Here is a 576,716-nt window from a genome sequence, read left to right as displayed (position 1 = left end):
TGTAAGCAATTAAAGATCCTCATCTTTAACTCACCAGCCCCTAAGCCATCTAAACATCTTGATTCATATCAAACGTAGCAATTTATAGATAACCTTAATAATCACCCCAGGTGAGTCTGAGGGTGAGACAGGGAATCAAATCTGATTGCACTAATGACACTTAGAACACATTCAGCATTGGGCTGCGAGTGATTACATTATTCCAAGCCTCTAAAATGTGAGCTTCCATTATTTGAATGTGTTCCTAACTAAAGCTCTTGTTAATGAGATTGTCCGTAAGTGACCCTGCTGTATTCTGAGCACAGCGTTATGCTAATCTGTCGCAGCACCTTGTCATCGGAGCCGTGCGTCGGAGGTGACTGGGTGAGTCCAGATGCCAGCTCATTGTCTCTGCTTAGCATGCGGCCATCCTAAACGAGGCATTTGTGCTCTCGCTGTCCTGTGGTTAACAAGACCGCCGGTGTCCCAAACATCACACGGCCTCTGTGTCCTGCAGGGCTATTGAATGGCTGCCATAATGCTCGCATGATGTGTTCACATGGTGCGGGCCGGCCACCAGCTCTGCCTCTGTTTCGCTGTGTAATGAAATATGTCTCCCTTGATGTATGGCTGCAGGAGAGGCCCAAATGGAAAATTGAATCACACTAACTTAATTTGTGGTTGGGGCAATCAAATTACTTGTTTTGGCTGCAGTGCTGACGATGAATTCATCTTTGTGACAAAGCTGTCAGAGCGGCGTGAAGGGGCGGAGGACATGTACAGAGATGTGTGGACCAGAAAGAGGAGCACACTGGGCCATGAATTGCTCTTTGTAAAAAGCATAAATCTCTCTCTCAACATCTTTATAAACCCACAATGAGATTTCTTGCCGTGAGTAATGTACACACACAAATGTAAGCAGCTTACAGACGCTTTCTCACACAACACATCGGGGTCCCGGAGGTAAAGTAATGCTTTTGACAGTAGCAGAGACATTTTCAAACAACTTGAACTATCCAACAATGACACTGGCTCTAATGTTATAAAGCAGAAGTTAGTAAGACTCTTTGTTGTTCTATAAAGTTTCCCCTACATTTCTTAGCAAAGCACAATTGTGACGGGGAATCTGACGTGACACACATTAAGCTGTGAATTGGTGCATGTTTGGAGACAGCAGATTTGTAGCTCTTGCAGTGAAAAGGGGAAGAAAGCTTGAAGGAAAGTCCACTACTTTTCAAACCAAACCACCAAAAAAGCATATCTATTCACACTGTAGCTTATGTTTAAACAGGGACTCGCATCTGGCCATAAAACGCTGTTAGTGTGAAAACAGCAGCATAAATAATAACTGAGTACTGTTCTCGTTATCGAACAGGAATAAAAGATTTGCAGCTTGTAAGGCAGTTGTGGGCAGTTCCCCCCACAGTGTTTTGGGGGGGGTTATAGAGGCCTGTGTCTTTGGTGTCAGCCCAGTCTCTGAACAGCTTGATTCCACAGCCTCTGGATTTAGAACTGTGTCCACTGTCTCCTTAAAATACCCAAGCTCTGTTCAGAGTCTGAACTAAAATACTCAGTACTGCAGCACTTTCCAGAATGGACTTGTCATGTTGCATCAAGCTTGGGAGGTTAGAACAAAGGCTTTTTCAAAATCAGAGCAAAAAGCTGATAAGGTCACAACCAATTAGACTAATTCATTCAGATTGTGGTTCAGTTCACTAAACGGGGAGTAAAACATTGGACTTATAAGAGGCTGGTCAGTCAAAACAACATACAATTGCAAAGAGGGAACGTGTATATCTGTGCTGCTTTAAATGTTGATCAGAACATTCTACTATTGGCTACGAATCTCATGTGATCAAGGCAAAATGAAATACTCATTTACTGGAGATGACAGGGACTGAATCGACCAAAAAACGAACTGACTTTTACAAAATGGTCAATGTGTTGTCGATATTGCTCCCTACTTAGCACTTTGCAAAATATTGCTCCCTATAAAGCAATAATTCACACTGAGTAAATAAGGTTTAGATCTAGCATAAGCAGGACTTCCAGCATTTAACTATTTTCCCCAACATAAATATTGAAGTAGTCCTGTTTGACTCTAAAAATACCGAAAGCCACTCTTAAAATATCCCCCATCTTGCATTTTTAATTGTCACATTGCTCAAACTCCCAGATCATGTGGGCTAACATCTCTTACACAGGGTTAGAGCAGGAGCGTATTGTGCTCGTATGATGACAGCAAATGAATGTTTAATGACTGTAGTTATAATTGTGTGTGGCTTCAGACTGTTATTCCGGACAAAACCAACCAGCAGCATGAACTCTTTTTAGAGCAGATGTGGTTGTATTAATTCATGTCACAAAAGTTGTTCTTAGGGAAAATCATTGTTGGATTTAAAGCGTTTGTTGTTCAAATTTAGCACTGAAGTAGTACTATTACTTGTATTAAAATCTCATGCAGTTCAAAATACACGCTCTCCAAACTATAGCTTTTGTTCAAATAAATACAACGAATTCAAATTACAAATGCGGCGTCTCTGATCTGTGGTCACAATTCTGACAGTTCTTGTCGGAGTTTTCTGGGTCAGCATTACCATATTATGTGCTTTTGGGAACCACATCTCACTTTCAAATGTGGTCTCAGAGAATGGCTAAAGGTATTTTTTCATGTTCAAATGACTCACTATAAAACCAGGCTCTATACTCTTGGTATTTCTACAACGCACTAGAGTTTACCACTAAGTTTTGATGACCTGTGTGAGTGAATGAGCCAGGGTAGCCAGATAGAAAAGCTAAGGTGAAGTGAGTTATATCCTATTTATTTTATTTATTTTATTTATTTTATTTATTTTATTTATTTTATTTATTTTATTTATTTTATTTATTTTATTTATTGTGTAAATAAAAATGGCCTTCAGAGCCATTTTCTGATTTTTGCTTGGGTATTAAATGTTTAGCATGGGGAGTATTAGTATGTACATTGTATTTCCATTCAAACTGTGCCTCCTTTTTTCATTGCTGATTATAAAGGTTGTAATGCATCCTATTTTGTTCCGGAAGTGAATAAATTGTAGAATGTTAGTGGATCATGTGAGGTTTATTCTATTCTAGCTTGGCAAATAGGGGCCTCCACACTGTATTTTGAGAATTGCCCCCTGGCCCCCACAAAGCTAGATACCCCGCCCTGTTGGCCCAATACACAAACTGTTTAAGGCAGTGAAAAAATGTATAAGAAATGTTACGTGTTCGAGAATGAGGTTAACCACTATTATGTCGGCACAATGTTACGCCCTGTATAAAATCATAAAGGTGGAGCCTCCTGTCTCTCTCCCCCAAAACAGACAGAGCAGCTTAGCATTGTGGCTACCGACTAAGAAAGACAAACATTTGGTGAGAGCTCCTGTGCAACTACCAAGACGTACATTCTCTGGTCAAAAATGCCACTTGGAGTTGTAACTAAGTAAGCATGACCGGTGTAATTCAGACCAGTGTGCTGAGGTCACTTCTGAGGCGCTGGGGTTGTGAAGTCAGCTGACCTCTGAGTATGGCACTGCGTCACTCCAACTTCATCCATTTCACTAGAGTCCAGTAAAAAACAGCCCTGTGGCGCTGAGTAAACCCCATAAAGGCAGAAATAGCTGTTTTACTCACCGAGGTGGACTGAGCCAGCAGAATTAATGAGAGGCGCATCACTGCAATTGGGAGTCTGTGTGTGATGGGCCTTCTGTAATAAAGGCTGTCCATGCATACTCCACCTTCACACAGATCCACAGGACACACCAATACACACACACACTTTGTTTATGACTTTTATGAGCACAAGAGAGAAATAATAAAGTCTGGGTCACAAAGACATTGATTATAAGACTACTGAAAGTGCTGGAGCCCGTCCAAAACTGCTCACTGGACACAAAGAATCCAACAAATGAATGCAGTGTTTACTGCATTCATTCATATTCTACCAAACAGTTTTCCTTATTAGCTGTTGTTTATGGTTTATTTTATTTTGTATTTTTGCAAATCATGTAATCAAATGCAAGTCTTTCTTGAAGAAAACATACAGTGGCTTTGTGCATATATATGATCCATGTTTGCTTTAAGTTTGTTTGGATTATCTTAAGAAATATGTTAAACATAGTATGTAATATTTGCTAACATGCAAATAGTGGTAAGCACTTTATTGTAGATCATGGGCAGATTTGTTACACAAAATTAACTGGACATGTTCAAGAAGGAAAAAAACCAACAACAAAAATACTTTTTTGAACAAAGTCTGATGGTAAAGGGTATCATATAATATCTTAAACATTACTTATTGAGAAATCACTGACACACCTCTGCCCCGACCTCTGAAGAACAAACGGCCCAGACAGGATCTTAAAATAGCTGTGTTTGCCTCTGGTGCTGTGTCCTGCTGTGACCATTTACTCCTCCAACGGTGGTCTAAGAACAGACGAGGGCAAAATGTGCAGAGTGAGAGCAAACACGTCAAAAACCAGTGGTGGAAAGAGAACTGCAAATTCTTAAACAACAATTTACATACTCTTTGAACTCTGGTCAATCAGAGCTTGTGATGCAGTGTCGTTTTGAGTGTTAGTAACTGTAACATTAAAGGTTAAAGTATACATTACTAATCCCTTGTGAGGGAAATTCATCCTCTGCGTTTCCTCCTTTAACCAATGCTGCTGGGGCCCAGTGCAGCACCTGGGAGCCCATCCACAGATCTTGAATTTGGTTAGGCCCACCTAGTAGCAGGATTCTACCTGCTGTGCATGTTTTGGGTTGATGGGGGAAATAGCATTGCCATAGGTCAGCACAAGGAGTCCAGGAGTCAAGGGTCAAGCAAGGTCACAAGAAGTCACTTGTGCCCTTTTTGCTGTGAGGTGTGAGTGCTAGCCACTCAGACACTGTGCCTTATGTAACTTTTGAAATTACAAGAAAATTTACACATCTTGAGCAAGGTAAACCTCCTAAGCATAAGCAGAAGTCTGTGGACTAACATGTGCTGGGTGAGGAGTGCAGATTTCAAAAGAAGAATACAGATAGAGCGAGAGAGAGAAAGCACTGCTTTTAAGAACGAGAGAGAGGGAGGGAGAGGACAGCTCCAGGGAGAAAACCTAGATGGAATTCAGAAAACAGCAGGAGTAAAGAGCAGGAATAAAAGTGTGTCAGCGCTCTCCCTTTCCTGTGTCCTGGTGGGGCACCACTCTCCTGTCAGCCCCTCCTCTCCCCGGACCCCAAGTGCTTGTCACGCTAATGGCCTGGAAGGAAGGAGCGTGTCACCGTATCACCTCACCACGACGCCAACACCGCCGCACAGCTTTTGTCTCCCACTACGCTCAACGACTCCACACAAGGAGAAGTGACTAATTGATCCTGGGAGATGGGCCTTTTTTGTGTCCTGCGGGCTGAGAAACAATGTGAGAAAAAGTCGCTGATGAAGAAAGAAAAATGTTTAAAAGAATAGAGTCCCGTGTAGAGTGGGTGCTATCTGGTTTGCATACACTAAAGTAACAATGCTACTTTGTTAAACGAACGGCAGTCATGCAAGAATACTCCTCACGCCTTGCCAGGATCCACCGTGGAATTAGGAAACAGTATAGGGTACATTATTTCTGCACACACAAGATCAAGATGAGTGGAGGAGAGCGCTGAATGGGCTGTGAATGGACGCTCAGGAGTAGGCCTCCGAGCGGTCTTCAGTATATTCACTATACATACATGGAGAATGATTGGTGAGCTCAAAGCCTGGAACATGCCCCATATATAATTCATTCTACATGCACGGATGTGTCGTAAAGCCTACATGTCCTCCTGGGTGAAATCAGAAGTGAGAGTTTAAGAATATATCGCAAGAGTAATAAGAAACTCACGGGTCGAAGTGAACTAATGTATTCAACAAAGAAGATATTGGTAACATTTAGAGATTTATGTCAAGGTGTAGAAGACAGAGAAAAAGTTGCCACACGTTAAAAAAAAAAAAATATATATATATATATATATATATATATATATATATGTTTGTTCCTTAGTTTCTTTCAGTTTCATGATGGCTGTGCAAATAAAATTTAATAAATTGGGAACAACTAACTCAAGAAATGCAAATGAAGTCCCTAATCCCAAGAATCACCCAGTTCTTTTAGTTACACCACTTCATCAGTTTCTTAATTATAATTTTGAAAAAAGTCAAGAGGCCAAACTATGTATTCTTTATTTTTGTGCTATTACGCATTGTTGTTATTATTTTTTACGAATGGGGGCGCTGGTGGGGAAGGTGGGTGGCCATTGGCTTGAATCCCTATTAAACTTATCATAAACTCTATTGTTCAGTTTGACCTGTTGTAAATGTTTTTTTTTTTTTTTGTATTTTTGGCCCGTAGGCATTATTAGACAGTGCAATGAGAATGAGGGAAAAGAAAACATGCAGCAAATTGTCAAAACTCATGACGCTGCGGTCAGCTACACACACTGGCATATGCTTCCACCTTAACCACTTGACCACTGGGCAGCACAAAGTTTGACTAACATACTAACATACATTCTTACTCGTTTCTCCACAGATCTAACATTTAATGATATACTGTCATGAAAAGTTACATGGTGCATCTTTAAATGAGGGTAACTTATTATTAACTACTTGTCAATTGCAGTCTTTTAAATAGCTTTTCCTGTTGAAGACAATATTCTAGATATGACTACTATATCTACTTTACTACTTTTATATTGTAAGAAGCAAGGCAGACAGCAAAAATAATACAACACGAATCCTTTCATGGCTTTATTTTCCACCCAATGATTTATTTTTTGCAGTGTTTCAGTCTTTAGGAAGTCCCAGTAACCAGAGAAAAGTAATGCCAGAACTCACACCCTCAAAGTGACAGTTCTGGCAACACTTCTTGAAGCATCTCAAGAACTAGTGTTTATTCATCTGCCTGTTGATAGTAAACGCTCCAGGAAGAGGATAAAAAAAAGAGGAAAAGCAAACAAAATAAGCTCCGAGGCGCAGAAGGCAAAAGGAGGCCTCAGCACTGGTGGAAATTGGCCAAAAGCACAGAATGGCGGAGAGCTATCTGGAGGAGGGCTAGCATCCATGCTCCTTCAATAGCCACGGCCTTGTCAGATACAGTTATGCTTATGGGAGACGCGGGAGAGGGGGTCAGCGCACGATAAGAATAGTGTGCTGAATCATAGCTTACAGTGGCATTCGGAGTGCGGATGATGCATGGTGAATGAATGTGAGATAAGCGCACCAACTTGGCAAAGCTGGCTCCACATACACCGCCTGTATAGTATATGTTATGTGTGCAGATCCAATGGGCCTGGGAGTCACGCCTTTCAAGTCTGAAGGCTCCTCCTGAAAGCTGAGTACAGGAGGTTTAGCATTATATTTTATCAAGTATATTTTGGTCGGAAAACACCTGGTATTTTCTATCAGCGCACTAACTGGGGATTTCTTGGCACATCTGTTATCAAATAGAATCCAACAAGGTTCAAATTCCATTTAGATCAGGGGTGGGCAGTTATTTTCCTCCGAGGGCCATATTCGAATCCAGGCAAGTAGCGGAGGGCCGGCCCGCAATCATTGGTGTGAAAAAAATACAATAATTATTTATAAAATAAAATAAAATATCACTTTTCTGTCAAATATAGACTATTGAATCTATTATTTAATTCATTTCAGGTCATTGTTTTTTTTATTAAGGATACAAGTGCAGGCAGATGTTACAGTAAAAAAAATAGAAACTAAAATCTTTCTAGGGGCCGGATTAAAACATACCGAGGGCCACATCTCGTCTGATTTAGATCAACTTCCAGTAGGCACATATTGAATAACAGAATAGTAGGCTATATAAACCAAATGTGCAGCAATGTTGAAGACTATATGGTTCAGTTCGCAGCGTGCAGCAGTGGAGTTCACAAGTGCAGCTGAATACATTTCAACAAGTTTGTAGTTTTGATGAATGAGAATGGCACATATTCCACGATTACTCTCCGTCAGTCTTTCTGCTCTTACAAGTTTAGCGCGGTTTGTATACAAAGCTTCACAAAGTGACCTTGCATCCTGTCACAGTTCAGCTAAAGGATTCTACAACCCTTATCTTGAGCATTCTGACACCTTCATGCTCTTTTTCTGTCTGCATCCCAGCCTTAAAATCAATACTTCTGAAGATGCTACGTAATTTCTTTAAAGGAGCTCGCACTTATCTCTTGTGAGGCTTCAGACTTTCTCTTTGTGTACTTTGTTTTCTGTAGAATATGCTCACAATAGGACACTAAGAAAGCAAGTTATCATACGTGTTGAAAGAGAGGGAAGATACGATAGTCCAATGAGGAAGTTTACTAGTAAGAGACTACTACTACTACAGTATAAGAGCTACTTAGGAACAAATTTTTTAGTCACACACAAATGATGTATTAAACCGTTCCTGATCGACACATCATGTCCTCTTCGCAGAATGTGTCCCTCTTGAGTAAAGCTCTGAGATGGGCCGGATTCTACACTTTAAGCTTCTTACAAAACATTTGCTTTCTCCCTGTGTTCCGCTTTTCACCCCATCCCCTGCTCCTCCCGCTCCTCCTCTGCCCTGCGCCCCTGGTCCTCTTTCACACCCTAATCGTCGAGACTTACACAAAAATCAATTTCCTCTCTCCCTGGCCAGTGGAGAAGCCTGATGTTTCGGCGTGTATCTGATTGATGACGCAGTGGCGACCATCCCACACCCCACTGCTTTTTATAGCACCTCCGTGTCCAGCACCGTTCACAGCATTTTTATGGCAAATAATAACAGGAGATGAAATAGATATTCCCTCTGGTGGGTAAATCTGTGTGGGGAGGCAAGAGGGTGGCCGCCCAGACAGCTGGAGGACATCGCTCTTCGACAAGTTACTTAGGCTGAATGACTGGATACCTGGGATACTGGATGGATACAAACACCTTTATAAAGCCAAGACAAACAAACATTATGGAAAGTCAAATATATATGTAAATTATATAAATTAAACATAACTGAAATGCAATTTTATCAATTAATTAGGAACTTGCTTTGGCATTAAGGTGCAACATAGAACAATGAATAATGATACTAGCAAAAATGAATATTAAAAAAGGGAAAGCAAGGGCCTGGGGTTCAAAAAACATATAAATTATCCAACTCTTGTCAAATACAATATTTCTTCATTCAGAAACATTCGAGACAGCCTGACTATGGAAGCGTCTCTGATGTATTTTAATGCTATGATCCTTCCTCACATCACCTATAGTATTATGTTAATGTTTTAGCTTATGTGTGCACCTGCCCATGGACTGTGGGAGCAGCTTCTCTCTTATAAGAATAACGTCTTTGTTCATGATCCTTGACAAATAAATACAATAATAAAGTACTTAATTAATTTCAATTTATTTTTGTAATGTCCGGTATCAAAACAGCAGTTGCCTCAAAGAGCGACAGTGAAAAACAGATTACCGTATTTTATGATACCGGACATTTTCTGGATCATAAGTAGTTTTTTTTTTTTTTTTTTACCGTACATAGGTTTGGCCGGGGTGAAGAATCTGCACTTCCTCTTCCTCCGGAGTTTACAGAGTTGTTTAGAAGTGACACAGAGGAAGAAGAATTCAGTGGATTTAGTGATTTGGGGTAATACTGATGCTTTGGTAAACTTTTTAGCATGTTCTTTATGCTATAGTTTTATGAATAACTGTCAATATGTTACGTTAACAAAAAAAATGCGACTTGCTTACTCCAGTGCGACTTATATATGTTTTTTTTTCAACATTATGACATATTTTTCACAGCCACAGGATTTGCATTCAATATGGTTGTTTCAGAAATGAGAATCCGCTCACTACATCACGTGGGTTTAAATAATGAGTTGCAGCTGAAAGACCATCACACATGCAGCATTTATCCAGTAGGTTGTAGCTCGGACATAATGTATTTGCTTGTGGTGCCTTCTTTTGGACAGGCAGTGTCATCAAGAATAAAAACACTTTCCAATGCATTCTGGTGTATGGAAATACGACACGCAAACTGAAATAGGCTAGCATCCCCAAAGGTGAATGAGGTCGATACTGATTGTTTGATGAAAATACATAAAAAGTTTATTGTAGAAAATAACGCTGTATGAAAGAGCGGCCAGTTTTAATCAATAGCTGCCAATGGCTACTATTGTACAAAGAGAAGATGCAAATTGAGAGTGACATAGCCCAAAGGTTTAATATTGTAGAGTGGCCATTTCATTGGATGCTACTGGCTAGCACATATAACCTTTAACATGGAGATTGATTGTAACACATAAATTTCTTCTTGACCGTGCATTGACATAAATGTTATGGTTCTCCTACACTCAAAGATTTCTTACACACTAACATACCAGGAAACAGAATCTGTTAAGATATACAGTACTTGGACTGGAATGCAATGCTACAAAGCTTTTTACACCAAATCCGACAGAAGACCTTGGAGAGGAACTACTTGGCCTGTGGAACAGAATGGCCTGTCTCATCACCAAACAAACAGAGAGAAGTAAGAGTGAGGTTTGGACAAGAGTTTTCCAGAGTCTCCAGAGTTCACCTGGCTCCCCCTGTTTCCATTTACCCTTGATACCTCTTAATGCCACTGGGACAACCATATTTTGATTGTGGGAAACCAAATTACCCCTAGGAAACCCACCTATTAGGAGAACATGCATCCTGGGATTGTCGTGCTGAGAGGAGTGTGTGTGTGTGTGTGTGTGTGTGTGTGTGTGTGTTTTGTTGTAATACCAACAGAACAGGTTTTTGACTGACTGACTGAAAATTGCTGTAATGGACACACTGTCAGGGGCTTTGGTATATTATAGGATGGTCTGTTTGTCGAAAGTGTCAGAAAATGTGTGGGTTGTTGTTGTTGTTTTTTTTAAATCAGATTTTGAAATATATATACTGTGGTTGGTACCAAAACATGCCCACATTACATCCCAAGAAACTTGAACATCCCAAATGAGCTTTCACTTCGAATTTTGAAGAAGGGATCAACAAGATTTGTTGCAATTGTATTAATAAATGTATTTGAACAAAAATAGCCATCAAAAAGACAATATAGTGAAAGGTTATTGGTAAAAGGCGATTTACTTCTGGTACATCTCTCTGGCATTCCTTAATTAACAACAGCAGAGTGGGGTTTGATGCTGAACTTCACAGCTGCTACTCAGACACATCCATCTTTGTCCTCACTGTGGTTAGAGCAATGTTGCCAGCATCAAGTCAGGCCACATTTATCACGCCTGCTTTGGGATGTCTGCAGGGGTAACTGGGGAAGAGGGTTTAAATAAGTTTATATGTGCTTAATCTCTAACCACCTAAATGTATGTGCTATTAATTGCATCAAACACTAAACTTGACACTCTTGAAACCATTCAATAATGTTATGATAGGATCCTTTTTAAAACTGCTTTTGATGCACAAGGTCACTCATGGCATGACCGTCTGCAACCAGCATAGAGTGACCATCTGCTCTACTCGTGCCTCCAACACTCACATTGCTAAGTTTAGCCATTTCACACTTGGAAATTTAAAATGTTTATTTTGAGAGAAAAAGAGAAGGCTAATGCGGCTGAGCTCAGTGGGCTGAGGAAGCTGCCAATCATCTGTGAAAGTGTAGTGACCTCTGAATGTTGCCATGGGGACAGGAATGCGGGAGTAAGGTTGTACCAGGGTACTGGAACTTTATGACGTCTTTGCCGGTGCAGAGACTTGACGCTCTTAATGTTGGGAAAAACATTTTCCATCAAATGAACTCACAGAGCAAAAAAAAAAAGACTATGCGGTTTTAGTAAACAATCATCTGATTGCAGACTTTGTGCTAAAGATGAATCTCCTTTACACATTGTTATTGTGTTCTACATGTTAATTTAACTGTATTTTGACTCGTCTTGTGATTAATTTTACCTTTGTAACTATGTGGCCTAATGTAAATGCCAAACAATAGCAGCATTAACCCGGATCTTTTTCTCTGATCAGCTGACTCAGCATGCGTGCTGATTGGTTGAACAATAACGCCAAAACCCCAGGGGTCAGTCAGAGAGAGAGGAGAGAAGACCAACCAAATTCCATCAGTAGGTCCACCAAGAAGGATCTCGGGGGCCAGAGAGCTCATCTCTGGCCTAGCGATGGTAAACTAACCCACCGAACAAAGACACGCCCGCAGAAGCTAACTTTTCTCTCCCATTAATAAGAATTCTGTGCCTGTTTTTTTAGATGTGATTAAAACTGCATCATGCAAACTCAGGCAAAGGAGCCTTTTGCAACTTTTCAAGAATACAACCAAAACTCTGATCCAACACATCAAACTTCAAATCAGCCTCATCTGTGAATCAGTGCAACGGCCCTTTTTATCTGAGGAACGCCTCAGAGCCAAGGAGAAGGCAGATCACTGAATCTGATCCAGTGCTTCTTCAGCCTGACACTGTCCTGTCCGTGCCCTGCCCAGTGTGTGGACCGAGCTGCAGCGTGACCCCTGAGTGAACCCTGGAGACGACACACACAGGCCCGTCTTCTCAGGATCACAGTCTTCTGGTCGTATGAAAAACGCATACATTTCACAATCTGGCTGATGAGATGATATAGAATCAACCCTAACTTTAACACACTGCTAGATAGATCTAGAACAATAATGTCTAGCGTCTCCATCTATTATTCACTAATATATATATTTATCCGTTTAATTATTTGGTCAATAAATCTTCATAAACCACATCACAGAAAAAAGGGTCAATGTCATGGTTACTTAGGGTACTTTTTTTACTAAATTACTTAATTTAGATATTTGATTATCAAACTGTTAAATGCCTAATCAATGGCTGGTGCCCCAAATGTATGATAACAAACATACCCACACTGCTGCAGTGTGTCATGTTCGAAATCTTGATCTACTTCTTTAATCGATATCACCTTTGAATGTCGCCCCCTTTCATAAGTGGGAGGACATGAATTACACTACAGTAAGAATCCCCTACAAAAGCATATGTGACTCGCCACGGCAATTGTCGGACCATGTCGGCCTCGGTGAAACTGAGAAAAACAGCATTTTACTTTTTTTCCCCCAAATTTGTGATTTTCGTTTTTTTGCATTATGTGAAAGTTGAAGATATGGACCAGCCATTCGATGTATCAGATAACAGTATTTGCAGCATTAAAAGCATAAATAAAGCCGTTTAAAATGTGGTGTTTTCGGGCGCTCTCTGGACGTGCAGAGCGGGTGTGACCACATTTCCGTATGAACAGCTGCGCTATTGTAGTCAGCCAATGGGCTGAGCCGCCAGCCGCATGGCTACTTGATAAGCAGCAACACAGGGACACGCAACACACACTGTGTAAAATCAGTTGAAAAATGGATCCTTCTGCTATCGCTTCGGAGCTTAACAGAGGTTGTTACAGCTCCACGCTTTTGGATTATTTCTGCGAAAAGTCCGCTTATCCAGATGACTATCTAAGTTCTGAATCTGAAGATGAGGTCACAGATGAAGAGTGCGATTTCATCCAGCTGGAAAATATCCCTAGTCTACGGCTGACCTTAGATGAGGAGGAAGATGGGTTTTGGACAGAGGAAGGAGCGCCCGGTCACGCCGAAGAGCTGGAGCGTGAAATAACAGACGCTATAGCCACGGTTACTTTTGCAGGAGAGAACGAAGAGTTGGAAAAGATCCGCAACTTTGACTGCAAATGTTACTCAAGAAGAAAAGAAAATTCTCTACTCTCAAGCAAATCGTGTAGCGGGAAACTCACTCCAGAACTCATGTACAAGCTACGGAGCGACTCATTAGCAGCAGAAAGAGAGTGGCAGGATATGAGGATTATCGGACATATGGAAGCAAACAGACGTTCTGTCGTCACTTCTGAGCTGACGACGTCCACGAAAAAGCCCCAGAAGAAGCGCAAGTTTGCCCGGACAAGCTTTTTCATAGGAGGCACGGAAGTCTGCAGAAGTACTTTCCTGTTCCTCATGGCGTAAGTAATGATTAATATTAAATACGCCTGTTTTAGTGTGCTGTTGTGGTCGTGTTTGTGTTGTGAGTGCCTGTTTTGTTGAGCCATCACAAGCTAGCTAGCCACGTAGCGCCGCTAGCCCCGGCCGTGTCCCGCTCCTCCGCGTTTTAAGTCTTAAATACGACGTAAACGTCAGAATGTGAATAATGCAGAATAAATGGCATCACAAACACGCTTGAAAGTTATGTTTTGGTGTGCTGTTGTGGTCGTGTTTGTGTTGTGAGTGCCTGTTTTGGTCTAAACCTGGTGAGCCATGATATCACAAGCTAGCTAGCCACGTGAAGCGTGTTATTCCCATATTACTGTCAACCCTAATCCTTTTTTTCCCCCTTTTCAGAATTGGCAAAGACACCCTGACTGACATAATTAAACACTATGATGAAAATGGAGCAACACCACGGTTGAGGAAGAAGCGCGCACAGCCACAGCCACGTTCACGCAGGTTCATCAGCCATGAAGTCATCCACACCGTTGTAGAGTTTATCAAAAACTATGCAGAAGTCCATTCCATAATGCTACCTGGTCGACATCCTGGCCATAAGGACTGGCATGTGAAGTTGCTCCCAAGCCATGTGACTAAGGCCTCAGTTTGGCGTCTCTACGTGAAGTCTGCTAAGGAGCTTGGTAAGTGTAAAACATTATTTTGGTGATTTTCATGTTTTAATGATTAGAGTATAATTAACCATAAGCAACATCTGTTTTTTAGGTGAGCCTGCAGTTTGTAAATCAAGCTTCAGATCACTGTGGAAACAGCTTCTCCCACACATCAGAAGCTGCAGGCCACGCACAGATCTCTGTTGGCAGTGTCAGAGCAACAACGAGCAGCTGATACGAAGTGCAAATGTCCCAGATGAAAGAAAATCTGAAGTTGTCCAGAAGCAAGTGCATCATCTTGCCCTTGTGCAAAGTGAGAGGACTTTTTACAACACTTTGATTGCTGCCTGCAGACTGACAACAGAATCTAATGTGCTGTTTTTCGGACCCTCACCGCCAGCAAGCAAAGACATCAGGATGCATTGCATGCAGGCATGTCGTCAAGTAAGGGAAGCAATGAAGTCATAAGCTACATGCATCATTTCTTCAACAACTTCGGGGTTGGAGAAAAATACGTGGATCTTCATTGTGACAACTGCAGTGGCCAAAACAAAAACAATTTCATGTTGTGGTATGCTGCCTGGCGTGTTGGACACAAGCTTCACCACACAATGGACATCCACTTCCTCATTGCTGGCCACACGAAATTCTCCCCTGATTGTGGCTTTGGACTTATCAAGCAAGCATACATGAAGACCAGGGTTGACACTTTGGAAGACATCGCTGAGGTTAGTTTATGTTATTTGACTACTGTAATGTGTAAACATTACCCTGGCAAAACTTCAGTGCAGATATTTTTCTTCTGTTCTAATTTTTTTTTACATTGTCGCCCTTGTCATCAGGTAGTGGAAAACAGCTCTCCTGAGAGTCACCTCAATATCCCACAGCTTGTTGGAACGGCGGATGGCAAAGTGTTCGTCAAGAACTTCGACTGGCAGAAGCATCTGAGTCCCTTCTTCAGACGGCTTCCAAAGATCAAGAGCTATCAGCACTTCAGGTATTTATATTCAAACAAAAAAAATAGTTAATAAGTGTTTCATGTGAAATAGTTAGCCATTTCTTAAATGTCCTGTTATTTGCTTACAGCTTTGATGCCAAGAGACCAGGTCAAGAGACCAGGTGTGGTGCTTGCGAAAAGTCACTGTGGAGCAGAACCAGTGGAATTTCAGCTACTACGCACTACAGCTGTTCTGCCTCCGGTTGACAATCTCCATGTCCTGGTCCCACCTGGATTGAACATTGACAGGCAGACCTACCTGCATGAAAAAATCAGGCCTTTCTGTGCTGACGAGGCAAAAGACATCACATGCCCAGCGCCGAGAGTCACAGCACAGAAGACGAATGTGCAAAAGAGGCTGCGGACGTAATTGGACTCTGATGGTGTACCTATGATGTCTATTATCTCATATGTTGCAGTTCGTATACCTGGCCCTGGCATCTGTTTATAAGAGTTCTTCTATTGAGGGTGTTTTTTAAACTTCCTATAAATTATCTGTCCTTTCCCCCTGTATCTACTGCGTTGTAACATTAAAGGCTATCTTATCTTATCTTATCTTTTGTTGTTTGTGTTGAATCATTCAGTGCACCATTGTTGGTGCACTGAATCATCTGTGAATTATGTTTACCGACAAATGCAATGAACCCTATTCTCATTCTGATTCTTTGATTCTATTCAGGGCCTTTTGTAGTCCAAGTATTTCCATTTTAATATAGTAACTTCTAATTCTGATTCAAGTCCAGTTACCATCAATAACAACACTCCTCTTGAGTCTTCAGTGACAGCTGTAGGGGGAGGTGGTGTCAGTGTGACAGGGGGAGGGCTTATCTCAATGAGATGCAAATGAGCCCCCCTGTGACTCTGGGCTCACTCAGGTGAGAAACTTTGGAAGCCGTTTTCTCAGTGAATGGGTTTGAGAGTTGTATACATTCAAATGACCACAACTTACATGAGTGAGACATCATTGGAAAGCTTTGAATTCACACTTTCAGAATATGTGAATAACTCAAAATGTCTCCGGGTAGACATGTAACTGGATTGGCCATGGTCAGTCACATATGCAGAAAGCGGAGGAAGACACGTGCACAGAGCAGCCCTGAACTCTGGTCCTGAACTCTCCGGGTCTTACACTAAGAATCAAAACAGATGGACAGTATTCTCTGTCTGGACCAATGCAGAGGGGACAACTACAATGAGATGTAATGAAATGGCCAGGGGGGCAAATGTGATTAAATGTAATCAAATACTGTGGGGGGACGAGTGCAGTGAAATGCTCAGAGAGGGAAAAAAGGCAATGGAATGCAATGAAAAATGCGATGTTAACCAAATATGAGCACTATGGGTAGCATAACCAATAAAGCAAACCGTTAATCAAAAACTATTTATCATAATACACATATTAAATAATATAACAGGGGCCTATTAGTAAAATAAAAAGTGTAAATAAGTTAAGATAGCTAAAACAGGCAGAACAGTAAAACCATGTAGTACATTTATCTTCTGCTTGCAATATTCATATTGTAAAATGTATAATGAACAATCACTGTTAAAGGTGTAGGAATGATTTCCTCGCCTCATTTATGCTGGCAGAAAATAGTGTGTTAGTCAGAGTAGAGCTGTGTATTCTGGATCCAGAGGAAAGAGGGTCAGACAGGGGTCAGCCTCAGCCCCAGCCTGGACACTCATCTCTGGAGACAACAATAACCACACACTAAAATAGCACTGCCAGGGTTCTTTTTATTTATGGATAAACAAAGATGGTCGTATTACTTTGAAGTTTGGTTTGTTACAATCAATTTCTCTTCATTTGGATGTTTTTAAATTAAAGAACATATAAAAACAAGAAAAGAGAAAGGGAAACACGACCAGAGAGAACAGATACAAAATAAAAGCAGCAGACATCCAACAAATAAATGGAAAAAAATAAACTAATGGCCTAAAGAACCCGAAAAGAAACAGGTCCCATTTTGTCCAAAGTTTTGTCAAATTTGTCAATTGTCAATTTGAGTCCAAATGTAGTTTGTTTCATTTTACGTATGTCAATTATAATGTTAGTCCAGTCCTTGATCGTTGGTGGATTTTGTGAGGGCCTTTTTTGCCGATGCTAGGAGGATGTTCCAGCAATAACTGCTGGTTGTGTCCATGGCAGAAGTCCTGAGCCAGAAATACAGCGTTCTGAAATCCATTGGAATTGTGATGTGATAAATTGTCTGTAAGGCATTGTTAATCTCAGTCCAATACTTGTGAACAACAGGACAATCCCGAAAATCATGATGATTTGCCTCCTGGCTGCAACATCCTCTCCAATAGTCTGCATTTTCCTGTGAGTAATGGACACTTGGGGGTTATAAAGAAACGAGACACTCTTTTCCAACAGAATTCCCTCCAAACATGTGATTTTTCACTGAGAGGTACATATACTTTCTCACTCACTTTGTTCTGGATGATAAACCCTACAGGTGGATCACTGATTTCCTGAGGTATCGGATGCAATGCGTGCGGCTGGGGAAGAATGTCTCAGGGTCTCCACAGGGCTGTGTACTTTCTCCTTTGCTCTGCCCGGATGGACCGCAGGAGGCTACGGTCCATCCGGGCCAGAACCTTCCACCACCAAAACAGTTTCTTTTCCTGTGCCGTTGGACTTACTCATGAGAGTCTGGAAGTCTGGATGACAAAATATATATGTTTTTTGGGAGTGTCTGCAGAGCCGTGGCGCGCGGCCGAAACTGCCATGTTATTTTTGTGCGCCGCGGCTCATGAAACGGCGCCGCTATTTGACCGCGTTTTAGCGCCGTTTTAGACCGCGCCGGGTTAAGGTTAGGGTTAAGGTTAGGGTTAAGGTTAGGGTTAGCCATGAGGCTATAACGGGCTCTAAGGGAAATGCCGCGGTCCCTGAAACTGCGCGGCCATTTGACCGCGCCGCGGCTCTCCAGCCACGGCCTTTAAAGTTTATTTAAGGTGGTGCAAGGGTAAACAAAGGCTATCTTGTAGAGAGGCTGTTAAAAGTTATACCTTTATATAGTTTAGATATTATTCCCTTTGAGAGTTCTGGTTTATATGCTTTTATAAAATTCAATAAAAATATCATAATGGTCAATTATGCACTGTTTCTTGGTTGCAGGAACTCCTTGTTTGTTAGTACCCATAAAAGCCCTGTTTCTCTAAAAGGTTTTCTTTAATTAAGGTATAAAATCTTTAGGGTTTCTTTTCTGTGTTTTTTGTTGCAATGCAGCCAAATTAGTTGGAAAACTAATAGTAATTTAGCCTTTTCTTTACCAAGCAGACGATGCCATACAGAGGAGTTGTCTTAACTTGTGTTCTTGATGCCCTGCCCAGGGGAATATTAGCAGAGCGGTAAACAAGGTTGGAGCTGTGGAAGAGAATGTTCTGGAGGGTCCTGCGGGAACAGCCCATCTCACAAAGGGCTAAATGCTGTCAACTCCATCGATACAGGCTTCATAGCACACTGCACAGACACTTATCCTGACTACAGGCGCGAGCTTCAAACTGCTCCACAGCTATCGAACTCCACAAGCTAACATCAAGTGTTTTCTTCTACATAGCTGTGAGCCATGCCAGAGGTCAAGAGTAAGTTTGTTCTCAGAAGAGCAGGAGTAGAGTGACTGGAGACAGACCACATCATAGTTCAGACCACTGGGAAAAACTATAAAAACATCTCTATAGAGAAAGGTATAGGTGGCAGACCCCCAGCTGCAATGCTGCATAAAGCACACTTTACTACGTCAAAAGGAAAGGTGGGATTCTTTATGCCACTAATCTTATTTCCCATAGATATTTTTGGGCGTAATGCCTTATAGATGTAACCAGTGGACGAATGTGGGGGTATTTTCTTGGATTTTGGTGCGTTTGGGATGCATTTTTTTATTATATGCGGCTTCTACTGGTTTTGCATAATATGGGCACAAACAATGATTTACAATACCATAAGAACAATACAGCTTACTGTAAATATTACTGTATTTTGAGGAAGATATGTAGTATTCTAGTCTGTCCAGCTTCCACCCTCCACACAAAAGATGCATAGTGCACCTTTAATCATAATGATTGCAGGCTACTTCTCTCCAAGAATTAAATGGAGTCTTGTTGTTTTTAACCTGTGTTGTTCACATGTTGCTGATCACTCTGTGCTCTATTCTTTGTGCTTTATTCACAGAGTTACGAACACAAACTAAAGACTGGCTGAATGCTTATGGAATGTGTTTCCAGAGTCATTGTTTTCACACTATTGGTGATTTTCAAATTCTAGAAGCAGATGGGGACAAGAGCCAGAATTTCATATTAATTACATTGTACTTTGCTGTGATATATCTAAAATAAATTCAGATTTTTTAGTCTGATAATTTATTAATGACGTCTTGTATGATAAGAAAAATATGCATTTTAACAGTATTCATTTTAGCTGCCGGCCTTTATTGGAGGGCTTTATTTAGGGTATCTTTTAGCATTTTAAGGTTACAAATGTTGGGTGTGAATCTTCTGTTTCAGTAAGGTTTGAACGAGGAGCAGGATGTTACGCTGTTGACTGCTGTTTAACTCTACACATCCACTGGTTGAGCTCTAATAGTTTAACCATCTAATAATCCAGAGGCATTATGTGTCTTTCCTGTGTAGCCCAGGGGCCTACATAACCTCATTTAGATTTTATGTGGACCTCGTGTGGACCTACATATTGGAAGCCCACATACGCCCCACACTAGGTTATGTTGGCTGGGCCATTTGTATTAAATATTATTGGCCTATAGAATGTTGTGATGTCATCTGAAATATGCTGTTGACAGGTGCGTTGGTGTTTAGCTGCACCTTGCCTGATGATTGAGGAGAGTTGAAGGCTGCAACGGAGGCCGAGCTAAAAGTCTGCTGTAAGGTGAATGACATCTTCAAAGTGATTGAAGTCGTGTTTTCTACGCACTCATTTATGACCTCAAACTCGACGAAATGGTCAACTGGCAAAGAAGATAATAGAGCCTCAAAGGTCAGGTATTTGAGCCACAGAAAAAGGTAGGAGAAAAAAAAGCATAGTTTCAAACTGTTCAATGCTTGTTCAGGGCTTGTCAAACCTTTTCTGAAGTGCCACTCTTGGGAGATAAGAAATGTAGAAATGATGAATAAAACAATGTAAATTAAAACTACTGAAATAACAGTAATAATAAGTGTTTAATTAAATAGGCTAAATAACATTTATTTTCAGTCTCATTCAGAGTGTCCTTCTTTGAACATAATAGGCACAACACAGAGCCTCGTGATGATGATAAGTTTAGTGCAGGGATGTCCAAACTATGGCCCAGGGGCCAAATGTGGCCCTCAGACCAATTTTTGTTGGTCCTCAGGCTTCCAGCTAAATGGCCCCAAGACAAAAGAATTTTACTGTAACATTTGACCTAAATAACACACATTTTGATGAGATACAGTCTTAATATTAATGTTCCAAGCCTTATTAAAGGTGTGGACGCTCATCTACATCAAATGCAACATTTCCAATGATTCACTTATCTGTCATATAATCTGTGGCCCGCTGTATATGTTTCAAAATGCAGCCCTCAGTGAAAAAAGTTTGGACACCTTTGGTTTAGCGGGAAAACTGGATTTGTATCACTGATTTGACTTTGAATCGCCACGGCTGCTCCGGTCTTCAGCGGGGGCGAGAAGGAGGTGGAAAAGCATTCAGGTTCAGAGACAAATCCATCGTGGTAGTCATTGCTAGTTTTTAACTATTGTTTACACATACAACAGAAGCAGATAGCAATATTCTTTCTTAGGTGGTACTTAATGTAAAGAGTAATATAGATGTAATAAGCTGTGATATGTGATATCAATTCTGTGTGAATAGTCTGGATGCTGTCACCTAAAACTTCTTCTGTGGGTGGAGCAATCAAGCCGTTGACTTTCTGATGCTTTTAGGAGGAACAAAAGCTTCACACTCTGATTGGCTAAATCGTCCTGTCACTCACTCGGAGCATTACAGACACAGACCAATGGAAGGACACACTGAATCACATATGACGGTATCACTGAAATGTCAAAATGTCACAGGGACAATTAGATATTTATTGACACATTGCCCTTCCCCATTTTACGCAAATCATCAAGCATGATCATGTGGACATTTTAATTAGAGATGGAATATATGAATAAATCGAGTCTCGCCTACAAAGCAAATTGAAGGCCGCCCGTTTTGGCCTGTTGCTTTTCTACTCCGAACATGTAAAAGAACAAGAACTGATGTTTTCCAAGCCTCACCAAACCAACCTTCATCTTCATTTGTGTCCATTGTCCCCTGATGAGGATAATTCATCACAATCTAGCGGCAGCGTCCACACACCTTTTCCTCCATTCCCGCGTCGCACTTTCATTTCCACACTTGGTAAACAGCTAAATCCCGCCAACCGATCAATGGCGCCTATTTAGCTCCAGCTATTGACTCAAACTGCGAGACGAGGTGCAAGAAGACAAAAAATAAACAAATTAGAGAAACAAGGGGAGAAAATGGCCACGATGAGAAAAGTCACATTTTCTATAATGAGCTTTTGGGCAGCGGCGGCGGGGAAGTGACAGAGTGGAGGCAGCAAGAGTGTGCACAAGAACAGAAGGAGTGGATCGATGAGAACAGATAATCACCGCGCCCATGTCCCTGTGTGTAAGGAGTGTGACATTGCAAAGGTGGGCACGCCGGGGAAGCAATCAATGGGCTTCTTTTTGTTGATCCGTAATCCCCAACTATCTATAAGTAATTAACCTTCAGAGGAGAAAGCAGAGTGGGAATAAATAGTAGAATAAGTGGTGGAATAACAATGAGTTGGGAGTGAAACGTAGCTACCTTGCACCCACTAGATAAAACTGAATTAATAGTAGTCTGGGCTGCTTCTGCTGCTGCAATTTGCTCAGTTTGATTTCTCTGTGGGTTGAGAGAAGCATCGCCGTGCACTACCTCCCCGCGGTCTACAGCCTGGATAAATATAGTGGAGAACAAGCACTCTCATCTTGATTCAAAAAGCAAAGGTAGAAATGTGAAATGTGAAGAGAGTGCGAGGTACGTCTGACAGGAGGAACACTGCCCTCTGTAGGTGGAAGAGCTAATGGCACAAGTGCGGCACATTTCAGTTTAGAATTCTAAGCAGCTCAAAGGAGGACACAGGCCAGGGTTGAATATATACTTTTTTTTTCCTAGTTTATAGTAGTAACTATGAGTTAAACATTTATTTGGCGAAGAAGGAATGTAAAAATGTTTCGAAACAACAACAGCAAAAAGCGTCTATCCAAACACTAAAAGCACATCCTTCAAATTAAAACCATCAACCATGCATTGTACAAGCCATAAATAATTAACTAATTAACATTCATTTTTATTTTTTTATTTAACCAGCCAAAACATTAAGAACAAATTCCTTTTTTTCACTAAGAAATATTGCTGTATTGGGGTGAAGCTATTGTGCATGTAGTTTCCAAAGACTTGAGGAATACTTTGTCATAGATTCAAGGCCTTAATAAAAAATACTCTGTTATACCGTTGTTATCTGTACAGATTTATTGGCAACTTCATGCTCATATAATACATTATGAGGTCCACATCCTTCAACAAGTCAAAGGCAGAGCATGTAAAGTATTACATTAATTCACAATGTTAAAGCAGACCGGAGGAACCTGGGCTGTTAGAAAAGGCATCGCTTATTACAATTTGGCCACAAAACGAAAACGAGAAAATGCCACTAAATGGAGTGACAACATTTATAATTTAAAGAAATGAGATAAAACAGATCCTTGGGTGATTTCTTAAACTTAACCTGGACGCTCAACAACACTGGGATTCCGGTTTAAGAAGGTTCAGCAGGAGGCCAGTTTTAGTGAGTGCTGTTGTAGTTTGTGGTCACAGCAAGACGAAAATGACATTCTCCAGAACATTACCAGAACGGACACCTGAAAGACACAGATAAGACAATATAACAAGATTGGCTACATCACTAAGTCTGAATAGGGTTGTAAAATGTTGGGGATTTTTTTCTGAAAATTACGGTAAATGGTGGGAATAAAAATGTAATTCAGGCAAGTACAGTTTAACACCTAATGTTGGTTTTCATGTAAAATAACGAGTGTATACTGTGCATATGATAAACAGGTGTATGTAATGTAACCCAAATTTATTTCCACAAAAAGTACCACTAGAGGACGCAAAGCAGTTTAGATAAGGTTAAGAACAATGCTAGCTTTTGGCAAGTAAAAGTTAGGGCTGCAAGATGAATTGCAATGTTATATCGCAATTTGAATGGACACAATTAGCAAGTCGCAAAGGCTGCAATTTTTTAAGAACCATCATTTCCTCCACACACAAAACAAATTGCTAATCTAATTGCAATACTTGACAGAAACATCGCAATGACATATTTTTCAAAGATAGTGCAACCCGAGTAAAAGCTTCTTGCACAAGCACAACAATAATCCTTCGCTTCTCTTGAGTTACTAACTGATAATAATTTTAATAAAATCTTATGAATAACCATGTGCCAACTTGAGAGAACAAATTACCAACCAGAATGACCGATGTTATGAATTATATTTCTAAATCTCCAGTGCTGTGGTGTGAATAATGGGATAAGTGGAATATTAATGTGAATAAATATAGTGGAAGACAGTAGTCCTCTAATGAAGCCATAAAACAGGCATTAGTACAGGTGTTCTTGCCAGCCTCTATTGATCCACCATTGACCTTGGTTCTGTCCTTACATCCTGATCCCAGAGTTGGCTGCGGTTACTCCTCAGTGCGCGATGATGTATTCTTGCCCTGCGCCGTGTCTCCCCATACATCACAGATATATAAAAGTAATACTAACCACCCGATGTAGCACTGGCACAGGTTCTCGTGTGAGGTGGCCTGCTTTATCAGCAGTTCCACTTGTGTGGGCACATCCAGCGTTTCGTCGTGGGAGAAGTCCCGTCCTGCGGGGCAAATAAAAACAGGGTTACCAAGGGTTTCTATAGTAATTTAGGTTTGTTTTTCTATTTGGGGAAACTACTACTCAAGTAAGACTAATTTCAGTAATTTCAAGAGTAACTGTCTGATGTAACCTCTGATTATAATTTGAAATTGTTCTATTTGGAAGGACAAAACATTATGCCCTATTTATTGTTTGAGAGTATTTAATTACTGTTTTAGGGTTTTTATATTATTTTTATGAGCACTGGTAGTACATTTTTTGTTTAAAAATAAAATGTATTCTGTATGCTGCACATCATTGTTTGGGGAAACAATTCAATTTATAAAATGTGCTCCATAAATAAAGTGGATTGGATTATATAATGCACCTCTGAAGGAGCGCTGTCAGAAACATAAATATTCAAACCTCCCCAACTCTTCAAATATGCATATTGTCAATTAAAACAATAGATAAGAAAACACTATTCTCTATCACACTGTATTTATATCAATATTATTCCTTTCTCAATTAACAATCATCAATAACTAAAAATCCTTTAATAATTGTTTTAAATTAATTTACAAATTATATCATATTAAGCCTAACTGACAAAATAATGACTTACTATAAATGAGTTAGTCAGATTTGGCCTCACCTGTCAGCTTGTCCCTCACTCGGTTGATGATCTGAATAGCTTTCTTGTTGAGAGCTTCAGGCTGAACCAAGCCGTCTCCAACTGCGGCAAAAGACGTCAAACACCCGTCAGCCTCCAAAACACAACATATAAAACCGCTGTCTGGCAAAGTGCTGCCTAACAACAACACAGCACTTACAGCGCTCAGTCATGACAGCAGGCAGCGCCAAACTGAGCAGAAACCAGCAAAACAACAAGCATTTTACATCTGAGAATTCATTTATAAGAGATGCACTGACTGAAGGAGTGGATGGATTCAGGTACGGTGGTGCCTGGTTTCTTGTGGGTGGTTTCGCCGAGGTCTATTCCCTCCAACGCTTCTGCGCGGGGGAAACACATGACAGGCGTATGAATTCTATACTTATTAACAGTAGTATTAATAGTATTTGAGCTCATGGTACACAAACCGACAGACTGTCCAGCGGTGTACGAGTCCGTTCGAGTGCGGGAGCGCTTTGTGCCTTTGGTGTTTGCTGTGGGTTAGAGGTCAAGTTAGTAACACATGCCCAGAGATAAAAAGTACTTAGAAAGCTAATAACAATAGTTAATCATATGTTATGGTCAAATACAAGAAATCAGTATTACCGTAAAATCAATGTTAGGAAGATGTACTTGAAAATGGTCATCACAAAATGTCTGCTGTGTACGGTGAGATTTACTGTTCATTGTTATGGTGCACACATTCCTGATTCTGTCAGTTTTTAACAAAGTGAGCAGCACAGCAAGCACCAAGACTGACAATTTGTTTTCTTTTCATTTTGTCAGTGTCATTGCGCTTGTCGCAATAATCTAGAATAATAGCAAACCCAAACTGATTTAATGCAAGATAGACGGACACATTTGCCCCACTTTCCTTGGGTTTGACGTGAGTGATTTAAAGTGGTAGATGACGAACTCTGACTTGGTCCAAACTTTCAAAACGATAATCACTTTCTGAAACTCCAGCTGAAGGTCAAGTCGTTTGGGCTTGACTCCTAAAGTGGAAAGTTCCTGCCCTAAAAAAAACTTGTGAAGATGTGTATGTGTGGGTTTGTGTTTGTGTGTGTGTGTGAGTGAAAGTCTTACTGTCCATGAGCCTCCAGTTGAGCAAAGGGTCGTAGACAAAGGCCTCTAGCACAGCCATGACACTGTCCCGGTGCTCCCTCAGCACCTCCATCACCGTGTGACACGTGATGCGGTAGTTACCATCCAGACCTGTCACCTGCTCACAACAGAGATGGAGCTGTTAGGACTTAGGCCAAGAGAGCAGTCCGAGTGTGTCAGCCCAAGTGTCAGCGCACCACGCTAGCGCTAGTGTAACAAACGGTTGTTACAGTGCACTATGATTTTTCTGGAGGTGGGGGTGTCTCCATGTCTTTGCCAAGTATGACAAATATATCTATCTTGCATTTATTAGATTACAGGCATTTGATTGCTTAAGATATTCCTTGAAAAAAATGCCATGTTTGTCTCCATAGCAAAACAAAAATAGCTCGAGGGAGATCCTCCACCGAAAAAGCTACATTGAACACCTTTAAACTAAAGGTGCATTCTTGCTGAACAACAGTATCTATAATTAGACACATTTTATACTACGTTGGGTCAAAGCTATATATTTTCATTCTGCATACATTTGGTCCCTACTTGTGTTTTTCCACCTTCGAGGCACTCAAAGCACTTTACCAGGCATTATGGGTGAAGTGTATTGCTTAAGGACACAATGACATTTCCTCTAGTGCCCCACTGTGGCCCCTGGTGTTCCAGCATTCTCCCATCCAAGTACTAACCAGGTCCTGACCCGCTTAGCTTCCGAGAGCTGATGAGATCGGGCATGAGAGTAGAAAGGGCATTCAACACATTGTCAGAGCTGAGAAAGCTCTTACATTGCTGAGACCAGCCGCAGACTGACATTTGTTCTGCTGTTTGGATCCCTCGACTACCGGGCAACACTGGTCCTTACTTGTAATCAATAGAATGAAATATATTACCTCCATAGCGTTGGTCAACATCCGGGTCAGTCTGAATGGAATCTTCTCGGGGAACTTCTCTCTGGTCATAGCCACCTGTCCAACGAACACCATCTCAGCTTCACATGTTCATGACAACCTTCTTTTATCATTACCTTCTCACTCACCTCAAAGCAGTCTCCGAAGTCGATATGAAGTATCTTCCCACTTAATCTGTCCAACATCAAATTGGACGGATGCCTAAAGGGTCAAAATAACATTTCTTGGTTAATAGCTTTTTACCTAATTTTACCGTCTTAAAATAGACTTGGCTCTAGAGGATTCACACACCTGTCTCCCAGCCCGAGGATGTAGCCGACCATCGACATGACGGCCAGGGAGCGGGTGTAATTGGTCCTCCTGTCAAACCACACCTGGATGGGGGGGGGGGGGGGGGAGAAAAGATGATTAAATGTCAGTAAACATATAGCGGCAAGTCCAGGATACACAATCTATGACAGGCTGCTTGATGCATGCTCACAGCTCAACATGAGTTATACAGGCGGCTAATACTCTAAAAAGGGACGAGTTTGAACGCTGCTTACAACATCCTGCCAAGTTAGTGGTTTAAAAGTAGGCCACGGAGACTGGTAACCCAATTCTTTTGAGATCAACAAGATGCTCGGAAATGAATATTATATCTTTCTCAAAAATGAAAGTTATATATGTATTATTTGGAACACAACTGCTTGCTTCTTACTTTGCGATAGGATAGGAAAACTTCTAGGGGGAAGACAACATTGAGATCTTAGAGGAAAAGATTCAAGCAAAAAAACAAAACAAAAAAAAAAACACACTTTCAGTCGGATTTGTTGAAAGCGTTTGGTGGTCTCACCTCTGAACTGGGACTCTTGAGCCAGAGGAGTTTGGCCAGATCGTCTCCAGCCGTGTTGTTTACAGCGTGTTCAAAGACCTCCACCTTCTCCATCAGGGTCAGGTGGTCGTAGTCCGGGGCCATCTGAAACACAACCAGGATCCAGGTGATGTCAAGTCATAAACTCACACACATTACACACAGGACCCAAAACGGACTCACATTTTATCACGTGTTATTTCTTTTAGGTGAAAAACTCAAAGCAGCACAACAGCATTAGTCCAACTTGTTTACTTCGAGTCTGACCCTCTTCTCATCTCTTTATACCCAGGGAATGCTTCCAGGGTCGATGTTACAATGGCACAATGTGGTGAGGCGCTCTAGAGACAGCCCCGTCTGTGGCCTTGCTCCTCTTTGTTTGCTCGTGGCGTCAAAGAGAGAATACGCGTCTCTATCAGATATTTTGTAAAGCCTGCTGTTCAGCTATTTCAAACAACCAAGAATTCACCTGCGTCTGTCCACACATCATAGACTCGTTCAAGGTTGATTTCAGCCTTTGATAAACAGCCGGACCAGACCGTGACCGTGAGGGATTTGGAAAAATAAACTGTCTTAAAACTAGTGGTTTTAAACACATCCACTGTCACACGCTCCAATATTTTTATGAACCGCTGATGAACCGGCTTTTCGCATGGTTTACGGCACACATTCACTGTGGCTTTGTTTCAACAATCTTCTGCAAAGTCAAAAGATTTATTTCCATCAAATATTGCATTATTTTTCACCAGTTGATCTTGTATTGATGACTTGAGAGAGTGACCACTGCACAAAGCCTTCTCCAGCTCAAACACTCTCACTGTAGAGCTGTAGTACATTAGTTTCTGCTTCTCCTTAGAGCTTGTTCCCGTTATGGCGTCGCAGGTGACTATGGGCCTTAGGTGGGGTACACCTTGGACAGGGACCAGCTTGTCGGTAACATGGGAAGGACATGATGAATTCACCCAGAGAGAGAATTTGGCCCGGGAATGGAACCTAGATAGAGGTTTGAGAGGGTAGAGCGCTAACTGCTCTGCCACCGTGCACCCCATGCTAGTGTGTCTTTCAATATAGCTATTTACTTCTAGTCTGAGAAGAAATGCTTATTCAGGTGGTATAACTGAACTTTCTTTTTGACAGATTTTTTTGGGGATTTAATAAGACAGTGTAGCATGAAATGGGGGAAAGCAGGGAGGGCATTTGGCAAATTATCATAGTCAAAATTTGATCTCACAGCGCTGATACCGGCCGCACAGAGCTTGGCATATGTGCTGCTGCTTTAGCCCCTCAACCAGCGGGAAGCACATAAGTGAACTCGCTGATGCTGCAGCGGATGATGGAGCCGTGTTCCTCACCCGGAGCATGATGCGGTGTTCGATGTTGAGCAGGATCTTCTTCTTCTCCCTGTAGTCTCTGATCAGAGCGTGGAGCGTGTCACAGTGCGGCACCCAGCCAATCAGACCCGAGTTTGTGGACAGAGGGATCACCGCATACCGCTGGATGCTGCACAAACACAAGTGACACACAAGTTAAAGGTCTGTCAGCGAGGAACAACAATTCAGTGGTGTGTAAATAATGATCATCTAGATAGAGAATGGTTATGTTCCTTTTATTGCAAGAATAACTCATACAATTGTTGTTCATTTTTATTCGAGAAATCCGACAATTTTTAGTACTCAAAGGGATGAATGCCACAAAGGTTAGAGGAATTAATTGCTTCTTTCTTTTTCTTGATCAGAACATCTAATACAGCATTTGATCAAAGTGAAACAGACAACACAGTCACCAGTGCAGGAGTTATTCTGATTGATATTGATTTGATGGGTGGAATGCAGATGCTGTCCATTTGTACAGACTGAGTTAGGAGTACGTGTGACCGGGATGCAAAATAGTGTTCAATAAGCAAAATGTATACTTTAAAATCTCGACAGTGTCATCTTTAAATGCTTTGCTGTGCATTAAAGAGGTTCACGTACTTCTTGTCACTTTTGTCTTCTGAATATGTGTTATGAATATGGTAGAGTGCGTTTACCTGAGGTTCTTGCGCAAAGAGGCGGGGTCGTTGGCCAGTAGAGTGTTGACCAGCCCAAAGAGCTGCATCACCCTCTCGTCCTGCCTCAGGTCCTCGTGGCCCTTCAACAGGAACATGAACTCATGGCCGTTACTGCCTGTAGAGGGCACCACACAACAGCAGCATTAGTTGAAGTCTTTGAACATTACTAAACCATCTGAGTGTAAAGTTTCAGTTGAGTGCTCCGCTGTCCGTCCTCCTGCTGCTGTTCTACAGATGGCTCTGTAACCTCTTTCCAGGCAGTGTCTCAGGATGTAAATGTGATATCTACCATTTTATTTCTACAGATGCTGTTGCCATAATGTAGACTCTCCAAAAGAGTTATGAAAAAGTGGTAGAAGAACTAAAAAATTTACAAATTTGACAGTCACTGGACTAAATGGGACTTTTATTTTGGACTTTCTTTTCTTTGGATGCCTATTTTTATTTTCACCTAATTTGTTTTCTCTGGTCTTGTCAATATCAAGTTATTAATAATTAGTCGTGAAGAGGATTGTAACGATGTAGATTCCCTCTCTTCATGACCATAAATGCACACATTTACAATGAGACATCAAAACACATTCTCGCTATATCTATCATAGATATTGACCATTTTTCTTTTTCCCCATTTTTGGGTCATGAACTTTTTGTGGAAAACCTGAGTTGATTTCTTTCAAGAGGAATAATATCCAAATTATTTAAATGTATTAAGAATGTGGGCTTTCATTCTACTGATTACATAAAGGAAAGAGAGAGCCACTTTGTTCTGGATGATGAAGAGTCGAAATGTTTGGAGAGAATTCTGTTGGAAAAATGTGTCTTGTTTCTTTATAACACCATGTCAAAGTGCCCATTACTCACAGGAAAATGCTGACTGTTGGAGAAAGTCTGGCAAACCATTGTCACGTTTTTTGGGACTGTCCTGTTGCTCAGAAGTTTTGGATTGAGATCAATAAAGCTTTACAGACAATATATTACCATAGTTCCATTCCGCCGGATTTTTAGGCCCTCACAAAAAAATTGGATGACACAAAATGCACCGACTATCAAAAATTGGACACTGATTATATAATACATTAGAAAAATCGAGAAAAAAAAAATCCCATTTGGTCTAAATTTAAAAATGGGCAAATTTGACATTTCGTGGGCAAAATGGGACAATTTCTTGTGTTTTAGTTTCTATGGTTTTATTGGATGTTTTTTAATATTTTTTTCTGTTGTACTTTCTCTGGTCTTGTTTGTTTACTGTTTGTTACATATACAAAGAGATAAAGTAGATGTATATCCGGCCCCGTTTGTCCAGGACTCTGAGCGTCAAGTGTTGCTGGAGGGACACTCTTGTGACTCTAAATCTCACTAATGCCTTGTCCATGGGAACTCTTAATCTCTGCCATTTCTCCGGAGGTCATTTGATTTATTGGCTATTATCTTTTACAGAGTACATTGTGTAGCACCGATAAGGTACAGAAGAACAAGGCAGCGAGTTGTCAAGTGGAGAGGTGCGGAGAGAAGTGAGGCATTTGTGATTGATAATGGACGATTTTGGCTCCCGGGCAGGGTGACTTCAAAGTGCTCTGCCTAGACTGATTTCAACATTGAAACGACACATTTGTTTCTTTATAGTTCATACACATGTTCCCTCTAGTATAGCATAGTTTTTAAATAATAGTGCCATACATTGCAAAAATAGTATCCAAGCAATTTACTGTGAACGTTTGCATTGTATTCTCTCAAAAATATTGACGTCCACATTTTTTTAATAGCTGAAAAGAAATGCTTGGTGATTTCTTAACAGGCAAGACACAACAACCAAAACTGCAGTGATTTAGTGTTAATGAACTAACTCTCACTTCTCAAATCACTACAATTACTACAAAAGTTTGTATTCAGAAAAAGTTTGTAACAGAAAGTTAAGAAAGTTGATCATGCAAAATATAGCAGCTGGTGAAATGAACTAATGGGATAAACAACGCCTGCCATATTCTCTATACACTTCAGTAGCACTTTTCCTTCTTTTCAGGAAACCTAAGATAACAGACATCATTCTAAGCTGTATGGCTTTATGTATAAACCATCTGTATTTGCTTTCCATGCAGTAAAAAACAAGCATTTCTTCTGCATCTCATTCTGCTCATTTACATTCTAATATGTTATTCTATTGGTTTAATGTTGAGGTTTGTTCATTGCAAAAGTGATCTTTAATATATTTTTTTTCTATTCTATTGGTTTGGGAGCCACAAGACCAACATAGATTTCCGCTTATCGTCTTACCCATGATGGTGAGCTTGCGTGGGCGCTGTTTGGAGGTGATGACCTGCAGCGAGGGGGCAATGGACTGGATGCGGATGATTGGCTGGTTGGGGTCATATGTCCCTGGTACAGCCAGCTCCAGGTCACGGCACATCAGCAGCTTTGGACTGACATACTGCAGCTCCAGGGAGGTGAGCTGTGCAGAGACGAGATGAGGGAGGACGTAATGGAGGAAAAGATACAGTAAATAGCTTTCAGGCTTTTAATGTGAATGCACAGACCACATACAAAAATATAATGCAGCAATGGCCTGATATAGCATGGTCAAAATAGTATGTGAAGCTATATTAAATGCTTTGATTCGTTTTCAGAAAAGGTTTAGGTGGGCTAAAAAAAACCTAATAAAGATATTGGAAGCAAGCTACTGTTAAGTGATGTAATGGTGACTCTACCATCAATGGAGAAAACAGATGTGTCTAAACAGTAATAAAAGCAAAGGTGCAGAGGGAATAAATGGTTGAACCTTAAAGTTGAGTACTGTTTCACTCCTACTGACCGCCAGAGGTGGTGCATAAAGCACTGGATGATCATCCTTGCGCTTACACAGGTCGAGAATTAATAACAACAAAGTCAGCTTTGACCTCCCGGTGGCTCGCATGAGTCTACCGCTGCCTCTCAGAATGAGGTGCAATTCCACAAGGGGGGTCTCAACTTCATCGGCTGCTATGAATAGGGTGTCTTTGGATGTGATCTGTGCGGCGGCCTCTTGGACATCCCCGAATACGTTTGCAAGATTCTACAGAGTAAATTTGGTTTCCCCACAACCGCTGCAAGGGGTGACATTTTTCTACATCCCATTGAGGTATGGTTTTGTCTATTCCTTGGGACCCTGCTGGTATTCATCATCCAGTTCTTTATGCACCACCTCTGGCGGTCATTAGGGTTGAAATAGAACGAAGGTTACAACTGTAACTACGGTTCTATGAATCCTGGATGACCACCAGAGCATCCGATCCCTCGGGATTCTATTGCTTTGCGAGAAGGTTTCTAGGGACTGAGCTGCCGGTGTCACGTCATAATATAGGCTCATGTGAGCCACTGGGAGGTCAAAGGTGACTTTGTTGCTATTCATTCTCGACAGTATGCGCAAGGATGATCATCCAGTGCTTTATGCACGGCCTATGGCGGTCATCCGGGATTCATAGAACCGTAGTTTCAGTCGCAAATTACTCATGAGCACAGGGGCGCCAATGCACACCTTTTTAATGCAGTTTTCAGTTATAGATAAAAAAAAAATTGTAAATCATGAACAGTTTTCCTTACTCTTCACAATTATGTGCCGCTTTGTTCGATCACAAAAAATGCCAATACAATTTATTTAAGTTTGTGATCGTCAGAACCTGTTAGCTGATAATACGTATAGTACACAAATTACTTTTTTAGAGCAACGAGGAACGTAGCGTGTTCATTTTGTGCACCCACGTAATCTACTTTTTCAAATCAGTAACACATTTTCTTTTTGGTTAGGTCCCATCTCCTCACCGCAATCCCAGACCCAGGTTTGTTTCCCAGCCGCAGAGTAGAAAGAGAGCCCCAAAAAGCAAGAAATGGCCCTAAATAAAACTTATGGTATGGTATTACAGAAACTACATTTATCTCTATGCGCATCTCGGTGGCCCCTTAAATAGCTTGAGCTTCACCTTTCTGCTGTCTGCTCTCACCTGTGGAAGCTGTTTGGAGATTCGTCTGAACACGTGGTAGTACAGATCCCAGGCCTGCGTCAGGTCTTTGACATTTCCAGAGCGCATGTACTTCCTGCACCAGTCCTGCGCCTCCATCAAGTCTCTGCCATACGCCTACAACACAAAGACATACTTAGCTCTGCTGCACTCGCTCACAGCTAAATGAGCACAGCCAGCTCAAACCAGACAATAAAACTAAATGTCAAGGCCTCCCAATTGGGATTAATAAGAATCCCAAATGAAATGGTGCACATCTGTTAATTCAGTTTGCCTGGAGACATGGCTATCAAAGTAATCCTGTCTTTATGCCTATACTTTAGTTAAATTAATAATAATGACTTTTAAACGCTTGTCCTGAGTTGAACTTATTTTATTGTTCAGTTTATTTACAGCTTGAGGGGATATCCCGGTGTTATATGGAAGAGGCAATTGAGGTTGCATAACCTTTGCTTCATAAAATCACATACAATTGGCACCGTTAGATATTCTACCACATTTATTAGAACAGTAAGTGATTGTTTGATTTATTGGTCCATCCATTTTATGTAAAAACTGTAATAAGTTGTATGTGAAATAACGCTTACCTGATTAAATGAGGTTTCTTTGAGGGTCTGGGGTCCCCTCTCCATCATGGCATGAAGAGGCTCGAGCACTGCAAACATGCCCTTTACGTTGCGTTCTCCAAAATAAAGCCGTGACGCCTCTTCAAGGCCTTCATGCCACATCTCATGCCACAAGATGGCCACTCGGATAAGCTCTTCACTCACCTGAAGGAAAAAGTTAATTTATTATTATTATTACCAACTGTATTTAAACCTTGTAATCTACCAACTAATTTGAAAAAACTGAATTCTACATTATTCTTCATAAATAAATAGACCATGACAATAGTTTAATTAATAATTGTAAGAAAAGAGAAATACGTCTATAAAAGGGATGGCTCAAGAAAGAACTTTTTTTGTTTGTTTCAAAATTGAAATTCACACAAACAATTTAATCAAATCTGTAATTTCTCCATTGGCCAACATAATCTCTATGGATAAAACTCAAAGGTTGGTTCAAATCCCGCTTTCACAAGGGCACATTGTCAGGAAAGCTTCTCATCCTGCCTCCCCTGCAGTGTCTACACAATATAGTGAAAGAGGAAACATAACAGGAGTAGTACCATCATAGCCTGCTGCACCAGAGTGTTGCAGTGTTCACACATATTCTTCAGGATCTTGTTAGCAGCGTTGTGGCGAGCTGTGGTTGTAGACTTGGAAGCCACTGTGAGTGGATAAATCAATGCCTTTTGATATAAAGAGAAGAACAAACATTTAATAGACAAATAATAATGTTTCTATTTCACCTCTAATGACGGCCAGAGGGCAGTCATCTGGGATTCATAGAACCATTGATAATGTACAACTTTCGATTTATTTTTCCTGACGCCTTACCTGAGGATGATTCCTTCCAATGTCGGTGAGCAGCTGGTGAATGAGACGACCCACAAGTGGCCGAGGGGTATCTATGCGAGCAATAAGCTGTGGGATAACCTACAGACACAAAAAAGGATCAATAATAATCGATTGGTAATTTTGTAATATTAATAATCAATGTACATGTCATACCTGAAGCCATGTATCAATTTGAATAGTCTTTATACCCTCCACCAAAGCTTCGTTCACATCAGCCCAGTGACCATAGTCAAACCATAACGTCAAAACCCTGAAAGACATCACGTTTGTAATAATAAAATGAGTACATGTAAACCACTAGAGGTCCCCTTTTCCTCACTATACCATATCACATGTATGACATGTAGAACATGTTGAACATGTTGAACATGCATTGATATTGGCGTGACAGACCTGAGCGTGTCTTGCAGATTGTTTCCTCTGGACAGAGAAATGGAGCGGAAGAAGCCCTGAACTGCCGGGACGGTGTACAGGAGCAGTGTTTTTGAGAGATCCTGGAAAAAGACATTAGGAAGAATATAACTTAATATACAAAGTTTAAAATAAAAACTGACCCTAGACTTTAAGATAATCACATATAAATGTAATCCTTGTGTCTTACACGGGCAAACAACATAGCGCTTGCATTTGTCCTTAGAAACCATGCAGAGGGGAAACATTTAACTACAATTAAATATGTTTTTAAAATGACACATCAGTCTCACCTCATTGACTTTTTTCTGACCCGAAGAGGGCACAGGGCTGTGGTCAGTGCTGTCCACTTCACTGTCGCTGTTGCTGGCTTCACTGTTGGCACTGGCTCCGCTGGCATGTCGGAGCTTCTTCTTCTCATCTCGACCCTGGTTTTGATGTTTGTAATGGAGCACGGCTTCAAAGTTCATCACTGCCCAGGCGTGCCAGGCCTAAAAGGAACAAGGGTGACAGAGTTGACAACAAAGTAAGCAAAATATCAATAGTGATTAATATTTAATAGTCATTATTTCAGTTTAGTATTATAATCATGTAATACTTTGTGATTGGCATTGGGTCCATTTTGTTAAGTTTCCTACAATACTGATTGGACCTTTCACCTTCCAATGTAGTAATACCGGTATACTAAATGTGCAGACAGTGGTAGTTTATATAAACAAAAGACTTAGACATGCACTTGAGGAAATGCAGTTACAGTATACGTTGTTGTGTTCTACTCAGCAAATGTTGAAAGTAAATGATTAAACTGGCAAAGGGTTCTGAACAGAACTTTTATATTTCATACGCCAAGTCTGACTTATTGTTTTTCTAAAGAGGTTTACAAAAGATGTCTCCCTGGGGATAGTCCTGTATTACAAACACGTGCATTCGTGGTTTGTCGAGTTATGCAACAGTGGAAGCCTTGTATGAGCTGGTGAAGATGGATACAAAGATCATAGCCACATCTTTTTTTGCCTGGAGTGCGAAAAAAAAACATCTTCAACTCTTTCATCACCTCATATGTTCAAACGATTACAGCAGCAGAGTCCAATTAGAGGGAAAAATGACCAGTGCACACAGGGCAAAATACAAATATGTTGGATTGACGAGCAATAGAACGGTAACTCAAGTGTTCGTGGACCTTCTGGACACAGCTGGAACTTAAAGTGCACTGGTAGAGGGATCAGAGGTGAAAGGTGAGAGACGAGGGGGCGGGGCTGACCTTGTACCAGTTGCGGTCATGTTCGGTGGAATGGCTGTAGTACTGTAGAACTTTGGGTATGGTGCTCTCGTTAATGCCCTGGAGACTGAGCTGCCACTCACCCAGCTTCAGGAAGCACCTGTCAAAAAAAGATTACTCAAGATTAACATGGATTTTTCAACTATTTAATACATAGACTCATCATATGTTTAGTGTTTGGCAGAGCCCTTATGTTTTCAGAGAGCTACCATTTTAACACCAATATTACTGCAGATGGATGTGTTCTTTACAAATATCAAGCAGCAACAAGTGATGCCACATGTAGCAGATGTCATTACATTACAACTGGTAAATTTAACTCTAATGATAAAAAAAACATGTAATTTATGCAATTTGTATAGACAAAGTGTTTGAGGGCTTCAAATAATACTATATGTAGCAAGACAAAGAGAACCAAGAACTTTTAAAGGTGGTATGGACGATTTTTTTCAGCAAATTTTTTATCACATTTCCTCGTGGCGTGGATAAATCATTTGTCCTGCCACGTATCAATCATAAAACGCACCTACCGCTCACCTGCTGCCGCGTGCGGTTCGTGCTCACGCTTCCGCGTGCCTAAGCGCATGGATCTATCATAATATAGTTCCCTCAGTGTACGGGGCAAAATGAAGACTGAGAAAGACAGTTCGAGCTGACGCAGAAGTGGACAGAAATCTACGGGAGACGAGCGATGCGATGCGCTCCGTTGCGCTAGTAAACAAACGCACGTGTGTGTTGTATCAGTCCGCACATGCGTTCTCAAATCGCCGAAAAATCGTCCATACCACCTTTAATGAAAAAAATATTCAGACCATAATAATTATTCCTGTTTGAGGTTGTAATCAAATTTGATTAGTCAATAACCCTAAGGCTAAGGCATATTATTAACAGGGCACAAAATGAATTTGAAATGATCATTTTAAAATGTAATGTGGTGTTGTGCTGAAATGTTCTGGTATCAAATCAGGGTTCAATTATCCAAACCACTTTTCCTCCAATCATATTTGACAGTGAGCTCTGTGGCACAACAAATGGGAATCAATTTATCCATAATCCCATAACCCGCAGATGCCCACAGAGAAACAGCCGGAGCCTTCTGGTCTGCCTCAACCAAGATACAATCACTTCAACACAACCTACTAAGGCTCATTGGCTTACAGTGTTTTGTCTAGACCCAAAGACTGAATGGTTTCATTAGAGGTTGGGATCTGTACGTTGTTATGAATTGTTCTCCATCAAAGGCTACGTTCACACTGCAGGTCAATTTCGACTTTTTTGCCCATACGTGACCTGTAGCCGTTTTTTTAAGGCAGTGTGAACAGCACACGTCTGTGTTTTTTTTTTTTTTTCAAATCTGACCCAGGCAACTTTCATATGTGAAAATAAATCCAATATATATCCATCCTTGACAAGAACATCATCAATAGGCAACATTTCCGGGATAAACATCACAATTCTGAGTCAAAGCGTCAGAAAACAACACAGAAAGTGGAGAGAAATGGCAGATGAAGGAGCCGGAAACTGTCAGTGCAAGAAGGCAAAAATAGAGGGTTCGTACCGTAATCGGGCGGTATTTGAGGAGATTGTGAGGGAGTTGGCCGAAGCGCTCCAGGCTGCAATGCCAGCGGAAATAAAAAGCTTTTGTGCGAAATTTAAAGAAACTTAAGGCATGAATAAAAGGAGCAGCTGGGTAACGTGCCTTTTTTGCTTTTTGTGCACATCTAGCTGCATTCTGTTCACACCAGACCCAAACGGCATTGGCATTTTTTCGTAATATGAACGACCACATTAAAAAAAAATCTGAATTTAAGGCCAGTGTTCAATCCCTGCTTGGCTCAACTTGGCCCAAGGGGGAAGAGGGTAGTAAAAAAGTACCTGGTCTTAGGAAGGAGCACCGAATGGAAATGCACTAAAACAGGGCGGAGTCGAGTCGAGTCAAATTTGAAGCACTGTTAAATAATAAATGTAAATAAATATATAAATATAATAAATTGAACAAGTGTATACATAGTTACCGTGTACATTTTATAAATAAAAATCTAGCTATGTATATCCCGTATTTTTAATTAAAAGGCATAAATAGTTAAATACTAAGAAAGATCATACATTTGAGTGAGCTGAAGAAATTGCAGTTTAATTCTATTTTATATTGTTACAAAGATCATTAAAGCCAAGGAATCCATGTAAATATATTTTTGGAATATTTTTGAAATCTTTAAAGCAGTGGCAGCTAAATATTTCTGAATTGTGTGGTATTGAGTGTCCAGGTGCGCTCCATACCACAAACCAGACCTGCATTCAGAAAGTGTGTCAGCCTGTCTGGACTGACTATACTTCATACAGGTGTTTCCCAACATGTATTCTTCAGACACTCAAAAACAAAGTGTGCTGGGCCATGCCACAATTGTGTGTTGTCACGTATGATTTATGAATCGGAGGCAAACGTGACTGCTGCTCGTTTGAGCGCTGGCCAGAGGAGATTACCTAACACTTTATTGTACTTGTGATTATAGCCATCTGCTGGAGCAGACTTCAGCCATAGGTCAACTACAGGCTGCGCATTATATTGTAAATGTAATGTTTGTTGACGCTCTATTAATATTACCACTACAGCTTTAGTTATAATTAGTATGTTTCAGCAATTTTCAGGTTACGTAAATAAAAAAACAGGAGCTTGAATTGAACAAGTTGCAAACTGTTATTGTGCAAGACATATTAGACACTGCCTCAAGCGTGTGTAGATTGACCTTTGGAAGGGTGAATTAGTATAATGGAGTTTTGTACAGTGCTTTTGAGTGTCTTAATAATAACAAAAAATGTTCTGGTTTGAATGCTACTCTGGACCTTTATTGGCTGTAGTGGGAAATTAAGAGGGAGAGGGTAGAGACATTTGGCAAACGGTCAAGGCCGTGAAGCAAACGCACAACGCTGAGGTAGTAACAACAATATACACCTTTAACCACTACAATACCAGTGAGCACCAGTTAATCCATTGTTGTTCTTTGTTGAGTAGTATTCATTTTCTATTTAAGAATTTACAAGCACAAATGTAGAAAAATATATAAAATGTCCAACAAACTTCCACCCACGCAAGTTTCCAAACAACAATAATTTATTTTAGGTCAATACCCTTCCAAACTCTAATAAATCAAGATTTGCTAAGCAGATGGACTTAGGGTTTGTTGGGGTGCATTGCCCAACGGCACTTTGGCTGTATAAAAAAGTCGCAAAATCTGACAAAGCCAAGTACAATGTAGCTGTTCCTAAACTCCAACGCAATTTTGATGTAGCGGTAATGCTTAACTTTCCATCATCATCATTTCCATCACTTCTCCTCTCGTCTTTTATCAGAGCTAGCAGCAAGTAGAAGCATTTGTATCTGTAATGTTTAATTATGTATCTTAATTGTAAAACCTGTGATGCTAAAAACACATTTCCCACCTCATAACATTCCTGCTTGAAGTGTTAAAGTGTTTTGCCATATTTTGAAAGAAAATGGCCAAGGCAAAATGTGAAATCAAAAAAGGTGTGAGATGAGACATTATAAGAAATATGGACGCTTAAGTCACTGAGATGGAAAGGAACAGAATGCACTGTACCTGACCCTCACTATTTACAACAGAAGGGCACCAAACACACTACATTTCCACTCTTAAGCAGGTTGTGGTGTGTTTTCTTCATTGAGCGGGAATGTGTTGGGCTTTACACCACTGAACCACAGCTAAAAAGCATAATGACGCACTGGCAATACTTCTGGTAAATCCAACAGACTGCGAATTACCTCTGGAGCTCTGGAGTTCAAGAAATGCCAAGAAAACCAAGGCCGCGGAATCAAATATATCAGAGTGTCCGAGTGGGAAGATAAGAGGAAGTTTGAAACCAGACAGTAAGGTCAGAGCCAAAATACTTGCGTCCAAACAATCACACGTGTGAGACTGATCATTGAGACTGCGGGATCAAGAGTACTGAAGTGTGGTGGATTCCAAACCTGGCCATGAGTTTGTGGAGTTCCTGCTTGTGCTGCTGGTCTTCGGCGGCGATGGCGTGCTGGGCCTGCTGTTGCATACCTTGAACGAAGTGTTGCATGTGTTGGAAAGCATCAATCTGAAAATAAAGAAGTATCACATTATATGACTATTATTAAACTGGATAAAAGACAGATGTTATGTAGGGTTTTGTAGTTTTTGTATGCTATTCTTGGATTCTGATGTCATACTGATCCTAAAGTAACAGTCAATATAAATGGCTTTTTTTCTTGCTATTCCCCATTCAAAAAAAGTTCCACAGAAGTTCATCAAAAACAGGGCAACGGTCCACACTCATTCCTCATTCACGCCACGTATTTTAAATCATATCGGAGGAAATATCCAAAAAGTAATGCATATGGTAATGGTGTAATTTTACTTCACTGTTAACCATCTATTTACCCATAAGAAAAGTAGTTTGACGGCTGCATATTACAGTGTTTCAGGTCTAATTTTGTGACAGCCAAAACCACTACAAATTGTTCCTATCCTAAAAACAAGACGATTGAGGTTTAACATTAGGGCGGGTCTCCAGTGTACAAACATGCCGTGTAGAAGTAACAATATACCCTTGATGTGGGTTGAGCAGGAAAGAGATGGATGTTCACTATTTCCATCAACTGTGAGTGCCTTTAAGTGTGTCTGTGTGACAAGTGACCGTCAAAACCAATACAAACAGAGGAAAATCTGTGTCCCCTGATTGTGATTGTTTTTACAATTGTATACTCTTTAAACACTTCGCTGGTGAAAGGTGTAGCTGGACGAGGCATCAGCTGTTTCTACATTCACACTTACCTCAGAAAACCGCACCAAATACTTTCAAGAAAAAATCAACACGTGTTAATAAATTGCGAGCACAACATAAGTGTGATTTGTTCAAAATATAATGGTCCATGCAAGGGTGTATACACTGTGTTGACAGGAACAGGGAAAATGACTTCATAATCACTTATCTAATACAAATGGAACACTGCTTTGACAGATAGAGAGCATATTTGACAGGGAACAGGCCAGTTCAGACGAAGAAGTGGATTGCAGTTTGAAATACAAAGACAAAGAACAGCGACAACAGATGAAAGATTTGATGATAACATATTAAGCCCAATAATATATGGTATATCAAGCTGTTCAATTACAATTAAGACAAAATGGTTATATTTTGAACACCAAATCTATTCAACTTTGCAAATTGCAAACAAAACCAGTGAAAAAGAAACTGAAAATGTGTCAGTAATAGTGAAGTGCGAGTATATTCTATTACCTGACGTGTACTCTTCCACATGTACTTCATATAGGCGTATGTGACGTGGGGGTGCGCGGTTGGCAGCGGGTGATCCAGCTGCTTAGAAGGGTCAACTCCGAGAAGTAGCACCAGAGTCTTATGAGCCAGAGCCTAGAGAAGAGACAGTTCAACAGGGAAATTTAAAAGATTAACATTATACCATTTCTACAACAATAAATAACTGAATCAAAACCACTGCGACCCAGAGAGACAACTAATGAAAGGCAATGACAAAGTTGTTTTTCCAGGTTTCAGCAAATTCACATTTCTTCGGTCGTCAGGGTATGCTTTTAGTTCACATGAGGCCTGGGCAGGGAAAATAATTGTCACAGATTTTTTTGCAATCAATTACAACAGTCCAGCAGAGTCAGTGAAATTGCACTTTGATTGAAAAGTTATGGGGGTGCTCGTGTTTCTAAACAGTGTGATTAGCCTCCTGGGCTACCCCCATTTTAAACAAGCTCAACTACTGTTGACTTTTATGGCTGGAGCTCACAGTAGAACTGAACCTAATCAGAATGAGGGTTTAAATGATCAGAAACCCAGAGAGGTCAAATTAATAGTGCAAGACTAGGGTTATTAGGTATGTTGTGGTTATGTGGAAATATCACACTTTGAGGTTGATTACATTTGATTGAGTTTGAATTAACTCAAAAAGTGTTGTTGACTATTATGTTAGTTTATCTATTTAATCATACTAATTTAACTAGAAGGGTGTTTCAGAGGTTTCCCAGTTAGAATCAAGTGGATTTAAATTGATTTTTAATACCAAGGTTATAGTCAAATAAATCAGTTGTCTAGGTGAAGATCAACTATAATCTATACAAAATATTCTTTAGTATGCCATTTATTACTGTGTAGTTTAGATGGATGACTAACCAAACGTCCGCTTTTGCCGCAGAGACTGGCATACTTGAGCCATGTCCTCATGTCTTCATGTGGACTGATGACCAGAGACCTCACCATCAGGATCCTCTGCCAGTCTTCCACTATCCTCTGACAGCCCTAAAGAAAACACACACACAAACATGAAGAGCTAGGTCAAACACATTACTCTGTGGTTCAAACAGAGGCATTTAAGCTGAGAGAATGAACAGGCGTGACAAAGAGGAGCTGTAAAACTTCACAGGTATCTTTACTGCCAGCAGCAGTCACTGTCTGTAAAACAATGTCACATGAGAATGAGCTCACATGCGAGCACAGACGCCTCAACACAAGCACCTCGTGAAAGCCTTGGTGGGTAGTTGGCCAACTGCTAATATAAAACAATATCTTATGGAGTATCTTGATGTATTTTGACTGCCCTGTCGCTCAAAAATATTGGACTGAAATTAACAATGTATTGCAGACTCAATTTTAGAACTATGTACTTGGGCCTCAGAACTCCTGTGATGGACACAATCAACGGATACCTTTGGAATGTACTCTTGGCAACAGGAAAAAGGCCACAACAAAGAAATGGATGACACAAACCTCACCATTGATCAAGGACTGGACTGACATAATATCACATATCAGACAAATGGAAAAAATGACAATCAGACTTAATTTGGAAATGGACAAATTCGACAGAGTTTGGACCAAATGGGACTCATTTTTAATTTAAATGTGCTGTGATTTTGTTTGTATTTGTGTTATTATTTTGATTAACACTCTCTGGTTGTTATGTGTTGTGTTCTGTGTTTATTTCTTTATATTTTCTTAATAGTAATAGTTTATATAGACGCTGACACGGACAGCTAAGCATAACTAAAGAGGGGTTGTGTATATCATATGGTATCAAGTATATTTACTGTATCAACAGCAAATTGTGTGCGATTGAATGGTATAGTCAAACATTTCTTGGGTTTCCAGGAATAAGGATTATTATTATCAACATTATTATTCAATATCCTTCTAATAGTGTAAAGTTTAGTTCCATCCTTGCAGCCTTATGCAGCGTTCAATATTTGTAAGTAGAAAGATATTGCCCATCCGGAATAGACAACGATTATCTGAAGCGTTGAAGGTAAAACAGTTTACAATAGCATAGACTTTCACTTAGGCACAGAACACTCCTCAGCAATGTGTTGATAGCTCTAAAGACTTGATCATTAAAGCTCATCTCAACACTTGTACAAGATAAGGCTGCTGATACACTCAACTTCTAGGCTAGCGTAGGTCGACTATAGGCTTGATTTGACATGTTTTGGAAAATGCAGTGGAAAATGACATGGTCCTCAAACCTCACAGTCCATCAACAAGAAATTAGACTTGGTGCTTTGTGTTGAAGGTTTGTTTTGTTTCTCTGAAAACACTCGGATGCCGATGGAAGGAACTCATCTGTGGCTGATTTTTCCATTAAATCAAGATTCTTCCCTGTAGCAGAATGGATAATTAAATGTTACATCAGTGTCCCTTTGTTTAGTTTTAACCGTTCCCCTCTAGGATGGAAATAATGCACAATTCTGATTCAGTTTTTTCTTTCTAAGCAAGTTCATATTGCTTAACACTGACTGGTAGTTAAGTGTATTTTCATGCGCACCATACCACATTTCACAAAACTGCAGTGCCAATCATATGGTTAATATCATGTATAATCTCCAGAAGCATCAGTCCAACTCAACTGGAGTGAATTTGTAACAATAACAAGTGGCACAAAACAAGACAGAAATACAGTAAAAGTATAATAAACATCCCAGTAATCACATAATTTCAGCTACACAAAAAATGGGGCAGAATCATCATATAACGTTCCATAATAATCCCTTCACCTACACAATACACAAGCTAAAAACGCCGGAGGGCAAAAGTTTCCCAAATCCATTCAAAAACAGGCAGGGGCTGATCCTTTTACACGCCTGAGGTGAAGCTCAAGCTGTCCTAATGCTTTGATGAGTGAGTGGCTTCTTAACAGATGTGTGAGGTTAGCGTTCAATAAATCAAGTTGGAGGCGCAACCTGCTGCAGTGCAGACCTCTGCGAGCTCTGGGGAGAACCCTTTAAACTCACATACCCTCTGTGACCTGCCTACACTTTTATGAATGGAAAAAGATAAAGGGGATCTGTGTTTAATAGCAAACTAATCTGAATGCCTGTAATGGTATCCACTGTTACTGTAATGATACAAGCAAGATCCCTTAGTCAATGTTTATTGGAGGATTATAAGTTTAAAATTCTGAATCTTAACATACTGCATACTGTTAAGAATGTTCAACAGATTGAAATTTTAAGAAATAAAAACAAACTTTATAGAATGCTGTAGACAACTATTCTCAATCTTTTGCCTCAAACAAATTATGGTTTTGGTATAGTGTGGTTCTCTTGTGGACAATGTTAGCTTGCGGCAGCTACAGCCAGGACATCCCATTTAAATACATGTTTGCATATGTTAACGGCCACTCTAGATTGTTTTGAGTAGTTGCTTGTCATTCTGTTAGCCATGTGTTCTCTCATCATTGCCTCCAACCTATAATGCAAGTTTATTTTTCATTTATTTACAAAAGCCACAATAACCAATGCAAGATTTTCTGTTTTGTTTACATCATTCTTTTCTTTTTTTTACACTTTCTAGGATTAAAGCCCCAAAAGACTCAAACCAGCAATCCCTAGATGTATACGGTTACTGAGGTTTAGTACATCTGCCCTGACAAGAAAATGTTAAATGAGGTTATCTTAAATGGGAAGGCTCATCTTCTGTATCAAAGCCCTGGCAGCTTGTGGAGTTTTCCCTGACCACACATTAGATTTATTGTCCCGCCGTACATTCTCTTGTCTCGTTTAACAACTACTACAAGACAGAAATTCCCACTATTAATGATAATAATGAGAGCAATCATAATCAGTCTTGGGAAGAATGAGGGTGAGGATTCAGTGTGGGTTACCAAATGTAAGTGATGCCATTTGTCCTGATAATCTGACAGCCAACATAGGTCGACAGAGTTTATTTTGAAATTAGCTTATTTTTTTACTTCAGTGCATTGTCTTCAGACTGTTTTAATCCATATTGTGGTGAAAAATACTGAGGGTGCAGAACGAGCATGTGTCTCATTCTATGCCCAATGTGTCTGTGCAAAGTGATGTATGAGTACGTGTGTGAATTTTGCACCGAATCACCAAGACAAGTTCCTAAGTTTGTGATTTTGTTCATTGACAATGGCAATAAACCTATTCTGATTTTGATTCTGAATGAGAGAATCTTTCCTTGATGCAAAGCGCTCAAAGTTAGAAAAGTTCTGTATAAATGTGTGATGTATAAACATGAAAATCAGAACAAGTTCCTCATAAACTCTTTACAGCAGTCCACATGTATCGCTCACTTAGCTAATGCCTTCTGAGCATCCTAATTATTCACTGCAATGAGTTTATAGCCACTTTTCACAACTCGGTAAAGCAAAAACAAACTTTAGCATGCTAACAGCGCACTTCATGGAAGATAAAACGCTATTAGATGCAGACAGCGCAGAATGGATTTATTTTCCAAGAGCTGCTTTTACAATATATCTGTGCTGGGGCAAAATATATTTCACTTTAAATCACTCCACTTTCATTTTAACTTATCAATATTATGTTTAAATTACAGGCCCGGTCTGTGGCGAGGCAACCTAGCTCAGGATTCATTTTTTAGCAATAAAAACTTCTGTAATTGAATGAATGCGAGACAGAACCTCTCCATGGGGATAAGTATGATACAATCGAGACACTTGATGCGTCTCACAGTCAAGCGTCTCCCACCTGCTCCGTCACCCACGTGCCCACCACACACCCTCTGATCATGAGGTGTAAGTACGGTACCTGCAGCCGCTCCCACCACGTCTCCCTGATGATGTCTCTCCTCTCGGGCACCAGCTTGTACTGAATTACCTCCTCCAGCTCCGACAGCATCTGGCAAGACACCATGGCCTGGAAAAAAACATTACACACGCCATTACATTCACAGTTGCGAGTAAATGAGACAATATGAGCAATACAAAAGAGGAAATGCATGCGACCCTCCCTGGCGAAGCAACTGTGAAAACATACGTAATGGTTTTCTGTCGCTCTGCGTTGATACACTGTCTGCTACTTTGCCTTTGGAGATAATGCGCAGACAATGCAAGACAGCGTGTGATAATTTATTAACTAAAACTAATTTGAAAGTTAATTCTAATAAAATGCAAGTGGGAAAACATCTTAAATTTAAATCAGTGAGTGTTATTGTGTAAATCAAAGCATAAATACATGCTGTGGGATGATCTGCATGAAAAACGAGATGCTTCCAAGACCCATATCTTTTACGATTATGACTGTCTCAGAAGAATACTTACACCATAGGCCCGACTGTAGCTCTCTCCAGCCATGGCTGTCAGCTCGGCATCCAATAAGTCTCTGGCTTTGTCAATGCACTAAAACACGAGTGAAGAGTACAGTTAAAAAAAGTAACAGTTAACTTCTGTGCGATCGCAATCAATCAAAAGCAATTCTCAATTCAGAAATTAAAGGAAAATCTAAACTTGTGTGTTATTCAAAAATATGTGTGAATATATATTTGAGATACTCGGATGCTTGCATTGAACTCATTGGAATAAAGTATGCAATAACATTTAAACACTGACACTTTAGAGAAACCCGCACCATCGGAACAACTCATGTCGCTAAGAGCTTTACTCCCCCCACTGAGACGCCAGCGATTTACAAGCAGTGCATAATGGAGTGATGATAGCTTTTTATGGATGTTACATAACTAATTCAGATGCATTTGAACGGCGTGAAATTTTGCATCTGTGAGTCACCTACAGTATTTATGATTTTGAATCTTTTTGCCTGTGTAACATGTGTGACATTGGCTTTATAAAAATCTGAAAGAATGAATCCTTTTGTGATTTTGAGACGCTTAAGGGTGAAATGGCACAGGACAAACAAGGACAGTGATGTTTCATGTAGAAGTCTGTACATTTCTTGTGCGTCTATAGTTGATATTTTAGACACTATCATTAGGAAACGATGGAAGTCTGTTAGGGGAAGTCCTCGGCGACAGCTGTTTTAGACCCTCTCACGACAATTATTTTTAGCCTAGGGAAGGACAATAACGTGCCAAAATACCCTTTTCAGACATGCAAAATGTATGCAATATGTGAGCGTAGCAAGGGGACTGAGTGGCAAAGAGGCTGTTACTTTATGGTCTACACTCAGTTCTGGGGCCGTTTATCTCTGCTTTGAAACAATGGGGCCCACACCAACTATGTGCAGCCGAGACGACTCCTGGTAAGTGCAGTGTGTCTATAGCAGCAACAGTGCATATGCACTTACAGGAGTTGGCGCCTCAAACTACATGGGTATCTTTTTGACATTCTCTCCATATTTCTATTGTTGAGAATTCTCGGATTATCAGAAGATTGGAACATTAAATATATCAACCCTTAGTTCTCCTCACCTTTAAAAATCACATATCCTTGAGTTTCAGAATGATGAAAAATTAAAACAAGTAACTTTCTGAAAGAAAGAACTTCCTGCCCAAAATCCTTGGACTAAACTCTGAACTTAATTCAAATGTACATGGCAGTAACTTTGAATTAAGTTCAGAGTTTAGTCCAAGGATTTTGGGCAGGAAGTTCTTTTGGAGTTAAGATCAAAAAGACCAAGTTAACCAAAGACTAAATCTGGTCTTAACGGTGAAGGCCATTACGGTTATTGAATCGACTTAAGCTCCTATACTCTAATTTAAGGATTAAAACACATAACTCCAAAGTAACCACAGTAAATTGCTAAATTAAGCCAGTGTGACATAGTGCATAACATAATAAAATAAGATAACTTTTATTTGTCCCACAATGAGGCAATTCCAGTGTTGCAACACAGATTAGGCACAGAAGTATAATAATAAAAACAGATAACTTAGAAATAACTCTTTATAATCTTAATAATAATAATAACACCCTTGTTTACAGATGCTATATGGACAGAAAATATTGCAAGAGGGATAATAATCAGAACAGCATTTTCTTCATTAGAAAATAGAGGTTACTCCTGAATTTACCCAACCCAGATTAGAGAAAATGTAATAATTGAAGCAATGTCAGTATCTTTTTAGCACCTACGGGTGGAGCTAACATTTTTGTATAAAATAATAATAATTACAATAATAATACGAAAGATTAGTAATCAATCATGCCATATCCTCTATTAATTTAACAATTTATGGGTAATAATAGTGGGTCATTGTCACAGAAATGTGGTTGCTGTTACTCTGTAGGCAGAAGGCAGAGAACTAGAAAAGTTCTTTCATGAGTATCAGACTCAAGTTTCCTCATGTTTTATAGACACGCCAATGATGTAATCTTTTACGTGGGGTAAATAAATTATGTATTTCTTTATCCCATCTGACTTTATATTTCTCTTTTGTATTCAATCAAGGCATGGAGCCCTATTGGATTATTTTATTTTTATTTTTTAAATAAAGGGGTAATCATTATTGTAAAGACCAAGCCAAAATAGAGTCAAATCATGTAAAAATGTAGACATGTGCCTCAGCCAATGGAATATACATTATAAATCTTTGCCTGAGTGGGTGGATGTGTTCCTCCACGACATTTCTGGAACAGACCAAACATCACAACCGCAAAAAGCAACCCGAGACCTACTGTAAGCCCATGTGTGGCTGTTGGGGCTACAGACGGGGGGGAAGATATGGGCCTATGAAATCAAACAGACTCAAGTGCGAGGATCACCAACCACATCCGGAAGACTAGAGTGAGCTCATGTTGACATTTTAGCATTCACCCTGATTCCATCTGTTTCTCATTCCATGCCGTTCAGGCCGTTGAGTGGCTTCATTGTCGGCGCGTCTGCCATCCTCATACAGCTGATGCACAACCTAAGGACCACACCTGGATCTAATCTTTACATGGAGGGTCAGGGGGGAAAAACAGACCACAGCCACACCATTTTGTGGAGTCCAGAGGGGTCAAAGGAGCAGGTGTTAACTAGCATCAATAAAGGGGATTTTTTTTTTTTTTTCAAAAACACTGCAAGCTTGAATAAATCACAGTCTCCAGGGTCTATGAGCTCATGAAAAGCCCAGGCAACCCGCAATCATCAGGGGCGAACAACAAGTTTAAAGACAATTCAAGCTGCTACATCACAGAGAACACTAAGTAGGCATCACAGACTTTGTTTAGTACATTAAGAAAGTTAAAATCTAATTTCAACTAACAAATTACAAAAAGTGACATATTTGGAGAAAATAACAATAAATAATGGAAATATATGCTAAGCTTAACTGTACAGGAAATATGTAAGAGTAAAATGGTGGTAAATAGTGGGGAGAGACATTCAGCAAATCATTCCCAACACTGAGGCTGGAACAGAGCCGAGACTAAACTATTGTGTAGTGCAATTCACACAGTAAAAAGTGACTATACAATTTGGTATTTCTAATTTACTTCCATGCGTATCCGTTTCAATAGATGCATTCATTTTGTTTTTAGATTGTAAAAGTGAACCGTTTTCTTCTGTGCCATTTCTCAGTGCGCTTTGAGACCTGACCTTGTCTTCTCATTTTTCTTTTCACACATTTTCTTTGCTCATTACACAGTCTAATGTCTTTTGCACAAGAGCTGTCTGTATGTGATGTTGACTGAATATAGAATTTTAATGTGCATTTAATGTGAGAAAAGTGTCCCACTGAGCGCTGGGGGGAAGTGATGTTACCCACCTGCTGTGCTAAGGAGAAAAGGTCCTGATGTAGAGCTAGCACTGCTCTGTAGAATGCTCCATCGTGAGTGTCGCGGGGAATCATGCATGTGTACTCCTCCATGCTGTCCCAGTGCCCTGCGGACCAAACACAATTAATAACAAAAATGACTTCATCAACGAGTACAGGAGATCAAAATTAAACCATAACAGTGATTCTTGTTCAAATTATACTGATTATAACCCCGTGATAACAGTAAAATGGATCTCATACACAGCGGATGCAGTGACCAGGGTATAATCATGTCAGAGTTTACGAGTGCATGTGGAAAGAACAAGCCACAGGCCGCAGGCTCCTGACAACAGTTCTGCTTTTCTTCATTCACATCTTAGTTTAAGTTGGGGCTGAGAGTCATTGGTGGAATATTATATAAGATGATTTCGAAAAAGCTATTTCATTGTTTGTTTTGACTTTAAATACTGTTGTGTGTGCCATTCACACATAGGTTTTTTTGTTAAAGTTTTGCAGTGAACAGCATCTCAGATCAGTTTCGCAAAGACTGAATTATTATCATTTTATTCAACAGCAGTTTGCTTCACATACCCGATAGAACGTTAAATATATTAAAGGTAAATCTGCTTTTTTAATTTTATTTTTAAATTCATTGTCTTTAAAACTTCCTATAAGTTATCTGTCCTTTTCTTCTGTATCTACCTGCGTTGCAACAATGAAATTTCCCCATGTGTGGACAATAAAGGAATATATTATCTTATCTTATATGGGATTATGAAGTCACAATTTTGTTAAATCAATGGATATTTTAAGATGCTAAATACTAAATATAGCATTTATTCAAAAGTATTTAAACATTATATAGTGATAAATGTATTAAGCCGTAGTAACCCAGCCGCAAATCTTTTGTTTACTTTTTAATATTATTATTGCTCTCTGGAAATTTTGCATGTCTGGCCACAAACTTAAATGATTCCAAGCTCTATAATAATTCAATCATCTACTCATAGCAGTATACAATAGCTGTAAGAGAGATCATTTATTAGCAGAACGTGTAAATTCTCAGTTCAGTCCAATTGAATAGTTACACTCAGTTTAGTTTACCTAAACCCCAAGCCGCCGCCGCAGCCATCCGAGCCATCTTGGCCTGTGTCTCCTCACTGACCAGAGTCCACTCCTCGCAGCACTGCTGGTGGAGCTGGCCCCTGGAAAACATTAAGACTTGGGTTAGCACAAATACATTCAGATTGTCTTCAGTAGTGGAACATGATAACTACTTAATCTGCAATCTCGGAAGTGAGCTGTTCATCGAAGTCACGCGCAACACACATTCAGACTATGAACGCTGTTACCAAGATGTTTAACAATCACCTGCCAGAAATGGACTGGACTTCTGCAATCCGTTGTGTAAATCCATCCAAATATGAATTAATATAAACATATATATATATCCATACTGTTGGAAATTGCATAAATAGATTGTTAATTTCTGATGGGGACATTTTATCTGTATATTATTATCAAATTACACAAATATAATTAGTGATAACTGACTAAAAAAACTGGATGACAGGAAAATGCTGTTAAGGCACAGAATCTATACTAAGTACATACCTGATCTCCAACCACAGCTGCCATGAAGGGCTCTGGGTCGCACTGTTAAATCTAAACTTGCCATTAGAGGTCATGTCCTCAGTAAATCATAAAATGGATATTGTTTGAGAGCAGGCAACAAATAACATTGACACACTCCAGTAAATCAGCAAAAAGAAAGACGATGTTTATATCTGGCCTATATCATTTTGCATCAAGGGTTCTGTTCTACTAAAGTCTGTCACAATCCAGACAAATTCCTCATTAACAACAATCAGTGCTGTATTGTCCCAAATCAGACCAAAGCCAGCGTGTGCAGTCGAGGGATGTTTACTTCTAAGAGACCACAACAATACATTCTCTCAACAAATGCATTACCAGTATTTTAATACCGTATTTTCCGGACTATAAGTTGCACCAGCCAAAAAATGCATCATAGAAAAGAAAAAAGTATAAGTAGCACCTCGGCCAAAACTATGAAAAAAGGTGTGACTTTAGTCCGGAAAATACGGTATATAATTTAGCCCTCTAACTTGAACCCCATTGTGACTAGTTAAACTACACTAATAAATTACATACTAAATAAATGAATAAATAAATAGATACATAACTAAATAAATGACAAATATTCAAGGATTATTTAAATGTTTAAAAATGTATTCCATATTCACATAGTTTTGAGTGAGTTTTCAAAATATTGGAGCAGCCTGGACTAAGAACAGTGTGTTCCACTGTCATCTTTTCTGACTCAGGGACTGGTCAGAAGTCACATAATATCCAGACCTGCTCCACTCTCACCAATAAACACAAATGTCACAGAGAAGAATCACTTAAAAACACATGAATCACTGTGAAAGCAATATAACTAAGCCATCGTGGACTGGCACTGTTCTGAACTGTTGGATGGCTGGTCGAACTTTTAGTGGTTAGTGGTATATTACTATGGTTAACTCAGAGAAACCATTTTCTTTCCTTTTTCAGCCTGTCATCACAGTTCTAATGTCAAGGCTCATTAGGGAAAGGCCGCCCACGCTTTATGAGCACATTCAGAGAGCCTGGAGCAATGAACTAACTCACTGTTCTCTATCAAGTACATTTACAAAGAAACACTGCTCTACCATTTATCATTTTCAGGAAATCACAATTTCATTTTAATGATTAAGTGTAGAGCATCATTAAAGTTTTTAGTAAGAATGGGAAGCAGCAACAACAGCAATAGAGCCGTTTAGTTCATGTGCTTTACATGGCGAGTTTGACGCTTCTGATTTACTGATTTTTGGACAGAGTAAATGTAAATGCACCTGGACCAAGCCTATACACTTGAGCAGAAAAACACAAAATAATGTATCACACCTACTGATGGGATAGAGTTTTGTTGCCTTAAAGCTGGAGATCTGACTGAATTATTGTAACCATACCCACATAGACTATATTGGAAAAGCCGCACTTTGTGACAGAAAAGTTGCATGTTGTCTGCATCTAATTGCAAAACATTTTAATCAAGCAAGATGAAACAGTCAGCTACGTTAGTAAAATATGTTTGGGATGTTTCGCCATCTGAACAATCTGTTCAAAAGCTGTGCAATGTACCAAAAAGTTTTCTAGTGGTATGAAAGAGTTTAAAGATTTAAATCAGGCACCCCAACTTTAATCAAAATAAGTTATAAATATAGACAGTATATTTGGTCATCCTTTTTTCCCCTTTTATTTTTAATCGTCGCTGAGCATAATTTTCAACCAATTATAAAAGTGCCAAAACTGTATTGTGTTTGGTGCTTGCTTCAGATCAGGGGAGAACATATAGTCTTTGAGCGTCACATTTAATGGATTTCCCTGTAGATGACATACCATTCTCCCAGAGCCTCTAAGCAGCGCATTCTTCCCAGAATCAGCTCGGGATCCTCTTTGTTCATCTCGATCTTCTTGCCATATGCCGACAGGGCATCCTCCCACTCATGCAGCTTCTCATACCAGGTGGCCTGGATTTCCTATGTTGGACAAAGATCAATATTTTTTTATTTAGCCATCCTTTGCCTAAAGAAATAATCTCAACATGGGTGACCAGTTAACAAAACAAGAAAAGCAAGCTTCTTCCCACAGTAAAGCTTCCCAAAGGTCAGCTCGTAAACAGCGTACAATGAAAGTTTCTACTTTAAATGAGCTTCAGGAAGAACCCTAAAGGTGGATGACAAAAGCAGGTGGACATGCCATTTCCTACTAATGATATATGGTATTCTAACAATGGAGTAGAAATTCTGAGGAAATACGTACTAAAGAAATGCATCATATATGACGTCATAGGTTCATGTTAGTTTGATATGAGAGTTTAATATTTAAATTAAAGCAGAAGCTTAATAGGATTACTATATATTCTGAAAAAAAATGTTTTAATCTGGTGTGTTTTTCCCAAGCCTCGATAAACTGAAATAAGCAAAATATGCTAAATGTTTAAGGTTGTATGTTTAAGTGTAGATACGAATTTGCATATTTTTGTGTAGTTTCACATGGTGAATGGGACCTCATGCGTGCGAGGGGCCACAGATTGTATTAATTGTATTTGTTCAAAGTATGAAAAGGCTCTATAAGTGTTGCCCAGTGGTTGAGTGGTTAAGGCACAGCGCACGTATGCCAGGCTCCAAGTGCAGCTGTCGCAGTGTCGTGAGTTTGAATCCCGAATTCGATATTTACTGCATGTCTTTCCTTTAAAAAGAAAAAGTAAGGGCTCTATTATGTCAATGACTGATATTCAGTAAAAAAATATGCAAAAATGTTATATGTCATTTTTTAATTCCCCAAAATGACAATTTTCGTAACAATAACAAGTGGCAAAAGTGAAAGTGAGAGTTGATTTTAAGAAAAAATACTTTCCTACTAGACAAAATTAGTGCAAAGCAGAGATACTTAGAAGTGTTCAAATATGAAAATCCAATAATGTGTGGGCTGGAGGAGAAGTCAGGGAAAGAGATCATTCCACATGCAGTTTAAGCTGCTCAGGGTCCATTTGAGTGTTATAGAACCCAATACATACTTTAAGTAGACAAAAAAAAAAGGACAAGGAAAACTGACTGGAATAAACTATACAGTTCCAAACTATAATCTAGTATATTGACATATACTTTAAATGTGATATGTCGGTGTAATCCCTCATTCGTCCAGGCGTGTTCCATAGTAGAAAAAGCTTCAGTTGTAGTCATCTGGACTCAGTTTGAAAAAATAGACGTTTCGACTCTCATCCAAGAGTCATTGTCAATAAAAGAATTTAGATCGAGAACTCCGATATTAATACTGTTCTGTGGTAAGACCCACCCATTGGGCGGAGCCTTCCTGAAGTAGAAAGAGTTGTTTGTTTCAACAGAAACTCCCCCCTTGTATCTACCGAGCTAGCCTATTCAGAATCTTAATGGCCTATTAGAATCCTCTTTGTCTTTGTGAGACCCTGGCTCAACCACCCTGAGTACCTGATTAGCATCCGGATGTCCTTGTCCTGGTCCTCTACCTTTCCAGGGGTTCAGTAACCCATTATAAAACTGCAGAGAATTTTTAGACAACACGAAGTCCCTGTTTATTTTAAACCAGGAAACACTTTAAGACAAAAACTGGTTCACCCTAAGGACAAGTTGCCGACTCAAAAACAGAGCAATGTAGTTTATTCGATCCAATGCAGTGAAGAAAGCTGTAAAGAACGGTACATAGGTGAGACAAAACAGCTTCTACACAAGAGGCTTTATCAGCACAGAAGAAATACAAGTTCAGGACCACAGAGTGCCGTGCATCTCCATCTTGAAGCCTCTAATCACTCGTTTGAAGACGGTGATGTGAAGGTTTTAAGCAGGGAGAAAAGATGGTTTGAAAGAGGAGTCAAGGAAGCTATTTTTGTTAAAAAAGAAAGACCTTCTTTAAACAGAAATGGAGGGCTAAGGTTTAATCTTCCTGTTATTTATAATGGGTTACTGAACCCCTGGAAAGGTAGAGGACCAGGACAAGGACATCCGGATGCTAATCAGGTACTCAGGGTGGTTGAGCCAGGGTCTCACAAAGACAAAGAGGATTCTAATAGGCCATTAAGATTCTGAATAGGCTAGCTCGGTAGATACAAGGGGGGAGTTTATGTTGAAACAAACAACTCTTTCTACTTCAGGAAGGCTCCGCCCAATGGGTGGGTCTTACCACAGAACAGTATTAATATCGGAGTTCTCGATCTAAATTCTTTTATTGACAATGACTCTTGGATGAGAGTCGAAACGTCTATTTTTTCAAACTGAGTCCAGATGACTACAACTGAAGCTTTTAAATGTGATATTTGGCAACTTACCAACTCCCCAAAATGTTTCATGGCATACTCCAACACTCCAGAGGCTGCTTCAGGCTGCTGCAGTTTATTGTTGATACTGTGAGAAAAACAAATAGGAAAATGATAGATTAAAATGAGAATAAAGATGACTCTGTTCGACTGCATTAAAACGTGCCAATTTTAACTTTACATGTTGTCCTTTTCATACTTTAACTCCTGTGTACACTGACACTATGTCCAATAAAAGTACTCTACAGGTCTTGGGGGACAGACTAGAGGCCGAACACTCAACCACTAAGTCCTCCTTTGGGCATTGTTAGAACAGATATGGTAAAATAATGTATATTGTAAATATCTGAAGCAACCAAGAAAACACTGCATGTGCTGTATCAACGTGGACATATGCTGGTAAAATAATCTCAGGGTTGAAACCAAATGACCCTTGCAGAGTGAAAATTCTCAAACCGTCCTGTTGACATAAAGATGAACATTCAGAGAAACTCGTGTGTATTCTGACTCACAAATGAACCATTCACTGCTTAGTCATGCTTTTTTGACATGCCTCATATGTCAGGACACTGCAATTCCTGAGTCCACTCTTTCCTCTAACTGCTGCGACATCTGGAAACGGTCAGGTGTATTTTCCTAAAGGCACAGCTATGGCCAATACATCTGCGAAACACAGCCTTTGAAGAGCACTGGTATGCACAGAGTTCCCGGGGACAACAGACAAAGAGGATGAGGGAGACTGGAGTGTATCTGTCAGACGGCTTGTCTAAGGTGAAAAATGTGATGAAATGTCTCAGCCAGTGGTCAATCCAGGGCTTCTGAGGTCGCTAGTTTAGCTCTGCAGCGTTACAGCTCCAATAACACAGAACCACCACAGGAGTCTTCATCTATGGAGTGATGTTGGGATGTCTTTGCTGGAGGCCATCTGATAACTGCCGCACGTCGCAACAGTATTTACTTTGTTCACTTAACGTCAAACTGTGAATTTACAAGCACCAGTAGCCATGGCTAAACAAAATATACAAGCGCTTTAAAAAAAGCGTTGCATTTTCCATTTCGGGCTATAGAGCGCTCCTGAATATAAGCCAGTTTATTGTAGGTCAATTCCCTTCTTATAGATGAAGCTTAACAAAATAACTCCTAAACATGTCCAAAAGCATTTTAATATGTACTCGCTATATGACTTATATAAGACTGTAGAAAGAAAATTCAGCCTCCACATTTACTCTTTGTGAACAGACAACAAAATGTCAGTCAAACAAACGTGGCTTTGATTAGAAATGATTAAACACTGGAGAATTACATCTAATGAATTGATTTGTCATGCATTTTTCAATAATCAGATCTATTATTTCTTTCATTTATTGTCTTTTCACAGAGCCAAGCAATGGACTGTAATGTTACAAAAGTCCACGGTTTAAGTTGAAGACAATGTAATGGCGGGTACCCTTGTGCTCTTTGAAAATACCTCCTGGTAATGTTGGCATTTTGAGCAAGCAAATTATACTTGTTGTCAAATAATGAACTTCTAAACGCCAAGCAGAGGGCAAACTGTGAAACGGCCAATCACATGAGGTGTTGGAGGAATGCTAAAGGTAGCCAGATGTGGATAGACACATAGCGAGTGGGGAACCTTGTCTGTCCGGCCCTTGAGATTCCATTGTCCCTCTACCCGAGCCATCTGGATGCCAGTTCTGAGCATGCTTGGCCTAAACTTATCCAGATGTCACGGCTCACATAACGCCCGCCCGGAACAAGTCAAAATTCTGTCATACACAAACAGGACGCTGTCATTTTAGTGATTTGTTTGGAGACACAATATTCCTTTTCTTAATGCATTTTTAGGGTTAAATGGGGAAATAGTACAGAATGAAGTATCCAATATAATGTATTATTTGACAAATAGTGACATTATATTTGGATTTCAGGCCAGCATCTAGGTGAATAAGATTTTTCCTAGTTTAAATAAGAGACACTTCCCAGCATGAAAAAGAACTAAAAGTTTCAAAAGGCACTCCAAAATGTCCAAAATCGCATCTTGCATTACTAATGGATGGAGCGTGTGTAATTCTCAAATTTTACCACAGAGTTTCATGTATCACAAACAAACATTTTGACATGTAGACAATGCAAATGAGCACCAAACAATTGCGGCATTCGTTTAGTCGAGATCCAGTCAGTGAGCCACCTGTTTATAGAGTGAATTATATGTGTAGAACATTCAGTTTTTCCCAAACGCTGTGGCTTTTGACCACAATCCTCTGAATGACATAGTGTCAAACCAGAACACACAGGTGAACAAGGTAACCATCTGCACTGCACTCCAATAATGCAATGTGGTTCCTCCGAGAATATGAAGTGCTTCATCGAAGACAATAACTCTTCGTTCCAGTATGTTGTAACACATGCATTAAATATGCTGGGGATAATGTAAGAGCAAAAACAACAAGGGCTTTAGTGCCTGAAGACCCGTTCACTTGCAGGCCAGCCAAAATGCAATCAACTTCCCATGTAGAGTGGGCTAAAGCACTGCTGCACAGGCTAGCACGTCTGGGGAGCGTTTCCATTGCACGGCCTGGTAGTAGCAGCCTACGTATAGGAAAGCAGTGACGTCTCCTAATGAACGCTGGGCACTTGGAAGTAAAAAGGCACAAACAAGAAGCAGCTGTGCGAGGTGGCAGTATTGGCATGGTCATGTTCACAGTGGCTCACAGTGCTTCCCTAGAATATAAGAATAACATAAAGGTTATGAAAGAAGCATCAAAGTGTATAAAAAAGTATAAAAATGTTTAGCTTGTGCTCAGTTGCGCTCATTAGCAACAGCAATGGATGTTTGGTTGTTAAAAGCTTGATGAAATGTCAAAATGTGTGTTTTTCATCTGTTTGGAGAAAATGTAGAAGTTGTAGAAATTACAAAGACTGACACTAATACCACCTGAAATGTTCTGATTTTCCAATACAGTTCCAATTTTGTTTTGAAAAGGAATACAGGAATACTGACGGCAAGTTTGTTTGGATAGACCATTTCAATTACAGTACTCTACGCAGGTTATAAAATGAATGAAGGCAGGAAACGGGAGGGAAACGTAATTTTGTAACTGGAAATGTGATTAAGTGGAATAAAAATACACAAAGTCAAAGAGTACAAGTGAATGGTTGAAATAAGTATGAATGTGAACCACAGAGAAAATGCAGAACTGTAGATTTGAAACGATGGAAAACATTATGAACTATACTGTAGATGAAACTGGGAATAATAAATGCTAAAGAAATTGAATTAGGTTGACTACAACATAATGTGAACAAACGTAAAGGCATTTGTCGTAATGGCAACTCAAGCACACTCGCAATTTGTGGCCGGACTGTTTTTCTAAAGCTATTTCTGTTGCACCTGGTTAAACTTGTCATATTTTACAGGGACAAGGTACAGTGAGGTACATGAGCCATATTTGCTTCTATTATTTTCATATAGTAAAGTTGGAGAGAAAATAATATAGAATGTACTGATGAGAAGTATAAAAGAGTGTAAAAGAAGTTACCTATTAAGCCAAGATATTCGAAATACTGACTGCTTTGAAATTGGTAATCAAAGCACAATCTAACGGACAGTTCAGATCTTACTTTCAAAGCATGTGGAAATAAAGACCCATTAGATAAGATCATTTTTTCCTGAATAGGCTCCTATTTGTTAAATACTATACTTTAAATCTGATCTAAACCTCTCCATCCATATTCTGACCCCAAATCCCCAACACATGTGATCTGAAGACCTATGACATAAATCTTCCAGTGAGCCCAGGCCAGTATGAGAACATTTTCTGTGGATTAAATGAGGAATATGTTGTAATTATTGGATACAGACGCTGGCTTTGATGCGTCTTCATTTAAAGATCTGGATTGTATGAGCAGAGGGATGTCGGAAGGCAGTTACCTCAGACAATAGTTCACAAATTAGGGCTGTATATGACCAAAGGGAGTTCAAAACACATTCTTGACCAGATCACTGTTTGTGATTGGTTTTGATTTGACATCCAAGAACACCATTACTATTAATTTAGGTGTGAAGATTTTCTGGTTGTAGAGTCAAGACCATAAAATCACAAATCAATGTGCCAGCACTGCACTATGGAATAGCACTGAAAAACAAAGCTTTTCTTGTTTGAGTTCATGACTTATTCACTGCTCATGCCCAGAACATCTCATTAGAAAATATATATTGCTCCTTGAAAAATGCTAAATCATACTTTTGCAACCAACTTGACACTGGACCAACTGGGACAAATACGCTGGACAACAAACCTAGGACTATGGATGTAGTGTGTCATTTGTGTTTGCATGTGCCCTGTGTCATATTTTTTAGTTATATTTAATTACTAGGTAGAAAAATATTCAGTTGTAGTCATCTGGACACTGTTTTTAGAAAGTTAGAATTTAATTACAAGGAGGGAAAAAAGTATTATGATGTATGATACACATTCAAAAAATACACATGTGCATTTGAGGGTGAACAATGCTTTCAAAACGGTTGTAGGTCAATCCTTGGCCTATTTTCATAAGAGTCTGTGCATCTGTGTGATTGATTGTCAGGCCATCTAATGAATCCCCTGCCTAAAAGCTACTTAAATAGTTATATCTACTACTGCCCTTAAAGCATAGTGATGATATTGTTACCAACAGACAGCAGAGTTTGATTAGGTGAATGGTTTATTTTCATCACGGTACAAAATCATGATGCATTTTTACAATACTGTACTTAACAGACAGGGCATGTCTGAAATGTCATGACAGATTATTAAGTTTAGCATAAATATGAATGCGCAGTATGTAGCCATCATTCTTGGACAACCCATGAAGAGTCTCAGAAGACACTACAATCAAAACAATACTCTACCGCATATATTAAAATGCATAAATCTTGGGAATTGGACATTTCAGTTGACATGTGACTACTTTGATCATTCAAAAGTCACAGTCGAGCTAAGAGATCCTTCCACACTTGTTTACACCAGAGGCCCTCCATTTGGACAGCCGTGTAAAATGCACCTCCTGCTCCTCACCTTTAGGTCGCGAGGTTAGCGGAACAAAGTGTGTCTCCTGGCTCACAATGCAGCCTGACAGTTACCTCATCGTGATGCTGCAGTTGCTATGTAAACAAACTCAAACAAAGAAACAAAATGTACTGTATCAAAGTCATTGAATAGTTCCATTGCCACAAGCAAGAACTTTATTAAAAAAGAAGAAAAACATCAACAAATTGAATTAAGTAAATAAGTAATAGCTTTCCCTTCAAAACCATGGAAGCTGTAGTTGTACTTACATGTACAAGAAGAATATTCAGTGGAGCATTGGTAAATAAAAATTTACGACAGATGTTTTGTGCTCCAGCTATTGCTTATTTGGTCTAATAATAGTTTTAATTTTCTTACAGATTGGAAAGATACAGAAAGAAATTAAGAAAACAAAAGCTTTGACAATTCCCTTTAGCATTAAGAAAATTAGGGCAATGCAATTAACCAAATTTTAGTGGCATCGAGAGGGCTACATACAATCCTCCAACAGTAAAAGCATGTATTTTGGTAAAGATTACAGACTTTCAGACCATATTCATTTCTTTGTGGCTAAAAAAAAGTGAATTGACAATCCTGATAGATCAATGTGGAAATAAATCGTGATTATTTTAGTATATATATATATTATTTTTTTTTGGGCAAATCACCAAATCCAGCAACATACATTATGGACGATCCCAGCATTGCAACGTTAAACAAAAGCAATAACTGGAAATATTATACATTCCTAGATGAATAATTTGAATGGTTAAAGGTGCAATAATTACAGTAAATGCTCTAATGTAATTGCCATTTGTTGTGAAAATGTAGAAATTTTCCAAGATCATAAGTTCTACCACACTGTATTGATGAAGCAGCTCAAATCTGAGACAATGCAATCCTGAGACATTGTTTGTTTTCCCTGCAACCAGAGAATTGTTTTCATGTCTCTTGGTCATAAACTTGCAGTCTGAAGTAGTGCCACGTAAATCTAACTCTATGTAAACAAAGTGGCGAGACCTTCTCAAAGGGGACATTGGCTAAACCCTGGACTTCCTTTGCAGCACAGCCTGTCCCCACTACTGGTGCTTGGCCGGTGAGCAGACGGTCAGTGGCCACCTGGTAGTGATCACAGCCTAAAGCCACCAGACCGCTTGATGCTCTGCCAGTTCATAGTCTGCCCCGCTGCATACAGTCGCTCTCATTAGGAAAAATATGGAAAAGTTTATTCAAGCGCTTCTACGTGACCAGTTTGTTGTCTTTCCTGTGTCCTGTGAGGTGAGAATATCATTCAAATTGTATGTCTGTCTGAAATTCACTTTAAGGTTTGTACTTTGTGTACATTTGTGCCTATACAATATATAATCTTTCATCGATATTAATTAAAATACATGTAATCCATCCATTGATTTTGGGGGTTTTCCATTGAGCGCCTTTTTTTTTTTTTTTAACTCTTCCTGTGGGCAAATTATAGACCATTCCTCATCAATCCGTTGCCATAGAAACTGAAGATGGCGCGCATCACATCAAGCACTCTCACTCTCACACACACTCTCACACACACTCACACACACACACTCACACACACACACTCACACACACACACACACTCACACACACACACTCACACACACACTCACACACACACTCTCACACACACAGACACACACACACACACACACTCACACACTCACACACTCACACACTCACACACTCACACACTCACACACTCACACACTCACACACTCACACACTCACACACTCACACTCACATTCACGTACACATTCACATTCACACACACAGTATATGGTAGTGTCTCTTCCAAGCACACAAGAGCAGTGTTCACCTGAGGCAGCATCTGTAGGTCAGTAGATCTGACTGCGTTTGTCGAGACTGGGATTTCAACTTCGTCTATCTGCTGTAGTATTTTTGAAGGAAGTGTTTTTGTTTTAATTTAATAGTTTTCCACGAATGGTGCTGACAAGTGGAAGAGGTTACTCCTCCGATTACATTATATAATTCTTAGTTTGGTGATACATGCTCCTCGTTTCCACATGCATCACACACGTTTCTTGTAAATGACCCCATGGTTACCTATTGAGAGTGTACAAAGCATATTCTGGAGAAATAATTACTGTAATTTTTAGAGGATTTCCACAGAGGCAATAGAAAGGGGAGAGCTGTTTGTGGAGCGACATTCTTTGCTGTCTAGCAATACATGGTTAGAGGCTAGATAATGTTTAAAGGAGCTGTTTTAAGGGGAAAACAGCATGATGCTTAACATATAAAAAGGTATCCAGCTGGATGTTCCTCCTCAGCTTCTGAACGCTAGGGCCAGGAGGAAAGCGATCTGTACGGGAAGTATTGCTGCAGAGTAAGAAGTGAGTCACCAAGCACCTTGGGCAATAAGGAAGTCCAGGAATATCCACCTTTTTCCAAAATGGACTGACGCACAGCAATGACTAAGGCTTCTACCTAAAGTATATGCATATAGTCATCATATTCTATGTGTTGGATTATGACATTATAAATGCAAGGGCAGAGATTGCTTCTACATCATCAGTGTAGTCAAAGCGAATAGCCTGTCACTGTCACTTCGATCAATAGGATTACTTTTCTGTATAGGACTATAGGAGAAGATATAATATTAACTAAATAACAAAATTACATTGCAAACTACCAGTAATAGTGACAGTTGCCAGTGATGAGTTGCCAGTGATGAGTAGCCAGAACATTTCTTAATCCAGAGCTGAATATGAAACGGCCTTATCCATCCAAAACATGACCCATTGTTGTGACACATCAAAGCAATAACTGTCTATTGTGTAATATTGGGAGAATGTGAGAGGATTCATTACATTTACACTTAAAACCACAGTCCCCAAGCTCCTGGGATGATGCTAAGCAGAACAATGTGAAGTGTTTCCTTTCGGCCTCAGCAGACCAGTGGAGGAAAAGTTGAAGAGCCTGTTAATCCAAACACTTTGAAGGAGAAACATAACAGGCCCGAGGTGCATCAAACCAAGTCTATGTTTGTCATTTAGAATGATGTAAGATGAAGGTAGGCTCCAGTTAAAGTCTCAATTTGTTTGTCATAATAGAACATTACAGATGATCTAATCTACAGTAGATGTTCAGTGTTTGGCACTTGTCATTAAGTGGATTCATTCACAATGATAAGACGAAAGCAGATACTAAGACTAGGCACCAAGAAATTTTTAAATGTATTTTAGCCAGTGATACCTAAATTCAATCTGAAATTCAGTTCCTTCTAAAACATCTGTGGACTGGTGCATCACATAAGCGATGTCGGAGGATTGTGCGAAGATTGAACAGTCTCTGATGCCTGACAGAAATAATCTACTGGGGGACTTCAACGCCCACGTGGGCAATGACAGTGACACCTGGAGAGGGGTGATCGGGAAGAACGGCTTCCCCGATCTGAACCCGAGCGGTGTTCAGTTATTGGACTTCTGTGCTAGCCACGGATTGTCCATAATGAACACCATGTTCAAGCACAAGGGTGTTCATCAGTGCACATGGCACCAGGACACCCTAGGCCGGAGGTCAATGATCGACTTTGTTGTCGTGTCATCAGACCTCCGGCCACGTGTCTTGGACACTCGGGTGAAGAGAGGGGCAGAGTTGTCAACCGATCACCACCTGGTGGTGAGTTGGATCCGCTGGCGGAGGAGGAAGCCGGACAGATTTGGCAGACCCAAGCGCATTGTGAGGGTCTGTTGGGAACGTCTAGTGGAGCCCTCTGTCAGTAGGGTATTCAACTCGCACCTCCGGGAGAGCTTCTCCCATGTCCCGGGGGAGGCTGGGGACATTGAGTCCGAGTGGACCATGTTCTCCGCCTCCATTGTTGATGCGGCTGCTCGGAGCTGTGGTCGCAAGGTCTCCGGTGCCTGTCGTGGCGGCAACCCCCGAACCCGGTGGTGGACACCGGAAGTAAGGGATGCCGTCAGACTGAAGAAGGAGGCCTATCAGGCCACTCTGGCTTGTAGGTCTCCGGAGGTCATCGACGGGTATCGGCAGGCCAAGCGAGCCGCGGCTCGTGCTGTCGCAGAGGCAAAAACCCGGGCCTGGGAGGAGTTCGGGAGGCCATGGAGGAGGACTATCGGTCGGCACCAAAGAAATTCTGGCAAACCGTCCGGCGCCTCAGGAGGGGGAAGCAGTGTCTCACCAACACCGTTTACGGTGCGGGTGGAGGCCTGCTGACCTCGACTGGGGATGTCGTCGGACGGTGGAAGGAATACTTTGAGGATCTCCTTAATCCCTCAGTCACGTCTTCCGAAGAGGAAGTAGAGACCGGGGACTCGGAGGCTGGCTAATCCAACACCCAAGCTGAAGTCACTGAGGTTGTTCGCAAACTCCTCGGTGGCAGGGCTCCGGGGGTGGATGAGATCCGCCCTGAGTACCTAAAGTATCTGGATGTTGTAGGACTGTCTTAGTTGACACGTCTCTGCAACATCGCGTGGCGTTCGGGGACCGTGCCTCTGGACTGGCAGACCGGGGTGGTGGTCCCTCTGTTCAAGAAGGGGGACCGGAGGGTGTGTTCCAACTACAGAGGGATCACACTCCTCAGCCTCCCAGGTAAGGTCTATTCCAAGGTACTGGAGAGGAGAATCCGACCGATAGTCGAACCTCGGATTCAGGAGGAGCAGAGTGGTTTTCGTCCCGGTCGTGGAACACTGGACCAGCTCTATACCCTCCATCGGGTGCTCGAGGGTTCATGGGAGTTTGCCCAACCAGTCCACATGTGCTTTGTGGATCTGGAGAAGGCTTTCGACCGTGTCCCTCGGGGTGTCCTTTGGGGGGTGCTCCGGGAGTACGGGGTCCGGGGCCCTTTGCTCAGGGCTGTCCGGTCCCTGTATGACCGGAGCAGGAGCTGTGTTCGCATTGCCGGCAGTAAGTCAGACCTGTTCCCAGTGCATGTTGGACTCCGCCAGGGCTGCCCTTTGTCACCGGTTCTGTTCATAATTTTTATGGATAGAATTTCTAGGCGCAGTCAGGGGTCGGAGGGTGTCCGGTTTGGGGACCACAGGATCTCATCTCTGCTGTTTGCAGACGATGTTGTCCTGATGGCTCCATCAAACCCGGACCTGCAACATGCACTGGGACGGTTTGCAGCCGAGTGTGAAGCGGCTGGGATGAGAATCAGCACCTCCAAATCCGAGGCCATGGTTCTCGACCGGAAAAAGGTGGCTTGCCCTCTCCAGGTGGGTGGGGTGTCCTTGCCCCAAGTGGAGGAGTTCAAGTATCTCGGGGTCTTGTTCACGAGTGAGGGAAGGATGGAGCGTGAGATCGACAGGCGGATCGGTGCAGCGGCTGCAGTGATGCAGTCGCTGCATCGGACCGTTGTGGTGAAGAGGGAGCTGAGCCGAAAGGCAAAGCTCTCTATTTACCGGTCGGCCTACGTTCCTACCCTCACCTATGGTCATGAGCTTTGGGTAGTGACCGAAAGAACAAGATCGCGGATACAAGCGGTCGAAATGAGTTTCCTCCGCCGTGTGGCTGGGCGCTCCCTTAGAGATAAGGTGAGGAGCTCGGCCACACGGGGGAGCTCCGAGTAGAGCCGCTGCTCCTCCACATCGAGAGGAGCCAGCTGAGGTGGCTCGGGCATCTGTTCCGGATGCCTCCTGGGCGCCTCCCTCGGGAGGTGTTTCAGGCATGTCCCACCGGGAAGAGGCCCCGGGGAAGACCCAGGACACGCTGGAGAGACTATGTCTCTCGGCTGGCCTGGGAACGCCTCGGGATCCCCCCGGAGGAGTTAGAGGAAGTGTCTGGGGAGAAGGAAGTCTGGGAGTCCCTGCTCAGACTGCTGCCCCCGCGACCCGGCCCCGGATAAAGCGGCAGAAGATGGATGGATGGATGGCTGGATGGTATTATTATTATAATATATAAGTATATACAATAAATGCCCACCAATCGCTTATCATTAAATTAAGATATCTTATCTTATCTTATTAGCTTTTTAATGATAAGCGATTGGTGGGCATTTATTTTCCTTGCCTGTGTCAATGTGTTGTATTTGAGTGTATGAATCAAACTTATATATTAAGTGTGTTTATATATACATATACATTGCTATAATCCTTTACACACTAGTTCTGTAAACAAGCCGAAGAGGCACAGAGTTCCTTTTTTCTTAACAAATTCCTTCCTGCCAATGCAAACCATTTTGTCCAATTTAACTTTGGCAGTGCTTGTACGAACATCCTTTTAAAATCGTACTAAAAAAAACAACAAAACATGTCTGTTTCAAATTTTCAGTAGCTTCAATAGTATCCTTAAGCTCTAATTAAAAGTACTTAGTGAGTTTCTTGACGTGTGAGGGCCCCATTTACTGACAGCCCTGAGGCCAGGGACAAAACTATCATTAAACTCATAATTAAAGACTTAAAAAGGAGGAGGAGGAAATTACATACAACCACTCTAATGATTAAAACAAGCAAAGAAAATGTCTGGTGCTCTGGTTCTACCAACAATTCAGGCATTCTCTTAAGTGACTGAACATGCACAGTGCAGGGAGTCTGGTTTGCCTTCTGCTAATCTCTATAATGTTACCCTTCCAGCCATTAAAATATGTTTGGAGCCCAGAAAGCTTCAACACCTGAAAGAAGTGGGAACTCAACGACCAAAATTCAGATTATTGAGTGAAAGTTAAGATGAGGGGATAGGGAAGGGGGCAGGGGAAGGTCCTCCACCCAGAAGGTTGGAGAGGGTCAGTACAGTGTGCTCTCAAAAGGGAAGGGGGAGGACCCACATGCTAAATATTTAAGATGCTCAGCTCGAGGAGGGCTTCACTTAGGGAACAGTCAGCCTAGCTGAGCAATCCAAGAAGACCTTCCACTTCAAGAATTATTTGCAACTTTTTAAGGACAGAAAATTCACAAAACTCTTTTATAGAGACAATGAAATTCCACTTAATCCTGGAGGTTACATTGCTTCTTACAACCGTAACATGGGCACAGAATCCTAAAAAGAGACTGCTACCTCCAAAACCACCAAAAGCTCAATGCTGTGATGAGGTGCGGTCACTTAAGGTCCAAGTGGCCAACTTGACCAGTCTGGTGGAGGAGCTGAGCCGTAAGCAGGAGACAGACCTGATGAATGTGGTGAGGCAGATCATGGACCTGGATCAGCAGAACCGGCAGCAGGAGGCACGCGTGACCGAGGCAGAGAGCAAGTACTCCGAGATCAACAACAGAGTGGAAATCATGCAGTTACAGACGCTACAGTCGGCCACGCAGACTTCATCAGGTGAGACACTGCGCTCAAATTGTAATTGATAGAAACATTAGGAGGATATAAACTTTATTTTTAAATCACCAACTGATAAATAGGCCATGGATTTTTGTGTATTTACTTCAATTGAGCTTTCTTTTGGGTTGCAGAAAATAAGGTATTTTTTGATTCCAACAAATAAAATGTAATTTAATTATTTTAATGAAATTATTCTGAAAACTACATTCAAATTAATTTAGCAATTAATTTTAAAAACAATAGATGAAAATACACGAGATATGAATTAGTTTACAATTACTTTTTATAGTAGTAGTAGTCATTTAAAAAAAATAACATTTTACAATCTTTATCAAAAAAAAAAATCTGTTGTATTGAAATAGGCACTGATGTGACCAAAGCAGCCTCAAAGCACATTTAAATCAATTAACTATTTCAGCGTTAAGATCTCATGGCTAAAGCTGTCATAAATCAATCAGAACCATATTATCTTCTCATTCATGTGCTTTTGAAAGTGTGCTTATCTGCAGTGGCAGCTGCACAGCGCTGTACCGGGCATGACGCAATTGATTATTCCTATGGCTTAACAGTTGGACTTAACAAGGAGCACTGTGTCAGTGGCAATGAGAACACAGAGACCATTTTGCAAAGTGGAGTAAATTAGAGAAGGAGAAGCAGAGCAGGAAGAGATTAGAAGGCGATGAGGGGCCGCGCAGACCCTTTCTCAGACTTGTAAATGTTTTGTCTCACTATATAAACTTTGTAACGACATGGCCATTTTGAGTGATTGAAAGAGGAGGACAATTTCCCACTAATCTGATGTCTTTCAGCAGGTCGGGCACCCATATTTTTTTTCATCTGGTTAATCGCTCCATCTCTATAAAGTTGAAAGGGCATTTTTTCTGAAGCTCTCATAAAATACATACGGTTTAAGCATAACTGAATAGATCTTTCTCTTTCCAGATGCCATATACGACTGCGCTTCACTCTATACTAAGAGCTATAGGATCTCAGGGGAGTACAAACTGCCTAAAGATGAGTTTCTCGGCATACCTGATATGAATGTAAGTAATATATACTACAATAAAGTATCAGTACATTTGGACTGAAGTCTGACTCTGAACTCTGCATTTAGGTTTACTGCGATATGGAGACACAGGGGGGAGGCTGGACAGTGATTCAAAGGCGCAAGATCGGCCTGACTTCTTTTAACAGAGACTGGAAACAGTACAAAAACGGGTTTGGATCCATCCGTGGAGACTTCTGGCTGGGCAATGAGCACATCTTCCGTCTTACCAGGCAGCCCAGTGTGCTGAGGATTGAGCTGGAGGTAAATTCTGCAAATTAATTAAATAAAGGGCTAGTTTATCTTTAAAAATGTATATGGCTAAGAATGAAAGACCATAAACAAAAAGTGCTCATAATACAAACGGTGCTCATTGTAAAAAAAAAAAAAAAAACGTTGCTAATAAATCAAAAGAGCAACATAATGATGCCGTAAATCATATGAAATGTGTTTTCCGATGCAGGACTGGGCAGGGCAGAGCCGCTTTGCAGAGTATGGTTTTTTCACTCTGGCTAATGAGCTCAACAGCTACAAGCTCTTCATTGCCAACTACAGTGGCAACGCCGGAGACTCCTTACGCTACCACAACAACACCAACTTCAGCACCATGAACAAAGACAATGACAAATGTGTGGACGACTGTGCCGCACTTCGCAAAGGTGAGGCTGCTATTCAGGAAGTGATTTAAAGCCATAATTTTGTGACAAATTAGTGCCCAAAATAATATAAGTGATACAGTTTTTACCTAGAAGTAAAGAGGTAATTTTGTTCTCCTCCAGGTGGCTACTGGTACAACTGCTGCACCGACTCCAACCTGAACGGAGTTTTTTATCGCCACGGAGAGCACAAGAGGAGCTCAGATGGGATCACATGGTACGGCTGGCATGGATCCAACTACTCCTTGAAGAAAGTCGAGATGAAGATCCGTCCTGTGGGATTTCACCCCTAAGTGTTTCAAATGCCTCCAGGATCTAGAATGATGAATGAACAATTTGACTAATACTTGTATGGACTAACTGAGGCCTCAGAGTGGAACTAGAAAGAAATGAAAGATGCCTGTATTTGTACATTGTAGTTCTTTTGTGTATTTATCACTAAAATATTTTATTTTTTAAAAGCCTTGATAAATACTCTTTTACCACTGTCTTGAAAGAATAACTGGAATTTGGCTTGTTGTCTATTTGTTTTGAAAGCACAAAGTTACAGGGATAAACAACAACAGCGGTTTAAAATGGATGTGTGAGAGAAGTTATCCACGACTTATTGTGTATGATACTGACCTGTTACATTTTAATGTACAATGTTAATCATTGATGAGAATAATGTGTAATTTGTAAAATGTGTACAGCTTTGTAATTATGTCGATTTATGTGATAGAAAATAAACATATTTTTAAACAAAATTAGACTGTAAAATGAAAGCACATTAATAGAATGAAGCACATGATTTTATCATAAAGATTTGGCACTTGATCTTTCAAGAACATTTAAGGCAGGTGAAAGTTGTAAGAAACATTTCTCTACCAGTGTGCTGTAGCAGTGTCTAATCATTTGCAAGCAGGAGCCATGTTTAATCATTTGGGTGGTGAGCAGTGTCTGAGTGATTAGCGCTCTTGCCTTTCAGCAAAAAGGTATTCCCCTGGGTCGCTTTCCCGGGACAGTTCTGAGTTTACATGTCTGCTCCGGTTTCCTCCGGCTGCTCCGGTTTCCCCTTCTCCCAAACCACGCTGGTCAGGTTGGACCAAAGTGAAAAAGCGCAAAGTCGCAGCAGCTCAGGACTAACTATTCATCTGGTCTGAGCAATCTTACCTTAACTTAGTTACCTAACTTACCTTAACTTAGTGACAAATTCTCTTACTTATCTACACAAGGTTTAAAATGCGCATTTTTAAAAAGTCTGACATGAGATCATTCTTCTAAAAACAATTCAAGTCCTGTCTTTGTTTTGAGCCAACAATCACTCCACATTTGACCAATCACCTCTGACCTCTGTCCTTTTCCTGAAACGGTGGTCAAATCACGAGACAAAAAAAGACCACACACTCTCTCTGTACTGCCATATACTTTTACTACAATGAAAACAATACCAGTAATTGTCTTTGTATTGAAAAATGTTTCCTTGTTGCTCTACCCGACGCCTCCACACAAGAGTTCACTGTTTCCACCAGCTCCAGCAACAGGCCGAGTCGTATTCTTTGACTTTTACAAGGTGACATTCAGACAGGGTAAACATCTAATTAAAGCTACCCATCTCCTTTTATGAAACGGACTACAGCAGAATAGGGCTGGCTTTAAGAGGACCAGTGGACAGTGACAAATGGCCTGGGCTAAAAGTATTCAATGGAGACACTGTTAAGAGATCAGCTGCTATTGAGTCGACACAGAGATGCTGCCTGATCTTAAAGCTAGCTCTAACCTTTTTTATGGAAACCAAGTGCAGTAAAAAGAATTTACAGCCATTTACCACAGGACCCAGCACTAGCAATACTGCACTTATTACGCGGTCAATACGCAGGTTGAATGTAAATAGGATTTGACCTTGGGCTTTTTGCAGCTCCGTTAAATGCTTTCTCACACAAAACGATCAGATTCAACAAGGCAGAGAAAGGGGTGTGCTGTTTTATGAGGTGTCAAAACACTTTAATGGGCTACATTAACAAGCTGGTCAATTAGGTAATCAATGTAATTTGGGATGTTATGTTAAACCTGTAATGGCTTGATGGGAAAATTCAATTAAGCATACCAGGCTATTATATAACCTTAAATGAAATTTAAAGGTTGCTGCATTAAAATCTCATAACTGCGGTTTCCTGTGTTCACTTATGCATTTATTTTTGCAATGCTCCAAAATCTACAATACCTATGTAAAGGTTTAGTAGAATTTAACGCATGTCAAAAAATAAAAAGTGCATTCATGTATATTGGTGGCCCTCAGAGGCAACTGTTGTTGTGATTTTGGGCCTTACAAAAATAAATTGATTTGATGATTTGATATATTCTGTTCCGATTTAAGTTTTTTTACCATCCTAAATAAAAATCTAAAAATAATAACTTTATCATCATGACTGAATCCTTTAAATCTTATATATATTTTACCGGAATTATTTATTTATTTATTTTTTAAATTCTGCTTGAATATCGAAATATTCAAATTAATTTATTTAAAAAAAATATATATATATTACAATGTTTTTAGGGATATGTAACATTAAAATATCAAGTATATGGTGTCTTAATAATACATTTTAAAAAATCTGTACGTATATTAAGTAAGTACGTATATTTCTGATAGATCCCATTTCAGAAAAATCCTTGTAATTTAAGCCCACCACTATTTATTAAAGAGAATTTTTTCAACGTGGTGGGAGAAATACATTTACGTTTTATGACAGAAACAAGGTTATCAGATTCTGCCCATCCACCCAATTTCAACAAACCCATTCCAAACTCAAACCAATCCAAACAAAACTTGAGCCAGCAATCAATCTTTAACCTGGTATGCATAGTCCGAACACAAACTACCATCTGATGGCACCAAATTATGTCTCAAATCCACGATGCCTCCACATTTTCAGATCATGTACAATACTCAGGGCTTCGGGGTTTCACATTGTGCTCATCAGCCACTATTTTATGGGAAATCCTGGAGAGGTGAGGAGCAGATGGTGATATTGAAAACACTAGAGGGCCAGCTCCCATCATTCATCATCATCAAGGCTCCTGAGAAATTGAAAGCAGGCCCCAGAGAAACACAATTCCAGACACGCGCAGATGAAACAGAGGCAGGCGTCCAATTAGATGCCTGGGAAACATATTTCTCAGTGCCATGCCAGAGATGGAGAAATAAAGGAGGAGGAGATGAGAAAGGGATGGAAAAGATGACAGCGGATATCAAATGGTTTTGGTACAAAGGACATGTAGACTATCATTCGTGGGGGTTTTATGAGATCAGGATTTGCAGACGTGTTTTTGAAACGGAAGCCTAAACTAATGCCGGTAAATCAGAGACAACCGCAGAGCTACGTGTGTGATTAAAATGTGCACTGAACGAAAAAAATTATACGTCGGCGTGTGCTCATGAATATCAGTTAGAAAATAAAACAAATTGTGCTACTTGAATGCAGTAGTAAATTATTAAACAGAGTCTGCACCTCACAAGAAGAATGACGGAATAAAATATCACATAGTCCGGGCAACTCGCTTTGTAGTGACTTAAATGTTATTTGATACTGAAACACATTAAGTTCACAGACATCAAGATTGTGGCGCTTGGTGTGACGGAGGTGGAATAAAGAAACTATTGCAGATTTGGACACAATGACCCACCAATTCGTCTTCTTTCGTGAGTTAGCTTCCACATCCTAACAGCATGTTAAATGACGTGTGGTGGAGAGTATAGATCCAGGGTTAGGGTTGCCTACCTAATGAGGGACTCCAGGATCAGAGGAGAAGCTCCTTTCTGAAACTCGAGTTCTTTGTAGTGCAGAGCCTTGGCGTAGGCACGGCACTTGGCAGCTCGCTCTCCCAGCAGCACGATACCATTATCATCTCTCAGTGGCAAGGGACCCTAAAAATAAGAAGAAAGATTATGTTTTAGTCTCCAATTCTTTTTATTTAACGCTCTTACTAGTTTTGAGGGTAATTTTACTTGAGCTGGTAAAGATGTGTGACAATTTATAAGGAATATTCTGGTCCCCATTTCAACTGACACTTGAACAGTGGCACACTCTGATCTCACACAGGCCAAGCCTCTTAAAACACCACATTATGGTCATTCTTCTAACCCTGGATTACATGGGTTTCACCTAATGGACACAGCATGCATGGTAAACTGCCCAATTGGAACATGAGCTCTTTAGCACCATCTGTAAAAGATATTGGTGTAGGAAGCTTGTGTACATTCTCTTTATTTTCACACACACCTCCTGTGCTTTTACTATACAATCAATATAAGAAAGAGAAAGCTAAAAACTTGTTTTGGAATACTAAATTAATTCGCAAATCGATGGCAAACAATTCCAGTACAATGATTTTATTTCACTAATGCAACAAGTTTGTCAAGTAACTGTGACTGAATGTAGACGCCACAGCTTCTCCATTTCACTGGGACCATTTGAGTGACAGCTGCAATAGAAGTACGCAGCATGGTTGGGTTTGCTGATGACTGATGATGTATGAATTGTGAATAGGGCTTATTTTGGTTCACTACCCCTCTGATAAAGTTTGATGTGCAAGCTGTGAGCGTACAAACCTTGTCACTATGCTCCATAAACTCAGCCAGGTTTAGCAGCGTCTGGGTGACTTCAGCGATGTCCTGTGATGTTAGCGCCAGCTCAATGCTACGGATCAGCTCATCCTGTTGGTCCTCATTCAGCTCTGACCAACACGACAGGAAGGCCGCATTGAACAGATCCCTGCACAACGGTAGAGGAGAAGACGTGGTATTATATCTCATACAAATGTGGAACTGAAGGACAAAAAGTAGTACAGGTAATAAAAAACATGTATGCAAGAGATTCACATTCACAGTTAGAAATAAAATTGTCAGAACTTTATGTAATCAAAGGCATTTATTGCCAGTATTAAGGTTAAAGTTGACAAAGCAATACAAAACAAAGTAGACATGTTTTAGTGATAATGCCAGTGTAATATCTTATATGTGCAACATATTTCAGATATAGACTACATATTAAGGCTGGGTATTGCCAAGACCCTTGCGATACAATACGTATCCCGATACATGGGTCATGATACGATACGTTTCCCGATACTTGTATATTCCGATACAATTCCCTCATTACGATTTGTATCCCGATACATTTTTGAAAAAAGGGTCTTAAAAATTTACCAAATGGATAATGTTTTTACTCTGAATAAGTTGTTTATCCACAAAGCACTTATTTATAAATCCATTCTGCTCTAATAACTTCATACATCCAACCACCTGATCCAAATAGAAATATAAGGAACACATTCTAGTAAAGTATTGTATGTTTCTTGCCAAACAATTAGCATGATCTGAACATGCTTCAGGAGCATCTTCTGCACAGATCAGCTTCTGATCAGGTCCACAGCTCCTTCTCACCTCGGCCGAGAGGAGTGCAGCACAAACAGCAGATCAAAATTACTATTCCACCTCATTTAAAGCCTACGGGCCACAAAAATCCCCCCAAAAAATATCGATACTGTGACTCAGTATCGATATGCATATCGATACGGAGTCCGTGACGATATATCGCCATATCAATATTTTGAACACAGCCCTACTACATATACATCTGGAAACCACTAATATACTGTTTGATATCTGACAGCAGCAGCTAAAGTTTCATTGCACAGGTGCTTTGATAAAATGTGCGCTGCATGAAAACACGCTTTTCTTCCTATTTGTACTATTTGTACTAATTTGTCCATATATATATTACTTTATAACAAAAACTGTTAGTACTGAACACTCGCAATACTGACCTAACCTAATACTGATGTGCAATTCTGTCATATGTGCAATTGCTGTTGGAATTCATGTGCAATTCATGTGCAATTACTGTGAAATTCATGTGCAATCTATGTGCTGTCGTGACACATATTCATGTGCAATTACTGTCGTGATCACATGCAATGGTATTTATTTATGTATTTATTTATTTATTTATTTATTTGTCTATGGAAGTTTTTATTTATTTATAGGAGATCTTCTACTGAAAGTGTTTTTCAGACTTCCTATAAGTGATCTGTTCTTCTGTATCTATCTCTGTATCTACCTGCGTTGCACCAATGAAATTTCCCCATGTGGGACAATAAAGGAATATCTTATCTTATCTTATTGTTTCCAATCGATGTTACAATGAACACATGTACATACAATGCTTTTTTTTAATACCGCAACAACAGTCACTTTTGATACTAATAAATGGTCCCATTTATAACATTCAGTTTCTATTCTATCATGAAGACTATTCTATCAAGGCGAGCTAACCCAATTTAAGACATTGAAATTGATGTCTAGATTCAGAGAAGGCTGAATATTCTTCCTTTCTCCATGATTACATATGTTTCTTCATATAGACTTGAGGGGAAAAAAAGCATCTTGATGATTGGTACTACAAAATAAAGAGACCAGGCTTGTAAACTAGAAGGGAGCTCAAGAGCATTAGTCCTTTTTAGCAATCGTTCCCATAATTTAGAACACAATTCTACACCATCTGGAAACAACTATCTCTGACAAAAACAACTAAAATTGCAATGCTTGACATGTGGTTTGTTGAAGTGCAGAAAAACTTCCATTTGATTTTACTATATGTCTCAGCCTCTCCATTATGTCATTGTGTGGCTACGGAGCATTAAGCACCAGACAAGCATAGATAAGTCGAAAGCCTCTGTACCTAGCAAGGGGTATGTAGGTCTGTGCCAGTGACCAGCAGGAGCGCAGAGCCGGAGAGGACGATTCTTTGAGCAGGACCACGCTCAAACGACGCAGCCACTCCAGCCAGTCGTCCTTGGACACCTTTCTGGCAGCGCCCCAAGCCTGTGGAGGAACAGAAAGCACCCGGTCAGAGGGAGCACATGAGAGCTTTCTCCAGATGAGGAGGTCAAAGGGGTTAATGCGAACTGGAAGACTGTAAGGTATTAGTACTGCTTAAATATGATGAAAGGCAATATTAAACATTTTTACTTTCCCAGTGAAACAGAAATAAAGCCAAGTCAAATCATTACAGTCAATGTCAAAATTTATGTATAACTCATTCGGACTGGGAATTCAGAATTTGGTCAGTACATGTCATTTTTGTATACTGGACATTCATACAAAATACGAGATTTCAACAAATAACAAACTTTTAATTAATAAGGGGATTAATTCAGAGAACAAAAACTTCAGAATAAGGCATTCTATGGTCTTCTTGTGTTTATTTCTGATTAAATTCTCTCATTTTTACAGAGTCTGTCCCAGATAAACTGTGGATGCTGTTACACAAGGGGTGTTTACTGTACAGGTCTGTGGGTTTGCCAGTGAGACAAACATCTGACATGCAGTGTGGCCGGCACTGTGCACTATTTAATTAATCACACAATCCCACTATAAAAGGCCCATGTCTAGACTCCCTCTGACCTTCTGAAGAGCTGTGGTGCTGACGTGAAGCTTCTTCATCGGTCCCGCCTCTACAGGGCCGCTGACCAGAGTGTCGCCTTTGTTACCGCGGAGCTGGCGATGCTGGAAGATTAGAGGGTCCTCTTCCTCTTCTGCCAGAGTGTAGCCCTATTGTAAGCACAGAAAAAACATCCTTGAAGCCCACACACTAACAGACCACACACGGAGAAAGTTCAGACACTCATCACAACAAGTGCATTTCCACACATCATCTGGTAATAAACACGCGAGTAATGACTCACTGATGAGGAAAAGTAAATCTGGAAAGGTTATGAGAGTTTATTTGAGGATTGTTGTTGTTTGCCACTACACAAGGTTGTACACAACCTTGTGTAGTGGCAAATAAATAATAAATAATTATCTGATGCCCTAACACGCAAGCACGTATTACTACATTTGAAAAAGACTCGCCTGTGGAATAAAAGGGAGTTATACTGGCATTGAAGTAAACAAAAACTAGCTTGACATTTTGTAAACATTTTTATCATAATCATTTTTGGAAATGTTACTTTTTTTTAAAAGTGTTCAGTACTGCTACAGGGATAATTAAGCATTGTATTTCTTACTGTGGCAGGGAATGTCAAGATAATTACCGGTACAAAATAATCGTGACAATAACAGAAGCAGAAATGAGTCATTTAAATTGTACTCAATGTATCGGTACTTTAATACTAGTACACCTACATGTAAAGTGCATTTTTATCTGGCTGTTTTATTTTCATTTGTTAAAAATTGTATATGGAACAAGTCAAATATTAGCTGAATAGCACTCTAGTTCCTAATGATTTCAGTTGTTTGGTCAATATTGTGAATAATCCTAAAAACTTTGGTCTTCCAAGAAAAGTAACACTAAAGTTTGATATGGGGACATCTCTACGATATGAACGTCTTATACTCATCAAGCTTACCTTTACAATACGACAAATCAGTATGTCGTAGCGCTGATGGTTGATTCTGTGCTTGAGCATGACTTTGTTGACCATGGGGATAAAGATCTGGTACTGCAAAATAAGAGGAAAGGGAAGCGGAGTAAACAAAAGTGCTACCGCCTTCCGACACTATAAACTGAATGACTGAGTATCCTGGACTTGTATCGAACTGTTATGAGCTCCACATCAAAAGCCCAGTCTTCATGTGCTGCCAGATGTGCTTCCACATGGACTGCTGAGGTTGTGGGGTTAGAGCCACGGGAGGGGGTGTTCTGAGGGGGTAAGTGAGGGGGGGGGAGTGACTTCACCCCCTCTCATAAACGCTAACCTCCCCCCACTGTCAAATTATGAAATGACATCAGCAGTCTGGCAGGAAGTAGTTAAGATTTGGGACTTTGAGTGGCTGTTGAAATAACAAACCCAACAAGGGAGGACAAGAGAAAGCTACTGGATAAAAGGAAAATATTTAGTTGTTGAAACTAAGTACAGTACCTGCTGAATTTCAAGGATTTTGCTCACTACTTCTATGAATTACATCCATGCATTATCAGCAAAATGAGGCACAGAGAATAAAACATCTCTAAGAGCTGTGTCACAAGAAAGTGAAGAGATATAAAGCAGTGTGCTGATCAAAAATAATGCTGTTGCTACCTTCTTGCCCAGCTGAAAAACCAAACTGGACAGAGTGTCCATGGAAGTGGATCTGAGCTCAGGTGTGGTGTCCAATGCCCTCACGATTGGATGGATAATACGTGAAGCATAGTCAGTGAAGTCCAGGGACTCCGTTAGACGGTCCAGTGTCTCCAAGGCAACCCTGACGGACACAAAACATAGGCATGATTTTAAACAGTGGGACATGGAGACAAGGAGGACTTTAGAACTGTTAAGAGCTGCAGTAAAAAGATTGAAGAGTCTGCCAAAGCATTAAGTGTCAAACGGTACAACTGTAAAAGCTACCAGCAGAGCTTTCAGTTATGATCACAGCGGGTCTGGTATAGTTCACATTGAAGAATAAAACAGAAAGTGATTTAGCCAAGAGCATCAGGGGCAGTGGCCTTAAATATATTATATTGACGTTCATAAATAGATGGTTAAAAAACACAGGTTCAGCTGTGTGCATTTGAAAACGTACTTTCGGGCCTGCAGGGGCACATCAGGGGCATCAAACAGCTTGACAATAGGAGGAAGGAGCAGGTGGAGGTAGTCATCCAGATTGGCTCCAAACAGTTGAATAGCATTAAGCAGCTGAGAAGAGAGGAGAACATACTGTAAGAACATGAAAACATATCTGCATTTATTGATAAAGCTTATTCCTGTTAGAAATATTGTGTAACAGGAGCCAATTCAAGGTACAGCCTTTGCAATGGCCAAGAAATTACAGAATAAACACCTTTAAACCATTTTAAATGAGCACAACCATATGTTTTTATGACTTCGTCATAAGTATTTTGGTTATCATAATTTAGGAATATAGATTATATTAACCAGGTCAAATAGTTTACACTCAAGTGTGGGTTTGTGAAAAAGTGGGTCGTTCCAGAGCGAAACCAGCCCGGAACCCCTGACCTGAAGGTTTTCACTAAAATCCCCCGTCATAACTCCATATGAGAGCTTGTAAAGAACAGACTTTTAAACCCCAGGCCCAGTTGCCCTGCTAGGACATATCCAGCATGACTTCATAAGTGCTCCTCAGAGGGCTTCCAGATAGATGCTTGATGACGTGTGTAAAAGCCCCCTCCTCTAATCTCGCCCCCATGTCTGAAGTGCATGTGGCGAGACAGCAGGAAGCCGGTGGAGGTGTAGCAATGGGGCCGAGGTCAGGAACTGGGGGGCCCTGGACACAACAGCTCTCCCAAAATGATGGAAGCATGTTTTTCTTCTCTTTTCAAACTTGAAGGTAACTCGACTCCTTTTTCTGACCTCCAAAGATTAGGCTCCAGACCAGGACCAAAGTTATGGCTGTCCCGACTGTGGGCTGCCGGGTTATCTAATACAACAGCGAGATTGACTTAAGAAAGAAAAGATGTCTGTATGTCTCATAATTCTCTTTTTGTGGTTTACTGTGATATAGAGTTTGAGGTAGAAAGCTGAAAACTACTGGCAGCAACTGGTGAAACTAAATAATGTGTGTAATACATGTCTATGGTGCTTTAAAACAACTTAGGCGTCTAAAGTTTTGGTGAATATAGATGGAAACCGCGCAAAGAAAACAGTGGTACTATAACTCAAAATGTGGACAGAGCTTCTGGTCTCTATAAAAATCCAGTGTCTGTCAACATTTAAGTTAAAGCACCCACTTGTTTCAGAGAGCATATGATCAGCTCAAATGGCCCTACTCGCTGAGCGTTTTGTAAAGTATCTCAAGATTTATGCTTTATTTGAAATACGATAAATTAGTCTCAGATTTTATACAAATCAATGTGGCCTCCCTTCAACACCTCCTCTTACATAACACTGTATTTATGGTAGTTCTTGACATGTATTTAAAGCCATGATTAATTTACTGTACCAGCCATGGCTTGTGTATATAGCACATATAAATAGCAAAAATAACCTCATTATGGGTAAGTATTTTAACACTTCCATTAGGGGTGAACTCTCTAAATCTAGGAACATGCAGACAGCTAATGTAGGTCAAGTATTGTCATTTACAATGCTGATGGTGAATCTACAAACCTAAATAGTAAAGCGTTAAGTGTTTTGTGTTCCTTCGTTTTGGACAAATATAAAGGACCCAATTACATTCCAAAAATAATCCTGCCAACTGCTATCCTCAAAGGCAGGCCTAAATAATAAAATGTAAATTTTGTTTTAGTGTGAAGGCTCTTTGTTGCCTAACACACAAACTAAGACTAAATATGAATAAAATATCTACAACCATGATTAATCAGAGCTATGTAACGTTGACTTTTGTAATCAGGAGTTTATCATCAACCACACCATACATCAAAATGTTACATGTCAACACATACCCAATATTATGGTTTTGTAAAGACAATTACAATAAAATGTACCCACTGCTTTTAATTAGTTGCCAGAGGGCCAGACCCATTTAGACATTTCCATGGGTGTCTGGCAACTATGATCTCTAATATAATATGATTGTGAATACTGACCTTGATGGTAACACTGCGACCAGTGCTGTTGTCATGCATGAAGACCCTGAGCATGTGTGGGATGAGCTGAGGCAGGTAGAGCTTGAACTCTCCCCCCAGGGCCACCACAATCTGCTCTATCAGGAGGATGATGGTGTTCTGCATGGGGTTGTTGGGGGTCCAGTATTCCTTTAAAATAAACACAAAATGAATGTTCCATTAAAATTAAGAAAATGTCTCCTGTTGGTGCTGGCTATGTTTCCGCAGCGGTGTGATCAAGCTTAAAGTTTGAATTAAATTGTATAAAAACAATAACAGAGTGATCATAAGACTTAATTTGTAAATACAAAAGGAAACCAACATCTCCAACATTTTGGACACAGGTGCACCTTGTAACAGTCTGCCTGTGTCTTAGGAGATATGATTGCTTTGCTTAAAATGTTTCAAAACATTGATTAAACGTATCTTTCTTGCATTGATTGATTCAATCAGAGGATATTTAATTGCATAGAAAAGCATTCTTAATGTGGGCCAGGTCACCTCTCCACAGATCTGACCTGTAACTTGGCCAGTTCTGGTGGGGTCCCCTGCTTATACCCATGGAGAAATAAAAGTTTAATTTCATTACGTGGAAAATTACATGCAAAGCAATGTCCTCCCATAAGAGTCACCTCTTTTTCTTGTTGAACCGAGTGAACTTACAAGTGACTAAATCAAATTGAATTTGCAGAAGTGACCAATAATATATTGCATTAAAAGTGACCTAAATACATGTCCAACCATCACTTGACTTGAAGAAACTACTGTCAAGTTGATCTCAAAAACTTGACCTCAGTCCTGGTTTTGAAATGTTGATTGGGTCGAGCACGTTTCCATCAATAATCCAAGTGTGGATAGATTTACACTAAAATAACTTTCCAACATTTCCACGTGCAAGGATTAGTGTGCTAAAAGTAGATGGCAAAGAATGGGGGCAATTTCCTGTCGCGGAGCAGTGACATCACGTCTCTGTGACATCATTTAGGAAAGTGGGTACATTTCACTTAATAGCAGTTTGTCGGGGGGGCTTCGAAGTCACGCAATCCGTCAATCAGCCGGTGGGCCTCAGCTGTGAGATCTGGTGAGGTGTTTTTGTCCTGTGGTCCCCGGCAGCCCCCCGACTTCCTGTTCTGCTGCTAACTAAGAGAACGAGAGAGTGAGCGGACTAAATGGGTATTCCAGCCGCTTCATCTGGATGCAGCGCCCGAGCTGGAGTCGAGAATGAATGGATTCTTTGTTTTCGCTTGCCGTTTATTAACTCAGCGGGTCTTGACGAGCCATGGTCCGGTTCTATCGATAGCTCCTCTCCAGTTTCTGCCACATGTACAAGTGTCAGGACCAGCCTCACCTTGGTTCAGATACAGGGCTGGTAATGTGATATTTCAGGCCTTCACATGTGATTATGTGCAGGGTAAAAGATGGTGAGAAAGCTATGATAACCGATTTTGCATTTTCGTAAGGGAGCGCATTAAATTCAGCCTTTATGAATGCGATGTAATATGACCAATGTTTATGTATTTAATGTATGTATGTTGCTAAGGGAAAAAATGGACTGATGTTGTTTCACTAATTAGTAGAGGAGTTAACATATTTCACCCGCCTTAATGGAGTTCTGCATATGCTGAGAACGGCCGCAAATTTGTGATTATTTGTGAATTTTTTTGTGTTTCATTCACATGTAGTTTAGTTTACGTTACCTTGTTTAACCAAACACTTAACTGAAATCAGTGTTCAGGAACAGAGCTGGTGTAGAAAGTAGTTACTCACTCTGATTAGTGTGAAAATGTCATCCATGTAAGGCCGGATGTGGATTTTCACAAAGCACACCACCATGCCCATCTGCTGGAATAGGAACTGCGGGACAAAAACAAATAATGTTGATTAGACAAACAAACTTGAAAGCTCATTGGAAAATGTTGAAACACGACTGCTTTGCTACAAACACCCACGTAATCGGAATGGCACTATTGAGGATTAAGTTCAGTTTATTAAAATGTTTAAGATTATAACATTGAACAGGCACTACTACAGAACACTACAAGTGCTATAGTGAAAATTATACTTTTTATTCCCTCAATTTCAATGATTTAAATGTGGTTAAGAGCATTTTTATAGCCAAACCCCAAATGGGCTTAGCAGAAAGTCTTGGACCAACCTCTCTGATGCTGGCGTCACACACTCGGATGACGTTGAGGAAAGTGGGCATGACCTGGGGCAGGAACTGCACACACTTTAGCCCCAGAGACTTGAAGATGAAGGTGACGGCCTGGACCACCATGGTGTGATGGTTGGACAGGGAGGGGTCCCGCAGGATACGCATCAGAGTGACAATGGCCACAGCCGGGTAGAACTCATCCAGAGGGAGGTTACCCATGTTCACCAGCATCTCACTGGTGCTGTAGTCCGCTGAGGGGAGGAACATAGTGAGAAATTAGAAACTTTAAAACAAGTATTCATATTAGTAAATCACGTTTAGTCTGTGCACCAGTAATGTCCACAAAGTTTAAGGTACAAGCTGCACGAAGAAACTGATAATTATTTAACATTATTATATTTATTTATTTTATTGACCTTTACGTAACCAGGAAAGCTCCACTGAGATTTAGAATCTCTTTTTCAGAATCCTGGCGCCAGGAGGAGCCAAATGTACATGTTTTTAGTGATGAGGGAAAGCAGAGCACTCGATGGAAACCTACTCAGACATGGGGAGAACATGCAAACTCCACACAGAAAGGCCCCACTCCACCCTGGACTTGAATCCAGGACCTTCTTACTGTGAGGTGAAAGAGCTAATGCCACTGTGTCGCCTTTTACAACTCCACTCCAAACAATCAAACAAAATTATTATTTTAAACCTTTGATTTCCTGTTGTAGTTCTCAGAATTGGAGATGAACTGAAAGTTCAGAAACTTCTTTAATCTTTTCTTAATGCAGACTGGGTTAATGACCATCAACGTTAAAAACATCAATTTAAAAGTCCTACTGTTACTGACATGGCCTTTTACAGTCAATGTACATTAAAGTATGTCACTGTCACATTTTGGTGATTTGTTCCTTAACATTGCCATTGCTATATTATTTTAGCATTTAAGTTTATGTGTTCCACCCGTCAATGCTTATTATAATACTAAAAATACACTCCAACTAAAAAGTAATATAATCAGCCTTGTGTTTTTGTGAATCATGGCTAGTCATATTTCTCCTGCATGCGAGTTTGAATACATTTAAGTTATTTCATCTCAACTTTAAAGTCTCTGATGTTAGCACACATGTTTGGCGCTGTAAAAATAATCACAGACTTGTTGCTGCTGGCTACCCTTTTCACTCAGCTCCTTAACAGTAAATGTCTTTTTAAAATAAAATGAAGCTTGATTGCAGTAATTGCTAGCTGTGTCTTATGCCTTTGTTAAAATGCCAGTACCAACAGAGGAAAAGAATAGTATTTGCCAGAAAGAACTAAATACTGTTACAGTATGTGCTCATTCATCTGGGCAGGACTAAACATTTGTTACAATGTCTGCCTGTTGTGCAGAAGTCAGAACAAGAACAATTCCAAGACAAAAAAGAAAATACATCATTAGATGAGATAATAATGAAACGCAATTCCATTTTCCAAAACATAGTACCAGTTCTTGTGCCATGCAACATAAATAATCCTAATTACAGAGTGGGGACCAGACATTAGAATTTAGAAGTAAGGAGGAGGTAAGTGATGTATCAGCGTATTTCTTTCAGGGTTGGTGAATTAATAATACATTAATTATCTGTGAAAAAAAACCTACCTAATGATACAATGGACTTTGTGTTGAAGTCATATTGGATTTTAAGTCTACTGTAAACTGTACACTTAAACAGTAGTTTCCTGAAAACACTGAGCTGTGGGATGAAATATTTGTGATTCAAACCCTCAACACTGCGGCGTGGAGCTTGGCATATGTGCTGCTACTTTAACCACTTCACGCTTTCAAAAACAAAGCTTTCATGAATAGCTTTATAATGGTCTTCATCTATATCAGTACCAGTATTATTTTGTTTTGAAAATTACAATGTTTTATTTTTTCTTAACATTGTTATTATCGAAATTAGTATGAGTAGTAAGCTTTGTCCTTAAAATTAAAATCAAGAAATGTTAGTATTGTGACATTACTTCAATAATGTGCAAAAAGTACCGCGGAAGGTCAATTAAGGTAAAGAACTTCCAATCCAACGTAAACAATTGAGCGCTTGTTTTGATCATCTTTTTAAAATCTATATTTTGGACACATAAGCACCCACTTGACACTCTGTATCCTTTTTATTTGTGAAACTATGATTTCTACAAATTTATCAGACATTGGGACAGATGGGAAAATTAATGTCTTGACTGGCATTTTATTTTCTGTTATATTATTTTGTTTGAACTTTTTCTTTTCCTTTTCTTTTCAGATATCGTCTTTTACTTTCTAGTCGTGTTCGGTTTGTTTGCATTTCTACATACATTTCTATATATATTCTTATGGTGGATTATGCTACACCTAATGCTACACCTCAAGACTGTAGGCAGTAAATTAACTCAATATTCCTTAAAAGATCTCCAAGCTGGACTACAAACTCCCAAAGAATACCCCTTAAAATCACATACCATGTCTTCTGAAAACATTAATTACATTCAATTACGGGGCAAGCGGGGTGAGTCGATTTTTTGCGGAGTAACCGAGTTTTACAAGTGTTCTTAAAAGACAGACGTCTGGTATTCAACTTTTCACAGGCCTGCTGAGAGGGTACAGTTTCAGCCGCTCCAGTTGTCCTCTCCCTGTTGCCACAACAGACTGGCAATGGGCCCGCAAACATAAATGTACTTTATTTCGATTGCCCTCAAGCGCATTTGATAAACGGTGTGTTCGAAAATGGCAAAGTAGTATTGTGACAGCCAAATATGAGGCAGCAGTACAGCTAAGCACTGTAGTAATACAGTCTTTGTTTTGGAAAAAGTGAATGGTGGTGGTTCATGTCAGGTGAGGAGACAGGGTTAGTCAATGGCCCCAAACATAATAAAACTATTCAAGCTGTAGACAATATCCCTGGGAAAACTGTGAATGTATTATGAGATATACAACCTCCACATCTGGTCACAAGCCACTGAGAACAAACTGCTAATACTTTTAACAAAAAGTCCAAGTTTCATTCAGCAGTTTTTATTCCCCATTTTGTCTCAGAAACTCCTAATTACTCCTAATGATACAATTTAAACAATGCAACATTATCTTTTCCACCAGGTAAGGTAAGTTGTACTTTATTGTTAATGATGGACCCAGAACCTTCTTGCTGTGAGACGAGAAAGCAAGCCATTCTGCCACAGGGCTAGTTATTTTGTTCTTCTACCATAATTGGTTTGTTGGTTACAGTGTAGCATTAGGAAAGGTTTTGAAATTTGTGTCAAGTTATGTATATTTAAATAAATACTTTAAATACATTTAGGGCAATAGGAGGAAGCTGAAGTGACCCCACAGCTAAACAAAACCAAAAAATGCAAATGCAAATTATAAGCAGTGAGAGCAACGTTTCCCTAATACATTTTAAATGACTCTGAAAAACTCTAAATAACTGCTAATGATTACAAAATTAAACCACTGAAGTTGTATTTTGCCGGTGGTTTTATTCATTCATATCTAATCCAAAGGTGATAGTGAGAAATCTCTCTGCTCAGGCAGGATTGGGAAGAAGCCAAAATAAGCCGTTTTTAAAATTGAAAAGAAGGTTGTAACTCAGGGGTGGTCATTTTGGAACAAAAGACAAATTGGACAAAAATCACTGAGTCATCCAACACCGTTCTGTAGCAACAGGGAATTTGATTTCTTATGAAGATGACATTTTATATGAATCACCATACTGACTGTGCTGCCCGGTGGTGGAGTGGTTCAGGCACAGCACACGTATGCCAGGCTCCAGTGCAGCCGGCCGCAGTGTCGTGAGTCCAACAATTTACTGCATGTCCTCCCTTCTCTCTCATCCCCCATAACACACTGTCCTTTCCTGTCTAATAAAGTCTTCGGGCCAAAAAAATCTTTAAAAATAAAAAATAAAAGAAACACCATACTGACAGCGTTCCAAGTTTTGTTCAGGCTTCAGTTGAATGTAATGTGGACCCACATTAATAAATTATATTATCATATGATAGTTGTTTAATTACCGTAAGTGCATTTAATTTTACAATGCGTCTCTATAAACTGAAGTAGGCCAGAAGTTATTTATTCAGTTTATTTTGAAAAAGCCCATTTTCTGAAGAGAACGAAAAATCCTTCAGCTTGAACTTACATGACATCAACATGTAATTTACATTTTATATCACAATTTCATGTAAGGCCGCGTTTAGGCTTTTGATAAGCTGTACCTTAAGGTCATATCATTTTGTATCTAATTGAGCAGAATGATTCAGCAGAAATAACCACTGGAACTGGAGAACTTGTTCCTTTGCCGACTCTGAGCTAGTATACCATTAAAACAACCAACCATAACTTTGTTGGGAACTTTATTTGAGTGTTTGACAGTAAACTGTTGCCTTCCAGGTGCTGAGGAAAAACTTACCAGAATCCTGACTGGACTTGGACTCGGAAAGACTAACGGCAGAAGCATCTCGGGACTGGTCAATCATGCCAATGTTGACCTTATGCTTGTAGGGGTCCAGGGCACCGAGAAGGCCCAACACACGGATGGCCTGAAACAATGGAATATTAACAATGCAGCACAAACATCTTGTTCAATAACAGATGTGCCCATTTTTACATCATGTTTTTATGTTTGTATTCAGTGTGAGCAGCGTAAAATCAAGACCATATTTAAATGGTTTGTTCAAACAATGACATGTTAAATGAATGTCCTTTATATCTCATTTATTTATTTATTCATAAACTTTATCAACTATGTTTAAAAAAAAAGATTGAGGACGACCTAGGACACACATTTGTGCATTGTGTCCGTTGTACTTGTGTTGGCAACTTGGCAAATAGTGCATGTAAACAATTCAATTGCAACTCATGATACCGTTATATATATTTTCCCTGGTGTGAATCTGCATTAACAAACATTACGCTTCTTGGCTTCTTGTCAATGAATATGACAAGATTAGCTTTGCAGCATTTTATACAAGTATACATTCCAGTTGTGATCATAATGAATGGACAGTTAAAAACACTAATACCTTTTTAGCAGAAAATATTTGTAGACTGAAAGGAAGTGACATTGCGTAAAAAGTAACCCAGACTTAATGCAGAGCTGTAACTGTGTAATAAGCCTTCTGGGGTTTAAACTGCACAGATTTTATAGTATATGCTTGTCTGCAAGTTGCCAGAGCCAAAAACTTCCCAACATGTAACAGCATTGCTCCCTTTAACTTTAAGTATTGTAGCAGGCTGGGAAAGACCATTATCACTTATGTAATGACTTTGGAAAGAGTTCCACAACAATATGGAAAAAGCGAGTTGTGTAGTCATAGGCAATAGTATTCTCATGTCAAATCAGGGTATTTTAAACTTTGCAGTATTATTGTATGTAATGACGGGGGGAATGGCTGTTACCGTACCTCTCTGCGGATGCCCTGGTTCTGTTCAGTTTTGAGGAAGTTGAGCAGAACCTCCAGAAGTGAAGGGTACTTGCGGTAGGGCTCCACTACATAGCCTGTGCTAGCAACCTGCTGGCCCAGGGTCCACAGTGCCACCTGGAGGAGAGACGAGAGTTACTTTTTCTATCATTCGTTTTCTAAATTCCCTTCCAACTTTCTCCTTAAAAACAAGTGGAGAAAATAAATGTGATCTCATGATACCTGTCTCTTGGCCAGTGAGGAGGAATCCTGGAGCATATCCATGATGATGGGAAACAGCTCATCCATCCACTTCCGCATTTCCAGACCACTCACCTGACGAGAGAACCAAATTTTTACAATGGATCCACAATCACATCCATTACACTCTAGTGTAGGAAAATATTTTGTTCTATTTGAACTTTGAAGGCTAAATAACAACTACTATCAACCTCTGCTTGCGTTCTAATTCACTTTTCTGACTTTATTTTCTTAGTGATTAGCACAGGATAAAACATTCTACTGACATATAAACAAAACAAAACAATTGGCATGTTTCGAAATGGAAAAACTTTTCTTTTATTTACCTGGGCCAGTTCGCCAATAGTGGCAAGAACACTTATGACCACAGCAGGATTTGGATCTGGGTCTTTCAGTTTCAAAATGAGAGCCTGTGGGATTCAAAAGGGGAAAGTAAGTCAGACCATGGTTTACAACAGTATAGATGGCTGATACAGTATGTATTTCTTTTAAACCTTTAAGATGGGCTCCATGTATGGTCGTATGAGGCGTGGAGCGTTTGACACCAAGTGGCCAAGCATCCTCGCACTCTGCTCTTTGTTTCTACCAACGCCACTGTGCTCCAGCTCGGTCAAAATCTGAAGCAAAAACACATGATTTATATTAAATGTATGTCAAATAAATGTGCACCATAACTGCATGAGATACTGGCAGAGGTCTTTGCTGCCCTCTGCAGGACTTAAAGGTGGTATGGACGATTTTTTTCATCAATTTTTTTTATCATATTTCCTCGTTGCGTGGATAAATCATTTGTCCTGCCACGTATCAATCATAAAACGCACCTACCGCTCACCTGCAGCCGCGTCAGGCTCGTCCCCACGTTTCCGCGTGCCTAAGCGCATGGATCTATCATAATATAGTTCCCTCAGTGTACGGGGCAAAATGAAGACAGAGAAAGACAGTTCGAGCTGACTCAGAAGTGGACAGAAATCTACGGGAGACGAGCGATGCGATGCGCTCCGTTGCGCTAATAAACAAACGCACGTGTGTGTTGTATCAGACCGCATGGGGGAGTGCGCATGCGCACTTCCGCATGCGTTCTCAAATCGCCGAAAAATCGTCCATACCGCCTTTAATATAAACAATAGTAGTGCAACTAAATAAACAAGAAATGTGACAGGATAACAATGTTTTTAAAATGTCATAATCAAATAATTTGGCAAACCAGGCACAACCAACTGCCATTTATATGCAAGTCAAATCTTTAAATATACTGTGATACGGGATAAAATGACATTAATAGTGTGCATAACAGCCATAAAGCATTTTATACCTGTATGAGCATCTTGCGTAGAAAGGGCATGACAAATGCTGGGTTCATGCTGCTGAGGCGTCCAATTGTGCAAATAGCCAGTTCTCTGATCTCAAACACCTCATCATTCAGCGCCACGAACAGAGCCTGCAAGTTTTCAGCCTGGGCAAGGTGTGCATCGAAACGCTCATCGAGGGAAGCCAGGACGCAATAACGAATATCTGGATCTAGATAAATGATTCAAGCATGAAACCCGTGGATAAGGGTGGGACATGTTGTGTGTATAATTTGTAGTGTTACCTGGGTCCGTAATGCCGACAACCAGCAGTTTACTGAGCACATCCGCCACCACCTGGACCGTGGTCTGACTGACAACATGGCCACTGATGAGGTGGATGGATGGCGTGAGGAGGCGGGAGCAGGTCCGTGCAGCTTCCATCCTGATCTCCTTGTGTTCACTATTCAGGAAGTGGTCAGCACAGTGTCGGACAAACTGTGTCAGGGAGTGTCCTTTGGGGGAAAAAAGTCAGATTTGAACAACACTTTTGCAGAAAACATGCTAAGTTTGACAGATATTAAAGGACACATAATATTGCATGCATTGTTTGTACTGTCATCATTGTTTTGGGGACTTTTGCTGTGGTGTTTTATGGTTAAGAATTTAAAATAATGCCAATGTAGAGAACACACATCTTGTTCCGTCAGATGCGCTCTGCATATTGACATTTGGTGTCAGCACGCCATCTACTGGAGGCAGTGGAGATGAACCAAAACAAAAAAGAAACGCTCTGAATCGTTCTGTCTGATGATGACTATCTAACCTTTTATTTATTTTTTAATAATAGTTTTATGTTTCAGTCTTTAAAAATAAAACATTGAACAAATAAACACAAAAAAGAGAAAGAACAGAACACGACCCAAGAGTAGGAAACAAAACTATAAAACAAAAAAGGCAGTAAGGGGCATCAAAAGATAATTAAGGCATATTAAGTTCAAAATAAATGTCAGAATGCCAAATTAAGTCAGAATGTGATCCTTTCCATTTTTCGAATTTCCATCACAATATCTTTTCCCCCGCCACCAAGAATATGTTCCAAAGAGCTGCATCCACAGTGTACATGCCATTGAACAGGCATCACTAGAATGTCCAACCGGACCAGACTCAACAGCGCCAACCAGAACCGGGCCCCTATGGGCAATGGGACGTTTACATTTTGGCCTTGGCACATTGGGAACAATGATAGAGCTCCATGAGACAAGGCAAGCATTACATTGGATAATTTTTATCATACACAGGGCATCATCAAATGGATCAAAATGCCGCAGAAACGTTGACTTTTTTTTTTTTTTTAAATAACTAGGTTTTTCATCCGAATGAAGTCAGATTACACGTGCAACATCCAGAGACACTGTATACTAAACAAATCTGTATAGAAACAAAAATCAATCAAATCAATGGGGAAAAACTCAATTACACCATTGTTTTGTTGGTTTTGTATATGGTTCATTATGTGTAAAGATCGTGATGTTGTCTTGGGTTTGTCATTAGTTAATAAAATCCTGTCTGATCATTGTGGCTTAAATTTGGAAGCATTTCTTCCATTCGTTTGGAAATAATCATCAGGTATATATACTAAAGTCCACATTCAGAATCGCGATGGTTCACAATCAAATTGGTTCTTTCCTTATTATAAGTATTATATGAGATCATATGAGATATGATGGCTTCTTTCCATCTTTCTGAGTGTCCAGTTAAAAGTGTTTCTTTTGGAGTTTTGTATCACTTTGAGGTGAACCCATTACTCCCCGGAGACTTGAATTGTTCTGAAAAATGTTATGTTATTGTTATAAAAACTGTGTGCTGCCCTGTGGTCGAGTTGTAAAGATGGCAGCACACCTGCAAGGCTCCACGACCGGTATTCACTGCATGTCCTCTCTCATCCGCATTTCATGCTCAGCTGTCCTATCTTATGCCTACGGTCCCAAAAAATATTTTGAATTTCTACCTTTTAGTGATTTGTGAGACTCAGACCGAGACGGTCTTGTGAATAAGATAAATTAAATAATAATTATGCAAAATACAACTCTTTGATGAAGGAACATGGTTATAAAATGGTTAAAAGCACAAAAAAGTAAATTTATCATGTAAGTCCTTTTATTCATCGTTTAATTTATAGCATAACTTACCCTCAAATTCAAAGCTGCCAAGAGTACGCAGGGCTAGAGTAATACTACCCACATCACTAGCCTCAGGTATATTTGTGAGACTCGGGGAGGCCAGTTGGTGGGCCAGGCCTTTGGGCATGCCAGGGTGGCGCAGCGGTTTGTGCATCAGAACCAGCGACAGCATCTTCAGCAGACCATCCTGGATGTCTTTCTTTAGCTGAGGGATCTGACGGCTGAGGTCGTACAACACTGCAGTCAAGGCAGGGCTGGAAAAACAAGTAATTAAGTGCTATTTTGTTTCCCTAAACTTAAGACAAAATATTACTTAACATTTGCATTTAATATGAAAAGTACAAAGTTGTATATTCCCATTTACCTCAGTCCTACAGCGAGCATGGGCTCTAGCAGCTCCTTAATTTCTGGTTGTATACTTGGTCCCATGGCTCTGGACAGCATGCTTATGCAAGTAAAAACTGTTGCATCTACCTGCATAGTTTTCTGCCTTCTGCACACAAAAATCAATCAATCAAGAAAGGATCGTCTTCGATATTGTCAACAGAATAATTTCTGTACTGACTTGTGAGCAAAGTCTTTAGGAGGCAGTGCCGCCTTGATGATCTCCAGGATCTTAGACAGGTAAGGCTGGATGTCTGCCCTCACAGCCACTACCAGAAGCCCCAGGGCCTGAAACGCAGCCGTCCTCTCCTTCTCCTTCTTAAGACAGGCCAGCAGGTAGCCCATAGTGTCTGACAGGTACTGGTCTGCACATTCACAATATTTAAATATCATAATATTTAAAAAAATATATATATATATTTGTTGCTGCCACTGACAGCAAACACTTTAAAACAACACTGAACCCTACCTGTGAATGTGTTTGACTGAAAAGCAGCTAGGCGTGGGAGCAGGTTGAGAATTGTCATCTGGATGAGAGGGTTTTTGCTGGTCCTGTACTTTAGCACCCATCGACACACCTGGTTGAAACATAAGGTAAATTCACCGTTATGTTTATTGTATGGCAGAAATTGTAAATGTAAAATTGTGAAATGTAAAATTGCCTAATTTTATTTTGTTTTTTCAAAAGAAGAAAATACGTGTTACGGTGCTTTCAAACCTGTTTTGGGACAAAAGGTTGTAACATTGTTTCAGTTGGTACAGTTGGCGTTCTCACCTAAACTGGCTCACGGCAGATTGATCGGAGTCTCACTCTGAATTGAGTTCTTCACATGAATCAATAGGCTTGTTTAAGCAGCCAAAATCTCCGCCCTTTGTAAGCTTTGCCTATTGTGAAAATTACTTTGAGCAAATCAACATCATATATTACTCATGCTGTCTGTATCGTACAACAGCTCTAAAGATCTCGTCGTGATCTCACAATATTACAGGGGTTGGGGCACTGGTATTATAGGGCCTTCAGCCGCCTTCAGCCGCCTTCAGCTGCCTTCAGCCCCTTGCTCTGCTTAAACAAGCCTCGTCTGAAAAAGCTCTCGCCGAAAGTTGTCGGGACGTTACAAAAACAAAAACTTGATTGGTCGAAACGTCACAACAGTAGATGAAGCCAAACAATTCAAATTGTGTTAAATCCAGTGTTCAGCACAGTTCTCTTTCTCTTCCACAAATGTACAAAGTGCCATTGTGTGCACGTTTTTGAAAAACTACATAGTCCTGAAGTCCACTTGGAACTGTACCGAGACCACCTCCAAACCTGGATCTCAGTACGGTTCTTTAGTCCGGACCAAACTGGTCCTCTTTCACACCAGCCCAAACAAACTGATCTTGCAGGTGCTCCAAACTCAAGTTTGATTGAACCGAACCAAACTCATATGTTTTGTATTGCACATTAAGTATAAAAAAGGAACAACTGACAGCAAAACCTCAAATCAACATGTTTTTCTTTCAACAAAGATAGACCTCAGCATCTAATCATTAATAACACAAAAATCCCTGTCAAAGATTGTTGTCAATACTTTGTATAAATTGCTGATTTAAATAAAGTGATTAACAAACAAGCACGCCCAAAGTTGTCATTTGTTAGTGATTGTTTGCAGTCCACAATACCTGGTCAAATCTCTCCTCCATGAGCTCTCTGCAGTATCTGCTCTCCACCAGGGAGCTCTTGGCAGGGGCTGGTGTGGCTCCAAAGCTCAGAAAGCCCTGAGGAGTGTTGTACCCCAGTAGACCCAGAAGCGCATTGGATTGCTGCGGCTGAACAGACTGGAAACTGGTGAACGGTGTGATGTGGCGTGGCTTGGCCCCAAAACCCATCATCTCTTTGCAGTACTTATCATGGACAAGCTGCTGTTGGGTGATTTCTTCCATCTCCTCCCTCATGCGCTGTTTAACGTTACAGAAGTGAATTACTAAAGTTATAAAAACAGTAATATCATCAAATTTATTGGGCAACATTTTATACTGAAGATGTATTGCTTGATAATGGAAAAAATATATAATCACAATTATTTTGGAACATAACTCATAACAATAACCATGAATTTTAGAAGTAATCACCTTTGAAACATTTCTTTTTTAAAGTTAAAGCTATTATCAGTAGGCAGGTGGCTTTTATCCCAAGTTTTGAGGAGCAAAACAAGCATCCATATTGCTCTTTTGATTACATCTCTTATTGCAATTGATTAAAGAAAATATTTGTAATCATCATTATAAAAAATTATAATTGAATAGCCCAACGTAATGCATGTAATTGAGTCTTACCTCTCCCTCCATGCTGCTGATCCGGACAAGCTCATTCAGAATCAGAAGAGCACCATGGACCCTGTCATCACGATTCATCCCTTTCTCTTTGGCCAATGTTTCATCAAAACCCTTCTCTGCCTCCTCAAACGTTTGCTGTGGAGAGGGAAAACACTTTTGTATCACATGTACGAAGATAAAAGAACAAGGTTAGATATACATTGGTGACATACTTTATACCACTGTGGTTTCTGCATCTCCTTGGTCTCCCTTTGCGTGGTGAGGATGAGACAGGCTCTGAGTGCAGACACGGCCCCTTCTCGGATGGCCTGCTTCTGGTCCCACACTGCGTAGAAGATGTTGTCGAAGAACGGCTGCACTTGTTGAAAGAAGAAGGTGGGAGCGCTCACAGCCAGCTCTCTCAACACCAACACCTGAAAGACAAATGTACATTCTAATATCAGTACATATCATCACAGCCGACCCTTCTCACCCTGGATATGGACTATTTGAACCGTTTCCCTCAGGCAGGAGGCTACGGTTCGTCCGGACCAGAACCCCTGCCACAAGAACAGTTTATTTCCTTCTGCCATTGGACTTATGAACACTTAACATCTGCCACGTTAACAATTATTCAACCAATACTATTCATGCACTTTTCAAATTTATTTTAATGTTATTAATACATTCTTAATATATGCATACCTTATCTGATTTTATAGACAATTTGAACCATCACACTGATCATTACACTTATCTGCCTACTCTAAATTTCTACAGAGTTCTCATGTTAAGATACACAACAAACACAGACAAGAAGTCATGTTGATATTACAACAAATAATTGGGTTACGTACAGAAGCATGGCGCCTGCCCTCATTCCTGTCTGCTCCCAGCCACTCGAGAGCCCTCTTCACTTCAAACTCCACATACTCAGCAGTGAAGGTGTCCCCTGCCATTGACAGGTGCCCCATAGCTTTAGAGGCCATCTCCATCACCACAGGGTCACTAGAGGGCAGCAGGTTCCGCAGGTAGTTGGCAAAGCGGCTGATCCTAGTGGCATTGCCTCCCTCAACTCCAATTAGGCTTACTGTAAAAACAAGAAATATTATATTTACACAATCAGAATTGTTAAAAAATACTTGTTAAATGCTTCATGGTAATGTTTTAACTCAGTTGAACTAAGCTAGTTATTATTTCAACTGGGAAAAGCCAGATTTAAACATAGTATAGCAGTGCTCCAATCAAATCTGGGATGGTTCTTGTTGAAATTGTCCAAAAATAGGCAAACCGTATAAAAGACGTTTAAGATGAATGGGCGAAGCGCCACATAGTACAAACAAACTGTGGTAGACAGACACTATGTCCACTTGGTGCAGTCTCTTTGTAATATAATAGTACACCTTTTTCACTGCTAAAGAGTCCTAAGCGCTGCTATGTCATTACTACGGCCTGCAAACTAGCCAAACTCAAACGAATTAGTGCCATAAACTTTTAAATTGCAACATATTGACAAGACTAGTGCCAAGAGCTTACCAATGGCAAGAATTCCTCCTTTCTTCTCGTTGACATCAGAACTAGAGACCAGCTCAAAAATGTGATGATTCAACTCATCGTAGAAGGTAGTGGCTTCATCTTGGCTCAACTACAATAGAAACAGAAACAGTTTAACATAACGTAAAAAATAAATTACATTTCTGCAGGCATGTGCGCTAACAAACGTAGGTCGACGGCATCCCTTTACATCCTTTCTTTATATTTTACACAGGACAGCCTATATTAAAACCTTTGTTGTATATACTCACAACAAGCCCAGTGTTGGTGCTCTGTTCTCATACATGTTGGTGAGTGTTGGTGCATAGTACCTCTGTTCATATATGTTGTTGAGTGTTGGTGCATAGTACCTCTGTTCATATATGTTGTTGAGTGTTGGTGCATAGTACCTCAGTTCTCATACATGTTGGTGAGTGTTGGTGCATAGTACCTCTGTTCTCATACATAATGGTGAGTGTTGGTGCATAGTACCTCTGTTCTCATACATAATGGTGAGTGTTGGTGCATGGCTGACATACCTCTCTGAGCTCCGTGGTCACATAATGTTGCAGGTCTTTGGCAGATTTGGCCCTGGTGTCTTCATTTCGACTCTTTAGTCCACCAACAAACTGCTGCAGCACAGTGGCTGTTCCCGACATGATCACCATCTGGACAACTAATAATGAATCAATTATTAATAAATAAATTATAATTTACTGACAAATATCCTCACGATGTAAATCATCACTAGAGAGGGAGTTGTGAGCCTAATCCTACAGAAGGTAATCGTTTTATGACAAGTAACAGACAAGTTAACCGTAGCAATGTGCAAAATATTGTTCATTAATACACATGTTTTATAATATTATACAGCGGGCTATTATATATGTTCTTGGCCATTTGACAATCAATACAAATAGTGTAGATTAAGTTTAAAGGACATGGGTATAACATTCTTGTTATGTTGAGCTAGCTAAAGCTAACTCACAAGGTGAATATAATGGCCAAAGCTGACACCTACCTGTTTCTTGTTTATGCACCTAGTTGTAATGAAGCCGATGGTGAACAGGCCTATCTGTCATTGTACAAAGACTTTACTAAAGTGTACTTAAATAACAGGACAAATGCACAGCCGAGCTAAAATAAGCTAGCTGTTTGGGGCTGGGATGGACTTTTTCTTCTTCTGAGCTGTTTGCCTGAGCAGTAATACAATACTGACATCTAGTGGCCGCGCCGCATTCCTGCAGTTTACCAAGCTGTTGGTGTTTGTGGCTGACTTGTAATCAGAAACAGAATCTCACCATATACAGAGATCATGAAGATGTTCTTCTTATTAGCCCACTTTAGGTAGTACTCAATACTTTATAATAGGAACGTTTTGTTAAACAGAACGTTTCTGATTTCTGACTATGATTACGCCCCAAAGTCTGATACTCTGATTATGTTCTAAGATTACTAATTAGGTCTACTTATTCAACTTTTCTGTATTTAATCTAATTTTAAACAAATGGTACAGTCCATCTTTTTTTTTTCTTTTTTTTTTTACTGTTTAACAAATATTTTGGATGAGAAAAGACCAGGTAGGTTAACAGTAATTTACAAAATTTTAAATCGTAATGCATTAGATTAGTGCACTAAAAAGTTTTCCCTTACTTTGTAACTAGTTTCTGTATTTAGTCAATTTTTAATTGACAACAGCCTAGTGAGATTGGATCAAAAGGCATAGTAAACTATTAAACCAGATTTGAAAAAGTTTGCAACTTGAAATTTAAAAAAAAACTGAAAAGAAAAAAACTGAAAAAGCCTGAAAAGTTTGAGTGGTACTACATAGAAACAAAGCCTTTATAATAAAAGCAACTTTGAGGGTAGTTTTTGACAAAGAAAGTTGACATTTAGCCTACTTAAGACTATTCTTTATAATTATGTCATACACTCACAACGTGTATGCGTTGTGAGTGTTTCCCAATGGGAAACCTGTCAGGGATCCAGATCTTGAGCGATTGGTCACGGACACAACAGCAGCTCAGTTGGTAGAGTGCTCATCCTCTGATTCCTCGCTCCCATCTAGGGGTGTCAAGATTATTCGATAAATTGATAATCCTCATTAGTCACAATATAATGGTTAGAACCAAATAATAATAATCGGGGAGGTTTTCAAGGCAAAATTATGTATTTTTTGTTCACAATATTTTTTTTCACGCAATCCTAACTCTAAAATTTGATATTGTGACAACTTTACTCTCAACATAGACATCATTGGTAGAGCAGTCAGATCCACTGACCCACAGGTTGGCTGTTCACATCACTCACAGCTTCCTCATATTATTGATAAGATTAATAGTGTTCTTGGGCAAGACATTTAACCCCCCTTGCCCTTTGTGTCTGCATACACTGGTGAATGAATGTGAATAGATATAAAGAAAGAATAGTTCCTTGATGCACATAGCGCTTTGAGTTCAGGTCAGAGCAGGTTTTCTAAATTCGCTGCCCTACCATGGGCAAGGTAAAAAATTGCTGGCTTTGAGCATTCACTTCTCTTGCCTTTGTGTACGCTACATGTTTCTTTCAGAAGTGAAAGAAAAGCTACAGAAGTTTATGTGGAAAAGGTGCTGAGGTGACATCAGTCATCTATAAAATAATATCAGGTGTAGGAAAGCCACGTCAGGCAGCAGACTCCAGGGCCCCATGTCTTCCCCCGTACTGGACTGGCTCCACATTTTTCAGTGCTGACACACTGCTGCTCACCTTTCATTTTCCTGACTTGATATTGCACATTTAGATGTACTACATACACATGCACACTGACTTGTCCCAACAGGCCGTACTGCCTTTTAGGGTGGAGTGACAGGTGGATGCAAACCATTCTTTGATTCCACTGCCTTTGGATATGTGTGTTCACTAGTTTGATCCACTCTGACCTTTAGAGAGATTTAATCATGGTTTAAATATGTCAAACATTAATTCACAAAGGTGATCCTTCACACAGACTACTCAGTCAAATATTTTCAAGTCAGTGCCAGTCTAGGAACCCTTGAGAAAACAACAGAGCAATTATAATCACAGTCTTTTTACCTCTTCAGTCCTGTATTAGGTTCTTCTGGATTTTGAAGCATTGTCTCACAGCATCATCTGTCTGTCCGTGGCACACACACACACACAAACACACATACACACACCCACCCACACACACACAACGTCACAACGACACAACGTCAACATGGCTATGTCAATTCTGTCATTGGTATTTTCTATACACTTTCATGTGAATATACACATGTTTATAGAGACATATAAAAAATCTAGTACACATTCTAATTTATAACTTAATCATCGTCCTTATCCATTTTGAATATTAAATCCTCTAAAGAGGACCATAAGGCAGTGATTAATCAGCAGTTGGTGCCATAAGAAAATACAGATAATACTGAGTGCTATCAGCTAATGTGATGAGGAAAAGTTGTGTGATGACAGTGCAGTTTCACCGGTCCTGACTCATGAACCTAACCTCCGCTTGAACCTATTGATCCAGTGACTCAGTCTGGCTCAGATCTGACTCTGCTTTTATCCTGGATTCTGGAACAGAGTAGATGTATATATGACAAACCAACCAGACATTGTGACGGTGGATAAACAGCAAAGGAAAGCTGTTGTGGTTGACATGGCAATACCAAGTGATGGCAACATCAGGAAAAGGAACACGAGAAACTGGAGAAATAACAATGGCTCAGAGAAGAGCTGGAGAAGGCGTGGAAGGAGAAGGTAAAAGTGGTGCGGAGTGGTCATCGGAGCACTCGGGACAGTGACCCCCAAAGTGGAGGAGTGGCTACAAAAGATCCCTAGAAGACAGACATCTCAGTCCAGAAAAGTGCAGTGCAGGAACAGCAAAGATACAGCGCAGAACCCTCAGGTTCCCAGGCCTCTGGTAGAAGACCAAAGCTTTTATTTTATTTTATGTTTTCAAGACATCCAGCATTATCAAGGCAATAGCTAATTGGGATCCAAAAAAACAAACTAATGTAATAAACTTAAATCAACATATTATGTACTATGTGTTTGTTAATGTCCAGCCCAGAGCCGATCCTCGGCTCTTCCACTGTGTGGTACCCCAGGTCACTGCCAGGGACAGACACAGACTGCAGCATTGCATTGTGCGCTCTGCTCAGAAGGTGACCATCTCTCCAGGACCTGTACGTCTCCAGGACTCAGGTACGAGCAGGTTGGATCACCCTTTTCACCCTGGATATGGAGCATTTGAGCTACTCCCCTCGAGCAGCAGGCTACGGTCCATTTGGACACTTAATAAGACCTGTCATAACTCATGTCAATATCTACTTGCACTGTTATTTAGCACTGTTGTTATGTCCTTACTGTATACATTTTGTATTTAAGTCTATTTTATACACCTTATTTTATGTCTTTTTTCCAATTGTTTGCTCTCAAGTTTTGATAAATATCCTCAAATCATACTGAAGCATATATTATCAATAGCTTGTGTAAGTCACAACACACAATTTAGTCATTGTATACAATGTGCATTTTCCCTGCCTTTCAATTTTATGAGTCCTTTCCAATAAACAATGCACTCTAAAATTTGGATTTTGGGGGGAAAGACATGCAGGTCTCAGCAGAGCCTTTAATATCCCCTAGAGGTCAGAATCCTGTCTCATACTTGCCGTACTCTCCTGCAACATATGTCTGAGTGAAATCTTCCCATTGACACTGATAAATGACTGTACATTGATTGATAGCATGTCCAAATCTAATCCAACATGATCTCTAAAGTCTCCGTCCACAAAATTAAAACACATACTAATAACCCTACATCAGCTGAAGCGTGGCATCTGAGTCACTCTGGATTGCCCATGCTCTGAGCTCTCAATATGTCAGCGGCTTTGGCGTGGATTCATTTTCTAATGGACTCCAGCACCGCCCTGCCAAAGTGTATGCTGGGAATGAATGGGCTGCATCCATTACACAGTATGAACCACAGTGAGTTGTGGCCACTCGGCATAAACGAGCAGGGGCAGGAGGGAGGTGCGTGTGCGAAAAGATGGATGGCCTTTTCTCTAACAAAGTAAAAGTAATGGAAAGTCACTGCATTCATTCACTCAGCCCTGCCCGTTTGTGTAAGCCCCCCATGACTGACTTTAATTTGAATTACTCAAGAGAAAGTAAGAGACACTTTATTAATATTACATTAGGTGCCTAGAGAGTGGTGGTTGACCTTGAGTAAGCTTTGAAATGGCTCTTTTCATTATTTGATATGAGTAGATGACAAGTGACATTGAGTTACATTTCAAAAGTATTCAACGCTTAATAGACATGGGGATGGATGTATATTGAGAATCAAACAATTGATGAATGTGACTTGAATAAAGGTTTCTTTCTTCTTCTTAATCAAATGTTCAGAACAAAAGGCTCTGTCCAAACCTGTCAGTTGCCAAATGTGAAGGAGCAGCAGCTCTACTCTGATACTTTCACTTTCCCGGCCTCTGGATTTGAATGTGGCTTTGAACGCTCTGTGCAGTCCAACAACTATAAACTATAGAAAGTGTGTATTGGTAGGTTGAGTACCACTGTGCCAAAACATGAATTTACTTTGTTAATATTTATCCATTCCAATTTATGGTGTTGCCTATTATAGAAGGAATATATAATGTTTTATAATTTCTTATATTTATTATGGTTTGTTGCCTGGTAAAGGTTTTATTTTGTTCCTTTTAATTCAAAATGTCCACATAAAACTAGGCTATACAGTATACAGTTATTTATTATATTTTTTATGTTATCTTCCACCTACGACCCAGCCTTAGCATTGAAATTTGGCCCGCAGCCCAAATTGAGTTTGACCCCCCTCCTAGTGGCAGCTGGTGATGCAAAATATGGGAGGTATTTGACGTTACCGTGGTTTTTTTGTTTTTTAATGTCCAAAACTGAATATTTCACATTGAACACACACATTAAATACACACTTTAAACACATAATAAACACACTCTATTTAAATAAACAAACTCTATTTCCACTTTTGATAATGGTAATACTATGACTTAGAGGCAGATATCATTTGTGAGAAAATACATTTGACATAAAATTACATTTTACGCTTTATAAAATATCAGATTGTAAAGAGTAAACCAAAAATCTCAACTGTACCTTATAATGCATAGTAGCAATTACTACACAAAGAGAAACAGAATCAACTGTTGGGGCCTGTTTCATAAAACTGTACAGACAGTTGTTCATATGAATTTTTGTGTTTTTGTATTTTCTCAAGTGTTTCATGTCCCGGACACCATTTTCACTCCAAGCCCGGTGTGTAGATGCAGTTTTAAGAAATAAACGCGGAAAACAAAAAAAGAAAATTAGCTTCACTGCAACAAGCTATCCCCAGCTTCTTGCTGTACCAAGCTGAAGAAAGCGGCTCTGGAATAAGAAGATCCACTTTTGTCTTTTTGAACCTCCTGCCTGACCTTAATTGGAGGCTGGTCCAGTCCACCTTCCTTGAATTGTTTCTTTCAAAAGGCTTTTGAAGCAGAGAGATGGCACAGTCAATGCCGCCATGATCACGTCTGAGGTGCACCTGCTGCATTGTGTCTTCAGCATTAACAGTGTAGCTCCGTGGCATAACACATGGATGCTTTTCCTATAGTGACGTTGTAGTGAAGATTTCCATTACTTTTCTACCAGGCTTTTCAGCCTGGTAGAAAAGTAGCAGCACACAACGTACTTTGAATAGAGACGCAGGCTGCATCACGCAGCAGACCACAAAGTATCCTTTATATAGTTGTTTTTGTAATTCTTTTACATGTTTAAACTTATAAAATAACATAATTCTAAATAAATTATATCGTTTTGGACAAAAAAAATTGTTGAATACCATTTGACATTATTTGCTGATTGACAGGAGGGGCGTCGCCCCATCGCCCTTAATGGACCAGCCGCCACTGCCCCATGCACTAGATCCATTCATACTCTCATTCGAGGCAGGACGAACCCCTCACTCTCTGACCCTACAGAGTGTAGGGTGTTAAGATATTCCTTTATTGTCCCACATGGAAGAGAGCGTTTACACCGGGCAGCCAGCTGTACCAGCGCCTTATGACGTAGTTGGGACGTGTTGAGCTGCTGTGGTGGGTGGCGGTGGTGGTGGTGTGGCGCTTGGATGCCGGCCGCTGTGGAGTCTAAAGGATAAAGTCCAAAGAATAAAGTCTGGCGGTAACGGATACAAGCAGCCATAAAACACTGTAGAAGTAGAAGTAGAAGTAGAAGTAGAAGTAGAAGTAGAAGTAGTAGAAGTAGTAGTAGTAGTAGTAGTAGTAGTAGTAGTAGTAGTAGTAGTAGAAGAACAAGAACAAGAAGAACAAGAACAAGAAGAACAAGAACAAGAAGAAGAACAAGAAGAAAAACAAGAAGAAGAACAACAAGAAGAACAAGAACAAGAACAAGAACAAGAAGAACAAGAACAAGAAGAACAAGAACAAGAAGAACAAGAACAAGAAGAACAAGAACAAGAAGAACAAGAAGAACAAGAAGAACAAGAACAAGAAGAACAAGAACAAGAAGAACAAGAAGAACAAGAACAAGAAGAACAAGAAGAACAAGAACAAGAAGAAGAAATTCTTCAGACTTTATTGGAACCTCCACACTTGGAACCTTCACACTTCTTGGGAGCCACGCTGGCTTCCCTCTTTTCGCTCTAGCTGTGAGCAGCGCTGGTTCCTCTCTCTGCATTTACTTTAACCTCGTTACTTGAAACTTCCTTAACTGCCTCCCCATAGGATATACCTTGAGAGACCTTAATTTTCTGCACCTCAGCAGCTCTTTTGCTAAACTTGCATCCCCCGTAGGCAGAGCTATGTTCTTCCCCACAGTTACAGCACTTCAGTTTTGCTCCTTTGTCACACTTCCCATACTCGTGATCTCCTGCACATTTACCACATCTTTGCTTCCCTCTGCAGACCGCTGCAATATGCCCAAAGCACTGGCACTTAAAGCAACGCAGGGATGGTGGAACATATGGCCTGACGCCATAGCACATGTACCCAATGAACACCTTACTAGGCAGGCACCTTCAACTTTTATCATTATCGACAAGCTGTCACATCTTACCCCAAACCGGGTCACCTTCAACTGCCTAGCGTCAACCACCTTAGCTCCAGTCAAATTCCCCTTTATTTCATCCACAGACATCGTCGTGGGGACGCCTACGATAACTCCTCTGACCGTGTTTCTTTCAGCATCAGACACAAGAATGGAACTAAACGTCTGGGTGGAAAGGACAATCGCCTTCCTTTGCGGAGCTGCGTCCTTGCACACGACCAGCAGCGAGCCATCCCTAAGGACACTCGCACTCTTGATCACTCCCACAGCTACAGTTAGGCTCATTGTCAATGCCACTGCATTCCACTCCTTAAAGGACGCATTATCCTGTGCAAGCTTTATGAACACCTTACACTCTGAGCCTTCATCCACGGTATCAGCAGCTTCATCCTGCTGCTCACTTCCTGTTCCTCCTCGCCGTCCAGAATGCCACCGACCATCGATCCACTATCCTCCGCCATTTCCTGTCTCTCCAGACCGCTCACAGCGCAGACCCGACTCTTCTTTTTCTACGTCTTCGCCAGACTGGCCAGGGACCCTGGAGTGTATGCCTCAAACATCCCAACGGGCATTAATGGACCTGCATTTATATAATTCTTCTTCGCCTTTGGCATCATTTGGTATCCCGATGTTGTTGTCTGTTGTCCTTCTTGCTGCCAGCACTCAATCCTGAGCACATGTAGGCAATACAGCCTTGGTTGTTGTTGTTGTTGTTGTTGTTGTTGTTGTTGTTGTTGTTGTTGTTGTTGTTGTTGTTGTTGTTGTTGTTGTTGTTGTTGTTGTTGTTGTTGTTGTTGTTGTTGTTGTTGTTGTTGTTGTTGTTGTTGTTGTTGTTGTTGTTGTTTTATGGCGGTTGGCATCCAATTGTTGCATTACCGCCAGACTTTATTACTCAACTCGTAGTCCTCAGACTCTGTCGTAGTCCGTAAAAGTACTCCTTCCATTGCTTTGGTGTTACAAAGCCCATGAGGTCATGATATGTCTTTGTGACTAGAATAGTTGTTGTTGTTTCAGAGACCAACCGGCTTTAAAACACCGGGTTTTTTAGAGCTAGTCTCCGGTCTGGAGAGACGGGAGATGGCGGAGGAGAGTAGATCGGTGGTCGAAGACGTTCTAGACGGCGTGGAGGAGCAGCCTTTTCTGGCTGCACGTGCCCGGAAACGCAAAAAGTCCCTTAGCTCGTCCGAGGGTTCTGGGAATGAGCAGCAGGATGAGGCTGAAGCTATTGATATCCGGGGTGAGAGCAGAGACTGTAAGGTGATCATAAAGCTTGCACAGGATAGTGCATCCTTTAAGGAGTGGAATTCAGTGGCATTGTCAAAGAGCCTAACTGTAGCTGTGGGAGTGATCAAGAGTGTGAGTGTCCTTAGGGATGGCTCGCTGCTGGTCGTGTGCAAGGACACGGCTCAGCAACGGAAGGCGATTGGAACTAAACGTCTGGGTGGAAAGGACATTCTTGTGTCTGATGCTGAAAGAAACACGGTCAGAGGAGTTATCGTAGGTGTCCCTATGGCGACGTCTGTGGATGAAGTTAAGGAGAATTTGACTGGAGCTACGGTGGTGGACGCTAGGCGGTTGAAGGTGACCCGGTCTGGGGTAAGATGTGACAGCTTGTCGGTAATGGTAACACTTGAAGGGAGGTGCCTGCCTAGTAAGGTGTTCATTGGGTTCATGTGCCATGACGTTAGGCCATATGTTCCACCGCCCCTGCGTTGCTTTAAGTGCCAGCGCTTTGGGCATATTGCAGCAGTCTGTAGAGGGAGGCAAAGATGTGGTAAATGTGCAGGAGATCACGAGTATGGGAAGTGTGACGTGGGTGCAAAACTGAAGTGCTGTAACTGTGGGGAAGAACATAGCTCTGCCTACGGGGGATGCAGGTTTAGCAAAAGAGCTGCTGAGGTGCAGAAAATAAAGGTCTCTCAAGGTATATCCTATGCAGATGCAGTCAAGAAAGTTTCAAGTAACGAGTTTAGAGTAAATACAGAGAGAGGAGCCAGCGCTGCTCCCAGCCAGGGCGAAATGAGAAAGGCCAGCGTGGCTCCCAAGAAGTGTGAAGGTTTCAAGAGTGGAAGTCCCAAGTGTGCAGGTTCCAGAATTAATGAGAATACCCTGGTTGTGGATAGAGAGGATTTTGTACTCTTTATGGTGGATGTTGTAAACTGTGCTGCTCAGACTCAAAGCAGAACTGAAAGGATCAGGATCATTGCTAAAGCTGCAGGGAGATTCCTTGGAACAAAGGAGCTTGATTGGGCAGACATAGAAAACAGGCTAAAGGCGCTAAATGGGAGTCGGAGTGATGGGGGTCTGCTTTTGGGGAGTCAGAGTGATCAGAGTGACGAGATGGGGGTGGGGGTGGTCTCCTGTCCTCGTCCAGTCTCGTAGACGCACGGCTACCAAGCAGCGACATCAGTGGAAATATTGTTGTTGTTGTTGTTGTTGTTGTTGTTGTTGTTGTTTTATGGCGGTTGGCATCCAAGTGTTGCATTACCGCCAGACTTTATTCCTCAGACTTTGTCGTAGTCCTCAGACTCTGTCGTAGTCCGTAAAAGTACTCCTTCCATTGCTTTGGTGTTACAAAGCCCATGAGGTCATGATATGTCTTTGTGACTAGAATAGTTGTTGTTGTATCAGAGACCAACCGGCTTTAGCGTCAGGCCATATGTTCCGCCGCCCCTGCGTTGCTTTAAGTGCCAGCGCTTTGGGCATATTGCAGCGGTCTGTAGAGGGAGGCAAAGATGTGGTAAATGTGCAGGAGATCATGAGTATGGGAAGTGTGACGTGGGTGCAAAACTGAAGTGCTGTAACTGTGGGGAAGAACATAGCTCTGCCTACGGGGGATGCAGGTTTAGCAAAAGAGCTGCTGAGGTGCAGAAAATAAAGGTCTCTCAAGGTATATCCTATGCAGATGCAGTCAAGAAAGTTTCAAGTAACGAGTTTAGAGTAAATACAGAGAGACAGGGCGAAATGAGAAAGGCCAGCGTGGCTCCCAAGAAGTGTGAAGATTTCAAGAGTGGAGGTCCCAAGTGTGCAGGTTCCAGAATTAATGAGAATACCCTGGTTGTGGATAGAGAGGATTTTGTACTCTTTATGGTGGATGTTGTAAACTGTGCTGCTCAGACTCAAAGCAGAACTGAAAGGATCAGGATCATTGCTAAAGCTGCAGGGAGATTCCTTGGAACAAAGGAGCTTGATTGGGCAGATATAGAAAACAGGCTAAAGGCGCTAAATGGGAGTCAGAGTGATGGGGGTCTGCTTGTGGGGAGTCAGAGTGATCAGAGTGACGAGATGGGGGTGGGGGTGGTCTCCTGTCCTCGTCCAGTCTCGTAGACGCACGGCTACCAAGCAGCGACATCAGTTAAAGCCTATAGAATGAAGCCTGAAGAATAAAGCTGTACGGTGGAAGCACCGAACGTCAAAGAAGGAGAGGAAGATGAAGAAGAGTCTCCCTGGAATAAAGCCGGTTGGTCTCTGAAACAACAACAACTATTCTAGTCACAAAGACATATCATGACCTCATGGGCTTTGTAACACCAAAGCAATGGAAGGAGTACTTTTACGGACTACGACAGAGTCTGAGGACTACGACAAAGTCTGAGGAATAAAGTCTGGCGGTAATGCAACACTTGGATGCCAACCACCATAAAACAACAACAACAACAACAACAACTACGAAAAGTCTGAGGAATAAAGTCTGGCGGTAATGCAACAATTGGATGCCAACCGCCATAAAACAACAACAACAACAACAACAACAACCGGCTTTATTCCAGGGAGACTCTTCTTCATCTTCCTCTCCTTCTTTGACGTTCGGTGCTTCCACCGTACAGCTTTATTCTTCAGGCTTCATTCTATAGGCTTTAATATGTCCACTGATGTCGCTGCTTGGTAGCCGTGCGTCTACGAGACTGGGCGAGGACAGGAGACCACCCCCACCCCCATCTCGTCACTCTGATCACTCTGACTCCCCACAAGCAGACCCCCATCACTCCGACTCCCATTTAGCGCCTTTAGCCTGTTTTCTATATCTGCCCAATCAAGCTCCTTTGTTCCAAGGAATCTCCCTGCAGCTTTAGCAATGATCCTGATCCTTTCAGTTCTGCTTTGAGTCTGAGCAGCACAGTTTACAACATCCACCATAAAGAGTACAAAATCCTCTCTATCCACAACCAGGGTATTCTCATTAATTCTGGAACCTGCACACTTGGGACCTCCACTCTTGAAACTTTCACACTTCTCGGGAGCCAGGCTGGCCTTTCTCATTTCGCCCTGGCTGGGAGCAGCGCTGGCTCCTCTCTCTGTATTTACTCTAAACTCGTTACTTGAAACTTTCTTGACTGCATCTGCATAGGATATACCATGAGAGACCTTTATTTTCTGCACCTCAGCAGCTCTTTTGCTAAACATGCATCCCCCGTAGGCAGAGCTATGTTCTTCCCCACAGTTACAGCACTTCAGTTTTGCACCCACGTCACACTTCCCATACTCATGATCTCCTGCACATTTACCACATCTTTGCCTCCCTCTACAGACCGCTGCAATATGCCCAAAGCGCTGGCACTTAAAGCAACGCAGGGGCGGCGGAACATATGGCCTGCCTATATAGCACATGTACCCAATGAACACCTTACTAGGCAGGCACCTCCCTTCAAGTGTTACCATTACCGACAAGCTGTCACATCTTACCCCAAACCGGGTCACCTTCAAACGCCTAGCGTCCACCACCGTAACTCCAGTCAAATTCTCCTTAACTTCATCCACAGACGTCGCCGTAGGGACACCTAGGATAACTCCTCTGACCGTGTTTCTTTCAGCATTAGACACAAGAATGTCCTTTCCACCCAGACGTTTAGTTCCAATCGCCTTCCGTTGCTGAGCCGCGTCCTTGCACACGACCAGCAGCGAGCCATCTCCAAGGACACTCGCACTCTTGATCACTCCCACAGCTACAGTTTATGATCACCTTACAGTCTCTGCTCTCACCCCGGATATCAATAGCTTCAGCCTCATCCTGCTGCTCATTCCCAGAACCCTCGGACGAGCTAAGGGACTTTTTACGTTTCCGGGCACGAGCAGGCAGAAAAGGCTGCTCCTCCACGCCGTCCAGAACGTCTTCCATCCCCGCTCCACTCTCCTCCGCCATCTCCCGTCTCTCCAGACCGGGTGTTGAGCAAGGTCTCCTCACAGTTGTTTCTTGTTGTTGTTGTTGTTGTTGTTTTATGGCGGTGTGTTGTTGTTGTTGTTGTTGTTGTTGTTGTTTTATGGCGGTTGGCATCCAAGTGTTGCATTACCGCCAGACTTGGCGGTAATGCAACACTCGGATGCCAACCGCCATAAAACAACAACAACAACAACAACAACAACCGCCAGACTTTATTCCTCAGACTTTGTCGTAAAGCCTATAGAATGAAGCCTAAAGAATAAAGCTGTACGGTGAAAGCACCGAACGTCAAAGAAGGAGAGGAAGATGAAGAAGAGTCTCCCTGGAATAAAGCCGGTTGTTGTTGTTGTTGTTGTTGTTGTTGTTTTATGGCGGTTGGCATCCAATTGTTGCATTACCGCCAGACTTTATTCCTCAGACTTTTCGTAGTCCTCAGACTCTGTCGTAGTCCATAAAAGTACTCCTTCCATTGCTTTGGTGTTACAAAGCCCATGAGGTCATGATATGTCTTTGTGACTAGAATAGTTGTTGTTGTTTCAGAGACCAACCGGAGTACTTTTACGGACTACGACAGAGTCTGAGGACTACGACAAAGTCTGAGGAATAAAGTCTGGCGGTAATGCAACACTTGGATGCCAACCGCCATAAAACAACAACAACAACAACAACAACCGGCTTTATTCCAGGGAGACTCTTCTTCATCTTCCTCTCCTTCTTTGACGTTCGGTGCTTCCACCGTACAGCTTTATTCTTTAGGCTTCATTCTATAGGCTTTAATATTTCCACTGATGTCGCTGCTTGGTAGCCGTGCGTCTACGAGACTGGGCGAGGACAGGAGACCACCCCCATCTCGTCACCCTGATCACTCCGACTCCCCAAAAGCAGACCCCCACCACTCCGACTCCCATTCAGCGCCCCCAGCCTGCTTTCTATAAGAGATAAGATAAGATATTCCTTTATTGTCCCACATGGGGAAATTTCATTGGTGCAACGCAGGTAGATACAGAGGTAGATACAGAAGAACAGATCACTTATAGGAAGTTTCTGTTCTTATATCTGCCCAATCAAGCTCCCCTGCTCCAAGGAATCTCCCTGCAGCTCCAGCAATGATCCTGATCCTTTCAGCCCTGCCCTGAGTCTGAGCAGCACAGTTTACAACATCCACCATAAAGAGCACAAAATCCTCTCTATCCACAACCAGGGCACTCCCACCAATTCTGGAACCCGCACACCCGGGACCTCCACTCCTGAAACCCCCACACCCCCCGGGAGCCACGCTGGCCCTTCCCACCTCGCCCCGGCCGGGAGCAGCGCCGGCTCCCCCCTCTGCACCCACTCCAAACTCGTCACTTGAAACCCTCTTGACTGCATCTGCATAGGATACACCCCGAGAGACCCCCATTCCATACACCTCAGCAGCTCCTCCGCCAAACCTGCATCCCCCGCAGGCAGAGCCATGCTCCTCCCCACAGCCACAGCACCCCAGTCCCGCTCCCACGCCACACCTCCCACACTCGTGATCCCCTGCACATCCACCACATCCCTGCCTCCCTCCACAGACCGCCGCAACATGCCCAAAGCGCTGGCACCCAAAGCAACGCAGGGGCGGTGGAACACATGGCCCAACGTCATGGCACATGAACCCAACGAACACCCCACTAGGCAGGCACCCCCCTTCAAGTGCCACCATCACCGACAAGCTGCCACATCCCACCCCAGACCGGGTCACCCCCAACCGCCCAGCGTCCACCACCGCAGCTCCAGCCAAACTCTCCCCAACCTCATCCACAGACGTCGCCGCAGGGACACCCACGACAACTCCTCTGACCGTGCCTCCCCCAGCACCAGACACAAGAATGTCCCCTCCACCCAGACGTCCAGCTCCAATCGCCCTCCGCTGCCGAGCCACGTCCCCGCACACGACCAGCAGCGAGCCACCCCCAAGGACACCCGCACTCCTGATCACTCCCACAGCCACAGCCAGGCTCCTTGACAATGCCACTGAACCCCACCCCCCAAAGGATGCACCATCCCGTGCAAGCTTCATGATCACCCCACAGTCTCTGCTCTCACTCCGGACACCAACAGCCCCAGCCCCATCCTGCCGCCCATTCCCAGAACCCCCGGACGAGCCAAGGGACCCCCTACGTCTCCGGGCACGTGCAGCCAGAAAAGGCCGCTCCTCCACGCCGTCCAGAACGCCCTCGACCACCGATCCACTCCCCTCCGCCATCCCCCGTCTCTCCAGACCGGAGACCAGCTCCTCTTCTTCTTCTTCTTCCTCAGACTTGTTTTATGGCGGTTGGCATTACCACCCGGTTGGTCTCTGAAACAACAACAACTATTCTAGTCACAAAGACATATCATGACCTCATGGGCTTTGTAACACCAAAGCAATGGAAGGAGTACTTTTACGGACTACGACAGTCTGAGGACTACGAAAAGTCTGAGGAATAAAGTCTGGCGGTAATGCAACAATTGGATGCCAACCGCCATAAAACAACAACAACAACAACAACAACAACCGGCTTTATTCCAGGGAGACTCTTCTTCATCTTCCTCTCCTTCTTTGACGTTCGGTGCTTCCATCGGGCAGCTGGAATCCAAGTGTTACATTAGCGCCAGACTTTATTCTTTAGATTTTATTCTTTTGACTTCATTCTTCAGTTCCAAGACTTGATGTCACACACATAGCGACAGTGACATTAGGCACGTTACTAGTACGTCATAAAGAGTCTGACTATAAAGTCAGGCCGTGAGTCCTTCAAGAATACAGTCTGGCGTGGGAAAAGGCCAGCTGGAATAAAGTCTAAGGAATAAAGTCTAAGGAATAAAGTCTAAGGAATAAAGTCTAAGGAATAAAGTCTAAGGAATAAAGTCTAAGGAATAAAGTCTGGCGGTAATGTAACACTTGGATACCAACCGCCATAAAACAACAACAACAACAACAACATTTGCAGTCTGTCCTTCCACTTGCGATATACTTGCGATAACACTCCCGCTGTACTACAAACTACTTGCCAACAGCTCTGTCAGTACAAGCTTAGTTAATCTAGTAAGTACTCGTTCTTTGACCCTGTCTTCACAGTGAAATTACCCTAAATGGCAGTGGGTTGATAAGTAAAATTGCCACCTTTTTGATATTATTGTAAAATTGTTTCACGTCTTATTTAAATTTAAGATAGACTTTAAATTTACAGTTAGGATGATGATTTCTGATAATACTTGGGCTTAATTTTGATACATTTCATAGCATCACAGAAAAGTGAATTCACCATGAACTAATTGTTAATCTTTTTGTGTCATTACAGTTCTCCATAAAGGACAATCATGGAGTCAGAAACCAAGGATTCTCCTTCTCCCCCTCTGGCCTCAACGCCTGAAGTCAGCGCTGAGACATTTAGCACCATCGATGTTGAGGCCTATTTGAACACTATGGACTATGAGGAGATTAAGTCCACTCTCATTGCAACGATTGAGGGCATGTTGGATGATCAAGGTTTGGTCGTTGATGCTGAAGTTCCAGCACTTGCTTCTGTGGGAGGGCCTTCTGCAACACCGATGCCAGCGTCCATACCTGCACAAGAGACGCAATCAATTGCTCACCAGCTGAGAGGCAACCAACCTGTGACCCACACAGTGGTTTCTCAGTCAAAACACACACCTCCCCTGGGACCGTACGCTCCAACTACGTGCATTAAGAAGCCATTAAACGACTTCATGTTGTATAGAGCTGAATAGACATAAGATAAGATAAGATAAGATAAGATAAGCCTTTATTTGTCCCACAATGGGGAAATGTGTGAAGTTGCAACACAAAGTAGGTACAGAAGTGAATATTAAAACAACAGATAACTTATAAAAAGTATTAAAAACACTCTTATAGAAAAGCTCTTAAAAAACCTTATACTATATAATGATAACAATAGTGACACTCTTATTTACAGCTGTTATATGGACAGAATATTGCACCAAACAGTATTGCACAAGAATATGACAGTATTGCACATGATGATAAAAGCTGAATGACGCATGTTCAGGGCTAACAGTGTTTGTTGTAAAGTCTGACAGCAGCAGGAAGGAAAGACCTGTGAAACGTCTCCTTCGCACAGCAAAAGTGGATCAGTCTGTCACTGAAGCTGCTCTCCAGAGCGGACAGAGTGTCCTGCAGTAGGTGAGACTCATGGTCCAGCATAGATGTGAGTTTAGCCAGAACCCTTCTGTCCCCCACCTCCTGCACCGAGTCCAGAGCACAGCCCAGGACGGAGCTGGACTTCTTGATGACTTTGTCCAGCTTCTTCCTCTCCCTCTCTGTGATGCTGCTGCTCCAGCAGGCCACACCGTACAGGAGGGCTGATGCCACCACAGAGTTATAGAAGGTCTTCAGGAGTGGCCCTGTCACTCCAAAAGACCTGAGTCTCCTCAGGAGGTAGAGCCGACTCTGGCTCTTCCTGTACAGTGCGTCTGTGTTATGAGTCCAGTTCAGTTTGTGGTTTAGATGAACACCCAGGTCCTTTTATGAGTCCACTCTCTCAATGTCCCTTCCCTGGATGTTCATTGGCGAGGGGGCAGCAGAGTGTCCTCTGCGTAAGTCCACCACCATCTCCTTCCCCACGTTGATGAGGAGGTGGTTCTGCTGACTAGTCCACAAAGTCCTGCGCCAGTCCCCTGTACTCAGCATCATCATCGTCCGTGATGAGTCCGATGATGGAAGAGTTGTCAGAGAACTTTTGCAGGACACAGCTGTCCGTGTCATGTCTGAAGTCTGCAGGGTAAAGGGTGAAGAGAAAGGGTGCAAGGACGGTGCCCTGGGGCGCCCCCACACTGCAGATCCGGGTGTCAGACACACAGTCCCGGGCTCTCACAACCTGGGGTCGGTCTGTGAGGTAGTCCAGGATTCACTCTGCCAGGTCATACTCCAAACCTGAAGGCTGAAAATCCAGCAGGAGCTAAAAATTACAAACTCAGCTACAGTCAATAAAGAGGTGGGAAAGTGCTGGGCATCTCTGTCTGCAGAGGAACAGGCCCCGTACTTTGAACAGGCACGCAAACTACCCCTGGAGCACGAGGCTATGTACCCCGACTGGTGGGTCAAGGACAATTATCAACAAAAATATAAGAAGAGGAAGATGAAAAACGTCTCAGCTGAGCCTGCATACAGCCCCGTCATGAAGATGAGTCCATATGCACCTGATCCCTTCAATCTGGTAGTGTCGTACCAGCCTCAGACTGAACATGTACCAAGCTGCTGTGGACCTGATCCCTGGTGGATTTTACCCTCACATTCAGTTGTAGTATAGTTGTAAATATAAAGATTTTTGTAAACATTGGAAATATAAAGATTTGTTGTAAACATTGTATAAAGATGTGTTGTACACATTGTAAATATAAACATTTATTCATGTATTTAACAACTTTATATTTTTTCATTACATCCAAAGCGTTTTGTATTCATCCATACGCCCCTAAATTGAAGCACCTCACTTACTCACAGTGATACAAGGCTTAATGCAGCATACTAACATATATAAAAAAAAAAAAGAAATTGGATGGGGAGAAAGTAAGGACATAGATAGACTTTAATAAAAAGCAGTGAGATGTGTAGTGAACTGAACTTTAAGTCACAACCCTCTGAGGCATGCAATGTCCTGGTAGCTTATTGGTCTTATTACACATGAGGCGCCAAAGACATTAAAATAAAAGGGATTCAAATATATGGTGAAGAAATGTTATGCAATTTTCCCCTGCTGTTGTCGAGAATACTTTAGAGCAGGGGTGTCCAAACTTTTTTTCACCGAAGGCCGTATTTTAAAACTTATACAGAGCAGAGGGCCACAAACAACATGACAATGTCGAATGACATGACTAAGTGAATCATTCAAAATGTTGCATTTGACACTGTTTTGATGAGCCTCCAAACCTTTAATAAGACTTGGAACATTCATATTAGGTTGGTCATATCAAAATACTTGATTTTTTTTTTCTTTCAATTTTACAGTAAAAAGTACTTTTTGTTGTTTGGACCAACTCAGCAGGAAGCCGGATGGCCAACACAAAATTGGTCTGAGGGCCGCATTTGGCCTACAGGCTGTAGTTTGGACATGTCTGCTTTAGAGCTTCTCCTCCCATTGAAAAACATCCACATTGAACTCCAAAAAAATCAAACCCATTCATCATCTTGAATGCAGATATGGAGGGAAAGACAAAGACAAATAGCCCTCACTCTGACCCCTACATTTCTAATCTCATCAGAAATAAGAGATAAAAGTCCTATATTTCCTTTTTTTCCTGCAGTTTGTTAATGTTGACGCCCGTTTTGGCATCACTCACGTCGGCCATGGTGATTTCATAAATACGGTATTTAGTATTATTCCGCACTTTAACTTCGCGATTTGGATTCTGGGACGGATCACACCCAGCATTCATAGCGCAATCCCAACAAACATGGCGGCACTTATGTCAGCTCCTCACGCTCGCCTTCGCTACCAAAATTAAGGATAACAGCATAGAAGGTATACTTTTGATTTTTCGATTTAAATATCTTCAAAATCGGGAGATTCTCCCGATCGGGTTGATCGGAAGACAAGACCCAAATCGGTAGACTCCCGACGAAATTGGGAGAGTTGGGAAGTTTGTTGTTGTAGTTGCTTTTCTTCTATGCTGTTCCTCTTCTTCGTCACTCACATAGCGACAGTGACATTAGCCACGTGACTAGTATGTCATAAAGAGTCTGACATAAATATACTTTTAAAACCAATAGATAGTGTTGCAGGTGGTCAAAGGAGAGGCAGAGACAGTGCTTAAACTTAACAATTTAATGGAATTATAAAAACAAAAAAATTTAATAAATCTGCAAGGCTAAAACAACATTTAAAACACTAAAACTCTGCTTAAAGCGACAGTGGCCGGCGCGCGGTGAGGGGAAACAATGGGAGAGGAGTCGGAGATCTCACCTGGCTCCGTGCAATTCACACAGACACAAACTAAATAAACGTCAAGGATAACTAAAACATGCAAAAAGTGAGGACGTGCACAAAATACCACGGCATACGGGAGTGATGGGGCCGAAGTGAGACAATCGAACACCAGTCCCCACACCGGACGCGACCACGCTCAGGCCAGACACCGCACTGCAGCAGAGGAAACACAATCAATGAAATAAAAGACAAACAGTAAAACCCGATATGATTAGAATACGTTTAAACCCAAACAAAACACCAAAAATAAAACAGCAGCCTGCCAACGGGCGCGCACGCAGCCGAGCTATGGACCCAAACACTGGGGAGGAGCGGTTCGGCAATGTCGCACCCAGCTGTGGCAAGGGAGAGAGAGCGGAACAGGTCACACAGCGCGTTAAAAACAGACAAAAGTCTGGCCTGCACTTACCCAATTCCTCAGGAGCAGCAGCTTACCTGCACGCGCCATACCCCGCCTTAAATAATGCGTGAGCTACGGCATGCGGAAGCGGCGCGTGCCGGCAGCTGATACGGTGGCTCCCGTGGGTCAAACTACAGCCCATTACACTTAGTACATCTAGTAAGTACTCGTTCTTTGGCCCTGTCTTTGTAAATCACAGTGAAATGACCCCAAATTGCAGTGGGTTGATCAGTCAAATTGCCACCTTTTTGATATTACTGTAAAATTGCTTCACGTCTTACTTTTATTTACAGTTAGTATGATGATTTACTGGGCTTAATTTTGATACATTTCCTCACAGAAAAATGAATTGACCATGAGCTAACTGTTCATCTTTTTGTGTCATTACAGTTCTACATAAAGGACACGTTGAGGCCTATTTGAGCACTATGGACTATGAGGAGATTAAGTCCACTCTCATGGCAACGATTGAGGGCATGTTGGATGATCAAGGTTTGGTCGTTGATGCTGAAGTTCCAGCACTTGCTTCTGTGGGAGGGCCTTCTGTAACACCGATGCCAGCGTCCATACCTGCACAAGAGACGCAATCAATTGCTCACCACCTGAGAAGCAACCAACCTGTGACCCACACACTGAGAAACAGCAAATACACGCGCCTCCCCGGGACCGTACGCTCCAGCTACATGCAATAAGAGGGCATTAAAAGACTTCCATGTTGTACAGAGCTGAGTAGAGGCTGAAAATCCAGCAGGAGCTCAAAATCACCAACTCAGCTACAGTCAACAAAGAGGTGGGAAAGTGCTGGACGTCTCTGTCTGAAGAGGAGCAGGCCTCATACTTTGAACAGGCACGCAAACTATGCCTGGAGCACGAGGCTATGTACCCCGACTGGTCGTTCAAGGACAATTATCTCCAAAATGAACGTGAACTGAACGCACTGTATTACTGCCGACGAACAATAATGTGAACGGCACGTTCATTCTTTTTTAATTTCGTTCAATAAGGTGATTTCTAGAGACTTCCAGGCGAGCCTATGTTGACCGACCAGAGCCTATGCGTGGAAAGTGTAAGAGCTCCGAAGTTGTAGAGGCAGATAGCGCAGATAGAGATTTCGCGTGTCGCACCGCACTGCGCATGCGCATCAAAACAAAAAGCTGCATGGACGCGACAGCCACAGAGCAGCAAGGAGTCGCCCTACGACCAGTTACGTGAGTTTTATGATAAGGTCGGTGAGAATGGGAACAATCTGCATTTCTGTGCAAACTTTGCCTCTGGGGAAGTCTGTCCCTTCAATGTGAATGTAAATACTGGTTGGGTAAGGACTCAAAATTGGATATGAAGATGAAATCTGACATATAGTTTCAACATTAAACTAATACAATAATTGCTGCCTGTGGTTGTATATGGGCTGTGGAAATAATTTAGAAACATTATAGCATAATTATGAAAAAAAAGAACTGAACTAGTTCATTTTTTGAGCTGTGAACTTAGTTCAACATTTTGAATTATGAACTATGAACTGAACTAGTTCATGTACAACAGTGTCCATATGCACCTGATGCCTTATATCTGGCACCAGCGTACCAGCCTCAGATTGTACATGTACCAAGAGGCTGTGGACCTGATCCCCGGCAGATATAAAGATTCATTGTAAACATTGTAAATATAGTAAATATAAAGATTTGTTTTAAATGTAACCCTCTTGGACTGTCTATGTGTGGTCCCCGTGGTTTCAGCACACCCAGTGTCCGGACTCTGCGTTGTGTTTAGATGATGTAGGCGTGGCAAGGTGTGGTGCAGAGTGAAGGAGCACAGCAGACAAGGTGGTTCTTTTTGATTGTAGACCGAGCAGTGAGAGGCACATAAAAGAGCACATAAAAAAACAATTAATAAACTAATACACTCCAGGTTGGCAAATAAAAACAAACATATTTAGAGATTTTATTAAGAGCAATTGGCAATGAATACCTTACCGAGCAAAGGAAGAAGAGGAAGAAACACTGTACTGCGCAGCCTCTTTGCGCAGCCTCTGTCTGCTGCCGCTACGGTGGCATGAAGGGGCCAAAGATGCATAATAGCAATCTCATAATGAAAACAAAGTACGAGTGCACCATCTAGTGGTCACTCCCTTACGTAAACATTGTAAATAAGATTTGTTGTAAACATTCAAATAAAAAGTATAAAAATATCATATGGTGTAGAAATGTTATGCAATTTTCTCCTGCTTGAAACTTATACAGAGCAGAGGGCAACAAACAACATGACGATGTAAAATAACATGACTTAAAGGTTGAATGGACGATATTTTTGGCATAAATCTGAGTCTTATTTCCTCGTGGCGTGGACTGCCGATTAGTCCTGCCACGTGTCAATCATAAAACGCACCTACCGCTCACCTGCAGCCGTGTGAGGCTCGTCTAGCGTACCGCTACGACGGACCGGATCCGGACTTGTAAAAACGTTTCGGTTCAGGTCCAAAAAAACCGAAACCCCGGTGATTCGGTTCTGGACTCATTAAAAATCTACCACTCACATTCTATATCCTTTACGTTATAGAATCTAAACCATCTGAAACCTTCCATAGATCGCGAAATTCGCACTAGAATAGACGTAAACTCTGACATCGCTGTCAATGGTGCGCCCGGAGCCATCAACGACGCACGCGTCTTCCCCGCGGCACAAGTTGAAGCCGGCGCAATGAGTTTAAAGACGCGAGAGACCGAACATTGAGGCAGCTGTAAGATCACTGACTTTATTTGAACCGTTTTAAGCCGCCGCGTGCGTCGCCGCTTGTGCCGCTCCGTGAGTTAGTTTAAGACGCTTATTAAAGGAGCGGGTGGTTGGTTTGGGTGTAAATATTGTAACTTCTCGCTCAGGTCAGTAATGCTGGTTTAGTGCTCACAAGTTGTCACTTTATTTCTTGAACAGAGTTGGTTACTGTTGGCCGTAACCATGGTGATGGAACAGGAACATCAGAAACTACCTCGTCTCCTGAGCCCGCTCTTAGCTCCGCCCCAGAGACCGCGCACGCGCACTAGAGACTAGGGTCGCTACAATATGAATAAAATAACTGTATTATGTTGTAGTGTGATGTAGCATTTATTTAGGTGGGTTAATGTGCAATATACATATTTATACATCTAAGCAAATACTAAGTCAAAGTAATATTGTTTAATTGCTGGATTCATTAATTGGAGCTTATATTTTGTAATAGTATTTGTATTCTACAGTTATTAAATATGGTCTTGTGTTTAATGCTGTTAATATGATGTATTGTGTGTAGTGTAAAATATTTTCATATTCTGTTTTTGATACTGCTAAGTTGATTGATTTATAGTGGTTCTAGTTGACTGTTATGCTAGTTTTTGAAGGTTTTTACATGACTTTGATGCCAATGGATCTGCAAAATTAAAGAGTGGAAATGTATCTAAAGGCATTAAACTTCAGGTGTGGGGAACAGCCCAGTCAAACCAGTAACACACTTACAAACATAGTATCAGCTGAAACAGCTGCCCCAATACCAATACTCAACATGCTCTTGTTCAGAAGTTGTTCCTCTAGTAAAACACATGAATGTGTGTTAGCTAGCTAGCAGCTTGTGATTTGTAAGTTGTAACTTCTGTTAATAAACAGTGAATAAACCAGATAAATTGAGTTTATTTCAGTCTGCAGTTAAGCCTTGTGTTTGATAGAAGTCGTTGTTCATGTGTCTTCAACTTAATTTAGCCAAGTAGCTTGTGTTATGCTGTTATAACATTATGCAAAAATGGCATGAGTTCAGCCGGACTCATTAGGTCCGGACCTGAACCTAAACCTCTGGATTCGAATCCGGACTTGAACCTGAACGTGGGTTTAGGTATGCATCCCTAGGCTCGTCCCACATTTCCGCGTGTCTAAGCGCATTGATCTATCATAATATAGTTCCCTCAGTGTACAGGGCAAAATGAAGACGGAGAAAGACAGTTCGAGCTGATTCTGAAGTAGGAAAATCTATGTGAGACGAGAGATGCGATGCGATCCGTCGCGCTAATAAACAAACGCACATGTGTGTTGTATCAGTCCGCACGGGGAGTGCGCATGCGCACTTCCGCCTGCGTTCTCAAATCGCCGAAAAATCGTCCATTGCGCCTTTAAGTGAATCATTCGAAATGTAAATAAGACTTGAAACATTAAAATTAGGTTGGTATAACATCAAAATGCTTGATTTTTTCAATTTATTTCAATTTTACAGTCAAATGTACTACTTTTTGTTGTTTGGACCAATTTAGCAGGAAGCCGGAGGGCCAACACAAAATTGGTCTGAAGGCCGCATTTGGCCCCCAGGCCGTAATTTGGACATGCCCGCTTTAGAGCTTCTCCTCCCATTGAAAAACATGCATTTACATTGAATTCCAAAAAATCAAACCCATTCATCATCTTGAATGCAGATATGGAGGGAAAGATAAAGACAAATGCCCCTCACTCTATGACCCCTACACCCCTCTGACATGACACAGGACAGACCCCTCACTCTCTGACCCTACACCCCTCTGACATGACACAGGACAGACCCCTCACTCTCTGACCTTACACCCCTCTGACAGTCTAAAATTTAAATATAAAGAAATGTATTTAAATAATTTCATATCTAGATTTTAGGCTGTAATGAATGATGAAATGATGAATGCTTTCCTAACATTCACAAAATATATAAATATATAATTAGCCTTTTTAAAACCTCCATTAGAGAGCGCTGAATCCTGACAAACAAACAAAACTACAGTAATGCTCAGCGCACTTTTGTGCAATTAAAATGAAAACGTAGGAAATAAACTTTAATTCACAGTAATTGCATTTATGATCAAGCTTAAATTCGCTGTGTTATGACTTGCTGAATACAAAAAAGTGTTGAAATTGTTAGCGTAGATGTTTTCATTTGAACGCTTGTTGTCAGGGTTGATGTTGTTGTTGTTGTTGTTGTTGTTTTATGGCGGTTGGCATCCGAGTGTTGCATTACCGCCAGACTTTATTCCTGATGTCTTCTTCTTCGGTGTAATGGCTGTTGGCATTCACATTACCGCCACTCACTGTAGACTTGAGACTTTATTCTTCAGGCTTTATTCTTTTGGCTTTATTCTTTAGACTTGATGTCACGCACATAGTGACAGTGACATTAGCCACGTGACTAGTACGTCATAAAGACCCTGACTATAAATTCAGGCCGTGATTCCTTCATTTCCACTTGTCCTCTGAGGAATAAAGTCTGGCGGTAATGCAGCACTTGGGTCGCCAACCGCCATAAAACAACAACAACAACAACAACAACAACAACTTGTCGTCTGTTGTGAGCATACGATCGACACATCGATAACACTCCTGCTGTACTACAAACTACTAGCTGACAGCTCTGTCAGTACTAGCTTAGTACATCTAGTAAGTACTCATTCTTTGACCCTGTCTTTGTGAATCACAGTGAAATGACCCCAAATTGCAGTGGGTTGATCAGTCAAACTGCCACCTTTTTGGTATTACTGTAAATTGGTTCACGTCTTTAAAATTAACAGTTAGGATGATGATTTCTGATAATACTTTTGCTTGATTTTGATACATTTCATAGCATCACAGAAAAGTGAATTCACCATGAACTAATTGTTAATATTTTTGTGTCATTACAGTTCTCCATAAAGGACAATCATGGAGTCAGAAACCAACGATTCTCCTTCTCCCCCTCTGGCCTCAACGGCTGAAGTCAGCGCTGAGACATTTAGCACCATCGATGTTGAGGCCTATTTGAGCACTATGGACTATGAGGAGATTAAGTCCACTCTCATTGCAACGATTGAGGGTTTGTTGAAAGATCAAGGTTTGGTCGTTGATGCTGAAGTTCCAGCACTTGCTTCTGTGGGAGGGCCTTCTGTAACACCGATGCCAGCGTCCATACCTGCACAAGAGCTGAGAGGCAACCAACCTGAGGCCCACACTGTGGTTTCTCAGCAAATACATACGCCTCCCCCAGGACCGTACGCTCCAACTACGTGCATTAAGAGGCCATTAAACGCCTTCATGTTATACAAAGCCGAGCAGAGGTTTAAAGTCCAGCTGGAGCTCAAAATCACCAACTCAGCTACAGTCAACAAAGAGGTGGGAAAGTGCTGGGCGTCTCTGTCTGAAGAGGAGAAGGCCCCGTACTTTGTACAGGCACGCAAACTACGCCTGGAGCACGAGGCTATGTACCCCGACTGGTCGTTCAAGGACAATTATCGCCAAAAACACAAGAAGAGGAAGATGAAAAACGTCTTAGCTGAGCCTGCACCTGATCCCTTCTATCTGGCACCATTGTACCAGCCTCAGACTGTACATGTACCAAGCTGCCGTGGACCTGATCCCTGGCTGATTTTACACTCACATTCTGTTGTTGTATAGTTGTACATGTCGGTGTAATCCCTCATTCGTCCAGGAATGTTCCAGTGTAGAAAAAGGTTTGGTTGTTGTCATAGTCCAGATGACTACAACTGAACCTTTTTCAGAATCAGAATCAGAATAGGGTTTATTGCCATTTGTCGATAAACAAAATTCACAGACATAAGAACTTGTTCTGGTGATTCTGTGCAACATAAACAACAAAACATTGAACACTGAACAATACTACTATAGTTGTAAATATAAAGATTTTTGTAAACATTCTAAGTATAAATATTTGTTGTAAACATTGTATACACAAATATTTTTTTAAGCATGAATTATGAACATTTATTCATGCATTGAATAACTTAGATAGACTTTGAAGGTTGAATGAACGATATTTTTGGCCCAAATCTGAGTCTTATTTCCTCGTGGCATGGACGGCCAATTAGTCCTGCCACGTATCAATCATAAAACATACCTACCGCTCACCTGCAGCCTCGTCGGCTCGTCCCCACAAGAGCAGCACGTTTCCGCGTGTCTAAGCACAGTGATCTATCATAATATAGTTCCCTCAGTGTACGGGACAAAATGAAGACGAAGAAAGACTGTTCGAGCTGACTCAGAAGAGACGGAAATCTACGGAAGACGAGAGATGCGCTCCGTTGGGCTAATAAACGCACGTGTGTGTTGTATCAGTCCGCACGGGGGAGTGCGCATGGGCACTTCCGCCTGCGTTCTCAAATTGTCCATTACGCCTTTAATAAAAAGTGAGATGTGTAGTGAACTGAACTTTAAGTCACAATCCTCTGAGGTATGCAATGTCCTGGTAGCTTCTTAATTGTTTTTATTACACGAGGCTCCAAAGACATTAAAATAAAAAGTATTAAAATATCATAACATGTCATGCAATTGTCCCCTGCTGTTGTCGAGAATTTTAGAGCTTCTCCTTCCCCTTGAAACATGCATTTACATTGAATTCCAAGAAATCAAACCCATTCATCGTCTTGAATGCAGATATGGAGGGAAAGACAAAGACAAAGGCACGGGTTGAATAGTCTGATAAAGTATCCGACATTCCAGTGAATACAGGGAATAAAAGCAGGTGTGAAGAGGCGGCTCCTGTTTGGACTTGAACCTTTGGCGCAATAAGACATCTGGCACCCCGACAGACCACTAACCACACACTACTCCCTCACTGTTTGTTCTGGAGAAACAGCTGAAGGCAAAATGTGCACAACTCTGTGTCTCCACACTGTATACTCTTTGGTCACTGTAAACCGTTTATGATGGAACCTAAAATCTGGATTTGACTTTTGAGAGTATAATATAGTATAGAGAGTAATATATAAAATGTGAGATTATATTATATGTACCTTAAATTGGGGGGATTAGACCCACATGATTTTTTGACATATGGACCTTTACAGAATGTGATTCCTGACATAACATTTACCTGGTTTTCTTGCAGCACAAAACACACACTCACATTTGTCTGACTTGTAGACAAAGACAATACATTACATCTAAGTGGTTTGGACGATAAGAATTCTCCTTTCAACCAAAGTCAAAGATAAAATCTTGCATGTGGGACATACTGCTGTTGTGTCCCGAACAAGTACAACATGTTAACTTGCAGCGTTTTGCTGGAAATGTCACTGAATTAACATATGTTGGATTCGCCAACAAATCAGTGATCAGAAGGTATGTGATAGGGTAGGTAGGAGAACATGGCAAAGAATTGCTGATGCCTGATGTAGAATCACGTAGTAATTTAGCTGATTGATTTTTGCTGATTTTTTTTACAAACACAAGACTTTCCATAAATGTCAAACAGTCAATGTTACATAGTGCATCTAGTATTGATCAAAAGTACCAAGTTGATATGCTTCTAATTGTTTAAGGTTGGCTGAAAATGTTGCGAAACCGTTATTCCTAACACCTGCTTTTTATCTGCTGCTGTAATTGCCCCTGGCTGTGCTCATTTCCACAATGGAGCCACATAAATATGGCCTGTCACTCATAAAAGTCAGTGTACTTGTATTTTTGTGTGTTCAGATATGACAGGAGGAAGTGAGCTGTCTGGAAACTATTCTAATGTCCTCTTGTCTCATTTTTTTCACTTCCAGTTCAGAGTGTAACTAAAATTCTGCCACCAATGTAATAAACACAAGAAACTGGACAAATAAGTAAATGACGACTAAAATGACCATTAACTTTGTAAGGAGTCTGCCATTGGCTTGTATCATCTATTTTCTACAGCAGTGGTTCCCAAACTACGGCCCGTGGGCCACATCCGGCCCGTTGGGCCTTTCAATCCGGCCCGCCAAGCTTGTCCATGATATTTTAAAAATTAAAAACATTTTTGTTTTTGGCCGTAGGCTTTATTAGACAGTAAATGGATTGAGAAAGAAAGGAAGGGGAATGATGAGAGAGAAAGGAGGACATGCAGCAAATGTCGGAGTCGGGATTCAAACTCACGATAGTGTGGCTGGCCGTTCATTTTACATTTCGCCTGTAATGCCCACATTTCCCCAATAGATGGCCACTGTTCCATTCTAAGCTGAGCGCCTGCGCACTGCTCGCACATAGTGCACTGCTCGCACATAGTGCACTGCTCGCACTTAGTGCACTGGTGGGGGGGGTCTTTTTGTTGCTTTGAAGCTTCAATACATTGTTGTGGCAGTAATTGTTTTGAAATGCTAAAAAACTCTCTCAGCAACGAGCATTAGGCCAACATTAGGCGTCGAGTGCGAGCGCGGAGCACGGGGAGTGCTCACGGCGACCGCTGCCGCGAGCGCTGCGCTTATGGTGAGCACCGTGGCCAGCGCGGGGAGCGGAGCGGGCGTCACCGTTGCCAACGCAGCTGGTGCAGAAAAGTTGGAAAAGCTTTTTTGCGGCAAGACGCGGCGCTGCAATTGATCAAGAGATTTCGCTCAAGTAACGTGCTACGCACTGACCGGAAGAAGGAAACAAAATAAACCGCATGAGGTTTCGGCCAATCACAGAAGACGTGAGATTCTCACTGAGACGTCATTCTGACAGCACGTCTAAGGTCTAAACTCAGGCAATTGACAATTACAGGTTTCGACAAGAAACATTAGTTTCTCACTCTCTCATCCTCTTGAGACTATCTCAATGTGGTCATCTCACAGTTTGGGTTGAATGGGATTTGTCGTAGGGCCCCTAGGGCCTGTGACCATGTGGATCAAGTAAACAAACATGTGCGACAGGTGACATTATTTGGAGAGTTCATAACTTCTAAATATAAACTTACCAAAGGATGTTCAGGGATGTTCACTAGAGGTAAGCAAGGTCCATCAAGCTACTATCGTTTTATCAACGTGTAATGTGAAGCCAGTCTTAAGTCTTTTGGGGGGGAGGGGGTCCAGAGAGAGACGAAAAAAATTAAGTATTTTCAGCTTCAACCCATTTTGAGATGATCCCTTAGTGCGCGCACAAGAAAATCTATGGCGTGCAGAAAATAAGATTCACCACAAACGGCCACCGGGGCCAATCTAGCAGGAAGCGCAAGTGTTTGACACACTGAAGAAGACTTTTGTGGACAGTAGAAGACAGTAGATAATTAATCATTTTTTAATGCATTTGGAACAGTTTGTACATTGTGCCTTGCATTTGTTGCTTTGTTACAAGTTACAGGTCAAATCTTGCGTATAATTTATAGTAATTCATTAGTTCACACAAACACCATATTTTCCTGGCCCGGCCCCTCGGCCAAATTTTAGAACCCAATGTGGCCCTCGAGTCAAAAAGTTTGGGGACCACTGTTCTACAGTATGGCATTGGACTTTTCGTTCTTGCATACACTCAATTACAGGTGTTTTACTGTAAAAAACAAAACTAATTAAAGCCGCAAGCGGCATCCAACGGCCCTCGCGGGCCGCCGGCCTTCCGACTCTGCGCTTTCGACTTGATAAAGATGGCGCCCTTATTGTGTGTTGAATTAAAAAAGAACTTGACAGACGGCGACACATTGGACATGGCCAATCCAGTGCAAATCAACACAAGTGTCAGTCAAATTTGCTGCTCCGCCGCACAGAGACCGTAGCACTTGGAATATAAATATGGATAACTTTTGATGCTCCGCTTGTGTAGATGATATTTCCCAAAGTAAAGCTTGATCGAGCTATTGCCCATGGAGGAGTTTGTTAAAGTGTGAAGCGTAAATGTGAACATTTCAAAGATTTGGCGTTTTCCCATTTGTGACAGTATATTTGCAGCTCCACGGCACAGAGACCGTACCACTTAATATCAAAATATGACTACGTGTTTATGCCCCGTTTGTGTAGATGATTTCCCCCAAATATGAGCTTGATCGGGCTTTCGCACTAGGAGGAGTTTGTTAAAGTGTGAAGCATAAAAATGTGGTCATTTTAGAGATTCCGCTGTTTTCCCATTTGTAACATATATTTGCGGGTCAGCCACACAGAGACCGTAGCACTTAGAATCAAAATATGGATAACTTTTGATGCCTCGCTTGTGTAGATGATTTTCCCCAAATATGAGTTTGATCAGACAATCACCCTAGGAGGAGTTCGTTAAAGTGTGAAGCGCGATTTTCCCATAAGGATATCATGGGATGTTTCTGTCATCGTTACGGTTACGCCGTACAAAATATGACTTTGGCTCTCATACTTTGATGATCAGGATGGCAAATTTGAATTTTGTGCAAAATATAATGTCATTTGGAAAAACTCTATTGTTTATAGGCCACTCTGAAGGCCAAATATTCAGAATTCAGGGAAAAGTTTGCGGCTCCGTCGCACAGAGACCGTAAAAGTTATCCTTAAAATTTGGATAACTTTAGATGCCCCACTTGTCTAGGGGACGTACACCGATTTTGAGGTCGGTGGGCAAAACGCACTAGGAGGAGTTTGTTAAAGTGTGAAACAGAAAAATGTGGATATTCGAGAGATTTAGCAATTTTCCCATAGGGATAACATGGGAGGTTTCCGTCATGGCTACGGCTACGCCGTAAAAATTAAGGCATAAGTTTGATTGGCCTTTTGCTCGGGACCACAAAATAGAATTTTGGGCAAAGTTTAGAACATTTGTGTAAAACCAGTTTTTGTCCATCAATGTTCACTCAAAGGCAACTCTGTAGGGGGCGCTATCGCGCCCATTTCAATTTTGTCATGCTAAACTGGTCCAAACTTGAAAGTTTAACAACTGATTCAAATTTGGTCCTAATCGGACTCGTTTTGATCAAATGGGAGCAATTTTTAGATCTGCAATATTCCAAAATAAGTTGTCCAACTTTGCGGCTGCGCCGCACACAGACCGTAAAAGGTATCTCAAAAAATTGGATAACTTTAGATGCCCCACTTGTCCAGAGGACGTACGCCGATTTTGAAGTCGGTGGGCAAAACGCCCTAGGAGGAGTTCGTCAAAGTTTGACGTGAACAAAATGGCTTACACAGCGTGTTTTCATTTTCAAAGGAAGATGGCGGCCATAGGGTAAGTCTGGGGGCGTGGCCACAATATTTATTTTTTTTTGTCCTCACGAGAGGAATGCGTGTCCCGAATTTTGTAGCTTTACGCCAAAGTTGACCTCGGGGCGTCTCCCATAGGCGCAATGTATTTTGACTTTTGTCGGTGGCGCTGTCGCGCCATTTTTTAACGAAAAAAAAAATGGCCCAGAAAAAACAACATTTTTCGCCGATTCTGAATTTTGGGCAAAGTTTGGTGAGTTTTTGAGCATGTTCAGGGGGTCAAATTAGAGCTCAAAAAGCAGAAGAACAAGAAAAATAATAAAAAATATAGCCGCAAGCGGCAATGATCGGCCCTCGCTACGCCGCCGCCACGCCGCAAGAGGAGGGGGCGCTAACGCGCCCTAATTGTCCTTTTATTACGCCTACTGCTGAATCTGTGACGCTGTCACATCTTCTCCCCTTTGTTTTACCATAAAAAAGCAATTTTATTTTGAATTCTTGGCAAAATGTGCGGCTTTGCTGCACAGACACCGTGACTCTTTGAATAAAAATGTGGATAACTTTTGATGGTCCACCCCTGAAGATGAGTCTCACCAAATTTCAGGTTAATAGGGCTAACGCCCTAAGAGGAGTTTGTGAAAGTCTAAAGTGTAAACATGTTCTGGCGATTTCCCCATTGGAATAACATGGAAGGTTTCGGTCAACAATTATGACATGGGTCTCATTGACTTTTTTGATGGGGATGCTAAAATTGAGTTGTGTGTCAAATTTCATATAATTTCGCAAAACTAAACATTTAACCTCCATATAAAATCTGTAGGGGGCGCTGTGGCGCCAAATGAATTTATTTCACTTCAAGTAGGTTTAGGGCGAAGAGTTTAACAACTGATTCTAATTTGACGCAATTCGGACTTTATCTGCGCAAACGGCAGAAATTTTAAATATGGGAGATTTCTGAAATTCTAGCTACAGTTTGCGGCTTCGCCGCACAGAGACCGTGAGAGGTATCAATGTAATTTGGATAACTTTTGATGTCCCACTCCTCAGTAGCATTTTCACCAAATTTCAGCTTTTTAGGGCCAACGCCCTGGGAGGAGTTCGTAAAAGTACGACGTTTGGAAAAACTCCGAAGTCATGTTTAGCCATTTTTGAAGCAATATGGCCGACATTTGGTTGGGCGGACGGCGTTGCCGTAATAATATTTTTTACTTCTCTTGTCACCATCTACCTCGGCGCCAAATTTCATGATTCTACGATCAGATTTTTTTTGGGTCATTTCCCATCTCTCAATGCATTTTTGGTACATTTGGGGGCGCTGACGCGCCAATTTTTTTTATTTTAGAAAAGGGAAATAGCCAGAATGTAGAGAGGCACGATTTTTAGAGGTGTGAACATTTTTGTGACTTTTCGTCAATGTTCACTGGGTGAAAAATAGGGGGGTTGGTCCCGAGAAGAAAGAATAATATTCCGATGCGAAAACAATGTTTCCCATTTTTCAAATATCATAAACTATACATTTTCGGAAAGCGCTCGCGCTTTCCTACCTCATGGTGTGGGTCCCTGGTCACTGACGGGTACTTTCGTTAATTTTGAGTGGGCTCCGCCCACTTTGTGTTTTTGGCCCTCTATACAGTAATAATGTTCAATTTTTGCATTACATGCTTATATGCACGGAACATGCAAGAGATGGGGAACGTATTCGTGAGCTACTTAGCGCAAATGAGTGCTTTATATGGGGATCATCTCAATGTAAAGTGCTCGTTTAGTGCGCACTTTTGCACGGGCTTCGCCCGTTTACAACGGTAATGTTCCATTTTCCTACTACTAATTAGTATGCACGGGGCGTGCATGAGTGAAGGAGTGCGTTAGTGAGTGTTTGGAAGTGGGCGAGCGCTTCGCGCTCGATTTCGTAATGACTGTTCTTTTCAAGGCCTTTGACTCAAGCAATATATTAACTACTTCAGTGAGTGGTGCTAACTCACTGCTCAGCACAGACCTTAAAAATCTGGTGGGTAAAACATCGAGGCAGCATATAGATGAACTAAGAGTTATGATGATCTCCTGGACAGTGTTGTCAGCCACAGGTTAAAAATGAGACAACACTAGGTGTCTGGCTGGTTTTCAATTGTTATTTGCATTGTGGAGTTGATGGTATTTTTTAATTTCCTGTGCCTTATCATAAAATACTGCAAACTCATTACACTTGGAAGTGGAAACTATGGAAATGGCAGTTGAGGGGATTTGTAAATCGCAAACAGGACACATAATTTATTGTGGCGCCTTCCATAAATTTCAGAAAGATACCTCTCCCTTGTTCTACACAGTATCTGGTTGTACAGTAGCAATTTTCCTATAGATATCATAATAGATCTGAGACTCCGACTTGCACCATTTTCGCTCGGCTCGGCGGCACTCCCTTTTTGGTCTCCATCTGATAATTTTTCACCATTTTAACCTTCATGCGGGCAACGGTGTCCAGAACACCCACAACAATGGATGTAACAAACTTTAACAGATCATCAACATTAGAAAAGAGACTATTTTCCAATGTGACCATTTCCACGAACACTCTCATTGTACTGTCATTTATATGTCTCTTCCTAACAACTACAGGACCAGCTGGTGGTTTGGGAGTGACAATTGAAATATTAACCCCCCTTTGTGATCAACGGGTCCAAAGTGTGCATACGACTGGAAGCATCTCAGTAAGATCTTAGATAAAACTTTGGCAGTGTTGGGGCGGCTTGTATAAAACTACAAAGAGTATAGTGGGAGAGTGTTTTTGCTCTATCTTAAATGACACATTCAAATGATGAAAACACCCCAAATGACGTGTAATTATGTTGTCTCTAAACAGTGGACAATCACCTCCACCCCTTCTGCTTTCTTGTGCCTCAGACAGGTGTAGTGAGGGAATTTGATGTTGCTATTAAACACATCAATGACACTAGGGAAAACTATAGGTAAAATGTTTAGCAAAATCTGAAATATCTACGTTTCAGTGAAATGTGTTTCTAAACCAGGGGGAATTATTTCTGATTTCAAAAGAGGATGACATTACTTCCTTATTGAATATAACATCTTACATCCTCGGGGGTGTTTCTGGAGGGATGATTTTGCACACTAATATCTTTAAACCAGAAAATAATAATAGTACTTCTGCTTATTCATTTATACACTGCTAAACACGTTCATTATTGCGTATGTGCAATACTCATATGCAATAATGTCATATTCATGTGCATAGAACTGCTGTAAATAAGAGTGTTTACTTTACCACTATGATTAGTATTATTTTGTCTTATGTTAGCTTATTTTTCTCTTTTCATTTTATTTCTCTTTTTATTTTTCATTATATATTTTTTCTCTATTCCCCATTAAGAATATGAGAGGTTCTGTACATATGAGTTTTGTTTATAAGAGTATTTTCTATTAAGAGTGTCATCTGTTCTTTTCTCCTGTACCTACTTGCGTTGCAACACAGAAACATCCCCATTGTGTGGACAAATAAAGGCATATCTTAATATCTTATCTTATCTTACACTTCTTCTTATATTTATAGCATGAAGTATCCAAGATGGCACCATGAGCACGCGTGGAGAGCTCAGACTTTAGACTAATCAGTTATAGAAGTGTTGGGTACCAGAACCACTGGTCTATCCTGGCTTTGCACATTTTTTGCTCATTTGAATCACAATGGGATGAACTCCATGGGGGCCAGTGTCAGCGTAGGGATCCCGTGCGTCCGACAGGGGGCGACACAGCACAGCCACGTTTGGCGCGTCGGTTCATCCGCGCCACTCCACAGCGCCTCCGGCACCTTCCTCACTCCACTTGTGGGATCAAATTCAGATCGCATGTAAATCCGCGAGAGGGGGGGGGGAACGAGAGAGAGAGAGAAAGAGAGAGACGGTGGAAAAGAGAGGCAGAGCGCGGCACATTCCTGAAGACTCAGCTCCCCGGGCTTTCCTCTTCCTTCCGGGTGTCTCCTCTCTTCCTTCTCCACTTCCAGCCGGCGGCGGCGCACACGCTCGGACCGTAGCCGGGTACAGATGCTGGATCTAGGCTGCGGCGTGAACAAGCACTCAGCTCGCCCCTAGCTAAGTTCACACAGATAGTTTATGCTTGACCAACACTCCGCAGAGCGTTAACAGATTATTTTTTGCGCGGAGTGAAACTTTTGCTCCTGCTTCTTCCTCCGACCATGGGACCCCAGCGGACAGCGGCACTGCTCGTGGCCGGACTGCTCGTCGCTCTGAGCGGACACTGCGGAGCCAGTTGCCCCGAGAGGAACCTGGAGGACCGGGAGGATGAGGCGAACGTAGTTTTGACGGGGACCGTGGACGAGATTATCAACATGGACCCGGTGCACAACACGTACTCGTGCAAGGTAAGAGTGCGCGCCGTGCAAAAGTCACAACAGCAGCACATAAGGAGGAGACACCTGCTTCTAGTAAACTCACAATGTCCTCATACAACTTATGCAGTGGCCACAACTATTACACCATACAACTAGCTATTAGTCTATATTACTATTGTCTATGCAATCTGCAGGCGACAAATGTTTCTATTTTAGACATATTTACAAGCCTAACTTTTCAAATACAACGAAATTTCCCCATGTGTGGACAATAAAGGAATATCTTAAATGCATCATATAACTTCACGCCAAACTAAACTAAATGTAAGCATAAATGTTGTCTATGTATGTGCTCCATTGGCTTTTATTCCACTTAGTACTAGTTACACATCTATTACAGGGGCCAAAACAAGCATGCAGTCTGTCATCCCCAACATGTTACTGCAGGAAAGTGGCCCCTGAGTGGCCCTTGGCTGCAGCTCTTTTGTATGATTAAAATCTCAGCTCCTGTCTATTACTCCCCAGTGGCTGTGTCACTAATGGCTCTCATGCTGGATTACTGATAGTTATTATACCTATGTTAGTATGTATGGACGCGCTTTGTATGAACGATTCATTTGTAATGTTGTAATATAAAGAATCACCTTTAAACCACTCAATTTAGTGCTCTCAATAAAGACATGATTATCTCTTTGATCATGTCTGTATTATTAGTATAAATGTTTGATACAATACTCTGCAGACCATCAATGGGATCTCATGTCAGCTTTGGTTTGCCTTTTACATCGCGGCGTGCATCCTTTGTCACCTAACGTCTGCCTTGGAGCCACATTCTTCCATCGAGTTGAACTACAGAATGGTAGTAGCTGTAGTGAAACACAATCTCATTCTATGCCTGGAGGAAGCCGCCTGCCACTGTCCCTGTTCATGGCCGACCCAGTTATTGTAAAAGTCCTTTAGCGCTACGCCGTTCTCTTGTGGTGCACTACTCTATCATCTGTCAAAATAAACAAGTAGTGTTTGGTCAGCGAGCCTTTCCTTAGAGTTAGCACACAGTGGTTTCCCGTCTGCAGCTGAATGAATGGAGCAGATTAGAGGTGCACTGCTCCAGAGCTGAGGCAGACATGAGTGGGAAGTGCAGAAGAAGGCCAGACTTATCATGACTCGACAGAACACACACACTGCTCCATGTGCTGGCATGAAGTCTATGTCACAGAGATTTTTGGGAATATAACACAGGCTTTGTTGCTGGAAGATCAGATTAATATTGAAAATTAATTATTTACTTGCCTCTAATTTTAACAAGTGAAAAAAATATATATATAGTAATCGAAAACACAAACCAATTCAACCTACTATATCATTTACCTTTAACCATATATTTTTTATATTTATGATATAGTTAATTGTAGAGATAACAGAACAGCGACTACAGTGAAAAGATCTGACCATATAAATAAAAACCCTGTAATAATAAAAATCAATTAAATGAATATACGACATCTGGATGAATAGTCTTCTGTAGGTGCGTGCGGTGCAAATGAGAATCTGTTGGAAAATGGTTGGTAAGAAATGTAAATGTTGAGATTTAAGGAGGTGCAAGAGCGGACAGATGGGGGAGGAGATAGACAACCTAAAAAACATAAAAACTATTTAAATTTTGCAAAACATATTAGTGCCACAAAGGCAGCGTCTCACATCAAGTGAAGGACAAGTGAATGTATGATTTACAAATATTTTAGGCTTGACGATGTGATGAAAATATGTTAACATTAAAAAAATCCTACAAGGTTACTCTCTGTTGTATTTTTTCCCGTAGGTCCGAGTGTGGCGTTATCTGAAAGGCAAAATCAGTGTGAGCCGTGAAATCCTGTTGGACGGAGGCAACAAGGTGATGATCGGCGGATTCGGTAACCCCGGCATCTGTGACAACCAGGTATCCACAGGAGACACGCGCATCTTCTTCCTCAACCCGGCCCCGGAGTACATGGGCCCTGAGCACAAGAACGAACTCATGCTCAACTCCAGTCTGATGAGGATTACCCTGCGCAACCTGGAGGATGTGGAGCACTGTGTGGAAGGTAGGAAACTGCTCCAGGAGGTCCATCATTGGGGGGCAGGTGGATCTGAGCAAGACTTTTCACGCGGCTAGAGTTGTGTGATGTTATGGATTGAGATGGTAAAGGACGACGATCCAGGGGAGCAGAGGATACAGTTTGGGGCAATTGATCAATGGCCTGATATACTTTACATTTGTATTATTGGCCATAGTATTGAGTTGAAACTAAATATTGTCATCCATCTTTGAAAACATTGATTTACTGCTCCGATCTAAGTAATTGGGTAAAGCATTGTTCTGTTATAAGTGGTCATTTATTCTAATACACTGAAACATATATATATATATTGATTTTTATTCACCATTTGACAACCAAGCTATCTAAATCTTCTATGTAATGTATTCAATATTATATAGATTTATATTAGCATTCCTCCATGGTGGATTTTTCACCATTTTAACCTTCATGGGGGCAATGGTGTCCAGAACATCCACACTGGAACACTGAATGTGACAAACTTCAACCGATCGTCAACATTAGAACAGAGAGTATTTTCAAATTTGACCATTTCCATGAACACTGCACCTGTGCTGTCATTTATATAACTACAGGACCAGCCGGTGGTTTTGGAGCAAAAGAATCATGTTAATTGAACTCTATTGCAGTGTCTCTCAAACTGTGATATTTGGGCTGCCTCTGGTGCTACATGAAGCCCTCTGCAGTTTCAATATTAGTTTTTTTTTTTAAGTAAAGTTTAGTCAATCTTATCCATGGTTTAGTCTACTTTTTGACATGCTTTAGCCCTAATTTTGGCCTGATGAAGTCTGATAATAAATGTTGTGCTACTTAGAAAGTCAAATATCCTAAGTGGTACATTGTTGGACATGTTTGAGAGCCACTAAGCATCGAAAAATGTGTCTCTGAGGCTTTTTTGTTTTTCATTTTCAATCTTTTCATTTGACTACCAGTCAATGGTATGCAGTGCACTGCCCTGAAGTAAAGCTGTATTTAACTCGAGCTGTACAGTCATGCTTGCTAACTCCATGACTCAGACCTTTCTGAAAAAGCGTAGCTCGGAGCATTGAAGTCAGCTCTTCCCAGCCTGTCCCTGCAGGTGGGTGTGTCCGCAAAACACCTCCGGGACACGGCTTTAATGCTGCTCTCTGACCCTTGCACCTTGAAGACGGCCGGTTTAATAACTCAACATTTAGAGAGGCAGGTTCCCACATTAAGAATAATGGGTTCATAATTGTGTAACTTTATTGGAATATTGTAAAGGGCGGTATGGTAAATGTTTTTCATTTTGGTTGCCATATCGTGAAAAGAAAAGTTTTGTACATTTTGTAAGAAACAAATATGATTTTTCCATTTCTGTTTGACGAGCTTTCTATTAGGTAAGTTTTGTTTAGGTCAATGGCAGCTGACACATTCAACTTATAAACTAATTGTTAATGGATTTGTAGCTTCTCCGTTGTTTGTCAGATTTAGAGTCAAGGCAATATAATAATGTAAGCGACTTAATGGAAAAGTATGTGCAACTATTTCTATGACCCCTTTATGCATCTCATTTTCTTTTTTTCGCTCTGGAGCACCGGAGGACTCCATTGAATACCTCTTTACCTGCACTTGGTTGAAAAGTAATTTGTCAAGCTCTTATGAGATGACCCATAAAGCCATGACTAATAAATCCTACCACCATGACTGCAAGACTAGCCCCTCCAGGGTTGAACTCCTTCTGCAACTTGACTATGTTGGCAGCAAGTCAAACTCCAAAGCATTACTGGCAAATGATTCCCAGCACGAAATCACCTTGCCAAGGGCTTTTTTTTTTCTGAATTCTGGACTCTGCATTCCGGGTGTTTTCCTCTCAATGATTCCGGGTGGCGGGATGTTCCAAGGGACTGGGCTTGTTTGCAGTGTTAAGTTGCATTTGGCACACACATAAAACTTCTTCTGTTTGTCTGTCAAGGCACGAAACAGTGCACTGCTAACCTTTTCATTGAGCCCGTCCTTTCTTGTCCCAGACTCCTGTTGTGGAGAGGGGAGTTTCTTGGCGAAGATAAATGCTGGTGAATGCAGGGCTTTCTGTGGCGAGGCTTTGTGTTTGAAGAGTTTTTTTTTGTCCACACAAACCTGATTTCTTCATATTCTCTTACAGTGGCGCTGAAAATGGAAGTAGTGGAATTTTAGGAATCAGCAAGAATAATTGTGTCCATAGCAGACTTGTGTAAAGGACTGTTTTAATGCGCATAACAAATGAACACAATATTTGCACATTAACTATACAGATATACTATACACTTTACACTCAAATAAACTATGACGGCTACAATGATTCATATTCATAGAAATATAACGTTAAATGTTTGACATGATCTACAAAAGAACATTAAACATTTTGATAAAGATTTTTGATAAAGATTTGCAAATACAAATGGATTGTTTCAGTTGACTAATGCATAGCAAGACACGCATGATTTCTCACTTTTCCTGTTTCCTGTGGGATTAGTGTACGCTTATGCACCACCAAAACCTCTGCATTGTTTAACGAAAGAGGGCCTGATTATGATATCCAGCCGCCTTTTACAGCTATATCCAGGGAAGAGAATGGCTTTAAGTCTTCTAGTTACAGAGCCACACCATTTTAATTAAGCCTGTCAAGTCCGATCTCATCCTCTGCTCCCAGACTGCACTGGGACAAGACTGTACCTGCCGCTCGCTCCGTACCCTCCTCTGCTTGCCCCTCATTCTTGACATTTTCGATAGCTAGGATAGACTCTGGAATGCCTGGCAGAGAAGTGAAGAGGTGGGGAGGCGCATTGTCTAAGATGGAATAAAAAAGGCTTTGTGTGATGTTTTTGTAACTACAACAAATTTACGAGAAATGCAACACTGACGAATCAGATGGTGCGTGTATTTGTAGAGATTATAGCATGAAGATGTAGCCCAAGGCATAACATTATTGCATATTTACTTAGCATTGGTGCAGCAGTAGTGACCAGTAACAAAAACCTTCTCCTTACATTGATGTATTACTACTCTACATTTCAAATTTATAGACCAAACTAATAATACTGCTTATAATTTAATACAATACAATAATACAATTGTTTGCCAGTTACCATTATTTTCCCTAACCCACTGCTCTGATGGTGTAGCCCTGATAGAGAATTCCAGAGGGCGGGCAGGCCAGCGGAGGTGTTTGGAACTTGGACAGGAAGCCCATTTGATGGAGATGTGTTGAGTGTGGGGAAGATCTTATCCCGCTGCGCTCTTTATCAGACGGCTTTGTTTCTGCTCCTGAAAGTCCCACAAGGCTCCCACATGGAACACCAACAAAGAAAATACGGTTTCTTTTTATAATCCTTGATCTCACCCCATTTGCATGTCTGATGATGAGCCAGAGCACAATCATCCTTGTCCTAAAAAAACAGTTTTGACATCGGCTTAAAGGTGGTATGGACGATTTTTTTCAGCAAATTTTCTATCATATTTCCTCGTGGCATGGATAAATCATTTGTCCTGCCACGTATCAATCATAAAACGCACCTACCGCTCACCTGCAGCCGCGTGCGGTTCGTCCCCCCGTTTCCGCGTACCTAAGCGCATGGATCTATCATAATATAGTTCCCTCAGTGTACGGGGCAAAATGAAGACGGAGAAAGACAGTTCGAGCTGATGCGATGCGCTCCGTTGCGCTAATAAACAAACGCACGTGTGTGTTGTATCAGTCCGCACGGGGGAGTGCGCATGCGCACTTCCGCCTGCGTTCTCAAATCGCCGAAAAATCGTCCATACCGCCTTTAATTATAATGACATGATTATAATAAGAGAGTAAGAGAGGCTCAATTGATAAGAAGTTATGATTTTTTTTCGTGTGGACATCGTGAATACAGAAAACAGTTTTTCAGATTTGAAAAAGATGCATATGATTGCTCGCAAATTGCTCTGAAAAGAACTTGGGAACTCGGGTCAAAACCTGCGGCCCGACTTCCACATAGCTTTGTGTGTTTGCATTGGGACTTGGGGTGTGTTCACATTTGTTATGATTTGTCATGGATTGGTTTGAGCTATGTTTAGTCCTGATGGAGATTTAGTTTGGTCCTTTTCTGGTCAGGGTTCAGTTCTGGTCTTGTGTATTTTTTATTTTTTTTGGTCCCGATTTTGTAGAGGTTTCTATGCAAGTGTGAACGCACTCTTTGTGATTGTGTACTATCAACAATGTACAATTTAAACACGTCATTATCTTGTAAAAGACACTACCATGTACACAATTGCTAAAATAGGGCTTTTGCTCAAAAAACAAAACCATAAAACAGCATTGGCCTTCCCTGGTGAACCCTTGATCTAATGTTAATAACCTGTGTTTCACTCCTCTCCCTCCACCACTCTTTATGACAGCCATGTTTCTCTACATAGCAGCCCGCTCTGCTGTGCTAAGCCAGGCTTGTTAGGACCGTGATGGGGGTCCTGATCTCCCAGCAGGTGGTCCCATTAATGACGCCTCTGAAGAGCAGTGCGCGGCGCTGGAATGTGGGTGGGATATGTGAGTGGCTGTCTTAGAGCAGTCTGTTGCCTGATATAATTTTTTCCTCTTAAATATTTGTGTATGGAGGAAGATTCAAACCTCTACCTGGCTGGCCGACCCCTCCGCCTCCCTCGTGAAACAATGAAGGGAATAATGTGGATGTTTAAGAATCTGGTTGCATTGATTTCACCTTAAGACATTTTCAAGAGTGTAAAAAGCAGGAGTGCATTGACTATTTTCAGTTTATGAGTGACTTGTACGTTTCAAAAATGTTTTACCATAGGAAGGGAAGGCTACCTGGGCTGTTTTAATTGTGTTATTAATATGTGTTAATATTTACTTAAAAAAAAATATTGTGTTCAGTGGAAAGAGAATACATAAGTGTAATAATTAACAGAAGTGCTCTTATCAAGTCTGAATTGACTACATTTTCTGACTCGAGTCCAACAAGCCACAGTAGCATGGTGATTTGGCATTTTGGCCAGTGCATTGCTTGTGAATAAATTTAACATTTCTCATGAAAATAAATGAAAGAAAAAACATTATTTGCCCTGGATTGGAGTTGGACCGGACCATTTCTGGAGGGTCTAAGGACAGCGGCTCTTGGGACATTTGTCTAAGGACACGAGATGCTGGGACATTGCCAAGTCCCTAAGATCATTGTTTAATCTGTTCTCACTGTCGCCCTTCAACTGTTGTGATTTACGGCATTACAAAAATAAATATAATTGAATTGAATTTCACCAGTTTTTACCTGGGACAAAATGACTATAGGGGCTTATGCTTTTTTTGAACTGGCAACGCTCTAGATCCTTGATGGATACTTAACATGTATTTATCTATCATACTTTTTTTTGTGTGCAGCTGCATAAATGTGGTTTGCTGTATGTAGTACTCAACTTATATAGTAGCATGTAGTCTAACAGGTCACTCGGCACCTGGCATTACCTATTCATTGTAAAATTGTAGACCTTTATTCAGCTTGATTCGTTTCCTGTATGAGAACTTGCCGCTAGCTGCATTCACTAACATCTTCCCATCAAATTACAAAGCATGAATCGCACTGTGTCACCGTATAATTCCAATGTATAGAGCATAAACATATGGGATTTTCCAAAGTTGCAATGAAGGCTACTTTATTGGAGCCCTGAAAAGTGTCTTATGAGAACACTTCCACCCTGCGCCGCCACACCCAGGGCTGAATTAAAGTACCGGGGTCGTGATCCGGTTCATGTCTACACAAGCTGCCTTTTGTCTGGTGGGAATCATGCGAAGTTTGACAAGTGACTCCATGGATTGGGGTTTTCTCATGGACTTTTGAGTGGATTAGGGTTGGAGGGTTAGCCGGTGCACCCTTTTGGTTAAATCTGTGTCGCCTTTGTAAGCTCATGTCCCAAAGCATTTATGCACTGAAGTGAACAGAATCAGACAAAAAGAACAAGTCGACGATGGTTGGTCTTTGATGGAATAAACCAACAAAGGAACGCAGGGGCAATTGGTCTGTACGTTTGCCAGTAAATCCATAGTTACAGCACATTTTAGATTTTAATTAAACATTGAGAAGGAGGGGGCTTGGCATAACGTTAAAGGACCAGTGAAATGAAAAAGCCATGAAAGATGGAGGGGAGCAGAGGAACAGACCACTTAACCACAGAGTGTGCGCCTTGGCGAGGGGCCCAGCGCAAACCTGGACTAAGGAGAAGATAAGAATCGGGATGGTATTGATAGAGCGCACGGATAGACACATGCCGGGACGTGCTTGTCGTGTTAGCAAGCGGCAGACCACAGACCTAGTGCTCCATAGACTGTCGCAGTGAATATACGCGACTTTGTAAAACATACAGCCAGTTGTTTCTGGTAGTTTCATTTACAGTTTTAGTAGTACCAAAATAGCATTTTCCTTTTTGTCTTTGCCTTAGTCTTTTTTTTTATTGGCTAAACACACCATTTGAGAGTTCTAGTTCTAGTTTATCTTCAAGTCAACACATTAACATTGTTGAGGAGAGATTGCTTAGGATTTGTTCTTGGCAAATGTATCTTGTAATTCAATATATGGCTTGCTACCTTAATCTGAAAGGTGTTTTAAATGTTTTTTTAACAACAGTTTGATTTCAAAAATAAATATCAATAAAATATGTCACTTATCCAATATCAATGATTTAAGAATAGTTCGTATCCGTTGTTAACTACAAAGTACTACTAAGCATTGGGTTCTTGAATGCAATGCTTACCAGAAATGCTATTAGATTAATTCCACCCAAATTGTTATCATTAATTTAGGGCAGTTTTGAAAGATTTGGAAGACGGTTTAATCCCTCATTCGTCCAGGAGTGATCCAGTGTAGATATATCTAGAATAAATTTAAAACATTTTCTACATTTGGAAGAAGTCAAAATCAGAATCATTAGGATCTTACTTCGGCACGCCAAGGTGCAACATAAAACATACAATAACAATAATAATAATAATAATAATAATAATAATAATAATAATAATAATAAAAAAGTATAAAATGTGCTAAATATTCCAAAATAAAATAGAAAAAGGGCAAAATAAAAGAAGAAGAATACAAGAGTAGAATACAAGTGATTCCAATATAATTTAAGTCAGAGAAAACCCAACTGCCACATCCATACTTTCAAACAAGCACTTGATATTGACACTTGTGAATCCCAAATGCTAACAACTGACCTATCTGACAAACAAAGCCTCATACCCTTGAGAAAAAGCTTAACCGTCACACTGAGCACTATACATTTGCTAACTACCTTGCGGCCAAAACATTTGAAAGATTGAATCTATATTTTGTGTAAACTGAGATGGAGAAGTCCCGAGGTCGCAGAGAAACCTGAAGTGTTGCTTACATTTTCTTTACAGCTGCTCCATCTGTGTAATGACTTTAGCATGTTCCATCTGCACTACGATCCATGATGTCTTTTTCAGAGCAGCGTGTTTGTCTACTGACCAGAGCCACTAAAAGATTCATCTTTAAATGGCTTACTTTGGCCAAGAGCGTCACATGGGATAAGTGTATGAGTCATTACATCATGAAGGTCTGGACACCTGAAAGGAAGGTGTAAAGTAAAAGAGCTCGATCCAAGTTTTTCTTTCGCATATGCCGATTTATTCAACGTTTGGGCAGATTTTCAAGGCCAATTTCCAAGGCAAATTTTCTTATATTTTAACAAATTGAAAAAATAGCAGTGATCTAAATGACATTGTCTTTGCTTAATAAATTCTACAAGCATATGGAATGTAAAATGTTAATGTGCAATTCAACACAGAACTACTTTTCAAATAGTAAAGTCAAGCAAATGTGCAAACAAAAGAAACAAACTGGTGTCAACCAGTTCACTTTGGAGTCGCACATGCTTTAGTTTTACTTTTGATCTGCAAATTTACACTTTGTATCAAAGTCATCGCTGCAGAACACATGGGTTAAGACCTTCACTACGCGTTTACCTGGGCCGAGGAGGATTGTGGAGGAGAAGCGATCATATTTTGGTCTTGGCTGCATCTTTACGCAGAGGCGCTGGACTTCAACCACACCACATTTACTTGGAGATCCAAATCAGAATCAGAAAAGGTTTATTGCCATTTCCATAGAACAGAATTCACAAACATTGGAACTTGCTTTGACCAAGCAGCAGGATGATTATGCGAAGATTGAATATTATTATCCACTTGGCTTCAACTTAACGTGCTGTAAATTGTGACTGGGTGTGGATTTAAAGCAAACTTTAGACACTGGGGCCTACTGTGGTTAAAAGCTGGAAGTCTGGACAGACCGTTTCACTTAAAATTATACACTGCACTTTGTTTGGGCTCATGTAGAAGTACGTTTGTATTTTATTCTTATTTATTGCCTAAAAATGTAGCTGCCTCTTGACGTTTTGCATGTGGCCAAGTTGAACCATGTGAAACGTTCCTGTTGCCTTGTTAACAGATCAGTGCAAAACCAGGGTTGTTCATGTTGATAAAGCACTTCAGCACTTGTAGTAGTTTGTGCTGCGGAGCCAAAGATATTACTGTATGTTGTTGGTTTTTATTTGGTGAAATTTAAATAGCATTATGTTTATTTGTGGACAGATAACTGGAGCACCACTCAAGAGGGACACACGGTTGTACTGTACAGTGACCCGGAAACTTTCAGTCCCAGACATAAAGAGCTCAAAGCAGCCAGTCCGTATGAATCGAGGGCTCCCATTGGGGAAATTGGATCAGTGACAAGATTCCGGCTCCCAGACTTCACATTTCTAGAACAGGGAATCTGTGTGGCCTCACTTCTGTCTTACTGACAACAAGTTCAGAGAGCTGGAGTTTGAAAGGACATGAGGGCAGCTCCTTATGTGGTCTGACTGCGGCTGTCGGTCAGTGGATCTGTCCTTTTGCAGCATTAGGCCAGCCAATCACACGGGAAGAACCAAAGTGGCAGCTCAAATAAGTATCGTGAGATCAAACATTAAGTATTTCAGAGGTGAAAGAGAAAATAGTTCGAGGCATCCTGGTATGCTTAAAAACTTCAAGAATGACAATGAATTTATCTGTGTATAGTGACGCAGCCCAGCTGCATTTACTGTACTGGGTTACACATTGTTGCATAAACACACCAGAGGAGGTAGAAGTAGTATTATTGATTATATTTAATACTGCAACGGGCAATCTGCAAATGGAAATAATCAGGATGGGATCTTTACAGAGACTGAACAAAATCATTCACCTTTTATTTTTGTTAGAATGTATTAATTAATCTAATGTTCATTTTTATTTCTTATTAAGGATGCACCAATATCAGTATCGATATCCATGCAAACGCTGGAAAATGTAATGGATCGGGTACTGATTCCCGATCTTCCAATACTGAACCAACTTCCACCATGTAAATATTGTGATACCTAATTTTAAAGCTCAGAACATATAGAATTCAGGGACAGGGATTTTATTTTAAATGTTTTGCTGTTGTAAATTTACACCAATGGGTGTACAAATAATGTTATTAGCCTATTATTATGGTAATAGCAACTCTTCTTCTTTTGGAAAGCCCAAACCCAAGTATTGATATTGGTATTGAAACTGAAAAAGCTGTATCCATATTTTGTATACATATAAAACCTTTATATCTAACCAAGTAAACATGCAAGTATTGATTTATGATTTATGAAGTTTAGATGTATTACGCCAGGATTTTAAGTGAGGTTTGTGTCCTTTGCCCATAATGTTGTTCATACTTCTTATAGTTTGAACTTTACCTCATGCATAACCACTTAGCACTCAAACGTTGGATCAGCTACTACAATGACAAAAAAATCACAGTAAATACAGACTGTATTGAGAGTCTCTGGACCCTGTCTGAATTGCTTCCTCCTCTCTCTTTCTGTCCACGGGTTGTCATGGTGCAGTAAGCATGAAGAACCATCCTCTCGCTCGCTGTCCCACCTGACTTTTTCTACATGTTTCTCAGTCTGTCAAGATCTGTCCACCTTCATATGTCATGCACTCTTATTTTCTCAGGAGGATACGAGAGGTCCCAACTGGCCAATGAGTTATATCCATATTTTCTTACACTCATTCTTTAACCCCAGGACGGATGTGTAGTCCAATCAAAGAATAGCCATTTTCATGTTGCAAGGCTCATATATAACAAACTGACCATGGTTTGAATTGGCTACCTCAAGGTTTTTGCAAGAATCCATTCTACCGTATTTTCCGGACTATAAGTCGCACCTTTTTTCATAGTTTTGGCCGAGGTGCAACTTATACACTTATACTTATACTTATTCTCTGGTGCGACTTATATGTGTTTTTTTCTTCTCTATTATGCATTTTTTGGCTGGTGCGACTTATAGTCCGAAAAATACATATACAATGCATATACTTCGGCACATTGGGTCTGTAAAGTATTTAAGACACAGTTATACTTACCTAATTGAGCTAATTGAAGTTATTATTGCAACAACAAACAATACATTTTGAACCATAATATTGCACCAACAAAAAAGTTATACCGGTTATCTATACTACTCTATATTTGAATTCGATTGATTGATTAGTATCTCTGCTTTGATGTTTTGAAAACCCTAGTTCCTTGGATTTAGTGTGGCAACATGCTAGCTCGTTTGCCTCTTTAATGATTACAGTTTATTTATACGCCGTCTTGATTCCACACAAACAGTACTGTTAAACCAAAAATGCATATCCTTCTCAGCAACCCGCCCCTCCTGCTCCGCTCCAGCCGTTCTCACAGTCATCCCTCCCAGAGCTCTCATCTCAGCCCTCTCCACCTGTAATTACACTGGAATTCCATGTCCTGTAAAGCTGTCATACTTCTAACAACCAGGTGCAATGCTGTAGACCTGACACCGGCCAATGACCCAATTCCCCATCCAACATACACTCTGTCTTTCAATACGTTCATTTGCAGATCTTTTTGAAAGTTTAATACGGTCTCAAATATCTTCCAACTCGGGCTCATATAAGTGGGGAAACAGGGGCCGTAACTTCAGAAACCACTTTGGTGTTTGGTGTTAGAACTGTAAGAATGATTATGAATGCTTGATATGTTTTGAGGTTGTTAGTGTACTTGGGGAGCCTAAATATTTAACAAACTGCGATTCAATGGTAAAAAGTTCACCAAGTTCTCTCACTTAAAAGACCAGTGGCATATTTCCGTGCCAAATGTCCCTGTCACCAGCCAGTAGAGCAGATGTGAGATTATATTCACAACATTGAGCCAAAAACACCAGACCTTTCCAAAGCCTGGATAAATGAACAGGGCTTAGAAACACCTTTCTTAAATCATGCAATGCAATGTGAGGGCTATTGAATGGTATAATACAATATTTCCCTGATATAGTCTGATATTGATTACATTGCATTTTGTCTTTGGTATTATTTTCTCTGTTTTGATGCGTCATAAAAGAAGTCACAGCTACAATGGATACATGCTGTTGATACTGAATTATTCTCAGTAAAAGTATTGATACTTTGGTAACACAGGGCACAGTCTGTTTCCAAAAGTAATAAATCACTTTTAATTTCTTTTAATATCCGGGCACCGCCATCCAACATAATCCTCCTTCCAGTTGTATTAGGACTTCCGACCTTGAGAGAAAATAAGACAGACTAGAAAGCAGTTTTCAGGCCTCCAAGGCAATCTGTGCATTGTTGACTTTTGGTCACATGAACATTGGACATTTTACACAAATCTATATACTTTATAGAATATTTGAACTGCAAGACTTTTCCCTTGTTCTTCACTTAAGGGAACGGAGAAGTGGAATAAGGTCAATACTTGGACAGAATTGGTGCTTAGCGGCTTAGGGCTGCTCTCTACTGTCTTGGTCAGTATTGACATGGAAATCAACTGGAATTCAGACAACAATGTAACCTCATTAATATGCATGACATCATAAAAATATTGCAATACCGATACTTGAATATCAATACAAGTATTGGGACTCTGAGTATCACAATATTTAGGTGACTCAATTATTTCTAACAACCTTATCAATTAGTCAATGATAATTTTTTCGATTAGTTGACTAGCCAAATGAGTCAAACTACAGTTTTATTGTACATTGAGACTCTTTAAATACATTATCAATTAAATACAGGTTACAATATGGTGACTGAAGGCTTTGATAGAGAATATTTACAAAAAGTATTCCACCGCTTGTTCCCGTTAGGCCTATCTCAGTGACTTTTAGGGTACACTGGACAGGGGCCAGCTCATCACAGAGTTAACTCATACATGCATGTCTTTGGCTGGTGGGAAGAAGCCAGAGTACCCAGAGAGAACCTACCTACAAGACATGAGACTCCTCCTAGAGAGATCATGTGATGTTGGCCCGAATTGAACCCATGACCGCTAGAGCTCTAACCGCTCTGCCGCTGTGCACCCTAAAAAGTGTATTATTGATAAAAATCTGAAATATTTTCATATTTTTATATGTAGATTTAATTATACCACTTTCTGTGTTATAAAAGGTATTTTCTTTTGTGTTTTAGAGTCTGTATAGTCCAAATAATGTTTACGGTTATCATTGTGCTAGTCCTACTTTTCAGACAGGTTCTTAACATGTCTGAATGGGTAAACAAAGCCAGCATGTGTAGGACCAGACTTTAACTACCCTTTTCTTCTATAGAGTTTGAAGATTCAACATTTATTGTCTTTGAATGAACATTTCTTCCCCCCCTTTGCCAAAAAACACCACTGTTTTCAATCAAAGTACATTTTCAGTGTTTTTTGAACTGATCCCTGCACAGCAAACCTGAGCTTTCAGTTTTGTAAACATCTTGAGCTGTTTGGGGAGCAGGGATGTTCAAACACACTGCCACCTTCAAGTAAAAACCTCTGTATTCCAGTACAGAGTGAAAGATCTGATTGCACTTCCTCTGTCCTGTCATGCTGCCTGAGGCTAACAGATGTCTGGGGCAGTGGGAGGAGCTGCTTTGGCCCCTGTTGTTTCAGCTAACAAAGGTGAGGAGGACGCGATTGCTTTCAGAGACAAACACACTTGATATCTGATGGAGGATGGCTCTCTGCACTCACACAGCAAGGATTCCAAGACGTTGATATGAATGACTTATTATTCAAATACTGTAAGACTAAGATAGCCACATAGAGAGGAGACAGGACTATCTAAAGATTAGATAAGGACAGACACATGAGACGAGTTTGACTCTGCCTGCTTTTTGTAAGTTCAACTTGACAAATGTGAGAGATTTGTCTTCAACTTGAATGAATAATGAACACATGATATAGTAATTACCAAATATTGTCCAATTATCGAGAGTAGACTGGAGTAATTTGTAAAGATGAAGTGTTGGAAATATGTTGTTTGCATTTTTTCTCTATTTTGGCTGAGTCTACTTTGATTCACAATTGGAATGTTTTTGGAGAGTGGAATTTAGAAAGAAGAATAACAGAACTCTTGGGATCAAATCCCACACTTTAATAAGAGCTAACCACTGTGTCATTATGCATCTGTTTTTTGAATGTAGGGCCATTAATCCAACATCAGGGAGATAAGCAAGTCCTAATATAACATAAACTCACAGAGTCTCGACAATAAACAGACCTATGACATAATCTGCTCAATTTCCAGTGAGGTTGGATCTGTCATGTTGCCAGTGCTGCAAGGATGCTCCTGGCATTTTCCAGTCTCCTCAAAAAGACTGGCCTACGGGAACAAATTTTAGCGCGTTCTAAAAAAATCTGCTGCCACCACTCAGCCCCGATTCTGCTCTTTTCAGTGAACGTCAATGTTGTGAATTGTCTTCAAAGTTTGCTATTTTAGAAGAAACTTTCATACAAGCAATTGCACAAGTTTGAATTGGCCACAGCCAAACATTTATCTCTTTGACCATTTTGTGCAGAAGTGATAGCAGTTTGAGGATTTTCTGAGGGCACTTAAGGCCGACATGTTGGAGAGCGCTCTTAACTGAGATAGATGGGAAATGCTTTTGCCTCAGAGCCAATGACTGCTTGGACAGATTGTCACAAAAAGTGCACTTTACATAAATCAGACACTTCTGCCTAATAGGAAACTTGTACTCTGTTTTGACATAAGATAAAACTGCATTCAGGAAAAGTTCTTTGGTTGAATAGACACCAACTAGTGAACTTTATTTATTATTACTAATTTTGCCTGGACTGTTCCATTGTATGTCTTTAAACTGATTTTAAAGACTTACAGTTTACCCACCAGTTTCAATGTATTTCTTATTTTTACTCACTGCAATGACAGAACAAGACTCCTAATTAAATGTACCTATTAGGCAAATCAAATTCAAACTCACAACAGATTTTGTACAAATAGAATGGGTTCTAGTTGTACATGCACCACACATATGGCGCCATCTGGCTCTGCTCGCAATTTGCACTGTCGTTTAATTTATTCTGAACCAGATTATAGAAGTTTTCCTTTTCATTTAGCTTTCACCTAAGTTAAACAAGCCGCCTCTTCCCCTGCTGATCCTAATGATGTTTACAGAGATTGGAGTGGAATTCCCCTGCGTGTGTGAGTTTCCACCTGCTGACTTACGATCAGGCCCAGACAGGGTTCAGAGCCCCCGGACGTCACTTTTGAACTGGGGCAGAGAGATTGGCAGCCAGTTAGCCTTTGCTTTGGCCGAGGGGCGTGTGGTGGGTGAAAGGTTGTTGGGTTAAACTCGGGTCAGACGAATTCACACCATCCACAAAAAGAAAAATACTTTATTCCCTTAGGATAGGCTTTAAAAGGAATTGGGAAGTTTGTGCAAGCAGCAGCTGAGGATGTAGGTATTATTTTGAACATTTTTTGCATAATGGTTGTCAATACTGCTGAAATCTGTCTGAAATTGAGATGAATGTGTGAAAATCTCAATCTCATGTAGACTCTATCAATATAGTCTGGATTGTTCATTTGTTAAAAGTCTTTATGTAGTATTACTATCTTTCAAAGCACCAGCAGTATAAAATTATTATTCATGAAATCTGAGCAACAATAATCATACCTAAATAGCTGTGAAATAATGTACTATTTAATGTACTTTAATTCACATCTTCAAATAGAAAGATGACAATTTTGACCAGCTTTATGAAGTCAAACTTTCAGAATGACAAAGTTAATGTGACATAAACAGCCAGCTACATTTGTATTTGATGTTTAGGTTTAATTTTTGGATAAAATGAATTGAAATGGCTTATTTTTGCTTCTACATATGTCACTATCATCATATTTTAATACTTATGATTGATTATATTGTGACCTGTATAATCAACGTCAGAGAGAATTTTCAACACATGATGTACCCGGTCTAGAGAAAATGAATCTGTTTTGCTCTTCCTTTCTCCTCCTTCTTCTCTTTGACTTTCTTATTGTAAAAATGGCATAAAGAAATAGCGTAACACTCAAAAAATAGGATGGTGTGACAATACATGCGTTATCCCGCCAACATTCACTTCAAGAACTCCAATTAAGTCCAGCCGTACGCAGGATCTACAAAAATGTGTTTTTTGTCGACGCTTCAATTGAAGTGATTTGTTTTCTCTGGACCATCATCAGTATCATCAGTGTAGGGTTTAATTAAAGTGACCCTTGTCTGTCAGACTCGAATGGGGCGGTCTATGTCTCATTAGTGGCAGTGCTCCAAAAGTAACCACAGCCTCCACTCTTCTGTTTATTGTTCTGTAAGTGCCGCTTTTGTCACTCCCCGAACCAATCCTCATGTCTTTGCCCGTCCCTTCATCTGAGTCACCCTCTACACTGCTCCCTTTAGTCCACTCAAAGCACATCGGCTGTTTAGGATGCCCGCAGAATCTTGATCAGTTGGGATTTGCATGAAGACAATGACGGAAGTTGAGAGGCGATTTCTCAGTTCTTTTCTCTCCCAGAACTACCTCTTTCCTGTCCTCTTCAGGGCCTGTGTGGGTGCCAAGCGCTCGCACCCCTCACCCAGTATTGTGTGTTAAGAGATGGGGATGAAAAGAAGAGAATGGGCCTCATCGACAGTGGACCAAACTCAATACTGCGCGACTTCATTTGAGGCAGAAGTCGCCCGATAATGAACTCCACTGACATGTCTATAGACACTATTATAGTATTGACAAGTGTGCAAACATGGCTTAGTGTGACAATTAGGATTCTTCTCCGCTTGAATAATCACAAATAAATCAGCTTAAGCTTTATCGAGCATTATATTCTACACTTTGGATCTATTTTTTTTTTACTTTCCCAGCTATTACATGGCCACTGGCCATAGTACACACTCTCAATGTGAAATCTAAATGTAGTAAGTCTAGATTTTGTGTTCAAAGTTAATGAGAGCAAAGTAAAAATGACATTGAGCCAGTTTGAAGTATTTAATAGTTCACAATATAGTTCTTACATCAAATCAGATATCAACACTGCTCTGAAGTTCTGCCTTGACCTAGTGGTATTTCATTTATTTTCTTTTTTGATTCTTATAGGCTTCATAGGACAGGACAGGGAAATGTGGTTCAAGAGCAGGGACACACATTCAGCAAAATGTTGGAACCAGGAATACATTTTACATGGCTGAGTGCAAGTGCAAAGTGTTTCTCATATAGCCAAACTTCATGGTCGTTCGGCAGCACAAAAACAATTGTGAGTTTGATAACCAAATCAATGTCATCCTTGGCAGACTCTTGCTACTGATAAAGTTTATCTTTAGACTGAGCACTGTTCAAATATATGGTAACTCGTGTGTGCAATAGTGCATGGGAACTCCATTAATTGTGACGTGTTTTCTTTATTATTACTCAACACTCAAAATACCTGTGGTCCCCTCACTGAGCTTATGGGAGCCTTTAACCAATGGCAAATTGAGAACTACAATCTTTCCCATAGCTCAAGAGGATCTCCACAAAGAAAACAGTTCCAATAACAGAAAAGATCTTAAAGGCAAATAGCTTAAAAAATCTTCTATTTCTTGCTGTCTTTGGCTGTTTTATTTAATATGTCAAGTGTCAACAGCACAGGCTGAGATACAGCAGAACTTTTAACAATGCAGCTGCTTCGGAACAGGTCTGTGGGATTTTCAGGCTGTCAAATTGTGTTTTTAGAGACTTTGGGTTGCTTATCAATGAAATTTCCCCATGTGTGGACAATAAAGGATTATCTTATCTTATCTTATCTTTATTGTGGTTCATAAAAATGTAATGGAATAGCTGAACCAGTGTGGCCAGCAGGTTTCCCATGATAAGGTGCATGTTCTGTTCAATACGGGTTTGGGGTAAGTAGCTAAATGTACGAGATGGATTGATTGGGGTATAGTAATTATGTGACTTTTTATTATTTCCTCTTTGGCCCGTCGCCACTATCTAGGCTGGAATAAAAACATAGCCTGATACTGAAATGAAATAGGTGAGAATTCAAAATGATTGTCGTACGCATATATCAGTATTCTATAAAATGTGTTTTGATTTATAAAGCTGTACATTAAAGGTGCACGAGCTGTAGCTTTTCTAGGGGGCCTTCTTGCCTTTATGGAGACGCTATTGCTTTGACCGAAATGTTCCATATGGCATGGCATTAAACTTATTTATGACCATGAAGACAAGACAGGCCTCATAACAGGTCAGATCTGTGGAGAGGTTACCACGCTCACAGTAAAGCTCGAATTATACTTCCCACATGTAAATTCGGAGATGAGACGCACGGTGGGCAGCAGAGAACACGTTGGCAGTATTTGTAGTCGGTGCACGGTTCATATGGTGTCGACAGTTGAAATTTGAGCTAGCTGCTGGTAAATCCCACTAATTTCCGCTCTGAACTCATCACATGGTTGAAAAAAATGTCCTGACGCCGATGCAGGATATAAGATCTGCATGGATGGCGCGCGAGGGGGCATGTTGACAAAATTGCGCCGTTTTGCCCCTTGTGGACCTCGCAGTCATGCATATACCTATCTTAAAAATGCACGTTTTTGAATAAATGCAAAGACCTCTACATGGAGACAGGCATTTGATGGACTCTCAAACAGAAAAGTTACCGAGCGCGTCTAAAAACAATTTGGTGCAGTTATTTCACAAACAGCTGCTGTTTACCTTGCCATAATTTGAAAACCTCTCTCACAGATGTGTGCTTTATAGCTGTGCGAGATGACAGTCAGTGGATTATCTGCGCTCAGTTACGGCTGCACTGTTATTGATTTGCCCACTTTAGCACTTCCATCACTCAACCAAAGCAAAGCACTAACATCACTTGATGTTCCCTCTGGCTCAAGGAATTCAGTTTGCCACAGAACCCGTCAAAAAACAGTTTCTATCAGGATCAGAGGAGTGTGAAGTTGATTAAAAACCATCTCTCCTTTGAGTACCTGTTCCATCCATGTTTAATAATGAAGATATGCAGTTGGATCAGAATTGTGTGTGCATGCCTCTGGGTCGGCGTGGTTTGATGTCTGTGTATGCACATAACTAATGCGGTGAGCTTCCTGTCTGTCCTGCGCAGTGGGAGGGGACTATTTCTCCGGAGTGTGGCGTTTTTTAAAGATTTCACTCCTCTCCTCGGCCCATCGGTTGAATTAATACAAATTTAACTGTTTTCAAAAGACAGATGTTTGTTATGCAGCAGGAACATTTAAAGTTAGTGAGACTCTGAAATGTAAAAGATTTGGTTTGAAATGATGGATACGTAAGTGTATAGTAGAATGCTTCATATTTTCTAAGATAGAGCACGTTTTGCAGAGCATGTTTTTGAATGAAACCCATTGCGTTCAACAATGAATGTTGCTGCTTACCTGAAGAAATAAATATACATTATTCTTTGAGTCTCTGCTAACAATATTGGCAGATTCACCAAAGTGTTGTGTCAGGACTCAACAAATACTGTTATAATATTGTGCAACTTTATCAGAAAGCTATTCATGTTTGCAAGTTAGGATCATTTTGTAAACCAACAAAGATTAAATTGTGTTATAAAATATTCTTATAGGTTTATTTTCCTCTTGAATGACTTTTAACCAGATATACTGTATACAAATATATAAACCTATTATTTTCTTAGTTTATTTATTAGTAAAGGAACAACACATATTATGAATATTAGGTTGGCTATCATCTTTAAATTTGTAAACCTGTCTAGTTTCTTCAGTCCCTTCTAACTGATTTTTTACATGGTTCCAGCTTGTAAGAATTCACATTGTGCATACTGTAGTAGCAGCCTCCTCAGCTCAGTCTATCCTCATGTTTACAAGACTCATACACTGGTGTTAGAGGATATCACGGCACGGGGGTGGGGTGGAACGCTATTGTTGTTGACTCCCTGCCTTTTGAAGGGGTCCCTTCTTGCCACCTGCCACTAAAGCCCAGTCATTTTCAAAGCTCCGAGTGGGTCTGCAACATTTCCTTTCATATTAATACCTTCATTGTTTGAAGTCAATCATATTTTCAAATGGCGCCTCCTCCTTGTTCAGTACAGAGCCACAACTCCAAGTTCATAAAGGATCCTGGTCTTTCTGAAGAATCAGGGCTTTGTTGGAGGAGCCCATCAAAGTGTAAAGGAGTTTTTGAAGCGTGAAGAGGGCGGGGGTTTGAGGAGGTATGATACGGACATGCCCTGACACTTTTATAAGAGGCTTGCACGTTGTCCACAGAGAACGTATGGCCAATCTTTCGTTCTGCATTCTCTGGGACCATCACTGAATCACCAGTTATATGCTGGTATATTTTTTACGTACTGTTAGTGACCGCTTGATTTTGTACAAAAATGTTATTTGCATTTTACACTTTGCATTATCTCTACGCAGGGATTTTATTTTCCCTGATGTTTTGGTTCTTGTGGAGTTGACCTTAAGATGTAGATGCTAATTTCCGCAAGACCTTGAACGAACCTTATATAACAAACGAAACACATAACTTTTAAATGTAATTGGAGTACAGCTTTATGGGTCGCTTGGTGGCAAACTCCATTCCTAATTTCTCGCCTTAACACCTTGCCATTAATTTCACCTCTTGACCCTTGCCTGTCGTGTATGTGCCTACAAATTGCACATGTCCAAGTTAATGTTTGTCTATGTCACTTCCTGGTGAGCGCAAGTTCACACTCCTGCCCTACATTCTTCACCTTGTCCTCTGAAGCTTTTCTTTTCACCCCACTGTTGGTTTGTCTGGGATGTTAGCTCTTCTCCTTTAGTGCTTGTGTGTCAGAACACTTGGCGCAGTCAATAACCTCCTCTGTAAACCATCGCATGCGGTCAGTGTCACTTTGATGTCCACTCTTCCAAATATTTGTGCATGATTAAGTAGGGGCGGGTTTGCTGTTCCAAGTAAGTTATCGTACATGCACAAGGCCCCCCAAATCTACTTTGGAACTTTCTTTTGGAGTCCCTTTGTGCCCCCTCCCCAAATCATCTGCAAACATCATTAACCTTGCATTGACTGTCAGATACCCCCCACCCCCCAACCCCCTGGCGAGACGTTTTGCTCAAAGCTATTAGCAATTTCAACACTCACTTCACTTCTTCAGATTACTGTGGCCAAACGCAAACATCCCAAGTCAATTTTCCATTACAGATTTATTCACTCGTTGGGGAGAGCGTAGTCTTCTGTTACGCTCGATGGATTCTTGTGGAAGACTGATTTGAGAGGAGCCTGCTTTGGGTGTCCTGGGAGGAGATGGGGGTTGGGGGAAAGTCTGTGGGGAAAAGAAACGCAGCAGTTGGGGGTCTTCTTATGTTTGGCAGGGCCTTTTGTCCCGCTAATGATATGGCAGCGTAAAGTTAGCCACGCTATTCAAAAGGCATTAAGGGTCATTTTACCTGAGTAGGGTTGGTTCCACACTAGACCACCAGTTGATGGGGGAGGGGTTAGGGATATGCATTTTATTGCTTGAATTCGGAATATGTCAAATTAGCCTAATATGACTCTAGAAGATAAATTGGAACTTCTCCTTTTTCTTAGTCTTCATGGAAAAAGTTGGAGTTTTTGCAGAGTCATGACATTTAAATTTAGTCAGGAGTAATCAGATTGCTCAAGCACATGTATTTCTGACCTTTCACAAAATAACATCTGGTGTACATCTTTTGTCTACTTTATTTTTGAGTGAAATGTTGTGCAAACTTCCCTTTTGTGAACTTGTGTGACTTGTTTGTTGAACTTGTTTGAATGTTAAAATTGGCCAAATGTAGGCTAACTTTGGTTATTGTTTTGGCTATTTTAGCTATCGACTACACAATTTATTTGTATTTGCCTGTTTTAACTCGCAAAGACACCAGTTGATTATTTTCCTTCCCGTTAGACTGGATACAATTTAACTGTTAAATCATTCTGTTATGTCAAAACTTGTAAACTTGAAGCGTTGCTGTTTCCGGGAGAGCTTCCACTCAAAATTTTAATGCACACCAAAAAATATGCACATTTAGCCATCTGCAAACATCTAAATGTTGCATTTGTGTTAAATAGCTGGTCAGATGGGATTTATTTAACCTTGCTTGCAAACTCGTCAGCGGGATTTGTCAATTGCAGTTTTGTTGATGCACCATAAAACTTAGAAGATGATATGTCTCAGCCTCTTTATCAACGTGTAACGGCTGGAAATGCTATCATTCCAAGTTGTTGCCATGTTTACAATGTACAAAAACAACCTGGATTCTTGCTTCAGGATGCTAATGTCAAAAACGTATGTTAACTGTCCAGAACCCATACCCAGAGCTTCATATCTCTAAAATGGAGCGTGAAATCTGTCAGATCTGTGTCATAAACTTCTCAACCAAAAAGTCAAGCTGCAAAACATTCTGTAAATTATGATTTGCTGCTGGATATATGGTTTCCTCTTTTGCAATGTACTTTTTGGCGAAATGAACGTCCCTGGGCAGATGCTAGCATTGATCCAGTGCTATTGGCCACACAGATGCACTTAAAGTATGCTCCCAGAAAAGTATGCTTATATAAATCATTTTTAATCAAGTTAGTGAGACATTTATGGGACATGGGGACAAAGGCAGAGGAAGACCTGGCAGCATCCCAGGTGGTATTTAAACAAGCGGAAAAGTATATTGAATCAGCCATCATAAAATTACACTTTTTGAAGTTTATCTCAAAACTCAAAGTCACAAGTCATGTTGAATTTGCTCACAGTCTGAGTAATACGAATGCACAAGTCCTGACAAGTTTTACCCAGGCTGTACTGCTTGGATGATGGGTCAAATGTAAAAGTCATATTTCTCTCCTTTGCCAGTACCAGAGCTAATATGGCATGGTTACTTGTCTTGGTTTAGTCCTGATGTAGACTTGGCTTAGTTATGTCCCAACTTTGATTTGGTGTAAAAAAGAAAAAAAACCCCATTAAATTCTGTCAACTGGACAAAAGTTTTAAAAGTGAAGACGTTTTGCCATTCATCCTTTATAACAAAAACTGTTAGTACTGAACACTCGCAATACTGACCTAACCTAATACTGATGTGCAACTCTGTCATATGTGCAATTGCTGTTGGAATTCATGTGCAATTCATGTGAAATTCATGTGCAATCTATGTGCTGTCGTGACACATATTCATGTGCAATTACTGTCGTGATCACATGCAATGGTATTTATGTATTTATTTATTTATTTGTCTATGGGAGTTTTTATTTATTTATAGGAGATCTTCTACTGAAAGTGTTTTTCAGACTTCCTATAAGTGATCTGTTCTTCTGTATCTATCTCTGTATCTACCTGCGTTGCACCAATGAAATTTCCCCATGTGGGACAATAAAGGAATATCTTATCTTATCTTATCCAAACAGTGACTCATCATCTCATCTGTCAGAGGAACTGAAGAAGCTACTCACACACGTGTCTGTCCACAAAAATAGAGCTATATGAGCATTAAGATGCGTTAAGAGTTGTTGTACCTGCTTAGTCGCTAAGGATTTGGCACTTGCATAATGAAATGCCCACTGCTGATGGGCCTTTTGATTGTGTGGAGAGAGAGGCCATGGCAGAGGGGGACAGGAGGCACGCACACAGTGGAGAGCTCAGAGCTACAGGGCAAACCAGGGATCTGTTGGCTCTCATCCATCACCCGGACAAAAACTACACTTCAGGAAATGAAATATGTCCAATATTCTTCTCTATTAAAGTTTAGCCTAAGGATTATTTCATAATATGAGACAAATGTGTGCCCTCTTTTTGTCCATGCTTTATTTTCTTTGCTGTTTCATGTTATGTACTCAACTTAAGACCCAAGAAAGAGATACGTACATGTTAACACTGACAATGCCACTGATTAACCATGCAGTACCTGGAACCTTTCGATTAGCATATCGTTTGGATATTTGAGTATAAAACCACAATTTTTGCTTAATTAGGTTCATCATTTTTGTGAACTAACTGAAAATCTTCCCAATTTGGAATCAAATAGCTGATGTTTCCACCTCTCTAATGAAGGATTTCTTTATCATCCCATCAACACAATGCTTACTTGAGCTTCTCTTTTGATCTTGCTTGACAGACTTTTATTTATGTTTGCTTGTCATCTCTCTTTTACCTTTTCCCTATCACCCATGAAGTTCTTTTTTCGCTCCTTCTTGAAGAACGACACTCAGATTCACCTGAATGCAATGCGCACTCATTATCAGTTAAACTTCCGCACTTCCCTAGCTCTATTACCATTGGGCCTCCTACTATTGATGACCTGTGATCCTGGTTTTTGACCCTTGAATTTGCCAACATTGTCTTGGTTAGACTTTGATGGTGCATTCCTGCTTGGAAAAAGTCACTAGACATAACAAGACATGCTCTGTAACATCATTTTGTATGCACCGCTTCATTGGCTGTAGAGTTTAAGGCGGGAATTGCGGTATTTGTCCCCCCCCCCTGCCAGTGAATGAGTAACTGCTCAGGTTAACAATGAAAGCTGAGGAGGCTGTGCAGTCCACTAGTTGCGCCTCTGTTGACTTTGGGACATTTCTGGAATTCCTGGGCTCATTCATGTTTTGTGAGGATGGGTCATGTGTCAGTGCACCAAAGAGCTATTTGTAGTGTAACTTAAATGTGACACTGTAGCCTCATCTCCCCCAGAAACACCGTGATGGCACTTGAGAAACTGGGTTACAATGAAAAGTACTAAAAGGTATAGATTAATTTAAAACTCTGAAGTTAATGTAAGTTTCTGGCTACAGGAACCTCTATTTTGGTCTGTTTTTGTATATTTCAAAATTACTTAGCTCTGTGTTATTCAATATTTTTTGAACCACAGCACACTTTTTTGGTCAAAAAGATTCTGCGTCACACCACCCACTAAAACATGGTCGAATTGCACCATTTAGAAAAATAAATGCAAATTTTTCCTTGCCCAGAATCAGAAATGGTTTATTGCCATTGTCAGTGAACAAAATTCACAGGTTAGGAACTTGCTTTGGGGATTTGGTGCAACATACAACAATGAACAACAATAAAAGCAAAATATAGAAAATATAATAAGACAGAGAAAAACATTTAAAATTGACAAGAAGATACAAATAGACTTATTATGTACACAGCCGGTCCACTTCCCACCTGTAGATATCATCCCCATTTGAGATGAGCCCAATGGGGGTGGTGTCGTCCGCAAACTTGATCAGTTTTACGGATTTGTGGCTGTAAGTGCAGCAGTTTGTCTTCATGGAGAAGAGCAGGGGAGAAAGTACGCAGCCCTTTGGAGAGCCTGTGCTGATAGTCGGAGTTTCTGAGACTTCCCCAGCCGCATGCACTGCCTCTGTTCCGTCAGGAAGTTAATGGCACGATGAGCTGGGAGAGCTTGTCCTGGAGAAGAGCAGGGCGCATGGTGTTGAATGCAGAGCTGAAGTCCACAAACAGGCTTAGGTTCTCAGGGAGTCCAGATGCTGCAAGATGAAGTGGAGTGTCAGGTGGATGGCGGGGTCCATCAGGGAGGAGGTGAAGGATTGAGAAGGCGCAAGACCAGGTGCTCAGAGTTCATGACTACAAGATTATTCCATGTTTATAATATGAGGTATAAATGTCTTTTACACTTGAACATTATCACTTGCATCAGGACCTTTTACTCTTCTTACGCCCCAAATCTGCCTAAAGAACGTCTCAGTTAAACTTGTGCCTCTAAATCTCCATTGTTTATGACCAAGATTTTCCCCACTTCAGATCATCGCTCCACCTGTGAACACAGCACTCACTGGAGGAAAGGCCAGCCCAGATATTTGAGTGTCTTTTGTTTGAGCAGTGGGATACACACGGCAGTTTTACAATGCGCTCTGCGTGGCGTGGGTCATCTTCTCTTGTAGTAATAGTATGAACAAGTCACTCTTTAAATTTGAGTTAGCTGTTAAATCTTATGGCTCCTGAATTCTTTACAACACATAAACCCTCTTGGAGATGATTAACAACAGATTAGAGTGGAAGTGTATTTAAAGCATCGCTCCATGTTAAAAGAACAGAAATGAGCTAATTACTTAGAGCCGCTTAAGATAGATTTGGTAAAACGATGCATAAAACAATAAAGACAACAACAAAAACACCAACAACGCAACTTATTCTAACATCTAAACATTGTCCTGATGACTACAATTTAAATATTTTCTACCAAAGACCACTTCTGGATGAATCAACTTGAGCCAAGATTATTTGGCTAATCGATAATCGTGATTGTTCAGGTCACAATATGAAACCAAATTAATTAAATATTAATAATTGTGATTTGTGACATTTACAGAAGCAAATTAATGCAGCAAAATGTAAAGCACTCTTTCCCATTCAGAAAGTTCAGTTTCATCAAGTTATTCACAAACTTGTAATGTGTTAAATGAAGAGTCTAACAGTATGATTTTATATTGTACTATACTAAATTAATAGTTAGTTTTATTTTTAGGATGAACCCAAGTCCGTCCTATTACAGTAAGAGCTCACATGCATCCTATCTCCACATTCCCCGTCACTTGAAGATAAGCGCTCAAATATGGGTTACAGTGACACACTGCGTTGATTGAAGGTCGGAAAGGAAGGTGCAATAACTGTGTGTGACTCACATTTGGACGTGTCACTGGCCCAGATAAGACACAACAGGATAATGGGAGAGTTCATTAGAGCAGAGCGCAAATCATTGACAAAGAGCTGGACAAATACACACACTTTATCTGCTTTTATTTTGTAACAAAGACGAGCAAGGGTGTCCTAATCACAGCACGCATCAGAACTATTCAAGGACAGTTAATGTTGCGGTTCACTGGTGCATCACAGTTACCAAGTTTTGTTCTATTTTAATTAGAAGTTTGAAAATGCATTGTAAATACTGTGGATGTGCTATTATTGGATTCATGAATCATTAATTCAACGTTCTGCCTCTGAATTTGTGGAATGCGTTGTTTGAACTTAACTTGCACAAACTATTCTCCCTAAATAACAAACAGTGCCCAGTAGAGGTGGAATTGTGATTTTTTTTCTTTTATCTGCTTTTATTTTGTATTTTGTATCCAGTTTGGAATGTGTAAATAAGATAAGGCAGCTCATTTTGATTGATAGGACTGCACAGAAGGAATGAGGGAAGAGAGCAGGATGATGGGAGTAGTGATTATCAAAATGTCTATTATGTGCATTTACAGTAGAAGATATGCAACATTTCAAAATAGAGTATATTGTTTATAATAAAGATTCATGCTACAAGTGAGAGAGTGGGATAATTTGTTTAATATGCAACATAATATTGTCTTATACTACAAAAAATATATATCAATATATTTATTTTTATCAATATTTCCTTCACTCCCTCAGAAAAATGAATGTATTGAATTGCCCTGCATATCCAGCTCTAATCAACAAGGCACATGGCATGGCGATGTTTCATAAAAGTGTTATTAATTTAATAAAATATCAAGCTTTTGGTGACGTATTGTGGCTTGAGGGATACAAGTTCATTTTCAGTTTTTTCCCCACAATACTTTGATGACTTGATTTTGTTTGCGGTTCTTTCATGACTCTTACGACATCACTCTGAGTTGTTTCCTGCCATTACTCTAATGCCTTGATTGTGCGCTATCTTGCAGTGCACTAAGTTTAGCCAAACCCAGACATATAAAAGTTGGAGGATATCATTGAGACATCCTGTTATTATTATATATTAACTAAAATAGAGCAGAAAGCATCCTTTGCACATGTTGAGGCAGGAACAGCTCAGTCTAACCCAGCCCATCACTCATGTAGTGTTTGTCTAATGTATACACACTGTTAGGCCCAGGAAGGCAGCAAGTTCACGCTCGTCTGCTGGAGTGCTCAATGCATTGTCGGGAGTAGTTGAAAAGTACATAGTCCACAGCAGTTAAAGCAAAAAAAAGTCTGGCATAGTAATGTTGACATGGATCAGCTTATCTTCTCTGATATGAAATTTCCCCATGTGGGACAATAAAGGAATATCTTATAATCTTCTCTGAGGAATAGGCGTATATTTAAAATCCCCTACAGCTGCTGCAACAAATGATAAAACTATAGAATGTTTAATTATTTTGCTGTCATGTGACTAGACGAAATAAAGCAATCTAAATATGCCTTTTTATACAGAGCCTGGACTGTATCAGCAACCCTCAAGGTAGTAGGATACTCCATGTAAAGAATCTACGGCTGAAAATGTCCTTTGTGATTTAGTGGTCTCCTCTGTATCTAATAGCAGTCCCTAAATATTTTTAAGTTTTAACATTTGAAAGCAGAAATACTACAGGTCCTTTTTAGATTATGGCTTCCTGCTTTCTACAATCTATTTTCCAATTCTCAAAAATTACTTCTTACAGAACATGTCAGACTGAATGGGATTTAGACCATTGCTGTGGCTCTTTCATAGTTCAAATAGAGACAGTATTTATATCATACAAATAAGAATATATATTGCGAATTATGTTTTTAACTCATTTGAATCCCCTGAGTAAAAGTGGGTGTGTTTCCCAAATATGCCACTTTGTGAGTTCCATTATTATTATACCCCAGTGACCAGAATCCCTCCCCAGTGACCAGAATCCCTCCCCAGTGACCAGTTTTGCAGCTCATTTTAAAACACACCTCCAGTCCATAACACATTTCTTCTGGGACTACTTCTGTATGCCATGTTCACGCTACTGTTCACCAGCTTTCACTCTATATTCCAGCTGTGGCAGACTTAAATCACCCTGGCACTGCACCCTGACTTCAACATATGGAAGTGAAAAGAACTCAAGCATTCATTAACCTAAGCCTTAAATCAAGTACATATGGCCCCATTAGAAAACTGCAGCGAAACTAAATCCATCTCCAAACATCTGTCTGACTCTGCCAAGGTCCCAGGTAATGCAATGAAAGCAGTTCTAATGAAAAACCAACAAAGCGGCAGGTGCTTCGGACCACTTTCGTAACCGGGAAATGTAACATTTCCTCTCTGAGCTCAGGGGGGCTTTATCAACCAAGGCCATATGTTTTAAGAAACTACTCCTCTGGTTAGTTGTAAGAGCTGCCAGTATACGCTTAGGTCCACCGAGCGCTTGATATACCCACTGTTTGGAAGCATGGATTTGTACCTATTAACATTGACACAATTAATTAATTAGTAGAATCTAATTAATTAGTTAATAGAATCTATAATTGTAATAATTCTGGCTACAATATGCCCCAAAAAGGAGAATTTTAGAAGCAAAAATAATTTATATCTATTCAATCCGTTCTCTCTCTTCAAAAAGTAAACCTAAATGTAAAGTGCTCTTTATCTTCTTTATCTATGTGACATTAACCAAACGTTATTATTCACAAGGTTTGATTTCATAAACTTGGGAAGCTAACTGTGGCCATACCCCCTAGGTCAGGGGTGGGCAATTATTTTCCTCCGAGGACCATATTCGAATCCAGGTAAGTAGCGGAGGGCCGGCCCTCGATCATTGGTGTGAAAAAAAAAATAATCTAAAAAATTAAATATCAAATAAAATATCACTTTTCTGTCAAATATAGGCTATTGAATCTATTATTGAATTAATTTCACGTCATATTTATTAAGGATACAAGTGCAGACAGATGCCTGAGGGCAAAAAAGGAAGACATATTTTTTAAAAATCCGGCGGGCTGGATGTAGCCCGCGGGCCGTAGTTTGCCCACCCCTGCCCTAGGTGTTGGTAGTACTTGGATGGCAAATGGAAGGGTATACTAGGTGGTAGTATGAAATGAATGAATAATGTCACTAAAATGTCTTTGAGAGTCAGTATTAATCAAGTTTGTCCACAGCTATTTTTCTTTTTAGTTTTAACATTGTTTTTGTAAACGCATCTCAGTGGTTTTGCACTGTGGCAGGTTTTGCCTACTTTTGACCTTTGATCCCAAACTACGTATTGGCAGAACCAGAGAGTCCACTAAATTTTTGCTCTATATTCAAAACGCATATGGATATGGATGGAAGCGTTCGTCCTCTCCATTGCTCTGTGGTCTGTAGTCCCAGAGTTCATGGAACTATACATGTGCTAGTCGCTGGGGACAGTAGTGAACACAGCTCAGTGGAGGCTCAGCTTTTTTAAGAAGTCACTAGATCAACCTGCGAAACCATTAAAACGCTTTACTTACCTCATTTAAGTGGCTCTTGTCCAACGGATGTGATCTAAGAATCTTTCTTATCGCTCTCCTTTTATTCCATCTTGGTACAGTTCTCTAACTGATTTTGAGTGCCCTCTAGTGGTTACAGATTAATTACAGATTTGCATTACAAATTACTTAAGTGAAAATCAAGTGAAGGTAATTATGCTTGGAAAACATAGATCTGTTAATGTACAAAAAAGCATAAATGAGCCTTAAGTCAGCTTTCAAATTGTTCAACTCAATATCAGTTTGGTCAGCGGTTTCATCTACTGGTGTTCAGATGGCCATGATTGACAGGTTGATTATCCAGTAAGGGACACACATGGGCCATCCTTATCAATACAAACATGGCTGCTTACAAGGAAAAAATAAAGAGACTGAAATACATGACAGATACCCCCGCCTGCAGACCCAAAAGGTCTGTGGACGACTCCATCAACCTGGCACTCTACTTCATCTTGCAGCCCGATTCCACCTACAGGTGGATCACTGAGATCCGGACAGATTGGAGGCAGTGCGTGCGGCTGAGGAAGAATGTCTCAGATACTCGGACTATCAGCACAGGATCTCCACAGGGCTGTGTACTTTCTCCTCTGCTTCACCTCCAGGCACGACTCCATAAAACTGATCAAGTTTGCGGACGTCATCACCCTCATCGCACCCAGCTCGGATGAGGATGAGTCTGCCTACAGGAGGAAGGTGGACCGGCTGGTGTCCTGGTGCAGCGGTTTCAACCTGGAGTTCAATGCCCAGAAGACAGTGGAGATGATCGTGGACTTCAGGAAAGTCACAGCCCCCACTATCACAGACTCCCCCATCTCCACTGTGGACTCCTTCTGCTTCCTCTGCACCACCATCACCCAGGACCTAAAGTGGGAGACCAACATCAGCTCCCTCATCAAGAAGGCCCAGCAGAGGAAAGCCAAGCTGCTAGTGCAGATGATGGTGTAGTTTTACACGACCATCATTGACTCCATCCTCACCTCCCCCATCACTGTGTGGTACACTGGAGCCACAGCCAGGGACAAATAGAGACTACAGCGCAATGTGCGCTCCGCTGAGAAGGTGATCGGCTGCAGACCTCCATCTCTGCAGGACCTGTACGTCGATCACAGCCGACCCTTCTCACAATGGACATGTACTATTTGAGTTACTCCCCTCAGGCAGGAGGCCACTCCCCTCAGGCAGGAGGCTGCGGTTCATCCTGCCCCCACAAGAACAGTTTCTTTCCCTCTGTGGTTGGACTCATGAATACTTAACACACTAAACACCGGTCACTTTAACTATAATTTAATCAATCACTCACTGCACTGTTCACTGTGTAAATATTGAGCCTATTTTTAACAGATTTAAATAGTTATTCTTTTTCTTTTACTTATATAGGTTGTTCTATCATTGTTCAATGTTTTATGTTTACCGTATCACCAAAGCAAGTTCCTGAGCAGAGCATGTTTGTGAATGCTGTTTATTGGCAATAAACCTTTTCTTCTTCTGATTCTGATATCTGCAGGATCAATGAACGAAGCATAACGCTATTAAGCTATTGATCCGAGGTGTTATAATCTAAATGATACAATGAGTTCATTTGTTTCACATTTGTTAAGTAAATAAGCTTAACTGATTGCATGGTGTTCTTTGAGTTGAAGATCCAAGGAAAGCTTTCAAGGCCAATAACTGGGTGGGTTAAAATGATTTGGCAATGCGAACTGCTTGCACGATTACTATAATATTACTATTTTATGAAAATGAGTTGCCTGGTTTTAATATCACAACCATATGCAACAGCCTTATAATGCTCTTTATATGATTATTTATAGGATTTGGCAAAGACAGATTTACTCTTAATGTTAATTATAATTAATTGGCCACAACACAGGTACAAAACACCTAAAGACTTAATCTCAAATGGAGGAGGAATATGATGGCTATTGCAGCTGCCAGGTCCAATAAAACGGTTAGTTAATATGATTTGGCATGGCAGTTAAAATGATGAGTGCTTGCCATTAATGTTGTTATTGTTACAACATTTCTGACTCCCACTGGCCCTTGCACTGTATAAGAAACCCAGTCCGTCTACTGTAGAGACATATCTGAGGTTCATATTGCTTACAGAGCTGTTTCCATTCTAAAGGCTTTATATAGGGAAGTTTTTTGGCTGCCAATAGTCATTATCAAGAGGATTTTCTTGTGTTGCAAATATGTGGTACTTTCATGACCATACATTGGACTGCACCCACGTTGGACGTTTTGTGATGTCTACTAATAAATAAAAAAAAAACTATACCGTTCTTCAACCATTTATCTTGAACAAGGAATACCTATTTCTGAAGTGTGTTTCCCAGTTGATGTGTGAAGTGTACATTTGTCAAGACCTCTGAATGACAGGGGATAATTCAGTTTGTCTCTATATTAAATGCTAAGGCTCCTGTGGACTACTTTGCCAAGTTTTACATTAGTTGGTCTGGATAGAAGCAGGGGGTCTCAGGTGGCACAGACTTTACAGGCAATAACAGTGCGAGACTTTAAAAGGGCTCAGCAGTCGCTACAGGTCAGCATTAGTGTGGCTGCTTATTAATGTTCACCAGGTTTTATGAAAGGATACAGGGGCCAGAGCTGCTGCCAGAAAAAGAAGTAGGATTTTATAGGCGGTGTTACGACCAGTGTTGGGAAGTAACTGAATACATGAATACTCATTTTGAGTAACTGTATTCTGGTACAAATTATTGAGAGCTTGTGACGCCTGTCCACGAGTGGCACACAGTTACCTTTCTAAAAAGGAATACATTGTGTTGTTTCAAATTAATGAGAAAATAGAAAACGTAGCTCTTATTGTGAGTGTGTGTGTGAGAGATTTTTTCTTCTCTAACTTTTGATAAAGGTTCTCTTTTCCTGTATAAATATAACAAATTGTGTAACAAAAACAAAAAAGCTGTTTTAATCTCATGTTGTGTTTAATGCAGGATTGAGTATTGAGTGTTCTTCTACCATCCGACGAAATCCACTCGCACCATAAACAGTGTTGGTGAAGCACTGCTTTAAAATAATGCAGTGTAATTGTTTATTTATTTTAAGTCAATAAATACAACTTGCTGCATAATAAATATACACTGCAAGTTTTAAATAATCTTTTTGCTTCACTAATTCCGCTCCTTTGGCAGCCTTTTGGAAAGTTGTTTTCCAAACTAAAATCATACACTTAAATAGTTTGATTTGTTGTCGCATCACATCAAGAAGGTTCTAGGTTCGACTCCCGTGCAGTGCTGGGCGTTTCTGTGTGGCGATACGGCCCCCTCTAGTCCATGAACCAGGTATGCTCTCTGCAGATGAGAAGTATGCAAGATTAGATTCCAGTAGAATGGCAGTAAACATCTAACGGTTCAGAATCAAAATAAGGTTCATTGCCATTTGTCAATGAACAAAATTCACAAACATAGGAACTTGCCCTGGTGATTCGATGCAACACAAACAACAAAACATTGAACGAGTGCAAGGTGCTTAGGCAGTGTTCATGAGTCCAACGGCAGAGGGAAAGAAACTGTTCTTGTGACGGCAGGTTCTGGTCCGGATGGATCATAGCCTCCTGCCTGAGGAGAGTGGCTCAAATAGTCCGTGTCCAGGGTGAGAAGGGTCGGCTGTGATCCGACCTGCACGTCCCAGAGCCCTGGAGACATACAGGTCCTGCAGAGATGGAAGTCCGCGGCCGATCACCTTCTGAGCAGAGGCACAATGGGCTGTAGTCTCTCTTTGCAACAAATTATGCAAAGGTAAATACTTGAGCCACGGAATGACTTATGAAACTGTGTATTATAGACATAGTATGTAGCTTAATCATTCCTTATACTCTTTAGCACGAAGAATTCATTAAAATGAGCTACTTACTTTGTTCATCACACTCCTTCTAGTTTGGAAGTGTTGTCAGTTCTCTGGCGGCACTTTCTCAATTTCCTCTTCATACAAAGTTATGCCTGAAAGTTGAAGTTGAGATAAGAAGACAATGGAACATTTTCAGCTTATTACAAAATGATAAGAAATTCTGGGGCGGACAGTCTGACAAGTGACACGGACAACGACAAAACGATTCTGCAAACCCAAGAGAAATGTGGTCTTTTGTGGAGGGTTTACTGCGCTAGGACTTTCAATACACAGCAAAATTAAGTTTTAATGCTTTTCCGAATCCTTATTTATCTTGTATATGTTTTTAGACTCTTTTATCCTACTGCTGATGTTGCAACACTTAAATGTCTCAGTTGCTTGACATTCCACAATTAACTGTATATATGGCAGGCTCCTTACTTACTGACATATGAGTTGAGTCAAGCAAAGCGTTTGGTTCCATCACTGGTTCTCTTACTGGATATTGTGGCTTGAGGCTGTAGTTCTTGGTGGTTAAACCTAAGCCCTGCAGCTGCTCATTACTGTGCAGTGGAAGAGCTGGGAGTGCTCTGTAAGCCCTGGGAACAATCAGAAGGGATTCGCTACCTACCTCCAGCAGTCTCACACCAGCTGAGGGACACGCTGCCAACCCACTCTAAGCCCCAATATCCAGTTTATAAAACGTGTCGAAATATTGACCAGATGCGAGGTCTTATGTTTCTGCCCCGGGGGCCAGCTGGCTGACAGGTACAGGCTGATAGAAGAACGTGCAAGCACAGAGCTGTTCAGCGGTGGGGTGTATTAACTTGTTGATTTGTGGACGCTCAAAAAATGATGTGTCAAATTGCACAGAGAGTTCTGAGAGTTCACTGGATCAACAGGGGAGCAATATGTAAAACTCCAAACTACTATTCTTGCTTCGTGTTATTCATACCATGGATTCCTGTCTGTCCTCAAGCGCACTGGTTTTCAATCTTAGTCGTTTTTCATGCATTTTTGAGAGATTTGTAAGACGTTTTTTTTATATTTCTCGTGTGAAAATGTCTGAAGATTGGAAAAACACCATGTTGAAAATACAGTAGTCAGTGTAGGGACGTCAAGATTATTGCGTTAATCGATAATTGTGATTGTTAAGATCACAATATAATGGTATGAACCAAAAAAATAATAGTCGTGAGAATTTTAGAAGCAAAATTACTTATTTTTAGTTCAATCTATTATCCAAAAAATAGACCTAAATGTATATAACTTTTTAAAATCTGCCGTTTTTTGTCAAATGTAACTTTATTTTGCCTTTTATTTAGTTCAGTTTTATAAATCCGGTCACAAACTTGAGGAACAGTAACATCGGGGATGAAGGTAAGAAAATTAAAGATTTCACAGTTGTTTTGTCACAGTCTCAATAATCGTGAATAATCATTTGTGATGTTTTTTCTCACAATAATCGTAATACTGAAATTTGATATTGTGACATTTCTAGTGCAGTCTAACATTTTATGATAAAAAATATCAGATGCATTGAGAATTAGTCAAAATGTTCTGTGGGGTAGCAGCAGGATGTCACGATGTCAAATTTTAGTGTTACGATTATTATGAGAAGAAACGTCACAAAACAAAAGTGTAATCAATAATTTTCTTTCACTCTAATTAATACATTACTGTTCCAATAATACATCACCCGTTTTTAAAATCAAACTTTCTGAATGCAAAGGTTGTGCAAACAGCCTCATAAAAAAACACTAAACACAGTAAAGCTTGAATTGACATTTAATTTGCTTCTAAAATAATCACACACTTATTCTTTAGTTATTACCATTAAATTGTGACCTGAATAATCACAATTATCGATTAACCAAATAATCTTGACATCCCTAAGCATTACTCATCATACGTCTATGTTACAGACAGGTCCTCTTTGTGTCATGCTTAAACAGATGTCATAGTGAGTGCCTCCTTCTCCTCAGTGATCTGTCCCAGGCCCTTGTCCTACACACGGTCTTATCTGGACGCTATCATGGCCTCTTTTGTTTGCTATGACTGGATCAGCAAAACTTGTTCGTGTAGGGTCAGTGGGACATAAATGGAGACCGTAACAGTCGCTGAAGGTATGTTGCTGAAATTACAGTATATCAAACCTATTATGTTCCCATTAGACTGCAGATTGAAGAAAATATACACTAAATAATAAATATATATATACTACTCAGTCTTGATGCGCTCATTGGACTTACAAACATTGCATCCTAAAATTAAAGTTTGCAGTTGCTTGCATAGATAGAATTTGATGTTTTTTAATTTCATAATGTTATTTTGGAACCAATGATTATGTGGTATTGTCGTTCCCTAAGGCTGTGTAGTTTAGTACAGCTTTTACGAAATTAAATTTCAATTGAATGAAAAAATAACGTACTTTCTGCTGAAACCACTGACCGACCACTGACCATTGTAACAACTTGGTCAGGGATTTTCATTTTACAAAAACATATTTTTGGAATATGACCAAAACTCTCTCCACTCTTGCAGTGTGAAAAAGGGCTGTCACAATTATAATATTTTTTTTTAACAAAAGTAATAGTAGTATGCTGTTTATCGTTTCCCACAGTAAAGTTTGACCCAAAGTCCTTTTCTCACTTTGAATGGCGTTGAGCTAACAGTTTTTGTGTGTCGTTGGCACGGTTGATTACTGGATCTCACACTTGCTGCTGTTCTGCCAATTTGCATTATTGATTTCCCTTGTTGCACATTATATGCTAATCTAATCAGCCTCATCTTGTTAATTGGAATACAGCAAAGAACAAGCTGTCCCACTTTGTGTCAGGGAGAGGTTATGATTTACGGTATGTTACTGTAATAATTTGAACGCTATTCCCTGGACTCTTTATTTAACAGTTTGCCAGGTTAAATGCTCATTAAGATGATACTTGTAGACGTGACAATAATCATGTTTGAGATTAGCTGTAATTCCTGCAGGTTGTATGAGAGAAGAATGATCACATCTTCATCTGCTCATTTTGTGGCTCTTGGCATGTTTTTTGTAACTGTTACTGCAGGCAAAGACAGGTAGACTAAATATAAATAGTTCTTTCAATCAGCATTAACTTGTATTCATGTGCTCAGTGTTTTATTTTGATATATTTTTCAGTTCAACTTCCTGTTTGTTGATTGCCCTAACGTGCCTCACCTGTTATGGGGGTTAACCCTTCACCTTGACCTTTGTTGGTCCATTGTCCTTGTCTTGTCCTGACCTAGTATGTGTCAGTGCCTTTGTTTTTGCATTTTATCCCTGGATTATATTGGCATTTTGTTTTATTAAATAATATTTTTCAGCAGTTTTGCATTTTGGATCGTTCTTTTGATTTCCCCCACGTGACACAAGTACAGAAAATGTGGTACAAATGGCTGCAGTGAATGTTTTAATTGTCCTAGGGCAAAACCTTCTTGTAGAGAGTGGTATATAAAACCTGATAATTAGGGATCGCGGGTGACTGGCACCTATCACAGTGATTATAGGCCTTAGGTGGGGTACACCCTGGACAGGGACTAGCTCATCGCAGAGTTATTTATTATTATAACAAGCTTTATGTTATTGAATGTGATTTAATTTAAAAAAATTAAAAATGAATCCAACAGAGCAAATCTATTCAACCCAAACTTAAAATGGACACTTGTCCTTTATTCCACTGACCTAACACACGTCTCACTTCTTCAAACTTCTTCAAACTGCTTTGAGTTCCCTTCAATACAACCCAGTGCATAATATGTCCCAAACAGACAGCCTGAAGTACGTCCAGTAATCACTTGAAACACGTCTGGAGCGCCTCCATTTAAATTCATATAGGACAGACCAGTGACACATTTGTGACCAGACCTCTTCACACGTCACACTTCTCCAAGTTCTCCAACAGACCGATGGTTGGACTGCAAGGCCAGTCATGTGTTGTGTCTGATGGGTGGATTAGAGGCATTTTTCATGCTTGGCTTGAGTTGTGCGCCATATGAATATAATCCCATCATTTGAATAACTAATGAGCAGGAGCTGTCTATATTCTCACGCTTAGCCCGGCTGTTATGAGTGCTAATAATTATAGCCGTCAGACATAATTGTACCTGAGCTTTCATTAGCTGCATGAATCAGGAAGTTGACGTAGCGATGACTTTTACGCTGGATGACTGGGTCAGGGCTACGGCTCAACCACAAAGCACTGCATAATGCTATAGGATGAAACTCATTGAATTAAAAAAAAATCTTCATAGTTTATTAATCAAATAAATCAATTTTAAGCATATCATATTTTTATGACAATGGATGTAGTATATGAAACTGCTGAGTATGCAATATAGTGGTATTATTACCAAGATGTCAACCATTATAAAATATTTTACCCTGATTTGTCCCATGTCAAGATCCAAGTAAAAACTAGCCTATGTACTTTTGTCGGTGTAATCCCTCATTCGTCCAGGCGTGTTCCATAGTAGAAAAAGCTTCAGTTGTAGTCATCTGGACTCAGTTTGAAAAAATAGACGTTTCGACTCTGACTCTTGGATGAGAGTCGAAACGTCTATTTTTTCAACTGAAGCTTTTTCTACTATGTACTTTTACTTATTCTTTTTTTCAGAGAGAAAGCATACACATCGTTTACATAGTTCTAAACATGTAGTCCAACATAGTCATCCCATTTGGTCCAAAGTCTATTAAATTATTAAATTATAAAAAAAGTAAAGTCATAATGGCTTTCTTTCCTGCTGACAAAAATATACTCCAAAGGTACTTTTTCCAAATCCCAAACTATTTTATTTAGATTCGTATGTAAAATGTTGTGGTTGTTATGCATTGTCCCTGATTCTGATTCTAACCAGCAAGAAAAAAACCTTAGTATGCTTAGATAAGCTGTGTATGAAGTCCTCATTTTGACATACCGGTAGTTTCTGCCAATTCAACTCAGTTGTTCCCTCATTGTCTCCAAACAATCGTTCACATGCTGCTTCTTGTTGACCACAAGAAAGATGGACAGATGAGTCAAATACAAGTGTGTCCCTCTTCTGTCCGCCTTCCCTGTGTCTTTCTGACTGCAGGAACATGTGGACAATAGGACTCTGGTCATGACCACTGTGTGCGTGTGTGGTCCTGTCCCGCTCCTAACAGGGTGAGACAAAGCACCATCCCGGCTGGAGCAGGCCAGGATGTTTTGTTTAATGTAGAGAAGGGTGAGCAGGGTTGGGGGAAGCTGAATTGCAATCTGGATGTGAATGGAGTACGATACAATGTCTTGTCACTGTCAGGGAAGTCATGTTTGACCTTTGGGGCTTGACTGGGCAGAAGGTCCTTTAGATTCCTCAGCCTTTGAAGTCAATATGCAATCTGGTGAAAGTTCAATCAGTGTGTGAGATTGTATATTTTAACCTCTTTATTGTCTTATGTTGGCTGCAAGGTTAGAAATATGTATTGTTTTGGGTGCCGCAGTTGTAGTAGTTTTCCAGTTACCAATTCATAATGAATTAGTACAGGTTTTGCTACAACTGCCTACAAGAGGACACAGTTTCCAGAACACGAGTCAAGACGAGATTGGGTCTAATAGAAAGAGACAAGATGAGATTTCGATATAATTTATGACAAATAAATGGTGCTTATCAATTCATAATTTAGTGAGCGAGTTAGTGAGTGATGATGGTCAGTTTGTTTCGTGAAATTCTAGTTAGAGTACCCATTTTTCAAATTGCAAAAGGGAATTTGATATTTAAACTGTTACCAGCAGCTCTTAGTAGTTTCTCCTTTGGCACATTCTCACATTCTTCAGATGCGTGCACTAAGGACAACTAAGGACATTTACTTAGTTGAATATCCTATCTTTAAGTGTATCATACCTTATCCCTAACCCACTGTATGTTTTGTGCTCAAATGTCTCCCAATTGAATAAACATTTTAAAAAAGTGATGTAATATTAAGCAAAAGAACAGTAGTGTATTGAGACATGAGAAGATTGAGGACATGTTTAGTAAACCTAGCTGTGCATGCAAATTATCTCTGCTCTTTGACCTTTTCAAACCATCCTGTCAATATGCAATCTTGTGAAAACTCAATAATTTTACTTTCAGACTAAATCTGTCGATGGTGGAGCCGTTCCACTTGCCTCTATCTTTCAGGGTGACTTTCAGCTTTGGAGGAATAATCCAAACTTCAATTTACTATAGAGCAACGTGAACACATCGTTTACTCCCTGTCGATGAAGCAGCCGTGATGTCTGTGTGTTGCATGTTCCATACTTATTAAGGAGAAGAATCGTTCCAACACATGAAGCCCCACTGCTAATTAGATCACAGCTTCCATACCAGCCCATGGAAAGCGTAAGGATGGATCGGTTGCAAATGTATATATAGGCCCAGTGGTGCCTGAAGTGGGGAGTGAATGGTGATTGGTTTTTGAGCGGTTTCGGTGCCATGTGATGGTTTTGTGTTGCCGTCGTCAAAATGGCAGTTAAAATGTTAATGCTGGTAATTGCATTATTGCTGTGGGACAGGAAGTTGGCTTTGTGCTGCGCTAGAATTGTCTGTCAAAAGAGTAATAAAGTGTGTGGGCAGCTATTTTAGTTACAAAGAGTTGGAGGTTGTTGTGACAGAAGGGATCAAATCCACATAGCCAACTCAAAGATAGGATGTTACTCTTCAACTTTCAAAAAAGTATTCCAAAGACCAAGAGATAGTTCCATTGTTCATTATACATAAGATGGCTACTTTATTTAAGAGTGCCGTAATTATTTTTAAATTTTAGCATGACCTGCCAAATCCTTCCCAATACACAATGCAATCAATTATACCTGACCAGTTACAATTACATACTCTGTCTTGTAATTAACAAACAATTATTAACAATTTACATCAACTTTGTAAACATATATATAGTGATTGGTGATTGATTGCTACAGAATAACATCCAGCATTTAAGTAGATGTGTTTTATTGATCAAAAATACCTTGAAACACCATTCTTACAGTATGCAGGGTTGTCTCTGGAACGATCTGGGGTCTCATTTATCTAGTGTGCATACAAAAAACGTTAAGTTTGTGATTTATAAGACAATTTAACTTGAAAATATGCAAACCGGTCTCAAAACTCTAAACTTTGCATGTGTGGGCTTTCAGATATGAGAGAGTTTGTGTTTTGTTTGTATGTACCCTGTTTGTACAAAGTTTTATTAACGAAACCCCTGAACTGTAACTTGGTCTGGTGATATTACCTGCCTCGTTCCTTTAAAAAGATAATAAACAGAGAACACAGAACAATAGAGAACACAACAGTAGATGTTTAGTAAACTAAACATCAAAAGAAACCAAATCACGGCGCATTCAAATTAAAATAAAAGTCCCATTTTGTCCAAAGTCTGTAGCATTTGTCCATTTACAAATTAAGTCAGATTTTGTTTTTTTCTCCCATTTGTCTATAGTCTGTTACTATGTCAGTCCAGTCCTTGATCACTGGAGTGGTTTGTATCATCCATTTCTTTGTGATGGCCTTTTTTCCTGCCATAAGTACGCTCCAAAGGTATCCATTTATCGTTTCCATGACAGGAGTTTTGAGGCCCTCGAAATTGAGTGGGATGGCAGTACCAAAAACAGTCTGCAGTGCCTTACCACTCTCTTTCCATGGAGCTAGATGCCATAGTGTGGAACAATTTTGGCAGAGACCTAACATCTCCATGGAAACAATCAGGTAGTGTACCCTCCACCAGTAAAGTAACATATAGTGCATATTCAATTCTGACATAACTACTTCTTTTGTCTGTTTTTTTCCCACAATAGCAGTAAACCAGTTCTAAAGTCAGTGAGCGGTGCCTAAACCCCCATGTGTCTCTTTTCCCTTGTCATTTTGGTGCCAGTCCACACAATGCTGCCCTTCATGTGCAGAATACCTGTGTGAGTGCCCACTCCTCTCCAACAATAGTTGCCTTTCTCCCTCATTCACTGCACGGCGCTGTGAGCCCTGCAGGCAGCACCGGACTCTCAACACATTCACTCAGAAATCACTGCTATGCTCTGATTCACCGCTGTGGGGCCAGGGCACTGTCATTTGTACTTGAGCAAATGCAGAACCAATGAATTTATTTTGGCTCACTGTTCAGAAGACAGGAATAAAGAGATCTTGAATACCTTCATCGAGGATTTAGTGGAAAGGCAGTGGTCGTTCATAGGAAAGGCATCTGATGTAAAATTATAATTTAAAATTATGCATTACATCAATGAATTTATTTCCCTAAAGCCTTTTGAGGCTGTTTCCTAATTATAATGATTTCCAATTTAAAATGCTGATTTCCTTAAAGACACAGCTTTTTGCCCGAAGGCTTTATTACATACATGGGGACGAGAGAAGGGAGGACATGCAGCAAATTTGTCGAGGCTTGGACTCAAACTCATGCACATAGACCCTGGCATATGTGCTGCCACCTTAACCATTCTACCACCGGGCAGCACTAAATGTTGACACTTTCTAATCGAACAATTTTGATTTTGGTGGGTTTTGCAAGTTTATTAGGATAATTTTGTGAATGTTGTAATATTATGATGTGTAAAAAAGCTACAAAAAGAGACAGGTTATGTTTTAAACTTTCAAATAAGGGTATAAGGCCATATTTTTATTTTGTATACAGACATTTTGTCTTTTGTCTGATAATTAAACCTTAAACTATAATTTTATTTTTTGGATTGCCATAATATCGCTATAATATTGTTCAGGATATATATAGATACTTGTCTATATCTCCCTCTCCTAGTTGCAAGATATATTATTCTTAAATTATAAACTAACCTATAAATGTGCCACCAATCATCAAGTTAATGAAGCCATAGTTAATACATCTGTTTTGAGCTTTGAGTTGAAGGGAGAAGGAAGGTTGACATTATTTTTGCTACAATGTTTTGAATCCATGGAAGGACCAATCTTTTGAACACATATAGTATTACCCTTAGTATATCAGGATAAATCTTGTTCAGACATGATGCTAGATTTTTGCAATAGAACCCTTTCCTGTTGTGTTGTCTTACCTCTGCTGATTCTTCGCCCTCGCTACAGTTCTCTCAAAAAATATTTTCCCAGTCAGTAGGGAGACATATCAAATAAAACACATTTCTCTACAGATCGACACTGCTGGGTTCACTCCTCCTCTTTTATTCACTTGTTCTTTTCCTCAATGAACTCACAGTCTGGAGCTGCGAGCCGCCGGCTATTTTCTACATGCGCTTTCAGTCACGGAGCGATGCCAGCTCGGTCTTGTTCTTTTACACTGTACTGTAATGACAAACATGTTCTCTCACAGCGCCAATGATGTTACAGAGGAGCTCACTCATCTTTGATATGTCTAAATTACGGCTGTAACGCCCCTTTGGTACGCTGTGAAGATGATATATTCCTGGCTTGGTGCTGGGGAAAATAGGAATACAAGTAATATTATCTAGGTAAGATTATTTTGAGTATGTTTTATGTTTTCCTTTTTATTAAACCTTTCCTTTTACCCTTTAGACTTTCCTAAACCAATGTAATGTATGTTTAACTACTTAAGGTTATTTATTTATATTTTATTTAATGGCAAAATACGTGTAATAGATGTGGAGTCTACTTTCTGACTACTTGACCAACTTTTAGACATCTAACCTCCATAGTGCCACTGTGGAGGCTCATAATAGGCCCCTTAAATATTTGAGCAAGTTAAATAATACAGGACCCAGCTGAAGGAGTCCCACTGCACCAGCGCCCCATAAGAACGATATGCCCCATGTACTAAAGAGAAGGAAGCGAAAAAGTGAAAGATACAAGCTCACAGAGGCGTGCATGTTCTGACTGCCGGAGGTCGGGGGTCAAAGCCTTGAAGTGGGGCTGAGGGGCGGGCTGGTGGGGTCAGGTAATAGGCCCTGACAGGATGACAGTGCGTGGGAACCGCGTGACATAATGTAGAGTTTGGTTGTAGCAGCAGTAATAGTAGAAGTACTTGAAGTTTTGTTTGTGGTTTGATGATTAAACTATAACCTTGATTTTTTAATCTTTAAAAAAAAAAGGAATTAAATCATTGTGTTTATGATATATGTTACTTTTTAAGTTTACAGACATACAACCACCATCAGACTTCTATTTTGAGCATTTTACGTTGCATAATATCTGGGTTAGTGTTGGGGTAGAGTTATAAGTCTGAGCTGGTCCTTGCGCTCATGTCTGTGTCTCGTTCCCAGCAGCAGCAGCCTCTTCTCGTCCTCTCTGCTCCTAATAAAAAAACACACAGCTCCCTCTCCTCTATTTTACTACTAAACCAATTATACCAAGTAAAGGTGTCCAAACAGATTGCTTTCTACAGAAAACTCGAAAGATAATGTCTTAAAAAAGATAGCATTTTTGCCGTGGGAAATAAAAAGTGCCAAAAAGATGAAACCCTCTGTTTAAATAAAGCAGCAGTAAGTCTGCTGCTTACTTCCTCTGTCTGCGAAAAGATGGCAGGTTTAACCTTTTACTACCGCACCAAAAACACAACACAGAGCACATATAGGGACACATGAGCTCGAACAACCTCCAGCTCTTGAGACAGTATTGAATCGTTCAATATCGTCCAAGAATTGTCCCATCCCATATTTCCTTGTAGTCATTGGTTTATTGTATTCCAAAAACACTTATTGGAGACAGCACGCTTTGGACAGACACACAATTATTATAAAACTGTCTTTTGCTGAGGTGAATGCTTTGATTGTCTAACCTTTCTCTGTGTGACCACCTTTAGACCTTAATGTCAATAGATTGATCTCATGTGGTCAACCTTAATACAATGTGGCGGTTATAAAATGGGATTATAGGACACATTTGATCCATGTCACCTTTGCCTGGAGTATTTTGTTCGGGAATCAATATCCTAATTCAGGCTGAGAACAATTTAGGTAAACTGAAGAGAATGCACTATTGATTAGAAATGTAAACAGTTGATTTATACATTAAATGGTAACTGAAATAGAATAGCTTTGTAACTGGGCATTGCATAACTTAAAGTCCACGTCGACCATTATGTCCACACCACGTCCACACAAAGAATAGTGCAAAGTTCTCCCAGTTCTACCACCCCAGTCGTCTCACCTGCCGCGTGTCAGTGCAAATAAAAACACTGGCTGTCACTTGCCTAATGCGGTTGCGGTGTCATAATAAATGGACCACACAGCAGAGCGCATTGCGATGACTGCAGTGCGTGTTGCCCCGGATGTATTGATGAAGCGAGGCCCCATATTTTCCCAGTCATGCTTGAGTGGCCTCAGTCAGAGCATGTCAGAGAGAGAGGGCCACCTTACACCACTTTTACCTCAAGAAATCCTCCACGGGCTCGGGCTGACTCACCGCTAACACACACTGCAGCAAAGCAAAAAGAAGCTTACTTTAAATGCCAGAGTTTGCAAGTGACATTTCCACAAGTTTTGATCCTCTTCGCTCAGCTCCTGTAGCAGCTCTGTCACAATTGTACATTTTGAAATACAAAAGATTGCTTCAGAAAATAACACGTAATATAATACCGTAATATTGAAACTACTTTATGTCACTGATACAATTAGACTTATAAAATAAATACAGGATAATCCCAATGAACTGTGCTGCAAGTAATAAACAGCAGAACAGTTGAGTAGTAATGATTAAAACCTCTACGCAAATGTATATGTACAGCAAAAAAACAATAGTATAAATATGTAAAAATATATAAAAATAATAATATTGTTCATCTGTCATTTATAAGGTTGATATAGTATGGTGGGAAGTCCAGATTATTTGGTTTTGAATTAATTTCATTAATTAATTCATATAATTGTACGAACTAAATATAATTATGGCTATTTTAGAAACAAAGTAAAATAATTTCAGTTAGATATACTTTTTAATTCAGAATGTTATTTCATAAAGCTGGTGACATATTTAAGTAGTGGAAAGAAAATTTAGGATTTCACTGTTGTTTGGTGACAGTGTCAATGATTGTGAATAATAATTAGTCGAAATGCTTCTTCTCACAATAATGGTAACACTAAAATGGGATATTGTGATATCGTGTCTTCCTGACAGGCCTCTCTGGTACTTTGTGGCTTACACACAGGCTGCAAATTGGGGACTCTTTATTATTATTTTATTTATTGTATTATCCCCCCAATGGCTCTACATCCACGCACACACATACACACATACACTCACGCATGCACACACAGAATGGGGACTCATAATGCACCACTTAAAAGTAATCACAGACATACTGAGTGCACTGGAGAAGTCACCCTTCTGTTTGTTTTATAGCCCATCATTTAGACACAGGGAAAAGTCATCTGTCACTGCATGTCGCCATGGGAAACCCTGGTTTTACAGAGCTGGGGCTAAATGCACACATTCACACCAATATAGAATGCTCTTAGTTTAACTTTTGCAGTTGTATTAAGGGTTACTAAAGCTATTTTCTATTACTAAAACATTTAACAACACAATACGAGCAATTGTAGAGTGGAATTGATGTCTTTTTGATGCATTTTCCAATAGACTGGATTAAGATTGTTGTATTCAGTTATACAAATGTACTATAATGGTGAAGCTATATTGACAAATGGATCACAATAGTTATTTTGGATTTATATGTGAAATTATAATGTCTAAAATATGTATTAAAAATGCTTCAAAAAGAGAAAATCACAAATTAAAATGAAGCTAACATGCCATAATCTTTATAATTGAGTTGGTAATATTTTGTTGCATTGTCTGAATATTATTATTGTGGACATGCCTTCTCTATCCCCTGTCTCTTTGTGCCACCGCATTCATAAATGTTGATAACGTTTTGGCTCCTCGCTCGACTGCAGCACTTACAGTAAGCTTGGTAAAATAAATCAGCTCTATTGACTATTAGCCGGCTGGTTTTAAACTGCAGACTGCTCATTTCAATGCATTGACTCTGATGTCAGCTTACAGTAATGTACTAAATATAACAATAAAGCTGCTTACTAAATTTACATCTATATAAATCCTAATCAATTACTGTGACTGTGCTGCACTAGTTCCTGGCCACTTAGATGTAATGAGATGCACTGGCTTGTTTTGTTCAGAGCCATTACTCTAAGTTTGCTAATACGTGCACAGTTCAATAAGAAAAAGCGTTTCTCTTTTTATTTTGAAACACATTATGTCTAATCCCTCTAATCTGTAATGCTGGATTTCTTGGTTCACCTAATTTCAATATATCAATATATCAGTATTTGTTTTCTTAGTTCTTAGGTATCTAAGTGTATTGGGTTGTATATTGGTTATTGTAAAATCTTTTACTTTATTCAGTGCATCTTTCTGTACTAAAATCCTCCCCTGTGCCTTAGAAATACATTGCTGGAATCATAAGATGTTATGAAGCCGACCTAAAGCTTCAAAAGGCTTGGCTTGAGAGTTGTGATAAGACACTGTCATGAACTGGAGCTGATTGTTCAAGCATTACTCCAAATACAAATAGCAGTATACTGTTTGTGGGTATGTCCTATACTTTTTAAATACGATTCCATCTCAGTCAGCTTGTGTTTCAGCCTTCATCTTAACCCATTGTTTCTGCAGAATAAACAGCCTCCTTTTCCTCTTAAAGAGGACATTCTGCATCAACATTTATGAGCTTTTAACTTTGTAGGTGTTCCCTAATCATTATCTTTTTCAAAGCTCTATTTGACATGACACACGTGGGGTTCAAAAATGTTCAGTAGATATTTTTTAAAATAACAAACTGCTGCTTGCTACAGTGAAATGCCACTATAAAGGGGCGGGTCCAATAATTCAGCAGTTTTTAACAGGAAGTCAATGGACACATTTCTCTTACTAAGCTGTTTTAGCTCAATGTTGCATTTACAATGAACAAAATGTAAAGTGGTGATCTACTTATGTTTTAGTTTAATACTAGATACAGGAAAAAAACCCCATCATATCTCTCCCTGAACTACCACCATGTATCATACTGCGTTCCCCTTCATCACATTGCTAACATCCACCCTCCCTTCTTTGCCCCACATACATATTAGTTTGCACCATACCTTTTGAGTAGTAAAGTAAACATAACTGTAAAAGTATTGAGCTTTTTTCTTGATGCCAAAATGATTATTTAGCCTTCCCTCTAAACCTGTAATTTACCTAAAGTACTGTTTTGTTTTAGTTGTAAATATACATGCTGTCTTTCTGATTTTGCAACAAATATACTTTTTGGAGGACATTTGCATTTTTATTATATTATCTGTTATATTGGCTCAGTAGGGGATAAAGTCTTTAAAGCTCTTGTACAAACTAAGTGTGCATAAGCATTGTGGCTCCGTGTCCAAATGAATAGAGTCCATCCATCTGCGTAAAACCTACCCACTGCTCCCTCGTTCACTCCACTCTGAGAATCTCTTCAGAGAGAGTCAAGTGCAGGTCAATATACGGCTGGCAGCCCAATCAGAGCTGATGAATAAGAGAGGAGAGCGGAGGAATGCAAAGAAAATGATGGGAAAAGGCCAGAATGAAGATAATGCAGCACACTTTTCCATTAGTGCTGATGGGATCCGAGCATCTGCAGTCAGTATTGCAGTAATGTGTGCATTAATAAGGACACTGCTATGGTCCTAATGATTTGTGCTGAATAAAGCTTGAGAATTGCTGACCACCAAGGACCTATCAACTCTGAGATGGAACAGGATTTTGACATTGAAGTGTCAGTAGTTTGTGTGTATGTTGAGTTAGTGAAGTTAACAGTTGTTTTGTGTTTAAAATTAGACAATTATTTACTGTCCAAGAGAGAGACTTCACAATTCATTCGCGTTGCGTGTGTTTTTGAAGCCACTTGATTTGACCGGGATGAGATAGAGTGAGATTGGTAAAGTGAAATACAGTTTGTAAACCATTTGTAGTTTTTGTATGAACTTAAAAAGACTAAACATATTTATTTATCATCATTTAATAATCCTCATTAAGTCCATTACGCTTATACAACTACTTAATCTCAGCAGCTAGCTTCTCAGTAACTCTCCCTATAACTTGTCCCGTAAGACCTGATGTATTGTACTTTATGGACATGTCAGCTCTTTATTCTTCACTCTCTGCGCTCAGGTGTCAGGGGTGAACCGGAGTAGCCTGTGTAGAGCGGTGTTGAGTATTTATGGCCTGACCTGATGAGTGTGGGGTCAGGGAGGGGGCTCAGGGTGTAAGGGCGGGTCACCCTAATGGTTCACTCTGGGGGTAAAGACTCTTCACTGTCAGACGCCTAAAGCAGCTCAGAGCAGGACGTGCTCAACTTTGGATTCCACTGGACACCACTGCAGATCCTACAGGTTTCTACACTCGTGAACATTTTACAAACTATATCTGCATATTCTGTGCCTCGTATGAAAGAAATGGTAAATATGAAATTGGGATCAATCTCTATTCTGTACAAAATTAACTCATACGGTGATGACAATGGAATGTACCCTGTAACCCATTTCTTGTGTTCTCAGAAAGCCACGTTAAGCCGCAGCCACATCTAGTTTCGAGTTCTAACAAACAATTCTGTATCCAACTTCTTCATAAAGTTCAGTGTTGCGTTTTTTAGGAAAAAGATAACACTTTTCATTGACAATAAGTGGTAATCATTAAACATACCAACAAATCCCTGCATAATGCATGCATGCAGCACACAAATGGCTGTTTTCACAATCTACTCTATTGGGCAAAGGTATATTTACCACAAAAAATATGTGACGTAAATGGCCTGAAATATGAGAAATTAGTTTGTGTTTTGAAATCATTCCCCTTATACAGGGGTCTTAATTGTCCAACGGTTCGACAACACATGATAAGTGGGTCTATTTTAGGGATGTCGTGATGTCAAACTTAAGTGTTACAATTGAGAGAAAAAACATCATGATATAACAATTATTCACGGTTATTACTGAGATGGTGGGAAATCTCATCTTACACATTTCTATATCTGAATATAACTGGCCTTTTGACTAGCCTTTTGAACTTGAACTGTCTGAAAAACAAAGTAAAGTAAATTTTAAAAAAGCTTATATTTTGATGTAGTTTTACTATAGATTGAATTAAAACAGCATAACTTAAATTTGCTTCTAAAATAGTTACGATTACATTTTTCAGTCTTTACGATTATATTGTGACCTAAAACATCACTATCATCATCATTATCGATAAACAGAATCCTCTTGACATCCCTAGACTTGTGCATTGCTGTTAGTGACGTGCAAATCACCAGCTCCTCGACTCCTTGTCTGTAACTCAGCGGCAGCAAAAGCTATCGTTTCCCAAGGGTTCATGCGGTTCAAGTTTGCATTAGTCAGCTGTGTCCCATTGTCCTTACTCTGGTTACGCAAAGCTGCCAGCCTCCTCCCCAGCAGCCTTCTCACTGTACTGAAAAGTCTAATGAAATTGTTACATTGGACCCTGCTGCATGCTTATTGAATTAAGTGCAATCAATAAATCCTTTCTGAACACCAGCAGCCAGCCCGGGCCTGAATCTCAATAACGCTGAGTGCTCTGTGTGTAATGAAGATTGCCCAGGAACTTGATTACGGCCTCAGAATGTAAGGGGCCCGACTTGACTATTCCACTCACGGCGTGCAGACCATTACTTAGGATTGTGTAATATATGGCCCCGCTGTTAAATCCGGGAGCCTTATCATTTTTATCCGGCCTTGTGCTGACTCAACGTTTTGACATCTACTTTGCACATAGAGTTGACTACTAGAGTCACAGTCGTAGGTGAAATGTGACCTATAATGGAATTACCTTGACTTGATGATTTTCCCGTGTACCTTTCAGAAGAGACATAAACCAAAATATATCTGTGACTCTATGGGCATTGACATCTCTATTTGTTGACAATTATTTCCACACAATTCTCTTTTGACTTATTCATTGTTTTATGTTCATATTACCAAGACAAGTTCCTATGTTTGTGAATTATGACTCGGATTCTGACAATGACATTTCCCCATTTTGTCTTTAAGATTCACAAGGGACAAATTGAAGGTGCCAGTTCAGTTACAAACATGTCTACAAAAACTGAAATCTCATCTTGCCCATCGGACGTCCCTCCACAGCTTTTCAAAGTGGGCATCTATTGGTGTGTCAACTGGTGAATAATAGACTTGTCTCTGGAGTTGTGCCATCCATTTGTAAACAGGCTTTCATTGAACCAAGGCTTGAATCTTCTTTTGTTTTTAATTATCTGCCTCTTTAAACTTCTATATTTAGGGTTCTGGAGGACACCTAATTTTATAAATGCATGTGGTATTTTAGACAGCTTCCAGGCAGACACCATGCCCTGTACAGCACTGAGTCAGCAAGTTTTAAGATTTTTAATGAGCTCTTTTTAGCAACTGATAACATTTAAGTGCTTTTCAACCTGCTTTGACAGAGTCGACCATGCGACTCTTTTAAATCGCCCTGAACTCTGTGTGGGTGTCAGTTACTTTTACCTCCCACTAGTTGAAAACATTTAGAAAACATAACATCTCTTACCATTTCTACGCCGATGACAAATGTTTTATTCTAGATTATTGTATTATCAAGATTTGGGTTGCACAGATCCCCTTCTGGGCTCATGTCCGTCCCTCTTCCACCAATCTTCTAATCCAGACAGTGATTTTAAAGGAAACAGACCGTTCAGTACAATGTTAAACTAGGCTTTTATCATCTCCATCCTTTACCCAAAATGAACTGCACACGTGGTGCCGGGAAGAGTGAGCAGAGTTTTAAACATGTTGGCTGAGCACTGATAAACTGGTGTGGATGGCATGGAAGCTGCTTGAGCAAGTGTTGATGAGCAGCGAGCGAGGATCAGGCTGAGCAGGCAGTGGAGGCTCGTGCAGGTGAGAGAAAGAGTTTTCCAGTCTGAACTTATGAAAAACTCCTTTTAGAGTGGGGAGAACTAGTATGTTGTGAAATTGTTGTTTTGGAGATATACCGGTACACAATTAAAATATAGAGTATATTGTTGAAAAAAGACAAATAGTCAAAAGTGTCTGGTGTAATCTCCCAAACAAACACATACATCAGAATATCATTATCGAGCTAATCATAAAATTATGGAAATAATCATTTAGATCAACATCGCTCACTCCTACCTCCATTATCCTTAATGCGACATGGATTTTTGCCTTTCCGGTGCAAAATGGTAAATACAGATACTGAAAGCATTGAAAGCGTTCCAAAACTTTCCTTTCTTAAACCCTCATAAATGAAAACGTCCGTTCAGCTACATCTAAAAGCCCCGATATAGACATTTCCACCATGACCATTCTGATGAGATTTTTACGAATTTCCTTTACTTCGCCTCGCTCGTTCATCTCCAAAATCCCTCAGAGACCCTAGTATGCCTAATGGTCTTGGACTTTTATTATGGTGCCAGGTTGAATGTAGATTTCCTGGTCTGTGTCTGAGAAAATCTTGGAACCTGATGGATTCACCTGCTGCTGCGCTCATAAGTCACACTATACGCAGAGAAATAAGCCCCGAGCAGAGGAGCGCACTTGTTTTGACGACAGTTGTATTCCTGCTTCAGCAGATCTTTGTATCTGGCACCAGGCTCCGTTATAAACTAAGAGCTACTTGCTACAATGTGCTTCGGTTGCACTTTTATACTTATGTTTGAATTCAGAAGTCATATTCAGAGGCAGCACAATTTGTGGTTTTATGTGGGAAATACGATGATGAAAACATTAAATATAATAATCCATTGAGAAACAAGACTATGTGAAATGTTGAAAAAATGTTACAAAAAAAATAAAGACAAGAATGACATTTTGTGTGTTTTTTAAGCTGTTTTTGGAGACTTGTTTTATTCTGTGCTTCAGCTCAAACCTCCTGCTTTGTAGTCTCATCTGCTGTCTGGGGTATGATTTTGAAAGAATATTTCTCATTCGTATTCCATGATCAGCAGGCTCCTCTCCGCAGAGCCCAATGTATTTGTGAAAAATGGATGAGAGAGGAAGGTGACCAAAAAGGGCCTGCTGGATAATGATGAGCCAAAAAGCAGGTGAAAAGTTTCTGTCCATGTTGGAAACAAAAAGACCAGATGTGGGGGAAAAAAATGGGAAAAAGATACACAGTTGAGTACAGTTGTGTTGTCATTGATCCCTTGAGTAAAGGTTTATCACCTTATAATAGTAGACAAAGCTTCAGTTGTAGTCATCTGGACTCAGTTTGAAAAAATAGACGTTTCGACTCTCATCCAAGAGTCATTGTCAATAAAAGAATTTAGATCGAGAACTCCGATATTAATACTGTTCTGTGGTAAGACCCGCCCATTGGGAGGAGCCTTCCTGAAGTAGAAAGAGTTGTTTGTTTCAACAGAAACTCCCCCCTTGTATCTACCGAGCTAGCCTATTCAGAATCTTAATGGGCTATTAGAATCCTCTTTGTCTTTGTGAGACCCTGGCTCAACCACCCTGAGTACCTGATTAGCATCTAAATGCCCTTGTCCTGGTCCTCTACCTTTCCATGGAAGGTAGAGGACCAGGTAGGCTAGCTCGGTAGATACAAGGGGGGAGTTTCTGTTGAAACAAACAACTCTTTCTACTTCAGGAAGGCTCCTCCCAATGGGCGGGTCTTACCACAGAACAGTATTAATATCGGAGTTCTCGATCTAAATTCTTTTATTGACAATGACTCTTGGATGAGAGTCGAAACGTCTATTTTTTCAAACTGAGTCCAGATGACTACAACTGAAGCTTTTTCTACTATGGAACACGCCTGGACGAATGAGGGATTACACCGACATCACCTTATAATGTTTGTCTTAAATGATCTTTGGTAGGAAACAACAGTATGTTAAAGTGGATATATTTTGCAAAGTTTAAGCGCTATTACCCATGCGGTTTTCCCTTCTCGTTTACACATTTGAAGAGAAACGGGGTGATTTACTATGGTTGAAGGGCAAAATACCGCCCCCAGACCAATATGTTTGGCCTTGAGGCTTCCTGCTAAATTGACCAAAGAACCAATAGTAGTACTTTTACTGTAAATTTTGAACATTTTGAACATTTTCATGTTATACAGACCTGTCCCAAGCCTTGTTAAAGGTGCGGTGGCTCATCAAAACTATGTCAAATGCAAAATTCTAAATAATTCCCTTTATTGTATGTCGTTGTTGGCCCTCCACTCCGTATATGCTCCAAAAAATCCTGGGTTTTTTCCACCCTCCAGACACGCTGCTCTTTATTTGCTTTATGCTCTAATGTTTTCTTCTTAACTGGTGGGAACTTTATGACGGCGATCTAAACAACGTGCAGGAGAATATTCCTCATATGGGACACAATAAACTATTTCTGTTTACTTCCTCATTATTCGTAAACTTGGTACAAATAATCTTAAAGCCGACATCATGGCTGTACATCAGACCCAAATAACAGCTAGTATAAACCACGGTTGAACTGTAAGCTGAGGACTCAGAATCAAGACAATACAACAAGCCGTAGTGTTTTACCTGTTTCCCTGTATGCACCAAATAAAGACCTTGAGAACGATCCTCACCGCCTCTTCACAGTCTGTCATAGACTGAAAACTTCATCAATGCATGTGGGATTCAGCAGTATTGTGTAACCATTTTTGCACAATTGAAAAACATCTGCTGGTATCTATTGTGAACTGTAGCTGTGCAACGTAATTCTTGATCAATATTGCCATAATATGTTCTCTTAATGTGAAAGTCATCAGAGATAGTTGGTTTAGAGTCCAGTTTAGGTTCCCTGCCGTTGTGTCCTTGGGTAAGATACTTCACTTACTTTACTTCCATCGTCTGCTGAAAGTGTATGAAGAAGCGAGTGCTTGTCGTGAGTGAAAAGGTAAAGCTCCTTTGCTGTAAAGAAAGAGTTTTGAGTTTGCATAATGTATGAAAATTCTAAATATGTGTCCCTTTATTTTTTGGTAACGGCTCAAATCTGTAAAGAGGCACTTTGTTCTTTTTGTCCTTGAAGGTCCATGGGATATAAATTATATCATGGCGCCTGTGGTTACAAAGGTGGACATCAAAGCGCAGTATAGACTTTCCTTCTTCTTAACTTCAAAGTAGATTGTCCCTAACTTCATAAAAAAATAAAACTTTTTCTTGTATTTAATTTCTGTCCGTCGCTATATTTCCAATGCATCCATAAATATCTTAAGCCTTTGGAGACACTGACCATGTCCAGAAACATAAAGCCGGGCCATCCCGAGCAGAAATCAATGCTTATCGAGTCGCAGGCCTGAACTCAGAGACATTGATGTAATTTTGTTGTGCTCCGAACTGAAAACGCTCACTGGAAGAGTCTGATTGCATGTATAGATCCCTTTACCTTGACATATGAAGATGGATTGATAAACGTATCGCTCTATGCCATTTTGTTTCAATGCAAACTGCTGCTACAATTGTTGCCAGAGAAGTGGGTGCATTATGGCAGCAGCTTTAAGCCCCCATAAAGCTGAAGGGTACCTCGTCTAGACAGCACTTATTGTACGCCGCACAAATGTGATGTTTACAATACTTCGGGCCTGGCAACCTGTCTCTAATGTTGTCTTTTTTCTCTCTCTTTCATGTGCTGCTGCCTCTCCTGCTTTTGTCCGGCCAACGCCCAAATAGGTAAGACCACTCCCGGTACTTTTATGTCTTTGTCACACTGACCGCGGGTTTTTCTGTTACCCACACCACATCTGCCGCACCCCCATCCAGCCCACTCATACCTCAAAGGTTCACGCCATCATCATATGTGAAAAAAGCATGGATATGGTGGATTTGGAGCGCGATTTCTTGTAGTGCTGAATTATCACAAATTGTCTGAGCCATTTCATGTTTTGGAGGATTGTCTAATAGCACATAAAGTTTTCAATTTAACTTTAAAGACACAGTGCGTAACGTTTTAGCCGAATGGTAGACTAAACAAAAGCATTTTTTTTTTTTTTAATGGTTTGGATGGTCAAAATTGGCTTTGGTATGGTGTTTGTTTCTATGGAGATATCAAGATGTATCTATCCGCTTGGATAATGTTCTGAATTATGGTTTTAACTTTTTTTGTTGAATTATGCACAAAATTATAGAGTAAACAATCTACAATTAGTGTTTTGCGTTGTGGGTTAGATTTCCGGCCTCAACCATTTGCCGATTGTCTGCAGCCTCGCTTTCCCCATTCATCAACTGTCCTGCAATCGGGCTATTTTCGAAAAAAGAAAATGTGTAAGAAAAAGGTTTTAAAATGTATTTATTGCCATGGAGAGGGGATACCACTAGGCCAAGTTAGAGGTCAGGAGTCTCATTTATGAAACCTTATGGTCTCAACACAAACTTATCTCATAAACCCCCTCAAACTTGTTCCCGCCTCGCGTGTCTGACTCTAAGGGCTTCAGAGATGAGACAGAGGGCAAATAGGGCTCAAAGTTCAGAGGTTTTGGACAGGGGCCCCTCTTTTCCACGTCAAGTTGTCATTTTATACTTGACAAAATGAACGTGGAAAGTCACAGAATACATCTGTGAAGGTATTGTCTTTGCCATTTAACACCTACAATTTAATAAATGCAAGTATAATGCCGTACGGTGGAATATTTCAGGACCCAAGCAGGTGTCCGACCCTCCGTCAGAAGTTATATAGCACCTTTTAAATGTAAAAATAAAAATTATCTGGCTAAATTTAAGTTGAAATTTAGTCCATCGCATACGTTTCTGCTTTTGTCAATGTCAAGACTGATGGTAATAATGTCTTTCAGTCCAATGTATTTTGCTTAGCTCTTACAGACTTGACTATGAGTATAAAGCCTAGTGCCCTATTTCAGAACGCTATCTATTCAAGTGAACCTCGATACATGCACTCTCCAAAAGCAGATGATTTTCGACTGCTGTGATGGAAGCTTCACCAGCTGTGACGACGACACGATGGAGGTGTTTTAAATCATGCAGAATTTGTCAGGACGGACCCGCTGTCTTTGCGAGGGCCGGTCCCAGAAGGTGCTCTTTTGTCATGCATATTAAAAGAGCTCTTCAGTCAAAACAAGGCGGCACACTCTGTCATTAAAGCTCCCAGATGACGGAGCCTCTCTTTCATGAGCTTCAGCTTTCACAGTACCTCCCTTCCTGCTACAACCAACCCCCCCTCCCTCTGGTCCAGACAGCTTCTGCCCAAACCACTGCACACCACAGAGAAGCTAAAAATGTACCAGGCTTTTGAATTTAATGTGCCGCTAAAGTAGAAAGCCACTGAGGAAGTTTACAACAAGATGGACTTGAGCAAAGTTCTGCAAATGTTTGTTAAGGACATGTGGTCAATTTTATAAACGTTCAGATTCAAGATTGTTGTACTACCAGATGAAGTTTGCTCTAATTATTTCAATGTATTTTCACATTGTGGTATCAACATTGGTATCGATCCTTTTTCTTTAACAACAAAATTAAGTTTGGAAATCTGCTATATCTCAGCAGATTTCAATAAGTCCTGGCCCTTCAACTTTGCATATTAACTATTACCATACAGTCATTTTACCTGCCCCAGGTCCATTAAACATTTTAGACTAATAGAATGTAGTTAAGCCATCTGAATCCCAGCAATACTTTATGTAAGATGCTGCATGGTGGCGCAGTGGTTAGTGCTCTCGCTTCCCAGCCAGAAGGTCCTGGGATTGATTCCCAGGTGGTGGGGTTCACATGTTCTCCTTGTCTGTGTAGGTTTCCTCCGGGTACTCCAGTCTCCCCACCATTACAAACATGTACAACAGGCTCCTCCCCTCAGTGGGACTTAATAACATCAGCCTGTTCAGGGACAGGTAGAAATGAGCACTTAAACTACAACCTGGTACAAAGCATGTCTCCTGATAGGGACAGTGCACAATATACATCAAATAAATAATTTGAGTAAACTTAAAGAAGTAAATTAGTGGCTATTATGCTCATAATCCTAAACAGAAAACAAAGTTGAAGCAATTTTAGGACTTTATACTGTTTGAATGCACTGTCCTGTTTGCGTTTGAGATGGGGTCATACTGCATGAGACTTTCTTCCCAATATTCCTCCTTCTCAAACTTGACTTCAAAGATTCTGAAGTCTTTGATCAAAAAGGCTGGGTTGGCACTGGTTAGCATTCGCATGTAAGCACCTTACAGTGCACTGTAGTATATCAGAGAGACAGAGCGGGCATTGTGCATGGTAATAGGATTTTAATGCCTTCCCTTTGTGGCTCAGAGTAGATTTCCACTGATTAAATTCCAGACGGGACCTTTGAATTGAACCGTCTTTCAAGAGTAAACACAACTGAGAAGCAGAGGAAGGACAGATATACTGATACAGTGTTGATAAATGTAAAATGCTAAATATTCAGCATTCTTGTGTTTTCTGCATCAACATATCTATTTGGGTAAATATAGTGTTAGTCATAGTGAGATTGTTGACAATTCACTTTTCAGTTGCTTCTCTGTACACATCAGCATTCAGGCAAAAGTGCATGTTTGAGATTTTACTAAAACCTTAGCTTTTTTTCCAATTTTGTTGCTGGTTGGACACAAGCAGCAGATGTGACCTTACTGTCTGATGCTTACCTAGCAACCACACTGTAAACCAGGGCCAACATCCATATAAATCACACTAAAGCAAACTATTTTTTTTTGTTAAATGATTATTCAAGCGGTCAGTAAAATGGGTGAATGGTGTGTAAATTATCTTGATTTTAGATTTTCTTATTTTTGCATGTTGTTTATGGGTGACATTGGTATTGGTGCTCAGCAATACTACCTCTACATTTCAAATGTATGTTTTATTTTTACATTTTCTTCACAAACTACAGATGGACTAATTTAAAACTCTGATACATATTTACCACCGGTTCTATCCCATCAAACTAAATTTGAATTTAAATAAATATCCATGCAGTTATAAAATTATCTCTATGTACTGAATGAGGCCACTGGACCTTCCATGCACACATATAATTTGTAAGCCTGTTAATGTTGATTGTTAGAGTCCCTGTCTTAGCATGAAGCAGCTCTATGTGACACAAAAGAGCAGTAAAGAGGAGGTTATGGGTCTGCTGCTGTGGGAGGTCTTCTCCTTCTTAAGTGCAGTGCCCTCATGCTCTCTTCCATACCACACTGGTGAGAACTCACATACGGGCCTTTCCAGCAGCACTACACACAGGCACCATGTCTACTTCCTTTACAAGTGCCTTCTGGGTAATCTGAAGAAGAAGGAAAAAGAGATACATATATTAAGGCATCCCAGGCCTTGGATGTCACACATTCTGGTTTGGGTTGACATAAAAGGCACTGTAGGCTCTGTGTTCGCGCATATGTGTGTGGTGTGTGTGTGCGCGTGTGTCTGTGTGTGTGCGCCTGCATGTGCGGTATGTGTGTGTGTGTGCGCGCGCCTGCATGTGCGGTGTGTGTGTTTGCACGGTGGAATGCAGATTTCATATCCTTCCAGATAATGAGATTAAGGACGTGCCATCTGAAGGAGGAATTCCAGCCATCCCTGTTCCTGACACGGACACAGAGTGACTGTGTGGGACAGGTACACCTCAGGTCACCTTAAGATACCCTTTGATCAACTCTGTTACATGAGCATGATCATTGCAACTAGGTTCTTTTATTATATTTGTATTTATTTATTTGCTGAATAAAACACAGTGGATTCATTTGTTACAATTGAAACAGCAGAGTATCAGCATATTTTATCACTGTATTAATTTACATTTTGTGTTCAAATTATCAAATTATAGTGATTTGTCGATGTGAGTGTACAGTAGCCTGCTCTTTAGCTCAGTGCGGTGTGTGACTCCTCCTTTGTGGAATGCTAAGAATAGTTGTGGAAGCCAATGATTCACATGGACCGAATTACATGACTTATTATGGTTTAGTAAATCACAGCCCTCTACTTCCCTTTGATTTACAAACATGATATCAGCGGCACTGCAGTGTACTGCCAGGTGAACAGGGAGTGTGTTGTGCACATGTGTTTCAAAGGAAGAGCTCAGTGCAGTGCAATCATATTCACCTGTATTTACAGGTGCAGAACATGTCCAGTGTTTCGCCTGAATCCCATTCAGTGTCTCATATAGATGGAACTTTGCAGGCTGTGTGAGTTACAGTATGTAGCGTTTTTGTTATTGAATACTCAATCTTGCTCAAGGACACAACACCAGTCAGATCTGGGAAGTGGTTGATGATGTCTTTGTCAACTAGCTATTCATATAGTTTATTAAGTTTAGAAGGTTTAATGAGACAACAACATAAAGGAGAAGATATGGAAAGAGTTAGCTTTGTGAAAGTACCCAGACCTTTTATTTTTTTGCATGAACTGCAGTTTACAAGTACAGTTTGGGTCAGATACATAGAGATGCTTAATATTTTCAAGAGTTTTGCCACACCCCCTTTCTAGTCGAAAACCCGATAAAATCTTACCCCTTTTGCATAATGAGACCAACCTCTAAGCCACTATAATGGGCTTATGAACTATTATAAGGCTCTCTGTAACTTTGTTTTTGATGTTTTAGATTAAATAATGGAGATGGGCAAAGGTGACGCAGACAAAACTGACAAAAGATGAAAGAACTGCTAACTTACTTTTTACAGATTTGATGATTGATCTTTTTACGGTATGGCATTCTGGCATCAAATCAAATCAAATCAATTTATTTTTGTAAGGCCCAAAATCACAACAACAGTTGCCTCTGAGGGCCACAGGGAGAAATGAATCAACAATGTCTGTGGTGGCGAGGGAGTCAGACAATGTCTGTGGTGGCGAGGGACGATGTCCCAGGGTCCTCTGTCCTTAGACTCTCCTTCTCGGCCAGGAAAAACTACAAAAAAAACCTCTTTGGGAAAAAAGCGTAGAAACCTGGAGGAGTTCCAGTGAAGGAGAGATCCGACTCTCACAGACGGACAGACGGACACGAGGGAGACTGGAGCTGGACCCACTCTTCAGGCAGATGAGGGACCGACTGAGGCGAACTGGACCCACTCTTCAGGCAGATGAGGGACCGACTGAGGCAAACTGGACCCACTCTTCAGGCAGATGAGGGACCGACTGAGGCGAACTGGACCCACTCTTCAGGCAGATGAGGGACCAACTGAGTCGAGCTGGACCCACTCTTCAGGCAGATGAGGGACCGACTGAGGCGAACTGGACCCACTCTTCAGGCAGATGAGGGACCGACTGAGGCGAACTGGACCCACTCTTCAGGCAGATGAGGGACCGACTGAGGCAAACTGGACCCACTCTTCAGGCAGATGAGGGACCGACTGAGGCGAACTGGACCCACTCTTCAGGCAGATGAGGGACCGTCGGAGGCGAGCTGGACCCACTCCTCAGGCAGATGAGGGACCGTCCACACAGGGCAGGGACCACTTCACCAGGGGAAGGGCATCTGGGTCCACAGGTCCTCAGGAGTGAGAGAAAGAAAAAGAAGGCGGTGAACAGTTTGCAAGTGGAATCAAAAAAATAAATATTGTTTGATAGCATAAGTAGTCAGAAGAAGAAGAGGATAGTGCTCAAGCTGTCATACTTCCCCCAGCATAGTTACTCCTAGGGCAGCGTAGCTAAAGCTGTGGGTTTATGTTTCTGTTCCTAACTAGTCTGACCATAAGCGATTTCGAAGAGGAACGTTTTAAGCCTGGACTTAAATGAAGAGACTGTGTCAGCATATTTAACATGGGTCGGGAGCTGATTCCATAACACAGGAGCTTGGTAGCTAAACGCTCTACCTCCTACAGTACTTTTAGAGACTCTTGGCACCACCAGAAGGCCGGCATTCTGAGAGCGAAGAGCTCTGTTTGGATGATATGGTTCTATAGCATCTTTGAGGTAGGATGGGGCCATGTCATTTATGGCTTTGTAGGTCAAGAGTAGAATTTTGAATTTGATTCTAAACTCGACAGGGAGCCAGTGAAGAGACTTCAGCACTGGCGTAATGTGCTCTCTGTGCTCTCTTCTTTTTGTTCCTGTTAGTAATCTTGCTGCTGCATTTTGAACCAGTTGAAAGCTTTTTATGGAGCTTTTAGGACACACTGCAAGCAGGGAGTTACAGTAGTCTAATCTAGTCGTTACAAATGCATGGATAAGTTTTTCGGCATCACTTTTAGGCAGGATTCTTCTGATTTTGGCTATGTTGCGCAAATGGAAATAGGCTGTTTTACAAGCTTGATTTATATGAGCTTTAAATGAGAGCTCCTGGTCAAATAAGACTCCAAGGTTTCTTACAGTAGAACTGGAGGCTACACTAACATTGTCCAGTGTGACTATCTGCTCAGATAGAGCATCTCGTAGATGCTTAGGGCCAAGCACAATGACCTCGGTTTTTTCAGGGTTAAGAGGCAGGTAGTTTAGTGTCATCCAGGTTTTTATCTCCTTCACACAAGTACTAAGTCTGTCTACTTGATCGCTCTGATCAGGTTTCATTGATAAATACAGCTGAGTGTCGTCTGCATAGCAGTGGAAGTTAATGCCATGCTTTCTGATAATGTTGCCTAATGGCAGCATATAAAGAGTAAACAGAATTGGACCGAGTACCGAACCCTGTGGCACACCGTAAATTACTTTAGAGCATGGTGAGGAGCTCTGGTTTACATTAACAAATTGGAACCTATCAGATAGATAGGATTTAAACCAGCTGAGGGCTGTTCCTCCAACACCTACATCACATTCTGCGCTCAGGTCCAACAGAACCAGGATTGAGACCAGTCCATCGTCAGCGGCTAATAACAAATCATTTGTGACTTTAACCAGTGCAGTTTCAGTGCTGTGGTGGGCTCTGAACCCTGACTGGAAAACTTCAAATAAGTTATTGTCCTGCAGGTGGCGACAAAGCTGTTTTACTACAGCTTTTTCAAGGATTTTAGAGACGAAGGGAAGATTTGAAATAGGTCTGTAGTAGGCAATGAAGGCGAATGCCTTCATTCCATCTATGTCACATACCTTTCTCAGACAGTGACAGTCAGGACCCCAGCACTTTTTGCACAAGGTTGTCTTTTGTTACCCACTTGAGCCAGTCCATGTGACCACCTCTGTCCTGCCTGTTCACCCGTGAGGTCTAGCCCTCCTTTGATGCACACACTTCCGACCTCTTTGGCATTTTCCCAGACTCCTTTTCCTGGATCACAGCAAAACGACAGCTAGATTTGAAACAAGTGGATATGTCAGCGTGGAATGGCCAGGCTCGGAGAAGCAGATTGTAGCAAGTCGGAACACGACTAGTGCTGGTCCTGTGTCGGCCTGTTTGCATTCTTTGCTGCCATGTGTCTTTCTATGGCGGCATATTCCACTAATAATAGTAATAAAACGGATCTAAATAAACAAAGCTTGTATAAACAAATGATTCAGAAAAAGCTTGCACAATCTGCGGTTGATTCGTATTCCATTGTTGGTTATTGTGGAGATAATTCACTGTGTCACGGCATCTGGGCAGCAGGAAATAAACTATGTACCATCATCTTTCTGCCGGTTTACTGGAGGTGATGTTAAGACAGTCAGTGCTGCTCAGTAAAAACATTCTTCGATAATTGTTGCTCTTTGAAAGTGTTGCATGTTTTGTGCTAATGATGAAAGTGTAACTCTTGGGTTTGTTAAAGGTCACCATGACTTGTAAAAACATGTGTAATCCATTAGAAGAGTTAGGCTCTTGTCCTGGTTTGATCCCGGTTTAGTCTTGATGTAGACTTGATTTGGTCCTGTTCTAGTCTAGTCCAGTCTAGTCCCAACGAAGAATATTATCTTGTGCTTGTGACCTATTACACAAAGGTATTCACATCTTGTCCCTGTGACCACAGCTTTTATTGTAACATAGTCACAAAGTTGTTGTTTGAAATACTCAAAAGGAGTTGGCTGAAATCCGTGGTTTTCTTCAGTGATGTGCTTCAGTGATGTCTGATGTACACTCATAATGCCATTTTAATGACTGTGTGATAACCTAATAATGAGCAGCCAATAATCATCATTTGCTTAATGGGCATAGCTTAACAGCTAATGAGCAGCTTCTATGGATTTTGTCGTTTCACTCACTGCATTTCAGACTATATTATTCTTACTGCATGTCCTCATAATCAAAGACTGGTTGATTTGACAAAACCATTTAGTGGTCAACGATGATTAGTTGATGATTGATTCCATTTTAAACATTCAGAGACATACTTATAGACATATTTTTAGATCAAGCACATCGTTGCTATCTGTGAGGAAGATGTTACCACAGGCTGGTTTGTAAATCACTATCAAAGGCCTCAGGCTGAACTGGAAACAGCCAGAATGCTCAGAGAATGCTCAGAGAATGCTCAGAGAATGCTCAGAGACGCTTCTCCAATTAATTTCATAAGAGTGTGTGAAACAGGTAAGACACACTGTCCAACTGAAGCTGAACCAGCACATCCTGTAACTGCCAGTGGAATTTGATTATATCATACTGAATTATATATTTAATTTGACTGATTTTTCTTTTTACTGCCTTACAGCTTTTTACCTTTTTCCATTACATTAAACCTTATTATTTATTACACGGTGGCATAATGTTCAGCATCTCCCACATTAACATACTTTACAATTTTTGGGTCACATCTTGCGTACATTTTCATTATGGGATATATGCAACTAAGGCAATCTCAGGCCACTGGAATGAGACGTGACTATCAGCTGATAATTTGGGTATTTTAGTTCACACAATTCCTAAAACGTTGCACAATTCTACCACTGAGAATCAGAAACAGTCTTGGCGAGAACGCACCCAATACGACTTAATGAGAAATCCAAAAGGTAATCCTGAATAGTATTTTTTTTTTTTTTTTTTATAATTTGCTTTCGGTATAAAACATCTGGAGCTATTCATTACAAACACAAGTACCTAAGAGAGACTGGAATGGGCGACCTGTAGTGTATTGAACCTGGCCAAAGAGCTCAACAGCCCATCATCACCAGCATCCGACCGTCTCTCCTCAGACCACTGCAGTACATCATTATGGAGGGATCACAGCTGACATGGTCTTTGCATGTCAAGACTTTATGCTAAAGTGCTTAGATGTACAAAGATGACATTTTGGCTCGGGCTCAGCGGATGGCTCTGTTTTAAATCTTTCTGTCATCGAGCTTTCACCATTCTCCACCATCCTTGAATAACATGTCCAACTCCCTGCAGGTTTAGATCAAGCTGCGACCCCTGACCTCCTGGGAGAGCAGCGATGAACAGCCTTTTACACAAATCATGCCACCCTCTGTCCCACCAATGTTGCCGTTGCAGTTTGCACATCACCGTGGCCTGTCACTTGTTGGTTTTTTTGTGCCAGGCTGGATTGTCCCCCCCAGCGGACGCCCAGAATGTAACTTAACCCTCAGCTTTCAGAATGGTTTCAGCAGATGGCCGCGGTAAAGCAGGCCTGCCCTGGATTTCACTTTTTCTGAACTCTTCTCCAAGTCTGACGCCTCTTCGCTGTCTTGGCTTTGAGGTCCTCTGCAGCGAAAATGTGTGTGTGCGTGTGTGTGTCCTGCCGACTGGGAATGTGCACGTAACACCTGTCAGGTCACAATGGCACTTCAAGATTTCAAGAGGAGGAAGTTAGAGACATTTTTTCCTATAGCGTTGACTAGAGTTATGCCTGTAGATTTTTAAAGTTGTGCAATGAACAAATCATTTATGCCTACTGGTGCTGTACCAACAGTTTGAATGTGGCCAGGGGCGAGCAATTCTTCAGCACATATACTTTAGCACCTATATGTCCGGATATTCACCACTCTATTTAAGATTGTTATGGTGCCCATGAGGAAAATCCAATACTCTCATATCAACGCAGCAGTATTTAACTATATGTTATAGAGTTTCCCTCCAGCTCAGACACAGTCACTTTGTCTTCACAGATTGTTCCCTTTGGACAAATACAGTAAGTATAAGGTTAGACCCTTTTACTAGTAATGTCTCTATGGCAACTAGACAGGCTAATTCCAGGTTTATTCAGACTGTACGGATAGAAAGTTGCAAATAGACAATGAAAATTCTGTTCTACCCAAACACGATTAAAGTCTACACAAAATGAGTTTAAAAATCTTACTATCGTGAAGTGTACATTATTGTATAAGTGACACCCCTCCACATTCTGTTTTTTAGTTTTATATAAGAAGACACTGAAACAAAATGCACAATTAAATCAATTCTTAAGGTGAGCTCTATTTGCTTATTTTATTTAGGGGGATTTACTGTATATGAGACAACAGCAAAGAGAAGAAGATCTGGAGTTAATCATGTATTTAACTCAACTCTAACATATAAATACACTGTTTACTAGAACTTTTCTGTATTCTGTTTTTTTCCAGTTTAGGTCAGATACATTGAAATACTCACATAGTTTTGATAGCTTTTGCCACTTCTAGTCGACTAATCGGTTGATAAGGAATGTCATTAGTTGACTAAGAAATTAATTAGTCGACCACAGCCCTACGATCTATTGAAAGCCTTTTTGCAAATGAGTATGGTCCTCCACCTTTGTGCTTGTGTAAGAGGTGTGCCATTTTGCCACCTCAGCCATGTCCTTTCATGTGGTTAGACTGTAAAAAGTGTCTCACCTCGTCAAAGATGAAGGTGCCTGTCGCCTCCGCTTCGTACAGTTACATCACCAGCAGACTGGAGCCCTTTGCACCCTCACACATGCACATCACTGCCCATGTAGAGAAGAGAACCAGACCTGCTCGCGTCACGTGTGTGGTGGGTGTCCAGGGTGCTTCCTGTGGGAACATAGGTGCCATTGTTGGGCGCTGAGGGTGACCAGCGCACACACAGGCCTGAGAGGGTGACGTAAAACTGGACTGCGGCCCAACTTTTACTGGGAGAGCAGCGTGTTAGCAGAACGGCGGGGCATTAGCTGTTCTACTTTACACTCTCTATAGATTTAGGGACATTTTTAATCCAGTTATCTAGGCCTGAGTTTATTGTCAAGTGCCTATTCCCATGACACGGTGAAGTCAGCATCAGTACTCATAGGAAGAAATTAAATATGTAACTTTTAGCACCATAGCAATAGTAGGGATTACACAGACATCTTGAAGCTTTTTGTAAAATTGCTGCAGAATTCCAAGGCAAAATGCAGATTGCAGAAAAAGTGTTAGTGACTGGTACAACGTTAGAACAAATAACATCCACTTTTACTACGAAGAAAATGTTACTATGATCATAACAAATTAGGGCTGGAAGTGAATTGATTAATTGCAACTAATCGATAATTAAAATAGTCGTCATCTATTTCACACAGGCTCCAAAACATGATGTGAGAGAGAAGAGGTTTCATGACTCAGACAAAGCAAGAATGAAATTTTAAAATGACAAACAAACTCATACATTAGATCGTTTTTAATGCATCTGTCAATATACCGGTATGCCATCAGGATGTTCTAAAGCAGCATCCCTTAAGCTTCTTCTGGGTAAAATAAAAAATGATAAATTCACATTCATGGGCATTTTGTACTTTAATCAAAGCCAAAGAATAATTGCTAGATTAAAAACATTTGGTGATTGGGGAGTCTTCTCTAACAGTTCTCAGTTTGTTGACCAAAAGCAAGAATATATTATTATTATTTATTATGGGCACCATACATTAAAGTGTGCCAATATACAATCTAATCCACTTTATTTATATACCACATTGAATGAAACTGAACTGTTTCCAAAGTGCTGCACAAAAAAACATGAAAAATATCCAACAATAAGAGCAATCATGTGTCTATTTCCTGCTATCCCTGCTTTTACCATAACTCTTATCCTTTACTATCGTCATCATAACTCTGAAAGAAACATTGTACATTTGGAGGGATCGGATCAGTGTCTTTTCCAAACCTACTTTCCCCATATTAACATCCACACTCACGTCAGCCGCAAACCTGTTGTTAATAATGTCCCATAAACAGCCTGTAGCGTTTACGTGTTGGACAGCGCGTCGCTCCAGACCCATCCCGTCCCGCGTACAGCCCGGTGTAGTGTGTCCAGCACCACTTCACAGCCCCCACTTTACGGGCCCACATGTTGATGACTGGTTTTAATGAGTGTGGTGTGACATAACCATTGTGGCGGTTATAAAGTCCACGCTGAGCCAATTACAATGATTGCACCCCACTTCTGCTGCAGCGTCGCACAGAGGCCTGGTCATGTTTGCTAATAGTGTGCTTGGGATTCCACAGCCTCACTTTGAATTTGATAAGATAAGATAAGATATTCCTTTATTGTCCCACATGGGGAAATTTCATTGGTGCAACGCAGGTAGATACAGAGGTAGATACAGAAGAACAGATCACTTATAGGAAGTCTGAAAAACACTTTCAGTAGAAGATCTCCTATAAATAAATAAAAACTCCCATAGACAAATAAATAAATAAATACCATTGCATGTGATCCCGACAGTAATTGCACATGAATATGTGTCACGACAGCACATAGATTGCACATGAATTTCACAGTAATTGCACATGAATTGCACATGAATTCCAACAGCAATTGCACATATGACAGAATTGCACATCAGTATTAGGTTAGGTCAGTACTGCGAGTGTTCAGTACTAACAGTTTTTGTTATAAAGTCTGACAGCAGCAGGAAGGAAAGACCTACGGAACCTTTCCTTCACACATCGAGGGTGGATCAGTCTCTCACTGAAGCTGCTCTCCAGAGCGGAGAGAGTGTCCTGCAGGGGGTGACACTCATGGTCCAGCATAGATGTGAATCTAGCCAGGACCCTCCTGTCCCCCACCTCCTGCACCGAGTCCAGAGCACAGCCCAGGACGGAGCTGGACTTCTTGATGACTCTGTCCAGCCTCTTCCTCTCCCTCTCTGTGATGCTGCTGCTCCAGCAGGCCACACCATACAGGAGGGCCGATGCCACCACAGAGTCGTAGAAGGTCTTCAGGAGTGGCCCTGTCACTCCAAAAGACCTGAGTCTCCTCAGGAGGTAGAGCCGACTCTGGCTCTTCCTGTACAGTGCATCTGTGTTATGAGTCCAGTCCAGTTTGTGGTTCAGATGAACACCCAGGTACTTGTATGAGTCCACTCTCTCAATGTCCCGTCCCTGGATGTTCACTGGTGAGGGGGCAGTGGGGTGGCGTCTGCGGAAATCCACCACCATCTCCTTGGTCTTCCCCGCGTTGATGAGGAGGTGGTTCCGCTGACACCAGTCCACAAAGTCCTGCGCCAGTCCTCTGTACTCCGCGTCATCGTCGTCCGTGATGAGTCAGATGATGGCAGAGTCGTCAGAGAACTTCTGCAGGACACAGCTGTCCGTGTCATGTCTGAAGTCTGCAGTGTAAAGGGTGAAGAGAAAGGGCGCGAGGAAAGTGCCCTGGGGCGCCTCCACACTGCAGGTCCGAGTGTCAGACACACAGTTCCGGGCTCTCACAAACTGGGGTCGGTCTGTGAGGTAGTCCAGGATCCACTCTGCCAGGTCATACTCCACACCAGCCGTCTCCAGCTTGTCCCTCAGGAGCAGCGGCTGGATGGTGTTGAAGGCGCTGGAAAGATCGAAGAACAGAATCCTCACAGAGCTGCCAGGCTTTTCCAGGTGAGAGAGAGAGCGGTGCAGCAGGGAGATGACGGCGTCCTCCACTCCGATGCCAGACCGATATACAAACTGCAGCGGGTCCATGGCTGAGCTCACGGTGGAGCGGAGGTGGTCCAGGACTAGCCGCTCCAGTGTCTTCATCAGGTGGGACGTGAGAGCCACTGGCCTGAAGCTGTTGAGGTCTTTGGGGCGCGGTGTCTTAGGCACAGGTACTAGACAGGAGGTCTTCCAGACCTGTGGTACCACCCTCAGCTTCAGGCTCATGTTGAAGACATGCTCCATAACTCCACACAGTTCATCTGCGCAGGACTTAAGGAGCCTGGGGCTGATGCCATCAGGTCCTGCTGCCTTCCTCACTTTAATCCTCTTCAGCTCACTCCTCACCTGTGCTGCTGTGACAGTCAGTGGTTGGCAGGGGGACCGTGTGCTGGGGGGATGGGTGAGTCCAGGCGAAGTGGGGAGCTGATGGTCTGGGGCAGATAAGCGAAGAGGAACAGATGCAGGGCAATGTTCAGCTGTGGAAGAGGGAGCATGCAGCTGTGCAGGGGGAGGGCCGGGTGACCGATCAAACCTCAAGAAGTGAGCATTTAAATCATTCACCCACTGTAGATCCCCCTCTGTTTGGGCAGGGGGGATTTTGAAGCCCGAGATGGTTTTCAGGCTCCTCCACACTCCCTGAATGTTCTTTTGCTGCAGCTGCTCCTCCATCCTCCTCTTGTAGCCGGCCTCAGCCTGCCTGATCTTCCTCCTCAGCTCCTTCTGCACAGTCCTCAGCTCCTCCTTGTTCCCTGACCTGAAGGCTCTCTTCTTCTCCTTCAGCAGAGCCTTCAGTTCACGGTTAATCCATGGCTTGTTGTTTGGAAAACACTGCACCGTCCGGGAGGGAACAATGTTCTCAAAACAGAAGTTGATGTAGTCCGTGATGCACTCTGTGATGGTGTTGATGTCCTCCCCATGTGGGTCATAAAGCTCAGTCCAGACAGTGGTGCTGAAGCAGTCCCTCAGAGCCTCCTCGCTCTCAGCAGACCACATCCTCACCTCACGGGACACCACAGGCTGCCTGCGCACGATGGGTTCATACACAGGCCTCAGATGTACAAGGTTGTGGTCCGAGCTGCCCAGGGGGGGGAGGGGGGAAGAAGAATAAGCCTCCTTGGTGTTGGCAAAAAACAAGTCCAATGTTCTATTCTCTCTGGTGGGGCAGGTAACATACTGGGTGTATGTTGGTAGAACAGAAGAGGGAGAAGCGTGGTTAAAGTCACCAGAGATGAGGAAGAGAGCCTGTGGATGCTGTGTTTGCAGCCTACAAGTGCAGAAGAGCAGTGCTTCACAAGCATCTTCAGCATTGGCAGACGGGGCCACATAGACTGCGATCAAAATCACATGTGAGAACTCCCGGGGCAGATAATATGGCCTCATGCCAATAGCCAATAGTTCAATATCCTTGGGCTTGTTCTCCTGAAAGCAGTTATGATTTGAATGGGTTGGAGAGTTTAAAATGTGATCGAGACATGCTCCAGACAGTTTTATGTGCTGTACAAAGAAAATACAAGAAAATACACCATTAAAACTTTATTACTGCGGTGGTTATCCTAGACTAGAAAAATGTCATAAAAATTAAAAACAGGCGTTAGCTGTGCATATATGTTATATTGAGGTTGTACAGTAGCTAGAATATAAAAAAGTGGGATTATGGTAAAGTATATTTATAAGTCTTGTGCACGTGATTGGATTGAAAATGAACAAATAATGTAATGTAAAGCGCCTTGAGTACCACGAAAGGTACTTTCTCAATCCAAGCCTTTGTATAAGTTCTGTTGGTTGTGTTTTGACAGAAGCATATAGTAATTTGTGCATTGCGACTTGTTATTTCATAGCATCATCATATTTTGAAGCCAATTTCATTCTGATATGCCAAGTTTTTCCCAAAATGCATCCTGGTCTCAAGTGATCTGTTGATGTGATATTTAGATATTTTGTATTTGGACATGTTATGTGTCCAATAATGTGTCTAAAAGAGATGTGTGCAGAAAAGCTTGCCAAAAGATTCTGGGAAAAGAGTGTTGAGTCAGCATCTTGCTAGCTTTGTTTTATAGCTTCTTCGTAATACCCCTCAAAGGGCAATGGAATTTGGACCTTGATATACTGATTTGATTAATTGGGCTGTATTTCAACAAAGCAATAGGCGCTGGGTTTTGTCTTCAGAATTAGCACTAGACATAAATAGTGACGGTGTCATTCCTACTTCCATAAAAGGTTGAGATGTGAGCCATTTTGACACTCACAGACTTTCAGTGATCCGTCATGCGAAGCTTGCTAGAGTGATTCTCTTTTGTAATGAATGACAAGGCCTTTTAGCGAGTATCTGTCCTGGAGATGGTTGGAATAAGACTTCTTGCCGCATGTTTTCCGCACAGGCCGTGCACTAACTTGTTGAAGGTAAATACACATTTGAACACTTGAGGTATTTTGCGCAGCTGGTTACATAGATGATGTCATGTGTAATCTGACGTTTTATTCAGAGGTGCTAGCGCTATAGAAACACTTCACATGGGATACAGAAAAAATAGGACAAATATGTAGGAAACAGGATTTAACATTGAAATTATATGTTACAAATAGTGCATGTATTACTGTATGTTAGGCATGGCACTGCATTATTGTTATTAGGGATGTCCAGATTATTAGGTTAATCGATAATTGTGATTATTAAGGTCACAATATACACTAATCAAAATAAAAGCAAAATTAAGTCTTTGCTATTGTCCTAAACACTTCAAATAACTTTTTGGCTGTTTTTGTCCTTTTTTCATAGTTTTGGCCGAGGTGCGACCTATACTTATATTTATACACTTGTACTTATACTCCGGAGCGACTTATATGTGATATTATTTGTTATTTTCACACTTGCAACCACATTTCAAACTCAAGTGCAACTTATATATGTTTTTTTCTTCTCTATTATGCATTTTTTGGCTGGTGCGACTTATACTCCGGTGCAACTTATAGTCCGGAAAATACAGTACTTTATTTCGTAAAGCTGGTCACAAATGGTCACAAAAATGGTCATGGGCTCAGTAATCGTGGATAATATTTTAATCGTTGGTTTTCCCAATCAAGACTCCCATACTGTATGGATGTCATGCAGAAGATAAATTTGCCTGCTGTGTTAAATTGGGACTATACGTATTCTGAACTCCTTTCTACTTTTAGACTTTTTCCCTGTTTCCATACAAAACACCTGTCTTTTCCTTTCCACAGAGTTGGCTTAAACCTTTGCATGCAGGAATCTTCAAGGTGACTTGCAAATAACGTCTGAAAATCCTTTAAATCCTTTATTTTTGCAAGATAAGATGAGACAACTTTTATTTTTGGCACAATGGCACAGTTATCTCTTATTTAAAACATTTATATTTTATTCTCCAGTTCTCTCACTTTTAAAAATATCACACACAATTTACTGTGATCAAACAACTAGACGCTATTCATTGTATATGTTGTATAATGAATATCTCACATGAGCAGTTCCTCATTTAATTCTATAGAATAACCCATTTGGCACTCCTTCTTTCGACCTTCACTTTTGACGAGATGGATCCAACCTTATCATCTGCCGGAGGATTAAAGTTAAAGTGTGCAGGCTCAGCACCGGCTTGTTTTACTGCCCATGTTAAGTGATGCTATTTAAAGCTGCGGGTTTGTACCATTCAGACATTACATTTATGATTAGATGGACTATATTTCAGAAAGCATTACCTGTATGGAAAAGTTCCCCCGGTTCTGATGATTTTAGCGAGGTTATTGAGTGGCATGCCGGGGTTGATTTGTATGCGGAGAGGACGTAGATGGAGCTTACTTTTTTCGCAGGAAGCTCTCTCATCAGCTCTCATTGTCAGCCAGAACACTTAAGACAATTGGCTGGAGCCTGACCCGCGGCGCGTGGGAGTTGGATGAAAGGATGGAGCGAGGGGGAGGATGGGAACAGAGTGAAGGTGGCAGAGAAGGAGCAGGGGAGCAGAGTGACAGGCAGGGTTTGATACTGCCACCTGATGTCTTCTCTTATCTGGAGCACAAGCTTTGCCTCTGATGTGGCTGCAGTCGAGTGTAATGGGCATATGGACTTTGCTATTGATTTGTGGTGATAATCACGCATAACAGGGCCTGGCAACATGCCAATAATTTTATTTATGTTTTCGTCATATTGAACGATCTCAAATTTTGTCATATTAAAATGAAATGAAATGGCTTTCAATCGTAAGTTCCAGAAGATACAAAATCCATACTATATATCAGAAAGATCAGCCAAATGTCTTCCTCTAAAGTCTGATTTCTGCTTTAAACCACTTGCTTACGTACTGACAGAGGATTGACTGTTGACATTTCAAACAAAATGGCCCAAGCATATCCTTGAGTAGAAATGACTCTCGAAATGAATCTTGATTAAAAATGACATTACACAACATTAATTGCTCATGCCTTATGCATAAGCAGCTTGTAGTCATCAATCCCTGTCCTAAACGAGCTCACATTTTGCTGCTAATTTGGTTGCAAGCATTTTATTTAGATATTGCCTTTTGAATTGGATTATAATTCAGATCAGAATCAGGAAAGCTTTATTGCCATACTTTCTGTGATTAAAATTCACAAACTATGACATTGATGATTTGGCGCAACATAAATCAAGGAATAATAATTGTAAATAATAAAAGAAAAAGCATGCATAACATTACATAGTAAAAAACAGTTGTGCAGCTCTTTTTGAAGCCACATTGTACAATCATGAAGAGCAATTTTGGCAAAGACATCCGCACAAACTTCCCTCACACCTATCCTTTTCTTTCCCACACCTCATGTTTGAATTAAATGTGACATTAATACTCATAAATGCCTTTCTGTCTGCTCATTACACATTGTGACTTCAGTCCCTCTGGAAAAACTGACGGGGACATGGACAAAGCTGGGGTTTTTGTCTCGTGTGAGCCCAGATAAAGTGTCCGGAGAAAAGGTTGCAATCCATCTTCATTGAGCTGGCATGTCCCTTGGTTACTTCCGCCCTCGCTGTAGACTCAGTTATTCTACCGGACCAATACGTGTGTGTGTGTGTGTGTGTGTGTGAGGTAGTGACTGTGAGGTTAATGAAGTGAATACACCTCCTCTCCCTCCCTAAACGACAGACTTCATTTACTTGGAAGAGGAAGGCCACTCTCATCCATTCGATATTGCGTGTACTATCGAAATACAATAAAGCCCAAGTCAATGGTCGCAGACTGATATCGTCAAATCAACTGGAGTTCAATGTCAAATTGTGGCGCTCTATGTTTGGACTGTTGAAGTAGAGGTGTATTTGAGTGGGTGTGTTAATTGGAGTGTTAAGGTTAATGAAGTGTGCCTGCAGTTCTTCTTATCTTAAAGGTGCACTATGTAACTTTTCTGGTGGGCGTTTCCTGCTTGCTTCAGTAAAGATTGTATTGCTTTGCCTTGAATGTTCCACAGTACGGCATTAAACTAATCTACCTTGCATTTATTTAATTACAATTATTTAATTTCGTAGCTCAAACATGGCTTGAAAATCAAGGTATTCTTACTGCCCGTCTCTCCACGGATCTGACCTGTAACTTGGCCTGGGAGATCACCCGCTCGTCACAAAAATAATAACATATAAAATGTAAAAGCACTTTTACGGAAAGGGGATTTGTTCCACGATCATTTGAAACATTCAAAGGCAGAAGGTTGGACTTTTGTATTTAAATATGTAGATCAATGTCAAGTTTGTTTAACTGCCACGTCAGTTAAAGTTATAACCAGTTGCTCAATCAGTTTTCTATTTTGTTTTTGGAAGTTTGATCGTTTTTCAAATGACCTTAAAAGTCACTGTCAGTTAGATTGGATGTGCATGTGCGTCCGATTTAGACAAATACTGGCCCAAGCTCCAAACGGCCATCGCCCTCCAACTTTCCCCTTTCCTTCATTTATTGAACTAATCACTCTTTGCCATGCATTTAAAGATATGTTTAAGTGCCTCTTAAAACTAACTGGACCAAGATTAAATTGCAAACGTGTTTAGGAAGCAGCACTATATACTCTAATGGCCGGTTTTCGCTGATGTCATTGATTGCAGCCGGGAAGCATGACTTGACTTTTTAAGGATCTTTGCTGTACTTTAATTTGCTTGTGCCTTTTTGACTTTGTACTACTGACATTAATTACTTGGCTGGATTACCAAGCAGAGGAGACTATGCCAAGCTAGCATTTACTATTAGATCTGTCCCTACCTTAATGTTCTGTCTTAAGTAGAATTCTTTATGCTGCAGTGGAGACCTTTTGACATGTGTAATATCAGATGACATCTTTTTGGAACACGCAAAGCTTTAAGAGAAAATGGGAAGATGATTTAAGAAGACAAGTTGTAAGGGAACTTTTAAGTTGGATGACTTGGACGTCGACTGATTGAAAATTCTTTCTTGACACAATGTTGGGCATAAAGTGAAAGCAGCTTTTCTGTGGAGCAAAAGTCAGTCAAAGTCTCTGAAAGGAAAGTTCTTGACGGACAGAAACCTTTTTCCAGATGCGTCCTTTATGTTCTACCAAAATCCAAGCAGATTATGTTGAATTGATTCTTCATTCTGATGTTATAAATACAGTCAGAAATGTTACATATCGACAAGTAATGACTACTATAACATCTGATTCCCAAACGTAAGCCACAATGATTTAGAACACCACTGATATCCTCTGATAACCTTTTTCTATTGAGCTTTTTCTTTGTACAAATATCCCATAGTTTTATCTTGACATATTGCTGTTTGTCCAGCACTTGCGATGTTTGCAGTCGTCTGTGGGACTTTCTCGGCTGTGGAATGCAATAAACCGTAATATAAATTCTGCATGGATACTCAAAACTGAATAGATTTTGGACTGGCATGCTAATACTTCTCATGCCATAAACTGCAAATGCTTGGCTGATTCATATAACATGTTCTTTCCTCGACACATCATACAGCTGCACATGGAAAAGTGATAAGTTACAGACGGACATGCATCACAGCTGTGGGAGGGTGGGGAGGATAGCAGCCTGTTGTTAAAGATAATAGTCCCTGCTATGCTGAAGTCATTCTGGCCGCGCCGAGAGCCATAGAGTAAAGAGCTGTCATCATGAATATAGATGGCCTTGATCAGATGTTACTGTTTTGTCTTATGTTGAATTTAGATGACTCATAATTGCGTCAGGAAAGTAAGGGTTCCTTATAACCAAAAGCATACAAGAATTATGTCACAGTGCTTTTTCTTTCACTGTATGTAGGTTGATCAGTGTGGGTTTTTTTCTTGGCTGATGCCAGATCCAGAGGAACCGATGGCCCATAATCTCTGCCGATATTTTTGGACTGACATGTAGGGCAAATTTTGATAATGTCCCCTAAAATATCAGTACTACAAACAGGTCTGTTTTACTACAAGCTGGATCAGAGAGCAGTGAAGTCCAATTTTATGCTTCAAATGAAGCTTTATGTGTGTTCTTTAGGCAGTAGGTCGAGCCAAACTAAATATTAGTCTCTGCTAGACATTTAAGGCCAATTACAAATACACACATTATTATAACATTATTGGCCAACCAATATATTAGTCTATGTCTTTTTAATTCGGAAGTGCAATATTCTACAATTTATGAATACCTAATGCTAGTGGCGATGCGCTCAATACAATTTGAAAAGTTGGGATGTGATGTATATTGCATGCTTATTTGAAGTCAGGTCTTCCCAATTGCTGCACCACTGTTATTATGATCATGTTTATATTAGACTTATTATTTTTGATAACTTTACTTCAATTAAAAATAGATTTGTGGGCCTTGATATGGGTTTTAGAAATAATCCAATTGGCAAATTTTGGTCATCGGCTCAAAAATAAATCAATTTCACTCCATTCCCACTACAGAAATCATTGGTGTTTGAACTCAGCCTTATGTTGAGTTCTAGACCATACGCTAAGTCCAGTAAGTGAGGCCTCATCAGCTCATTTCCCATTATAATACATCAGCCCTACTCTAAAGCAGGAAACTTTTCTCTTGACCAACACTTGTTTGACTCAGTCCTGATTCCTGAGGGGCCATGTAAACTGGGACAACATGAGGGATGTGCTGCTCGAGGTAAACAAGTCCCTAAAGGAGGCCTGCCCCTCTCTCTCTCGCTGTCTCTCTCTCCATTCCTTTATTTATTCAAGCGCTGGAGAAAGGGAGGGACAGTCAAAAGGGCTGTATACTCCACACAGCTGGACACTGATAGCACTTCTTACAGGCCTGCGAGTCGGGCCTGTGAGAAAAAGCACAAGGCGGTCCGAGGTCTTTACAAACGCGCCTCTATTCCCACTGCTCTGGACAGAAAGCCTCTCCAGTACACACTAGCACTTGATCCCCAAAGCTCCCATTTGAATAACCTCACTTCAGCCCTACAAAGGCAACGCAGGCTTTGTACATGCCTGAGGGTTGTTTTGGAATGGAATCAAATTAAATTAAATGACAGATATCGATATATATTATAAAAGTTATGCCAAATTCGATATCGGCACCAGTACCTTGAGAATGTTTGATTTTGTCAGGTCTTGGAAGCTAAGCAGGGTAGGACCTGGTTAGTTCTTGGATGGGAGACCACTGGGAATACCGGGAGACTGTAGTTCCGACTGTCGTTGTGTTCTTGGGCAAAACATTTCAATCTCTCATACTCCTAATAAGGTTAATGGACCTTGTGCACTGTCCCTGTCTCAACTTACCTTAACTTCACTCCTTGCCTCCAGTCTCCTTGTGTATTGGTGTGTGAATGAGACTGGGTTTGTGAGAGCGATTGCAAGTCAGATGGGAATAAGCCCTCAGCAGTGAATTTAAACACAATGTAAATAAAACATGTTCATCAGCATGCACTATCGCAACCAAAAACCTCCAAATAATATAACAGTAAGCATATTTGAAGAACTAACCTTCAGTTTGAATGTTAAGATTATTCTATTATTGGATTATCGGGATAAATCTAAAGAATCACAATGTAAAAAGCGTTGATTTCAGGCTGTTTATGTGATATTAAATGTAATTTGTCATGGCAGAAAGTTTTATTTGATTATATAGTGATCTATTAGACTATTTGAATGAGAGAACATTAAGGATTTTACTATTGCTTGGTCATGGTCTCAATAATCCAAAATAATTGTCAAATCGTGATGTTCCTTCTCACAATAATCGTAACACTAAAATTTGACGTCATGGCATCTCGCTTTAGTGGTTAATGTAGTGTATAGATCAGTCTTTTCCATTCCAAATGAATGTTTCCTTTTCTTTTCTTCTTTCTGGTGAAGGACCCACCTAACATCTTTATGGAGACAAGAATGTAGCAGACCCTTTGACCCTTCACTCGTAAATTTGGTATAAAATTGCCCTATACCCACAGAGTTATTCTTTGTAAGGTTCCCATCATCAACATTTTTAAGATAATATTTATTAAATGTACTTTACTGCACTTTTAAGTATCGCTGTGCTCTGACTTGCTGTTGAATGACATTGTTAGTGCTGAATTGATCCAAACTAAAACACAGGGAGCCAAGTCCACATGTACAATAGAAGAATAGAGGCACAGACAGGCCTTTTCCTTGTGTAAATCCTTGTCTTTTGTGGTGGCGGTGGCGTCGAGGGGGAGTATTGTAAAGGAGGGAGGGGGCGGCCTGCACACAAAGACCTCATCTGATGATCTTTTTAGTTCCAACGCTGTCCATATGAATGCACATGATGGCGAGACCTGCGAAGCTATTCTTTCAGTCGTGAGCGCAGACACATTCCAGCATCTTGTACGGTCATTGTCATCCGTTTTTAAAAGCCAGTGTTCCTCATTGTTTCTTGATGGCTGGCATTGTAAATTGAGTATTCATAAGGCATAATATTTGATTTTGCAGTTTTATTCATGCACATTCACAGTCATCACAATTTGATTACTCCACTTAATTGAGAACTGCAAGAGATGTGGTCATGCATAACAGGTTAGAACCTCCAGCTAGGTAGTCCTGACCAAGTCTAGCTCAAGATCTGAGGATGGCTCCTCATGGGTCACTGTGGCGCTCATTGAAAGATGAATCAAATGTAGCGGACAAATTTCCCTACATGACCTTATGTCTGTCTGTTGCCGGCATATCTACACCCTGCCCAGGGACAACGGTTTGAAATTTGCTTTGCTACTAAAACTTGCACATTTACAGGAATGTTCATGAATGTGCACTGCCCCAGTTAAAATAAATAAATCAATAAAGTGTACTTTAAACGTTTTAATTATAAGCCTGATTTTGGCCATGCTGCGGTTCAGCGGCATGTTTACTGACACTTCTGCATTCACACGGCTGGTGTATCCCAAAACCCAGCAGTGAGAGGCTGAGAGGGCGATCTCTGTCCGAGCCTGTGCTCCCTGGCTCAGCGGGGCTGATGACCGCCCTCCCTGTGAAAAGTGGTGCCTCCCTCTCCGTTTGGACTGAGCTGGCTGGTGGCTGCTGTTACGCTGCTGCCTCGTAACAGAAAGCGGGTATTTGAGCAACATTCACACGTCGTCTATGGAATTTGTGTGGATTTTTCATGATGACATTCTGACTACAAATTTTTAGTTTAAGTCACTCACAGAAGTGCTCTACTACGACTTCCACCACTCGTTCCACATTTTTGATTTGAAATGCTAAACAATTCCTTCTCAAAATCATCACATTTAATCTAATACTTGAACAGTTCTCAAAATCGGTGTGAAATACATTTACTTTTTACTCTTAAAGTACATTTTCAAACGGATACTTCAAAAACTTTTACTGAAGTAGATGTTTGTATGCTACTTTTACTTTTGTTTGAGGACATTTTTGCTCGTGTATCTGCACTTTCCTTCAATAGCAAATTTGAATACTTCATCCACCCCTAAAACCATTTCAAATTTTGATTTCTGCCCATTTTAGAGACCCTCCAACATCATTTAGCTGATCTGTATGTGCCACTGCTTTCTCCCAAACTGACCACGTCTCCTTCACAACGCTCTCCTCTCGGCTCTCGCTGACACGAATCTCTCAGAACAACCAAACTGCGTTAATTGAACTCCCCTCCGCTTGGCCTTAATCACATTAGCCTAAGTGATATGGGAACACCAGGCCAGACTCCCACTCCCCCCGACTCCGTCCGTCTTTCAGCCCCCTATAAAGAGCCACTCCTCCAGCGCTTTAAGTTGTCCTAATCTCCATCTGTGGATAATAGAACCCAGTGCGGAATAATGAGGATCAAGACAAGAGCAGGGAAAGTGGAAGAAGTAAAATACATGAGGTTGGAATAGAGGAGGAGAGCTGACAAGAGGGATAAAAGCATCTACAACACCTGTTTAGATTGCTGTTAGGGCTCTTTGGACAACCACAATTGAAGTATTTGTATTGAAGAGGTGCTAGGGCGGTGCTGGTAGTGGGATAAGTTTGAACGAGGCACGCACATGCCGGCACGGTGGCCTGGATGCTTACCCAGCCGGAAGAATCGTACTGCATTATGTACATGACAAAACGCCACCGGTTTGTGCAGTTTAGGATAGTGCTGTATGATCCAATGGGGTGTCGGGTGATTTCTACAATAGTAGGCAGGACAATTGATCAGTGAATGAATCAGGTTTGAGCACATTTTATTGCATGACGAGGATATCAATACTTGGAGTTTTACATTTTTTAAATAACTTTTACCAGGTTGTTCATCTGCAATCAAGACATCATTTCTCCCAAAAGTCCTGTTTCCCTCTGACCCCGATACACGCCGTCTGCTCTGTACTTTGTTCTCCGAATTGTTTGTCTTCTTCAGCTTCATGATTCTAGCAGGATTCAGCAGCTCTTTTGTTGTGATGACATTATATACATTGATATTGTAACAGAAAGTCACAGTAAATGATGATACTGAGACTACTGTATGCCACTAATACAATGATACAATAACCCTGAAGCAGAATAATACCAGTGAATCCTTTTATAAATGTACAGTATTGTTAAAAAAAAGAAGGAAAAAAAAAGAGCTACAACAAATAAAAAATATTTGTAATTAGTCAGTTATTTGACACGCTGTACTTTGTCTTTTTACTTCTATATAAAAAAGTTTTCCCCCACTAGTGTGATGAAAATGTACACACACAATAAATATTCAACTCCAAATATTGTTCCATCTTTAATTTACTGAACGTTATAGTAATTCAAGTAACAGAGAAACAGGACGTCAGCGAACTCGCTTTAGATCAGCATTGTGATCTAAAACTTTCAAAATATAAAATAATGTGATCGATATAAAATGATGTGATCAATAACTACCATATATAAGATAAGATATTCCTTTATTGTCAACACATGGGGAAATTTCATTGTTGCAACGCAGGTAGATACAGAGGAAAAGGACAGATAACTTATAGGAAGTTTAAAAACACTCTTAATAGAAGAATTATTATAAACAAAACTCTTATGAACAAAAACTCCTACAGACAGAACCTCTCATTTCCTAATAAGGAATGGAGGGGAAAAATAAATAAAGATAAAAATAAAAACAGCTAGCGTAAGACAAGATAATACTAATAATAATGGTAATTTGGTAATGGTAATAATGGTAATGGTAAAATAGCAGGCATGCATACAATATCTCACAAAATGGTGTTTGTGCAAAGAAAAAGGTAAAAAAAAAATAAGATGGATAGATATGAAGGAAAAAAAGGGGTTCTGTATTGTTATTGCAGAGACATGTCTTCTTTTATCCATGGAAAATGTATTAACACAGGAGTGAATGGTTCCCTGTGTATGTGTTAGTCCAGATCGGTTTCCAGGTTACGCCCCACCCAAGGTCCATAGTTGCACGACCAGGCCAATAGAAGCTCTAAGAGTATAAGCATAATCATTTTTCAGTCATTCTAACAGTTCCAGAACACCTTTTAACCAGAGAAAATAACAAAAAACTACCAATTCAATATGACACTTTTACAGCTTCATAGTAAAACATAGTCACCTATTCATAGCCACAGCATATTTCCCCTCAGCCCTTCTGCCTGATACCTGATCCCTTTGTGCGCCAACGTTCCTGTCCACTGCCCAAGGTGGACGCGGCGTCTCTACGTGCGCCTGGTTAATAATCCATGGAGGTCCAGTGTGCTCTTTTCCACTGTAAACAGCCAGGCCCAGCTCATGTTTTATGGAAACTGCTTTCATATGAACTGTCACCGCTCACCAACATTCGACTTCAGTCCGTGTCAGCCGGACGCACGGCCGGCCGGCAGTTCTGGCTCGTGCAGGAGGGAGATACGGACGTCATCTCAAACGAGGGATTTATACAGTAAATGATGGAATGGTACTTTTCAGATATCTTCGCCGGGTTTAATCTCTACTATGTCAATCATATTTTAGCCTTCATGAATTTCTATTGACCTTTTTCAGCCGGGAATGTATGAATAAAAGCACCGATATAAACTGACTATAGGACGAAAAGGAAGCCGTCTTTTATTTAAATGTCCAGATGAAAACAAATAAACATATATAGAAATAATATTCAACTAACGGTTTGGACAAAGTGAAAAATATATGCTTCCTGAAATGTAATTTTTGCTATACTGCAAGAGTAATCACAATAAAAAAAAATGAAATCGCAATATCTTCCACAAATAACAAAATATCCAGTCTCGATTTGAAAACGGCTGTAGTTTAGAGCTGTACAAAAAATGTAGAATCTTCTGAAACACATTTGATTCTTTTATTAGTTTGTTCATATTTCAGTCTTGTTGTCCGTTCTCTCACATTAAGAAATTTTTTCTCCAAATCGCATTATCTGAGTTTATTAATCAGTTTTTACTTGCAGCACAATTACAAAGCACATTTTACTGTCTTGTTTTTTGGTACCACTTTGGCATTTTATTATTATATAGTTTATGAAGCTCTGATTACAATGTCACGGCTCAGGTCACTTTTGCCCGGTTGCCTTATCGTTTCATTCGTTTGAAAGTTGCTTTTACCAACACTGTCACTGCCATAATGTTTATCGTCAGTTCCATTTTTCAGCGCAATCCAGTCCATCTTTTGCTACCTCTCTTGTTTCCCTGCTCTCCACAGCTGCCATTCCCAGCCAGCTCATTCCCTCATCATCCCAGGGTCACATATGCTCCTCTGTTCATTCAGTCTGTTGATAAGTCAAGACAGACTTAAAGCACTGAATGCATAGCTGGGCTTCTATCTTTGTATTTGAAAACTGATTCTGCACTACTTCCTGTTTCTGTTAAGCGATATTTCCCCAGTTTTGGATGATATTTTAGTGGTCAATAAAGATGAATTTACCTGCCTTCTTTCTCATTTTTAAGGCTTTCCTGTTTAAAGGATACTTTACGTTTTACTTTACAAGAATTTACGTTTGGCTCATTCTTTGTGTATGAGAGCATCTGAGCAGAATCCCTTTCATATGCATTCATTCCATCTCTAATCCTAAACCAAGCAATGTTTGAGCGATCTAAATACTATTTACAACTTTCCTGTCTCTAACTGTTGCTAACCTTTTTATCTGTCTTTTCCCTTCTGCTTTCGCAAGCTCACAAATACATTGCTGCAGGTAAGAAATCCAACACTTTTACTTGAAAAACACACATTTTGAAGTCTACTAATAATGACAATCTTCGCACATGTACGCACAATTTAATTCTAGTTGCTCAAAAATCAAAGATGACAATTGTAATACTACACCTTTTATTACAATTGTAAAGAGATTATTTTAGCTTGCAGATAAGCCACAAAAGCCAGAACCACTGAAGCAAAGTTATTTCACTTTTTCAAGTAATTCCCAAATCAATTACCTATTCAAACGTAGTATTCGTCGAGTGTTATTAGCTTGCTCCACTTATACACAGGTGTTTGTTTACATGTGCAGAAGCTAATGAGCTCCCAAGAGACACCCCGAACGTTACAGGTCACACTCTGGAGCATGCAGCCGAGCAAACCCCTCTGACCTTTGACCCTGTCCTCACAGTTACCCTGGCTCTGCTGCTACAGTGGAGGCTTATGCAGGCTGTAGTGTTGCGAGTTGGTTGTAAATGCAAGAATAACATTAATGCTGGTTTAAGTTACAAGGACAAAGAGGAGCGAAGTGACTCATTTATGTTGCACAGCGTTGAGAAAATGTCAAGCGGATTGGGTGAGATTGTAATTTTCTTTATGCTATACTTTTTATGTTTTATACTGCTTATGTGAGCATTGTATAAATATTTAATATCACATTGAATCAAAATATGGACCCTGTCCTAACTGATACCAGATCTAAATAGATTTTAAAGGAATAATAGAGGATTTTTGGCGAGCAATCTGAGTCTCATTTTCGCGTGGCGTGGACAGCCGAGTAGTTCTCCCACATGTCAATCATTCCCTGCATCCCGCTGCACACCTGCAGCCTCGTTCCCAGGATAGTGGCACGTCTCCCTGACTGCGCATGTGTGGTTGATATGCCGGTGTGTTAAGTTCCTTCAGTGTACAGAACAAATTATGACAGAGAGACTGTTCGAGCTCAGAAGAGTCGGAAATCTGAGACCAGAGATAATAAACATACGCACATGTAGCAGCGAGGCTGTTGCGCGGGGTGAGCGCATGCTCTATTTTTAAAAAGGGACAAACAGTCGCTTGAGTTCGCAACTATGGGGTGTCAACATTTATGTCAGTATTTCTGCAGTAAAATCTAAACATCGGGATTTTGCAATATTAAAAAGTGTGAAACGTCTCACATAATCTATTAAGAAAACAAATAGAGTAAAATACTATAAATGTTTTTAAACCAGGCTTTGATATCACTCACATGTGCCTGAGTGGTTTTCATTTGTCAAAACATTTTGTGATATTCTGTGGTTTATCCGCAGTCACATTAAGTTCCACTTCACTTTTACCTCCAGTCTAATTTTTTTGATTTTATGGATCTATAACGTTCATAATATTATATCTAAATATTTACTTCCATTTCTTATATAGCATGACATACTATATTTAAATAGAATGCATGGATTTTGATCCAAGAATCGTCAAATACAAAGAACTACGTAATTAATAAATCTATCAACATAAATTACATTATATTGTGTCCTGTGCATCTATTGAAGAAATTAAAAAACGGTAAAATAAATAAGCTGTTTAGTTTAACTACATGTGCATCAGGTAACTTTGATAGTATATTGGACAAAATATTGACTCCAGACCCAACCGAAAAGCTTTCAATAGATGCAAATTACTTTTGATCGTTTGAAGAAAACTCCACTTTTCAAAGCTGTTGCAGAATTCACTCTGCTTCACGTGCATCCGTCTATCATTCTCACCTGAATCGTACCCACGCTTTTGTCACCAGTAGACCCTATTCTCTCCTCACCTGTGTGTCCATTCGGCAGGCTATTCAGTGGGATAGGGGGTAGTTTGGCTCTTTTCAAACTCAAAGCACCATAAACAATGCGTGCCGATCAGGAGGAGGACATCTTTTGTACAGCGCACACGATTCAAGCCTGTGGTGCCTGGACAGGTGTGTTGTTCCTCTCATCTGCTTCAATGGACCGCTCTTTCCAAAGCCAAACGAATGACCACAACAATGCCATTTTCTAAAGTCCATTGCCATTATGGATAAATAGGCACTTGACACAAATCACTTCATGGCACCAGAGTAAACAGCCAGTATTTATAAGGGCAACTATTCAAAATGATTTATTCTCTCACCGTAAGCTTATGCATGTTCAGCCTTCTCTGTGGTCAAATAAACAGTTAATCTATTTAATGTATTTTAAAATGATTAGTCAGTTAGCAAATGCTCCAGGTCTGATCATATAATTTGCATAAACCATATATTCCATTAAAAACAGGCAAAGTTACAGTGTTTTTCTGTTATGGAGCTCAACAGTTCTGCCACTTCAGCGCCTGCGTTATGTGTTTGTCTCTGGTTTTAAAAGTTCAAAATCAAAACTTCACCTTTTTTAAAATGTTCACCGCATAGATTTTAAAGCAGTAAATTCAGTAGTTTAAATCCAGTATGTGAAATTTGCAAAGATCCAAGATGCCAAGATGATTCACTCACTTGGGATCAACTGCTCATGCCTATTTATTTTTTGTAAACTAAGAAAAACATGATTAAAGTCTAAAATACAAAATGGAAAGAACAGTAAGATGTTTTTCACGGTTAAAAAAAATCATAGTAACCTTGGTCAAAATATTGTCTCCACATACCTTTTTTAAAACACTAACTTTCCATCCTTTTTTGCTTTTGCACCAACATTGACCTGACCCCTGTATCATGCCTTTCAGAAGTTGGACCAGTGGAAAATGGCAGACAGGATGCACATAAAGTCATGAATCACTCTTATTAATTAACCTTGAGCGGAACTTTCTGGCTAAGGGTGTGAACTCTGCAGGTTTTTGGACTAGGCGGGCCCCTGTACATTATCTCCGTCCATTCATCAGCTGTCCCCCGCTGTCTGCTCCTGTCCACTCCTCCTCCTCCTGTTTGGCTTCTTCCAGCGAGGTCAACCTGAGCGCCTCCCCTCTCAAACAGATCTGTGCACATTTATCAGCTCCTGTCCACTCCTCCTCCTCCTGTTTGGCTTCTTCCAGCGAGGTCAAATCAATTAGTATCCATTCTCTCGACACTTGCATAATGTCAAACCATTTCCCTCTGTAATGTGCATATGTTAATCATAACAATTAATATTGCACACATTATGTCGTTCATGAACATTGCTGGACCAAATTAAATGTTCATGTTTGCGATGAAAACAATTGTGAGATGTACTTTGTTAGTATGGTATTTTATTCATTTTTTGATGCATTAAATAGATACACAAGGCATACACTAAGAAATGGCAGGTCATTATAACATGAAAACACATTGTTGCTCTTTAGTCGTCAAGATTGTTTGAAGTTTTATCTATTCATGATCAAGACTGACATTTTCTCATCGGCTCTAAATATGTTCATGATATAAAACGTGAAATTCCTCCTTGTCAATAATAAAGTCTGATATTGCGCACACGCTGTGTATTGCGCACACGCTGTGGCTTCCTTTCGATGTTCGCATGTCAGATCTTGTATAGCTGGTATGCACATTTATTTCCACGGGCGAGATAGTGGAGACCTCTGTGGATTTCTGGATTCCCGTGCGAGTGTTAGAGTGAGCTGTCCCGCTCTCACAGCTAGAAGATGTGATTATTTGTGCAAAGAGCCACATCGGGCCTCTCTCCCAGCACTTTTATCAAGTCCGGTGTGACGGTAACGACATGCAGGGGACTCCCATGGCTGTTTCCTGTTAGCAGATCTAGTTTAGGCTGTGGCTATTTCACTTAGTGCTGCTGAAATGTCTAGGAAAAATGGTTGGTACCTGAGTTTGATACCTACATATGTGAAGATTATTAAGTTGATCAATAATTGTGATTATTTAGGTTACAATATAAACACAAAATCATTTTTAGTGTTTGTAATCCAATTTATAGCCTACATACATAATATAAAGGCCTCTTTTTTTTTATCAGTTTTTGTCACATTTACTACTATTTTGTCATTCAAACAGTTAAATTTCATGAAGCTGGACATCATAATTATTTTCCCCCACGAATAATACACTGTCGGAAAAAGAGTTCAAACAAACAAGTACAAGACACCTCAACAAATCCCGGCATACACGACATCATTTTTCATTTTTCAAATATTATTACTGGAATCTAGTCTTTAATAGTCATTGTCTGAGTCATCCAATTCGTCGTGAGGGAGGTTTTCCCTGCAGCCATATGTTTGCTCCAAAGGTATTCATTTATTGTGCCCATGGCAAGTGAAATTATACAATTAAACACTAAATACCATATGTCAACTCAAATCGAGCACATTAACTTAGAATAGCAATGGAAATGACTGAACACGGTGCCTATGTTTCGCAATAAGCGCAAGTATGAGCGTTTATAAATCAAACTTGCGATTTTTCGTTGGGCGCTAAATTGGAATGTTTTTGCCCATAAAAAAACTAAATTGTTGAAACCTGTAGTGTAATCTGTATAAAGAAAACTAACTTAGACATTTGAGCACATTTCATGATTACGTCATAAGGCGCTGGTACAGCTGGCAGCCCGGTGTAAACGCTCTCTCTTCTTTCTCACACTTATTGTGCTTTATCTCCTATATTTTGTAAATATAGTTAGTATATTTTTTCTATTTTACTGTACGATAGGGACACGCGCTGGAATAGTTTTTTAATTCAACTGTTTTTGACTTTTTTCGGCTGGATTTGAGCGTTTTTCGTTGCGTTCGTTGTGTTGTTGTGACGTGAGCTAGCTCCGAGCGAGCCCACCAGCCCCCCTCGCGCCCTCCGGCCGCGCTAAAGTACGGCGTGTCGTCGGTACACGTTTATGTACACGTTTATATGAAAGAGGAACTTCACGAACGATCAGGACACGCACTGGAATCGCTTTAAATCAACTTGTTTTGACTTTATTCGGCTGGATTGAGTGTTTTCGTCGTGTCGTTGCGATGTGTTTTGGCTCTGAGTCCCCCGGCTCCGGCCCCGCCCCCCGGGGGCCGGCTCCGGCCCCGCCCCCCGGCTCCGGCCCCGCCCCCCGGCCGGTGCCGTACCGCGTTTACACAAAGGAGGAACTCATGAAACTGCGGACAACAGTCGTCTTACCCGGAGATCGTCACGTTATCCCGTCGCAATACTGACCTAACCTAATACTGATGTGCAATTCTGTCATATGTGCAATTGCTGTTGGAATTCATGTGCAATTACTGTGAAATTCATGTGCAATCTATGTGCTGTCGTGACACATATTCATGTGCAATTACTGTCGGGATCACATGCAATGGTATTTATTTATTTGTCTATGGGAGTTTTTATTTATTTATAGGAGATCTTCTACTGAAAGTGTTTTTCAGACTTCCTATAAGTGATCTGTTCTTCTGTATCTACCTCTGTATCTACCTGCGTTGCACCAATGAAATTTCCCCATGTGGGACAATAAAGGAATATCTTATCTTATCTTATCTTATTTCTGATGGATAGCAAAATATAATCTGTAATCTGATTATTGTTGTCAGAAAAATACACACACAAAAAATTTAAAAGTTTTTGTCAATATTACCCAGCCTCAATTAATAATAATTAAAAAAAAGAAAAATAAGTATATAAAGTAATTTAATTTTCTTTTTTACCTTTTTAACATTTTCTCAGATCACTTTTTGGACTTTTTAAACTATGAATTCATCGCTTAAACCCCACTGTGTCTTCTTTGCCTGTCACACAGCAGTCCCCAGAGTGAGTGAAAGGCTGTTATGATTGACCCTCCTGCTGTTTTACCCATCGCACTCCTGTTTATTTCTGTTAGGCAAAGTTTAATGTCCAAACCAGACACTATTAGTCATTTACTGCTCCATGCCCAGATTGAATATCTGATTCCCGTACGCAAACAGTCATCGGTGTATTATTATTATGTCTTTGCGGGTTTCCTCATGCCACTTTGATTGTTGTGTGGTTTCTTAGCTCGGCTGTCTAAACCCTGCCGTCTGTCTTTGAGTGAAAGGGTTTGAATGTTCTGCTGGTTTTTCTTAAAATCAAGGCCAATAACAAGCGATGTTGTTTCATGGTTAAAGCTGTCAATTTCACGTCTCCTTACTTTGTTTTTTCCAATCACACAATGCGGTTTTGGTCAGGTTCGTTTCACTATTCTTAAAAAATACTATTTACAGTAGGATGTACCTTGGGATTTGTACCAATTGCGATGGAAAGAAGTATATTTCGTGATTTGTGCTGAACTCCGTGAGAGCCGTGAGATGAAACAGAAACGACACAACAGATAATGCCAAGACTAACTTTCTCCCAAGATTTATGGCTTCCTACTCAAATACAACACTCCTGTTTTGATATTCCGCTCTTCTAACTGGTTCCAAATGTATTTTTCTCTCCGATTCATTTTGGTTTGTATTGCTTCTAAGGCGTGCCCGCTGTCAGATTATTGTTTCCTCCAGGCATGTTTACTGTGTTTTGGCTGACTTCACAAACGTGTCAAGGTTGCCTTTTTCTTGTATTTTCCTCATTTGGAAGAATGTCTTTCCCATATGCTGTGGCTCTCTGTGGTTCTAATTGACTTGGCGATTGTGGCGAGCCGTTGCTGCAGGTCTGAACGCACACTTCCAATCAAAGGTTCTGTCTTTAGTTCAGAGCCAGGTGTAAACTCTTCTGCTGTTGTTGGCTCATAGAGTCTGCTCCTGGACTCAAATGAAAGTCTGGATGCCGCCACATGCACGTGTAAGCCAACTAGAAATGATTTGTTTTTTGATTTGTATCCATAGAAGTTGTCACAATACTAAAACACGATAATTGTTTTTTTTTAAATTCATGAAATTAACAAAAAAAGAAAGAAATCGAGGGATGTCACAATATCAAATTTGAGAGATATTCCAATTATAGAGATTGTGACTAAGCAACAGTAATGTTCTTTCAAACTTGTGATCTAACATGTTACTTTTATTTACACTATGTAGAACAAGTAACAATGACTTAATGACAATATGTCAAATAAATGATCTTTCGACCGGCACAACACAACAGCTCAATCATTTATTTTACAATAATACATTTACACAGTTTATATCTGACTTTGAATATATGTGTGAGACTAATCAACAGTTACTGCAGCTCTGTGCTCTGTTCCACCTGCAGGTATTTCTGAAAAGTGGGACTCAATAAGACTCAAAGTGTGCATGTGCTGCCCTCTTTTGGATGAAAAAAAAAATCCCACTTTTCCATGAATAATTAAATACTGGATCTGGGTGCTGTGATTTATTTTGCAACTATAAGGAGTATTTTTTATGCATTTTACAAATTGGTGTAAACTGGATTTTTTTGCTATAGAAAATGTTTAATGTGAATTCTTTTTGGGTGCCTAAATGTATGTATTTTTCAATGATGATGATAAATCTCAATAGCTAAAATAATATCAACGTCAGCCCCATCTTAATGAACATATAATACTCAACTCTTTGTAATTTTTGTATTTGAAATTAATCAATTTTGTATTTTATTTTTTCAAAGCATGCTTGTCAGTGACTCAGAGACTTTTCCATGAACATATGAACATGATTACGAAGCATACATAGCCTCGTGCTCCCAACGTAGTTTGCGTGCCTGTTCAAAGTACGGGGCCTGCTCCTCTTCAGACAGAGACGCCCAGCACTTTCCCACCTCTTTGTTCACTGTAGCTGAGTTGGTGATTTTGAGCTCCAGCTGGACTTTAAACCTCTGCTCGGCTTTGTACAACATGAAGGCGTTTAATGGCATCTTAATGCACGTAGTTGGAGCGTACGGTCCTGGGGGAGGCGCATGTATTTGCTGAGAAACCACAGTGTGGGCCTCAGGTTGGTTGCCTCTCAGCTCTTGTGCAGGTATGGACGCTGGCATCGGTGTTACAGAAGGCCCTCCCACAGAACCAAGTGCTGGAACTTCAGCATCAAACCAAACCTTGATCATCCAACATGCCCTCAATCCATGTTATCAGAGTGACATCTCCTCATAGTCCATAGTGCTCAAATAGGCCTCAGCATCGATGGTGCTAAATAGCTCAGCGCTGACTTCAGGCGTTGAGGCCAGAGGGGCCGAAGGACAAGGTGGAGGACTTGGACACAACCTATCGCTGTCCAAAAAGTGACCCAGTAATCCAGAAGTCTTCAGGACGACCTCCAGAAAGTCCAGTCTGGTCTCTGACTCCATGATGGTCCTTTATGGAGAACTGTAAAGACACAAAAAGATTAACAGTTAGAAAAAAATCATTGACCGTGAACTTGTGATGCTATGAAATGCTTAAAAATTAAGTCCAAGTATTATCAGAAATCATCATCCTAACTGTAAATTTACATAAGACGTGAAACAATTTACAGTAATACCAAAAAGGTGGCAATTTGACTGATCAACCCACTGTAATTTGGGGTCATTTCACTGTGATTTACAAAGACAGGGTCTTTGACAGTACTTACTAGATGTACTAAGCTAGTACTGACAGAGCGGTCAGCTAGTAGTTTGTAGTACAGCGGGAGTGTTATCGATGTGTCGATCGTATGCTCACAACAGGACAGTGTGCGACCAGCCAAGTGAAACAGACTGAAAATGAAGGAATCACGGCCTGAACTTATAGTCAGGGTCTTTATGACGTACTAGTCACGTGGCTAATGTCACGGTCCTATGTGCGTGACGTCAACCCTGACAACAAGCATTCAAATAAATACATCTATGCTAACAATTTCAACACTTTTTTGTATTCAACAAGTCATAACACAGCAAATTTAAGCTTGATAACAAATTGTTTGTGCATAACATGCACAAACAAACTCCAGGACCTCCTCCCAGGCAACACGAAAGCAGTGAAACCAATCTTCAGAGTTATCACACTAGACCTACGACACCTCTGCCTCATTTGGTGGATCTGGCTTATGGCACCGGCCACACCAAGGTTCTTCTGGCTCTGGCTCTGGCTCCACTCTGTCTTTTGGCAGCGTGTGACCTACACAGAAAAAACACTTTTTTAAAGAGCAAACATTAAGCAATACACAAAAGCATCAGTGCGTGCACATTATGATAAAGAGAAGAGTGACTGAATTACAGTTACCTTATAGTAATGGTATATTTGTGTTCAACCAAGTTGAAACCTTAAATCTTACATACCTGATCCCATATATATATATATATATATATATATATATATATATATATATATATATATATATATATATATATATATATATATATGAAACACCTCCAAAGGTGGTGGAGAAGGTCCTCTGGGACTTCCAGATACAGACCAAATGGTAATGGCAAACCAACCGGACATAGTAGTGGTTGACAAGGGTCAGAGGAAAGCCGTGGTGGTGGACATCGCAGGACTATGGGATGGTAACATCCGGAAAAAGGAACATGAGAAACTAGAGAAATACCAAGGCCTCAGAGGAGCTGGAGAAGGTCTGGAGCGTGAAGGTATCGGTGGTGCCCGTAGTGATCGGAGCACTTGGGGCAGTGACCCCCAAACTGGAGGAATGGCTTGAGCAGATCCCAGGAAGGACATCGGAAATCTCGGTCCACAAAAAGTGCAGTGCAGGAACAGCAAAGATACTGCGCAGAACCCTCGAGCTCCCAGGCCTCTGGTAGAGGACCTGAGCTTGCAGGGGGATAAATAGAGACTACCTGTGGAGGGTGAGGGAGAATATTATATATAATGCAACCCTTTAATGTAATACAAATACTCGCTATAACTGGGACTTCATGTGTTCTTTGTAATGTTTCTGTTACTTACATGACAAAGTCATGTCCCTGCTGTCCCATATTTAAAGTTTTAACTTCAATTTGACTCGTAAAGTTAGATCAGATTATGGCAACCTTTAATTCCAAAGCATAAATTCAGTGTATTATTTGAATTATGTTTTTTCCAACCTTTCAATCAAATTTGTATATTGAATTATATCGCCAATGCAAGAAATGTCATGAATTATAACTTTCACTGTAAATTGTGACTACAGATATATCCGTATGGTTGTATTTTACGGTAATCAATACCCATTATAAACGTAATCTACTCCCCAAAATTAATAATTATAATAAAAAAAATCAAATAAAAGTTGATTTGATAAAAATGTATTTCATCTATTAGAAAGTGTCAACAAAGGACATTTGTAGATTATGAACCAGTAAACGTGTAATAATAGTGACAATAAAAATAGAAAATAAAAACAATCCTCTTGCAAAATTATAAAACTGACATTTGATTTGGGGACACGCTCTATCCATCCATCCATCTACCTCTACACTTGTATTGTGATGTTGCTATAGCACAGTATTTACACTAGGGGGAGCTGCTGATCCAACACAGAACTCTGGGAGGCGTCTCATCATCCACCGGCCTTAGGAGATACTGTGTATCTCTCTGTCTCTATCTCTCTCAGCCCCTACTTTGAAAATGAAAAACAACACACGCATTTAAGTTTAATGACACTTTTTAACAGCACATCTGTTACTGCAAAATATAAAAAAACATGGTCCTTGCAAGATCCCACAGCCAAAGCAATTATTATTATGATTCTGATGGATATGAGGAGGGATGGCCATCAAAGTGGGGCGTTGGTTGCACCTCTTGTAGCTCTTTATTGTTGTTGCTAGGGACATCCTTGTAGAAATGAAATTGCGAGGTTGGCATATCTAGGTTATGATAATATAATCTCTTTCACCCATGATCGCGTCTACTGTATGCAAGAATAAGGCCACATGCCCAGGGGCAGAAAGGGAAATGGGGGTGAGGGGGTCTCTCTCTTGCTCCCTCTCTCCATAGACACTCTCAGATTAGTGAAGCTGACCCAGAATCCTTTGTAAAAACCCGCCTACCCCTTCAACCCCCCTCCCTCTTCAACATTACACCATATCTCCTTCTCTGGATAGACGGCCTCCCGGGAAACGCTGGGGTGAGGTGTCCATTAGCAGGTCTAGCCCCCATGTGTTGCTGTGGTGTTGCATGTATGGGCCTTTGTGGGAGACAAATGGAGATTTAAAGCACTCATGTCAGATGATGGTTTTAGGTGTGGTGTGGAGAGAGAAAGAGAGGTATGGGGGGTGTCTTTATCCACAAAGCATCACAGTACTCTCCAGATGCATTTAATTCAACTATAGACTGGCGTTAATACAATGGGGGCAATGCAGTGATGCATTAAGGCTGAGGGTGTGCAAAAATGTCAGAATATCGTGATACTAAATTTGGTGATACAGTATTGTGGGCTGCTGTATCGATATATCGCAATTTTTTTGTAGAATTTCCTGAATTATTTTGTGACCGCACTACAATTTTGTTGCTTGTTTGAAAAAAAAAGGAAACCATTTGACATTTTGATTATTAAAATGGTGTATTTCATTTTGAGTTTGTTCATGTCATGGTTTAACCAAGAAAAATGTTTTTAAAATATATTGAGTTCTTTTAAATAGTAGTGATGTATCGTAGAATATCATGGGCAATATATCGATTATCGCATGTATCGCAAAATCATGATGTTATTGTATTGTGAGCTGTGAATCGAATCGTGAGGGATCCTGTAATTCCCAGTCCTAGTTTAGGCAAGGGTTATTAATGTGATTTATTCTTTAGGCAGACAAGGAACAGCCATTTTAGTTTTGTTTTTGATAGCTATAGTTCAAATGTTTATGTGCTCTTTTCAAACAATAAGTAGTTATATATTTGTTAATAAGGAATCTGATTTCCTTTGAATGGATTTTTTTCACTTGTTTACAAACTGTAAATCAGCCCTCAAATTAACAATCTACAATGATGTACACATGCAACCTATGAGATAAGATCACTATTATATTTTCACATGGTATTTACTAGAAATACTCAGGGAAATGACAAGTTGTTTCTCTCCAACAGAAGTGCAGAAATAGCAAATATAATAGATATATTACTAAAAACTTAAGCCCTCCCTTATTACAATTCAAAGCAGTGTACATAAACACACACACACACACACACACACACACAACCACACACAAGCACACACTTCCACATGCAGCACATCAGTTTTAACAGTTCAGTAACAATAATAATTAGGGCAATATCGGTGATATCCAGATATTGGTGTTGGTCAGATATCAGAAATGTAGCCAATATTTGGCACAAATATTCTTTCTGTCCTGCCCCGGTCTCTGTGTGAACCGTGTGTCATTCCCAGTTTGTCCTCAGTGAATCTGATTTGCCTTTTTGAACAATCTAATGAGTGCAAATAGAAATAGAAGAACAATTACACAAAAATATGTCTGTATGTTTATACAATCATGCAGCAGATGATGTTATAGCAAAGATAAATATATTTGTGAAAAATAAATTTGAACTTTATAATATCGATGTATCAATAACAAAAAGGATATCTGAAATATAGGACATCAGTATCGGCTTAATAAAACCATATCCTTAGTAACAATACCACATTTTAATAAATAACTGTTGAAAACACACACTTTGTGACTCACTTTGAGCATCTGTCCACAGTCTGCAATAACCAGTTGTTGGGGGGGGTTGACTGAGCAGGGACAAAGAAAGAGAGATCATAACAAACACTGTAAAAAGATGATAATCCTTGTCCATTAACCCATCACCCCCATACTGTACATTACCACATTCACCCTCCCCCAAGTCTCAGTTTGCCACCCATCCATGCACACACGTTGTTCTGAATATCTGACCTCTGGAGCTTTGTAAGAATGCAGGACACACCCAGTCTACAATAGAAGCTCCAGTGTAGGGCCGTCTGTTGCATTAGGGAGCCCCAGAGGCCACCCCAGGGTGCTAATGTCCATTCAGCTCCAATCTTAAGCCCATGTGGACGACGGATTGTGAGTTAGAATCTGGCTCTCGACAATTTACTGCAACGTCCTTCCCTCTCTATCTCATGCTGTACTATACTGTCTAATAATGCCTACGGGCCAAAACCAAAAAATAATTATGACTTTAATTAAGCTGTACACATTGCATTTGCTAAAGTATAATTTCTTACCTTTCATCCCTCATACTTTAAAGAAGATATATACTATTTTTTGTGTATTTAGTCTTAATTTATAACCTTCATTGATCATAATTTTACATTTTGTTAATTGTAAACTACAATATTGATTTAAAACTGCTTAATTATAGATATGGGTCCATGGACTTCCTGTTCAAAACTGCACTCAGGATTACACATGCTTTATCAGTAACATGGTTTATCAATCAAAATAGAACTTTGAAGTTAATGGTGAGGGAACAATGGTATAACATGGTTTAAAGCTAATATGTCTCCTATGAAATCAGGAGAAATAGTAGCTATATTTAATGTGTAATTATATTTGATATGTATTTTGATAGGACGATAATGGTATAATCATTACTTTCCAATGCAGTGTAACAGTCCCTTGAAGTTAAGTGTTCTCACTGTGAAATCAAACAACATATTCTATTGTTTTTACTATTTAGTCATACACATACAAAAGAGAGATATTTCCTGACCTTTGTTTATACTGAAACCCAATTTAGAGTCTTTTACCAGACAATACAAACATTTAACTATGAGATTAAAAGCTATTAAAACCACATTTGGCTTTTTGCATTTCCATCCATTCAAGCAGCCCCCATCGTTAGCTTTGTGCACTAAAGGCAAATGTAAAAATCCAGATCTAGCAACATTCCAAACTCTCTGTGTGTGTACAGATTTAATTGCTCCAGTTGCTCAGAGCTGTCTTCCTTTTTCCTCTGGCAATTACCGCCCAGGACTGTAAGGGGAGAGTGGGGAGTAGGATTTTTGACATGTTTGCTTTCACGCTGTACCGTCTGCAGAAATGACGCCGCTTGTTTGTAACAGATCTACCGAAATCCCAGCGTCCATGATTAATCTGTATATAGTTGGTTTATTTTTAATGGAAGGCACACCCCATTGAGTGGGGTGTGGGCGGCAGCGTGTAAAAAGCCTTTAAGTGCCAGGCTTCCTCTGAATCCTTAATGCACCCACAATCACATAGAAACTGTTCAAATCTACCTTTTTGTTTTTGTTTTGAGAGAATATACGTTTTAACTTATTAGGTCCACGTTTTACTTTTTCAATGCAAGGCCAGTAGGGTGGGAAAAAAAACTAAATAAATCATATCTTAATATACCATATTTTCCGGACTATAAGTCGCACCGGAGTATAAGTCGCACCAGCCAAAAAATGCATAATAGAGAAGAAAAAAACAAACAAGTCACACTGGAGTGTGTCATGCAGTTGCAAGTGTGAAAATAACAAATAATATCACATAAGTCGCTCCGGAGTATAAGAATAAATATAAGTATAAGTCGCACCCCGGCCAAAACGATGAAAAAATATGCGATTTATAGTCCGGAAAATAAGAAATATGTATTTATTAGCGTGATGACAATAAGACACCATTATTGCAATCAGACATGTTCTAAAATGTGCCTGTAAATTTCTTGGTTTAGGTTCAATATCACACAAGATATTTTTTTCATTTCATTAGATTTTTTTCAGCAAATTTGTTATCATATTTCCTCGTGGCGTGGATAAATCATTTGTCCTGCCACGTATCAATCATAAAACGCACCTACCGCTCACCTGCAGCCGCGTCAGGCTCGTCCCCACGTTTCCGCGTGCCTAAGCGCATGGATCTATCATAATATAGTTCCCTCAGTGTACGGGGCAAAATGAAGACGGAGAAAGACAGTTCGAGCTGACGCTGAAGTGGACAGAAATCTACGGGAGACGAGCAATGTGATGCGCTCCGTTGCGCTAATAAACAAACGCACTTGTGTGTTGTATCAGTCCGCACGGGGGAGTGCGCATGCGCACTTCTGCCTGCGTTCTCAAATCGCCGAAAAATCGTCCATACCGCCTTTAACACAAAATGTTGCAAAATGCTTTTCTTGGTTAGTAATGATTATTCTAGATTGCATGCTCTGTACTAAGTATTCTTTTTTTTTTTGCATACCTGCCTATAAAAAGATTGTTTTTTATTAAATGAAGGGGGGGGGGGGGGGGGGGGGAGCACAACTTAACTGTACTTTATTCACAGTCACAGTAGCTTTCTAAGAAAATCCGGTCTCTTATTAAACAAGTTCTCCACCTGATTGTCCTTGGGGGTCATTTGCAAACAACACGGCACTTCCCAGTTCTCCATTTTAATTTCCTTAAGTGACTGCTTCCATTATCGCAGAAATTAAGCTGTAACCCATTGCAGGCTAAATTGAATAAATTAGTCATGGGATTTATTTTGCCTTGTACCTTATTTATGAGGTGTCGGTACCCTGTGGCCAGCCCCATTTCTCATTTCCAAAAAGATTATGGCTTCTTAATTGATAAGATAAACATACCATTATTAGGCTGCTCACAAAGGAGTAGTTTTTCTCCCCCCATTGGGTTACACTCATCCATCTCCCTTACTTCCCTAATGTAAGGCAACACGCTTATTGGACTCTTTCAGTCTCCACTCCCAGTAATTATATGTGCTCCAAGGAAAAACAGCGGCCGAAGTTAAAAGCTGCAGGAAAACCTATTAGTATACATACATTACGTGGGAGTCATGATGTAATGGGTTTAAATGGGAGTCGGGAACTGCTATGCATCTTGGGAAATCACTTAGGTGGAAGTGAAGTGTCGGGACGCTATGAGTAAAGGGCGGTGGGATAAGGATCCAGCTAGCAGAGTTAGCTAATTGGCACTCGGGCCCGACTTGTCACATACCTGCCTAATTGGCGTGCCAGGAGGTCACGGATGTAAGCTGGGAGGTGGGGGGGTTGTCAGGGGGGGAAGGAAGGAAGCTTATGTGTATTTTGTTTTTTTCTGACTGGCACCCAATTTGATGGAATCCGTAGCGCATCTGTCCCGGAGACCGCAGACTGAACAGGCAGGGTGATTAGCATAAAGCATTAAACATTTAGGCTGACCTACAAACAGTGCAGGACCATTCCTCCATCTTCCTTGTTATTGGACAGCTAGCTCCAGACAGGCGGACATATCTTCTCTGTATTTGCTGCCTGGTAATGAGGACTGGGCCGAGGGGAGCGCACATTTGGTTGAGGGGGAACAGAAGTTGGGTGGGTCAGGCAGCTCTTGTTAGAACAAAATGAGAGTTTAGACAACGGGCTGGTTTAGGGCCGTCTCTGAAGCAGCAAAGGGAGGTTTTGAAAGTGCTTAGTGGGATTTTACAATTGGGAAAAAAATAGGGCTGTGCAGTTAATACAGTTTTAATCAAGATCAACAGTCAGACATCTCTAATCGTCTATGAACTGTTTGGTTCACTGCCAATACCCCTGTCAGTAAAAGGATGTGGTTAAGGGCAGATGATTTTTTTGTCTCGTATCTGTTCAGGAAAATAAAAATTGAAGGCAATTCTTTTGTGTTTTCTACTCTGTGGCTGGAAAACACACCTGACTTTGGGATTGTGGTGAAGGGAGAAGGGAGATGAGACCAGCATAAAGACGGCATGACCCAACCAAAACTAACACGTTACTGATTTGAAAAAGTAACAATGTCAAATCTGGATCTGGTTTCCCGGAAGCTGAACTGTCACCGAGTGCTCCTGACAAGATTGAAGTATGGGCCAAATATATTACAAAATGTATACACAATTCTTAACTGATTGTATTGGATTGAAAACTGAGAGGAAGCAATAGAATCCTTCCAAAGGTTTTTTCCAAAAGTACATGGTCTGATGATCAGCTTTCGCAGTTGGTTCATTTTGACAAAAGAAGTTGTTCATATATCACTATGACAGCCACATCTTGCTCCATGTGACATCATTCTGTCGGAAAGACATCTCACTTGCTCAAACCAACCACACCTAGAACGTGTATATCACTCGTTGCAGCCACCGGTTTTGATTTATCTGAATATTTATTGTCTCGCCTTCCTTTTGGGCTCAGCACTACATCAGCAGCTGCGCTCCAAAAAATATCAATCAGCTCTTCTTTTCCGGTCCACGTCGTGATTCAGTGCGAAAGGCATTCCATGAAGACGCCACAGCTGGAGCTCTCAGTCGCTCAGCTCAGTGGTTTTTAGGGAAACAAATGGCCTGAGATGCGGACTGTTTATCATGATGGACTGCAGATGTCCCCAAGCCAGAGGGGAAATGGAACAGTGCGCTGCGTCCTATGTCGTCCCTTCCTTTTATTCGGCCTGTCGATGCTCTGTAATGGACGTGATGGGAATAGATTACCAGGTGAATTATTCGGCGTGTACCGTGGCGCGCCGGCCAGCAATCGCCTCTCTCCTTCGTCTCTCCTGTTTGAGCCTGCGGGATTTGCCCTTTGCTGTCCACCTCACAAAACAGGCAACGTTAATTGTCTATTTTCATGCAAGTCATGACCCAGACCCGACTGGACGGACAGAGGGTAAGACTTTTAGACAGGCAATCCATTTATGGCTAATTGTAGCATATCTGGGGATGGCATGCTAGCAGCTGCTGAAGGTCAGAGAAAGGTCGTCAGTAACTAATAGATTCTGTATATGCTTTTGTTTTGACTGTACACTGTATTCCAGGGAAGGTTGCGGGTTTATATAGAAGGTGTACAATGTCAGATTTTAGTGGGATTTTGACACAACTTTAAGTCACATGACAATTTTAAAAGCTGTCCAAATTTAGGCTCATCTGTGTGACTGCAGTTTACCTGGGGCTTTGGTGGTTGATGGCCTGGAATGTATAGCTCGATGACTATGGGACTATGCTAACAACCTTGTCCATTTCTCTTGTCTCATTTCTTCTAAACCCTATCTGAAAGTGTGTTGTAGTATTGGATGTTATCTGTTCAATAGTTATCAAACTGGTAAAAAAGAAGGTATCAGAAGGCCCAACTGTGTGGAATTCGTGTGTTCTCTGTGTCGTGATTGGGTTTTTGTTCTCTGGTTTCCCTTGTCAACTCATCGCAACTATCCTGACTCACAGTGTGGAGAAGGTCACTGCTACTGTCAAGGTGTCCCAGCAGCACTGAACTATGGGTGAAGCACAGGGAGGAGATTACCCTACAGTTGCAATAAAGTATATCTTAACTTCAGCTTTGAAAATAAAAGTGATGTGAATGTCCTTGGTTGCAACCTGGAAGTGTTCCAAAAGATGAGCTACAACTTTAGAAACTCACCAGAGGGCCACAGGGATTTTCAAGATTTAGTGATCATGATAGAGAGACCTAAAAACAAGCATACAAAACAAGACAAAATGTAAAAACATTTGTTTTTCCGCCCTATGAATGCCCATTTTATCACTCGGCCTTGTAAGAACATTAAAAGCTCTTCACTCCTACACAAAGCTATTCAAATGATCACCATAATACAATGCATTAGTCTTAATTTGAAGGGAAACATTGTAAGCCATGGTAAAGCATTCATTCACATTTGACAAAAAGGACCTTCAAACTAAACGTCAGCAGGATTCCCTTCCTGTATGTACATATTATTTATCAACTGTATCGATTCAGCAGTTCGCCATGCTCTCAAATTTTATTACACTACAATTCACTGACTGAGTAAAAATATCAAGACCATAAGGACAAATCCCAGCTCAAATCCCACCTCTCCTTTGACTGTGTCTTGGTTCAAGTATTGTTGTGCACCGTCCCTATACAAATAAAAGAATATCATACCAAAACTGGCTCACCAACACACCATTTCAACATTCCAACCCCGTTCCTGAACCTTCATTTTAGCTTTCTCACTGTAGCTGAGCCGTAGCTGTCTAATAGGCTGCTGATTTAAAGATCGATATGATTGTGAGTGATTTGCACAAAGAGCAACGCTAACTGGTGGAGAAAAAGGAACACTTTTAAAGGGCACCTGCACCCACATTATTCCTGTTCCCCACCTGCCAGCGTCTTTTATCCCAGCACCTACAAATCACCTTGCCTTGTTAATCCCCTTTCAATCTTATCCCACTGAGTAAATGGCAACAATAGTTTCTCTAGGGACAAAAAAATACATGTGTTGCCTTGAGAATGGGCTTTTATCATTGCAATCTTGAGCTAAAATGCTATATAGCGTAGATTTATCGACAGAAGAGGTGGTGTTTGTGCGTCGACATTATTGCACTGAGGACACAGCAGGAAGTGAAGATATTCAAAGACTCTAGCTCTCACTCCATCTTATGTCCTGCACCATCAGCTGTTCGGAGGTTTAACTGCAAATCCTTCCTACAGCCAAGGTCGTTGAGTTGTCCAGCAAAGAGACTGGTGGTGCTGGAACAGTTAATGCAAGCTAAAAGACAAGATCAATAATCTTTCTGTTGGAAATTCGAATTTCCAGAGGCGCGTACTGCTTTCCCCGGTGCCTTCCCTGGCACTGGAGACACAACTCATCACAAAAAACAGGCTTGACAGCTCACAGGTGTGAAGAAAAATAGACAGAATTTGAAGAAAAATGTCAAAACTATGAGAACTGGCAACTCCGATTTTAAATTTCTGTGCTGCAATGCAAGAGAAATATTGAGAAGTGGGCTTAAAAATTTACATTTGTTGTCTTTCCCCCATTTCAATGATCTTTGCTATAAAAACAAAATTCTAATAAATTAAAACATTGTGTGTGCACCAAGTTCATTTTTCCACACACAACTCATTAGGTTTGCTTTACGGGGAAACCCATTGGAGTTGAGCCATAACTACTTTCAAGAAACACACGCAATTAGGAAAGGTTCCAGTTCTAATTGGTCTGGAAAATGTACTGCCTTCAAAGTTATGGCACATAAACGCCAAACGTATATTAATTTGTATTTTAGCTTTCATCAACAGTTGAGCATTAGCTGTCAATTCGGCTCTTGAACTCGATGCAGCTGTGCCTCGCTGCCTCTGTCTGGTTCTGGGCCAGTTTTTGAAGCCGGTTTGGCAGACCGTCTTAGCCCAGCAAGTGGAGCTCTCCCCGGGGGCACAACGCTTCACCAGCCCCTGCCTCAGTCTCCATGCTTCTTGCTCTCATCCATGGGCGCTGGGCAGAGAGGCAGACAGCAGATTTGGACAGCTCTCGGAGTCTTCGAGGCTTTTGCTGCTCAGTTCCTTCTACTCCAGACATCGGCATCAGTCCACCTCTCCCACCAGCCATTACCCCCGCATTCTCCACTCCTCGCTGTCATCCATACGCTGTCTTTTCAAGCTCTTAACACTTAATCCTTTTCTAAGTTGGTGCACCTGAATGGCTGTACTTCCCTGACTCCGCTGTCTCGTTTCGGCTCACACCTCAACATCTTTGCTATCTCAAGACCATGTTTCCTGTGCTGTGTGTCAGAGCGGCTCGGCCTGGTCTAACCTTCCCCCCTTCGTCTCTTTTCTGCCGTCTAGCACTCCGCTCTTTCAACTCACCCCTAATTTAGCTCTCTCTTCTCTCTTCGGAGATGTGATTGCCTGTGGAGTGTGAGGGTGTTTTTGTGGTAAAGTTTCATATTGAGATCATGTAAAGCCGACGTATAGTTTTTCTAATGGGGAAGATTGCATGAGCAGGACATGCGTGCCAGGGATCTTGATCAAAGTCAGTCATGGGGTCATCCCCCGGCCCCCCAACCTCCATGCAGCAAATCCTCCGTGGTAAGTGAGTAGCCAGCAAATCATTTATCATTCAGTAATGGCTCTGATCATTCCCGCTCCCCATCTCTTCACTTGAGGGCTTTTTTCGTGCGGATTCTCAATCACGGGATGGCGACACCTCACTGTCACACACTTGTATGCATCCAGGCCCGGAGACACATGTTCATGCATTCTAATCATGCAGGCTGTATAGGATTGTGACGTCTAGCGCTAAGGGGGCACAGGGCACTCCACACACGTTTCTTTCTTGCATTTCCAAGACCGATCATTTGAACACATCAGCGGTCGCAATTAACATATGTGGTGTACAGTGCACATTAGAGAGAAAACATGTAAATTGTCCAGATAATGAGACAGATGTTACTAAGACAAGCCACAATAAAAACTGAACAATAAATTACATTCATACTGTGGAATATCACATTTTTCGAGCATGTTCTCTGATTAAATTTGCCACAATCTTATCCCCCTGCACTTAAATGTGTTGTTGTCTTGGCAATACTTGACTGTCAACACTGATGGCATACAATCATGCTAGCTGTTCTTGAAGTCTTCTTTTGTCGCTGTGGAAAAAAAAGCAAGACATACAATCTGGCCTTGCTCCCCAGAGACTTAGTGGGCACTACAGAGGCTCAGGGTCACATGACTAAGATCTGGATTGGCTCAGGGGTTAGAGGGGGATTGAGTTGAAACAGTACATGTGAGATGGAAGACTACAGAGAGAAATAGAAACTTGAGAAGGGTTAGATCATGGTATAATTTGGGAAGCAGAATTGAAGAGGTTGGACCTGATAATGAGAATGAGAAAGTGATAAGATTGAAATGGTTATCGACAGTTTCATTAAATACGTTGTTACGTTTTTTATACTACAGTCAGGCTTGTTAAAATTATGACTTCACTACTACTTTTCTCCAAATATTCACATGCTGGTAATAATTTCCATTATCTATAAATGTGTGCAGTAACAATTTATAGATGCACAGTATAGTTATTGCTGTAATGTTATCTTTCCACCATTTTCTAAACTCTAAATTGTGTTCTACTGAATCCATTTACAACTTCACTTTCGATTGCAAGTTACTAACACGCGGCTAATAGCTCAAAAATAGTATACAATAAAAACAGACCGCTATTCAATCAAAGATTATCGGACAAAAGTTAAAAAAATATATATATGTGTTGATTTGACTTGGACAAAGATTGTGGTTTTAACAATTTTTAACTATATCTCTAGTGCGGTACAAGTGCAGAATGGCCAGAATGTTATATTTCAGGTTTACAGTGTCATGTGGAGAAATGCAAGAGACCGCTACCTCTAAATGCAAATGTCTCACTGGTGTCTGGATGGGAACGGACTGAATGGCAGATGAGGTGTTTTCTGTTTGCTGTATAGAGAAACTGTGACAGAAGTGACCCAAATTGTCCAACACATGCACTGCTTCTCTCATCGCTGACACAAAAGCAAGATCTAAGTCTTTTTTCTCTTGTCAATCTCCCAACCTCATCACTGAAAATGTTTTTTTTTTTTTTTTTTTTCTAAATCTCACAATTCACCTTTTTCCTCCAAACAGCAGCTTGCTGTTTTCTGCATACACTGTGTTACCGTAGCAACAGGGCAATAACTCATCCCCCTGCTGTCTGGTGCGAGGAGCGGTGCATGAATTTGGCATGACATGTGAGAATAGGGGAGATGGTTCCAGCTCGTACCTGTGCTATTGGATGGATTTGGTTCATGGATTCTGATTCAAAAATATATATGTGCATAAAGAGACAAATACAATGCTGTTTATGCAATGCTAATGGGTGGCAGATGGCAATGAATTGTGTTTTCTGGGTTTGAGTTGTTTTCTCTACATGTTGGGAACATTTTTAAGTCTGAAATTAATTAGCACACACCATTACTAATGGAAAAATCTCTACAGTAGTTTGCATATTATTCAATTCAATTTATTTTTGTAACACCCGGAATCACACAGCAGTTTCCTCGAAGGGTGTCAATGAAGACAGATGGAATTTAGCAATGTCACAGTATCCCCTGTCCTTCGACAAATGTCCCAAAGTCACCTGTCCTTAGACCCCCCTTCTCTGCAAGGAAAAACTACAAAACCACATTATCATATATTTAATTTTGTTGTTGTAATAACAATGGTAAATTGTACATCTAATCTTGAATTGCAACGTAGTGAACAATAAAAATAAATAAATAAAACAATACATTCTTATAATTCATATTTATATGATATTTGCAGAATAGTAGACCGATACAAATCTTATTACGTTGATATGATATCCAATATTTGTCTTGTTGTTGTGGCCGATAACCAATATTCATAATATTTAAACGCTGTGCTTGGAATTGTTTGGATCAATTTAACAAAATATTGACAGCTGATTTAAATGTACCCATCACTCTTAAAAAATAAAATAATTACCAATGCGTTAAAATTTGTGTCAAAAATCCAAATTTCATCTTTCACCTTTGTTGTAACCTAGACTTCGACACAGTTTTACATTTAGTTTTTGCATTTGACTGTGTCCCACCGTTATCAGAACTGGTCTTATTGCCCACTGTCGTTTGTAGCAAGGACTTGTTCCACATTACGCTTGTGAGGGATGAGCTTGAGTCAGCCTTGACCCTGTGTCCAGACGCGCCTGTTTATCCCATGAATTAATATTCTCTTCAGGACGTCCTGGTGCAGCCTCTGGACTTGAAAATATCTCTTTCGGTGAATTCTGCCACTGCTGTTCCTCTTCATTTACCTCGTTTATCAGTTTGTTACATACATAAATAATGGATGAGGGATATGGTTGCCTTGGCGACATGCCAAGCTCATCATTGTCATGCAATTCACTTCTTCCACTCAACTTCAACTCCTCCCATTGACCCCACTCCCTCTGCCACTTCTGAACGATCACAGATGAAAGATGATGAAATTATGTTTTCTGAGTAAATGAAAGCACAAATAATGTTAATGTGAATAAAAACAATTAAATATGTAACATCTTATAAAACAAGACACGTTATTTATTTTTTTAAATTCATTATATTCTCCACTTAACAGTAATTGCTATTTACATTGCCTTGTGACATTATACAACTTATTTTAAGTCCATGGCGTAGTGAATTCTAAAGGCCCAGAAGTAGCTGGTGTGAACCGTGTGTCAACAGGCTTTGTTCATCTGTTGACAGTTTTGTAACCGACACATTAGCTGCTCAATTGACTATCACATTAATTAAACACTCTTTAATTCACGGAGTATTTTTGGCAACTCATTCATATCTGATTATCTGCATTTATGTAATTCAAAGCAAATAAATAAGATTCATAAATTGTGTGGGACAAATTCATTATACTCTTAATAGATTCCAAACTTGAACTTGTAAACTTGCAATTAATAAACTGTTGCTTGTATTTCTTATGTCACCCACTGTATACAATGAGTTTTACATTATGCAATTACATTTAGTGGAATGTTGCTGCCCACACAGCGATTTTACTCCCAAGACATATTAGACAATTGTTAATTAGTTACTTTTAATTCGATTCAGTTTTTTTCTTTTTCTTTATGATATGCCATCTAAAGATATAATTTTCAACCTCAACTGCTCAGTAATAGAAAAAAAAATATAATCACGATTATTAGAATAATTGAATCAGGATGATTTAAAGGATTATTTGCTTGGAGAGAAGGTGGAGCATCAGCACACCTAAAATGCAGACAAAAAAACAGACAAAATAAAAATAGGCGACATATCTCTACATCTACAATTCCAAGAAACATGTACATGCACACACTTAACAGTTAATGTTATTCATTCTGATTATAAACTATTTTCAATTGGTGCAATTATCAAAATTATAGAATTGTATGAATATTTAGAGATTGGTGATATAGTCCAAAATGGGTTTATCATAATTAAAATGTTATCACGATAATATCTTTATTAGGGCCTTTAGGTATATTGCTTTGAAGAAGTAATAATTATGCTTCTTCTAAAAGTTTACTACGTGTTATTGTAATTGGTTAAATCCGCCCAGTCACTCACTCAGAGCATTGCTGAAGCTGACGACATGGCGAATTCATATCATCACAGATCACGATATTTAGTGTTTGTCACCACTACTACTACTACTACTACTACTGCTACTACCACTGATAAATCAATCATTTTATATTGGTTTACAAATCTTTTTAACAATCAACCACCATCCAAATGGGCCCCTCTTGATAGTGCATTCATTGGTACATAAGCTCCTGGTGTCGGTTCATCTGTATTGTCCTCATCTGACAGTATGACTCCATCAGAGCCAGGAAGACGCTGAATTTAATTTTCTTGTCTGAAAGGAATCAATAACCTCTTTTGTTGTTAGCAAAAAGCTGATTAAGTGAACACGAGAGAACTTATTGAGCGGACAAATTAGGAGGGATTATTTGCAAGTGCATCGGTGCTCCTAAAATGTAGTGAAATGGTGTCCCAGAACAGCCCCCCAGGGTAATATATGGTCACAGACTGAAGCACTGCCTCTCACATACTGTGTATTGGGCCATTGGGAGTCTTAGGATTGAGAGAAAGTTGGACAACAAAATGAAAACTGCAAGTAGATGTGAAGTACAAAGTTTAGAGTGGAACATTTGGCGTTTAAGTGTGGGATAACTCTCGGTTGTGTTCACTGTTCAACAAAGTGTTTATGGTTTACAAAATTCAAGTAGTAAGCAGGTTGAAAGTTGTTAAAGCACAAGTGAAGCATTTATCCTCGATTTAAGTACATTTTACCTGTCAAGGAAAACAGCTAAAGGAAGAAGTAGGCTATTATTTGACTTAAACTGAATAGAATATGTTGTAACACTTAAAAAATAACAGACAATCTTAGAATTTAGGTGCAGAATTAAGAAAAAAACCCTGATTATTTTCTCAGACCAAGAGGAACTACTGTACGTGGCACACACAAGAATATTGACTAAATGATCTTATATTGTAGGCTTATTCAGAATACCACATTGACAAATTAATGATCTATCTCTGCTTTTGCTTGATTTTTTTGATTGTCTGTCCTACTTCACTGGGATGCACTGACCCACTGTAGCCACAACATATTGGAGAGGCCATATTGCAACAATCTGTACGAGAAATTGATGTTTTTCCTGCTCTGCCCAAGCCTTAGATGTAATGATACGTTATCGATCTGTGTGGAGGGCTTCTCCTTTGTCCATCTCGTTAACAAAGAGGTCAAAGGTCTTGCTCCCAAACGGCGCCTCACTCATGGATTGATTGTGTAACGCTGCATGTGATGTTTTCCATGTAAAACAATGTCTCAATATCGGTAGGTGTTGGAAAGTACGCTAAAGGATAAAGATACTTACTCAGAGACTGCGTAACAACTGTCCGATGTACTGCCTCGTGTGAGTGGTGGTGTATTTTAGCAGTCCATCGCACAAACTCCCCCGGCACCTCGTGGCATTTGAAGGATGCATTTGTCGTTACATTTTTCCCTGTGATGTCTGAGAATGCCAAGTCATTACAGACTCCCTGCAAAAAGTGTCTTTGGCTGTCATTGCGGGAAAAGAATAGGACGGAGCTACAATAGTGTCTGACAGCCAGGACAGAGAAGGGCATATTACGGGACGTCTGGCTCCAATTCTGCTTTTAACATGTTGCTAATGGTCCTCTCCCATAACCTAGCGCTATAGTGAGTGACCTATGACAGCAGCTCCACTAACTCAGCGCCAAACCAGTCCCACACGCTCCATTAAAGCGTTTCCAAGGCTGTGCAGACAAAGGTAAGAGTTGGACGGGGAAATATGTGTAATAATGCTGTTTATTGTAATCTGGATCTATTGTCCTTTGTGGTGTAGCAGGCATGTCACAATAACAATAACAAGAAAAAGAATATCACAGTAAACGATCATATTGAAACGTCTTTATGCAAATGACATTATAACCCAAAAGCAGGATAATACCTGCAAACCCTTTTGTAAATGTGTAATATTGTTGAAGACACATGAGCGGTGATAAATGAATAAGGAATGAAACACCAGTACTTATTTAGTATTTACAGTCATAGTTACTTATACCTTGTACAGCTCAAACCTTGTTCTACTAAAACATAATAATGATGATAATAACCAGAAATCCCTACTTGGAAAAAAATAATTAAAAAAATATGCACTTTCTCACTACTTTCTTTACATTGATGTCTTTCTCTAGTTCTGATAAAGCTCAATATCATTTTAAAACTGTCCAGGCAAGTTCACATTTGATTGTTATTGTGATTTTTTTTTGTATCGATCTTTGTTCAAATCAGTGTCGATACTAGTTTTAGTATCGATTAGTATCTGATTTCCCATACTTTTGACAACTCTCTCTGTATACTGAGGATACAAATATAAGTGGGAAGCAGTCCACCAGTCAGAGCCATTTTGTGCATGAGGCATTATACAATCCTTTTCAATAAGTTTATATTTTGTTCTCTTTTGTCCCACACACATGTACAGTTACTCTCTGGATCTTTCCATGGCTATCCCATTCAAGTGAGGCATTATTTTTACACACTTCCTGTAATTACTTGAATGTACCAGCTCTCCAATAAAACCTCATTTGTCCTGCCTTGAGGAGCCCACAGTCTGCAGTGATCTTGGACATTGTCCCACCCGCCACTCTATGTGATTGGTTACACTTAGCGCAAATGGAATTTAAGAGCTGGAATGAGAATAGAACTTGATGGATTTCTTACTATTCATTATGTATAATGTCTTTTACTGTTGGGACAATAGATCTTGATATTGACTTGTCCTTCCCACAGAGAGAAACCAATCATCCAGATTATTTAAAAACCAACACAGTATATCTTCGTAGCAACAACTGAAGTCAGCTTGAAGCACGAGTAAAACAAACTATTCATTCTAATTTTATAGCGCACTTGTTATTTGCCATGCCTCGATTTAGAAATATAATAATGATGTACGTGCTAAAAAACTAAAAAAGTACTAAAAAAATATCTTTATTTCAATGAATCTTTTGTGTTTTCTGTTCAGATTCTTTCCTCTCCCGTGCACACCATGTGGCTTAAGCCTTGTGTGCGCTGGGCATATTTACACATATCATTAACAGCTTCACGTTTCTGATCCGAACAAATACAATCCTCCCGGCTCCTGAATCCATTTGCTGTGCTCAGGTCATTTCATTTTCCTGTCTGTGATTGCACAACTCCGAGCCACTATTTCATCAGGCCTGTTGTCATTAGGCCCTGCTCTCCCCACCAACCAAGTCACACTCCAAACCTTTTCAAAATCAACAAGAATAATTTACCAGGGAAAAATGGGGGCGGGCTTGTGCAGGATCAGTCTTGTTGAGAAAATAACAAATAAATAATGTATAGGCGTTTCAACAAAAGGCTCGCCAATTAATATTCCCGGTTTGCTCTGGAAATGAGTGGATCCAAGTGAAAGTTCTGCCAGCATCCAGCGAGTGTCAGAGCGAGAAGCAGAGAAAAGTGGGGGAGAGTTCATTACTGTAAATGTATACATGATGAAAGGTCTCACAACAGAGGAGGTTGTCACCACTGGCTTTGATGTTGCAATGAAGAGAAGCAACAGTACATGGAACAATAAAATTATGCATACGCTGTGTTAAAAAATGGCAGGATTGTTGAAGCCTTTGAAATAGTCTTTGAATTTCATTTGAGAGTTAGTGTATTGTAAGTAGGCCAGTGTTTTTCAACCTTTTTGAGTCACTGAACACTGTTTTGGTAGAAAAGATTCCAACACGTATTAACATGTGGTATTACCAAATCGTACCTCGCAGTTGTGTCTGGTGTGCTTTCTTTTTTGGATCAGAAGTTTGTCCAAGACTCTCCAAAATGGTAAATTATTCTGACGCAAAGACGACCAGAAAGGACTGTTTAGCAAGCTTTTATTATGTGGGTTATTTGGCGCTCAGACCCCGGCGGAAGACGTTGCGATCATGGGCACTCTGATCTGTTTGTATTAGATGTCTCCCCCCAGGGCCTGGAGACTGCTGGTGGTAGATGTGAAGAGAAGGTAGAGGATGAGGGGAATTTAGAGGAGGAGCTGGGGAGGTGGTGGGTCGCATTACGGTTTGAGCGGCTGAGCCATCTGCCTGAGGGCTTAAATGCGACCGCCTGGGCGCTGATTGGGAGTGGGGAGGAGTAACTTGAGAGCGTTGATTGGTGATGCGGAGCAGGTACGGGGGCCATGACGCAGACGTCCCCTGTCCTTTCACCCTACTTCTTGGCCGGGAAAAACTGCATAACCTCTTGGGATAAGCGCAGAAACCTGGAAGAGTCAATGGTGAAGTGAGGGATCTGACTCTCAGACGGACAGGCGGACGCCCGCTTGAGTGCGATGATGGCGCTGGGGAGAGGGGTCCTTCCATGGTGGCCGACGCCCGGACTGGGTGCGTTGGTTGAGCTGGGGAGCGGGTGGCCTTGGCGTAGATGGGTGGAGTTAGGTCTTCCAGGCTGAATTTACGCAGGCTTCATATGTGAATCTGTTCGCTCAAATTAGATTTTTTCATGGCACAGTGCTTGGTTATACCTCAAGGTACACCAGTGTCTGCCCCCGGCACACTGATTCAAAATCAGGGTAGTAGGCAGTTCACAATATGTTAAATATGTAAGAAAATGCTCAATATAGCTAGCAATAACATTTTAATCAAGATCGAGATTGTTTGAGTCATGTTTTTGGCGCAAAATTCAGACTTTGGAGAAGGAATTTTAATTTTTATGTTAATTGGCCATAATGATGTTCTTGAAACAAATATTTAGAGAGAGTTTATATTTGATTATTATAATATAAAATGTAATCAAAAAAATTTGATCAATCAATATTAAGAATTTTTTTTTTTTTTTTATTGACAGTTTATCTAGTTTTGTCCCAGCTTACTCAGGCCTAGTTACAGGTCCGATCTGTGGAGAAGCAAGCTACTCACAGTAACAGGCAGCAACAAAAACACTAAATGCAAGATAAATGTGGAACATTCTATGCAAAGCAATAACATCTCCACAAAGACATTCCCTTCGGTCTCGTCTTCGGCCAAGGAGCTTGAGTGTTCTGTGCAGTATCTTTGCTGTTCCTAGCACTGGACTTTACTGGACTGAAGTGTCTTGATGTTTTTTCAGGGTTCTGCTACAGCCACTCCTCCAGTATGAGGGTCACTGCCCCCTAATTTCATTTGTGTGCAGAGCTGATTTCATTTGTTACTGAGCAGAGTTTGGAATTTTCCGTTCTGGCGCCCATCCAGTGTGGGCAGCAGCAGCATATCCCTGTGGCTTTAGCATTGTTAGCTTTTAAATTACCACGTAGCCTTGACTCCTTCACATCTCCTCGGGCTAAACATTTGGACTGCACTGTTCCTCTGCCTACTCACAGCTGCTCAAGATACACACTTGTACTGCAACGAAAATAGCATCATTATATACTAAGTCGACAATAAGGGTAATTGTTTTTCATGATGGACAAGAACAATGACAGGCAAAGAGATGTATGAATTGCTCAATGGTATAAAAATGTCATTGTACAATAACAAAAAAAATATAATGTCTATACCATTTAGTTTGAATAAATATACATACAAGGCTGATACTCTCCAGATACTTGCAGCATTTCAAAGAATTAAAATGTTCATGTAGCATATTCTGAGAAACCTTTTCCACAAAGAATGGCGTTCGTTCAATCAATCAATCAATCAATCAAACTTTATTTCAGATTTCAGAAGTACAAAAGAATAACAAAACACATAAGACAAACAAAACACACAATAATAAAAGCTAACTAGCCTGTAGTGAATTGGCCACCATTTAGTACAATTACAATTTAGAAGCCATTGTTAAGACACAACGAAAAGGAAGGATAACTTGAATGCTTAGTTTCTGAGTAGTGGAAGTAGCAATAAAAAATATGAAAACTAGCATACTCTTTTGAGATAATATCAATACTATGATTTATTATTTATAATGATGAGGGGATGGTAAAGGAATTATAAGATCCTATGCCAATGTATCTTGTTCATTAAAAAGTAATAGTGTCAGTTTACAGCATTGAGTCTTTCTAGTTTGAATAAAAATCCAGTTTAAATGTTTTTGTATTGTTTTGTAACCACACTAGGTGGAAAGCTCTTTGGAGTTGGAGTTATGCATGTCCCTGCACAGATAGGCCAGTTTATCATGTCTTCTTTGCCACACTGGAGTTTCTATGTCCATGTGAGGTTAAAGCTGTCCTGGAGAGATGCCACATGGAAGGCTGTCTTCCCGGTGGTAATGAGTGGTCATCACCAGAGCCCTGCTGCTGTCTCCTCCGCAGTGGGGCGGGAGGCAGTGGGACTTGGCTCAGTCCCGGTGACAGATGGGGTTGTTGGCCGTAGACTCACATCTGTATGATCCCTCAGCTCCCCCAGACTGCAGGTTCCCTGCAGGAGCCTGCCGGGGTTCAACGTCTCCTCGCGTCCACTCCCCTCTCCCGTCTTCCTGAGCTACTGCGGCAATTGGCTCCATATGCCTGCCACATGGACGAGCGTACTCTCCTCTTGCACTTCTGACCCAAATTATAATTTGGATCTTTCTTTTCTTTTATGTTACAAAATAAACGCAATTGGCAAATGAAAAGCATATATTCAATACTAAATCTATGGTATTAAGAAACAACCATTATTTTTATGACTTTTATGTTTTGTCCTATCTATGTTGTCGGTAACGAGTGTTGAGTCTTTTCTTTATCAAAATTGTGTAAGAAATCGCCACATTTCACAATCTATATGCACAAAATGGCTTTCCTGAGATTCTCTAGGAAAGAAATACAACAAAGAGGATCTATCTCGCCGACTTGATTGTCAAAGTTCCCATGTTCCAATCTATCACACCTTGTTATTGTGCATCCTGTGTGTCACCGCCATCATTTCTCTGTCTCCAATTATCTCCCCGTCTGTACCTGTCCATTAGAATAATACTCGATGTTAGATAGGAACCATGGGTGCTGAAGGCCTAAATAAACTTGGTGCGCCAGTACGGCACCAAGGATATTACATCCTGTACTCATTATTGTGGTGGGTGGCGTTGTGCACAGGGGCTGCCTAGGAAATCATTTGCCGCTAATAAGTAGTTACTCAGAGTTGAATGGGTGGGTTTTCATTTAGAACAGAGATGGAAAAGGATGGTTTTGTGGGAAGGTGGGTGGTAAGGCAGGCTCGGTGAACATCATCCCCGAGGCAAAACTGGCTCTGGAGCTGAGGCGGCTGCCATTTTGAATTTGTGATGGGCAGACCAGCAGTGGACAGGTCAGGGAGCAGGCCCAAGGCTAATGCCACGCTGTGAGCCAGGCAAGCAGTGTGTATGACACAGATGCGTCGGAGGGAGACAGTTTAGGTTATTTTCCGTCCATATTTCCTGACCACAACAAACTCATTCTCATATTATTCATTCAGAGTAATTGACAAGATTTAAAAAAATGTATGACTTTAATTGGATAATTGAATACCGCAATTAATTAATTAACTGCAAATTAGTCATAGTTATAAATGCTGTTGTGTGTTACATGTCTAATACATACTTGCCCAATCAAATAAATAAATTAACATATAATACACTACAAAATTATAAAAGCAACACTTCATCATGAGCTGACCTGCTCATTTTCAGTTCAGCTCAGCACGTCTGCAACCATTATCTATAAGACCCTTTTCTCTCTCTCAAATATTGTTCACACTTTGTGTTAGTGAGCGACTCACAGGTGAGACAGCATGGATTGTGCACAGGTTTGCCAATGAATGTTTGGGTTTTGTTGAAATTTATGTATGTTTATATATGTACCAGTATGTGTGTATGTCACGTGTATGTCAACGGAACTTATGTGAGATAGTGAACGGGATATTTGCGCTCCTGTTAGTTAACGGTAATCACTTTACTCCATGGTTTACTTTGACGAGTTGGGGCTGTAGCGCATTCACTTCCTTCCACTGCTAACAATAACAACAACAGCAGAGTGAAAGGCCCTGAGCCCCATGTGAAAATATGATATTACATTCAACATAAATGTTTTTTTCTCTCTCTTTGCCTTTTTAAAAAAAAGTTTAATGTGTAATCACTGCAAAAATGGAGCTGAGATAGCAATGAGTATGTCTATTTTAATATAATTAAATATTCTTGTAAAAAAGTTCAGTACCGCCACGACAAGCCTCTGGGGCCAGAGGAAAAACAAAGTGTGTGCCTGGGTAATGGACTCAGACTTGAATTTTAACAGCCACATCAAATCAATAACATCAGCAACAGGTATAATGTCTAAACCAGATTTGGAGAGACTTATCCATGCGTTTGTCTCCAGTAGATTAGACTACTGTAACGGCCTGATCACTGGCCTCTCCAAACGAGCTGTAAAACAGCTGCAGTACATCCAGAACGCTGCTGCTCGGGTCCTGACTAGAACCAGGAAGTATGATCACATTAGTCCTGTTCTCAGGTCTCTGCACTGGCTCCCTGTGGCTCAGAGAATAGACTTTAAAGCAGCTCTGCTTGTGTACAAGTCTCTCCATGGCCTAGCACCAAAGTACATCCCGTACATGTTAGTGCCATATGAACCATCTCGGACTCTGAGGACCTCAGGACTACTCTGACAATGTTCAAATCCAAGCTAAAAACAGTTATGTTTAGCTGTGCGTATGACTGAAATTCTTTTTTTTTGTGTCATGTTTTGTGATTTCTGTCATGTCTTTGGTCTTTGTGATTTAAATGCATTTTTTCCCTGTTGTGTGAAGCATTTTAAATTGCCTTGTGTATGAATTGTGCTCTACAAATAAACTTGCCTTGCCTTGGGTAATATGGGGATAAAAATGTAATTGTGAGCTGATCCCTGTGACAATCTGTATTTTTTTAAATTGATTTACTTTCACCCATGTTTTTTCTGGGAAATTTCCCCATTTTAGTTTTAGTCTTAAGAAAATAAAAGGGAACCACAAAGTAAACATAGGATTGATATACACAATAACATTATGCATTAAGGAACTTATCTCATATCAGACTTTCTTTCAGGATTGACTCTATAAGTTCAACAATGATGTCAATCTCACACAGTACCAGAACTGGACAGATATGAGTTACAAAGCGTACTGCTGCTGCTCCTCTGTGTGGGAACTCTCATTTACACTTACATCAGACTTGCACAACGATATCATCATTCCGCGACCACAAATAGGGCTGTCATCAAAGCACCACTCGGACTTTGATGCCCACTCTTCACTCCTCTAAAAATGCACGGTCTTCTGTTGGCAAGGGATGAATGATCAAGTGTGGTATTAGCATATTAGTAACAGATTTAAAAAGGCAAAAGATACAGGCTGGTTGTGATAGGCAGAACGAAGTCAATTGGATGGGTTGAAAATATGGGCAGCATGAAGTTCAAGAAAAACATGTCTGAATATTTGCTACTAAACCAGGATCCGTTTAGCTTCAGTAAAACATGTATAAAGTCGCCCATGTGTTCAATCTAAATTAGGGTGATGAACTTGGACTAACACTGTTATTTCTGGCAGTCATTTCACTAACTTGTTAAAAATATATCAAATCTAATCGTAGAATCTTGTTATTCAGTTAAAAGCAGACACTTTCATTAAGCCTGCCAATGCTGGAATAATTGATTACTTGATTTTTGCAATAGTGCAGCCAGGAAAAAGTGAAATTCCTTGTTGAAATCTGTACCTATTAGGATTGTAGGACTTTAGTTGTTTAAGCAGTCGATGGTGTCTTAGTCAACCAAAATTTGTGAAAATAGTTGTTTTGTGTTAACTCCCGTGAGCTTGTGGTCTTTTGTGTGCAGTTATTATCTTTAGTGGACCAAAATGTCTATTTGTGGATTCATTATTTCATTGAGAATTTATATGGACCACTGTAAAAAAGGGAAGGCATGCAAGTTGCAAGATGCCAGTGAATTGTGAGTTTTTCTTTTTGCCTTTTTACATATAGACATGCAGTTTTGTGGTCTTATGTGCAGTTAAGTTTTAAAAGCTTTATCCTATCCCTCAGCACGCTCCCTTTTAGTGAACTAATCGATGCACAATTTTCTTTAGTAGACAAAATCTAAAATCAATACAATGTTGTTCTTCATAGTGTGATTTTCCCCTACAATCCCTTAATGTCATACTTCATGTCTATTACTCCTACGGTTATCACTTGTTGTATACTTTGAGTTTTTCCTGCCAACTTTAACAGCTTCTCTGTGCTATTTTGAAATACATTATGCCACTGACTGACACTGTCTTTGCTCACCGTAATCTAATAACATCCTCAATAATGAGTCCATGTAACTCATTTTCACCTTGGAGACAAAGCAGCTCCTTGAATTCACACTTGTCTGAGGCTGTTACGTGAGAGCTGATAAACGCTCTCTGTGGAGGTGTTCCAATCCCCTCTCACAAAACACCACGCCCTGCACTACGGACCCAAACCGAATCCACCGGCTGATTTAGTGCAGCCCTGAAGACATTTTCAAGATGTTGAGTATTATTTCTAAAAAAAAAACGCCCCTGCGACCCTTTTAGCTTGAGCCACCAGATAATCAAGAGGTTAATGGCAATAGCGTACACAGCTGTGAAAGTCGTGACCTAAAATGACGGGGGATGTCTGGGAGTGTGTTTGACGGTGCACTGGAGTATGGAGCTTGCACTGATTGCAGTTAATGCGCTGGTGAGGAGATTGTCCCACCTGCTGCTATAGGGCATGTTGCTGCAAGGGGCGACTGGGCGGACTGCACGGCTCGATGCCCTCCAAGAGGCATACTCCTGTCCAACATCATGTTAGCTTTTTGGCTTGGCCTTGTGAGTTAATATTGTACTATTACTACAAGTGCTGTGATCCTAATGGTCTATTGGTCGATCGGTGGAGGAGGAGGCATGGAGTGACTCGTGTGCTTTTTAAAGGAGCCACTGGTACTTAGTATTTAGCTGTATCATAATAAGACCATCGTTTTACAGTTTGATGATTGTATACCACATGGCAATAAAAACAAGCCCATTGACTTCTTGTTCAAAACTTCCGAACTGATAAGCCCCGCCTCCTCACAGGAATCTTCTGAGCACTCGAGCGTCAGTTGTAGCTGCAGTTGAACTAATGATGAGGAAACACTGTTTAGAGGGTTAAAATCTATTTTGTATAAGATGTGCCCTTTAAACTTTCCAAAAATGTATTTTATAAGTGCACAATGAAGAATACAGGTTTACAAGTGTTACTTTGCACTCTGTTTCCCATCTTTATTCGTTGTTGTTATTGCATGAACTCCCATGATGCTGTTTAGTGAAGACAGATTGTATAGATACTTTATAGTTTTGGGAGCATTTTGCAGCACCTCACCACGTCCACGTTTACTCAGCTAATCACTAGACAGGGCATGTATTTATTTACTACATAACAGCTCTACTGTTATGTAGTAAATAAACTATTACACTCAAAATGTGCTTTAACAGCTAACTATTGCTCTCAAATTGTGCTTTATTTGGGAAGGAGCTTGGTCACAAACCTTGAGGCTATACTTATTTTTATGGCCATAAACTGTACACATCATTACCAACGGCAAATACTGTTGTGTTGTTTATGTGGACATATTATCACATTTATACTTCTGCACATCCAACAAACAAATTAATCGTAAAACAACAAATCAGGCAATGCTTTTAAATGCTTTATCTTTACCCAAAAGAGGGGAGTGGGTCGGCACAATGCAACATTAGCTTTTAGTTCCAGCAATTACCAGATCCATTCTAAATTTGTAGTGACTTCTTTTCATCGTCATCATCATAACTCAGTCACAGTGGACACCAGGATGATCTTTAACAGCATTAGTAAAGCCAAGCTGATGCTCCAGCGTTAATGGTCTCTTGGCAAATCCAGCAGCCAAAAAACGGCATACACAAAAAGCTGTTATGGTTCTACTTTGCCACGGATCTGTGCAAAAACAAAATTTTCACACAAGGCATGATTGGTGTTGTTTGGAAAGGAAGAGCAGCTTTGTTAGGCTGTCACAATTTCAGTCTTTCCAAATTTGTTTTGTCCAATTTGTGCTTGTGATGGTTTCAAATTTGATTAAAACAAAAAAACAATATTTGTGTTAAGTCTTTAAATGTTCAAGAGTCTTTTATGTATTCAATTTAAATGTGTCATCGTTCGAATGAGTTATTGTATTAAGAACTGACTGAAAGGATTCTACTTGCACTCTTCTCTTTTATGTATTAAACTGTTTTGTGATTTCTGACATGTCTTTGTGATTTTAATAATGTTTTCCTGTTGTGTGAAGCACTTTGAAATGCCTTGTGTACGAATTGTGCTCTACAAATACACTTGCTTTGCCTTCTCAAGGGAAAAAACTGACCAAGATCTCTGTACTGATATGCTTTTTCCCCCCATTTGGAAGAATCCTAGTTGACATTTGTAACACTATCGATAGTATTTGTTTAACATCATATGGCTGGGCATTACAAACCTGTATTACACCAGTTCATTCAACAAATGCATGAATAAATATGACCAATTATAATAATAAATGCAATAGAGAGTAATGGGATCACTGGCCTCATGTTTGTTGTACAGAGTTTGAAGTTTGCAAAAGCTTTTTACGCGTCATTAAACTTGCCATTTTGAAACTATAGTACACATAAAACCACATAACTTCCGGAACATTTACTTTGCAACGCAGCGGCACTTTTAACCTTGACTTTTGATGTCAAATTTGCTCTCTCACTCTCTCTCTCTTCACCTAATATTGCTTGATTTTTCACGCTTTCAGTATGTTTTCTTATAATAACCTTTTGGAGCAACAATTATTCTGAACAAAAGCCATCAACAATGTCCCCTTTTGTAGCCAATCAATTAGAAGAGGAGCAGCCAGGCAGAAAAGCATGTGAGGTGCGGCGGGCTCCAAGGCAGCAGAACACACGCATATACAGCACCTTGATTGAAGCATCATTGCCAATTGGCCATTGAACTCGACAAATTTCTCGCTTTGTGCATACTGAGGAGCTGTGTGAACATGCTGAAGTTCTGCCGCTGCCAGCCCATTAACCAGAGAGATGCTCTTTTGGCTGCCTAATGGAAATTGCCATTTCAAAGGCGGCAGAGAGAGATGTTAACCTTGTGCGATACTTGTGGCATTAAATATGGATCAAAGCAGACAGTCTTTGATGTGGATGGGAGAGTTCATCTGGGCCGTAACATCAGTGGTAGGGTGACTGACTGCTCAGCACCCTCTTGTGGGGAAGCATGACATTTCACCCACATTTGAATACAGACACAGCATGTCAAAACAGTTGGTAGACAATTTAGAGTTTACGTGCATGCATTTTTTTCATAGTTTCACCAAACAAATGGCACACGGATCCAGTAAAATGATGCATTTATAAAAAGAAAAATATTTTCTTCATGAATATGTTTACACATTTACAGTTAAACTAAACATGTAGTGTTAAATCCGATAAACCTTTTCTGGAGGGATGTATTTAGAACAGCTGCGGGCACAGCCTGGTATCATTTATTGTGTTAAAACAGCAACTGTATCTTTGTTGTTTGTAGACAGCGCAAACACATGGTTGTTAGCTAAATGTTCATTCAATTTACCAACTATTAATAGCCAAACTATATCTAACTTTTTTTGGCACATTTTTCTTGTAAAACTATGACTTTGGTGCATTATTGTCCAGAATAACCTCACATTTAAGAAATGTTTATTACGAGGTTGTTAGTACGAATTTCAACTCTAATCACTAACTGTAACTAACCTACGCAAAAGACTTCTACGTGTGCTAATGTTTTGGAAGGGTTAATGTAATGAATGGAATATTTATGCTTAAGCTAACAAGACCAGCGAATTACTTTTCTTACCTATAATTAAATTGTAATTATCCCGTTATAGCAACAGAAATACACCCTATATGGCCTTCATTCACGTCTGCATTAAGTGTACAGACTGTGGTTTGTAATTGTTTTAACCCCAGGGTGAACACTGCATTCGGCTCCATCGGTGCAGCCATAGATAAAAGTGGAGGAAAGAGAAAAGGGAAATGCCAGCAGATGTGGAGCTTTCTACTTTTGAGCCAGTCTATCAATCAGGTTTTGTTGAGCCATGAATGTAGCGAGGTGTTGCTCTGTCTGGGGTATAGAAATGCAGAAGGGGCGGGGCTTGTGATGAACTGGTGACCCCCAGCATGGCGCCGACGAGAAGAAAGGACCCCCCGCCCCATTAGAATCTATACACTGGCTTTTGAGAAAACACAGTCCAGCTATAGGACCCGAAACATGCTCTGAGGGCAGCCCCATCCCCCATTATAAGATGAACCTATTATCATAACTACGTGGCATGTTATGAGGTACAATTCATGTGTTTTGATGACTGCAATTCACATGTTATTTCCGTTTGCTAGCAGGTTTTTTACATGATAAGACAGAATCATTTGTTCTCTAAATTATGTTAACAAATTGCAGCCATATATCATTTTTGCTGTTAGTGTTAAATTATTTTAAACACTTTACCCTGTATGTCTAATGTTTAATTTTTTATTTTTTTCCCCCCCTATTTGTAAACATACAAAACACAGAGTATAACCGGACCAGAGGGCACAAAGCAAGTAAAAAGTAGCACATAATACATTTTACTTTGCTTTGTGCCCTCTGGTCCGGTTATATTCTGTGTAGCACATAATACATAAATAAAAATACCTCACCTCTATTCCAATTTTTTTTTTCTATTTTGCACATTTCTGTTATTTGTCTCCAGTCCTTCATCGTTGGTTCAGTTTGTGTCATCACTTCTTCCTGACGGCCCTTTTCCCCAAAATTACTGTTTGTTCCAAAGGTATCCATTTATTGTGTCCAAGGCAGGAAGCAACACAATAGTTTCAATTGTAGTTTTCAGAAAATTATATAAAGATTTCAAGTATTATCTAATCTTCTTTCGATATAAATTCTAAGATAAATAAAGAAACACTTTAGACTTGTCCTGTGTACAACCCATTGCAGATCTGGTTCATGGAAAAGTAATGCTTTCTTTTTAACACCACCCACTTAATAAGGCTTTATATTCAAAAAACATTAGCAGGATTTGCAGTCTTTTAAAACAAATGTGTTTTCTTCCAGTTGATTATAGTTATTCTCAACAAGAAGTACACTGCAAGTGAAAGTGTAATTGGATTGTGGCATGCAAACAATAGCAATATTTCTTAATATGATATTAATTAGCTTACTCAATATGTTTTATAGTATTATATGTTTCTATTTACATTGAGAATGCAGCACACTTGTGTAAAAGCAACCTATACAGGATATAAATAAACAATAACGGCACAGTTTTATTACTATTTTATTGTTATGGCACAATTAGCATAGTTGTAAAGACAGCTTGAAGACTGTGTTACATTATGCAGGCATTTGAATAAGTGAGTAAAAAATGCTTAATGGCATCATAGTATATAACAAAAAATCTGCAGTTTGATAAGCATTTATAGTCAATCATCTGTTTCACTTGTTTGTCTTATAGCAGAATTGATCTAGATCTGCAACACTTTGTCCCTGGTGTTCCTCACGGCTGTACCACGACTACAGTCCAGCAATTAACATTCCCTGTAAAGCAAGTTTGTCTATACCTTTATGGACTGTACAGCGCCTTTGCTGGAGAAAATGGCTATTTTCTTCTATCTTTTTTCCTTCCTACTGACAGAAGAGCCAATTGTGTGTGCGTCCATGCAATTCCACTGTGGGCATGAGCTTTGAGCGTGCACGCCTCATGTAAAGATGTAGCTCTGTGTCTATGTGTAGAGACAAAGAGAAAAAGGCATTAATAACACATGATAGCGTGTGTCTACCTCCTGCTGACATGGAGTTTAGTATTAAAAGCATATAGAAGCAGGGTGTGAGTTTGAAAGAAAAAAACTCTTTTGATTTGGACCTCATTATCAAACCAGGGATTCAGTTGGATAATATTGTCTTGCTGAAAAGCTTGGGAATAGCTCCACTTTAGATCATTTGCCAGATGTGCTAAATATTCATTTTTGGCCACTGTAGAAAGTACCTAGTGAAATGTGTGAATTAATTCAACATTGCATAGTGTTTTCCCAGACTGGGTTGCATAATGTCAAACAAGTGCCGCTTGGAGCATCACAATACGGAATTGACTTTAATGTCTATAACTTCCCCTCCCCTGACGCCCTCTTCTTTTTGCCAACCTTTTTTTTCTCTTCTCATTAAATCTTTCTGACTCTTTCTTTTGATTTGTCCGTAAACAATTGCTATAGTAGGTTGACATCTCAGCCGACCCCCTTTTGTTTTCTTATTTGGAACAACCCCCTTCCACTCCAACAAGAAGCCTCGATTCTCCCTTTTCCTGAGCCTTCTTTCCTTCCATCTCCTCTGCCCCCCCTCCCTCTCTCTCTCTCCTCCTCTCTTCTCCTTTTGTTAAAGACGGCCCCTCGCACGCCGCCTCTCCCCCTCCACCTCTTGCTCGCTCTCTCTCCTCTCTGTTGCGATATCAGCTTGGCACTCTCATTATGCGCTCATCCGTTCCGCCGGCTCTGAGCTGAGAGCAGCGCGCACACGCTCGCAGTCTATGGCACGCCGGCTACACGGGGAGACCACTGCTTTGGACGCAACTTTCTACTGCCTCCATTCCTCCCTCGGATAAGATTTCCAGGCTTACCCATCCACTCACCGGGGTTGTTTTCCTTGTCTTACCCCTTGGAAGAATTCTACCTGCTAAAGGGGAGTAACCATGCTCTGAAGGCTGTTGTTTTGGACTGAATGTTTGGACAGCTTTGTGAATGGAAGCACAAGACAACCTCTGGACTAAGACAGCTCTGTCAAGTGGAAACAGATGAGATTCTGGACAACTCCGGGGAAGTCCGGCTTTAAAGGCAAATCCGGAGACTAAATGAGTCTTGCAAGAACCACAAGGTGATGAGAGAGCGCTTTGCCTCTGATGGGATTCTCCGTTGGGGTGATGACATAAGGAAAGTAAGCCTAATAAATCTCTGCCTAAAGCTGTCTGTCTGATTTCGGATCACGCGCAAGTCTTTTTTGCTCAGTTTGAAGTGCCTTGCTGTGCACTTGGAGCTGCATGCGAGACATCCAGGCGGACAGCAAGCAAACGGGTCTCTGGAACTTTTGTTGCTCATTACTTCTGACCTGCCTTTGGCCTCTTAGGACTGAACGGGTGGGCGTCCGTGTGTATATCCCCCCCCCCGTTCGACAGGACCGGCTTGACATAAAGGTTATTGAACCAAGGAGGAGTGGCAGCCGAGAGGGATAGCGAGCAGCAAACTGTCCCCAGGGGCCAGCTGCTTTTCCTGCCTCTCTGTTAATCAAACCACAGCGGACACAAGTTGCCTCAACGCGGCTGGATCCGGGCTCGGTAAATATATCTTCAGCAGCGCTGAGGGATTGCTAAAACAGAGAGGATACAACGAACGGAAAATGAATAGTCAAGGGAGCAGCTAACCTTGCTTCCCCCAAGAGTTCTATAAGACAAGTTGGAGAAAGATTCACCGCTGTCACTTCTGTGGGGAATTTCAGAACTTTTGACAAGAGGCGCGCAGTAGGGGTCCCAGGCTAATTACCCAGGCGCCTCGAGGAAAGGAGAGGAAGATTCCGTTTTTGTGGATTTACCGTGGACGTTTTCTCGCTGGATACATGACTAAAAAACACCCACGTGGTTACTCATAATTTTCTTTCGTTGTTGTTGGCTTTCACGCGCATTCACACGGGCACAGTAGAACATTCAAAGCACACATTTAACAAAAACAGCCACCCACTTCAAACCACACATGTTCCCAATGTAAGTATAAGGCACAGGGAGAATAAGCACACTCTAGAGCACATTGCACAGTCTTTCTCCCAGCGGGCCCCTCAGAATGGAAGGAGCACGGACAGGTGGGGGGCTGTGAAAAGTCCAGCGTCCCTGTCTGAATGGTTTTTCACCCCAAATGGATGTTATTATAGGTAAACATGTGTTGCCTGGAAACCGTTGAAAGCCCCAGTTGAAGCGCGACAGATTTCACTGCTCCCTTTTTTTCTTCATATACTGGATCAACTTCGACCGCCATCATTTTCTCCAACGGGTCTTTGGGTAACTCCCGGCGACCGCCCCGTCCCGGTGCGTCCGCGGGCATGGAGGGCAGGGGGTCTCTGGAGTGGAGTATGAACGGCTGCCACTACCCGTCGCCGCCTCCGGAGCGGGACAGGAGGTATCAGCACAAGGTCTCGCTGGTGGTGCGCTACTTTATGATACCGTGCAACATCTGCCTGATCCTGCTGGCGATGTCCACGCTGGGCTTCGCCGTTCTCCTCTTCCTCAACAACTGTACGTGCCTCACACAAACACGCCACTCCACCGCAGCGGACGTCTGTGTCGTTCACTCATGCATTTTGATGCTTTGGTCTGACAGCTGTGCACAAGCTGTCAGACTGGGAGCGTGAATGTTTGGGGGAGTTTCTCTTTGCGTTTTGTTTTTTTCCTGTAAAAGTATTGCAGTTGTGATAAATGTTTTCAAATCTGCAATTAGTTCAGAGTTCACATTTTAAACACATTATGGAGCAATCATATTTGAAGAGTTCGTATTCATTCCAAACATTTTCAAATGTTTCTAGAGGTAAACTATATTTCCAGCCGAATTTAATATGTGACTTGGATTCTGTTGTCATATTTGCGCAGCCCCATTGTAAACTTGCGGCACTTATGTTTATTAAGTGAACTTATGCACGAGAATCCTTCATTTATTATTTACCTTTTATGTCTAATTTGGTGAAACAAACAGACAAGCTTTCGCTTTTGTTCCAGAAATAACGCTGTATTTGATTATTCCCGGTGTATATATATATATATATAAAACTCAAGGCAAAGCAAGTTTATTTGTAGAGAAGGAAGTAATTCAAAGTGCTTTACAGAGCAGGAAAGGGTGAGCTGAAATAAATAGTACTTATTGATGTTTGAAGTGTAACATTGACTTCCAATATTCTTAAAACAGTGTACTTCTGAAGTACTCAATATTGAAAGGAATTTTGTGGTATAATCAGTTGAGCAACCTTAAACTCTTAACGCTGAGAAAACTGAAAGCCTTTTGCGCTTTGTAAAGATCTGCATAAACCTTGTCATTGCTTTAAATCTATTTACCAACCATAACCAAAATATTGTGTAGAAAGAGTTAGGATCCTCTTCTCGTTTAAGTTGCACAAAGCTCCAAAGTTCACTGGTCTGTGTTTGCCTCCTGCTCGGGAGACTCTGGGCTGCATTAGTATTCGGACAGCGGCGTTAACGTTGTAGCAGATCCCACCTGAGTCCTGTCGCTGTCCTTTTCTCCTCGTTGGCTCGTCCTTGATGCTGCGTGTCCGCGGGCTTCTGACATCGCCTCATATCTCTCCTCCAAAGCCCTGGCATTTACTTCAAGTTGAAAGATGAGGTATTAAATTGAGATTAAATTGCAACTGGGGAGAGAGAAGATTGGCGCGCAACTGCTGTGGAACTTTGTTCGGCCGTTTGGAAGCGCATTCATTTATTTAGAAGTCAGTCATATTTATCATTCACGCCAGTCTGGGTTGAACTTTGCAAACTGGAGTATTTTGCCCTTTTTTACTTAATGTGTTTACACTGAACCATTATTGATTCATCCTCCTTTACTTTCATTTGGAAATATTTGCCTTTTCTGATAAAGGTGAAGTTTCTTGTTGCAGCTTTGCAGGATGACTGTTGTGCGAGTACGATTATAATTATTTGCTGCATTAGAAGGAAGGAATTTGTGGTAATGTGAAGTGATTAGAAAATGGGGCAGTGCATAATGAACGCCATTTAAGTGGACAATTTGCCAAAGGGTAGTTTTAAATGAATGGCCAATTCTGCATATGTGGGTCAAAGCTGTACCACTGGTCATTTATTATTATATTACTCATTTCGAGCTGGAATTTTGTTTGACATTTGGCTGTAAATTGAAACTCACTGTGTTGACTGTGTCGTCTTGTTTCCCGGTAAAGGCAGTTTTGATCATATCATCTCATATTCTAATGATGTTGTGTGTTTAGTGTATGTTTAAAACTGGCATTATCCATTGCTTTGGATGTGATAATGTTATAGATTGTCAGTAAAAATCTTCTCTTCATGGGCTATTGCAGGTTGTGAGTCGTAAGCAAAAGAAATGTGCGACCTCCAGCAGAAACGCAGGCGTCTGGACATACAATACACGAAAAATGATGAAGTGAACTCTTTTGACTCGATGTGCGGAGTGACCTCAATAAATCTACGACACTACGACTGTAAACATTATTATTGGTCATATTCTTAGCATGTTTATCTGTTGCCCGGCGTGGACTGATTTGCATCTTGATTTGACAGGCGTTTTGCATACTGCATTCCTGACGCTGCCCTCTCGCTTATCCAGAATTGGAACTGGCACATGAGAAGACAAGTTTCTGATCACATATGGCTGGACTTTGCGCAGCCGGACAGTTTAATAATTTTCTGTTATTCCCGTTTTCACAGATAGTTAACATGTCGTTATCCCTTTATGGCTTGAAGTGTACCGTGTGCGTCAAGTGTTTGGATGCAGAGCTGCACATTTTGCAACCCAAATTTACCATCGCCAACTTCGCGCAACTTTATAAACCCTGCAAATGTTTGAAATAGGGGCCGCCCAAACACAAGCTAACCTTTAAAAGAGTTCTTGTCCTCAGCATATCGAGCCATTAAACCAAAACTAATTGGATTGTGTGTTCGCTCTGATGCCGTGATTAAAATGGCCCATCATTAGGAACAAAGCTTTATTACAACAAAGGTCTGCATGTATAAATTAATAAGGTTGTTTGTTAATTTAGATGTCTTTCCCTGCGGCTAGCCCACCTTTTCCACGGGAGTTGGTACAATCTTGGTGTGAAAATTGTGCATTACAGTCAAAGGTAGAGCTGGGTTTCGATTCGAATTTCAAGAATCGATTCGATTCCGATTTTTACATTTCAAAATCGATTTTTTCCGATTTCTCAGATCCCATCCGATTCGCTCTGATTTCGATCTGATTTCCGATTCGATCCGATTTCGATTTGATCCGGGGGTTAATGTTATTAAAAATGAAAAATGTATTTGAACCGTTTCCTTCACTTCAGGACTGTGTAGAGAAGCAACATATTAAAACTAGTATTATATCAATGGTAAACAGCAAATCTTACAAGTATTGGTAGTTACTGATGGAAGACTGATGAAAAGGTTAAGGGTCAATCTACCTTCAAGATAATCATGGAGTCCTGAATTATCTTTCTTGAAGGTAGATTGAAGTTCACTGAGGGAAATGTAGAAAAGAATTTGAATTAAAAAAAAAAAAAAAAAAAAATACATTTAAAAGAAAAAGAAAATCGATCTTTGGACTTACGAATCGATAATCGGTCATTAATATGCGAATTGATTAAAAATCGGAAAATCGATTATTTCAACCCAGCTCTAAAGGTTCTGCATATTGTGGCCATGTATAACTGATAAATATCAAATATCAAAATGAGTGGTTGTCGTGATTTACCAACTGTGGCGTTGCAAGAAAATGTAAATTCATTGTTTTCCATTTCTCTTTCCCTGAAAACTGTACCAGACTCTGTGATGCATCAAACGTTTAGACTTTTATTGGCTTTCTTGGCTCAAATTTCTTCTCATGTGGTTATTTTTCCATTCCTCTTCTTTTATAACGATAGAAGCTGCCTGTACATATTCTTTCATCAGTCATTATTAGTGTGATGATGCAAATAGATATCTTCCCCATAAGGCTTACTTAATCTGTAATAAATGTCCAAGATAGTCTTGAAGTTGTTTTGCTTTTCACTCTCTGCAAAGATGGGTAGAACTAGAGTTGTATGTATAGGAATGTCAAGATTAATCAGTTAATTGATAATTGTGATAATTCAGGTCACAATATAATTAAAGAAAAAAATTATTATTGTCATCATTTTAGAAACAAAATTAAATCATTTCAATTCAATCCACTCCACTCCAAAAAGGTAAACCTAGGTGTAAGGCGTTGTCATATGTGGCTGTTTATGTCACAATAACGCAACTTTATCAGTCAGAAAATTTCATAAAGCTGCTCACTAACTAGAGGAATGGTTATCAATTAAACAATGTGAATGTTTCTTCAATCTCGATGTTTCTTTTCACAATATTCACTACTATAATTTAAATTTGTGACATATTTGTGCGGTGTTCAGCCTGGCAACTGAGCAGTTGCGTTCTGTAATATTGACCATTATAATATCTCGAAACCTATGGAAAACAATCGTACTGTTTAACTTCTCATCTCTGTGCATTCTCTTCTTATCCCCCTGTCCATCCAATTAGCCGGTGTTCGTGGCAGGGGTGGGCCCACTTCATTTGTAACCTGTCCGTGCGACCAAATCAATTTGAGCCAGACAGATTCTATTAGATTTAATACCGAGCGAGTTTAAGGAGACCACTCTTCCCCTCCGAACTGACTGAGTGAAAAGAAATCCGTTCAGCAGAAATTGATGAAGTGAAATGGGCTCTATTATGCTGCCAAGAGCCCTCAGCATAAGACCACAAGGACAGCGGGATGGGGGCAGAGATAATGCTGCCATATGTTGACGTATCTGAGAGGGCGGCGAGTCAGGGGGAAGGAGGAGGTTAGGAGAGACTTACAACCACCTCGTCGCGCTAGCAATGTGTGCCGTCGCCATAAGGGGCCAAGCGCACAGTTAGCGCGCGGGCCCCGGTGTAGGACATGCCAAAAGCACCCACGCACAGACTTCATCACCAGAGCGGTTAGACATCAGCAGCAGTGATGAGGAAGGTGACCGCCGAGGCTGGACAGAGGACCGTGAATCAGTGAGAGAATTAAGTCATACGATCATACGAGAATTATTGTTAAAAAAGAAGTAAGACTAAAGCGATGTGGTAGGTTTCAAAGGTAGTCATCTGGTGCATTTCCAATCTGAAAATTGGACGAATGATTGGACGAATGATTGCTCTGACAAAAGTGTTTGCTTGTTGTAATTGAGAGTATGATGTGAGAGCCAAGATAAAGTCAGCAGCAGTTCATATAGTTTGGAAGAGAAATGTCAAAATTAGAGCCAATTGCAAAGTCGTGGGAGGTTTGGGTGCATTGGTTGATTTCCAAGCATAATGTTATGGACAAATAAGCCAGTTTTCTATTCAAGAACTAGAGTTGAAAGTTAGTGTAAACCTTCCAACTCCAGCAACTCATTTTCGCACATTTCAGTTCTGCCACAACAACAACATTGTTTGCCAATAGTAATTGTCGAGTTCTCAGATTTAAATACAGTCTGGAGTTGCCAGGAATCTACATTATTTTAGTGATGGTCCAATATGGATTTTTTTCCATTCCAAACCAATATCAAAATTTGACCTGCTGTTGTGGCTGGCTATCGATATATGTTCATATTGATATTTTAAAATATGTTCACAAATAAAAACATGTTTATGGATATAGCCTAATTTGTGGTGCTTTTTACGGTAAGTGCGTAAACGTGTAGCCACATTTTTAGCTTGAGTGCTTGATGTGTTTTCATTGGAATTAGAAAAAACAATCATTAGAACAAATATTGGCTGTTTATTGCAGCAGCAGTTTATTGTCCATCCCCGCATTCTACAGTATTATCTAGCCTGCCATTTAACATCTCTGTCATACATTTCCGTCAATTTTGACAATTTCTTGCTGCATTCAAAATCTATTATTATCTTAATAATTGCAACAGTCGTACCCCGGCTCGGCACAGACTCGTCCCCTTCTTCTGCACTTGGCTAAATGTCAGAGTCAGACACGTATTGATTTGTGGGAGATATAGGGTGAATGATGTCCATGTCGTGACATTCAGCCGGCTCGGAAAAGGCACGCAGCTCGCCGAGTGCACAGAGATGGGAAGCCCGATATGTTTATGGAAGACCTTATCTCGTCCTTTCACTATGGAAATGTGAAGAAATCATTTAGCTGTGCTTGGCATGGCAGTTTGCTTTGTACCTAACGCTGTCCAAAGCTGTTTCCCTTTGTACAGCTGCTCTGGTGTACGCCAACAGCAGTGAGCGCGCAGGCTGTCTGGGTGTCATGCTAAAATAGTCGTCTTTCTTTGTTGATATCCACATTGATTGCGGCGTTGAGTCAAAATAAATTGACGTGTCACAACGCCTGAACTTTTTATCGGTAAAGCTGCACCTTCTGAGTACGTTTTTCAAAATCTCTATTTTAGTTTGCCTGTGAATTCCATTTTGACATCAAGACGGGAGAAATAAATAAAAGCCATGTTTAAAGAAGTCTTAAGAAAGCGTTTGGCTTTTTGACCGTTTTGACGTTAACAGGAAGCTCCTGTATGCTTTTGGTCCAGGCATTGTGGCCAGTGTCCTGTTCTCTTTCAGGGGTGGAAGTAAAACGGCAGAAGACTAAAATAGACTCAAAATAATAAACATAGTAAAAGCATAAATCAATAGAACTTTTACATGAATTTGTATCTCTCAGATGCCAGTGGTGCTAAATGCAAATACTGCAGAAACACGTAAATACAGAAAGTTGTGGGGGGAAAACAGCACAATCACCATTAGAGACACAATTAAACAACAAACAAATACAAAAATCCAATTACACCAAGTATAGCTTCTTGAACAATTATGCTCAGACTGAGGAATCCTGTCTGAATCATTAGTTAGGGGTGTGCAATATGTAAATGACTGTATTTATATTGCCTTTAGAGAAGTAAATGTCTGTTCGCTAAAAAATGGTTAAATCCACCACTCAGAGCCTAGCAGGGGTTGACCAATAGAGTGAGTGGGTGTAGAAAAGTGTTTAAGCATAGAGTTGCACTAACGAACCAATCCCGATATGCTGATTTCACCATTCGATCGTTCTCACCATATCACCCAGGCCGATCTTTAGGACGCAACATTTTGGTTTGGAAGCATCTGCCAAATCACGCTACGGCACAGTTTTTGTCGACGCTTGAAAGTTGAACACCCTGAGGAAACCCATACATTGTCAACCATATTTACAGCTACAGAGGCAGGGGGAACAGCCTGTTTGAACCTCTGTTGCAACTCCTTCATGGCAATTCCAGCTCGGCACCCTTGATATGTGTTGAGAAAATCCCCTGCAGATAGGAACGGTCATGAGTGACTGGAGAAGCGCTGGAGCAGGCACTTCATTATTCACCTCTGTAGCACCCGCCTCGGCTCCTCACATCCCCTTTGCTCATTTTTCTCTCCCTCCGCCATGCTCCTTCATAGTCTCTCCCCCCCCCAAAAAAAGCCTCGTCTGTTGACAAGCAATTTGAAGGGAACCTACATTTAAAACTCAGCCAAGGCGCCTGTGGTTATCACCCGACTTGTAAGAAAGGGCTCAAATGGCGCGCGTGACGAGTCAGGAAGGGAAAAAATGGGTTAGCGGTGTAATTGATTTGATGCATTATATTTTACTCAATAACCAAAGCGCGCAGACGTCAGGGCTGTTGGTCTGTTGCGAATGTCAGACATGTTTGTTGGGTGTACAGAGGAAAAAAGAAGTTGTAAGTGCAATTTATTGTAACCTGTGGTCAGAGAAAAATGCCTTGTATAATTAGGTATAGTCATTTGGTTGATACAATGGAAATATAATGAGGTTTACATGAAAGTGTTGCGATGGTAACTATGGAAATGGAAGAAATATATTCTCTGCCATATATTCTCACAAGTCATTAATTGCGCTCATAATTTAAGCCTCTTGAAAGATTTTGACAATTGATTTGTGGTATTGTTAAGAGTTAGACGTTCATACATTTGGTAAAGTAAAGAAGACTTTTAAAGAAGACCTATTGTGTTTTTCTCTAGTATATAGTTCTAATCTACGACATCCGTGGATCATTGTGTTGCATTTTGGACATTTTAAATTGCAATATTGATCCAAAACAACTTCTGGGCTGAAAAACCGCCGCTGATTTGTCCTTTCTCTTTACAGTACATCACCCTTCGGAGAGCTGCAGCTCACCACAGCGAGCAGCACATTTTGTTTTTTCATTTGTGCCAAAACGGCTATGTAACATGGAGCATTGACCATATACTCTGACCAGTCTTTGAATAGAGACAATGGACAAATGATTGAATGTGGAATACAATGTGGTCTATAGCTTCTGCTGTCATGTTGCTACATACAGATGATGAACAGAGAGTTGCTTGTTGCACTAGCACAAATTGAACCAAAATATCTATAAATGTTTGTGTTTTGAATGCTTTGTTTGATGGAAATACATTTTGGTTAGGTTTTCAACTCCTGAATTATTAATTAATTAAAGTACGGCTTTGGATTGCAAAAAAAATAGATTAAAATCCCTCTGCTGGTTCTAGATTCCCTTCCCATCTCCCAACAACAGCGTGTTACAGTGGGGCGTTTCAGATTACAGCCGGTTTGTCAGGGCTGCCCCTCGAGTGTAAGTATGTGGCCCAGCTAACCTGACACCTTATATCCGGTTACCCGCCGCTCTGCAACCACCACGGCTTATGTCATCGCCTCATACCGCGAGAAACGCGCGAGGACACCCTATACGTGAAGAGAAAAAGTGATTGATTCTGCATATGGTTTCAGTGTGCAGAGCTAATGTGTGTTGTTGTTTTTCTTCCAACACGGTTCAGATTATTTTACAGCTGTGTGCTTATTGTTTCTGAGATTTTTGTAAAATATTGCTACATCGCTTAGAAGTAGGAGTAGGTGATATTGACGAAAATGGATATCCCAATTGCGATATTCAAGCGATATTATGTCATCCCAACAGAAATGTGATTAAATGTGTCTTTAAATGTCTTTGTTGAGGTTTTGTTATCAGACAATGGAAAACGTCTGTAAGATAAATCGCAAAATCTCAGAAATGTGACTTTATACCTTCATTTGAAAGTTTGCATCATACATTTTTTAAATTTCTTTAATCTCCAATCAGGCCTTTTGTCTAGCTTTTTATCTGTATTACTATAAACGATTTGCCCGATCAAATCAAATCTCGCATATCTTCACGATTCATAATACATTCACGCTATGATGTACATTTTCTAACTTCTTTGTCTGTGTGTGCAATTGGCAATGTCCAAGATGGTCGGATTTGACTGCACAATGATTTCAAAATAGATAATACTTCAGACTATAACTGCAAAAAGAAAAGTGCTTTAATGTATTCATGTGAAGGCAACCACTGACGGGGATAACACTAGAAGCTGCACAAGACATTCATTATGCATGCTCTGTACATGTATGTTTTATCCATCTACCGTGTTTAGATTGCTCTCATTTCAAATATGTATATCTTGACCAATGGGCTCTAGTTAAAATATACTTCAAGGGCAAGCGTTTGTAGCGCAACCAAATTATGGGTTATGATATTTTATTAAAGGTTATTCGGTTAATAAATCATTGTGATATTCAAGGCCCAATGTAATGGTAAAAAAAAGGATTGTGAGCATCAATTTCAGTTCAGTCTATAGTCCAATAAAGTCAAACATATAAAGTACTTTTTTTATCACGCTGTTTATGTGACAATATATCGTTCATTTTTCATAAAGCCAAGACACGATTTCAATCTGGTTTGGCCAATAATCGTGAAACCGTGATAGTTCTGCTCTCAATAATCGTAACACTGAAATTTGACATTGTTGCAATCCTCATGTTCAGCCAAACTAAATGAAACCGACTCAAAGAATTATGTCTGGGACTACTGCGTCGCTTCCTTATGCCACAGTTGCAGGCGTGTGACTCAGACAAGAGAAAATGTACCGTGAATTCAACCTTTAGCATGAGACGATCATTTTAAATCCCTGTACTTGCATTTAACATGTCAGACTGATGTAATGAGCTTTAAGGATTGCACAGGTACAGAACAATGAGTGACAAAAGCACCTTGATCCCCTTGATCGGAGCGACCCTGTCCATAGGCTCAGCAGGGGGGGGGGGGGGGGGGGGGGGGGGGGGTCCTGGGGGGTATCTCGCAGTCAAAAGCCAGACCTGTGTACATCGCTTGTATTCCAGTGACTCAATTACAGGCTCGACACCCATGGGAAGTCTGTGAACCATCCAAACTAAAATCCCTTTGTCTTTTTTTTTTATCTCTTTCAGACAAACCTCCTCACTTCACACCGGCGCAGCCTCCTGATGGTAAGTCCAGTGTGATTCCTTCTGCCCGTTCGGGTCGACCCGCAGGGATTTAGGTGAAATAATAATCTGGGATGGGTGCCTTTGAAGCAGGGCCAGGGCGCCGGAGGGGGCTGCCGGGTGGGATCGGTATGGCGGGCACGTGGACATGTCCGTTCAAGGCTTTGATGTGAGAAAAAGTTGATGACTTGATTTAATCTGCGCTGCACCACGAGTGAGACGTTCGATATCTATAACCAGAGCAGTGGGCAGTGAAGTGATATGTGGAGGAGGGTCATTCTCAATTTTGGAGACAAATAAATCTAATTGCATGTTTTAGTATTGTGATTAGATTTGCAAGTTATGTTTAAAAAGTATGATTGAAGTGCTCAAAAAGAAGAAGAAGAAGACTGAAATATAAACGTACATGTTATAAGTTAAGACTCCCATTCATTTCAAAATAAAGTAAAGGTCTAAACTACAGGTAAAACAAGATTTTTCTATTTAAAATAAGAAAAAGACATTGCATAGTATCTAAAAATAATTGCAGCATTTGCGATTTGATAATTGTGTCAGCTCAAATTGAAAGCTTGGGATAAATGTTTTGCATAAGGAGAGTGTTTGCTGAAAAGTACATTGTGAACTGTTTTTCTCTGTTTCTATGTTTGCGGCGCCTTAAGTGTGATCCTCCTTTGTGCAAATGCCCTGCATCTGTTGTTAATGCTATGGAGGTGGCCTACTGTGATTCATCCTGGAATACAGTGAGGCCATTAGGCGATTCGTAATGCATTATACGTTGTGTGATATGATAATTATAACCTAAACCCAAAGGATCGATTGAAATGTCAAATGTCTGAGAAAAAAAAGGAGAAAGAATGAACTGACTTTAGCTTTAGTTCTCAGTTGGTTCATTCTGTAAAACCACATTGTATAAAAGTCTATACACGGACAGTATAAATTCTTCATTATTTTGGAATATGAACACAGTATTGGACTGACATCAGACTAGTTGAAATGGCCCACAGCATGTCCCGGTTTCTTTTGATGCAACGCTTTCACAACTCACTTGCTAATGGTAATGTGAATAAAGAAATTGGATAAAAGTAACATATTTGTGCTCTATATTTTGATGTCGTAGCTCTCATTCTGGTCAGTGTGCACGCTGTCAGCTTCCGCCGCTTCACACTGTGCTTTGGTCGCCTTCTCGCACCAAACTGCGCCGACTTTTTCCACAACTAGATCTCCTTAGTTGTTCTTGGTCGGTCAGAAGTTCAAAGCCTCGTCCTCCGTGTCCTCCTCCCGCTCCCGTTCTGCCCCCGTGACGAGCCGTTCTTTTGTTCTCTGCGGTTGCATTGTCTTTACTGGTTTCTGTGCCCGCTAGCATGCGCCGTTAATTAAAAAAAGCAACAATTTATTTGCAAAGCGGTGCATCGCGGCAAGCTTTAATTGGAGGGAAACATCTGGTTTTCAAGCTGCTAGCGTACATATTTATCAGCAGAGTTACAGTTTGATAGACTTTTTGTGGGGGGGGGGATTTTTCAGCCACATTGACAGACAGGGACTAGTTCTGAAGGTGCCGTTTCATCCCGGTTTGCGTGTGGTGAAACAAAGAGATGATTCTAACGATGTACAGTTCTGACTAGTCCTTGGACAAAGACCGGTGGCAATGAAAAAAATGTGTTTCTGATAATTGCTCCACTTCTTGCCTGTTATTGAAAGGGAGCTAATTGCATCAAATTAACGGAGCAGTGATGAATGGGTTGGTCTGGAGTGAGAATATCTATAATTGTAGTCGTAGTATTTTTGCTGTGAATGAATTGAAACTTGTAGATATTAGAGTTTAGTTCAAGAATGCAGAAATATTAATGCAATGCACCACTATATCATCATCTAAAGTAGGGCTACATGATATTGAAAATGATTGCAATACGGCTGTAAATTATTGCAATGAATGCTTTTTTGACACAATAATCTCAGTTATTGCAAAAAGAATACTTTTCATGCTTTAATATGTTAGTCAAACTGTCCAAATAAAAAAAAAATACCAGTAACAAAATCGAGACCAATTCCATTTAAATAATCATCCTTTTGCAATTGTTTTGCCGTACATTTCTGTCTGTTGCAATATTATGTTAGTTTCAATACCGATTATTGCGTCAGCCATCTGTGATACGATATGATTTGCAATATATTGTGCAGCCCTAATCTAAAGTATTTCTGAAATGAATTGATTAGCCTGTAAGTATTTTGAACCCTATTATTCCACTTTCTCCTGCCTGAGATATTTGCCTTAAATAACCTGAAATCATTGCAGCATCTCAAACTCAGCCTCAGCAGTCGTCGCAAAATACTGTTTACTGCCATTCTTGGGGCCGCATTCTATTTGTAACAATGGAATACAATTGCCGCCGTTTGCCATTGTTTTTTTTCTTTTAATGACGCAAAATTGACTCTTTGAATCACTATGTCTCTCAAATAGCTCTGTTAGCTTTTTTCGAAACAAACATCGTCGCAGAATTGGTCTCTCCAGTGGAAAATAAGCAGCCGTAAGTGGGCGGTGAAGCGGCCATCGAATTTCCTCAGTAAAAAAGGTCTAACTTCTCTTATTGATCACACTGCTCATTTCCCATGTATTAAACTTTTGGCCATAGTCTGTTTCTGCACTACTCAAGCGTTTAAAAGCCGCTCCTAGGCCTTAATTACATTTTCAATAGTCCTGTAGGCTTTCCATCAGCAGCCCCGTCGTTTTTAATGTGCCAAAGAAAACAAAAAAGCCAGGCCTCCAATCAGTGACTCAAGTCGAGCTTTTAGCGGTGCAGCTCTGCGGGTCATTTAGCAGGCCACAGATTAGCAGGGCAATTAGGGCTAACCCACCCAAATATGACACTAGGGCTAGGCAGAAGTGGGCTAATTTCTACAATACGGACACAACGTTAGATGCTCCTGTTTGTAGACATTCAAACCAATCACATCGTTTTATTGTAGACGTGTTCGACATGAGTTTAAATCAAGGTAAGCGGGAAAAGGAAAGCTGGTTTCTTTGGTGAAGGTGGACTACGCAGTTAGTTCAATCAGTCTCATGTTTTAGTAATAATACATCAGTGTTCTGGATGTAGAGAAAGAAAATAAAGGCAATATGTAATACGAGTTTTGCCCCACCTACTTCAGTTTGAACATAGTATATCTCTACTCTCTGATGTTGTTGAACTACACTTATATTGTGCTCGCCAAAGGTGTTAAACGAATGTCCATCGTCACAGAAATAACTGTAACTGTACCAAGGAGACTGTTAGAGAAGATCAAACCATAGCAGCCCCTGAGAACATTCATTTGCCACGGCTTTCCTAAAGAATACAACAGAAAATAGAGGGAAATACTTGCTGCTTTGCGAGTTGTGGAACACAACTCAGCTAAGCGTGTCGTGAGAGTCAAAGATACCCTCGTAACAGTTAATTACAGGAAATCAGAGAGAAGGTTCAGGAGAGTGTGCGCGTGCAAGGCTGCTGATGAGCTTCCCACGATTACTACGAAAACCACAGAAAGTAAAAGAATTTGTTCGGCAAATTAGAACGGTTAGACTCACAAGACTGCAGAAACATGACAAAAGGCACGTTTAGCCGACACAACGTCCACAAATAGCTGCAAAATCCTTCACAATGAACGCCATATAATCAGCGGTTGAGTGGTGACGAAAACTCTCAAAGCCTCGTTTAATTGCTGTGTCTTTGGAAGCCTCCGCGGCGCTGGTCTGGCTCGAGGCGGAGTCATTATGGCCTGTCGTCAGCCGATAATAAAACAGTTGTTGGGTGGCAGATGAGTGGGCGCCCATGCCAAGAGGATTAGCACTGGACTTATGAGGAAAGCCTCCAAGGAACGCTTCACGTATAGAGCTCCTCGAAGCTTGGCTGCCAAAGACCACGCATGTGCACACTGTATGGTACTGTTGTGTCATGTGGTCAGTTTAGGCGGCGCTTTAAGAATGAATATGTTGTAGTATGGTCACGATACTAGGCAATAAGGAATACTAGGCGCGTTACTCGATACTTGAATACCACAGTGATGATAAAAAACAATGTTGATTTTTAACACGGAATAATAGCACTTTTATTTTGTGACTGTGTGGTCTTTTACACGTTCTGACAAAGCTCATGAATCAAGATCATTCTAAAACTGTTCAGGGAATTTTGTTTTAGTATAAATACGTTTAACAATTGTAGTTGTTGGCCATAATGATAAGGATTTTTAAAAAAGAGCATTAGAACCAGCCTTTCTAAACTTGAATGCGTACTTCATAGCTTTTTGGAGGGGATGTCATTGCCTGGAATGGTTCAAGCATGGCGGACCCTCCACCAGAAAAGTTCATTTGTGCACCTTTAAATGCCTTATTATATTTCAATAAAACAGGCCTCATGAATATTGCAATTATGACTTCTGGTTTGAGCCCAATTTACGTAGTTCTGCCTTGTTTTGGTCATGTTCTTGTTGTAATTTAGTGTAGTCCATATGTACTTCATCATTTAGATTAGCCTTTGTTTAGTCGGTTTGAATAGTTTAGTTAGTGTACGTTTAAGTGTGAACATACTTAAAAAAGAAAGAAAGAAAGGAGGAGAAAACAGCCACTGAACCTGTGTAAACAAGCAGGTTGAATTGCTGCTCGCTTTGACATATGCTCTATAAATAACACTGCCTGGCCTTGTCCTATACATTTTACTGACCAGCCCCACCTTGTTCCACTCCAATGGCCATGAAGTCTCTTATGACGATATAAAATAGAGACTTGAGGTGTCTGGCCCAAAAGTGAATCCAGGTGAAGTATGTCCCTGGACAGATTTTGCTTTGATCCTGTTAGAATGACCAAAGACAAGACAAATGCCATGCTTTATGGTCCAGGGACGCGGGGCAGGCGGGGTATAATGGAGATTGGGTTGTCAACAGTTCAAGGTCTCCAGTGACCACGACTATCTGTGCCAAAACCTATTGCTGTCTGTTGCCCGGGTGATGACAATTCTTCATTTTCACATGTGTCCCTTGCAGTCCTCCCAGTGGACTCCACACTGACAGACAATAAAGGCCTAATCGACTCAGAAAGGCTTTGGTAGAGGATAATAAAGGAATGAGAAGGAGCCAGCTATTTTTATTTTTATTCCCCTCCTTAACAGTGCAATATCTAACTTTTCTTATAGAAGGTCTGCACTATGAAAGTTATTTATCTTGCATTAATCCAGTTATTTTTATTGCTTAAAAATAGTTGTCTGTTTACTTTTACCTGCTTGACACCATGGTGATAAATGACTTTAATGCTGTACTGTTGAATATTAGATTTTCACCATTTAATCAGCTGAAATATGTCAAAGTACGACACTAAAATACAAATGTGACTTAAAAAATCATATATGTAACTACCGTGGTTTTTCTCGGTCTAAAAAAGGACATCACGCTCCATACTGATGTTTGTGTCCAGTCAGGTTTAATTGTAGATTTGAAACTTTGACACTTTGACACCATGACACCATGACATAACAGAAAATGCATCAGCAATAACGTATTACAAAACAGTATGAGAAAAACAAACAAGCATATTTACCGTGTTCGCCAACATGTGACCATTGGTAGTTAAGTGGTTTTCTGGCAGACGCTTGTCTTTTTCTTTTTTGTCTTTTCTTTCACCGTTCTGTTTCACGGCTTCTCTCCCTCTATCTCTCTCCCGGTCTCTATTTATACTTCCGGGGCGACGCCCGTGGTCACATGATGACTTACACCGGTAAATATTAAATTCAATAAATTAACAAATAAATAACAAAACAACCACAATGATGCCTGAGCCAACTTGGCGAAAAATAAAATAATAATGAAATAAAAACTCCCATGAAAATAAAAGTGTTTGAGAATACTGACAAATAGCGTCAGCTACAATATAGTTTACCATTCTTTATATTGCCCTTAGTAAATTGATGTGAGTTAATAAATAAATGTGAGTTAATAGCTGATCCTTTAAAACAATTGATATAGTCTTTATTCCAGTACCACAACTTCTTTTGCTTCCGATATATCCTGCTTTTAATTTCACCCCCAGGCTCATCCATAATTAACAAAACACCGGTCAATCAGCTTTCTTCAAACTCTGTATCCCAGAATCCCCCCTTTCCCTCATGTCGGGGGTAACACAAACCTGGACTCACACACATGCTGTTCGGGTAATTTATTCAGCCTCGGTCGTTCCTTGTGTTCATGACAGTACGCCCGACTCACGGAAAGACGCAATTAATTATAACTCCGGACTTTATCTTAATTAAATCTTTTCACATCATAGATTTCATACAAGAACAGTCAAAATATCTATCTCATCTCTCGGCCAGGGTGGGGGGGGGGGGTTGTATTGTAGATTGGAAGGGCCAGCGGCTATGAATGTTCCGAAAAGGTGTAGCGTAAAGAAGTTGGATTTCACACAAGAGTTGACATTAAGGTTAAAGAAGGAGGCGAGGTTGCAGAAGGGTCCTTGACTCTATCAGGGGAAAGTTTGTTGTCCTTTAAAAGTACACAGACACTTTAAATTGCTCTGCTGAACTCTGTATAAGAACTGGGGTCAGGGAAGGTTTGGGGAGGTTGACTGTATAAGATGGTGATGCAAGGCCTTGAAATGTGGAGAATAAGTTGTTAAAAGTACTTACTAATTACAGCGACATGTGTGACCCGCTTGTCTCCATGGAAATGTCACGGTATGGCAGTAAACTTATTTAGCTCCAGGCTAAGATACAGGTTAAAACAGTGGAGATGAAACCCTTGCTCACAGTAAGAATACGTGTTTTTGAAGGTATTTTTTAACAACACTTTTTTTTTCATTTAAATGACTTTAATGCTGTACTGTTGAATATTGGATTTTCACAATTTAATCAGCCGAAATATGTCAAAGTACGACACTAAAATACAAATGTGACTATGAAAATCATATACTTTACAGTTCTTTATATTGCCCTTAGTAAATGAATGTGAGTTAATACATAAATGTGAGTTAATAGCTGCTCCTTGTAAATGAAAAATCAAATCAAATTCCAGACAAGGTAATAACAGTCAGGTCTGTTTGTAGTGCACCTTTCATGCATACAGTCAACTCTAAGTGCTTTACATAGAATTCAAGTATACAAGTTGTATACAAGCAATATTAGAATGAAAAAAATAGTCTTTATTCTAGATTTTAAAATATTAGACCTTATTTCACTCCCACCGGAAAGTTTACATAGTTCAGAACAAATCCAGTATTTGGAAGTGGTTAAAGGAAATTATAGTTTAACCATGCACTCCTTTTTTGTTTGGCTTTTCCTGTTCTTTTACTGTACATTTATTGGAGAACAAGTCCCACATGTCTATGAGCTTGTTTGCAGTCTGCTGACATAATGGTATTCTGTCAGTGGTGGTTGTTAATCCAGACACGCCATAATTTACTTTGTGCTTTAGACAATTTGATTACGCGTTTTACCTGCATAAAAGCAAATTGCAGCCATTACATGTGAAAATCCAGTGACACTTTACTTAACACAGTCAGCAGATTTTTTTCGCTTAGCATTAGCAGTAAATACCCACTTTATTAGCCTAATACTTTCTTACTTACCATGTGCCATTGACTTCATTCACACTCAAATCGGCAGCTTAGCCCGCATTGATCCGCCAAGTCCAGCGCAAACATCTAAAGAGAAAAACAATAATCTTTTGTGGTCTAACCGAGTGAGTAAACCAGTGTCCAATTGCGATGTCCTTTTTGCTTTTGATTCCCGTAGCGGTGGAGTAATTGTTGACACAGTTACCTTTGATATGACTCCTGGTGCTGGAGGGATTATTGATGGGGGCAGCTCCAGGACCTCGGGCCTTGTAAGGATCAGCAGGTCTTTGATGTGGACTGACGGCACACTGAGATATCACAGTGTTTGATCTGTATACTGACAATCACAGATCCACGGGGGGCAGCAGGACGTTAAGTCAGGGTAATCGCTGAAGCAGGGTCACATTTGTATATTAGATGACTGTGAACTGGGAGGTACTTTTTTTTAAATAAAGGATTTTTTTCCCAGAGCAGGCTTTTCTAACAAGTCCCGGAGCATAAACAACTTAAAGTAATACAAGAACTGCAACTACCTCAAAAGAATCCCATCCATCCAACAGTTTGAAACAATTTGTGGAGGTTTAAACTCCAGGGTCAGCCTGAGGAATTGATGATTCTTCAACTGAATGCAGACAATTTTCTTTCATGTAATAAAGTACCAATATATTGTAAAACAGTTCTTGGGGTAAAAATGAGTCCATTGTAAACTGCATCTAATTATAGAGTGTTTTATTCTCCGTGGGGTTAACATGAAGTGTTTGTTAGCTTCAGTGTGAGACCAAAACACACTCGGGCCTCTGAAAGTTGTGAAAAGCTCGTATAAACTCATTGAAATGAAGATTTAGGACGCACGAAATGCATCAGGTAAGTGAGCATTACATGTGGGCTACTGCAAAGAGTTTAAAATGAACTAAAATCTTGGATGCTAATTTGGAAATGTGTCACTTACAAAACTGCTGTAGCTGTGGGTCTTTAGTTAACTAGTGGATACATAGAATTCGTAGTTAAAAGCTGTTTACCGTACCGTTATCTTTGTGTATTTTCTTGTTAGGTTGGCGCTCTTGAATCTCCTCTCGCCTCCAGAATTCTTGCACATTCTTGGAGAAGAAGAAGCGCTGCCATTTTCAAGCCTAACAGGCAGAGGAATATAACAAAAGCTGCATTTGAATGCCAGTGAGAAGAATCAATGCAAAGGGAGAACACAAGACGGATAAACAGAATCCTTTCAAAAGAAAAAAATCCTTGCGCACTAATTAATTGTTTATTATCGAAACCGCTTATCGCTCGGGCTGGCTCCACAGAAGGACAGTTAAAAGCCCGGCCCTTTAAGCGCTTGTCATATACAAGGGAGTAATTAGCATGCTTGGAATTACCCTCCTATGTTCCGCTCCTATTTACTATTCCGCATTGTGTCTTTATTTGTGTCTTACTGCGAATAGCACTGTTTAAAGATGTGATCGGCACATGCTGATTTAATTCAGTGTATAGCCGCTTTGGGAGGGTCGCACAACTAACTGGAGAAATGTTGGCGTCTAGTTGTTAATTAGAAGGAAATAAATGTCTGTCGGTGTCAGAACAGTCCACAGCTGTGATATGTTGCTATCGGAGTCTTGCGCATATTTTTTGCCCATTAAAGCAGGAGTTAATGAAGCGTCGGTTTGTGCGCTGGCAGTAAACTGTATGCACGTTGAGGGATTTTTGCAAACTTTGCAAACCAAGTATTGCCGTCAGACTATTTTGAAATGTTACGATTTTATCACATTGCATTTAATTGTTGTGTGTTTAAGGTATAGTTTACGGTCGTTGTTTTAGAGCCTTCAATTCCTTGGGCAACCTGTCAGAAGGACAACCTAGAAGGGGAATTAAGCCTATACATTTTACCTGCTCTTTCTGAAAGTCTATAATTCACTGCTAAAAGCCGCTGCCAGCATGATGAGGCAAAGCAAGTAGAGAAGTAGGTGGTGACACATCGATTGCACTACTATTATACAGAAAAGCGGAGTAAAAATATTTCTCGTAACAGGCAGAATGTTTAAGAGTTACATGTCGATTTCTATTGTCCTTTAACCCACTGCTAGTCCTGACCAGCTTTGAACCAGGACTAAACCATGTAGGGATTTAGTCGACCAAAGAGGATGTCTAAATGACTATTGGAGTATCACATCAACGATAGTCGGATGATATTTTGTCAGTCCAATAGAACTGTGTTAAAACATGTCTTTAGGTGTATTAGTTGAGGTTTAATTATTAGACAAATGTGAAAAGTAAAAGTGTAAAATGAATCACAAAAGTACAGAAGTATCATCTTATTATTATTATCACCTTATTAGTTATTTGACCAAATTTCTAAAGCCCATAACAGCCAAATGCACCCTAAACCTTAGAATACACAAAGGGATTTATTGTGTATATTTCTTGTGCTATTCGGAGCCTGCTCTATCAGATTGTCTCATCCCTAGACTCGTTGGTTTTGAGACTGCGGTCCGACTCAAGGATTCACGTGTAGTCTGCATGTATCGGAGGAGTATTTTCTTCAGGAGGTGAGGGAGGAAGTGTACTCTCTACACTCTGGACCGCCGGGGCTCACTGTGACCCCTGACCTTGTGGTGGTGTAGAAGTGTCAAGATAAAGATTTAGCCCACACTCTTGCACTTTAAGAAGCACATTGTGGCATGTTAATAATGTAATCGTTGGCTACTTGGGTGTTATAAATAATACAGTGATAGTGCTTTCTAATTAGCCAAAATAGATATGATTAAGTTGAAACTGTTGGAGAATAAGCCACACTATATCATAAAAGCTCTCTTAAAGGATACTGTCTCTGTATTATATCACAGGAATGCCAGGACAGTTGGATACTATACTGTATATGAATTAAAAAAAACATTGTCATTAGCTCGAGCAATTACTATGCTTTATGAAATGGTAAATTATGTTGTCGAGTCACATGCAAGACAACACAAATCTTAACTGTCTGGTGCTGGTTTCTAATTTCTTTATAAACACAAATTTGACATTTTATGAAAATGTATTTTCGTTAAGAAGTTAAGTCCATGTTTTTAAGACTTTGAACATCGCAATTCAAGTAAATACATAAGAAAAATGAAAACAAACAAATTTGAAGAGCTGCGTTTTCATGCGTTTTGTTCCACAATTGTAATGCATTAACTGGTTCAACTTCAATTACATAGAATCAGTGTTGGAAAGTAACAAGTACAAAAGTAAAAGTACTGTACTTTTGTACACAGGATACTTTTTAGTTTTACTTTGTTCTACTCGACTATTATAAGTATTTTTTCTTACGATTTTAGACCTGAGGGGGTTATTTTGTAGCTCATTTATGAAGACATCTTGCCTACATTTATAGAGTTCCAAATCACAGCTTTAATCCAACAAAATGAGGCTATATATGAGGCTATAATATAGCCTCATATATAGCCTCATTTTGTTGGATTAAAGTTCTTCTGATTCTTCTGATGATCCATAACCAGGACAATTGTTTATCAAGATCCCAATTTTTATAAAAAATAAAACGCTTTAAAGTAGCTTTTTGTTCCATACTTTTACTAAATTAAGTACTTCTTCCATCACTGCATAATATATAGCACATTACATACAGACAAGCATTGGAAATTCATAAAAAATCTATACATTTAACCACTCGAGAGACTGGGTTGCTTTAGATTTACACAAACCTTCATTAGCACAGACATAAATATGATTTTAGGTTGCCACATGTCTTACTTAACTGCCATCTTTGCTCCTTGTTTATTCATATTTCCCTGCTCGTATGGCTGCTCCATCTGCACAGTGGAGGGAATGTCATCCACCCTCCCACACATTGGTACTCATACAGTCTCATGTGCATATACTGTACTACCATCATACAGCACAGACAGCTGGGAGCCCTCTGTCATCTGCTGAGATTCCACTTCTGAACCTGGCAACTTCTGACGTCACCCATGTTTGCAAGATTGCACTAAGACCAAGTACGGCTTCAGTTTGATTAAATAAAAACAAAAAACATACCGGGGGTGTATATATATTGGTGTATATATATTTCATGCATTTGAAAGCATCCTAAGTTCCGCAAGAACAAGAAGCAAAATGTTTTGGAAAGATTTCTCTGCTTGTAATGTTTGCATCATGTATGAGAATGCTCCGTGCTCCTTTCCTTTTTTTAAAATAAATATATACATGTTTGTAAGGCAGCTGTTTTGACATGACATAGCCTGTAAAACCACTCAAGCAGCAAGATGCTAAAATGCTTGATAAATGCCTGCACTAGCTCTAGCATCATTAGCGGGATTATTGGCCTAATTTCGAGATAATTGTCACTCTAAATCAGTGAATCACTAAGTCACGCTAAATGGCATCTTTCTTGAAATTCGAAGGCAGTTTATTTTCAGCCCGTAATGTGACTTAAAGATTTAGCCTCAAATGTGTCATCATTTTTCATCTATTTGTGTGTGACCCAGATGCGCTAAAGCTGAAATAGATATTCACGGCACATTAAAAAGTGCTTTTGATCATTACCTTGAGTGATGCTATTAAAAGATTATTAACTGTTGAGGTTTTTTTATGAAACGAATGAGAAGCAAAGTCACTGCTAAAATCTTGATGCTTTTTCTACCATTCATTGACATTTGTTAAAAAGGTAACCAGTGCGTATATGGCCTTATCTATTTGTTGGTGCAGAGACAGTAATGGAATCCTCAGCCATGGACAGCTTTCGGTTAGGCAGATAAAGTGTGAAGAACAGAATAACCTTTAGTGACCCATATCTTAAAAGTGGAACACGTTTTTTTTTCTTATCGATTCGACCCTGAGTATGTGGTTCATGACTCCACTGCTCTCCTCTCGCCAATGTCAGGTAATTACTGAAACTCCAGAGAAAATGGAAACTTTTACAAAAAACTTAACTAAAACAGATCCACAGTGTAGGGCAGAATAATTAAGGGAAATATCTAATTGTGTGGATTAGGTTCAGAGTTTAAACACATCCAGGAGCATGTACATTGTAGAGAACAGAAGACTGAAATATGATGTGATATAATATAATGATCAAGAGAAGTTTGCTCTCTCTATACGTTTACATAAAATGGAGATAAGCGTTATTCAATTCAGATGCTCCAGGTTTTTTAGGTAAAGGCACTTGAAGACTTCCGTGACTTAGTTGTTGTAAGTTGAAAGAGCATCATAAAGACCCCTTTTAAGTGATGTACACAATTTTTCAATACCTTCCTGAGAGGCCAGCGGGTTCTGGGGCTTTCCTAGGTTTGATACAAGTCTAGCTGTGACCTCATGTGCATTATGAACAATAGGGGATCAAACTACAGATTTCCTCTCATTCTGCAGTGAAAATAATTGTGTCAAATCTGCTATAGAATGCATTAATATCATTTGCCGTTGTCGGTGAGGCATGGAAGACAGGGGCTTGTTTTGACTCCTTGCCAATTATATGGTTCAGACCCTCCCATGCACTTCTTATGTTGCCAGAACAAAAGTTTATCTCCACTTCCTGCTTCTACTCAATCTTTGCCGTATTACGTTTACTTCTCAATTCAGATTCTCGCTGACAAGGTTCAAATCACTGGAATGTCCCACCTTTGTCTCCCTAATGCAAACCTTTACTTCAGTGGTTTCCCATGTTTTGTTGTTTGGAAAAAAACCCTGACTGTTTTGCTTTGAAAAACATTGTTTTCACAGAACAGCAGATATGTTGTTATAAAGTCTGTCAGCTCATCTGGGTTTTCACAAGAGTCAAAGAAAACATGCAATTGGTATCCTCAAAACGATGCCTTAACTTGTCTCTGCTCTCATCGGTCCATGCGCACCTCTTTAGTCACTGTTTTTTCTCGTTTTAGTTTTGCCCTGTGCCGAGGGAACAGGTGAACCACATTATGATCAGACTTTCCCAAAGCTGGCAGACAGACGGATGTGTAAATGTCCTGTACATTTCCATAACACTTAATACGCGTGGGGAAGTCTACGTAATGCTGGAGTGTGCAGGCGACTGGAAACATGAGCTAACATGAACATAAACACCAGTGCCAGAGCCAGAGCCAGTGCGTCGTGGTAACTTTCTGCCACACGCGTTATACATACATAAACAGAAAAGATCATTTACTTTTTGAAGATATTATGTTATGTAAATTTAGTGTTTATTTGATTGCAATTAATACTGATAATACTAATTAAGAATCTATCTTTGCAATGTTATTTATTCATGTAAATGTTTATGCTAATTCAACATATAATTAATTCAAGACTTTGTGCACTGCTCAGGTCACACCAGACAGACACTATAGAATCCACTTAGTATTCCACCTCCTCCTCGTTCCCTTAATACAAAAAAGTAAAATGAAAAGCCCTGAAGAATTTCACCTATCCATTAAATCCACAGGACTTATTACCTATTTGCGTAGCGCTGCAATTTTTCCGGTCCCGATTTCTGTTCCGTGTAAGTACGCCTTCTGTTCCAACAATATGATGAGCATGAAAAGCTAAAATGTGATGAAGTGTCAGAGGTTGGGGATAATAAGCTCTGCAATGCACTGGCGGGGTTGAACTTGTTTTTCTGTGTCTGTCTGCCGAGCTCCAAACAGTGTAGCTTCATAATTAGGCCTTGTGTCACTTCATGGGCCACTGGAGCTGTGTGTGCTCCTTACTGTGGCCCATTTCTATAGGGCATAGACTGGGGCTTTAATGCATACAGTGTACAAGGTGAAGAGTTTATACTGTTGGCTGTTTTGTTATTGATTTTAGAATTAAAAAAGAAATTCCCGCACAGATCCAAAATGGTTACATTGTACACCTTTTATTCTATTCTATCCTATCTAGTATTTTTTATTCTGTTAAGATGAAAAACATAATTATGAATCATCCAGTTAGATTTTTCTTGCTTCTGCTCTTGCCTTTATTTCTTTAAGTGCAGCACTATTGATATTTTTGCAATATTTTATTTGAATCCTTTTTTACATTTTAAGTTATATTAAAACAAATTGTTCATGCCATAATCTATTAGCCAAACTGAGACAAACCAAGACTAATATAGGCTAATTTAACATGGATTTTATTTTATTTTTTTATAATCAAAGAGATCACTAAAATTGAGTATGTCTTGGCTACAGTTCCCTTTGTTTTAATGCAACTACTGCAAATACATGGTTGTTTTTACTTGAATTACTTCCCATACACACGTGAATGTTGACATTACAACACAGCATAGCCTTTATGCATTCAAGTGTGCATTTTGTCTCTCTTCACACGCACACCACATCCAGATCTGCTCCTCCACACATCAACGGTATGAGCTGAGAAACATCACATTGTTAACAAGTCTCTCACAGCTGTCTTCAGTCACATACGAAAATACATGTTCAACCTATCACTTTTCAGCCATTATTAAACACCCTAACCAACCGTAACATTTGGTTATTGTTGTATATTGTATTTGCCTCACCTGAAGGAGAAGCTTGCATGGTCGGCCACTCCACACCATCAAAATGCAGATTGGAGGACGTGATTACAAGTGCTGATACTTGAATATGTGAATATGTTGAATTTGGGCTTAATTATTTGCTATTGTGAGAGCAGGCTTAATTATTTTGTATGGTTGTGTGTCACTTAACAGAACACTTCATTCATATAATTATCATTTATCAAATTTGCAGATTTTCTTTTTAATATCTTGCAAAAAAATCTTTCAGCTTTAAGCAACTGAAAATTTATATAAAATTATATTTTTATTTTTTCAAAATAAATTCTGTGGTCCTCCATTGTGAAGTACATATTAATGCATTTATATACTTGAGATATTATTCCCTTTGAAAGTTCAGATTTATAGGCCTTTAATAAAGATTTGAGTTAGAGGGTTATTATAGTCGTTGCTTTTTTTATTTCTTAGTTTGTAAATACCTATAAAGTCTTATTTCTTCAGGCCAAAGGTAAAAAAATCTTGTTATCCATCTTTGTTTAATTCATACGTTTTGATTTGCTTGTTCCGTGTCGTAAGCACAGAATTTACCCAGGAATTCTCAACTTCCTCCAAATAACTAGTAAAGTAACTAGTAACTAAGTAAAGCCTGTTCAGGAACCTCCGGCATCACATTACACTCATTATTTTTCTATTGACCTTCGTACTTCGGGTCACATCAGCACAGCAATGCTCTGATTTGAGCTCAGGTTAAGTTATTTTTCAGACCCAACCACCTTTTTTATATGTTATAGGGTTTTTAATTATTTATTCAAAACTGAATTTTATAACTAACAGTATGTAATTTTCAACACAAAATGACAGTATTTTCCTTCATTTTACCATGTTGTCTTTAACTGGATCTAATAAAGCTCACGATCATTCTCAAACTACTACTCAACTACTTCAGTATTGTAATCCACTCAAGTATCTAGTATCTATTCTGTTTTAGAATCAATTTGATTCTTGTTTTTTTTGTGACAACCATAGCAGCTACTAACAAACAAAAAGTTGTTAAAGTTGTTAGTGTAGTTAAAAACTAACCAAACTATTCTGCTTATTCTGCTTTGCCCATTGCACAGTTGAAACAGTCTCAAAGCTCAGCCTAAACATCCAAAGTAGCAGTCACTAAAGGAAAAAACTGTGAAGAATATAGTGGGAATTTTCAGCAATAAAAACCTATTATAGTGGAGCAGAGGGGCAAGCAGGTCAAACTTTCACCTCTCTGAATCTCCCACTCCTCGCTTCTTCTGAATATGAAGCTGCCACAATGATAATCTCACCTCTTTCCATTCACCACTTTGTCTCAATGTACGCACCACTTCCAAAAACCCTCTCTACTTCAGCCTGGCGTTCTGGGCTTGTTAGCCTGAGGGGAGGGTTTAAGGGTGCATAGAAAGGACTAAAGAGCTGATGGAAGAAATTATTTAAGACTTTTGGAACAATTGGTACAGCTCATGGGCTCTGTAACTATTAGAGGAGGTTTTGTACTATTTTCAGCAGAACTGTTAAAAATGCATTTGAGTATGTTGGAATGAATTTAGAAAAATTGGGATTCTATTGGGCTTAATGATGATAATTATGCAGTGGTCATTGTGGATAGCATTTTTCCTGGTGTTCTATTGCTTTACAAGTTTGTGCATTATTCAGTCACTCCACACTCTGCAGTGGTTATCTACTGTTGTAGCCACAGCTGCCCTGGGGTAGACTGACGGAAGGGAGGCTGCCAATCTGCACCAATGGCATCTCCTCCACCTTGTATTTGCAGTTTGCTCCCACATTATAACATCAAATATCCATCTTCTTCTTCATCTATCAATTATAGGTTTCTAAAAAATACATTGAATTCATGATATGCATGTTTTTTAGTTTTTTTTATTCAAAGCCAAAGATATAACAAGACATACAGATTCAAAACACAGCAACATGATGTATAATTCAAAGACATAACCAGACATACCATTCGGATAAATAGCAAGACATACATTGTAATCCAAACAACAAAAACAACAAAAAGGAGTGTAATAAGCTGTGAATGATTGTCTACTGTATGTGTTTATAATGTATGTATTTATGTATTTATTTATTTGTCCATGGGAGTTTTTGTTTATAGGAGATCTTCTACTGATAGTGTTTTTCAGACTTTCTATAAGAGATATGTTCTTTTCCTCGGTATCTACCTCTGTATCTTCCTGCGTTGCACCAATGAAATTTCCCCATGTGGGACAATAAAGGATTATCTTATCTTATCTTATGTGAGTGACATGCATTCTTACTATGTGCTTTTGATCATTCTGTATTTGCCCGAAATGGCTCAGTTGACTTCATACTCAAATCATGAAACAATAGCCTCTGAGCCTTGGAATAAACAAGTGGCTCATTGGGGAGTTGTTAGCTGGTCATTGGTCGGCATTACTCTGCATGCGGCCCTCACATTTAGACCCAAGGTCGTGCACTACTCATCAGTCCCACAAGAGCCAATACATGCCCCGTTGCTGTCTGTCTGTCTGTCTGTCTGTCTGTCTGTCTGTGTGGTGTGTGTGTGTGTGTGTGTGAGCTGAAGCACCAGAGAGACAGAGGCTGAGAGAGAAAAAAGAAACTTGCAATTACCTTTAGTGACACGCTGGGTTCATCTGATGCCATGCTACGATCCAATCAGCCCTTCTCTTCCATTACACATGAGAGCAGCGGCAGCAAGTTTGGGTGATGAGGTGAAGAATGTTATTTCGGTCTTTGACTCCGATAACTGTGGATTTTACAGAATTTTATTTAAATGGTGCAATGTTTTTTCACTGCACATGATATAACAAATTGCCAAAATGTAACGTTTTTGTCAATGCTTTTTAAAGTGGCGCCGCTTTCTCTGCAGAACTGGAGGTTTTCACCCTCATTGCCCACTAGGCCTGGGTATTGCCAAGACCCTTTCTATACGATACGTGTCCTAATACAGGGGTCACGATGCAATACGTATCCTGATACATGTATATTCCGATACAATTTTGAAAAAAAGGGTCTTAAAAATTTACCAAAATTGGGGAATGTTTTTACTCTGGATAAGAAAATGTATGAAATGTCATGTTTATTCACAAAGCACTTATTTATAAATCCATTCTGCTCTAATAACTTCATACATCCAACCAACTGATCCAAATAGAAATATTTGGATATATGAAGTATTGCATGTTTCTTGGCAAACAATTGGCATGATGAGCACAGCACAAACAGCAAATCAAAATAACTGTTCCATCTTGTTTGAACGTCAGTCATTAGCTTGTGTTCTGGCAGATTGAGCAGCTTCTGTTTTTCCTGCAGGGCAGTAACAGCGCAGGGCAGTAACAGCGCAGGGCAGTAACAGCGCAGGGCAGTAACAGCGCAGGGCAGTAACAGCGCAGGGCAGTAACAGCGCGCCCCTCTTTAGGAGTTTGCTTCTCAATGGCCACCTGGACAACTCATAATAAATGAATGTTGTTTAAACATTCAACAACAGCCGCACCGGCCGGCTGCAGTGTTGTGGGTTCGGGTCCCGATTCCGGGTGTTTGCTGCGTGTCTTCCCCTCTCTCTCATCCCCCACTTCACCTTGGCCTCTCCTGTCTAGTAAAGCCTTCGGGCCACAAAAATCTTTAAAAAAAAAAAAGAAAATCAATACTGTGACTGTCTGGTTATTACATGACATACTCTTTTTGCCCATTCATTTTGAAAGCAGCAAAACTCATGTCTAGTACAAACAGCACAACACTTGTGATTTGACACTTTTTCTGGCTATTTTGTCAAGTTCTCTGCCAAAGACTTGCTTCTTGGCAGACCAATAAAAAAATCACCAAATACCAGAAATTACCAAGGTGACACACCATTTATTTTTCACTTTTCAGTTATGAATTTCATCTGTATACTGCAAATAATGTCAGTTATACTGTCATGAGCTTTACAATAGCAAGAAAAACTACACTAATTGGTCTGGTGTTGACAGCTACCTACTTCACACAGTATGGAACTTTGGCTTTCCCCAAAATACAAATATGTATTTTGAAAACAATAAATAGTCATTTTGCTGCCATGACTAAAGTTGAACATTTATTTATTATTTAAAAAGATTATTAGCTTGTTTTTGCCCCCATGAGACTCAAAACGCTATATTGAACCATCAAGGCTAGGAAGGCTAATGGGAATAAGAAGAAAATTAATTAATTATTAGGCTGTCTAAAGCCACATATTCTGCGTTACTAAAAGTTTGGTTCCAACAGTTTCATCAGATGAGCTCATCCATCCAAATGTGTGTCTAATCCGCCTGCAGACGAGAGCAGGTTGGGTCCACACCGCCAGGACAAAGGAGCAGTGGGAGCAGATGGCAGCCAACCCACACACTGGAGAACCTTGGGCACCGTTAGATTGGTCATAGCTGTGCTCTGTGTAAAAGATGAGATGTAGCGGTGCAGATTGGAGGCAGATATAAGGTATAGCATGCCAAAGGGGGAAGTCTGCGATCATCAGTATGCGCCATCACGCTTATAATACTTTGCCAACAATGCCAAACAAATGTCCACACATGTTTACTGTAGGAAGCACCGTAAACCCATCTTAAGCACGGAAGTGGTCCGAATCCTTATCCAATCCTAGATATCCATTTGCATCCCTTTGAAGAGCTATCAAGTACAAATTTCCCCAAAATAGTTTTCAATATTCATACTTTTGCTGGGAGTGAGTTTTTAAAAATGCACAAGTCGCGCTCTCATTACTTGTATATAATTTATTGGCTTTCTGTGCTGCGCAGTTGGAGGGTGAATTATTCAAGCGTCATCACATCATCGGTGGGTTCTGGCCGAAGCACTGGGGATGCATATAAAGTCTAAACGGATTATGTAGGAGAAAATAAGAATAGACTATTACCTACAGAGACCTCACTGCAAAGGAATGGGCAGGTTGACTCAAAACAAGTCCCTATGGCAATAAGCCTTTGTAGACAGTGTACTGCAAGAGAAAGAATGGTCTATTAGTGTGGTTTGTTTAGCCAGTGGATGTATAGAGTCTAGTTTGAAATTATGCTGTTGGTACTAATCCTTGCATACAGACAGAAGATTTAGTTCATAAAATACTCTAACTAGATCTTATAACACTCACAACACAAAATAATTACTTGAGGAATTGAGTTTGAATTCATCTTCCTTCATTTGTTGCCTCTTGCATTTGTTGGTTGGTGGGTGCTTAATACACTGAACCACAGTCGCTCCATGTAATACCATGTAATCCCATGTAATAATGGATGGTTGACATAAAGGTTATTCGTAACATGAATCACATTTGTCAGGTGCCACATTTTACTCATTTCGTTTAGGTTCTTATGTATCTTGCTTTTTATTATTTATTTTTTTTATTATATAGTTTATTTTAGATAATTATTTTCCAAATTAAAAAAGATCAGAAAGAAACTAATTAGGTATAGTTGAACTAATTAGGTATAGTTGAACATAAGAATTTAGGATGGTGTAGCTTCCAAAGAAAAATAAATGTCTTTTCTTTGTCCAGTTCAGTTCAGATTAAGTAAAAAATGTTTTTCCAGTGTTCCATTTGTTGTGATGCCGGTCCAGTCCTTAATCTTCGGTGCATTAATCGTCAGAGCTGTAAATAAGAGTGTCACTATTGTTATTATATAGTATAAGAGGTTTTTTATAAGAGCTTTTCTATAAGAGTGTTTTTTCTAAGTTATCTGTTTTTTTAAAATGTATTTACTGTACCTACTTTGTGTTGCAACACTGGAATTTACCCATTGTGGGACAAATAAAGGCTTATCTTATCTTAGTTTGTGTCATCCATTTCCCCAGCTTCCATGACATGGTGTTATGAAAAAAAAACTTCCTGCAACAGTCCTCCATTGTGAACTACATATTCTTCTCTTTTCCTATTCAACATATTTAGTGAATTTGCTGTCCAGTTTATTATTGCAGTTATATACTTCTTACTGATTTATATGCCTTAATACAAAGTCAATACAATGCTTTGGAACCCGGACATCTATAGAAGAGAAAAATCAAATAATGTAAAAGCCCTGTATTTGTGAGAGCTTTTGTTATTGCTGCATGTATGTCGTCTTCTTGTTTGATACGCTTTCAAAGTGGAAGTGGCAGACCTGGATTGTGCTTCATCCTCCCTCAAATACTGAAACGACAGGAGCATATATTGCAGCGGAAACAAATGAGATATGTCACTGTCGCACCCGAAACATTCAGTGTATGTATTTCTCTATATGTCTGTAGTGTCTGCTGGAATACATAATATGGGGAGCAATCTGAGTCTAGTGGTTCTGTCCAGCTGGGGTCTAAATGACTGTTATTTGTGGGGTGGATTTAAGCAGAAAGATTTTCCTTTTTCGATTTGGCACATCACAAGACTTGACCGGCTTTTCTCTCGTTGAACGCATTATGTTAATGGGCAGAGCAGGGGCCTGGGCTGTCAGAAAACCAGTGCTGCTTTTAAAGGGATTGCGGAGATACATCAAAATTTAATGAGGAAAAGCAGAAACGCGCACTGACATCAGACTGCACTTCTCTGCAGGTACTTTTAGAGTTGTGTTTTTCAAGACAACTAAAATCCAAGCTATGGCCACAGGATGAACCTTGGAAACATTTCTTATAGTTGGATCCAATGTTCTATGCTCTACATCTCATTAAATAGGTAAAAACGTCTCCTGTTAAGCTACATTAATTCATGCTTTATGCAGTAGTTGGTTGTATATGTCTCAAATTTGATTCTTTGTTATGCATTGATTGGACCGGGATTAATGTAAAGTTAACAAATAAACCATGATGTTGAAGGTAAACCAAAGTATTAATACAATGCATCATTTTTAGAAGCTACAGGAGTTTGGTACATGCAAGTTTTAAAGGTAGTAACAGTCGGGGCAAACGTTTTCATTTCAAAATAATTGGCGAAACACATTTTTGGATTCTGGCAAATGGAAGACACACTCTCTTGTATAATTTGTATGCTAGAGGGTACAAGTCCATCTTCAAAGCTCGCCGCACAGGGACACAGCTGTTGCTTTGTTGCATCATACATCTGACCCAGGGTAAAGTGATGTAATGTGGAGTTGAATAGTTTATTAAAAGGAAGTGAATTGGAGGCCCGAAATCTGTTTACTTGTTAAAATATCAGCCACTGCAATGATCACTGTTTTTCATAATTTATTTCATTTATTCATCTTTATGTACCAGATGTAGAGATGGGCAATATTGATGAAAAGGAATAGCTCGTTAACAATATTCTGATGATATTGTGTCAATCCAACAGAGATGTATTTTTTGAGTCAGACAAATGTCAAATTGTGGAGAAATATTACCCTTAGTTTTCAACTTAGTTTTTAACATTAGTTTACAACTTACTTATTCCCAATTTATTTTTTTTATCTTTTAGCAGCATTTTAAAATTATAACTAGAAACAAACCACACAATATTCCAATTTAGCTAATTTTGAAAACAACATTTCGATAATCTGCCCTTCTCAAACCAGATGATTGTGTTTTATATGTTGTGTATTTTGCGGCAAATAATCCATGTCCAACCTTCTGAATGAATATATGTTTTACGGTCAGTTGCATTCCATAGCCTAAAGTGAAAATGTATGATTATGGCGTCCTTGATCACAACAGCACTAAGACTTTTTGATGCTTGGAATCTCTTCTTCCTGTTTATTTTTTATTTCAAACCAATATTAACTACGGCTAATATGGCACATAATGGAAAACAGGATTAAGTCTGTAATGCTGCGAGGCTTAGTAAAGAGGCAGTGGTGCAGATGTGAAAGCTTCTATCGCACCTCTCCTGAGAACGGGAGATTTAAAGCATGCGTTTAAGGAAAATACATGTGTGAAAAAGCATCGGATTGTCCTTGGCTAAATCCCTTTAACGGTTTGTTTACACTTTTAAAACGGTTGGAAGGTGTGTTGGAGGTGGTTTGTATTGCCTGGATGAGCGCAAATGAGGAGAGCTCAGTGTGACAGAATCGTTTTAGATTCGTTAAGAAGGATTTGGGTTATTGCGGAAGAGACAGTGAAAAGAACAAACAGTGGGACAGTGGCAGAGCGTGTGATGGTAAATGTATAGTATAAAGTATAAGTATAAAGTTACGGAGAAAAGTACAGTATGTTTGTTTATTGAGGCAACTTCTAAGTCAATCAATTTAATGTAGGCATTTTAAAAACTTTGGTGTTTTACTCTCAGTTTGGATCATACTGAACGCCACAAGTTTATGGGTACCGTATTTTCCGGACTATAAGGACTAAAAAGTATAAGTATAAATATAAGTATAAGTCGCACCACGGCCAAAACTATGAAAAAAGGTGTGCTTTTTTCATAGTTTTGGCCGTGGTGCGACTTATACTTATATTTATACTTATACTTTTACTCCGGAGTGGCTTATATGTGATATTATTTGTTATTTTCACACTTTCATACTCCAGTGCAACTTATATATGTTTTTTCATCTCTATTATGCATTTTTTGGCTGGTGCGACTTATACTCCGGTGCGACTTATAGTCCAGAAAATACGATCTATACTTTATAGGTTCTTAGGTTTATACTATGACATATCACCAGTCAAAGCAATACATTTATGTCACAGTGCAAGTTGTAGTCATTGGTCAAGTAAGTAACTGCATTTGCCTTTTGTGATCTCAGAAGTTTGAGCATTTTTTTGAAAGAAAATGCATTGCTAATTTTAGAAAGTTGTCAACTCCAAAGACATGCATGCTTTATCTCGCATCTGGCTGCCATTTTTCAACAGATTTCTTGGGCTCCCTCGTGTGTGTCTGAGAGAATAATCTGCCTGTCATCTGGATGTATCAGTGTTCATATGCTCCATGTATTTCACAGCTGAGCGGATATTGATTGATTTCAGTGATTTTGCTGTTCGGCCTGTCTGCTCTCCAAACCAACTGTCTGACAACTGCGTAGTTAAGGTAAAATATGAGCTGATCTTTAAGGGCTACGTTTAGGTGCAACGTATACTGTATATAAGTTAAGTAAACCATTGGTGGTCCGGATGTACGGTTAAGTCCTGGTTTAGATTTAGCCTTTTCCTGTTGCTTTTTTCTTTTTGATTTTTAAGTGATGACGTCACACAGCAGCAGGTTTCTCACTTCCTGGTCCAAGGTGCATCCGTCAGCTATTGTAAAGATGTTTTGTTTTTTAGTAAAGTAAGTACAATCTGTTAGACTGCTGTGTGCTGTCTGCATCTAATTAAAGTAAGTGAGCAATAACTTTGGACCACTGCAAACAGTTTAAAATGAATGAATGAATAAATGCTGTATTTCAGGTTTTAAGACAGTAAGCATTAGGTAAAGCTCCTTTAAGGACAACTTGTCTGCCTACAGTCATTATTTATTTCATGTAACAACACTTCTCTATTCAAGCCTTTGCTTCAAGAGTAATAAAACGAAATATTATCACAGACAAAACAGCTGTTAGCCTCATGTCAACTCACCTTTATTCTTACCCCATGGAAATTGATTAAATGAAGGCTTTTCTGTCCTGTTCATACTGATTACTGATCATTTCTGAACAAACAGGAGCACAGTACTTTGGCATAGAATCAAAACCAAAACCAAATCTACTGTTTAGTTGCTGAGGCAGATCGGACAGTGAAGGAATACGCTGAAAAACCCCTTACTAATATACTCCGGTTTGTAGAGAAAGTTGTTTTGTTGATGCATCCCAAACCTCACAAGAGACCCAACAGTCATTAGAATGCAAATAGCACCAGCAAAATCTCCCAATACTCCCAATATTTAAGTTGTAGCATATTTTTTTTTCCTTCCACTAGTACTTCTTTAAGATGAAGTGCAATCGCCGGTTGACACGCAATCACCGCTTTTGATTCTGCTCTCTGGTATTCGTCCCGCTGGTATCCCAGTGTGCTACATATTGCATGTGACCTGATGCAAGTGCTTTGAAAAGCAGCAGACGTCTCCCAGGCTTCAGTGTGTGAGGTGTGTGCAAGTCTACAGAGTTAAGATAGTAAAGAAGCTACCAGCTAAAAGATCTTATCAGTGTCTCCACAAAACACTGTCTTTCTTCTAAATGTGAACAGACTGAGACTTTTTCCAAGGATATTTGAACTCTTATACAATAGAAAACTATCTACTACTTCTATACTGAGCTGGACAGAACAGAACTAACTCGCAAAGTGCTGCATGGACATTTCTGACAATTAATCAGCTGCCCGTCCCGGAGTCTTTTGTGAACACCGCTCAAAGGTTGGATTAGAAAAATGTGTCCACCTTGGCTGGGCAAGATGTGCAGTCTGCATTAGCATTCATTGAGACATTTTAATTTCATCGCTCATGTTCTTTGTGTGAATTGACCACTCCATATTTTTCTTTTGCATGCAAATAGGGTTTTTTATCACACCTCTCCAAGCTAAATCCTTATGTAATAACTTTGTCAAAAAAAGCTTGATAGACATTACAAATTAGACCGAAAATCCATGGTAAATATTTTCTGATATTTGCATTCTTAGCAGGTGGGCATTTGAAATAGACACAAAAACCAAACAACCCCAGAATGCACCACGCTGATGCATTCACAGAACCTGGGAAAAACAAAAGCATGACTGACGTGAACACTGGTGTCCCTTAAGCATAATTAAGTTGCCACGACTCTCTCGAAAGACATTTCTTGAAGCTGAAACAACTCCACGCTGCGGCCGTAATGATGCCGCTCATCGTATGATTGCAGCGTGGATGCCATATGCGAGATTTTTAAAAACACATCCATAGACGCATAGACTCATTATCTCTCACTGTGAATGTGTTTGCTTTAATCAGTCTGCCCGATTGTCAAATGTTAAAAGTGTTAGAAGGGTTTTACAAAGAGAATTCAAGGACTTTGAATGTGTCAGAATACTTTTTATTACAAAACGGAGTTGATTAAGGTTCAGACACTTGAAATGGCCATTTTGAAACACTAGGAATATCATCGCTGCTATGAAAGGACAGCAAAGGATAATTCAGAACATACTTAACCTCACTGTTGCAATGATCTTGACCTGCCGGTAAAAACCCATTTGCTCTCGAACAAACATTTTATTTTCTGTCTCCCACTGTTTTTGTTCTTCCGGCATTTCTAATAAAACAAGACATACACTTGTACATTGTCAGTTATCTCTATCGCTTACACTCCTCTCTGCCACTTTCCCATACAATGTCCCTGACAAACAGCCCCAGTTGTGCCTGCGGCCAGCTGTTTTGAGCCTGCTGCGCTACAAGTCCACATTAGCGTCCGCAGTGGGGAGTGGAGCACAGGATTGCTCTGTTGTTGCGTAAGCTAATACAGTCCTGTTGGCTGGTGAGGCGTTCGGGTGTCGCGGGGCCATATGCAGCCGCCCGCGGACGCACGACGGGAGAATGCTTCTGAACAGGAAACACTGGCTTATTAGAACCACAGGTGGAGGATAGTACGTGGCACGGGGCTTTGTCCTGCCCCAAAACGTGGTGCAATGTCATGAGTGCGTACGTTATTAATGGTGGTGTTGATAATAAGGATCGTCCAATATGGATATCTAATATATTGACTCGCTACTGTCACAATGAACTGATACATAACCTGACGATGATATTTACAAAGCTGCAAGACCCACAAATTGATGTTAAGTGATAGTTAAGTTCATACATTTTTTTTCTTTACTTTGTTAAAAATATTACATATTTTATTCTATTTTTAAAGAGTTTTTTTTTTAAATTAAGAGAATAAGAGTTTTTTATACAAGCTTATTTCTAAGTTAACTGTTTTTTATTGTTATACTTCTGTGCCTAATCTGTTTCTGTACCTAATCTGTGTTGCAACACTGGAATGTCTCCATTGTGGGACAAATAAAGGTTATCTTATGTTATTTATTGATCAAATATTTGTCGCATCATTTTGTAAACCTATAACTATTCTATCTCTGCTCGCTATAGTCCTTATAGTCCTTTATTATATGGAGTTCTTTAGTTGATTAATTGGCCGATGGCTTATGGATCCTTTGTTGACCAAAATCTTTGTTTGGTGTCAAATTATTTTATTGGAATTATAAACACTTCACCTGGACCTGGAACAGCGTGTGATGAATTGCGAATTTATTCAGCCTTTTTACCAACAAATATACAAATGACTAGATACTAGTTTTCTTGTCTTGTCAGTACACTTTGGGTCAACTATTTGGTCTGATCAGAGATGAATGTCACGTCCCCTTAAGTCAGTCATCGATGCATAGGGCAAGTCTATAGTCAACCAAGCATGTCTACCCTACTGTTCTGTTGAAAAAGACACTGAGAAACTGTGAGCTTTGATTAACGATTGATACCAACGTTTTTTACATTCGACCAAAACCGATATCTGGAAACCCTCTCCGATATCATAAGTATACAAGTATATTGCCCATTCCTTGTCTATAATGCTTGTAAATATAAAGACTTAATAGAATAACAGTGATATAAAAAGTATAAGAATATTTTGAAATCATTGGTTGTTTGTATTTTCTCTGCACTTTTGGGTTGCATGACACGGGGCTGCATTTTGTCTCACTTTTTGGTTCATTAGACATCGGTAAACCACATGGGTGTCACACTGCAATCACACCACGATAAAAGAGTATTTTCGAGTTGTCGAGGGAGTCACACCTGCAGGCTTGATTACCGGGGAGGTGTTTTTTCCACACCAAACGGGGAGCTTGTAAATGCACCTCTGGACCAGGCTGAAACCACTGGATCATGTGCAGTGAGAATATTTCACCTATCGAGACCAGTATCACGCTCAAACAAACGCTCTGGTATGATCCTATATTCAACACTCAAACTACTCTCCCCTGATTGCTTTTGCCCAGCTAATCAAGGCAAACTATAGTGTGTCAGTCAGTTTTTGCATGGAATATCAAAATGTTTAATAGAAAAACACCCTCTTCTCTTCGACGTAAATACAGTGGGACTTAGACAATGCATGATTACATCTATTATTACCAATTCTAATGAACATTTTTGAATCAAACATAAGCCTGCCGCTACTGTGTGGTTACTGCGGAGTCAGATTAATAATGAAGACTGTCGGTATCTCCTTGACTGTGTTGAAGTGTGTTCTGCCCATGCCATCATTACTATAGACTCCCATAACAATGCATTAATCACTTGCATCAAAGAACTTCATTTAATCTATTCACAATTTCTTAACTTCCAGCCTTTATTTTATTTAACCCTTTTATAAGCCATTTTCGCTTACTTCACTTTCTTCCGCTGCCGTTGCCATTTATACTTGGTTGGACAATCATAAAGCAATAATAACAATCCCACAATGGAAAATATATTACTGAATTTGCATTAATACAGTGTGTACACAACGCCGTTCTTGCATTTGTTGTTTTGATTGCACTCATTTGGTTAACTTGATTGGAAATGGAAAGGTGTACCGGCTCGACATGGCTTTTATTAAATATTATACTGTTTCCCGGAAAGCAGATGGGTATAGAAATATCAATTTGTCTGTTTACTCAAAGTGATTGCATTCAAATAATTTTCGCAGAAGCTACATTGGGTTCAAAACAACCGGTTTCCCCCTGACATATATACACGGTAGTTTTGCATTTGTATTGCTGCGACTCATACTGCACATAACAAAATGGACAGTAGACTCTTTAAAAGTTTGCAAATAAATATATTCAAAATTATGGAATGGAGACAAAAGTGAAGTGCATAATGTTATTTCAATGGAGGAACAGGGATTCAACTCAGAATATAATAAAATATGAATGTTCAAGGTAATTGTGGTGAATGAAAACCACTCAGAAACATGTAAGTGATATATTAGAGCCTGATTAGACAATTACAGCACTTTACTTTATTTCTTTATTTAATTGGAGATTATAATAGACACTCAACATTTTTCATGAAGATAACATAACGAGTGATTTTTAGGTTTTACAGGACAAATACTTCCAGAAATGTTGACCCCACAATAGCTATATTACATACTTACTCATGAAATTATACTGAAATACTATTTTGAAGTTGTAAATAGTATTTTTTCCATCATATATAATATAATTTTCCCTACTCGAAGACATAACCCCATTAGTCTAAACCATTAATAGTCCCAATGTGAGTTTATCGTTGAAAATGTGTTACAGTCTGCTTCAGTTTTCCTCATCATTTTAACGACAAAGCATTTTAAAGGGTCTATCATATCAATCATGTTTTGATATAAAGCTGATTTTTTTCTCATTATAATTGGTGACGGTAACTGCCCCATACCTTTTATTTTGCATTCAACAAACACTATTTTCTACTTCGGTCCCGGTAATTGGTTGCATCGTTGCTAAGGTCACCACACTAAATAATACATACTACGGGAGATGCAATGGACAGACTGGCCAGGAGATTGACTTGTTCATTCAAAGCATCTGTCTAAATTATGCTCTCGGCGACGCTTCATTTCACTCAATCTGGACCTATCTTGCCACCTCTCGTCACATATACCCTCTTTATGCAGACACACAAGAGAAGGGTCAAAGTTCACACTCTTACTCCGTGTCACTTCCCAATTATCTCCACCCCTGGATTTAAACGGTGGCCCGTGGAGCTGGCTTGCATATGAGTGTGAGGTTATATTAAAGCACATGAATATGGAACAGACCATCTTTAGGGACATGATGGACAGTGAACATGTTGACTCCGCCCAATCTCATGTAGTATTCATGACGACCTTTTCGGCCTCGGACCCCGCACACACAGCAGTCCCACCTGTGGCCCCTGGGCAGTGCAGGCAGGTGCTGTGCGTCAAGGCTCTTAACGTTTTAGTGCACGCATCAATGACTGAGCAATTGTGCGCAGCTATGAGTGATACAAATGAAATAGAATCAGTGGTTAGTAGGAGGTTTTGGACTGGCTGCAATGAAACTAATACAACATATATCGTCTAGTAATACTAGTTATTAATATTCAATTTGACAGCGTTATTATCATTTTTTAAAAGGCTTTTTTTTGGCCTGCACGCTTTATTAGACACAACAGCTGAGTGTGAAATGGGGGTAAGAGAGTAGGGAGGGCATGCAGGAATTTGTCAGAGCCGGGATTCAAACTCAGGACACTGTTGCCGGCTGCACATAGAGCCTGGCATGTGTGCTGCCGCTTTTTAACCACTCGACTTCCGGGCAACACAATTAAGTCATTTTCAAACATGAGTCAAAATAGTAGATTACGTCTCTCCCATGTCATTTATTGTTGTTCCGTTGGTTCAGTCCATATGCGTGGGACATTTGCTGCTCCAGCTGCAGTGCCGCCGCTTCAACTCTCTCTTATAGACTGACTGTCATTCTCCCGGCTCTGTTTTGAAACAGCTTTAACACCACCTGATGGGGGATTAAACTGTTTTTTTTATCACCTGCAAAATAAGAGAGATAGAGCACGATAGGCTGAGTAAAGAAATGAGGGGCAACGGGTTTGAGTAATTTGGCTGCCAGTTTTCCCCACACTGAGACGGAGCTCTCTGCCTCCGCTGTAGTGCTCTTCTCTCCACTAAAGTTTAAAGCAAATGCTCAGAGGCTTGAAGGTGCACACACAAGGTTAACAAGCGCAACGCAGCAAAACGGGTCCAAATAGTACCGCTTGGTCCAGTTTGTGTGCTCTCATTTCAGCTACGTCTGTGCTCTCTATGTGCTCTGGTCCCGGTTTGTCTCCCAAAGAGCAGTGAGTGGAGGAGTTTGTGGTGACCAGGGAAAATGGACCCTGCTGCTGTTCAAAACTTTGAACCAAAATCATGCTGTGGATGTGAACCAATATACACAGGCCTGTTGCAATGCAAACAATAGCCTGCTGCTTATTAGTAGGCTGAGCATTCAAAACTCTTGTCTTAGTCACTAATCCTAGTGGTAGAGTCAAATGATGAAACAATTTAAATTAGATTTTTATATTTGAATATATTTGTATTTATTATTATTATTATAATATAATAATGATATAAATAGGCCTCATAATGATCATAATGTTTTTTTACATACCGTTTGTTAAACCACAACCCCCCTGAAATGTCTTATTTAATGCCGTTCACTGCCCCCACTATGGGTAAATTCATCCTAACTTACTTCTATTGAAATATAAATGTTCACATTAGCAGATTAAAGTCCCTCTAAACTAAACTTTTTTTTACAACTAACCATTACACATGTAAGAAGAAATTACTTGATTAGCAATAGAGAGTGGCTGAGTGGTAATTAAATAGATTTAAATGAACCAAAAAATGCACATGAAATGTTTTGAAATAGTGAGGAACCATTTTATTTTGATAATATGAAGTTAATTTGAGAAGTGTGAGATTAAATTTATGTAATTATGTAAACCAAAAACAACCCTATATATTAATACAGAAAAACACCTTGTCTATCATTGCACAAATGCTTGCTACCGTTGCCATATTAGTACAACTTCCTTTTGAGACACTATTGCACAAATCCCCGTTGGTGTGATAATATTTCAACACTTTCTGTTGCTAAGGTCCCTCTGATTCCGTATCCTCCACCGCACGTGCATCAGTCTGATTGCAGCGATGCACAGTGGGTCTGTATTGATTGAACGGAACCAGACAATGTAATTTGTACAGAGAAAGTTGATTATAATTAGCGTCAGTATAAATGAGATTTCCTGTTGATGCAATTTACCTAGACTTTGGATGAATTGTTTCTCTTTTTATCAGCAGATGTGATAAATTGTATCTGTAGCCTGTATGATTCTGTGAACATGCCTAATGGCTATGGTTAGGGAATATATTGACTAATGGACTGTTATGAAGAAAAATGATCCAGTTTCAAGCATTAGGGTTGTACATTCATTACATTCATGCATTGCAGTTATGTTTTGATGTGTATACATTTATTAGCCATTACACAGTGCTTAGGGATAACTCATGAAGGAAGTTTTGGTCACAATTAAACTTTTATTTTCATTTCCCCTTCTTCTTCTGCGGGCTACTTTATGCAACTTCAAATTATTTCCTAGGACAATTTCAAAGTTATTCCAACATGTATCTCCTCACAAATCACATTCCAACTCTGTTTAGTAACAGCGCATGTATTCTAAAGTTGCGTTTGACTCGCTTATTAACAGATTCAAACCAGTGGGAATCGTTATGAATGAAATGCTCTAATGCAAATGTGTTTGGTGGCACTTTTTCTAAATTAGCATTTCTATGTGGCAGCTTAAGCACCGTTCTGCTGGGGAAAGGGTTTATGAGATGACAGCCGCGCTAATAAGTTTGAAATTGTCATTGGACGTGGAGAGAATTAAATGGATGTTATGGGATTTTATAAAGTGAGGCTGCATATGGTACTTGTAAATAGTTAGCAAATTAGCTATGTGGTTAGCGTTATTAGTGCACCAGGAGACGGGGAGTTTAACGTAAAGCTGTGTACAAGGAATTGATGCATGTTACAAAAAATGCAGATGATTGAAACCCTGCTGCCCATTAAAGTCATGCAAAAATATGTATATGCTCATAATTAATCTATGCTAATATATGGTTATGTCACCTATTTCTAATGTAATAACGTATTTTCAATTCAGCGATTCACATTGGAAGTTGGTTTCTGTGTCAAGGTAATATTTAATAAAGACATGCTTTCAGAGTATTTGTTTAGAAAGGAAACATTTTAGTTTATACATTGTGGTATATAAATAAAGTGGATGCGTTTGAAAAGTGGATTGAATAGTGCGTTGACTGCCAAGAGGAATACCCTCTACCAGAGAAGTTGCACAATACACCTTTAATCTTTTTACAATACGTTCTAGAAATGAACATAAAAAAAGAGTGCATGAAATATTTATGCATAATGCATTTGTTGAAAAACACACTGTTCCCCGACGATGTCTACACAGCTGTTGAAATGATTCACATTTATATTCACACAGTACTTCATAACTGTACATGAAATATAAACTACCATTATGCAAACTAAAGCAAATACAACGCTATAATATGCTGTTTTTTTTGTTATAATATATAATGATACATTTCTCCTACATTTGATCTATAATCCCACAAGCAAACTGCATTCTGCAAACACTTTCTTGCAGCGTCACAACTCTAACATCTTGCTTCTTTGTATCCTCTACTGTACAAAAATATAAATAAAAATAGTATACAACAAGGCCCTTGGGTGCCTCTCTTGCATGTCCTGACTCCGTGTTATTTCCCTCACCAAAGTAGTTGTTCCTATGCAGATGCTCAAATTCATGCCTCAAAAATACGCACCTAGCACCACTTCAGCATATGAATAGCCCTGCATTCAGCATAAGTGATTCAGCTTAATGCAGCCTGACACTCCATTTAACACACACAGAATATGATGCAATCTGAATTTCAAGGCCCTTCCATTTACCACAACAAACTCCAAACATTTGGTGAGTACAGCACCAACGGAGCAAGGACAACTGGTTCTGCAAAAGAGGTGGCTTCATTATGTGTAGAATTACTGTATGCTAAGAGGTCACTGTGGAGTCTGTGTACAAGATAGTTTTTTAATTCATAGATATTAAGTCTGCATTAAATGAGCATTAACATGCATATCATAAAATAAAGGTATTTGTGCTCTTCAGATAGCATGGGCATGCTATAGTTAAAGGAATTGTAAGTACATTTGTAATGTCTGTGTCCCCATGAAAATGTTGTTGATGTTATAATTTGTAATAATTTTATAATAAGCCTCACATGTGTTTTTCATTTGTGTTGCCAGTTACAATCCTTTTGGTTTAAACCTCTGCATCCTCTCTGTGATCTGATTGGTCACTAAGTAAACAGTGCTTGTGCAGCCTCTGCAGCTCAGTAAGCCTGAAACTCTGGAGGTTCTGAGCTGTGGCCTGTCCTATTGTCTATAATGTTATGTAAAGGTTTTCTTACCACATATTTGGAACGCAGACATTTCAGAACCTAGTTTTGCCACATTTATGTTTCTGGATTCTTGTTATGTAGTGTATACGAGCACTGCATACAAATATGTATATATTTTATGTAAATCTAAATATATTTATGAGAATCCAATTTAGAATTGCCTTGGTTTACCTCTTATAAACCTAATCTATCATAATCATTCACATTATAATTTCTTCTTTAAGTAGCTTGCGTTCCAAACTAATTCTGCAGACAATAAAACAGAGCAGCCTTTTGCTAACAGTGCCACTTTTATTCATTCAAAGAATTGTTGCCTGGTCATACAAACAAGTTGGTGAACTTAAAAAGAAGCTTATGCTGAGCGCTTGTGGGCGTCCAAATGTTGCAGTCAACATAAGACAATGCCTGAAGCGCGGCTGCGTAATCATGTTTCTAAGGCTCCTGCAAAAGTGTTATTTCTTTTTTAATCTACAATTGGAAGTTGTCAGCGCACCACTGGTGTTGTTCTGTAATCGGGGCCCAGAATGTATTTTATTAACACAAGTGAATAACACCAAACAGGAATAGAAAATATTCACTACTCCTTCACGTCATAAGGCGCTGGTACAGCTGGCAGCCCGGTGTAAACGCTCTCTCTTCTTTCTCACACTTATTGTGCTTTATCTCCTATATTTTGTAAATATAGTTAGTATATTTTTTCTATTTTACTGTACGATAGGGACACGCGCTGGAATAGTTTTTTAATTCAACTGTTTTTGACTTTTTTCGGCTGGATTTGAGCGTTTTTCGTTGCGTTCGTTGTGTTGTTGTGACGTGAGCTAGCTCCGAGCGAGCCCACCAGCCCCCCTCGCGCCCTCCGGCCGCGCTAAAGTACGGCGTGTCGTCGGTACACGTTTATGTACACGTTTATATGAAAGAGGAACTTCACGAACGATCAGGACACGCACTGGAATCGCTTTAAATTAACTTGTTTTGACTTTATTCGGCTGGATTGAGTGTTTTCGTCGTGTCGTTGCGATGTGTTTTGGCTCTGAGTCCCCCGGCTCCGGCCCCGCCCCCCGGGGGCCGGCTCCGGCCCCGCCCCCCGGCTCCGGCCCCGCCCCCCGGCCGGTGCCGTACCGCGTTTACACAAAGGAGGAACTCATGAAACTGCGGAGAACAGTCGTCTTACCCGGAGATCGTCACGTTATCCCGTCGCAATACTGACCTAACCTAATACTGATGTGCAATTCTGTCATATGTGCAATTACTGTGAAATTCATGTGCAATTACTGTGAAATTCATGTGCAGTCTATGTGCTGTCGTGACACATATTCATGTGCAATTACTGTTGTGATCACATGCAATGGTATTTATTTATTTATTTGTCTATGGGAGTTTTTATTTACCTATAGGAGATCTTCTACTGAAAGTGTTTTTCAGACTTCCTATAAATGATCTGTTCTTCTGTATCTATCTCTGTATCTACCTGCGTTGCACCAATGAAATTTCCCCATGTGGGACAATAAAGGATTATCTTATCTTATCTTATCTTATCTTATGAAGCGTCAGAATGTGACAGTGAATTTGGCACAGTGAATCCATGATCCACTATATTAAGAACTAGTATTGCTCAGTATGTCCTGCCAAATTGGTTTGAAGGCCTGAACACAACACACTTCATATCTGTGAAAAAAGTCAATATGACACATTGAGCAGTTCATTTAATTAATAATCAGTATTGCATAAAGAGTAATCAACAGTAACAGTTTTTATTTGGAACATAGAACTTGAAACAATTTGTCTAACATGCTCTTCGTAAAAGCACTGTTTTGACTGATTATATCTTATGCAACAATGCCAAATATTACTCTTTTTAAAACAAAACAAAAACATTTAATAGGAAATGAAAATACCTGGTAATTATTGACACCACCGCACCTTTCAGCTTCATGTATTTATTCAAGATTAGCCTTTGGAAGAATAAAAAAGATGGACAAAAGCATTAACATTACATGAAATTGCCCACACAATTACCTTGAATAACCTTAGTTTAAAATCATCTCCATATTTACCTCAAGTAATAATGAAGACGCCATGAACGGAAAAAAATATCTCACACAGCAGGGTTCTTCAGCTATTTGAAACGCCTCATCAAAAACCAGTCAAACCTCCAAAAACCAGTCAAACCTCCATCTCAGGACTGTCTATAGCGTTGCATCTGAGTGGCAGTGAAGTCATGCTTACCCTGTAATTACACACGGCGCGATTTCCTTACGTATCCGTGGACCACCTCAGCCAGCTAATTCTCCCTGACGCGATCGCTGTTGATATGTTGTCGAGGATGCTACGGGCTAATCATACGCAAACACATGTCGTTCTAGCCAGGGATTGTTAGCGCAGTCTCTAGAGATTTGGACGTATCATGGTCCAGTCAGAAAGTCCATTTAGTTAGACAAAGATTCACATTATCTCCAGCTCCATATGTGTTTAACGTTATAGGAGATGAAGAACAGCCCAGCAAAAAAAGGCTTTTAATAGATGATACATGCATCGTTTTAAAGGACTGTCTGGCTCGCCTGCATTAGGAGTGTTTTCCATATAAATTGCATGATGCGATAGATAAATTCCAGAGTGAATCAGAGAGGACGAGTTATGTGTAAGAATGAGTTGTGTTTTTGTACTTGGAGCGTTTCATTTACGTATATGCACATTCACAACCATTTATTTTATGACAAAGAGGTTAAATCACGGTAATGGAGTTTCATTTTTACATTGTGCTTCTGACTTCTCTCTGAGTCATAAACTAAATGCTAAAACAATCCTGGGAGTCATTTATAATCTCTTTGCATGAAGTAAAGTCTGCTAAATTGCATGTCTGTCTTGATTATTCAAAGATTTTGAAGCGTTGGGAATAAAGTATGTATGGAAATGTTGTGTTTTATTGCCAAAGCAACTACCGACTGACTCTTAAACCATTCTAGGGAAATGTTGGACTTTGGCGTCATGGAATGTATGATTGTTTCAAGTCAAGTGATTTCTGATAAGTATGGAATGTCCTCATAAGAAGTTTGTTTTCCACGCGCAGTGTCCAATTCAGTGTCGTGGATTCGAATCCCAGCGCTGACATTTTGCTGCATGTTCGTCCCTCCTCTCACTTCCCCATTCACGCTCAGCTGTCCTGTCTAATAAAGCATACGGGCCAGAAATTCCTTAAAAAATAAACATAAAATCAGTTTTCCTCAATAAACTTCTTACTTCTTATGATTTGCTATACTACTATACAGTGGTGAGTAATTATGTTTTTGATGTGAAGCGCGTGGTTAAAAGCTCAAGACCAATCATTTTGCCAATGTCCTCCAGCTTAACATGCTTTTAGTTTTCTCAAAAGCCAAAATCATTTTATTCAAGCACAAAAATACTAATACTTCTTTCCCTCACTGATTCGACGTTGACTTACTCAAACCCAGACAAAGCCTTGTTCGTTTCACAACTTCTTAATAAACACGTCTTTATATCTTCTGCAACACATAGGACAAGCAGCTCTGTTTACTGAATGCCCAACAAACTGACCCCCAAGGCATGATGGGAATTGGAAGGGCCTTGAGTAGTGCATGCTGGAGCTGGAAGAAAAGGTCTTTAGTGTGCGGTAGTTTATTCAGATGAGCAGAACAGCGCTGCGGCTGCTGCTCAGATTCACGCGGTTTTACCTGAGGCCACCGTCTGAGAGTGCAATAAGAATTTTACCACAACAGAAGCATCAACACTGGATTAACTCCAGCTTTAGAGGACGGTTGCCGCACTATATAATATCATCAATACATTGGAAAAGAGTGAAAAGATAACACTGGATCGCTCCTGCTTTGTCCTGAATAGATTTGCTTTGGTGCTGGTCTAGTCCAGGTTTATCTCCAGTTTCAGTCCCAGTTTAGTCCCGGTTTTGATGCGATGTGTGTGAAAAATGGTTTATTTAACTTGGATCTCGAAAACACTCTGGATTATTCAGCTATTTACAGGGCAAACTATCAATCTTTTAACTGCTCAAGCCTAAGGTTTGTTCCTTCCTATCCACCGCATTGTAATACTTGTCCAAATCTGCTAACGTTTTCCACATGATTTATACCCCTTTTGTAACTTTGGTGAACTCAATTTACCTGACATAACACCAGCTCATTCATTCCTCCACCTCACCACCTTTCAGCCAAGTTCTGAGTCCATGGGGTGCCTGTACCTTTCGTTCCTGGATTTTTCCTACATTGCACATATCAGTTGAACGCAGTCGTTGTAAAAGTCACCCTCAGCGCCCATTCGAACTTTTGCAGCCCTGCATTTAACCTAATTTAAACTTTTTGCAGAAACATCAGTAAAGCTGGCCCCAGCTGATAAATTATGTAGATTTCCACAGCTCTCTGGCTTTGTTGAGCGGACAGTTTAGAGATGAGACTGGCAGCGCTGTGAAGGCAACAGCTGAAAACCACTGTTGTCCGGATGCCTTTTTCACACAGCATGGTTAATGTGAACTAGGGAAGCATGTCTGAACAGGAATGTGGTTTGTGGAGGTCAACGATTCAATGAATGCTCTGATCCTCATGAATGGTAGTGCGTCGGCCGATAAATTTGTGTTGCATCAGATCAATTTCAATGCACAAAATATAATAAACTAAGCACAGTTGGAACGAGGAGACCGTCACAAAGGCTTTAGTTCTGTATTAGAATTGTACCATTGTGTCTAGACTAGGAATGTCAAAAGTATCGAAAATCAGATATTAATGGAAGCAAGTATAGAAAAAATTAGATACTCATTTGAAGACAAGTATATATTAAGAAAAATGTAATAAACAGGACCATATTTGATCTTTCTCGAAGAGTTTTTCAGCTATATCAAAACTGGTAGAAGTAAACACATGGAAAGAACAAACAAGCAAACAAACAAAAATGAGTCTTTTGCCCAAAAAAAAGCATTTTTAATGACCGTTGTGTCAAACCTAAACCTTGGTATCAATCGGGTTTGAAGTTTGAGTATCATGACAACACTAGTCCAGACGCAGACTGATGGCAGAGTTAAGGGTGCTCTGCCTTCAGTGCGGTTCCAAGAATTTTCTTCTATAATAACTCGACAAACCACACCAAAACTTTACTTTTACAAATAAACTGACAAACCCAAAAACACTGACTGATAAAGACAATGTATTAGAATATTTTGTGAGTGTTTTGTGTGATTGGAAGCAAGGTTGTAGAGAGATAAAATGGATAAATACAGCATGACCTCAACTCATGCAGATATATGCTAATGCATTGCAGAACACAGTAGTTTATTGATTCATTTTATTCCACTCGAACAAATTCTGCTTTTTTTTCAAGAATGTATTGATTTGTGCACTATGAAATAAAGGAAAATAAAGGATAACACCTTTTTTTTTTTTTAAACATCAATTCCTACTAATCTCTTAAGATCATGTTGTTCTGTATGTTTTCTAAATGTTTCCAAGAAGCTCAATAGCACATGGAGCTTCTGGGATTATACATTTTGGTCATGTCCAATGTCTAGTTCAAGGACTATGCCGGAGGGCATACTATATGTTACCAAGGCTTGGGTTATTTGTACAATCCTGTCATGAATATAACCGTCTGTAACCGTAATGCAATCAGGGACTTAAATCTTGAGAGTGGGAGCATCGACACGATCAGACACAACGCTAAATCCAAACCGTACAAGGTTAACAGGGAATCACATCTCAGTAATGGGATAAGTGCTCAGTGCTTTATGGCTCCCCGATGAGAAATTTCATTGGCAAGAGCAACATAAACAGGTTGACAGGTTTTGTGGCAATTTGGCTCAACGTCGGTAATGTGGGGTCTGGTGTTGTGACATCTGTGGTAAAACAAAGGTAAGGGAATACTAGGGGTGTAAAGGTAAATTGATTAATATTGCATGGCGACTTGGCAATCAACAGGCTTATTACGGTGATGCACAATGTCATTCATGTTTTACTGCTTAGCTTTCATGGGACACGTTTGTGGCCAAATGGATTCACAGCTTTTGGTGGAGTTTTGGACAAATGCCAGCTAATCACACTTAAGCACCCTTCATAACATGTCCTTCAGAGGATATATTGAATTATGTCTGGGCTTTCTGATTAAATGTAAATGTTAATGTATATAGTACATGTTGTTGTCATGATACTACAATTTGTAACTTGATTTTGATACTAATAAAAATGCTCAATGTTCTATATCGATTTCAATGTCAAAATACAAATAAAAAACCCTTCATTTTTCTGCAGTAGAATGACAAAATACTGTAATTGCAGTGTTTTTTATATAATAATGTGGCCTCTGTCTGATGTCAAGATTTTTTAGTAATTTTTTTGGTTAAGCTGTTATTCCGGTGCTAAAAATCGTAAGAACAAAAAACTAATTGACGCTAAAATAAGTCACTTCAATTCATTATGCATAACAAAAAAGTACAACTATAAGCTTAACCTTTACATTCAGAAGTTTGATTTCATAAAACTGGTCACACACATTATTGGAACTGTAATGTAGTAGAATGAAAGAAACTTAAGGATTTCACTGTTAATAATTGAGATGTTTCTTCTCACAATAATCGTAACGCAGCATTTTTATATTGTGACCTTCATAACAGGTACTGGTTTTAGTGAATTTTAGAAGTTTATTTGTCACATACATTTGCGCACAGTACAATATGTAGTGAGATTGTTATCTGCCTTCCTACAAACATAATACACACACAGGTTAACATCAGGGCTCTTTTATAGAGAAAGACAGTGTTAGAAGTCAGTTTGTTAAGTTTAAACTAAAATTGCCTTTCCGTTTTCAAAATTACGACTTGTTTTCTAATGTATTCTGGTTCATCACTACAAAACCACCTCGGGAAATAACTTACAAATCTTGTGCGTGTGTTCATCTGTTTTATATTCACATGTTTTGCTTTCTCTACCATGCCTTAACCGCATGCCTCCTCTCTAGACATGTCCCTCTGCCCAGCGGGATCATAAAGTTTCATTTCATAACTTTGTTTACCAGCTCATTCAGATATTCCCACAAATCCACAGCTGTGCTTTTGAGCAATTCCGGGTTTATCTTTAGCCCTATTGTTTTGGAGTGAGACTAAATCTTTTCTCTCCCTAACGCCATCCTCCAACACTAAACTTAATTTTATTTATGTATACGCGTAGGAAGACACTGCCGCAGCCAGTCTGTGCTAACAAATGGGTGAATTATATAGCCAGGAAATGTAAATTGTGTATACACATGCAAAAAAAACACAATATGAGTTAGCAGTAAGACATAATTATTAGCTTGCAAAAGTCTGGGCCTCCTGTCGCGGTGAGCCGAACTGGGGCATTGTGCTACATGACCCCCCGAAATTAACACTGACACAGGCCAAATGCACCCATTTGCTTCCCGTCCACATTCTGAATGAAATTACCTTTTTTTTTTCATTCCATAGCACGCGCCGGAGCTGGAGTAAATTACAACACTCCAGCAAAGACCCAAGAGTTCAACTACGGTGGCCCCCAGGGTCAATTTAGAACAATAAACACAAAGAACTACAGAAAAGCAGTCAAAAGAAAGTGTCTGACCTCATATTGTGATTGGAAATGGGCAGAAATTAGTTGCAGGTAAAAAAAGGGAAACAGGAATGAACAACACTTGCCTTTACTAACCCTAAGCCCACACACTGAAAACCTCATGCATAACTAAGTAGTCATATGTGACCCACGACTACTCTGAAAATGGAACATGCATGTTTTCCACTGGCTCTGGGAAGTTGTGACGGACAGCTCAAAGATAAGTTATTAGTGTTGTGGACAATGTTAGGGAAGTGAGGATGCAGAGCATGTAGAATCTACCTATGAGGATTGTGTGTCATTTGAATAAGAAAAATCAAGTATCAATGTGACCACTGCATCTAAATAGGAAATAGGAAATGCAAACTACTTGAATAGGAACAATTACGACTGCAGTATTGAACTTTTGATTAGATTTGTGATATATGTTTAGAAAGTTCTGTTCAGAGTGCACATTGCAAATTACTCCGGAGAAATGTTTGTAAAGATTGCTCTATAAAAATGTTTATTTCGTCCTTTGCAGACATTCGATTATGAAAATTCAATTTCATTCGATTATGAAAATAATCAAATGGTGAATTTGATTAATTTGTGATAAATTGTGCAGACCTATTGCTTGTGTTATGCATATATCCACTTATAGACCTTGGCAGATGCAGGTGAGCAATAACAATATTATGGCATTGCCATTTCAGACACATTCTCAACTGTATTGTCCAGAAAACCCCAGCTTAGTAACACATGTCCTTGAACCAGACATTTAATGCTAAGCAGATGTCAGTCCATTCACCAGAGTTGCCTTTTGTAGTCTCCAGAGAGGCCTGAATCTTGCATATTTCAATAGCTCTAAAGGTACACGGCGGCTCTGGGCACCATCACAAAACACAATAGGCCTTATTACATTAGCTGCGTTGCGCGCACACAGGCCACATCAGTGTCTTTAATGATATCATTAGCTAAAGTCTCCCAGGCTCTCCGGTTGATCCTGCGAATCCAAGGGAAGCTTCATTATTAGAAAGCACGCATTCTCCTCCTGCCTTTGACCAGACTAAATCTCCAAATGTGAATTTACATAATGGACTTGGACTAAAGGCATGTTGTGTCCTCGTTGTATTCTGAGTTTCATTCTTGTAAAAGCTGACTAAAGCAAAGCATCGGGAGATTGGTGTCATGCAAGGCGCTATGCAGATGGGATATTCCTGTCCCATTTAGTGCACATTTTCTATTCACCATCCCACCACATTTGCATATCAACCCACCATTTTAACATTGCATTTATTATAGCCATATCCAACATAGATCAGCATTGTCAAAGTCAATTATTCAGTTATGCATTTGAAATATGATGTTACAGTATGGAGATAATAATGCATTTATTCAATGAGCATTGCTCATCTCAGTGAGCGGTGTGGTGTGGGTTATTATACTTGAATTAAGGCCCATAGTGGCAGGAAGGGAGCCAAAACCCTTTGCAATAAACAGCTACTCTCACAGGAATAATGCTGTTGTAGAACTACTCAGCATTAAATTAATAACACAGACTTATTGTGTGAGGTACAAATGTACACTCATCGCTGTACTTGTGTAACTACTTTTGTTTAAACCCTGGTGCACCAAGTTGTTACAGGTTGTTTTTTATACGCACACTATATTCATATGATTTTAAAATGAGTTTAACTAGTTTAGCTATAATTTGCTATCCAAATGCATCCGACTGACTTGACCTAAGCCACTCCAATGGAAACTGTGGATATGCTTCTCTGTCTCTGCAGCCCTGACTACCAATGGATGAGCTTCCATGTCAGCATTAACCAGACCGTCCCCATCTGGCTTGAATGGTTGGTTAATACCTGGTTTAGTATGTGTGTAGGTTAGATGGGGTGTTAAAGCATGTCCTATTATGGAGCAGCATGTTGGGTGCTCAATGTGGTGTAATTCAATAAGCAAATCCATTGGCACGTCGAAGGAAAGAGAGATGTGTCGGAGAGGAATGGTATGTATGTGCAGTTGCCCCTGTTGCCATGGGTTACCGCAATGCTCTGCTGTCACAACAAATGTAGGACTGTGGCTTCAGAATTCTCCTATTTGAGCATAACAAAGTGTTCAAGGCTGTGTTACTAAATCCTTCATCTTTTTTGTTTCGCCATGAAATCAAACTAAATCTGTTGTTAAAAGTATTCTAAAAAAAAAATGCATATTTGTACTGCTTGTTTAAATGGGTGCACAATTAGTTGTCTTGCTCAAAGACACAGTTGCAATAAGTTATGGATTTTTAGAACAGAAGCAAGTCAGTGGAACATGTGGCTTGTCATTGCCTCACCCAGTTAATCTTTTATTAGTTAAAAGCAGGAAAAAAAGATAAATATTATGTCAGCTGTACACACGTGATCTCCACCTACATAAGATAAGATATTCCTTTATTGTCCACACATGGGGAAATTTCATTGTTGCAACGCAGGTAGATACAGATGAAAAGGACAAATAACTTAATAGAAAAACTCTTATAAACAAAAACTCTTATAAACAAAAACTCCTATAGACAAAAACTCTCATTTCCTAATAAGGAATGGAGGGGAAAAATAAATAAAGGTAAAAATAAAATAAAATAAAACTGCTACACATGAAGAACTGTCCATGTGCATTGTGCATGTATGTAGTCCATAAATGAGATTTGATGATTGTTTGTCTCCTATTTCTACATTTAACCAAACAACATTATTTGGAGCGCTCAATTCCACAACGAGAGAACTAGAAGTCTAACATAATGAATATGACTCCCATTACGGCAAAATGGGCATAATTACACGGCACCGCCAACACTCCATTATAAACAAATAAAATATGTCTGCCGTTTTGTTCTTTGCAGAATAAAAGCCTGGGCAGATCATTTTCAAACTTCCTGTGTTGCTTGGTACATTTGCCGGTGTGCATAGACAGCAGTTGATACAGCCTAATGATAATGCTCGCCTTCAGATGGTGGGTGTGTGGCTGTTTGAATATTGTTAGTGTTTTTTGAGCGTACAGTGTGTGCGTGTGTTGAGGGTGCAGCTGCCGTGATCGGGTGCCACAGTGGTGCGGTCAGGCAGGGCTGACTAAGTGTTCTGGAGAGAGGGAATGAAGACAAATGAAGAGGGAAGAGCTAAACACTCTTGTAAGCTTATTACTTACCCCTCCCCCTCCATTCTTCTACCAGTGATTTGTGCTGGGTTTGTTTACATGTAGGAAGAGAAATGCATTGTTAAAACAGGAGTAGTAAATTACACAGGAAAATCTTAGCGGTGGGGACCTAAGTCTAAATGTAGTTGTTTTCAAATGGGGAAGGACAGAACTTTTCTTTTGTTATGCTTTAATTAACGTTGTGATTAAATAATTAATCAAATTGTACTTCTCACACCATAGTTTTCACTCCTTCTTGAGTATTATATTTCATTGTGTAGCAGTACTCTTGAGTAAAGTGTTGGTTAATCTTTCCACTCTGAGTATGTTTAGTTGTAAAATCTTAACTTTGACATTATTAATTAATTTAAGCATTTGTGTTTGTTGCCCTCGTTTTGCTCATTTTTGTCCTCAAAAATGCCAGATGATTCAGTGTTTGTCTTTCCAATTGCATTAACATAAAATCAGAAATCAGATGCTATGTCCAGCCAATTACTCCCACAGTTACTCTTGTGTGCGTGGTAGTTTCCCCAGACATATATTCTTTACTCTTACTTCAACCTCAACCCCTGGCAAGGCAATATCTCTTCTGCCAGAGTTCCGTTTGACTATACGACTTTAACTTCGCCTGGAATGTCTTGCCAAATAGCCTTTATAGGTCTTAAAACTCTTAGGCATCCATGTTTTATTGTTATTTCAGTGTTCAAACTCCCCCTTCTCCTCTGGATGAGAAAATATTACAAAGCTCCACACAAAGACCCCCGGCGCAGTAATGAAAAGTGCAAGAGCGTGGCACTTTTGCTACTTCGCGTCATCGACAATTAATTCCAGCGCAGCACACGGCGGGTGCCCACGGTGCCATAATACTGATGCTGGGGCCAACGGTGCGAGGAAGACGCCCATAAATTTGAACTGGCTTCTCTTTGCCTGTTTTACTGTACGTTTATCCATCCAGTCATATAGTGCGCATTATGGGGCGCTCATATGGCTTCCTCCTGAGACCGCAGGTACTTAGGAGAAGGTGAGGCCGATGGATTGGCAGCTGACACAGTGCTTTGATTTCCTGAGAATAATGCAATCATGTGCTACACTCGCCTTTCAGGGCCGTTAGCAGAGCGGGTGCAGCGCGTCAGGCGGGACCATCTATAGGTTTGAAATGAGCTGGAATATCATTGCAACGTTCTGATTGATGGGAATATTTTGGAAACATTTTGCACTGGAGACAAACCCTAGAATGAACCGTGCCTGCAAAGCTGTTCTTATATACATTATGTTGTGATTATGTTATAGAAAATGTATGCACATGCCTGTATATATTCATATTTGATGTGGGGCAATGACTTGAGTTAAGAATAAATGAATATGTATTTCCTTTTTTGTGGAGATCATTGTGCACAGATATTTCAATTATTTTTATTTAATTTGCTAAACTTCATTTCAGCACATGGCAATAGTCTTAACTTTTCTGGGTCTTTTGGAGGTTTTAAAAGTGCAGCTACTTCATGCAGTGACAGCAACCCATCGCTCACAGTATTATTTCCCGTTCTTGTGGCTGGGGGGAAGAGCGAGGGCAGAGTTGGAGAAAATGGAGTGATTTGTGGCTGTATCGATCGGTGGGTCAGGGCTATTGATCAGACGGAGCTCAGGGTGGAGGTGGGGGTGCGATCAAACAGCTGTGGCTCAGGGCGGGGTGGTGCTTTTTAGACTGGGTGGAGGCACATAGCATCAGGAAGCACGAGGATTGATCCGGGGCGTCCCCCACATGAGCGGCGCTCATCTGCTCCGTGTGATTGGCTCGATGCGTTCTGCACCTTTTCAGCCTCTCTCATCAATACCAATCCTTACAGTTTTTATGAGTATTCCCACGTCCATCTGGAATCAATCTTCAATGGAAATACATTACCTGAGAGGATCAAAACACAATATTCATGTTTATATCACGTATAAATATATCAAGTACTTTGAAATTGCTCAATCTTTCGGACCCAATTAATATAAGTTGGGTAACACCACAACATTCTAGAATCCTTATATATTTCCAAATTGAGCTGGAGATGGCAAAAGTGTAATTGCTGTCAGTTGATTCGACTTCAGAAGATTAATGACAAGTTGGAGCCAATCCCAAACAAATAATGAGAAGATTAATTGTTTTTGTGGATTTTTTAATTTTGGATATTTTATTTCACAAACAGTAAATCTCCCATAGAGTTACATAGGCCCTTTGCTTGTTTGCGCCCCATGTGTTTGTATATTTCACATTCATGGCAGCAGGGTGCTTTACCGTTTAATGCTCCGGCCTCAGAACAAAAAATTACTGGGTTATATTTAAATATTTAATGACCCTAGACAAAGAAGAGCTTATGATCCTTCCTGGTTGAATACCGTACATAATCACAGCCACTTGTTATACATAATATCATATTACACTTTACCTGATATTTACTCCATTTTAGTCAATTTTCTGCACTCTATACAACAAAGGTCATAGCCACTTTTTGTACACAAGATTTTTTATGTTTGCTCTATCTGCACAGTGTGTTAGATCTAAGTCTATTTTTAAAGTGTTTTGTCTTGTTTTTTTTATCACATTATGTCCCTATTCTGCTGCTGTTCTTGAACTGTGCAATGCAACACTTCCCATTGTTCTCTTATCTTCTCTATCTGTCAGTGTTCTTTTAGGGTTAGGGTTTAGTTGGTGGATTTGAGTGCTTAGTTGTCGATGCACATTAAGTACCAATTGTTTTAGTTTGATTATTATTATTTAGCTTTGCTCTTTTCTTGTAGAGTCTTCTCAACACACATTAGCATAGCTTATAAATTAACCCATTTGAAAAATGTGTATGTAGATTTTGGAATGCTCCTCAAAGCATCCCCCATCCCACTTCCTCTCATCCCATATGGTCCCACACAGAATCCTGCTGGCAAACTCCTGCTTGGCTCCTCATCTCCCTTTAACCACTATTCAACACGCCTTTGAGCAGAGTATTGCTCAGCTCTTGTGCACAATCCCCCGCGGCTGCACCGTCGACGCACAAACGATGGGTCCGTGGGCACATCATTGTGATTAGGCAGAAAAATGATGAGCATATGGAACAATCCGCCCCTCTTTTACCCAGCGCGGACCAGCGCAGCACTCCGGAGCACTTCCTGACTCCACATCCAAGCCCTCCCCAGGTTGTCTCCGAGTCTCAGCCCGACGCCATCTGCCAGTGTGTTATTGGTCTACCTCCAGGAATCACAGCACCCCCTCTTTCTCCTGCTCACAGCCAGGGCCAGTTTGAAGCCACTTTTCCAGCATTTTGAAGGGAACCAGAGGAAACTGCAGCTCCTCCCAGCGGGACACAGCAGTAATGTTGCAATCCAAGGCAAATGGGGCTCACTGCAAGGGGGGCGGATGCGAGGATGCTCCGTGAAGTGGCGTGGTACTTGGCTGACTCTAATTCCCACATCCATCCACTAGCACTTAGCGTCTAATTTTAGTCTGCGTGTGACAGCGAGGAAAAAAGTAAAACATGTTGTATGTGAAATATTTAAATCAAGACACATTGCCACTTTATAAATATCAGTGTTACCCCTGTGAAGGTTTAATACAGTTTACGACATCTTCTGAAACATGTTCACAGAAAGACCATTTCTAATAATAATCATTCTGAAAGTAATTTACAGACGGCAAAGCAAAGTGTAAAGTGTTGTGTTGCTATTATGGATTCACATGTTCTGCATTAACACGTTCACAGATGTAAAGTGCTAAAAGGCTACAAGATAAAACAAATCAAATCAAAATTGTAATTTGAATTCTCACAATAAAAAATAAAAAAGCAAACAAAACTATAAACAAAAACTATGCTATTGTATTTAAAAATATCCAAAAAACATGCTTTGTGCTCGGATGGAATGTAAACAAAAACTCTTGTTACCATGGAAATCTTTTTGTTGAAGATGTACTAGACGTCCATGTAAAAACGTAACAAGAAAGCAATGGAACAACCTTATAAACTGCTGGGTAACTACAGGTGAATAAATGCATCTCTCTAGTGCCAAAATATGTTTAATGAACACTACATTTAGTACTTCACATCCAAAACACTCCATTGGTTTAACATTCGGCTAAATTATCACAGGACGGACTCAGACGGACCAGTTGTGAGTCTTCATTTGAACATTTGTCTCTGTAGTGGCGCTGAAGCCGAGCGAGTATGCATCTGTAAGCCGGTGGATTTAGTGACAAGTCTGAACTCTTCTAGTATATCCCTCTATCCAGTCTGAAGTGAGACAAGACAGAACGCTGAAGAAACATGGCGGTAGAGCAGAATTTGGGGGGATTACGTGAGTGTAGCGAGAGGTGCACCAGAAGGCGTGGAAGTCTGGGTGCTTTTCATCACGGTCCCTCACACTCTCAAACATTGCCACGATGCAATACAGAGACACAAGAATCTCAGCATGTGGTCTAATGAACTAATAAGTCATTGTCTTAAAGTTTCAACGTGAGAAGAGTTATTTCTTTGTTTGCTTTCATCTGCGCTCCGTCACCAACTATACTACTGTATTTGTTGTTAAAACAATGTTGAAATGGGTTGAAATGTTTGTGCAAATATATAGCAGTAGTTATAATATTAGTATTGAAACAAATCTAGCGTTTGGAGCTAATCCTAATCTATCTTCTGAGATCAAACTAAATCAGCTTTTATTGGCCACATTTTTTAACTCTTTTTTTATGGATAATTGTGATTATTCAAGTCACTATATAATCATAAGAACAAAACAAATTATAATCGTGACTATTTTAGAAGCATAAATAGGTGATTTCAATTCAATCTGTTAAATGTATAGTGATTTTTATGCGGCTGTTAATTGCAGGCGTAATGGACGATTTTTTGGCACCAAATCTGAGTCTCATTTCCTCGTGGCGTGGACACCCGATTAGTCCTGCCACGTATCAATCATAAAACGCACCTACTGCTCACCTGCAGCCTCGTTCTGGCTCGTCCTCAGGAGAGCAGCACGTTTCCCCGTGTCTAAGCGCATGGATCTATCATAATATAGTTCCCTCAGTGTACGGGACAAAATTAAGACAGAGAAAGACAGTTCGAGCTGGCTCAGAAGAGACGGAAAACTACGGGAGACGAGAGATGCGATGCGTCGCGCTAATAAACAAACGCACTTTGCTTTTTTGTGCGTCCGCACGGGGGGAGTGCACGTGCGCACTTCCGCTTGGGTTCTCAAATCAGCGAAAAATCGTCCATTACGCCTTTAATTGCAATAAAACTTTACTTTAACATTCTGCAAAATGTATGTCATAAAGTTGGCCCTATACTATTGACAGTACTGGATTTCACTTTTGTTTTATGCGTCAATTATTGTGAATGTATCTATGTATTATATCGTGATGTTTCTTCTCACAACAATCGTGACATCGTGACTAGTCAATTCGTACTCCCCCATTCCTCAGTCCTTCGTGGCGCTGTCCTTCACACACAAACTACACAAAACACCTTCACTCCAGCCCTCCAGAGTGAGTTCTCCTGTTCCACAACAATCTTTGAGGCTCTTCCATATTGTGGCTTGGCTGAATAATACAACTCTTCATGTATATTGCAGGCCAGTCTAATCTTTGCTGGGGAGGTGTCCCGGCTGCCAGTTGCAGGGGGGGGGAGGGAGAGGTGACAGAATCGGGCTCCGTCAATGCGCAGTGTCCATTATTGATAAGCCGGGTTATGGGGAGCTCGGAGCAGGGAAAGAAAGTACGGCTTGTAAGTTTGTTGGTGGCGATGCGCAGATTGGGCGTGTATTCCCTAGTGACTCATTAGGCAGTGGTAACATGGCGTCAGAACTGCCATAGAGGGGTCTGCGCTCTTTCATGTGTGTGACAGTACAGGATCTTCATAAAGCTTTTATCATTCCATTACACTGTGCAGTAGTGATGGGGATAATATACAGGCAGTGCAGTAGTGATGGGGATAATATACAGGCAGTGCAGTAGTGATGGGGAGAATACTCAGGCAGTGCAGTAGTGATGGGAATAATATACAGGCTGTGCAGTAGTGATGGGACGAATACACAAGCAGTGCAGTAGTGATGGGAATAATATACAGGCAGTGCAGTAGTGATGGGAATAATATACAGGCTGTGCAGTAGTGATGGGACGAATACACAAGCAGTGCAGTAGTGATGGGAATAATATACAGGCAGTGCAGTAGTGATGGGGATAATATACAGGCAGTGCAGTAGTGATGGGTATAATATACAGGCAGTGCAGTAGTGATGAGGATAATATACAGGCAGTGCAGTAGTGATGGGAATAATATACAGGCTGTGCAGTAGTGATGGGACGAATACACAAGCAGTGCAGTAGTGATGGGAATAATATACAGGCAGTGCAGTAGTGATGGGGATAATATACAGGCAGTGCAGTAGTGATGGGGAGAATACTCAGGCAGTGCAGTAGTGATGGGAATAATATACAGGCTGTGCAGTAGTGATGGGACGAATACACAAGCAGTGCAGTAGTGATGGGAATAATATACAGGCAGTGCAGTAGTGATGGGGATAATATACAGGCAGTGCAGTAGTGATGGGTATAATATACAGGCAGTGCAGTAGTGATGGGTATAATATACAGGCAGTGCAGTAGTGATGGGAATAATATACAGGCTGTGCAGTAGTGATGGGACGAATACACAAGCAGTGCAGTAGTGATGTGAAGAATACACAGGCAGTGCAGTAGTGATGGGAATAATATACAGGCAGTGCAGTAGTGATGGGAATAATATACAGGCAGTGCAGTAGTGATGGGACGAATACACAAGCAGTGCAGTAGTGATGGGGAGAATACTCAGGCAGTGCAGTAGTGATGGGAAGAATACACGGGTGTGTATTGTGTGCAATACAATTGTGTCGGAAGAAAAGAGATGCGTCGATGCAATTCAAGTGACAAAATTACGGTGCAGCAGACTTTCTATTGGTGTCTAAAGTTTATCAGTTCATATATAAGTTTTTGGGCCAAAACTTTGAGGAGAGTGCCATTATCAAAACATAAATTGCAAGTCTATTTGCCATTGCAATTCTTGTCAGAAAAATAGATATTCAGATATTTACCCCAAATTGTTCAGCTCCAGCTCAACAGTGGAGTATTCTAAAAACCTGATTAAAATTGTCCATTAGACTGAAAGTTATTATAAAAAATAGTTTTTTGACATCTCCAAATGTTAATCATTGCTCTGATTTGTTCCATTTATTATCCCTAATGTGTTCAGAGCTAAGACAGTTAATGATAATGCTGCTATAACTTTAAAAGGTAAAAGCCAATTAGCCGTTCATTTTAGCGTGTCACTTAGGGTAATTATTGCTAAAGGCTGAACTAATGTCACAGATTTGAAGTGTTTGGTCGATGCAAACTTGACCTGGTGGAATTATGAAGTCACAATGATTCCATCGACACGTTTTGTCCTCTGGCTTAAAACTTAATTGCATTCATCCAATCAAGGCAAGAAATGTGGAGCTAAAAAGTCTGTAGATCATTATATCGTCTAAGAAAATGCCTCGATTGTTTAAATCTCAACTATATACACAAGAAATAGTCCAACACAGAAAATGCATTGGCCAAGCTACATTTTTATTCTTTTTATTTTCAATAGAGAAGTCAGAAATAACATTGCATTGCTTTCAAACCAATGTTGGCTTCAAAAAGAAAGAAAGAAATTGAACTGTATTTGCTGAATAAATAATTCATGAAGTTGCATTTGGAAGGTCATCTTAATTAAAAGTTTTAAAACAACCTTCTGGCAATAAAAACAGCCATTCAAGAACTTATAATTTGATTAGGATAAAATAATTACATCTTGTAGATTAACCAAACCATAATGTTTGGTCTGTTGTACTTCATTATACTACTTGTTGTAAAAGAAGTGACCTTTCAGCCCATAATTTGCTAAAATAACTTATTATTTGGAAATGCCATGTTTTCTCCTCTAAACACATTCAAAATTCACTCTGACACGGTTGATTATAATGTCAAAAAAACAAAAAAGTAACACCAACTTTGTTTAGTCCCTGCCAGATCTGTGTTATAATTGAATGCTGCGTGAGTACACAAATATCCTGCCAAAAATGACTACAAGTGCATCTCTAATTTGCATGTTAAATATTAGCCAAAATACACCCGGAGTGCACCTAATCAAAAACGCCGCGCTCATAAAACAACTCCATTCCAACTTCGGGCTGCACTGCTGTTTATTTACACTATACGCCGGTGGGACTTCATTAAAATTAAATAAGTATCCCTAACCCGGGAAACGGCTGGAAATAGCATCAAGAGACGGCTGTGCGTTGAGGTGATGGAGCTACAAAGTCATCTGTGAGAGGATATATCATCACAATGGCGTTTGATTAGTCTCTAACAAGCCCCCGCTCCATTCTCCTCACTCATGACCTATTGATTTGAATATATGCTGAAATAACGATTTGAAAATAAATTGGCTTCACTCAAAAATGACGCTACTTTATGTTTACGCAAGTCTAGAGAGTAAAGTTTTCTGCCAGACTGTTTCTGCTTTGAGGCAAGTATATGTTTTGCTGGAAATAATGACGAAGGCGAGGATGAATCTTTGGGCTCTATATTTGACTCAACGTTGTGAAATAATGCATACGGAACAGTACATTTATTCATAGCATGGGAAAGTTTGGCAAGAGCATATGCATCATCATGTGTGATTTAAGCCTGTCAATTTGTCATGACTAGTATGCCAAAATGATTTTTTGGGGGATATTTTGGCCTAGTTTAGAAATAGTTTTAAGTTATGATTCATCGGCGTCTGAATTTGAACTCACAACATCAATGGGAGCTGTAAGTTCCATGCTTGTTTCATGATAAATCAACTCAATTTATCCATAAATATGGTTTTAATAAACTAAGATAAACATAAATAAAATGGTGTATCAATGACAGAAAGCACAAAAACTGCAAACATGTAAGAATTTGTTTTGTCACTAAAGTTCTGGAGTAAAAATGTCTTGATCCTTGGCATGATCCTTCTGGAGGCATTATTGGATATATTAGCTGTTTAGATCCGTACTAAAGACAGTACGTACCAGTTAGATTCTTAAGCACTGAATTTAGGTTTGTACAATTATAAAATTGTGTACATTTTATCCCACACTCCTCACTCTTAAAACATCCATTCCCATAACAACCCAATTAAAGATTTACCCTTAGAGAACTCAAAAAAACATGGACTGAGCTGTTATTTTGGTAAATAGGGGTCCTCTATTACTGTTAGTAGTATTCATAGTATTCATAGTAGAAGTAATGCATTGATTTTCTCATTCTAATTCTTTATTCTCTGGTATTTACTGCTGGAATGTCAACCAATTCCATAAATAAAACATCAGAAATGGCTACTCAATCTCTATCGGACTGGATAAGTGGATGTTCTCTTACAAACGTACACATTTTTTCTACAGATTGTTTATTCTCAGTAATGAAGATCAAGTCGAAGTCGAATCATTTTTTTATATTTCTTCTGTTTCGTTGTCCTTTTTGGTATTTTTTTATAGTGGATCCTTTGTGAGCATATGTTTGCTTTATTCCACACTGTGCGTTCCATGATTGCGCGGGAATCAATAATCAACCGAATTGGGCTCCCAGGGGCCCCTAACCACAGATCAATGCGGCACCTGTCAAGTGGTCTTTTATTTATTTAATTATTTCTGTTTTGGGGGACTGGTTAACCGTCGTTGGATGCTGCAGCGGTGCGTTCCAGTTGCAGATTTATCCGCGGCGGCATCGAACATGACTTGCAGACTTTCGGCTGCATAATGATATTGACGAGTGGTTAAAGGCGAGCGCTGAGCAACTGGTAATCAATGGGTTGCCGATCTGCCGCTGGGCGCACATCCCTTCCCACACACCTCCGGGCCACTGTAGAATCTGTGGAGAGAATTAGATCTCCCAAATTAGATTCTCAGACCAAAGTACAGGGCAGAGAGAGAAATGAAGATGAAATCGAACCAGCACTTTTTGCACCTCCACCAATGTAATATGGGAGACGCAGCACCCAATATCAAGAGCTGTATATTAGCTTCTGGGGCTTAGGTACTTTCATTACCCACTGCAGATAGATATGAGGCTTATAGCGAGCAAGATGTAACGAGAAACTTATTTTATTGTGTGTTTCATATCAGCTTACATCTTAGCCATGGTCAAGAAATGCACCGAGAACATTCACGCATTGATTTCCTGTTAAGAAATCCAATCATTCCAGAAGGATGTGAGTGCATTTAGTGTTTCACGGCTAAGTTATGGGTGGCAATAAATAAGTTAGGTTTATGGGAAGAATGCACTCTAGTTCGCACTGCCGACAACTCTTATGCCTACTGTATAAAGTACCCTGCGAGTAATTGTTGTCAGATTTGATCTTTGCGCTATAGCAGTGTTTTTCAAGCTTCTTGTGGTGGCACGTGAACACATTTTACATTTTTGGGTAATATCTTGGTTAGAACTATAGTAAAAATGGTCCCTGTGATGGATTCGATTTTTGGGTAAAAGCGACAATGTGATTCACTGTTTTTCTGTTTAATGCCCAAACACAGACTTCTTCCCACCCACTCCTCCTATTGGTCGGCTTCTGAAAGGAGTGACAGCTGGATTTGACCAATCATAGGGAAGAGTAAACTTTCAGAAGAAGCAGATTACATTATTTATATTTAAGAGAAAATACAAAATGTAGATGACTTCTTCTAGAACATTGTGATAACGTGTTTTGCCATATTGGCCATTCCTATTCGGAAAGCCAAATCTTCATCTATTTTTTGAAAGTTTATAAAAAATACAGCAATTATCTACTTTTCACGCCATAAAAATAGACTTTTATAGTGGTTGTGAAGTGCTTGAACTAATTATTTATATTGCCTATAAAAAAAAAACAACGTTTCCCGGGAAACCTGAGTAGATTTCTTGATTTTCAGAGATCGATCTGACTGAAATGTATCATGACTGCACACATGGTCCTCGTAAAACCAAAAGTGCGTGTGAAACATAAGTGCACTCTTTCCAAACCACCTGCGAATGACTTCAAGTTTCCGATCCCAGACCACATGAGGCAAATCGCTCTGTTCCGATTGCATCATTGGCTGTTTCCATAGCGACCAGTCCCCACATCACCGGTGCTGATGCAGAGGCTAAAGCCCTCTCACGCGCTGGGGGAGCACATCTGTATTACTTAACGTCACTCCCAAATAAAGACGGCCTTTATTGAGAGCTAAGTGGAAGCGGTGCCCCCCGGGAGTGCTAGATCGTCATGAATCTCAACTCATTCTACTTGGATGTGACGTTGCATCCGCTCCATTGACACTGCCAATAGGTCATCGATCAGTGATACGCGATTTATCACTCTTTTTCTCTTCAACAATAACTACTTGAGTACTAATTATGTCATTTAATACTTGTTTGTATTATTTGTTATGTTATGAGAAGATTTGAAAAATGTACCGTATTTTAAGTTGCACCAGCCAAAAAATGCATAATAGAAAAAAACAAACATATTTAAGTCGCACTGGAGTATAAAATGCGGTTACAAGTGTGAAAATAACAAATAATATCACATATAAGTTGATCCGGAGTATAAGTATATAAGTATAAATATAAGTATAAGTCGCACCCTGGCCTAAACTATGAAAAAAGGGTGCGACTTATAGTCCGGAAAATACGGTTTAGATATTTGACTTACCGGTAGTCGTTATTTTATCCTCAGTGGTAGTTTTAGTAGTAGTTTTTATGGTTATTCTTTTGGTGGTACATGGGTTCTTCTGCAGATCCAATATTTATAGACAATTTATTCAATTTTTTTTGGGTTAGTCCTTGTTTAATATACAACTGTGTGGTCCTATTTTAGACCTGATCTTGGTTTAGACCTGGTGGTACTCGGAAAACAAAATATTTCCTTAAGTGGTAACATGTTTGTGTCCAAAACTGTTGATGTATTTGTTTGTTTTTTGCACTCAAATGTACATTTTCTAGAGTAATCAGTTGATAGCGCTTAATTAATGCACCATTTTGGCGACTCTACCCAACTGGCCTCAGCTCTTCTGCTGAACTTTCCCCTATTCCAGTCGCCTGCTTAAAGTTCACTACTGTCAATTATTAATGTGCACCCTCCTGCTTTTTTCCTTTACCTTTTGCATTGTGAGCAAAGCTATGAAATTATTCACAACATACTGGACACACACTATAGTCTCACTTCCACAAGCAGTTTTTGTCAAGGCGATTTCTTCTGCAAAAGTTTATTGTTTCTTACTACTTTATGCTTGCCACAGTGGTCAATTTTTGTCCTCGGTTTTGGGCTTTGTGTGAGGTAAATGCAACTAGGCGGCACAACAGTGAAACTGATAGAGCGCTCAGCTGCGAACAATGGCTTTGGGGAGAGCTTGTGCACAGAGACGATTGCAGAGGAACTGTTTCTACAGGGTTACATATATTGAAAGTGTCTGTCTGAATCGGAGTGGAGAGGGAGAGACGCAGTACACAATGTGGCATATGCATTCTACATTCTGCCAAAGTGTATGGATGCTTCCACGCCAGTGCCTACCAAGTATCGCTACTTGTATCTTTTTGGTTTGGTTTGACTAGCAAGTTATCACAGAGTATAGACAATATGACAAGGCAAAGTCTCGCCAGAAAAGAAATATAAAAAACTTTAAGGAAAAATTGCTTGCCAATAATCAAATTTGTATATTATTTTGAAAAAGAGGCGGTATAAAAGCAGCAAAGCAAATTAGGCAATTATTACTCTACTAGCTACAGTATGAAATCTATCTCTTATGGGTGTAATTCAAAGTATTATACAAAAGAACGTGACCTGAGTAGATTTTCCAGGTATGTAACTTTTCTGGTATGGATAGGTAAAGGGTGCATTTTTACTATATAAACGCCTAAATAAACCAGAACAATTGTAACGATGAGCATTTTATACAAATGCCATTTATAATGCCGGTGTCTATAAAATAGTCTTTCTCTGACTGTGACTGTCTTTCATTGGTTTGTGCAAGAAGCCATGACCTGGAGACTTATGGCTCTGCAAGTGTAATGCTCCCTTTGTCTCTCCTCTCTTCCTCACCTCCTCTTTTCCTCTCCTCCTCTCAGCTCCTTCTCCTCCTCTCAGCTCCTTCTCCCCCTCTCCTCCTCTCAGCTCCTTCTCCTCCTCCTCCTCCTCCTCTCAGCTCCTTCTCCTCCTCCTCCTCCTCTCAGCTCCTTCTCCTCCTCCTCCTCCTCTCAGCTCCTTCTCCTCCTCCTCCTCCTCTCAGCTCCTTCTCCCCCTCTCCTCCTCTCAGCTCCTTCATACCCTCTCCTCTCAGCTCCTTCTTCCCCTCTCCTCCTCTCAGCTCCCTCTCAGAAAAGAAAAAGTAATGCGTGCATTATTACCCCACATGTCTGACCTGTAACCTTTAGACATGCACAATCATTCCGTTGCTCCAGCACCATTGAAGGATTGATGACATTTCTCCAAGGACAATGCTGCATTTCCTGATTATTTCCTCCATATTGACATCAGTTTTGTACGTCTGGGTCACCTTGAATCCATTCTGGCAGACTTGTACAGTGTATATAAATAATGTTGAGACAATGCACAAAAGCACCAAGAGAGCACAAAGTCACAAAGGACAACTCCTCATTCCATTTTAGTGTTAAATATTGCAGAAATCACTAGAGACGTTTCCAGCTGACAGCTCTGACTACCTGCATAAAATCAGCTTGGCTCTTGACCTGGACATCAAATGCTTCACAGTGCATTGTAACTCCTCCACACTTTCTCATGACATTACTCCCTCCGCTTGTCTCCTCATAATCGTGATGCACCGTCTGCTCCCCGAGGCTCATGTCGTGTTTAATGCTTGAGCTATCCAAACAGGAACCTAGCGTTACCTGAGACAAGCTCTGGTCGGACATGCTGTCTTCTTGCCCAATGGGATTTGCCGGTTCCGGCTGCGGGGGGAGAAAATGCTTGAAAATGCTTGAAAGTGAAGTTTTTAATGCCACAGGGATGGATAAAGGTTACCGTACACTGTTACATGGACACTTGTATACAGCTGTCTTTTATTTGTGCAGAGGGTGCTCTAAAATGGCCTTTGTTCGGGAAAAGTGGCTGTAGAAAATTATGACTCGTTTGTTGCAAGCAGAGAAAAATAAAAGCGATAAAAAGCGAAACAATTTTACATGTCTTTGTCTTGTTTTGAGTGGACAGTGTAACTCCATATTAAATACTCTTTTGATTATGTTAGGATTAAGCACATAACAATATTAAAATAATCAAAAAATGTATTCACGATTACTGAGACCTCCAGGAAATAAGCACATTTAAAAAAAATCATTCAGGTTTATGAAATTGATCGTGTAAATGTGTGTATATAAAAAAGTTCTTTGCATTTATATGTTTTTTTTAACTATGGATTGAACTAGAAACTCTTTTACAATTACATTTCATACAATTATATATGACCTGAATAATCACAATCATCAATTCAATGTTGACAACCTTAGTTATGTTGTCCCATCAACAAAAATCTGCTGCACATACTATTAAATGATCCTGCATAATCTTTTTACAGCCCATTTGTCCAAAATTAAGTACAGCGCATAAACAACAAAATTGGGTCCTCCTGCAAGAAATGCTCCTCCATATTTGTGAAGTCTGTACTCTTTCACCAGTCTTGTCTTCTGCACAATTGATCGAAATTACACTTTTATGTATAACATGAATTGGTTTCATCACCATAAACAAGTCATCTCCAGTTATTCTTTGCGCAGTTGGATTGTCGTATGTCACAGTTTGCTTGATTTTGGAAAGGAACTCTCAGCACTAGTTCTTTTTACTAAGGCAGGTGAACTCTTTGCTCTCTCGAACCCCACACAATGCACCATATCATGTTTTCTTGATGGTAAAGTAACACTTCTAACTGCGGGAAATGTCCTCCTCATCCACATTGCGGTAATTCCTCCACAGTCTTCCCAGAGACCAACTGCCAATCACACAAGTTCACGACCAGCGCATTTCACATCACCTGTTGACAAAGATTTTATTTTATTTTTGGTACCCTGACAGTGAACTTGGATTTCCAGCCCCTGCAGATACAACTTGCTTTCTTGTGTTAAAAAAATCACAAGTGTCAAATCTCTGTGTCCCGAGGAGCTGGTGGATTTTCCCAGGAAAGGACGGCTCACTCCACAAGTATTCCGTTTGTGTGCCTGGTCTGGGGTGCACTTGATACCTGGACTTTGAAACTGCAGGCAGCTCAGTGTCAGCCTTTTGTCAGTCTGCATGGCTACGGGCGAGAAGGAAAACATTGCCCCTGCTAGAGATCTAACTCCATCTGACAAGCTCATTTTTATGCTAACTGAATGTTTTGTTCACATGGAATACGGTATTTTTGGGGGATTTTAGGTTGTAATCATCACAGGTAGCTATCATCATTTCATGTGGTTTTGTCTGACAAAATCTTGCATGTAAGATGTATGTTTGTTCTAGCTTTAGTTGTTTAGTGATTAATCGATAGATGCTTTTATTGGTCGACTAACTATAATTGGGAGATTTTAAAGGATTCATATTCACAACAGCAGAAAGGAGAAAGCGTGGAGTGAGTTATCTTGAGATTTGGGAGGGAATTGTGAGTTTAATTGGTCTATTTACAGCTAATTACACTGTCTACAACTATGTATATTCTTTTAAATCATTGAGATCATTTTGAGAGCTTTTGCTAGCGCCACGCCCATTTTGAGTAGACTCATCGAAGCAGAGAACATGTCTTTAGTCACTCACATTTTAGTTGGTTAGTCAACTGCTTCTCTAGATTGTACTACATTTGACAGAGTAACTAAATGGAATACAAAGGCTTACCATAGATGGAGTTTTACTGATTCAAGTAGCTTAATATTTTCTACCACGGTTAGGGTGAAATAAGGAAATTGGTTTCTGAGTTTTTGTTTTCATTATTGTTTAGGAATCAATCAGGATTTACAATGGTACAATAAAAAACTTCCTTCATTTAAATATTGCACTACAATATGTGGTCTTTTGTAAGCGTTTTGGCTCAAGACCAGAATCATATAGGGTTTTACTGCCAAATGCACAGAGACAAAACTATTGCTACTTTCCTTGGCTATATTTATTTGGAAATTTGCACTGCAAAACATTCATCACGTATATTAGAAATACCAATATTGTTTTTCTGTTAAATGTTAGAATTATGTGTTTATAGCTCTGTAAATAAAAAAGACATGGACAAAAGCCAGTGTCAAGCTAGCCAAAACAATCCTAAAATGGTTCAAATCTGTGACATAATATTACTTATTGTATTCCATATTCTATATACTGCAATATATTGTACATATGTTTTGATTAATACACCGATGTTGTATTGGTAGCACAAAAGGACTTGCAGCAAACACATAAAAACGCAAGATAGAGATTATCCTGCACAGGTCACACAACGATGTCGTACTATTCCGGTAACAAAAGGTGCTATTGAACCACATTCTCACCCCTGTATTGTTCCCATATAGTCCCATCTGCCACTGCTCTCCCCTTCCCCGCACACATGTGACTCCTATCGATACCACGCACATCTTGTCACCCTGCTCCCCAGCACTGGGCCTTCACGCTCCGCACACCTGTGTCACTGCACCGTGGATCTGTGCGTGTGCGTAATGCCTACTACTGCTGCCGCTACCTCCCAGACAGAATACAGATGCGCTCTCTTCCGTATGCCGCCTCCCCCCCTCCGCGATCCTGCCTCAACACAGAGAAGCCCGGGTATAGCTGTCGTGCGCTCCCACAGGGAACACTGGGCAAGTCAAAAACAGCCTCATCGCCTGTCACTCCACGCACAGAGGAGGAAGTGTGTGTGCTGCACATGAACAAGGTCTATGCAACAAAAGACATTGGAAAACAGAATTTACACATTAAAAAAGTGTGTGTGCCAGATGTGCCAGGGGCTCGAGATGTTGGGAACATTTTCATTTGATTTGATAATATATATGTGGAGATACTTGAGCACAGCAGAAAATGGGCTGAATGCCTTCGCCAATCATTACTTAATAGAGAATGCACGGGGATTTTACTGTTAAACATCACATCTTATCTTTGTGCCTCCAGGCGAGACGCTATATCCACATTTCAGTCAGAACAGAAAGTCAGAAAATTGCCATATAAAGCTGTGTAAAGTGCATTGAGTCCGCCTTGGAGGTAATTTTTTGAAATATTTGTCAACTAATTCTGTGGTATGCTATGAGCTGAGAAAATAGGTGTTATGACTCTGATAGAGCAGTAGTTGCCTCAAAATGACCCGTAAGGAAATGTGTTTCATTTGTAAATATACTCCACCAGGATGTCGCCCAGCAGCGTCACTTCAGCTTTGTCTGGGTCAAATTGAGTAAAAATGTCCAATCCAAACAACAGATCAGGTAATCAAAAACATAATTGCTTCATTGATTGGCTATTTAACTCTATGCAGCGACACAGCAGTGGTTAGTGCTCTCACTTCACAGCAAGAAGGTCCTAGGATCAATTCCTAATCCCGCATGTGGCCTCTCTCTTTCTCCCTCGCTCCCTCTCTCTCGCTCTCTCCCCCCACTCGTCACAGTCCCTTCCCCAGCTGGGGAACATGCCGCCTGCTCACTGGTCTGAGTGGACATGGTGCCTGCTCCAGCTCTGGCCTGGGAGCCCCTGATAAGAGCAGCTGTGTCTAACATGTATATCCACTGACTGCATGTCCCTGCTTCAGAGGACTAGTTTATGGAGCGTTATGCTTTGGGCGATGGATTTCCAATCAGGTGTGCCATCTCTTAAAATGGGGCTGCCAGCGGGCTTGCCTCTACCGTCAGAGTTTGCACCGTGATAAGCCATTTACAATAATTACTATATTGACTTTCCATTTGAAGTTTGAAGAATGAGAAATAAATAAATAAGTAATCACTGTGGATATTGCTTTTGCTATAATAATAATAATAATAATAATAATAATATATTATTATTATTATTATTACTACTATTATTCAAAGTTAAACATAAAACAGCAAAAACAAACAAGACAAGACCAGACCAGAGAGAACAAATTAGGAAAAAATAAGAAAGGGAACTGAGGTATCCAAAGAATATAAAGTTAAGGCACACAAAGTTCAAAATAAAAGTACTATTTTGTCCATGTTGGTCAAATTTATAAATCTAAATATGATTTTCTTTTTTTTCTCTTCCATTTTCCATATTTCTTTTATGGTGTCAGTCCAGTTCTTGATGTTAGTGCAGTTTGTGATGGCCTTTTTCTCAGCTGTCAGCTGTCCATCAAAACAAAATACAGTAGATCGGCTGTCCAGAGTATTTGATATTTTATTTAGATATTATTATTTTTAGATTATTATTTCTCTTGGAAGTTCTGATTTCAGTTAGGAAGTTATAATGGTTGTTGCTTTCATTATAATAACTATTTGTAAATACCTATAAAAGTCCTGTTTCTCCAGGCCGAAGGATTCTTTCAGCATATCAACACTTTTCTGTCCACTACTTTTCAAGATGCATTGTGTGCGCTACTTTTCCACCCACTGGACATTCGTACAGCGCTACAAAAGTGTGTTTTAATGCCCCTTAATCTCGGAACTGGTGTGGATATTTGGAGCCAGCCCATGTGCTTCACTAGACTAGTAATTATTATACATTTTGGTTGTATGGTTATCAACATTTCCAAATTTGCTGTTGCGACAGGCCTCAGAAAGTTGCACACTCCCTAATACAGCCAGGCCGCCTTTTTGAGTAACGTCTGACAAAGTTTAGTGTTTGCTGTTTCACACCTGATCAAAGTCACGGACGCAGTGGGAAGTGTGGGCTCAGAGTCTTAGGAGTGATGCGTGTGGCGGCTTACCGTGTTTCACTAACCTTGTGTTGTGTTTTCATCCTGGACGGTGGATCACATTGATGTTTTCAAATTCTGCTATCTCTTCTAGGGATAAAAGGCACTGTCCACAGCCGTCTGCATTGATTTTATGGGAGTTTTTTTCCTACATTGGAGCCCATGTTTTCAATAGACACAGCAGGCGGTGAGGGGAGTGAGCGACTATGCCTGGTTGGACAAATTCTCCCTTGAATGAATTGACGGCATCTGTTTGCTTTGCGCTCTAGGATCACTGCTAATCCCTGATGCACTGGCGGTGTTGAACTGTGCCCGTCTGCTGATATAAGGGAACTTTTAGTGCGGCTAAAGTCAGACATTAAAACTTCACTAAAGGAAAACCGCACTGCAGAAGAGAACGGAACTAAATTGAGTCTGTAATTAGTTCACTTGGGTCTGATAGAAGCGCATTTAATTAATACAGTGGTGATGTGGTGTTTACTGGCCTGTGCAGTGGTGAAATTGTGGGACATGATTATCCCAACCAAGAGTTAAAAAAAAGTGGTTATGAGCTGAAATTATACAGTGTGGACTACATTTACCAAAAATCTAATTCGATTTTTCTGTCAGCACCAAGTTTATTTTTTTATTGAAAATTGTGTATGCAGTCAATGTTGAAAAAACTTTTTGGACAATTTGATTTGCTGTTTGCTGTTCACAGTGATTCATATTTATTTTTATTCTGTTTTGTGTAGTTTAATGAAAAATCTACATCATGTAATGAGAATGACAATCGGCTGCTGGACCATTTTAGACCAGAAAGGACACTCTGAGGAAATAAACAATATCAACGCAGGAAATTAAAACATGTTTTGGGAATTATTTTAGGGAAAGAATCCATGAGCATTTTGTTAATCCCGAAAAATGATTTAATATTTTCAATTTTATTGCCTCTATATCCTCCCATATACTGTAAGGCCTATTCTTTGCCAGGTTTGTTGTTTGATTTCATACTAAAAATCAGGGTCAGTGTCATGTGGCTGCAGGCGACTCTCTGCTTGGATGCGATGCAGGCATGTGGAATTGTTTTTAATGCACTTTAAAGCAAATTGTAACATTTTGTGTATGAAAAGCACTTTATAAATAAAGATTGATTGAGTGATACTACTTCTACTGCATATGTCATCTTTATGTGTCTTGTCTTTTCCAGGCTGCAGAGAAATGCTGTGTGGCTTTGGTGCCGTCTGTGAGCGTAACCCGACTGACCCATCCAAGGCTGAGTGTGTGTGTAAGAGAGTGGAGTGCCCCCTACTGGTGACTCCTGTCTGCGGCTCCGACTCCTCCACCTACACCAACGAGTGTGAGCTGGATAAAGCCCAGTGCATCAACCAGCGGCGCATCAAGGTTCTTCGCAAAGGGCCATGCTGTAAGTCTCTGCTCCTCACCCACTCTCACACCCTTTAAATAGACCTCATAATCTATTCAGTCAGCCTGCCAGAGCGGCTACGTACAATTGCATTTGCTATTTCCAGAACTGGAGAACTCATCTGCCATATGTGATTGTTTCAAAGTATTTGACAGTATGATAAAGATGGCTTTTTGAAATCACGTAAAAGCTGGGTCTCTGTACTTGTTTGGTCCGGATTTGTGTGCCGTTTAGTTCAGGTTTCATAGTGGGACCTGGACATTATCGTTGGAGAAACTTACAAGTTGTGTCTGTTGGTTTCTGATTGACCACAAAACATAATAATGTTTTTGTTTTTTATAATAAGATTAAAAATACGTAACTATGAAAATTTGTCTATTATTATAGTCTTTTTTTTATGTCATTTTAACCCAATAAAGCATGAGGTATTGGTACAGCGTCTCAAGCTTGATTGCTTTTGTTTAAATTGATTATACTCCCTTGGTATTGCTATAATGTGATGATCAGTTCAATCAAAACTCTTATTAGTTAAAAAGTACACATACAGTAGGGCAACCTCATGTTTGAAACTGACACACTTTTCGATACCATCTTTTAATTGAAGTTGAACACGTGGGCAGCATGTTTTACTAGCACCTTAAGTAAATGCTTTGTTTATCTGAGCTATACTACAACATCTTTGGAAATATATGGAGGCCATTAATGTCGTGGTCCATGGAGCAGGTTTGAGCGGCTGTTATATGAACTGTTGCCATTAGCTGTATTGAGCGCTGTGAGAGGTGAAATTGGTGCCTTTGATCCAGAGAAAGATCAATGTTGGTATAGGATCAGTGAATGTACAATATTTCAGAAAGTAATCTGACCCGCACTGGCAGCTTCCATTAGACTTCAATCAGAGCTCTGTAGAAAGGCCAGGCGGTGGAGGTGTGTTGTAGGGAGTGTGGGAAAGAGAGAGAAAGTTGTTGTTGTTGTTGTTGTTTTATGGCGGTTGGCATCCAATTGTTGCATTACCGCCAGACTTTATTCCTCAGACTTTTCGTAGTCCTCAGACTGTCGTAGTCCGTTGTTGTTGGAGAGAGAAAGTTTATTTTATTGTATGCAAGTCACACGATTGGCCGATGATGTAATAAAGTCTAATAAAGTTAATTCCAATATAGTATTATGAGTTCAAAGCAATAAATTGGAGCATTAATTGATATTTGCACTAGCCGTATGAAATTTTGTTTCAAATACAGGACTTTTTCTATTGTTTAAACCCATTGTGTATGGAGGTGGAAGATGTATCCAAATAATGTTTTGGAGACATGAATAATTAAAATATAAAAAATATTGTCTACTAATAACTATTGTAAAAATTCAATGAATAGAATGTGTGGAGAGAGTATGGAGTTATATTGCTGATTTTGTGGTTATTTTACAGTCTGTTCACATCTTTGTAATACTTGAACTTCAACAAGACATTTACTGACACGTTTTAGCACATTTCTGTACAAATAATGTCAAGGAGATTATCTCAAAACTATTTAAGTAACACATTTTTTGTCAATAATGCCCTTTTTTCTGCAGATTTTATAGATTGAAATGGTCAGTCCCAGTGTTATTGGCGCAATTGAATCAAAGGAGCCTTTGAGATCTGTTTTCTTTCAAATATATTGATGATGCTTGATCCGCACATTCTTATCTGAAATTTGAAAATTAAATCCTCCAATTTTAACGCTGCCCTAAATAAATTTGATTAGCAAATCTCCATCGAGGCTTAAGTCGATATTGTTTGGTTTGGCGTTTCGCAATGGAACTAACCCTTGCCAATGTTTAAATCTGCAATATCCCATTAGCTGCACTAAACAGGCCATCATAGTGAAGAAAATGGCTTTATATTAGGTCCTTTCCACACACACAACAGCCACTTTTCTTCCTGCATTTATCCCTCCAATAATAAAACACTTCCCCATTATGTCCCATCCATTGTCTCTCCAATATGGCCGCTCTCCCAGTGCTTAAGCGCCACCTGCACTCACACCAAACAAAAAGTGTGCTTCTCCCCAAGGCCCTGCGGCGGGTGCACGGCTTTCGTTGCCACTCTTTAGAATAGCCAGGCCGTTCCAGCTTGTGAGGGGGGGGTCTTGCCAACATAACGCTGCAGTAGCTTGGGTAAATAGCCTTAGTGCATTGTCTGTGTGGAGCCTGAGCTGCCAGAGTGGGCCCAGTGCTGATTCCAGGGCTCTGATTACAGTACCTGGCACCGACGATGAGCCTGCTGAGTGTTCAAAGAGGAAGGAGTGGAATGGAGTGGCCGCAGAGTGGAGAGGAGAAAAATAGACATTAGGAATAAATGTATATGTGTTGAAAGTATTGGTATTAATCAAATCCATAGCAAGGCCCTCAAGATATCAAATTAACTTGTCACTTAAGTAAAAAATGTATTTATCTGCCATATAAAATAATTTGTGGCATGATTGTGTAAAATGATGGCCATATCTTTAGCTTAGTCCCACTTCTAGTTCCATGTTTACTTATTAGTCTGGTCAAAAAGGCAAATCTGATGCGCTGAGGACAAACTGGGAATGGCACATGGGCACACACACACTGGGGCCCCTCCCCAACCAGTACTGGAACTGATATATCGCCCATCCCTAGTCTGAGGCACAGTTTTGGCCTGCGTCTGCCACTCTATCCCAGGGCAGCTTCAGCCACAGAAGTAGCTTGCGTTTTAGTGTTGAGTGTCTTTGAAAGCATTACAAGAACACTGTATCATTATCATTGCATGTCTTTAACTACGTTCTTTTTTGTTTGGTGCAATTTATTCCCAAATTCTAAAGTAGTGACTACAAAGGATCCAAACTGGCTGAATCAAAAGAAAGATTACCCAGTTAAACCCGACAGTTTTGCATGATTAAATTCACCTCTTCATTCACCTTAGATTTTCTTTGTAGATTAGTTTTTGTTTCATGTTTCAATCAGTGTATTTTAAATCCATATTCCTTTGTATTTCCCAGGCTCTAAGTACAGAAGTGTAATAATAATAGTGGTTAGAGGTCTAAGGCCATCAACAGCCCTGCAATTACCTCTGCCAACTCCAGCGGCCCAGACACTCACACACAATAAATAAGTACAACATACTTCGAATAACGCCTCTAATGACAGTATTGCTGTGTACTCTTTGCCAGACTTCACCAGAATGCATTGCAGCTGTGAAGAAGAATCATAACCATATTTCCAACCCTTTGTGGCATGCTCTTTGCAGTGTAATTGGTGGTGACCTGTGTCTAATAAAATGGGATTTTGTCCAGGTCAGGGCACCAACTGTGACCTAGTTGGGATTACTTAACATAATGCTTAGGCTAAAGCTATTAACCTCAAAGTAAAGGTAGGTGGGCAGACAAGGAACGTACTGAATACATAATGGATGATATAGCAATTGTTTGTTTGTGGTAACTAATGCTTTTACATTATCTGTTTTGTATTCAATGTAAAAGTATAATAAATTGGATGTGCTGGGTTTGATTTTCTATATTCTTCCTGTTTGCCTATGTTTCATCTAGTTGCTGTGGTTTCTTACTAAAACAAATATGAAAAGAAGGACCAGCAGTCTCCCGTAGTGAGATTCTTAGCCTCAGTTCAGCTTTAAACAAGTTATATTCACAACAATTGAGTATTGAAATAATTGTCAACTATGTAATGAATCAAATAATCTTTAACTAGTCAATACACAGACTCCAAAAGATGCCAGAGAAAAGGTTTTATGACTCACAAAAAGAACATTAAAACATTGTTCTCATCACAGAAAAACGTTATCTTCATATTTATTAGCTGGTCTGCTTTAATGAAACAGTGATGTCCCAGTCTGCCTTGCTGAACCTCTTACCTCCTCTTTTCATGTGTGCTATTTATTTTCAGCTGAATTTGTACAGTGTGGTCAACTCAATACAAGCAATTATCGTCAAGTATGTGCCAACTACTTATACGGCTGTCGTGCCGCAGTTTATTTACCTTGCCTTTTATTGCTACAGACCCGCTAAAAGCTCCCACGCACAGTCAAATGACTCTAGTCAATGGGCAATGCTCTGACTGAGGGATGAGGGGTCTGAGCAGCCAGTTTGATTTGTGTGAACGTGCTCGTGAAGGCAGAGATTTGAAGATAAGAGGATATACTGTATATGGCCAGGATCCAGAGGTGGATAGAGTAGCCAAAAATAGTCAAGTAAGCGTACCTTTACTTCGAAATAATATTACTCAATAAAAGTACAAAATAACAGTCCAAGAAATTATATGAATTCTGCAATTTTTTCTCGGCCGCACGACGCAATGAGAGAAATAAAATCATATCTGAAGGAGCGTTTCAAGAAACACATAATTTCTCACAGCGGGAAAAGTAATCACAACTTTTATACAACTCTTACATTGTCGAATATATGACTCAAGTAGGAGAAAAAGTATGGTGTCTGAAAACTAAACTCCAAGAAGTTTAGAATGGTGTTATAACTGTTGTCAGTAAATTTAATAAATGTATACCCACTTCTGCCAAGGTCAGGTATGAATGACATAGGTTTGGCGCCAATAGTTTGGTATTATACAAGCAATATAATAGATACGCTTATATAGAGCCAAACAGTCAAAAAGAGAGACAAGAAGCCAATGTCATGTTGAACTAAAAAGTCCAAATGGATTGAATTTATACTATGAAAGCAGCTCAAATAAACCCTTTTTCAAATCAATATCAGCCGAAGATATATTTTCTACTCATCTACTTAGTTTGCAGATGAATGCCCAGAGATAATTTGTGGAGTTTGGCATCAGCAAGTTTGTTCATATATAGTTCAGTGGATATTTGTTCTAAAGACGACTGCGCTTTCCATCATCTGTTTCCTGCAGTGAGGAACAAGAAACATGTGTGTTCAATAATGTGGATGCAGCAATTTATCTGTATCTGGATAGAAAAAAAAGCCATCTGAAATCAAGTGGCAAGCACTCTTTTCCACTAAATTTAAGTGTTACACAGGGGTCTGGACAGGTCATTCAGCAAAGATTATGGAGTTGTCAGGTGTGATGGAGGAGAGACAGAGGAGGCTGGAATGTGGTATGTGCAGAGGAGGGCAGGAGAGAGCAGGAGTCTGGGGAATCACAGCACTTTTAACTTGAAGAATACTGTGGGCGGCTGGCTTGGTGCTTTTGTGCACAGCCTGGTTTGACTCATTCCATTTGAATGGTGGGTTAAGTGAATTGGCCGGCTTTCTGAGAAGCCGTCATGTCCAATTCAAATCAACTCTCCAAGTCTTATCTGGTCCTCAGGAGAGCAGACAAAAGATGTTTTCGTTGCTAGATTATCCTCCCTTTACTGGACGCCTTTTTGACTTGAGCGTTTGTTAAAGCAGGGGCAGGTACTTCGCAGACACACTGCTGCTCAGCCTTAGATAGTTCCCACAGGCAAACTTCACTTTTACTCTAAACTCTAAACCACAAAAGTGTTGATTTCTTGGCTGTCAGAGCTACAGCATAAAGGCTGAAAGTGTTTTGGGAAAAATGACCAACAGTAAAAAGTCTACAGAGGGTTTAGTCGGGCTGCAAATGTGCGATATTTAAGAAATGTGCGTGACAAGTATTTTTGCTTGCAATTGGTCAGATTTATTTTGGCAAACATTTTGACTTAATAAAATGTTCTGATATGTTTTCTTGCGTTTCTTTTTAATCGTCCACTTAATATTCTGCAGTCATTAAGATCTGAAGAACATTCCTGCATTTTTCCCTTGGCCACTGTATGCTGCTTTCACACCTGATTGCACTGGCTCATTTGTTTTTTGGATGATATAATGGTGTCGTATTGAACACTTGTGGGGTCTTCAGAAGCGGGCCAAGGAATGGAAAAGTCTCAGCTGGCTCCCATTAAAGCGCTGGCTTGTTTTGTTGGTGGTGTGAACGCAATGCAAAGTAATTTTTGCCACTTTAAAAAGAAGCATATGGGCTGCTTTTACCAGCAGGGAAATTGCAATCGAATGTGTTTTTTTCAAACGCGCTCATGCAGATATGGAAACACATGCTGGGTAGAAAGGTGAAACTTTACATGTGGCAAAGACACAAATCAAGAAAAACAATATGAACACCACTTTATCATGGCAAGTGGGTGACATCAAGTGGGCAGCAACATTTCGTCCCTGTACCTTTCATATAAAAAAGCTCTATGTTTAAGGAGTAGACAGCTAGGTTACAGCATCTTGTAGTGGTCAGCATCATACAAAAAACACGGGGATACATGGTTTTCAATAGGAGAAAGATTTAATAAAAGCATATTTTTTAGCAGGTTCCATTTGAAAATAATACTGTACACTGAATGTTGAAGATTTGCCTAACAAAAAGATGAACAGACTTAATGTACCAAGATGCTGCCTAAAGTACTCAAGAAACTAGTGATGGGCAATATCACATCATCATATTTTAAAATGCCTGTGTGGACTTGGTTATGAGAGAAAAACATTTAGAGCTCTAATAGTCGAATCGTGGAACACAGGAGACCCGAGGAATCCTGTAGCGGCCAATCTCCCCTCAAAAATATATTGGGATAGGACTAGTTAAACGCCCAAGAAGAGGAGGAGATATCAACCAACTGCTGCTGCAAAGAGACATTTTTTATATTTACACTTTACAAACGTTGTCTAAATATGAATATGAGAACAAACAATTCTTTTAAAGTGTTTTGATGAACTGGTACCTCTTTTAATTCACATAAAGACAATTATTGGTTAACTTGGCCAATGGCTGTATTATATATATTTTCTTGTATTGTCTAATTGTGCGTATAACTCCAACTGCCCTTTCCTGGATCAGTGAGCATAAGATATAAGGCGGTGGCACACAACTGAAAACTATGACCTGAGGAAGATTCATTCGGATCGAAACGTGGTTGATTAAATGCACCTTTGGAGTCGGTATGTTTGTCTCTCTCTTCTCTATGCGCACTGCAGTAACCCAGCACCTAAAGTAATGTGCTTATACCTACATTATACTATGAAGATTTGTCTAATTACCTGAAATATGAAACATGATTTGTATGTAAAATAAAGTGGATAGTGTTTATCTTTAAGAGTTAACCCTAGCCAACTTTACTATTACTCCAACAATGTTCAACACTCTTCCTCATTGCATTTCAAATTGACTGATTAACATGTCACTTAAGCTTTTAATGGTAAAATCTCATAATATCCAAATCGCCATTCTCTTTTGAACTCCCATTTAGCTAGATCACACCGTTTAGCTTCATTTGCCTCAACACCGCTATTATCTCGGGACCTTAATCATAAAATAGTCGCCAGTTACCACTTTCAAATGCAGGAGGGTCCCCTAAGGCCAAGAGCAAACATGTGGCTGTCACTAAGTTTGTGTCGGGCCATTCACTGCTCTTTGGTCCTCATTTACGTTACGCAAATGCCATTACCTTCATTTATTTCGACATAGATGGTTTTGGGTCGACTAGGTTACTTTCTCATAATTGAAACGAGCCCATGCATAAAGGTTTCAGATGTGGTACGAATTAAAATGAGTGGCGTTATTAGAAGTGCAAATGGAAAATGGTGAGAAATTGCTCAAAAATCTTCCACTGAGGCTGTGTCGGCAAATGTTGTTTGATGACGACCACTTACGTTTTTCATCCCTTTCATACATTCTCATTCCTGAATCCTCATTTTCTTGAGTTCTCAATCGAGCTCAACATTGAAGTCAATTTCCCATCGCTTTTACCCCATACACTTTACCCAAATCCAAAAGTTTTAAAGTTTGCCTGTTAGTTGACATGGTAACTAATGAGTATTTCATTTAATGTATAATGTATTACTTAGTACAAGTTAGAAAGACATTTAGCCAAATTTGAGGTTTTCAAGTTGTTCTTTAGATCACTTCATGGAAATTCCTTAACGGATGATATTTCAATTTTATTAAATGTCTAACGGGAAATTGACCGTATTTTCCAGACTATAAGTCGCACCGGAGTATAAGTCGCACCAGCCAAAAAATGCATAATAGAGAATAAAAAAACAAATATAAGTTGCACTGGAGTATTAAATGCGGTTGCAAATGTAAGTATAAGTCGCGAAAACTATGAAAAAAGGTGCGACATATAGTCCAGAAAATACGGTAAATCCAGACCAGAGCCTCAGCAGTCTTCAAAATGGTCGGGACCATTGAGCTCCATTCTTCTGTTGTAAATTCTGCCCACTGACAGAAGATGGCCACAGATTAGGATGAAAGCGTGGTTATTTCAAATAGTCTCTCTGCTCTCTGTAAACACGATCGACACCTGAGGAGTTGAGAAGCCAAGGAAGCATAATTGTTAACTCGTCCATTGAACAAGTTATTCAAGAATATGAAAAGGACAACTACTCACCATTGATGTTATAGCTGTACCATGTCAGTCTCCCTTTTCTCTCCTCGCTCCTCACTTGAGCAAGACCCAGGATTCTTGAACTCCTTCACTCGAGGCACCACATCTCCTTCAACTTGAAGAGGGGAAGCCAATCTCCTCCTGCCGAGTATCACGACCCCGTCCTGCCATGTGTAAGTTCTTATCTCAGTCTCTTCACAATCACTCTATATAGTTGGTGATGGACTGTGATGACAACAAAATGCAGCTCTGCTTTAATCAATGCAACGAAATAAGATGATTTATTTGAGCTCTATAACCCACTATAGACCCTTCCAGGACTGACGTGTTTAGAAAATGTGCACACTGCCTGGTAATGATATACATGTTCTATGCCTTGTATGTTGATGCGGTTGCAGACTGAAAACCTGAATTTTGACATTTAAAGACTGACTTTCAATTCTATTTTCTTAATTAACTTACCATAAGTCAGTTTTTTTTGGTGTTGGCTGAAATAAAACTACAATATCCTCGTCAAATTGCCGGCTATATTTTTGGTGCATGGTCCAGCCTAATGTTAAATGTTTTTTTTTTTTTTTTTTTTATAAAGAATGCTAATGTTTAATCTTCTGCACTTGAACAAAAACAATGCTAAACGACGTGATAATGTTTTCCAACTAAACTCTAGTTATACACTGTGTCCAAAACAGCCCTGGTTTTTCATATTGTGGTGTTTGGAAGCTAACTTTAATTGTGGCCTTTAGAATGCAGGCGTTCTGTATCCAAACACTATCTATATTATTGTTGGGACTTATCCTTTATCCTAATCTAGGCGACAGATTTGAGAACTGCTTAGTAACATTTCCGCTGGTCCGTCCGCACAAAGTGTAATGGCTCCAGATATAATCAACATTAAAAGGAGTGGTGTTTTCAAAGCAGGAATGCCCCGATAACAGCGCGAGGCACTGAGGCAAAATTGCTCCGCTAAGAAAAAGAGAATGGGTGAGAATGCGCTCTTGATTGGGGAGAGGGAGAAAAGGCACGCGGCCAGTGGGAGTAGGTGTGTTTGGGGTTTGCGCTCGAAAGTCCTAATATTGAACTTGGAGGCTAGTTGTAAATACGTCACGGCTCCTCGAAGCGTAGTCCATAGCTCATCTTGTGTGGCCACTCTGGCGGAACAGGGACTTTTCTTTCTTTTTAAACTTCTCTCCAGAGTGCGACAAGTGGAGTCAGGGCCGGCCCAAGCCTTCAGGGGGCCCTAAGCGAAAACATTTTTGGGGGCCCCTCACCACGTCATCAGAATCAGTTTTATTGCCATTGTCAGTGAACAATTCACATATGGGAACTTTCTTCAACGCAAACAAAGCGCACCAAAACTCCAGGGCATATGTTTGCCAGTTAGTTTATTCTCAGCACCTCACAAGCTCAAATATTGATAACTTAAATCCCACAATGCAACTTGGTATTCCGCTGACATCACCTCTACTCCCTGTACAAATAACACACGTCCCAGATATGTTTTTGGGCGTATTTGTGGGCGTTAAGGGTCTACAGCCACATTAGCAGTTTAAATTAATGAACAGGGGGGGGTCTGGGGGAGATTTTCAGACCTTTTTTGGGTCTTCTGGTGCATTTTAATGTGGTCCAGCCGGCTAAAGTAAGAGTCAAATGTTGAGGTTGTAATGCAATAAAATGAAGATGTGATGAAACTGTGCCAGGAGAAAATGACTAAAGCCAGTTATTAGTGTACTTAATTACTCAATACAATATTGGCTATGAAAAATAATTATGGTCAAATTGATTCATTTTAACTGAAAATGTAAAAGTAATAGTTATCCTTACTAATTTATCTTTTACAGCTCCCAACTGTTCCTTCTTGCCAAAGTGACAAAACAAGTTATATTAAATTAAAAAAATGGCATAAGCATTGCTTGATTAACAATTAACACTGATAAAACGGTGCAAACATGTTATTCCCAGAGAATGAACAGAACGAGAAGTGAAGGTCCAAACCTAGCTTTAGTGAAGAGACTGCGTTTCTGCAACTTTGCCACTTTTATATAAAAATATACAGTATTATTCTATAACAGACGTAATCATAATATGTCTGGTTATGTTTCACTATCAATTTATTATAATTTATAACAAATAGTCTAATGATGCTTTTTAAATAAATTGAAATGTTTTATTGCTCTGTTAAAAGTGAATTACAATATAAATGTTTGTTCTGATCAGAACATCACACACTGGACTCCTGCATGAAACAATGCTGCGATGTGATTGGCTGATGGACCTGACATGCACACATTTTACGTTCCTCTTATTGCACTTTAAGAAGTCAAAGTCAAACAGACATCACGAGTCACGATTGATCTCACACATGGTGATGTGAGAGAGAGGGACGCAAACTCAAACCCGCTCATCTCTGACTGAGGCTGCACAGGGGCCCGGGACAGGGGACAGGGACAGGGGCCGCACACTGTTCACTCCAAAGTCTCACGTCACAGGTTCTGGACGAGACGGCGCTCGTCCGGACCGGATCTCCGCCTCTTAGTGACCCGGGCCATAGAGGCCCCTCACCGGCCTCACCTGCAGCTAACACTGCCGGGCTGGTGTAAATGTGAAGCTTATTATCTTTCATTCAGACATATTATTGTGCGCGGGGCAGAGCTCTCGTCGCCTCCAGCCTGAGCGAACTAACGTGACAGAATCGTGTTGTTTCAAACAGCAGCATTAACCGTCTCTTTGTAAGAGAAGTTCAATACCTGGAGAGTGTTGTTGAGTTTGCAGTTTCTTTACATCGTCGAGAAGTTTCTTCTTTCGTTTTTCGGCACCAGGAGATATATTCCTCTGGACATGAGGACCACGTTGTGTTGTATTCATGTTTTGCTCTCGTTCTGCTCGCGCACAATGAAGTTGACCAATCAGCGCAGGTTTGGTGTCTTGGTTGCCAGATTGTCATTACAAATAAATGCGGTTTGTGCGTTATATGTTACCGCTGTGTGCGCTGCCGCGCCAGCAGCGCTACTACACTAGTGGCGCCCGCTGCGCTTGCACTTCGCATAAGACGGGTTGCCAGATTGGGGGCCCTATTAACGCCTCGGGGCCCTACGCGGCTGCTTAGTTCGCTTATAGGCTGGGCCGGCCCTGAGTGGAGTGTGCGTGTGCGTGTGTGCGTGTGTGTGTGCGTGTGCGTGTGTGTGTGTGTGTGTGTGTGCGTGTGCGTGTTAGGGGCTGGAGAGAGGGGTCCTTCAGCGGGGAGTGATTTGGACTGAGAAGCGCAGGACTGTGTGTGTTGTGGGGCATATGTCTTTTTCACTAAAGCGTTTTATCTATGGGCAGAGGAAGCGTGCTCAGCTGCCTCTCAGTATGCTCCGACATACTGTGCGGGAATGAAACGCACAGGATGCATGAAGTGTGAAGGAAAGGCTGCTGCAAATCTACTAAATCACTTGCTTACTAATCCATTTAAATGTATTCATGAGCGTTCTAAAATCATAGTTTACGGTCTTTTAAATAAACATTTGTGAGCATTAAATCTAGACGGTTGAAGTACAATGTGTTACTTGTCATTTGTTTACCTAGAAATATTTCAAGTCAGAATAAACACAAGGATTAACATAGTGTGTGCTCTTCGAGAACGGAGTGGCAACTTTTCAGAACTTCTCGAGAACTTCACTGAGCTAAATACAGCAACATTACAGTATGTGCTAATTGGGATTTGCAATAGAAAATCCAATACGTTGCAAAGTTAGAACATTTATTTTGGGACTAGACTTTTATTAATCATATTTTCTCTGACTGTAAACTCCCAAAAGTATGTTATACATATATATGTATAACATATATGTTTTGGGTGGACCTTCTTTTGTCTGTTTTCAAAGATGATTTATTATGATAGCCATTCTATACAACGCTCCTTGAAAAACCATTCTACCGTTGGCCGTGGCCGTGGTCAGTACTGGCCTCGTTACAATGGCTTTGATGTGAAGTGGTGGTGGTGTTAAGGTGTTCCAGTACAACCCTGATTTATGTCCTCATCCTTTTGGAAGCGGGGGTCTCAGGAAGCGCACCGCAGACCCTCTGGAAGTCCAATATGGAGCGGAGAGATGAAAGCAACCTGCCAGTTCCTTAGTCTTCCACTTATTCTCATTCATTGTCCATCATTTGTAGCTGTGGTGTCGTGCTGCGTTGCCCCGGTGACACATGAAGAAAACCGTGCACCATTTTTCCCCATCAATTCCATGCCTTTCGTTTCCCTACTGTCCTCATTGTGTTTTATGAAGGAGAGAAGAGCACCTTAGCATTGACAGCTTGCATTCACATAGGTAAAGGTCAAAAGCAGTGGGTGGGACATGTAGAGCTTCTTTGAATAGCTTTTGCCTCAACATTATGTTTTTGATTGTTTTGCTTTTTGCGAAATTTCAAAATCGCTTTCCATTTATAGATCGGGAGAAAGATGGAAGGACGTTGGAGAGACGTGCTGACTTGAACTTAAAAATGTCATGTGTGACAGAGTGTAAAGTGTTTTGAGATTGATGTATTCATCTTTTCAGAGCTGGCTTGTATTTGACAGGGATTGGAAAGGGGACTAAGACCTTGTGCTTTGGGTTATCAGAAATCACGGCAAATAGAGCTCACTTTATAAGCGAGCCTGCTGTTTACAGTATGAAGTAGTGGTCTGGCTTATGTTCAACCAGATGCCCTTCCATACACTTCAAACACAGAAGGTCTAGAATGAGTTCAGAATATCGGTGGCACAGGAGCGCAGGGTTTTTGTGAGTTTTCCTTGCTCCTCTCATGCCTGGGTCGGTCTCCTCAGTGTACCTTGCTTTCCTCCATCAAATTAAAACATACACAAAAGGCAAAATCTTCCAGCGCTAGGTACTCGTGACTATAAACTATAAATTCCACTGCTCTTGACAAGTTGCCCGAGTGGCACTGAAAGGATGAGTCACATGGAAAAGACACATTTTTCCCATGAAGATCAATAAAGAACCTTGGTTATACTTACACTTGTCAGCTACTCAAATACCAGTAAATTTAACTTGAGTTTAATTTGTTACTCATTTTTACTCGTGGAGGAGTAACCTTTGCTGTGTAACTGTTCTTGTTCTACACATTTTCCGACATTATGGCCCCTATATACTGTATATACTGTACTATAGATCTCACTAATGATACCTATTCCTCCATCGCTTCCTTTAACTGGTTCTGCAATGTGTTTGTTATCCCTCTGCCTCCTCTCCTCCTCCTTCCATCGCCTCCTCCCGCCTCTTCATTTAGCCCTACAAACAACTCTGTCAAAGTCTCCTCCTCTTTTCCATTTTACTCACAAAACTTCCACACCAAATTTGCCCATTCCCGTCGCTGCCGCATCACACACGTAGAGTCATCGCATCGCTGTGGGCTGATTGCTAAATGCATTTATGCACACACACATACCGAAGTACGCACGGGCTGAGAGGTCATTGTAAATATCTCCGCTTTCCGTGCTTTTTATTTCCCCGGGGCATTGACTGGTACTTGGTATTCATAACCATGCCATGCACAGGCTGCCAGGCCCACTGTGTCTACTGTAGGGAGCTGATACTGTAGTTATAGGCATATTCAGTGATGTATAAACACACTGGGGGCACTCGCACACCAGCAGATTGAAAAATATACTGTCTCCTTGTTAACTGCGCTCACAGAGGAGGAGGATAAAGATCGCTGCTGCAGTTTGTGCTGTAATCGTTTCTCTCATCTCTGACCTCATACTATGTCTACATTTTCGGCTCCCTGCTAAGATTGCTACACTTGTTGTTCTTCAAGGAATTAAATCACTATGGTGTTCACCTACTTAGAACTACAGCAGTAATAATGTTTTATTGTCAAACCCAGAGCTATTGCACTATATCACTTTGCTCTTCTCTTGCAATACCATGTCATCTTTATTATTATGTCTGTTTTGTCTATATATTTTGCTTATAGCTATTATAAAAATAAATAGACTCTTGGTTATTGGTTAAGGTGCACTTTATTATCACCATAGGGAAATTTGTCCTCTGCATTTGTCCCATCCTTCAAAGCCACTGGAGCAACCTGCCAGGAGCAGTGGGGGCCTCAGTGCAGCGCCCGAAACCCATTTCCAGATCTTTTGCTAGGCGTGGCCAGGACTTCCATAGCTGGAGGACTTTTACTTATTGTGCATGTTGACGGGGGAAACCGGAGGAAACCCATCCTTTGTTGTATTAAAGGACATATTATGCAAAATTTACCTTTTATATTGTTTAAAAGTGTTCCGTAAAAACATACCTGGAATTGCACTTAGCTTCATTCACGCTAGCTTGATGAGTTCTATTTAGTAAGTCCTCTCCCCGCTGAGCCCGTGATGTCATAGCTCGACTTCAGAGATCTTTTGCTCTGTTTCTAGGTCCATAAACTCGTTCTGAGCATTTCTGACGTCCAATCATGATAATTACAACTGCGTGGCTGCATTAGCGTGTCAGAGGCAATCTTGCATTTGTGTCTCTTTGTAATTCCTTCTTCAGCCAGTAAATGGATCCCAAAACTCAAGAGCATGTTTTAAGGCCTATAACTATACAAATAATGCATACTATTTATTGTAAATCAAATGCACAAATGCCTGCATTATGTGCAAAGTCCCATGGTCTGACATTCGATTCGGTTCAAACCTTTGCCACGTTGAACCTCCATGGCCCTGAGATGCTTTGAAATCTCTATTATCACATTTTAAAATTTCAATCCGTGTGCATGTACCCATATCCTCACTAATGCCCCACCAAGGCTTGTTTTTCCACACTTTTCAATGTATTTATGCGTTTGACTTGTTTTGAATAATGCATGCTTGTGCGTTATTTTGTAGACATATACTTTTGGGAGCAGTTGGTAGCAGGGGAGGATGTTGAAAGCTTTGCAGTGTTGAAAATATGAGTATAACTAGCTGCTGAGTACACCGCGTGGAGATGTGATTTTCGGCGCAATATGGACGACAAGTGTCTGAAGTTGGATTTGAGTGAGTGTCTAGTATGTGCGATCGCGGGCTGTGTCTCTGTGATAGGTGCTTGTGTGTGTGTGTGTGTGTGTGTCTCCTCCTGGCTTCTAAAAAAGACAGATTTGACTGTCTAAACTTCAGTCTCCAGGGCGCAGCTTGGCTTTGTTAAAACTGAAACAAAGATGAAGAGGGTTCGTTTGTTGTGTGCGCAGTAAACAATGTGCTCATATAGAGAGGCAGCCATCAGTTAATTGATTTAGTCGGTGAATACTCAAAAGCAAAAACAAACAGCGTGTAAGGTTTTAGAAAAGCAACGTTTTTGTCACAAAGTTGCCTGTTAATGGAAAGGAAGGAAACGATTAAGGTTTGTGTATCCAACGTCTACAAGAAAAATAATATTCAATCTCAAATCAGACCACTTTCCTTTACCAGATATTTTTTTTGCTTGAACAAAGATAGTCGGCTGTCGTTGGGCGTCTCTGCGTTCGGTTGCTATAGAGCTCGCATTTGACTACATTTGTTGATTCATATTTTATCAACTCGCCAATATCCCAGTCTTATAAAAAATGTAAATTTTACAAGATGATGGGTAAATTATTCCCCAAATGAAAACCCAAATGAATACAGAAATACAATTGTAGCTTAGTTAATGTGAGATTTGATTTACTACTACAATAGTCTGTTTGGTTGCTAAACTCCACATTTCTTGTCAAACTGGAGTTTTGTAAATTCGGTAAAAGGCTCTGGCAAAAATAATCCTAATCCACAATCTCTGAAACGCCGATAAAGTTGTTTTATTTGTGGCAATTTCAATGCAAAGTTCCCGCCCCATCCCTGCCAGTGGAGTTTGGTGGAGCATCTATTTAGTTTACACTCCAAAACCACTGTAAATCCAAGTTAGACTCTTGCAAAAATGCTTCAGTGTTATTTCCGTATAAGAAATAGAAGATCATACAGTCCTTTTCGTCCATTGTTGTATCGTCTGCTAAATGTTTTAGACGAGCCGAACATCATTGTCATCGTACATGTTATTGTAATTACTAAAACAATACAACATTCCCGCCTGCTTTTTTACTCAATTAGAGACTTGTGCTTGATGTAACCAGATGTCCTTGGTAAGTTTTATTACTGCGTGTCTGTTTTGGAAGTGCTTTGGGAAGTCACACGTCTTCTGAAGCACTGCAATATTGTATCTGGCTTTGTATTTTATTGAAACTTCCCTCTAAGGGGTTTTTGTTGTGCAACGCTACAATCTTAATCAAAACCATAGCCAGCCCCTGCACTTTTCACATGTAATAAATAAAAAAGTGATGATGAGAAGCATTTTGTACAATAACATTTAATTTGTTACTGGTTGAGATGGGACAAGATCTCGTGGCCACCAATCTGCCACCAATATACAAAAGGTTAGTTTACCGTATATTAGACCACTGAAAATTGTCTAATGTACCTATTACCTATACTTAATTATGATGAATAAGCTGAATATAAATACAAATTCTGAACAAAATGCAATCTCATCTTATCTTTGATCGTCACATGGGATTTACTCTACATCTCATCCCAGGGGGTGTTAAAATGCAGATTAAATAGGAAATGAAATGGTATCTGTATTGTATTATAGCTTTGTTCTTTAGCAGCTAAATGTCATGAGAAGATGGATTTCTATTACAGTATTATGTTCAAGTTAGATGCCGACTTAATTATATGTATTTATGTTTTACTTGATACACAAAGAATTTGCTCATTTCTTTATTACAATCTTATATACATTTAAATCATAAAAAAATATTTGAAGGCATTGTAAGTAGGTATAATAAATGGTCCTGAATCAATTGTAATCATTTTTGTTCTATTGCAAGAGCTCGGGAATAACAAAAACAGCTATTTTGACATAGCTCTTGACATCATATCTGACCCTGTGACTGAAATCACATAAATGTCCTCCTGATATAAGCCCCTGTGTCTGCCTGTGTTTGTCTCTGTGTGTGTTTGTCTGTGCTTGTGTAGGATTGGATGAGTGAGTGGATCTGATGTGAATCACTTGACCACAGGCCTGACATCTCGCGTTCCCACCTCAGTGTCACTCCGTCCCCTGTTTTCCTCCATCCATCAGTCTCCACTACACAGCAGCACTGCATCACAAAATTCCTCTATACTTCAGCTGATTAGTTTGCTCTATTCTGCTTCTTCATCCAAATGTATTTTCAATTAAAAGACTCCAACAGCAATAACTGAAACTAAGAATGAAGAAAATCAATTTATGTTTGTCTCATCTCGAGCCAAATTCTGAATAAATGTCAGTGCAGTGTTTGTTCTCGTTCTTATCAAAGTTGTTGAAATTAAACTGTCATGTTTCTCAGGGGTCTAGTATATTGGAAAAAAAAATAGCTGGGTGATTTTAGGAGCTGCTTGTGCACAATGTGGAGAGGGCACAAACTAATAAACAAGACTATAGTATCATAATTATTTTTATAATTATATAATATGTAATAATTTATAATGAAAATAATAATCTTGTGTTTTTTGGAAATAACAACTCCTAAATGAAAAGATAAATTGCAAATTTGATTTGGACAATATTGGTCAATTCACATGACAATGTTTGAAACATGGACTAATCTTCTAAAAAATAATGTATCATACATCAGACCATTTTTTTTTTAAATTATAAACACATAAAACACCATATTTTGTGAACTGCTTGTCTGATAGATGAGTTTAATGCCAGGTGAACCACTGGAAATTGACAGGTGGTGGGTCTAAAAAGTTACATATAACTACTAACTAACATATAACTTTTAAACATGAAACAAAATCCTCACGTAGTCCAGAATGATCATAAAAGACAGAAATGAATGTGTAAATTGTGGTGTCAGCCACTCACAATGCTGCGTGTCTGACAGCTCAGTTAGAAACATGTTAGCGGCTCTAAACAGCATATTGTACCCAGCGGCTATCACTCATTAGCAAGTGTTGATAGCAAAGGCCAAGTATTATTAGCCACTGCCTCAGTACACACCAGCGCACACTTCTGACTGCACATAAGCGCTCGGGAGCTGCACATTAAGGCCTCCACTGGAGTTCTGGTGTACATAGAATAATTACAGGTGCGATTGTTGTTTTAGTAACAATATGTCAAGCCAACAGAAATGTGATAAACATTTACTTAACATGTATTTAAACATATTAGTTGATACATGTGAAATTGTGAGTCACAAATGTGTTGATATACCACATCATACCCTTAATTGAAAGGAATGTTGTTGTTGTTTTTTCAGCAAACAATACGGCATATTCCAATTTTCACCGTATGAACATAAACCTGCTCAAATCTGACACGGATCAATAAGTATTTTAACAGAATTTTAAAAAATCTCTCAAAATATAGCTAACATGACTTCTCAGGACATAGACAGGTGTTGCGGTGATAATTAAACCACATAGAGACTTGGAGGGGCTGATGGTTCTGCTGCAGTGGTGGAATTGGGGAGTGGGAGCATTGCACAGGATGGGGGGGAAAAGTATTCTTCAAAGTGCAAAAAAAACAAGTTAAAATCATCTTGCCGTTTCAAACTCTACTCCTGTGGCCATTCGATAAAGCAAGGTTAAAGGCTTACAGCCCAAGTTAGAAACACAGTGAGTGTGCGTCTGGACACTGCGCTGTGCTGCTAATGGCCTGTGGGGGAAAACAGAGTATTACCTATTGGAAATGTGTCAGAACTGGTGGCTGAGGGCTTAAGGTTAGGGCATCTTAAGCGACAGTGTGGACCGGCTTGTTCCAAAGTAGTGTCCAGATCCTTTTAAACCTTCTTTGTTTACTCTTTTATGTCAACATCACATATAATCAATAATGCATTTATGTAGTTCGAGAGTGTACGTGGCACTGGATCTGACGCACCCAGATGAAAGTAGAGGATGCCGAAGCATTTAGGATGTAGTTATTGTTGAGAGATGAGGGGCTTTTATTGAGTGCACGGTGCATTGTTTGAACTGACAAAGGCACGTTTATGCAGAAAGAGGCTGTGTTTGAAATGAGAGCAGAAGGAGGTAGGAGTGGACACACACACACACACACACACACACACACATACACACACACACACACTGGCCACAAAATCACTCAAACCAAGCGGATGAATAATCAGGATTCTATTGAGTCTTTCACAACAGTAGACCTGCAGAGGAGTAAGACATTGCAAAGAGTGTCCTTTTGTCATCCACTTGGCTTGTTGTAAATAGCTGAAGAAAAACGTGTTTGTGAGAGATCAATTGCTCAAATAGCCAGTGATTGAAGTCTCATTGACTTTTTATGTCAAATTGCTTGCAATCATATGCATGAATTGTGTATGGCTTATTGAAGTAACACTTTCTGAACTAAATGTTTTGTTTGTTTTGTCCATGCTGTTGCCCATATACTGTAGTACAATGTTAGCAACTACATTCAGCCTGCGTAAAATTCGTTATTTTCTACCAACAATGCTTCCATCAGCTATGGGCTTAAAATGGGCTTAATTCAACCACCGATATATTCACTTGAGTTTTAAGAACAAGAGCGACATAAATCTCTTCTCATACTTTTGATGCATATGCCGCATCTGTTATGGGTCAGAATACCCGAGATAAATCATTCACACTCGAAGAGACTGAAGACAAGTCTTGCAAAAAATTCATGTGCTGAAAAAATGAACAGTGCTTAATGTTAACTCACCTGAAAAGCCCTATGTCAAGGTTTGCCAAAATCTGCTTTTTTCACTCTCGCAGATATTTCACTTTGAGCTAAATGTCCTTTGAAAATGCGCAGCATGGCTGTGGCTGCCTTATAGTAAATGCCACATCTCGATTTGATTCTGTCCCGCTCGGTGTCAGTCACTCAGCTGAACAAATTGTCTGTGTGTAGGCCCTTTGTTATCTGCCACTGAAATGACAGCTACAACGATCAACCTGATACGCCTTCAGTGTTTGACAATGGGATTTTACTTCTCAATTTTATGGACGGTAATTAAAACTCTACAGTCTTGACCACTTTTGATACAATGTCCACCACTGAATTAACACGTTGTTTTGCCAAAGATATTTTGCTCTCTGGAAGAATGCAAGGGCACAATATGGTTTCATTGAAAATATGTTTATTTCCACATCTTTGAATTCACATGAGCAATATCATATAGTTAGTGTCCAAGCACAGTCTCAACACGCCAAAAGTTCCATTAAGTACCGCTTGGGAACGCAGAATGGAGTTTGGACTTAAAAACATTACACATTGGCTAATTTAATAAAAGATAGTTTGGTTCAGTGGGGTTTCTTAGGATTTTTTCGCACTGTAGGTACCTTTTTCCGGTTCCTGGTACTTTTGTTAGTTCCTCTCCCCATTTGATGCATGTTCTCACAGAGTAGGATCTAGGCCAGGGACTTCGGGGACATTCTTAGCTCCTGTCAGACCAAGAACCTTCTGGTGAAACTAGCACAGTACTTTTATTGGGAAATATGTTTCATTCGTTTTTAGACTTGATCCACAAAAGCAATAACTTGGACAAAGTAGCATTATTTTTTTTATTAGCAAGTAGTTAATAATTGTGTTTGACTGTTCATTTAATTGATTCTTTGTGATTTTTGTGCTTTACAGTTAAAAATGCATGGTTTACAGTGCGGACAGGAGTAGGGTGAATGAAAAAAAAAAACACTAAAATAATTTCCTAACCAGTTAAACCCATTTTCAGCCACTGAACTGTGTGAACATGAGAAAGGTGGACTGGGGGGACTAAAAGGAACTGGGGGATTATACAGGGACTTAGTCTTGGTATTATTATGTGCAAAACTCATTCTGAAGGAAATGCATCAACGAGAGAACCGTCATTTATGGGACAGAATGTTTGGAGTGTGCGTTGGAGAGGTGTGCGGCACGGCTAATCCGCTCGCCCTATTTGCATCCATGCATTCTGCTCCCATCTCCGGCTCTGTCCATTTGGGTGTTTGTGTGCTCATATTTAGCACTTGGAACATATCAAAGCTTGAGTAGGTTTGTGCATAGCTTTCAAGAATACCATTACTCAACTCATGCGTGGATATGTTAATGATAGAATAATTGAAATGCCACACAAGATTATTACTCTTGAAGCACTCCAAAACTGAGTTAGCTAGTGTAACTTCGCCTGGAGCGGTGCAGATAGAGTGCTGTGATTTGAGAGGTTTTGCTGACAGCAGCTACTGGCTAAGTCTTAGTGATGACATGTAGCCAGAGGAAAGCTATGTAAATTATGACATAAGGCTGATGGGAGATTGAATATTTACACAAACATTTGTCTGGGCCACAAAAAGGAGAAAAATCCACTGGAATTTTCTGCGGATTTGAATAAATTCTTTGATAATGTGTTCTTAATTCAAATTTCCACTGGAATGGCCCACCTTCTTATTAATGCAAACCTTTACTCCAGTGGTTATCCATGTTTTGTTGTTTAGAAAAACCCTGACACAGAACAGCAGATATGATGTTATAAAGTCTGTCAGCTCATCTGGGTTTTCACAAGAGTCAAAGAAAACATGCAATTGGTATCCTCAAAACGATGCCTTAACTTGTCTCTGCTCTCATCGGTCCATGCGCACCTCTTTAGTCACTGTTTTTTCTCGTTTTAGTTTTGCCCTGTGCCGAGGGAACAGGTGAACCACATTATGATCAGACTTTCCCAAAGCTGGCCGACAGACGGATGTGTAAATGTCCTGTACATTTCCATAACACTTAATACGCGTGGGGAAGTCTACGTAATGCTGGAGTGTGCAGGCGACTGGAAACATGAGCTAACATGAACATAAACACCAGTGCCAGAGCCAGAGCCAGTGCGTCGTGGTAACTTTCTGCTACACGTGTTGCCCCCACTTTGAAATCAGGTCCGGGAGTGTACTTATGGTGGTCTGGCCAAATTCTCAGGGCAGATAAAACAGTTGAAAAGAGTGACAATGTGAAATCACCTAGATTTAGGTGATTTCACATTGTCTCTGTCAGCTCTTATCAACAACAAAATTGGGTTTGGCCACCTCTCTTTAAGACAGCTTTCTGTGAGGAAGTTTCAATTGCTGTGCCTGAAGTCATATTTGACTTTTGCGGTCAGTTCATCAATCGTCTTTTCCTCTCCTTTTCAGTTCAGTAGTTGTTCAAAATCCTCACAGGGAAATCCTCAGGTACTGCGAAAGATTTGAGTGACAACAGTGCAGACATGGACACTGCATTTTACGGCATAAAAAGCTTCAACGCCTAAAATGTTGCAGAGGATCAAGGCCAGCCACAGCAAAATACCAACGTTTAACTTCATTGTCCGTGAAATGTAGAGCCAAAGCAATCACGCAAATCCGCGAACAACTCGAAAACAAGGACAGGTGAAACCCAGGGTCGAGAGGAGCGCCGCCGCCGATTCTGGTAAAATCCTAAATTGTCAGATTTAATTCAGTTGCACAAATCAAACCGACCAAAAGAGCCCTCCAACAACTTAACTTTCTAAGGAAATTTGTTCAATTACATATTATTTCAAGATATAACTCACTGTCAAAGAAAAAGACGCAGTCAGTGGAGCAAAAAACATTGCTTTAAAATTCTGCAAAACTTGGGGGCTTTAACTTTGAGCAACACATTTGCATACGAGACAGCAGTTTTCCTGTCTCGAAGAATTCAAAGTTTGTCTGTCATTTTTGTTGACACAAGACTTTGCTATATTCTCTTCTACTCTACCTTAACTCTGCTCCTGGGGTGGTCCTTGATGAGAAGTCACACAGCTCTGCCCCCCACATGGCGTCGTTGCATTTGATTAAGTCTACGCTTCCCCGGTTCCCTCCCTTAAAGCTTGCATGTGACAGGAGTCCCAAAAACTCAAACTGTCTGTCTGCTGTTCTGGTGGTGGTGGGGGGCAGGTAAAGCCGACGTGGCACTGACAGCCCCCACTGATGACTTAATAAAGTGCCAAAGACTGGATCAGAGCGGTGTCTGGATTTCTGTGTCTGGAGCTGCTGAGGAAGAGCTGTGGTAAATTCCCCCTGCACTATTTTACCTGCTCGGCAAACTTCTCTACCGCCAAATTTTAGTGCCATGGTCGGAACTCAAAAGCAATCTGAATGAACTACAACTTTAACTGTAGAAGATAAAGTTGTAGTAATCTGGACACGGAAAAATCAAGATGTTTCGACTCTCATCCAAGAGGCTGAGCAAGCCCTGCCCACCGGGCGGAGCCTCCAGATAACAGCCTGTCTTGTTCATCTATTTGTAGTACTGCTTATCTATTTGTAGTACTGTTTATCTATTTGTAGTACTGTTTATCTATTTGCATTACTATTTATCTATTTGTAGTACTGTTTATCTATTTGTAGTACTGTTCATCTATTTGTAGTACTGTTCATCTATTTGTAGTACTGTTTATCTATTTGTAGTACTGTTTATCTATTTGCATTACTATTTATCTATTTGTAGTACTGTTTATCTATTTGTAGTACTGTTCATCTATTTGTAGTACTGTTCATCTATTTGTAGTACTGTTCATCTATTTGTAGTACTGCTTATCTATTTGTAGTACTGTTTATCTATTTGTAGTACTGTTTATCTATTTGCATTACTATTTATCTATTTGTAGTACTGTTTATCTATTTGTAGTACTGTTCATCTATTTGTAGTACTGCTTATCTATTTGTAGTACTGTTTATCTATTTGTAGTACTGTTTATCTATTTGCATTACTATTTATCTATTTGTAGTACTGTTTATCTATTTGTAGTACTGTTCATCTATTTGTAGTACTGTTTATCTATTTGTAGTACTATTTATCTATTTGTAGTACTGTTTATCTATTTGTAGTACTGTTTATCTATTTGTAGTACTATTTATCTATTTGTAGTACTGTCTATCTATTTATAGTACTGTTCATCTATTTGTAGTACTGTTTATCTATTTGTAGTACTATTTATCTATTTGTAGTACTTTTTATCTATTTGTAGTACTGTTTATCTATTTGTAGTACTATTTATCTATTTGTAGTACTGTCTATCTATTTATAGTACTGTTCATCTATTTGTAGTACTGTTCATCTATTTGTAGTACTGTTCGGACGAATGAGGGATTACACCGACTACTACTTTAACTGTAATATTCTGTGTTGTCTTTATGAATATATTAGCTTGAGTAAGTACCAGTAGAGGTACTTAGACCTGTCACACTAATTACTATAACAATAAATAAAAGGTGGAACTATATTTTTGGGCTCAATATTTATTGAGTACATGCACAAGTGAGTAATCTTTTGTATTTTTTTGGGAATATGACAAGATTTGAGTTCTAGAGGGTCAAATACATAATTTGTATGACTTATTATAGATACAAAATAATAATAATAAGATTTAGCTATTTATTGCAGTTCATGGTTTGATTGATTTAGAAAAGAGTTTACTGGGATAATCCTGCTTTAGAGTTATTGTGACATGGGCATAAAGTACAGTTTCAATATTATCGTCCATGATATTATTTTTGATATATTTTACAGATTTTATTTCGGCCTAGTTTAATAAATATATTTCTGCTAATTTTTAGAGCTAAACATTTGTTTATATTGCTTTATATGTTCAGCACGTTGGAAACTTTTGTATTTGTATATCTTTTATATACAAGACAAAGTACAAGACTGGATTGGGTTTATTCCTTTGTTTAATATTTAATTTATTTATTATAATCAAACTAAACGCATTGGACAATGAAGTAATGCGGCAATATAGAGACCTGTATTATATACTAGTGAGTACATAATTCATTAATGTCTATTGCAACGAATGCATTGTTTCTCACCAATAAATTAAAACAATACTTGGATGTATAAGCCTCCTCTCAAAACAAGCAAATGCTTCTGCAGATTGAGTGAGAAAATTGCTCTCAAAGGAATTTACAAAAATATGATCTTGCCAACATAATTAAGCTTCTTACTCTCAGAAAGGAATTTGAATTGCATAAGCACGGACAAAAATAAATAAAATGTGTTAAAAGTAAAACGCTTAATTTGAGCATTCAGATTGTTCCAAAAAAATTACTTCAAAGAGAAGACAGTAGAGGAAGATGTAGAGGAAGATGGCCTGACAGCTTTTGGTTACCATATTAGCTGTCAGTCATGTTGTTTGTACCCAAAGAATGGCTTTGAAGATTTGTTTTATTATTTTGCTCATTTACAGTTTTTTATAAAGCAGATTACTTGCGCCAACAGTTTAAATGTGTCTGTATATTTTATTTGTTGTCAACATGCATATTTCTTAGTCCCATAAGCATTTCCCTATTGCACCCTTATGGAGCCTGATGGCCTCACCACAGCCACTGTATCACTCCACCACATGGAGCCCGATGGTCAGTACTAGATCAGACCCTCGCTGGAAGTCAGAATTGGCTCCAATATGGCGGCCTTCGTGGCGGCCCAAAAAGACAATAATTATATGGCGGCCCTCGATACGCTTCAGACACTGGGTTAGGGATATGGACAGGGACAAGAGAGCGGATTTGGACCCAAGAGAGAAAATTATTGCCTGAGCTGTATCAGCGGCAACGGTCTCAGTCGCCGCCATATTGGAATTCTGACTTCCGTGAGCCAACTGGGGTCTGATCTAATGCCAACCGGAGCCTGATGGCCTCACCAGTGCCACTGTATCACTCCGCCACATAGAGCCTGATGGCCTCACCACTGCCACTGTATCACTCCACCACACGGAGCCTGATGGCCTCACAGGTGTTCTTCATTAAACACTAATGATATTAGAGCTCGTTAGCTGACTACACTGGACTGTTGGATTTACAGAACAGAGCACTACACATTAAACTAAAACCTAATGAACAAAATATTTGCCTATTTTTCCCCAGTTTGACAATTTTAGCAACGTTTATAATGTAATACCACAACTGTTGCCTAGCAACCATACTTTAAACAAGGGCAAACATTCAATAGTTATGATTTGACAAATAATGATACCTGATAACACCTTTGATTTGTTAAATAATTGTTTAAACTGTGTCAGTTGTGTGTTAATTGTCTCTGCATTTTAGTTTGTTGTGGGGTAACGCTCATTTGATTCAATAGGAAATGCAAATCTTTCCTTCTTCCTATACATTTCTAGGTGAATTATGTGTATTTTAATCACAGCTAAAATTCAAGTCGATTATGGAGGTTGTTGACATGGCATTACCTAAATTTAAGATATTTTTTGTACATTAAAATACAACCGGTGATGCTAGCATCGTGGTATTATACAGCCCGCAGCTAATGTTAACATTCTTGAATAACATTTAAATTTGTGCCATTCTTCTCCATGCTTTTGTGTCTGTGTTTGGCACAATATAACTCCTAAACGCTATATGATAAATATTTACCACGGGACTTCCAACCAAGCAAAGTCATAATTAGAAAATAACTTTAAGTTAATTAACTTAAAGTTAATTAACTTAAAGTTAATTAACTTAAAGTTAAGTTAATTCACTTTAAGCTTAAATATTTTTTATTTTTTTATTTCACAAGAAATGGTATGCTAGCACTGACGAATCAATGTTACAGCCTGTCTGTCCATGGAAGTTGAACGCTCCATCTGTGTGGTTCCCAGTCAAGGTTACATTAACTGAGAATTCTTTATTCTATTCATATTTTTTTCATCTGTGAAAATCAAACTATTACCCTTAGTTTTACACCTGATATCAACATAACTTGAAGAAACTTAAAATAAAGCGCAGAATGTTAGCTTAGCTGTTTTCTAGCATGTATTTGTTCAAAACCAGACTTTCCTCAAGGCGCCTTGGCCCCACGGCAAAGGCTTCTTGAGGAAAGTCTGGTTTTAAACCGCTTCTGCCGCTCCAGCACAGCACGACTTCACTTTTGCCCCCAGATGCCCTGAGTGTACCACCTGTCTCACAAGTGCAATAAAAATATGATGTTATGACAGAGTTTGTGGGACCCTGTCCGTCATAATGACGGACGGACTGGAATTATGTTTAGCAAAACCTCTGGTTTCCCAGTTGTTTTTTTGCTGTTTTTTCGAGCCAAGAGGGAGAATCTTTCTTTGATTGCTTCTTTCTTGTGACATTGATTTCTCTGTTTGTCTTTTAGTGATTGTTTAATTATTTTCTCACTGTTTTTGTAGAGCCTATCCCTGCCAGTCAAAAGACTTTACATGCTTTTGCAGTTTTATTCTTTGTCTACCTTTTATCTCACATTTGACTGCATTCTGATAAACTAACCTTGGACTATCCACAGTTCTGCAAGGATGACTTCTGTGTCACAAGTCTTTCCCGCTCCCATTCATAAAGTGCACATGTTACACTTGACTTGTAAGCTCTTTATCTGGAGCTGCCACAGTGCAATGTACTCATGGGAAGTGAACAGCAGTGAATGTGAAAATGCAAGCAAAAGTATATAAACTCTATTACATGGTAGCTGTTGTTTGACTAGAACAAATTAGCTCATTTCAAGGTGTAACCATTATGAACTGACTGCAATCACTTATTCAGACTGTCTGGTTTCGGGAAAAAAAAGACCAGTTTCCGCCTGTGTATTTGTGCTCGAAATAGCTTTACCTCAATGTCACTTTGAGTCTTTATCTGCGTCTATCTGCCCGCTTATCTTCTTTTTCTCATTATCCATTTCAGAGCTAGCTTGACTCCGGTGAAGGAGACATATCTAATTGGCGGCCCGGATCATTTTCATTTTGCGATTGTGCGGCATTCTCCGCACTATTTCGGCTCCTCTTTCACATGATAATAATTATAATGAGAAAAAAATATCAATCCAAGAAGTTAGCTCGTTACACCGCTCACATTCACCCAGTCAGTTCGCCCACTTGTCTGAATCAGGAAGAGAGGCTTTTCTGCACTAGCGGCCCATCCGTCTCCAAATGGGCTTGTCAGCATACAACTCAAGCGCCCCTCTTATACCTCACTCGAATGCCCCCCAGGTCTCATTTGCACTGTACAGAGGCACGAGAGAGCCTGGGTTATTATTTAATGAGATGAAGTGCGAGGAGCGTGGTGTTTACTGTCACAAAGCAAACAGGGGGTCCCTCCCAACAGACGGAGAGCAGCGCTGGTCTCAATCCGCCAGCAACAACCTGACAACCAGGCAATATGACAGGCGCCCCGCACTCAGATTGAGGATAGTTACAACAACAACTGGCACATCGTACGAGTCATCTAATAAAAGAACTAGTATGGTCGCTAAGATTAAGCAGTTTGATTCAGGACCATTTCAGTGGATGTCCGGCTGCAATATGGTGATACAAATCTAATTGTGATCTCATCTGCTATTTTGGTGATTCACAATTTTCTCTTGAATGCAGGTTTATGATCAAAAGTAAACCCGCCCACTCCTCCTATTTGACAAATGTGAACTTTCGGAAGAAGCAGAGGCTTTGGTAACCTCTTCAAGGCAATATAATGATATCAAGTTTACATGAACGGTGATAAATCGCTCCCAGTTTGTTTTAGAGTTCATTTTAGTTTGTTGTAAATGCTTTGAATGGACTGGCCCCACATTACATCTCGCACATCATCCAAATTTACACACCAGCGCACACCAACAGTTGAGTTTTATGTCTCGCCTTAAGACCCACTTTTAGTTTTTAGCTTTTAACGCCGCGTCCTCTGTGTTTTTTTTTTTTATCCATTTTAATTATATTTCATTTTATGGTTTAAAGATTTTGCTTGGATTTTATGTCACTATATTTTTTTAGGACTTGTATGATGAAATTGAGCATGTATTATATCAAGCATAAATCAGGATGTAATACTCTGGAGCATTTACAAGAGAAAAACAACACTGGTAATGTTTGTTCCAGATTGAGCACATAAAAGTCTCAAGAACTCGGGTGTGAAAGTGTTCTGAGACATGAAAAATGTGCGAAAGTAAGGTCTCTGCAAAGTATTGTGCCGTCTCTATTCACATGTGATACCGCTGCTGCACTTTGGAGGTCATCAGCCCCGTATTGTTCACATGATTACCACAGATTAGAGGCCAAGTGTCATCTCAGCCGCCGCTCTCGACCACCATTAAAACCAACACAATGACTTCCCTGATTTCATTCTTTTGCATTAGCCTGCCTCCGAGTGAGAACTATAATTTCCAACTTTGTTTTTTTGAAGTTCCTTTCTGTCATAAATTAGGTCTGGAGTGGCAGGAAGGAAACAGAAAAGTGTTCGTTTGGGAGTCAAACCTCAAAAGGACTTGACAGGAAAGAGCGAGCCGCCGAAATGTGTCATAAAGATGAAGCGACGTGAGGCAGGCTTTTGATCAGGGGCGCTCCACGTAATACCGCTGTCTCTTAACATCTATAATATATCTGAGCACACTTTGCAGGCTCTTATTAAGAAACCAGTGGTGCCATTCTCCCCCAAGTGTGGCATCAAACCTGCATAAAACAGCCGACTGCGAAATTTAATAGATGCACTCCCCCCGATCATTGAGATTCATGGCGGTTTGGTCGAACAAAAGCTGCTTTAATATTGGACATGGGTAAATATTTATTCTAAAGTGACGGGTCTTAGGAAATGAAAAGGCTGCCAGCGCTGTGCTCTCACTGAAGCGTACATCTGGCTGTGACTGTCATAAATATGGATCACACAGCAACAAGGCACAGATTGTAATCTCACGGCTGTCTTTTGTGAAGAATATGAAATCTAAAATAGGCCATCTTCAGCTGAGTAACACCCCGTCCTCTCGAGGAGCGAGAGTCGAATGGGATGTTCCAGTTCCTGTTTATGAACACGAGGGTTGTATTATTTCATGTGCGGCACTTTAGCAAACAGAAGGCAACATCCTAAAGAGCTTCAAAAAGATCATTATGGTTGACGTGGTTACAGTTTAAAATACTGATGTTTAATTCCTGCTTAATATCTGAGCTATTACTGAGACTCTTCACACGAAACAAGACCCATTTTTATTCTGTTGGCACTTTTGTTTTTAACTTGTATCTAGTGCTGTCATGGTAATAGCATTTCCGACTCAATTTTGATACTTAGGAAAAGGTTGAATTCTCATTACCAATTTTGATAGCAAAATTACAACAAAAATGCCTTTTTAGACAACCCACAATAGTCATAATTTCTTCAGTATTATTATGTGGTCTTGCACTAGTTCTGATATAGACTATGATTATGTCCTATGTATGTGATTTAAAATCACAATTCTGTTTCAAATGAGTATCTAGTTTCAATACTAGTTGTAGTATTGATTAGTATCTCTGTATAATTTCTATAGATATCTATGTGTCAATACCGGTGTGATTATAACAAATTTTTTAGCCAGTTTAGCTATTACCTTGAATAATTAAGTCATTGATTGCGCTCCATCTAAAGTTTTGAAATTGTAGAACAGGGGGTAAAATTAGCCTGGATGCAACTCTTCCTTTACTATTTCAGGATGGGCAATACCAGGCCAGTAGTTGATTTGGTCTTCAATATGAGCATAGAGCAGACCCCAGTTTTGGTCTTGTGTTTTTGTTTACTGAAGTCTAAAGCTCACTCTTTCTTTTGGCTGTTTATTGCTCTCAACTGCCATGCTTTAACAGTGGTATTACACAGTTGCACCTCCCGCTGAGAACAACCCACAGTATCAGTTTAAGTAACAAGTGGCATGCTGTTTAATTACATTGGATTCTGAGTCCTGAGGGCGGCTGGAACTTCCTTCTTTATTCAACTCCGCGGCTCATTTGCAAAAGGTAAATATTCAGGAGGTTGCGTTTCAGACGTGCCGATTAAAGCATACCCCGGCATAGTAATTTCGTAATGTGCCCAGAATGCAAAACGCCTAATTTAATTCAAAATTAAACATGTTTGTGAGAGGAGACAAGTGTGACAGGTTGTTCTTATCCAGGGGTGGCCAAGTAGTGCTTGAGAAGACGAATAACTGCTCTGGGCTTTGAAAGGTGCAGCAGCAGCCACTTAAATGGGGATCTGTCAATGGCGATGCACTCTGGAGTACAGTACAGCCACACTTCACTGTTATAATAACCGCCTTTTTCTGTCTTTTCTTTCGCAGCACTCAAAGACCCGTGCTCCGAAGTGATGTGCACCTATGGCAGCACCTGTGTCCAGTCTTCAGACGGTATGTCGGCCAAGTGCATGTGTCCGCTGGGCTGCGAGGGCAAAGCGGAGAAGCCAGTTTGTGGCAGTGATGGGAAAGACTACAGGAACGAGTGTGAGCTGCACCAGCACGCCTGCAAGAGCCAGAAGAACATCCAAGTGCAGTACCAGGGACTGTGTGGTGAGAGCAACTCCAAAACACACCAAGCACAATAACAAATCAGTTCATCTGTGACCAAATGTAAAAAATGTACTCACCATCTGTAAGAAAGCAGGAACGCTATCACAAATTAATTTCAATAATTGAAGGCACACATTTTGCCCCACAGCCAATTTATAGGATTTTTACTTTGAAGCATGACAATTGATCAAACAGCAACAATGTCACCATTATGAAGTGCCTTGCGAGGTCATGGGCTCATGCTAGTTGTGCCTTGTATGTAAACACTTATGGTTATCAAAGGTCAGACAAGCACACATGTTGGACTTTTCCTACTATAACTCTATCCCTATGTCTGGGTTTCTTACTCTTTTTACGTCATGTTGCGAACCAACTTCCTACACATCCATTTTACACCTGCCAGGTTTTTTTGGTGTTGTGTTGTTTTGCCGCTCAGTATGTCCATTTTAGAAATCACACTAATTTCCTTCCTTCATTCAGGCAGCACTTCCACCTGCTGTGGGGATTGCTGTTTTCTCTAAGTTGTTCTGCCGTTGTCGCGTATGACGCACATTGGACTTTTTGTGTTCCTCCTTGTGATTGTCAGACGAGCGTTGTTTACTCCCAAGGCGTGGAAGTTGGATCTGGATATTTGTTGTTGGTGAAACCATATGGAGGAGCTCTTAGCAGCAGGAGCCAGGAGCAGGCAACACAGAGATGGATGGGCAGCTCCCATAACGGAAGGCTGATGGTATAAATCTAGCCAGAGTGTGCCAAAGTGACCCGAGTTGGCCTCTTGCTCCCTGGGGAGGAGTCAGGGCCCCGGGGACCAGTCAGCCCTGATGGCCCTCTTAATCTACCACCGCCATTTCTGCCTGGGCCCAGGCCTTCTGGAGTCAAACCAATGTGACTGATTTATCCGCCCTGCTCGCTTCTTTAGCTTGCAGCCCATTCTTTCAGTAATTATCCTGTTCACTCTGAGAGTGAAAGGTAGAGAGAAATGGCTTATGGAGGATATTCAGTAGCATTATCACGAATAATGATGTTTGGAGGAAAGTAGGAAAACGGCTTGTGAACATTAAGAAAATTATATGGTATTCTATGCATATGAATCATCTTTATTTACCTGTATTTGGCTAAAGGAAAGCAACAAGAAGAAGGGCATGAAAACACAGACATGTTCAGAGACATGACATGGGACCTTCTTGCTGTGAGACAGGAGTATTTTAATACATAAAGTGCAATACGTAAGGATTTTATAGGATTTTGATCAAACTAACTCAACAGTGTATTGGTTTTGTAGTACAAGGTAGTTCTGAGGAGCTTTAAGCTTGCTTTTAGAATAGTAGAGATTTTGAGCATTTATGTGTCCATTGCGATGCTGTTGTTTTAATATGGGGCTGGATGTTAGACTTTAACTAGACAATTTGGCGGCCGCTGAGTTTTACAATTTCCCTACATGAATAATGATACAGCCGTGTTTGTTTGGTTTAGCCCCGGCGAGCCACTGCATTGTGTTGATAGAAAACTCCATGGATCTGGCCAGAGCCGGGCTCACTCCCTCCGCCTCCTCTGACTCAACTGCCAAAGCCCACTATCCGGTTTTAGTCCCTCTTTGTAGCATTTACAGAGGTCTTTTCTCCTCCTCCTCCCACCTCCTTCCTTGATGATCACTCGTTCCATCCTCATGGTTTGAATGAGTCGCCGGTGGCTGGGCTGAGATTTAATATGTCGTAGTGCTACATTAATCCTTTGTCTTGCCGCACGTCTACAGCACCGCGAGTGAGGATAAGCCCCAGAAGTAACCAATTCTATTATGATCCCGTGCTGATATGGAGAAGTGTTCCAGACAGCTGCTACGTCAAAGAATAGGGATGTGCCAGGGAGCAAATCAAACATACCCTCATTTCATCCATTCCCTGTCTGGCCCTGGGATTCCCGGTCCCACAGTGAGACGCGCAGCTGCTGGCCTGGAGATAAGATCGGAGGACCATGATGGACTATGATGTCCCTATTTCATTTGTCTTTGCTCTTTGCAAGCTTATAATTCACTCCAAACGTTGGCATAAACTTACTTTGGAAAGTTTTATCCAAAAAACAGAGATGGCTCTTAATGAGAACGTTGCTGATATCGAGGCTGGCACGTTGTATATCCTCTTCTCCATAAGCCAAATTGTCGTGCTTTTTAGTTCAAGTGCTATTTTGGAATTTGGATCTCAAGCACTGTTTAAACAAATTATACTCTTCTTTTCTCCAGAGGCTAATTAAAGTTTAGTTTGTATTCTCCACTGTGTACTATAAGCACTGGGTAATAATGTGTTTCAAGCTATTTAAACAACAATTGCAGCCAAAATAGTATAAAAGTTACAAAATAGAAAGTGAAAAGTTTCCTTTTTATTTCTTTCGTTTTGGTCAATTTATGTCTATAGAATCTAATCTGTTTGCATGTGTGTCCTCTTAGACCCATGTTCAGACAGCGAGAACAGCGAGAACAGCCTGAATAGCCTGTGCCGCGTGGACAGTCTGACCCGACAGCCCCTCCTCTACAGCCTCCCAGAGTTCTGTCCGCCCGACGCTGAGCCGCTGTGTGCCAGTGACGGACACACTTACCCCAGCGAGTGCGCCATGTATGCCACCAGGCTGCAGAAGGGAGTCAAAATCACCAAGGTCCACGCCGGACGCTGCCGGACACACGGTAAATGTTTCCAATCATTCAATAAAGATAAAAATACTATGACTGTACTATATAGATAATGGATATTACACTTAAAATTGGTCTGTCTTCCAATGTTGAATATGTGTGCGCATTTACAAACAATCATCACTAACTCAAAGTGCTATACAAGAAAATGTTAATCAAATTATGACACAATAATAATAATAAAATCAACCAATATTTCCAAAAGTGACCCTTTTAATGCTAAGAGGGAGAGATTCGCACAGTTTGTAACCTGCTCTGGAGAACGCTCTGGATCCTGGGCAGTCCAGCAGACACTGGTCAGAGGCAGACAGCATTTCTGATAGACATGGTGATGACAAACAAGAATAGATTTGAACAAGCATTAAACATTAAACAGGCAACACCATTTTAAAATCGATTCTAAAAGCAACAGGCAGCCAGTGCTCACCAACTTTTGCAGATGATTATAAAGGTCCACTATGTAACTATGCACAGTATGGCACTTATCTTCTATCACCATGGAGACAAGCTAGAGACGCATCCAGGTCAGAGCTGTACAGAGGTGAAGTTTAGTCATCTTTGTTTGCCACATACACTATGTTTTATCATAACAAACTATGACAAATATGTAACCTGTGCGTATCATATTTAAAATCAGTAATTACATGTTCTGCCTGACAGGTGTCGATGTGAGGCTCCTGAAAACGTAGTTGGTAAAACATACAGATGGAGAACTGACAAGTGTTATTTCTTCAAAAGAAAATTACTTCAGCTTTGAAATTACTCAACAGATACATTTAGGTGTAATATTCATTCATACATTCTTAACTATTAGCAAACTATAAACGCAACATGAGGTCACCAAGTTTTTGGGAAACATTTTGTTGTTGTATTTAAAACTAAAACATTTCCTTTTGTACAAATGTAACCGTAAGCAGAAACAACCCTAGGAAATTAAGAAAAGAACGAAACACTGGTAATAGGAAACCGCAAAAATTTTCCGCCAAAGGGAGAAAATCCAATTTGAAGCTCTCTTCTAAAAGGGCTCGTCATGCTTTGAATGTATTTTACTCCGCTCACTGGATCAAATTTGTACAGCAATTCAATTCTTTCCTCTCTTCTTTAAAGGCTGTCTTTAAAAGGCTGTTGGGCCACGCTTAATTACATCAGTGCTGTGTGCGAGTGAGGGGCCTTTGACGATGTGCGATGTCAGGGTACAAGTCAGAATGGCCCTTTCCATTAACTGCCAATTTGTCATTTGCTTTTGGATGTGATTTCATGGATCTCTGTTTCATATTGAATTAATTCCAATTGGGAAAAACTATGCATTTGCAAATTGGCACATACTGTACATTCACAATCTTGGAATAACTAATGGTTGGCAAATAATTTCCATCCAAGCAGTGATCAAGGGCGACAATAGTGTCTATTTTGTTTTTTAAATTAATAGATATTTTAAAGAACTGACATAAAACGTTGATAGTCAAATGTGTTCGTGCAAACGTCAGCCACTTCAAACGTCATTAAGTTCTATATTTTAATTTCAGATTGTGGCCTACATTAAATCCTTTAAGCCACTTTTAATACTTGGTCCTGGAGGCAGATGTGTTTCCATTGAAATGTGGTCAAAAGACTAACTTGTTGAGAACTGTGGTCAAGGGTATGTCTGTGAAGGTGATGGCCCACTGACATAAGACAGAAATTGGATTTCCTCAGATGGGTATCACTCGTACAGTAGCAGCTGACAGCTTTTTGTTGACCACGGATTAGAGGCTGTTCTAATAGCACAGATAACAGGCCACTGCCTCTTATCAGCTCGAGAGGCTACTGCGGCTACGGACACCATGCTCATTTATCTGGGCACTCTTTAAGCATATACACCGTACAGAGCTATCTCTAATGTTCTCCCCGTGTGTCGCAGCAGCACGTGTTCCACTGCTCCGTCTACTACACATTCATTGAACATAAAGATAACAAGTATTTGTTTTGAGAGTTTATCCTCAGCACCAAGCATAGAGATGAGTCATCCAAGTGGCTGAAAAAATATGGCAGTATTGGATTTTGCCTGTAGTGCATTGATTTGAAGTTGAAGCTGTACTGTGTAACTTGTATCTGAAGTTTACTATCTACGTACTTCATTTAAATTGAATATGCATAGTCGAAGAATACATTACAATACCATTTGTTTTCGTCTTACAGAGCTGTGTAAAGAGGAGTGCCTGTTCCACGGCATCTGTGTGGTAGAGCAGCTGACGGCGCGCTGTTCCTGTGACCCCATCGAGTGCGACGGCAGCTACGAGCCCGTGTGCGGCAAAGACGGTCACACTTACATCAACGACTGTGTGCGGCGCAAGGCTGAGTGTCTGAGCAGGGGCCTCATCCCAGTCAAACACAAGGGGCCATGTGGTGAGTCAGTACACCGGTGACTGCCAGGTCCACCTTGTGCGTTGTGTCGCTACAATGTGTTTGATTTGAAGGGAGAGGGGGGTCTCGTTTCACACGCTTTGCCTTAGAACGACCGTGCCACCACTTCTCCGCCTCTCATCCATGCCTCATCCTTTCATCTCACGTGTCATCCACCCTCGCTGGAGCGCCAGTCACCCTGTCAGCTGGCCTTCTTGTGTTTTTCTCTTGTCTGTCTCTGTGGCCCTTTTTACACTGATCAACAATAATGCAATAGTATTTTTCAGACAGAAACGTTACTTTCCAATTTGGTGCATTATTCATTCACCTGATGAACTCTTTGGTCACTTTAGTTACCAAGTATTTTCAGAAATGTTACACAATTCTTGAAAATATATCTCAAGCCCATGACTACATGACAGAAAACCAGTTACATCAGATGCACTTTATGTAGCAGTGTAAAAGGGGTTATTGTCTCTGTGTGTTCTGGTTTATAAAGCTCTTCTTTCTTGTTTCAGTGCGTCAGTCTCTGTTGTCTGTCTGTCTACTGTATGTCCGTCCAGCTCTGGGCCTCCGCAGCAGGTAACCTCAGGGCGTCCTCAACTTGTGGACTCAGAGGGGGCGTGACCTTAGCCCTGCAATGGACCAATCAGGAGCAAGACTATACCGCCTACTGTCTGTGTCTGTCACAAATGTTCCTCTATGTTTTGTGTGTGTGAGGTTGAAAATCTACCTTGTCTTTCTTCCTAACTAAATGTCCTCTCCTTTAACACGCGCTTATCTTTGTGTTTGCATGTCCTCCTGACCGCACTGCTTCCCAAATTCATAAAATGTTTTACAAAGACGTAAATCCCATATTGCAGGGAATATAATGTAATCAATATAGTTAAAGTAGTTGGATTTTACTTTTTTACGAGAAGGAAAATGTGAAAACACACCAAACAATTGTTAATCAAAGATTGCTGTTATTTGAAACACAAAGTCAATTGAAGAAATAATCTGCAAAATGTCATCTTGTGATTGGCCTTGTTCAACATTGTCACCGTTAGAGAAAACAAACTTTCTTTGGTAAAAATGGACTTTGACAACAACAACAACAATGATAAGCGCTCACAAATATTGGAGCCACCGTGCCTTTCTGTTATCCCTCACTTCAGAAACAACTGGCCCTTGTAGGCTCAGTTCGCCTCGCACCTCGATAAGGCGTTGCAAACTACAGATGACTCTTTTGGTCCCCTCCGCTCCATCAGCTCAACAGACAGAATACAGCCATTTAATTGTGTCCAGTCCATTGTCTTTGCTGCTGGTGCCAGATGCAGATAAACCGCCAATAGATGAGTTGATGCTGCGGGCGTCTGAAGATCCCAGTAGCTACAGTTATCTCTTCTCGTCACAAACCGCCAGGGCTCATTAGCACCATTGGACCGTGCATTAATTACCAAGTCGCAAACGGGAAATTGCATGGGCGCTTATGCGTTTTGCAGCGTTTCAATATTCCAGCCGCCCCGATCTTCTCCCCCCCTTTCCCAAGTTATGTCTAGTTCTTTGACTGGAGTTGTCTTTATCCATCTCGTCTCTCGCACGTCGCGCTCGTCAGCCTCTGCCTGCTTGTTTCTTCAATGCCTTTTAGTGACATTTGCATATTTTTTTCCAAACAGAACAGCATCCCCTCGGTTCAGTTTTAATTAAACATCAAAAGGCTCTCGTATAGGTGCCCATAGAGACATTGGATATGTATGAGCGAGCCCGCCTTTCCGTTCCGCTGCACATATAAGGACCAGCTACATTCTTTTAAGTCTTGGTTTTTATAGCCGCACATGTTTCTTTATACGTGCTTTGAGGCTTATGCGAAGATTAGAAGGAGGGTCTTTTCTCTGATAGAGCTGCCCAAGGACTTAAGAGAACAGTCATCCACCAATCCCATAAAACTTGTATAAATGGCGTATAAATGTGACACATTTTCTTTATATTGTAACTGCTCAAAATGAATAAAGCGCGCTCAGAGCTAATTTGAATATATGCAAATTGTTTAGTGGTTGAATCCCAGCATTTGATCTCAATGTTCAATCAATTCCTTTTAGGCAGAGCTTCAATTAACTTGCTTCATAGCGTTGAATAATCTGATCTATTCTATACTTTCCCCATACAAGTGCAGTTATAACAGTGGAAAGATTTTTTGGTGAGCCATTAAAACATTTCTTGTAAATATTCTCATGCACACACTAAGAGGGGCTAACATTCAAATCATAGTTCGTCAATTCTTACTGTTGTTTAGTTTTCCCTGCATCGCACATCTAATATGTCATCCAGTGCACATAATGCTGATCCGTGCGGTACACCACCGTTGTCATGAGCGATCTCAAAGAAGATAAAGATGAGAGAGCTCCCTCTTTGTCGGCAACCGAAGCCTTGGAGCAAAACTTCAGAAAGATAGGAAGAGAAATAATCTTGTCACAAAATTATTTTCATAAAATAATGTTACTGTAACCCACCCATGTTTCTCCCACACATTTTACTGTTAAATATAATTGCTAATATATTACATTATAGTTGGAAGCTAATATTATTCATTGTAACAAGTATCCTCAGGCTGAAGCTCCACCAGAACCTGCTCGTTCTGAGATTTTAGCGCTAATATCACACTACTGTAAATACTGACGTAATTTTTGCATACAACATTTACATAAATGTCACGTGGCATGTCACATTTTACAGTGTAGATTTACAGTTATGATTTAATTTATTCTGACTGTTGCCAGATATGTCTCCTTGTCACCGAAACCTACACAAATGCTTTAAGCTACACTACAGAACTTCAGAGCTGTGGTTTTTGTGTACTCCCTGACTGATTTTGTGTACGCACTGACAGCAAAGTTTACACCGCCGCTTATTCTGCTCGGACTTGGCTACTGTATCACCGCGACTTTAGCTTCACGCTCCAGGTTAACTTCAGCAGAGAACACTGGGCATGTTAAATGAAGATGATCCTTATCGTCTGATTGGACAGTGGCGGTGATTGATCACTCTGTCATCTGTCAGGCGCGTCACATCCTTCCACTGCGACTCAACCATCAATCTCCCGAGACACGTCTGACAGGGGTCTACAGCGGCCCCTCCCTTGTCACCGCTCGCCCCAACAAAGAGTCATCCTGTCTGCTACGTCTCGCTTCTGTCCTCCCCGTCATATAGTTTGACTTATATGGCAGGCTGCTTTTTTCATTTTGGAGAAGAGATGCGGGCGTTTAGCTGATTAACTTGTGTACAGGGTGACTCACAAATCACATAAAAAAAAAAAGAAAAATCACAATTCGTCCCCCACAGCATGACTGGGAGTGAATCACAATGGCATGATGGGAAGAAGGTGGGATTTGTCAACAAAGAAAATCAAGATGTTTTGTTGTTTTATTTTCCTGCGTCACATTTGTCGTCACTCAATTACAGCCTCAGAAATATTACACACGTTTTAATTTCCCCGACATCCAAACCCGCTCGGAAAGTTAATTGAATTCTTTTGCTTTATCATTGGCGTGTGCTGATTAAGTGTCAGGAAATACTGCCGCTTTAATTTGGAATTGATTATAAATGTATGTGCGTTTGCTGTGTGCGTTCAGCTCCAGACATGATGCTACAGTGTGATTGCTTGTCACCATGGGTCATCTACAAAACTACTAAAAGCCTTCTACTAAAAGATACATAAAGTGTACATTGATACAATTTAATGTATGCTTTTATACTGACAGGCGATAAGCTATAATCATAGTATTTCTGTGAGTACAAGTGACACACTGTCTTACTAACGTTAGCCCGGGATCGTCAGCGATATTGCCAAGTTAACTTCATACATTTCCCTTTATGCCAACCCCATTATCTTTTTTATGGGCATTTTTGGTATTGTTCTTAATGAGTCATGTCTATCGGCAGTAGTTGTTATCTGAGTTCATCTGACAAACAGCTGCACTTATGCCAAAAACGATTTAAAAGTGTCCCATTAGAAAAGGTTAATCGACATAAAAAGGTTTTATTGTCACTTTAGGTGGATCTGCATTTAATGTGCATGATGTGATTTATTTAAAGCTAAATAAAAAGTGCAGTCACTCCACTAGAATATGCACATGAATACAGATTAGACTGTGCATATTTCATTACTGGGATGGTATAGGAGAATTTAATGGATTCATCACAGCCTATACATATGATTGAAAATAGTGAATATTTAGACCTTTTCTATGGGATTTCTGTACAGACTCCATTGGGCTGTTTTACTCTGACCATTTAGTGCACATTTAGCAGCAGTGTTGGAGGGACTTGTCCCAGGAGCTGACCATTGGCCTCAGCAGCCCAGAGGACAATGAAGCACATACAAACACTGTGGTGTAAAATAATGAGTCCAAGCAGCCGTTAGGCAGCAGATACAAGAAGAATTCTGTGTGCGGAATACATTGACTTAGAAACGAGCAGTAAACAATTGAAAGAGCTCGTTTTGCAGACACATCATTTTGTATTCACGGCTCCATTGTCATTTGCTGTGCACACAACTGAGTGTGTCGCTGTATGACTGCACTGCACTGCACATGTGAGTGTGAGGGACTAGTTGAAATGTGTTGCCTGTCGCCTCTGGAGGTTAACACACAATCACTCAGCAGCAGACACATTGTCATTGACGGAGAGACTGGAAACGCAGCAAAGAATAATCAGTAACTTAGGTGTTTAATGTGAATGGCAAATATTTTATCATTTGTATGTTTATTTTATGAGCTTCTCCGACATACAGCACCCGGCAGAGAGATTGGCTTCATAAAATGTCACAGAACGCAACCAGAAGTAAGGAAGCCAAGACTCGGAGCTGTTTTTACTAATCAAGTTAGTTAGAGGTTTTGCCAAAGGGAGTGTGATTGACAGCATCTAGAGACCGCTGGTCCACTGACTGCAGTCTGCTGTTGGCTCATCTGAAATGTGGGTTAAATGGATATCAGAAGTGACTCCAGGCCTCAGCACCAGCACTGAGCAGTCTTTCACTACACATTTCACTCTTTTCACTTTTCATTCAGACTACTCTGGTGCTTCTATAAAAGTTGTCTTTGCCCTCTTGTTTATTTTGAGCTTCAGTAAAAATCTGAAATGTGATCTGAATTTCCAGCTGCACTTTCTTTGGTGATAAAAGCACCTCATTTGCCTTTGACAGACAGTGTTAAGACAGGTCGTAGCTTTGAGTGTCACTTGTCACAGATTCAGAAGCCCTGTGTGGCTTTCTCCTCCCCCCATGCTGTTTTTACGTGTCTCCAGTTTGAAGAGCGCTGCGTTCTCACTTGTAAATGCACAAAGGCTTGGGCTCGCTCGTTGCCTGTGATAAGTATTCAGTAGTAGACAGACACAGCCTGGGGGTATGCCTTTTGCTGTATGCTAATATAGCCTTTTCTCCCCGCCTCCTCTTCCCTGGACTAATACGATACATAAATGTTTTTAATGCGTCTGATTAAAGGCTCAAGGGGGAGGAAACTCACGGGGCGGGGCTGGGCGGCAGACACAGCCCTACTGCAGGCCTGCGTTGTAATACCTTGTAGTGGCAGGCGATTGTTGCTGCCAGTTGGTGAGTTCAAGCATCACCTGGATTACCCTGATTCGCTGCCCTGCATAATATGGGGAGCTATTTGGAAGTGCACACACACCCGAGGGGGAAAGTCCAATTAACATATGTATGAGCTGAGTGGAGATGGGAGGAGGCCACAGCCAAAATAATCTCAGTATTTTAACGGCATGTTACGCAGAGTAACAGTTTGGAGCCGCCACAGGAACACCGGCAAAAGCAGTACTTGTGACATTACTTCAGCCCATCAAAAGGGTTAAAGCTTTAGTAGTTGATAAGGCCATTTGAGCTGTCGGATAGGGCCATTAAGAGGACAATAATGATACCGTAGGCAGGTGAGCTGACATCTACTCATCTGAGTGTTTGGCTGTGGGCATTGCTATCAACTCTGAAACTAGTGGGTGGAATCACAATAGATTGAAGCAGAGATTGGCATATTGTGGAACTGAAGTGAGCATAATTTTGGAAAATGTATTGCAATTGTTTTATAGCTCAGTGTGTATATTGTAGTGCTTGGCATTACCACTTGTAAACTAGGTAGTAATAACTAATAGATTTAAATGTTGGCTATTAACACTTTCAGTCTCACTAAATTAGACACATGCCCAGTCATAGAATACATTTTAACAGAACTTTGGGGCCTAACAAATTATTTACAAATTAGACCCATCCAATCATTAGACAATAGTAAATGTGGCTAATTAAAAAGCCCAAGACTGATTATTATGTGCAAAATTTGTTTGGTGTATTGAAAAGAATTTACAACTTGAAGAGAGACATGAATACTGATGAAACGTGAGGGTCTCACATACAAAGTCAGACACAGCTGACTAAAAGAGACAGTTAAATGGCATACTGGCCACAAAGGCCTGCAGCCCCAACAGGTGTGGTGAGCGTCCTTAAATAGTGGACGGTGCTGCAGGTGGAGACACTGGTTTGGCGCAGATGTACCTCATCGTACCTCATCAATCAAAGGCAGATTAGCCCGAGCTGGAAAGCAGTCCTTCAACCACAAGCGAGAACTCACAGCCAATTAACATGGGGCCAATTAACACTCACATAAGGAGGAGAACTGGAGTCCAACATTTTTGAACCCCAAATGTATCACTCGGAATCTTAACGTTTGAAACAATACCAACAAAGGGGGTAGGTGAAAACAGGAATTGCCTGAACAGCCTCAGTAGCCGAAAAATACAGGGTTAAATCTAAAGTAGATTTTGTATTATACGTCCCCTTTAAATTATAGATGTAACATGAGCAATAATAACCATGGCTAACCAAAATGAGCATTTTGAAGACAGATTACGATTTCAAAGCACTCTGAGGCACCGCATAAATATGTAAAATGTTCATTGCTGCTTAATTTGCTCAGTCTACAAAAAAAAACTATTGATTCCACCATGATTGTTCCTTTGTGTGCGCTGCCAAACGTGTGCAGCCCTTGTAAGCCTGTGATCCCGGATTAACTGTACAACCTTGGCTGGTGCAGGGAAAGTTCACCAGCCTACTTCATCCACAAGGACGAGCCCTGGAAGACAACTGCAGAACCTGATAACGCCTTTGTCTCCCGTCTCCTTTGTCTCGCCAAGAAGATGAAAGAATTTGAACCGCAAAACTAATTTTTTATCTGGCACTTCTTCTGCGGGCTAAATTTCTCCCTGATTTAATAAGTTCAAGGAGTGTAAAGGAGACTGCAGAATTGCTCATGTGGAAAATCTTTCGTTATGAAGTCTTTCTGTTGGACGCCGCGGGGAGCTTCGAAATGGCAGACTGTCACAACTAAAGCTTTTGGGATGGCGCTTGTTCGTATTCGCTCTTCTCTGGTCGTCTCCCAAGCATTTAAATCTCTTCATGCATGTACCCCCGTGTCCGTCAGCCAGGTCCAAAACCAACCAAAGCTGTATATACAAGACGCTTGACAGTTGAACGGTTTTTGTCTTAGCAGCTAAGCAGGTGGTCTCCAGCTAAGAAATGGATACTAAGAAGATGAATAATTCTTTCTAATAAGGGATTCTAGCTCCGGTAGGACTTGGAGAGGTGTCACCTCAGTCAGAGCCCCAGCCTGGCAGGGGTGGTGTAGACTGGTTTAATTAGTGCGGCATTTGAATGGCACAGCCCTGCGCCGGACTTAGCGAGGATTACTTCATGTTAGGGCGCGCCGTGTCATAGTCCTGCCAGGCGACGGCGACCGAGCCTGATGAGCAGTGCGGAGGAATGTGTCAGAGAGAGTAATACCACTTACCCACACTAAAGCTGGGCTGGAAATGATACTGCTTTCTATATATAAGAGCATGGCAATCTTTAAATCTTAAGTATTTGAAAAGCTTCTCATGAATTTGTTTAACCATTCTTAGCATTAAAATACTATTACAGTTCAAATCAAATCAAATCAATTTATTTTTGTAAGGCCCAAAATCACAACAACAGTTGCCTCTGAGGGCCACAGGGAGAAATGAATCAACAATGTCTGTGGTGGCGATGGAGTCAGACAATGTCTGTGGTGGCGAGGGACGATGTCCCAGGGTCCTCTGTCCTTAGACTCTCCTTCTCGGCCAGGAAAAACTACAAAAAAAACCTCTTTGGGAAAAAAGCGTAGAAACCTGGAGGAGTTCCAGTGAAGGAGAGATCCGACTCTCACAGACGGACAGACGGACACGAGGGAGACTGGAGCTGGACCCACTCTTCAGGCAGATGAGGGACCGACTGAGGCGAACTGGACCCACTCTTCAGGCAGATGAGGGACCGAATGAGGCAGTCGTTGCTTATTGTATTATAATATTAACCAATATTATGATATGGCCCATTATACAGTATATTAAGATTATGATTGTCCATCCACAAACATCTGCTAAAGCCAATGTGTGCTAGATTTTAAACTATAGGAAAATCATATGGCAAATGTGTACCCTGGCACTTAGATATGACAACTTGTATAATGAAAAATTGTGGCCTAAGCAAAGTGAAGTGAAATTGACTGATTCCTTTTATAAAAACCTCTTATCACCAAATGAATCCTGCCGAAACTACTGAAACTGAATCATTCTGAAACTGCTGCCCGGTGGTCGAGTGGTTAAGGCAGAGCACACATATGCCAGGTTCTAAGTGCAGCTAGCCGCAGTGTTGTCATTCCCCATTTCACTCTGTCCTCTCCTGTCTAATGAAGCCTACGGGCAACAAAATCTTTTTTTTTTTTAAAAGAAGAAGGAGATTGAGATTGAAGGAGATCGTGGTTTAAATTACCGGGCCTGACCAACATCACATGATCTCTCTGGGTGGAGTCTGCATGTCCTCCCCGTGTTACCATGGGTTCTCCGGGTTCTCCGGCTCCTCCCACCGTCCAAAGACATGCATGTGTTAGGCAAAATTGGCAACTCTAAATTTGGCAACTCTAAATTTCTATTTCTAAAGTTAATAAATGTGAAAGTAAATGTCCGTCTGGGTCTATGTCTCTTGTGTTAACCCTGCAGGGTGTACCCCGCCTAAGGCCCAAAGTCACTGGGATAGGCCCCAGTCATTATTAATAATGGGACATCAGCAGGAGGGGCTTATTATGAAGGGCTGTTTCTATGCCAAAAACCCCACAACAAAAGCAGGTGGTACCTTTGTTGTATCATCTTATGAACAGTGGTGATTAAATTGTGTGATGGCCTCATTGGTGCCTTCACTGCCAGCTGTTTGTCAGGGTACAGCGCAAAATTAATGTCAGTTTACAACACACAAGTGACGTTTCCCTCTTTGTTCAATGAAATTGCAGCTGCAGTTGACCTGGTTGGTTATATTAGCTTCTTACCCTGGATTACATTGCATTTATATTGATTATAAATTGAAAAGTTTTGTTTTGACTGAGAAACTTAATTCCTTCCACATATTGTATTGTATTGTATTGGGTGCACGGTGGCAAAGGCGGTTAGCGCTCTTGCCTCCCAAGAAGGAGATCATGGGTTCGATTCCCGGACCAGACCAACATCACATGATCTCTCTGGGTGGAGTCTGCATGTTCTCCCTGTGTTACCGTGGGTTCTCTCCGGGTTCTCCGGCTTCCTCCCACCATCCAAAGACATGCATGTGTTAGGTAAAATTGGTGACTCTAAATTGGCCCTAGTGAATGAATGTGAGAGTGAACTGTCTGTTATGCCGCCTAAGACCCAAAGTCACTGGGATAGGCTCCAGTCACCCGCGACCCCGAAAGGGAACAAGCGGTAGAAAATGGATGGATGGATATAGTAGCTTTGAATCACAAGAATGCGCTGTACTTTTACTTCAGTGCCTTAGCCTAAAACGAGTCCATATTAATCAACGTTTTAAGTAGCATAGTAGTTTGTGTAGTTCATCGAAAAGTAAGAATTCAATAGAAACAGCTATAAGGGGTCCCGTTTAAGCTTGACTTTACCGGGAAAAAACTGGCTTCAATCTCACCTAATGCATCACATTTTTGCAGTGCAGGCCGGCCCGTCTCTCTTCTAACAGAGTCATATACAGTGCAGCTGAATGTTGGAGCTGACACACAGCTGTGAATGTGTCTGTGTCGGGCTGGGGATGGGTCTGTGATCAAAGAGCTGCTCATACTGCTATTTCAGCCTGGCCCTGTCCTGACCATCCGGCCCACACCCATGCACACCTCTCCCCATTACGAGGCGCACAATCCAGGCCTGCTTTTAATGAAGTGCTGCTGCTGCGGCTCAGAGAGACGCACACGCCTCTGTGTGATGTTCACATTTCATATCTGCCTCTGCCCAGCAGCTCGCCTTTTTTGAATTATTAAGCACAAGGCTGTTTCTTCTTCTCGAGGCTCTTTTTTCTTCTCCTATCTGCTCACTATTTTCCTTTCATTTCTACGCTCCTTTGCTCGTTGCTCCATGTCAGCTCTACCAGCTTGAGACTGTCACATTCATTGAGGTGCAAATGGCAGCCTTTGAAGAGGACGTATACACTGGGGATGTCATTTAATCAGAAATAACAAAAACAAGAGGCTGAGCGGCCATTGTCCCTGTTCTGTTTCATCTCATTGTGCTGTTGGGCCATGGTTTATCCGCCCAAGGATTCTGCACATTCTTCAAAAAGGCATCCGGATAGACAGGAAATGACTTGTGAAGTTCACTTGTAAAAGCTGTCACAAAAAGTTGAATATCCCCACTAGTGCGTTTTCCCCAAAGCCCTCTAACCCCACACCTGCTGTTACCCGCGCAACTAACTTCCCTCCTTGTCCCCGAAGTCTTTATTTTCTCCCTCCAACCTAATCCCCAGCTCTGGTCAGTTTGTACGCCTAACTCTCCTCTCTGGCTTTCAGATCTCCACGTTCCCAGCCCCTGCGTTGATAAAGTGTGCGATCACGGGGCGGTCTGTGTGGTGAAGAATAACGAACCCGTGTGCGAGTGCCCCGAGGCTTGTCCGCAGACATCAGACCCCGTTTGTGGATCGGACGGGCAGAGCTACGGCAGCCCCTGCGAGATGAGAGCCATGAGCTGTGCGCTGCAGAAGGCCATCCACATCCTGCACAAAGGACCTTGTGGTGAGTAGAAGGAATGCTGTGTGTGTGTGTGTGTGTGGTCGTCATAGCAATATCAACCACTAGCCAAATGCACATGCCAGTTTGTGTTTTGGCTCTGTTATGTTTTCGTGAGAAATACATTTGTACGCAGCTATCTTTCCTTACTTTGGCAGTTTTTGTATGTTTTTGAAATGCTATAATCGACTGTAATTAGAGAGGTTGTATTCACACCCACACAGGTTATTTATTTATTTATTTTTTGAAAATGTTTAAAAGTTTAAAACATAAAACATCAAACTGACACAAAACAGGACCAGAGAGCTTCAATAAAAATACATTTAAAAATTCACACCAAATTTGTCCATTTCTAAATTGAGTCTGTTAGTTTGTCAGTTCAGTCCTTGATTATTAGTGATGTTTGTGTTAACCATTGTTTGTGATGGCCTTTTTCCCTCCACTAAAAGTACATTCCAGATGTATCCATTCATTGTGTCCATGGCAGGAGTTTTGAGGCAGGTTATAGGTTACAGGTTATTTCAAACACAGCAACACGTAACATAATCATTTTTAAAAATCTAAATCAGGCATGTCCCGATATCAGATGTTAGGTTTACCAATATAGTTTGAAGTAACATCACGATTTAACATTAATTTGCGATTATTGACACACACTGAAATAGCATATTTTTGCTTCTACAATGGTCGCAATTATAATTGTTTTAGTTTGTTTGATTATATTGTGACTGTAATTATCACAATGATTGATTAAACAAATAATATCCTCAGTAGAAAGTGCATTATTCATATTCACTTCTTTTTTTTTCATGCTTTTTTTTAGCATTCTGAAATCTTAGCTGTCCCAATACATTCTTCCAACTCCATTTTCCAAAGTAGTGAAAGTGATTTGTTGAGGTTACCACATGCATTATTCCTGGTTTATATCTAGTTCAAACTGAACGTTTTGCTATATGACAATTAGAAAAACACACCAGTTCCAACACAGAGACATACTTATGTTGAATGAAAGACAGTTATCTTGGACATTTGTAATTTTCCCTGAGACACATCCTGCACAAAACAATCATTCAAACTCAGATATGGAATGTCTTGTTAAAAAGCACTAGTAATTTACAGTAGAGTCATAGAGGATGGAACAGTGTGAATTACAGCTCACATGTGGAAAATTACATCTTACATCCCCTGCAGATCACAAGTTAGTTTAAATAGCTTTATGTTACCATTGGATAAGCTACAGTCCACACTCACATATGGCCCCTGAGGCTTTCATACTCTACAGCAGGGGCCACTATCATTATATAACATACGTAAAGAGTACATTATTTTCACAATTTACCAATTCATTATATTTTATATCAAATTGTCTAATTTGGGTGTTTTTTTAAATAAATTGAGTTTTTTTATTGCTTATTTAAATGTAGATTTTAGGTATAAAATAAAGCTGACATGAGATGTGGAGCAGAATTCTGCTTTTGTGTTGATCAGAACATCACACAATGGAGGACCTTCCTCTGCACAAAACAATGCAGAGATGTGATTGGCTTTCTCACGCCGTGCTGTGATCTGACGCATGGTGATGCGCGGGCAGTATGATGGTGCGGGTTGGGCTCCTGTGTGTTGTCTATAAGCAATTTTGATATGGTTATCGTTTGTTTGGGCCTTAGAAGGTCCATAATTGCTCAATTTTCAATCAATTGAAATATTTGCTGCTTTAATTTAGTCAGTCAGATGTGATAAGTCATGAATGTTCTTGTTTATTTTGTTTAATTAGGCCACAGCTCTTATATATTTAATCATTGAAAAAATATCTGTGCATGTATGTCATCTAGGTTTGTTATGCTAGTTCTAGGCTCACCATCAGAACATCCTATTTTGTGCATTTCTTTCTTTATTCAGATCATTTATTTGTCTGCACTTCTCTGCCTTGCCCCCAGCAGCAGCTCATCCTCCTTTCTGCCTCTGGATGAAAACAGACTCTGCCCTCCTCCTTTTTTCAAGAAGTTCTAATACATACAAATGTTGAGTTGCTTTCTAGGTAAAACTAAAAAAGATCATGTTTTACAGCGGGGTTGTGACACATGTGCATTACTCTTTTGACTTTTGGTCCGTAGGTTTTATTAGTCTGGACAGCTGAGTGCAAAATGGGGATGAGAGAGAATGGAGGACATGCAGTAAATTGTCAGGGATTTGAGCTCACGACGTGGTGCTACCTCTAGACCACTGGGCAGCACTTGAGTGTCTTTATTCTTAATGACGCATAAAGCCAAAAGCAGTTTCAGAGTGTTTAAAAGTTCATAGTTTGGTCATTTATGGGTCTATAAATGTAAAATGAAAAGTCACTGAAATATAAAAGCCACCTCTGTTAGAATATAGCAGCAGTAAGCTTTAAAGGAGTTCTGCAAAAATACAGCTGGCGTAACCTTTTCCTACCTACAACAAAATGACAACATGGAAAGACATGATCGAATCAACGAGTCGAAGTCGAACGGTCCAACATTATTTTGAGAATCGTCCCATCCCTAATGCCTTCTTCTGGTCCCTTCTCCAGCACCTTCACTTGCTTCTCATGTCGCCCGTTCCCTCTAATTTATCTGTTTTGACCTTTTTTGTAAAGACACACTTTACTTCCCATGAAAGTAATTGGCGGCATAAATCACTCTGCTCGGTTTTGTAGTGCCAAACCATCAGCCAGTCATTAACGACAACAGCAGCACTTGTAAAAAATATCCTCTACGCAGGGACACAGACAGGTTTTACCTATTCCAAGAACTCTGCATGTCTAAATGGCGTTTTGCAATGGCAATTTTCCCATGCAGTCTAATTAACGATTAATGATGTATATTCCCCACCCATGAGCAAGCCTTTTTATGCACACACAAAGGCAGAAGTACATCAATTATTAGCTCGTTGGACCAGCTCTTTTATTCAGTCGGATTTACCGCAATAGATTTTCTTTGCATATTTTAAAGAGAAGAACGGTGAAAATGAGCAAACCTGGAAAGTGCTTTTTGCGGACGAGGGCAGCTGTTTGAAGAATGATCAATATGAGTGAGTTATTACTTCTCAGCAAATGGATAGTACAATATCAAAGGCGCAAACAGAGAACAAGTCCAGGCTGTTCATGGCCACATTGTGCTGCAGAATAAATAGACCACTGGGTATTTCTTCACCGAGGAGCTGACTTATTGGAGAAGCCTCTGTATACCTTCTTCCATGGGCTCTATCCGTCATCCTGCTCTCCACAACCTTGTCTGAAGTGAGAGGACGTCCGCCAACGACAAATGAAACCGTTTTTGTTTTTTTTCCGTCTGTGTGTTTTGGTTCGTCCTGTTGTGGAGGTAGATGGCAGGTCTTTTGGGTTCCGGGTCCCTGTGCAGTAATGAATAGTCTTTATTTTTCACAGCGTGTGGCGGTAGTGCGGCATAGCGGAGCGGAGGGTCTTGTCTGTAATCCAACACTATGGATGGTTCCTGGCTCCCAAAGGAACAGGTTGCGTCAGCGCAATGGTGCCATAAAAATGCTGACGCATGAGCCTGCCAGGAGTGCGTGGCACAGGAATTATGGCCATGATAATGTGGGTTATTCCTGGGTTGTTTGAACAGCTTTACAGGGCTTTATTCAACATCATAATAACCCTCTGACTTGGCTATTACTTCCTCCTATTACAGGCCATTCCGGCTTTTAATATACAGTATATGTTAATGGGCCATAAACGGCACATACTCAGCTGTTTTTGGAGCTTTTGAGGTTTGTGAATATGAAGTATATTCTCCTAATAACTTTTTTTTTTCAATTGAATGCTGTCATTGCAACAGTTTTCATCCAAATAGTTCCAACTAGGCTTAACAATGTACAAGTAAAGTGAATGATACATCATACATGTATAAAGACAACATTCCTTTTGTGTTTGACACTTGATACCCTTTTTTTTTAAATTGCCTGAACCTTTTGATGTCGCAAACATGAGGACAAAAATAAAGAAAAGGTTGTTTTATATTCCTAGACATAAACAAGTTAGGTTTGTCCTTTACTATGACCTCTACAAAAACACTTTTTACAAATGGGAGCGAGCTTTGAAACAAGCTACTTTCCTTTCCTTTTCGTATCTTCCATTTGAATTGCCTGCGCTGTAACGTTCAGATTTCCACATAAGAAGGCAGACGAGAACAGTTATGATTTTCAAAGGTGGTGCCTGCAATATTCGGGTAGCAGCGGCGCATGTGTGTTTACAGTACCAGCGTGCACCTCAGCTCATCTCTCATGGGACTGCCCTTAATTTCATTCCTTTGCCTGGGGCCCGGGGAAATAGTGGTTATCTATATGGCTCAGGTGCAAGAGATGCTGATATAAGTGACATTAGTTCTAGATTTTCTCTCCCCCCTGTATGTTTGAGTGGCGGGAAACCTTGCACTGTGGGCTGGAAAAGGTCTGCACAGTTAATAGACCCCCCAAGCTGGATATCAGTCTCCTTCAAATGCATGCAGCTTGGGTCCAACAAATGAGAGCAGAGGTGGCAGGGACATTTGAAAAAAATAATAATAATATAATGATAATAATAAACCCACAGGTGACTGGAATGATATACACAACTGAGTACGAAATATAGGTCAACCGTAGTGGTCAGGGAGGGGCCAGGCAATAAAAAAAAAGAAAAAAGCAAGGTGACAGAGGTAAATAAGACGAGGATTAGCGCATAAACAGAGGAGTAAATATTATACCGCCCGGGCGCACATCAACAGGGGAGCCGTTATCAGCCCGACATGTTCACGGACCTTCAAAGCACTAACCTGCCCGCTTCGTTCTGCTTAATCCCAGGCTAATACCCCAGTCCCCAAACCCACTTCCCACAATTCAGGTTGCACCAGCAAGGCGTTATAACCTCACCTTTTCTCTTATAGCACTTTCCCCATCTTTTATGCTTTCAAGGCCACTTTGTAAAGCAGTCACATCTTATTCTTCACTCTGCCTCCCAAAGCACAAAACAAAACAGTGGCATGAAAAGCACAGCGGAACAAATATTAGGTTTTCTAATGTGGCTCTAAAGAGAGTTTACCGAGTAAATTCCACAGAGATGTAAAAGTTTTTTTTTATTAGATGCATTGTAACTATTATTGTGAAATAGTCTAACAAGTTTCTACATAATACATTTAGTGAAAGGGTAAATCAGTTCTGCTACACCTCATTAATACAATGTTTTTCTCTTGAACTCCCATGATTGTAATCCTTGCTGAAAAACTCAAGATGCAAGGACATTTTAAGATTAAGATGGATTAGACTAATACTGAGATTACACCACTTTATTGAAACCAATACTAAATCCTTCATCAAAATGTATACCCCAGTCATTATACATTAGAGAAGGGATATATTATTTGGTATATACCATTTTGTAGTTAAGTAGTAGTAAAGTAAAGCATGCTAGTAGTATTTTGCAAATTTACATGATAAACAATAATACTAATTTCAGTTTGGCGACACTAAATCGACACAAATCTTAATCCATTTTGTCAACGTCTTGATACGATGTCAACTTCTAGTCACGCCTAATGCCAAACTTGTTCTGCTTTGACGGTTTGATCTCTTCATGCCAAGCTCCGACAAAGGAAATGATTTGACTGTGACACTGGAAATTAGCGCTGACAGCCTTAGGGACGACCAAATCTGCCATGACAGCACGTCTTACCGTCACCGACAATCCCCTGGCATCCGCTTGGCTCACCGACAGGACTCCTCCCTCCTCTGCCCGTGTGCGACATGTAGTCTGGGGTATCAGGCAGTGTGGAGAGCCAGGTGCGCGGGGCCGGGGCTGATAAAGAAACGAGTCTGCTATCAAAGCTGAGAGCCTGATAAGGAACGACACTGCGGCTTGCTGATTTATAGCAGCCGGCACAAGCAGACAAGCGGCGGCACTACAACCACACTTATGCTTCTGTTTGTTTATTGATTTTTCTGGGACTTGCTTTGTGCCTTATTTTGAAATTACAAGAAAGAATATGAACTGAGACTCTGGATAGTACGAGCGTAAGCCAGAGAATGTGTCACCTAAAATAACAAACACAAAATAAGCCATGAATCCTGTCGAAGATGTAATGGATAGCATTAAGTTTTTAACTAATTCAATACATTCATAGTCTCTATAGTTCCTCCTGTCAGTACGGTGATTGAGTGACTGTCGCACTCCCACCTCACAGAAAGTAGTTCCGGGTCCCAGAGTCTTACTATATAGGCTAATTCCCCAGAACGCCAAACCAAACCTTGCTCAAGATTATACCACTGAAACTAAAAATGTATGTGTGAATTAAGTACTCAGTGAATTTATTGGGTAATTAAGTTTGATTTTCTAACAAGTTGTTTTGTTCCAGCCGGGTGCTGCTCCACACCAACAACGATGTCCACTGGTATGAATTTGGAATGACAGTGTGAGCCTCTAATAGATGAGGAGATGAATAAAATGAACACCACTAAAAGAGTAATAAACAGATTAATAATGTGGAAGGTTCCGGAGGCTAGCCTCGCCTCCCTCAATTAGCGCTAAATCAGCAGCAGTTATTAGGCTGGCTCTAATTGAATGTGAAAGCGAGCTGGGCTAATGTAATCCTCCAGGTGTAATTGGTGTCGGGGGTAGTCAGAACTAGCTGCGGCGTTCACTCAGGTCTTCCCCACAAGGCCCCGTGTTTGCTGGCTCATTCATTTCCAGCCCCATGTGACACACCATAAGTCAGGGGCCTCTTTGAACCTGCCAGCTCTCATAGGGGGAACCTTGCCTCAAGACGAAGCCAATTCCTCATGAGATGGATGGTCCAACTAATAAGGAACGCCTCAGAAGCAGCACTTAGTGGGCCAAAGGTTTGAAGTGAAAGATGGAATACGAATTGATTGAGGTGGATTTTAGTTTAAAGAAGATAAAGAAGAATTATATTTCATCTACATACTTATTAATGTGTTTAGAAAGTATTTTGCTGTGCGCTTGTGAGTTTGATTACGGCTCTGACAATCTGCTGTAATGTCCTTCCCCATTTCTTGCTACATTGTCTTTTTCAGTAAAGTCAACAAATCCTCAAAAGGCGTGCGTATTTTAAACTTAAAGCCATGTTATAATAAAGGCTTTTTAATTATTTTTGCAAATCTGTTGCAAATCTGTTTATATATTTTTTGCCACAATTTATACACAATTAATTATTTTTCTTGCAACAAATCATCCCTTCTCTCCAATTGAGCACCTGTTTTAATTTGACTATTTTCTAGACATTCAAGTACCCACGCAGCGCTCCTCATTCCTATTTTTTCTCATTCGAAATCTTCAAAAGGCCTTTGCAACCACTGTACTATTACTAATAATCTATCTATGTACTACTGTGCATAGTATTTTTGCAAACAAATTGGAACATAAACATTGCCTAAAAAGACAAATAAACATGCTACTTAAAAGCTTCCCCTATTTTCCTTGCAGTGGTCAGATGATAAGCAGTACCTGGCTCTCGGCACATCCACCACTTGGTATTCTGGCCAAAAAGCTCAATCTTGTCTCCCATCGGAGCGAACAATCTTTCCCTTCATGCTCTCGCGGTCCTTTCGGTGCCATTTGGCAATCTCGAGGCGGCTTGTCATGTGGCTCTTTCAGCGGAGTGGCTTCAGCTTTTGACCATTCTCCCATAAAGTCCTGATTGATGGAGAGCTGCAGCGGCGTGCGTCTTTCTGGCAGCCTCTTCTCCTTTTTGCAGAGAAATAGTGCTGCGTTTTATGTTCACTTCGAGCTCGAGGAGAGCCGGGGTGGTTCCACAGTTTTTCAATCACCTAGTCCTCTGTGCTCTCTGGAACTTTGGGGCTATTTCTGCACTTTCCACTCTCCAGTTCGGTCCATGGATGAGTTTTGGGATTTTACAGTTTTTGGTTTTCAGCGTTCACATGAGTTTGGAACTGTGGGGCTTTTAACGGACATGTGACAGACCATGGAAGGAGCTTTGAAGCAATCGTATTTGCTTTAAATAAAATCTATCGCGCTGTAAGTGTAGAGCAGCACTACATCATTAAACTCTCCAGCAGCTGTCAGCAAGCTTGCCTGTCAACAGTAAAACACAGGAGACAAGTTTATGAGTGGATGTCTTGTTATGGCTGCTGTTTACTCTGGGAATATTAAACAATGGAGTAAAGCAGGGCTCACATAAACAGATTTACATTTAGGAGATTGTATTATGTTGCAGATGCTACCCCACAAAGGAAAATATAGAGTTTATTGTTCTGTGGCGGGACACAAAACCAAGAAAAAGTCAATTTAAATTATAAGTTAAGAAAATGAAAGAAAAATGTAGTTTCAGTTGGTAAGGAGTTTAGAGTGGCACTATGTAACTTTTCCGATTAAGGCTCTGACACATTGTTTTTCCATTGGAGCTGTTATTGCTTTGCCTGGGATGTTCCACAGTATAGCATTAAATGTATCTGTATTGCATTTATTCAAGCGCTCACAGATATCTTTAAAAAAAAATGCATTATTACAGTGAATGGGGTCGGCTCTCTCTCCACAGATACGACTTGTAACTTGGCTTGTTGGCATTACTTGCTTATGTCAGTGGAGATACATAAGTTTAACACATGCAAAGCATCCCCTGGGGTTAAATTGTACCTGTAAAATTAACCAGATTTCAATGTTTGCTTAATTTGTGGCGATAATGGAACAACAGTTTGTCATTACAATTCAGAACACTAACTCATTATTTTTATCACCTTCTAGATGAAGCTTGTGCCAACTGCTCCTTTGGTGCAATCTGTGATGTCCAGAGCGGTCAGTGCGTGTGTCCATCCGAGTGCGTGGACTCCCACCAGCCCGTGTGTGGCAGTGATGGCACAACGTACAACAGCGAATGTGAACTGCACGTCCGGGCCTGTAAAGAACAGATGGAGCTGCGAGTGGTCAGCCAGGGAGAGTGCAGTAAGTCCAGCGCACATGTCCGCACTCGCTCTAAGGGGCTATCACACTATGTAATATGTATCTGTAAGGTAAAGTGGTTCCAACATCGGAAAAAGCAAATTCTGAGTGATTCACATTTGACATTAAGTGCACTCTCTTTGAAAGTGTGACACCACAAGTCTATTTGCTAGAGATCATCTTAAAATACATCAGAATCACAAAAAAGGCTATATTGCCCTTGTCAATAAACCTTGTCTCACAAACTGAGAATGTGTTTTGTTTATTTGGTACAAACAGAACAAATAAAGGTAGGCAGTTTAAATAATATACTGCAGTAAACCAGTAGGTGGGATATTAGACTGCTGTAAACCACTGTTGTTTTAAAATGGCTGGTAAAGACCTTAAATGTTGCTATGTTCATATTGGAAATTCAAATGGGTCTCTTACACATTTAAATAAAATTAATCAGCTCAGTAACAGTATCTCCCAGCAGCAAGTTCTTAACTGATTCTTGGTATCACATTAACACAAGCAAGTGGCTCCACATAACTGAAGCTTTATTGAATATGTATGCAATTAATTCATAATGCAAATGAGTTTTATCTGAACAGCCTGCACATATATTTTTCAGTGCTTAGAATCAGTAGTCTAACCCTGCCCTGGGCTCACTGCTGATATGTTTATTACAGAGACTTGTGGTAGCACCGTGTGTGCCTGGGGGTCCCGCTGTGTCCAGAAGAAGTGTGAGTGTCTCCAGTGCCCGGACGAGCCCTCATCTCCAGTGTGCGGCAGTGACGGCATCACGTACGACAGGGACTGCCTCCTCCGCATGGCTTCCTGTTTACAGAAGAGGCGGATCGACGTGGCCAAAGCCGGCACCTGTGACGAAGGTAGGACACATAGTAATGATGATTTTATTTACATAGCACATTTATTATTAAGTCGGCTGCTGTTGTACAAAACAAGCTCACGGTTATACTCCTGTCCTTGGTTGGGAATGCTTTTGATAGATTTATGACAGCATCAGTGGTTCAGCTCCAGACCTGCCTCGAAGATATCCTGCACTTTTTATTTTAAATTTTACTTTGAAGAGCGTTCGTTAAAATCTCAGTTTTGCCTAGATGCAGAAAAATATGACCAAAAATGTAAACTTGAGAATAAAAGTACGCGTACAAGTTTTAAGTTGTAATCATTTTCATAGTATGTAGCAGAAAGTTCCAGATAATTGTACATGGAAGCATCCTCGGAACTGTATTTGTTGTAATGCTAAAGGTTCTTCACCAGACGAGCGGAAATGGACTTTGCAATATAGTGTTTAATGTATCTTAATCAACCGGCCATTCAGATGTTGTCATTATCTTTATCTGCCGACCTGCACTACACTACTCAGTCAGCTGTGCATTTTTATAGCGTTTATGTATTTGCACCCGGCATATGCTTGCAGCCAACAGTGCCAACAGGCTATTGAGAGGCAAACGGGTCTGAGCACAACCTGTCCCAAGCGCCAATCACTGCCGGGTCATTAAGCCCAGGTCAACGCATCTCCACGCGCAGACTGTTCATTTGTGCTTTTCAAACATCATCGCTTTTATTGCCCCTAACGCGGCTTCTTAACATTCTCCTTGTGGCGGAAAATAACATATGGTTTCATCCACTTAATCGTTTTAGAAATAAAAGACTCAGGATTTACTTACCTTGCTTAACCTCCATATGAGAGAAGTGTTTTGTCTAGTCTGTTTTGTCTAATCTGAAGGACAATGGAAAGCTTTCATGTATAAACCAAAAGGAAAAATAGACAAATTATCGACAAATTTAACAATGCTCTTTGTCTAATATTTTAAACTAAACTTTGGCCAGAACAATTTATTTCCAGTGTCATTTATCACACCTTCTGCGCATTTCTGTTTCAAAAGCGTGACCATGGTAGTGTGGGTATTGTGATTTGTCCGACTCCACATTATGACTAAATGAGACCCAATTCCCTGTGCAAATCATATATAGATCAGTGTTGACAGAGACCCCTCCCCCTCCTCCCTGTGCCTGTCTTGAGGAAGAACACCAGCCCATGGTCATGATGCAGACCGGCTGCTGTGTGGTCACGCTGGAGATATTCTCTCCTGACGAGGTGTGAAAGGAGCCAGATTACAGCTGCAGCAGCAGGGGCCCCTCCAACCAGGAGTCTGTCTACTGCATTTTGTCCTTCCTCTTTTCATCGCACCATTGTCTACCATCGTGTCCCGGGGCCTGCGAGGCAAATCAAGCCTCTAAAGCCTCTTGTGGTCGATTCAACATCATAACACTGACCTGCTTTTATATGTAGAGCATGAAGTAAAGTGATGCAGATGGCTCCTAGAGTCGTGTCTGGTTCAAGTTAAAGTTGTATTTCCTCAGGGATTTAGGTATAGCAGGTGCAAGGCTAAGTTTTCTTGTTTCAATATTCTTATACCTTGGATTGTCTCCCAACATTCTGCTCTCTTTTTGGTTCGGAGAAAACAATCGGACTGACACAATAGATTCTTTTCTCCTCTGCTCCTGTCGCTGTTTGACATCCCTCCCACTAGCGTCTCTCTCCATTTTGCTTGCGTTCTTTTTTGAAATTGTGCCTCTCCACAAAAGGGGCATGGACAATTTCACAGATGGGCCGAAGATGGGCTGCTCTGAAATCAATAAGTTTCACCCTGGGGTGGCTGTGCGTCCATCCGCTCTCCCACAGGCACTGTCCCCATTCCATTCAGACCCCCAGAAGTGACCCAGACCTAAGCAGGGTGTCTGCTCAGATTGTAAAATGATAAAAACCAAGAAGCTGTTAAACTGTCACGTCTCACTTATGTGTGAGATTATGTTAGGTTTCATGTGGCGCTCAGATGGATGAGAAGTAGTTTGTTCCAAAATTAGTGCTTTCCTGTCACAGAACGGTGGGGCAGTTGTTGTTTTTGTGTCCTTATTCTGGCCCGAAGCAAATCTGCACATCACAGGTCTCTGCTCTATACTGAAATGGAAAAGTATGTGATTTATTGTCAAACATAGGCCTGACTAAAAACCATCCTCATTAGTCTTATGGGTGGAGGGAAGGGCATGAAGCATAAAAATGGAAGTTGTTTTCCCCTGCCTTTTATTTAGCAGTAATGAAAAATGACAGTGTTCACAGCGTTGGCCGTACAGGGAAATTTATCACCTGTTTAATTTCACACACGGGTAGACCTGGCCTCCACTCCTTTTCTGGACACTGACAAAGTGGCAAGTGAGAAGTGTGTATCAGCCCTGAGGGGCCGCGCTTTTTTAATTGAATAGACATTTAATAAACAAGATTACGAGTGCAGGAACACACTGGGATGCACCATCTATGACCTGTTCTCCATCCTGCTCTCCATCCTGCACAGATTGGACAAGACAGCACCAAACAGAACAACAGCCGGGCAAAATAAAAGCAATTTAGGTGTTTGGAAGGCAAAAGAGCTGAATGAAATCAGCAGATTTTCCCTTCACAGGCCATCAATCACAGCTCTTGTAACCTTCTGTTTATGCAGCAAAATGCATTTTCTTCTTTTGCAAATCAGCCAGAACCCCATCCCTCTTTCCACTCTGCCATGCCGGCCCATCCCTCTTTATCCCACAGAACTTTATTTGGACTAATGCACTGTCACATCCGTCAGGAACAGGCCGGCTCACTGACTGATAGATGGAGCAGAAGCAGTAGTAAATGGAGCCATGCTGCATCGCCCCTGTCATTTCACGTCTCAGCTCTGACACACGCTGCACACCGGGAGGATTGTTTTGGAACCAAAGGTGGCCAGCATGCCACAGGTCACTCTGACCCTCTCAGAACCAACGTTTCAGTGTGTATCGGACTGCATTTAATTAAAAAAAGAGTTTGCATTAACTATACCAATACCGATACTATTTAATAAGATTTAATATTTCTATCTCTGGAATTGCCACACATTGTTTTGCACAATATAGATGCCACATTTTGCATTTCCCACAGACATTCCCAGATGTTGCTGACAATAGTATGTTCTCCATCATTTCCTCTGTCAAAACATTTTCTTCTTACGCTGCTGAGCCCTTCTTAATGGAGCTCTCTTGGTTAAATAAACCAGACGCTGTGGAGGAGGAATAGAAGGAGCGTGTGGACTAAGAGAATGGCTGATGCAGCCTTCTCAGCTGGGCATGCATTCATTGAAAGGTTCACAGGCAGTGCTTGTGATGTTCCCATCAAAGAGCAACAGTTAATTAGGACCCCTTTCACCCTTCGCTTTATTTATTTCATTCTGATGACTTGGTGTTTCTTTTATTTATCTTGCTGGCTGAAAAGAGGCTGACGGCTTGAATATAAACTGGCCGTGGGTCTGGTTTATTTTTCTATTCTAACAACAATTACATTTTATGGCTTAAAACAAAATGAAAACTACACACATGTCCAGTAGTCATTGTGACTAAATTATGAAATGGTGTCCCCAGCAGTACTGCCAAATAAACAGGCTAAAGGATTCTGTGCTGGCCTTATAGTGTTGTGGAATTGGCATAGAAAATGTTTTATTTTCTCACTGTCTGATAAAGCAGACAAATATTTATTTGAGTAATTTATTCAATTTTACCTACCAAAGTCCTTCATTTTCTGGAAGACTTGCATGTTTGACAATACATTAGATACAGTTGGAACAATTATCCACTGGTGTCATGGGGGAGGTGGGGGAACAATTTAACGAAACAGTAGCCGGATCCCTCCCATTACGCACCATTACAATTTCTCAGATAGTTTCTGGATCTTCCAAAATCTTTCCCGGATCCTTACATCTGAAGCTATCTTTGCAATGTTATGCTGGACAATGGCTTTCAAGTTGACAGTCTGCTCCTTAATACCTCCTTAAAACCCCAAATTATGACTTTAAATCTCATAGTTATTACTTTTAAACTCAAAATTATGACTTCTGAACTAAACAAAATTATGAATTTTAACTTGAATTATGACTATTACCTTTAGTCTAGATTTTACCATTATCTGAGTACAGGCCTGTCTCACATCTTCAGGAAGACTGTGCAGAGACCTGACCACAGGCTAATGTGATTTAGACACTATACTTTTGATTTTGCCAGTGTTTTTTAGATGGTAAAAAGCTGCTGGTGTTATTGATTTGACGTGGCTATTAAAGTTCAAGTCTGAGTCCATTATTACCCCAAGATTTCTAACTTGATTTGTAGGTTTTAGAGCGAGACTCTGGAGGTGACCGCTAACACTTTCTCTTTGTTTCTGTGGGCCAAAGACGATGTCTGAGTTCAGCTGGAGAAAGTTGTTTTGCATCCCCACACTGATCTGTTGGATGCAGAGTGAATCCATTGGTCCATATCCACTCCAAACTATGAAGTTGAAAAGGCTTTTACTTTTTTTTCTTTTTTCTTATTCCTACCTTTTATTTCTCCTTAGCAGTCAGCTCACCTCCGACAAAGCCCAGTGTTTGTAATAATGTCATAGTTGAAAGCCATTAGCTTAACCATTAGCCCTGTCACAAAATGTTGCCTCTGTCCAAGATCAATATGAAGCCACAGAGGTAAATCCGGGCAAAAACACAAGGTCGGAGTGGGATTTAGCTGGAGAGGGACTGTGTCTTTAAGCAGCCCTGATGTTTAAGGCTGGACACAAAGCTCCTATTGTGCCCAAAGTTAATAAAGTGAGGCTCTTTAGTGTATCGACCCCACAAGCTGTCACTAGGCGTTGCTGATGACCCATCTCAAGTAGGTTCTGTGGGCTGCATGGTCTGGCCGCCGGCAGCCTCACCCTTAATCCACTTTAAAACATGCCTTATGATAAGTGCATCTTCCTCCTTTCATATTGATTCGGCCATTAGAGTTGTCTCATCAATACCAGACGTTGAATAAGTCTCGGACCGAGCAACACCGGTCTTGATTACTAGATGTTGTGCGGTCTTTTTGCCGTGCTGGGAGCTTTTAGTCCGACCATGCTTCTGTTCTGAATCACAAATTCGTTTTAAATGAACTTTTGCCAACCCCTGCAGTGCTGTGCTCACTGTCTGACATTCTCTCCATCTTCCCTGTGCTTTCATTCCTGCAAACTCACACCTAATCTCCCTAAGGACTTCCACTGTAGGTAAAATTTGCATCTTCAAAACCCAGATTCCCCGAACATCATTTAGCTGCGTTCTACAACAGCCCACAGTCTGTTTTCAGTGAAAGATTCCTTGAGGGAAAGTTTTCTTTCTCGGCCTTCTTGTCCAAGTTTTGTTTCATACACTCATTTTTGTTTTTTCTTCACTTATCTATTCAAGCAGCATCCAGTGGTAATGGCATCTTTTAACAGCTCTTATATATAATGCTATAACTTTGCAATAAATGGAAACAAACTATCACAACATGGCATAAATTGAAGACATCTATTTGTGTATAGTTATATTGCACCCCCAACTGTTTTATTATAGAATAAATGAATGGGTCTCTTTCATAGACCATAAATACATCTCTTATTAAGGAGAAACATAATAATATAAAAATAAGACATTCAATTAAAAATGCACAGAGCAAAGGGGATTTTGGATGTATTATTTATTATTTGAGTAAACTCGATTTCACTGCAAATGTGTGTTTGCCACATTGTTTGGAGATAAAATGTTAATAAATTAGTCTTAGAAAATGAAGTACAAGATTGTAAAATGTGTTCTACTTTATGTAGAGAAAACAGCCTTTGAAGTTACAATGTCTCAAAGAAATCTTTGATAATAAAACAGCTCTAGGTGTTGTTTCCATATGAAAGTGTATTTGTTGAGAGAATGTACTGACCAAAAAAATAATAGCTTAAAGGTTGAATGGACGATTTTTTTGGCACAAATCTAAGTCTTATTTCCTCGTGGCGTGGACTCCCGATTAGTCCTGCCACGTGTCAATCATATAACGCACCTACCGCTCACCTGCTGCCGCGTGTGGCTCGTCCCCACGTTTCCGCGTGTCTGAGCGCATTGATCTATCATAATATAGTTCCCTCAGTGTACGGGACAAAATGAAGACGGAGAAAGACAGTTCGAGCTGACTCAGAAGAGACTGAAATCTACGGGAGACGAGAGATGCGATGCGATCCGTTGCGCTAATAAACAAACGCACGTGTGTGTTGTATCAGTCCGCACGGGGGAGTGCGAATGCGCACTTCCGCCTGTGTTCTCAAATCGCCGAAAAATCGTCCATTCCGCCTTTAATACTGTACTTTCCAGGCAAAGCAACAACATCTCTAAGGAGACATGCAGGTAGTGCAGCATCCACTGGAAAAGCTACATTGTGCACATAAAGCATAATTTGATATCTACATTACCTGACCCAAGTTTGCAATAGTTTAAATCCAGATTCTAAATCTAAATCCAATTATTCAAGAATGATATACCATGATTTGTGCACAGACAGTGGCTCAATATAGTATGCACTTATTCCCACCCCGCTGTCCACCCTGAAACGTCTAACCATGACTTTTTTGTGACTCCAGTCCAAAAAATCCCTTCATACAGTAAAACAAAACATAACGTGATTGACTGTCAGTGTGAAAGTTTTTTTTTTTGCAAAGCCTTTATTCTCCTTGCTAATCTTTGTCTGGTTCATCCTTCACGAGCAGCATTAGGTCAGCAGGAATGAGACTTTTAAACTGATAAAATGCCATTAAGGGTTGAAGATAAAGTGTCCAGGACAAGTTCCTTTAAAGTCATCGGAGATAATTAGATTTTACACAACACTTTGCAATTACTTGTATTCTGTGGAGGCATGGTCCCATAAAGCAGCCCTCACCACCAATCTCCTCTGCACACTTGGATGCCGCGGTTAATAATTACCTAACTTTTTTGTCTCTAAATTTAATTGAAATGAAAATGATGCCTGAAACGTTGACTCCAATTTATTTAGCTAATGCTTCATCCTCGCTACAGTCAGTCATTATCTCGTTCCAGCAGCAGCGCCTGTAGTTCCAGACACCAGCATGAGCCAAATCTTAATGTTGCGATCTTTGTCATAACAAAACTGGAAGGAGGACATGGTTTTTGGCTCGACCTGGGGTTATCTGTCTTGAGTGTTGCCACGTTCGATTAATGGCTTTGTGCGCGCTTGTGTGGCTTGTGTTGCAGACTGTGGCTCCGGAGGGTCGGGATCCGGAGTGGAGAGCTGTGAACAGGACAAGTGCCGAATATTTGGAGGGTCGTGGGACGAGGACGCAGAGGAGGACCGGTGTATGTGTGACTTCACCTGCCAAAGCGTCCCGCACAGTCCGGTACGATCACTCACACACCTCACAAGGTTTTGCACAAGGACTTTGAATGTGTGAGCAGTGACATTATGGGTATTATCACAGGTTTTAATTGTAAATGCTTTGAGGACTTCACTGAAATTAATGGAAAAGCTCTGTAAGTGAGAAAGGATGGATCAAATTATAATTTAGTATTTTTATTTTTTATTTTATTTAGTATTTATTTTTTATTTCATTTTATTTGTATTAATTAATATATATATTTTTTATTATTACTATTGCTATTACTATTACTATTACTACTACTACTACTACTACTACTACTAAACTGTATTTATATAGTGCTTTTCCACCTTCAAGGCACTCAAAGCCTATACTGTGAGTTATCAAACCAATGAAAAAGGAAAATATATTTGCAAATATCAGAAAGTGAAAAACTACACAGAAAAAAAATCTAAATAGTTATAGATAGAGAATAGAATTATTAGAATAGAATAGATCATCATAGAGCACACCACAAAATATTACTATTGTCTTTTTATCATTTAAATATTTATGGATTTTTTTTAAACACATTCAATTGAAACAGAACAAAACAAAAAAGAAACAAAAAACAGTGAAGGGCACCATCCAAAACTAACATAAAAACAAACTCACTTGCACATTTAGACATCTTCACAGCTGACAAAAACAAACGAAAACCGTCCCAATGTTCAGTACATTTTCATCCCCTTTGCCTGTTAATCGTTAAATATAAATGTGTTTCCTTTCCTACAATCTGGCTGTCAAACCTCAACCCGATGCTACACTTTTCAAACGAATTCTTAGTATACGGAATAAAGGCAAACTCAGGTCAATCTCATTTTCAGGTTTGTGGCTCGGACGGTAAAAACTACAGTAATGAGTGCGAGCTGAAGAAAGCCCGGTGTGAGAAACAGGAGCACCTTCAGATCCAGAACCAGGGCTCGTGTACAGGTGAGTCCTCCCGCCGTCATCCTCACTCTCCACCTCCATCTCATCGCTCATTCCACCCATTGACTGGAACATTCTGTGACCGCATTGCTATCGTCACCCCTTCTGTACGCAACAGCAAATTAAATGTGATTTAAATACGCTATGGGCTTCACCCACTTCCCAGCAGCGCGCTCGTTCATCTCGGAGAAGTATCTGCACGGCGCAGGCTCAGAGAAGGATGACTCACTTCATCCCACAATTGAATGCATTAAACCTGCGCTCATAGGTCTGCTCCGGGCTCGCCTGGGACACCATTTTGTCCCACTCACTTAAGTATAAAAGGTCCACTTTACACATAAATGAATGACATTTATCAGCTTTAATAGTTGTCATATCACAGGCTACGCAGCAAAGGTTACACTCCTTCCTTTTCCTCCCCTTGACCATGTTAAATGAAGAGCTTTTCTCACACTGAGCCGGCAGCAGAGTAAAATGCACTTAAGGGATTTGCAGCGTTCATTCCTGCCAGTTTGATTCCCAGTGGGCACATGGAAGAGGTGGAGAAGAAGAGAGTTTTCAACCTTTCCCCAAAGATTCCTCCTTAGGCACCAGATGTCACGCTTCCCTACCCTTCGTGGATAATCAATCGCTTTTTGAGGAGTCCTCCGAGGCTACTGCTCCCCTATTGGCTAACATTGACTCTTAGAGAATTTCACTTTTCCACTTGACTTTTAAAGGGAAACTGAATTTGACCTCAAAGTTAGTGCTAGCTTGAACGAAGACTTTCAGACAGTTTTAATGAGATAGACTTTACTCCCAAGATTCATTGTGGGCAGATGGGGAGTACAGCTGAGGAATATTTAACTTAAACATTTGTCCTTTTCCGTAATTTTTTACATTCTCTGAAGGAAGCAAATTCTAGTGTTTTGAGAGATTGGCTCTCGGGAACATTTTGTGCTCATTGCAAACCTCTTGAAGATTGATAATGTTACATTGTGCACGTATGTATTATGATATTGATAAAAAATATGCATATTTTATCTGGCCTGTTGTACCAATTAATTTGTCTTCTGTTGGATTTCCCTGATTTTCAATGACTGTAGCAATGTCTTGTTGCCTAAAATATATTGTCAAATGCAAAATATAGCACTCAATTTATCAATTCGAGCAATACAAATCATCAATGATATATATATATATATATATATATATATATATATATATATATATATATATATTTTCTGCTTTAAAATCATGTTGAAGTTTGTCTGAAGCATCCTATAATGCCACCCACTCTTTCTCCAAACCAACTGATGGTCAGGGACTGTTGCGTTTGTTTCAGAAGACAAAACTATGCACAACTCCAATCGTCGCAGCTGAGAGAGCACAGCGGAGGAAATCCAAAACTCATATTTTGTTCTACGGCAGCCTATAGCACAGGACAAGAGCCATCCAAGAGGAAAAACCTATGTAGGATGGACCAACATATGGAATTAAAAGTTCTGCTGGCCCTAATAGGCTCAGAACAGATAGGCCAACACCGCAGCAAAAAGTGGAAAGTTAAATGAAGTGTGTCCAAAGCCCATCTCTGGAGCGAGCCCAGTCATCACCATTAGGCTCCAGCTCATATCCACACCAGTAACAGCGAGATTTATGGCCCCTGGATCTCCAGACTCCAAACTCCAAATGAGCAACACAAGAAAAAAGAGATCGGGAGGGAATAGAGTGGAGCGCCGCCAGACTGTATAACTTTACTTTTCTGACAAAGTATGGACTCAACTATTTTTTCCCCTGTCCATTCAACTCTGTGCCACGCACTTCTTGTTCAGTTCAAATCTCTGGACATTTCCCAAATCTGGAGAAGGCATTCTTCACTTGGTTTGTTACTTTTACAGCAAAGGACGGATATTGGAACAAGTTCAAGAAAGTACATTCAGTTTAAGCATTTCAGGGTGAACATTTTTCTAACTGAAACATTCAATGGCTTTCATAAAACAATTCACATGATTCAAAACATAATTTGTAACTTGTGAGCTGAGACTTATTAGCATTCATAAATAGGAACCTGACCTTTATTTTTCACAAATTGGACTCATTATGAAGCGAAAATTAAAATGGAAGAGGGTTAAGCATGCTTAGCAGGCAGGCTTAGAATACAATCAAGAAATATTCCTTGATAATTTTAGGTGAACTTAAAGAAATAGTATATTTGTTTATATACATTTGTGGAAATATAATATAATATAACATATAATATACTGACATTTTATTAACAATTTAATTCTGTTTTGGAAACAATATTATGGCTGTACTTAGCCAATAATTGAAACTGATCAAATTGCTGGTAAGCATATTTTTGCTCTACAAATGGGGCTCTCAAAACAAGCCTCTCCTCATATGAAGTTTGCTTTACAAATATATTTATTTTTGGAGGCTTCTGGGATGGCAGGACAGTTCCGTACTATTAGACAAGAACAAATGAAAGGAGCACGGCTGCTTGTAGGTGCTAAATGTCAGCTGCACGTTCACGTTCAGTTTTCATTGGAGCTAATAGCATCATTTTCCCTGAATTTGAGCCATTGTTGAGGAAGTTGCAAAATAGAATTGTTATCTTGTAGCTGGTCGCCTGCCGCGCCACCTCTGCCCCTCCAGCCAATCTCATTGTTGGCAAAAAACGTCTATGTTGCCCGGGGATTGAGTTGTCTAATTCCTGCCTCTCCCAACGTAATCTCTCAAATGTCGGTGTTCTTCTGTGATCCTCAGCTGTATCGGAGGCTCCGGCACCGGCGCTGGCAGAGCTCCAGCACTGCAGTGTGTCTGTGTACGGCTGCTGCTCGGACAACATGACGGCTGCGCTGGGGGTCGGACAGGCCGGATGTCCCAGTAAGTACAACCTTCAGTTGAAATATTTCATATTTTTTACATTTTACACAAGCTGATGGGTGCATTCAAATTATATAGTATATACAAAACTGCAATATATTTGAAAGCAACAGTGCAAATATGAAATAATAATGTTACGTTTGACATTGTAGTCTATGAAAACAATAACACCATTGTTGGCTCTAATTTGCCTTTGGCCTAATTATAATCCCATGATTTATTTATAAGCACATTCAGTAATTACACCCATTTATTTATTTTTTGAGCCAATGGGCTTTATTAGAGGGGATATAATAGCATGAAATGGGGATGAGAGAGGGAAGGACATTGCAGCAAATTATAAAGAGACGCTCTTGACAAGATGACACTGCAGGTTGCTCACATGGAGCGCATTTATGCTCTCCACTCAACCACTTAGGCACTCAAAGTTCAGTAATTATTCTGTAAAAAGAATGTTCTAAGAAGCAAAGTGGAGAAAAGGTCTGTCTTTCCTTTTCATGTAAACATATTTTGTTACAAGCTGAAAATGCCTTATAAAAATATTAAATACAGCACACAACATGTCACGGTTTAGTTAACATGTGAATACAATTTTGAGGCGCTGCTCAAGTTTGTTGGGCACTGCAGAAAAGTAGGCTTGAGATTCCATCAGGCTGCTTCAGCATATGGAGCTTACTGTCCTTGACTGTAATTGCAGAGCCAAAGTTGTGAAGCAGCAAATGTTTCATCTTAATCCAAGGAATAATTATGATAATGTTGTTGTGTATCGACAGGACAAATCTCTTCATCTGATGGTCTTGAGGAATGATATGAACTCACAGAAGGAAAATGCTCTTCCAATCTCTGTTAACTGTTATACATGGAGCAGTGGTTAGCACTTTTGCTTCACAACAAGAAAGTCCTGGGATCGATTCCCAATGGGGCATCACACTTCAATTGTAGGGTTTTAAACTTGTTTCTTGCCCCAGTATATATATATTGGAAAGCAGCTGTTAGGGTCAAAATGAAACTGCTGTGTGCTGTTTTCATCTAATTATAAACAGTTTTTATCCCCTGAGAACAAGGAAGTGTGCTGGTGCTGTTTGCATACTGCTTTAGCTTTACTGTGAAGGTGAGGATTTGGTCGCCACAAAAAAATTAATCAGTTCTGTTTATCGCATTTTTAAGATGGTAAAAATCTGGTAGAGCCTTTAAGCCAAATGTATTGTTCCTGTTATTTTAAGTTAGAAATGTCTGTTAATGAGCTTTGTGTTTGCAGGCACATGTCAGTGTAATGGCTATGGGTCGTACAAGGGGACGTGTGACCCAGCCTCCGGTCAGTGCTCGTGTAAACCAGGAGTGGGCGGGCTCAAGTGTGACCGCTGTGAGCCCGGATTCTGGAACTTCAGAGGGATCGTCACTGAGAACATGATCGGATGCACACGTAAGGGACATAATAAGACACAGCTGATAAATAAATACACTGGTGGGTTATGGAGACTTGGAGACATACTGGTATACTTTCAGTCAACAACAATTAGCATTTCTATTTCATTGTCTTATTTTTGACTTACTACTCCAACTTGAGGACAACTGCAAAAGGTCTATACTTATATGTACTCTATTGGACAAATTAACCCTGCCATTGATTCTGAGAACAATTAACTCACACTAATCAATGTTACCAGTCGACAGATAAACTGAACAGCTGAATCAAAATTATGTTTCTGTTATTACACATCTTGCCAATTAGTGTCTCAGATTTACCGGTAGCTACAAAATTTATAAGCTCTTTAAAGGCGGTATGGACGATTTTTCGGCGATTTGAGAACGCAGGCGGAAGTGCGCATGTGCACTCCCCCGTGCGGACTGATACAACACACACGTGCGTTTGTTTATTAGCGCAACGGAGCGCATCGCTCGTCTCCCGTAGATTTCTGTCCACTTCTGCGTCAGCTCGAACTGTCCTTCTCCGTCTTCATTTTGCCCCGTACACTGAGGGAACTATATTATGATAGATCCATGCGCTTAGGCACCCGGGAACGTGGGCACGAACCGCATGCGGCTGCAGGTGAGCGATAGGTGCGTTTTATGATTGATACGTGGCAGGACAAATGATTTATCCACGCCACGAGGAAATATGATACAAAATTTGCTGAAAAAATTCGTCCATTCCACCTTTAATACTCATCTAACCACTGAATACTTAGGATGTTGACATACTGTACATGGTTCATCAGAACAGGAAGCTCATATTTTGCCTAATTATGCACACTAGTGGTGCTGTCACATGGTTGTAGTAAATGAACAGCTTGGGAAGCATTCAAAAATCACATGTGCAAAATCAATCAGAAGCTTGGTGAATAGATTTTTCTGATTATTTTTTTGTTATTTTGTTTTTCTTAGAACTTTATAGACATCCCTTGTATAGTGTAAGAAACTCCAATGTCGGTAAATTAAATCATATTCCCTTGGCTCTGCTTCCTTGAGACTGTATACACATTTGCCATATTACGAACCTTGTAATGTGCACATAAAAGTTGATATTTCAGATGAGAAACACACAATGATGTCAGATTGAATGAGCAGAATATATTTGTATTCAGCGGGAGCCAGGGTCTCGGCTTCTTGTTTGTCTCGCTGTAATGCAATATGGTGGCCAGCCCTGAGGTGCAGGAGGACACACACTCCCACAGCCACAGAGCAGTTTCAGTCCGCAGCAGGAAGCGGGCAGGAGTCTTAACCGAGGCATGACCTTAACAAGGTACACCAGCCTGCTGCCCGCTCTCCAGACGCCAATACATGGTCCAGCGGGGGGCAGCCAGGAACAAACACACATGATCGATTCCACGAACATGATGGGCCTGATGTCCTTCCCTAGGGTTGTTTTCCTCTTGCATGATCATTTTGTGCCCTCCCCGAGGCCAAGTGAACAACCACACCAAACAAATACAAAGCTCCATGGAAACATTGTCTACATTACATACCGTTTTGTCCTAAAGATATCATGTAACGCTTTCATCTTTATTTCAACATGTGGAAATAGAGCAAGTTGTAACTACAAATTATACAAATATGATCGACATCCCACTGCTCCTCAATTCACTTTTTCGCATTTAACTACCGTAAGTGCATTGCAAATACTCACCACTGCAGAGACTTGGGGAATTATAGAAACTCTCTCAGCTTTCCACAGTAATGACTTGAGTCCAGGCTTTTTTCCAGGTGTGATTTTCCAAAGATGTTCATGTGTTTACATCCTGAATATTTATAGGTTGAGTTGGAGACTTCACAGCATATTGGACAAAAGTCAATAGTTTAATATTGCGGTTGGGAGCAGGTCAAATATCTATTACAGTTTTAACTTTTATATTGCAGTAGTTTGGATCTGTTTTATGGTTTATAGCTCATAAATCCAATGTCTCTTTTGCTTCAAAATGTTTCATTATTCAGTCACACTGCCCTGATTGTTGTCTGTGGAAAGAATCATTTTGGAGAAACAATAGGGGGATTCTCGGTTTTAGTAGTTATTTGAGTAATAAGTGAATCTGACACTCGTTAAATAGGCTCCTCCCCTACATCCGAAACTATGAAATACAGTTTTAGAATATTTTGAACAATGGACATACCTTTTGAATGGTAATGACTGCTGAGGGAAACACAGAGAAATAAATAAAGCTGTTAATGTTGTTTTAATTCTAACTACAGAACAGTCTGTCACTCACTGTCTGTTTGTTTTGTGTGTACATTGCAGCGTGTAATTGTGACCCGGCGGGCTCAGTGAGGGATGACTGTGAGCAGATGTCGGGTCTGTGCTCCTGCAAGACCGGGGTGAAGGGCATGAAGTGTAATATGTGTCCAGATGGAAGCAAGATGGGCATGAGCGGCTGTGACCACGGTAACGAGCCACGCTGTACATACACACATATATAACACACCCTCTAGCCAAGGCTCAACAGCATTACGTAATCATAATTATGTAAGAACATGATAGAGAATTGTTTATGGGCTTCCAGGTGTCTCCCAGAAGAGTCCGTCATACTCCGCAGTGACGTCAATACTAATTAGAGAAAACATTCATTTTAATTTATGTACATACATTAAATCATTATTAGTCACAAAAACCTTTGCATCACGTAACTGGCAATGGGTGAAAATATCTGTCTTCAAAAAAAATTGCTTTTATTTGATTATATTGACTAGTAGAGTATATATGTGCTGCCTGTGCTATGGCCTAACTGATCTGTCTTTTTAACTTCATGAGGAGACCGTGAGCTTTAGGTTGTGGTACAAGGTTAAATTATACCACACAGGGAGTGATAATAATAGTAAGAATGAGTTCCAATGGTTGTATTTATTAATATTCCTGCTGCAGCTTATTGTACCAAGGTTTTTTCATGATTCACTGAGAAACTCTTTCTCCATTCACACAAGGTGATCGCAGGCCCCAGGCAGCGGCTGAAAAGACCCATGGTTTTTGATTGCACTATTAAATATGATTGAACTTTGAGAAATGCATTTACAGAAACAAAATTATTGAAAGTCAGTCAGTTCTTGTCAGTTTACTTTTTATCGTTTGGTACGCAGATTATTTATAATGCCTTATACTGAGCGCACAGCAAATGTTTATCCGTGCAAAATGCTAGGCAAGATAGCATTGGAGACTCTGTACATTCATTAACCGAATAAACATTCCGCCGTAATTGGCAATAATTGATATCTGATTTGATAAAGCACTCCAGCAGTCTGTCAGTAATCAGTGTAGATAATACAGGCAGCCGAGTCTGTATCTGCTTCCCACATCTGTCTGCTTTGATAGCCAAAGGCATTTGATCAATGCTTATTAGCCAGATACTGCACCAAGCCAACAGCATGTGCATCAAACATCTTTATTGATGTTTGATTTCCTCCTCATCATTTTTTGTGTGGAGGGTTCACATTGTCCATATGTGCACGTTTACATTGCAGCATTAGGACTATTGATTAGAGAGCTTATTAATGAGAACAGCTCCTATGATTGCACAAGCTAAAATGCCATTTGAAGCAAAGGTTAGCCCGCTGTGGAGGCCTGCAGCTCCGTGATTAAGATGCAACAGCAGATATCGACTGGAAGTCAAACACTTAATGAAGCCAGTGGTCCCAGCACAGTTAGAGCCACACACAACGCTACACGTTCAAAGACAAGACACTGTGTGGCCCGACATGAAAGCTGGAACAATGCAGAGAGCCCTCGGGTGCAAGGCTAGAAGGAGACACAGGGTGCATGGTGGGGTGGCCCGCCGAGGCAACTTCAAACCTTCAAACAGGACTTTGGAGCAGGATAATCCAATACACCTTTAACACCCCCCCTCCCCCTCCCCCTCCCCCTCCCCCCATTCTGATCTGCTTTTTATGTGCAATTAAGAAACGTTCAAGTGTTAAAGTAGGCTTACCTTTGCAAACTATCATAATCTTACTTTTAAGGTCATCTCAGCATGTCACGTTGTCTCTGGTAAATTCATTTCTGTCAGTAGGAGGCATTGCATTATCTTGACATAATTTTTAATTAGCTTTGCATTTGCAAAACAAATATATAAAGACTGGTGCTAATAGTTTTGTAAATCAGTCACTTAAACCAGCTTCTCTCCCAGGTCCCGAGGCTCCCACTTCCTGTGATGATTTACTGTGCAGTTATGGTGCCACATGCATCGAAGTCAATAGCCAAGCCCACTGTGAGTGCCCCTCTCCGGACTGCGACGAGAAAAATAAGACCAAGGTTTGGAGTCACCATGTTTCTGTTTTGTTGTGAGAATGTTTGCAATTTGGAATCTAATACGTGTCTCTTACTCTCATGGAGCAGGTGTGTGGATCTGACGGGGTGACCTACGCCGACCAGTGCCAGCTGCGGACCATCGCCTGTAGGCAGGACAAGGACATCATAGTGCAACACTTCGGACAGTGCACAGGTGAGGCCCATAAGAGCCCCAATGAATCATACAAAAGCTCACAGGGACAACTGCTGTCAGGGGCCCCATCACCATATTATGAGCTGAAACCCTCCTGCTGCTTACAGTCGATCTGTCTCCGTCAGACGGTGATTTGGAAAGATTTGCTATATGAAACTAACAACTTGTGTATTGCAAGATGCTTTGAAGGGTCATGTTCGGGTTCAAGTGTTGAGTTTCTTTGGTAAACCTTAACAGCATTTTTGTTGTTAGACATAATGACAAATCTAAGAAAATGTAGGACATGACAAGTGGATTATTTGTAGAGAATTGATCCCTGGTCACTGCAGTTTTTGTGGAAGATTCCCTGTATCTTGGCTGCTGGTTTTTATTCACAGTAAAATTCAGAAATCATTAAAGAAGATTACCATTCTTATTTGCTTTTTTTTGTCCCACTGTCTGCCAGTCTAGCCCAGGTTTAATATGATGGCATAGTGGAGAACATGTGTAGTCATGCTCACAGCCTGTGTGCTGATGGACATGCTCTGGATGGGTGTAATAGGCATCGGAATACATGCCCCGTCTAAAGCTTTCATGTTCAGTGAAATCGTCGTGCCAAATGCCAGCTTGCATCACAACTGGAGGTCCAAAGATACTCAAGGCACGCACAAGGGGAGAGGAGCCCAGCTGTGAGAGACTGGCTCCCAGCCAAGCTCTGCCAGGTGTCTGAACATGTGAGATCACCTTATCAGCCTCAGACACTCAGCGGAGCAGAGTGGGACTCTCCTCAGAAACACGTATCAGTGACCAAATGTTAGCACAAACTGGGACAGCAGTCTGCAGGCTTTACTGAGCAACAGGGGGCCACACACCTGGAGTATCTGAATTATCTGAAACTAGTCATGGGAAAGAAACAAACATTCCAGGAGTGTGTGTTACCTTGAGTATGATTTCACCAAATCATTAGCTATCTAATTGGAAGCAATGTGGTTGAAATCATTCATTTTGATCTTCCTAAGGGCTGTTGTTTTTGAAAGTGCATCACCATTGACAATCTTCTCAGCACTGGAAAAGTAATCTCCTGAACACAGTGGGGACAGTGATGTGTGTTAAAGCTAAAATAGGCCACCTCTCAGAGAACAGACTGGAGACTGTTTACCCACACGTTTGAAAAGACAGATATGCAAAGAAGTGATTGGTGAGGCTTTGATAAGTCTCTGAACATCTGGTCATTACAAATTCAGAACTGTGGGTTCCCCTGTAAAGTGAGCCAACATCCAGGAAAATTCTTACATTGCCTGGCAATAGAGAAGAGGCTTATTTCTAAGGCTCACCTAGTGTGAGTTCTCACACCGAGCAGGAAGACGCAGAGCAGTGCATACTTTAGTGTCAAAGCCCCAGGGAGGAGCAGACATGCCACTGCACAGGGCCACCCCACCGACCAACTCATTTTTTAATTTCTCTCTCTGGATGTGGTGGCGCGGCGGGTAGCTGCTCTGCCGCTCTGTCAGCGCAGGGTTAGATCTTCAGCTCATTTCACGTCTGGCTGGGTGCAAATTAGCATTTTCTCTGCCTAGGCCCCTCAACAAGCACAGTCCTGCCCAGAGTCACATCCACCTCCAATAGGCAGCGCACGCACCCAACAGGCAGCACTCAGGCATGCTAATGCACATGCTCGTGTTCAAACTAAAGCACGATGAGCCATCATTGATTTTAACCATTATTCTGCAGCATGTTGAGCTGCTGCTATAAATTTCAGGGAGACAGCTGCTGTTACATGTAAAACACATGTGCACTGACTTCAGTTGTTCCCAATGCCCCAATGCTCTCAGGGAAATGGCCATAGAGTTGGCTGTGACCTGTCTCTCCCATATGGTGTTATCACCTGTAGGTTTGTGGCAAATTGGCATCGAATGGCGGCATATGGCACCAAATCTCCGCCAGCGTGTCCTGCCTGCTTCAGCTTCTCATTACAAATCCTTGTTTTGTATTTCAAATTGTGTTATGCCCTTTGTGCAATGACAATTTATTCATTTATTTTTTTAACAGGGTTAGTGCAGTCATGCATAGCTACAAGCAGAGCATGCAGCTTATGCAACGCATCAGAGTTTATGCTAGTGCTAGTTCGCAACTCCTGCCCTGGGTGATCAAAAGTCCCAATCTTTAAGATCTTATTTATAACAATTATAACAATTTAACATTTTAGGCATTACCACATTCAATACATACACAAAGATTACAATACTTAAAAGTATGTACAGCTTTGATTAATTTTTGGACAAATGAATCATGGACTTGAACCATGATGTGAACATCTTAAGGTCTGTTATGCATTTGAATTCAATGGGGAGTGATTTTCACAGTTTACAGTTTTTAAATGAAGGCTGAGTGTCCAAACATTGTTCTGCAATGTGGAATTGTGCAGTTATTACTTGATGTGCTTCTGGTGCTGGATTGTCTTTGAATTCATGATTTAATGCATTCGAATATTAGTTTAAGAGACTAAACTTTAGTAAAGTTTTCAAAACTTAGGAAATTATACTTACTAAGTATTTTTGTGGTGATACTGTATAGCTAATACATTCTGGTTGTTGCTGAGCTACACTTTATATTAATCATTTGGAATGTTTAATGTTTAGTGCCATTTGAAGCAGAAATGTTATAATGTTACATGGCTTAATTTTAGTTAATTTAGTAGTTTGTGTGACAAAAGTGTCTTGTATTTTCATATAGCCCTTTCAGTGAGCCTGGCACCATCCACAAATTGAATTAGCACCTTTCATAAGACAGAGTTCTTAAGACAGTGCCTTCTGCACCCACATACTGTCCATCCAGCTCGAGGAAACACAGCAAAAGCTAAACGGAGTGTTAAACCTGATTAGCGGGCACATAGCCAAACACAATCTGTCTAAGTTTATTCTCACCTTCTCCACATCATGCAGCTCACTGGCACAGAAACGCACAGACGTCTGAGGGCACCGGCGTCCTGACGCTAAGCCTTCACCTGACTGACAGGTGTAGCCAAGAGGAAAGCCTGTGCAGATACCATTGACAGTGATAGCATCAGCGCACAGTGCTCCATCCTAAAGCCTCTATACAAATCTGACACTATCTGTACCCTCGCGGGGCATCACATTTCACACTTTAGTGCATAACTGTAGTCATAATAGGGGATTATTACATTTTCATTAAAGACTCACAAAATGAGGTTCAGAGTTTGTCCTTGTAGTCATTGCATTAGAAGTTTGGAGCTTATCTTAAACTCTGACCTTTGAGATCTCTTTTGAGTGAAATATTCTTTTGTGCAGTGGTTCCTAAACTTTTCACAACAAGCGCCACCTATAATTTTTATTTATAGGTTGGCTTTCCAAGTACGGCCAGATACCAACCAAGTCTACAAAGGGACTATATCTAAAACAGGACAAAACCAGGTCTAACATAGGACAAAAAACATGTTAACCATGTAACAATGTTTTCAGAAAAACTCAAAATACCTGTATTCCACTTCATTGGCAGGTCACCTCTCCCTAAACAAATGTATAGTCAGTCTTTAATCTGACACCCACATGCCGCTGCTATCCCCGCTCACAGGAGGCATCACATTTCACACACTGGTGAATAATTGTAGATATAATGGCGATTATTACAGTGTCATTAAGTCCTACACATACTGTTAGGTGAATCCTAATGAGGCAGAGACTGAGTATATGCTTTTATCTTTCCCTCACACACAGAAGGCATCTCGTGGGACGTACTTTAAAGTCAACTGACAGTGTAGCACGCCTGCCTGCCTCGGCTTACGCGGCCCAATCCAACTTCTCTGGAGTTTTGTCCTATTTATCGTCCCTTTATTGCAGATGGTTTGTCCTTTTGCACCGATGCTTTTTGCATTGGTAATGACAGTCTCTGTAGAGCCTCTCCTGGTTAGAGTGTGTGTGTTTTTGTGGTACAGATGACGGATGCTCTCTCCACAAGCGAGCCGCGTGCAGTCTTTGAAGCTGGAGTTAAAGCGCCTTTTTTGCCCCGTTTCTATCAATCATTCATCACCGGAGGCACTGGCTGTTGGTGATTAAAGCTTCACAACTGGAGGGGCAGCATTTGAGTATGGATATATAATTCATGGGCATCGGCAGCACACAAACATGTATACTGTGCATGTGTGTACACAGAAGGATTCAAGCATAGCCCACAGCGGGGACTTTAGTGCTCTAACCCACTACTACATAACTTACCAGCAGCTCACAGGATTATATTTTTCATAGTCATCTCACATATGAACACAATTCATTAGTTATCACACATAAATGAGATAGTTATAAATGCCTATTTATGTAGTAAAGGAATATGCTAGCTCCAACAGCCAAATAGTTACTTGATCTTAAAATTTGAGGATGTCACTTCCACAGTTTTGTAACAGGTGGTGTATTTTTGGGGTCGTGTACGAGGTTAAAGAAACATGTACTCGGTAGAATTTCTTTTACCGCATTTACCGTAACATGCTAAAAAATAGAAACAATAGCAAACATATTTTCTTCAGCTCAGCTCCAAAAGTCCATAGTTCAATCTAATTATCTCTTGCACTCAAACTAACTAGTTTGCAAAATAACAACTTTATCTTCTTAATGTATACGTTAATGTATACTCACATATTCAAATAAATAAGAATTTAAATGAACTTTTGTCTTTTTACTTTTCAAAGACTTACGTTATTATGACTCTTAAGCCTCTAGGTATTCACATAAAAATAAAAGAGAAGTTCCTGTCAATTTTACAAATGAGTGTTTTAATGAGCTTGTTAATAATGGAGTCAGTCTTTGTGTTTCGCTATTATCTTTTGTAATTGCATTGTTGATGGTTAAGAGAGATGATTAGGAGATTTGAAAAGCAGCTAATGTTCAGTGAATTCAGAGGCAAGAGCGACTAATACTAAGATCTGCATAGTTTACGATACAAGCTGACTGAGGTTTCATGTTGCAATCTTTAAGACCTCTAAATCGATCTACATACTGTTATGTATTAGTGTTATATTTTCATTGCAATGGTGTGTTTTATTTGAGAAGTCATCAGTTATAATTAAACACCTCCATCCTTGTCTCAATCATTCATCCATTGCTTCCTTGCATTTTCCCTCCACCAGAGTCCATCTCCGAACCGGGCGAGCGACCCACCCCAAACCCTCCCGCCACCACACTCAGCTCACTCACCACCTTTGCCACCATCTCTCCCAACCTGGTCTACGGCATCCCACCCCCGAGGACAAAAGACATGGACGCCACAACCGAGAACCCTCCAAGCTCATTCTCCACAAACCCCGCCTCCACCCACACGCACCCCCAGCTTGAGCCCACCAGTCCGGCACCCATCTCCCCGTCTCGCAGCAGCCCTGTGCCAGCAGGGGCCATCTTCGATGGGTCAGGCAGCGGCGAGCCCAGCGGAGATGACCAGACTGAGGAAGAGGATGAGGGCGAGCCTGGCAGCGGGGTCCCGACAGAGGCCAGTGGGGGAGAGGAGCCTGGTAAAGCTGCCTTTCACTTCATTACCCATAATGCTCTATTTTACAGGGGCTCATTAACACATCCATGGCTTCATGAAACATGCAGCTAAGGTTTTATGATGCAAATGGAGCGCAATGGGAAGAATACCAGTGGTCAATTACCAGCAAGTTTTTGAAAATGGCATCTGATAAATAATGTATGCTTGACTCAATAAGGTCCAAATATTATACTTGATTTTATATTAGACCTGAAAGTTTATTTTATTATTAATATTTATTGATATTTTACTTATTATTCATTTATTTGATAAATCATATCATATTTTATGGACCCATTGCCACCCCAAAACAAACAGCAATTGAGAATGACTGTATGTGCAATAATTATTCCATTATTGTGTGTGCGTGCGTGTTTGTGTGTGCGTGCGTGTTTGTGTGTGCGTGTGTGTGTGCGTGCGTGCGTGTTTGTGTGTGTGTGCGTGTGTGTGCGTGCGTGTTTGTGTGTGTGTGCGTGTGCGTGCGTGCGTGCGTGCGTGTGTGTGCGTGCGTGCGTGTGTGTGTGTGCGTGCGTGTGTGTGTGTGCGTGCGTGTGTGTGCGTGCGTGTGTGTGTGTGTGCGTGCGTGCGTGTGTGTGTGTGCGTGCGTGTGTGTGTGTGCGTGCGTGTGTGTGTGTGTGTGCGTGCGTGTGTGTGTGTGTGCGTGCGTGCGTGTGTGTGCGTGCGTGTGTGTGTGTGTGTGGGAGTGTGAGAGTGCGTGTGAGCGTGCGTGCACTATGAAATACTTGATTTAATTTGACATCTGCCAGATGGACAGGGCAAAGGCCATCTTCTCAATATGGGATGCTGTTAAATTCTAAGAGATAATGACAAATATTAATAAGGAAAAATATTACAGGAGGACAGCTTTGTGGAAAACTCAAAACACAATCACAACATCTCCATGTGTCTCACTTCTATTTGCTTTCGCCAATTTTACCCTGAATTGTCAATTGAGGCCAAGATAACAAAGCACTGTTTGCACACGGTTCAAATTCACCCTCAGTTTATGCAGCGTGTCTACAACAACCTGCTCAGCCTCATAGAGAGAGAGGAAACAACTCATTCATAAATAGATTTGCATGGTTCAGTGTCATGTACATCACCATGCTCTTCACTGCCGTTCTCGGGAGCCCTCCCTGTCCACAGCAGCCCAAACAGAGGCAGACTGTGTAAAATCCACTGCACAGCCCAGATGAAACCGCTGGTCCGCATCTGCAGCTCTCTGGAGCTTAACTGTCTGTGTGCTCCCCCAAAGACGAGGGAGAGAGGTGTGACTGAAATCTCTCTCGACATGCCCTCCTGACTCAAACAACACCACAACAAACTTTTCAATCCAACTGTTCATCTTTTCTTTTTTTATTCTTGTCTGTTTTTTCATGTGTCTATGTGGCCCTGGCTGACAACTCGCAGTAACAGGGTGGGATTGATGTAACTGTGTGGCCGCGATGTGTTCCTCCTCTGTTCGTGTTGTCGTCTTCAGCACTCTCTCTCTCTCTCTTTCTCTCTTTCTCTTTCCCTCTGTTGTTTTCATTCATCAAGTGTGTGCTGCAGATTTATGCGGCTGTCAACCGCTGACCAGAGGCACAGACGTGTGAAGCATGTTCACTGTCTGTCAGCCAAACCTGTGTCCTGTGACCAAGTGGACATGTATGTGCATGCAAAGAGAAGAGTGGATCCAAACATAGTCACAACAATAGTCACACAGATGTACACAGCAATTGTCACAGCAATAAAAAGAGTGACTTCAAGCGATTTCACTGTAAACGTCAATCTGAGGCTCGAAGAACAGCTTCCATGCAAACAAACAGGTACATCAAGATAGGGTCTAGGTAGGTGGAGTGCTGCACTGCACCGAAATTATAGTAGTAAGTAATAGAAAGTATTTATAATGTGTTGTGTTTATTTTCCCCTCAATCAATAGTCTAACAAGTCCCCCGTTGGTCCCAGGACATAACTTTTTAGCCCAAAAATAAACTAAACTGTTTATTTGTTTATTATGAATATTTTTATTGCACTAAAAATGTATAAAAACCTTTCCCTTACTGTGAGCGGGGTTGCATGTCTAAAAACCTGACTTGTACATGGCCTGGAGGAGCATGCTCCTCCTTCATTTAATAAAAATGTTGTTCCTTCAGCCATAATATTCCGCATAAAACTTATGTATATCCATGGAGAATGTTCCAAAGAATGGTTTTATCTCTCTATTTCTATTATGCAGGTAACTTTATACCTCCAGAGAGTTACGCACTGTTACTTTAAAATTAGCGTTAGATTACAAAATAACAAAATAATGATTTACAAACACGGAAAGAGTGGCTTGAAAGTGGCTTGACTCTTTAGAAAGGCTTGAACAAACTATGGTGGATTTAGTACACTATTTAACCCACACAGATCATGCATATTTACTACAAACCTTGGCACGACAACATTCAGGTTAATCGGATTTTACCGTTCTAATACTTTAGTCTAGGCTTTAGGCTGCATATTGCTTAGACCTGTTATAATCCCCATCCTCGTGTCCTATGAGTTTCTCCAATCCACGGTGCACACATCACTGTCTGAGTACGCTGTATATCTGTCCACATTGTAAACTGTGTGTGCCGTATGCCTCTGTGTTTATTTGACAGCCTTCACTGCTCCTTCCTCACCAGCCCCTTGTGTGTAAATCTCAAAACCAGAGCACATACAGTTGCCCCATAAACCCACCCTCCTCCGCCATGCCTCCCTCTTCTCCTTACTGTGACCGTGCTGAGTCCTTGAGCGGGACGTCCCTCGCCTCCGACGTCTTTACGACTTGTTTAGCCGCTGGCTGTTTGCCTCCGCGATCATTTCTAATCTCGCCGCGGCCATAAAGTGCGGCGCTCTGACCACCGCCAGCGTCATTAGAGAGGACTGTGCTGATACTGACTCTCATTTCTCACACCTACAGAAAGACCAGTCACTTTTATGTCTTTTATATCCCAAGATAGAAAGATATACAGTGAACCACGGCAAAGAGAACCGCAAGTGTTTGCCGGGCGCCCGGGAAGCCTTGTAGGTAACTGTCGGCCCAATCAGCACTTAGCGCTTATCGCCGCGCCTTATCATTTAAAGTGCTTTGTATGTGACACGACTGGTAACACTGGCTATTATCTCTGACAGATTGGGTTCCAGGTGTAAAAGGAAAATGCCACATAATTACTCCAAACAGATGTCTTGTCGCAAAATGCCAGAGTTTGAAAGCTTGAAGACTGGAATCAAAAGTGAAGGAAAAATACATAAAAATACACTTTTGGATTCATTTTAAAAGGTTCGAGTACAACAACTATGTGACAAAAATACGGTTTTCTAAACAACTTATTTGTTTAGTTTATTATTAGTAGTATAATATTATTTCACATTTGCAAAATGTGTCATATTTTTCTTTTACTCCTTCTACGTGATTATACTCTGTGCTTAGTGCCTACTGTTTTCTATTCTATTATGGTTCTGTGATTTATGCTGCCTGCTTGAGTGAGATAAGATAAAACACCGTGGAAATTTAATTGAATATAACTATTCTGCTACTACAACTATCTTGATTCAGTGCAGTCACAACACTAAAATTTCAAACTCGATTTTGATGCTAAGGAATAGGCTAGGTACTCGAATCCGATTTAATACCATAATAACTCTTTTTTTTTTTTAACAAAAGGCTGTCATTTTCTTTTTAGTTTTTCCTTCTTTTTTTATCCAACAACAAAAACAAAACCGGGCAGGACAACAGAGAAAGAAAATAAGTTGAAGACTGAAAAAAAAAAAAAAAAGCTTTAATTTTAAATACAATTTTGATACTATGATACGGCTATGATTACTTCTACTTTGTCAGTGTGGAGTACTTGCTAATTTAAAGGCCATATACCGTAGACGTTTCCTTCTATTTCTAATAAAAAAGATCCATCTGCAAAAAGAAGGGACAGAGCAAACAGGAAGTCACTATAGGTTAAGCTGGATGACCCAAGAATCTCTGCTCCCTTCGCCACAGCTCAAAAGCCTCTAAATGGAAGACTCTTCTGGGCCCAGGAGATAAGCTGAGATGATGACATGAATATTTGTGAGCTTTATGAATAATTCTGTGCCCCTCTGCGTTGTCACCAGGTCCCACTGTGGCCAGCACCACTGTCCCCACAGCAGAAGACAGATCCTCCTGTGATAACACGGAGTTCGGCTGCTGTCCCGATGGAACCACAGCAGCCAGCAATCCAGAGGGCTCCAACTGCCCCTGTAAGTATAAGTAACACTCTGCTCTCTACTAGTTGTTGCTTTGGGCTTTACTGCTCTTAAGAAAAGTCTATGAACAGAAGGAGCATCCCTCAGACACAAACTGCTTAAACCACCGCAGATTATACACATATATTTGGGAAACCGGGGCTCTATACTGTCGCTACGCCTTTACTAAGATCACCAACAAGCACATTGAGCATGTTATGTATAAAACAATCAGATAAACGTTCATGGTAATCCAGGAATACTTGTAACGTTTCCTTTCAAGACACAAATTTAATGCAATACTTTATACCAGATATATTGTGCACCCATCAATCATTTTCTCTGTTACTTGTTGATACACTGACTGTCCAAAAAGAAGGTCGCCACCTCGACTCAACTAAGCAAATACGTCAATACAAATGGATGTTTACTGCATGGGTGATTGTCTTTCAGCTGCAACACGGTATTTAAACCCAACTGATGCAGTCAGTGTTTTCTCATTTGGTCATGGAAAAGACGTCAATATGTTTGAGAAGGGTCAAATCAATGGCATCAACAACAGAAAACAATCTGAGGAGATTGAGATTGAAGCTAATCTCCTATCATCAACACAAGATCTTGGTGAAAAAATAATGCAACACTGGAATTAAATTAATCTTTTGACATTGCAAAATCTTACTGAAACAAAGCCACAGCAAGTGTGTGCTGTAATCAAAGCTAAAACACACACAGGCAAAGTATTTTACACTGCTATCCTCATATCCTAAAAACTTTCTATTTACTTTAATCATTGATTTTGTATTAAAAAAAAGCTTGCATTGATCCAGTAAAACTCCAAAAAATAAACTCAAATCAATTGTAATACAACTGCCCCAGTGTAACTTCAGCCATATTAAGCATTCTTTTGGTGCCGCTCTGAAACTAGAACTTCAAACAGAGTTCTTTTGAGTGATACTTTGGCTGTGTATTAAATGCCTTAAGTTGCACATTTATCTTAATTCAATCTACAAACCTATGTGGAAGTTAAATATTTTTGTGTTTTAAAGAAAACATATGCTTTTTATTATTATTAACTAGATCATCATATTACATTAAAAAAATGGCTGGATAATAGAAATGGATCCATGGACTTCATGGTATTTCCCTGTAGCAAACAAGGAATTATCATTTACATGCTTTTTTTATTGTTTAAAAGTGGCATTTTAGAGTTTTAATTTTGCAAATAATCGCAACAAAGTACAGAACAGTGGGCGAATTTTCAGACCAGTCAAGCCTTGAATTTAGGACAATACAAGATTACTCATACATGCATGAAACAAGGGTTTAAAAGTTGATTTAGCTAATTATGACTCCTTTAATGCCGTGCAAAGAGGCACAGGTGGCGCCTCATCACTCACATGTTAATGATTCTATCGACAGGTGGTGCTGGAAAAACAAATAGAACATTTCTTCAAACTTGAGTAATCTTCATCTGCATTTCTGACACCTCCTGAAAGTCCGGCATTTGACATATCCCAGAAGTACATATAATTGTGTTGAGTTACATGGCTCACTGTGCTTTTTGAGTTACAAGAGAAAATACTGCATTTTACATTCTACATCACAGTTCCTAGCTGTTCATTTAACCTTCATATTCATCACAACCGTACTGTATATTGTCTAAGCCGTCAGCGCCCCGTATTTCCCCATGCACTATATCTCACTCCTCTCCTTGCCTACACACAGTCAATCTCAATCCGGTCTTGCATCAGTTCACTCGGAGCTAAGGAGTGAGGATGGGGGCACCAGGCAGGTGACCGGGGGCTGACCGGAGTCGTGTACCAATCAGAGACTTGTGCCCGTCACTCTATACAGATAAAAGCCTCACACCGAGCACGTGTGTGTGGGTGGCCTCCACGCTACAGGTCAGCACACAGAATAAACCTGCGGCTCATGTTACAAGTGCTAACAAACCATTGAGTGTCAGTCCAGATTTAACAAGCTAGCAGGTTGGCAGGAGCTGTTTTACTCAGGTGTCAGTAGGAAACTATGATGAATACAGCGCGTGCCGCCATACAAGCTCATGTCATGCTGGGCTATTTTTGAACCGTACAATTAGAGCAGTCAAACGCTGCGACTCAATTTGGCTAAGACAGCCAGCATTTAGCGGTATCACAAGCCAACACAATCAGAGAGCAATGGTGATTTGTGTTTGATGACTTTTTTTGTCCTGGTCAGAAAATGTGTCTTCTTTATTCAACCCATCTTTCTACCAGCCTCTTACCTGTCAGGAGCATTAATAATAAATAATAATACATCAAACTTATATAGCACTTTTTGGACACTTTAAGACGCTCTACTTTACAGAAACAAAGTAAAATGACAACAAAGAAAATGCAAGTTTCAACAAGGGAGTTTTGGAATTGTGGTTTGATGGGTTGTGGGAGTGAGTTCCAGAGCAGACCTTAGTCAGGAGGCTTTGCATGTTCAGAGTAGATGAGCGCACAGAGGAAAACCCACCCAGACACGGGGAAATCAGACCTGAGAGGACTAGCTTCTCAGCCACAATACAGCTAATAGTTTCTACTCAAAGTAATTCTGTTTCTGAATCTTTTATGACCTCTGGAATTGGGAAACAAAGTAACTAATTACATTTCAATCATTTAAAAAAAAAAAAATCATCAACTATTTATCATTGAAAAATAAACTGTGTCCAAATCTCATGACTCAGACAGAGCAGACACCAAAATGACAATAAAAATATGTAAATGTTGTGTTTTTTGTTTTGGGTGAAATATATAGTCAAAGTCTCATATTCACTGGCCTTTCACATTCTAAACAGCTAATTGGTTAATTGAAATAATTATTGCTGGATTAATTGATAAGCAAAATACATTTTAGTTCCAGCTCTACTTTGGAAAGTTGATAATGTAATCAACCCCATCATTTTACCATTAAAAAGGAATAATGATTCAGCCATACTGAGTCCAATTGTGGTTATGTTTCTTCAGGTAACATAGAATCAAGAAAACATGTCAGTTTAATAGCCAATTTAAAAGTACCTCTATTCCTCTTTTACAAATAGTCAAAACGCTTCAGGCTCCATTGGTTTCAAGTGGCCTTGATGACACATTATGCTCCTATAAGCACTCGGAACAAGTTTAATCTGCAAGACAACTGTTGTAACAAACGTGCTGGGGCCTGTAAATATTTATCTCGGCACACATTCTCGGCATACAGGCGATCGATACCTCATTCAGCTGAAGTGTTACCAATAAAAACAGCGGCACAATAGCCAGGTCGATATTCCAGATTTCTCCCGAGGAGGGTTTAGCCAGCGTCACGCTCATTAGAAGTGAAATGACACATCCCTAGAACCAGCCTGTTCATCCGCCGCCACATTATTGATGCGCTCTGATTGTTCACCATCCTCGGGTTTTATTGAGATGTGAAATGTTGAAGTGGCTCAAGGCTGAGTCCAATCCACACAGTCTCACTCTGGAATAGATCTCTCAAAATGTTTTCTTTATGTCAGGCACAAAAAGTTAGCTGTTTACTCAACTCAAACTAAACTAAATACCGTATTTTCCGGACTATAAGTCGCACCGGAGTATAAGTCGAGCCAGCCAAAAGATGTATGATAGAGAAGAAAAAAACATAGTCACACTGGTGTATGAAATGCGATTGCAAGTGTGAAAATAACAAATAATATCACAACAAGTAAGTATAAGTATATAAGCATGAATCCACCCTCTCGCTGTGTGAAGGAAAGGTTTTGCAGGTCTTTCCTTCCTGCTGCTGTCAGACTTTATAACAAACACTTTTAGCCCTGAACACGTGCAATACTGACTTAACCACGTGCAATACCGTCATATTCATGAAAATAGAGTGTTTATTTTACCATAGTAGAAAAAGCTTCAGTTGTAGTCATCTGGACTCAGTTTGAAAAAATAGACGTTTCGACTCTCATCCAAGAGTCATTGTCAATAACAGAATTTAGATCGAGAACTCCGATATTAATACTGTTCTGTGGTAAGACCCGCCCATTGGGAGGAACCTTCCTGAAGTAGACAATGACTCTTGGATGAGAGTCGAAACGTCTATTTTTTCAAACTGAGTCCAGATGACTACAACTGAAGCTTTTTCTACTATGGAACACGCCTGGACGAATGAGGGATTACACCGACATGTTTATTTTACCATTATTATTAGTATTATCTTGTCTTACACTAGCTGTTTTTATTTTATTTTATCTTTATTTTTCCCCTCCATTCCTTATTAGGAAATGAGAGGTTTTGTCTATAGGAGTTTTTGTTTATAAGAGTTTTTCTATTAAGAGTGTTTTTTAAACTTCCTATTAGTTATCTGTCCTTTTCCTCTGTATTTGCGTTGCAACAATGGAATTTCCCCATGTGTGGACAATAAAGGAATATCTTATCTTATCTTATAAATACAAGTCTAAGACGCACCTCGGCCAAAACAATGAAAAGTCCGTAAAATACGGTACGAACATAGTATTTTTTTGACACATACAAACAAAGTAAAGTACAACATTTTCAAATCTGCTTTATCACAAACAAGACCTCAAACCACAAAAGCAGGCGTGATGAAAACTGTGGAGCAGATGTCACATTTGAACTGGTGCTGGTTATTTTGTCATAGAACATACCACGTTGCAAACACTCATACAAGGTTAATAGCTCAGTGCAACGCTACTGTAAACGCCACGTGCAGCTGGAAGACTGACAAATCCATTACTTTTTACCGTCGATAGCATCTTGACGTGCAATCCCTCCATCCTCCTTTTTATCGCCGTCTCTCTTTTCTCTTTACGTTCGTCACGGCGCTGGATTGGAAAATCAGCCGCTCTGATGTGTTTCCCTTCTTTCGCAGATCAAACACCCGATTTGGCCACTCTCCTCCTCTCTTCTCTTATCAAGCCAGCCCTCGCCCATTTGCCTGCGTGTTTTATGGTCACACATCTCAATCCACGTGCGCCACGCGTCGCTATAAAAAAAAGCCCGTCCCGTCAGAAGAGCGTCCACGTGCGCCATCCGTTTTCTCGCAACTTTAACCAGGCTGTGTCAGTCATAGGCCAGGGACATTAAGGAGACAATTACGCCTATCTTTCACGATAATCATACAAGAGCGTCTTCCCGTTCTCTGCGCGTCGCTCTGGCAGGGGCAGACATGATTGATTTGGGCAATTTGTTCAGCTGATTACGAGCGGCGTGGAAGGCCTAGCATCAGCTCCTCACTACAGCAGGCACATACACACGAACCTGGCGGCGGCGGCACAAGTCGTATAAGAGGGGTGATAGATGTTCGACAACATAACCCTCAAGGTCACTCAGGGAGGCTTAGACTTTGCTGAAGGAGGCACTTTTGAGACGCCGCCGGGCTGGTTTTCACTGTGTGTTCTTTCATATTTGTGAGTTCTGTCTAACGTCTTGTCTCTCTGCACAGCTCTCCGTACTTCGACCAACTTTTTGGAAGAGTCTGGTAAAAAAAACAAAAAGAACTGGCCCCACCACCACCCTATCAGCATTGCTCCTTTTCCCTTGAACTCCCAACGTACTAACCTCTTCTCGTCAAACGTGCACAATCCATCACTAACTGGCACGGGTCTAAGCAGAGCACCGTGGGAAGGCAGACACAGAGGCAGTTTATAATCATATATTGTTTTTAACTTTGCACTGTGTTTTTTATAGTCACTACTAAATTCAGCGGCTTCCTGCATCTGGACCAAGTCGAGGGCCAGGAGGTTTTCTACACCCCCGAGATGGAAGACCCCAAATCGGAGCTGTTTGGTGAGACGGCCCGCAGCATAGAGAACGCTGTAAGTCATTTATATTGATTATATTTCCTTGTTATACATTATCTACATAAAGACTTAAAGGTGCACTATGTAACTGTTTTGGTAGAGGATCCGCCACCTGCTTATTCCCGTGAAAATTGTATTGCTTTGTGTGAAAAGTTGCACAATGTGGCATCTCAATGGAGACCACCAAGTTACAGGTCAGTCATGCGGAGAGGCGAGCATGCTCACAGTAAGAATGCCAGTTTTTCTGGGTATTTTCTGGCTATTTCTGGCTATTGGAATAAACCCAAGATGGATCGTGTTAATGCTACACTGGAGAACATTCAAAGCAAAGCAATGACATCTCGGTGGTGGCGTACCCCTCACCAGAAAAGTTACATAGTGCACCTTTTTGTAATTTCTTCGTGACAAGATGTATGCCTTAAGTCGGTATATCTTTATTAAGGTCTAGACTCACCTATAACCATAGACAAAAAAAGTCAGAAAGTGTACCTAATTCTTAAATATCAAACATCTGCATTGCATTTCTGAAAAGTTGGTGGATATTCCAACTTTTAAGAGCTCTCATCAGTACTTTTTGTTGACCTGTCTGTGTATTTAAGTGAATGATGTAGTGCTGGCTGTCTTGCTAAGCTCTCTGGGGGCCCTGAGATTGAGCACAGCATTAGTTCTGGCAGTCCATTCTTCAAAAAGGCACTGCCAGATGTTCTTGTGACCCCTGCCCACACCGCACATCACATGACCGCTCAACGCTATCAGCCTCTGCTAATGATTACAGCGATAGCAACCGTTTTCCTTAGTGTATATTAGTTCCTGAGCAGAATGTCTCAGGCAGGCGTAAACGTGTATATGTAAAAAAAAGATTGTAAATTGTTACGAAATAGTAAATATATTCAATGATTTTATTTTTCAATACACTGAGCTTCGCCTGATAAGGAAATATGGCGTGACACTGTTGCTTTTTCAAATTACAGGTTTGTAATAGTCTCCTACACGAGCATTGGGCTCATTTCACTGGTCAGAAAGTGATAGAGGAATAACAATGATAAAAAGGTTATTTGCCAGCCCGGTTCATGACGGAACGTACGCTACTACATCATATCAGGACGAGTAAATCATGCTCACTAATATTTGATTCTTAATAAAGCAGCAATACTGGCAGCTCGGTAACAAAAGGTGAAGTCTTGTGGAATAATAGTAATTGGACGGTGACACTAGAATAACGATGGATCAGATCAAACTGAAAATGTGCCAATACACTTTCTGTTTTAACTCAACATAAGAGAGGACTTTCAGTAGACTATACAAAGATTAAATTGTCGATTGCTTGCCAAACACTTCAGAGAAGGTCTTATGAGATTAATTACGCTTTTATATGAACTTTTAAAAGTCAGCGTCTAGTAGATAGATGTGATACTATAATTTGATTCCAGATTTAGTCAGATAAGTGTGCCCCTGAATTTCTTAAAATTAGTGGATCTAAGTCTCAGTGTCACATCTTTCACTTAAAACTTGCAGGTGCTAAAATTCTGTAGACTCTTCTACAGGTTTATAAATACTCATGGATCTAAAGCCGTCAATTTAATTTCATCATACTGACATACACCAATTTGGCTTTTGGATTTTGGCATACAAAATATGACTATGATCTAAAATCTACCAGCGTCTTGCTAAATTGAGTTTCACTTTTTTAAAAACTTTTTTCTCTATATCTAAATATCTAAGTTATATTTTTCATTACATTTTTAGCAGAAAACTTATTGTTTTTCTCTTTCCATTTTTATCTCTTTCAACTGAGCAACCAAGAAACACATTTGCATTTTATTTCTTTTTCCCAAATGTCCACAGTTACACAGTATTTCATTCAGCACCATCAACCACAATCAATCATCAAAATATGGCTGAAGATAGAAAAAGGAACGAGTGCTCCCATTTACTCTTCTGATCTAAAATGAAGCAATCAAAACTGCAACACTTTTGATATTTTTTCTCTAAACTATCTTTTTTAACTAATGGTTTATGCAGGGAGTCAGCCAGTGTGCTGCTAAATGTGTGCTGCAGTGGCAGTGGAACCTTGTTGCGTTTCTGATTGAGGGGAGAATCACATTCATTAATTATCTTTCATTAATTCTCTGCCGTGCCGACAAGAATAGAATTATGAGCGAACACTTGAGGATAAAATATTGGCCTGCATTTGTCCATTAAAACAGAAAACCTTCAGTGTCCTCATGCAGGCTGCGGCTACGAGGGGCAGAGAGGCAAAACCAATCAGGAGCACATGTCAGAGAAGCCCGACATTTATCCGCACCCCTCCCCTAAACTTGTTCCTATAATTAATGCCACGGCTGCTGCTAAATGTCAATTTGAGCTCTAGTGCCCTGCAGGTTCCGGCGTGCAGATAGACTCCGAGCGCTGGAATGGGCCTGTGTTGATGATAGCGTGGAGCTCATTACCAGCCTCATTTATCAGCCCCTCTGTCCCTCCTCTACAGCTGAACGAGTTGTTCCGGAAGTCCGACGTGCACAAGGACTTCATGAGCGTGCGCGTGAGGAACCTGGCTCCGAGCAGGTCCATCCTGGCCTTTGTGGAGGCTCATTTCAAACCAGGTGAGTGGCTCCGAGCAATATGATGGTACTTCTCTACTTTGCCAAGGTCGTGGGAAACATCTCGTAAAGTTTTCTGGATGTATTAAATTGATTGAAAGTAATAATTTTCATGTCTTTCCGAAACACACCAATGGATACAACAGCGCTCCACAACCAGCTTCAATAATAGATCTCCATGTGTCTCTAAATCCCCATGTCTGCGCTTTTATTCTGATGCTAATTTACAAGCAAGACTTGAACAAATCTATTATTGAGAAATCTCATTCAGACTATTGTGCAGAGCATTGTGCATTATTCCAGTTCTGTTTTTGGGTTGTTGTTTTTGCTGTGCTGTATTGTGTCTATTATGTACGAATTACTGCTGTGTTTGTTTGTCACATTACAGCTAGATTAATCCTTTTTAGTCCTATTTGTTTTCTCAAAAAAAAAAATTGCGTAAGTTTTAACACAATTTACTGTTTTCTGTCACAATTTATTTCACACTACATTCGATATCCTAGTTATTAACATCAGTTTAAATACAGATTTAAAAAGGATGTTTTCATATGATATATAGCTGAAGAAGTATGTCGGTGTAATCCCTCATTCGTCCAGGCGTGTTCCATAGTAGAAAAAAGCTTCAGTTGTAGTCATCTGGACTCAGTTTGAAAAAATAGACGTTTCGACTCTCATCCAAGAGTCATTGTCAATAAAAGAATTTAGATCGAGAACTCCGATATTAATACTGTTCTGTGGTAAGACCCACCCATTGGGCGGAGCCTTCCTGAAGTAGAAAGAGTTGTTTGTTTCAACAGAAACTCCCCCCTTGTATCTACCGAGCTAGCCTATTCAGAATTTTAATGGCCTGTTAGAATCCTCTTTGTCTTTGTGAGACCCTGGCTCAACCACCCTGAGTACCTGATTAGCATCTAAGTGTCCTGGTCCTGGTCCTCTACCTTTCCAGGGGTTCAGTATTCCATTATAGATACCAGGAAGATTGAATCTTAGCCCTCCATTTCTGTTTAAAGAAGGTCTTTCTTTTTTAACAAAAATAGCTTCCTTGACTCCTCTTTCAAACCATCTTTTCTCCCTGCTTAAAACCTTCACCTCACCGTCTTCAAACGAGTGATTAGAGGCTTCAAGATGGAGATGCACGGCGCTCTGTGGTCCTGAACTTGTATTTCTTCTGTGCTGATAAAGCCTCTTGTGTAGAGGCTGTTTTGTCTCACCTATGTACCGTTCTTTACAACTTTCTTCACTGCATTGGATCGAATAAACTACATTGCTCTGTTTTTGAGTCGGCAACTTGTCCTTAGGGTGAACCAGTTTTTGTCTTAAAGTGTTTCCTGGTTTAAAATAAACAGGGACTTCGTGTTGTCTAAAAATTCACTGCAGTTTTTCCGACAGGCCAGACACATAAGGGATAGACCGGCCTCTGTATTACAGACTGTATCCTGGTGAAGCCATGCCTTGCATTTATGGCCTTCCAAAAATACACAAAAAGGAGGTTCCACTCAGACCCATAGTGTGCAGCACAGATTCCATCACTTACAATGTGGCCAAGCATTTAACAACTATATTGGCTCTGCTTGTGGGGAATTAGGAACATCATGTGGAAAACACGCACAACTTTGTGGATAAAGTGAAACATCTCCAACTGGACCCAGATGACCTCATGGTTTCATATGATGTTGTGTCCCTGTTCACCTGCATCCCGACCTCTGATGCAGTAGCAGCAGTGAGGATCAGACTGCAGGAAGACACCACCCTACAGGAAAGGACCAAACTGACACCTGAACACATATGTAAACTGTTGGACATCTGTCTGAACACCACTTACTTTCAATTCCGGGGACAATTTTACAGACAGATTCATGGCTGTGCCATGGGCTCGCCCGTCTCTCCCATAGTGGCCAACCTGTACATGGAGCACTTTGAGAAGAAGGCACTGGCCTCATTCTCAGGCATAGCTCCAAAACTGTGGCTCCGCTATGTCGATGATACTTTTGTAACAATCAAGAAACAAGAGCTGGAAACCTTCTCTGATCACATCAATGCTGTGGACCCACATATCAGGTTTACAAGAGAAGACGCTAAGGAGAATCGCTTGGCCTTTCTTGATTGTTCCACGATCAGAGAGGACGGGAAACTCCAAATAGAAGTATATAGGAAACCTGCACACACGGACCAGTATCTGCTCTTTGGTTCCAACCACCCACTACAGCACAAGCTGGGTGTGATCAGAACCTTACAACACAGAGCTCAAGGTGTGCCCACCAGCTCAGAGGGCAATAAGAAAGAGGAAAAACATGTCCGAAATGCCCTCTCAGCCTGTGGTTACCCCGCTTGGGCTCTCAACAGAGTGAAGAGAACCAAGAAGCAGGACAAAAGGGAAACTGAACAGAGAAGGAAGGGTGTTTCTATCCCTTATGTGTCTGGCCTGTCGGAAAAACTGCAGAGAATTTTTAGACAACACGAAGTCCCTGTTTATTTTAAACCAGGAAACACTTTAAGACAAAAACTGGTTCACCCAAAGGACAAGTTGCAGACTCAAAAACAGAGCAATGTAGTTTATTCGATCCAATGCAGTGAAGAAAGCTGTAAAGAACGGTACATAGGTGAGACCAAACAGCCTCTACACAAGAGGCTTTATCAGCACAGAAGAAATACTAGTTCAGGACCACAGAGCGCCGTGCATCTCCATCTTGAAGCCTCTAATCACTCGTTTGAAGACGGTGAGGTGAAGGTTTTAAGCAGGGAGAAAAGATGGTTTGAAAGAGGAGTCAAGGAAGCTATTTTTGTTAAAAAAGAAAGACCTTCTTTAAACAGAAATGGAGGGCTCAGATTCAATCTTCCTGGTATCTATAATGGAATACTGAACCCCTGGAAAGGTAGAGGACTAGGACCAGGACATCCGGATGCTAATCAGGTACTCAGGGTGGTTGAGCCAGTGTCTCACAAAGACAAAGAGGTTTCTAATAGCCCATTAAGATTCTGAATAGGCTAGCTCGGTAGATACAAGGGGGGAGTTTCTGTTGAAACAAACAACTCTTTCTACTTCAGGAAGGCTCCTCCCAATGGGCGGGTCTTACCACAGAACAGTATTAATATCGGAGTTCTCGATCTAAATTCTTTTATTGACAATGACTCTTGGATGAGAGTCGAAACGTCTATTTTTTCTAACTGAGTCCAGATGACTACAACTGAAGCTTTTTTCTACAGCTGAAGAAATATTGACGAGTGTTGCTTATTGTGTTGTTGTTAAAGATTAAAGACGTTATGAAGCCTAATATTTATACAGTGGTGCAGACTTAGTAATCCGGAGTTGAATAATTTTAATTAATTTAGTTTTATTGTATTGTAGAAGCGGGGTAGGGATGAATACATGTTTTACTTCCTCCTTTTCAAACGCTATCAGTCCTGTGTTTCATTTAACTACATAACATGTAACTTGATGACAGAAAAGTATATTTTGTCTCATGTTTTCATTGTTGTTTTTTTTCCTCTTCCCCACAAACTCAAACCCTAAACCGTTCTGCATTTTGCCAATTACATGCCGTTACAATGAAAAATTAGAAAGTAAATCCAAAATGGACAATACAAACCAAAAACTACTTCTTCATAATTTCCTTTAATCTGACAAATTTTCCCAGAACAATTTCTTCCATTACTTGCCATAAGCACACTTGCCCCCCCCCCTTTTTATGATTGTCATTTAGTGTCCTTGGTCCCCCCCCATCTCCTCCATGGTCAGTAAAGTGAACATCTGCGCCGCATGTTATGAGAGACATTCATCTGGAAAAAGACAGCCAAGTGGCGGCTGGAGGACAAGGAGCCCCCGGAGAGCCCCCACCTGTCACACACACACACTCATTCTCATACATCCTGAAGCCTTGCTGAAAAGAAGCCACTGACCGCTGTTTGCTCCTCTGAGAGCCGGTTCTGAGCATGTCTTCGTTTGTTTACAGGCACCAAGCATACAGTAGAGGACATCGAGAAAGCCCTGCTCAAACAGCTCAAGGCCTCCAGGGAAACCAGCATCGCCGTGAAGAAGCCGGAAGATCAGAACATTCGATTTAATTACAGTAAGACATTCGTGTGGACTGGCGGATTTTCAAAACAAAAAGGGGTTGTTTTTGATACTTGATAAAATTAAGAATGTTATTGGCGCTGTACCTGATTTTTACTGTGTTAAAAATGTGAAAAACAAAACTATTTCATTTTCAACTCTTAAAGTTTATAAGGAGATAGTGCTCTTTCTGCTTTGCGCAGATAAACACGCTCTATGATTAGATACTAGACTAATTATTTTTCTTTTACAATATATCTGTACTGTGGAATAAGAATCTTTACTTTATTATATAATGCACAATGATTAGTATACAAAGCTATTTCAGGCTTTATGCTCAGGAAATGAGCCTTTAACTTCTCGAGTAGAAGTTGCTAAAAGCCAGCTCAGGCAAGGAGTTAAATAATTCTTATATTTGTGTACTATGATGCTATGAAAGTGTATTACTATGTTTCTGTTTTAGTAGTTGGTAAAAGCCTGTAAACACAACAGTTAACAGTTATAAATTGTCGCACAGAACAACATATCTAATGCAAACTGTCCTGTGTTTTTGTAGGCCTCCCATCTATCCCATTCTTCACCACCACCACTACCACCACAGCCTCGGTGACCACCCCTGCCCCCACCACCACCACCAGGCCTACCCCCACCTCTGGCCATGTGACGCGCCGCCCGCCTGGCACCACCCGCAGGCCGTTCAGCACCAGGCGCACCACCACAGTGTTACCAGCCACCACCACCCGTGTCACTACCACTGCCATGCCCCCTACTACCACAACTCTCCCAGGCACCACCAGGAGCCCAGGCAAGGGTAGGAGCCACCACAACAACAGGAAGCCCTGTGACTCTCACCCCTGTCTGCACGGAGGCACCTGTGAGGACGAGGGGACAGAGTTCACCTGCAAATGTCCCGCCGGGAGAGGGGGCACAGTTTGTGAGAAAGGTGAGCTAAAGGAGTACAGCAGTGACATGTGGGAAGAACTGTGTTTCAGAACGTCAAAAGAGCAGCATACATAGCATTGAGCCATGAAGAAGCATTTTAGGATTGACTTTTGGATTCTGCATTCATGTATCAGATACTCTACATAATCCACCCAAACACAAACACAACATTGTTGTTAGGGTTATAAATGCACACTGTGACCTCTGAAAACATGTTTTTCCCCCCAACAAATGATATTGAACTTTAATAAAATTATGAGATGAAACCATGTCAAACAGGTCAAAGGCTTTCAACATGTAATAATCATGTCATCTCCTCTTAATGGAGGAAATTGCCTGTAATTTGGCATAAGTACCTACTTGACCCTGAGGTTGAATCACTTAAATTTGCTTGCAATATTCAGCAAATTATTTCTCTTTTGAAATAAGTCAGCTTTTACCAGAAATCACTCTAGTCCAGTGGTTCTCAAAGTTTTCAGCTCTGGGGCACCCATACACATACTGTTTCTAAGCCGAGGCACCCGTATGTTTTATGTTAAGTTTGAGGTTTACATATTATAACGCAGGCATGAATGCAATTTTAGTTCTGGTTTTAAAGCATTTTATCTTTGGCCTCTTGCATGATAATTAAACTAGCCCAGTTCATTTTAAATAGCTAAATTGTATGTAAATTGTAAACCATACACAGAATTTCATTGAGTCTCGTTATATTTAATCTACCAGTTTAGAATGTTGCCAACCAAGCAATATTAACTTGGTAATGATGTGAAAATATATTACATTACCAAACCAAATTGAAGCCCTAATGATCTAAAAGAAAAAAAGTACCGGTATCTCTGTTAAAACTGTGAAACAGAACTAACATAACTCCGTGTCTGTCCTGCCCTTCTTTTCTCTTCAAGGCAAATATCATTGACGCACTTTTAAAAATGCCTTGCTACGGATCGATCACAAAATTTGTGTGCAGCGTGTACATATTAATTAGGACTCAGATTAAGAATTCCTAGGTAGTTTTACAGGAAATAAAAAGTTACAACATCTCCTCTGATGTGGATTTTTTCTCCACGTTTCCCCTCGCTCAGGGAGAGGCGCAGGCACACAACTGTTCGCTGCGTAATGCCACACCCCCTCACAAAAATATATTTTTGAAACAAATTGTTACAAATTGTTATAAATATTGATCGTTTACTGTCAAAAACAATAGAAAAACAACATTCTATTGAATGGTTTACATTGGGTCAGCATTATTATACCCTTCATGTGTGTCTTCTGAGTTATGAGTGTTAGCTAGATTTCACTGCTCAGAGCGTATATAGCCAGCTCTAACTCTAATTTTAGTTATATTTTCTTTTTGTAAAAATCCTAGAAATGAGCTCCAATTTGTCTTTGAAACCAGGGAACCAAACAGTTGTAAATTATATAGTCCCTGCACAAGGCTGAAAATGGCTGCGAAACTACTGAAAGCTTTAGGCGCCCCATTTCCACTCAGTTTCATAGCGTTTCTGTAATCGCTGCTAAGCACATCCTTAAAAGCTGCTATATACTGTATTTGGATAATGGCACTGTATGTAATACAATAACACAGTTGGACAAGAACGCCCGCCTACACTTGGAAGAAAATGTTCCAATGTGTCGACAATAGATCAAGGGAATCATAACTTCTGGAATAAAACTGTATGTGGTCACTAAGGTGGATTTATGGGAACATTTTACACAGGGTTAATTAGCGTACATATTCAGGTTGAGGAAAATGGAGTAAGTGTTTTATTCAATATAGTATGGGCCATAGTGTTGGTATTTGTACAGTAATATTGTGAGGAGGAGCAGTTTTAGTTTTCTGTGTTTTTAGATGAAATGTGGCGTAATTAAAGCCTTCAGGATGCATTACAGACAGTGTCAGAGCTACAAATGTAGTCTTATCATATTCACTGGAAAGGCATAAAACTGGGAACAACTTATAGTGGTTTAGTCCCTTTCCACTTCCCATACCCAGTTCTTAGATCTGTGAAACTTCCTCACAGCTGCCTCCCACAATAACTGGTACTTGGGGGTTTTATGAGGATTATCTGAGTCTCAAGAAGAGGCTGCAGTGAAGGCTGAGTAAATTGAACAGCAGCTTCCTCCCGATCGTTCACTAACAAAGAGCTCATCAGTTGCCATTCTCCGCTCGAGTTGGACGCACATGGGAAAAATATAACATAATCATAATTGTGAAGTGGTCAAAAAATGATAAAAGGATCCATTGTGAGGATGTCTTCATCTTCACTGTAGCCTCTGGGACTCTTGATAAAGTTGTCACATCCTGTCACGTTATCCCGGAATTAATTGGAGCTGACTATGTGCTCCACCACAAAGACATTGGTGGTTTAAACATTTCAGTTTTTGTGGCTCACCAAGTATTAAACTACTGTATGACACTGTGCACTCCTTTCACCTTTCTTTTTTGTTAGGTTTTACATTTTCTTGAGGCAAAAAAGTCTGAATAATCAATAGTTAAAAAGCAAAATTACAGTTCATGATCAGATGTTATTTTTATTTTTTTTACCTGTCAATGTTGTTTGCTTGTCAACTACGCCGAAATATTGTCCCTTTCTCAATATTTTCACGCATAAATGATTTAGTGTTTACTTTGATCCTAGCAACACGGATGACATTGTAAGACTTCCTCCTTTTTTTTCCAGTTATCAAATATTTCCTCCCATCCTTCGGCGGGGAGTCATACCTGGCCTTCCAAACCATGAGCGCATACCACACCGTTCGCATCGCCATGGAGTTCAGAACATCCGAAATGACCGGCATCCTGCTTTACAACGGCCAGGACAGGAAGAAGGACTTCATCTCCCTCGCCCTGGTCAACGGTCGGGTGGAGCTCAGGTGAGAGAGAGAGAGAGAGAACTGGCGACTCCGTTCAATCCAAACATATGAACGCGTACATAAACCGACTCCTTTATTGTCGTTGGATGAAAGAAACAAACAATGAGAGAGAATTTAACTGCTCCCGCTGGTGTACATAGACAAGACAACACTGTAACGCCAAGATAAACTACATGTAGAACTCAACATTCATGGCTGATCATTATTTAGCACTCTGATAGCGATTGGTAAAAAAAAAAGCTATTTTACCAGTCTCGAGGGACGTGTTGTCATTGACTTCCTGATCAAACTGGCGGACAGGGTGTGACTGCTCTGACACAATTGACTTGGCTCCGTTTTAAACCTGCTCCCGGCGGGAACTAGGCCATTTTTTAGCCGCGACAGGAAGAGACTGGAGATAAGTTGAACAAATGATGAGCGCTCAACATAATGAGGCAAATAATTACACAGAGTCAACATGTTTAAAATAGCAGCAGCAGCAGGGAATACTTCAGATACAGACGTGAAGGTTGAACTCAGACATTTTGCTGGAGCCGGCATGTGCTTTAGCTTGGACCTTTACGTCTCATTACATCATACTGTATGTTTATAGAGGCAACTACATAAGCACATGCTTTTCATTAAGACAAGCTGTTGGGAGAGCATTCATATGTATGAGCTGCATTTAAGAGTTAGAGAGGAGTTATTATGCTTAATCAACTTTAAGGAACCTTGTTACAGCGCTCTTTCGTCATCATTAGTTTACGCAAAGTTGTATTTAGATTGATTCATGCATATTACAGTCATTCTTTATTGTGCTGCTACTGAGGCTCGAGTGCTCAGAAAATTCCTCTTTACCGTAACCGCTATCTCCGCCCACATCACTGTACTTGGTCTCATTTATTTAAAAAAAAGACTGTGTGATCCACTTTTAAAAAATAAAAACATGTAAATAAAAATGCCAGTTCAATACTAAATACCAAGGGAGAAAAAAATATGTCTCCTGTTCAAGCTTCTCATGTTCATAGATGGATGTAAAATAGATTTATTTCTCACAATACATAACTTTGTGGACTTTTCTAAAGATGTATTCCCTCTTTTTCTTCAATGTGAAACGCACAATTTAATAATGTGAGAAATAATATTTCTCACATTATTAAATTGTGCGTGATATCAAGCAAAGGGATTGAAAGCAAGTCAGAAATGCTTTAAATACCCAAATTGGTATAACATTCTATATTATTCAATACTCCCTAAGTTTCATTTATTTCAGGTAGTTCATTACAAAGCGCAGTGGAATTGTGTGCGTAAAAATCATGATAGAAAAGAGTGAAAAAAACAAACTCCTGTTATGAAGCATCTCTAATCTCTCGTCTACTGTATCACATCCTGACCCTTTCTCCGACTGCACTGACCTGCACAGAGCCAGGGTCATTCTCTAAATACAGCCTGAAATCAGTCGCGATTTCAGTGAGATCATTAGTCATTTGGGCTTTTTCAGTTCCAAAAATACCCATGCCGGATCACCACCCACAGCTTTGTAAATCCAAGACGTAGGGAGTAGAACTAATTATTTGTGGCAGATAATTGCTCTCATTGCTGTGGGTCGCATACTGCACCACTCTTTTTGTGAGACGTGTCCTCTTTCCTCCTTAGATAAAACGCTGAATTAAAAAGTGTGAAAGACATTGCTAACTGAGTAGCTGTTAGTTTAGAATGTACCTCCGTCCTTTCATCACTGTCTTATTGAGTAATGCAAGCGGATTCTTCCAGTCATTAGGCACTGCTCGATAAGGAACAAACATCTTGTGCTGAAAAGCCCTGTGGCTGCTGTAATTTGATATGAAAGTGAGGCGCCCTAATTATTTCTCGCTTTGAATCACTACGTGCAGAACTACGGCAGAACAGCCTGATTTTGTCCCCTAACTGAAGTTTTGTGTTATACTGTACTTTATAACAAGCCCAAAGCACGGGTCTAAAAGGAATGCGGTACTACTACTAGTTTAGTACATTAGTAGTTCATAAATTACTTAAGATTTGCAGATGTTGTAATAAAAGCTTGTTGGCTGATTTTCCATTTAACCTTCAATCTATATATATTTAAAAACATTATAATAAGCATAGACATTGTACAACTATTAAAAAAACATGATAATATTATGAATATAATATGGCTTATTAACAATAAAGACCAAAGCCTGCAGCTGTAGCTTATTGGTGTTTCATTTTACATTATTAACAACCTCTAAATTGGCAACCTTGACCAAGTCCAGTGTTTTTGTTATATATATTGGAGGATTTTTTGAATACTTTGAAATGGTAGCGTGTGAATGTTTTATGATATGTTTTGTCTCTAGGTTCAACACAGGCTCTGGCACAGGCACTCTGGTCAGTAAAGTGCAGGTGGAGCAGGGCCGGTGGCATCAGCTGGTGGTGACCCGTAACCGCCGTAATGCCATGTTGAGTGTGGACAGCGAGGACCACGTGGAGGGAGAGAGCCCCCGGGGCACTGACGGACTCAACCTGGACACCAACCTATTCATTGGAGGAGTTCCTCTGGACATGAAACAGGAGTAAGATTCTAATATGCATGTTCATGTTTTATGGAGTTGCACACTGTATTGCAACGGCACAGTTATTGCAAAAAGATAAGATAACCTACATTTATCCCCCTGTGGTGAAATTCCAGTTTTGTAGTACACTCACTAGTAGAAAATACTGGGCAATGAGAGTAAAACTAAAAGCCACAACACTAGTATGTACAAAAAATGGCTGGGACTATCTTTATGTACAGTGCATCATATGATTATAATCAATAGCAGGTAAAGTGACTTATCTGATGCACCATCATATTATTGACGCATATTATATAATGCTATATAATAACACACAAATTAATATTACACTATTCCATTTCACTTTATTTGTTTATACGGTTAAATTCAGTTTTGATATGACTTAAGATATAATTATGTGTTGTAGTGTAACCTTGTTTTGGTCCTGGTTTAGTCTTACATACTTAGTAACCAGTTTGAATGTATTTGGCTGTTATATTACAATATACTGTTGCAATAAATTATATTATTCAAATGTGTTGAATATTGCATTTTTCTCATATCTAAATCAGTGTATTATTGTATCTACTTTAGCCAACCCACAGAAAATCCTCACCACAATCTTAAATGGCTGTTTTCCAGTGTGAAGGAGAGGACCGGAGTGGACACGGGTCTGGTGGGATGTATTCGGCTGCTGGATGTAAACAACAGGGTCCTGAACCTACAGGAGAACGGAGGGGACAGTCTGTTTGGCAGTGGCGTGGGAGAGTGCGGGAACAACCCCTGCGTGCCCAACCCCTGCAGGAACGGAGCCGCCTGCCAGGTCAAAGAGGCGGAGATGTTCCACTGCAAATGTACCAGGGGTTTCTGGGGTAAGACTCTGCAACTGCCCACACCTTAGAACACACACTGTTCCATTTCACGCCTGAACAGACCAAAGTTTTCTCTGTTACCGTGAAATGCTTTATCGACATAACAGCTGGGCAATTAAAGGGTATGGTATGGTATATGTCAATCTATTTATATTAATCTACAGTATATCTGATGCAACTAAATGGCCATTATATTGCTTTTTGTGTGTCTGCTACCTCTTTGTCTCCATGGGGATGTAATGGCTTTGCCTAGAATATGCAGTCACATGGTATCAATTTATCCATCTTTATTTCTCTATTTACTGTGACTGGACTTGCCTCATCTAAAATATTTCCTTATTTTTTCAAATCTGTCGCCTGTTTGTTTCTGTGGAGCTAGACATGTTAAAAGTTGTACTGTGAACATTCTACAGCAGGTGGCGGACCCTCCATCAGAGAATAGTTCCCCTTTAAGTGACTCTGCATCAGAGTCTTGGTTGCATCAATATCTGGCTATACCCTGCAATTTGGGTTAAATATCTATCACCTACTTCTTTTTAGTCCCGTTTGATTACAAATTAATTCATATGGCTGATCAATTTATCTTTGTTAAGGGAAAAACGTTGTAATTATTGGAAACCGAGCTGGATAGGTGAAATTGTGCTCAGGTTATTGATGAGACTGTTATTGTTCACACACGAACAATCTGCTGAGGAGTAAAATCCATACCAAATAAAATGTAATTTGCGTCCAGGGTAATACTATACCTTCAAAAATATGTTTGTGTCCCAACTCCTCTGCTCTTTTCCCAGAATTCAGTGCATTCATGACAGCCTCATTTCACAGTGCAGCTCTCATCCCCAGCAGGCTCGCTTCCAGTCATTTTGTAAACACCATCAACTCAGTGTCCCTAAAATAAACGCTTACACATAGCAAAAATATTATTAAAACTGCGGCTCACTTTGGCCTACTTAACTGTTCAGTCTAGGCTTTTTGTTTTTAAATGATATTATTGTCATTTAATTTCCTGGCGTAAATAATAAATAGTTTGATTCTCACATCTGGCAGCACACTCAATTCTTTACACAAAACTTTCATGCCAAAATGTTAAAAAACTTTTTTGGGGCGCTATCGGTTAAGCAGCCATTAAGAAACGGCTCGTCTCTGAAGAAGCAGTGCGGTGATCAAAGCTTTTTGGCACCAGGCACAGGATGTAGATAATGAGAATTGGACAGACGCCCGCAGGCTTTTAATTTAGTCATTTTATAAAGTGGCCAGGACAGGCACTGTGGCTGATGGGAAGCTAAAGACGACAGAGGAGAGGATAAGGGGAGGTGGGGAAAGACATGTCGGGACACTGTTTTGGATTAGAGTGAGGGTAAAAAACGTGTTAGTCTTGCGAGCTCAGCGGGACAGCCTTCATTAAAGGCCCTGAGTGCTGCAGTAATGACATCAGTATTCAGATGGGCACAGGGCAAAGAACATGACTGCACAACAGGACACTCTGCTCACGTTAATATTTACATATCCTATTAGAAAATGGCCACTGTGAGACAACTGCTGGGAAAAACAAAACTTGGCATAAAATCGGTTTCTTTTCTGTGTTTCTTATGTGTTTGTCCAGGTCCGACCTGCGCTGACGTCCATGACCCCTGTGAGCCCAACAGGTGCCACCCCTCATCCCAGTGCCAGCCCCAGCCTGAGGGAGGGTACAAGTGTGAATGTCCCATGGGCCGAGAGGGCAAGCACTGTGAGAAAGGTACGGCCTGCAGCATCACTTACACTTAGACGTACACCCACTTGTTATTGGTGGAACAGTCCAGTTCTGCGCCCTGTGACGGTCCCCTCCCAGTGTGTGTGGTGAGTGAGGGTGTTGGAGTTAGTTGCTTTGCTGTTCAGCAGAATGATTGGCCCCGTCGGGCCGCTCAGCCTGGTCTTGGCTAGGCTTGTTAGCCATAGCTGTCCGCCCACAGGTGCAGTGTTCAAACATGTTGCCTCTCAGATCGTCATGGCAGAGTGGGCTCAGGGCTGTGAAAACACCAGGCTTTTTGAAGTTCATTATTAGAGCTTTTGGCTTTGTTGTATTACAGTCAGCTGACTTTTGACTGGGGATGTGAGACTGATTTCTTCTCACCTCTGGGGGTTTTGTCTTACACCTCTGTGAGTAACAGTGTGTTAGTCGAATGGAGTCGAAACACACAGGACTATCCTTCTCCAGTCCCTGTTAGCAGGTGATTAAAATAAATTGAGGTGAACTAAGATCAATGTGGTGTGAGTGAGAGTGTCTCCTTTTCCAAAAGGCAATTTTTTTCTGAATCAATGAGAAGACTAATCGCATCAGTCCTGCTGCCCAGGGTGATTTATGTGTGCGTCAGTCAGTGCGGTGTCAGCTGTAGCCAGACCTTAGATAAGGCTCGCTAACCCAGAGCCACTCATCTGTAAGCTACAGGTGCACCCCACTATCTCCATCCCTCTATGCTGCACTAATATTCCCCATCAAGGACCTTACTCAAGGGTAGAACTGTACTATTGAATGGCCTACTTAGCTTTTGGCCTGCGCCAAGGTAAATCATTACAAGTTAGTGATGAAAGAGCAGTGCTTGGACTTAAACTCAAAGTTTAAATTTCAAATTTGTATTTTTATTTAGAACGCTACATTAATCAGAGAAACATTTGCTCTGTATGAACAGTGTGAGCACAGTTAATTGGGCGGGTTCAGAGCCTTTTTGCTGCCTACTCAGAACTTCCTCTCTTTGGATTGTTTCTATAGTGCTATAAGTGCTAATTAGCCTACATTACCGTTATATAAACACAACTACTATCAAACGATCCGGAGCATGGGATGGCTATAAAAGTTTAATTTAAAAACTTTCTCTGCCCCGACATGCATGATGGAGGGTTTTCCTGGTCATTGGGACTTGGCTGACTTATTGATCTCGGGACGCCCAGAGCCACAGTGTGGAAAAGCCCCTGCACAACACTATTCCCAGCAGCTCCATTATTCTAACCCACTTCACTTTAGCACATTTCCTCCTATTTTCTCCTCTTCTCTGTGGTGCGTGCCATCATCATTAGCAGTCTCCCGCACAATAGCTAATTAGCTTTCTCATCTCCGTCTGCCTTTCCCCATCCTGATGTGGCTCAGCTAATCTGAGCCAATTACACATACCACAACTTTCCCTGCAAGACCACGAGGTGTAAGGTCTCCAAAAACAACAAAATATATAGATGGTATACGAAATATTTGCATTGTTGTATTCTATGTTTGTTAAAGATTGAAACCTGAAGCAGCAGTAGTGATGATGTTGTTATAAATAATAACACAGATGATATTAGTATTATAACTGGGTGAAAGAATAATAATGTTTACCATACAAACACATACATTTACCTGAAATAATAGTAGTGTTATGTTTTAATTCTATAAAGGCATTTATAATATCAGTGACATCAGATTGTCCAAAATTGTTTAAATAATACATTATATTATAATTGCAAGTTTAAACATAAATATATAATATAAACATAAAACAAATACTATATACTATAAAAATACGTCATGAAATGATGAAATTACACAAAACAAAGCATCAGGGCTCTGCAAATGAGCCTTCCTAAGTGCCCCTCTTTCCTCTCTTCCTCTCAGCTCCCTCTGTCTCTCCTCTCCACTCTCAACTCTCTGTCTCTCCTCCCTACTCTCTGCTTCCGCTATCCTTCCTCTCCTCTTCTCAGCTCCCTCTGTCTCTCCTCCCTACTCTCTGCTTCCGCTATCCTTCCTCTCCTCTTCTCAGCTCCCTCTGTCTCTCCTCCCTACTCTCTGCTTCCGCTATCCTTCCTCTCCTCTTCTCAGCTCCCTCTGTCTCTCCTCCCTACTCTCTGCTTCCGCTATCCTTCCTCTCCTCTTCTCAGCTCCCTCTGTCTCTCCTCCCTACTCTCGGCTCCCGCTATCCTTCCTCTCCTCTTCTCAGGTCCCTCTGTCTCTCCTCCTCTCAGCTCCCTCTGTCCCTCCTCTGCTCTTCTCAGCTCCCTCTGCCCCTCCTCTTCTCAGCTCCCTCTGTCCCTCCTCTGCTCTTCTCAGCTCCCTCTGCCCCTCCTCTTCTCAGCTCCCTCTGTCCCTCCTCTGCTCTTCTCAGCTCCCTCTGCCCCTCCTCTTCTCAGCTCCCTCTGCCCCTCCTCTCCTCTTCTCAGCTCCCTCTGTCCCTCCTCTCTCCTCTCAGCTCACTCTGTCTCTCCTCTCCTGTTTGTCTCTGTCTAGTTGTTTTCTTCCTCCAATATTACAGTTTTATCTGACATTGGACTTGATAGTTTGAGTGCCGACTTACGGCTTTGGAAGTAAAATTCACATTAATTTTCCCTTTTGACTTACATTACCTTTTTGTCTGTTACACAGCAGTGTCACTTTAGAGCAACATACCCTTGGGTAAATGTTACTGTCAAGCCACTTGTTAGTTGTGATGGCACTGTGCCTCCTCTAATCACAGCACAAGCCAAAGTAAAGGAAGGCCAGGGCATAGAGATGTGGAACTGTCGGCGAGACATGATTTTGCAGAAAAGGCCCTGCCATAACACAATGGTGGTATTATTTCATTGGTCCCAGTCGTGGTGTTAAACTTCACACTACCGCAGAGCCTCTTTGTGAGTCTTTGGCGTCCGTATAATCAGGCTGACATAAGAATTTTTTCAGTTTGATTATCTACCACATAGAAATTTAAATCCCACAGGCTACAAGAGGACAAACCCATCTTTTTTACTAGAGCTGGGTTGAAATAATTGATTTTCCGATTTTTAATCGATTTGCATATTAATGACCGATTATCGATTCGTACGTCCAAAGATTGATTTTTTAATTATTATTATTATTATTATTGTTATTATTATTAGGCCCGAGCGCCACAAGCTGGCGAGAGGCCTATTAATCTCGTAAGGCCGTGCGAAGCACGGCTGCGAAAGTGCGCACGTAGTGCGCACGAAATCGAGCGCGAAGCGCTCTCCCACTTCCAAACACTCACTAACGCACTCCTTCACTCACGCACGCCCCGTGCATACTAATTAGTAGTAGGAAAATGGAAAATTACCGTTGTAAACGGGCGAAGCCCGTGCAAAAGTGCGCACTAAACAAGCACTTTACATTGGGTCCCATATAAAGCACTCATTTGCCGTAAGTAGCTCACGAATACGTTCCCCATCTCTTGCATGTTCCGTGCATATAAGCATGTAATGCAAAAATTGAACATTATTACTGTATAGAGGGCCAAAAACACAAAGTGGGCGGAGCCCACTCAAAATTAACGAAAGTACCCGTCAGTGACCAGGGACCCACACCATGAGGTAGGAAAGCGCGAGCGCTTTCCGAAAATGTATAGTTTATGATATTTGAAAAATGGGAAACATTGTTTTCGCATCGTAATATTATTCTTTCTTTCTTCTTTCTTTCTTTCTTTCTTTCTTTCTTCTCGGGACCAACCCCCCTATTTTTCACCCAGTGAACATTGACGAAAAGTCACAAAAATTAGCACACCTCTAAAAATCGTGCCTCTCTACATTCTGGCTATTTCCTTTTTCTAAAATTAAAAAAATTGGCGCGTCAGCGCCCCCAAATGTACCAAAAATGCATTGAGAGATGGGAAATGACCCAAAAAAAATCTGATCGTAGAATCATGAAATTTGGCGCAGAGGTAGGTGGTGACAAGAGAAGTAAAAAATATTATTACGGCAACGCCGTCCGCCCAACCAAATGTCGGCCATATTGCTTCAAAAATGGCTAAACATGACTTCGGAGTTTTTCCAAACTTTTACGAACTCCTCCCAGGGCGTTGGCCCTAAAATGCTGGAATTTGGTGAAAATGCTACTGAGGAGTGGGACATCAAAAGTTATCCAAATTACATTGATACCTGTCACGGTCTCTGTGCGGCGAAGCCGCAAACTGTAGCAAGAATTTCAGAAATCTCCCAAATTTTACATTTCTGCCGTTTGCGCAGATAAAGTCCGAATTGCGTCAAATTAGAATCAGTTGTTAAACTCTTTGCCCTAAACCTACTTGAAGTAAAATAAATTAATTTGGAGCCACAGCGCCCCCTACAGATTTTATATGGAGGTTAAATGTTTAGTTTTGCGAAATTATATGAAATTTGACACACAACTCAATTTTAGAATCCCCATCAAAAAAGTCAATGAGACCCATGTCATAATTGTTATGGCGTTGCCGTAACGATGACCGAAACCTTCCATGTTATTCCAATGGGGAAATCGCCAGAACATGTTTACACTTTAGACTTTCACAAACTCCTCTTAGGGCGTCAGCCCTATTAACCTGAAATTTGGTGAGACTCATCTTCAGGGGTGGACCATCAAAAGTTATCCACATTTTTATTCAAAGAGTCACGGTGTCTGTGCGGCAAAGCCGCACATTTAGCCAAGAATTCAAAATAAAATAGCTTTTTGATGGTAAAACAAAGGGGAGAAGATGTGACAGCGTCACAGATTCAGCAGTAGGCGTAATAAAAGGACAATTGGCGCGCGTTAGCACCCCCTCCTCTTGCGGCGTGGCGGCGGCGTAGCGAGGGCCGATCATTGCCGCTTGCGGCTATATTTATTATTATTATTATATTTTTTTAAATTAAAATTCTTTTCTACATTTCCCTCAGTGAACTTCAATCTACCTTCAAGAAAGATAATTCAGGACTCCTGGATTATCTTTCTTGAAGTCTTCCATCAGTAACTACCAATACTTGTAAGATTTGCTGTTTAACATTGATATAATACTAGTTTTAATATGTTGCTTCTCTACACAGTCATGAAGTGAAGGAAACGGTTCAAATACATTTTTCATTTTTAATAAAATTAACCCCCGGATCAAATCGAAATCGGATCGAATCGGAAATCAGATCGAAATCAGAGCGAATCGGATGGGATCTGAGAAATCGGAAAAAATCGATTTTGGAACGTAAAAATCGGAATCGAATCGATTCTTGAAATTTGAATCGAAACCCAGCTCTATTTTTTACTTAATGGTGACAGTTCCTCAAAATCTATTGAGTGACAAGTCTGCACTTTATCTGCTGCTGAAATGGTTTTTAGTTAAAGTATCCTTTGTCCTTCTCTGGTAAATATCCTGGTTGTATCAATTAGGCAAGGCAAGTTTATTTGTAGAGCACAATTCATACACACGGCAATTCAAAGTGCTTCACACAACAGGAATTATAAATCATTTTGTCATTCTACTCTCCAAAAAACAACACATTAGCTGGAAATGATAATAATATTTATTGGCATATTCCATAACTTCAACTAAGTAGTAGTTTATTGAAACAAACAACAACTCAATTAGTCTATGGAGGTCAGTGCATATGTTTTTAAATAATATGAATGCAGTGATCAGACACCCATGATCTTGTAGGATCAAGGGTAGGAGTATATTAGTCAATTCTTGTATATGTTTTAGGTTGATGAGGAAATCAAAGCACTCCGAAAGAACTCACGCTGACACATAGAACATACATTACTTCATTACATACATTACTTTGTTTTAGTAATTTGGATATGTTTTTGCAGTATACTTTATCCTAGCAACATCTGTATAGTATAATGTGCAACTCAGAATGCTGGTATCGACTACACACTTTTTCTTTTTGTTTTTCCTAGTGTCGGAGCGGCGGGGAGCGTACATGCCACTGTTCAATGGGGACTCGTTCCTGGAGCTTAAGGGGTTGCATCTCCACGGGCACGATCTGCGGTGAGTCTCTGCTGGAAGCTAACATTCTCACTGGAGATGATGGTGTTTTCACAAGCCCAAGGCAGCGCTTCGACTTTAACTCCAGCTGAATCGACAATGAGGGTTACACAAATAACAGCTGGCCTCCAGGATGCAAAATATGTGCCCTTGCTAGTCTCAGAACAGAAAAGACAAAGTGCACTAAAATATCTATCGCTTGTGGTTGCTTTGCAGTCAAAAGGTCAGCATGACTGTGGTGCTCATGGCCAATGACTCCAATGGTGTGATATTCTACAATGGCCAGAAGTCCGACGGCAAAGGAGACTTCATCTCTCTGGCTCTGAACAATGGCATCCTGGAGTTTCGCTACGACCTGGGCAAAGGGCCAGCCACCATAAGGTCAGTGCATATGTTTTACAATACTAATTAGTGATATGGGGACTCTTGCCACACCCTAGATCAAGTAGTCACCGCTTGAGGTCTCAGGAGACAGGAAAAAAGGCCTTCAGAAACTTAGTTCCCTGCCTGTGGAACTTTTTTAATCAAATCATTTTACGCCTCTTAATGGTTTTGAAGTCTATGTGCGAGTATGTTTTTATGTATTTGCTCATTTTATTGAATGTTTTATTGGTATTGTGTGTGTGTGTGTGTGTGTGTGTGTGTTTCTTTGATCTGTGTTGTGTTTTAACAGGGTACCCATAAATAAGAGCACTTTTCTCGTTGCATTTTCCCTATATACATAAATCAAATTAAATTAAGGAGTGTTTATTATGAAGTATATGAATTCAAAATTGAGTGTTAAATGTACTGTTTAGAAGCCTTGTTTGCTGAGCTGTTTGGGTTACATACAAAACTTCAAATTAATTATTTTGAGCCACAAAACTATTAATTCCAGTCTCCAAGCTTGCATCCACAGTGTAGCTTTAGTGCTGAAATACAGCCATTTATAGGCCTACTGTTTTTGAGATGTCCATAAAGATGCCATTTGACTACTCTTTATATATCATCCATTTAAACCGCTTTAGTCAGTGTAGGACAGAAGATCAAATTAAAGCAATAGAATGAGTTATCAACATAATATCTGCCACTGACAGCTATGACCATATGTGATGCAGGAGTAAGCAGCCCATCCAGCTGAATGTATGGAACACCATCAACCTGGAGCGCTCCAACCGTAAAGGAGAAATCATGGTCAACAAGAAGGACCCGGTCCGAGGAGAGGCACCGGTGAGCTACAGTTAACTTCATCCTGCTAATGCTTACCTTCTATTATAGCTTTAGCATGTGGGGGTAACTGACTGTGCTATGCCATGCCTTGCTTGCTTCATACAATGCATTTTTCCTCTGCTACTTTCTCATCTCCTCGCTGTTACCTCAGAGTCTCACCTTATTCAGCTTCAACTTTACATCAGTTGATTCAGAAAACTTTCCCTATCGCTTGAGTTTTTCCCCTCCTCCTCACACCGCTTGGCTTGATTTGCTGAAAATACCCCGCTATCTCCCGACATCCGCCAAGGTACGAGAGAGCACTCCAGATGTAGAGGGCCAGTTTGACAAGCTGTCTTAATTTTGGAAGTCCTGCAATTTTCCGCTGTTTTTTGTAACCCAGTCTCTTCGCTTAGTGACACGCTCAAGATAAAACTCAGTTTAGCATAAAGAATAAAATTTAAGGTAGGGAGATGAAGTCAGATTAAAGAACGCATAATGAAACTCCTCAGCCAATAGGTACATACATTTATATAAGAGGGATAAAATCGCTTGATAAACCCTTGAGTTATCCAATTATATGAAACGATGTAATTTTCAACCACGAACATGCATTTTGTCAATTCTTCTGTCAAACCCTCCCTCCACCGGCCCATCATCTTTATGGTAATTGCGCTTCGCTGTAGCAAGAGAAGCAGAAAATCTTATTAAGAGCGCAGAGCAAAGAGAGGCGAGTGCGTTGGAGGAGTCTGGAGGGACAGGGATGAGGCAGCTAATGCTCCCCACTCCACTCACCTACAAGAAGAAGTTTGAAGGAGCCAGCCCTGGACACCGTCACATCAAAGGTGGTCACATCTACAGTCGCAGAGCACGCTGGGGGAAATCAAAGACGCTACCATGATGGAAGCAAAGATGATGCTTGGATAGAAAATTGGTTGGAGTGGTGTATTTTCAGTAAAGTTGTACGGTATAGGTTAGTATGGACTGCATTTGAAGGCACATGCCAAATAAAAATATAGCGTTAGTATTTATTGTAACTGATGACAGAAACATCATACACTAAATCCACATAAAAGCTTTAACAGTTTGACAATGGAGTTTAGCGCGGGTGCTAGCTGTTCTGGTGAAAAGCTGTTGTTGAAGATGATGGTCCCAGCGTTGATTTGCCAGTGTTGTTTCCCCGAGGGCAGCCCTGTACACAGGTGGTGAGCAGGATGGTGACAGAAGTCAGTTCCACTAAGCAGAGAGTAGAAGTCAAGTCAGGTTTTCTGCAAGTTTAATCAACACATGCTGTTCTTCCTCCAACTGTCCACAAATAACAAGTGGCCACAAACATGTCAATACAAAAAAAAACAGTAGGAATCTCTGTACCAAGCATCTTTTCTGGGGCAATCCAAATCACACTGCCCTGTGTTTCACATATGTCTAACATTAAGAAAGCTGCTGGAAATTTCCAAATGAGGTCGAGTTAAAAGCACTTTGCACAGCCTGCTACCATCAATGCCTTTCTTCTTCCTTCCTATCTCTTAATGACCCCATCTGCTTCATGCATGTTTTTGTGCATCTCAAGTGTAGATGTTGTTTACTGTCTAGTTCAGTGTATTGTGCATGAGCCTCTTTTAGTTAATGTACTCCTCCGCAGCCACTATTGTATGGTTAATGCGCTTGTGAATGCGTTGAGTGCTTTTGCGCGCCTCTCTCTGCACAGCCACTCACTAGTCTTCCCCTAATAACTCTCTTCCTCCCTATTTTTCCCCCTCTCTATGATGTGCTGTCTGGAAAATAAGAAATCACGCAAGGTAATGAGACAGACCCAGTCACACCTTTCACCATATTTCACTTGTTCACTGCGCACTTTCCTTCCATTTCAACAAGCACATTCAAGAAAGAAAAAAAATGACTTAGCTTCATGGAACATTTTCACAAGAAGACCAAGTGTGTGGAGATGGCGGCTTGGCTTTCACCTCGGTCCATCTGCTGTGTGGGCGGCAGAAGGTGGGAAGGTGGGAGGGAAGGAGAAGCCATCCTCACGGCAACCATTGTTTTGCGCTACAATGATACGTCTTCATGGGTTTGGTGTAGGCGAGTGTATCCTGCCAATCATCACCCAAAGTGAGAGTGCAGAGAACCAGGGGGCCCAAGCCCAGCACAGAAAGTACACAGTGGGAGGTGTCAAGCCAGCCCGAGCTGTTCTTTTTTTCATTACTACAACTAGTTACCCACAGGAACAGTCTTATGATGTCACTGTGTCCTCCACACAGACAACTACAAAGGCAGCTCTTGAAGGCGCTACAAACACAATAATGCATAACCGAAGCAACAACACAGATCACATAAAGTAAACTGCATAGTGTCTCTAAATACAGAATTGATATGATAATAACATATTAACAGAAATTGTGGCATTATGCATTTGCAACAAAGACAGATTGTTAAAGACGTGTGTGAGTTTGGAGGCTACTGCACTGTTCAGAGCCTTGACCTGTCTCTGTTAGAGCAGTCACATAGCCCCAGGTCTGCACCCTGCTCTGTTTCCTCTTTTCTCCTAATCTGTGTGCAGAGCCTGTTTATTTCACCCTTTCCATCATTTTCACAGCAATTAACTCTGCTTAAGCCCTGTGGCAATTACTGCCCTACATAAATTTGATATCATTAATTCCTTCCCACTTTAGTGGGCTTGCACTTTGAGGCAAAATGAGCTAGCAGCACCTTGCTAACCCAGCAGCAATTGTCCCAAAGGTCTAACTGAAAGGATTGCTTTTCCGCACCTTTCAACAAATGAATTACTTTTAATGTGTATGCACTAACAGTCCAAAGGTCACTATTTATGATTGGCTATTATTTTGAGTTTTGTGTAAAGAGCCGCTCATATCTTGTCTCCAGCCTGCCCCTGTTTTTCTGTAGTGTCTCGTAGATCATTACCAGCACTGTCAACGTATTTACAAGAATCCATCAACTTAACAACCAAGAGGATGATGATTACAAATATAAATACAGCTTTTTTAACCAGTCTTACGGTTTTTACACTGAACATGGTTCTAATTGCACAAGAATACAGATCCATGATATACATATTTTTATACTATGCCATGCCTCCAGTTGCTGCAGGACCGATGCAAGTTGTTAAATATTTTAATTCCTGTATTATTTAATGTTTTGAAAAGCATTTTATTGATACTTTTATTTACAAACTCACTCATTTTTCTCTCTGCAGCTGTACTGGATTGAGGAATATTTGATAATGAATTAATGAATTCTATAAAAATTATATACTGAAGCTTTCTTTTTATAGGGTCACATGAAACTCACATAGTTTGTTTGTGCTGTTGCTCTCTGTAAGAACCTTCACGTGGACCTGAACCTGAAGGAGTCTCTGTTTGTGGGCGGAGCTCCGGACTACAGCCGCCTGGCCCGGGGTGCAGCGCTGACTGAGGGCTTCCAAGGCACCATACAACAGGTAAGCCCTGACTACTGCCATTTAAGAAAGGTGATAATGCATCCACTTTTTGTACAAACCTATGTGTCCTTGGGCAAGACACTTAATCCACCTGGCCTCAAGTGTATGTAAAAGGATAAGCAGTTCCTTGGTGTAAAAGCACTAAATAAACTATTTCAACTATTTTACCATTTAAAAATCAACTAAACCATATCTTAAAGGTCAGTGGATTCCTCTAAGTACATATTTGGAGGCTTGAGTGCTCTGTACTTATTTATGATCATGTGATTATTGTATATGTTAAAGGGCAAACTAATCACAGAATATATAAAAAAATGAAAGTGCTTGACTACAACATAGGACAAGTTGACATTATTAAACAAACTATGTTGAGGCGGGTGACGGTGACGGGTGAGGTTGGGGTTAGTTACAATTTTGTTTATAATTAATTTATCTTCCATCTGTCCCTTTTTGTTCATGTCAAAAAAATAATACTGTGTATCATGAAAATGCACGTGCCAAATGAAATTACATTGACAAAAAATATTATAATAATAAATACATATATAAACATAAGAATTAAAAAACACACATACATATATTACATAGACAATAAAATGTAACTATAAAGTTCTGCAGTTTTGAACAGGAAGTAAGTGGACTATTGTTCTATTATTAAGTCATTCTAGATCAGTATTGTGGTTTACAATGATCAGAATATAAAATTATCTACTTTATACACAATTTACTTTTTTGAGCTTTTGTTTCAACATTGTTCCCTCATCAAAAACATACCTGGAGTAGCATTTAGCTTCATTCACGCTAGTTTGATGAAAGTCCTCTCCCCTCAGAGTTTCAAAAACACTTCTGAATCTCCGCTATAACTCACGTTTTTCGATCTGTGACGTGGCTCTGAGAATCTTCTCTGCTGATTTTAAGTCCACATCATCTCCAGACTCATCATCATTTTCATCATGTCTAATCATAATCAGTACAACTGAGTTCTGAGACCAGGAAGTGAGAGAACAGATTGAAAAATGTCTTCTTAAACTGTGTGTAATTACCTCTGCCCTCTTATTGTTTTTTTTGCTCTAAAACATGAGCTGCCAAACTAAAGGTACTCAAGAGCATGTTTAAAGGCTAATAACAATACAAATAAGGCATCATATTTTTTCCTTTGAAACTAAATAAGCATTTTTTTAAAAAGAGATTGTGCATGTCAAGAGAGTGATTAGTTGTCGTAAAACAGGCTGTCAGTGTGTTGACCAGTGGCACCGCTTATTTTGATTACTGAATACTATTTATAGAACATATATTTGAAGCCTCACCATTCTCACATCTCTCTCACAGCTTTCCAGTTTTTTTTTTAATTTCCTTTTTTTTCCAGCAAAAAGCTTATCTCCTTGTGCCAAAAATAACCCAAGAGAAGAAAGGCGGGAGGTTGCTGTTTGCACAAACTTGTCATTAGTTCTCTCTTACAAAGTTTCCCCTGACAGTCGAGAGCGAATCAAAAGCAAAAGTGTGGCGTTTGTCTGCCTCTGCCCACAGGGACTAGTTAATTATGAGCAGGATGGTTTGAAGTCATGTTTAACGCTCTCAGTTTATTTTTCAGTTTAGTATGCCCTTTTTGCCATGCATTTATAATTCTCTTTCCTCTATGCTGACATTTTTACATAAAGAAGAATATCAGATACAGTACTGTACAAAATTACCCTGCTTGAGACTTATAAAAGAATTACCCTGCTTGAGATAATTACCTTCTGAAGAAAACACAAAGCAAGACAACAACCCACCTCGATTAAGATGGTAATCTTATGTGTTTTGTTCTAGAGTATGAAATCAGATAACAAAACAAAGGATGAAGAGATAAAAGTCGAAGGAAAGGTCCAAAAATAACAGCTTTACATAATCAATGCTCTGAGAAAATAGGATTTAAAAAGAGATGGCATTATAGTCAGTTAAAAGCTTAGGCTTCCATCAAGGTGGGTTCAAAGCGTGATTAGAATTTGACATGAGGGCGTGTTGTAATTATTTTTTATCATGGATTATGATGGATTATGGAAAACCAAGAGAGTTTACATATTACACTGGTATATTGTTAAATGCTCAAGGTCATTGATAATGTGCTAAGTCACCTAGATAGTACTTCTGTATTTACTCTTTGTAAACGTTGACCATCGCACCTGGATATACTAAGTCATTCCCAGTTCTTTCCATTCTGACAAGAACTTCCTATTCTCAAGTATGCTACCTTGGATTTATTCTTCCAAACCAGTGCCTGTACACAACATAACTGCTCTAGCCGTGATATTGTTCATGTTTGTTTTCATTCCTCCTAGTTCTCCTTTATTACACAACATGCATCACAACTGACACATCCACACCCATCTCCACCTCCCACTCTCCACAGCATTATTGGCTGCTTCAAATCCTACACTTTTATTATTGTGTATTATCAATCAGCTTTTTGATACGATTGTAGAAAAAGAGTTGTTGTAATAAAAGGACAGACTAATCCACATACATCTACATAGACACTGTAGGCAAGGCTGGTGAAGTTACTTTCCCGAGGACAACAGCTGTATGCATAAGCTGGAGCCTTCAGACTGGTAGGGTTTGGGTAACCACATTCAAAAAGATAAATAAATAAAGAATAAAAAACTAGTAAGTGTTTATTGTGCTTATATATATATGTTACTCCAGGCATACTGAGATTTTCCTTCTGTCCTATGTGCAGATTACTCTTATGGGGACTCCTATCCTTCGAGAGGAGAACGCCCTCCGCTCCAGTAATGTAGGCATGTTCCAGGACCACCCCTGCTCCCAGGAGCCCTGCCACAACGGAGGCCGCTGTAACCCGCAGCTCGAAGCGTACGAGTGTGTGTGTCTGAGCGGCTTCTCGGGGGCTCGCTGCCAGAACAGTGAGTATTCCTCTCCTACATTTTAATATTTCATTTACACATTCATTCACAGGATTACAATAACACAGTTAGCCTTTCTAATTTATTTTCTACTATTTTTTATGAACAGCCAGAAATGTAGTTGCTAAAAATTCCATTCCAAACTTTTGCAATGTGAGATTAACCATGGAAAACCTTTGCATTTTGCACCAATTTCATGAAGCCAAGCCATGGCTCAATACAGTATAACTAGTGCAAAGGTTTCAGAACAACTTCAAGAAAGTAAATCTGCTTGCCTGTCCTTATAGAGATTGATGTTTTATTTTGACCTTATTATTCATGTTTATATAGACCGTGGAATGTTGGGGCGATTGGCTGAAGCACAGTTCTGCCGTTCATGTTTGGATATCAAATATTTAGAGCGAAAAAGTTAAGCTCTGGCAAAAGATTCACTCCTCATTCACTCCTCAAAAATGGGAACAGTCACGTCCACCGCCAGTTTGAGTTGGATCGCTTTTAATATGATAATGTGCCTGGCTTGTTCAGAGTTAAGTGGGACAGGAGTCAGCCGTGCTTTATGTAAGTCTAGTTCTTGGCTTGCCTTCCCGGTGAACTAAGAGACTCTTTGTGTGCTTACTGTAAAGACCTGCTTCCACTGGGCTCTCTCTCAGTAAAATACAAGTCCCGGATGAGTGCTGTCTCTGCTGTGCCAGTGCTGTTATGAATTGATTTCAGACTGAAGAGGTTATAGTGAAAATGACAAAATGTACAGTTCACATATTCATGAAATGTTCTTTCTAAAGGCGAGTTGGCCGTCTTTTTCATCATCTGCAGGCATCACTCATCCTTACACCGCCGCTGCCTCCTACATTAACCTTGTGCGTGGCAGGCCCAACCCCTCTCACGTTAATTAAACTACAAACCTCTGGCCCATTTGCTCGGCAGCCAATTTCCACTCAAGCGTTGCTATCTCAAGCCTCTTTTATTGATCGGTATGATCTAATTCTGTGAAAAATGTCCCTCCCTTCCAGCCATCTACGAGAAATCGGCCGGAGAGACAGAGGCCATTGCCTTTGACGGGCGGACGTTCATCGAGTACCACAACGCGGTTACGAAGAGGTAAAGGAGAGGACACACCCACGTTTGTAAATCTGGCTCTATTAGGCCGATAACCCTCAAACTGTGCCTTCTGATGGGGTTATCAGAGCAGGGCCGCGGGGTGAACAAGCCCTCTGTCGCTCTCTGTGGAACTTGACTCATGACAGGGTTTCACTAATTACAGAGATGCTCCACAATCAGAGCACTCACTGCCCCCGGTCTTTTCCTTCACTCCCACCTCATACAGTTACATACAGTAAGATTGTGCGGCAGGGATGGAATAAGATCTCGTACATGTCTGGCAAGATGAAATTACCACAAGATTTAGCACAAATGTGGAAAATTATCTTTAAGAAGTGTTGACGTTGGGGAGTTACGTCTCTTGCGAAGCAGTTGTTCAAGCACTGCTACAATCATAGCAAAAATATATCAAATCTAAATTAATCTCAAATTGTGAGGTCAAACTCATGGATTTAACCACATTTATTTCTTATAGATTATGTCAAAATCTTGCCTTGTGGACCCAGTCTTATGTTTTATCTCGTATTGTGGAATTCTGTCTCGTCCCTACCGTATTTTATGGCCATGTTTATAGTTGGAGAAGGGATTTAATGTTCCTCCATAAGGGAAAGGCATTGTATTTACATTGCTGACATATAGCTCAATGTTAAGTTAGTACCATATGACTTCTAATATTCCCTAACACTTCTTCTTTCCTATTATTTATATAAAGTTAATAATACTTCGCCCCAAAACTCTAAAACTAAGCTATTTTTATAACTACTCTCTGATGAGTAATAGGCACAAAAAAAAGAAAACGTCCAATCTGGGCTTCTTTACCTGCACTGTAAACATGGCCAACACAGTTCTTTCTGAAGATGAGCCACCTGCAATTTGAGAGAAAATGTAGATGATGCCAGTGTCTCTAGAGTGTGTCAAAACAACTCCAAAGGAAAGAATGCGGTGGCTTTAGGCTGCTGATGAATCGACTCTCCCATCCATCCATCAATGCGTTTGGATCAGCGCCTCCAGGTTTGGCATGAGCTGAATGTTTATGTGGCTCACCTGAAAGGGAACCAGGCATATGGTTCTATATCGGCACTCCACACTCGAAAACATCCTGGCGATTTTCACGAGGCTCAACTCTACAGTCTGTGTCTTGTCTTGTCTTATATGTTACCTCACTGTCCACGTTTTGTCCTGTCTCACGTCAATGTCCTTCACTGTTTCCCTTCAAGCCAACTGAACAATGAGATCCCAGAGTAAGTAATCCTAGCCAATAAGCTTCAAGCCCCACTAACACTTTTAAAAACCAGCCATCGTTTCCAGTTAACCCGTTATATGAGATTAAAGCACATCTCGTTTCTCACCATAATTTCATTGGTATCTTTTTTCTCAAATCATTTTGAGTACGACTTAACACCCGAGTTCCATATCCGTAATTTAATTTGGCAGATCTCATTCTCTCCCCGAGTCATTAGATGTTCTGTTGATTCCGGAGTGAAAGGGAAGCATGAATGTGTGCATGATAAGCATTGTGCTGCAGCCCCAGAGGAAAGTCTCTTCTACAAAATGTGTCATATTTTATGCATGCTCGTAACGTTCATAAACAAAACAAATCGGCACGCATTAGAACGCATAGTCCCTTTGGGGTCTTAAAGGTATTAACGGATATTAAGAGAACGGATTTTATTATGTCAAAAACAAGATTGAACGGTGTATTATTTTTAATTATCTGATAAGACTTATCCTATTGTGTCAAACGTTGCATTTAAATAGTACCAGTTATGCTTTTTCATCATCGGTTTGTTGATCTACTTCTATGCTGTGTATATATAATCTCAAAATATAGTTTCTTAGAGTTTAACAAAATCCTTAACTTGGCATTTGCATGTAGATTGCGATGCCTGTTTTGGGTGACTAGTAAACTGCTGATCTCAGTTTATTAAGTGTATGCACAAGGAAGCCCTCAGACTGCCCTGTTCATTAGCTTGATTAGTAACCTCTTCTTAAAATCCCACAAAGCAGCAGCACAGAATACACTCAAATGAAGCCCAGAGTTTTCCCTCTGCATTCAGGCCTGGTGTCAGTCTGCCCAGTCTCTCACTGTAATTGTGAATAATTACAGAGCCGTCCATAGCGCGTCGCTCTGACATGTTAATCACACATTGGTCTCCCTGTGTAGATTAGACCTCCGATGGAGATGTGGACTCGGTGTGTAGCCAAGGGCATCAATCTCACTTAGCGGGAGGGGGCAGCGGGCCTTGGAGCCAGACTGTCAAAAGTTTAATAGATGTCACGTTCACTACGAGTCACGATGAGCGGAAAGCTAAGCAATAGCAAGCACTGGCCGCCCCCCAACCACTCGATCGATCCTCTCTGTTGTGATTTAGTTAAAGGGATGAATACATTTCTCCAGAGGCCATTAAGGGCCCAGCTGAGGCCAATGACTAGCCAGCATTCACCTTGGGTTAATGTTTGCGCCACTATTTGATCACCTCCTGTTCGCGTGGATGAAAGCCCAGGTCGATGCTCTCACAGCCCATTATTTCTGCCACAAATCAGATCTGGCCTTGGCACTGCACCAATGTGGCGCTTGACCCCATTTTTTGACAATTGACCAATTTTTCTCACTCACCACAAGAAGGTAATTGAGGCTTTACTGTGGCGGTCAGCAGCCTTAATACACAGAGTGAGCCAATAATTGCACATCGACTTTAAGTAGCCCTTCTAACATTATGGACAAGCACAGTAAATCTAGTTAATAGTGTGGCTCTTGTTTAAGAAGCAATGACACCCAAGAACTCTGCCATCATTTGGATCCAAGATTCAAAACGAGAGATACTTGTACATAGATGCGCAGGTTTCTGTACAACAAGAGCCATATTCCACCATATTCAACCTAATGCCATGCAACAACCCAAGAGTGAACAGAAATGTAATATCATGGAATGCAAAATGTGCCGCCGGCAAAGCAACACCAGTACCAATGACAAATGAAAAAGAGAAAATAGCTTTACATGTATTGAAAATTCCCCCCGAGGGAATTCATATGTTTGTTTATACTGTAAATAAAGCTAAACGGATAACATGCTACGGCTTACCTCAAGCTCTCTATGGGAATGTTCCAACACAACAATTACAATCTATATGAACCCATAAAAGTCCTAATTACTTGTGGGAGGGTGCAGTCCTTCCTCCTTATGGTGGAGCACGCAATCATAAGTCTGTATATACCTCATATACTTACCAGTGAGGAAAGACCAAGGTTACTCACAAGCATTGTTCTGAACTGTTGACGTGCCCAATACTTCACTCCCCCTGTCCTCTGTGCTCTTGCATGTTGTTGACTCCTTCCCTGCTTCCTCCCCTAAGCCCTGAATCTTTGGAGAACCCTTCCGATCAGAGGTAAGTCTGTCAGCGCTTTCCATCCTCTCCTCCATCACCTTATCCTCTCTTCCACCACCTCATCACCTCATCCTCTCCTCCATCACCCCATCCTCTCTCCTGGCAGCTCAGTCCTGCCTTTGACAGGGTCCATGCTCTCCAGTGAGAACACATTGTGTGGCCATTATTGAGACACATTCACTAAATCCAAATAGCTTCTGCTCATGTTTCTCTTAATAATAAACAGGCACTAGTTTAACGCATCTGTGCACTGCTGCCACCTAGAGCTGTAGACAAACACAACACCTATTCATCAAAATGTGTACTGATAATCTATTAAAAATGTATGTAATTTTTATGAAATAGAAATAAACTTAAATAAGACAAAACATGGCTTACAGAAACAGCCATGCAGGTGACTGATACCTTTTTGGACAGCCTCGTTTGAATCTATTTCAGTGGATAGAAAAAGAACAAAATTATTGTTCATTGAAACATTTTCTCAGATCAAACTTTGCACCTGAAAGCAACAGCAGTAATCTCCGGCCTCACCTGTGCTCCATGATTTGGAACGTGTTGTTGAATTCATAACATTTGTAATACCCCTGACCTAATCAGTGACAGCCCGCTCTCATGGAGATTTATTGGTCCCTGTGTAAGCTCTCTGAGGGTTTGCCATGAGAGGATTCACCACACTTTATTCATATGTCTAATTTCTGATACTCTCACCATACCTTACTTTTTCCTAATGGCCTCAGCACATGTAGTTAAAGAGGGAGGACAAAGTTTCCAGCTTAAACAGGTTTTGAAAAGCAAATTTGATCATGGAATTGTTCTCCGTTTTGCTGAGACGAGGCAGCGATATTGTTGTCCAAGAGTCAGCCAGCCTGAGGCCAGAGTAAAATCAACTTACATTTCATTTAATTAATTCTCTTTTTTATCCACCGGGACGGCCACACAGCCCCACCCTGCCCACTTCTGTCCTCCCTGTGCTCCCATGATGCTCTCTGTTTGTACTCCCTTGTCCTGCCTTGTGTCCTTGTTCTGTTTTGTATGTCTGTTCTTGTGTAAAGTAGATGGCAGAAGTGCTTTCAGGGGCACAGATGTCCATACTGTAGATGCTGTAATGCACACTGCACGCACTAACAATGCCACTTCATCCTAATATGTTGCCATGGTAACAGTGGCAGTTCGAGATATCAGCGACAGTAGTATGGATTCCTCTTTTCAGCAAAATGTATTGTGGAGAAGTTTGCCATCTGAGTTGTATGACAGACATTTAAGAAGACTATTTAAAAGATTTTGGTTATTTCATTAAAATTCTGGAATGGAGGCAAAACGAAGGCTGTAATAACATTGTCAATGACAAGCTCACATCAGATCAAAATACTATTGGTTTTAAGTCTTTGTATCGGGGAAATAGCAACACATTTGCGTTTCCAGGGTAGAGATGTAAGTTTTCTTTTATTTAAGTATTATTTGTACTAAAGTATGTATTATATATGTAGGTAAAATGAAGTATTTGACCAATAAAACCTAAAAATGTGTGCCGCCATCAAAAATGCTTGGCAGTCTCATATCAAATCAACAAATAATGTAAAATACAATGGTAATTGTCTTTAAATCAGGCTCTGATGTCACGCACATGTCTCTGAGGGATTTTCATATGGCAAAACCACTTTGATTTGTCATTAATTTGTGATATTCTGAGATTAATCCCAAATAGGGGTGGGTGGTAAGGATGGGACAACAAAGGCTAATCTAATCTAATCTTACCTAAAAATCACATTATGTTCCACTTCACTTTTGCTTCCATTCCATATTTAGATTGATGCATAATACCTAGGACTTTTGCCAAACCTTCTTTTTAGACTCTAAAATGTATGAGAAGAAGCAATATCCTCCATTATAAATTAATAATTCTGTCTGACCATATAAATGTGTCATAAATAATAGATGCTCAGATGCAGTCTGCAGGCCACATAAACTCTGACCTTGTACTGTGAATTGCTCCAGGCACATCCGAGACCAGGCCTGTGATAAAACGCATAGGTTTAACAGATGTTCCATTATATACAGAGATAGTTAATGGCACCTAAAACATTATTGTTCAGATGACTATATGCTTTATAATGGGCAGCACACTGAAAAGCTGCTTAAATGTTTTTTTGTTGTTTTTTTTCCTTTATCACAAACAAACTCCAGGCAATTATAGTTAGTTGTAACACTAACTTAAAAATAGAACTTCAACTCAAGGACGTCTGGCACAAAGCCCTGAAGGCTAACTTCTCCCTTTGCCGTGAGTTGATGTTGTTTACCTGATTAAACATGCACAGTCAAGAATCTACACTATGGAACTTTGTTAATCCCCCGGTGCACAGAGGTGAGGTGTACTGGGGTGGGCTGTACTGGTTTCCTTATCTCTCCCGAGACTTTGTATTCAGAGACACATCACACAGAGCAGTGACACTAACCTCGCTTCTCCCCGGGTTAGCTCCCAAAATCCACCCTCCTCTCAGCCGCAAACGTCAAGACGGCAAGATCAAACGGCAGCCCAAAGACATGCAGAGGAAGCAGCGAGGCGGTTCAGGATCAGCGGGACAGAGGGGGCTAACAGCTAAGCACCCCCCGCCATCACTGAACTCTGCCAACATACAGATTCAGCCCAAATGACTATCGTAGACTCGATGCCATAAGCCAAATATTGTAAGATGCGCTTGCCACCGAGCTTCTAAACTTGTCTAGACACATTGGGAACATATTGGATCGTGAACACGGATTGGTTTTCATGTGTTGAAGGCTTTCCAGTTAAAACCACAAGCCTTTTATTTGCAAACAGCTCCATATGCCAACTTTGATTCATGAAATAACACTGCACACTAAAGATCACTTCACACATACGGCATTAACTAAAGCTACACTGTGAATTATTTCCGCCAAACTAGCACTCTAACTCACTGTTCTGGAAGAGCTGCTTCTAAAGAATTGTTATAGATTCCAACTGTTTTTTTTCTGTTCTGCTGTGTAGTGAGAAGGCCCTGCTGGTGAACAAGTTTGAGCTGAGCCTGCGGACCGAGACCACCCAGGGTTTGGTTCTGTGGAGCGGGAAAGGCGTGGAGCGCTCGGACTACATCGCCCTGGCCATTGTTGACGGGCATGTGCAGATGACCTACGACCTGGGCTCCAAGCCTGTGGTGCTGCGCTCCTCTGTGCGAGTGGACACCAACCGCTGGATTCGCATCAAGGCCAGCAGGTGAGGCTCAGTTCACATATGAGCTTATGACTTCATCACAGGTGGAGGGAAGACGCCTATACACCTCAATGGGAGATTTGCTGTTTATGGAAGAAATGATCAAGCAGAAAGCCACAACTTTGAAATCAATCATTTGCTTTCTTTAACAAGTCTAATGGAGTTCATTTAATTTTCAAACAGTACTGTGTGAGTACTTTACATGTAAATTGACTTTTTTGGAGTACCTACTTATTGTTGCGTCCTACAATTCTCACTATTAAAGGTGCCATAACATGCTTTTTTTCACCTTTCGTAGTCTATCCTAAGTGTATAATTGATAATAATAAGGGTTGTGCAACACCCTTAACATAATAGTTAAGAAATATCACTCATACCTTGGACCCCCTCACCAACCCGGAAATGCAGACGGCTTGGTTTGATATTCGCCCCCACCCTTGCAAAGAGCGATCTGGCTCCCCCGCCCAACCCGTGACGTAGTCTCAGAGAGAGCGCGTGTGTGCCCCGCCCAACCCGTGACGTAGTCTCAGAGCGTGTGTGCCCCGCCCACCCGCGACGTAGTCTCAGAGAGAGCGCGTGTGTGCCCCACAGCTATCTGCTCCGCCGTGCGCCGCTCCGCGCGAGTGAGTGACAACCGATAAAATTTCAGATTAACAGAGTCTACTTTGAGCCTAAATAAAACTGGTGTTAATTCTACAGCGTGCGCAGAACAGATATATCTATAGATCTATATATATATATATATATATATATATATATATATATATATATATATAAAAGTCTTATGTCCATCACGCTCTTATTTCCTGTTTTTTCAGTATCAGATAGAACTTCTGTCCGTTTATCTTCCCGGTTGCTGCATCAACTGCCACATAAACCTTCACCATTGTGATAATAGTAAAGAGTGCGATATAATTAATGAAGTTTTGGGCCTCTTTGTGTTTCATCGTAAATCGAAGCAGAAAAAAAAAACTCCGGGCTTGTAGGGAGACAGCAGCGCGGAGCAGCGCGGAGCAGCGCGGAGCCGGGGAGAAGGAGGCGGGAGGCGGGAGGGGGAGGGGGGAGGTGGGTGGAGAGGGAGGGTGAGGGGGGATGATGACGCGTGCCTGTGGTTATGACGCGGTCTTGCACCCACCCCCCGTCAGTTTGGAGATTCGCGGAAAGGAGATAGTCTGTAATATAGCTAAACACTACGGGAATCAATCAAAAAAACATATATGAAGCACAAATAGCAATGTAAGAAGGTTAAAAGCTCTGAAAAGTCGATTTTGCATGTTATGGGACCTTTAACCATCTTCTCCCATTATTCCAAAACATGCACAACAGGTAAAATCCTCTAGCTACAATAGTCCTGACCAAGCCTTGCACAAAGATCTGGAGACGGATCCCCGGACTGCCTCAGTGGCATGGGTCAAATGCAGAGGGAACATTTTCCAATGGGGACAATAAAGTGTACCTTAACTTGGATTCACAAATGTACCATATTAATCTTGTGGCTTTCAGTCGTTTCAAGCAACAGTGTTTGAATATTACCTTAAAACTAGTCACCTTAGACAATTTGAACCGCTGACATACCCTTTTCTGTTTTGGTTGTGGATATGCCCAGTATTTACAGACATATAAACCATAAAACAAAGCCAACAATATGACATTTAGCTGGCAATTTGTTCTATGAAATTCTCACTTGCTCTCCACCTCAAAACTATAGGCTCTTAAGACTGTTGTGAACCAAACCAAACCTGCAGTATGTGTGTGTGATCTGCTGCGTGAATGTGCTGCCTGTGTATGTCGCGCTCCGAGATGCTGATTAGTTTCACATAAAGGTTATTTCTTATGGCTGCTCATGCATGACCATAACGCACTGCACATCGGATCGCTTTGATTCAGGAATAAATGTTCAAAAGGAGGAACATGTTTGAGTGTCTTAGCATTAAATGACACATTAGGAAAGCAGGGCACACAGCGGATATAAATAACACGGTACTGGTGCTACTTGCAACATGTATTCAGGATTTGGCAATAACACCATACATGTGTTGAATGTTTAAGAGGCGAGGCGTAGTAATCTATAATCTGGGCATATTGAAGAGGAACATTCATATTAATTCAGTTTTATTTGTGCTTTCCCACTGAGCTTACATTTCACACGCCAAGTAACAAATCAGATCTGAGAAGCTTGTGACTGAATCAGACCACTGTGCGTCGTCTGCGTCCAATAACAAAGTGTTTTTCCTTTCACAAACACCAAAGTAAGATGCAAAATGTTGGTGGTCCACCTCTGCTTCACGTCACCATCTAGAAACAAAGAAGCTTTTCTACAATCGCCCACACGACTGAAATTGTGTGTGTGAATATTAGCAATGTGCCAAAAGGTTTGCGAGTGCTAGGGAACACGTCAGATGGATTTAAATATGTTCTTCCTCCTTTCACGGTTTGAGAAATGGGCAATTGTAATTGTGTTATAGCTACATTTGAACTTGAGCATTCACTAAGGTTTAAGTCCTCTTGTCACAGTAATGAATCTGCTCATTAGGATAAATTCACTGGTGAACTTTTGAAAACGACCCATTTACCGCCTCGTGCAGCCTTATCGCCACCCCACATTTGTGTCAGTGTGGCGTGAATGGGTTTACGGTGGATAATTAGATTAGGTTTCATCGCGTGAGGAAGGATAATCGATCTGCGAAGAGCCGGATCCGCACACATCTGCAACATGGAGAAGGCTTAATTGATGTAGGTGTAAATGGGACAATGTGCTCTCTTAGCCTTTAATGACACTCTCGGCTGGAGCCAGCTTTCACACATTCAAATTAAGCAGTCGGCACTATTCTTGGCTAATGATGAGTGTAGAGATCTGTTAGACGGGTATGTTTAGAAAGCCGTTTGGCAAAGACGGTTATGGGCGCTGTTGTGATGGCTCCGATTAACCCGAAGTGCCATTTAAAGCTCGCGACTCTGCATATGCATCACAATCTGTCAAAACTGTATTTCTGTTTTCTCTTTCTCAGAGCACTCAGAGATGGTTCACTACAGGTGGGCAATGAAGCACCGGTAACAGGGTCATCACCGCTGGCAGCGACGCAACTGGACACTGACGGAGCACTCTGGCTGGGTATGTGTTTATATACCATCATATGTTTTATACTTATTGAGTGTCTGCGTGATGTCACACAGGCACTATATGTTCTTGTATTTCACATATTTTTTTATTATTATATTTTCCATGATTTTCCATTTAGCCAGTTTTAACTCCTTAACGCTTCAACCGATTTCAACATGAACGTTTATTCGTGATTATAAATAAAGAGACTTTATTCTTCGCCTGTCCAGAGGCAGGAAAATAAAGAGGAGGAACTACAAAAATGGAGTGAGACTACAAGAATAAAGTCTAAAGAATAAAGCCTAAAGAATAAAGTCTAAAGAATAATAATTCTAAGCGGCACTTGTCCAGAGGACGTACATTTCTTTTGCCTTTACAATTTTTCGAAACAGACACAAACATGTTTTCACCAAATGTGTTTTATTTTCTGCTTTTTGACATGCAAACACATGATTTTCCATTTAGCCAGTTTCAACTCCTTAACGCTTTAACCGATTTCAACATGTTATACTTCATTACGATCGCTTTCGCAGTAGTACGTGTGCTATTACTTTTGACATTTGAGAGAGAGAGAGAGAGAGACACTCCAGCAATGGCTTCAGCCATTGCAGATTTTCTAGTTATTAATAATGTAATTTTGCATTTGCTCTGGGTTTGTTACAAAGCATATTTTTAAATATATATATATATGTAAATAGAGCAAAAAAGATCATAACACAAAGAGAAAGAAAAGGGAATAAAGAAAAGATATCCAAAACACACTGGTCAACATAAAAATTCCATCTAGTCCAAAGTTTGTCAAACAGGTTGATTCTCAAATTAAGTCAGGGTGTAATTTTTGCCATTTGTCGTATGTCAATTACAATGTGGCCAGGAGAATGTTCCAGAAGTATTCATTTACCGTGTCCATTGTAGGGGTTTTGAGGCGCAAAGGCATAGTTCTGTATCCAGTGGGATCCAGCCTCCTGGCAACCACAGTTTCTCCAGCTGATAGCATTGGCTCTAAACACGTCATTTTGTGGTTCTACGTTCAAATATACAAACACTTCACACTCATTCTTTGTCTGCCAAAACTAAATTACCCTCTTTCCCATTTATACATTTTTATTTTTTTGAATATTTTTTGGCCCAAAGGCTTCATTATACAGGAAAGGTGAGTGAAATGGGGGATGAGAGAGGGAAGGACATGCAGTACATAGTCGGAGAGGAGAAACTGAACTCATGACACTGCGGCCACCTGCACTTGAGCCTGGCATATGTGCTGTGACTTAACCACTCGACCACCAGGCAGCACACCCATTTATTTTTGACATATGTAGTAGAATGATTGTCCATATGATTAATACATTGACATAATTTAGATATTATTCTCATTGGAAGTTTTTATTAATAAGCCTTGATGAAGATTTTATAATGATCATTGCTTAGTTTAATGTCTTATAATAACTCCTTATTTGTAAATACCTATAAATGTCCTGTTCCTCAAAGCCAAAGGACTCCTTCAACTTTCTTTTACAATCTAGTGAAAATTGTTTATACCATTTGTAATCCAGATGTTGAATCTCAGGTCAGTTCTATTTGGTACAAAATACCCGGGGATTCTTATGGAACTCCATTTGACCAAACCATCTTTCATCTGACCGTGAATCCTATACAGGAACCTCCGACACAAAATTACTCCAAATATTTTTCCATTGAGCTTCATATTCTGGGTCTCACGAGTAAAGCAGCGCTCGCATTTGACAAATATTGAGATTGTTTTATCCCACTCAATAAATGACCGGTGTGGGATGGAAATCAAAGAGTCAACAAAAAGTGAATTCATTGTAATAGGTTCAGTCTTTTCTCATTCCATTTTCAAGTCTTTATAGTGAAAAAAGAGGGGACTAAAAATATTTTCAATCCAAAAAATAATAATTAAGTGTCATACATCTATCAATCAAATCAAAAGTCTTTTTATTAGAGTTTATTAGTCAGTCTTTTAAATAGAAGAAAAACATCTTGCGTTTACAGACTTTTACAGAGCAAATTATTAAGTATTTTACTTAAATTTGTTGAAGAGGTTTAACAGAAGTTGTTTACATTTTGTTAAGTTCAATACTGTAAAGTCAGGTCTATAGTGTTGAGTAAAAACTCTGCACAAATACAACACTGTAAGCAAACAAAGTTGGGTTTTCTGTTAGAAAAAGTTTTGAGTTGGTAAGAGCAAAAGTGACTCCCCGAGTGTAATACAGAGGATAAGGAAAGTCACAGCACTGCAGTAGGTTTGAAAAAGTGTCGGGTCCATTCAGGTATTATGTGGAGTAGAGAAAGTCTATCTGACAAAGTGCACAGTCCTGCTCTCCATATGACCAGCGTCTGGCCATTATCTGCTTCCACTTCAGTTTGGCTCAGAGGAACACAGCAGGACTCAATATTCTCACCACAGAAGTCCATTCTTTACAATACTGCTACAAAAAACAAGACTGGATTTTTTAACAGTCACAATGGCATTTGTATAAGTGCTTTTTAGATAGATAGATAGTTAGAGAAGAGAGGAATGAGAGAAGAATTCCTGCTCCATCAGCCAGAGACCGAGCCAATGTTTCAACATCAAAAGCACCACAACCTCAGCCTCCACCAAAGGATTCATCAGCAGCTGCTCCACCACCACCAGCAAAGGATTCAGCTCCAGCTGCTCCACATTCACCTCCACCGCCTCCAGCAAAGGAACAATCTTCAAAGGCCTTGGACCCATCTGTGACAAGCCCAACAACATCCCTGTCATCGCCCCTGCCTTCACACCAGCCCTGGGTTCCCCCTGCAACATCTACTCCCACTAAAGATTCATCATTCTCCTTCTCATCTCCACTCTCACCCATGGGCCTTCCCAGCCATTTTGAAAGTCTGATCAAATCAGGCATTAAGATGGCTCCACTCACGCCCAATATAGCAAGGGCTATGCCGACTACACCAACAAAAGCCCCACCACCCATCCCCCCTCGCCTCTCATCTGGTCCCAAACTCTCCTTGGCTACAAAAGCCCCACCACCCATCCAACCTCGCCTTTCACCTGGTATCTCCCATAGCTAGGATGCACTGGGTCTCAGCGTTGCCGGGACTTATTGTCACATTAAAAATCAAACCAACCCGGGGCCCTATGTAAAAAGAGCCCCCCCTAGTGCTATTTCTGTAGTCACATCATCACAGAGATGGAAAAACAAAATGCGAGCCAGGCCCAATCTGAGAAATGTGATTCATATTCCCTGTGAAAAGATAAAGCCCAGTCCCACTGAAACTAGTCTGAAACTTGCTGTGCTAAATGTCAGATCCTTATGTAACAAATCTCTCTTAATTAATCATTTTATTTCTTCTTATAATCTTGATTTTATGTTTTTAACTGAAACATGGCTTGACAAAAACACAGGAAATGTAGTTCTGATAGAATCTGCTCCACCCAACTTTAAGTTTGAATCTGAAACACGAGAAAACAAAAAAAGGGGGTGGAGTCTGTGCTGTCTTTAGAGATGAAATAATTACCCGCAGGTTGTCTTTTGGGGTGTTTTCATCATTTGAGTATGTATCCTTTAAAATGGAGCTAAAACGGTCTCCATCCATTCTCTTCATTGTTTTATACAAGCCTCCCCAGCACTGCCAAAGTTTTATTGATGATTTTACTGAGATGCTTTCAGTCATATGCACAGACTTTGATGGTTTGGTCATTACAGGTGATTTCAATGTGCATGTTGATAATATTTGTGACAGAAACGCTAAAGAGCTTGATGCTGTCCTTGAAACCTTCAGTCTTACTCAGCATGTGAGAGGCCCCACCCACAGCAAAGGACACACTCTAGATCTCATAATTACAAAAGGGGGTAAATATTTCAAATGTTAATGTGATCGATGTTGCTCTGTCTGATCATTTCTGTGTCTTCTTTGACCTGTCTGTTTCTCCCAAACCTCCGGTTGGTCCTGCAGTTGTTCAGAGGAGACACATAAGTGATGGCACAGGTGCACTGTTTATGGAAATGATAAACTTTGAAAATGTCTCATGTTCTAATGTAAATGATTTGTTGAACTCTGTTACATCTAGTGTTTTGAATGTTCTGGACACCATCGCCCCTATAAAGGCTAAAATGGTTAAAAAATAAGCAGAAGGCGCAGTGGAGAAATGATGATTCGGTCAGGGCACAGAAAAGGGAGTGCCGCAGGGCCGAACGGAAATGGCGCAAGTCAAAGCTCCAGGTTCAAAAAGAGATTTACAAAGAAAAGCTGAACATGTACAACCTAATCTTATGTAGAACTAGGGAAAGATATTTTTCTGAAATAATTGGAAGCTGCAGTAACAACTCGCGTGTCCTGTTTGCCACAGTAAACAGATTAACAAACCCTCCAGCTCAGCTGCCGTTAGAACTCATTTCCACATCCAAGTGTAATGAGTTTGCATTATTCTTTAATGACAAAGTTCAGGGCATTAAAAATGCTATAAATCCCACAATGCAAAAAATTACCCTAAAACCACCAAGACACTTAGAGCTAACTCACTTTGCACCAGTAACTGACAAAACTGTCCATGACATCATCACCAGTCTGAGTTCATCTACATGCTGCCTTGATGTGTTACCCACCAAATTTCTAAAGTCTGTGCTGAACAGTTTGTTAGCACCATTCACTCACATAGTTAACATGTCGCTTCAATCTGGAACATTCCCAATGTCTTTGAAAACTGCGTCATAAAGCCTCTCCTAAAGAAGAGCAGTCTTGATGCGGCAGTACTGAGTCATTACCGGCCCATCTCTAATCTACCATTTTGGGGCAAAGTCCTTGAAAAGGTTGTTTACCAACAGCTCACAGATTTCCTCTTAATAAACAACTCATTTGATGTTTTTCAGTCAGGTTTTAGACCTCATCACAGCACTGAGACTGCTCTTGTCAAGGTGACAAATGACATCCGCCTGAACACTGACACAGCCTCAGTCTTAATTCTGTTAGATCTGAGTGCTGCTTTTGACACTGTCGATCATGGGATCCTCTTACAGAGACTAGAGGACTGGGTGGGCATCACTGGCACTGCCCTAAACTGGTTAAGGTCCTATCTGGAAGACAGGAAGTACTTTGTTGAAATTGGTAGCTGTGTCTCAGACCACATGACCCTGACCTGTGGAGTGCCCCAAGGGTCAGTCCTGGGTCCCCTTCTGTTCAACCTCTACATGCTGCCGTTAGGTCAGTTGATACGCAGTGAAAATGTGTCCTATCACAATTATGCAGACGACACTCAGATCTATGTTTCACTATCGGCAGGTGACTATGGACCAGTAGATTCACTCTGTCACTGGATCCAACAGATCAGTTTGTGGATGCAAAACAACTTTCTCCAGCTGAACTCAGACAAGACTGAAATAATCGTTTTTGGCCCACAGAAACAAAGAGAAAGTGTTAGCGGTCAACTCCAGAGTCTCGCTCTAAAACCTACAAACCAAATTAGAAATCTGGGGGTAATAATGGACTCAGACTTGAACTTTAATAGCCACGTCAAATCAATAACATCAGCAGCTTTTTACCATCTAAAAAACATTGCCAAAATCAAAAATATACTGTCAAAACCAGATTTAGAGAGACTTATCCACGCGTTTGTCTCCAGTAGATTAGACTACTGTAATGGCCTGCTCACTGGCCTCTCCAAACGAGCTGTAAAACAGCTGCAGTACATCCAGAACGCTGCTGCTCGGGTCCTGACCAGAACCAGGAAGTTTGATCACATTAGTCCTATTCTCAGGTCTCTGCACTGGCTCCCTGTGGCTCAGAGAATAGACTTTAAAGCAGCTCTGCTTGTGTACAAGTCTCTCCATGGCCTAGCACCAAAGTACATCTTGGATATGTTAGTGCCATATGAACCATCTCGGACTCTGAGGACCTCAGGGACCGGCCTCCTGCTGGTGCCCAGAGTCAGGACTAAACATGGGGAATCTGCGTTTCAGTTTTATGCAGCTAAAATCTGGAACAGTCTTCCTGAAGATGTGAGACAGACTTCTACTCTGACAATGTTCAAATCTAAGCTAAAAACAGTTTTGTTTAGCTGCGCATATGACTGAAAGGATTTTTTCTTTGCACTCTTCTCTTTTGTTTGTGATTTTATTAGTTTAGAAAATCAGTTGGATTGATAATTTTTAATTTAGTTAATTTTATTGTATTTCTGTAATTTCTTTGTGATTTGAATGCATTTTTCCTGCTGTGAAGCACTTTGAATTGCCTTGTGTATGAAATGTGCTCTACAAATAAACTTGCCTTGCCTTTTTGATGATGTAGATGTTAAAGGGGACGTATTATGCTATCCACTTTATTGAGTTTTTACCTGTGTTACAACAGCATTTCCTCATCATTAGTTTATCTAAAGTCTATTTTGATATAATCTTGCATGTTTCAGTAATCATGTATTATGCAACTGAGGCTCAAGTGCTCAGAAAACTAATGTTTTCACCTAGCCCCTATCCCCGCCCACATCCCCGTCTTAGTCGCAATTACTTAAAAAAATAAGACTCAGAGTGATATATGTAGGGTTTGGAATGTCACACAGTCACTTTTCAAAAATAAAAACACATAAATGACAATCAACTGCTTGTTACAATGAAGTGTCCTTATGAAAAGACGGGGCCAATCAGGAAGTCAATGGATATGTTTAAGTTATTATGCTGTATTAGCTCAATAATGTGGTTTACAACAGTTAGTATTTCCTTGAGAGAGATGAGCACTTCGACATGGAAAAACGAGACACATTTTTTCAACAAAGTTCCCTCCAAATATGTGATTTTTAAAAAATGTTTTTTGTAGAGTAGTTGTCCAGATTATTGATGAAGTTATAATATAATTTAGATATTATTGCCCTTAAAAGTTCTGATTTATAAGCTTTAATTTTAAAAAAAATATTCCGTAAGAGTGTTATAATGGTCATTGCTTTGTTTGATTTCTTGGTTATAATACATTCTTACCTAAAAGTCCTGTTTCTCCAAGTCAAAGAATTCTTTCATCATATCAAAGCAATTCATTTCATTATTTAATACTTTTCAAAGCTCGTCAGGTTTAAGTAAGTCATTTTAATTGTACAGATTGTTAGTTCCTTTTAGCTCAGCAAATTGCAAAGATTAAAGAGTAAAAAGTCAAAACAAAAATATGAAAAGATGCAGTGTTCGGGTCAAGCGTTCATGAAAACATGTTAAAAGCTGAATAGTATTTTCAAAGTGGCATGATTAAGAAAGAGACTAATGACGAGTAGGGCTGGAAAACTCAAGAAAAAAGTAACTTCAAATGGAGCCAGGAAGCAGACAGCAATTAGGTCAAAAAATTAATCAACGTGGAGGCAAGAAAAGCAACAAAGTCAAGTGTAAAATTGTGAGAACTTTATAACTGTCTTTGAAGTCCGTAGTGAGGTCCACACAGGCTCTTAAGAACTGCAGTCTCGTATCAGAGCTAAAGAACAAATGCACTTAATTCTTCTAAACTCAAACTGTGTTCAGACACTGACCGGGGCTGCCTCAGTCCTTTAGTGTGGTATAGTTGGCTGCTTCTTTTTATTAACTTCAATCTTTTTTTGGCTGTTATTGGAAGTCGCAGCGTACCGTTTTTGAGCTTGCTCGTGAAAATTGACTATTTCATGTTAATCATGTGAAATGTTATTTGCATATTTGTATTTATCTCTGAAAATCTGACTTCTCTGCTGGGAAGTTTGGAAAGTCATGACTCAGAATCTTTGGAATATTTGTTTTACTGCAGTTTTTCAGAATGTAACAATTTACAAATACTATGAAAATACTATAGAAATTCCACTTTTCTCTAAAAATACCATCTTCACTATTGGTATCAAATTTCAAAGGATAAAGAACTAATCAAACTGGGATAAATTTAAATGCAACAAAGGACAATGGTTCTTGTGGTTCCTTTTGATATTATTGTTGAAAGTAATGTCAAGTATCAGTTATTATTACATTCTATGGAAGTCTTGTTTTGGTTTGCTTTAAAAGAGAAACCTAATTCTGGCATAATATGGCATAAATTTGCTTCTATGTTGGAAGCGAGGAAATATATAGCACCCGATAGCACCTGCCGCAGCAGTGAGACCGGAGGGAAATATCTCCTGGCTGACAGTCGGTGACAGCGAGCAACTCTGAACCTGGAACTAAATGAAATCTAATGAGCATGTTCGCTATTAATCACTGCACACAATAAACCAGCTTGTCAAATTAAAAGCTGCTATTTTTCCAAGCCATCTGCATTAGTTTAGCCTCTTTTGAAGATTATAAATAAAGCGGCATGCTGTCATGTCCATCAGCTGTCATCCAGGATAAAGCCCATCTTCAATGAATATCAGGCAGTTTAAAGAGAGGAATGAGCTGTAAACTATTCCTGGCGTTTTAACTTAAATGGTATACTTTGCTCACTCTTGAGGAGGAGAAGAGTTCTGTGTAAATGTTTAGTGTGGCTCCATATGCGCCGTGGCTTTCATGTTGTGCAGCCGGCTCTCTCTGCTGGTCTCAGCATGAGTGAGCTCCCGCACTAGTTAAGGTGTGGGAATATAGAATATGGAGTCGTATGAAGTTGTGTGATTTATCTTCAGGATATGTGTATTACTTCTTCTGTAGCTTAGTCTGTGGCTTTGCTGCCGAAATAATTTCACTACGTATGCAGTTGCAAAATAAAGAAGTGTATTATGTGTTTTTGAGCTTGCGAGGTCAGCACAGTTGGATACTCATTACGGCATCTTAAGGCACTTATGTGTAGTTGAAATGGGAAAAGTCTTCATAGTGAAAGAATGACGCAGTTGCATGTTGTTACAAAGAGTATAATTGTATATATTTATGATACAAATTACTTCTACTGCCATCTGTTTATGGTGACCAAACTAAACTTCACTGCTATAATACTTTCCAGTGGATCTCCTATTTTGTCTGCACTGTTTGCTAAAGTGTGTTGTGTGTTTCTTGTGTGTTTCAGGAGGTCTGGAGGAGCTGTCTGTGGCCCGACGCCTGCCCAAAGCCTACAGCACTGGTTTTGTGGGTTGTATCAAGGACGTGGTGGTGGATGGAGTAGAGCTCCACCTGGTGGAAGATGCCCTGAACAGCCCTCAGATACTACACTGTTCTGCCACCAAATAAGTCCCAGCAGAGACAAAACAATGAGAGAAACCAGTGAAAAATTCAAACTCCCACTCTCCCTCCATAGCGCCCGGTCTCCTGCTGTAATTATTTCTATTTTTGTATACTTTTCATTGCTTTTTATATGGGAAGATTTTTTGTTCGATATATTTTTTTTTTCCATTAACAGTCTTTTTTCAACCCTAAAGCAGGCACCTCTTTGAAACCCTACATTTTTTTCCAAGCCTGTTTTGATTTGTTTTTGCTGGTTACTTGAACATTGGTGGACGGCGCTGACTATTCCCGGTTTCTAGCCTTGTCTTGGTGCCATATTTATCGTCCACATTCCCTCCAAGCATGGCCCTCCACAAGTATAGCCAGGCAACATACATTCCCCCTCTTCTCCTCCCTGATCTGGACACGGGCGGATTCTGCCAAACTGTGTGTTCAGAATATATCCACGGGACAGTCAAGCTGCTACAGAGATAAAAGCACTTGACGACATAAACGCCACATCATTTAAAGATAATAATTCCAGCTCTCCTCTCAAACCTATCAGAGGATTTAGTTTTGAAATATGACTAACAGAGAGGGAGCGTTCCATCGTCATCATGTCATGAATAAATGTCTAAATATAGAGTATATTATAATACCAGGAACTGTGAACATGTCTGATGGCTTCTTCTCCTGTACTGTTGTGTGTTCTGTTTTTACAATCAGCAGGCGATGACCTCTATAGATGCATGCACTTCTACAATTTGGGTTTGTTTTATTGCGTTTTGTTTGGAAAAAAATATAAAAAAGTCACTGTGGAATTTAAAACAAAAACAAAAAAAAAACTGATTTTCACAATTCAACAAATGTTTCTAGTATTACGTTGGGAAGGTTTGCAGGATATGGGTGTTACCGCGTGTGACCTTAAGGAGGCGCTGAAGGCAGGAGGAAAGCTTAAAGGGACTTCACCGACTAAGCTCCTCTTAGGATCGTCCTGTTTCTGCATTCCAACTTCTCGGGCTGTCGATAAATTCTAGAGAGACTGGTGTTTTGAAGCCATAACAGCCTATTCTAACGGAGTGCTTTACCCTTCAGTACAGTCGACTAACATACTACTTACTTACCTACCTACCGCATGGGTTTGTATCCCCTACATCCGCTGAACTGATGCAAGCTGTCTCCGCAATAAGCTCTGACGGCTCAAAGACTTTGGTTTTTGATATGAAATCCTTGGCAATATTCAAAATTCTTATTGTTCTGTGGCTTATTTTTCTCTCTCTTCTGAATATCCTCCCCACATCCCTTTTTTGTACAGCCCTGCAATTTTTTTTTAATGTAAATTTAGCAAAATGTGTGGTCTGTGGAGGTTTATGTTTTGTTTTTTTAGTGAGATACACTGGAACATGTCTGTCTTTTCACAGTGATGTGTAAACGGGGAAGGGATAGCGCTGAAGCTAGTACAATATTGTGTATTCTCAAACTCTGACCAGAAATCAAACACATTAAAACTCTAGCACCCTCCTAGAAATTATATTTTGAATTTTCCCATTCAGGTGATAGTAAATACATTCTATATAGAACAATATAAATTTAGGGTGAAACACCTTTTAATTGCCTTAAACCAGTCGCCTTAACTAAACAGGCGACGCAGATCATATCTTTCTACTATAGCCAGCATATTAGCCTCATCACCACCATGTTATGATAAATTAGTAATTGCAAACATACACACAAAATTCCAGGAGACAATGAAATCGTTTCACCTGGTTTTCTACAAAAGAATCCTGTATTTACTGTTTTTGGGAGTCTGTTCTGTTATTTATGTCTCATGTGGGTTATACCTTCATCTGTAAACTACTGTCCACAGTGCTGCCTCCTCATTGGCCGGCGCTCCAGTACAAGTGGCATGACCTGAACATTACTAACTTTATGACCTTTGTCTTGTGTTCCTACCACCATGAAATAAAATGTCGACCAAATGGACCGTATTGTGTTCTATAGTCTCAATTCTATGTATTCTGTGTGTATTCGACCATAACTATCCCATAGTGGCTGTTTGGTTTACAGCAATCATTATCTCGACACTTTGTCCTAATGAGAGGGTCCTGCCGCAGCGCTGAAATGTCCCACATAAATGCTGTTTTTATCATTTTCCATCCACATTAAAGCACTGTGTTAATCACGCAATGTGTTATACTGATACATTTTACTATCATCATTTTCACACTCATGCAGGGTGACAGATTTTTTACACAAATTGTAAGGTTGGTGCATGAATTCCAGCTCAGCCCTGTGCATTTTCTGTTTTTGTGTCTTTTAGGCAAGACATAGTATTTAACATGCACTGTCCTTTCCAGATAATAAAAAACAAAAAATAACTATAGGCAAGATTATTGCCTATAGTAATCTCATATATTATTGATATAATATGTGTCTTATTCTCCAAGCAAGAGTTGTTCACTCTAGCTTTTGTCAATCCATTGCTTTACATAGAACATTTACGTATCATATTCTCTCATATTCATTCACAATAGGCAATGAGTGTCATATTCATATTGTTGCACAGCAACATTATATACATTTATATACACCAATAATAACAAAAAACTATTACTATTCATTCTGATACATTTTATTCAACTTGCATGTGCATTTTGTAGCTTTTCTGATACACAGAATAGTCCACCTTCTTGCCATAGTATGACATTAAACATATCTATCTTGCATTACTTCAATTACAGCGATTTAATTGTCTAAAACTCTTTGAAAACCACGTTTTTTTATTGTGATCTGGCTTGTCTCTCCACAGATCTGACATGTAGCTTTACTTGTTTGTGTCCATGGAGATGTTAAATGCTTTGTAACATTCCAGGGAAAGCAACGACATCAGACAAGCAGGCGGCGGACCTCCACCACAGTTGCACAGTGCACCTTAATGAAGGACAAAGCTGCATGTATGTTGTTAATTAAAATGCTCTGAAACTGTTCAATCCCAGCAATGATTCGGTCAAAACACAGCAATAATAAGCTAATAAGGCTAACGAGAGAGATTAAAGCCTTCTTAACACAGCATGCATACAGCAGACCGTAATGAACCAGAGACACAAGGGACATCTATGGAAGACTAGACTGTGAAGGGCCAATAGAACAGGAGGACAGTAGGGTAATTAGAATGAGACTTTGGAATGGAGGATGAAAAAATGAGTTCTGGAGAAATGTAAGCCTGTGCAGTTTCTCAAAGGTTAAAATTGGTTTATGAATTATGCAACGACATGAAATATCATTATCTTCTATATATTGTCCAATGAGATGGAAAATGCATTTCATGGAATATAGTCCAGGCCATTCTGAGAAAATAAAATACATAAGTTTGTTTTTTTCCCAAAAGATGATTTTCAAACAAATAGCAGTCCATTATCTTGATTGAGTTTTATATTTTTCACAAAACTAAACACTAAAAGTGCAGAAATATCACTTTTAATATACTGTACCATTGTTTGAAATGTTACACTTTTTTTTTTAAATATAAAATATAAAAGAAGGTTGACAAATCCGTATTGATAACTACACCCATATATTTAAAAGATCTTGTTAAATGGATGGGTCTTTCTAAAGGTCAAGGGCTAGTAAGAAATAATTTATTTATTTTTTAAATATATATTCAGTTAGTATCCAGACATCTGACCAATATTATGAAGGAAATGCATCACATTAAGTATGGAAGTTTCTCGTTTGGTCAAAAATAATACAACATAATTTGCGTTTTCATGTTTTTAGTTTTGTTTTTTTAAACACAAGAGAGCAAGGAAACAAAATAAGACATCCACTAAATTATCCAAAAGTTATGGAACAACAAATGAGTCCCATCTAGTCCAGAATTCAAATCAGCCATTGATTGTTTTTCATTTTCTAATATATTGGGCCAACAGCGAACAAGAAGGGAGACCAAACACAGCCCTGCCTTACCCCTCTTTCCAGATTCTGTGGATCTGTCAAGTGGTCATTCATTCTTAATGTTGAACCATCATAAAAGAGCCATCTATTTGAAATTTGTTTGGCATTTTACATAAATAAGGCCAGCGAACTGACTCAAAAGCTTTTTCAATGTCCAGACCAATAGTAATATTGTTTTATCTCCCCTTCACTTGTAAAAAAAAACACATCTGTCTTATTGTAAGTTTTGTTTTTGTTTTCGAATATAATTTTCCTTGCTCGCTTTTATACAAATCGATTGGGTCAGTAACTTAATATTGATTCCCAAAGAGAATAGCTAAAAGGACAAAATCTCTCCTCTGCCTGATCGTCTCAGACTAGAGGAAGCGTCTGGGGAGTTGGATTTGTGGACCTCGATTACTGGTTGAATAATCATAATGAATTATGCAACACCATGAAATAATACAACCCTTACTGTCCTCTCCTGTTACAGTCTGGAAACTCCTCTGAGACATGACTTCACCACTGAGACAAGGGACAAAATAATTATTTTAAATTATGTATTGCTGTCTTTCAGTGTCAGATTTAGGTATCCAACTATATGCTGAATATTACATACATACATACATATATGCATTACTATATTTTTTTTTTGCCAGTAACAAATCTACATTAGTATTTTTTTCTTTGCTTTTTAATTCCATCTATTTATTGCGTCTGTCCCATTTGTCTCAATGTCAGGTAAATTATTTTCAAAAAATTGCAGAAGTCAGTCTTTCCATTTTATATACGTCCAACATTATTACAGTCCAGTTCTTGACAATCGCTATTCATGACCTCGTTATTGCTCTGCTTTACTCGCATTTGTGTTTTTCAGTGTAGACGCTTATAACCAACTGCCAACTTTCTCAGTAGTTTATTAATTTTCTATTCTCGCTCACTCCATCCCTCAGCTCATCAAAGTCTCATGTGCCCTAAATGTCTTAAGAGTTAATCCTCTTTAGGTCGAAAGTGTGCTACATCTGTCCTCAGGGTGATCTTTGTCTGAGCCCGGAGGTCAGAGGTCATGGGGGAGGGGTCTTGGGATCACTCACCTCCTTTCAGCTTTTGTCAACTGCTGGAGCACTTCCTGGTCCTGCTTTATGCTCCTCAGACACAACAGGACGTTGGCTGCTGCTCCGTGGGGTCATAGTTCAGGGGTCTTAAACCTCTAAATGTTAACTAGGCACTGGTGGATGGTTTTGATGGTTTATGATGCATGTTTGTACCAATAACCACTGGTAACTTAAAGAGCTACGTACTGCAAGTCAGAATGGTTGTATGACTCTGTATCAAAATAATGGGAGAGAAAATGTAACGTTGATATTTTCAAGTCTTAATGGGTCTTAATAAGTCCCTCTACACAATATTTTATACACAACTCAGCTACTTATGTTGGCTTGGGTTAGGCACTGAAGAGTTAATAATCAGTGATGGAAAGAGCACTGCAAATTTGTACTCAAGTAAAAAAAAGTAAAAAGTTACCTGAAAAAAATCTACTCTATTACAAGAAGAACTACTGCTGAAATTGTGCTTCAGTAAAAGTAAAAAGCACACATCGAAAATACTGGAAGTGCACAAAAAAGCATTTGCAAATGTGATAAATTAAACAGTATAAAGCTGAATGAAGTTGTTAAGCTGTAATATTCTAGAGCTATGGCCAATCAGAGGCAATGCAGTATTGTTTTGTGTTTATTGGAATAGAAAGGAGCATGTGACTGGGACTTACTACTGCTACTCGTACTGCACTCAGTAATTTGTATCATTTAAAAATGTACAAATACATGCAACAATTTTACACAATTACAAATACATGAAACAATTTTACACAATTACAAGTACATATTAGAATTTTACCCATTACAAGTACGAATAATATTGTATAGATTAGAAATTGCCCAGAATAATCCGGTAATAGTGATTATCACCAATTATCTTTAAAAAGTTAAAGTTAGTCAATAGGTTAACATTTGACAATTCGTTAGAAGTATTTATAAAGTGTCCACACTTCCAATCCCTGCCTTAACAGTCCCTCGTGTTTACTACTCTCCCTAAACAATGACTGCATTGCTTTGCCTCAGGGACTTTTATTTATTCACAGTGTACAAAATTACAATCTCATCAATTCTCTGCGCGTTTAAGGTTTCACTATGGGGGACAGCATGTTTAATTCAACTGCCTCTACTTCTCGTTCTATATCGATTCAGACCAAGCAATATCTTCCCTCACCAAACTCACCCACTCTTCACCTACTCTTCACCCACCATAAATGTATTGTATCCCGCCCGGAGCCAGGCTGAGCTGCTCCTCCTCTGTGTAACCCTCCATCGCTGGGACACACAGTGGAAGAGCAGATCTATAAGTGTGCTGCAGCATAGCCCTGGGCACGCAGACAGTTGTATAAATCCATAACAGTAGATTAACCCCGGCTGATAACTATAGGCTGCTGACGTCAAAACGACTGGAGATGTGCGTGTGGACATTTACAACATAGATGAAAGTAAAGTCTACGCTTCAGTGGGCAAACAGCATGCAAACGTGTAAAGAGGTGTCGTCGTGCAGGTTTTCTACCCAATGTTTAAATTAAAAAGTAATTGGTTAAAAAAAAGATTAACTCAGATGTCAATTTAAACATGTGGGTTGGTGTACACAAGATTTAGTATGTTTCTACATGTATTTATTTTTAACTAATGTATGACTTGAAATATCTCATTTTAATTTTTAGGCCTGTCCATCCATTTCCACAATCCATCCATCAAGGACCGTTCTTTGTCCAGGCTATGGACCGGCAGAGTGTTAAACTGATTACAATAAATTACATTATGTGTATAAGCATTAAGCAGACATCCTTTTCTGTGCAATCCCTCATTCGTTTTGGAGTGTTCCATTGTAGAAAAAACTTTCGGATGGAATTTGAAACGTCTTGATTTTTAAAACAACAACCAGATGAGTCCTTTTCTACCATAAAATTTAAACAGATTAATTTAATCTGTAGCACCTTTTCTAAGATTAGGCCTATTACTAGCGTACTATAGACCTCTCCATTTCATCCCTATTTCTGCATTACTGATTTATCACATAATTGACTGATTTACTAAATAGAATACAATACTACATAGAATCATAGAATCACGGAGGCCTATTCTAAATCACACGGAACTATTATTTAATTATTCATTCATTTGGGAAAGTCCAATGTCATAAACAGACAAGTGGGTAATTCCGATCTGACACAATCAAAAAAGAAAAGAAAAACAAAATCCAACCACTTCAAAATAATATGCAGTCCCGCCACATTTTGCCGTTTCTATGGGTAACGTGGAACCTTATTGTGAAGGCGCGCACCGGAACACGAGCCATGCGCGTGGCGCACGGTGACATAACACAGCTCTGCTCTCGGACTCTCCACAGCGGCTCCAAAGACAGAAAGAGGACGTTTGCGCGCGGGACACGGCTCTAACGGACTGACATGACATCCCGCAGGTACTGTCCACTCTCTTCTATCCGCTGTCATGTGTCTGCGCGGGAGCTTTAACGGCTTTAGGGACTCCCGGTCCCGTACGCGCGCGCTCAGCGCCACAAGAGGAGCGGACACTTCAGGCAACTTTAGAGTCCGAGCTCTGCGAAACTAGAGTTAAACAAAGTGATTGAGTCAGATTGAGGCTGGCATTAAGAGGAAGGTGCATTCTGAGTGCAGTATGGGCTAAACTAAAACTTTTCTTTCTATTTTACATAACACATGTTCAAAGTAGGTAAAAACTAATTCATACAGCATAAACAAAATCATTTAAATCATACATCCATCATAGTAACGACCAAAATAGTGCATATCCAATACTCTAGTGCAGTGAAAACTTATTGTATTAGTCCTAATGCATTCATCACAAATAATCCATTAGACTAAATTTAAAACATTATAATTTAGGATGTACCAGATGTAGGTAATACCACTTAAACATATCAACCCACATCGTTCACCTAGTTCAACAGTATTTTAGGAAAGGTCAATTTTGGACATGATATTGTGCTCAAGGGGTCTGAGTGACTGCCTCAAATTATAGATTAAAAAAAGAAATTAAAAATAAATCACTGTATTGACAACCGGTCTGTGCCTCTCGCTTGGTCTGTTGTTTTAATATGTTGCCCTCGATAAAAACGTTTGGACACCCCTGCTCTAACCCATACCATTATTTATTAATTGTCTTGTTGTCATGACCAATATTTGCTGATGTCGATAACACTTTTTAAATATCAATGACAAGACCCAGAATCAGAAAAGGTTTATTGTCATTGCTAATGAACAGAATTCACAAACATAGGAACTTGCTTTGGTGATTCGGTGCAACATAAAACAATGAACAATGATAAAACAAACTATATAAAATCAAAAAGAAAAACTACTTTAAATCTCTAAAAACAAAAACCCATAAACTCAAGTAAAATTGTAATAAAAAACAAATTGAAATAAGAAAAAGGTTTGTCCATTTGTCCCAAGATTACTAATATATTGTCCAATTACTACGTGTATGTAGTAATAAATGTAAATAACAGTGAGCAAAATGGTACGTAGTAATTAATGTGAATAACAGCGAGGAAAATGGTACGTAGTAATAAATGTAAATAACAGTGAGCAAAATGGTACGTAGTAATTAATGTGAATAACAGCGAGGAAAATGGTACGTAGTAATAAATGTAAATAACAGTGGGCAAAATGGTAGAGTTTAGGCTTTATTAAGCAACAATGCATAACTTTCTGCATGATTCCATGGAAATTAAACCATAGTTCAGAACATTCTCCACAGAGATAAATAAGTTTCATGCCATACTGCGGTATATTACAGCCAAAGGAATAACAATTCCGCGCAGACAAGGAGTAGGAGGCTCCTCCAGGCCAAGTCTGAGTCAGGTTTGTGGAGCTGCAAGCCTGCTCACAATAAGGATGCATGTTTTTCAGTGCAATACAAACATCCAAAATAAAATAAAAAAGCTTTTAGTTTAGTTTATTGTTGCCCCAACTTTATGTAGACTTTAATATGTAATGCACACTATATATTTCTCCTAAGGTCACCTCACAATGTCAAATCCAGCAGCAGCTTTTGTCTTTCCCTCTGAAGTCTCCCAAAGTGCTTTGTCGGCAGATCTGCAGTGCGTTTGTAGTGGAAACAATGTTGGCTTGTATATGGGTGGAAAGAGAGCAGATGTGCAGTTTTGTAAGCCATTATACCAGATGTATACATTGCAATGGTTTGTTACGAAACACTAAGCTGTTTTTGAAGACTGTTGGGGTTTGCCATGTAAAAGAAGAAAAAGTAGTGACCAGGGCTATATTTAGTTCTGGGGACTTTACTCCAAAAATCCCCAGGCATCAAGTTCACTTAAGGCTTATGTCCAGTCACTAATGTTTAGCTGCAAAACAGATGCATAGTTTGACATTAAGTATGGACTTCGACTACGTGCTACACATTTCTGGTCTTCTTGTTGCTTTATTGACTTTTGTGGTAAAACGTTATTATTGTTTATGTTCACTGTATAATATGAGGCATTAGACAACACTATTTAAGGTGCACTTTGTAACTTTTTTGGTGGAGGTTGTGGAACAGTCAACATGACATTAAACTTATTTATAGAGACAAGCAGGAGACGTTACCAGGGAAAGTTATAGGTCCCTGGTCTCATTTATAAAACTTTAGGTGGAATTCTTACTAAAAGTGTATACCGTATTTTCTGGACTATAAGTCGCACCAGCCAAAAAATGCATAATAGAGAAGAAAAAAACATATATAAGTCGCACTGGAGTATGAAATAAGGTCGCAAGTGTGAAAATAACAAATAATATCACATATAAGTCGCTCCGGAGTATAAGTATATAAGTATAAATATAAGTATAGGTCGCACCCTGGCCTAAACTATGAAAAAAGGTGTGACTTATAGTCCGGAAAATACGGTATATGTATGGACAAAACACAAAGATCAAAACTCACTCGTTTAAGTGAGAATCTCATCTCTCAGAGCTCAAATTGTCCTCCGCCTCGTCTCTGAAAGACACACACCACAACCAGTCTTTTACGATTTTGGACCTCACATTTCTGTAAATTCACATATGCAGCGTTTTTGTATGTATGCAAGCTCTATAAAGCAGACCCCAGATCAGTGGAGAGCTCACAGTGAGAACCCATGTTTTATGACAGAAAAAACAATCACCTGTTGTTAAAAAAGAAAGATCAAGTTTAAGTTTAGTGCCATAAGCAAAGCAAATGAGCAGTTGGCAGATAGTTCTCCTTTGATTTGGTCAAAAGCATTTACGCACTGGCAATAGAACAAGTACAAGGACAGATTTAGTATTAGGAAGAATACGTAATTGATGCGTTAAAAGTTTACTCAAGTCTGAGCGGAGAATCCTACATTGACACATTAAAGTCCATCTATGTGTTTTACAGAAAGTACTGCGACAAAGGTAAACGTGTTTCCATGTCAGTCAGTGAGTTAATATTGACTTCCTGAAGCCAGTACCTCCAAAAGAACAATGGCACCAAACGGGCGCCCTGGTTCTCTTGTTGATACCAGACCCAAACAGGAAGTGACACAGCTGGACTTCCTTAGCAATAAGACTCATAAAGCCTTTACCTTTACTGTAAGACCAAACAGAAGTGAGTCAAAAAAGGAACTATTTATGCAGTATTATTGTCTATTTTATGACTTGCCTTGTTTCCACTCGGTGGCGTGTCATTCAGGGCAGTTGATAAGCAGACAGGAAAACAGCCGCACATGTGGAGGACTCAGATAGCACACAAACCGCTTTTAGCACTTATTTGTACTTTATGCTTGATTATCTACAAATAAAGATAGAGCGATTTTTTTTTTTTTTCATGTACGATGCCGATATTGATTGTTTAGAAACCAGATGTGCCAAAGGGTCAATTAAAAACAAATTATTATTAGGCCCGAGCGCCACAAGCTGGCGAGAGGCCTATTAATCTCGTAAGGCCGTGCGAAGCACGGCTGCGAAAGTGCGCACGTAGTGCGCACGAAATCGAGCGCGAAGCGCTCGCCCACTTCCAAACACTCACTAACGCACTCCTCCACTCATGCACGCCCCGTGCATACTAATTAGTTGTAGGAAAATGGAACATTACCGTTGTAAACGGGCGAAGCCCGTGCAAAAGTTCGCACTAAACGAGCACTTTACATTGGGATGACGACCGCGAAGCGGTCGTCATCCCCATATAAAGCACTCATTTGCGCTAAGTAGCTCACGAATACGTTCCCCATCTCTTGCATGTTCCGTGCATATAAGCATGTAAGGCAAAAATTGAACATTATTACTGTATAGAGGGCCAAAAACACAAAGTGGGCGGAGCCCACTCAAAATTATCGAAAGTACCCGTCAGTGACCAGGGACCCACACCATGAGGTAGGAAAGCGCGAGCGCTTTCCGAAAATGTATAGTTTATGATATTTGAAAAATGGGAAACATTGTTTTCGCATCGGAATATTATTCTTTCTTTCTTTCTTCTTCTTCTTCTCGGGACCAACCCCCCTATTTTTCACCCAGTGAACATTGACGAAAAGTCACAAAAATTTGCACGCCTCTAAAAATCGTGCCTCTCTACATTCTGGCTATTTCCCTTTTCTAAAATTAAAAAAATTGGCGCGTCAGCGCCCCCAAATGTACCAAAAATGCATTGAGAGATGGGAAATGACCCAAAAAAAATCTGATCGTAGAATCATGAAATTTGGCGCAGAGGTAGATGGTGACAAGAGAAGTAAAAAATATTATTACGGCAACGCCGTCCGCCCAACCAAATGTCGGCCATATTGCTTCAAAAATGGCTAAACATGACTTCGGAGTTTTTCCAAACGTCGTACTTTTACGAACTCCTCCCAGGGCGTTGGCCCTAAAAAGCTGAAATTTGGTGAAAATGCTACTGAGGAGTGGGACATCAAAAGTTATCCAAATTACATTGATACCTCTCACGGTCTCTGTGCGGCGAAGCCGCAAACTGTAGCTAGAATTTCAGAAATCTCCCATATTTAAAATTTCTGCCGTTTGCGCAGATAAAGTCCGAATTGCGTCAAATTAGAATCAGTTGTTAAACTCTTTGCCCTAAACCTACTTGAAGTGAAATAAATTCATTTGGCGCCACAGCGCCCCCTACAGATTTTATATGGAGGTTAAATGTTTAGTTTTGCGAAATTATATGAAATTTGACACACAACTCAATTTTAGCATCCCCATCAAAAAAGTCAATGACTCATGTCATAATTGTTATGGCGTTGCCGTAACGATGACCGAAACCTTTCATGTTATTCCAATGGGGAAATCGCCAGAACATGTTTACACTTTAGACTTTCACAAACTCCTCCCAGGGCGTCAGCCCTATTAACCTGAAATTTGGTGAGACTCATCTTCAAGACCATCAAAAGTTATCCACATTTTCATTCAAAGAGTCACGGTGTCTGTGCGGCAAAGCCGCACATTTTGCCAAGAATTCAAAATAAAATTGCTTTTTGATGGTAAAACAAAGGGGAGAAGATGTGACAGCGTCACAGATTCAGCAGTAGGCGTAATAAAAGGACAATTGGGGCGCGTTAGCGCCCCCTCCTCTTGCGGCGTGGCGGCGGTGTGGCGGCGGCGTGGCGGCGGCGTGGCGAGGGCCGATCATTGCCGCTTGCGGCTATATTTATTATTATTATTATTTTAATTATGGAAATAGAATATCAGCCTGTGCTGGAAAATTAAGGCCATTTCCAGATAAAACGTGCAACAACGACCTGATATATCGGCCAAACTAAAAAGGATCTGGTCAAGGTTATCTTTTTCAAGTCTAAATTCAGTTTAAAATCTAGTTTAGCTCTCCTATTAAACCACTGTGTAGTGGTAGGCTACTGTAAATATGTTCTACAAAAAAATATGACATCGATCGTATGAGTTTCTAAATCTGGACTTGTTGCTATAAAGTATTCTATGCACTTTTGAGGATTTTTTGTTATGTCGTGTCACAATACTAACATTTACCCATACTAATCCCACATTCATACTTTTTTAACACAAATTTAAAATAGTTATTTGTTGAATTATATGTGATGTTTTTTTGTTTTTTTCCAGTATAGCTTGTGTGTCTATCCTCAATGTCCATTTCCTTGCAAACTCTTGCATGTCAACTAGAAAGAGTACACTGCAGAGCCAGCAGTTACATATTAACCAACACTGATTGCAGCTTTCTGAAAATGTACTCTATGTGCCCTTAAATGATTTATACTGGTATTAACAATTCTGTGATATCTCTGTTAAAAACTTAATCCGACATTTAATGCTTTAGTAATCTCCTTTACTCAAAAAGTTTAGATATTGTGCCTAATCCATGTCTGCTGAACACGAGAGTTGAATTACATACATTACATTAAACACACGTCTGGCTGTCTGCACTGGATAAATAATGTAACTGGTATGTCAGTAAAGTATGGCAGACCAGCAAGCAGCCATATGTGTCCTTTGCTGCTCATGCTGGACTAAAAATACCCGCCACACTCCTCACGTCCACGCCCTGGTCCTGTCTGAGCCCAGTATAGCCGCTTGCACCCTTCACCGCTGCTTCTAAGTATATCACCTTTTTGTCGGCGTGCCTAGACAGAGCTTTATTTAGCCCCGCTGCACTATATTCACCACGAGACATTATGTAAGAGGATATAGAGCGTAGAGGTCGGTTAGCCAGTGTGCCCGGAGCCAAACTATACAGCGAACGTGCACGCACCGGGGGGGCAAGAGGCAAGAGGCGCTTTGTCCCATCACTGTCTCCTCTAACACACATGCATGACCCCCCCACCCCTAAAACCATCAACACTGTCCTGGGGTTAGTGTGTCGCCCGTCAGAGGGAATCCTGCTGTGGAAAAGCCTGAGTCACTTTGCACTGTCCAGGGAGAAGAGGGAGGAGCTGTTATTATGACACCCGCTAGACTATGGACTACGTGAGAAAAAGTGAAAAAGGCAATTGAGTCCTTTTGATACACATGCAAAGTTATTTAAGGCATGTATTTAGTATTAAACTATAGATCATAATTTTACAGGTGGTCAGTATATTGAAATTATGATAATGTTGCGAATGTCATTTTGAAAATATGCAGAATTTGAATATCAAGTATATTGCTTAAATTAAAAAATGAAAGAAGTTCAGCTGTAAATGTTCAAATAAGTGTGATATTTTTGTACTTTTGTGATTTTGATTTTGTGACACTTAATAAAGGCAATAAAGGAGTACACAATCAAATACATCAAAATACAACTGTTAAAAAAGCTATAAAAAAACAGCATAGTGATCTGAGCAGTTGTAGATTTACCTCTGGTTTCCTGCTCTGTAGCACTGTACACAGACAAGTTAATCATTGAACAAAGTTACAGAGATGTCCACGGTTACTGCATATGCCCTCAAAATCATTTAAGAAACCACACATTTCCACAGACCATTAAGTATTTGGCCTACTAAATACATTAATTATTGTGTACCCTGCTGTTGGGCTGTTTATTAGTTAGTCACAAAATTAGAATGTTAATTTGGTTTGTTGTATTGTCTTTTTCAACAAAATGACATCAAATGATTCTGTATTTTTGGCTAACCACAGTTTGAATGTCTACAAATGAAATGTGTGAGATTTACCTTCTACTTTTACAGTGGAATTGCTTCAAAAGCTTCAATTACCATACTTTTCAGCCTATACAGTGCTCCACAATAAAAGCCGCTCCAACAAAATTTACTAAGAAACAAGAACTTGTACATATACGGACCGCAACTGTCAATAAGCTTCAGGTGCCCATGTTGTAACATGAGATACAGTATTTACACATGTACTACACGTCTTTTGAACCGGGGTTTTTGCGGTGCACCTGTGGTCCACTGCGCAGTCTAATTATACACATTTCTCAGTGAATATGAGGCCCCCAAAAAAAAATCCAGGTCGGATTTTTTAGATATATTTTTTTTAGGGAGTGTCTATAGAGCCGCAGCGCGCGGCCGAAACTGCTGAGCTATTTGACCGCGCCGGGTTAGGGTCAGGGTCAGGGTTAGGGTTAGCCATGAGGCTATATGGCCGTGCTGCGGCTCCTGAAACTGTTGGGCTATTTGACCGCGCCGCGGTTCTGTAGCCACAGCCTTTTTTAAAAGGGAGTGTCTGCAGTGCCGCGCGCCGCGGCTCCTGAAACTGCGCCGCTATTTGACCGCGTTTTAGCGCCGTTTTAAGGTTAGGGTTAGGGTTAAGGTTAGGGTTAAGGTTAGGGTTAGGGTTAGGGTTAGGGTTAGGGTTAGGGTTAGGGCTAGGGTTAGCCATGAGGCTATAACGGGCTATAAGGGAAATGCCGCGGTCCCTGAAACTGCGCGACAATTTGACCGCGCCGCGGCTCTCCAGCCACAGCCTTTTTAAAATATATATTTTTAAATCCTCGCACAGGTTTTGCAGACAGTTTTGTTTTCTCAGAAGTTAGCGATTTGCATTGAAGTGGTGTTAGTTCTCTACATCTATACTAGTCCAACCACAAGAAAAGAGCCATTAGCAGATGACAACAGAGCAGCGGTGCCTCCGCGCCGTGCGGAACTTTGAAAGTGGCGAACGAACCCGTGACAGGCTGCCAGTGTCGGCGTTGCACTATTTTTCTTATTGTCACTACGTGAGCACTTTTCGACCGTCATGCAAAACATCTTCACCCGTCATGCAAAACATCTTCACCGCTAATGCCCCGGACGTTCACGTTAGATCATACTCTCCTGACTTCCGTGAGTTAGGAGTTTATGATCCAGTGTCAACCCAGCCGGTCTGCATGCTAAAACGAAAGCTATCAAAAGTGCGGCGATTTCCTTTTGGATTCTCTCTCACAATTTGACATTCTCAAAACGTACGGTCAATAAATATGCAATAAAATGTTTAAGGTCGGGTTTTCTTTATTTTGAAATCCAGCTCGATCGGGTTACTGAAAACGCAATTTCTTTTCTTCTTGGCCTGAGTTGGATTGCAAAAGACACAGCATTTTTCAAGCTTAAAGGTGGTATGGACGATTTTTTTCAGCAATTTTTTTGTCATATTTCCTCGTGGCGTGGATAAATCATTTGTCCTGCCAGGTATCAATCATAAAACGCACCTACCGCTCACCTGCAGCCGCGTCAGGCTCGTCCCCACGTTTCCGCGTGCCTAAGCGCATGGATCTATCATAATATAGTTCCCTCAGTGTACGGGGCAAAATGAAGACGGAGAAAGACAGTTTGAGCTGACGCAGAAGTGGACAGAAATCTACGGGAGACGAGCGATGCGCTCCGTTGCGCTAATAAACAAACGCACGTGTGTGTTGTATCAGTCCGCACGGGGGAGTGCGCATGCGCACTTCCGCCTGCATTCTCAAATCGCCGAAAAATCGTCCATACCGCCTTTAACATACAAAAACACATCACAGCTCCTTACTATCCTCTCTGTCCTTGATTACTCAGTGTGAGCTGATTTACCTGTGTCTGTGTCTTCATATCTGATTCATCTGCTCCTGAGCTTGTGCTTAGAGTGTTACGTTGTAACACTGTGTAATACTTACACAAAAATATGTTCCATTGAAGTGATGCACATGTTGTCTTTTGACCCAGTGGTCAGGTCTGGCGAAGAAAGTCTCATTTCACTTCAGCAGGTTCTAAACTGCAGACCGCTGTATATCGCATGTCCGCGCTCTGCGCGTGTCTTTGTATTCTGCCGCATCTAGATTCACTTCTAGTGAATCATTTCATTCTCTTCTACAGAATCATTTGCCGTCATTTTGTTGAAAAGGACATACAACAAACCAAATGAATGTTCTGATTTTCTGTTTCTGTACCTAATCTGTGTTGCAACACTAGAATTTCCCCATTGTGGGACAAATAAAGTTTATTTTATCTTATCTTATCTTATCTTATCTTATTCCTCATTAGACTAATTTCTCTGTGAATATGAGTCTGATTGTAATAAAACACACCTTGGTTTGAAGCTTAAAATATAGTGACCTCTGTCCACTGATTGCTTCTTCTACATTGTGTCAAATGCGCTTGCGCTTCCTGCTAGAGTGCCCCCAGGTGGCCTTAGCCAGTAAAAATCTATAAATATGCCGCACCGTTGTATAGGGTTCAAAGTGTGGGAAAAAAGTAGCGGCTTAAAGTCCGAAAAGTACGGTAGATTCTTCAGAGCCTCCTCTTGTTATATCTTAAGGTCACTGGTCGGTCATAAAGCAATAGGAGTCGGGCGCTGTCATCTTTGTTCTCCTCCAAGCCACTCTCAGTGTTTGTTGAGTTGAGCATCTGAAATTACCACCTCACAGTGCGCTGCTGAATTGGCTGGATTGGGGCTTATGCTCGGTATAACTATGATCTGGTGTAACTACGACATGCACTATTAGGTGTAATCTGCAGGCACAGGCCACACAGCTGTCACATTCAGCCCCCCCTCAATCACAGGGAATCACAGGGAGGCCTAGGCATGCACCAAGAGCCAGGTTTGAGAGCCAACCAGACCTGTTGGCCAGATCCCAGCTTAGCTGCTGGATGATTGAAGAAGCGCTTTCTAAAGACTCGCTCAAGTTCAAATAGAAGAAGAAAGGGAAGGAGGCTGATAGCACAGTATCAGGCCGGCTCACACTCGCCCCAAATCCCAGATTAAAGGCCCCCGCCCCCGGCTGCTGCTGCACTTGCTCTCTGTCTAACCTAGTAACACACACTGAAGCCTCTTTCACTTGTGGAGCAGACTGGATTACTGAGGCACTGTCGGAGCAGGCTGCCACCACAATGGTGAGGTAGGCACAGCTCCATTCAACTCTTGTCTTTGAAGTTTTGTCTAGTGTCTTTTTGGACCCTCACTTTGGACTTGAAATTGAAGGCATAAACTTGTAAACTGCTTCAATATTTTAAAACGGAACTTATTTTAAGTCTTATATATTAGTTGCATTTTGTTTGAATGAGTTCACTTCTGCTAATGTTATCTGCCTGGAGCATCATCTCAGTTCAACCAACTGTCAGTTTCTTTCACATTGGCCTACCACATTAAGATGCGTGAAGACGCAACCAAACTATGAGATCACTTTACGAAGACTTTTCCATCACTTTGAAGGCTGGAGCATGCTTGACACAAGCTCTTCATATTAGCCGTGCAGGCTGAAGTGTCTTGCCTTAAAACACAACCACACAACTGGAGAGAATGTGGGATACAAACTGCCAACTGCAGTGTGAGCCTCTGTCACCCACACAATCACTGACTGTTATGCAATATCATTTTTCTTGCACATTTCAGAACCAACTGACAGCTTCTTCTTCTAAAAAGTGTTTTATGGCAGTTGGTATCCATAAAGTGTTACATTACCCCCGCCTACTGTAGTTGTACGTCTTCAAAGTATGTGCTTTACGCTGTACTGTAAAAAATAAAACAAAATAAAAAGGAGAGCGAGAACTGCTGACAAACATCAATATGAACTATATAGAGTCGCTAACAAACCATGAATTTCTTATAACTTTGACTTTGACTCAAAATAAAGAACTGTGCAATTGGTAACAGTAACAAGAGATGATACATACAATTACATACAATTATGATTATATGGTGATCTTTTTTTTCAGTGCAAAAAGTAAAAATAACAAAAGATAATTCACATTCTTTGTATCGTCTAATTATGAAGTCAAAAAATGTCATTATTTTGGTTCAGATCCAGACTCTACCCTGTCCCCTCTGTCCTTACCCCCACACCAGACTCCATCTGTCCCCGACCCCCACAGCCCCCATCAGATTACACCATAATAAAACATAACCAGTACAAGAGGATTAGTCACAAATACATGTTCTGCTCTGGACCAGGGCTCTGTGTGGAAACAACTGCTTCCGTGCAATGCTCTTCATGACCCAAAGATGGCTTAGACAAGTTGAAGTCCAGTGCAATTCATTTCGGTCCAGCATATCCTTATTATTAGGCCCGAGCGCCACAAGCTGGCGAGAGGCCTATTAATCTCGTAAGGCCGTGCGAAGCACGGCTGCAAAAGTGCGCACATAGTGCGCACGAAATCGAGCGCGAAGCGCTCGCCCACTTCCAAACACTCACTAACGCACTCCTCCACTCATGCACGCCCCGTGCATACTAATTAGTAGTAGGAAAATGGAACATTACCGTTGTAAACGGGCGAAGCCCGTGCAAAAGTGCGCACTAAACGAGCACTTTACATTGAGATGACGACCGCGAAGCCCACACCATGAGGTAGGAAAGCGCGAGCGCTTTCCGAAAATGTATAGTTTATGATATTTGGAAAATGGGAAACATTGTTTTCGTATCGGAATATTTAGGCCCGAGCCCCAGCAGGGCGGAGGGCCTATTGCTCCCGCAACGCTGCCGAAGGCAGCGTTGCAACTGTCTTACCAAACATGCGGGCGCAGCCCGCATGTTTGGTGCCCCGTCGCCCCTGGCAAGTACAGTGAACTAGCCCTGCTATGACAGAAATAGTCAACAATTAGTGAATGGGCATAGCCCATTCACTAATTGTTGACAACAGCAGCGCGAAGCGCTGCATTCCTTCAAAAACCCTCCTGGCATCGTCCCGTATGCGAGAATCCATGCCGAAGGCATGGGCCATGCTTGTATCTGCTCAAATCAATGGAAGTCTATGGGGAGTGGGCGGGGCATCCCGACGGAATAGGGAGTGACGAGCGCGTAAGCGCTCGTAATGATGATTCCACCCCATGGCGGCATCGGGAAGGCTTAGAGCTTTCAAACGATGTATAATTTGTTGTTATAGTGGAAACGGCTATATTGTTTTTGCTAAAAATATTATTATTATTTTTATTATTTTTCTTGTTCTTCTTCAGCGCTTTGATCTCTAATTTGACCCCCTGAACATGCTCAAAAACTCACCAAACTTTGCCCAAAATTCAGAATCGGCGAAAAATTTTATTTTTTCCGCGACAGCGCCACCGACAAAAGTCAAAATACATTGCGCCTATGGGAGACGCCCCGAGGTCAACTTTGGCGTAAAGCTACGAAATTCGGGACACGCATTCCTCTTGTGAGGACGAACAAAAAAAAGTCATTGTGGCCACGCCCCCAGACTTACCCTATGGCCGCCATCTTCCTTTGAAAATGAAAATACGCTGTGTTAGTCATTTTGTTCACGTCAAACTTTGACGAACTCTTCCTAGGGCGTTTTGCCCACCGACTTCAAAATCGGCGTACGTCCTCTGGACAAGTGGGGCATCTAAAGTTATTCAATTTTTTGAGATACCTTTAACGGTCTGTGTGCGGCGCAGCCGCAAAGTTGGACAACTTATTTTGGAATATTGCAGATCTAAAAATTGCTCCCATTTGATCAAAACCAGTCCGATTAGGACCAAATTTTAATCAGTTGTTAAACTTTCTAGTTTGGACCAGTTTAGGCTGACAAAATTGAAATGGCCGCGATAGCGCCCCCTACAGAGTGACCTTTAAATTAACATTGAAGGTCAAAAATTAGTTTTACCAAAATTGTCTAAACTTTACCCAAAATTCTATTTTGCCGTCCCGATCACAAAAGCCAATCACAAAAATGCCCAAATTTTTACGGCGTAGTCGTAGCGATGACAGAAACCTCCCATGTTATCCCTATGGGAAAACCGCAAAATCTCTCAAATTACCACATTTTTATGTTTTACACTTCAACGAACTCCTCCTAGTGCGTTTTGCCCACCAACCTCAAAATCGTTGTACGTCCTCTAGACAAGTGGTGCATCTAAAGTTATCCAAATTTTAAGGATAACTTTTACGGTCTCTGTGCGACGGAGCCGCAAACGTTTCCCAGAATTCTGACTATTTGGCCTTCAGAGTGGCCTATAAACAATAGAGTTTTTCCAAATGACATGACATTTTGCACTAAATTCTAATTTGCCATCCTGATCATACAAGTATGAGAGCCAAAGTCATATTTTGTACGGCGTAACCGTAGCGTTGACAGAAACATCCCATGTTATCCTTATGGGAAAATCGTAGAATCGCTCAAATCACCACATTTTTACACTTCACACTTTAACAAACTCCTCCTAGGGCGATTGTCCGATCAAGCTCATATTTGGGGAAAATCATCTACACAAGCGGGCCATCAAAAGGTATCCATATTTTGATTCTAAGTGCTACGGTCTCTGTGTGGCGGACCCGCAAATATATGTCAGAAATGGGAAAACAGCGAAATCTCTAAAATGACCACATTTTCACGCTTCACACTTTCACCAACTCCTCCTAGGCCGATTGCCCGATCAAGCTCATATTTGGGGAAATCATCTACACAAATGGGGCATCAAAAGTTATCAATATTTTGATTTTAAGTGCTACGGTCTCTGTGCCGTGGAGTTGCAAATATACTGTCACAAATGGGAAAAACGCCAAATCCTTGAAATGTTCACATTTACGCTTCACACTTTAACAAACTCCTCCTAGTGCGTTTGGCTCACCAATCTCAAAATCGGTGTACCTCCTTTAGACAAGTGGGGCATCTAAAGTTATTCAAATTTTATGGATAACATTTACGGTCTCTGTGCAGCTGAGCCGCAAACTTTTCGCAGAATTTGGACTATTTGGCCTTCAGAGTGGCCTATAAACAAGAGTTTTTCCAAATGACATGACATTTTGCACACAATTCTCATTTGCCATCCCCAAAATAAAAGTATGGGAGCCAAAGTCATATTTGGTAAAGCGTAGCCGTAGCGATGACAGAAACATCCCATGTTATCCCTATGGGGAAACCGCAAAATCTCTCAAATGACCACATTTTTACACTTCACACTTTAACAAACTCCTCCTAGGGCGATTACCCGATCAAGTTCATATTTGGAGAATATCATCTACACAAGCGGGGCATCAAAAGTTATCCATATTTTGATTCTAAGTGCTACGGTCTCTGTGCGGTAGAGCCGCAAATATATGTCACAAATGGGAAAAACGCCAAATCCTTGAAATGTTCACATTTACGCTTCACACTTTAATGAACTCCTCTGTGGGCAATAGCTTGATCAAGTTCATATTTGGGGAAAATAATCTACACAAGCGGAGCATCAAAAGTTATCCATATTTTTATTCCAAGTGTCACGGTCTCTGTGCGCTGGAGCTGCACATTTGACCAACATTTGTGTTCATTTGCACTGGTTAAGCACAGCATTGTACATGTCCAATGTGTCGCTGTCTTAGTTCTTAGACAATTACGTTAGCGCCAACTCTGTAAAATGCAGAGAGCAGAGTCGGAAGGCCGGCGGCCCGCGAGGGCCGTTGGATGCCGCTTGCGGCTTTAATATTCTTTCTTTCTTCTTCTTCTCGGGACCAACCCCCCTATTTTTCACCCAGTGAACATTGACGAAAAGTCACAAAAATTTGCACACCTCTAAAAATCGTGCCTCTCTACATTCTGGCTATTTCCCTTTTCTAAAATAAAAAAAAATTGGCCCGTCAGCGCCCCCAAATGTACCAAAAATGCATTGAGAGATGGGAAATGACCCAAAAAAAATTTGATCGTAGAATCATGAAATTTGGCGCAGAGGTAGATGGTGACAAGAGAAGTAAAAAATATTATTACGGCAATGCCGTCCGCCCAACCAAATGTCGGCCATATTGCTTCAAAAATGGCTAAACATGACTTTGGAGTTTTTCCAAACGTCGTACTTTTACGAACTCCTCCCAGGGCGTTGGCCCTAAAAAGCTGAAATTTGGTGAAAATGCTACTGAGGAGTGGGACATCAAAAGTTATCCAAATTACATTGATACCTGTCACGGTCTCTGTGCGGCGAAGCCGCAAACTGTAGCAAGAATTTCAGAAATCTCCCAAATTTAACATTTCTGCCGTTTGCGCAGATAAAGTCCGAATTGCGTCAAATTAGAATCAGTTGTTAAACTCTTTGCCCTAAACCTACTTGAAGTGAAATAAATTAATTTGGAGCCACAGCGCCCCCTACAGACTTTATATGGAGGTTAAATATTTAGTTTTGCGAAATTATATGAAATTTTACACACAACTCAATTTTGGCCCCATCAAAAAAGTCAATGAGACCCATGTCATAATTGTTATGGCTTTGCCGTAACGATGACCGAAACCTTCCATGTTATTCCAAAGGGGAAATCGCCAGAACATGTTTACACTTTAGACTTTCATGAACTCCTCCCAGGGCGTTAGCCCTATTAACCTGAAATTTGGTGAGACTCATCTTCAGGGGTGGACCATCAAAAGTTATCCACATTTTTCTTCAAAAAGTCACGGTCTCTGTGCGGCAAAGCCGCACATTTTGCCAAGAATTCAAAATAAAATTGCTTTTTGATGGTAAAACAAAGGGGAGAAGATGTGACAGCGTCACAGATTCAGCAGTAGGCGTAATAAAAGGACAATTGGGGCGCGTTAGCGCCCCCTCCTCTTGCGGCGTGCCGGCGGCGTGGCGAGGGCCAATCATTGCCGCTTGCGGCTATATTTATCATTATTATGTTTTTTCTATTTAACAGTGACTTTGTATTTTCAAATTGCAGTTGGGCTGACTGTGTTGCGGCTGTAACTTTGTAACTTTGATGTTTTAACAACGAACACTAAGGTGACAGACAGTTCTGTGCAGGGACAAATGTAGTAATTGACTTGCAGGGATAATCCACCTTCATGAAAGGTCACTGAGGTCAGTGGTAGGTCAAAGGTAAAGGCTTAGACTTCGATGTTTGCGAACATTCCTAGAAATCTCTGGTACTCGACTGGAGTGTGGAGCTTAAGAGCAACTCTGGGCCAACACTAGAGTCTTCTCTGAGAGGTCACCAGTCACACGTGAACATTTTTTACACAATATTAATTTTCAAAACTCTATCACAACTTGAGTCTTGACACTACGGTAAAAAGGACTCAATACCCAGGTACTAATTGATAATAAAACAAGTATCAATGCTAGATACTCATTACAACTAGTGTTGTAATAAGTTCAATTATCAATTAATTGCAACTAATTGATTCATAAAATAATTAATACTAATGCTAGTTGAGTGATGGATTAATCTAGTCTCTACACAGGTGCCAGAGAAGAGGTTTTATGACTCAGACCAAGAAATCGTTACAGCAAAATGAATGTGTAACATTTTGTAAAGCTTTATCTTCACATTGAATCCGAGGGACTTTTGCGATCCAAACAACTGAGCGATTGTTTCAAAGAATAAACGCGGCACTTATTGTAATTGTTAGTTGCAGCCCTAACTATAACAAAATCAATGCAAACTATTTTTAACATGAATAAAACAACATTCAAACTTTCGACTGGTTTTAGAAAGGTCTTGATCTGTGATGTTTAAAATTACATTCTGTTGTCAAAATAAAATGGAGTTGTTGTGGGAGGGGAAGAGATATATCATGCTCGTACCTGGAACCGTTTGATTCAGATTGTATTCTGTATTAAACTAGTTTACTTTTGAGACAAGACAACTCCGCTTCTTTGTTTATTAAGAGATTTTTGCCGCCACAGAGTCTTCCCTTCATATTGCTGCTGCCCAGCCTGTTGCTTTCAGCCTGTGTGTAATGTGCAGTAGATTTGCCCTGAGACTGCAGTAGTTAGGCAGGTTTAACCCACTGATCCCGGCTTACATGAGCTCTAATCCACACATCTGACATGCTGCCATTCCCCACAGGCTCCAGTCAATGACTTGTACATCCAAAAATACACGACACACTGTATTATCGAGGTAATATTCGCATGCACTCGTCTCCATTGGTACATAATGGACCAACCAGGGCAGTTGTAAAATTGTTTAAGAATCTGGTCTGTTTTTTTATCATCATTATAATATATTTACAATAAATGCATTGACAAATAAAGTAGGGCTGCAACAAGTTAAATTGGTTAATCTCAACTAATCGATTATTGAAACAACTAATTTAGATATCAAATAATAGTGAATTTGTCCATACATAGGTTCCAAAACATGCCATGAGCTGAGAAAAGTAGTTTTATGTATCCATGAAATGTGCTCAACCAGGATCCTCAAGCAGCTTCAACTGGGTCATAGAGTAAAAATCTTTTCATCACGTGACTTTCTAAGCAGCTGATCGATTAATGGAAAGAATACTCGCTGGATTATTTGAAAATGATGTTAGTTGCAGTATTGAGGGTGAACTGGAACTATCTAAACCAGGACTTTTCAACATTGGGCAATAATTATGAAAGATTAACTGTCAGTCATCATTCTATGAGGATGGCTCCAGTGGCTCAGGAGATTGTGAAGATTTTGGTGGCTGAAGGCAAACATTGACTTCTCTGAGTCAAATTCTTCTAGTACTATAAAGTTGTCATTGCGTATTCATTAATGAAGTCAGAAAATGCTTTTTGTTCAATGGACTGAAAATGTACATATTAAAGCAAGTATCATCCTCCCATGAATTTGATTTGTTCCTATTTGTAAAAGTAGCTAACTTGGATTACAGTTAACAAACACTTGGAGGAGTGTACTTGCAGTGGTCAACTAGAAGAGGATTCAATAAATATTTATCCATTAAGGAGACTTACGAATGCAAGCTTTACATCAGGCCTAATAAACTGTTTGGCTTTTTCCACATAAACAGTTTTATAAAGTCCAAAAAAGGAAAGGCTAACACAGATATTATTAAAAAAAATATATGGTTTCACTTAGTATTTTTTAGTTGTCAAATGGTGAAATGAAATCATACACAAGTGTTAGGGAATATTGCAGTGTAAATTTAAATGTTGGTGGTATATAGTTGAGAATGCGTCTACACATGTCTCAATGTGGACATGCTGCACGTACATATTTAGTCTAAGAATACATATGTTCTTCTCCAGACACCCATAAGAGCACACAAAACCATTAGAAAAATGAATTGCAAATACAATTCAAAGCTAAACAGTTTGGACAATGAGTACAAATATGTTTTCCTTGTTGAATAAACAAAAATTACAATTTTCTGGATAATCTTCTGTAACCTCGTTCTATCGCTATATAAAATAAACCTCACGTTGATATCTGGCATTACAGGATAATACAGCGGGTTGATCCATTCCACCTTGACAAGTTCACATCGCTGTGTGAAAGTCAGTGGAAGCTAATTGTGGTGCGCTCATTAAAGTGAACCTCCAAAGCCTGCTTAAGTCTGTATTAGAAGAGGAATTTCTCAGCAGGGAGCATGTTTATTCAGTGCCACTTTCAAATCCAATTGCTACAGGGGCTCATTTACCTCTCAGATCGCCGGACATTAGAATGTAATGGTAGAATAAATGATCATTGCATACTTTAATTATATATTTAGATAATAGACTAGACAATGTTGACCTGAAGGTTACAATAAACATGCAGGAAGAACATGCAAGCTTCATCTGAAAAGGTTCAGCAGTATTGTCCGTAAACAAAACCGGGACTTTTCATCCAACTTTTTTTTAACTTGTCCCACTGTCTCATGCTCTAGACCGATCTGATGTTTGTCCCTCTTGTCTTCTTCTTTCAGGTGGTTCCACCCAAACATCACGGGACAGGAGGCTGAGCAGCTCCTGTTGACTCGAGGTGTCCACGGCAGTTTCCTGACCCGACCCAGCAAGAGCAACCCGGGGGACTTCACCCTCTCTGTCAGGTGGATTTCTACTCAGTTCAAAGTTCAGCCCTCAAAACAAACATGAGTGAAATGAATAGTTCTCCATTTTTGGCCTTACGAGGAATACAATTTAAATTCACTTCCCCAAAATGATATTATATTTTACATGATCTCATCAGAGTCTATGTGGAACTGATGCTGAAATGAGTCATGAAATGTATTTAATTAGATTATCCTGATAATATTTTAGCAATCCATATCAAAATTATGATTTCATTCCATTGCAAATATAATCAGTTAACATGTCAGCCTTTGTTTTAAACAATATACTCGATTTCCATACCTCAAACAACAAATTTGATATTATCCAGTTCATGTAACTCTTCAAGAACACCAGTAAAGCAAACTGGTATTGTGGCCACATTGCCGTCACAATGCCTTGTAAAAAGTTCTTCTACAAGGGAGGATAGCAACAAAGAAGTGCAGAGGACCATTAATGTGGACAGATGAGAGAACCTTTATTTGTTCCTCACAGGGGAAATTCCAGTGTTGCAACACAGATTAGCTACAGAAACATAGATTAGAAACAGAAGTGGAATGATAAAAAAAATTCATAAATATACACTTAAATATGTATAAATATACCGGTATAAATGTAAATAAAAACACTAGTTAAAATTACACACTCTTATTTACAGTACGTGGCTGTTATATGGCCAGACATTATTGCACCAGGGATGATTGACATTATGAAGACATCAGACAATGGACCGGGACGAAGAACGTGCTTCATTCCTCAGAAAAGCTGTGAAGTGAGATGACCCGACTCTACACAGGACAGAAAAACACTATGATGCTAATGTAACTCCCTCCTCTTTAGGCTTGAGATGAACAGCTTAGGCAATGGAATTAGTAGCCCGTGTTTAGGGAGAAGGGAACCTTGGCATTTCTGCTCAGACCTCAACCACAATAACAACTGGATGGAAGATATGCAGACTATAACTACAACTGCAACAGCGAGATATGGAGATTTTGTGAATATTTATTGACCTCGTATGGCCTTTGCATTGGTGCCTGTGCGGAGTAAAAAGAGCTGTTCCAACACAGTGCACAGATGGCAGGAAACAAACGGGAGATAGTGAAGCGCTCCAGAAGTAACTTCCTTATGACAGCCTCTGGGGAAAAGTTTCAGCCTGGTACTTCTAACTGATAAGAGGGAGGTTCTGTGTTGGATGAGTCTTTCCTGATAAACATAGCTCTACTACACATTGTCTAAATGTTTCAAACTAATTGTGCCCTGTTGGATAAAGCCTCACTCCAGTCCCACGTAAATCAGAAAAAGAGGAATGCGTGGTTGATTAGGTCTGGTCCTTAAAGTCTGCTGAGGATTTATGACAGTGCTTGATTTGTGCTTTTTCCATCCAAGTAGTTTACTGCATCTCTTTTCATTATTTTATTTCTTTGCTCTTTGACGGTGATTCAGTGGACTTATGTCACCGTTTACAATGCTGTATGATACCCGACTTAGACCTATGGTTAGTGTGGTGAGTGTCATAAGGCCACAAAAAAAATGATTCTGTGTTTCTGGTAAAAAATCCAGGTCGGTAGGTCAGATTTTTAATTTTTTTTTTTTATATATATATTCTCGCACAGGTTTTGCAGACAGTTTTCTTTTCTCCGAAGTGAGCGTTTCACATTGAAATGGCCTTATTGGTATGCAGATATTGAATAAAATAGTGATCTAGTAATCACCGCTCTGTTGCTCGCTCAGTTACGGTGTGTCCGTGATTATCTCACCGGTTAGATTAACTCGCCGAATGCGGGAGACGAGACGGGGCTTTGGCTTCTATTCACTCCGTTGTTCCGATGAAGAAATGAGCGAACACGGGATTGTTTGGTTTTGTAGTTTCCAATCACTGCGTTCACACGTGCTATCACAGGCAACACAACACCGCTCTGTGACGACTCATAAAACAATAAAAGATTATATCCCACAAGTAAAGCGGGCCTATAACTTCACCGCTGAAACACCAGGCGTCCATATCCATAGCCATACCCCGCCATGGCAGCCAGTCTGCACGCTGACCAAAAAAATAAATAAAACAAATAAAAAAAGAGCATCTCGTGCAAACATGGATGCGCCCTTAGGTAAAACGAAACCTCAAAAGTGCGGCGATTTTCATATCTTACAATCCCCACAGATGATTTGATTTTTTATCTCTCACAATTTGACATTTTCGAAACGTACGGCCAGTAAATATGCGATAAAAGGTTTAAGGTTGGGTTTAATTATTTTTAAATCCAGGTCGGTCGGGTTACCGCACACACAATTTTTTTCTTTTTTCTTCTTTTTTTTCTTTTTTCTTTTTTTCTTTTCTAAATCACTCTCTCCACAGGAAGACATGTGTGAGGCTGGTGGGGAGGCTGCAGCCACAGTCCCCGCTCCACAAAACCATAAGTACACAACAGTGAGGTCAGGTAGGCAGCCTCTTAAGAACAGTATGAAGAGGGTGAAATGTTTCAAAGAACAAACTGTTCCTCTGTGAGCAAAACTACAGAGACATCTACTGACATGTGTGTATAAGAGCACTCTTTGATTCTATACAAACACAATATCATTTAAGATCAAGATATAGATCAAGATTATGAATAGAAAACAATTCAAGAAAGATAAATAAATAAATACATTTTGAAAAGTACTTTTTTCATAAGCCTTGTTTTAGTAAGTTCATCCGCTTGGCTGCAGAGCAAAGTATCTATCCCTTTATGTTCAATTCGGTTATTTATTCATGACTTTTTGTGTTGGCAATAGATAAACCATTCATAATTTATTCTTTTTGCTGTGTTAAAATCCATTGAAACAGTTTCGTACCAAAGCACAGTAATTCATATTCAAAATTCAAATTCAGTGGTCTTGATCTAGGCAAACGCATAAACAGCTGTAAAATGTTATATGAGCAATTCAGAGTCAACCGATTCAACAAATACGACACAGAAATGTGTACGCAAAAGCCAGATTTACAGAGAGCATGCATGTTAATGAACTTCTCGGCATTCTGTGTGCTATTCTGAGCCTTTACACCTGAGCCACATGTTGCCTGTGAAAGGTAATGCTTCCTGCACACAGTTACCGGCACGGCATTAGTGGGTGTACATCAAATAGTCGTATGTACAGCCTTTTCCTTCAGCGCCTGTGCCTCTGGTAACAGCAGAATCACATGCAGCCACAGCATCCGGCGACACAGGAAATGGCACCAAACGACAGGGGAAAATTACAACTATTATCTGGTTTTGAACTCTGCCCATGCACCACTGCTTGCACGTGCGAAACAACATGCTGGATATGTCATAGGTGTCATCCTTAATCCCTGCAAAGTGTATGTGGTCAGAAATGGTGCAAGTCACATCGCGGCGAACGGGAGATAATTGCTAAATTTTGCCATATCTTCTCTACAGAGGCTTTTCATAGTTGAGCTTATCATGCCAATAACTCATTCTGTGCGCCTGCAACGGGATACACACAGAGACTTATCGGAGCAGAGGATGTTAATTACGCCAGTCATTAGCCAGGTTTCATCTTACTGAGGCCATTATGGGAGCTATCAGCTGTGAGGGGCTAATGCATAGAGAGACTGTTGTCTGCCAGGTTCTGTCTTATCTCCTTCTCGCTGGCATGTCTCCAGCACCTCTCTTCTTGAGGAGGGAGCGCGGTGGACCAGACTGTTACAGTATTTGTGTCTTCTTTTCTGCTAGGTGGTTTGCCATGTTGTGTTTGCAGGAGCAGACTACTAACATACAATAGCGGGTTAAAATATTCCACTCTTCACACCAAGTAGAAAAGTAGAAAATCACGTCCACAACGGGACAATACCAGGCTTATTGATGCTAAATTAGGACTAAACCATGAGCTAACATGAAGGAGGACAACATGGTGCATAAAACGAATACAAAAAAGCACAAATTTGCACTCCAGCGGGCCCTGTGTACTATTAGAGACGTTCATAAACCCCGGTTTGAAAAGTACTGAAATATCTTATCCATCTGTACCAATAATTAAAACTTTAGGATAAACAATGTTCATTACAACTGGACAATGCTGCTGTCAATTGTTTCATAAATATGAGATACAAGGACTGTTGCCATAGCAATTAAATTAAATGCTATAACATTTTAAAAGTGCAGTGGTGTATTTGTGGTCCTAATAATGCAAGAAACTGTCAGGACCGTTTTTTCTCTGAATTATGGAAATAATATTCACCCTAAAAACACTGCAATGGTCTTTGGTGCAGAACTGAACCATGTTTGTGTGTCACTGCACCACATTGACACAACCACAGATTGTTGTGCTGTTTGCTTCTCCACTATAACAATAAAATAATGTATTTCCTCTAATTAAAAATGTTTTTTTTCACATTCGTTTGGTACAACATGGGTATTAAATAACAATTATTAATAAAATATCAAACTGAAAAGTTCAATGCATTGGTGAAATGGGAGAGAAGAGCAGGGCCACTCACCCACACGACACAGGTCGACTTTACAACCTCAGCTACCAATTGAAGAGCCAATTAGATTAAAGTCACTTAATGAAACAATTGGCAAAATAGTCTTGATGTGGCCTGCATCATTTCCATGTAATTAATTACTATTTGGAATGTAGAACGTCTCAGGGCAATCTATTTATGACAAGCAGACATCTGATCTGCCCTTTATTTTATTTTTTTATTCTAACTAGATGTAAAACGCAAATTTGGGGCATGGATGTGTTAATTCATCATCCTGATATTGAAGAGACTATTTATTAACCTATAAATAGTGCAGTGCAACACAATGGAAGCAAAGCCGGGCTTGCATTTAGGTAACAGGATCAAATCCATTAGCTGTGAGCACTAATATGGTCTGCAAAGTTCCCTCTTAAGAGCCTCCTCTACCTCTCTCCAGCTGTAAAGAGCATGAGAAATGATATTATAAACTTGACCTGATGGCTCTGGCTGCACAAACTTTCTGCTTTTCAACTTCTCTCTTACAGAACCCAGGACTAAAGCATTGTATACATCTCAAAATGTGCTCATTAGTATCTCCAAATTCAAGATCTACGCAAACAAGTGCTTCTATAGTAGATGCTGAATATATGATGCATTTGACTCATGAAAAAAATACTGGAATGAATCACAGCTTTGTAGGCTAAAGGACATCCATGATACATTACTAAAGAGCTCTTGTAGTATTATATTAAAAGCTTAACTTTGACCTGTTGACAACCAAAACAGATCACTTTCTTGCCTGACACCTCTCATCTCAAATAAACGCGGCTTTGAACTTCACATTTTAAGTTCAAGGACAAAACATTCGCTTTAAAATTGCACATCCAATAGTTTTGTGTCCACATTTTGAGTCTGTGATCCCAGCGACCTGCGATACCTCCGGAAACTCTGTGTCAGACCTAAGTACAGCAGCGGCTCTTTCATTTCTGATCTGAAAAGACTGAGAATGCCGTCTTAACCTGCACAAGGTCAGTTTGGAGTTTGGATAAGTGCACTGGATGTGATGAGAGCTGCTGAGAGGGAAAATGACTGAATACTGCCGCAGGGGGAAAGCTTTCAGAATTCATTATGTGATTAATTATGAGTTTGCATGTGTGCTACATTTTATTATCAGTTAATTAGCACGTATTTGTGTGTGTGTGTTTGTGGTTTGTGTGTGTGTGCGTGTGCGCGTGCGTGTGCAGGGAGTAAAGCAAATGTGACAGTAACGCACACTAATATACTTGTAAAGGTGCAAATGCAAGGAACAGTGACTTCAAAAACTAAACAAAACTTGCACATAGCACACTCAGGAGGCGAAATCTTTATTCTTTTTTAAAGATTGCGTTTTGGCAAAAATCCTTGTTTTAGATTGATGGGAGAGTTTGGAGGAAACCCGCCCGGACATGTGGAGAAAATGCAAACCCTGCACAAAAAGGCTTCATGCCCAGAACCTTCTTGCTGTGAGGCTTGAAGTTCATACATGTTGTTGTGTTATCAAGCAAGCCACCTCACCCGTCTTTTGCCTATGTATGAATGGGTTGTTATTTGGTCTTAAATTTAACCAATCTTAGTCCTGTGGATGTGCACATGGTTATAGTCGAGATTTAGTTTTGCGTTTCAGGTTTAGTCCCAGTTGTGATGCTTGTGAACGTGTGAAAGTGTGAAGTGAGTTATTGCTGGTTGTTTGAAAGGCCCACGGCGCAGATTAACAGCCTCACTCCAAGGGCAGTGACGTCAGAAGTAGCTTTCCACCACCAATAATGGGAAGTGAATGAATAATGCACAACATTGTAAAGAGAGAATCTTGAAAGTTTCTATCAATTAAACTTATGCATTGTTATTAATGCAATTTAGCAAATGTTTATTACATGTTTAAAGGTCCTGCATTTTGTCCCCTTTCCATTTTTAAACCCACTTTGAAGATCTAATCTAACAGAAAACGATGTTGTCTGGATCCTTTCCCTCATCTGTTCTGAAATATTAACTAGCATACTTTGAACATCCCTATTAACTTATACTTTAATGGCTGCATTAGCATGGTAATAGCCTCATTGTCTTGTGGTAGCCACCTATTGGGCTTTATGTATCCTTCAGATCATTTTCATAAAAGTCTGAAAATATCCATCAGAGAAAAAGCACTGGTTATGAGTCATATGTTTAAAAGCATCTCCCCTCTGCAATGAATCTATAAAGGCTATGGAGGTCCGAGCCATGCAGGGCGCAGGGAAGTGAATCAAAATCTAATAGGATGGATTCAGATAATGGTGTTAAACACAGAGTGGGAGAGAGACCTGTGGAACTCTGCCAACACTGGCTAAAAGACACATAAAGCAATTAGCAGGAAGTACAGGAGCGAGGGAAAGAGAGTGAGAGTGGAGGGACAGTGATGGAGTACAGGGCTGCGGAAGTCTACTCAAGAGGGAGGAATAGTTTTAGTGAGTTGGTGTGAGTTTGAAGAGTTCAGAATAAAAGTGCTGCAAAGCTGTAAAGGAAAAAGAACAACAATGTAATCCCTTTTTGTTCCATAGATCTTTCTGTGGGATTTACAGAAAGGTTAGGAGTTATTTCCGAAAGTTCTAGTTAAGGATTTTGTATTAAAAAGACTGGCTGTTGCTGAAGCTGACAGTTTTATAAAGTTTGAGCTTTTACAGTGCTGTTGCAGAGATGTCGATATCTGTATATTAGGGCTTAATAGTGGACAGTGCACCATCATCGTTTTGTTTTGCCTGGAATTAAACATATATGTCTTGGATTTATTCAATTAGACTTGTTATTGTTTTCCTTCATCTCATTTATAAAACTTGGAATCTTGGATGTCAAAATTATTAATCAATAATCGGGGTTATTACGGTGACAATATAATCGCAAAGACCAAAAAATTATAACTGGAAAAAAATAAAACATTTTAAATTCAATTTGTAGCTTGTTATTGAAGCAAAATAAAATATTTTCTGCTCCTCATCCTTTCCTCAAAAAATTAAACCTAAATGTAAAGTGCTTTGTCTTGCTGTTTATGTTAAATTGATCATTCAGAAAGTTTGATTTCATAAACGAGGTCCCATATTGTGGAGCGGTAATGTGTTAAGAAAGCAAGAAGGAAAGAACATTTGGGATTTTATTGTTGTTTTTGCCGTTAATAAATGTGAAGGATCATTAAATCGTGACGTTTATTCTCACAATAATGTTGGACTAAAGTTTGAAATCGTAACATCCCTCCCTGGAATTCTGACTAAAAGTGTAAATATGAGCCAAAACACAAACTCCCTCAAACTTGCTGACTTAGAGTAAGTCATAATGTTTGTGCTCAGATCACCTTCTGGCTCATATCTAACTCCCTCACAAAGTTTGGAGTTTTGAGTCTGGATCACATATTTCCAAGTCACGAGTCACAACTTTTCATTGATCCCAAACTTTTAAAGTCGTACATAATGTTTAAAGTCACGTACATAACATTTTTGTACAAACATATGAATGAGACCCCAGACATTTAACTAATCACTTGAGTTTCTACTAATGCTCTTCTGTGGAACATTCTCGTCAAAGCAATTACATCGCCATGTAAACAAGCACGTAGTGGAGCCTCCATTAAAGAAGTCCGTGCATCTTTAAATCTGTGCAAAAACAGCAAAACTGCTGCTTTGTTTGAATCATAAAGATGTGGAGGGAGTTTGGAGTTGCTCTGCCTTAAGGGAACGGTTGTCCTTTATAAGTAAACCATAAAAAAATGTGAAGCTTTGCTGAGTATGCCACGTGAACGTCTTTCAATTGTTAAAGGTTGAATGGACAATTTTAAATTTAAACAACAACCTTATTCAGCAACTAAATTAGTTGTATTTGTCACACAGCCATCTCGTGCAGGCTCGTCTGTACAAACTGCTATTGTGTGCACCTTTTGAAAGCAGCCAGAGTACTTTGAATATGCAAAGTACTACCAAATATTCAGCTTTATCTGTCTTTGTGCAGCAATAACATCCCAGCCTGCATATGAAATCCGTGGTTCCTTTGTCACCGCATTTGCATTGTTTTGTTTTATGGATTTATGAAAAATAGTGCGTCTGTTTGATAAAGTGGTTGTTTTTAATCCGAATATCTATGCAGGCTTACCGTGTGCGGTGCAGCTTGTAATGACATGTCTTTGTGTCTCCTCTCTTGTGGAAAAGCTGAAAAGGTCAAAGTCAGTTTACAGCGATGAGTTTTTCCGAGTGCGAATCATGTTCATGTTTAAGTAGAAAACCTCAAACCTTTTTTGTATTATGTAGGTGTCTGAACGCTTCATTTTCTGTCAAAAATTCTTCCACCAGCAAGTTTTGTGCATCAAGATGATTTCTGCAGTCACTAAATCCCTGACATTTTTTATAAGATGTGCTATGAAAATGCATTTATTGTGTCATAAAAGCTTAAAAACATGTTTTGCCGTTATAATGAGAAAGTTGCAGTGACAGATTATCAAGAATAGAATTGCCTAAATTGAATTGTCAGGAATCTGAATCTGATTAAGGTACTGCACAGTTTGGTCATACAATTGTTTTTGGTACAGACAAAAACGTAAGGTCACACAGACAAAACAGATTATGCTCTCAAACCACCGTATAATGCAAAACAATGCTCAGGTTTCCAAAGCCTTGATGAAAAAAGAACCGACATTTTACAGATACTGGTGATGCAGTAGTGATGTCACAAAACTGCACCACAAACACGCGGCTGTTTATATTGCAAACAAACATGATTTTGCTGCATTCTTATCATGAATTCAGGCATACACTTTTAGTCCAGCTGAGGAGACGATTCTGCTGAGATTGCACCCTGTGTGTTGTGTAAACTGGTGTTCAAAATGTTCCTGCATCGTCCTGTACGCTTTCAGTCCACCAAAAATAAAAATAAAAACCTAGTAAAGCATTCGTTACTATTGACGATATTAAAGTGAAAGATAGATTTGTACACGAGTGGTCTTCTCAGGTGGTTAAGTTTGGGTTGGCACGAGGGCTGGGCTTTATTGCTGCTGATACATCGATATATATTTTTTGGGGAGCGATATGACTTGGTATATCACAGTGTAATTTGCATGCAGACTGCAGCTTTACCACTGTTGTGTAGAGCAGCTTTAACCCTGACTTTGGATGTTCTGAAAAATGCTGAAAACGCTTATAATGGCAATTATTTTTATGATTTGTATAAGATAAGATAAGATAATCCTTTATGTATGCTGCTATATTTTCACTTTGCCCCAGGTCATCCTTGAAAAAGAAGTCTATGGGTCCTTTTCTGGTAAAGCAAAAGTTATTAAATAAATTATGGGGAAAGCATTTGAGAGTTAAATCAGGATTTATAGCTTAAAATTTAAATCACTTTTAACAAGTTTGCACAAACAGGGTAGAGGGCACAATTTTGTCCAGCACCAATCATATTCTATCAAGGACACCATTATAAGTTAATGTAAAATGGATGCAGTTTCAGAACTATTTGTATTTATTTATTTTGAAATATTTGCATATGGATTTCAAACAGCAAATGTGTATGGTCGTCACTTTTATAGCACTCGAGTCGTCGCAAAGTGGTCTTGCTTGAGTGGATGGCTTCCCTTTGCTCCGAGCCAAAGTAAACAGGAGATAGATATGCTTGCTTCCACATGTGTAAATAAATAAGTGACGAGATGTGTTTATGTTTGTGTTGCCCAGGCGGGATGATGAGGTGACCCACATCAAGATCCAGAACTCGGGGGACTACTACGACCTGTACGGGGGTGAGAAGTTTGCCACGCTGACTGAGCTGGTGCAGTATTACACCGAGCAACAAGATCTGCTGCGGGAGAGGAACGGACATGTCATCGAGCTCAAGTACCCCCTCAACTGCAAAGACCCCACTTCAGAGAGGTACGGCAGGGACAGGGCCACAGCAGCGCAGCAGCACGGACAATATCATGTTCTATGGAAGATAAACTCACCGTGTAAAAATGTATTTGAAGTGAGAATATAAATTAAATACACCCAGCAATGTGCTTTCCTTATTGATATTTCACTTTTAATTTCACCAAATGAACATAATATTAGATTATGTTTTTTTGGGGGGGTTTTAGGTCACTTTCTTACTGGATCGCTATTTATTCAAGCTTAGTTCTGGTTGCCTAGGATGAAAGCTTTTTGACCTGTATTAATTGAATCTCTGTAAAAAAAACTAAACAAAAAAGACTCTGCAATTTAAAAAAAAAAAAAGATAAAACTGTAGATTTGTGTTTCAAACAAAGTGATGATTATCAACATATCTATTTACTATGCTGTCAATTCCAATGTATTCATTCAATATATTTGTAGAGCACAATTCTTACAAAATACAAGTCAAAGTGCTATTGAAAAATCCATTAAAATCCATTGAAACCACAATACAAAAAAATAAAAGCATAAATAATCACATTCATATTAACTCATGAGGGTGTACACATTTTATAACTATAATGCTTGTGTTGGAGCTTATTTAGAAATGACCTATTGGATGTTTCACAAGTTACACCTTCGTCATTTGAGTGTCACACTTGCATGTCTGTCTAATGTGTTTTGCAGTATCGTGTATACTTGCTGCAGCCCACGCACAGACACGCAGCCAAATGTATAAATATTTACCTGCTTCAAAGAATGTTATTCATCAGCATATGTTTAATCCTTTTACATTTATATTCCTCGACCTATAGCGCACATTATAGGTACATCTTGTTTGCTAAAGTACCACTAGTCATACTGTTAACATTCCCTCTAGGTTCAAAAACAATCCTGTATTTTTGTTCTTTGTGGTTTTTACATTCGATGTGTGCCTCGTGTCACAGCCTCCTACACGATCTCCCTCAGCACACGGGTAAAGAATATCAGCGGCAGGCACGTAAACAACACATACAGGCCCTCTGCGTGTTGAGTGGGAGTCGGCACCCAAAATACATGTATCCGCCATGGGCCTTGTATCAGTCAGTTACAGGGCACAAAGCAGACCACGGATTGTAACTTTTGCACATGTAAAGGATGTGTTATGATAATGCAAGCTGTATTTTGGAATAAAATATTCTTGCAGGTGGTACCATGGGCATCTGTCGGGGCGCGATGCAGAGAAACTCCTCACAGAAAAAGGCAAAGCAGGCAGTTTCCTGGTCCGGGAGAGCCAGAGTAAACCAGGAGATTTTGTGCTGTCGGTGCTTACCAATGAAGAAAAGCACGACAATGATCGCAAGACCAAGGTTACGCATGTTATGATACGCTTCCAGGTGAGAATAAGTGAAATCTGACAACAATGTAAACGCAATCCTGCAGCAACATTTTTACAGCCATTTGACATAAATTTGTTTATTCAAATTTATAGTTTATAGTCATCTTTATTGTTATTTTCTACTAACCCAACTGATAGTTTAGTGGGATGTGACCTTAATGATAAAACATAGCTCACAGTCTGCTCACAAGACATCAGTATACTGTATTACATGTTGTCATTTGTCAACATTACACATCTATGCACCCATCTCCACTTTGACATCAAATACAAACTCATATTTCATAGTATGTTTATGCTCCTGTGTGTGCCCCTATATTTATATTGTATAGAATTAAAGGGCACACACTTTGCTTAATGAATTACACTTGAATTACTTCTCTTCTTCTTAAATCTGGATCATACTTCCTCTCACAGAAAACTTTGCATGTGGGTTTCAGCCTCACCTTTAGTTAGTAAAACCTTTTTTTCCAACTACCAACGTTTTTGTTCTACACAACATGGTGTGTCTCAATGGACAGAACTTGTTCCATTACTGATTATATCTTGATGCTACATCTGAAGTACAAATGCAATTACAGTAAAAACCGTGATGTGAGGTAGGAAATAAAGGTTAACAAAAATCTTTTTTAGGTACATTGTATTTATTTTCTCTTATCAACCTTTGTCTAACCAACCTTTATGTTCCATTTTTGGTTTTAGTAGACTGCTTCTCCCTTAAGCTCTCACTGTGCTGAGATCCAGAGTCCAATATGTTCTTGATAGAATTTGTTGCAAGCCATTTAACAGCGGGGTCAATAGGCTTTTCCACAGCAAGCGTAAGGCCTGTCAGCGCAGACGCCTGTTAACTAATGCACACTGTCTTTCTCAGGACGGTAAATACGACGTGGGCGGAGGAGAGAGGTTCGACACGCTGGCAGACCTGGTGGACCACTACAGGAAGAACCCCATGGTGGAGAAGAGTGGCATTGTGGTGCATTTAAAACAGGTAGAAAAAAACATCGGACAAACATTCCATACACTGTTGAAATGCTTAATATTATATGTTAGAGTTAAGGCCAACGCATAGCAAAATGTGGCGCACTCCAAACACTCGCGTCAACACACTAAACACTGCGCGTCACAGCTCGATTAAAGGATTAAAACAACTTTTGGGGCGCTTCAAATAGGATTTTTATCTGACACAAAGAGCTAAATGACGTGAGGCTGTGTTTGAAGAAAAAAGACGGTGGGTCGAGCATCTTGTTGTGAGTTTAGCGAGACACAAGTGTTTTCTGGAGCTTTCTCTGCCTCCCCTCAGTTTCTCTCCAAGTTTACAGCACTCCTTCTGTCTGTCTCAGAGTAGAGATCTGTCTGTACTCCCCGCAGATGGGAAGAAAGCATGTCTTTTCTGCCGTACTGCTTTACCCAGCAGAGTATGAGTGAAGCAGTGTGTGCATGCTCAGAAAATAATGGAGGCACCTATTTTACTTTAAGTGTCCTGGTATTCGTTTGCCTTTAATGTAATAATTTTCTGTAATTACTGTTTTGTCTCAGCCATTTAATGCTACAAGAATAAACGCAGCCAACATAGAAAACCGAGTACGAGAGCTCAACAAAGTAGCTGACAACTCGGAGAAGCCCAAGCAAGGATTTTGGGAAGAATTTGAGGTAAGTTAAGCACATTTTTTGTATACAATCAGTCAATTAAGATGAAAAGAGGGCAGTGACAGACAATTATTGATTTACTTCTACTAATACTACAGACTAATACCACTATTACTACTACTACTTCTACTACTGCTGCCCTTACTACTAGTGCCTTAGTTTTAGTATAGAAAGCTAGATAGAGGCCTAAGCAGAGGGCATATGGTTCATGTGGATTTTGGTTTATTGACAGCTATTACCTAATAGTTTGCTCTGGTGCAATACATCATCATTACAACATGAGCTGTCATTGTAGTTCTACTAAATCCTTACAAAATACATATACTTATCAAGCCTAATCTGGCTCTTGATGGTCGTTTGACTTATTCACAAAAATACGCAATTCTTCCATATAGAAATGTCAGAACTGTGGTCCTTGTTGAGCATTGATCTACATATTGTTTCTCTATGTTTTTATCTGTTTTCCTGTCAATCAAACAGAGTCAGAAGTGTTCAGTGCGCCTCTGTGTGTGAGTGATGATGTCAGCTTGGCCTTATCGTTTTTATTCAGCGCACGAGTCATAAATGTCATCCATATCACTGTGTAAAGTCAATGAGTGTCACCGCGTATGATAGATCTGTTGCTTTTTACGAGCTCAGCGATAGGCCTCAGTTTTTACAAAGTTGTCATAAGTTTGCCCTTTCTTTTTTAAGCTTTTAAGCACAAAAAAAATGTAAATGTGTTATCTGCTTATCTAAATTATAGGTAAACATGCAAAACGTATTGGCAATATTGTGCTAGTCCATACATATATCCATCATTTTGTGCTAAAATTCCATGTTGATTTAACTCTGTTGTAAGTTAACCATGTTTAGTTACACTTTTGTGGCATTGATTTTCTCATTCTGTGCTACTTAAATTCCACAGATTGCACGTTTTTCATCTTTTGGTCATTTGTTGTCTTTTTACTTCAGGTACTACAGCAGCAGGAGTGTAAACTGCTGTATCCCCGGAAAGAAGGCCAGAAGGCAGAGAACAAGAGCAAAAACCGCTACAAGAATATCCTCCCATGTGAGTCACGACAGCACTGCCACTTCCTGTCACTCCAGCTTCCTGTGGAAACTATCACCACAATGCACAAAGACACAACATTTCTTAGAAAAACAGAATAATTTATGGTTGTCTCATTTTACGTAATAATAATGTTTTTTTATGTATTTCTAGTTGATACAACACGTGTTGAAATCAGAGAAAATGACCAAGATGTCCTTGGGTCTGACTATATTAACGCCAACTACATCCAAGTACCGGTAAGTGGGCTGAATACTTGTGTCTTTTAAGGTATGAGACATATTTGTCATATTTGTATTATTTTTGGATTATGTTATAACAACTAATCTTCTTAAATGAAGCTGCTGGTGTTTGCCCATCCTTCTGTTCTACAGGGTTTCCATGAAGATGGGCGACAAGGAGATGCTGCAAAAGTCTTCATAGCCACACAGGGCTGTCTCCAGAACACTGTGTGTGACTTCTGGAATGTGGTCTATCAGGAGAATACACGGGTCATTGTCATGACAACCAAAGAGATGGAAAGAGGACGGGTGAGACTTTCATGCTTCGTGTAGTTATAGTTGTTATGTAGCTGCACTTTACTTTAAGCAAACTTTTGCTAAAATACCAAAATATTCTAAAAGTCAGTGTAGGGTATGTACATGCCCACAGGCCAAATTGCAGGTTAGATCTGTGGAGAGGTGACATTGCTTGAGGTAAGAATGTTTTTCAAGGGATTTTTGAGCAATACAACACATCTAATTTCACAAGATTTATAGGTTTCTGTGGTGAAATGTCTTCACTCTGAAAACTTTGCCAAAAGCAAGTTTAATGTAATTCTGTGGAACATTCCAGGCAGACCAATAACATATTCATAGAGACAATCTGGTGACAGACCCGTCACCAGGACTCACCAGTAATCCATACACCTCCTCATGAACAGTATTAAAATACATCAATCTGACGTCATCAGCAGAGTGTAAAATGCTAACTAATGTTGCGTATACCCTTTTATCTACATGTTTACTATAGGGTTTACTCATCCTTATACAGAGGAGTCACTGGAGAACATAAGCTCATTCAGACAGAGTGCCACTAGGTCTGCTGATGACACCAGGATACTATGACACATAAGCTGATTGGAAAGCAGCTTGGGATATGCTCTACTTTGTCTAATTTATCTGCCTCCTCCTTCTCTGTCCCCAAATCCCCGACAGAACAAATGTGTGCGATACTGGCCAGATCTCCTTGGGTCAAAAGAGTACAGCAGGATCCTGGTGAGGAACGTGGATGAGAGGCCAGCCCAGGACTACATTTTGAGGAAGCTTGAGGTGACGCGCTTGGACCGGGTCAGTACAACCGTGAACCCAATCAGAGCTGACCCACTGACAATATTATACTAACACAGTGAAACATGACAGGCTGTATGATATTTCAATCATGAAACTTTTAAATAAGTGCAGACAATGTAAATGGTAGCCTAGATTTCCTTAGAATGTTATCAGAATATTTGAAAAATCTAACTATCTTTGTGAACAAATTTAGAAAACTTTGTAGTTCAAATATAAACACAATACTCCAATTTGTAAACCTATCTATCCATCCTCCAGACACAGCTTGACGAATGTTACAATATGCGCTTTCTACTCCTTCTGTAATCTGACAATACAATTTCCTATGTCTTTGGGCGATGGGCCTGAATCCCACTGTGCAGTCTTGTAGTACATGCAGAGATAGTGTTACACTTGCAATCTGTGTTTGAATAGTTAATGATTGTGTTTTAGGTACTGCAAAAAGTAAGTGTTTTATAGATTTCATGCGAGAGTGTTGAAATTGATATTAGGTTGTACCAATTTGAGTACCGGTATTTGCTCTAACAGGCAATAACAGTAACTACAAGGGAAGTTTAAATTAATCAGTTTCTAAACTAAATCAAAAATGATTCCTACACAATAAACACTGCTAATGTTTTTCTGAATTTTACTGTCAATAGTCTTATTGTAGTTTATCATTCTGTTGATGCTTGGTGTTTTACTGAAGTAATCACATAAATAAATGTCCACGGTATTTCTGTGCAGAAGGAACCGGTGCGGTTCATTTGGCACTACCAGTACTTGACATGGCCGGACCATGGTGTTCCAAACGAGCCTGGGGGAGTGCTGTGGTTCCTGGAAGAGGTCAATCGCACTCAGAGCTCTATGCCCACTGCAGGGCCAATTGTGGTGCATTGCAGGTAGCGTATAGAGCCAGTCTGTCATCAGTTGCAAACCAATTTACTGTTTGTAGAGGGAAAAAACAACTCCTTTCACACTGTAAAATCACCATTGAAGGACGATAACAAGCTTCTGCAAAGTGATATCTGAATTGAATAGAATGAAAGATCAATCAATTAATTCATAATCGTAATTGATAATCGTTATTTAATTGTAAGAAGTAAAACATAATTGTGAGAATTTCAAATGTGTTACTAAAAAAATGCAATCCAGAAAAAGACAAAATAATAATAATAATAATACATTTTATTCATATAGCGCTTTTCAAGACACAACAATAGAAAACGCCAATTTAAAGCAACATTTTCAGCTAAAATAGTGAAATGGTGAAAAATGTATAAAACGTAGACCAGGCGGTTGGTCTTGAGGTTGTTATTGAAGGTGGCTCATAGAGTTCAAAGCTTGTCTCCTAAAGTTCAGAGCTTGGTCCTGCACGGGAGGGACAGAAGGTTGTCTTCAGAGGAGTGGATGGAGCGGGATGGAGTATGGTGGTGGTGGTGGTGGAGTAGGTCTGTTAGGGCCAGGTTGCGGAGGGCTTTGAATGTGATCAGGAGAACGTTGAACTGGATGCGCTGAGGGATAGGAAGTTGAGTTTCTGGAGGACAGGGGTGATTTGTTCATGGGACCGAGTGTGTGTGAGGAGGTGGAAAGCAGAGTTTTGGATGTATTGTACCTTATGTTTTAGAATGTGTAATGTAAAGAATGCTGAGGTGATGAGGGCACGAATCAGGGTTTCAGTGGCCAAAAAGGAGCGGGATGAACAGAGATGTGCAATGTTTTTAAGGTGAAATAAAGCAGACTGGGTCATTTGGTTGACGTGCTGTTTGAATGAGAGAGTGGAGTCAAAAAGCAAACTAAGTTTGCGGATGAGGAGGGAAGGAGAAATGCTGGTGTTGTCAAAATGGAGCGGAAAGTTGTTTTTTGGACCAATTATGATTATGTCAGTTTGAAAAAGTTTGGCTGTAGCTGACACTGGAAGTCTGTGGAGTAAGTTGTGGAGTTGATGGATTTTGTGGAAGTTTACAATTTTATGTAATCGGCAAAGAAGTGGAAATGTAGACCATGACAACGGAGGACCACTGAACCTTGGGGGTTTTTTTTGGACCGTAGGCTTTATTAGACAGGAGCATGAAATGGGGATGAGTGAGAAGGAAGGACATGCAGTAACTTGTCAGATTAGAACTCACGACTCTGCGGCCGACTGCACGTCATGAAAACCATGAAAGTGGTTCAAAATGTTAAATCCAAGATAGGCATCATCATACATCATATCCTAATACCTAAAGAGGGGAGGGATCGACTTGACTGTGCCTCATATAGACCAATCTCAAGTCTGAACGTGGACTATTGTATATACACCTCAATTGTGTCCGAACTGTATTTAGGTCTTTATTTCAATTTTTGTCATATTCTGTTCTGTGTAAAAAAAAAGGAAAAGTGCGTAGGAAAGAGTTGACGGTGAATGATGAAGAGGAGTTGTCATTGGGCTTTAGGAGTTTGTTATGATGAAAGACAACGTTTTCGGGGTTATTATTGGAGCCAGAGTGAAAGATGTTGGAATGATAGTTTAACCGGGCAGTGTTGAGAGCATCCTTGTATTGATCAATATAGTCCGTGTGGATTTGATGATGTACAGCCAATTTTATTGTACAGTTCAAGTTGACGTTTGTGAGACTTCATGACGTGAAGCTTGTCCCAGGGTGGTGTGTGGGTGAAGGAGACAGATTTTGATATTGTGGGAGCTAGTTGATCAAGACAGGAGGAGAGTGTGTTGTTGTAGTAGTAGTTTACATGTTCAGAGGGGTTGTTAGACAGCGGAGGAGGGCACAGGGACAGTTTGGCAGAGGCTGAGAGTGTGACAGGGGAGGCAGACGGAGATTATGGAGATTACAGAAGGATATTATACACTTGGTTTTGCGGTTACGGAGATGGCTGTCAATGTCCAGATTTACGGCCAGGTGGTCAGATATTGATTGATTCGAGAAGGTGTGAACTGAGAGACCAAATCCAGGATGTGAGCATGGTTATTGGTGGCACGTTGGATCTTGAAACTGTGCAATAGGTCAAGGAAGTCTGATAGGGTCTGAATGGTCCATGTGGAAATTGAAGTCGCAGAGGAAGAGGAAGGACGGTGAGATGGCTGAGAGCTAGTTCAGTAAAATCAAAGAGAAAAGACAAGTTAGGTTAACCCAACACACAGTAAGCCACAGAAGAATGGTGATCTGTTTGTCATAGTCTTGATGATTGTGAATAATTATAAATATTGTGTTGTTGTTTTTCTCACAATAATTGTATCTCTAAAATCTAACATTCCTAACCACTTGTAACTCAGGAGCTGTTCCATGTTTTGTCTGTGCTCTCTGTCTTTGCAGTGCTGGCATTGGTCGGACAGGCACCATTATTGTCATCGACATCCTTATTGACATTATTAACCGCCAAGGTAGGGCCTCCTAAGTGAATTGACGTTTCCATATGGGACCTTTTGTGCATTAAAGTCCCCTGTGTGTCCCAGGGCTGGACTGTGACATTGACATCCCAAAGACGATCCAGTGGGTGCGTCAGCAGAGGTCGGGGATGGTCCAAACTGAGGCTCAGTACAAGTTTATCTACATGGCAGTGCAACAGTACATCGACACGGCACAGAAGAGACTGGAGGAGGAGCAGGTGGGAGAGCTCAACGGTGGATAGGGAATGCAATGACCTGATGATTAGATGAAAAATACTGGTCTTTTCAATGTATTTCACTGTCTAATATTACACAAAATATGTAAAACACAGCAAGGGCTGACCTAAATAAATATAAAGCAAATAGACTTTTTTTTTTAAATGACCAAGCATCCCTTTTTCCCATATTCAGTGGTTTTATCCTGGAGTGAAGGGGCAAACGCTCATAAATGAGGTTGCATTGCAGCCTTTTGCACCCTTATAGACCTGTGCCTGCCTTTTTTTTTGCAGAGGAATAAGATGAAGGAGAGAGAGTATTCCAACATCAAATACGGCCACATGACGAACTCCAGGTCCATAAGCAACATGGCCTCCTCGCGATCATCTTCTGTGTAAGTCACAACCAAAGTTACACTGAAATATGCTGCAATTTGACTTGCTAGCTTTGTATGAAAACCCGCCACCTTGTCTTTGAATTTGCATTGTTTCGGGTTTTTTTTGTCCCAGATTGACAAATGATGATGCGTCCAGTGTTTATGAGAACATCAACTTTAAAACTCCTCAAACGTCATTCAGCAGTAACACCAGGAGGTAGAGCAAGGACGACGGAGGTCATGTTGTACTTGTCTGTGAGTATCCTAAAAAGAGATTATATATATTTTTTCATCCTTATTTTATATTGAAATCAGACTATGAGCTGATAAGCTATAAAGCATAGGATAGGATCACAGGGTTTTGACCTGACTATAACTTGTCTTCCATAATAAAACCAACCATAAAGAATCTCGGGGTTGTTTTTGACAACAATTTTAAAATGGAAACAGTGTGGAGACAGTGTGGTTAGACATTTTTTTTTATCAGTTAGGTCTTTTAGCTAGAGTCAAGCCTTTTTTAAATCGCACCGACCTTGAAAGGACTATTCATGCTTTTATCAGCTCAAGAATAGACTATTGCAACGCACTTTATGTCGGAGTCTCCCAGTCTGCCTTCAACTTGTACAAAACGCTGCGACGCGTTTTCTGACAAACACACCCAGACGTGAGCACATGACATCACCCCGGTTCTTTTTGCTCTCCATTGGCTTCCCGTTTCTTTTAGAATTGATTTTAAAATGTTACTGTTTGTTTTTAAAGCTCTAAATGGCCTGGAACATCCTTATCTGGCCGAGCTTCTGTCTGCTCAAAACCCAAGCAGGGCTCTAAGATCTGTAATTTAATGACACTTTATTTTGTACAGTTGTTTTTAATTTTTTTTTATTGTGAAGCACTTTGGTCACTTTGAGTGTTGTAAAGGGCTCTATAAATAAAGGTTGATCGATTTGATTGATTGATATTATACAGATATGGGATTCCAACTCTAAGAAAGCATAGATTTCTAGTTTAGAAACGCAAGGAGGGTTGATGGATGTGTGGACTCCTTCAGAGGCTACTGGTTGAGAGTCAAAGGTTGCGGCACATAAATAAGATAAGATGAGCCTTTATTTGTCCCACAATGGGGAAATTCCAGTGTTGCAACACAAAGTAGGTATAAGGTAAAAACAGAAAACTTATAAAAAGCTTTAAAAAACACGCTTATAGAAAAGCTCTTGTAAAAAAAACTCTTATACTCTTAATAAAAAATAACAATAGTAACACTCTTATTTACAGCTGTTATATGGACACTGTCTCAAATTGAACAATTGTTAGCTATAAATGATGCTACTCCTATTTTAAGTGGATTGGGAGAACTGCTATATGTGAAATACTAACAGTCAACTGCATTTCTATAAAACATTATTGGTCAAACCCTGTGTGTACTTTAAGGATTCATGTACTTTGTAAACTCTGCACTGAACTGGAGGCTGAAATGTGGGTGTCCAAGAGTGTTTCTAAATGAGAGCCTAAAGCAGAGAAAGATTCATTGTTCAGATATAAATGCTCTATTGAAGTCTGAAATTACAGGTTGGATTGAGGTGGCACGGCTCCTTACAAATACTACTTGCACCACACAACAAAAGAGAAACTTTACATTCATACTCCAACCAATTTGTGGTGCATAATAAGTTGAGATGGAAATCTAGTAAGGAGCACAGAGAAGGAGTAATGAACTTGTATTTATTTTGTATAAAAAAGGTTTTCTCTGGACGTGCTTGTGTTATACAATATTACTTTTTCTACTTTTTTCTACTTTCTCTGAATATGCCAAATTGGAGTGAGCGCAATATGTAGGGTGGGTGACAAAAAAACGATTTTATCACAAAAAAATTTGAAAAATGCTTTTCTTTTGCCTTTAAGAGGTAAATAATGTAATCTGCTTCTTCTCAGTTGACTAAAACGAGCCCAGTTACAACTGAAGCTGTTCCTGAACCCTTTGGAGTACTGAGTACTAGAAAGTGCTGACCCTCTCTAGTTTTGACCTCTAATGTCTATTTGATAATCCGGAGGAAAATCCGATCTTAAATTCTGCCTAGATTGTCTTAATAGACAATCCTTCTGCTTCCTCTGCACCACCATCACCCAGGACCTAAAGTGGGAGCTCACCATCAGCTCCCTCATCAAGAAGGCCCAGCAGAGGATGTACTTCCTGCGGCAGCTGAGGAAAGCCAAGCTGCTAGTGCAGATGATGGTGTAGTTTTACACGACCATCATTGACTCCATCCTCACCTCCTCCATCACTGTGTGGTACACTGGAGCCACAGCCAGGGACAAATAGAGACTACAGCGCAATGTGCGCTCCGCTGAGAAGGTGATCGGCTGCAGACCTCCATCTCTGCAGGACCTGTACGTCTCCAGGACTCTGGGCCGATCACCCTGGACATGGACTATTTGAGCCACTCCCCTCAGGCAGGAGGCCACGCCCCTCAGGCAGGAGGCCACTCCCCTCAGGCAGGAGGCTACGGACCAGAACCTCCCCCCAAGAAACTTTTCAAAGTTTCTTTTCCTCTGCCGTTGAACTCATGAACACTTCTTAAACACCTGTCACTTTAACAATTATTCAACAGATACTATTCAGGCACTGTTCACTTTCTTCACTATTTCCGACCATCTGTAAATGTGTAAATATCTGTGAGACAAGTTTCTTTTATTATTTTGTATCTTATTTTATTAGTTAATTCTTATTTTATGCATGCCATATTTTACTCTATAGACATTGCTATTATTATTATTTTATTATTCATTGTTTTATGTTGCACCTAAAGCCGAACTTTGTTCAATGACAATGGTAATAAACCTATTCTGATTCTGATTCTGAAATCGAAGAAGGAATAAAGCTGGTGTCTGGAGGATGGTCTGATTGGCACTAGTTTGGGTATTTGTTGGGTCATGACAATTCCTCTTTAATGGGTTAGGGACTTGTTAAAAAAAAGTCCAGGCAGAGTCCATTTAAAAGTCCTCTAAAATGTTTGTGGATTTTCGGAATATTGACTGACCCTGATTCATCAGAGTGATTGATTTGACTGGAAATAAGTGGGTTACAGCTTTCTTTCTTTCTTTTATGTTTAACATGTCTAGCAGCTTAATAGTTCCCTTTAATCAGCTGGTGGACAAAAAGGAATAAATGCACCACCTCGGTTTAACGGGTTAAATACAACTGTCACTCAGTCAGACCCTGTGTGTGTGGTGTGTGTGTGTGTGTGTGTGTCTGTGTGTGTGTGTGTCTGTCTGTGTGTGTGCGCGTGTGTGTGTGTGTGTGTGTGTCTGTCTGTGTGTGTGTGTGTGTGTGTGTGTGTGTGTCTGTCTGTCTGTCTGTCTGTCTGTCTTGTCTGTCTGTCTGTCTGTCTGTCTGTCTGTCTGTGCGTGCGTGCGTGCGTGCCTGTCTGTCTGTCTGTCTGTCTGTCTGTCTGTCTGTCTGTCTGTGCGTGCGTGCCTGTCTGTCTGTCTGTCTGTCTGTCTGTCTGTCTGTGCGTGCGTGCGTGCGTGCGTGCGTGCGTGCCTGTCTGTCTGTCTGTCTGTCTGTCTGTCTGTCTGTCTGTCTGTCTGTCTGTCTGTGTGTGTGTGTGTGTGTGTGTGTGCGTGTGTGTGTGTGTGTGGTGATTAACTATTTATGTTTTAAACCTTCAAATAAGAGTTTGTTTCTGCAGCTTTGTGATTAATTTGATTGACATTTCACATTTGTCTGATAATTAAATTTCAACTAATAGTCTATGTGTAAAGTCCCGTTTTAACACATTTTTGTTGAAATTACATATCGTCTGACTTTTATTATCAAGATACTCCCAAAACATATACAGATATACATTTTTGTCAATATTGCCCGACCCTTCCTTTTAATTTAGCCTTTTTAATCCTTTTTTCATGTTTAAATTATATTGTTAATTTATATTTTCATTGATACCACACAATCCTTCAGTATTATGTGCATTTTTGAAATAATTTGCCTGTGCTTGTCTTCCAGAGGTGTTGCTGTGTCCGTTGATGGACCCTGTGTCAGCTCTTCAGGTGTAGTGCAGGAGTAGCAGGAATTGGCCGTTCTCCTGACCGTGCTGCTCATCTTTGAGCGCTGCAGTGGACTTTGGACAGGGCTCCCCAGCACACAGCTCCAGGCCCTCCTCAGGCTTTCTTCTACCCTGTAAAGTGCCTTTCACTGAGGAGCCTGAGCTGAACTGGAGTGGTCAGGACTAAAGTGTCTGTCAGCCCCTCCTCTCAGAACTTTGCTTAGACTTGGATCCTGGACAGTTGGATTTGTGTGTTCAGCTGTGGAGCGTAAGAGCTTCTGGATAAGCTGCTATACGGAGCAACAAGACAATGCCATTTTCTCACCAAACTTTGGATTGAAGTGAAAGCCATACTGTAGTCTGAGGGCATCTGAGCTTTGCTTTCAGATGGTCTCCTAATATAACTTGTATGATTGTTTTATTATCTTGTCCATATTTTTGGTTTATGTACATTTATAGACATTTTATGGGCATAAGAGGAGCATGTTTCAATGCCGGTTTACATTAGGGCTGTGTGTGGTAGTTACAGTGTGTATATGTGTTACAGTACATATATTTGTTGTGTTACAGTATACTATACTGTAGAAGGAACAATATACCCCTTAGACACACTTACTTTTAGTGGTAGGCTCATGTGACCATAACCTTTGCACCTTAGCTCAGAATTGGTGCAACAACAACAAATAACGTAATTGCCGCATTAATCTGAAGAACCCATAACAGTAAATCACAGATAATGGTAGGTCATTAGGGTCAGTTCATAGTGAAAATTGACTATGTGTACCCAAGTGCCATAAACAATTGTACTGTAAGACCCTGATCTTTAAAGCTGTGCAATGTATTGTGCTGTAATTCCTGAATGGGACTGTATCGGGTGTGTCGTGGTCCTAGGCTAGTCTCTGATAATCAGCCGCTCTGAAGCACTTGGACATCTGTCCGAGATGGTCAAAGGAAACAAGGGACACGACACGATTACTGTGAGCCAGATGGCCATCTGCCCAGATTGAAGAATAGATTTGTCTCCAAAAAGTAATTTAGGAGATGGCCATAATCCAGGCTCAATGATGCCATGGAGAGTAGGCCATGTCACTGATGTGATAAGGAGCCTGGAGGAGGGCTCGCTCAGACTAGGCTGTCAATCCTGAAATATCCACAAATGTACCTACAAGGTACATATTTGAAAGTTTTCACGACTGGTAGTAGCCACCTAACCTGCACAGCAAGATGAATTCCTGCGGTATTTGTGAGTTTACAAACCCATAGAACTCAATTCAGCAGCCACTTGTTTGTGATAAGATATACTGTGTACGTACAACTGTTTCATTAAGATCCAGCTACTAAAGCTGTGTGAAAATCAAAGACCTATTTTCTGGTGTTTTCCTTTTTAGATTCATCTTATAACAGCACAACTGTGCTTTGCAAACCACTGTGTACTATCATATATAGCCTACATTAATTATATTTAGTATGTGTATGAACTATTGAACCTTTCTGAATGAAAGCTGACGAGCCTCACTGCTTTGATGGAACATGAACACTTACTCTGCTCAGTCACATCTTCCGCTGCTCTTTCTCCCTCATCAAAGATCGTTACCAGTTTTCTGAAAAGGACTTTGCTCCTGGCTGTAGCCTTGTGCTGAATCCTGCTGTTTGTGATTCGTGCAATGAATGAGAACTCATTTATTGTTTTGAAGAGTATTGTATTTCTTTGTGTTCTGTTGTGATGAAACATCAATACTTGAAAACTGCAGTCTGCAGTCTGAAAACTGCCTGGCCTCAGGTTGTGTGGATGTGGACTGACTGTGAGTAGTCTTGTAGTGCACTCTAAAGCTGTGTGTGTTATTTTGAATTTCTCATTGGGACTGGACTACAGTGAAAGGGAAATGTTTTATCTGCAAGCTGACGAGCCTCACTGCTTGGTATTTGGTGTGCAATTTGACTGAATTGCTGACTTGCTGAACCCTAATAAAAAGCTATTACATTGCCAAGGTGTATCTGTTCTATGTGTTATAAGCATAATTATTTAAGAATGTTTACATTATATGCTCAGAAAGTTAATGAATTGCTGTGTAATTATTCTCTGACGCAGCAATGCAACGAAAACGTACACTGTTGTATCTTCAATCGTCCACTAGATGGTGCAATTGAGTTACAGCTGAATTGTAAGTATTTAGTCTCCCGATCCTTAAAAAATAAATTAACTACATTGAACTATAATAAAAGATATGGCTGTTTAGAGGAAATTGTGTAATTCATGATTTGGCAGAAAACACACTACTATATCAATTTAATATTTGATCAAAATAATAGGGCATTGGATATGTAAACCTCCTTATTGTAATTGCATTCTTTGAAAAAACACATTGTCTTTCTCTGTTACTTTGACAGCACTTTTTTGATAATTTTGATAATAAGTTTACCAGTTATCAACATTTCTAGCTTTTTGCTCAATGTTTGCCTCCTCATGGTGTTTACTTTCAACCACTAGCACAGTATACAGTGGTAACAGTATACAGTGGTAGTACAGTATACAGTGGTAACAGTATACAGTGGTAACAGTATACAGTGGTAGTACTGTATACAGTGGTAGTACAGTATACAGTGGTGGTACAGTATACAGTGGTGACATTATACAGTGGTAGTACAGTATACAGTGGTGGTACAGTATACAGTGGTAGTACAGTATACAGTGGTATACTGTGGTGGTACAGTATACAGTGGTAACAGTATACAGTGGTAATACAGTATACAGTGGTAGCACTGTATACAGTGGTGGTACAGTATACAGTGGTAGTACAGTATACAGTGGTATACTGTGGTGGTACAGTATACAGTGATAATACAGTATACAGTGGTGGTACAGTATACAGTGGTAACAGTATACAGTGGTAGTACAGTATACAGTGGTGGTACAGTGTACAGTGGTATACAGTATACAATGGTGGTACTGTATACAGTGGTAGTACAGTATACAGTGGTAGCACTGTATACAGTGGTGGTACAGTATACAGTGGTAACTGTATACAGTGGTAATACAATATACAGTGGTAGCACTGTATACAGTGGTGGTACAGTATACAGTGGTGGTACAGTATACAGTGGTAGTACAGTATACAGTGGTAGCACTGTATACAGTGGTGGTACAGTATACAGTGGTAACTGTATACAGTGGTAATACAGTATACAGTGGTAGCACTGTATACAGTGGTGGTACAGTATACAGTGGTACAGTATACAGTGGTAACTGTATACAGTGGTAATACAGTATACAGTGGTAACAGTATACAGTGGTAACAGTATACAGTGGTGGTACGTACTAGTCCCGGTACGTCAACATCACTGTAGCCTTGATTTGAAAATGATTTCTCACACAAATCTCTCTCTTATTTAGAGATAAATATTGAAGTAATTTATGCCCTAACTTGTGTTTACTGTCTCCTATGTTGTATAAGGAAGTTGTGCTCACCTCCAATGTAATGATTGGCTTATCTCCTTTGCGTTGGTCCTTCCATGGCTCACCTCCTCTGGGAATCAATAAACACTTCCTTTAACTTTATTATTGACTGTCCACATCAGAGCTATTGTTGTCTCAAATGTTGGAAATATACATACATTTCCAAATTTTGATAAAATAATATTTAAACAGGTTTTTTGATTATTTATTCTGTAAACAAGGATGTAAAGAAACAAAAAAAATCAGTGTACAATCAAAATTGTTGACTTGGCACATCACATTATTGACTGGTTCCACGGCAACAGTACAAAGCAAATTTCACATCTGTAAATATCAGTGTGTGAATGTCACAGCTAAGAACAATTATGATGGACCACAGCGGTTGATTAGAGTGCAGGAAATGTCTGTGATAGATGCCTGTATGTCTCAGTACAGGGATACAAAGACTATATGTGCTCAAGGGTGAATAATCACAGTACAAAAGTATTAAATCAGGTGCAGAGTGTTTTTCAAACTTCCTATAAGTGATCTGTTCTTTTCCTCTGTATCTACCTCTGTATCTACCTGTGTTGCAACAATGAAATTTCCCCATGTGGGACAATAAAGGATCATCTTATCTTATCTTAATTCAGTCTCCTGATGACTGATGATGATTTTTCCAAGGAAAATGCCCAAAATTACACAACCAAAACCTTGTACATACAACATTGTATATTTTACATTTTGTTTTAAAGTATAAACCCTTGATATAACTTAACAATAGAGACCTTTTCTTACAAGTTAAATAGTTTTGCAATAACACGTAAGAATAAGGAATTTAATTCGAACTGAATTTAGAAAATCTAAACATCTTCAAATATGACATTGAAAATTAAATTGTACATTTGAACTCTTGAGTTATGGTTTTATGTGCACAATGTAACATTTCTGGTGGCGGTAAGACATTAAAGGTAGACTATGTCAATGTCAATCTTGGCAAGATCATTTAACTGCATGTGACTTTTCAATGACAGGTTTAAGCATGAAAACAATATCATTTTGAGACAGGGATGCTGTAAGAGGGTGGGTCACTCTCACTTGAGCCCCCCTTGTCTTGTCGTGAATGGGTTGACAGTGGAGGGGGCCGGGGTTGTATCATGGCGTTCACAGCGCATACTCCCTGAGTTAAAAACACACTGCAGCGGCCAAAGCACCACCATTACTAGTAACAAAATCATCACTATGAACACAACCATGCGCTTCCAGTCTGAAACCCGCCTGAAAAACCCCTCTGGCCTTGTCAGCCCGTCCGGCCCGTCCGGCATTGACTTACTTCCCCCTATGTCAACACAGATGCAAAACGCTGTAGGACAATCCAGTTCCCCATTTTCAGAGTTGCTTCTTTTATACCACAGTTTCTGCCCTTCCATCCAGACTGACTCCTCTTGTTGTAGATGAGAAGGTAAAGTGTTGAGAACTTCGCGGCTCGTTGCCAAAGCCGGGGGTCCTGCCGCAGTCAGCAGGGTGGGGTGACGGCAAAATGGACACGAAAGATAGGTTCTGCCTCCAGCATCACCCTGGTCAATGGACACAGCCATGAGACGAGACAGGCACTCAAGGCAAAATGTATGGGTGCAGTCCAGGAGTTTGGGCGTCTTGAATACATTGTCGAAACTGTTGTAGCAGATGGAGCACTCCGGCTGGTGGGCCAAGGAGATTTTCTTTTGCAGGGACCCAGCTTCTTCTGTGGGGCAAACAGGAACGTGCCACACATGGGCCCTTTGATCCATGTTAAAGGTCTTGTAACAATCTTCAAACTGACCTGGGGAACACAAAAGTTGAAATGAATTTAAACTTGTCGGTTTGATGATTACTAAAATGGACTTTAGACAGTACACCCACACTTCAGTAAAAATGTAATTCAGCATAGTTGGCTGTCACTACTTAAATTCTGATGTGACCATATTGGGACAGCGGGGAGAACGGACCTTCATTTTGGCCACTAGAAAGTGCTATACTTAACAAATCTGCCCGTCTGTCCTTTTTGGCAAAACAAATTCAACTCAGTTCAACCTGAAGGTTAAAGATATCACAAAGTGGTGTGTATGTGTTGGTGTTCTGCTGCTGCAAACCAATTGCCCCTCAGGGATAAAACAGGACATGTTTGGTTGATGTATTTTCTTTTGCTTGTTAATTAAGTCAATAATTCTCTACCTGCAATTAACTTCACTGCACTAGTGAATAATTGAAAGTCATTAACTTTCTTTTTGAAAGGTTGTCTTTTCTACTTGTAACAGACTTTGATATTTGCAGTGTCAAAAATATCTGCTTTGTTAGCTTGCAAAAGCTAAACTCATTGGTTTCCATGATTATTGAGAAGCAGTCCAGTATTTAGTATCACCCCCTGATGTTTCTCGGTGACCTTTGACCTTGCACTTGCTGGGGTTCAGTAGAGCGATACTATGTAAAGAATGCAGGTGATGGCACGGGGTTCAAATATCCTGAAAGCCACATGCCACAGGCTCACTCCAGCGTGACCTCAATAATAAGCATAACGTGTCATCATCAGTGGCTTGCACTGGTTTGGGCTGTGAAGGACGCATAGTGTCTATGTCCGGAGCACCTGTGTTCTCTTCCCTCTGCCCTCTTGGTTACTTTGGCTTCATACTTACTGTTGCACAAAGTGGCTGCTTGTTTGGTGCCTAATCGCTCTATCTACCCTTGAAATTCTTGCTGTGGTTCTGCCTTCTCTGGCTCCTCGCTCAATTCAACATGCATTATTAGCACAAGGGCACATTCTTTCACTAATTACAAACGTCTTATTTTTGTCCCTGCCCACAAACCACCACTCAGGTTCACTACACAGCCAATTGAATTTAAATGTAGTGAAAAGTCAACAAATATGCAAGTTTGGTCATTAAGATTCTTCTTTTTTTTTTTTACTCTATAGACTTTATTGTACAAGCCAGTTCAGCGTGAAAGTCAAAGAAATATATATATGTCATTTATTTGTATTTGTTAAGCTTTATTGTCTGTTTAATACACAGAACAATTGTGAGGAAGAGCAAGGAAGACATTCAGCAAATTGTCAAAGCAGGAACTCAAACACAATATTGTGGCTGGCACAGGAGCCTGGCATGTGTGGTGCTGGTTACACCTCGAATACTGGCCGGCAAAAAGTATGTCATCATGTGACTTAAAGGTGCATTATCTTTAGAACGGTCTGTAAACTGTTTTGGAGGTAATGGCATTTGACCCAAACATGTATCAATATATTTAAACCACCAGAACCACTTGGTAATTATTCCTATAATGATGTATGATGACCAAAAAATGTATCAAAATCAATTCAGTTGCCTGGTAATAAAGTCACTTCAAGCTAATTTTACTTATTTTCCATCATCTCTCATGTTTACTTTTTTGTTTGTTTTTCATAGCTTTCCAGTTCACCCATATTCTTTTTGAGATAATAATGTATTTTTACAGTTGTGTACCATTGCATTTTTGACTCCCTTGCTTCCTAATATTTCTTCTTTAAGTTAAACTTCTTTCTAAACCGGATGATAACTTGTAAAACTGGCCTCCAGATTCTTATATGTCCACTACTGAACATCTAACACTAGCGCTTTGTTCCCTTTGTCTCTTCCGTCTCTCCATAGATTAAAGCATCTATATTTGCCAACACATGCGATACGGATGAAATCTAAGGGGGACACTGCAGCCCCAGGGTGCAGGGTGCAGGGTGCAGGGTGCAGGGTGCAGGGTGCAGGGTGCAGGGTGCAGGGTGCAGGGTGCAGGGTGCAGGGTGCAGGGTGCAGGGTTGACGCTACAGCTTGTTTCCATGGTGAGGTTCTTGCCTGGAATGTCCCACATTATACTTATTTTCTCCACAAACTGCTGGTGGACTCACCTCCAGAAAAGTTGCAAGTATACAAAGTTACCAGCTAAGAAAACCAAATAAGTACACTTTCAAAGACAATATTGATTATCATCTTTGATTTTTTAATACTTTGATCTAATTTATGACCCACCTGCGTCAGAGTAAACAGGATGGATGTTATATTACCTATAGGCTAGATTTTCATTGTTGTGAGGCTAATTATAATGGTAACATCAATTCAAACAGCAATGAAGCCCTTAAAATTGTGCTCTATAAATAAATTTACCTTGCCTTGCTTTTTGGTTCAACTGCCATGGCCCACATGCTGTAATACCTGTTTCTAAAGCTCCATACATGAAACTTGATACACTGGCTTTTGGAACTGGGGAGGGCTCCAGGTTAAATAAACATTGGCTTATGCTGCTGTGCTAACAAGTGCCTACAGGGGCTGTAGGAAATAATAGCAACCAGACAATAGCAGCAGAACAGGTGCAATCCACCTGCAATATGTTTACACCTAATGTATATTAGTATAGTTTATTATAGTATAGATAAAAAGCCTACAGTTTTGCAAATAGAATTAGCATTGCACAGGTATATTATTATGTCTTAGTTTTATAAAGACTACAAATAAACTATATGCTCAACTAAAATATGGTGCAATTGGGTGCATATTACTTTAGACTATTAAATTGATCCTAATCTCACCTGTTTTTTGCACAATTTATACAAATAGTGCTAGTAATTTTGTAGTGTCGTCACCTGACCTCATAACATACATGTTTTTGGCATAATAACCTGGAAAAGAAAGTACGCAGCCTGCCTTCTAATATTGAAAAATTATGGAAGTAATGAAAAGTCATTCACATTTTAAATTTCTCTGAAAAATAAACACTTTTTAAGCTTCCTAGAATTATTTTAGAATGTCATTAAAGTTCTGCTTAAAGTGGTGACTTAGCTTCAAATGTTCAAGGCAATATATATTAGTTCTAACAGCAGGTAACCATGTGTGTATATGTGGCTTTACCGTGAAGAAGATCCTTGCAGGCACATCTGTTCAGTACTTCAGGTCTCCAAATTTGAAAGTCCTATTTTCGGGCTGTACCATTCACACCACACGTACTCCGACTGTGTCCTTCTGCCTGACTCCCAGGTGCTCAGTGTGTTTTGTGTTGGTGGGTGTGTACTCCCAAGTTTTGCCACTTCTCCAAGTCCCACCCTTTTCCTGCTGCTTGTCCGTTGGCCGGTATCACCTGCTCCTGCACTCTCCATGCAAATGCCCAGACAGGCTGAGGAGGGGCCGAGGAGCTGGCCTTGAGGTGATAACTGCAGAGGAGACTGGCCCTTTTCTTATCTCCGGTCCTGACCACTCCTGACTCACTGAAATACTCACTGTGCACACACATTTTCAGTTTGTCATATCTTGATCTGTTTGTAGTCATTGTGCAAATAAGTGGGGAAAAGTTGAAGTTCTTAGTACGCCAACTTGGGTTGAAAGTAGACCTTAAACTTCATACAGGTGTAAATTAGTTGTGGGGTGGCTCTTAAATGGGGTGGCTCTAAATATATAAGATCATTTTAGATTTTGCTTGCAATTTTGTTCTCGATATGTCACTGCAATGTCAATTGAAAGTGATAAATTACAGCCTGAATTCTAATCTTTGATAAACTTCCTCATATCTCTTTCTACTCTTTTACTGACAATTGCAATTGTCAGCAGGAAATCCTCAGTAGCCAACAGTCTCTTCACTCTACAAACCTTTAAAGACCCCAAAGATTGCCTTCACGGAGTAAACGAGACAGCGTTACCAATGTGGACTTAAATAAAGTACAATCAAAACGCACACCTCTGGCTTACAATACACAACAACACATATTAAAATAATTTCCATTTGGTTAGAGATAAGGAGCAGAATTGGACACACTGGACAGTTTTCTCTCCACATATTTTATTTTGAATTAACCAAACAGAGAGGTATATACATACACTCATTTTTGTTATATTGATTTAGATATATAGATAGATTTATATTGATAGTAGGAAACCACAATAACAGTACAATATATGGTACTGGCATATCTTGGAAAGGATAATGCTTTCCTGAGCAGTGGTAAACTGTTAAATAATCTGTTTTTGATCACGGCTACAGCTCGACTGTATTATATGATCTTAAAAAGTTGTGTGGTGACACCAATCAAAAAGGGGCTAGGTAGGATAAACAATGAAATTAATTCTACAGTTTTCATTTATTATTGTACACATTGATTCCCTTACATTTCTCTGCAGCCTTCATTTAATTTGCTCATCAAACATTACTCTGAAATATTCACTGCGGAAACAGAACCACACATATCTTTGTTGTCTGTCTGTAAGGAAGACAGCTGTTTATGACCCTCTGAATAAGAGTTTTTATTGTTTTACTATCAGCAACATAAGAATCATATGATAGAACCATATTAGCTGGTGGCAGTGGGCCAGTGGCTGCTGTAGTAAAGGCTGCCGACTGGTTATTAAGTAACCTATACAAACACTGATGTTTCCCTATCAGTAGAGTCATTTCTGGGATGCTGGTTTGGATGAGGGCTTTCCATCACAATATTTTATTTCCTGGAATCTTATAAGTTTATGGTGTGGTAAACATGTCAGAGATGAAGTGACAAGAAATGAGGGTACAAGGAAGCAGGAAGGTAAAATAATGCCTAGTCATTCAAATTACTTGTCTATTTCTTGTCTTCAAGTTTACAGGGCAGGCGGTTTGAATAATGGGTAAGATTCAGCCTTATTTGAACTGGCACAGTGTATTTATTTATCATTGTATCACTTAAAACAGTAATACTCAAAATAATGGAGAGGCATTTATTTAATAACATTTCACTTGTAAGTAAAAGGTGTCTCTACAAACTGTATTGTTAGTACACTACTGCAATAGTTACTAAGGCTAATGTATAACCTCCACAACTATTATCTAGTTAATACAGCATCCACTTGAAATGGAGAACTTTTACGTTACATATAATAATTTGGCACTTGCATTTTAAAATAAACATGTGGACTTGTGGTTATGGCCTCCACATCTTCAGTAGGCAAGGCAAGGCAAGGCAAGTTTATTTGTAGAGCACATTTCATACACAAGGCAATTCAAAGTGCTTCACAGCAGGAAAAATGCATTCAAATCACAAAGAAATTACAGAAATGCAATAAAATTAACTAAATTAAAAATTATCAATCCAACTGATTTTCTAAACTAATAAAATCACAAACAAAAGAGAAGAGTGCAAAGAAAAAATCCTTTCAGTCATATGCGCAGCTAAACAAAACTGTTTTTAGCTTAGATTTGAACATTGTCAGAGTAGAAGCCTGTCTCACATCTTCAGGAAGACTGTTCCAGATTTTAGCTGCATAAAACTGAAACGCAGATTCCCCATGTTTTGTCCTGACTCTGGGCACCAGCAGGAGGCCGGTCCCTGAGTAAACACCTGCTCACAGATTGAAAGAAAACATTGTCAAAAACAATCAGTGGTGTTTCAATTGACGGAATGGAACATAAAATTGCTTGTTATGTGGGCGATGTCAATTTTTTTGGACCAAACCAGAAATGTGATGCATTTCCTTCTTAATACTGGTCCAATGTCTGGATACAAACTGAACATTAAAAAACAGAAATTCCAACAATCTGGCCTTTGACCTATATAAGGATTTGTCAATACTTTTTTAGAAAAACTTTACTCTTTTAAAAATGAGTAGTCAAAAGAAAGTCAAAAGAAAGAAACTATTAAAATGAATGTTTTGCACAGATTTCTCTATCTATTCTAGACACTCCCAACCCCCATCCTCACCAGGCAATTTGACAGGTGGAATAAAACAATCTCAAAATTGATATGGTAAGGCCTTAAAAGGCCTTATATCAAAAGTCAAAGGGGTTGGGGTTTACCTTGTCTGAAAAATTACTTTATTTCAGCTCAAATCTGAGCATTGCTGTACTGGTGTGGCCCAGTGCACCCAGTAACCCAGAAGCTCAATGGAAAATTATTGAGTGTACAGACTTTACTGGCAGATGACGAGTAAATTGAGAATACCTGGGTCAAATCTGTGCTTACGAGTTGGAAAGAGCTAATCAAAATATACAAACTAAACAAAGATGTCAGCACCAACCTGAGATTCAAGGTCTGGATTACAAAATGTACTGGTAATTTTTTTACCAGCTTGTAAAAGAAAGACAAATGAAAAGTGAACTGGTTCTCCACCTGAAGAACTGGTTCTCCACCTGAAGAACTAGTTTTCCTCCTGAGTGGGTCCAGCTCCACTCTCCATCTTACTTCCGCCTGTCCGTCTGAAGGAGCCGGATCCCTTCTTCACTGTGGAACTCCTCCAGGTTTCTACTTTTTCCCAAGAAGGTTTTTTGTAGTTTTTCCTGGCCGAGAAGGAGGGTCTAAGGACAGAGGACTCTGAGACATCGTCCCTCGTCCCAACGGATATTGCTTAATCCATTTTTCACTGTCGCCCTCAGAGGCAACTGTTGTTGTGATTTTGGGCGTTACAAAAATAAATTGAATTGAATTGAAAAGCTTTTATATGTTGAAGGAATGTTTTGACTTGGCTATTAAAAACTAAGGAGTTATCATAACCAAGAATGTATGCACTCGTACAAAAGCATTCATGATCAATCTACTAAATATGTTAAAAACAAATTGGAAAAAGAAGCTAATTTTGTTTTGACAGACGAAGAATGGGAAAATATATGTATTTCTCAATGGAAGACCACAAAATCACTTGTTTGGAAGATATTCTGTTGTCAAATTGTTACTTATACTTACTGTCAAAGTGCTCACCATTCACAGATTTCGGGTAAATGCTGGAGAAACTGTGGTTGTCAAGTGGCTCATCATTACCATGTGTTTAGGGACTGTCCTTTTATTCACAAATTGACTGAGCTCAATGAGGCACTGCAGATTGTCTTCAATGCCAACATTCTATTTCACTTTAAAACTAGTGATTAACAACACAGTTTATGGTGTGGGTGGAGAAATGATGGCCTCAACTGGGGATGTCATCAAGCAGTGGAAGGAATACTTTGAGGACCCCATAGTCCGAGGACTCAGTGACAGGGCCCCGGGGATGGATGAGATTCGTCCTGAGTCTCTGGAGGGTTGTCTTGGCTGACACGTCTCTGAACATTGCGTGGCGGTCCGGATAGTACCTCTGGACTGGCAGAAAAGGGTGGTCCCTCTGTTCCAGAAGGGGGACCAGAGGGTTCCAACTACAGAGGGATCACACTCCTCAGCCTCCCCGGTAAGGTCTGGAGAGGAGAATCCGACCTATAGTCGAACCTCAGATTCAACTCGAGTGGTTTCCGTTCTGGTCGTGGATACTGGACCAGCTCTATACTCTCCATCGAGTGCTCAAGGGTTCATGGGCGTTTGTTCAATGTGCTTTATGGATCTGGAGAAGGCTTTTGACCGTGTTCCTTGTGGTGTCCTTTTGGGGGGTGCACCAGGAGTATGGGGTCCGGGGCCTTATGCTCAGGGCTGTCCGGTCCCTGTATGACTGGAGCAAGTGCTATGTTCGAATTGGCTGCAGTAAGTCCGACTTGCTCCCTGTGCATGTTTAACTCCACCAGACCCTTTGTCACTGGTTCTGTTCATAGTTTTTATGGACAGAATTTCTAGGCGCAGTCAGGGGTCGGAGGGTGTCCGGTTTGGGGACCACAGGATCTCATCTCTGCTGTTTGCAGATGATGTTGTCCAGACGGTTTGCAGGTGTGAAGCTGTAGAGGAGTTGAAGTATATCGGGGTCTTGTTCAAGTTTACTTTGAAAACATGTGGGAACAATGCATTAGGGGACTTTTCCCCCCTTGTTTTCTTAATATTATATAACTTCTAAATAATAGAAAAGAGAGAAAAAAGGAAGAAAGAATACATGGCGTGCCTGAACAAAAAACAAAGAGGATACATTATTCCTTTGCTTAGGGTGTCAAACTCAACACTGAATTTGAATGCTCTGGGTTACAGAGTTACAGGCCGAATATATAATAAACTGTATATAAAAACATTTAATATCTTTATATAGCCTAGTAAAAGTTATTTGTGGACACTCTTACACAAATCAACAGCAAGTGAAGGGCCATATTCCATATTCATGCATCAGCAGTATGGGACAGGACCATGGACTTATGATATGATTTCTGATATGAAATGTTGATATCAAAAACTGTTGGTTGTTGCTGCTCAAACTCTCACTATGTATTTTATAGTTTAAGCTTCGTGCTGTCTGATTATATTCTCGATGTCCAGCTCTTCAGTCCCATTAGTGTGGACACAGTCAGAGCTTCACTCTGTCATGTTATTGACTAAACTCTGACCTGTGTTTTTATCTGTAGCTCCTGATCTCTCCAGGTTTGCTCCACATTAGTGTCACTTTTAGCACAGCTCTAACGTCCTCAAAACCGTCTCCTTTATTCCACATGATTCCCAAAGCCACACATCTCTTTCCCCGCTAAGACCTCGCTGCTAAGTCAAATCTGTAAAGTTTTGTGTGAGCTGAGCAGCGCAGGGGAGGGGCGGCTGCTGCACAGGATTGTGGGACTATAAGTTCTGACGATAGAAACGCTACATTTTGATCAGAAATGAATAAATATAAATAAGAAATATTTTTGTTTGACACCACTATTTGAATGTGGAATGGAATGTCCAAAGATTCATCTTATGTCAGCTTATACTTGGGATAACAATCTAACCATTTAGTTGTAACTGTGGTGTTGATGTGAATTATTTCAGCACTACTTTTGTGATACACATAATGACCTAAATATACTGAATAGAAGAAAACTAAAAATAATCATAATGGGAATATTCAGTTGATTCAGATTGGATTGTAAAATGTTTGGTTTGATATTATTAGCCACAACTTCAAGACAAGTTTAATATTGAACCTAGTAATATTAATATTGCAGTAATGACTGTAAATAATCATATCTGTTTTCCTCAAATATATTTCATAATTCGGGCTAATATAGAAGCAATTTACCTTGTATGAATCCTCTCCACTAACAAACATTTTTTTAATTTAAATTCTTAATAGAGAGTATGACAATGACCAGTTTCTGCAGTTAATTTATTTTTTATCTAACCTTTATTTACCCAGAAAAGCCAGTTGAGGGTCTTACTCTCTTTTACAACAGCGCCCTGGAAAGTACATACAAAGATAACAAAGTCAGAGTCAAGATTAGAAAAACAATAAAAAGGAATAATATATCTAAAACCAATTAAATGAATGAAAGTTGGGAAAGCATCAGTAATAGTTGCATTTTGTCCCACCTGTAAGACCCATAGTAGTTTTAGTTCACTGTTAATGTATGGAACATATAAAGTGCTGCTGTGCTCTAGTGCAATATGCAGTGCAGCATTGTTTTAAAAGTGAAAAATGTATTGAAATTGGCTTTGTAAATAAAAAAGAAACAATATTTTAGTCACTACATTTTAGTTAATACATAATCGAAATAAGGAGCAGATATTTGTAATAGTTTATGGTCTAATGAATTAGCTCCTTTTGATTGTCTTGCATTAATTAGAAGTAGATGTAAAAACCTCTTGGACACTTATTGGCCTTAAAGAGGAATTGTTTTTTTTTTGCTCACTAACAGGAATCGAATTCTATGTCCATTAAGTATTTTACTCACTGAAAAGGCTTTTAGTTAACACCTGTGTTTTGAGGTGATCGTCTGCTGACCCTGATTGTGACATTGTGGCCTGAAAATGGACTGCACAGTTGAATTTACTCAGTTTATTACCTGTCTTTAATGTCTTTAATGACTTGAATGACATTTACAGTTAGCCACTGGAAGTCACTCATTTATTCTTAGAAACCCCTCACGTTTATTGCTTCCAGTAAAAGTGTCGTCATAGGCTTGGTCAGGGGCACTTTTGAATTATTTCGTATCATTAGTACTGTATACAGTTCTGAGAATGTTCAAAGATGAAATATTACTCCAATTTTAAGTACTATACCTTAGATGTGATCGGTAATCGGTCACCATCATGGCCCACATTCATTGCCTGAAGGCCACATGTTTTTTCATTTGTATGAGAATAATTTGCAGTTTATTGACCTTGACTGTTAACATGGGTTTTTTGTGGCTGCACTCCTTTCATGTTTTAAAGATAAAAACAGAACCATGTGTTGTCTTTAAAAAGCATTATGTTGGCGATAAAAAAAATCATAACGAATGCAAAAGACTTTGCTGACAGACTTTGCTACCATTGTTTGTTTGTGTCAGTTTTTTTAAATAGAATTAATACAATTTAACTGAGCTGTGATTTGAGTTGTGACAATTTATAAAAGCCCGCGGAGAGATTTAATTCCTTAGGTTTGGAGTGTGTGGAGCATAGTACTTGAGGATAATAATCAGAAAACCAGACTTGAACTCATTTCAAGTTGCCCTGTGTTCTGCAGCTCTACCTGTGAGTAACACAGCAGCGCCAAGTGTGAATGCACTTTGTGAAACAAAATAGCTATGTATGTTTTTGACTCAACGTAACACAATATTTCGACTCATTATCAATAAATGCAAACAAAACAAAAGCAAAATATTCTCAATAAATGTCATTCCAAAGGGCCTTTATTGTCACGGAGTTTGGTCGGAACCCGTTTGACAATATGTATTTTATTAATATGCTTGTTTTGAATTTAGGCTGCGTTCCTATCCAACATGTTTTGTCCATTTTTAATGATATTTGGTCCTGATCTAGTCCTGTCCTGTTTGGATGTGGCGTACACAAGAGTGAACACAGCCTTCATCTTCAATTTGACAAATGCAAATAAAAATTGTATAATTTCAACATTTAAATTGTATCCAAATTTTTCATCCAGCTGTCAGACATAACAGTTTGTTCTTTAAAGTGGATGATAACAGTAAAATGTTGGCCTACTTAAGGTAACAAGGCAGTGAAGGCATGCTTGGTGTACTTAAATGTTCTTGTAAAAAACACTTTTTCCAGACTGCTCAAGCCCTCCACAGGGTGTGTCCTATCTACACTTCCACTCTACAGGTCTTGCATGGATCTATTATGTTACCGGGTCTTATGTGGAAAGAAAACACCTTTATCTCAAACACAGCCCAGTTGTGACTTCTGTTTGACTGTTGCGGCTTTGCAAAGTGTGTTCAGTCAATTAAGCTGATCCCATCTGTAAAGCGCTGTATGTGCAAAAGATTACACAGAGTATAATAAGTTCCCTCTACATGACTCGATCTAAATTCTTTGTGTATGGATGTGCTCTGACAACATTAGTACATTGAAATACAACAAATGGCCAGTCTCATTCTGGTGGTTCTTGTTCAAGTCAGTAAATCGGTATGATCAGACTTCTGTAAACAATCATTGAGACGCAGAGCAGTGTACTTGGACCCTCATTTATTTACAGATTTTACAGGAGTCCTTGCGCTTTCTTACAAAAATATTAAAAATACTGTACAATGCTTTTCAATAATGTGTAAAATCTCTAAGTATGTACATCCACAGGAAAACAGGGATAAGATAAAACATTTTTCTAAAAGTGTGAGCACTGAAATGTTGAAATAAACGGGAAGATGAAAGGAACGGAAAAACTGAAATGTACATCAGAGTTGTATTTACAAAATGTATAATAGGATTGATGATAACATAGTGCAATCAATGGGACTTGTTTTCTAACACCAGGAATGACATGAAATCATTTGGTCCTCGGGAAATCTGTCGTAAACTCTGAAACGTTGAGCTGAAAGCAGAAATTAATCAGAAGTACCAGCAAATGTTACAAATGATCTAAACAAGGCACTTCAGATTGTACAATACTGATTTGATTCATTGGATACAAAGATGATAAAATATAGCAAATGACCTATGATATGCTATATGCAAAAATATGACCATTTCTTAAAAAAATAAAAATAAACTTGAGACGCAACCTTGATGTAAAAAAAAGGACAGATGCAAATATGCCACATAATATGGGATTGTTTTGTCCTCTCCAAAGTGCACTTGCGCCACACACGGCCAATCTAGTCTCCCTTGACCACAGACTTGTTACGGTTCAAGCAGCAGCAGATTGAATTCAACAGGCCACACTTCGGTTCTTCTCATTTAATCTGCAAGAGCTTCATTTTGTTTCCTGAGAAGAAACAGAGGACATTACAATGACCTGATGGACAAGCACTGGTTTAGTCTGTGTTTGGAGCACATGCCACTTACCCAGTCCTTTGAGGAATCGGTTCACTCCACTAGGCGCTGGCTCAGGGTAGGACTCTAGGTACTCGACCACCCGCAACTCAAAAAGACCTGGGGAACAATGGGCATAAGCAATAGTTGATAGTAAATCAAATTAAGGATGTATACAATAAATAAGCCTACTAAAATTAGGACCTTATAATGAGAACACCAAGATTTCAAAATCTTATTGGTTAGCTTATGATTCTGTACCAAGATCAGAGTTCTTTACCAAACAGCACAAGATTTAAGATCTGGATGTATACTTCTTTTTTTTTCTTTTTTTTTTGTAACAAAATGGTAAAATAAAACCAAATGGAATGTTTTGATAACCTGAAGGACTTAGATAAACAGGACTGTTATGTATTTACAAATAAGGTTATTGCAACCAGGGAACAATAATAATGATAATTGAATTCCCTTTATTGATTGTGAAAAATAAACACATATGTATCAGGTCTCGCAAAGGGAATAATATCAAAACTGAATAAATGTATGTATCTGGGACATAAAACAGATGGATACATTTGGAATGTACTTTGCAACAGGAAAAAGGATAAGCTTGACGACACAGAATGAACCAGATGTCCAGGACAGTCTCAAATAACATTGGAAATGTTTTGGAAAAAATGACTTTCATAGTAAATTGCACGTACTAATCACTAGTATGAATGGGACAGATATGCCATGCAACATATGCCAGCCATGAAATAAAGAAGAATGTGCAAATATATATAAAAATAATAAATAAAAAATAAAAGTACAAAATGTTACTACAAGCATTGGCAATATATCAGAAAGCCATTTTCCCCAAGGTATTTTCTTTTCACACAGCGTCGCCTGGTTACCTCGTCCTGATCCTTTACGCATCTCCTTGTCCTGGATGAAGCCTGCAAACATCTGAGTTTCCATGAAGAGCTGCAGGAGCTGCCTCACCCCACGGGATGGGTGGGACTTCCTGAAGTTGTCTCTCTGAAGTTCTTTGGTGCCGTTAGATAACTCCACCATGTGCAGAGGGTAGTGCCCCACCAGCTCCACAAAGAAGCGCACAAAAGCCTCAGACACCAGCGAGCTCAGGTCGACCTGGTGCTCTGGAACGCACAACATGTAGCACTTAGTTTTTCTGAATACATAAAAATAAGTATAATGTGCAATCATTTAGTTGCTTTGAACAAGAACAAATAATACAACAAAAATTACACCCTCCAAATGAGTGCTTTTAGAATCTGCTTTTACAATCTAGACAATAAACACAGACTGTCATAACTTTTCAAACCTATCAAACTCTATTTCGCAAAACAAAGCATCACCTTAATATGGCACATGATTTACAATTAAAGTAACCATCTCCAAATTACAAGAAGTGATTTGAGGTTTAAGACGTTGATCTGGTAATGACAGGCCGCTCGTACCAGAGCTGGAATCTGTATCATTTGGATGTGCGTTAAAGTCACTCCCTGTAATTTTCAAATATTATATTTAGTGCAAACAAACCTCCATCACCCTCCTGCTTCAGAATGGCTTCCCTCTCCTCCAGGACCTGCTGTAGAGCGGCCTGAAGTTTACTGGGCAGGATACAGTCTTCATCACCCATCTATACGCGCAAGGCAAAAAACGTATTAAAATAGTGAATGCGATAAAGGAAAACTGCATAATATAAATAAATGTACATATTATGGATCAGGCTAGTAATAGCAAGTAATAGTAAGTGCATCTTATTATCATTCATGTCAAAATTCAAATTACCAAGAGCATTGGACATTGTAATCCTGAGGGTGGCAGTATAACCCCATCTGAATTATTACAGCATTGTCCATGTATCTTTATGAGTATGTGTCACATGGGACCTTCTGCCGTTACTGTCAGATTATCCTTATGTCAACACCGGACATGTGTGGGCAAAGCCGTCCTACACCCCAAACCACACCCATCATTCCCACAGACAGGGATATGTGTACACACCTCAACCACAAACCTGTCGGAGCACAGATCCACTATCAGCACCTGCAACACACACGGAGACACTTAGGAGACCATAGAGACAACCACCACTACTGCTGCTACGTGTTACAACAGGAGCAAAACATAATGTAACCGATGTTGATATGAATTGTCTTTTTATAAAAGATTTGAAGCTTGCAGTAATTTAAAACCACAGTAATATTAGGTAAATAATCATTACTGACCTCTTCGATGGGCAGCTCCAGCAGCTCTGGCAGACAAGGAGACAGCACTCCGATGAGGAAGGGTGTGGGAGAGCAGCTGATGTCCAACATACTGGCCGGTAACACGGGTACAAATGTGTGCTGCCAAGTGAACGGGTACAAGCACGCGAGCACGGCATGAGAACAGCGGGAGAGGACACTGCAACCAGAGTGGACAAGGAATGTGTATTGTACTCCAATTGTAAAATAAACATAACGGCATTGTATATGTTCAACCACAAACCGATCACACATCATTTAGTTAGATATATAGTAAACAGCAGAGAGGCGACAGTACAACCTGGTTATTTACTATAATTATGTAAAAAAGCATGATTTGCCGTTGCTGGAGTATAAAACACACAGAGCAATGTGTTATTCCAATCAATTTATTGCATGACAAATTTGTTGTTGGTGATGAATGACATTTAGCTTACAATATTTTGGCATGAGTAAATTTGTTTGACAAATATGGATTCGTGTAGGCAAGTCGCACAATCTCTCGCTAAAACAATCAAAAACATGTCGTACCTGAGTTTATCTGCGATGAAGATGACCCTCCTCTCCAGCAGCAGAGAGGCAAACACCCGCAGCAGTCGGCCCACACTCAGACACTGCAACAGGCTGTCAAAGTCCACGTGCTCCAGTCTGGAGTCCACCGGCCGTGTCAGGGTTAGTACCTGAGAACACAAACAGGATGTCAGATAATATACACTGATAACAGGAATGACTCAAATAAGTTCCTTTATACGTTTTGAAAAATACTTGAAAAGGCAGTAATTACAAGTATTTTAATTAAAGGTCATGTTATGTATTTTAAAAATGAAAAACATTGAAAAACAACATATCCTGTTCATTCAGATATTTACATACAGACATAGTCACTGCATAACTTGTCAAACAGTTTCTTGATTTTCTAAAACTCAAAATACATTCAGTGATACATTAATTTCCTTATAAAAAGTGGACATCAAATTTCAGCAATGTGTGTGTGTTTTGTCATAGTTTTGTAATCCAGCGCTATATTAGACACAGCCTTTTTAAATGATTTGATTTTAGAATATTTATCTTAATTTGAATTGTTAAAAAAAAAAATCACAACCATATTAAAACATGTCAAATCATTAAGTCCATCAATTGAATGAATCTTAACTAGTAATACAAACTTGAAAGAAATGTATCCTGATTTAAAGACATTTTCACAAAGCTAGATATTCCTCTTTTTCAGTGCGCTTAAATCCAAACTTGCTGAGCCCAAAAACCTCTGTCATGTTTCTTCTGAGTCATGGTGAGTGTGCAACGCAGCATCAGTTACACTTCCTGTTCCGTTGTACCGTCTTACCTCGTTCCCTGTCCCGGGGAGGAAGCTCTTCACACTGACAGTTCTTCCAGGAGCAGGAAACGGGGCCTCCATCACACTGCGCATGAAGGGGTACACCAGGGCGTTGGACATCTCTCTGCGTCGCTCCACTTCTTCTAAAATCTGATAAATAATGATGACACGGTGAGGACTCGCATTGATGTCAGATCCTCGTTTATTTTTTTCCCCATGGTATACAGAATAGTAACTAGATTAATGAGTTTGTGACACAAGTACACGTTTTGGAAATGGGTTGGGCTCTTTACTTTCTAAACGGATAAGGAAGTTGTTTTCTCAAACACACCCAATGATTGCATTGGATTAATGTTCCATTGGAGCTCATTCTACTCTACAAATAAGACTCCCAATACCCAATTAAAACCACACAATGCCACATCACCTCTGACTAAACTCAAATGCACTTAAGCACATAAGACAAGTGAAAATGCATAGGTTTACCTTAGCAAATAGGTTGAAGCATCCCAGTTTGCTGACAATACAGTGCACCTCAGGCAGTCTTTTGCCCTTACCACTGGGCTGTAATACACATGACAAGGAAGAAGACAAGATATAAATACTAGGCAATTGCTAGTATTATATAGAACGCTTTTAATATGGCCAAAATGGAAGAACAAACTCATCTGCAGCTAAGCGAGCATAAAATAAATTACGGTAGTTTTTTTTTCTTCAAAACCTGACTTTAGTTGCGATTGAGATTTTTGTTTTTACAGGGATAAGCAGTATGTCAAAGGGATTCAATAACATTTCATAGTTATGTACATGTGTTTAACTAATACCCTACAGTATTTAGCGTAACGTTTGACATATTGTGATAATGTAAAACAGATATTTTCACAGACTTCTTGTTGCAGTGAGTCATCGATTTAGAAAAGGGTTTATAGCTGTGATTCAGGGCTTCTCGAAAGCGTCGAGTTGATGGCGGCGTGCCCATATCACTCACACAGATGTAGATAATATACTGCGTGTTACGAGAGAGAGTGAATGAGTCAGACTGACGTGTTTCTTACCAAAATCTTCCGGCAGTAACAGAACCAGCGGCTGCCGTCCTCTCCGGTCAGTACAAACGAGAACGTCTCACTGCACAACAGACAAAACCAGTATTGATAATATACGATTCTTTGACTGTGTGTGATGAGATGTGTTTGGAAAGAGCAGGATGGTGGAGGGAAATGTAAAAACATGGATGAGAGAAATTAAAATGTTTGAATGAGACTATAGTACAATGAGACTCTAAGAAGGTGGTGAAGTACAGAGAGAAGAAAAAAAAACATAGCATATATAGAACAGGATGTTAAAGCTTAGAGAAACACAAGACATTTTTAACCAGTGAGTGTCAAAAAGTTTGACTTGTTTGATTTATTTTGTATAAAATGTATAAATTACGGTACATCCAAACTAATGTTGGTTACGGTCAGTCTCTAATCATGTTGTTGCACCATCTGAATCACTTTTTCATCTTCTAACTTGCAATAATTTAATTATGAGTTTAGCAAAACAACTTCCAGACTTTATATTTTATTTTTGCTCAACTGATCATAGCAATAGAACAAGAAAGTTATGCCAATTATGAATCACGTGACCATAAGTAGGTCATATTTCCAGTTTATCTAATGACATAACTGCTGCCAAAGTTCTTAAAAGTATTCAACTCTGTGTTTGTGTCAGTTGCAAACACGGAAACTCCTCAAAGTATTTCCTAACCGATCCCAATAGCGAGTGACATATGGAGAAACAGATTGGCAACTGCAAAATAAAAATTCTCAAGACGAGGCAAACGCACAATCTAATCTCAGTTAACTATTGACTCAATAATGTGGCTGTGAGAAACAAAGACACATATACTGTACATATATTATATTACAGCTGCATATGGCCACAGCTGTGCCGTGGAGAATGAGGTATTGAAGCAGTTGTGTGTCAGGAGCTGACCTTGGCGTGTGTGCGGAGGGTTTCCAGTCCTGAGCGTCAGGAAAACAAAACTTAGGAATGACCTTCAGCTGGTCCTCTGCCTCCTTAGACAGCCTCGACGCCTTGTCAAACTGTAAAAACAAAAAGTTAAGTTAGAGAACTTAATTTCAGTGCATTTGTTGCTCTCAAATTATAACTGTCCAACATAAGAGGGAAATGTCAAATGCCCCGGCCCAAAGGTTTTAAACTTAATTCTTAAGGAAAAGAACAAAGACTTTTGAACCTTGGTATTTTAATGGCTTTGAATTCCACAATCCCTTTAAATAGGGAAGATGGTCTTGTGTATAACGTGCACATGCTTAAGTGTCAGGTCAGCAGTCACAATAGTGGAGAAACCAGATCAGGTTAACACAACTCTAAACAGTCAGCTTGTACAACCATTCTGGTCAAATCCATACAAATGCATAAAAAACAAACACAGAATGAGAATCTCCATCAATAAAGGTATCTATAACAAGTCACAAGCTTCTAATTTTCAAAACAAGATTAACGTTTGCGATATGTTTACGGTAATTGCAAGACTATTTAGTTATAGAGTTAGTCGTAGAGCTCAATGCATGCCAAGGTCAAAGAGTGGAGTGCTCACCATCTTAGGGAACTGTTGTGTAATTTCAGGGGAGTAGGTGTTTCCCGGGGGACCCTTTCGGAGCGACACCACCACAAAGATCTGGAAGAGCTGCTGCTGCTGGTGCTGGAGGAGGTCTTTCTCCAGGGTGCGGTACCCGGGCCGGCGCTTTAGAGTGGACTGCCTGTAAACCGATCTCCTGGAGCCTTCTGAGGGGCAAACAATACAAGTTAACAATACAGAACAATCCAAAGAGTATTATTGTGTCTAAACTGTGATCACATTGTGTAGCAGGGGACAGAGAGTGGCCCGTTTTCCACATCAGGTTTTGCCAAATGAAAGCCAAGCCGCATTTTTCCATAACAGTCATTGTTTTGTCAAGTAAATGTGATACGCCTTGTGCCGTTTTCATTTTTCCGTTCAGTCTTGGAAGTTAGTGATGTGGCTTTGAGGGCATCCATGTTTGTAAATATGCAGGGGTTTGATGTTGAATGGACATTTATAGTGCGCACAAATCTGTATACACATATGTGAGCATTTTACATTTTAGACACTTCATGGCCCAGTATAACACACACATAATATAAAATACCTGTGGCAAGTGTTCATTCGTCATTCATTTTCTACCGCTTGTTCTCGTTAGGGGTCGCGGGTGACTGGAGCCTATCCCAGTGACTTTGGGCAAGTACCAGTGTGTATTTACATAGTAGTCAAAACTGAAATTATTAAGTCCAGTGGGTATTGTTTTATAGTAGAAACATTGCCTGCTTTGCCTACTACCTATGAAGCGTTGAACTGAACAAAGTATATGTATATTTTTTGACCGAAGGCTTTATTTTGCTGCAGAGTGAAATGTGGAGAGAGGGGAAGAGACATTAAGCAAATAATCAGGGCTAAGAATCAAACCCACAATGTGTGGTACAGACGTGAGCAAAAGTCAGAGCGGGGAAAGAGACGTGTGGTTTTGGGAAACACGTGAAGGTTTAGTGGACTTTAGAGCTGCGCTAAAAGCGACGCTAGTGTGGAGCTAACAAACGAAACCAAAGATAACAAAACTTATGTGATGATGCTCTGTGAGGAAAACGTCCAAACAAGTGCAAACCTGGACAGATCAGGAGCTACAGATAAAAACACAAGTCAGAGTGTAATAAAGTATGAACATGACAGAGTGAAGTGGCTGTGAGCTCTGAATGTGACTTAATACAAAGTCACATTAATACAAACACAGAGCACTCATTTGATTCTACATGAATAATTTGAAGAAGAAAAGTTTAAACTATATCAACATTTCACGTCAGAAAGTCCCGTTCCTGCTGCTGATGCATGACAATGGACCTTCATCTGCTGCAGATTTGTGCAACAGTGTTCACATAATTATTACTAGGCAATATAAAGTTATGCATTTCTTATGTATTTATGGTTTTATTTTTGACATTATGTTCGGCCCATGACCCAGCCTGAGCATTGACATTCGTCCCGCGTCCCAAAATTAGTTTTACTCCCCTGCTCTAAACAGTGGCTCACTACCATTCCAAAGAGAACAGGTTATTTCTAGTACAAATATAGAAGCAGCTGTGTAAAAATAACTTAATTGTTCAAATTGATCTGTCTAGCAAGCTTGTACTTTCCCACACCACGAATAAATCACTTGACTCGTCAGGTGACATAACCCAGCCTGTGACAGTGCACTAAACCATGACATAGCAGCGGTGATACCTTTGGAGCTGTCTTCAGGGTCACTTTCTGTGCCGCTGGTCTCTTCTGTTGACATAAAGGAAGGGGGGAGTTAGCTCAGACATGAACAAGACAGAGTCCATAATAAGACACAGACTGTGTCCCTTTGTCTGATAATCAGTGGCTTCTCCCACAGCAGCAGGCCTTGTGAGTGACATCAAAGCCTGAGTATTTCCACCACAGAGCAGACTTTATCTTACAGTGTGTAGAGGTGCTTCTGTGGGACTCACCTCGGACCAGGACGCCCTGGTTTTTCACCCGCTTTCTCCCTCTTCTTTCATCAAATATGGTCTCAATCTTGTTGACATACTGCAGAGGAGACAACAAACTTGTAATTTCCAGTAATGTCAGATCTTTTATTGAACATTAGAGGGAAGATGTGATTTAAAAATCAGTGAGTAGTTATAATCACATAATGAAATAGACCTCCGACATACGGTAATGGAGTCTTAACAAGCACTTGGGAGTGTAGACCTACTATTAGGATTAAGATTAGTGTACTGTGCAGTCAAGATACAAGAATTTCGGTCAATGGTCAACCATCAGTTTCGTCTGGTCTACAGCTATTACATTTTTACTTTTTTGTAATTGGCACTGCCATGTGAATATTGAAAAACATTTTTAGGGGTTTTAAAGTAAAAAATATATATTTTTAAATGTGATCAATCAATGAAGGGACAAAATAAATAAATCAATGTTTGTTTTTCCACACTACCCAGCCCCGACTTAAAAGTAATAACTAAATTAGTAAATGTTTAAGACTGTAGGCTCTTAAACTATAATTTGTGAATATTTGCATACAGTATTTGCCCTAATAGCTCATTAGTTATTAATCAAATAAGGCTTGTTATTCTTATATCCAGCGTTACACATGCTATGACAGTGAGAAGATAAGGATCAGTCCCATTGCTATGTCACAACTACAAATCCCCAGAATAAATGTGATATAAAAACGTGAGCAAAAGATGCTGTCCCACGCCTCAACTTTAGCTTTAACATTCTAAACAAAACGGCCCCTATTTTATCTTTCACATGTAATTATTTTTTTATTTCTGATCAAATAAATGTCTACAAAAGGCATATTATAAGTTCACAAACCTTAATAATAAAGCATACAATAGTTTTTTGCCCTGGATTTTACATAAGCATTGTGTTAGAGAACTTATCTACCACAAGAGCTCAATCAAACATGCTACTTAAGGAGTCGAGCAGCAATGGCACTCAACCAGCATGTTCTACTAATGACGCTGTGATGTGAACACACAAACACACACAGAGATCATAGAAATTCACAAAGCTCTACGTTTGAGCAAGTGGTTTAAACAGCTCCGCAAAATATGAGATACATATTTAATGTGTAATCACTTATCAAACATCTAATATGGCTTAACTTATCATTTGAAAAAGCAAAGTAAACAAGACAAAGTGGAGACAGAACACAATCCCAGAACACAAAATATTGAACTATCAAAGCATGTAGTATCATATACTAATAAGTATCATTATATCTTATTTGCTGGTCTTACCTTCATCATCCAAACCATTTAAAACATTCTCTCCTGAGCAAACATAAACCCGTCATAACAGCCCGCATGCCTTACCCCATTAGTAGTCATTTTGGTCAACATTCTGTCCAGAGAATGCATGTCTTTAGCCTTGACACTCGCTAAAATGCTTAAACTACTTTGCCACCGCTATCTATCCCTCTCAGATGTTTTCCTGCGCAACAAGTCACCGCCTCCTGCCTCTGTGTTTTCCCCACACCACGTCACTCGTCACGTTGTTGTTGGACCAGATGCCCGTGTAGACTGAAGGCAGGAGTTGAATATACCTGAGGAGTGCGCATGCTCTTCTGTGTGCTGGAGCGGCGAGGTGTTTTAGGCCCTTCTGACAGAGTCTGAGCTTTGGAAAGCGGTTGAGAAGACAGTCGCCGCTTGTCCAGTTTGGAATTGGCTTGTAGAGTTTGTGGTTTAGGAGGAAGCTGGAAGAACAAGATATAAATGTGAATTCATTTAGACTCCATATGAACTCAAAGTAAAAAAAGGTGTACATTTTTAGTGTCCTGATTATTGTATTTTTTTTGACGCAACAAAAAAAAAAACAATTTGTATTTGCGTTTTTAATTTCTCAACAATCCAACCTTTGCCTGAACCAGACAATTATTTATTGCTTTTTAGTTTTAGAAATACTCATGAAATAATGTAATTACTGTATATGCGACAGATTCAAATAAAGATGCTTTTTTCCTTAAACTGTAACTATTTTTTGACTTGTTAACGTTAAAATCATAAATAATAGTAGTAGTTTATCCCAGTACCTGTTTTAAGAATATATTTTCAACAGCGTAACGTTCAAAAACACAGAACCTGAATAACAACAATGTGGTTTGGGATATTAGGAAATGACTGACGTGTCATACAATAAACAAACGCAAACGATATTTGGCTGTGTATTTAGTAAGACACTTAGGACTTCAGTTAAGGTGCAATCTACTGCATGGGCACACATGCCTTCTTCCATTATTTTACCAACAATTTTAAAAACATTTTGATTAAACAAACGCTTCTATGTCCTCTACAAACATTTTATTATACCATCACTATGTTTTGATGTACTTACCTTTGGCATTTGAGACCTCCCAATAGGAAGACACATGGGGGACAGTTTGATGTCCTCATAAGGGTCGCTCATCTCCATTTCACCTGGAAATAGAAGGGTTAATGTGACATTGTGGAGCCAGGCATGGTTTCTATCACACCACACACATACACAGGCATCTTTCCTTTTATCCGTTGTATCCGGCAACAATGGTTATCTCAAAACAGAACATTAACAAACTGCATGAACTACTAAAACAGTTAAATATATTCAAGACTTGGCTGACACATTTACATTTTGACTATTTCTACACAGTGTGAAGTAATTTATGAACGACTTTGATGAGCCCCTTCTGACTACTAAGGGCCATAAACACCAAAACATGAAAAATGAGGACTTTGTTTGCCATCTTTGAGACAGAAATAAAGCCAAGGAAACAAATAAATACATCAAGGAACTTTACTAATGTTATATTTGTCATTTTATCTCTCTCTTGTGCACTAGCTCTCCATTGTGCACATCTAAAATAAGCATTGCTAGACACTCACAGACAATGTCCTCGTAAATGTTGTCGTCAGAGTAGGCGTGGTATAACCCGGAGTTTCTGGCCTCTCCTCCCTGCGTGCCGTGCTTGGCCGTGAGTCGTTCGGCGTCCTCGTACTCAAAAGACTTCCTGTGGTGGCGAAAGGGAAGACGGGGGTGAGAGCAGACCAAAGATATCCCACTTTCTATTGTGTATGTCACCGCTACAGATCTAATGTCGATACAAAAACCAGGCCAACTCAGCATGCGGGGCGTGCGGGAGTTTCTCTCTCAATGTCTGACAATACTTGACATTGACTTAATAAAAGTGTGTTTCATTTCAAACTCAACACAAAGGCTTGATACTCTGGCCTATACCAATTTCGATACCTTTTTTTTTTAGACAATAGAAAGTCATTTTCAACACAAAATGCTAGTACTTTCTTTATGTTCTGATAAAGCTCAAGATCATTCTAAAACTGTTGAGGAGAGGTCCAATTTTGTCCTGTTTGTGACTTTCTTTGGTATCAATACTTCTATAATACTAATACAAGTTTTAGTATCAATTAGCGTTGTTTTAATAATAATAAAAAGAAATGCTGCTGATGTTGTTTGTTTGTTTTTTAATAAAGATAAACATTTTGTAAACTAGACTCATGATGCTACAAAGCAGATTCCAGCCCTGACCAACCACTGCTGGTCATATATTACACCCTAATCCACAGACTTGAAGCTATGCAAGACCATGAGTGCGATACAAAACGAGGCCACATGTGGACTAGTTTGTGTGACATCATCCTTGGACCTCAGTCAGCTGTGTCCTCCCCAAAACTGCACTGAAACCTATTCCAACAAAGCCCGTTTACAATGCAACCATGTAGTGAAAGCGCTCACCTGTTTTTTTTGTGTCTGGAAATCCCATTGGTCCTCGACACTGGACAGGGAGGGGGCGGGAATTCAGGTGGGCGTAGCTTTCTGCTGCCTCTGTGATTGGTCAGCCTGCAGGGACTGGTTTGTGCACGCGCTCGGTTACCGTCTTTGGGCCCATCGTACTGGAATGTGCGCAGTGGTTTGGGAGGAGCCCGAGTCTCACCTGTGGATTCATTACCCTTCTCCCACATTAACCGGTCTCCTTCTAGTTTCTTCCAGAATCCTCGAGAAGTGTAAAAATTCCCAGCAGGCATCCCATCTTCTTCCTCACTACCCGATGGAGGTGCAGGTTTGGGGAAAAGTTCAATGTCCAAAACACATGATAGTTTTGCATTTGTTGTATAAGTTTGTGCCAATAAAGTTTCAGATTTCATGGCTTTTAAAGTACGTTTGGTATCCGGTTGGATGATCATCTCTGTGGAGTATTTCCGAACGGGTTCCGACCTCCTCCCAGTTGTAGTGGGCTTTAAATTCACTTCCCGAAAATCCAATCCCACGCTTGTATTTGAAATGTTAGTCTTTGTATTGCAAACTCCGTTTCCATTGTAAGCTCGAGACACAACTGGTGCATGTAGGTTCACATCTTGATTCTGCTGGCTACGTCCTTCCCACTGCGAGATTTTGTCCCTGATGTTTACACCCGGCTCCTGTTGCGCCGGTCGTCCCGCCTGAAGCCCTGTATTGGCTCCCTTTTGTGGACGATGAATCTGTCCACCCTCTTGCACGCTCTGCTTCTGCCTCAGAGCTAGCATGTTCGGAGGGGGCAAGTGTCAGAGCACCTTCACTCCTCCATTGCAGTGCAGAAAAGGCCAGTTTATCTGTTCTTAATTAAAGCAGATAATATCACTGGTCCCCGCCGTCCTTTTTTGCTAGCACCGTGTCATTTCCTCTCCTTTCTTCTCCCGTAAACAACCTAGGAAACAAGACAGGACAGTTAAATGAGTCATCAATCACTCAGCACTTACAAAACAAGTCCATGCAGCACACCATGAGGTCAAAGGATGACGATGAGGCAACACAAGAAACCTGCACACACGGGAAGGCAGCAAACTGTGGTCAAAGATGGAGAGAAGTTCACGAACTTTGAACAGATGAGAAAATCCAAAAATAAATCCAGGAAGAGAAGAAAGGGAAGACCGTGGGCAACTTATAGCAAGACCTGAAAGTATGTTCTAGTATATGGCCCGAGGGAAAAGGGTTATTATGTGTCATCTCAACCACAACACTCAAAACCACAAGTGGGAATGATCATCCCACAACCTGAGTGCTCACACTGTGGTCTTTGGAGGCCATTTGGGCACTGCATAATACAACGGTTTGTGATGCTGAAGGTTAAAACAGTGGCACAAGAAATAATATGGTCTCCAGGGCTGTAAATAAATTCAGGATGGACTAAATTAAGACTGTGTACTGATTAGTCGACTAAAAGCATGGGCAATGTTCAACTGCAGTTGCATATGGTAGTTGCAATTATGTACACTGCCACTTGGATTAAACTAAGCAAATATAGTAGTACTGGACAACTGCTGACGGTGATGATCGTTCAGCTGCAACACGAGATTTAAACCCAACTGATGCAGTGAGTAGCTTCTCGTTTCTGTAACAACCATGTGGAAAGACAAATCCCGTGGTCATGAAAAATATGTCGGTGTGTTTGAGAAGGGACAAATCATTGGCAGAGAAAACCTCTAAAGAGAAGCAGAAATTAACGTACTAGATATTTGAGCCCCAGTCAGAGTGTTTCTTTGTGCAATGGTCACTCTCTCACATCAATGACTGGATGAAAATATTGCAGAAGCTTAGTGCAACTATACCACAGGAAATGTGTGCTGTAATCAAAGCTAAAGGCGGTCTTACCAAATATTAGAGCATGTGCGCTTAGTATAAAAAAAAAAAAAAGAAGTGGTAAATTGTCTATTTGTATGTAATGAAAGTTTCTATTTATTCCCGAAACTCTATTTCACCACATGTTTTCTTTTCCGCTGTGGTCCATATAAATATTTTAGCTGGCCAATTAAAATATTTGTCTTCTGGGCATAGTTCACATCTTTCTAAAAATCTAAATTCAGATCTTTTAGGTTGTTGCCACTAGTGCAGTACATTAAAACATGTCCATCAGACGTTTTTATTTGAATCTTAAACTCATGCCCATTCATCTTCTGGACAGTTACAAAAGACCATTACGATCACTGAAGGCTTGATGGAAGCATGAAATCTAATTTACTCCACTGATGCTTCATTCAAACAACAAAAAGCAATTCACAAATTTTCGGCAGACAAGTGACCTATTTAGCACAGTTGTAACTAGCACTAAAGCGTTATGTGGACATCTTACATAGACAAGAAAGAATATCATGACAGAAGAGTTGGAAGAAGTGTTTGGGGAGAGGGAAGTCTAGCCACCCTGATACTCCATAAGAAGAATGTTTTTATTTTGTTTTTGTTTCAAACATTTTATTTGCTTTAGAATACCTAAAGTTGTAGCACAGATTTTCCAACTGTGGGATGAATTTATTATCCTTCAGTCTTCTCATTGCTCCATTCCTGTCTGCTTGGAAGCAAAGCACTTGGACACGTTGCAGATTTGAATCGCAGTGAGACAGGCTGCGGAGAAGAAGAGGTTCCTCCATGGCTCTGCTCCTGACCATCATAATTCTATAAGCTGCATTCCTGTCAGGCAGCAGAATGGAGTCAGGGGGTTCAGAATTAGGCATCCAGCCGGACTCCAAGAAACGCTTTTGTCTGTTTTGACCCAAATCCAATGGAAATGTGTGCTGGAATGCTGTGCCATCACAATACAGATCACTAAAATGACCCAGTTGCCATATTTGTCTGGTGTGCGGGATGTGGTACAGGAAGGCTACTTCGGAGTTTCCTGAGCACCAGGAAGAAAGAACAGCCGGCGTCCGTAATTATAGTGAGAGGTTTTACACCCAAACCACAGATTTGAGCCGTTTCAGTGTTGATCGGCTGGAATAGTGGTTGAAAATACACCTTAGATTCTCCGCACACAAATAACGCAAATAACTAGAAAGAAATGCGATTATTTTTATATCTTTTTTTCTTTCAGTGTTTCTAATTAGATGCCACATGGGAAACTCTGAAGCCAAACTTTAGCATAAGTGGTACATTATGTTATTGACTTGACAAATGTTAACAGACAACTGTTCACTCTGACAATTATTCAGTGTGTGAATAGCAAATAATGTTTGTATCACACTGGAAAAATGAGATACATTCAAAACAACTGCGCGACCAACGCACAGATCTAAAATGATTATGTAATATAAAAACTGAGGAATTCATGAGCACATGTTTTCCCTTCAGTGAACTCGCTTTCTCTTGTAACAATGATTGTGCCTATAACACAACACACATTTAACACATTTTACCACCATGTCAACAACAACAACAGTGCAGAAAACTTACCGAGAGAAACTCTTTGACTCATTCAGACAAACCAGACAGAACTATCATACAGCCTGCGTTACACCGTCATCAGCTGGCAGCTAAATTCAACTTAATAGCACCTTAAAAACTGCCTCAAACCGCCCTCCTTGTGCACGGCGGCAAGACACAGCACGTCCCGAGTGTAAAGCCATTGTACAAACTGTGTTTCACTATCAACAGTGACAGTTGAGTCTATAATAAAGGAAATATGTAGGCTTGCCGAACACGAGCGTGAAAAGAACTCACCTTAAAATGACTGGTCCATTAGTAGTTAGTCTGCGCTCCCGATGAGTAATGGTCCAGCTAACATGACATCTTTCACTCTTTGTTGCAAAAGGGTGTGGAAAGCACTGTTATAATCCCAGGGGTTCGCTGAAAAATAGCATACAACAGAAATTAGCCTTACATCTTTGGCTGATTGTATGCTTTAAGGAGACACAGAATACACATCTCTGAAACAGTTCCTCGTGGTTATTCATTAATCCGCAGTTTTGACAACTCATGCATATCATTTGCAAATAGTGGCTGGCTGCAGGAGGACTGACCTCATCGTTCAGTGACTGTATTGCATGTAATTGAAAGTCCAGTGTTTTGTAACACATTCCCAGCACTGAGCTAAAGAAAGCTGAGGCAATAACTGTCTTTGTAACTCTAAATCTTTGATACACCTGATAGGGAAAGTGAATTTAGCAGATATATAGGCTGAATGTATCCCAACCAGGGGTACACCAACACCAGGGGGGTACACGAGCGCTTACCTGGGGGTACACGAGCGCTTACCTGGGGGTACACGAGCGCATACACGAGCGTTTACCTGGGGGTACACGAGCGCATACACGAGCGCTTACCGGGGGGTACACGAGCGCTTACCTGGGGGTACACGAGCGCATACACGAGCGTTTACCTGGGGGTACACGAGCGCATACACGAGCGCTTACCGGGGGGTACACGAGCGCTTACCTGGGGGTACACGAGCGCTTACCGGGGGGTACACGAGCGCTTACCTGGGGGTACACGAGCGCTTACCGGGGGGTACACGAGCGCTTACCGGGGGGTACACGAGCGCTTACCGGCGGGTACACGAGCGCTTACCTGGGGGTACACGAGCGCATACACGAGCGCTTACCGGGGGGTACACGAGCGCTTACCGGGGGGTACTTGTAGTGATTTCAAACTTTAAAAGAATGTGAAATTGAATAGTGTTTGCATATTGCAGTGATATTCTTTTTGTAGTAAATTTGATATGTTTAAGAAGGTTTAGGAGGATTTAGGACCAATTTCATTAAAACGAGAATATACTCCATAAAGAATTGGTAATATACAACAAATGTATTTGCTTAGTCACTGAGTCAGGAGGTACTTGGCTTAGACACCGACTTAGAGGTGGGAGATATAATGACAAATTGATAATATTGCACTTATAGTTTTGGAGATATGGAAAATTAGAATATACAGTATATGGTCTATAATTAAAATGACTTAAAACTACCACAGAAACGATAGAAAGTGTATAAAGTGATATTTCTGCACTGGTTAACTGCATGGTCCCTTTCATTTTGTGTGATATTTGAACCTCAACCAAGGCATTTAGAGACACATTTGATCACATTCCTGATGCACTGGTAACAATACTGGCTGAATGCAAACAGTATAACATATCCCAACGTAATGTGGACTTCTGAGCTAAAACAAACTCATGATCCATGTAAAAACAACACCTCTTGAAATCATGAACAACAAGTTCAAATGCATTTCACTTTTTTTGCATTAGCAGGTGATGTGGAAATCAATCCTAAACATAAACATAGTATATTGGGCCATTTATTACAACTATACACGTTTTATTATCAGGATTTAGGGGGAATATGTTAATTACAGATATTTCCCACCCCTTAAAGACTGAAGTTACAGAGATGACATGTCATTCATTTTGTTTACTCACGAGAACAAAGAGCAAAGTACATGGATGTTGTGAAATTAAAGTAATCTCAAGAGTCAAATGCAAAGTAGACAGTTTACAGCAAAAGCGCAACAGCCCAATGATCTCTTTAATAATAATGAACTTACCAAGAGGCTCTCGTCTGGTGGTGAGAAGCGCAAACACGTGAAATCCCACTCCGCTTTTTAGGGGGTTTAACCACGAACAGCCAGGTTATCTTCGAAGATTAAACACGTTTGATTGTACAAACTAATGTCCGAAAGTTTAGGGAGATTATGCGCGGCGAAGAGATTGCTCACAGAGAAAAAGAGAAAAGCAGCACTGGTCTTAGTACTTCGGCCCCGTTCAGAACACGTAACGCAGTGGGTTCCGGTATAGCCTTTCAAAATAAATAACAATAATTAAAACTAAAGTCGTTTCAGGAAATGTCTCTGAAGATCTATTTAGCTTCTTTTTTTTGTGCTGCAGCGACTGGTCAAACGTGAATGTGATGCAAACTCTAGAAAATAGTATGCTTTTTGGTCAGACCTGGACTTTTGTGACTTTTGTGTTTTAATCCGGCCCCCATCAAGATTTTAGTTTCTATTCTTTAACTGTCCTTGTTATGTAACATGTGTCTGCACTTGTGTCCTTAATAGAGGTTGCATGGAATAATGAAATAATCGATTCAATAAGATAAGATAAGATATTCCTTTATTGTCCCACATGGGGAAATTTCATTGATGCAACAGCCTATATTTTACAAAAAGTGCTTATAATGATAAGAATTTATAAGAATTTGTAACACCAGTTAACGTAGTCTGGCCCTCCACCACTTAACTCGATTTGAATATGGCCCTCAGGGGAAAAATAATTGCCAACCCCTGTTTTAGGTCAATTTATTTCTGGGTTATTTATTTTTCTACTTCTCTTAGCACCCAATAATGTTGTGAGCAGTCGAGTCTTGAGATTTAGAAAGTTGTTAATAATGCAAGAGCTTTTTTAAGTAATGTTGAAAATATTTGAAATGTATCCAGACGCCTGCTGTTTCTGCGTGGAATATAACCTGCTGTACCCTATGGTATACCTGTTTATGTATGTTTTTTGTTTTTGTAAAGGCTACTTCAGAGGCAGGTGTCTTCGAAACCTTTGATATTTATGAAAAAAGCAAACAAACAAACAAACCGTTATCAGTTGCTTTAATTTATACACAATTTGGAAAAATCGAATAAATTATGGAAGGGCAAGAAGTGCTTTAAATTTACAGTGAAGATTGTTTTCCAAATAATACAACATGGGTTATAAGTAAAGAAACTAACATTAATAAATGTGTTTAACAGATGAAGTTAAGGCTTCTGTTTCCTCTTGTAGGTTTGTTCACTCGCCCTTGACGCCGTCCTTGATGAGGTTGAGCTCCAGGCCCAGAGTCTCAAAACGGTAGGCCATACGGATCTGAGCCACATTGGTTTTACGGATGTCATTTCCCTCTGGACCCTCTTTCAGGTAATCTTTACCCAAGAAGTGTATCTTTTCCTACAAAACAAAATACGTTTTATTCATTTAGCTATTGTGTTGGTTTTATTTTGCAATTATGACTATTTAGTTTAATCTACGCATTTACTATTGCACATTTAGTTACCTCATTAGACAAGCTACTCTGCAGAACACTGTTCCTGGCAATCTCACACATGTCACAGGTGCTGAGTTTAAAGACCTGAGCTGCAATGGCGTACTCCTCCATCAGGGGCTCCTGTGGACATAAAACTGTTAGGCTCATACATCACATGCTGAATACGTCTGCATTACAGAGCAGAGCTGAAGCTAATCAAATCATATGGGACAATAAAGGATTATCTTATCTTATCTTAGTTCAAAGGTGCTCTATGGCAGGATGTCCTATTGGGCGTTGAAAGGACGTATACAACCTTGTGTACATTGTGATCAAACTGTGAAATTCCTGTGGCGCAGACCTTTGTGTAGTGGAACTGCATGGGGTCGTCGGTGGACAGAGACACCATCAGGCCCTTCTGGTGGAACTCAAGCAGAGGGTTCTTGGCGTACTCTAGGAACAAGCTGTTGTTGCTCAAAGGAGACATGGCAATGGGGATCTGGGTCAGGAAGTACAGGTACTGCAGAACTGGACTCTGTAGGTGGAGACACAAACATTTTACATTACCTGTTCAAGTCCATTTATCATGTATATATATTTTCCCCTCCACCCTGTCTATGAGAGTTTTTGTTTATAAGAGATCTTCTACTGAAAGTGTTTTTCAGACTTCCTATAAGTGCTCTGTTCTTTTCTTCTGTATCTACCTCTGTATCTACCTGCGTTGCATCAATGAAATTTCCCCATGTGGGACAATAAAGGAATATCTTATCTTATGACATGCAACACAGCGAGCTTACCTTCTTGAGGTTAAGGCCGTGGGAGATGTTGTCTGCTGTCATGAAGGCAGCCAGCAGATGTGTGATGGCTCCAGCCTCACCACAATGAGGCCTGAACATGAATGTGTTCATACCCCTCTGTCTGAAGACCAAAGGAGAGTTGTTTATTACTGTTTAGTGAAATCACTGTATATCTTTCGTGAACAGAGACTTACTTGCGAAGCTGGTTGAGCACTGCGATGTTGGCGTACATGTAGTAAATGTAATAGGTGTAGGAGGGGTTCTTAGTAATGTCCCACTCCTCAGGTTTGGGGCTCTTAGAGGAGAACATGTGTCCACTGTGTTTGGACTCATCATCCACACTATCAAAGCCTGTCACCTGCACAGCAAAGTCACGGGCTGATACATTCAGTGAAACGTTCAATATATGCTCCTATGTACAATATAATCTCATTGACTGTAATTTAATGTATAAGTGGTTGTGAACATGCACAATAGGCTGTATATGCTGTGGCCCTCACATGCTTCAGGAAGATGCTCAGGTCAGGGTTGGACTGGGGGTCAATAGTGGCCTGGAACACAGGAAGGAAAATGTTCTCCAGCATTTTTCCAAAGTGGGGCACAAAGTCCCTGGCTCTAAAGATGTCACTGAAGAAGAGACAGCACATTATATGCCAATGGAAAGTTACCACATTCTGGTAATAAAACGTAAAGACTTACTAGATCCTAGGGATCTGGATCATCCACTTGAGCTGTGGTGAGAAGACTCTGTTCTTGACAAACCAGCCAGAGAGCTTGTTCCACTCGTTAGCATTGCAGCCATAGATGGACAGACGGGGCTCAGCATACTGATACTTGGCATCCTCCAGGTCACTAGCCACTTCCTGGTTTCAAAATTATCCAAGAAAAAACAGACCTGATCAATTGAAACCACCACAACAAACCCCACAGCTGTTTAATTTTGTTGAGTTATTGCTTTGGTTTGCATTCATGGTAATGCTCATTCAGATCAATTTTCAAATAGCCTGTGAGGTACCACTTACCTTGATAATGGTGGCAAAATACTCTCCTCCAATGTGGTTCTCTGTTTTCATATAAAGGTCTCGCAGCTCACTGGCTCCCACAGGGTTGTACTTGGCATTGAACTTGTCAAAGCGCTGGAAGGTTTGCCTGCCCTTCAAGTAAACAACAATAGTTGAATTCAAATACTAAAAGAAAACCCTTGTTCTTTGCACTGTGAGTGAACATACAGCGTGCACGTCCAGGGAGTCCACAGTCAAGTCATAAGGATGCAGGTTGAGGGACTCAAACAGTTCCTTCATGGTGACCTCTTGACCTTTGATGTTATGGACCACCCGGTCTGCGTCTACGCGGTAAGACATTTTGATGAAGCGCAGCAGGTGCTTCTGGTTCATACAGGCTGCAGCATGGATGTGGGTGTCCACCTGGTTTCATATTAGAGTCAGAGGGTTGATTTTATGCAGATGTTATGCAGTTCCTTCTCTGGTCAGAAGAGGAAGCTATTACAATGCTACTGTTTTCACTGCACCTTTATGGCCTATATTCTTTTGTTAAGAGATGAATTGGAAGAAGAAATGTAACCCTATATTTTATTCTATTTCACACAAGTTTTTTTTAAAGTGAAAGATGAAAGTTTTACACAGTTATCTCAGACTTACCTTTCTGACGTTGTAGAAGTCTCTGTGGGGGTTGATCTTCAGCTCTTTCATCTCCTCCATCTCATTCAGCATCTCATGCACATTGAACTTAGACATGAGAAACTTAAGGCGACGATGTGTATAAGTCTTACTGTAACCCAAAACACAGTTTTTGTTTTCATATGTTTACAATAGTAAATTATCATTTGCATACTAACGTTGGGCCCTGTGCGATGAGAGCAATGAGGAAGTTCATGTCATCGATGAAGGTGTCGTAGTTGGGGAAGGGCATGTCTTTGGGCTGGTGTTTGTCTGCAGCAGCAGCATCATTGTACACATAGACGACACCATCCTTCATGCGGGCCACATATCCCAGGTTTGGAGGAAAGTCCTTGGTGTCAAAGGGATCCTCTCCATTCTTCGGAGGAGGAGTGAACACTGGATTTAAAACATATTCAACGTATTAAATTAACTTATTTTACCTCAACCAGTAAATTCCTTTCCATTTCAGAATAATTTCATTAATTCTACCCAAAATGGTTGTTTAGGCCTTTTTTATCTTACACAAAAATGTCATATCATTCTAAAAGTTTGGCTTATTGTCTATACATCAGGCAGTTACATTACTGTGCAATTACTGTGCAATTACTGTCGTGACACATATTCATGTGCAATTACTGTTGTGATCACATGCAATGGTATTTATTTATTTATTTATTTTATCTTTATTATTTTTCTCCTCCATCCCTTGTTGGGAGGTTTTGTCTATATGAGTTTTTGTTTATAAGAGTTCTTCTATTGAGAGTGTTTTTCAAACTTCCTATAAGTGATCTGTTCTTTTCTTCTGTATCTACCTCTGTATCTACCTGCGTTGCAACAATGAAATTTCCCCATGTGTGGACAATAAAGGATTATCTTATCTTATCTTATCTTACTGATCCAATGTCATGTGTGCTCACCTGGCAGCACCTGGTCCTCAGGTCTGAAGGACTCCCCCTCGAGCTCGCGCAGGTAACTGGAGACAGTGCTGGGGAAGCGCTGGTAGGCCAGCCTCATGTACTTCTCCCTAATGGTTAAGGCACGGTGCAGACCTTTACAGGCTAGCTCAAAGTCATCCATGGTCACCTGAAAAACATACATGTTGCTGTTAGTCAACTGTGTGTGTTAGTCTTATTTTATCATACTGTTGGAGAGGTAACTCCGGACTGGGTGGACTGTAGGGTTCGTAGAAGTCACTGCCCGAGAGCGCCGGTCAGAGCACTACTGGAGGCCTGGAATGAGGATCAGAAGACAAGAAGAGACGAGGTGGTACCTTCATTCAGGCTCACAGGTAGACACACAGGATGAAGAATACCATTACAGACAGACATAGTACCCTCTTATATACCCTGCCAGCAACCAAGCCGGAATGAAGCTGCTATGTTGTGTCACAAAGCCAAGGAAGAACAAAGGAGAGGGCATTGGAGGAAAGAATAAAGCTACGTACAGACCGCCGCGGCCTAATCGCGCCCGACACAGAATTTGAGCGCGTGTACATTTGAAAGGTTTACGCACCGGACGCGAGTTCTCGACGCCCCGGGCACTATACACAGGCGCGATCGAGCTCTCAGGTGTTGTCGCATGAGCAGTGGAGTTGTTGTCGGTGTGGCCTTTCATTGTGTAAAATTGCAGATATCGAGAGTGTTGTTTTCGCGCTTTTGGTTTGTTTCTGTTTCTGTATTCCACCGCGAATACATCGTACAGCTCCTTTCTCCCACACACGGCCACAATCAGTCTTTTGTCTGCCATGGTTGACAAGCAAGGAAAAAGTGGCTCTTCTTGGGGAATTCCACGGGGAATACCGGAAATGCGAGGGGAAATACGTACGTATGTCACTGGAGCGTCAGCTCTGATTGGCTGTTGCGGCGGCTGCGGCGCATCTGCTGCAGAGACCTGAACATATCTGAGCACGTCGCGTTAGCCGCTTTGGTCGCCTCGGCCGCCTCATACACGCGCTCAAAGCATCGAGAAAACGCACCAATCGCGCCGCAAAAACGAAGAAATCGTGCCGCGGATAACGCACTACGTGCTCGACGCGCGTTTACTATAGACTTTGAACGTAAACTGGACGCTTCGGCCGCCGCGGTGTGGAAGCCCCTTAAAGGGTGAAATGGAGTGATGTCATAAAGCATCCTGCGGTGCTGGAGCGCCTCTAGTGGTCGCCCCAGTAACTACAAGTACACAGGAACACAGGGGCCGCGGGCCTTTTGTACACATACATTTGTTGTTATATTTACAAGATTGTAAAGTTGTATTTACAAGACTTTCAGCCTCCAAAGACCTCTGATATATAAACATCCTGTAATCTATTATATAAGAAATATAAGAATTAATAATTCATAATACATGTGTATTCATAATACATAATAATAATGTTTTGTTTTTTATTTATTATATTGTATCATAAATGTAAACTTTAATGAGGCACCTGCAAAATATATATATTTTGCATATATATATATATATATATATATATATATACACTTGTCGCACAGATATTCAGTTAAAAAAGCTCTAATTCTAAACAAAGATCTGTCCTCCTCCAACAACACATTCCTGAAACATGAACTATTTGCACTTCAACTTCAACTGTGACCTGTGGGTTAGCACTGGACCACAGACAGGTTTAGGCAGTGACGTTCAGAAGTAAAGTAAACAAGCTAAGCAGGTACATGAGTATTCTTGGGTAGCAGAGTCAGGTTTATATAATTTTTGATGATTAAAGAAATAAATAATAAATCAATACCCCAGAAGCATAGTCTCCAATGACAGCCACTCTCTGGAAGTGTGGCACGTCCAGGTACGTGGGGGTTTCCACCTGCACCGTTACCATGGGGACAGCACCTCTCTTCTGGGCAGTGGTGGCCATGGTGCAGACACTATGGTGCTTCTTACTATGTATGTACAGAAAACAATGTTAGAGTTCATCCTGTGTCAGTAAGTGTAAGTAAAGAAGCAAACAAAACTAATTGACTGATGTGATGATTTACCGCTTCTCCTCATCATCATCAGTGTGCAGATGGTGGGCCATCTCCTGATGAATGATTGGACAGTGCTCTTCCACGTCAAACATAGAGACCTCATCACGAACGTTCTCGGCTTTGGCGTCAGCTGCAAAGACTTGCTCAGCAAATGCCCGCATCTTATCATCGGTCTCTGTTTGGTACAGCACACACAACAGCCTAATTATTCATGTGCCCATTTATGTCATTCAGGACGTATTTTTCTCATGCTACATTTATTGACAGATTACGACTTTGAAGTCAATAAGGCAAACCAACGCTCCAGTAGATTTAAAGAGACTTATTTCACAAAGGTTAGTTTATTTGCAAAAAAGATAACCATTTGAAAGTTCTATATTTTGGAAGTATATATTCCTAAATCTTAATGGCATTTATTTGTTCAACTGGATATCATTTGCAAAGAAACTCAAATACACTCTAGTACAATCTAATGTTCTGGGCTACTTGTTTTACAATCAAATGGTGAACTTAGAAAGAAGGCATATTTTATAGATCTACGTGATTCACCATAGCGCATGCATTTAATACAAACCTCTTTTATTCTCTTCTATGTTTCTCTCTCTAGATTGTCTGAGAAACATAGCCATGCATATTTCATCATGAGCATGCACAGACAGTCTGGTGATGAACAGAATGGTCATGAACAGAATGGTCAGACTGCTGTGCTAGTTCATATTTGATAGACTTACACCCACAATCTATTTTCTAAACATGTTTTCTACATGCCTTGGACACAGCATTTTTTACGTGACATTCTATACTTACTCTCTGTATATGGAAATGTCCAAGAGTAGAAGCATCCCCCAGTGTAAGAGAAGAAAGTGTGGGTTAGACATGCACTATTCAGTGTCAGGACTAAAGAGGTCAGACATAAGAAACATGAGTTTTTTAAATAGGTCAGTTTATAAGGTGGAAAAAAGGGTTTAACTGGAGATTCTACTATCTATATTTATAGTGAATTGTGAATAGCCATACATAAAGATTTGTGTTAAATCTGAATTATATTTACTTTTACTAATACAAATAAAAATATGTTATACATTATAAATGACATGCTTATATATATTTGGGATCACAGCCGCATGCAGTGTGAGGAAAACTACAGAGGAAGGTGTACTGAATGTCAACACAGTTTGTAGGGTTAAAAGGGACATAATATCAAAGATAATAACATCTTTGGTGTCAATTAGGTTGACAAAAGACCATTAATGTAACTGTTCAGTTTCAGTTTGTTCTGTAGTTGGACTGTGCAGTATCTGATAGAGGTGATAGGCTGAAGAACACTCTGATAGTGAAGATTACATTAATACATATGGGTTCAAAGTTGTCTATTTCTCAAACTCGCATCAAGTGGCTCCTGAGTTACAAAACTCACTGATCTGCAACTTTAAGGTTTGGCTGCAGTTAAAAAAAAGGATTCACAGGATGTGTGGATACACACCAGAGGAGCCCATGCTCCAGTGACATTTATCTAATTTACTCACGTCCTCCCTCTGCAGGTTACCATAATGGCCCAGTTATGTCCCAGTGAAGTGGAACAGTTGGGATTAGAGGGAGAGACAGAACAGATGTGAATACGATGGAGAGGAGTTGGATCTTTATCTCCAGTACAATCATCAGATATGTATGTACTTGGTCTTCTCTAAAAACCTTGCATCCTCTGCCCTCTCTTATAGCTTAAGTGGTCTGCAGCTCCTTGGAAAGCAGCAGCTTGGATCACAGTACACTCTACAGTATATATTATATACAGTAGTTTGCACTTGGCCTTCTGGAAGTAGCTCTATCTTTAGCAACCATTTCAACAGAACACAAAGTCTGCACCAAATATAACAACAACAACAACAATAATATAACCACTATAAACTGTATTTTTGACCAGGTGAACTTCTCCTCCATACCTGTACTGAATCAATGCAAAGTCTTCAACATTACATAATGTGAAATATAACCTGTATAAATGGCTGTCATTTACATCCTCTGTGATGATGCTTAACAGTCACGCATGTACATTCAACCTAAAACAATGCAAGTGTGTATTTAGGACCCATTTTGAAGGTTTCTGAGGCTTAAAACTTGACTTGTGCTGGAACGTTGAACATCTTTCCCATTCAGCACATCATTAAAGCTGTCAAGACCATTGTCAGAGCTTCCCATAACGGTTGGGTTATTTATGATGATAACAGTTTCAAATGTGATGGATAATGGCTATGTTGACCCAAATGATGGAACATTCAAATTCTTTGCATACACTGTGCATTTTTACATCCAAGAACCATTTGAGTCCAAGCCCGTACTTTAATAGAATAGGATCCTCACATGAGACCTGGGTTCATACTCACCTGGCATTGCGATTTTTGGCATGATGGCGGTTTTCAGGTGAGCGCTCCCTGAGGACTGCAGAAGGGTGGTTAGCCGTTGGACCCCTGTAGTAAGGAAGTGTGGAGCTCTGTCCTGGGGCAGTGCAATATTAAGCTCAGAACATGGCTCAAGTGTAACCAGAGGCTGGCTGTGCCCATGCAGGACATGCCTAGATTTAACTGGGGACTCATGAGCAGGCAACTATTTTTAAGTCTGCTGTGTGTATCCCTGACTGTTGGGGGGGGGGGGGGGGGCTCTGCTTATATAACTTTATGATGGTTGGACATGCTGCTGGGTACATCGCGGGCACGGATGTCAAGTTCAGCTTTCTCTCGAATTCTCTCTAATGACCAAACACTAGTTAATATGCATTCAAGGAAAGAGTGATTGATTGAATGAATGGTATTGATCATTCTTGCTGTAAATAAAAGTCATTATTCTAATTTCTCATGGCTAAAGAGTCCAAATACATTTATTTAGTATTTATTTAGGTGAGGCTGGCTAAATGTGAAATAAAATGGAATATTGTCTTAAGTGAATGGGTTTTAGACTAGCAACAATAACTTAAACCTGTGCTTTTCATGGACCTGCTGAATAAAATATATTCTATTGTTCTTAAATTGTATTCTATTGTAGCGGTAGGTTGTCTTGCTATGTTATATTAGTTGTTGGGGGAGAAAAACAACATTCACTGTAAGCCTTGCTGTACTGATTTTGTGTTCTAATGAGAAGAGTCTTGTTCTGGGTGGGACGGGTTCACCATGCTCTTTTACAGCTCTACAAATTAAGCGTTCACACAAATATGCTAATGTTATCAAGCAAACCATTAGATACAGCCTTCTTAAAGCTGCCACGTTCATGATTCCTTCTGACTGCGCACTCACTAGTGTGAAAACGATCCATGTGCAATCACCCAAACAAATGTGACTCTGTAATACTGCACTGGCTGATGTTGTTATATTTCTAGAAATATTGTGGCCAAAATGGTAAGTGCATGTGGAGCCTTCCTACACACAGTATCAATGTGAAAATCTGTGTCTTTGTAATCGACTTATGCAACATGTCTTGAGCCGGCTTGCGTTTTGCTTGTGTTCGCTTGAGAGAAGGTGATCCTAAATGTCAACATTCCCCACTGGTGAGAGAAACTAGTTAAAGGGATCAGGTTAAAAACTGGCAGTGGGTCAATGCAATTAAGAGACCAAATTAAAATATTTTAAAATATTATGATATAACAACATGAACTTTTAAATTTCCTTTTTTCATTATTTCATTGCCCCTTGAGAAACATGAATCATGAGCGAGCTTGCCTCTGCACATACCTGACTCATAAATTGGCTGACTTGGATAGCACACCACCTGCTTGTCTCAATGGAGATTATACAAGTTAAAGCCCTGCTGTGGAATTATTCCAGGCAAAGCTAAAATACTGAAGATATTGATCTTAGGCATTTATTCTCCTCTTCTCTGAGATGGAATCAATTCACTAATTGTAAGAAAACCATTCAGCCACCAGCTATTAGTAAATTGGTCGACTGTGCTTAGATTATGAAAGGCAAGGTTCATATTACAGTGTTTTGAAGAGTATGGTTTAGTGCAGCTACAGTGAATTCTACACCTCGCCATAATAGAGACATAGTTTACACTAGGTTTGGTGGTCTCCAAGGAGATGTATTGGGTCAGTGAGGAATGGACACAGCGAGGGTTTGATGAAGAATAGTTTACATGAAGAATAGTTTACATGAAGAGCATGTCTACGTGCTCTGTTTGGACTGTAATCTCTTCCTGTGTGAATGATAAGAAACTCTGCTCCAAATAACACATACTGCACAGTCCTCTGTGCAGACGTGCCAAACAGCAGACTACAAACCACTTTCATAACAATGACGCTAATAAATGATCATTGACATCTTTGAAAAGCAACTTTGAGATATTACCCAGTCCAGTACGAGTGCGATTTTGGCACACTAAGGAATACTAAAGTTGTTAACAAAATACTAGTAATGGTATTTACTATTGGTGCTTGTCTTACATACAGTTTGACATGAGCATTTAAAAAAAAAAATGTCTTTAATGTTCAAATGTATACAGTCCAAAATTAAGTCTTATTATTTTCAAAACAAGGGCGGGATCTAACAAAATGTCCACTGTAGATTTGCTTTAAGGAATTTTAATTGGCCTAATTGGTCCAACTCGGACATCCCCTCAAATCACACAGGTCCAGCTCATTTCACTGTCAGACGTGATCATTCTTACGAGACACATGCGCAGCACTGAAGAACTTTGTAGAATTGCAGTTTTTTTTTAACAATGGAAGTAAAGGTGATAGTGAACGGACTTCCTCGAGTCGTCTGTGGTCTTACAAAAGATACGACTTGCCAAGAAGTGGTCATTGCTTTGGCTCAAGCTCTAGGTAAGAAACTTTTGTATGACTGGTAACCATTTCACTGTATTGTTCTTGTTATTAGATTAAACTTAGACCGAGGCCCAATGGAGGAAAGTATCTGTATCTTTTCATTTGGCACTGGTGACTTCAGTCAATCATACTGTATTAAATATTTTTAAGCTACCTGCAAATCAAACTGAAATAATCCAACACAACAATTTGCAAAGTGCACAGCTTAACTTTCCTGATGATGAACTGTCCGTCACGACGTCACCTGCTTCTTTCCATGAAATGTTATTGCATTTGCATTGCCTTTTGCTGTTAGTATATCTTGTAGTATGACATTAAACTTACTGAGCATATCACCATGGAGACAAGTAGATGTCACCACCAGGCCAAGTTACAGGTTAGATCTGTTGAACGCTATCATAGTAAGAATGCATGTTTTTTCAAGGTATCTTTGACATGCCGTACGGTGGAACATTCTGGGCAAAGCAGTAATCTCTCCATGGAGACAAGCAGGCATCGTACCCTCCACCAGTAAAGTTACACAATGCACCTTTAATTATAAGTCATTTTACTCGCATAGTTCCTTAAGTTCTGGTGGTATGTACAATCTAATGAAAAATTACAAAACAGCTTTGAGTCTTGCCTCCACATTGACAAAACAGATTTTACTCTCATGTCTTTATTTCTAGGCCAGCCTGGACGTTACACTTTACGGGAGAAGTTCAAAGATTTTGAGCGATGCATGTGTCCGAGTGAGCGTGTTCTGGAGACACTGGAGAGGTACGGAGAGCTGGCCCGAGATGTCCAGCTAACTCTAATCCATAACGGACCTAGGGGTTGTGACCCAGTGTGTCGCGGCAAACTGAGCAGATACCAACAATGCCCGTCACTTAGAAGAAAACACCCTGGCAGTAGACTCAGGCGGGGAAGCAGTTCTCTGAGTCTGCACCAACCCAGTTTACCTCCATTGGCTGAACATCAATTAGAAGATGTAAAAAGACCTAAAAGAAAGTCACTGACCATCATGGAGGAGGCGTGGGAATGGCTGGAGAACCTGGGCAAAGGGAAGGTGTACAGGACAGCAAGCGAGAGAGATCTTTGTAAGAAAAGTGATAAAAAGAACCGGACGTCTTTAGAAGTGACTTTATCATTTTGCAAAGATGGCAAGGGTCGAAGCAGCAAGGGCAAAGTGGTAAGATCAGACTTGGACAGTCAAACATCTTGCTGCATAAAGAGTCAACCGAAAGAAACAGTTTGTAAATACTCAGAAACTAAAATCCAAGATCTGACAAGTAAAGTGATAGAAGATGAAAAAATTAGGCTAATTGAAAACATATTAAGCCAAAAAAGCTGTTTGGAAGATCTCAAAATACAGATAGCAAATGTGGAAAGGCAGATTTTTTATTTCAAGGAACGGCAAAGACGGATAAAAGCTGAAGAGGAAGCCCAGCAGCGGGCTACAGAAGAACTGGAGCAGATTCTGTTTTGGGAAAATGAACTCAAAGCAGAAGCAGGCCACGAGAAAGATTTGCAAAGACAGTTCTTGGAAATCAAAGACAGAGTGGTGGAGTGCAAGGCAAAAATACAGGAATTCGATTTAGGTGGGACTCAACACAAGCCAAAAACAAATTGTCCAAATGATCTAGAATCGGAAAAGGAGTTTAATAAAGTTGGAGGAGTGGGACTTCCAAACAGGAAGTCCCAGTGCGGCGGAGAAGGCGGCAGACCCCCTCACGCTCTGGTTGCTCCATCACAGATAAAGGAGAGGAGGCCAACAGGACCCACAGAGCTGAGGGAGTGGTGGAGGCGCTGGTCACAAGCACAGAAGGCTCATCATAAAGTCATACATCGATCAGAGCTCACCATCTATCTGCGTGGTACCAAGGTGTAACTTATACGGTCATTGTGTTCTTGGGCAAGACACTTTACCCACCTTGTTATGTATGAAAATGTTATGTAAGCAATTGGTGGTGTTTGTCCGATGTCACAGATTGACTGTGACGGCAGGAGAATTACCATTACCAGGGGGGGAATGCAGGAATAACAACTGTCAAGCAGCTTGTCACACTTGTAAAGCACAACACAAATGGATTTCAGTGTGTATTATGCATTCAATACATCCATCCATCCATCTATCCCAGTGACTTCGGGCCTTAGGCGGGGTACAACCTGGACAGTGGCCAACTTGTCACAGGCATTCAATACATGTTACAAGAATAAATGTTTTAAGGTTTTTGTGTATGTTACTTGTTTTCAGTAGTTTTATCAACTGCAAGTTTACTTTCAACAAATCACATTCAACTGAACACTTTAAACGTTTAATTCAGTGGGCAGAAC

At 40.3% G+C, this 576,716-nt stretch overlaps 8 protein-coding genes across 19 annotated transcripts; 4 read left to right on the top strand and 4 right to left on the bottom strand.

The window, feature by feature from the left end:
- Positions 1-23,116: 23,116 nt before the first annotated feature.
- On the bottom strand, positions 23,117-99,357 carry mtor (mechanistic target of rapamycin kinase). The gene is made up of 58 exons (XM_072449612.1): positions 99,195-99,357; positions 98,719-98,855; positions 98,183-98,291; positions 97,504-97,736; positions 96,880-97,080; positions 96,668-96,802; positions 96,014-96,289; positions 94,821-94,929; positions 94,533-94,716; positions 94,332-94,460; positions 93,977-94,221; positions 92,090-92,299; positions 91,811-92,016; positions 90,993-91,115; positions 90,825-90,908; positions 90,481-90,573; positions 90,241-90,375; positions 89,247-89,376; positions 84,838-85,088; positions 84,450-84,536; positions 82,665-82,832; positions 80,681-80,793; positions 80,200-80,362; positions 79,528-79,620; positions 78,581-78,727; positions 77,856-77,998; positions 75,725-75,887; positions 74,895-75,040; positions 57,121-57,196; positions 54,657-54,796; positions 52,320-52,420; positions 51,225-51,340; positions 47,839-47,916; positions 47,327-47,434; positions 43,434-43,559; positions 42,534-42,665; positions 41,236-41,351; positions 37,230-37,347; positions 36,262-36,459; positions 35,951-36,051; positions 35,711-35,807; positions 35,537-35,635; positions 35,266-35,388; positions 34,685-34,867; positions 34,080-34,214; positions 32,380-32,554; positions 30,088-30,223; positions 29,411-29,558; positions 28,041-28,163; positions 27,497-27,579; positions 27,334-27,406; positions 27,188-27,262; positions 26,286-26,421; positions 25,628-25,693; positions 25,460-25,540; positions 25,182-25,262; positions 24,443-24,548; positions 23,117-23,531 (listed from the first exon to the last, which is right to left on the bottom strand). Exons 2-58 carry the CDS (start codon positions 98,845-98,847, stop codon positions 23,516-23,518), a joined length of 7,551 nt encoding a protein of 2,516 aa, XP_072305713.1. The 5' UTR covers positions 98,848-98,855; positions 99,195-99,357; the 3' UTR covers positions 23,117-23,515.
- angptl7 (angiopoietin-like 7) lies at positions 68,955-71,876 on the top strand. The gene is made up of 5 exons (XM_072449611.1): positions 68,955-69,426; positions 70,372-70,472; positions 70,544-70,738; positions 70,938-71,133; positions 71,254-71,876. The coding sequence occupies exons 1-5, from the start codon at positions 69,078-69,080 to the stop codon at positions 71,421-71,423; spliced, it is 1,011 nt and encodes a 336-aa protein (XP_072305712.1). The 5' UTR covers positions 68,955-69,077; the 3' UTR covers positions 71,424-71,876.
- A 35,402-nt stretch (positions 99,358-134,759) lies between the features above and the next one.
- Positions 134,760-479,369, top strand: agrn (agrin). 9 transcript variants are annotated; one of them, XM_072449613.1, is made up of 39 exons: positions 134,760-135,039; positions 136,829-137,090; positions 220,562-220,582; positions 273,164-273,202; positions 337,953-338,168; positions 369,534-369,758; positions 372,199-372,432; positions 374,617-374,823; positions 385,692-385,913; positions 394,639-394,836; positions 395,505-395,705; positions 402,927-403,069; positions 403,915-404,020; positions 406,763-406,882; positions 408,141-408,305; positions 410,616-410,759; positions 412,492-412,616; positions 412,701-412,806; positions 417,923-418,300; positions 422,434-422,559; positions 428,235-428,362; positions 430,836-430,950; positions 434,898-435,014; positions 435,555-435,941; positions 438,622-438,814; positions 441,151-441,366; positions 441,991-442,220; positions 443,824-443,958; positions 449,842-449,932; positions 450,146-450,310; positions 451,027-451,138; positions 454,458-454,574; positions 457,291-457,474; positions 458,485-458,572; positions 459,790-459,813; positions 461,927-461,959; positions 464,967-465,191; positions 468,197-468,300; positions 477,253-479,369. In XM_072449613.1, exons 1-39 carry the CDS (start codon positions 134,854-134,856, stop codon positions 477,411-477,413), a joined length of 6,249 nt encoding a protein of 2,082 aa, XP_072305714.1. In that variant the 5' UTR covers positions 134,760-134,853; the 3' UTR covers positions 477,414-479,369. The 9 variants fall into 9 exon arrangements, with proteins under 9 accessions (XP_072305714.1, XP_072305715.1, XP_072305719.1 ...); XM_072449614.1 differs by lacking the exon at positions 220,562-220,582; XM_072449618.1 differs by lacking the exon at positions 417,923-418,300.
- A 5,342-nt stretch (positions 479,370-484,711) lies between these two features.
- On the top strand, positions 484,712-529,243 carry ptpn11b (protein tyrosine phosphatase non-receptor type 11b). 4 transcript variants are annotated; one of them, XM_072449608.1, is made up of 16 exons: positions 484,712-484,841; positions 503,820-503,942; positions 514,105-514,299; positions 515,483-515,672; positions 516,546-516,662; positions 517,211-517,324; positions 518,276-518,372; positions 518,526-518,605; positions 518,747-518,902; positions 519,569-519,700; positions 520,430-520,584; positions 522,997-523,064; positions 523,137-523,288; positions 523,580-523,680; positions 523,796-523,917; positions 527,663-529,243. In XM_072449608.1, exons 1-15 carry the CDS (start codon positions 484,828-484,830, stop codon positions 523,881-523,883), a joined length of 1,782 nt encoding a protein of 593 aa, XP_072305709.1. In that variant the 5' UTR covers positions 484,712-484,827; the 3' UTR covers positions 523,884-523,917; positions 527,663-529,243. The 4 variants fall into 4 exon arrangements, with proteins under 4 accessions (XP_072305709.1, XP_072305708.1, XP_072305711.1 ...); XM_072449607.1 differs by having other exon boundaries at positions 523,796-523,921; XM_072449609.1 differs by lacking the exon at positions 484,712-484,841 and adding an exon at positions 495,020-495,145 and having other exon boundaries at positions 523,796-523,921.
- A 2,975-nt stretch (positions 529,244-532,218) lies between these two features.
- Positions 532,219-536,249, bottom strand: rnf223 (ring finger protein 223). The gene is made up of 2 exons (XM_072448558.1): positions 536,043-536,249; positions 532,219-532,957 (listed from the first exon to the last, which is right to left on the bottom strand). Exon 2 carries the CDS (start codon positions 532,923-532,925, stop codon positions 532,230-532,232), a length of 696 nt encoding a protein of 231 aa, XP_072304659.1. The 5' UTR covers positions 532,926-532,957; positions 536,043-536,249; the 3' UTR covers positions 532,219-532,229.
- An 8,159-nt stretch (positions 536,250-544,408) lies between these two features.
- dennd2c (DENN/MADD domain containing 2C) lies at positions 544,409-560,998 on the bottom strand. Its single transcript, XM_072449605.1, has 19 exons — positions 560,853-560,998; positions 557,121-558,069; positions 556,253-556,377; positions 555,726-555,808; positions 554,938-555,087; positions 553,337-553,415; positions 553,089-553,133; positions 551,394-551,581; positions 550,769-550,878; positions 549,847-549,916; positions 549,278-549,355; positions 548,801-548,941; positions 547,990-548,138; positions 547,441-547,618; positions 547,217-547,258; positions 546,749-546,848; positions 546,103-546,345; positions 545,240-545,326; positions 544,409-545,159 (listed from the first exon to the last, which is right to left on the bottom strand). Exons 2-19 carry the CDS (start codon positions 557,906-557,908, stop codon positions 545,128-545,130), a joined length of 2,688 nt encoding a protein of 895 aa, XP_072305706.1. The 5' UTR covers positions 557,909-558,069; positions 560,853-560,998; the 3' UTR covers positions 544,409-545,127.
- Positions 560,999-563,712: 2,714 nt separating this feature from the next.
- Positions 563,713-572,129, bottom strand: ampd1 (adenosine monophosphate deaminase 1 (isoform M)). The gene is made up of 15 exons (XM_072449604.1): positions 571,969-572,129; positions 569,597-569,762; positions 569,353-569,500; positions 567,527-567,692; positions 566,786-567,005; positions 566,589-566,718; positions 566,160-566,354; positions 565,953-566,084; positions 565,630-565,793; positions 565,431-565,557; positions 565,125-565,288; positions 564,931-565,051; positions 564,495-564,668; positions 564,164-564,274; positions 563,713-564,057 (listed from the first exon to the last, which is right to left on the bottom strand). The coding sequence occupies exons 1-15, from the start codon at positions 571,988-571,990 to the stop codon at positions 563,902-563,904; spliced, it is 2,196 nt and encodes a 731-aa protein (XP_072305705.1). The 5' UTR covers positions 571,991-572,129; the 3' UTR covers positions 563,713-563,901.
- Positions 572,130-574,257: 2,128 nt separating this feature from the next.
- LOC140362455 (ras association domain-containing protein 8-like) lies at positions 574,258-576,321 on the top strand. The gene is made up of 2 exons (XM_072448557.1): positions 574,258-574,397; positions 575,069-576,321. The coding sequence occupies exons 1-2, from the start codon at positions 574,295-574,297 to the stop codon at positions 576,268-576,270; spliced, it is 1,305 nt and encodes a 434-aa protein (XP_072304658.1). The 5' UTR covers positions 574,258-574,294; the 3' UTR covers positions 576,271-576,321.
- The last annotated feature ends 395 nt before the right edge of the window (positions 576,322-576,716 follow it).

The sequence above is a fragment of the Eucyclogobius newberryi genome, unplaced genomic scaffold (assembly GCF_026437365.1).
Source record: "Eucyclogobius newberryi isolate DKJ021-1_F unplaced genomic scaffold, fEucNew1.0.hap1 SCAF_17, whole genome shotgun sequence".
NCBI classification, from domain to species: domain Eukaryota; kingdom Metazoa; phylum Chordata; class Actinopteri; order Gobiiformes; family Gobiidae; genus Eucyclogobius; species Eucyclogobius newberryi.
This window is presented reverse-complemented; position numbering and strand designations above follow the sequence as displayed.

Excerpts from the sequence above, each read along its gene's own strand:
- ptpn11b (XM_072449608.1), top strand. Across the intron at positions 518,373-518,525 it reads CTACAAGAATATCCTCCCAT|TTGATACAACACGTGTTGAA; the intron begins GTGAGTCACGAC and ends ATGTATTTCTAG. Across the intron at positions 523,681-523,795 it reads TCCTCGCGATCATCTTCTGT|ATTGACAAATGATGATGCGT; the intron begins GTAAGTCACAAC and ends TTTTTGTCCCAG.
- rnf223 (XM_072448558.1), bottom strand. The coding sequence starts at position 532,925 with ATGGATCAAAGGGCCCATGTGTGGCACGTTCCTGTTTGCCCCACAGAA.
- agrn (XM_072449613.1), top strand. The coding sequence starts at position 134,854 with ATGGGACCCCAGCGGACAGCGGCACTGCTCGTGGCCGGACTGCTCGTC. Across the intron at positions 406,883-408,140 it reads CGGACAGGCCGGATGTCCCA|GCACATGTCAGTGTAATGGC; the intron begins GTAAGTACAACC and ends TTGTGTTTGCAG. Across the intron at positions 459,814-461,926 it reads CTGAACAATGAGATCCCAGA|CCCTGAATCTTTGGAGAACC; the intron begins GTAAGTAATCCT and ends TCCTCCCCTAAG.
- angptl7 (XM_072449611.1), top strand. The coding sequence starts at position 69,078 with ATGAAATTCCACTTAATCCTGGAGGTTACATTGCTTCTTACAACCGTA. Across the intron at positions 69,427-70,371 it reads GGCCACGCAGACTTCATCAG|ATGCCATATACGACTGCGCT; the intron begins GTGAGACACTGC and ends TTCTCTTTCCAG. Across the intron at positions 70,473-70,543 it reads TCGGCATACCTGATATGAAT|GTTTACTGCGATATGGAGAC; the intron begins GTAAGTAATATA and ends CTCTGCATTTAG.
- dennd2c (XM_072449605.1), bottom strand. The coding sequence starts at position 557,908 with ATGCTAGCTCTGAGGCAGAAGCAGAGCGTGCAAGAGGGTGGACAGATT. Across the intron at positions 555,809-556,252 it reads CATTTACGAGGACATTGTCT|GTGAAATGGAGATGAGCGAC; the intron begins GTGAGTGTCTAG and ends TTCTATTTCCAG. Across the intron at positions 549,356-549,846 it reads GTTACTGCCGGAAGATTTTG|CCCAGTGGTAAGGGCAAAAG; the intron begins GTAAGAAACACG and ends TGTGTATTACAG.
- LOC140362455 (XM_072448557.1), top strand. The coding sequence starts at position 574,295 with ATGGAAGTAAAGGTGATAGTGAACGGACTTCCTCGAGTCGTCTGTGGT. Across the intron at positions 574,398-575,068 it reads TGCTTTGGCTCAAGCTCTAG|GCCAGCCTGGACGTTACACT; the intron begins GTAAGAAACTTT and ends CTTTATTTCTAG.
- mtor (XM_072449612.1), bottom strand. The coding sequence starts at position 98,847 with ATGGTGATCATGTCGGGAACAGCCACTGTGCTGCAGCAGTTTGTTGGT. Across the intron at positions 42,666-43,433 it reads GCGGCAAAAGCGGACGTTTG|GCTCTGGCTCATAAGACTCT; the intron begins GTTAGTCATCCA and ends TCTCTTCTCTAG. Across the intron at positions 27,580-28,040 it reads TCAAGAGTCCCAGTTCAGAG|GTGTGGTTTGACAGGAGGAC; the intron begins GTGAGACCACCA and ends CCCCCCATCCAG.
- ampd1 (XM_072449604.1), bottom strand. The coding sequence starts at position 571,990 with ATGCCAAAAATCGCAATGCCAG. Across the intron at positions 569,501-569,596 it reads GATGATGATGAGGAGAAGCG|TAAGAAGCACCATAGTGTCT; the intron begins GTAAATCATCAC and ends GTACATACATAG. Across the intron at positions 566,355-566,588 it reads ACTTCTACAACGTCAGAAAG|GTGGACACCCACATCCATGC; the intron begins GTAAGTCTGAGA and ends ATATGAAACCAG.